Below are 540901 nucleotides of genomic sequence, written 5' to 3' on the forward strand. Positions count from 1 at the left end.
ATGGGGCATTGGAGTCCCGGGGTCTGTTTGGGGGGTAGATAGGGGTCAGGGCAGTCAGGGGACAGGGAGCAAGGAGGGTCCTGGGGGAGCAGTTAGGGTGTGGGGGGGTCTCTGGAGGGGGTGGTCAGGAGACAAGGAGCTGTCGGGGGTTGGATGAGTCGGGAATTCTGGGGGGTCCTGTCAGGAGGCAGGGGTGTGGAGAGGGGTTGGGGCAGGCAGGGAGCTGGGGGGGGTGTTGTATGGGTCCAGAGTTCTGGGGGTCCTGTCAGGGGGTGGGGAGCAGTTAGATAGGCATGGGAGTCCAGGGGGTCTTTCTGGGTGCAGGGGTGTGGATAAGGGTTGGGGCAGTCAGGGGACAGGTAGGGGGTAGGGTCCTAGGGGGGCAGTCAGGGGATAAGGGGCATGGGTCCCAGGAGGGGGTAGTCAGGACAAGGAGTGGGGGGGTTGGGTGTTCGGGGGGGGCAGTCACTCAGCCCTCTGCCCTGAGCCCCCACATACACACCGAGCCCTCTGCCCTGAGCCCTGCACGTCCACACACCCCCAGGCACCTGCCCTGAGCCCTGTACCACTCAGCCCTCTGACTCTTTCACCCCCCCATGACCCCAGCCCTGACTGGCACCCCCACACATACCCAGCCCCCCTACCCTGACACCTGCACCCCCCTCACATGCCCCCAGCCCTCTGCCCTGACTCTTGCACCCTGCACATCCCCAGCCCCCCCCCCACATCCCATGCACCCCACACATCCCCATCCCCATCCTGAGCACCAAATGGGAGCCCCTTGCACCACCACTCACATTCCCACTGCACTCCTCACACCAAATGGGAGCTGCCGAGGTGAGTACCCCGCACCCAAACCTGCTGCCTCAACCCTGAGCTCCCTCCTTCATTCTAGCTCTTGGTCAGACCCTTCACCCCCAGCCCTGTCCTCAGTCCACTCCCACTCTCAGCTCAGTGCAGAGAGAGCAAGAGAATGGGCCAGAACCAGGGAGAAGGTAGGTACCTACTGTATGTGGGCAGGGCTGGGACCCCAGACCAGCACTGGGCTGAATGGGTCCGGCAGCTGGGATCCCGGCTGGCAGGAGCCGGAGGATGGAAGCCCTGAGCCGCTCAGCCCACTGCTGGTCTGGGGTCCCGGCTGCTGGCCCTGCACAGCGTGCTGCTGGTCTGGGGTTCTGGCTGCCAGACCCTTCCCAGCTGGGGTCCCGGCCGCCGGCCTCACTCAGCCCACTGCCGGCCAAGGTGAACAGAACCCCAGAGCAGCAGCGGGCTGAGCTGGCCGATGGCGTAAGATCAACATTTTAATTTAATTTTAAATTAAGCTTCTTAAACATTTTGAAAACATTGTTTATTTTACAATACAACACTAGTTTAGTTATATAATATATAGACTTGTAGAGAGAGACTTCTAAAAAACATTAAAATGTATGACCGGCACGTGAAACCTTAAATTAGAGTGAATAAATGAAGACTCAGCACACCACTTCTGAAAGGTTGCTGACCCCTGCTCTTTATAAATGGTGAAGTGTCACCAGACAATTGAACATGCATATCTGGAAAATCACCATTTATTCTCTGCTCATATAAAGATAGGTGTTTATAATGGTTATAAATGGTCTTTTGAGCAAAGGAAATAACACTGCTTAAAATAATGGTGTACATTATTGAAAATAATAATTTAAAGCAAAGTTTTATAATTCCATTCCTATTCAAAGAAAGAAATAATTATATACACTTTGCTGTTCTCAACATTATTTTAAAATGTTATAATTTTAAGACAACCTTTATTAATAAATCATAGTAATGCTACAAATTGTTATAACTAGTAGCTTTAGGCAGTGGTGTAGGCAAAGAATCTGGGGGAAAATGGTGTCTGATGTTTCTTGTTTTTTAAGTATTTAAAAAAATACTTAAAACAGACAAACACAGATAATTCTATATTTGTTTCCTTAACAATACTGTAAAGTAATGTTTTCCTCATCTAAATTATATCTTCCAGCTGCATAACAATAATTTAAAATTATATCACACACATTCTATATAAAAATATGAGAAGGAGTCCCTAATAAATCTTTCTGGCTTTTCAAGTAATACATGTAAAATTAACTTTTGCTAATCTTGACTTGTTTTATTTGTACCCTTAAGTACATTTATCTGTCTGTCTCTCACTCACTCTCTGTATATATAGAATGACCATATGAAAGAAAGGGTTAGGCAACCTTAACTATAGGCATTGCTGCCAACTCTCTCTCTATATATATATATAACACACACACACACGGATTTCTATAGCCCCCATCACTGTAGTACCACAGTGCTTCCCAGGTGAATTTAAATCTGCACAAGGAGGACCCTAGAGGACTTCTGTGAGTTTTCTGCTCTTTTCGGGAGGCTGTGTTGGAGGAATAATTTTTATTTCCTTTTTTTTAAATCATCATCATCATTATTCCATTTATGGTGGAAATGCTGCGTCATAGAGGAGAGTTTTGCAGTATGCCTTGCAGGTATTCACTCTGGATTAGTTTGATCTCCTCTGGAAGCTCATTCCAAGGCAAAATCCCCTTATTCAGGAATGTTTTTCTCAAGCTCATACATTCTTCAAAGTGGCATTGTAGCAAAAGAGCACATTTCTCTTGGTGAATTACGGTGGAAGATGCATTTGCTGGTGTGGTTAGGTCCTGACTAACTGATGGCTCTGAATTAAAGGTCCGAGACTGAAATCCTAGCCTGTGATGTGGTGTACAAACCCCACACTGGGCAACAAGGGGCTGAAGGATTATTTTGGGTCCAGCCAGCCCCTTCCCACCACACCTGCAGCAAATGCTCCATGTGGTGAAGGAATTAAAAGACAGGGAAACAGACCTGGAAAAAAGCAGACTTGCAGCTCGCAGCTCCAGCTGTGCAGTGCAGAGAAGAGAGAAGGCTGAAATTCCTGACACAACAGGCTCAACGGGGTCCTGAGAAGACCCACCCCAGAACAATCAGAGAAGGAAGTATTCCCCTCTCCCCCCCATATGGACGCTGGTAATCCGCTCTTATTTTCTTGATTTGCACTCCCTCAGCAGGGAAAAGCCTTGGACTAAGTCATAGACAATGTGTGTGGGACATGTGGGGTTGAATGCCCTCCCCAGATTTCAGCGAGTGCCAAGCTGCTCTTGTAGGGCTTGCTCTGTTCAGCCTGCTCCTGGGGGAGGGCAGCTAGGGTTGCCAACATTCTAATGGCAGAAAATGGAACACCCGTGCCTGGCCCTGAGGCCCTGCCCCTGACTCACTCCTCTGATACCCCGCCTGCTGCTCACTCCATTCCCCCTCCCTCCATCACTCACTCTCTCCCACCCTCCCTCACTTGCTCACTTTCACTGGGCTGGGGAAGGGAGTGAGGGCTCCGTCTGGCGATGAGGGCTCTGGGGTGTGGCCAGGTTTGGGGTGCAGGAGGGTGCTCTGGGCTGGGGCCAAGGGCAGGGGCACTGAAACAATTTTTATAGTGAGGGTGCTGAGAGCCATTGAACCAAAATGTAAACCCTGTATATAATGGAAACCACCTCAAGCCAGGGGATGCTGCAGCACCCCAGCATCCCTAGTTCAAGCACCTATGGCCAAGGGGTTTGGAGTGTGGGAGAGGGCTCTGGGCTGGGGTAGGTAGTTGCAGTGTGGGAGGGGGTATGAGCTCTGGGCTAAGGCTGTGGACTCTCGGGTGAGGCAGAGGATTGGGGGTTTAGGGTGTAGGAGGGGGCTCTGGAGTGTGGGAGAGGGCTCAGGGCTGGGGCAGGGGGTTGAGGTGGGGGAGGAAGTTCATATGGCTCCCAGGAAGTGGCCAGCATGTCCCTCTGTCTCCTAGGCAGAGGGGTGGCCGTGGGGCTCTGCACACCGCTGCCACCCATAGGCGCCGCCACCACCCATAGGCACCATCCCTGCAGCTCCCATTGTCCGCGGTTCCCAGCCAATGGGAGCTTTGGAGCTGGCTCTCAGGCAGAGCCCCCCTGGCCACCTCTCCACCTGCCCCTCTGCTTAGGAGCCAAAGGGACATGTCGCCGCTTCCCTGGAGCTGTGCGGAACTGGGCACGGAGTCTGTTTGCCCTGCTGTGGCCAACTGGACTTTTAGCGGCCTGTCAGCTGTGCTGACCGGAGCTGCCAGGGTCCCTTTTTCAACTGGGCATTCCAGTCGAAAACTGGATGCCTGGTAACCCTAAGAGTGGCTCCGTAATTCTCCTGCTGTGCCTCCCACCTGTCACTTCGCGCTCGCTCAGACCCTCCCTCAGGCAGCTGGGCCTGGGCGGGGAGCTGAAGGGGTATGATAAATGAAAGGGGGTGGGAGGTGAACCTCTCTTTTATGGACACTGAGCCAGCCAGTTAGCTATAAAATCCCTCTTAGTAGCTGTTCTCTACTTGCTTTACCTGTAAAGGGTTAAAAAGTCTCCCTGCGATGCATAGGTGCATAGGAAGGGAGTGGGCACCTGACCAAAAGAGCCATTGGAAAGGCTAGAACTTTTTAAAATTGGGAAAAAACATCCCCTTTGTCTGTCTGTCTGTTCTCTGGGAAGAGTGAACAGGGCAGCAACTATGCCGTAAAAAGCTTTGGGCCAGGTATGAAAAATCATCAGAATCATACCTAGAAACTACTCATATGAAATGTAAGTAGATATGTAAGTAGATCAGGCAATGTCTAGGAAGATGCAATTAAGTTTCTCTCTTTTTATTTCTTTATGGCTTGTGGATTCCTCTGTGCTAACTCCAAATGCTTTTGTTTTGCTTGTAGCCTTTAAGATGGACCTCAAGAAGGTTATTCTTGATGCTTAATTCTTGTAAGTGTTTTTTTTTAATCTAGCAATAGCCTGAGTGTCCAAATGTATTTTCTTTCTTTTTGTTTTTAATAAAATTTATGTTTTTTAAGAACTGGATTGGATTTTGTGTCCCAAGAGATTTGTGCATGTTATTTAATTTGCTGATGGCAACAGCTGATTTCCTTTGTTTTTCTTTATCAGCTCTTCCCCTGAGGGGTGGTGGGAAGGGCTTGAGGATACTGTACAGGAAGGAATTCCCAAGTGCGCCTTCCTGGGTTCTTAAAAGGGTTTTGCACTTGGGTGGTGGCAGCATCTCCCCAGCCAAGGTCAGAGAAAAGCTGTAACCTTGGGAGTTTAATACAGTCCTTGAGTGGCCAGTATTAATGTTTAAAATCCTTGCGGGCCCCCACCTTCTGCATTCAAAGTGCCAGAGTGGAGAATCAGCCTTGACAGGGTGCGATAGAGCTGCTTCTCACACCAGCGGACTCTACGCAGGGTCACTGTTTGCAAGAGATCCCAGCTGAGGAGGTGGTGGAGGCCTGATCCTCGCCCAGGCCCGGTTGACAGGGACAGCGGCCAAGCGAGCTGGACACCTACTGGAGTGTCTGGCCCACTCGGCCCCTGTCCCTGGCAGCTGGGCCTAGATGGAGAATGGAGGGGCTGCCTCCCTAGCCAGGCTGTCTTGCAGACAAGAGCTGCACTGCACAGAGGCAGTGACCCTGAGCTGAGTCAGCTGGCATGAGAAGCAGCTACACTCCACCCAGGCCTGGCTACTAGGGAGAGTGGTCAAGCGAGCTGGAAGTGCTGGGGCAGGAGGTGCAGCAGGAGAAGTACATGGCTGCCCCCCATCCCTCCCCCACACAGGTAATGCTGGTGGGGTGGGGACAGCATGGTGGCCCCAGGCCAGGCCCAGGGTGGGGGTAGCTAGGGTAGGCACCAGAAACATGGTCCTTCTGCTCAGCCAGAGGTATGGGCATTGCCCATGTCCGTCCCCCTGCTGAGGTGTCTGTGAGAGTGCAGGAGCTCAGGGGAGACACTGCTGCTGTGAATCAGGCCAGAGCTGGCTGGCCTGGCCCAGAAGCACATGCTCCCCACTCCTGTGGCCCCAGCCTCCCAGGGACTCCCTGACTGCCCTGGCTCAGGGAGGTGGGAATGGAAGGTTTCTCCCACAGGCGACATGTGGAGGGGTCACATGGACCTCCCATTACATTGTGCCCACCCATCCCAATTCAGTATCATCAGGCACAAGTTGTCTATGGACTAAGCTGACCCAGGGTTGGGAGAGATAGGAAGTGGTCCAGAGAGAGCAGTCTTGAGCAGCTTTGGTTGCCAGACTACTGGTAGCCCAAAGGGCCCTGGGTTGGAGCCTGGTGGAGTTGAAGGATTCGGACTCCCCTACCAACAACCTGCCTGTCGGCCACGGGTTGTGGCCTTAGCCACTAGGCCACACTTTCCAACCAAACCCTGAGTGAGGACCATTACATAGCCCCATTGAACTCAAAGGGTGTTTTTTGCCCCAAGGCTTGACACTGGCAATGTAAGTAAATTAGAAGCCAGTGGAAGGACTGAGTCACAGCCCATCATCATGGCAACCCATGCCACTTAGGAGGCAGGCAGGTGTATTCTGTACAAGTTAGATCCCCTGGATTGCGTTCATATTCAGACCCAGACACAGTGAGTTATAGTAATCTACTCTGGACATGATGAACAGATGCATCACTGTGACCAGATACTCACCAGAGAGCTAGGGGTGGCATTTCCTAGCAAATGGAAATGGAGAGAGCTATTCACAGAAGAGAGATTTCTCAAGCTTCCATGTAGTATAAAGAAAAAACAAAGAATTTTTGGACATTTCTACATCAGAGATTTCTGATAAAAATTAGTGTAAATTAATTACACCATTTAGTTTATTAAAGACTTTCTGGGACACAGTAATACCATAGTACAAAATATATTGGAAGGACAGAACAGGTCATGCTGGTTGGGGAGTGGCACTATATGTGAAATAAAGTAAAGAATCAAATAAAGTAAAAATCTTAAATGAACCAAATTGTACCATAGAATCTCTATGGATACTAATTCCATGCTTGAATAATAAGAATATATCAGTAGGGATATACTACCGACCACCTGACCAAGATGGTGATAGTAACTGCTCAGGAAAATTAGAGAGGCTATTAAAATAAAAAAACTCAATAATAATGCGGGATTTCAACTATCCCCATATTGACTGGCTACATATCACCTCAGGAAGGGAGGCAGAGATAAAGTTTCTTGACACCTTAAATGACTGCTTCTTGGAGCAGCTAGTCCTGGAACCCACAAGAGGAGAGGCAATTCTTGATTTAGTTCTAAGTGGAGCACAGGATCAGGTTCAAGAAGAGAATATAGCTGGACCACTTGGTAATAGTGACCGTAATATAATTAAATTTAACATCCCTGTGGTGGGGAAAAAACCACAGCAGCCCAGCACTGTAGCATTTAATTTCAGAAAGGGAACTACACAAAAATGAGGTTAGTTAAACAGAAATTAAAAGGTACAGCACCAAAAGTAAAATCCCTGCAAGCTGCGTGGAAACTTTTTAAAGACACCATAACAGAGATTCAACTTAAATGTGTACCCCAAATTAAAAACCATAATAAGAGAACCAAAAAAGAGCCACCATGGCTAAACAACAAAGTAAAAGAAGCTGTGAGAGGCAAAAAGGCATCCTTTAAAAAGTGGAAGTTAAATCCTAATGAAGAAAATAGAAAGGAGCATAAACTCTGGCAAATGAAGTGTAAAAATATAATTAGGAAGGCCAAAAAAAATTTGAAGAACCGCTAGCCAAAGGCTCAAAAAGTAATAGCAAAAAATGTTTTAAGTACATCGGAAGCAGGAAGCCTGCTAAACAAGCAGTGGGGCCACTGGAAGATCAAGATGATAAAGGAGCACTCAAGGACGATAAAGCCATTGCAGAGAAACTAAATGAATTCTTTGCATCAGTCTTCGCAGTTGAGGATATGAGTGGGATTCCCAAACCTGAGCCACTGTTTTTAGGTGACAAATCTGAGGAACTGTCCCAGATTGAGGTGTCATTAGAGGAGGTTTTGGAACAAAAAACTAAAATTGATAAACTAAACAGTAATAAGTCACCAGGACCAGATGGTATTCATCCAAGAGCTCTGAAGAAACTCAAATGTGAACTTGCAAGACTGCAAACTGTCATCCATAACGTATCATTTAAATAAACTTCTGTACCAAATGACTGGAGGATAGCTAATGTGACGTCACATTTTAAAAAGGGCTCTAAAGAAGACCCTGGCAATTACAGGCCAGTAAGCCTGACTTCAGTACCAGGCAAACTGGTTGAAACTATAGTAAAGAACAAAATTGTCAGACACATAGATGAACATAATTTGTTGCGAAATAGTCAACATTGTTTTTGTAAAGGGAAATCATGCCTCACCAATTTACTAGAATTCTTTGAGGGGGTCAATAAGCATGTAGACAAGGAGGATGCGGTGGATATAGTGTATTTAGATTTTCAGAAAGCCTTTGACAAGGTCTCTTACCAAAGGCTCTTAAGCAAAGTAAGCAGTCATGGGATAAGAGGGAAGGTTCTTTCATGGATTGGTAACTGGTTAAAATAAATGGTAGGAATAAATGGTCAGTTTTCAGAATGGAGAGAGGTAAATAGTGGTGTTCCCCAGGGGTCTGTACTGGGCCCAGTCCTATTTAACATATTCATAAATGATCTGGAAAAAGGAGTAAACAGTGAGGTGGCAAAATTTGCAGATGATACAAAACTACTCAAGATAGTTCAGTCCCAAGCAGATTGTGAAGAGCTACAAAAGGATCTCTCAGAACTGGGTGACTGGGCAACAAATTGGCAGATGAAATTCAATGTTGATAAATGCAAAGTAATGCACACTGGAAAACATAATCCCAACTATACATATAAAATGATGGGGTCTAAATGAGCTGTTACCACTCAAGAAAAAGATCTTGGAGTTAGGGCCGCGCAGGGTGGGGGGCAAGTGGAGCAGGGTCCTTCTCTTGCTCCGGGGGCCCTGGAAAACTCTTGTGGGGTCCAGGCCTCCGGAGCTTCTTCAGTGGCGGGGGTCATTCCGCTCCGGGGCGGAAGGAGCCCCCGCCGCCGAATTACTGCTGAAGCAGGACCTGCCGCCAAAGTGCCAGGTCTTCGGCGGCAATTTGGCAGCGGGAGGCCGTCGCCACAGGTCTTCGGAGCACTTTGGCAGTGGGTCCCGGAGCAGAAGGACACCCCGCTGCCGAATTACCACCGAAGCGGGGGCCCCCCACTGCCGAAGACCCCAGGCCCCGTGAATCCTCTGGGCGGCCCTGCTTGGATTCACTGTGGATAGTTCTCTGAAAACATCCACTCAATGTGTAGTGGCAGTCAAAAGGGCGAACAGAATGCTGGGAATCATTAAGAAAGGGATGGATAATAAGATGGAAAATATCATATTGCCGCTATATAAATCTATGGTACACCCATATCTTGAATACTGCGTGCAGATGTGGTCGCCCCATCTCAAAAAAGATATATTGGAACTGGAAAAGGTTCAGAAAAGGGCAACAAAAATGATTAAGGGTATGGAATGGCTGCTGTATGAGGAGAGATTAAAAAGATGGACTTTTCAGCTAGGAAAAGAGATGACTAAGGGGAGATATGATAGAGGTCTATAAAATCATGACTGGTGTGGAGAAAGTAAATAAAGAAGTGTTATTTAGTCCTCATAACACAAGAACTAGGGGACACCAAATTAATTTAATAGGCAGCAGGTTTAAATCAAACAAGAGGAAGTATTTTTTCACACAACGCACAGTCAACCTGTGGAACTTCTTGCCAGGGGATATTGTGAAGGCCAAGACTATAATAGGGTTCAAAGAAGAACTAGAAAATTCATGGAGGATAGGTCTATCAATGGCTGTTAGCCAGGATGGGTAGGGATGGTGTCCCTAGCCTCTGTTAGCCAGAAGCTAGGAGTGGGCAACAGGGGATGGATCACTTGGTGATTAACTGTTCTGTTCATTCCCTCTGGGACACCTGGCATTGGCCACTGTTGGAAGACAGGATACTTTGGTCTGACCCAGTATGGCCATTTTTATGTTCTCTCTAGTTTCAGTTTTAGGCACAGAGTATGAGTGACACAGAATTGATGTTTTAGCACAAGTATCATTCTGAAATTATACTAGTAAGAAAAATAACAACAAAAGAAATCTAAGACATGCTCAACTACCAGAAAATATTTGTGGTGCACAAGTGCATTAGGTCAGCATTGCCATTTCATACTCCCTACATTCAGGATTTATAACACAGCTAATTCAACAGGGACCCAGGAACTGGTGATCCAGTTTGTGGGGAGGTCTATTCATACGATGATGTTCTGCTGAGAGCCACATCCTATCATCCACTGAATAAGGGGTCCTAGTTGACAACGCAAGTCTGCCTGCCTTATCTAGATTTTCTTGGAGATAATTGCATAATGCTGCCACTTCAGGCTTTGACGTAGCGTATAGTCACCCAAATAGAACCTGCACTGTGCAATCATAAGCTCAGTGTGAGGGGAGGATATCTGCATTTTTCTTTTCAAACACATCAGCCAATTCTTGATGTTTACAGGGGAGTACGGCCATGGGGCATTGAGAGTGTACCCATCTGGGTGACCACTCTTGCCTGAGATTTCTTTGTGTTGGAGGTTGGATCAATAGCAGCTTGTCCCTGGCAGTGTTGCTGTCAAAATTTGAAGAGAAACGGATTTCCTGTCTTCACCAGCAGTGGAGGGGATCCTGGAGGGCCATCCAGGAGATCCCAACCATCAGTGGGAAGTGTGGAGAGTATCACTCCAAATTGCAGTATTTCCCTATGCTCCAACACAGACTTCCACAGGGACAGTCCTGAGTCACAGGTCCTGAGGATAGGGATGAGCCACCAATAGCCTCAATCAGATCGAGGCGGCTTTTAGGCTGTAAGGTCATTTGCAAGGCACAGACTGCCACTACATCTATGAAATTGTTGGCTGCCTCAAATCGATGAGAGACTGCTGTATTGGGATCTGTTGGGCCTGTCTGGCGATATGCCACTGAATCAATACTTGCAGGTAGGAGGACTTCCTAGGAAGTTGGGTGCATGTACCAGATAAAGTTGAGGTTTGAAGCTCAGACTTCTTTTAACTTGATGCCCAGGCCATTCCTCCTTACCATACCTGTACTCTATGTGCTATGCCACATAGTACTTTTAATCTAAAAGGATCACAACCTAAGTGCATTGACTTTGCCTGCATTTGAAATGTAACACAGGCTATGGGCTCAGTCCTACAGACCTCTTTGATGTGACTTGATGTGGATATGGTCCTTTGTTGTTAACTAGTGCTAGCAACACTACTCAATAGTTTAGACGAGAAATGAAAGTGAAGGATAACTTATTCAACTGAAACCACTGGGAAAATACTCTAGCACATAATATAAATACCTTGTTTAAAATGTTTCCAGGATACTATGAGCCCTTTATTATTATTGCAAAAGTGCCATGGGTTGTTACCATGTATAGACAAACCAGAGACTTGAACCACACCTTTCTTCTCTACACACTATTACCCATTAAGGTTCCAATCCTTCTCTACACACTATTACCCATTAAGGTTCCAATCCTTCAAAGATTTATGTACATGCTTAACTTTATGCACTGTGAGTAGTCCTGTTTAAGTCACTGCCTTAGGTGTCCTGCATAAGTCTTTGCAGAGTTGGGGCCTAAATGACTACACAAGTTGCAAAACAACAATGAATTGGCCACCCTGTACTTATCAACTACCAAGAAATGCCTATTTATTCAGAACACAACCACCTTAATTTTGGCCCATAGGTTGTTTTTCACCTGTTTATTTCTAAAGAATTATTTTTGCTATTTTAATATTCATATCTAAGTATTTTAAGAATTACTTTTAAGTAGAAAGTATTTGTCAGTAAAAGAGGCACTGTCAACTTAAAAATCATATTTAAAAATATTTTTCCTTTAGTGTTACTAATACCATCAAAATCTCAGAATGAATTTTGTTTCAAATTGCATTTCTTTCTCAGTTTTTCTTCATATGATAATTCCTATGCAGCCTAAAGGAACTTGTTTTTAAATATTGGTACTTGCTTATCACATGTACCACCAGCATGTTATGTTTTTCCCATTTGCTGTACAGGAATAGTGTATGAAGAGAACTGGCTTCAATCTCTGTGTAGAGATGTCAATGTAAGTATATGCTGTGAGAGAAATAGCCTACATGGGACTACAGACCTTATATAAATTTTAATTATTTTTATTTTAAATGGTTTCTATCTTGATAAGTTTTAAAGTAACTTTTCTCTGTCAAGATGAAAACTTCCAAAGAAATGCTGCTTGATTTATGGTCTAGTTCCTAAATATAAAGATTACCATAAATTGTCTTATTTACAAGAAGAATGGTGACATATGGGCATAAGATGTTCACATTTATTTTTAACGTTGTTGATGGATAAATGTGGAGTGGCTAGTGGTTGTTAGGACCTTTTCAATCAATTATTTTTATAGAATTTTGGGTTGAACTTTCTATAAACTGATGACATAATGTCATTTCAAGACCTTTTCACCCAGACAAGGTCATGTCAGTTTCCTCAAAAGATGTCTCTCATCTGTATTGTTGATATTTTTATTTATTTTATTTATTTATTTCGGGAGAGGGAGGATTATATACTTAATCTCTGTGATATTCAAATGCTATTTTTTTTTAATTGCTGACTTAGGTGGGACTTTTCTCAAAATTGGCTCTAGGTAAGGATGATACAACTCAAACCTGATTGGATCAAGTTGCAAAGCTCCAGAGTAGGCCTCTGATCTGATTTTCCCAAAGGCTGTAGTGGGAAGCACTGCAAGACAGAGGGCTAGTCTACACTAGAAGCGCTACATCAGTGCAGCTGTACCAATGCAGCTGTAGCATGTCCAGTGAAGACTCTCTATGCCAATGGGAGAGCTCTCTCCCATCGGCATCATTACTCCCCCTCTGCGAGAAGCAGAAGCTATGTCACTGGAAGAGCATCTCCCACCAACATAGCACCAGTGTGGACAGCACTTAAATAACTGTAACTTGCATCGCTCAGGAGGGTGGCTTTTTCACACCCCTGAGCGACATAAGTTTTATCAAATTAAATGATAATGTAGACTTGTCCAGAGTGAGTGGAGACTGCAAACCATAAGAATCCAAGGTAAGACTGAGAAGCCTCACCTTTTGGGTCAATAAGCCACCAGATGGAGGACTGACATTACTGAAACCTGAAGGCCAGCCATCTTGGGGAGAGAAAGTCAAGACATCAACATGCAGCTTTTGCCAGGCTTTGACCAGTGTCCTTGGACCTGAAGACGTCATGCTAGCTAGAAGCACTGTGCCAGCAACATCCCTATCTGGCTCCTTGACTGCAGTTCCAGCTCCTGTTTCAGGAGAGTCCAGAAGATTATAGGAGTTTGTGTATCCCCTGCTATCTTGTTTTTCCTTCTACTATTATTGTCTTTTGTTTTTGCTAATTGGGAGACATCCTAGCCTTTTAATTCCCCGATTTTAGAGTGCAAAACTGGCTGATGCAGGCACATGTATGAACACCCATAAAGGCCTCACATGTAATGCACAAGAAAGAAAGTTCCCCAGGTTCAAACAGCCCTAAAAATACACTCATAAAGATATTCATTAACATGTGTTCTGTATTTATGTTTAAAAGTCTTTTAAAAATTAAACTGTCAAAGGTAAATTTTGGGACATAACAGTTGTCAAACTTCTGCTTAGCAAAATGTTCTGCTGAAGACTATTATAATATGTCTATTAGGGGGGAAGGAAAGGGTTAGCCACCACACTAGAACTGAAATCTAAGGAGGAAGCGTTATAATTGACTTTGAGGCTGTGATCTCAACATTAGGTAATAATTTGGTTTCAGTATGAAAATGTTAGCCAGTTATTGTAAGGGGACTTTTGGGTTCATTATTTTATTCCCTGTCAGGCCATATTGCCATCTTGGAATGCCCATGTTGTTTGGCATCCATCTTGGCTCCCCGTCTTTATCAAAGCTTTGGCACCCTTTTTCAACTTTGGTGCCTTTTCCATGCAGTGGTGGGAATAGGTAGAATCATGTGACTGGCTAATCTGCTCGGCAATGGGGGATTATTTAAGCCCACCTCTCCAGTCACTTGGGGCTGTCCACCCTAAAGGCAGCAGTGGAAGCCATGTGTATTGGAGGCACCTGTAGAAGCTGGTAGATGTAGATGTGGCTTAGCGGCAGTCAGAGCCCGAGCAGGGGTAGCTAGTATCTAGGTAAGGTTACGTCCAGATATCTGCACCATCTTCATAACATATGTGTTATATTGGGGAGGGTATCTCACTTTACGCATAGGATAGCAGCCCATTGGGTATCAACCCTCCCTCATACTTGCACCCAGGACAATGCAGGGAAGAAGACCAAGAAGGAAGATCACTTACCTGAAAAGGTCCATTGAGCTCCTAAGTCCAGGATCTGGTTCTTCACCTATGTAACCAGTGCTTTGTCCTGCCGGTGAGGCATGTCATGCCTATCAAAAAGAGATGGTACAGTGTTGAACTTATGATATCTTAACCTTACCTAATGTAATATTCTTGGGTTAGGGTTTCAAGCTCTGGTTGGAAAGTTAACAGCCGAGGAGTTATTTTATGTTTATCTTTCTAAATTGGGGTTCCTGTGTTCTACCTTGTTTGATTTTACCCTGTTAATAATGTAATCTGTTTTGCACCTTAATATTTGATGGGTCCTCTGTTGGGGTTAGAAGCACCTGATGATAGATGCAGGGATACGGGGGTGTAAACCTTTGTAAGCCCTTAGCCAGGCTTAACAGTTATGCATTATAGATTTGATTGACTTGAGTGGAATTCATCCAATAACCTACTAATTTGATTATGTGATTCCAGTTCAGAACTGAGACTAACTTGATTTGACCTTGATTTGATTTTGATTTGGTAACAGTATTGCTTTATTCTTAGATTAGTATTAATAGTAGCTGGTGATCTGTTGTCTTGATTTTATATTATTTGTTACAAGTTTTAATAAATTAATAAAACTGATATTGCAGGTCAGATTTTTAAAGATATTCAGGTGCCTAGTAGGATTTTCAAAAGCACCTAGTCATTTTACTTCCATTCAATGGGAGTTGGGTGCCTAGGTGCTTTTGTAACGGATCTGCATCTTAGGCATCTAAATATCTTTAAAAATCTGACTCTGAATTAGAGTGACCATAAGAACATAAGAATGGCTCTACTGGGTCAGATCAAAGGTCCATCTAGCCCAGTATCCTGTCTTCCAACAGTGGCCAGTGCCAGGTGCCCCAGAGGGAATGAACAGAACAGGTAATCATCAAGTGATCCATTCCCTGTCACTCATTCCAAGCTTCTGGCAAATAGAGGCTAGGGACACCATCCCTGCCCATCCTGGCTAACAGCCATTGATAGACCTATCCTCTATGAATTTATCTAGTTTTTTTGTGAACCCTGTTATAGTCTTGGCCTTCACAACATCCTCTGGCAATGAATTCCATGGGTTGACTGTGCATTGTGTGAATACTTCCTTTTATTTGTTTTAAACCTGGTGCCTATTAATTTCATTTGGTGACCCCTACTTCTTGTGTTATAAGAAGTAGTAAACAACACTTCCTTATCTACTTATCTACATCAGTCATGATTTATAAACCTCAATCATATCTCCCCTTAGTTGTCTCTTTTCCAAGCTGAAAAGTCCCAGTCTTATTTGTCTCTCCTCATATGGAAGCCGTTCCATACCCCTAATCATTTTTGTTGCCCTTTTCTGAACCTTTTCCAATTCCAATATTTTTTTTTGAGATGGGGCAACCACATCTGCACACAGTATTCAAGATGTGGGCATACCATGGATTTATATAGAGGCAACATATGTCTTGTTTTGGCCAGGACAGTCCCCTTTTTAAATCCCAGGCCCCAATGCCCTGGGCAAAACTGAGCATTTGTTTCCTGGCATGAGTTGCACCTTGTTAAGGGGATTTGGAAGAATGTTTTGGGAAGCCAGTGGTGACACGAGGAGTTGGGCGACAGGACTCAGGCAGTCGGCTCCAGTCCTGGGTGGCATAGAGCTTAGGCAAATGGAACACAAGGTGGCTCAAGACAGCCCCATGCCAGGTGTGTGTGTGTGGGAAACTCAATGATGCCAGGTGGCTTAGGTCAGTCCTGTGCGGTGTCACGATTTTACTTTGGTAAATATGGTCAACCTACCTTGAGTCCCATTTCTTTCAATGAGCAACGTGGATCCAGAACTTTTGAGGACCTGGTGGATATCAGCCAGTCAGCCTAAAAGCCTGATCAGCTCCCCCTAAGTAGCCCTGGGGTGTCAAACCACATTGTTTCATTATAACACTGATAACAAAACCCCTTAAATGTCTTTTTTTTCTGTTTAGTGAGACAAGGTGGGTGATATCTTATATCAGACCAATTTCTGTTGTTGAGAGAGCCAAGCTTTCGAGCTTACTCAGAGTTCTTCTTTTTCTGTTTGCATTTATTCTTATCTGCCCCCAAATCTTTGTCTTCTCACCCCTGACAAATAGCCAGGCTGCACTTCTATTAAACAAAACAAGATAGTAGTGGATTTCTTAAGAGGAAGGATGGTCTTATTGTGAAAGGGATTAAGAAGTGCTTGGTTCAAGTCCCTGCTCTCCACAGTCTTCCTGTTTGACTTTGGTCAAATCACTTAATCACTCTATGCCTCAGTTCTTCATCTGTAAAATTAGGACAATACTACTTCCCTTCTCTGACTTTTCATCTGTTTTGACTATTTAGATTGTAAATTCTTTACTAAGGGGCAATTCTTGCCCTATTTGTTTGTACAGTACCTAGCACAATGTGGCCCTGATGTTGGTATGGGTCACTAGGCAGTATTATAATAAAATATATAATAAAACTTTAAACTGCCCTACATCAGTTCCTCTGAATAGATACAACCCACATACAGGAAGGCTTTCCATACCCTCCCCAACTCTCAGCAGTATTTGCTTTTTCCCAAATATACTGCATTTGAAGCCCTCATTGCCACACAGCAGCCTGTGAGAGGGCGCCCAGACTACATGAATGAATACATTTTCATCTCTCATCTCTTGTTCTTTGATATAAAGTAGTGAGAAAAGGTTTGAACTGAATGTAACAGGAGTTAAATTAAGCTGTTATGGTGAATGTCTGAATGCTGGCACAATGCCTAATGCTCTTGAGAGGATTGGAGTTCTCACATAGTGAATCTATGTTGGATCTAGGCCTAATGCTCTTAAGACATTGAGAAGTAGCAGTGGATTTTTGGACATGTGGATCTGTAGGTTTATTTAGTATTTTTACTCTTTATATTTGACTTTGTAATACAATTTTTGAGGGAAACAAAGTTTCTGCCTGACAAATTCTCAAGAATCACAGAAAGAACTCCTAGAGAAACACTGTCATGAAACATAGTTTTTGTCAGTATGATTTCACATTGTATTAATCATGCCTAACAAAACTGCATCATACATCGTAATATAACAAGATTCAATGCAGCACTGAAATGTACAGAAAAATTCAATTTTTACAGATTTCATAAATATTTTACTAGGTTTTACATTTGCTTTTACAGATTGTTAGCAGTGTGGGCATTGTGTCTACTAAAATGTCTCCCCCCCCATAAAATAAGATACACAATGACTGACTTCCATCAAAGGCACACTTAGCCCACATTGTACTGGCTCACCTGGCAGATTATAGACCACAGGGGACCCAGGTTTGAGTTCAGTTCCAACAATGTGCGGGATGCATATAGAGCAAGTTAGTCATATCACTTCACTAGCTGTAATCTTGTCAGCTTTCTGAAGCTAAGCATGGTCATGCTGGGTTAAATACTTGGCTAGCTGCCCTTAAAGGAAAATCCAGGTGCTAAAGGATGTTGTGATTTATGCCACTTTTTACAGGAATAGTGCTAACCCCATTCTGCTGATGAAATCCCAGTTTTGGTAACTAAATTATTACCATTTCTATAGGACATGGTAAGGTTCACTTCTTCACTGTGTGATGTTAAATAGGAACTACATTTCTGTGTCAGGTAACGTGTTTCCTATATATTTAGGGATAAATTCTACCAGTGCATATGCAAATATGTAAGGATACTAGCCTAAATGGGTGCCATGTGTGGATACAGATGGAACCCTATAACACCATGTTAAAGTATGGTAGCAGCTGTGTACTGCTATTGTGGTAGAATACAGACCACAGGGGTTTAGTCTGAGGGAAAACAGATGACTGTTCCAAAATTAGGTATTCTTACTAAAGAAAAACAAAAAGTGCTCTGCAGGATGCTGAGCTGGCCCTATTTGTCTGTACCATAATCATATGCTTAACATTATGGGCACATGGAACCCAAATCTCTTGCCTCAGCCATGCCTCACAGTGTTTCTGGGTATATGCCACCATACATGAAGTGAGATGGGAGGCAGGGAATTTTTAATGTGTATTTGTGACAATGCTCCATTTGGGAAGTTGCTCTGTGGTAGTCTACAGCAGCAGTTCTCAAACTTAATTGCACCGCGACCCCCTTCTGACAACAAAAATTATTACACAACCCCAGGAAGGGGGACCAAAGCCCGAGCCCACCCAAGCCCTCCTGCCCTAGGCGAGGCTGGGAGGCCCAATGCTGAAGCACAAGGGCTTCTGCTCTGGGTGGGGGGCATGTAACCTTAGCCTTGGGCGGTGGGGCTCAGGCTTCAGCTTTGGTACCAGGCGATGGGGCTTGGCTTGGGCCCTGGACCCCAACAAAGTCTAACACCAGCCTTAGTGACCCCATTAAAATGGGATCCTGACCCACTTTGGGGTCCTGACCCACAGCTTGAGCACCCCTGGTCTACAGAGATGGGAGTATTATGTATCTTAGTCTGTGGGATTGGAATGGGAGGAGGAATTGTGTAGTGCAACGTACACCCTCTCTTTCTTTGAGGGTAGGCATGGGATTTTGTGGTATGTGTTAGTCTGTGAGGATGGAGGGATTTTGCTGTGTGTTCTACAGTCTCTGGGGATTAGAGAAAATTTTGCTGTGTGAGTTATGTCTATCTCTCTGAGGATGGGAGAAGCATTTTGCAATGTGTTTTACAAACTCTGAGGATGAAGGAGATATCATAGTATGTGCTACTGTCCAGGGGGATTTTGCTGTGTGTGTACAGTCTTGCCCATCTGTGGATAAGGGGTGCTGATGAGAAGGTGGGCACATTTTCAGGAGTGCTCCATACCCCTCAGATTGTGTCCCTCTAAGGACCAGGATTGCACATTCTGATAGATGTCCCATACCCTTCAGAAATAGGACTTTGGCACTAAATACTAGTGGAAGGTTGGGTACATTCTGAGATGGGAGTGCTCAGGTGAGTAAAGTTACTCGTATACATAAGTGGATTCAGGACATGAAATTGAAACTGTTTTAGTGTCAGTAATGAATGATATCTTCCTGTCAATGGATATAGGGCAAACATCAGTTTTCATCTTCTTGGTCCTCTCTGCATCATTCAACAGTGTTGACCATGAGATACTGCTGCTTCACTTGCGTGAGATGGCAAAGGTCCAAGGTAATGCACTAAAACAGTTTGAGTCCTTCCTGGAGAGATGCACCAACAAGAAGTGATGGACATGGCACTTCCACCACTAGAACCCTTGCTTGTGGAGTCCCACAAGTATCACTTCTCTCCACAGTCCTTTGCAACAACTACATGCAGTCACTAAGTGAACTGGTCAGAGTGGGTGGAATTGTATCCCTTTTTATAATAAGGACTCAAGTACCAGCAATATGCAGATAATGAACAGCTCTATCTATCCTTCACCATATATGATATGACCACACCACTAAGATGGCACAGTGCTTGGATGAGATCAGTTCATGGATGAAGAACAGTTTGCTGATGGTGAACTTGAGCAAGACAAAGGTGATTATGCTGGACAGAGGAAAGCATTTTGAAGAGTTCACAGCCATGGTGCAGTCTCCTTTGGTTGAAGATACACACCCAAAATTGGTCAATTCACTCTGGGAGTTTAGAGTACTCTTGGATTCGTCACTGATGCTAAAGTCTCACATAGTAACATCTGAGAAAAACACTTTCTGTCATCTCTGGTTGGCTATAAGACTCAGTCTCTTCCTGGTGGAGGATGACCAGGCCTCACGTGTTAAAGCTTTCATCACCTCTCTGCTGGACTACAGCAATGCAGTAGATCTCAGCATAAAGCCTTAAACACTGAGGAAGCTCCAACTAGTACAGAATACTGCAGTGCATCTCATCAGCAATACTGGGTATCATGATCATATCAGACTTGTTCTCTGCTCTCTAAACTGGCTTCCCATAGACTATCAAATCAAGATCAAGGTCTTGGTCCTTATCTTCAATACGCTCTGTGGCTTAGGCCTAGGATTTCTAAAAGATCATCTAAATCCTGGGATGAAGACCGTGGTCAACAACTCTGCTCTTCTGGCACGATGAAATTCTCTACAGTAATGGTAAAGTTCATCTGTGTGGGAGACAAAATTTTCTTTGAAGTCAATCTGAGACTATGAATTCAACTTCCACAGAAAATAAGGACCATCACAAATCTCACTCCTTTCTGCTCCAAGTATAAAGTGCATTTATTTGACTTGTCTTCTCTAATATAAATACATAGCAACATGTATAAGTATATTAATAACCCTATCAGAACAAGGCATTCATTGCACACACTTGGAAGAGGATAAGCGAATAAACATATGACAAATGGTAATCTTGTTGCTTAATGTACCACTGGAAGGTGCTCAAGTTATGGTGATGAGTGCAATATAAGAACCTATAAGGAATAGAAGTGTTTCCAGAACTGGGCCATAGGGTTATTATAAAATGGAATACACTTCCACCTACTCTTCATTTACAATACAACTAATTAATATAGGAATTAGTAAAATATTCTTTTTGTATGTAATAATATATGAAAGAGATAGACAATTATCTGTCTCCTAAAAAAGGAAATCTCATTTTCACAGGGGAATTATGCCAGACTAATTGCCCTACTCTGTCACATTGTCTAATGAATACAGAATTATAAAATTCCTTTAGCGACAACTGATAATATTTGTTTAGCTGTAACTGTGGTGTGTTAAAATTGTAGACTATCACTTTAAATTTCAGGGTTTTTTCCTGGTCCTTCTTGCAAGCAGCAGACACCACTGATTTAGTCTACTTAATGTATTCTCTCTACACATACACACATCATTTGAAAGCTTATTATGTTTACTTTAAGTTGAGGTATGATGTGGAGCTGTCAAGTGGTGCTGTTACCATAAAATGTGGATAAACAGACTCCCTCAACACATTAAAATGACCACTTTGAAATATCTGCATTTGTTCCTATTAGTTTAATAACTGTTTTATTTCAAAACATGAAATTAGATTTCTCTGTGATCTCACTGCAACAACATAAAGGGTAAAACAAAATCTAATAATAAATTTGTACAGGTATCACTGAAATGTAATGGTATCTTGTCTGCTAACTCCCTGAGTTTGCTAAAATCTGCCTTCTTGAAATCGATTTTCTTTATTGTGCTGTTTTTCCTCCTACCATTCCTTAGAATCATGAACTCATCTTTTCATGATCAATTTCACGTAAGCTGCTTTCCACTTTTAACTGCTCAATCTGTTCTTCCCTATTTGTCAAAATCAAATCTAAGGCAGCTTCTCCTCTAGTGGCTTTCTCCACCTTTTGTAATAAAAAATTGTCTCTAATGCATTCTAAGAACTTGTTGGATAATCTGTGCCGCACAATATTATTTTCCCAACATGTGTTTGGGTAGCTGAAGACCTCCATCGCCACCACATCCTGTGCTTTGGATGATTTTGTTAGTTATTTATAAAAAGCCCCATCCACCTCCTCTCCCTCATTAGGTGGTCTGTAGTAGACCCCTACCATGACATCATCCTTGTTTTTTACCCCTTTTATCCTTACCCAGAGACTTTCAACAAGGCCGTGTCCTATTTCCATCTCAACCTCAGTCCAAGTGTATACATTTTTGATGTTATAAGGAAACACCTCCTCCTCCCTTTTTTCCCTGCCTGTCTTTCCTGAGCAAGCTATATCCTATTATACCAATATTCCAGTCATTTGTATTATCCTACCAAATCTCTGTGATGCCAACTATGTCATAGTTGTGTTTATTAACTAGCCTTTCTAGTTCTTCCGGTGTATGCCCCATACTTATCACATTAATATACACACATCGAACATACTGATTTGATTTCCCCCCACTTATGTTCTCTCTCGTTTCTCCCTTATCGCTGCTATAATGGCTCATGCTCCACCCAGATTCTGACCTTTCTCCCAGGTCGCCATGTTTTTGACTTACTTGTGGGCTTTTGTCTCCTGCTCCCATTGAATCTAGTTCAAAGCCTCCTCACTAGGTTAGCCAGTCTGTATCCAAAGATGCTCTTTTCCTTCCTTGATATGTGGTTCCCATCTCGGCTCAGCAGTCCTTCCTGGAACAGCATCTCCTGGTCATGGGCAGCGCTTGGACTGCTGGTTGGGCGATGCTAGCCCTTAACTCCGCCCCTTCCATCCCCTGGTGCAGCCCAGAGCCCCCCACCATGGCTGCCGGCCCCTGCCCCAGGCTAGCCCCAGAGTGCCAGCTGGGCAAGTGGCGCAGCCCCAGCCCCGGATTGCTGGAAGGGTGGCTGGCATGGCCCCAGCCTCCCCAACCCCTGAGTGGCGGGTGGTGTGGTGTGGCCCCAGGCTTCCCAGCCCTGGAGTACCGGGTGGGCAGGTGGCGTGGCTCCATCCCTGAAGAGCCAGGAGGGCAGTTGGTGCAGCCCCAGCCCCCCCAGCACCGGAGTCCTCGGAGGGCGGGTGGTGTGGTCCCAGCCCCTGAGTGCTGTGTGGCATGGCATGGCCCCAGCCTCCACAGCCCCCGAGTGCTCAGAAAGTGGGTGGCATGGCCCCAGCCTCTCCAGCCCCGGATTGCCAGGTGGGCAGGTGTTGCTGCTCAAGCCCCAGAGTGCTGGGAGGGTGGGTGGCACACGCGGCCCCAATAGCCGCCCCAGCCCAAGCCGGGGCCACGGCACAAGAGAACTGGGAAAAGTGGGCCAGAGGAGGAAGCAGGAGGGAGTCTGGGGGCAAAGCATGGGCGGGACCACACCATGCCATTTGGGAAGGCACAGCCTTCCCTAGCCTATGATACCTGCTGTCCATGCCGATCTTCAAGGAAGCTGAATCCCTCCTGGTGACACCATCTGCACTGCCAGTCATTCACCTCCAGGGTGCATCTGTCTTTGCCTAGTCTCCTACCCTTGACTGCAAGGATTGAAGAGAACACTACCCACTCCCCTAGCTCCTTCACCATTACTCTGGAGCCAGGGAGACCTGTAGTCACTTCTGATCTGCTCAGTGTCATACCTCACAGAATTGTTAGTGCCTAACAGGAATGAGTAACATGGAGCAGTAGCCAGAGGGCCGGATCATCCCTGACAGTCCCTCCGTATCCTCTCAGATACAGGCCCATACCTCCCAGGACACCATGTCAGGCTGACAGATGGGTGCCTCTGTCCCCCTGATGACCAGTATTGGAGGGCTCTGTTTGACTTCTGCATTGCCCCAGCCTCTGTAGCTGCTTCTGGGAAGATGGTGGGCTGGAAAATGGCCCTGGCTGCGAGTGCCCAGCATTCCCTCAGGGGCAGAGTCTCTGGGCTGCAAGCACCCAGGGGCCAGCAGTGGGGTCTGAGTGAAGAGCCCTGGCTCTTTATTTATTATCCTGTTAACCTTTGCCTATTTGTTGCTCCCTGGCACTATTCTGTTTCATTGTGTGGTGGCGGGTGACTTGATCTCTGTGGGGCAGGCACAGACACCGGGCTGGAGGGCCGAGAGGGGAGTCACACACAAGCCTAGCACTGATGCTGAAAGAATTCCTGCACCAACCCCGCGCGTCCTTCTGCGCACTTGGTTAGTGGAACTGAGGGCAAAGTAAGGGCAGAGGCTTCACTTCTCCATTGCGCATGCTCCCTAGCTCGGCTCTGGCTGGCTCGGTAGCAGAGGGCTCGGTTTGAGTTCTGCGTTGGTTCTGAAGCGGCTTCCGGGAAGATGGCGGCTTGGAGAGTTGCACTGGCTGCGGGTGCCCGGCGTTCCCTGAGGGGCAGCGTCTCCGGGCTGCGGGCCCCCGGGAGCCAGCAGCGGTGTTCGGGTCTGTGGGCTGCAGCTGCCACCCTACTTGCAGGAGGCTCGTTGGCAGCGGGTTACAGCGGCTGGTGCGGACGGGCAGCGCCCGGTGGGTTCCTGACGGTGCTGGCTCAGGTAAGTGACCAGCTTCTCAGGGGCAGGGCTGTTACCCGCTCTAACTGCCGTGTCCACCGCGCGCGCCCTGAGCAGGGGCTGTTACCCGCTCTAACCCCCATTCCCACACACACATGCACCATTCCCTGGGGCAGGAGGCACTGGGCTGGGGTTGTTACCTGCTATAACACCCCATCCCCAACACACACACCTGGTAGCCCAGTGCAGGGCTATTACTGCTATAGCCCCCCGCCCCAACTCGGTAGCCTAAGCTAAACTGGGGCTGATACTTCTCTTCTTGTCAGTACCCAACAAAGCCCGCTGACCACAGGGCTTGCAGAGTGACACTATGTGACCCAGCGCAGTACACAGCTTATGTCAGGAAAGTCTGGCAGGTAAAGAAAGGTGCATAGACAATAATTACACTGTATCTGACCCAAAGAAGAGTAAGTGAGAGTGGAAGCTGGTGACATCTCTGCTTAGGTAGGTGTAGTATGAAATCATCTGATAGCAAACTGTAATGATCATACTTTATCTGTCCCAAAACTGTAGCTAGAGCCCTCCTGGAAGAGCCTCCATTGCTTAGTTCATCTGAGGTCAAGCAGGTGAGGTAATGCATGTGTCTGGTCTCCTTGACATCAGGCAGCAACCAAGATCAACAGTATTTCACTTAAAACAATCCTGGCCTTATTTAGATTAATGAGGATTTCCCTCTTAGTGCTGAGTGCCTTTCCCCATTCACTGTAATCCATAATCACACAATAATGTAGAAAACTTAGTTGCAGTTGACACAAGTAAGCATTCAGTTAGTCAGCTTTGCCTGTAATTGTTCATTTACAAAATTTGTCATCTGCTTCACAATCTAATGTTGTCACTTCAGCTGGCATGGATGAGTATTTCACAAACAGAATGTTTTTTGTGCCTTGTGTTCTGTCTGAATTGCATGGCTCACCACCCAGTACAAATATTTTCCGGGCGGGTCTATGTATTACTTGTGTTATGAATATTAGAATGTACTTGCCTATTAAGCATCAGTATGGAGATAAAGGGTTACTGTCAGGAATACAGTGAGGTGGCCAAGTTTGCAGCTGATACAAAATTACTCAAGATAGTTAAGTCCAAAGCTGACTGCAAAGAGTTACAAAGGGATCTCACAAAACTGGGTTGATAAGTGCAAAGTAATGCACATTGGAAAACATAATCCCAACTATACATATGAAATGATGTGGTCCACATTAGTTATCACTCACGTCATCGTGGATAATTCTCTGAAAACATCTACTCAGTGTACAGCGGCAGTCAAAGCTAACAAAGTTAGGCATCATTAGGGGAGAGATGATAAAATATAGTGTCACTATATAAATCAATGGTACATCCACAACTTGAACACTGCAGGCAGTTTTGGTTGTTCCCATCTCCAAAAAGATAATTAGAGTTGGAAAAAGTACAGAGAAGGGTAACAACAATGATCAGAGATATGGAACAGCTTCCATGTGAGGAGAGATTAAAATTAAAAAGATGGGGACTGTTCATTTTAGAAAGGAGTTGACAAGGGGTGGGAGATATGATAGAGGCCTGTAAAATAATGAAAGGTGTGGAGAAAGTGAATAAAGATGTTACTTATTCTTTCACATAACACACAAACCAGGGGTCACCCAATGAAATTAATAGGATTTAAACAAACAAAATGAAATACCACTTCATACAACACTCAGTCAACCTGTAGAACTCATTGTCAGGGGATGTTATGAAAGCCAAAAGTATAACTGGGTTCAGAAAAGAATTAGATAAGTTCATGAAGGTTAGGTCCATCAATGGCTATTAGCCAAGATGGTGAGGAATGCAACCTTATATTCCGGATGTCCCTAAACCTATGACTTCCAGAAGGTGGGAGTGGGTGACTGGGGATGGATTCATTTGATAATTGCCCTGTTCTGGTCATTCCCTCTGAATCCTTCAGCCCTGTGTTAAGACTGGATACTGGGCTCGGTGGACCATTGGTCTGACCCAGTATGGTTGTTCTTATGTTAATAGATTAAAAAAAAACCCCTCTTTTGAAAACTTGAAAACATTATTATCCATACTAACTTTGTATTTTCAGTTTGGGAGTGAAGTCTTTCTCTGTTTTCTTTAGGAGATAAAATTAATGTGTGTCTTGTTGGATACATGGACATGCTTGTATTGCTGTCCATCTGGTTAGTTCTCGTGAGTGGATCGGGAGTATTGGGAAATATACAAGAATTCTGATTTGGGAATACTTCCGTGAGCAAAAATTTGTACTTACCTTGCCTTCTAACAAATACTGAACACATTGAAGAGTGTTGGACAGGCAATTGCATAAAACTTCTAATCCTTGATTTATTCTTGAGTCCCAAAATAGAGAGGCTAGGATTTTGCAGGTGTAGCAGTCCTTATTGTGGAGAAATGACACTTTTCTAAGATCAGAAGAGCAGTTTTTAAAATTGTGGTATTTTTATAATGAGTTAAATCTTAATCCTGTCATTAGTCCTTGAAAATCCCCATTTAATAACAACTTGACTTGCTGTATATAGGACCCTGTCATAGCAATAATACTGCGGGTCATCCAGCATTCAGGCCCATTACATGCTTCTGGGAATAGTTTTAATTTGCTCTGAAGAACCAACAGATTGAAAAACACAGTATTTTTGTTCATAAAGTGTAGTCTCTTGTTTCACAAAAGTTGACTGCTACATTTAAAATATGAAAATATCAGATTACAGTTTTAAGCATTACAAAAAATCTTGTCAAGGGAAATTTGCAGAGATCGGTATTTATGTATAACTACAATGATTTTGTGTAACCTTAATCGGGTGCCAAAATCATCACATGAATGAATTGGAAGTAGTCGTGCCATATGACACTTGTGAGCCCCAATATTTTTTAAAAAATTAACCACGAAGGAAAAGCATCTGAGGCTGTGTTAAATTAACATGGTTCTGATGGTGATATATCATGACATAGCTCCCATATATTATTTGGCTAGCTAGGTGGTAGAACTCTTTGACCCTCTAGGTGGAACCTGGCATTTCTAGAAACCATTTCTGTTGCAGAAAAGTGGAATCACTGAACAGTAGCAGATCCAATTAATTTAGTTTTGTTTTCCATTTTCAGCAATAAAATTTGCTGAAATTCCATGCCACTTAGAGACAAAGGTTCTGCATCTAGTTTCTCAAGTGCTGACCATATAAACTGTGATACTGAGGCAAAGAATAGAAAATGAAAATAAAAATAAGAGAATAAAATAAAAATGGGATTGTGAAGTCCTAAACTGGAAGGGAGGTGGGGGATGGAACAGTAGAGCCAGCATGGCATGCTCCCTGTTGAACAGTTGGTATTAGATGCTACTGGTAGAGCTCTAGTAAATATAAATCTAAAATATTAATAAACAAATTGCATTGTAAGACTATTAAGTTGCTTATGCAGATATGTTAGTAGTGTGGGGAATTGTTTCGTGAGGAACATGTGTTATGTTTGAGATTTTTGTTTTTCTTTGACACAGATAAGTGATGACTTCATTGGTTCATTGTCCTGTTGAACATACAGGCTACCAACCCACCTTTTATTTGTCTCACATTGTAGCTCTTTGATTATGAATGTCCTAAGTATTTTTTCATTGTGTAGTATGATGGGAGATGATACAGAAAGACAAGTAGTTCTGTAAAAGAAAATATTTGTATCAAACTATTAATATTCATAAACATTAAATTTGAATTTCTGCTACTACCTTATGGTGATACAAAAGTACATTATTAAAATGTAAACTAGAAATTTTGAAATGTTTTGTAACTCTGTGTCCACCACCAAGTTATAAATGGTCTAAAGCAGGGATTGGCAACCTTTGGCACGTGGCCTGCTAGGGTAAGCACCCTGGTGGGCCGGGCCTGTTTGTTTACCTGTCGCATCCCCAGGTTTGGCCAATCATTCGTGTCTTCGGAGGATCAGGGCCTAATTTTTTCAAATATTACTTGCTCCAGAGCAGTAATGATAAGATGTGCGCATATACAACTGTTTTTAACCATTGGCAAATGATGACTTTAGGACAAACAATATATGTATCAAAGCTAGTTCTGAAAAAAATCATTTTGTACTTTTTAAAAAGAGTGTATTACACCTACTGTATTTTCCTTTCTCTTTCCCCATTCCCTCAGACCTGTTCTTTCATTATTTATTGAACTGAATATAAAATATCTCTGGCACTGATCATCTTCTGAAGTCTTAACTGAACTTACTTGTTAAGTGACTTATGCAATGGCCCTAATGCTGTTAAAATGTATATATGTGCTTACATTTACTAATGATTGGTGTCCCATTGATTTTAATGGGGCTACTACTCATAGTGCATAAAGTTGAACATGCCTGTAAGTCTGTGCAGGCTGAGGATAAATGAATGCATCAATTTTTTCTTTCTGTAAGAAGCATAGTTAACCTGTTTCATTTTCTAGCGACTTACTTTCCTTTATTGTGTGTTCATCCATTTTTATTTCTTCTTACAGTGTGGTCTGTGTAGTCATGGAGGCTTTTCTCTGGTATATCTTTCGTATCTTAATTTTTTCTACTTTAGGATATGGTAGTCTGATATTTGTTCATACAGTGTAATTTTCTTTGTTCTGTCACACTCTCATTGTAGACTAGAGGCAAAAGTTCATGATCAGATTTAGGCTTGGTCTACACTACACAGTTAGGTTGCCATAAGGCAGCCTTGTTCCTGCCAGTGTAAGTGCCCTGTTATACCAACATAATAAATCCACCTCCACTAGAGGCGTAGGGCTAATGTTGGTGTAGTTAGGATGATGCAGTGTCTGTGTAGACACTGTGTTATTTACATCAGCTGTTGCCTGTCATTCAATTTCGCAGCTCCATGCTGAAGCTGTGAAATTGACAAGAAAGCTAGGCTGTCACTGGGGTGGGTGGGGAACTCCAGCTAGAGCCAGGCTCCCCTCTCACAGCTGGACTGCACTTGTCCCGCTGAGAGCCTGGCTTCCCAACCCCACCACCCCCTGGGCTCTTGGCTCCCTGCCACATCTGGGCTCCTTGTGGGGAGCACCTGGAGTCTGGGCAGGGAGCCGGGAGCCTTGGTGCAGCTGTTGGGCTCCCTGCGGGGAGTGGGGAGCCCAAGGCACAGCCTGGCTGTGAGCAGGAAGCCAAGTGGGTGCAGCCCAGCCGGGAGGTGGGGAGCCCAGTGGCTGCCCAGCTGAGAGCCTGGGGGCAGCCAGGTTCCTGGTGGCAGGGAGATGAGAGCCCAGGGGATGTTGGGCTCCCAGTGGCTAGGAGTCAAAAGCCTTGCAGGCTGCCAGGATGTGCACAACCAAGAGAAGGAAAGTAGTGTGGACATGAACCACAGCAGTAATTACTGTGGGGGTTATAATTCTACATTACATAGGTTGGTTGGTTGATGTTTCTAGTGTAGACGTTGCCTTAATGTAAGATTACTGTGGATGTATTTTTTTCTGGTCATTAAAGCTCTAGATAAGCAGTGAAGAATGTAAGAAATTATCTTTATTAATCCCCCCCCCCTTTTTTTTTTTGCCTGTTCTTTTTAGAAATGTATCATGGAAGTACTGTGATAGATAATTCTTCAGTGATGAATATAAACCTTTATCTATGCAATGACTCCACATAGCTCTTAACATTGTCCGTTTACACTGTTGGCTAATGCCAGATATAGGCCTTCTCTACACTAGAAAGTGTTTGTCGATTATAGATATACTGGGAAACATTCCTAGTGTTGAGACACCTTGTATGCCCAAAAGACTGCTTTTTCTGTTAAGCTTATTTTTGCTGGTATAACTGCATCTATACTAGATGTTTGCCAGTATAGCTGTGTTCATTAGAAGTGTGTTTTTTTTCGTGCTCCTAATCAACACAACTATTCTAACAAAACTTTAAGTATAGACTAAGCCATAGTGATGGCTTATATTTGTTTTTCTGTAGTACTGTAATTCAAATCAGAGTGAAATAATGTATGGTTGAGAAGCTTGATAAGAGACTTGTCTATGCAGCATCTATTATTTTTATATTTTCAGACATCTGCAGTCTACTGTATTAACATACCATTAAATTCTTACTGTCGCTGAAACTCTTAGGCTGAAGTGTCTGTCTTAACATTAATCAGTTCTGCAATTTTAAAATCCCACTAGTTGACTTCTAAATATTTGATTCTGCTTAACTGAGGTAAAGCAGAACATAAAGCTTTTGACTGGATGCAACTTTTTTGTCTTGTCTTTATACTATCTGTTATAGCATTGCATTGCAATTGTTGCTGTTTGCCTTGTGACTTTTTATTGTTATTTGTTCAACACTATCAGTGTGCTACATTCTTTTCAGATAAAAGAAGACAAGGTTCCTGCCCTGAAGAGCTTACACTAAGTGCACATGGTAATTAGAGACCATAATGAAGAATTTAATACTAAACTATACTGATCTCCTAACAATCAAGCAGTCTATCCAGTGCCATTGTCTTATACTTTTGAAATCCTCTTTTTTAGTTCATATGAATAAAATGTACATCTTCCCAACCCTAAAACAAAACAAATTGGTAGCTTATTTTTACATTTCTTAGAGAAAAGATATTTAAAAATATTATGCTTTCTTGTGGCCTACAGACTCACATTCAGTGCTTCATGTTTTAGTTGAAAATGCACTGGGTGAGAGCCTCACCCTCATTCCAGACCCTTTATGCTGTCTGAAAGGTCTGGAGTAGTGTAAAGAGACCCTGGAAGCTCCACTTCTGGCCACGGGAGGATTCTGTTGGTGCAGGCACTGCAGAATATTGTCATAAAGCTGCCTTCTGAGGATCCCTTGCGGCTGCAGAGATTCCCACAAGGGCTCGCCTTCACTACTGGGAGATCGACACTGCTGCAATTGATGCAAATGGGGTCGATTTCACAGGTCTAGTGAAGACCCACTAAATCGATGGCAGAGCACTCTCCGGTTGACCCTGGTACTTCAGCTCTCCAAGAAGAGTAAGGGAAGTCAACTGGAGAGCATCTCCCGTCAGCACAGCGCAGTAAAGACACCAGGATAAGTCGACCTAAGCTGCATCAACTGTAGCTACACCAGTAGTGTAACTTAGGTCGACTTACCCCGGTAATGAAGACAAGTCCTGTGATAGCCACAGGAAGGCTGTCATAACTTAGGCAGGCTTCCAGGGCTGTCTACATTATGCGAAGAGCCCGAGAGTGTCCAGGATCAGGAAGATGCAAAGGTGGCTTAAGGCCTCCTAAGCAACCCTTTTGCCCTGAGCTGCGGGTTCTATACTATGCCTCTGAGAGGCACAGCACAGAATCTTAAGCATTATGTATGTGGCACACACTACTGATGTACCTTGCTGTGCAAACATTATTAGTGGGTTTTTTTAGTACAACGTTTCCTCTGAATCTGATATATAACTCCTAAAATCATTTTATAGATTGAATTAATTTGTGCCAATATTTCACATTTAGGACCCAAATGCATGGTCCTCATTCAGGTGAAATTCCCATTTAAACCAATGTGGGTTTTGCCTGAGTAAAGCCTACTGGGACGGTCCTTTTTAAAAAAATTTCACCTTGCTTGGTCTCTGCAGTATCTGTATGAGAGGTGGGTGAATAACTGATTTTTCGGTTCAAACAGCCCACCAAAAAATCAGGGTCAATATTAGGTTCAGTTCTGAAAATATTCAGAATTTGTCAGCAAATTGGAAAATTCCATCTCAGGTTACACGAAATGTTTCATTTCAGTCGTTTTGAAAGGGCCAGCTCCAGAAACTGTATTTTATAACTTTTAGCCCAGTGATTAGGACTCTTGTCTGTAATGATGGGAGTTTAAATCATCACTGTAGAGCAGGAACTTGAATTCAGACCTCCCAGATGGGCATTCTGGTCACCAATTTATAAACTATTTTGGGGTGGGTTGCTCTCAATCTCTCCTTTTGAAGGTTTTCCATTTTAAGTACTCATTGGAGCAGGGATGCAAACTCAGTTCTCCTTCCTCATAGACTTTAAGGTCAGAAGAGACCATTATGATCATCTAGTCTGACCTCCTGCACAACGCAGGCCACGGAATCTCACCCACACACTCCTGTAACAAACCCCTAACCCGTGTCTGAATTATTGAAATCCTCAAATCACTTGCAACCCCTCCCAGCGTGGTATTGTCCACAAACCCTATAAATGTACTCTCCACCATTGTCAAAATCATTTCCAAAGATATTGAACAGAACCAAAACCAGAATCGATCCCTGCGGTGCCACACTCAATATGCTCCTCCATCTTGACTGTGCACCACTGATAACAACTATGATTACTCTCTGGGAACGGTTTTCCAACCAGTTATTCACCCACCCTATAGTAGTTCCATATAGGTTGTATTTCTCTAGTTTGTCTAGAAGAAGAGCTGCCAGGTGAACGCCCTAGCCACCACACGGTAGGCTATTCCAGTAGCTTGACACCTTTCCAGACTACTGTACCCCTTTCAGGAGTCTGATTTGTCTTGCGTACCCCCAAGTTTCACCTCACTTAAAAACTGCTTGCTTACAGAATCAGACATAAAAATACAAAAAGTGTCATAGCCACTGAAAATTTGCTTGCTTTATCGTTTTTATCATGCAATTATAAAATAAATCAACTGGAATATAAATATTGTACTTACATTTCAGTGTGTAGTATATAGAGCAGTATAAGCAACTCATTGTCTGTATGAAATTTTAGTTTGTACTGACTTTGCTAGTGCTTTTTATGTACCATGTTGTAAAACTAGGCAAATGTCTAGATGAGTTGATGTACCCCCTGGAAGATCTCTGAATACTCCTGGGGGTACACATACCCCTAGCTGAGAACCACTGGGCTATTCTGCTCTCAGTCTCTTCTGTTGAAACTGTTCTGTTTTGGCCCAATGAATATTTAAATATTTATGCAAAGAGAGGGAGAAAGAATGACTCTATACACTGAATCTGGCACAGACAGATTTGAATCCACATCTCCCGCCTCCCAGGTGAGAGCCTAAACCAGCAGACTATAGAGCTTGATGCTTAGTTTCTCTCTCCCGCCTCATCTAAAAGAGGTGAGTAACCTGAATTCGAGTCCTTGCTCCAATGAAGATTTAAGTAGGTACACAAAATGGAACTGCTTCAACAGGAGAGATTGAGAGCCGGCCACCCCAGAATACTGTATAGCCTGCTGTGTAGAATGCTCACCTGGGAGGGGAGGGAATATGAGTTCAAGTCCCTGCAGCAGAATGTGGATTCAAACCTGGGTCTTCCACATCCCAGGCATGTGCCCTAACCATTGGCTAAAAATTATAAAATATCCATAACACAGTTTTCTGAATGCACCACTGTATTCATACCTTACACACATTGTAATAATCTTTGTACAAAATATAGCTTGTAAGATATCATTTGAAAACTAATAACTTGCTGGTTAATAATAACATGGTGAGATGTATGTAGCAACATTATATGTAAAGTTATAACATAAGCTGAAATAATGAGTGGGCTGTGTTTACCAGACAAGTCTGGGAAGTGGGTAAATCTGTTTTTCAAAGACAAAGGACAAGCTGATGCCTCTAGTCAGGTGTCATCAAAGTTCATGGGCAATTACTTGTTAAGTGGCCATTCTTTGGCATGGAATGGGGACAGGAACAAACAGACCTGTATCTTAGCAAACAACAGCATGAAACTTTTCACCATCAGATGTCTTGTCTCTGTCCTCACAGCAGGAATTAATTTTATCTATGGGTAAATCTCAGGAAGATGCATTTCAAAGTAAGGGGCAAAAACACCTCAAGGTGTCTGTCGCTATCCACCTCTCTCTACCACTCACACACACACACCCCTTTAGGGAGCAGATCCTAATTTGAGAATTTGGTCACCAGTGTCACTGGGAACATATAGTAAGGAACTTCATCTTGAAACAAGTCTAGTTTAAATTTTAGGAAACATAATATCTTTATTTCTCTTGTAACCATTTATTTTAATGCCTTATACTTGTGCTCACTTAAAACCAATCATAGAATATCAGGGTTGGAAGGGACCTCAGGAGGTCATCTAGTCCAACCCCCTGCTCAAAGCAGGACCCATCCCCAGACAGATTTTTGCCCTAGATCCCTAAATGGCTGCCTTAAGGATTGAACTCACAACCCTGGGTTTAGCAGGCTAATGCTCAAACCACTGAGCTATCCCTGCCCCCTCCATATAGTTAAATAATCTCCATATAGTTAAATAAACTTGTTTTATTCTTTTATCAAAACTAATTCAGTTTGAGTAACTCCATTTAGGGTAGCAAACTATTTCATATTGATTCCCTTAGAGTTGCAATGGACATAATATATCTGGACAGTCCAGGAGAGGGCTGGACAATGCAGAACACACATTTTGGGGGAAAATTTGGGACTGGGAGTGTGTTGGGGTCACCCTGCAAGTGGTAACCAAGACTGGTGGAAGCCAAAGTATGACGTATATGTGGCTGATAGGGTGCAGCTATCCACAGACACTCAGGGCTGTTTGTAAGTGGCTTGCTGTTTGTAAGTGACCATTTGGGAGCTACAAAAGGAAATCATTGTGAGGCACCCAAATTGGCAGGGCTGGGGTGACACAGGCCCACACTTGTCTGGATTGTACCCCAGAATGTCTTTCTCCTAGCTGAAAGAAGTCTAGTTAAATTTATTAAGAGTTTTGGGTCAACCAAAACTACACTTTCCAGCAAATCATAGAATATCAGGGTTGGAAGGAACCTCAGGAGGTTATCTAGTTCAACACCCTGCTCAAAGCAGGACCCATCCCCAACTAAATCATCCCAGCCAGGGCTTTGTCAAGCCTGACCTTAAAAACCTCTAAGGGTATGGCTACACTTACAGTTGTACAGCGCTGGGAGTTACAGCTGTCTTCGTGTAGCTGTGTAGGGAAAGCGCTGCAGTGTGGCCACATTTGCAGCATTTGCAGCGCTGTTGGGAGTGGTGCATTGTGGGCAGCTATCCCAGCGTTCAAGTGGCTGCAACGTGCTTTTCAAAACTGGGGCGGGGTGGAGTGTGACAGGGAGCGTGGGGGAGACAGAGTGTGGATTTTTGGAGCTGACACTGTTCTCAGCTCCCTGCCTTGCAAGTTCTACGGACTGGAAGATACACAGCACCTACTTTCAATCATTTTAAAAGTTTCGACCCCTTCCCCCACCCCTCTCTTATTCACTAAATGCAAATTATGCACTCCTAAATAGCCTTCAGACCACATAAGCAGCTGCTCAACAGGACTCCCCTCTCTCCTCAAGCAAACAGCTGTGAACATTCCAAAGCAGTTCCCCTGCCTCTGCTCGCTCGCTGGAGCAAAGAGCAGCTGTGTTTGTTTTTTAGATAAGTAGCTCCGGGGAGCTCCAAGTTCAGCCATTCTTCTGGGTTGTTGTGGACAGGAATTCTGGGATACTGCCTCATACCCTGGAGGCCAATAACAGCGCTTTTGGTGGCCACACTTGATGAGCAGCGCTGCATCACCAGCGCTGCAATTGTTACACCCCAAGCAGACCAGGTGTACAGCCAGCGCTGCAGCCAGGGAGTTGCAGCGCTGGATGTGCCAGCAGGTGTGGACAGTTACTAAGTTGCAGTGCTGTAAACCCACCACCAGCGCTGCAACTCTCCAGTGTAGCCAAGCCTTAAGGCAGGAGATTCCACCACCTTCTCTAGGTAACCTATTCCAGTGCTTCACCACCCTCCTAGTGAAAAAGTTTTTCCTAATATCCAACCTAAACCTCCCCCACTGCAACTTGAGACCATTACTCTTTGTTCTGTTATCTGCTACCACTGAGAACAGTCTAGATTCATGCTTTCAGGTAGCTGAAAGCAGCTTCGCTGAGCTCTAGTGAGAACTGTATTTTGAATGCTCTCAGTGCCTTTGTTTAAGAAACTACCAAGAAAAAATCTGAAACTGGTTGGTTATTGAGCATAAATATTTGTAAAACAATTTTTATTTAAATCAGTGTAAGGTCGTGTTTTTTTTTTTTAAAGGAGGGGGGAAATCTTCTGTGGGATACTGATTATTCCATCACGTCTTGGGCCAGCTTGTGGTCTCAGATCTGCTCATGCAGCTTCCAAGCCAGAATTTTTCCCACAGCACATTTCTTAATTCCTTTTTATTATGGAAAATTGGTTTTATGGAACCAGAAGCAGAGAAGAATAACTTTGTGAGAGTATAAGGTATCTTAGCCCTCTGATCCTGCAAACACACATGCACGTAAATAACTCTGTGCATGTGAGCAGTCCCGTTGTGTTTGATGGAACTACTCATGAGCACAGAGTTAGTCATATACTTAAATCTTTGCAGGATCCAGCACTTAATCTGTAATTTTAAATAAAAATTTGGGATTACATGGTAATATTTAGTATAGGAAAGCATTTTGTTTTATGGTTTTCTTATCTGTTTTAAAGCCTGATTGCAGTTGAGAAAAAAAAATTACAGTTAAGATGTGCCTGTTGATAAATATAGAATCCTGGATAAAATTGCATAAGGATTTGTAGCGATGTGTGGAATTGCCTGTAGGAATCTGGTACTAAAATAAAACCAGGAAGAAAATGTAGAAGCTAATCTGAGCAAGCACAAGAATCTTCTAGCATATTAGCCCACTATAGTAAAAAAGAAAAAAATTATCACTCATTGCTTTTGGGGTTGTTTTATCAATAATTATTAAACTATTTTTGTGTGCCATAACTGTTGAAATGTAATTTGCATTAATTTAAAATTAAATGGTTTATCTGGTCTTGTTAAAAGAAATAATTCAAAATTTTTCTAGAAACAATTCAACTGAAAACATAATCATGACAAAAAGGCATCTTTTCATCAGAATGGTCTAGACATCTCAAAATACAATTAAAATGACATTTAAAATATGCTTAAACTTAACGTACAAATGTGAAATGAATAATAATATTTAAATAGGCTTCTGAATCTTAGTTTGAATATTTTTAATCTATATCAGGCACGCTACTGGAGAGAGCTTTTAGGCAGGCCTCAAATGTGCCTCCAAACTGGGTTCGATTTGTACAGAAATCTGATCACTTGGCCAGATCAGTAGTACTAGGCCTCATTAGTAAAACAAAACAAGGTGAAGATACTTAAAATCACCATAACTGTCATGAGATGGTAGCCCTTTAAAGTAAGCTTCATTCCATCGCCTTGTCCCTTCTCCAGAAATGTCTTCTGTCCATCTCGTCTCCAGAATTTGTTCCTTTCCGGTATGTGAAGTACAGTAAGTTTTATTTAGTGGACACTGAAGTGCAGTGCTTGGAATCAGATGGTTTCCCCTTTCACAAAATTTGATTTGTAGTATATCTGGTTTTAGCAGAACTGTCATGAGATGTGTGAATCCTCGTGGAATGCCAAAATTGGGGCCCTCACACCATTCACATGGTGATACATTTAAACCTTCTTTCTACTGAAGAATTTGAGAGACTTGGGAAGTACAGTGGGCCCATGTTGCCAATCTTCTTTATAGCAATTCACAATGCTGAAGGCTCTTAGTTGACATACAGTATGTTACAGAAACTAGTAATTTCTTATCCGTATGTGTTATTACCCTTTTAGAGTATATTAACTGCTACATTTATTGCTCATTGCAGAATTTAATGTAATATACAGTGCAAAACATATCATCTTAGATAAGGCAATTAACATACTATACACACACAAAATAAGTACTTCTATTTTCTTAACAAATTGTTATTGGAATACATTGTTTTGGGGAAATATCATGTCATAGTAATCTGAGAGTGTACATGGTTTGTAAGTGTCCAAGTTTAAAAAAATATCCTCAGTTTAGAGAGTCTCATCTGTGTGTTGACAGAAGACAAAAAACATATTGTTTGTACGTGTCAACAAAGTCAATGATTAATTGCATGTAATCAGTAACGTTAAATCAGTTAATATTTTGCTTTATGAGGAAGGAATTAGCTGACAAATTTAATGATACATTAGCTAGTTATGTATAGTCTATAACTGTATCTGATGCAAACTTTAATGAAAGCCATCCATGTACCTTGTAATTAAATCTGCTTACTGTGTGAATATATTCCTTATTGAATTTCTTTCCTGTACATTTAAGGGTCAGTTGATGCATATATTTGTACAGAACAAAAAAAGAAAATAAAAATAACAAAAATAAAAAGCAGTTAAACTTCTTGACACTGCTATGGCATATCACTCTGCAGTGGATGAGTTTCAATTAATACCACCCAAAATCTAGGACAACGGTATGATTCTTAATGTGTAAAGTAGTTCCTCTAGCTTTTTTTCTTTGATGGCATCAATAAATATAAATGTGTACTTTAAACAGAGCTCTACTAGAATGAGTTTGTCTGTTCACCTCTTCTTAGTCCTTTTTTTTTTTTTTTTTAAATTAAAAAAAGAGTTAAGTCTTTCTGAAAGTGTTCCTTTTGTGCTGTCCAACCAAACAGGGTAACCCTAGCTACCTCTTGTTTAATTCAGTGTGTTTTGGAAATACTATATGTATCAGATATCCCTCTAAGCAGTCTAAATCAATAACTTGGATATTAAATATATCACAAACATCATACTCTGCATTAGTGACATACAGACATTGTCATGCTGTGTGCCCATAATAGAACATAGTATAATAGGTATGGAATCAGTAGGACCATGATGTAGTAATTAATTATAGACTTAGATATTACTTATAGATGTGCATTTGTTTCATAACTTTAAATACATGGTATCCATTTCAGCTTATTGAGTGAAAAGATATTTATAGCCTGAAGTTTTGGCTTTGAAAATATTTACATTTACTCCCCTTTCTGTGTATGTAGAGTTTTTTTTTATACAGTTGTTTTCATTGTTATTAAAACAGCATTATGTCAAATCTAATAATAAGGGTTGGAGTTAAAATGTAACTCTTTTTTAGTCTGATCAGTCACCTTCTGCTCATGACTTTCACTGTTGCTGTGTGACCTGGGTATTAAAACAAAAATTCAGCTAATCATTCTCTGTAGACAAACTGATCCATTTGGACAAATTGGTGAACTGAGGACTAATTCACAGATCTGTAGTTTTATTTTTGCTTTTTCTTTTTTTCCAAACTAATTCTCTTCATTCCAACAAACATTTTATGATGTGCTTTTTGGCTCCACATTTTAGTGGAGAGACAGATGACCTAATTACCAGACAGAATTCTTCCCGTGGCAAACGTACAGAAGAGAGCTTTCTCTGACATCTAGACAAACTGTTTTCCACCACCTGTTTCTAGGACATGAGATGGCAATGCGAAAACTCGTGCAACTACAATATTCACTTCAGGCAGGAAACCCAAAGACTCACTGAGGGAGTGGTAGGCCCGCAGGTAGCCCACCACTGTGCTACGCCCTTTCTCAAGAGAACAAACTAGGAAAGAAATTCTCCTAAAGGAAGCTGCATGGCAGAAGATACGCAAAAGTTGCCCCTGATGACTTATATAGTCTAGGATTAATATTACTCTTTGTTAGTCCCACCAACCACAATGAATCAATTCTGCCCTAGAAGATACCAGAGTCTGAAGCTGAAAACAGTCTACTCTGGTTGCCTTTATGGCGCTACAGTGGCTTTTGGTTTGTATTGCAATAGCAAAACAACATCTGGATCCAGAAACACCCAGACAGGATGGCATCTACTTTAAATAATCCAAAGCATACACAACTAGGGGACATCATAACATTTATATTCTGTTGACTGCCATTGTTATAATTGTTATAAAACTTTCAATGTATTAGTGAATATATTGCTTGTCTTGTTAAAAACTGTGACTAGGTAGAGTGGGGACTAACCTTAGAATAAGGAAAGGTCAATTGTTTACAGACAATAACATTAATTCACAGGTTGTTTACGGCCCTTTTGCATTGTTCATGGATCTGATGAATCCCCAGAGGTTGTAGCGTCAGCATAGTGGCTCTACATCACCACTCCTTGCAATGCCTGGCATAAAAGACACAAGGATAATGAGGCAATTCCCAGCTTCTGGGACAGTCCCTTAGGACAACTAGTAGCTGAGTGAAGGCTAAAGTCACTCTGAAGGTGTTTTAACTTGCGTTCAGTGAAGAACCGACCAGTCCCCAAAATAGGAAGCTGTAAAGGTGGCAGTAAAGCCATTTTTGTCCTGCTCCCTTTTTGATTCCTGCATCCATTACTGCGAGGCTGAACACTGATAGTGATCCTCAGGTGTATCATTTTTCTCTTTCTTCCCATCTTGAGAATACTTTTATTCAACACAGGTGAATTGATTTTTGTTTAATGTTCCAGCAAGACATTGGCTAAGACTATTAACTGCAACAGATGTCTGGACTAGAAATGAGTGTGGTCTGCAGACAGGAGACACTGCAGGTTGTAGCTCCTTATCTTCCCCACTTTCAGCTTCTGACATATGCTGGACCGGAGAGCACCAGAGCAGAGCCCTGCAGTACTGCCACATGAGACAGTCTTGGGGCAATTTCCCAAGACTACTTTCTTGGTTCTCTGAGAAAGAGAAGAATGGAATTATTAGAGTGATCCAGTATCTCCTCACTAAATAGCGCAGTGGTTCTCAAACGTTTGTACTGGTGACCCCTTTCACATAGCTAGCCTTTGAGTGCGACCCCCTCCCCCTTATAAATTAAAAACACTTTAAAATATATTTAACACCATTATAAATGCCGGAGGCAAAACAGGGTTTGGGTGGAGGCTGACAGCTCACGACCCCCCATATAATAATCTCGTGACCCCCTGAGGGGTCCCGATCCCCAGTCTGAGAACCCGAGATAGCACCAATCATGAGGCCATGGATCCACTTTGCATGAAACTCCTTAAGCACCCCCAAAACTTCAGGGAACAATACCAGCCAAAGTTCAAGCAGATGATCCTGCTTTCGTTCCTTCCAGAGGCACATAGCCATTCCAGAGTACTTAAAGATCAGCCTGAATTTGAAACTAATCTTATACACACATTAAAGAGAAAACTCACAAGAAGAAATTCTGATTTATTTTTTTAAAGGACTGGTGCTGTGTGATTGAGTCTGAGACATGTTTTCCAGTAAATAAGTTTATCATTGTTTTTCATCCTTCATTAAGTTTTCTAGTTTAATTCTTAAACCGTTACCAATTGGATTCCAGTTTCATTCCACTCTGATCTTTCTGCCTTTAGTTATTCATTGTGTTCCTCTTCTTCCTTGTCACTTTAGATTAATACACCCAGAGGAAATGAAAGGGACAAGTTTCATAGAGATCAGGCACAGCAGAAGATTCACAGGGCTATGATGTAGCTGTGATGGGACACAGAATGGATTTCCATCTTGAACAGTCCCTTTTATGTCTTTGGCAAGAGTCAGTGTGGGAGGATTTATGTTTCTTAAATCCCTCAAAATTCCATCTTCCAGTCTCATTCATGGTTGGCCTTGTGCTGTACTTCCTTTTACCTCAGTCTATAAACCTTTGCAAAAAAGACGGTTACTCACCTTTGTAACTGTTGTTCTTCGAGATGTGTTGCTCATATCCATTCCAATTAGGTGTGTGCGCGCTGCGTGCACGTTCGTCGGAGAAACTTTTACCCTAGCAACACTCAGCGGGTCGGCTGGGCGCCCCCTGGAGTGGTGCCGCTATGGCGCCGGATATATACCCCAGCTGACCCAGCCACCCTTCAGTTCCTTCTTGCTGGCTAGTCTGACAGTGAGGAAGGAGGGTAGGTTTGGAATGGATATGAGCAACACATCTCGAAGAACAACAGTTACAAAGGTGAGTAACCGTCTTTTCTTCGAGTGATTGCTCATATCCATTCCAGTTAGGTGATTCCCAAGCATTACCTAGGCGGTGGGGTCGGAGTGAGATGTGGCAGTATGCAGAACCGCTGCGCCAAAGGCTGCATCATCTCTAGATTGCTGGACCAGCACGTAGTGCGAGGTGAAAGTGTGGACCGATGACCAGGTCGCTGCACGGCATATCTCCTGGATAGGCACGTGTGCCAGGAAGGCGGCTGATGACGCCTGAGCTCTGGTAGAGTGCGCTGTGAGGTGGCCCAAAGGGACATGAGCTAGGTCATAGTATGTGCGGATGCATGCAGTCACCCAGGAGGAGATTCTCTGGGAGGAGACTGGCAGACCTTTCATCCATTCTGCGACCGCCACAAACAGCTGGGGAGACTTCCGGAAGGGCTTCGTCCGCTCAATATAGAAAGCGAGCGCTCTGCGTACATCTAAGGAGTGTAGCTGCTGCTCCCGCCGAGAAGAGTGGGTCTTCAGAAAGAAGACCGGGAGGAAGATGTCCTGGTTGGTATGGAAGGCAGACACTACCTTAGGGAGGAACGCCGGATGAGGTCGCAGTTGTACTTGTCCCTATGAAAGACAGTGTACGGCGGGTCCACAGTGAGCGCTCTCAGCTCGGAGACCCGCCTGGCCGATGTAATGGCCACCAGGAAGACTGTTTTCCACAATAGGTACAGGAGCGAGCAAGTCGCTATTGGCTCAAAGGGTAGGTGCATTAGTCTGTTTAGGACCAAATTGAGATCCCAGGTAGGGGCAGGGCGACGTACAGGGGGATAGAGGCGCTCTAGGCCCTTAATGAACTGAGACACCAAGGGGTGGGAGAACATGGAGTGCACCCTCGCCTGGCTGGAAAGTGGATATAGCCGCTAAGTGCACCTTCAGAGAGGATGTCGCCAGGTCCTGCTGCTTAAGGTACCAGAGGTAGTCTAGGACCATGGGAATCGAGGCCTCCGAGGAAGTAACGCCCTGTGTTGCGCACCAGCAAGAGAAGCGTTTCCACTTCGCCAAATACGTGGAGCAGGTGGAAGGCTTCCTGCTACTGAGGAGAATATGCTATACCAGAGCGGAACAGCGTAACTCCGCTGTGTTTAGCCATGCAGGAGCCACGCCGTGAGGTGGAGGGCTCGCGCGTCTGGGTGGTGAAGCCTGCCGTGGTCTTGCATGATCAGGTCTTGAAGGAGGGAGAGGGGAACTGGGGTGGCCATGGACAGATCTAGCAGGGTGGTGTACCAGTTCTGTCTGGGCCACGCAGGCGCAATCAGGATCAGATGCGCTTTGTCCCTGCGGAGGTTTAACAGGACCTTGTGCACCAGAGGAAACGGAGGGAAGGCATACAGCAGGTGGTGCCTCCACGACAGGAGGAATGCGATCGACCCCGGAGAGAGACCCTTAAAGGAGCAGAACTCCTGGCACTTCCTGTTCGAGCGGGAGGCGAACAGGTCTATGAGGGGAAATCCCCACCTCCGGAAGATCGAATGGATGACGTCTGGCCTTATTGACCATTCGTGACATAGGAAGGACCGGCTGAGCCGATCCGCCAGAGCGTTCCGGACCCCCGGGAGAAAGGACGCCACTAGGTCTGTCGAGTGGGCTATACAGAAGTCCCAGAGTTGAATGGCCTCTTGACACAGGGGAGACGAGCAGGTCCCCCCCTGTTTGTTGATATAGTACATAGTTGTTGTGTTGTCCGTGAACACCGAAACATAACGGCCGTGAAGATGTTGCTGGAACGCCTGGTATGCGAGGTGGACTGCTCTCAACTCCTGGACGTTTATGTGGAGCGTCAGCTCCTGGGACGACCAAAGGCCCTGGGTACGCAGGTGACCTAGATAGGCCCCCCAACCGAGGGATGACGCATCCGTCGTTAAGGCCAGCGACGGCGGCTGTGGATGGAATGGCATCCCTGCACATACCAGGGATGGAGTTAGCCACCAATCGAGGGAGCGGAGGGGGCTCGGGGGAACTGTCACCAGGACGTCTATAGGGTCCCTGCCTGGGTGGAAGACCGAATGGAGCCACGTTTGAAAGGGTCGCATGCGAAGTCTGGCATACTTGGTCACATAAGTACATGCGGCCATATGCCCCAGGAGGCCGAGGCAGGTGCGAGCTGAGGTGATTGGGGAGGCCTGCAAACCTCGGATGATCGATACGATCGCCTGGAAGTGGGGCAGAGGCAAGTAGGCCCTGGCTTCAGTGGAATCCAGCGTTGTCCCTATGAAGTCCAGCCTTTGTGTGGGGACCAGGGTGGATTTTCTCAGTGTTGAGGAGTAGGCCCAACTGGGAGAATAGGTCCGTGATTATGCCGACATACTGTCGGACCTGAGTCTGAGAGGTCCCCTTGATGAGCCAGTTGTCCAGATATGGGAACACATTATCTGTTGCCGGCGGAGGTGGGTGGCGACGACGGCCACGTACTTCGTGAACACCCTTGGGGCCGTGGAGAGGCCGAAGGGGAGGACTGTGAATTGGAAGTGCTGGTGGTTGGCCATAAAGCGAAGGTACTTCCTGTGTGGTGGAAAGATGGCAATGTGGAAGTATGCATCCTTCATGTCGAGGGCGGCATACCAGTCTCCAGGATCCAAGGACGGGATAATAGTTCCCAGGGAGACCATGCGGAACTTCAACTTCAGCATCCATTTGTTGAGTCCTCGCAGGTCTAGGATAGGTCTGAGGCCTCCCTTGGACTTGGGAATCAGAAAATAGCGGGAGTAAAACCCCTTCCCCCTCTCGTTTAAAGGTACCTCCTCTATGGCTCCCGCGGCGAGGAGAGAATGAACCTCTTGTAAGAGGACTTGCTCGTGAGAGGGGTCCCTGAAGAGGGACCGGGATGAGGAGTGGGAGGGCGGGGATGAAGCAAATTGGAGGTGGTGTCCTTGCTTCACTGTGCGTAGAACCCAAAGATCTGAAGTCAATTGGGACCACGCCGGGAGGAAGTAGGAGAGACGGTTGGAGAAAGGAGACTGGTTCGCCGTCCCCAGGCGCACCTTCAAAAGTTGGACTTAGGGCCCGTGGTTTTGGTCCCCCTGGGGACCGGACTGGCGTCTACGGCCACCCCGCCCGCGCCTTCTACTGAGGTCCTGCCTGTGCCGAGGCGTAAAGTACGGGCGGTGTGTTTGGGGTCTGAAGGGTCTAGGTTGGGTTACGGGGGTATGCATTCCCAACGAGCGCATGATGACCCTATTATCCTTCAGGCTCTGCAACCTGGGATCAGTCTTTTCCGGGAACAAACCCTTGCCATCAAAGGGTAAGTCCTGGATGGTGTACTGCAGCTCAGGAGGCAGGTTAGAGACCTGGAGCCAGGAGATATGCCTCATGGTGATGCCTGAGGCCAAAGTTCTGGCCGCTGAGTCGGCCGTATCTAGGGAGGCCTGGAGAGAGGTCCTGGCCACTTTCTTCCCTTCCTCCAGGAACGCGCTAAATTCCTGGCGTGAGTCCGGGGGTAGCAGCTCTGTGAACGTACCCACTTCTGCCCAGGTGTTATAGTTATAACGGCTCAGTAGAGCCTGCTGGTTGGCCACTCGGAGCTGTACGGCCCCCGCTGAGTACACCTTACGACCCAGGAGATCCATCCGCCTGGCCTCCTTGGACTTTGGGGCAGGCGCCTGCTGGCCATGGCGCTCCCTTTCGTTGACCGACTGGACAACTAAGAAGGAGGGAGGAGGATGAACGTACAAGTACTCATACCCCCGAGAGAGTACCATGTACTTTCTCTCAACTCCCTTTGCCGTCGGTGGAATGGAGGCTGGAGACTGCCAGAGGGTGTCAGCAGTGGCCTGGATAGTCTTAATAAATGGCAGTGCCACCCGGGTGGGAGCATCGGCAGTGAGAATGCTCACTACGGGGTCTTTGACTTCCGGGACTTCCTCCACTGGGAGGTTGATATTGAGAGCCGCCCTGCGAAGGAGGTCCTGATGGGCCCTGAGGTCTATCGGCGGGGGCCCTGATGATGAGGTCCCTGCCACAGCCTCGTCCGGTGAGGAGGAGGATGATACCCCGGGAATGAGAGGGTCCTGTATGGCCTCTTTCTCCTAGGACGGTTCCTGCTCCAGCTGTCCTGGGGAGTCCGGAGGATGTGTCACGTGCTCCTCCGACTCAACCGCCGGGGGGCGGGAAATGGTGGCCTCTGGTGCCCGATGTTCTGAGGCAGCAGAGCGGGTCTGGACTAGGGGAGCACCCTGGGCTTGATGGTATGCCCAGGGTGTCCAAAAGGACCACTGTTGAGGTCCTATGTCCTGAGGCCAGAGTCCTGAAAACCCCCCGTAGGCACCTCCATATCACGGTCCCGGTCATAATAGCTGTCCGCATGGGAGGATACGGACGTCTGTCTGGATGGCCATGGAGAAGCAGAGAAGCCTGGAGCCGAAGTCCCGATGGATCTCGCACCCCTCGACCATGGGGACCGGTGCCGGTACGCAGAGCGGTACCGGGAACGAGACCGGGACCTGCGATCGGACCGGTGCCGGGAGGTCGACTGGGATCTTGAGTCTCTACGCCGTGATCTGCTCCGGGAGGTACGGTGCCTGGGTCGGTGCCGGGAACTGGAGCGGTACCGCAAGTAGCGGGTCGGGGAGCGAGAGTCCAAACGGTGCCACGAGTCCGACCGCTGCCGTGGAGTGGAACGGTGCCGGGACTGGGAGTGGCGTTGAGAGTGAGAGCGATGTCTCGACCTAGAGCGCCTGTGGGATCGTGACCTTGAGCGGTGCCGGTCTGCTACATTGACAGACGGCGGTCTGGTCAGGGTTGGCTTGCCCATGGATTGTAGTACCCGCACCGGCGGTGCCGGGGGTAGGGGCAGTGCTGCATCGGTAATGGCGATCAAGTCTCTCGCCGCAGAAAACGTCTCCGGAGTAGATGGCAAAGTGAGCTGTACCACGGCAGGTGCCGATGAGCTGTCAGGCGCCGGACTCGATGGCCCTCATGGGGCTGGAGTCGACGGTGCTGGTTTCGGCAGCGCCACGGCAGGTATTGGTGCCGGGCGGTCCGACCTAGGCGCAGTCTCTGGCTGCGACGCTGGTGTTGTTGGAGCTGTCTGACCCTTCGCCGTCTTCGACCTCGGGGAGAGGGAGCGGCACAGAGTCGATTTCGGTGCTGGTGGTGGCCGGTGCCGGGAGTCCTTAGGCGTACCGGTGATGCTCAGTGCCGTAGGGGTGCCTCTGCTCACCGACGGCTTGTGCTCGGTGGCGAAGGTGTCAGGGCCGCTTCCATGAGGAGCTGCTTTAACCTGATGTCCCGCTCCTTCTTAGTTCTCTGCTTAAAAGCCTTGCAAATTGGGCACTTAGCAGATAAGTGTGATTCCCCGAGGCACTTCAAACAGGAGTCGTGTTGATCTCCTGTTGGCATTGGCCTATTACAGGCCGAGCACTGCTTGAAACCCGGTGAGCCAGGCATGAGCTCCGGCACCGGGTGCGGGGAAGGGGCTACCCCCCGAACTCCCCAAACAATTACTAACTAACAACTATAACTATGAACTATAACTAAATTTTAACGAACTATATATAGAAGAACAATCAACAACAACTATGGATATAACAACTAGAAGAGAACTACGATTAGCTAGGGAAGGTGGAGGTCAGCTAAGCCGCACTCCACTGTTCCAACGACCGACACAGGCGGTAAGAAGGAACTGAAGGGTGGCCAGGTCGGCTGGGGTATATATCTGGCGCCATAGCGGCACCACTCCAGGGGGTGCCCAGCCGACCTGCCGAGTGTTGCTAGGGTAAATGTTTCTCCGAACGTGCACGCGGTGCGCACACACCTAACTGGAATGGATATGAGCAATCACTTGAAGAAGAAGTGTACTGTCTTTGGCACATTGGACATCATCTCACGATTGTAGTCATCTTGTTCTCAAGTGAAGCAAGACTGCAGCTTGCTGGAATTGTCTAAACTGTGTCTGCACTTTGGAACAAAATCAGACCAAAGGATGCTAAGAGTACACTGGTACGTTAGACACTGAAAACTGTTTCATTTCCTCTCAGCTGTTTTGACGGCCATGTTTCTGCTCCATATATGAGTGGTTATCACTACTATGTTGAACACTCATAGTTTAGTTACACAAATCTGCTGCCCAAACAGAGGCCTTTGAAGACACAGAAATGCCACTGATGCAAGACCTATCTGATGTGTGACGTCTTTGGATGTAGAACCTCCTGCTTTCAGTCCTAATACCCAGATAGATGAAACTATTGCTCATTCTGTGTCATTGCCATCTAAATGCAGCATTGGCAAGTCATTAGTTTCCATTCAGATTATGGGAGAGTGAAAAAGAGGTGCAGTCCAGAATGGATGCATTGGAAGGTTAGAGTTGAGTCAATGAAAAGAGAAGGAAACACAATAGAGGAGAAGTGTCTTGAACAAGAGTGGAGAGCAGGAGTTACACAGGTATGCTGTCTGATGAAAACGAACTTGGAAATAGTGTATGGTATCTATCAAAAATGTTGAAAAGTGAACACATTTTTATTAATTGCAAAATTTAAAGATCTCTTTTATAATCCAGATTATTTGGCTACACACTTTATTTTTCTAAAATTTTTAAAGAATTATAAACACAGACACCAGCTCTGTAAACCGTAATTGAGATGGGGATTGGTGGACAGCTGGAGCATATCTGTTGTAACAGTTCTCTTCAATTTTACTTTTGGGACTACCATATAACGGTCCATATTTTTTATCTGCTCTGAACTTTTGGGGTCAGAGAGCAGAATCAAGATAAGCGGGGATGGTGGTTCTTACTGTTACATATCACAGTCAGTGCAGAACTTGTTTGGAGGTAATTGATTCCAAGTAGCAGGCCCAGTAAGGCATACAGTGTTTTTTTGGCAAAGACCAGGAAATAATAAGAGCAGGCATTGTGAACTCCAAAAAATGAATTAGTATCCAAGATATGTTAGCTTATGCATTTTAAAATTATGTTCGGGCTGGAACTTCCAATAGCAGTTGAAATGCCATTATGAAAGTTAATCTAAGGTAAAAGCTTTAACTTTCATGGTGTGGTTGGGTGGAGAGAGCAAGAATTGTTTCCAAACAATTTAAGGCTATTATACAGTTGAGCAGACTTAGGGGAAGAGCAGTTCTGCTTTCAGGGCTGTCACACTGCCCTGGTAGAGCTTCCCCAGCTGGACACTCACTAGGCTGCTGTGTTTATATTCCAACAGGTTAGATCCATGTTTTCTTAACCTTCCTTTAGTCTGAGTAGGCTTTAGCACTGACTGTCTTTGGCCTCTCTGGCATATTTCTTGGGCACAGATGCTTTGCTTTTTACCCCTTCACAGAAATGGGACCCCCATGGCAAAGCTGTGCTGGATCCCCAGGACCTGTTTCTTATATATACACACACTGATCTCATAGAGCTGGAAGGGACCATGAAAGGTCATTGAGTCCAGTCTGCTGCCTTCAGTAGCAGGACCAAGGCTGCCCCTGACTCTCCCCTCCCCCATCCCTAAATGGCCCCCTCAAGAATTGAACTCACAATCCTGGGTTTAGCAGGCCAATGCTCAAACCACTGAACTATCCCTCCCTCCTTTACAGTTCATCTCTTCTGGGACATGTAATAGTGAAAGCAAACACACAATATACACTTTGTAAGGGTCCCAAAAATGAAATGCAGTTTACTTTAGCTAGCAAAAAAAATATACAGATCTAGATAAAATAAATGCCTCTGCCAGTGCCTGCATTTCCCTGCCTGTGTTTCCTCACTATTCTGAAGCATTCTTTGGACTTAGATCAGACTCTAAGGAGTCCAGGATACCTTCTCATGCACATCACTTCTCTGTACCATCGAGTCTTTCTTGTGCAGCCAGTTTCCTTTGCCCTTGGCTGTTACCTCAGTCAGAAATGATCCCCTCTGATATGAAAGCATGCCTCTTCGTTCCTCTTGTGAGTCTTTCCTCACAGTTCCTCTGTGTTTGTAAATCCTAGCAATGATTCCTGGTATCTCCATTCTGCTTCTGGACTCCAATCCCCTGCAGAGGAGCTGGAGAAAACTGATTTTAGTAGGCCTCAACCATCCTATTGTCCTGAGGTGCTCTCATTTGAATGGGAGCCATCAAAGTTTAACAAACCTATTGTCCATGGTCTGCGAGATAAGTGTGACAGCAGATGTTGGATTCCACATACATTGAGGCACTTAATAATACAGCAATTTTGTAAGATCAACCAGAATTCATAAATTGTGCATAGACATGTTCTCTAAATTATCAGAAGGGCCAAAAGTCCATTTTTATCTTTTGACTTTCTACTGTAGTCACTTGTGTCTTGCTTACACCAGTAAATTTTGTGCACGTTTTCAACACTGATCACAGCTATACCAGTTTTTAAAAAGGTGTAAGTGCTAATATAGATCAGAAAAAACATTTCACAAAATGATTCAAACAAGTATGAATTCAAATCTGGTAGAAATATGTTCTAAAAATACTTTTTTGTGAATACACATTAATAATTTAATTTTTAAAATAATGTAGCTGCAACCGCAGCACAAAATGCGTCCAACATTTTCTAGTATAGACCATGCCTTGGAATTGGAGAGAAGTCTTCCATACTTGGGTGCATTTCTACAGCAATCATTCTGGTAGGCCTGAGATGTTGCTGTGCGCATCAAAATCAAATAAATAATAAAAATAGAACCACTTAAGTAATTCACTTGAAATAGCAACTTTCCTAAAATCCCACAATCCAATTATTTGGCTGTGCAAGCTGCCTTTTTTTTTTCTATTTAAAAGATTTAATTAACTCTGACAACTTTTATTTAAATCAGGTGTTCAGTAGCCAGTGTTTTCCAGGCTCCTCAGCAACCTCAAAATGACTATTGAAGCATACAGTTTTGTAGAAACAAATGACAAATAATCTGGGGTGTCAAATGTCTGGCTTTTGTTTCATAACTTCATGGTTATCATTCTGCACATCTGTCACTATTTTTTTTTCTTTCCAACTGGAATACCTGCACCTTTTTCCATAGGGGTCTCTAGTTGAGCTGTCCTGCAAATAAAAATCTAATCCTTCTCCTCTTGCCACCTTTTAATCCAAAAACTTTCCTGAAAGGGGTGCTAAAGAAGAAACTTTTTTTAAAAAATGGATTGTTTATCTCTGAAGGCCATGATTTGACTTGGAGAATAAAAATGGCAAAAAAGTAAACTCATCTGTTTCTTTCTGAAAAACTTATTTTAAAATGCTGTACATTCTCAGTTCATTTGAACTATTGTGGACAATAAACAATGTATAAAATTGCTTTTGCTAAAATTGTTCAACTTTTTTTTCCTTTTTTTCTGGATATGCCAGTTGTATGGAATGTTCCTACTTAGAACTCCCAGAAGAATATTGTAGGAAATTGCTAACATACTTTTTCCCCCAGCTGCTATTAAATTTGGAAAACTGACAGTGTTTTAATGCCAAATAAGTATTGTGGTTTTTTTTCTTTTTTAATCTTGAGATTAATATTATTCCTCTTTTTGCCCCAAAGGTTCAAAAATTGAGAATATAAAAGGATTTCCGTGCACCAGAAGTGATGCATAAATTATACTTAAGCCAAGTCTACACTAAAAATTTAAGTTGACTCAGTTGCATCACTAAGGGATGTGAAAAATCCACACTCCTGAGCTGCATAGTTAAGCCAACCAGCCCCCAGTGTAGACAGTGCTAGGTCAATGGAAGAATTCTTTCGTCAACCTAGCTACTGCCTCTCAGGGAGGTGGATTAAGGAAAAGACCCCTCCCATTGCTGTAGTGTGTCTCTACACTGAAACGTTACAGTGGTGCAGCATTTCTAGTGAAGAATATAGCCTTACATAGAGTCATGCCACTATGGAAATATGTCTTGTTGGTGTTGAGGGGATGGAGGGAAGGTTGATATAAACACCATTATGAAAAACTGCTCTAGTCTGACCATGTTTATGTATTCTCTTATTGCACCTCATACCTACAGGAGAAATCTCTAAATATGTTGCTCAATGAAATGTTTTTTTCATAGTTGACCAGATTTACTGGACACATGTTGATAAGCGGAGTGTAAAATGTTCTAACTGGCAATTTTACATAAAAGTACGAAGAACACATCTGTGCATTGTAAGATATGTCAAGTAGCCAGATATCTTAATGCAACACTCTTCAAATAATACTTTTGTTTCATTACTGAGAACTTTCCCTTCACATCATATATTCATTCTCTACAATCATGCTATGACTTGTATATACATACATTTTTTTTGGTCAAATGTATATCTCATAAAATATCAATACATAGACTTTATAAAAATTAGGTTAAAAGTATTATACTGCTACTCATTGAAATTAGGATTGCCAGATGTCCAGTTTTCGACCAGAAAGTCTGGTTGAAAAGGGGACCTGACGGTGTCTGATCGGATCTACTGATCAGACACCCAAAGTCCAGTTACTGCAGGTAGGGAGGCCCCGAGTCATCACCTGCACCAGCCCTTACTCAGCCAGGGCCACCTCCTACCTGTATCTGGTGGCTGCAGCTCCCAACCCTAGCTCTGCAGGCGTGTCCCTCCCAACTCACACAGGGAGGGAGGAGAGAGGGGAAAAGCAATGTGTGATGGAGGGTGGGGGAAAGAGGAGTGAATGGGGGATGGAACCTCAGTGGGAAGGGGCAGGGCAGGAGCACGGCCTTGGGGGAAGAGGCGGGGCCAGGGGTAAGGCCTCGGGGGAAAGGGCAGGGCAGGTCTTCAGGGAAAAGGGTAGGTTCCAGCACTCCTGCTGGAATGTCTGGTTTTTAAATGTTACAAAGTTGGCAACCCTAGTTGAAGTGCATGTCACACCAAGCATGGTCCCCATTGTCTTCCTGCCTCATTATCAGACGTTGTCTGTGCTGTGAAAGGTCCACTCTAGGGCAGGTGATTTCATGTGTCACATCTGTTCAGAGCTGATGGATGCCTCTTCTATTTAATTTAAAAATGCTGTGAAATTTAAGACTTGACCATGAACTCATTTCAATATAATCTTCCTTGCTCCATTAGTGAACTCTGAATAGACTAGTGAAACGGATCACTGAGATTGATTATGGTATGTTCAACTAGAAGTGGATTTGGAGGACTTCTGATATATGCCCCTTTTGGAGTGTTTCCTTGTCTGCAGATGGCATGTATATCTCTGAAACACACTTTTGCAAAAGGCAGAGTAGATGCTGATTTTTTGAGGTGAAGCAGGTGGTGTGGCAGGTGCCTCTTTATAAATTAAAGGAATAAATTCTCATTTTCACATGTATTGTGCTTGGATATGAAGGAACTTAGATTGTAAATACTTCTGGCAAGGACCTTGTCCTACATCATGTTGTTTAATGTAGTTGTGCACAATCTGTTTCCCTTTATCAGTTTTGAATTTGAATTAAACCTTTCAGTTTTGATTGCTCTTTTATAGTGGCATTATGAGAGATGATGAATAGATCTACTGTTCTATACCACTCATTATTTTGTATATTTTTATCATTTACCCATGTATTCATCATCTCTAAGATTACATAGGCTCAGTTTTTTCTTCATAGAAGTTTGTCTATTCTCTTTACTCATCTCTGACCCTCCTCTATTTCTGCTATATCCTTTTTGAGATAAAGTAACCAAAACTAAGCACAGTATTCTGGGAGAGGGCATGTTGTTAATTTATAGAATGGCAAGATATAGATTCCATGATCTTTTAGAATTGCAGAATTTATGAGGGCCTGTCTAAAGCATGTTGTGTTAATAGAGGGTATGTGTATACACAGTGATAAAAGATCTGTGGTGTAGCCAGTCTGGCTGAGTCAGCTAACTCAGACTTAGGCTGTGGGGCTAAACATTGCTTTGTAGACATTCAGGCTCAGGCTGGAGTCCAAGCTCTGGGACCCTCCACCCATGCAAGGTCCGAGAACTCATGCTTCAGCCTGACCCCAAATGTCTACACAGAGATTTTTCAGTCCTGGAGCCTGGAGCCATGGGTTTTTATCCCTGTATAGACAAACCCACAGTCATTTTCAGAAAATACTCAAGAATTTTTTTCAAGTATGGCCTTGTGTGTTGTCCATTAATTAGTGAAATAAAATCAAAATCCATAAAATATGCTTACCATTCTAATTAAAAGTAAATAACTGTTGTGTGGGCATGTTACCTACCATATAGCTCATCTATAACTGATAAAACCAAAATTTTGACTAACAGATAATACATAGAATTACTAGACTTCATAAGCAGCAAAGAATCCTGTGTCACCTTATAGACTAACAGACGTTTTGGAGCATGAGCTTTCGTGGGTGAATAACCACTTCTTGCATCTGAAGAAGTGGGTATTCACCCACGAAAGCTCATGCTCCAAAATGTCTGTTAGTCTATAAGGTGCCACAGGATTCTTTGCTGCTTTTACAGATCCAGACTAACACGGCTACCCCTCTGATACTAGACTTCATAAATGGCAGTAGTACCAATACCAAGCATTCAAAAATAATGAGTCAGGCCCCAAAATATCATGAGGTTTTTAATTTGCTTTCTGGTTTTTGAGCTTATAGGATTCACAAATATTCAAGCTTTTGACTGCAGCCATGGAATCTAGAATTTTCTTTTAATGAAAGCTTAGATGCTCATGCAATCTCATGACTCCAGTTAGCTGGGCTTTTAAGAAAAACAACAAAAAACTCACTAAGCTTGTGATAAAATTGTGAGCGTTAGCAACATTGAAATGTGCATATGAATAATACCTTGTGATTAGCCTGCCTTCCATAATTGATTCTAGAAAGTTCTTAATTGGCTCCACAGGTGTCTTGATTCGCTCCCCTGTCTTAATTGGTTCTAGCAGGTTCCTGATTGCTCTAGGGCAGTCCCTGCTCTGGTCACTCAGGGAACAGAAAACTGTTCATCCAGTGGCCAGTATATTTGCCTTCTACCAGTCTCCTGTACTCCACTGGTCTGGATCTGTCACATATATAAAATGATGGGGTCTAAATTAGCTGTTACCACTCAAGAAAGAGATCTTGGAGTCATTGTGGATAGTTCTCTGAAAACATCCACTGCGTGCCGTGGCAGTCAAAAAAGCAAATGTTGGGGATCATTAAGAAAGAGATAGATAAGACAGAAGATATCATATTGCCTCTGTATAAATCCATGGTACGCCCACATCTTGAATAGAGAGTGCAGATGTGGTCACCTCATCTCAAAAAAGATATATTGGAATTGGAAAAAGTTCAGAAAAGGGCAACAAAAATGTTTAGGGGCATGGAATGGCTTCCATATGAGGAGTGATTAATGAGACTGGGGCTTTTCAGCTTGGAAAAGATACGACTAAAGGGGGATATGATAGAGGTCTACAAAATCATGACTGATGTGAAGAAAGTAAATAAAGAAGTGTTTTTTACTCCTCATAACACAAGAACTGATCACCAAATGAAATTATTAAGTAGCAGGTTTAAAACAAACAAAATGAAGTACTTTTTGTTAACACAACGCAGTCACCCTGTGAAGGCCAAGACTGTAACAGGGTTCAAAAAAGAACTAATGTTCATAGAGGATAGGTCCATCAATGGCTATTAGCCAAATGGACAGGAATGGTGTCCCTAGCCTCTGTTTGTCAGAAGCTGGGAATGGTCGATGGGATGGATCTCTTGTTGATTACCTGTTCTGTTCATTCCCTCTGGAGCACCTGGCAGGATACTGGGCTAGATGAACTTTCGGTCTGACCCAGTATGGCTGTTCTTAATCTCCATTATGTAAAGCAACTATTAAGAAGAAAAAACAAATACATTTTCTTTCAAAAATTGATCAACTTTTCTGTACTTGGCCAATTTACAAAGAACTTCCTGAAAACAAAAATTTAATTCTGTTGATTACCTGTTTCAAAATAAATATAGTTTAAAGGAAATTCAAGAGGATCAAGCTCAGACAGCATTGTGTGATGAGTTTCCTACTCTTGAATCACTGCAATACAAATTTGTATGCTAGTATATGAACTAATTAGCAAATAGTGAATTTAATTTGTCTATCTAATAATTTACAAAGTGCTAAAATGGGTTTAAAATTGTACTCAGTGGTGTAATCCATCCTATATTGCTGGACACAAAGATTCTATGTAGGCACTTTCTGGAGTAGTAAGTGCGGTCTCTCCCAAAATGTGTAGTTATCCTTTCTCCCGAACACTGGCAATACAATATAGTTTAACTGGTTTTGTAACCAGTTCAACTTTGATATTAGTCATTTTTATTCTTCCTAATTGTGGGCAGTGCTAGACTTCTAAATATTTATAAATTAAAATGTTTGGCGAAACATGATATGGAGACACCATAGTTCTGTATTTAAGTTTGCATTGAGATTTGCACTCTGCAGGGGCTAAACTTCTTTAACCTTTTTGCATGAATGATAAATATACAATATGTGTCACTCAATTTACAGCATTTACTCTTTAAATACAGAATGAGTTCTCTGAAAATTTACAAGACCATTTTGTTCATCCACTTTATTTTTGGGACTAACCTTGTTTTGGATCCCTCTAGTAAACACATTTCTGGTGGAAATTGACTCTTTTGCAGATTATTGCAAAATCTAACATTTAGGCTATTAAAGTTTCATAGTCTCTATACATTTTTTAATTTATGAACACTGTTAATTGCAAGTTTTTTTATGCTGCAAAGTTTATATAAATCTCTCTCACCTAATTGACTTTAATCAAACTTTGGAGAATGGTTTGTACAATGTATTTTCAGAGGTTAAATCACCAGTAGAGAAATTGGGAAACTTTTCATCACTGGACTTCTTTACAGTTCAGCCATTTATGTTGATCACTTGACTAGCTGTGCTATAAGCAAAGAGCCAGTCCCCCAGCTTGACTCCTGGACCTCCTGAATTCTGTAAATGGGTGGGCATTTGCTCTCTTATAGCCTTCCTTGAATCTGCAGGAGAACTGTCATCCTGTACACCGCCCGAATGCGCACAAGATGGAAGTTTATCTCCTGCAGACGTTGAGAACCCCTGTTATTAACTGTTCTACACAAACTGATGTTCCTCCACCCGTTCCATTGCAAGTCAACAGGAGTTGGGCACCTAATTTCCCTTTTTGCCTTTGAAAATCTGCTTCTTAGTGTTCATATTGTTGTGAGAGAAATGTGCATCTTGAACTCTAAAGAAATATTTTTGTGTGGGTAAAACATATATCCAAGATAGTTATTGCTTACTACTTATGCATGTTAGTATAGTGTGTCAAGACTGTGTTATATACTTGAAAAATGCAATGAGATTTAGAAATTTCAGTGATTGCATGATTGAGATTGTTATACTCTTGGGGAAAGATTCTCTAGTCTGTTTTGTTCTCTTTGCACCACTCCAGTATGGAGCAGTAAACAGCCACATCTGCCTTGCTAGGGCTCCCATGACTTGGGGAATCCTGAGTGAGTGTAGAGATGGCATTGTCCCTGCCAGCTCTATATGTAGGCCATGGCAAGCTGGAGTAGCCTCAGACTGTTCCTAGTTCTGGGCTAGACCTGGGGCCCATGTGGAGCCAGGCTCAAGATCAGAGAGCTGAAGTTTGAGCCTCTTTGTTCCTTCCTTTCGCCTGTCCTGAGAAGCCCTGGCCAGATGGTTCTTCCTTCTATGGATTTGTGATTAAACAAATTCAGAAGAGGGAAAAATTATGCAGAATATCTCTCTCTACTCGGATATAACACTGTCCTCGGGAGCCCAAAAATCTTACCGTGCTATAGGTGAAACCGCATTGTATCAGACTTGCTTTGATCCACTGGAGTGCGCAGCTCCACCCCCACCGGAGCACTGTTTTACCGCGTTGTATCCGAATTCGTGTTATATTGAGTCGCATTATATCGGGGTAGAGGTGTGTGTATAGGAACATTAAATGGATCCCCTAGTTCTTGAATATGTAACACTATTGTTATTTATTGTGGTAAACCCTGTCTAAGGTACTTTTGGCCCCCATTACTGTAGTATTTGAGCATCTCTCAATCATAATGGATATATCCTCACAACACCTCCTGTGAGTTAGGGTACTACTGTTATCCCTAATTTTATGTACTGGGAACTGAGGCACAGAGAAACTAAGTTACCTGCTCAAGGTCAAACAGAAAGCCCCTTGTGACTGAACCGTGGTGTCTTATTTCCAGACTAGCACCCGTACCACTGGACCATCCTTCCTCTCTTGAAGCCTAGATGCTTCAAATCATAGAGCACGGTCCTGTTTTATTAGGCATTATATATGTAAAATGCAAAGAAAATCCCTGCCCCAAAGAGCTTACAACTCAAGTGTATGACGAAAGACAAAAGGTGGAGATTTTCTTCGGTGATATACTCTACAGCATGCTATAGGTCAGGGGTAGGCAACCTATGGCACGGGTGCCGGAGGTGGCACGCAAGCTGATTTTCAGTGGCACTCGCCCTGGCCAGCTCCTGACCACCAGTCCAGGGTGCTCTGCATTTTAATTTAATTTTAAATGAAGCTTCTTAAACATTTTAAAAATCTTATTTACTTTACATACAACAATAGTTTAATTATATATTGTAGACGTAGAAAGAGACCTTCTAAAAACGTTAAAATGTATTACTGGCACGCGGAACGTTAAATTAAAGTGAATAAATGAAAACTCAGCACACCAATTCCGAAAGGTTGCCGACCCCTGCTATAGGTCTTTATCAGAAGTTGGCAACCTGTGGCACCATGCCAAAGGCGGCACGTGAGCTGATTTTTACTGACACGCTGCTGCCAGCCGAGGTCCCGGCTACCGGCCCTGCTCAGCCCACTGCCGGCCTGGGTGAACAGAACCCCCAGAAGGCTGAGCGGTGCAGGCAGCCAGGACCCCGGCTGGAAGGAACTCGCGAATGAAACCCCAGACCGGCGGTGGGCTAAGCCGCTCAGCCCACTGCTGGTCTGGGGTTCTGTCTGCCGGCCCCTTGCCAGCTGGGGTCTCGGCTGCTGGCTCCACTCAGCCCGCTGCCAGCCTGAGTGAATGGAACCCCTAGCTGGCAGTGGGCTGAGTGGTGCCGGCGGTCAGGACCCTGGCTGTCAGGAGCTGGCAGCCGGAACCCCAGACCAGCAGCGGGCTGAGCCGCTCAGCTGGTCTGGGGTTCCAGCCACCAGCCAGCCCCTTGTCAGCCAGGGTCCTGGCCGCTGGGACCGCTCAGCCCGCTGCCAGCCTGAAATACCAGCCACTGGATCCGCTCGCCTTGCTGCTGGTCTGGGGTTCCAGCCGCCTGGCCCCCTGCCAGCCTGGGGTCTGGACCTCCGGCCCTGCTCAGCCCTCCTGCTGGCCTGGGGTACTGGCAGCCAGCCCAGGACTCTGCTCCTGGCCTGGTCCCAGTGCTCTACAGCCCTTATAAAAAATTACACTACAATTAGCTTAAAAACTTGAAAACTTTGTATATTACAGTAATTGTTAAAACATGTATAGTGTTAATAAATACATAGGTTGGATCAAACAAAGTAGTTGTACTTATGTGCCTGTGCGTAATTTGTGTTTTTAATTTACCTTCTAAAAAAATCTCGCATGTCTCACACCTCCAGAAAGGCATCATGCACCCCAGGTTAAGAACCACAGTACTAAACTGATAAGATCTGAATTTTAATTTAATTTTAAATGAAGCTTCTTAAACATTTTAAAAATCCTGTTTACTTTACATACAACAATAGTTTAGTTATATAATATAGACTTAGAGAGACCTTCTAAAAACATTAAAATGTATTACTGGCCGGCAAAACCTTAAATTAGAGTGAATAAATGAAGACTCAGCACATCACTTCTGAAACGTTGCCGACCCCTGGTCTATATAATAATTTACTCATATATCATCTTCAATAAACTCTGTTGCTGTCAGTTTTATGGGGCAGCAGGAGCGCACTTGAAAGTATAATGCAAATGACACTATTTTGCCATGTATAATTGTGCACAACCCATCTCCACAAAAATATTTGGTTATACGGGTAACTCTTGGCTACACTTTGAGTGAAATGCTACGTCTTGGAAATAGAAAGTATCTTAATCTCTGGTACATGATTAACAAATTGTTCATCCTGTTCATATTATTTACATCAGAAAATCATCTGTACCTTTTTCTTGGAAGCTGTACTTCTACAAGTATGTTAAATTGTGTTCTTAGAAAAAGATCACATCCAGTATAAAGCCTGGGTAATTTTTTTTTTTTTGAGGATACGAAGTACTGTAACTTTTCAGACATTGGGAATTACCTCATGTGAAGAGGAAAGTTATTTTTCTTTCCTGGCACTAGGAATGCAGTACTAAAAAATTTTCTTTAATGTTTGTCTGGCATTTAACATTCTACAAGCTTCTGTAGTTAAGCTGGTTAAGCCCGAGGTCTAAATAGCTGTTCCCAGCTGCTGCCAGTTTATACCCTGGTGATGACTAGAACTTCTTACCAAAACATTACTATATATTTAAAAGAATTCTCTCTCGTTTGACTAATTTTAACCACTGTTTCTTGGTTAGATTCCCTTTATCACTGGTAGAGGTAATGTCTTCCTCCTTCTCCGAGGGTCCATATTTCATGCATCCATGAGAACTGGAACTCTGCAAGCACTTTGAATCTTGCCATGTATGTACTCTGGTGTACAGCGGGAAAGGTGGCCCTATACAGCTGTTGACCCACAGTGTGGAGGATCCCTGCCCATGTGAGACTCCCACAGTTCGTTCTTCTATTTCCCTCCTGTGCTCTTTCTTACCGTGTGTCAGATATACTTGCACCTCTGATACTTCCTCACTCTCCTCCTTCACCCTACAACATTCCAGTCCCTTTTTCTCTGTAGAAGTTTTTGCACTGAGTGGTAACATGGGCGAAAAAAGAAAATTGATATCCTGTCCCATAGCTAAAAAATATTTATGAAAAATATCTGTTGTGCATGTGGTCAATAGGTCTTATACAAATTGACTATCTCTGTCATTTTCTAACTGCAGAATTTCAAAACAATTCAGCAACATTTGGAACAACTTCAACGCTTCATTTTTTTCTGTGAAATAACTAAAACAGTTAATCATACTTTTATAATTTTAGCAACTAAAATGTTGTCTGGTATTGCTATTTTTTTATACCAAGTTTTAATCTAATGTGACTTACAACTGTCAAGTATGCATCCCTGGAAAGCTAGGTTTTTAATGGAATGGATAACAAGAGACTTTGTATTTATAAAATATGCAGGCACATGCACACAAAATATTGATTGGATGTGAACTTCTGGTTTTTAAGATGGATTTTGTTTGTGTTGACATTGAAATCAAATCCTACTATTTGTCTTTAGGCTGCCACGCATAATGCATCAAATTATTTTACCTACTGAATTAATGATGACTTTTATGCTTTTTTCTGTAGAAGCTTTAATGGCTAGCTTGAAGCCGTGTTGTTTAAGGGATTAATTTAATATTTTGACAGATAACATTAACTACATGGATAATTAACAGATTTCGAATGATGAATGAATAAAATGGCTAGGAGTGTAATTTGCATTGTACAATCTCCATTTTCAGATCTGTTTTCTTTAAAGACATTGCTAATGAAAATAGTCACACAAATTGAGTTTCTTTAGCAAAGAATACTGAAAGAATTGATCTTGTCTAGATCTCCTTCTAGGTTGTTCTTAGAGTAGTGTTAGAAAATTAGTTTTCTAGCATGTAGTTATTGTAACTAATTATTAGAAGTATATTGTTTCTAGAGCACTGGTTTGGAATATTTTATTATCAAGATCTTTAAAAAATATTATTTGGTTGTATGAATGGACCCATTTGTTCTAAAAATGAATGAAAACTATCTTTTTCCTTTCTGTACAAACTGAAGCAGAAGAAAAGATAATGTTTGTATGGAAAACTTGCATCAATAAGCATGTAACTTAAAGCAGATAATCTTGATGATAAATACTAATAATTTATCTATAAACTTATATTCAAATTTTACAAACTGAAGTGTATGTCTTAAAAGTAGGATTACATCTTGTCTTGCTTTTATAGTCTGTACCTTCTGCGTACAAATAACAAAATGCTTTAAAATGTATGTAATTAAGCAGTACAATACTTGTTCATGATTGGAAGTTTTCTTTTGGCATTTTGAGACAGTTTGGATGAAGATCCAGATGGTGTAAAACCCAGGAACAAATAAGTCATTAAATTTCAGGTAGCTCATATGTTAGCAATAATTTATGGCAACTTTTGCTTTTCTGGGTACAGTTCTGTGCTTTATGCAGGTCTTCTCAAGAGGGGGCCTCTTCAATCATGATATCAAACGTCCTGTATCTTGGTTAACATGCTCCATTGATGCTTGAGTTGAAGGAAGCTGATAACATTTACATCAGAGTAAAGCCTGAAGCACAACAAATATTTTTAAGTGTGGCACATTGTACTCAACTTTCCATAGCTTGGTATGCCTCCAGATTCATAATTACACTTACCAAGTTCCTTTCTAGACTTTGAAATCATTATGAAAAATGGACATTGCTAACTAATAAGGGAGCGGTATCCTAAAGCTTCTGATCTCCAGTGTTAAATCTTTTGAAGTGAAAAAATAATAGCCTAGAAAAATTTGATTGAAGATTACTTTAAGAAAAATGGATTTAATAAGTGGTTGCCTAATTAGCTTGAGACCCTGTGAGGTGAGAGGTGCCAGACAACATAAACATGATAAAACAATTTGGCTGAACTTCTGCTTTATAAATAATGCTTTCAAATTCTGTTATATAGACAGATTGTAATCAAAATGACTATATTGTTTTGTTCTAAGCTCCAGTAGAGAGTCTAAGAACTGCCACTTCATAAATAACAATAAATTGCTCTGGCTATCGTCTGGCCTGGAAAATTGTTGCCCTTCTCATGGTTCCTACTAACCAAAAGGAGAACACAAATTTTACATCAGCTAATAAATTAGGTTCGGTCAACATACAACATTTGGAAAGTTCCATTGTTTAGTAGCAGTTAGGCTTGCTGGCGCTCAGCAGTGCAGGCATATTTTGTGCTTCTTGGTGAAGTGTTTAACCAAGAATGTTTAAATTTAGGTATTCTTTGCAAGGTAATCTTCCTCCTTGAGCTCTGCTAGGCACGAAGAAGGCATTGAAATTTCTGTCTTGTCCATATGTATTTCTATTTCATGACAAGCACTCCTTTATTTTCAGTTTTATGTACAAATGAAGAAAATTGCCTTGGTATTTGAATATTCCTAATTATTGTTAGAATATCGTTTAAGAAGTTGATGAGGTAATACCTTTTATTGGACCAACTTCTGCTGGTTGACGAGACATATTTTCACACTTACACAGGCTTTTCTTCAGACCTGAAGAAGAAAAACTCTGTGTAAGCTCAAACGCTTCTCTCTTTCTCTCTCCCTCCAACTGAAGTTAGTCCAATAAAAGATATTACCTCACCCAGCTTATCTCTCTAATATCCTGGGACCAATACAACTACAAATATATTACAAACAACTAATTTTAATGATGAATCAAGGAGATGTACAAAGAATTCTTGCTTTTCCACACTGATCATTGATTTGTTTTTATGAGATACCTGCTGCTGGAAGAACCTGAGGCCAGATAATTACACGCATTTTATTTGCACTGTTGTGTGATGTGATGACATGTAACAGTTGTAGAATGAGATGTTTTCTGACACTTTAACCTTGTAATGTATCTGGCCACTTGTAGCCCTGTCATATAATCTCCATTATTGATCATTGGTCTGAATATGGCATTATGTAATATGCCATGCCGCATTCTTATCTGCCTCTTGCAATCTGTATTTATGTGACACCCATATTTTTAGTTATGGCAGATAAAAGTTGTGTGAATAATATGCCCATGTACCAATAAGCAGCCCACATGCTCAGCCTGGTCTAATTTTTTTCTTAACATCTTGTCTTGCATCTCTTTTGAGCAGCTAACCTAATCTTCCTGAGTTTTGTCATAAAGCAAAATGACTGGGAGCATGGAGTCAATTTCTCATAATAGTGTTCTCCATCCCATAATTTCATCCGCAGCCCATATTATTTTGCACCTTCTTTACAACATCCCACAAACCTGCACGTCGCTCCTCACTGTCCACCATCTCTTGACAGAAGCATGAAGCCTGCACAGCTCTGTGCTGTTGTCATGAGCATTCCAAGCACAGGGCACTTGATCCTGCAGTATTTACAGCGCCGCAAGATAAGCTGTGGGGAGCCTGATGATTTCTTGGAGGCTATATTGTTCTGGGACATAGAAACAATTCAAGGTTGTTGATGGTGTTCATGGAGCAGATGGAGGTAGTGGAGTGCCAGTTCTAGGCCCGAGAAACAAGAAGTGACTGGTGGGATTGCATTATTATGCAGGTTTAAGATGACGAGCAGTGGCTGCAGAACTTTTGGATGTACAAAGCTACATCTGTGTGCTGAACTTGCTCCAGCCCTCCACCATAGGGACATCAAAATGAGATCCACACTGACAGTTGAGAAGTGAGTGGTGATTGCATTGTGGAATGGAGTCGTGAGATCTACTGCAGGAGCTGCAAGTGTGCAGGACTATTAATTGTCTCCTGCTATGCGAGACTGTGACTCCAGGCAATGTGCAGGACATAGTGGGTGGTTTTGCAGCAGTGGAGTTCCAAAACTGCAGTGGGGTGATAGATGGCTCACATATCCCTATGTTAGCACCAAACTTCCTTGCCACAGAGTACATCAACAGAAAGGACTACTTTTCGATGGTAATGCCAATGCTGGTGGATCACAGGGGGAAGCTTTACCAACATCACTGTTGGCTGGTCAGAGATGGGCATAATGCACACATCTTTAAGAACACAGGGCTGTTCAGAAAGCTGCAAGCAGGGACTTTCCCAGGTGGCAGATTACCATTAGCAACGTTGAAAGGCCATTAGTGATCCTGGACAGGCTTGCAGCATCTCCTGGAATGTGTCATCCTGAGTTGTCTTCTCCTTTGTGTCTGACTCAGGTGTTCCATGAGTGTGGAAAGAGAGATCCAGAAGGCCACAGTGGCAGCAGCTGCAGATACAACACATAAGTACTACTGTCAGTGTATTCATGACAGAGATCAAAACTTTAGATACTGAACTCACTCCCCTTTATCTCCCAAAGTTGTAAGCACTACATGCTCACTTCTCCTGGGGATCGATGCAGCACCAGCCGTACTGGGTAAGGCCCTTTCGGGGAGGTTGGGAAAATGAGGGGGGAATAGCTTATGGGCATGAGTATAGTTGTGTAAGGTAATGGAACTCAATACTAGCACCATTTTCCACAGGTAGTGATGATTTTAGGTGATATCTCACTCCTGAGGGTAACAGAGGCAGAGACAGCACAGATGCTGCTGACATTCTGATGCCGCCCAGACCCATATGCTGCTACCCTGTGTATTCAATAGTGCCTGCTGAAGTAATCGCTGAGTGGCATGAGGAAGTGTCCTACCGAAGTCAAAGAAATAAAGCAGCCCTCCCCAGAAACTTTCAGCAGAGGATTGCAGAGGACGACAATAAAAGTTTTATCAAGATCTCTACGGAGGATTCATCGGACATCTTGGTACACAGAAACAAACTGCTCTGCGTGGCCCCCTGAACTTGTGGATCATCATGGGCGTTTCACAGACATTAACGCAGGCTCGTCTGGAAAGGTGCATGACTCACTCATCGTTCAGAACACTGGTCTGTTCAAGAAGCTGCCTTATAATCATTCCTGTCCCCACGTTTTCCACAGGCTGTGTTCATTATGGAAGATATCTTGCTCACCCTCAGCAGCAGGGAATCAGGGGTGGGTTTTCTCCAAGTCTGCAGCTTCTCCACTGGCCCTTATGTGGCCTGCCTATGTGCAGCAGTGGTCCCCCCACTCCCCAGTGAAGGCAGAGTGGTGCGGAAACGTTACTCTTAATGGGGCAAGAAACAACGCAGCTCTGCCAAAGAATCTGCTGCAGCAGATTGCCCAGTATCTCCTTGAGAGTTTCGTGGAAATCTGAGGCAGATTCCCGTGAAGTGTGGGAGTCAGTCAGTAACCTATTCTGCCGCTCAGACAAGGCATATAGTGGTACACACATTATACAGACACAAGCCTGCTTTCTGTAACCCTTCTGCCCCCAACAACTCATTTCAGTGATTCCCAAAATCAAAGCCACTTACCAGGGGCCTCCTCTCCTGTCTGCACTTTGCCAACCTGTGACTGACTAGCCTCTTCTGAGGTAGAGAAGAGCTCCTCGCTGCACGCATCTCTGACCTCCAAGTCGTCCTCTGCCTTTGGGTCCCACTCCCTCTCCAAATCCTCATCCAAGATTTCCTCCTGGCTCAGTCCACTCTCGACTGGCACGCGAGCCATTGAAGTATCCACAGTGGCCTTCACAGTGGAGGTGGGGTCACCACCAAGTATCACGTCCAACTCTTGGTAGAACTGGCAGCTCGTGGGTGCAGCACTGGAGTGGTTTGCCTCCCGTGCCTTGTAGTAGGCGTTCCGCAGCTCCTTCACTTTGACCCTGCACTGCAGTGTGTCCTGGTCATGGCCCCTTTCTGTCATGCATCGTGAAATCTGTCTGTAGGTATCATAATTTCTATGAGTGAAGCGCAGCTGGGACTTGACACCCTCCTCTCCTCAAACGCTGATGAGATCCAGCAGCTTGGCAGGGGATCACCTGGTTTGTAGAGACCACTGTATGCATCACCGAGCAAAGAGGAAGTGGACTTTCAAAATTCCCAAGGAATTTACAGGGTGGGAATGACAGCAGGGCAGTAGCATTCAAACTGATGACTAGAGAGGCAAGAACAGGCATTGTGGGATACCTCCCAGAGGCCGATCACAGCGATGTAATCGACCAGGGTATCTACGCTGGCACCACGGCACTGTACCCCTGGCACAGAAAGCTCTATGCCTCTCATTGGGGTGTTTTTTTCACAGTACTGCAACTGCACAGTTTCTGTGTACTAAGTGGCTTGGCAGTGTGTACATGTCAGGAGTTACACAGCAGAAAGCTGCTTTACTGTGCAGAAACTTGCCAGTGTAGACAAGGCCTTAACCTGTCCTGGAAAAAAATGACATTATGGATAACTTTTTACTGAATATATTAAACCTGCTGATAGTAGTATTCCAAGTAAAACATGCCACCATTTGAACTTTCTTTAATTTACAGATGCAATAACATCCAGTGTATTAATTTCTGAAGACATGATAATCTCAGTCCTTGCTGTTATATGATGAAAAGTTATAGATAACAAGGGATCCTAGAAATCCATTTGCCACGGAAATATGCGGGATTTGCATTTTTACAGAGAATCTTTAGTTTTTACATTTTATGGGAAACAAAAGAAAACATGTACAGTACAACCCCATTTATCCGAGCCTCCATTATCTGGCTCTCCATATTAACTGAACCACCAGACTCCGGGGGCTGACAGTGGCTGAGGGTTGTGCCATCAGTCCTGGTGGCTGGTGCTCAGCTGGTCAGCTCCAGGTGGCTGGTGGTTCGGTTATTACAGAGAGCAAAGTAATGGAGGCTCAAATAAACCGGGATTCTACTGTATATCAATCAAACACTGTGTTCAACAGATACCTATATAGAGGCTAGGGAAACATAAGTTCTGCATTTCATTTTAATCATGGAAAAATCTGGATTTTTATGGGTTTTTTTAATCTAAGAATTTGGGGGGGGGGGAGGTTTATGACTGAAAACTAGGTTCCCTGTAGATAACTGACTCAGCGTACAGTGATGAACATGTTGGGATATAATAATCTTTTCTTAGATTTTGAATGACAAAATGCTATGATTTCAAATATTTTGCTTTGGGTGCATGAACAATAGTCACATTATCTATCCTTCTCAGTTAGTTATATAATTACAGCTATCAGTTCCAGCTGTTAAACTATGTTAAAACAGCAGTTTCTAGGAATGCTTTTTTTCATCTTTGTGCTCTTTTAGCCAGATCATTACTTTCAGTTTCAGATGTTGTTACTGAGACATACCTTTGTCATGTAAAGATTAGAATTCAGGGGTAGGCAACCTATGGCATGCATGCCGAAGGCGGCACGTGAGCTGATTTTCAGTGGCACTCACACTGCCCGGGTCCTGGCCATCGGTCCGGGGGGCTCTGCATTTTAATTTAATTTTAAATGAAGCTTTTTAAACATTTTAAAAACCTTATTTACTTTGTATACAACAATAGTTTAGTTATGTATTATAGACTTATTGAAGGAGACCTTCTAAAAACGTTAAAATGTATTACTGGCACGCAAAACCTTAAATTAGAGTGAATAAATGAAGACTCGACATGCTGCTTCTGAAAGGTTGCCGACTGCTGGATTAGATTGTGCAGTGAGCTCTAGATTTGCTTATACCTTTAAATCAACCCAGACGTTGATACTACCTCAGAATTCAGCAGGAGGCATACCAAACGGTATATCTCCTTGGAACACAAGAAAATCACTTCTCAGGAATTTGTACTAGTAGTTGCTTAGTGGTTTCTGGATGATGTTGAATTGTAGGATTTTGATCTGTAAAACCCTAAATGGTTTGGGACTTGCCTGTTTGGGAGGCTGCCTTTCTACCTGTGCTATCCTGCTACAGTTGCTTTCAGTAGAGGCACTCAAATGTCAGCCCCAACGTTTTAACAAAGAGGGGGTTGTGGCAAGGAATCTTCCATAAGGTGTCTTGATATTTGAAATTTCCTCTGTTCTCCCCTAATCTGAAATAGCCTGAAGCTGTTGACTTTGAGAGCAGACTGCAGGGCCCATTGATTTCCCAAATTTTAAGGTGGGAGAGGGATTAATGCTAATGTTTTGTGAGGGGAGCATCATGTATTTTGTTTGGTCTCCTTCTGGTTTGGGCATGAGGAGTAGCTGCTGTCTTCACTCTTGTTTGCTTGTATATTAATTTTTGACAAAAGCACCTAGAACCCAAGATAGATACTCTTTTCTGTGTATTTGAGTTCTAAATTACTCTTTGAAAGCAGAGAAGCTGGAAACATGCTTAAACATTCTATTAAAGTTTTTCTATAATTTTTCTCATATATGGAACATATTTGGAATTATTTACCATAGAGAATATTCTATTATGTTAATCTTGCAATGTAAAACATGATTGACATATTTTTAGATATGCCATTAACTTTGATGTATGAGGGCATATTATTAATAGCATGACAGAAGATGTGACTGAAAATGTCTGCTAGAAGTCTAGTGTAAGTGGATATAGAAATTTTGTAAGGATAGATAGAGATGCGACACTTTATTGTACCGTTTACTTTCCCCAGTTCTGTTAGTACAAGGAACAATTCTGTTAAAACAAGAGACAAGCCATATTATTATTGCAGGATTAGAATTCTTGTTTTTAAGACTGGCTAGCCACATCGGTACTTATGGCTGTAAAGTTCTTAGTTTTGTTACCCAAAGTGTGCATAAACATCTTTTCCAGTAATGAATCCATTGCAACAAAAGTACTATATACACAATCCATTCAGTCGAAGTGATGCTTGTTCTGTGAGAAAACTTTGTTTTCCAAACATTTTTTCTTGCAGTGCAACTGTTCTCTAAGTCTTCGAGGCAGATGTCACAAGGTGGCACTCTTGCGTTCAAACAGCAAACCACACAAATGATTTTGTTCAAGCTTGGCTTTGAATATTCTGATCTAACTTGAGGTTACTGAGGACAGTAATGCAGTCATGGTCTTTAGATTTTGTAAGCTACTAAGAAGAGGCAAGCAGGATTGATATGATGGCTGCATCACTGGTGAGTGTTGAGCTCCAAGATCATGTTGCAAGATAATTGGAGAAGAGATCATACATAGCCATGTTAGATCAATGGATGGTGCCTCCTCATCTTGAACACTGTGTTTGAGTTCCGATTACCCCATATAAAAAAAAGTACAGGAAAGGTATGATCAACAACAAATGTTTAGTCATGAAAATACTTTCATAGAAGGAGAGACAGAAACTTTTCTAAAATATGGCTTCATTCAATAAACACAGAAGGACAATTACATGGAAATTGGGGAGTACTGAATGTTACATCAGATAACAGAAGTAAAAGGAAAGCCTATTACATTATGTTCTTACGTTTATATTCTTATTTCTTTCTTGTTACAATGTGTTTATATTTAACATAGCAATTAAAAATTATGAATAATAAACTTCCCCTCACATCCATCTACTCTTCATTATGAATTCAAACACCAAATACTAAACAGTATTTTGGGCAATCAGTTGATTGACTTGAATATAGCTGGTATATTTAGAGACTAAGATGGTAGTCAATGGATTTATCATTAATTTAGTCCTAGGATATATATACATGTGTCCTTCTGTGTTTGATCCAGTGTGGTGGTTTCAATTTTTATGGACTGCGTGTGAAACACTATATTTTGAACTGATATAATAAAGTATGAAGTGGCTGAACTGCTAGCAAAAAATATGCATTCCCTCATTAAAAACAGCTAATGTGCCAGAGGTTTGGAGGGTAACAAATGTAACTATATTTTAAAAAAAGGCTGTAATGGCAGTCTGGAAATTAAAGACCAGTAAGTTTTGTAACTGTACCTAGCAAATTGATTGATACTATAATTAAAAACAGTATAATAAATCACCAGGAAGACCATGATATGGTAGTGTGTAACGAATGTTTTCTGCAGAGGAAAATTTTCTCACTAATCTCTTTGAACATATGAATAAAGTAGTGAATAAAGTGGAATTGGTTGACATAATTTATTTAGATGTTCAAAAGACCTCTGACGAAGTCCCTTATGAGAGACTACAACAGGAAATAAGAAGCCATAGGGTAAGAGGTTCTAAAAACTAACTACGAGAGAATAAACAGAATAGGATTAAATGGTCAATTTTTACCATGGCAAAAAGTCAACAGTAGGATGCATCGAGATTCTCTTTTAGGTCTAGTGTTGATTAATATATTAATAAGTTATCAAGAAAGGTGGGGGGGGGGAAGTGGGGAGTCTGCAGATGGCACCAAGTTATTTAGGTTAGTTAAAATCAGAGAGAACTTTGAGAAACTACAGACACCTAACCATGCTAGGGGAATGGGCAATATAGTGGTAAATAAAGTTCAGTGTTGATAAATGCAAAGTAATGAACATTGAAGGGAAACATTTAGATTACTCACACATTTTACAAGATTATACATTAACTGGATCAACTCAAGAGAGGGACCTGGGAATCACTATTGACAGCTCAATGAAAACTTCTACTCAGTGTGCAGCTGTGATCAAAAAACAAACAGGATGTTAGGATGCATAAGGAATGGGATGGAAAATAATACAGAGAATATTATAATTAGAGTTGGCTGGAAGATGGAAATCTCTTCCTGCAAAAAATTTGTTCTCACTTTCAGGTGACATTATAAATAAGAACTCGGCGGCATCATCTTCTGTAAATGTAAACAAACTTAGCAATTGGCTGAACAAGAAGTAGGACTGAGTGGACTTGTAGGCTAAAATTTTGTACATTGTTTTCTCTTTGAGTGCAGTTATGTAAAAAAAAATTCTACATTTGTAAGTTGCACTTTCAGGATAAACAGATTACACTACAGTACTTGTATGAGGTGAATTGAAAAATACTATTTCCTTTGCCCTCTTTACAGTGCAGATATTTCTAATAAAAATAATATAAAGGTAGCACTGTACACTTTGTATTCTGTGTTGTAATTGAAATCAATATATTTGAAAATATAGAAAAACATCCAAAAATATTTATAATTTATTTTTAGCAGTGTGATTAAAACTATTAATTGTGATTAATTTTCAATCAAGTTAATTTGTTTTAATTGCTTGACTTAACTGCGATTAAGTCTAATTGAAAGATTGTCAATGGAGTAGTTAATTTATATTGTGTATATATAATGCCACGGCTGCTTTTAGCAGTAATTATAATTCCGTCTGTGAAGTGTATATAAAACATCTTAAGGCTCAGAAAGGAAGCCACAAAATAATTAACGTATTACATATAAGATTCCATGTTATAAATTCATATGTGCTATAAGATTTTATATTTAATTCATGGTAGATGTGGAGTGCATGTCCTAGTTTATGGTGGTTTTCATAATCAACAAGTATAAAGTTGTTCTCTGGTCAATCCTGGTCCTGTAGAATGTATGTTGGTCCAGTCTAATCCTAAAGACTGAGAATCTAAATGAGTGTATTGTATTGATTTACTGAGTTAGTTAATCCTTTTCTATAAAGACAACCAAGTTTTAAGGTAAATAGTGTCAAATGTGAGTTTTGCTTTGGATAGCTACAAATTTAGATTTTTTTTTTTATTACTGTCTGGGGGCAGTTACACACACCGTATTTGTGTAAATGCAGTGCAAATTGACTTTTTATGAATGGTAGCAAGGGGTCTGGACAAGTCAGTCTTCAATATATCTGCACCCGCAAATTGTGAAGCAGGATGAACTTTTTCATCCATAGTATTCTGAAGGAATATGTAAATTTAGGAGACAAATGCTTAAGGTTGTTTGTATTTTGAAAGTGTATCTCTGTTGTATGACATGATGATAGAGATTTGGATCTAGACTTTATTTTAAAAAGTCTTGTAATTGTAGGTACATATATAAAATTTTTACAGTTAATTGAAGGACATTGTGTCATTCAATCTTTTAAGGACCCAGTCCTTTTTAAGGGTTCTTCCTGGTTGGGTTTTAAAAATGTTCTTTTCCTTTGAAGGCTGATATTAAACAAATGCTACATTACTATGTTATTCTTAAAACAGATTTTTTGGTACATCGTGATGATTATACCATTCCCTTACAGAAAATAATGATGCGGCATGGTTGGTGTTCCCAGTTCAGAAGGGAAAGAACTCCTGTCTTTGGATAACAGTACTGACTAATTCTTCCCCAGTTTTCTTTTTCCCCTCACCCATTAAAATTGTTTTTTTGTTTTTGTTCTGATTTGTTTTTAGGCTTGTCCCCAGAATTTTCTTGTTTTATTGTGCTACAAGTGTTTGAAATATATAGGGAGGACTTAGAAGAGGTAACATAGGCCTGGTCTACACTACGCATTTAAACTGAATTTAGCAGCGTTAAACCAATTTAACCCTACACTTGTCCACACAACGAGGCCCTTTATATCGATATAAAGGGCTCTTTAAACCAGTTTCTGTACTCCTTCCTGACGAGAGGAGTAGCGCTGAAATCGGTATTACCATGTCGGATTAGGGTTAGTGTGGCTGCAAATCGACGGTATTGGCCTCCGGGCAGTATCCCACAGTGCACCATTGTGACTGCTCTGGAGAGCAATCTGAACTCGGATGTATTGGCCAGGTAGACAGGAAAAGCCCCGCGAACTTTTGAATTTCATTTCCTGTTTGCCGAGCATGGAGCTCTGATCAGCACGAGTGGCGATGCAGTCCCAAATCCAAGAAGAGCTCCAGCATGGACTGTACAGGAGATACTTTATCTAATCGCAGTATGGGGAGACAAATCTGTTCTATCAGAGCTCCGTTACAGAAGACGAAATGCCAAAGCATTTGAAAAAAATCTCCAGGCTGTGACAGACAGAGGCCACAGCATGGACTCGACACAGTGCTGTGTGACAAGTGTAACGGAAAGCCAAAGAATCAAATGGACGCTCATGGAGGGAGGGAGGGGGTACTGAGGACTCCAGCTATCCCACAGTTCCTGCAGTGTCCGAAAAGCATTTGCATTCTTGGCTGAGCTTCCAATGCCTGAAGGGTCAAAAATATTGTCGCCAGTAGTTCAGGGAATATGTCGTCAATTTACCCCCCTCCCCCCCTCAAAGAAAAGGGGAAAAAAATCATTTCTCGCCACTTTTCAATGTCACCGTATGTCTACTGGATGCTGCTGGTAGATGAGGTGCTGCAGCGCTAAACAGCAGCAATCTCTCCCCTCCCTCCCCCGGTGGCAGACGGTACAGTACAAAATGACTGATAGCTGTCCCGTCATCATCCTGTGAGTGCTCCTGGCTGGCCTCAATGAGGTCGGCTGGTGGCGCCTGGGTAAAAATGGGAATGACTCCCTGTTATTCCTGGCAGATGGTACAAAATGCTGGGTAACTGTCCTCATCATAGCAGCTGGAGCCTGAGCTCCATCATTTCCCCTCTCCCCTCTTCATATCTAAAGAAAAGATTCTGTACTCCCTGGTCTGTCATAGCGGTGGGAGGCTGCGTTCCTCCCCCCCCCCCCCCCCCCCACTCTTCAATGTCCTGCCTGGACTATCATAGTGGCTGGAGGCTGCCTCCCCGTCATTTAATCTTACTAAAAAGTCAAGTGTTTCTTATTCCTGCATTCTTTATTACTTCATCACACAAATGGGGGGACACTGCCACAGTAGCCCAGGAGGGGTGTGAGAGGAGGGAAGCAATGGGTGGGGTTATTGTAGGGGCACCCCCTAGAATGGCATGCAGCTCATCATTTCTGCGGGGTCTCTGGGGCTCTGACACGGAGCGGCTGTGCTCTGTGGCTCTCTAGTAGACTTGCCCCATATTCTAGGCAGGACTGACTCTATTTTTAGACAAAACATAAAGAAGGGAATGACCTGGGGAGTCATTCCCATTTTTGTCCGTGTGCCCCCGGCCAACCTCAGCGAGGCCAGCCAGGAGCACCCACTACAGCAGCAGACGGTACAGAACGACTGCTAACCGTCATCTCATCGCCAATTTACAATGGCAGACAGTGCAATAGGGATGGGTAACCATCTCTGCTATCTTGCAAAGGCAAATGAATGCTGCTGTGTAGTGCTGCAGTATCGCCTCTGTCAGCAGCATCCAGTACACGTACGGTGATAGTGACAAAAGGCAAAACAGTCTCCATGGTTGCCATGCTATGGCGTCTGCCATGGCAGTCCAGGGAAAAGGGTGCGAAATGATTGTCTGCCGTTGCTTTCACGGAGGAAGGATTGAGTGACGACATTTATCCAGAATCACCTGCGACACTGTTTTTGTCCCATCATGCATTGGGATCTCAACCCAGAATTCCAATGAGCGAGGGAGATTGTGGGAACTATGGGATAGCTACAGGATAGCTACCCACAGTGCAGCGCTCCAGAAATCGATGCTAGCCTCGGTACATGGACGCACACCGCTGAATTAATGTGCTTAGTGTAGCCGCGTGCACTTGACTTTATACAATCTGTTTTACAAAACTGGTTTATGTAAAATCGGAATAATCCCGTAGTGTAGACATACCCATAGTCTTGGTTTTAAGTTCACTTTACTAAAAGGAAAACAGCCATGCAATAGAAGTAGGGGATCCTGCCACATAATTACTCTGTATTTTGTGAAATGCTGGTGGACTGTTTTCTTCAAAGATGTTGCTTAGATCAGTGTATTAAATATTTCAATTTGGTAGGTGCCCATTACTATCAAAAGATTTTCGCTTGTATCCTTTTTAGTCAGGGCTCCAATGGGAGTGATTATACATTTGTTTATGTTAATTTAAAGACTATTTCCCAAAAAATGAATAGATCTCATACCTGAAGTATGCAGTTCTGGGGAGAGGTTAATACATTAACAGGTCATTCGCACAGATGAAATCTTATGATTGTTTTTTCCAACTACCCTAGATGCTTGAAGTGATGTGGGCCATGTGAAATAAGGGATGAGAGTATAAGAGCATTTCTTAGAGAAATAGAGTACCCATTGAGCCTTTTAATAGCTGCTTATATGTAATTCAAAATAACGTTATCCTCTAATTTTATGTTTATTTGAGGAATTTTAACTTCTGTAGGAACTTTGATGTCAACAGGACCTTGCTGCTCTTCAGGAGTATGTTTACAGAAATTTAGGAATACTTTGATAAATAATTAGGTAGTTAGTAGTTGGACCTAATATGCCATCTTTGGTGGATGCTATAATCGTTTCTTGATGTAGAGGTTTAGACATAATATGTAGCATTTTGCCAGATCTGTTGCCAAACTAAGAATTTTCTTACAATATTGTATCCAATGGGGGTATTTTTTGGATAAAGGAAGGTCCAGTTTACCCCAGTACACAGAGTGAGGGTGTCATGCAGTTTGAAAACAATGGAGCTTGCAAAGCATTTATTATATTAAAATTGGGTTTATCTAAAAGATAAGCAGGAAACCTCAATTCTGTTGTGTGCTGTGAGGAGTTAAATCATCTTCCATCAGGTAGGTGGCTGCATGATTAGCTGATATTATAGGGACTTCTGTGGTTGACATGTATCTCTCATCATATAATGTATAGGATAAGATGCAGGCTTAAATTAAGGTGTGTCTCATGTCAATGGGAGCAATAACGTAAGTATTTTCCGCTGGGATTTAAATATCTTTAGTCACTAATATAGTGGCTGTCAGTAGGGACATAGTCTAGCTCACAGTGACAGAGGAGAATTATGAATGGACTTCAGGGCACTATCCATCAAAGGGTCTAGAACTATGCTGTAATCTCCATCTAGTATGTTGATAACTATTGGAAATTAGATTTTTATCCTAGAGGTGTGTATATATATACTGGCAGTACTTCTCCAATTGTGATATAAAAGCCCTGATTAGAAAATATAACATATAAGTGTTGTCCTCTAGAATGTAAAAAAATGCTTGCATTTAAGAAAAGATGGGCATCTTTTATGGGAATTAAATGACTTACAATGCATGTTCTACCCAGTGCTGCAAGAGGGCAATTTCCAGTCTTCCGAAATTAATTACTTGTTTGTTTGTTTCTTCTTTCTGTTTGCCAGAAACTGGGAATGGGCGACAGGGGATGAATCACGTGATGATTCCCTGTTCTGTTCATTCCCTCGGAGGCACCTGGCATTTGCCACTGTTGGAAGACAGGATACTGGGCTAGATGGACCTTTGGTCTGACCCAGTATGGCCATTTTTATGCTCTGGTTGGGTTCTGAAGGGCCTGGATATTCTAAGAAAAGAATTTAAGATCATCCTTGTAGTGTTTCAGCTGTAATAAAAGGTAATGCATTTCCTTAACTGCCTAAATTGTTTTTATATTTCATAAAGATTTTAGGGTCAGAAGATACCATTAGTCATCTGGTCTGACCTGCTGCATTATACAGACCCTAGATTTCACTCAGTGATTCCTGCGTCATGTCCAATAACTTGTAGTTGAACTAAGAAATATCTTCTAGAAAAACATCTACTACTGATGTAGACATTTCAAGTGATGGAAAATCATATTACATTTCTTGGTAATCTGCTCCAGTTCTTAATGATTCTCACTTTTAAAAATTTACACCTTATTTCCAGTTCGAACATAAGTAGGCCCACATCTAATAAAGGAGCAAGCAATGGATTTTTGCTGTAACTTCTAGCATAAATATTAGCCAACTTAATTTCTAAAGGAATTTTAAAACTAAATACACCTCCACCTCGATATAACGTGACTCGATATAACATGAATTCGGATGTAACGTGGTAAAGCAGTGCTCCTGGGGGGTGGAGGGGTGCGCACTCTGGGTGATCAAAGCAAGTTCAATATAACTCAGTTTCACCTATAACACGGTAAGATTTTTTGGCTCCCGAGGACAGCTGTATATCAAGGTAGAGGTGTACATAGTAAAAATTTTCAGTTGATCTATCTAATGAACATATTGTGCAAGAATCTAAACATTTCTCCTTAACTATATAAAGACGCTTAAAACTTAAATTTCAATTGAGTAATTTTAAATCTTAATCATAAACTAATCAGATCCTTCCCTATTTATACTATCTTATGGACTAAACAGCAGACTAAATTTTTTCCCTATGTTTCATATGATCATAGAATATCAGGGTTGGAAGGGACCTCAGGAGGTCATCTAGTCCAATCCCCTGCTTAAATCAGGACCAATCCCCAACTAAATGGTTCCCTCCAGGGTTGAACTCACAACCCTGGGTTTAGTAGGTCAGTGCTCAAACCACTTAGCTATCTCTCCCCCCAAAATGTGGTCAAGTAAACCTTATAAATGCTGAATCATACATTGAAGTCTGTCGTCTATGTTGATAGCATACACAGTTCCTGAGGATACTTAGGGATTCATCTGTATTGTGTGAAGTTTTATATTCTTTTTGGTAAAGGTGTGTACAACAGCTGAATAGATGATGTTATATCTGTGACCATGTTTCTTGCGGAACTTGCTCATTGGGCTAAAAGGTGTGTGATTTCTCTCATACTCAAACTGATGTTCTTGCCATTATGCTGATTAATCCTCTTTAATTGCAGCATCTTCTTATTTTGTTATTTATATTGTGATAGTAACAGGAGATCTCACTAGGAGTCGGAGCCCCATTGTGCTAGGCCCTGAACATTTAATGAAAAGGTCCAAAGTGTGTGTGTTCCAAAAGAGCTTGTCTGTCTTTATAGTTGTGGAACTGTATCAAAATAGCTCATAGTAACTCTCTGAATGCAGGGAGTCACTCAGTTCAAATATTTTTCCTGTAACCTGTACTTGCTATCTTCTGTTTGTTTCTCAAGCAGTTGCAGTTTGTTTCTCTTTATCCCAGAATGGTCTTTGTGTTCCTACTGAGTCTCCTGTTAATGACACTCTTTGGTCTATCACTGTGATTCTTAGTCAGAACTTTCCGTTTAGGGGACATCTCCACCAGGACAGAATGCAGAGAAATTCTTAAACAACTTTTCCTCATTACCATGTATGATATGGTTCTGTGCAATTTCTTCCACAATTCCAGCTATCAAGCTTTCTTGTTCTTTCACGATGGTGTTTGAGGATATTCTGTTGCTGGCATCATTGTTTATTATCAGAGCTAGGAGGTTGTTGCCGCAGCTTCTGTTTTGTACTGATCAAAGTCTCGATCGTTTTTTAAAACAGATACATGTCCAGAGATTTTTATGCCATTGAAAAATATTATTTTTCTTCAGTAAGATGCTGTTTTAGGTAGTGGTTTTATCAGAGCAGTGAGGAATGGAGCCAGAGCGCAGTGTGAATGCAACAGCTATCTAAGTCTGTGTCACATGATCTCCTATCACTTCCTCTTCATGAAAATGTGACCAAAGTGACACATCACAAAACAAATGCATTCTCCTTTTAAACAGTACTAACACTACTTCTGACAAGTGTACAGTGTATTATTTGTAGCATACATCTATAGTTGATAGTATATTTCCTATCGGTTTCACTTGTACTCATTTATTTTCCCATTTAATTTCCTACTTGAATTGCCTACTGCCTTGGTTTAGTAATTCTGAACTCTCATTGCTGCCCTGCAATTTGTATTGCCAGCACCCTCTAGTGTAATTTTTGTTTTATTTCTTGGCGGGTTTGTCATTTTGACATTATAGTCTACAGTTTTTTCCTGATATAGCCTTCTGTTCCCATTCGCTTATTTGCAGAGAGTTTCTCTACACTGGATTTTAATATTTAATAACTAGTTTCTTTATTGGTGGATGGCATGTTTAACTTTTTAGCTTATGATATTTCTGAACAATTTGTATTTCCCTTCTGTATTCTTTTCATTCCACTGTCTTACTCGTTTCATTTTCACCCAGCATTTACTATGTTCTTGTAAAACCTTCTCCATTGAAATAAGCAACAGAGAGTCCTGTGGCACCTTTAAGACTAACAGATAGTGTTAGTCTTAAAGGTGCCACAGGAGTCTCTGTTGCTTTTTACAGATCCAGACTAACACAGCTGCTCCTCTGATATCTGCTGAAATATATATCCGTATCTTCTAACACTGTGTCTTGAATTACCAGGCTGATATCAGATCTTTGTGAAGTTGAAGTGGCATCTGCACATCTTTAATCACATTCTTTAATCGTAAACGTAAGTTGGAGTACTAGATAAAATTTCCTTTTTTTCCCCCAGTCTCCTTCTGATGTAGTATAATATTTCATGCAGTATTATATCCCAGTTCTTGCCTGTAGTGTGCTGCAGTGCGGATGACTGGGAGGCGGACCGTAGAATGCACCTAAGTTCATGCACTGAATGCCCTGTGTGGACACTGCTGGTTCGAACTATAAGGTATTTAGGTCGCATTAATGTAATCCTTTTTTTATGAAAGAGGACTATGTTAACGCATATTGTAGGTATCTTTTAGTTAATACCAGCAGTGTCTACACAGGGCAGATAGTGCGCAACATTGTGGTGCGCTCTGCAATTCGCCACCTCTTCCTGCCCCCCTCCCCCACGCCAACCCCCCCCCGCATCTGGATATCTTCGATTGTCCAGTGCTTTGTTTTCTTATCAAAAAGCTTTGTATTTCAGTGTTCTATAGCAAAGTTTTACCATTATTTTTCTCGCTTTATTATCTCTATTTGGGGTCCATAATTAACTCTTTTTTTTACTTTTATTTCCTCCAGGGGGAGCGATAGCTCAGTGGTTTGAGCATTGGCCTGCTCAAACCCAGGGTTGTGAGTTCAATCTTTGAGAGTGCCATTTAGGGATCTTGGATAAAAATCTGTCTGGGGATTGGTCCTGCTTTGAGCAGGGGGTTGGACTAGATGTCCTCCTGAGGTTCCTTCCAACCCTTATAATCTATCTCAGTCTTTGAGGTCTACTTTGGTATATTCTGTTCCTCACTGAGTTTTTTTCGCATGCCATTTGTTTTTTCCTAGTATTGTTTGGCCTGATTTACAGCCTCTCTTTACAGTTCTTGGAACTGAAATTGCCATCATTAATTTTGTGCACCAGCTCCCTCTCAACAGTGACAACAGTTCAATCAAAGTAAATTGGATCAGACTAATAGGTTTCTTCCCACTTGAGATGAAGCTGAAAAAAGGAAAACATTTTTAGCACTTTCATCATAGAAGTTCCTTTATATCCTCTGATTCCCTCAATAGATTGATTGTCAATAGCAATACAGTAGATGCTTGTTAGTAGCAACATATCGGTGCCCTTTTGCTATGTTGCTCCTAAGCAGCTGTTGCTGTTGTGAGGAGTGTTGACTATTCACAGTGGGGAAGGTGTTCCCGGTTGAAATATTACTGGTAAGCAATGGTTGCTCTTACGGGGTGTTGCTGCAAACAGGCGTCTACTGTACCCACCATTCTTCCCAAAGAGCTCCAGCAATAGGATGGCCTAGCATATCCTATCTGTAGAATTTTCAGTTGCTATGGCAGAGTAGGGATGGGAATATATGATGGGAAAGGGAGCCCAGATCAAACAAGGTTGTGAATAAAAAAGTGTTTTCCTCCCAGCCCCCTTCCTTCGCAAACTGGCTAATATTTTGTAGTACTGGCTTGGAGTTCTGTCATCCCTTGATGTAATACCTAGCAGGGACCAAGGAATTGTCCATCTTTCTCAAATGAGAGTAAAATAAAAAAGCCACTTGATTCTTATTTCCATACCAATAAATAATGTATAATGAAACTTTAAAATTGCAGTTGATGTATCACTCAAAGCATACATTTGTCTTGAATTAGAAGTAAAATATACAAGTCATCTGAAGTATTAAAATAGCTTTTTATAACAGATATATATTTTGGCTAACTTCTCTTTCTTCCCTTTTATTGCTCATTGTGCCATGAGATTGTTACAATTTCTATTGGAGCTTAATAAACTATGAATGACTAGACAGCTAGAAAAAACCCTTGATTTTTATTGTTTTTTACATCAAAAATCTATTGTGTGGAAAACACAGTAAACATAATGTAATACTTTGTATTTCATAAAACATGCCATCATTTTCCAGTTAACATAATACCTGTTGGCTAGTAATTATAGCTGTTTGTAATTCCCTATAAATGTTGTTGTGGTGGTTTTATCATGATAAAAAGACAAATCACTACTTGTTTCTTGCAGTAACATTCATGTAATTCTAATTTTAAATTGAGACAGTCCAACTTGCATTTTACACTGGCAAGTGCTAATGAGAAAACAGCATAATATGTAGAATAGAAACCAGTGGATTATATTATGGCTGTTCAATCATATTATTCATTAAAATTGTGGTAGTAATACCACACTGCTGGTCTTGTTGCTCAAGGAGATAGTTACTTGTTGAAGTCAAGCACATGTTGAATGTGCAGCCTGAGAAATATTGAGACACTGAGTAGCTTTCACAAAAGCTTTCTGGGGAAGTCGTTTACTTCTGTGACACCGGTCTTTAAATTAAATAAACAAACAAATAAATGCCTGACAAGGTCTCCTACAACAGTGGTTCCCAGCCAGAGGGGTGCACATATCCCTGGGGATATGCAGAGGTCTTCCAGGGAGTACCTCAACTCATCTAGATATTTGCCTACTTTTAAAACAGGCTACATAAAATGCATTTGTGAAGTCAATACAAACTAAAATTTAATACAATGACTTACTTTTACTGCTCTGTATACTATACACTGAAGTGTAAGTACAATATTTATATTCCAATTGATTTATTTTATAATTATATAGTAAAAATGAGAAGTAAGCAATTTTTCAGTAATAGTGGTCTGTGACACTTCTGTATTTTTATGTCTGATTTTGTAAGCAAGTAGTTTTTAAGTGAGGTGAAACTTGGGGTTATGCAATACAAATCAGACTCCTGAAAGGGGTACAGTAGTCTGGAGAGGTTGAAAGCCACTGTCCTACAGCATTGACCCTGGGTTCTTTGCATCTTGATCAACAGGCAGGATTGAAAGACAGCTACACTGTAGAATTTTGACACTATCCAGGGGTTGCTTGCTCCAGGTTTTCTTAGATTCATTTCTTACAGCAGTTTAGAAGCAGGATAGGGAACTTGTTGCCACCTACCTGCCAGTTTGGAATGTTTCTTATAGATTTTAACTCACCTGCCTTATGGCTTTCTGTGGTGTCCATCCTTGTAGCATCTAAGTTCTTTCAAGGCTCAGTCTGAAAATGCTTTCCTGGATGAGGATTTCTCTGTGCTCTGAACTACCTGCAGCAGCTTTCTGACACCTTCTGCAGAGTCCAACACTCTTACTCTACTAACCTTTCTGAATCTGGGAGAGGGAGTGGAGGACATGGCTCAGACAGATGTGAAATCTGGCAATCACACGTGGTGGCAGCTCACTCCCTGAAAGCAAGTACTGGGGGCAGAGGTTTCTAAAGTCCACTATAAGCTTTTAAACTCTGTCATTCATATATTTGTGTATTTAGTGATCCTTTTTACGCTGCCATCTTTGACCAACACTGTTGCAGCTGTTTGTCTCCTCATTGGGAGTCTGTCGAGTCAGAAATACTTAATGCCTGGGCAATATATTCCCGGCAAACTCCATAAGTAAGATGACTCTACAGGATTTTTTTGGATTCATAATGTATTTTTGAGGCAAAGGGGATCATTATAACAGTTTAGTCTGATCTTCTGCCTAACACAGGACATAGTTTCACACAGTGATTTCTGCAACAAGTTTATAACTTGTAGTTGAACTACAGCATATCTTTTAGAAAGACCTACTACTTGACATCTTTATCAAAATAGTGAGGAAGACTGTTACCACATCCCTTGATAATGTCTTTCAATGGTTATTTAGCTTCCACTGGGGAAAATTTTGCATCTGATTTCCAGTTCTGAATTTTTCCGACAGCCTTTGAGTCTGTCTGCTAAACTGAACAGTCTTAACATCAATCTGTGTGAGTAGTTCAGACCATGATCAAATTCCTCTTACCATTATTTTTGTTAAGATTAAATAAAATGACCATCAGATCTTGTTTTCTAGAACTCTAATAGTTCTTCTAGCTTTTTGATGAACTTCTCCAGTTTTTCAGTATGCTTTTTTTTTGGTATCCACACTTTAAAATGGACACCGCATTGTATTAGTGGTCTCACCAGTACCAAATACTAGCTTCTATTCCAGAGGTAGGCAACCTATGGCACTCGTGCCAAAGGCAGCATGTGAGCTGATTTTCAGTGGCATTCACACTGCCCGGGTCCTGGCCACTGGTCTAGGGGGGCTCTGCATTTTAATTTAATTTTAAATGAAGCTTCTTAGACATTTTTTTTAAAACGTATTTACATACAACAATAGTTTAGTTATATATTATAGACTTATAGAAAGAGACCTTTTAAAAACATTAAAATGTATTACCGGTATGCGAAACCTTAATTTAGAGTGAATAAATGAAGACTCAGAACACCACTTCTGAAAGGTTGCTGACCTGTGTATATTCTTTTCAATGTTCCTGTCTACACTGTCCACCAGTATATGTCTACATTGCAGCTGGGAGTGTACTTCCCAGAGTGGATAGACAGATGCGGTAGCTCCGCTCAAGATAGTGTGTTAAAAATAGCAGTGTAGCTGGGAGTACTACGGGCAGTGGCTTGGGCTAGCAGCCCAAATATGTTCCCTGCTGCAGGTGGGTAGGTGCTCAGGCAGCTAGCCTGAGCTGCCGCCTGTGCTACCCACAGCTATGCCACTATTTATGGCACACCAGGATTGAGCAGAGCTAGCATATGTGAATCTACCCATGTTGGGAAGCACGCTCCCAGATGCAATGTAGACATGCCCTGGGAGTTCATGTTTGGTTGGCTATCTACAATGACTCGTGCATCCTTCACCAAGTCATTGCTTTCCAGGATACAATCTCAAATGTATTACCTGGCACATGGCTATTTTAAAACGTGTTGTTTGATTATTCCCAGATTACCAGTTTATTCAGTTCACACTGTATCCATGACCAGTTGTCCTCTGTATTTGCTATCCCACCAATCTTTGTATTGTCTGGAGACTTTAACAGCGTTGATTATGTGGTGAGACTGGTAAACTCCTCAGCTTTTCCTTTTGCCTCCCATTTTCCTCATATCCAGTGAAAGCAGCAGAAATTGCCACATTATCCTGTTCTTCTCTGGGGAGGAAAAAAGTGCAAAGCAAAATTGCAAAACAAGGGTAAATGTCATCCCAGCCAAAGGAAACAGATTCTTTCCAAGGGTAAGAGATGGGAGAACAGAGCCCTTGATTCAGATTGGCTGGGCAAACTCATCCTCAAAACATCCCAACTCCAGAGATCAAGAACAGAGGGAAACCACTTCAGTGAGAGCTACTGTAAAAGAATAAATATATTAGTATATCCTCTTAAACATGATGAAACACAAAGGTGATTCCACCGTTCCTATGCTTGACTTCTGAGACAGCACAGAGTGATTAGTGATATAGGTAATTAACCATAAGTATTTAGAATAATTATTAAAACTCCTCCATTTAAAAAGCCCTTTGTGGTGTTTGATATTTATGTGCTTCCGATCAAGCAGGTAAAAGCGTCTTGATCTCAGATTTCTTACATAGAAGGGAGTTTTTCTGGTGGCAGTGACTTTGGTCACTGAGCTTCAGGCTCTAGCGACTGATCCACGTTATTCCAAGTTTTTATAAAAATTGAAATGGTGCTTTGAATTCATGCAAGATTCTTTCAGATGGTGATAGAGTTTTACTTTAATGAGCCTGTTGCCCTGTCAGTATTTTTTTCTCGTGGCCACCTGCCCATCCTGGTGAGGCCTTTCTCTACATACTTAAAGTTAACATGACCTCTGAATTCTACTCTGACTAAAGCTGTTAAAAACCCAATTTTTTGTTTCATTGGACATGAGTTCAGCAGAGGATCTTGGTACTAAGAGGACCATGACTGACTGTATCATGAAATGCTGTGACTTACCTGGTCTAAAACTGGAAGCTCATGTCAAGCTCTCATAAACGGATAGTTAAGAGTTAATAGAACAGAAGTACTTCATGTCTCTTTTGCCTGTAAAGGGTTAACAAAATCAGTGAGCCAGGCTGTCACCTGACCAGAGGACCAATCGGGACAGGATACTTTCAAATCTTGAGGGAGGGAAGTTTTTGTGTGCGCTGTTAGTGTTTGGTGGTTGTTCACTTTGGGGGTTCAGAGGGACCAGATGTGCAACCAAGTTTCTCTCCAATCTCTCCGATACACGCTCTTATAACTTCAGAATAGTGAGTACTAGGTAAATAAGGTGAGTTAGGCTTTTGTATGTTTTTTCCTTATTTGCAAATGTGTATTTGGCTGAGAGGAGTTAAAATTGGTGTTTTGCTGAAAGGATTTTAATTTGTACTTGTATACTTAGGCTGGGAGGGTGTTCCCAGTGTCTATAGCTGAAAGACCCTGTAACATATTCCATCTTAAATTTACAAAGATATTTTTTGCTGTTTTTTCTTTCTTTAATTAAAAGCTTTTCTTGTTTAAGAACCTGATTTTTTTTTTTTTATTCTGGTGAGACACCAGGAGAGGGGGTCTGGATCCACCAGGGAATTGGTGGGGAGAAAGGAGGGAAGGGGGAGAGAGGTTAATTTTCTCTCTCTGTGTTAGGATTACTTTCTCTCTCAGGGAGAGTCTGGGAGGGGGAGAGAGAAGGAGGGGGGAAAGGTGGATTTTCCTCTCTGTTTTAAGATTCAAGGAGTTTGAATCACAGTGATCTTCCAGGGTAACCCAGGGAGGGGAAGCCTGGGAGAGGCAACGGTGAGGGAAAGGGTTTACTTTCCTTGTGTTAAGATCCAGAGGGTCTGGGTCTTGGGGGTCCCCAGGCAAGGTTTTGAGGGGATCAGAGTGTACCAGGTGCTGGAATTCCTGGTTGGTGGCAGCGCTACAAGTACTAAGCTGGTAATTGAGCTTAGAGGAATTCATGCTGGTACCTCATCTTTTCGACGCTAAGGTTCAGAGTGGGGAATTATACCATGACACAAGCTGTATTCATAGCGAGGTAAGTTGAGCTCACACTGTTTCCAGTACTCCATACATTCACTCCATACAAGCATTATTGCTTGGATTCAGCTTCTCTAGGAGTCAATCCCAGTTTTGTCCTTCTAAGCTGGGGTATGTCTGTACTACCTGCCGGATCCATGGGCAGCGATCAATCCAGCAGGAGTCGATTTATCGTGTCTAAACTGCGCTCTCCCGTCGACTCCAGTACTCCACCGGAGTGAGAAGCGCAGGTGGAGTCAACGGGGGAACATTAGCTGTCGACTCCTCACAGTGAAGACACCGCAATGAGTAGATCTAAGTATATCGACTTCAGCTATGTTATTGACATAGCTGAAGTTGCATAACTTGGATCAATTCCTCCCCTCCGCCTGCAGTGTAGACCTGGCCTAAGCTGCAGAATCTGACTCCTGTGCAGGAAAATCCACATTTGAAAACCTCGTGGGGTTTTTTTGGTGTTTTTTTTAAAAGGAAATTGCTTATTTAAATTGGCCAATTTTACTGGAAGACTTTTCACTTGACTCAAAACTTTTAAGTAACCTAAATTAAATCTGAGATTAACAGTTATCCTATCCCTCTTATTTTGGGACATTCTTAATGTTAATTACTCTCCTCGGAATAAGAGTTCTGATAGAGGATATCTTCAGAGAAGGGAAAATAACTGATGTATAAACATTTCTATGACTATATTCTTCAGACAGGATTCTCTCTCACCCACCTTTCTCCATTCAGAATTCATGGGAAATCTCTTTTTGAAGTGTCAAGAAAAAATCTTGATAGCTATGTTAATTTTCTAAGAGTAGTTGTTTTACCTGTCATATTTCATCAAAGATGGTTATCCGTTATTATTTTTTCTGTTGGAATCTATAAATACAGAAGAGTTCTGTACAGCTTAATTAAAAATGTATTGCCATTTAATCTTTGATTAGAGCCTAAACAATTTATAAAATTAAATTGTCCTTTACTGCAACAAGTAATACATCAAAACTGGATAATTACATCTGTGGTTATGTTAATGAAAAATTATGTTAAGAAAAAGAATAAAATGTATCAGAGTGTAGTGCTAATGTATTTATATGCATACTGGCAGTCGGTTTAATTATAGTGCATTTAAGATTGGTATGCCTAGGGCAGTAAACTTTACAACAACATACAAAAGTTTAATAAGCATGAAACATCATAAGAACAATGCAGACTAAACCTTTCTTGCATCCGAAAAGCTGAAATGCGAAGAAGTTTTTATTCTTTATTGCCTCAGGTAAAAAAGTCTGTAGAAACAGATAAGTGATGACAAAGCTTTGATGTTAATAAACCCAAATGGAAGTCAAAAATCAAAGTGTGTAAATGGCTAGGTTATAAAAAGAAAGATGACAGAGTTATACCCTGTAATTAGATGTAATTTGTGCTTTTGGCAAAGCTATTTGTCCTGCATGAATGAGAGGTTGTCTTATGTTTTCTTGTCCTTATATAATAGAATTGCAGTACTGGCACATCCCACTTTAAACCTACAAAGGCATTTTAAAAAAAATTTGAAAACAGTATGCATATTTATTTCCTTTTCTTTTTGGAACTATAAGTTTGCTCTGTTTTGTCGGTTGGCCCTAAGTAGCTTTAAAAAAATAATATTCCAAGCACTTACTGCAGAGCTGCAAAAATTTAATAGACAAAGTAGCAGCAATGTAAAATACAGGAAAACCACAAACTTTAGATTTCTCACATAAATCTAAACCACAAAAGTGCTGTGTGTTGTACATGCAGACTACAGCAAAACTAGCACTTGGGCAACCTCATTAAACTATTTAATGACTGTTTCTGTTTAGCAGCTGCATAAATGGCTGTCTCATAAATATTTGAAAATGTTGTAGAAGAAATTGCTATTGGCTAAATAACTTCATTCAGTTTGCTGCTGTCTGTGTGTAATGTGAAATTTAGTTTTGCATGCTTGAGGTAGTGTTGTACTCCCAGACAGAAATCCAGTTTCCTACCATCTCTCACCCCTGTGAAGGTTTAACCCTCATCCACATTTGTGGAGTAATGTACCCTGCAAACATATATGTTGTGATAGTTCATGAAGTATGGCCCTCCAACTGTGTTGTTTTACGACATTGTCATCTAGGTACATGTAAACAATTCAGAGGAAGAAAAATTAATTTAGCATGAAAAACATTTTTTACTGTATCAAAAAAGTGCAGTACAATTGTATCCCAAATGTGTTGCACTGTTATCCTATATTTTTAGTAGTTCTATATACATGTCTGCTTCTAGTGAGAGTGTCTTATATTGTAATAGTTAGCATATGTTAATTAACAATGCGTTGCAGTGACTGTGGTTGCTGTATACAGTCACCCTAAGTTAGAAGGTACTCCAGAGAGGCTGGTCCCTTCAAATCCAAGGCTTGTTAGTTATTCTTAATACAGCGTGGGCTGATGCTTGCTCACTTTGCCTAATGCTCTTGAGGAGATTTTCTGTCCAGGTATTGTGCTCCAAATGCTGCAGAAGCAGGAGATTATTGAGGGTATTTTCTCTGTTACGCAATTCAAGAAGGCAAATAAACAGACAGGATATTCTGCTTCTAACCTTATACAAAATATTTACAACTCTGAAAACGAGTTATGTGATAACATATTAGATCAGTGGTAGACAACCTGCTGCCCACAATCAGATTACCGTGATGGGCTGCAGGTTGCCCACCACTGTATTAGATGGTAGTGACTTTGTGCCAGATCATGTTGAGAGTTGCTCTGAGAAGGATGACCACGTTTCTGTTGATTGTTCATCAAGTTTGTCTTCAGACTGTGAGGAGCTTGTGTTCAGCCTTGATATAAAACTGGAAGAAACATACTTGGGGATAGCTTCATCACCACTGTTCAGCTTGCTGAATATCTATTCAATGAAATTTTGAACTAAGTTGGAACAATTAAACAAGCCAGATCTACCCAGTGAGATGCATCTGTATTGCAGCAGAGGAAAAACTGTCACTGATGTCTGGGTTTGCTGGGCCACTCTGGTTTTCTGTGTCTCTTTTTGAAGAAGGGCAAGTCCGTAATAATGTTGTTGATGATGCATCATGACCAGGTTGTAGAAGGAGACAAAAAGAAACTCCACATAATTCTCCACTGCAATTACACTGACAGTAGTGTTGATAACATGAATGAATTACTGTAGGTGTAAGATAAATAGATGTCCAGCAGTTCTTTTCTTCAACGTGTTTGATGTTGCTGGCATTGCAGGTTTCATTGTTTGGGTCAGCAACAGTCGTGCTTGATACCACTCTCGACCAAGACAAAGAAGGTGCTTGTTCCTTGTCAGTGTAGGAGAATGACTCATAGAGACACACATAAAGAGAAGAATCCTTGATACCCCTTATCTTGCCATGCCCATCAAGGTAGCACGCTTATCCTTTGGCTACCATAAAAAACCAGCCACCACACAACACTGAGCAAACTCAACAGTGGATGATGCCACATTTGCCCAAGATCAGCTGACTGAAAGAGCCACAAGCAATGTGGAGAATGCAGTGACTTTGTATGCACTGATCACTTCGCACTGATGCTGATATGTGAAAACTGCCTATAGGCTCACACCAAATGAGAGTCCCGCTAGTTCTTTCAGTTTGCTTGTTAAGTAATTTTTTTCACCTAAAACATTAAAGAATTGTCTTGGTTTCTGAATGCATGTGGGGTACAAATTTTCACCATGATATAGTTAATGTCATTTTTTTTCTTGACACTGGATAAAGGTTAAAAAGCATTTTTTTCCCTTCCAGTTTATAAAGCATCTGAAATAGACAAAATCTTAATGCTTCAGATTTTATTAATTGGCCAATTTTTAACACATTAGTTGCAGTGGTGAGTTTTTTAATGAATGTCCATTGTGGTGGTGTCATAGTATAATTCCCAAATCTGAATGTTAGCGTCCAAAATATGGTACTAGCATGAATTCCCCTAAGCTTAATTACCAGCTTAGATCCTGTAGTTCTGCCACCAATCAGGACTTAGAGTAGAGCGCCTGATAGACTCTGGTCTCCCCCAAAACCTTTCCTGGGGACCCCAAGACCCAAATTCCTTGAGTCTCACAACAAAGGGGAATAAACCATTTCCCTTCCCCCTCCTTTCTTCCTCCCAGCTCTTTCCCGCCCTGGGTACACTAGGAGATCACCGTGATTCAACTCCTTGAATCACCCACAAAGAGGAATGATACCTTCCCCCAGAGGCAATCCAGATTCAAGTTCCGTGAATCTAAAACAAAGGGATTCCCCCTTCTCCCCTCCCTCCCTCCCTGTTAAGTACAGACTCAATTCCCTTGAGCCTCAACAAGGAGAAAAAATCAGACAGGTCTTAAAAGCAAAACTTTTAATAAAAAGAAAGAAAAAAGTAAAAGGTCTATCTCTGCAATTTAGACGGTAAAAAGTAAAAGGTCTGTCAGCTTATAGAAACTAAAAAGAAGCCTCCCCCCAGCAAATACAATTTAAAATACTTCCAGCAACCTACACAATTGCAAATAAAGGAAAAGAAATAAAAAGACTATACCGCCTTTCTACCTTTTTACTCACAAAATGGGAATAGAAGATTAGAGAGCCTGTAGGTACATGTGGTCACTCTCAGAGTCCAGAGAGAACAAAGCCAAACCCAAAAACACACACAAATGCTTCCCTCCACTGAGATTTGAAAGTATCTTGTCTCCTGATTGGTCCTCTGGTCAGATGTTGCAGGTCACTGTTTGTTAACCCTTTACAGGTGAAAGAGACATTAACCCTTAGCTATCTGTTTGACAGGTGGGTTTTTGCTTTTTTTTTTTTTTTTAATGAGTGTCATTTTGTAAAAATGTTTACTCTCAGTAAGACACCACAAAAATATATCTTTGACCACACTAAGCTCCATCGCAGTGTCATTATGAAATAACCATATGCTTTGGTAGTGGTATATCGTTTGTGTAGTTAACTGATGTAAAGATTAAAACTCTCTCATTTGTTATAAAAGTTTAGAATGTTATACCAGGACAGTTTTCACTTTTACTGGAGTACACTTTAAGCCCCAATCATGCAATATGCAGTGCATGAGTGGACAGCTGTACCTACATAAACCCCAGTGAGGTACATAGCAAGATATGTGACCTGAGCTTAGATATACAGGAACTTCTCACTTAAAGTTGTCCTGGTTAATGTTTTGTTGTTACGTTGGTGATCAATTAGAGAACATGCTCGTTTAAAGTTGTGCAATGCTCCCTTCTAAGTCGTTTGGCAGCTGCCTGCTTTGTCCACTGCTTGTAGGAAGAGCAGCCCGTTGCAGCTAGCTGGTGGGGGCTTGGAACCAGGGTGGACTGGCAGCCCCCCATCAGCTCCCCGCTCCCCTAAGTTCCCTGTGATGCAGCCGCCCAGCAGGCTATCAATTGCCGGGCAGTTCAGCTATCCCTCCTCCCACTGCCATGTGCTGCTCCTGCCCTCTGCCTTGGAGCTGCTCCCAGAGACTCCTGCTTGCTGTGCAGGGGGAAAAGAGGGAGAGCTAATGTCAATGTGCCCCTTTCCCCTTGCTCCTGCACCCCACTTACCCCTTCTCCATATAGAGCAGGGAGTGGACACAGTCAGAGAGACAGAGAGAGCTTGAGGCAGCAGCTGCTATCTCAACTTCCTGATCCACTTAAAAAGACAATGCACTTGAGCGGCTCAGTTTACTTAAAGGGGCAGTGCACATCTCTTTCTCTCTCCCACACACAAGGTGTGTGTCTGTCTGTGTCTGCTATGCTGTCTCCCCTCCCTCGTGTTCATGCTGCCTTGTGTGAGAGGCTACGGTAACAACATGTTAACCCTTGAGGGTTCAGCCGAGTGCTCGTTCATCATTTAGCAGTAAGACATTCCCTGGGAAATATCCCTCCCTCTTCCACCCTCTAACTTCACCACCTTAACCAAGCTTCACTACCATCATAGCTGTGAACAGTATTAAATTGTTTGTTTAAAACGTATATTGTGTGAATATCTATATAATATATACACCTCTACCCTGATATAATGCAACCCGATATAACACGAATTCGGCTATAACGCGGTAAAGCAGTGCTCCGGGGGTAGGGGTGGGGGCTGTGCACTCCAGCAGATCAAAGGAAGTTTGGTATAACGCGGTTTCACCTATAATGCAGTAAGATTTTTTGGCTCCTGAGGACAACGTTATATTGGGGTAGAGGTGTAGTTTTTTGCCTGGTTTAAAAAAAAAAAAAATTCCTGGAACCTAAGCCCCCCCCCATTTACATAAATTCTTATTGGGGAATTGGATTCACTTAACATCATTTTGCTTAAAGTCGCATTTTTCAGGAGCATAACTACAATGTTAAATGAGGAGTTACTGTATAGAGAAAATTAAATATACAAAAAACACATAATAAGCTTTAAATCTTTCTGTTTTAAGTTGCCTTAAATATTGGCTTTGTTTTAGATGCCTAACATTTTTTTATTTTAATTTTGAACCTAGGAGTATCTTGGAGTCTTATCTTCTGAAGATCCAAAATCATTTTTTTGCATACACTATCATGGAAGCGTTTTGCTTTAAGGTCTTGTTTCAGTAAATCATTGAAAGATGTATGCTGAAAGCATAAATGTAAAAGATAAAATATCAAAATTTTGACACGTGTTCAACATTTAATATATTTAAAATATAATTTGATTGAAAAGTTGTAGGATATAATTATAACAGTTCTCCAAAAAATTAGGAGTCTCTCTTAAATTCTCATTTTAAAAATAGGGGATGGAATTCAGTAGATTAAAAACTGGTGTTTGAGGGCATAAACTAGAGTGCATAAGCATATCACTACATAATTCAAATTAAATTAGATAGAAACATTGATGGCTGTTCAAAAAATGTTTTAAATCACTTCTGTATCATAAAATTTAATCTGAAACTTTTACGGATAAGGCAGGGGCACTAAGAAAATCAATAATCAAATGTGTGTTGCACACATTCCATTTGCTAATGAACATTCAACAAGTGTCAAAGATGCAGCACTTGAATCTTTTTCAGTAGAACTCCCCAATTTCTATTAAAAATATGTTTGTGAGAATGTTGCATCTTATAGATCATATTATTATTATTAGGCATAATTTTTGTTTGTTCTCAATGAAATGTTTAGGTGCTTGTGTCTTGTGGACTCCTAAGTAAGAAAGACCTGACATAGACGAGAATTCTAAAGGTAATTCTAAAAAGAACTGAAGTACTTTTTGCGGATACAAACTAACACAGCGCCTACTCTGAAAGATAATTGTAGTTCATGATGTACACAGTTGCTTATAGGTCTCTCACTCAGTTCTCCTCCTGCTGGGATTCACTGATTTATTTTATCTGTATCTCTTAAGATGCATTTTCTACCTGTAATGGAATGAAAAGATTTGACTTATCTTTGAGTATACCACAAGAAGGACAGGAGACTTGTTATGGGTTTAATCAGGCCACAACTTTATTATATAGATCTCTGGGACTGCCCAGCAGATAAAGTGTACAGTGCAGGCAAATCCATGCTTATTCACATCAGTTCTCCGAGGCTTTCACCAGCCCCCCTTTGTTTCCATCCAGGTCCCCCAGCAGATCCATAGCTTGAACCTTACCATCCACCAGCCTCGCAAGAAGCTTAAAGAAGGCTATGAGAATGGGGGAGAGGGGCGGATTGGCTTCCTGCCGTACCAGTCATGGGACTCCCCGAACCCCTCCCCCATTCCGTTTCTTTATCGAGTACCTCCTTTTAAGTCCTTTACCAGGCCATTTATCTGGTCACTGGCTGCCCTCCCTTTGGAGTACCTCCGTTGAACGTCTGACCAATATTACAAAATAAGTTGCGACATATGGCTTTACCACCTTTTCTATTCACCAGAAAAGGTCCATCCTCACACCCGCTGTGAGGAAGGTGAAAAAACCACACTCCACAGAAGCCAATTCTGGTGGAGTGGCAAAAATTCCTTCCCAGCCCCCCTTTAAAAGGGGCAACTAGAGTACTGCCCACAGCAAGTCCAAACCCAGCCTGCCATTTGCCTCCACTTGCTGGCTACTAGGGGAGGGAGGGTGGGTGCTGGCATCCTCGCTGCTTTCACATAGAGACTTGCCCCACCCAGGTTTTGTGCCTTTATGCACATTCCTGGGGAGGGGCATGGGGGTAAGACATTGCTGCAAAGTTAACCACGCAGCACCTTTCGCAGCAGTTTCTGACCTTCTTCCTCTTTTCCCCCTCTCTCCCCCAACCACAGCGCTGCCCTCTTTGGGTAAGCCCACACAAATTCTGCCCCACCTTTAGTTGTGGTGCAGTCATTGTCCCATAAGTCAAGTGGCAGATCTGTGCTTCAGATGTTTTAGCTCATTCTTTTCTTCTTCCAATACTGTGAATTAAGCACTCCCAGACATGCTTGTATGAATCTGTTTCTTTCATCTCAAATATAAGTTAAGTGTTGCTGCCACTGTTGAAGCAACCAGCATTTGGTGGAGATGGAGGCAACTTTCAAACTACTGGTACTTTACTCCCATGCGATGGCAACTCATCTTTAAAACAAATCTACAAAATCACTATAGCGTTTTGCCTAAGCCCTAGAGCTATTCTCAGAAATCTACAGTTTGGTTAAAAGAGAGACTCCCTTTTCCTTTAACTAGAGCTAATAATGATTGCTTTTTCCCTTTAATTGTAAGTTGCCATCAATAACATGTGAGAGATGACTAACAGTTCAATTTGGGATATTTCTGGCTCTTTTTGTGTACAGAGCTTGTTGTGGCCAGGATTCATAGAGCTGGTTGAATTATTTTATGAAAAATGTCAGTATTTGCCACCAACTTCAGTGGTTTCTTCTTTCGCTCCCTCTCAAGGTGAGGAGCCAAGGAGTAGGCAGTAGGTTAGTGCCATTTTTGTTTTTGTGTTTTGCTTCTTTATAATGTGTAAAAGCCTGAAAGATTCTTGGTTTTTGTAGATTTCTGATGTGGAACAATTACAAATTAAGCAAACCAAGCACTAACTCTGAATTCAAAGAGAGATATATTTTCAAAGGCTACCTTATGAGTTGTCACTAATCTTGCAAGCATAAGATAAGACAGTTGTGCACACGCTATTTGATCTTACACAGCCAAAAAAAATGAGTGATTCTCACCCATTTTGTTGTTATGGTGGTGTAACTTCACTGGCTTCAGTGAAGTTACATCTGAATCTAACTAGCGTGAGAAAAGAATTGAGCTTCATTTGTGCAACATTGGCTTCACTTTGAGACTGAATTAAAGGCCCCTTTTTAAAATTTTTCCCAAAAATGTTAACCTGTTTCTAGTAATTAGCAAATCTATAATTATTAAGATTTATTTGGGATCAACTTTAAACCAGTCACCATATTTAGAATTAATACTAGAAAGTATAGATGATAAATTGTCCCTTTTTAATCTTTGACTAAAATGCATGTTAGTTAGGGGTTATGGTAAGTAATATAGTTTCTAGTCTAATGTTCTCTCTCATCCTCTTCCTAACCCCCAGTCATCCCCTTTTGGAGAAGCTGGCTTGCTGAATTTCAAGTTTATGGTTTTATTTAAAGTGTGGTATCATTTTTATTTGAAGGCATAGGTTGGTTTGTGTTTCATCTGCAAATTTCAGCCTTTTCAAATACATGCCAACTATGTAATATAGGTTGTAATACCATGCTCATCACCAAAGTATCTGACCTCAAGCAGGAGGGGACCTCACTGCATGTATGTCTCTTTTTTTGTCTTAGCAAAATATTTACTCTTCCCCTCACTGAAAAAAAAGTGCTATAAAATAACTCCTCTGTTTGTTATATGATCGTATTACCTGTAAAGAATGGATGAGGCTATATATGTGTATTATTTTATGTAATGGCTTAAACTCTTTCCTATGGCAATATGCAGTTTCATAGACTAAAAAAAATTATTTATGGTATCTTTTTATTGATCATCATAGCAAACTGGGGGTCTAAACACTACTGTCTGTACAGTTTCAGCATAACAAATTATTAAAATAGCTGTATTATTGTCCTCTTGTTTGCACACTAATTCATTGTGGGATGTACTGCAACATTTAGTTTATATGGTCATAGAAATGAATTACCTACTTCCTCTACTCCAGTCCAGCTTTGTTTGCCCACTTATGAATGTCATCTACCTTGTTAGTTTATTTATTCATAATGAAAAAACATCTAAAGAGAGAGAGAATGTATCTACTAACGTGAATGTCCTCTGGATATAATACAAACTGTTTTAGTGTTTATCTTCACTTCAACCTTAGTTAAACTTGTTTAACCATAATACTACAACAGTTATGTTTTTATCAAATAGCATTATGACTTTTGCTCAGTGTATGATCAAATCCTTCTTGAATTACCATTCTGATGAGTTCAGTGATATTATCTCCATGATCTAACAAAGCTAACACTGTTCTGTAGACGCTAGAGAACATGGTGGTAGTCTGTTAGAAAAGTTTTTTTCAACATGTTGCAAACTGTAAGATACTTAAACATAATATTGCCAATTTAAAGTTGAACCTTAAACTAAATGCAAACATTGTTTTTCTTCTGTGCACATAATCCTTTAGTAGACACAAACTTTGAGAAAACAATGTATTTCAAAATAAATAAAACTTTAAAACTGATTTTTTTTCTTTAACATTTAAGTACGTTGAGAGCCATTAATCTAGACACTTATGTAGAGTACTTAAATTCATAGTAGAATTTGATGTGTTTTTCCATTCTAAGAATAGATAAAGATAAATCTGTATGTGATTGGAAGTGGAATTGCTGGGTAATAATCTAAGAATACTGATGTAGTAATTTTATGTACACTGTATGTGACTTAGTCATTGAGGTGCAGTTATTGTATGTTAGGTTCTGAGACTCTCCTGTATGAATGTATTGCTGAAGCTTGATAAGAGGCTGTGCAGAAAGCAACACAAAGGATCTAGATAAGCAATCTCCAAACAAACACTTGGAGGCAATTACAAGACAACGGAGAAAACTGTTAGCTTTGAGCAGCCTGTACACAGTCTCCCACAAAGAGGCAGCTGTTCTGACAGTGGAGAATAAAGAGCTCAAAAGAACACTGGACCGTTTTTAAAAAAAAACCCTTCTGAGGAGAGAAGATGTCAGTTGTCAATAGCTGTCAGGGGACAGGTTGCCACAGTGAGAGGCTCTGCAGAGGAGTCTGAAAGAGTTGGATATTTCCCTAGTTCCAAGAAGTAGTAAGCCTTAAGGAAGGACAGGCAATAGGTGACTAGACAGCAAATATGAAAAATCAGGATGGGGTGGGGAGTAATAGGAGCCTATATAAGAAAAAGACCCAGAAATCAGGACTGTTCCTATAAAATCGGGACATCTGGTCTCCCTAACAGGTAAGCATGTAGACTGTTGATTGTTTTAAGATCTGTGTTCTCTGTAATGCTTTTTAAGACATAATTTGCTGTGAGAAAGGCTGTTTGGTTACTGGTTACCACTGTCGTTGCTCCCAGGAGGAACGGAACTGCTGTTGCTGAACATAAATCAGACCTGCTGAGATAATCATGGTTAGCACCTTAGGACTGCAGCCCAAGGCGCAAACACAGAGGAGGCAAATTGTGTGGTTCCTCCCCAAGGTAGAGGCAATGGGGTAATGGCTTGAGGCCCAAGATCTGCGAGGGATGCACTTGAAGAGACTAGGAGGGGTCAGAGGTGCAGTTAGCCTAGTAACTGTCACACTGCGATTTGATGAACTAAGAGAGAATTGGTAGGCAAAGGGCAATGGGGAGGAAATCTAAGGGAAAAAGAAGTTCAGGAAAGCTGGCAGTTTCCAGAAGAAACAATGCAGAAGAGCGGTAGGAAGAATTAGTTAGAGACCAATATGGCTGCATCATAAGCTGTTTAATTACTCCAAAATCAAAAAGCATTCATACAAAAAGTGGAAACAAGGAAAAATTTTTAAAGATGTGTATAAATGAATAGAACAAGCTTGTAGGGACAAAATCAGAAAGGTAAAGGCATGAGTTATACCTAGCAAGGGACATAAAAGGCAATAAGAAAAGTTTTTATAAATACATTAAGAGAGAACAATGAAAGAAAGTATAAGTCCATTACTTAATGGGGAAAAAGAGCAAATAATGGATGACACAGAGAAGGTTGAAGATGTTTAATGCCTTTTTTGCTTCAATCTTCACTAAAAAGGTTAATTCTGACCAGATGCTTAACACAATGAGTTGTTGGAGTCCCTTCTATGATTTTTACCACTGTAGGTATCCTTTACATGATACTTTTGAGAATTGCTGAATTTGAACATTTTATATTTTATGTCTGTTAAAACAGGAAATTATTCTGCAAAAGAAGTTTCAGCCTTAACTCTTCATCTTTCAGTTTCACTTTTGTCTTCATTCCACTGTCAGTGGCTGCACACCATTCTAATTGCCTTGCTATGATGGTTGCAGACTGAAATGTAACAGAAGGTACAATACAAACTCCTGGGAGCAAGAATCCTGTTGTTCGACTGGCACATTTGATCAATTTGTAAAGTTATGGATCCTGGAGAGCTTCTATTACATTGGTGAGGCAGTGTGCAGAGGCTAAGGTATATTATTCCAGACCTGTGAGGACTACTACTGTGGCTAATAGGTTAAATTCAGCTTCCTTGCCTGTTCTGTCCTTCACCTTTCTGCAGATGCTGTTAACAAAGAGGCCAATTTTAGGAAAGAAAATAACTTTTAAATTTAAAAAAAAAACAAAAAAAAACAAAGGTATCGACTCCAATACTTGAGCAGACTTTTCTGTATAGAAACGTTGAGTACTTTTTCAGTAGTATATATCTGGGCCTTTTACTGCTTTTAATCTATTTCCAAACTTTGAGCTTGGTTGTAATATGAAGCTATTCTCATTAATGACAGTCACTGAAGGGTGGGGTTTTTTGTTGGGTTTTCTTTGGTTGGGGGGTGTGTGTGTGTGTGTCGGGGAGTGGGGGAGGCAGGTTGTTTTTGTTGCTGAAATAAAACATCTCTGTGGTGATTCTTTTGTGATATGTCAACTCTCATTTCACCTGTTTCTTTATTTTTATAACTTGTATTTCCCCCCCAGTCTTTCTTTGAAAGGTCTGCATTAATCAGTTTCTCATGAGAATATTGTTGCCTTCTGCATTTGTAGATTATTCCTGAAATTCAGGGGGCGGTGTGTAGTCAGTTTTGTGAGATACCATTTTGAGGTAAATTCTGAATTTTTATTTTTGCAGCTGCCTTTAAGTTGTAAAGCTATACATAATTGGTTTTGGGTATTTAAAACAACAACAAAAAATTCTTGATTTGCAGTTGTCATGGTATAATGCCCCACTCTGAACCTTAGTATTCAAAAGATGGGATACCAGCATGAATTCCTCTAAGCTCAATTACCAGCTTAGAACCTGTAGCGCTGTCACCAACCAGGAATTCCAGTGTCTGGTACACTCTGGTCCCCCCAAAACCTTGCCCGGGGACCCCCAAGACCCAGTCCCTCTGGATCTTAACACAAGCAAAGTAAATCCTTTCCCTCACCGTTGCCTCTCCCAGGCTTCCCCTCCCTGGGTTACTCTGGAAGATTCATAGAATCATAGATTATAAGGGTTGGAAAGGACCTCAAGAGATCATCTAGTCCAACCCCCTGCTCAAAGCAGGACGAATCCCCAAATGGCTCCCTCAAGGATTGAACTTACAACCCTGGGTTTAGTAGGCCAATGCTCAAACCACTGAGCTATCCCCTCTCTCCTCCATCACTGTGATTCAAACTCCTTGAATCTTAAAACAGAGAGGAAAATCCACCTTCCCCCCTCGTTCTCTCTTCCCCTCCCAGATTCTCCCTGAAAGAGACAGTAATCCTAACACAGAGAGAAATTAGCCTCTCTCTCCCCCTTCCCTCCTTTCTCCCCACCAATTCCCTGGTGAATCCAGACCCCGTCCCCTGGGGTCTCACACCAGAATAAAAAACAATCAGGTTCTTAAACAAGAAAGGCTTTTAATTAAAGAAAGAAAAAAACAGTAAAAATTATCTTTGTAAATTTAAAAAATGGAATAGGTACAGGGTCTTTCAGCTATAGACACTGGGAATACCCTCCCAGCCTAAGTATACAAATACAAATTAAAATCCTTTCAGCAAAATACCAATTTTAACTCCTCCCAGCCAAACACATATTTGAACTCCTCCCAGCCAAATACACATTTGCAAATAAAGAAAACAACCATAAGCCTAACTCGCTTTATCTACCTAGTACTCACTATTTTGAATCTATAAGAACCTGTATCAGGGAGATTGGAGAGAAACCTGGTTGCACGTCTGGTCCCTCTGAGCCCCCAGAGTGAACAACAACCAAACACTAACAGCACACATACAAACTTCCCTCCCTTAAGATTTGAAAGTATCCTGTCCTCTGATTGGTCCTCTGGTCAGGTGACAGCCAGGCTCACTGTTCTTGTTAACCCTTTCCAGGCAAAAGAGATATGAAGCACTTTTGTTCTATTAACTCTTATTTATCTGTTTATGACAGCAGTCTTTTTAATCCATTTAAAGAAGAATCATATAGTTACAGTTGTCTTTGATTCTACTTCCCCCACAAAAATCCTAGCTTTTCTGGGGTCAGTGAATCTGTGGAGGATATTTTTAAAACTACTTCAGTGATTTCTAACAAACAAATAAGAGTTACTTATGCCAAGCCAATAGTCTCTTCATGTTTTTAATTTGGAGCAAGAATGCAGTAGGCCTAAGTTTAAATTTCAGTTAAAGGCTGTATTACAAACCTTCTTGTAAGTTTTTGCAAATCCGACCACAATGGAATCCATAGAGTACCAAAAATATTATGAAACAAATGCCTCCTGGGTGGCTAATTATTAGGATTCTTTCCTTTTGACTAAAAAGGAAGCTGCTATCTTTGTAAAATGTTGTCTGACTTGTAAGAGCAGGAATGAGCTGTGGCGGTGAACTGGGAACTGTTAAATTGTTATTTGTGTAGATTTTTGTATTCTTTCATTATTATTTAACTGAAGACAATTATCTTTTAAATGGAAGTGCTGCACAGATACGTTTTAATCCTTTACAGCCACACTATACCATTAATATCCTGGCCTGTATTATTAAAAGGTTGTGTAAACAATTATTGCATTATTTGCACTGGTTCATAGATGTTAACTATTCTTCATATGTCCAACATTTATTACATTTTAAAACAGTGCTTGCTGTTAATTTAATATACCTTATTTAGACAAACAAATGTAATCACTTTTAGATTTATTTAATTAAAAAACTCCAAAACTGCTCTGCTCATTTGAGATGAGAAAAGTGATGCTGTTGCTATTTATCATATGCTATTTATCATATTGCTGTTAAGGCATTGTTGCTACAAAGAGGTTTGTAGATGTTTTTAAATTGGTGTTGATCTTTCACATAGTGATATTTTTTGGATTATTCCCAGATCAACATGATTACCCTGCACTAAAAATTTTAAATGCCATAATTTTCATGAGAAACGACGAGCGAGGTAAATAAGGTAGTGTACTAAAGAGTTTCTGCTTTCCAAGAAAAAATGATAGGAAAGGAATGCACAGAAGTTCAGCCTAACAGCCCCTTGCAGTGTCTGTTTGAAGGTAACATCTCTTGGCTTCTGTTACTCCTCTTTGGTATGCTTGTATAAAGTTTTTGTACCAAAGATCAAATTGCAGGGGGTTCACCAGTCATATCCTCCCGAATTTAGGCACAAATTATTTCTAATCCCAGAGATCACTGCTAAGTGACTTCCAGATGGATAGGATAAAGCTAGGGGCCAACAAGTAGTATTTTCTATATGTATGTATATAAAATCTGATCCCCAAAATGTAACAGTTTATTAAAAGTCAAATTTTAAAAAGTTGCTACATGGATGTATTTGGCCCTACTTTTAGTGCTTGTAAATGTACCTGTGATGGGGTCTATCAGGCCTTCTCTGCCCCTTGCTGGAGGCATTAGCACCCTGACACTCCCAGCGCAAGAGAAATCCACTCAGACTGGGTGACCAACAGGACAGTCCTCCAGAAGCCTAGAAGGGCCAGGAGAAAATATTGACCAATCAAGAACTCAGGGGCCAAGCTGGGTGAGACTGGGACAGAGGAACATCGCCTCAGGACTAACCCAGGGCCTTCCTTTAATGCTGCAACTAAGCACTTGAATTTTGAAGGTTTTTTGTCTTTGTTTAAAGGTTCAGACAGCTGCATACTGCATTGCTGTTTTGTTTCTTCATAGTTTAGAGACTGACACCAAGTGTATGGCACCGGCTACCCTGTCACAAACAGGCAGCCAAATCTTGCAGACTAAGGCTGAGAGTACCTGCAATATGATGCATGGCCTTGAAGGGGGTCCTGCAAAGCAGCCCCACTTACCACAGTACACTTCAGTAGTCTGAATTCAGGAGGGGGAACCAAGTTTGTCCTAATTGCCTTGTTTAGCTTACCCAATTAAGTAGATAACCCTTTTCTAACTTGGTAGTTTTTAATAGAAAATAAGACACATTTTATTCCCAGATTCGCCTTTTTGCATTCCTATTGACTTCAGAGCTGCAAAAAATTTGAGGAAAGGTTACTGGAGCTGTGGAAAGTACTGATTTGGTGTTTTTTACACAGGATTATTTTCAGTTTGGAGTTTTTTCAGCAGTGGTGTGTGCCTCTTACGGAAGGGTTTCTGCAATGTATTTCTATTCTTCCTCCATTGTGAGAGGTCTGAGCACACATTTTAGCTGAGGTTATTATGATGCGGGTGCGGGGAGAAGCTTTATAACCTTGAACCCTCCCGTGGTCGGGTTTGGTGGCAGGAGTTTCTGCTAATGGACATAATTTTTCTGCTCTTCCTGATGAAAGATAGGGATCAGCCTCTTCTCCCCTCCCATTGAATTTTTACAGATTTTTAAAGTACTATGTATTAGTGTATATATTAATCTGACATGGATTTATCATGGCTTTTGATACTTGCAATTCTATTCTTAGGGAGCTTTTGTACTGCTGCCTGTTGTGGTACAAAAGAGAACGGGAATTTACTAGTGCATGGCAACAAGCTTTCATCTGATTCTATGGGTAGAGGCTACTTGCCCCTCTCTTATACAAAACTCATTGAGTGGGTTACTAAAAAGAAATCTAGTGGCAGAAGTAAGCTTATATCATTAACTTGCCTATAACTGAACAGAAGGAAAACAAATTAATGGCAGCTAAATTTCCAATAAAGCTAAAAGGTTGCAACTCATACATGGAAACTAGTAGGCTCCAAAGTCCTTGGCTGACAGCCATTGGAATTTTTAAGATTTTGAGTTTCCATAGTTCTCCATTAGTGCCCAAGAAACAGAAGAATTAATGCAGCATTTAGTGATGGGGTTATAAAGAATCTTCCTTAGCTCATACAGAGGTCTGCAGCTGTGCAGAAGTTTACCAAAAGCCCCCTTAATTTACTGTGTTCACTTTTTCAAGAAAATTAGAGTGATAAGGTATTTCCCCCTTCATCTTGGTTATATATAACTCCGTAAGAAGGCGTTCTACAGAAAATGATTTTTGCTTGTGCTGTAATTAAGTCCAGTGTTTAATAAAGAGCAATACCCTTACAATTTCTATCAAGTTTGTAACTTTATATGTAATAACAATAGTGGGACAGATTCTCAGTTGGTGTAAATAAGAATTGTTCCATTGACCTCAGTGGAGTTAAGCCTATTTATACCAGCTGAGGATCTCTCTGGTGATTTTTTTCTATCTTCTCTTGAGAATAGGGTTATAGAGCACAGGTACCCAATAAATGATTTTACCTTGTGTGTCATAAAATGTTCTCCGTAGCTATTTGAATAAGGAGGAGAATTGAGTAGAGGTGCAACAAACAAGAAGGAAGCCAGAGAATATGCAGGACAAGAAATAAAAATGCACAAGTCCTGCAGCCACTTTATAATTTACATATCACTAGATAACATCTGTAATTCTAAGTCAGTTAAAAATGCAATACCTTAGGTTAAAGAGATATTGTGTCAGCGTGATGCTGGCTATGAATTGCTTGTCTAATAGTGTGTGCTGAGTTCAGAATACTGGAAAGCAGAAATACACCCATGGAAAACCAAGCCTATGGCATTTCTTCAAATACTGTTCTCAACACCTCTCAACTAAATACTTATCAACATATATATCAACATTTACAGGACAAAGTACACAGTGGGCAATTCAGTGAAAATGGAAATAGTTAACATCCATTTTCAGTCTTTTCAGCACTTAAATCAAGCTCTACAAAAGTAAACTTGAATATAAGAAGCTGCTGGCACCACAGAAATCAGAGTTTTAAGTGATATTTAGGAAGAATAAATGACCAAAATTTGGTTGATTTTGATAAATAGTTTAATTTTAGAATTTTTGAGATTACTGAGCCCAGTCCTTTTTTCCCTAGAAGTCTTGTCCCCTGCAGAAAGTAATTTTTGTAGGCCAGATCCTGCAAGCTTCTAAACACCCTCCACTCTCTCTGGAGAAGTTGGTATTTCACAAAAGTGAGATCTGAGTCATCAGCAGAGATCAGGCCCAGGTGAGCAAAGGCTGTCTGAGGTTAACATCTGCTTTTTCAAACAGAAATAGCCTTAGCTATTTAAAATACACAGCACAGTGATTGGATTTGTAGGCAGATAGATTATAATCTATCAGGTCTTTTCCATCACTAACTTCTACAGTTCTGTGAACTGAAACACCTAAGAACTGATTTAACTTATAATAGGACATTCCAAGGAAAGTGAGTTCACAAATAAGCATAATCTAAAAATAGCTGCTTACCTTAGCACTTTTGTTTTCCAGATTGTGTCCCAGCCACCCAACTCAAGAAGTTAAGCATTTTCTAGAACCAGTAATGTTTAACTTTCTGGTTACTGTTCCCCTAACAGTGCAGAGCAACCATTATTTTTATAATGTTCCATAGGTTTGTAGGACATCAGATAGGCTCCCTTTGTTTATTGTCACCCTTTTTGTTTGTTCTGCTTTGTAAACTCATGCTGGGATTTATCACTTCGCCTATGTGAGAGTTACAATAGTGCTACTTTTAAAATATTGTATTCACTTCATGTTTATTATCAATAAAGACACAATTATAAATTGGCAAGTGGAAGGAGGGAATTTGTATACTGTAAATGAAATAGATTTAGCATACTGGAAAACCTATGGTATTAAGACATAAATTATCATCTCTCTCTCTGTGTGAATGACATAATAGTATGAATCACATGGACAGATCCCCCTCATATTCATGTTTTCATGGACCACTTCCCCTCCCATTTGCAGTCACATGATGTCTAGGTGGCAACTATAGCATTGTTTATGTGGAAAAGAAATAAAGTATTTAATGTATTTTTCTGTCCTTCAATGTAATTTAATCCCTGGAAACATGAAGCAGCCTGCACCATGTGACCAGTCAGCTGTCTGGGCCACAAGCAAGTGCTCTGTGGAACACAGTTTAAGAACATCTGTATTTAGAGAATAAAATACTTCCATTGACTTCAAATCAGGCCCATTGCACATCCAAATCTATATTATAGTATAAATATTCCATACAGACACATATGAAAAATAGGTAATATTAACGACAATAATTATTTATCATTGTCAAAATCAGAGTTACAAATAATAGAGTTCAATAATTAATTTTCTTTCTTTTGATCCTGGTTTGCTCTGTTATCTTAGAATATGTTGTATCTCTTTTCATTGATATAAAGTATTACTTTTCCTTTCCACCTTTAGATATAACCTTCGTGACCCTAATCTAACAAGAAACAGAGAGAAAATGTTTAATATTAAAGTACGATAGATGGGAAACAGTCTTGGGTGTGAATGGAGGCATGTTTTTTATGGAACTCTAAAGCCTGTAATAATTCAAAGTAATGGATCACATTTTCCCATCATATATTAATTCTAATAAAGATTATACACCATTATATGAACTGATATATGTCAGAACCTTTAGCAACCCTAGTAATCCAATACTGACCCTATTTTCTAAACCCTTGTTGTTCTAATGTAATAAACCTGATAGAACTCTTATAAAAAGTATCAGAATTCACCCATTGGTATTGTAACTTTGCTTTATTTTTTTCTCCAGATTTTTGATAGATTCCTCATTTGAGTCAATTCCCTCTTCCACCTATCAAAAAATTTTCGGTGTTTTCAGGTTTCATGATTTTGCCAAAGTGTAAAACAAAAAGAGGCTAGGAACATTAGAAAGACATGCATTGGAATCTAGCTGAAATCTTAGTAAAAGTGGTAGAATTTTATATGTAGGACTATCAGCACTTCGTATATTACATCTGCAATATGTTAATCTTCTTTTCTGAGATGCTGGCTTTGGAAAGAAATGCCACTTTTGAAATCATAGTTACTGTTCATCTATAAAAGGAAAAATAACTAATTTAGTAAAAGTTTGACATGCTTAATCTGCATTTTATGGGTCTTCATCTTTTGTTTAATTATTTTTTTGAACTCTAAGAGTGGCGGGAAGTTAATGAGAGAGATTTCTTTGACTAAATTTCACAATATATCTTTGGTTGAAATGTAGTTTCAGTTCCTTCTTATTTTCTATTTGTAGTTGCTGTAGATTTTTAAAAATATATAAATCAAATTTTATATTTGGTCTCTGTGGTGCAACTCTGGTAACAGAACCAGTATTACCTTATAACCCAGACTTTCCCTGTCAATTTTTTTCTCAACATTTGAAATTCTGGCTAAATATCATTAAACTTGTGACACCCTGTGGCAAAGGTGAGTCATTACATATCTAGTATAGCTGCAGAATATTGAATCTATTTTTATTTATTTTATTTTATTTGTTTCCATCCTTTCTGTGCCAGAGACTTCACTCTTCCAAAACTGAGCAACACGCTGTTGCCTCTCACACCCTGGTCCAAAATAGTGGGAATGTCAAGGGCATTGTTGCATCCAATATTTTGTGACAAAAATTAAGAGCTCAACTAGGTGTGTACCTTATATTACCTGTGCTTTTATTCTGAAACTGCCTATTTATTCCTGATGTGTCTCAGTCCTCCTTTTCACTGAACAGCTCTCCATATATCATTTGTGCACTGCACGATTCCAAAACCATCAAGGGGCAAGCAAATGCTTCTGAAGCCACAGCGTTTACTACAAATTGAACTCATCTCTTTAGAGACTGAAAATCTCTCCCCTATCAAGCCCCCATCCGTGTATTTTAATGCCCAAAAGTCGTGTATGAAGCAGCTATTTTTATTGATAGCATGTTGTACTACCAACTGAGCTGCCAAGAAAACCGAAAAGACTTCCAAAAAAAAAAAAAAAGAAAAAACCCTAAGCCCCCAGTTTGTGTTATGGGTTTATAAATCATCATCCGTGCAATATCCTCTTTGTTGAATGAGATCATACTGACCTCTTATAAAGTATGTCATGGGAGGATGGAGAGCTCTTGCCAAGTCTTAAGTGACTTGTTACAACATTTGTTCCTCTCTAGTATAAAGCAGAGTTTCCCTACAAAATCGTGTTTTGCTGAGGCAATAAATTAGCTTGCCAGAACATTACGTGCCCACATCTGTGGATTACTACTGTATTTACTTGTAATTTAATGTTCTGTGCTTTATATCAGCTACAACAGAAATATGAATGGTATGCACCTTTAGTACCTAGATCCTTAATCTTGCATGTTCTGCCAGAACTTGGTTTAAAAAAAAAAAAAATTGCTTTCGTTTCTCCCTTTTTTGTTTTGGCATATTGTCACATTGCTTCAGTTACAATAAATCTTTAGCTTGAGCATATAGGGTAGCTAATATCTAACAGATATCCTGTTATCAAAAATAAAATAATACTGTTTTCACAGCTAGGGCAACAGTTTGTGTAGCATAGACTTTAGGCACTTCAAGATAGCTAAAATCTATGAGGAAATGGTATGTGTTTATACAAAAAAAAAAAAATGGGCACAAGTCTGAGAAGTCACTGATGACCTTTGTTGTTATAGGCAACTCTGGTAGCAATGCCTATAGTTAAGGTTGCTTAACACGTTCCTTTACAAGCCTATGTTTTCAGTAGCTTATAACTTTGCTACATTTTAACTACTTGGTCTGAAATTTCCCAGGTTGAAATATTTTGGAAGAGGCTGCAGGGATGGGGCAAAAGGATTTGTCACCATTAGTTCCCTTATAGAACCTGGGATAGAACCCAGGAATCCTGAGTCTCTGCATTGCTTTGCTTTCTAGCAAATAACTGTGAAACCCAGTGGCAACGCCCCTCTTGTGGCAGTTAAACATAGAAGAAAAGAGCCCAGGAATGCTACCTGTTCAAGTGGTAGAAGACTGTGCTGTTTTACAAAAACAACGAGGAGTCCAGTGGCACCTTAAAGACTAACAGATTTATTTGGGCATCAGCTGAAAAAAACACTTCTTCAGATGTGCTGTTGTAAAGACACAATTCTGCTGTGGAGTCAGTATGGTGCCACATAATGGCATTTTTTTTTCAATTGTAAGATTTTTTTTTAAAGGAAATTACATTTTTAAAAAAATTCAATACATACACATAAGGGATCTGAAATAAGTTTGCATGAGGAACATTAATTCAGGTATTTCCTAACTTTAGAGCACTTAATTTTGCAAATTTAGTATTCTGGGTTTTTTTTAATGCCCACAATGTGCTTGTCATTATCGACACACTCAGGAAGAATCAGGTTATGGAAGAAGCAAACTAGTGGACTATCAAAGCTAGCATCACTGACAGAGCAGAAAGAGTGAAGGGTAGTGTAATCAGATACAAAAGCCCATAAGTAGAGTGGAGCAGAGTTGTGAAGATGAGAACAAGAAGCTTATCCTTGATGTGATGAAAAAGGTGGGGCAAGCTGTAGGATTTGAAGAGAGGATGGCATGCTTAAGAAGATGGCACGGAAGATAATCTTGGCTGTGATTTAAAAGGAATGTGGGTGGGGCAATGTGGATGATAGGCCAAAGAGGGGAGGATGGAGGTGGATTACCCTAGCAATACAGGAAGTGGTAAAGCTATGGATATATTTTAGCTATGTAGATAGAGAGAAAAAGGTAATTTTGGAAATAATGGAGGAATAAAGTAGCAAGGTTTTGGACATAGCTTGAATGTGTGAATCACTAATGAAGAGGAATCAAAGATGTGTGTCTGTGCATAGGCCTGGGTGATGAGGAGGATAGTATTATTGACAGTAGTGCGAAGAATGGCTGGCTTATGGGGCATTTATGAGGAAAGAGTATGAGTTTAGTTTTAATCATCTTAAATTTAAGGTGGCAGGAAGACCATCAAGAGCAGTGGTTTGAGATGTGGGACTGAATCATGCAAAACAGGTCAGCAGCGCATAGGTAGATTTGCAAGTCATGAGCATAAGATGATGGCAGCTGATGAGTTCGCCTATGTGAAGGGAAGAGGATGGGACTAAGAATGGAGATCTGTGGTAACTCTAGAGATGAAATACATCCTTTTACATCTTCTAGAATGCCATTGTTAGATTTACTTCAAACCATGAAACAAAATAAACATGTGATCAACTTTGTGACATTATTTTCAATATTAATTATATATGGAAAATAATATGTGGAACTCAAAACTTGAGAACTCAACGTTTCTTAAAACTTGACCTTTGCTTCCATAACTTAGGTATATAATGGTTATTCTTTTTAGTATTTTGTACCTTGTCTAATGATCTTGACATCTTTGTCACAAGTATTACTAAATCGTTCATATGACAACCACTTCACTGTAAAAATATATTGTTTAGGTACAAAGGGCACTTCAGATTCATGATATAATTACATCTACCTCTTGTTGCATTTATTGCTGTTCTCTGAGATATGATTTGTAGTTCAAAGAGTCAGTTGACACAGTATTGAAATCCACACTATTTTCTTTCAAAGGTACTTTACTGGTACTTGTACTTAACAAGAAATTATAATTTATTTCTACCTTTGGCTTTTTGTAGTGGTCTTTTATAAAATATGCTACTAAATGGGGTTCTTCTGTGTATTTACATATAATAATTTAGACATTGTGAGATCTAAAATGAATTCAGATTATGATCATATCCCATATCCAGAGAATCAAAGTGTTAGAATCAAGTGGAGGGAAGGAAAATGCAGTAAAATGGCACAATACTTCATAAATCCTTAGTCGTATTATTTGTCATTAGTATTCTTCAGGACCTGATCTTGAATTGGGATCTGCTCACATGGATTGTGTGGAGTCCATCTGATTTCAGTACAACTCGGATGTGCTGGGTTCGACAATAGTGGATTGTAATACAAGATCAGGGCTGTAAGCTGTACATGTTACCCTAAAGGAAAAATTCCTGGGACCTGATTCTCTGCTCCCTTACCCCAGTTGTAATGGGTGTAACTACTTTGACTTTATTATTTATTTATTATTTTTATAGCACCTAGAAACCCTAGTAATGGATTGGACCCGGTTGTGCTTTGTGCTGTACAAACACAGAACAAAAAGATGGTCCATGGAGTTATTTTCGCTTCTCAGTCTAGGTGAGAGCAGAGTAAGGTCCAAGAAATACACACATTCTTCCACTGCAATAAAGACTTGATGACTTTCCTGGGTTAGCCCAGTTTGCAATCAGTTTGCTGTTCAACATATTTTCTTGGTTTTCACCTGTTTTCTCCTTAGGTATATTTGCTTGGCCTATATTAAAGACCTTCAAGACTGGACTAATTTTTAAACCTGTGGACTGGTGGAAGTTGTATCCTTTACAAAAGTGCGATGGTAATGGTAGAGATGTACTGTCTTGGCTGTCCAAAAAACAGGGTCCTGGCTATGACTTGGGCTCTTAGGTGCTACTGCAGTACAAGTAGATAACAAAATAGTAGTAATAATGGCTGTCTTAAAATTCACGGGCTGGAAAGAAGAAGCTATCTGCTGTGTAGTGGGAGGAGCTGGAATGAGGAGAAAATAATGAAGCAAATTGCAACACATTGGCAAAGTTTCTTACAAATATTTTCAGTTAAGTCATTACATACTGTATGTTCTCAGCTGGAAAGTTTGTGTTGCTCTTACTTTCTTGTTGCATTTCAGAGAGCTGCCTCAATGTTTCATATCTTATAAGTGTATCTCACAGGAATTGTAAGATTTTTGTCTATATTCTATTTTTAGTTATTTATTAATACCCAGCTTAAAGTATCTCAGTAAAATGTTAGCCTTCCAAAATTTAAATGAAATAAGAGATGGTAGGAAAAACTTCAACTATGAAGTCCAGAAAAGTTTAAAATAAAGACAGTTATGTATGTTTCTTACCCTCCAATGCTTGTCAAAAGAAAATTATTTTTTCCTAGCATTAGTTATTAAAAAAAAAATACAGAGTTAGTGAAATCTGATCAATTCTCCCATTATACTTGTTTGTTCTTAAATATGAAGTAACCTTTTATAAGGATTTAAATATAAACAGCTCTGAAACTCAAATCAAGATAAATGTTATGGACAAGTACTTCACTGCTCTTCAAATATCAAATAGAATTCATTCCAAGACTTAAGATTAGAAATTCTTTAAACTGTTTTAAATGCTTGAACTTGATTTGCAAACTGCAGTTGCAGTTGAGCACGTATGCAGCCATTTGTGGATGTCTACAGATTAAAAAACACTGAATTTTTTAAAATAGCTATTTGGCTTATTTCTTCAAGCTTTCTTTTGCAGATGGCTTTTGAAAGCATGCCGTATTTAAAACCCTCACAAGGATTTAGAATGGCTTTGAAACAGTTTTCAAGGCGGTAGAATAGAAATAGTGTGACATGACTACTTAATCTCTAGCTGGGACCAAAGGTTCTTTTTACATAATCCCATCATTCTTACAGGATGGTAATGCAATGTATGTAGTATGCTGACCAATAGTTATAAGAAAATACAATAAGTTTATCTCCTGCAAATAGAGCTATGGTATTCAATAACTTGTTTTTGAAGTTGTGTTGATAAGCAGCAGGCATGCTTGTTTTTTCTGGTTATAGTTAGCTAAGCATAATAGTGTCTTGAAAACCAAATTGCAGAATAGTGTTTTGCCTGATTTCACCAGTTAGCAGTATAAATTGATCTTATTGTCCTGTGCTGATTCAGAAAAAGTAGTTTAACCCCCCGCCCCAAAAGTGTGTTGTAATTACCAGAGAAAAGGAAGGAATAAAAAAAAAATACTGTTGCTCAGTAAACAAAATATAGTTTGGACTATGGTGTTGAAATGTAAAAGTTTTAGTAATTAAGTGCAAACATTTCAGAATTAGTATCCGCTTTAGCTGTGTCTAATAGAACTTGGCTTCCATTTTTATTAAAACCTTTTTGATAATCACTTTTGCAAATCTGTTAAGTCAAACTCAAGTGTGGTAAAAATTAGATCTCTTTCCAAGAAAAAGGATTACATATAACCTTTAAAATTCATTCTGCATAGATGCCTTGGTGCTTCTCTTTTACAGATCAAACTTCCTGTAATTCCCATTTAAACCCTATGTAGTTAAATAGCACATGGTGGAAGTTGTTAGCCATAACATGCTTGAAATGTATTGAAAGCACTGACTCAAAATTTTAAATCTTAATAACATCACGATCAAAGGACATACATTGACATAATTTTTAAAATAAAACATGATACAGACATAAAGGTTAGCATAGGTAAAAGGTTTATATAGCATTAGTTTTGGATATTTTAAAATCAGTTTTGAATACATTAAAACCAGTTCTCCCTGTTTCAGGCAGAGAAAGAAATTGCACCCACCTTATGTTGTTATTAAACTAGTGTCATTTCAGTTTGCTTACCAATTTATGGGTCTTTCCTGTAAAATGATGGTACCGGGGAAAGTGAGACTAAAGCTGTGTTATGCAAAGCTGATGTGCAAAACTGAAATACATATATTTTTAAAACCTGCTTTGATGTCTAAAAACTAGTAAAGGGATTTTGTTTGTTTTTAAACATCTTGCCATGTAAACTCAGTACATCTAAATGAATTTCTTTTGAAAGCAGCTATGTTGCTGTAGAGTATTGAAAATAATGGAAGCTACAATACCTCCTAAGTAATTTGGGTGAATTATAAAGGCAGCTCAATTTGCTTTTTCTTTACAGAAATTTGTCTTTAAACATCCAGTTGTGTGGGCTCACATAGTTAGCTTCTTTTCTCTAAATGACTAGCTAAAATAAACTGAATCACAAAAAACGCATTAAGTATTAAGAGGCTGATTTAAACCCACAGAAGTGAGGACACTGAGTTAAGACAGAAACTTCACCCTTAAAGGAAGGTTGTATCCATCTTGCCCAGGACAGTATTCTGAAACCACAGAGGGTGAGATTTATATTTCACCATATACACAAACAACTGTTTCTTGTAACTGTTTTTGCTTAAAATTTCAGAACTCATCCTACTTTTATTATTTAAAACTGATGTAACTTCCTGAACCATTAAAAATTATAAAGAAGTACATTCGTCATGTCCAGTTCATGGTTTAATATTTAAATTGAATACTTTTTTAAATATGAAGAGGTTTGGTCTTCTGGTTGTTAAACATGTAGGATAGATATGTATTTTTAAGTGTGCAAGCATATTGCTGAAGTCTCTTTTCCGCTAGCTGACAGCCAGAATAAAGATGCTCAGTTTCACCAAAACAGTCATACAAATTTAACTGTTCCAATATATGGTGAGATAGAGACTTTTAGGTTTTGGGGAGCAGTAACTCGTTCCAGAGTAGGCTGCTTCTGACTCTAAATAGTAGCAGGAGGGGAAAGGAGAGAGTTGGGGACTAACATGTTTTTTTTCAGTTCCTAGGCACAATAGTATTGCGAGGAAAAGGGGACTCCAGTTTGCCCTGAAGGGTACTCTGTTTTTAGATATCTGATTGTTCATTAGTGTGTACCTTGTAAAATTTGTAATGGCTTTTTCAACCATAAATCTGAATTAGCTATAAGTGTATGTTTAAAATTTACCATTCCTTAATATAATTTAGACTTCCTAACTGAAGCCTACACGTGCCTTTATGTCACAGGCTTGCGTATAACATGGCAAGTAGGTGCACTTAGGAAGTATTGTGCCTCAGAGGCACACCACCTCCCAGGGCTTCCCTCTTGCACTGAATGGAGTAATTTATGATGACCCTTAAACATAAACTTCCACCTCCTGTGCTCATCCAGCCCTGGAGGTCAGAGCCATGTCTCTGTTTTCTCCCAAAACATTTGCTTCCACATAAGAGTGTAGCCAGGACCCATAGTTTAGAAAGCTTTAACAGGCACATGCAAGAATGGGGAACCCGTACTCCTTGCTACTTCTTTGTACACCTGCGTTGGGACTATACACAATCAAGGCCTTAAGTTTTGTTTTAAAACAAACAAATTGGAAGAAAATTGCTTCTGGGTTAGGACTTTGTATGAATAAATTTTTACTGCCTACTTACAAATTCTAGAGAAAACATGAAAATATAATCAAACAATTATAGCAGAATTGCTATTATCCAAATCATTCGTTGGTAGGAATAAAACTGGTAAAATGGGAAAGATCATACATGAAGCTACTTTCTAACAAAATCCTAAGCAGTTTTTGTCTGCACCTACTGTAAACCAATAGATAAAGTGCACCATAATTTAGAATGATTTACTGTCTGAGGATAAAGTCGATATAATGATCAAAGTAATACTCACAGTGCTTATTAAATTGGTTCTCCTACAACAAAGTAAATCATTAACATGACACTGTCTTTAAATACAGGCAACTTTGCATTGTTCATATATGCAGTAGTTGCTGAGAGTGAATTCAGTAAAATGCAGGATTCATAAAGATATGATACACTGATTAAAACAGATTTATTTGCAAGGATTGTAGATTTTATTAAGTCAGAATATCTAAAATTTAGGCTCAGTTAAATAGTGAATCCATTAAAATTAGGTACCTGTAATACTGAATTAGTATCAAATGATACTTCATAAAATTATACAACATTTAATTAACTAATAGATAGACCATAGACTCTAAATTCTCCTACACAGGTGAATCCACTGTGGTGGAGATTGAATGTTGTTAACCATATCTGCAAAGGCCACAGAAGCAGTAGAAACTTTTAGAATTTTACATACTGTGGAAATGAAAGCTAAATTAATATAGAAAAATGTCTTGCATTTATCCATATGATGGGAATTATAAATAGGTATATACCTATTTTAGCTTCATCAGATTGCCTCCTTCTAATGAACTGTGCTCCAAACTAAAAATATTTTGCCCTTTGCTCACGTTTTTCTAGGACAAAAAAGGTAAGCTACATATAAGCAGAGACCATCTTCTCTACTCAACAGAAATTACCAACTGAGTGGAATTATTAGATATATTTATGATATAGATTGACCATTGTGGATTGAAGTGACCCTAAATCACTTCTTCTTGGATTCCACTTTATCTTAGGTCAGTTTGGAATAGGATAGCTTTATACACCAAGTGAAGCCACAAATACTGGAAATATTTTGAAAGGAAAAAAATTAAAACCTCTCCATCTCTAAAGAAGATTTCCCCACATGATTTTAGTATATAACCACTCGCGCAACTTGGATTTGTTCTCCTCATACATCTATTTTTGTTAGGTCCTTCTGAAGTTCCAAATACTCTTGACTTGTCTTGATTAAACTAAATAATTTTGTCATATGCTGATTTTGCAATTTTTCTGTTTACGTACTTTTCCAGATCATAAATAAACATTATACCAGTTCTAGTACAAGACAAAGTGACACCCCTGTGATGTCATTATGCCATATTCAAATTGACCATTTATTCCTACTGTTTTGTCTCTGACATTTTCAAAGTAGTAAGCTGAGATACTGTTCTGTGCTTCTTGGGCTTCTGTAATGCCACCGCAGGAAGGTCAGCAAATTAGCAAACTACTATGATTTCCCTAATTATGTTAGCTATGTATTAGCGCAGAGGTTACCTTTGACAGTCAATACACCAATAATTTATCAAAGCATTTTGTTCTTTTAATAGAGATACTGGCTTTACCAAAATATAATATAGGAAATATTACAAAACTTTGATATACCGTTTCTGTACTGAGAAATTAAATGAATACCTTGTACATCACATCTCCATATACAGAAAATGATATCCAAAACTCAATAGAACTAATGTTCAATGTCTATGGAACTCATGCTTTCAGAGTAACAAATGTGATCTTCTCTGTCTCTAGCTATTTATTACTAGAGTATTTCTCCTTCCAAGAGTAAAAGATTTCAAGTCTGACTTGCCAAATACACTCCAATTATTTGGCTAATGGTGTATGTTTCTTTCTGTTAAAGCATGTTCATTACAGAATAACATAGGTGTTCAGTGTTAATTTCTTTTAAAAAGGTTTTTAATGGTTACAGAGCCAGACGTGAGACAGCACAGTAAGGCAGGGAAATGTCTTCCATGAAGGAATTTCATTTTACAAATGACATCTTTAGAAATGAGATTAATATAGTTATAGAATGAACCTGCTTAAGTCCAGTCTTCATTTCCCTTGCAACATTTAAATGTCTAGGTAATGACCTTTAAATGATTTTGTTGTTACATCACATTTCCAGTCAATTTTATTAAGTTAATCAACATAGAGAGACTTACTATGATATCATATTAACTGGAAATTACAATATAGAATAATTCTATCACTATTGTTTGTAAATGTGTTAAAAGAAGAGTTAGGTGAAATTTTTCAGTCAAATGATTTATTCACCAAAAAATGCAGTTTGGTTGAACCTGAAATCATTCACAAATTTCACACACATTCGCTGAATGGTTTCAGCCAGAAAAATGTTCAGGGGAGACTTAAGTGCCATTCACAAAACAGGGCAGAGGAAGTGGCAGTGGTCATGATGCCAACTTTATAGTTTTTAGCCCAGTGGTTAGAACACTTACCTGGGATGTGGGAGACATGGATTCCGTTCCCCGCTCTGTCTAATGTGGAGCAGGGATGTGAATTTGGGTCTTCTCCCTCCCAGGTGAGTGCCCTAACCACAAAGTTAGAGAGTCATTTTCTCACACTCTTTCTAGCCCAATAAAAATTTAATTATTTATACCAAGTGGAACAGCTTCAATAGAAGAGTTCAGAGAGACCTACTCCAGACTACTCTATAATCTACTGGTTCGGGCACTTTCATGCAAGATGGGAGACCCAAGATCAAATTCCTGCTTGACATCAGCAGAGGTGGGAGTGAAGCCCTGATCTCCCACATCCCAGGTTAGCCCTAACTACTGGACAGCTCCATCCCTACCTCCTTTTGTGAATCTAGCCTTTAATTGCTTGTGTGTTTATGTTTAAAAGTGTGCAGAAGCTAGACATTTTGCTTGGGTTGAAAAACACATTTCATTTGATCCCAAATGAATTTGTTGACTTTTTCAATTCATCAAAATTTTTCAAAAGTTTCGGTTCCCCCTTGACTGATTGTACATGTGCATTCAACTCTTGGTGTCTGTGTGCCTGGCAAATGGCCATAAGAAACTTTATCCCTCAGTGGTACCTGTTGGGCAGCTCGAGTGCCCTGTGCTAGGGGCCATGTGCTGGGAGCGAGGCTGAGCCCTGAGTTGGGGGCGGGGCTTACCTGATTAGGGGTCCTATATAAGGAGCCAGGCACTCAGGCAGCGACACAGGAGCCAGCAAACAGAGCTGCTAACAGGGGAGTTTCAGTGGGAGTTTCCAGGGGGAGGTTACAGGGGAGACCAAGGCAGAGAAACCAGGAAGTCAGAGAAGGGAAGGGGCAGGGCTCTGCCAGCAGCCCAGTGCTTGTTGGTGGCCTGTGGTGTGGTGTGAGGTGTGGATTGCCAGGCACAGAGTTGGAAGGGTATGATTGAGGCAGAGGCAGCAGGTAGAGATACACTGAGGATGACCAGATGCGGTAGCTGTGGTATGTACATGGTCCTGGAGGGGGCACCTGAAAGGAATTTTGTCTGCATGAAGTGCTGCCTGATAGAGCTGCTGGAAGAAAAGATAAGAGGACTGGAGATGCAGGTGGAAACTCTGGCTGAGTGTAGAAGGGGGTTTGAGCAGATGATGGAACACAGACATGATGAGGCACAGGGGATAAGCTCAGACGAGCGGATAGAAGCAGGACCAAAGAACTCTGAGGAGAGACTGCTGGGTGAGGAAAGTGGACGGTGGAAGCATGTGACTAGGAGAACCAGGCAGAGGAAAAGACGGGCCAGCGATGGAGAAATAGAACTCAGGAACAGGTTTGCTGAGTTGGAAAATGAAGACGGAGCACAGCAGGCTGCTGAAGGAGAGAGGGCAAGGAAAAAGAGACGAGCAGCTAGTCCTGCAGAAGGAGGGGAGGAGTCGATGGAGGCGACACCAAGTATGAGCCCTAGGAGGATTGTAAGGGCGAATACAAATCGAGAGGACTTGCGGCCAGCTGGTGTGGGGGATAGACCGGAGAATCACACTGTCGCCAAGAAAAGGCAAGTCTACGTGATTGGAGACTCTTTACTGAGAAGAATAGACAGGCCTGTAACTAGACCTGATCGGGAGAACAGAAGGGTGTGCTGTCTGCCAGGGGCTAAGATACAGACGTGGACCTGAGGCTGAATAGGATTCTAGCGGGAGCGGGAAAGAATCCGTTGATTGTCCTTCATGTGGGAACAAATGATACAGCTAGTTACTCGCTGGACTGTATCAAGGAGGACTATGCCAGACTGGGGAAGACGCTCAAAGAAATCGAGGCTCAGGTGATCTTCAGTGGGATTCTGCCGGTTCCTAGAGCAGGGCGACGAAGGAGTGACAAGATTATGGCGATCAACAGATGGCTCAGGCATTGGTGTTATAAGGAGGGCTTTGGGATGTACGGTCATTGGGAAGCGTTTACGGATAGACAACTGTTCGCTCAGGATGGACTTCATCTAAGTAAGGAGGGAAATAGAATTCTAGGATGGAGGCTCGCTGACCTCATCAAGAGAGCTTTAAACTAGGAAGTTGGGGGAGATGGTTGGGAGATGTTTAGGAGATCTCCACGCCGGAATATAACCTGGAGAGGGAAGTAAACAAAGTGAGAGGGGACACCCTTGCGGACCAAAGAATTGATCCAAGGAGGAATAGTGGAGTAGAAACCAGAGTAGCGGGTGATGCTGGTGGTAGAAGGTCTCTGCACAACGGGGGAAAGAATGTCACTGACGCCAAACGCGAAAAATTAAAATGTCTGTACACTAATGCGAGGAGCCTAGGTAACAAGATGGAGGAACTGGAGCTACTGGTGCAGGAAGTGAAACCGGATATTATAGGGATAACAGAAACCTGGTGGAATAGTACTCATGACTGGAGTACAGGTATTGAAGGCTATGGGCTGTTTAGAAAAGACAGAAAGAAAGGCAAAGGTGGTGGAGTAGCCTTGTACATCAATGCTGAGATTAACTGTAATGAAATAAGAAGCGATGGAATGGATAAGACAGTCTGTCTGGGCAAAAATCACACTGGGTAAAAAAGCAACTAGAGCTTCCCCTGAGATAGTGCTTGGGGTGTGCTATAAACCACTGGGATCTGATTTGGATATGGATAGAGACCTCCTTAATGTCTTTAATGAAGTAAACACAAAGGGGAAATGTGTGATTATGGGAGACTTCAACTTCCCAGATATAGACTGGAGGACGAGTGCTTGCAAGAATAATAGGGGTCAGATTTTTCTGGATGTGATAGCGGATGGATTTCTTCATCAAGTAGTTGAAGTACCTACGAGAGGGGATGCCATTTTAGATTTGGTTTTGGTGAGCAGTGAGGACCTCGTAGAAGAAATGGTGGTAGGGGACAACCTTGGTTCGAGTGATCATGAGCTGATTCAGTTCAAACTAGATGGAAGGATAAACAAACGTAGATCTGAGATTAGGGTTTTCGACTTCTCGAGGGCTAATTTTAAAGAGTTAAGGAAATTAGTTAGGGAAGTGGATTGGACGGAGGAACTTGTGGATTTAAATGCGGAGGAGGCCTGGAATTACTTTAAGTCGCAGCTGCGGAAATTGTTGGAAGCCTGCATCCCAAGAAAGGGGAAAAAAACCACTGGCAGGAGTTGTAGGCCAAGCTGGATGAGCAAGCAACTCAGAGAGGGGATTAGGAAAAAGCAGAAAGCTTACAGGGAGTGGAAGAAATGCGGGATTAGCAAGGGAAGCTACCTTGGTGAGGTCAGAACATGTAGGGATAAAGTGAGGAAGGCTGAAAGCCGCATTGAACTGGACCTTGCAAAGGGAATCAAAACCAATAGTAAAAGGTTCTACAGCCACATAAATAAGAAGAAAACAAAGAAGAAGTGGGGCCACTATACACTGAGGATGGAATGGAGGTTAAGGATAACCTAGGCATGGCCCAATATCTAAACAAGTACTTTGCCTCAGTCTTTAATAAGACTAGTGAGGAGTTTAGTGATGATGGAGGGATGATAAACGGGAATGTGGATATGGAGGTGGATATTACCGCAACTGAGGTAGAGGCCAGACTTGAACAGCTTAATGGGACAAAATCGGAGGGCCCGGACAATCTCCATCCGAGGATATTAAAGGAACTGGCGCGTGAAATTGCGAGCCCGTTAGCGAGAATTTTTAAGCAATCGATAAACTCGGGGGTTGTGCCGTACGACTGGAGGATTGCTAATGTAGTTCCTATTTTTAAGAAAGGGAATAAAAATGATCCGGGTAATTATAGGCCTGTTAGCTTGACGTCTGTAGTATGTAAGGTCTTGGAAAAAATTTTAAGGGAGAAAGTAGTTAAGGACATAGAGGTCAATGGTAATTGGGACGAATTGCAACATGGATTTACTAAAGGTAGATCGTGCCAAACCAATCTGATCTCCTTCTTTGAGAAGGTGACGGATTACTTAGATAAAGGAAATGCAGTAGATATAATTTACCTCAATTTCAGTAAGGCGTTTGACACGGTTCCACATGGGGAACTGTTAGTTAAATTGGAAAAGATGGGGATGAATATGAAAGTTGTAAGGTGGATAAGGAACTGGTTAAAGGGGAGACTCCAGCAGGTCGTATTGAAGGGTGAACTGTCAGACTGGAAGGAGGTCACTAGTGGAGTCCCTCAAGGATCGGTTTGGGACCGATCTTATTTAACCTTTTTATTACTGACCTTGGCACAAAGAGCGGGAATGTGCTAATAAAGTTTGCGGATGACACAAAGCTGGGGGGTATTGCTAACACGGAGAAGGACAGGGATACTATTCAGGAAGATCTGGACCACCTTGTAAACTGGAGTAATAGTAATAGGATGAAATACAATAGTGAAAAGTGCAAGGTCATGCACTTAGGGATTAATAATAAGAATTTTAGATATACGTTGGGGACGCATCAGTTGGAAGTGACAGAGGAGGAGAAGGACCTTGGGGTATTGGTTGATAGCAGGATGACTATGAGCCGCCAATGTGATACGGCTGTTAAAAAAGCAAATACGATTTTAGGATGCATCAGGCGAGGTATTTCCAGCAAGGATAAGGAGGTGTTAGTACCGTTATATAAGGCGCTGGTGAGACCCCATCTGGAATATTGTGTGCAGTTCTGGTGTCCCATGTTCAAGAAGGATGAATTCAAACTGGAACAGGTCCAGAGATGGGCTACTAGGATGATCCGAGGAATGGAAAACCTGCCTTATGAAAGGAGACTCAAAGAGCTTGGCTTGTTTAGCCTGGCCAAAAGAAGGCTGCGGGGGGATACGCTTGCTCTATATAAATATATCAGGGGGGTTAACGTTAGGGAGGGAGAGGAATTATTTAAGTTTAGTATTAATGTAGGCACGAGGACGAATGGGTAGAAACTGGATATTAGGAAGTTTAGACTTGAAATTAGACGAAGGTTTCTAACCATTAGGGGAGTGAAGTTCTGGAACAGCCTTCCGAGGGAAGTAGTGGGGGCAAAAGACTTATCTGGCTTTAAGACTAAGCTTGATAAGTATATGGAGGGGATGTTATGATAGGATAGTTTAATTTGGGCAATTGATCTTGGATTATCACCAGATAAATCTGCTCAATGGTCTGTGGGGAGATGTTGGATGGGATGGGAACTGAGTTACTGCAGAGAATTCCTTCTTGGGTGCTGGCTGGTGAGTCTTGCCCACATGCTCAGGGTTTAGCTGATCGCCATATTTGGGGTCGGGAAGGAATTTTCCTCCAGGGCGGATTGGCAGGGGCCCTGGAGGTTTTTCGCCTTCCCCTGCAGCGTGGGGCATGGGTCGCTTGCTGGTGGATTCTCTGCAGCTTGAGGTCTTCAAACCAATTTTGAGGATTTCAATAACTCAGTCCTGGGTTAGGGGTTGTTATAAAAGTGGATGGGTAGGGTTCTGTGGCCTGCCTTGTGCAGGAGGTCAGACTAGATGATCATATTGGTCCCTTCTGACCTATGAGTCTGAGTCTATTCATTGGGGCAGCCCCTCAATGGTCATAGTATGGGGAATCTTCTTCTTTGGACTCAGAGGTTGGATCAGAGCAGAACCGGCCATTCCCCACATAGATCCTGCCCTAGATGAGGTGTGTTCCTTGGAGGCAACTTCACTCTCTCCTGATGATTACAAGACTTACCAGGAATTGTTGCAGAGGGTGACTTCAGACTTGGGCATTCAGATCTGCAGGGTTGCCTTTCCAAAATTTGCATCTGTCCTAAGCACAGCAGTAATGCCATACTGGTTTGTAAAACTACACACAGAAGACCAAATGTCAGAAACTGGCAGGACAGGGCACTCGTGCTGCCCAACAGGTACCACTGAGGGATAAAGTTTCTTATGGCCATGTGCCAGGCACACAGACACCAAGAGTTGAATGCACATGTACAATCAGTCAAGGGGGAACCGAAACTTTTGAAAAATTTTGATGAATTGAAAAAGTCAACAAATTCATTTGGGATCAAATGAAATGTGTTTTTCAACCCAAGCAAAATGTCTAGCTTCTGCACACTTTTAAACATAAACACACAAGCAATTAAAGGCTAGATTCACAAAAGGAGGTAGGGATGGAGCTGTCCAGTAGTTAGGGCTAACCTGGGATGTGGGAGATCAGGGCTTCACTCCCACCTCTGCTGATGTCAAGCAGGAATTTGATCTTGGGTCTCCCACTTTGCATGAAAGTGCCCGAACCAGTAGATTATGGAATTCTTCAAACTGTGATGCAGACTTGTATTCTACGACCCAGCCTTTGTCCATTCTGCATCAAAGTCTGTACTTCTAACAGTCAGTGTGAAGGAACTGAAGGAGTCAGTGCAGCGCCCCTTATATGTCCAGGGGAGGGGCTAGGGCTACAAGGCATGAGCAACACTGCTGTAGGTACTTCTAGGCAAAATTCTCCAGCCGTGGGGCACACACATACCTAAATAGAATACACATCTGCATCATGTCTCAAAGGACAACACAGACAACACAGGACAAGGACAAGTTGTAAGTAGGTAACCATTTTGTTGCCTACTCCCCCTGAGCCTGCAGTCTCTTTGTTTAACTGCATGGATGCATCATGCCTAGATGTTAGAGAGTGGTCTTACTTGAAAGAGATTCAAGAGATCCTGCTAAATAATAGCCTTCTACCGTGGTTACTTAGCTCTCTAAGTGGAGATGTTTTTTCATCTGGTCTTGCCATTACCATCCAGTTCTTTAGTTCAACACATTGTATATTACTTAATGTACCTGAAACACAAAGGTTTGGCTGTTAGTTCCATCAAGGTACATCTAGCAACTATTTCAGTTTTCCACCCTAAAGTGGATAATCAGTCTGCTTTCTCCAGTGACGTCCATAAAGTTTTTGAAAGACCTAGTCAGATTGTACCCTCAGGTGCAAGACTCAGTTCCCACCTGGGATCTAAACTTAGTGTTGTCAAGACTTATGGGTCATCTGTTTGAGCCTTTGCCTACTTGCTCTCTGCTACATCTGTCAATGAAGGTGGTATTTTGGTTGCCATTACCTTGACCGGAAGAGTAGGAGACTGTACGCTTTAATTTCTGAGCCTCCATATACAGTCTTTTTTTTCATTGCAGTGTTTACCTGCGTCCTCATCCAAGGTTTGTCCCAAAAGTGGTGTCATCTTTCCATATCAACAGCCAATTTATTTATCCTGCATTTACTTGCCTGAAGCCATATATGAGCAGAGAAGAAGGTCAGAAGAGCTCTGACATTCTACCTTGACAGAACCACATCCTCCTAACTTTTCATAGTGGTAGCATACAGAGTAAAAGGGCAATCGGTCTCAGACAGTTTCTTCTTGAATAGCCTGTTGTCTATGTATGTGCTGTGACCTGTTTAATGTTACCCTGCCGAGCAGAGTCACAGCTCATTCTATGAGATTGCAGGCAGCCTTTCTAGCACATGTTCCAATTCTGGACATTTGTGGAGCATCAACCTGGTCCTCTGTCCTCACAGTTGCTTCCCATTATGCTGTCAATCAAGACTCAAGAGATGATGTTGTTCTTCAATTTTTATTTAAATAGATTCTGATCCCACCTCCTGCTCCACAGCTTGAGTCACTAAGAGTGGAATGCATATGTGCAGTCACTCAGATGAAAAAATGTTTAATAGCCAGTTCAGTAACTCTTGTTCTTCAACATCTATTCCACATGTCCACTCCATGACCCTCTCTCCTACCACTCTACATCAGAGTTCTGGCAAGAAGGAACCGAGCGGTGTGGGAGTGGGAGCAGTACTGCCCTTTAAACCTGCTTTCCTTTAAGTGCTAGACAACTAATAGCCAAATTTTTTTATAACCTTAAGAACACTGCTAAGCAAAGAAAATTGTGTATGGAAACAGTCATTTCTTCTTTGAGTGCTTGCTCATATCGATTCCAATTAGGTGTGCGTGCACTGCGTGCATGTTCGTCAGAAGATTTTTACCCTAGCAACACTCGGTGAGTCGGCTGGGCGCCCCCTGGATATATACCCCTGCCGACCCAACAGCCCTTCAGTTCCTCCTTACCACCCGTGATGGTATTTGGAACTGTGGAGCGCAACTTTGCTGATCTCCACATCCCTAGCTACTCGTAGTTCTTTACTGTTACTGTGTCTATAGTTCGAGTTCTTATAGTTAGTATATATAGTTCAGGGGGGGGATCAGGGATTAGCCCCTTTCCTCCACCCCGATGCTGCCCATGCCCAAGGCACTGGGATTCAAACTATGCTCGGCGTGCCAAAAGCCAATGCCAGTAGGGGATCCCCACGACTCTTGCCTCAAGTGCCTAGGGAATCCCACCTTCCTGATAAGTGCCGCATCTGCAAGTCCTTTAAATCAAGGACGAAGAAGGAGCGGGACTTTCGATTGAAGGAGCTCCTCATGGAGTCTGCACTTAGTCCTGCAGCGTCGGCACCAAGCGCCCAACAGACTGCTTCAGTAAGGAGTGCCCCTCCAGCACCGGACCACTCCGGTACTGAGAAGGAGTCCCGGCACCGACATCTGCTCGGTACCACTCCCTGTCCCCAAGACCTGGGAAGCAACATAGTGCCTCAACTTCGGCTGCACGGAAGAAGCGCTCTTCCAAGACGGTTCATCTGGCACCGTCATTGGCCGCAGTACCGTCGACTGCGACTCCACAGATTGTGGCTCTGCCAAGCTTGGCACCATCGATTCCGGTCCCAGAAAGGCCGTTGAGTCCGGTTCCCGACAGCTCCCTGGCTCACGCTGTGGTAGAACTTGCCCTCCCTTCTATGCCAGAGACCTTCTCCATGGCAAGGGAGCTCATCTCAATGACAGAGTCAACATGGCCTCAACCCCCGGCACTGCCGGTGCGGGTCATACAATCCATCGGCAAGCCGGCCATGGTAAGACCTCCTTCCATTGATCCACCAGAGAGACGTCGTTCAAGATCCCGGTCTCGCAGATGCTCTCGATCGCGCCATTCCCGCTCTCGGCACTGCTCGCAGTCCTGGCATCGCGCTCCTTCGTGGCACCAGTCGCACATGCGGCACCGTTCAACATCTTGTTCACTGGACAGATACTTCTGGTACCGATCCGACTCACGGCACCGATCTTGGAACCATGTATCCCGCAGTTGCTCCAGACGAAGGGACTCGCGATCTTGGTCAATCTCCCGGCACCGACCCGGTAGAAGATCCCGATCTCGCTCGCTGTGCCATTATAGCTCCCGGTACCGCTCCCCGGTACTGCCCTGGGCCTGAGCGTCGAGATCAGTGGCTCTCCCCTATGGCCTGTCGGCACTGCCGTGGCCTTCCAGACACGCATCAGTGTCATCGCAGGCTGATAGCACATCCTATCATCAGGAGCGTGACTCTGACGTCCCCAGCCATATATTCTCAGAGAGACAGAGCCACGAGCAAGGGCCTCATCACTGGTCCTTCTGGACACCCTGGGCATACCACCAAAGCCAAGGTGCACCATCAGTGTCTCAACAGTCGGCCCCATCAGAACACCGGGTACCAGAGACCACAGTAAGCCGCCCCCCACCTGCAAGCACAGACGAGGCGCCAATACCATCTGCAAGGTTCCACCGGATGCATATGACACCCTTCAAGTCCAGGAGCCACCACAGACCCTTTGGTCCTGGGCCTTTCCTCCTCCTCCTCCTCCTTGCCTGATGAGGCGGTGGCGGGGACATACTCCTCAGGCCCTCCACCAATTGACCTCAGAGGCCATCAGGACCTTTTGCGGCGAGTGGCTCAGAATATGAACTTGCAGGTGGAGGAGGTCCCTGAAATAGAGGACCCGGTCGTGGACATCCTATTGTCTGATGTACCTACTAGAGGCGCTCTTCCATTCATCCGCACTATACAGGCTAATGCGGACACCATTTGGCAATCCCCAGCTTCAATTTCACCTACAGCAAGGGAAGTAGAGAGGAAATATATGGTCCCCTCAAAGAGGTATGAATATCTCTACTCACCCGCTTCCTTGCTTTCTAGTTGTCCAATCAGTGAACGAACGGGAGTGTCATGGCGAGCCAGCCCTGGCTCCTAAGTCAAAGGAGGCTAGGCGTATGGACCTACTTGGCTGTAAAATATACTCGGCCTGGGGCCTCCAGCTTAGGGTGGCGAACCAACAAGCCCTCCTAAGTAGGTATAACTTTAACACTTGGGTGTCCTTGGGGAAGTTTACGGAGCTTCTTCCCCAGGAATCCCGTCAAGAATTCACAGCCCTACTTGAGGAGGGTAAAAAGGTAGCGAGAACCTCCCTCCAAGCCTCTCTGGATGCAGCAGACTCTTCAGCCAGAACTCTGGCGTCAGGAGTGACGATGGGGCTATCTCCTGGCTCCAGGTATCAGGCCTTCCCCCTGAATTGCAACAGACCATTCAGGATTTACCGTTTGAACGTCAGGGCCTTTTCTCAAACAAGACTGACCCCAGGTTGCAAAGCCTGAAGGACAATTGCGTTATAATGCGCTCGCTGGGTATGCACACGCCAGTGACCTAACGCAGGACCTTCAGGCCCCAGCTGCACCGTCCTTACACCCAGTCTAGGCCACGTCAGGATGTCACTAGAAGGCGTGGCGGGGGAATCGTCGGAGACAGTCTGGCCCTCAAGGAGCTCAAAATCAGGCACCTCCTAAATCACCAGTGGGACCTAAGCAGAACTTTTGATGGGATGCCCGAGGACGGCCCACCAGTTACCCCACCGGATCCTTCTCCTCCCTTTTTCAACCACCTCTTCCGATTCTTCCCTGCCTGGTCCCAGCTAACTTCAGATCGTTGGGTCCTGCGCACAGTGGAAGAGGGATACCACCTTCAGTTTGCTTCAACCCGCCTTCCCACTCTCCCTACCCGTCCCTCTTCAGGGACCCCTCTCATGAGCAATTCCTCTTACAAGAGGTCCAGTCTCTCCTAGCCATGGGATCCATAGAGGAGGTGCCAAAGGACATGAGAGGCAAGAGGTTTTATTCCCGCTACTTCTTAATCCCCAAGGCAAAGGGAGGTCTACGACCTATCCTAGACCTGCGAGAACTCAACAAATTCATGATAAAGCTGAAGTTCCATATAGTATCCCTGGGGACCATTATCCCATCCTTGGATCCAGGAGACTGGTATGCCGCCCTCGATATGAAGGACGTGTATTGCCACATCGCAATTTACCCACCACACAGACGGTACCTCCGTTTTGTGGTCAACTATCAATACTTCCAGTTTACTGTACTTCTGTTTGGCCTTTCTGCAGCTCCGCGTGTCTTCACAAAGTGCATGGCTGTAGTCGCCGCCTCCCTCCGCAGTCGTCGAGTACACGTCTACCCGTATCTCGACGATTGGCTCATTCGAGGGAATTCCCAATAGCAAGTACTACAGCACCTGCACATCGTCAGAGACCTCTTCAGGAGCCTAGGTCTCATGATCAACACGGAAAAGTCTACACTCACGCCCTTGCAGAGAATAGACTTCATTGGAGCGGTTCTGGACTCCAATCTGGCCAGAGCCTGCCTCCCGCAGTCACGTTTTCAGACAATAGCTTCATTAATCCGAAGTCTTCAAACCTTCCCGACAATGTCGGTGTGCACCTGCCTCAGCCTAGTAGGTCACATGGCCTCCTGCACCTTCGTGACCAAGCATGCCAGGCTACGCCTCCGTCCCTTCCAAGCCTGGCTTGCTTCGATGTACCAACCACGCAGAGACAGCCTGGACTCGGTGCTCACTATCCCCAGGAAGGTTCTGGGCTCCCTAACCTAGTGGCTAGACCACTCTAGTCTGTGCAGGGATGCTATTCCACCCACCTCAACCCTCGATGGACCTAACCATGGACACGTCATCTCTGGGTTGGGGTGCCCACCTCGGGGGACTCTGCACTCAAGGCCTCTGATCGCCTCAAGAACTGGCTTTACACATCAATGTGCGGGAGCTGAGAGCAGTCCGCCTAGCATGCCAGGTGTTTCGAGACCATCTCCAAGGCTGTTATATATCAGTGTTCACGGACAACACAACAGCCATGTTTTACATAAACAAGCAGGGCGGAGCACACTCCTCCCTCCTTTGCCAAGAAACCATCCACCTTTGGAACTTTTGCATAGTCCACTCGATCAAATTGGTAGTATCTTTTCTCCAGGAATCCAGAACACCCTGGCAGATCACCTCAGCAGATCCTTCCTGTCTCACGAGTGGTCGATTCGCCCGGACATCATCCATTCTGTTTTCTGGAAGTAGGGGTTTCCCCACATAGTAGACCTATTTGCCTCCCGAGAGAACAGGAAATGCCAGGTGTTCTGCTCCTTCCAGGGACACTCCCCGGGCTCCCTCTCAGATGCATTCTTGATCCTGTGGAAGAGGCATCTACTTTATGCCTTCCCACCGTTTCCACTTGTCCACAGAGTCCTACTCAAGGTCCACAGGGACAGTGCCCACCTGATCCTGATTGCTCCAGCGTGGCAGCACTGCTGCACCACATTGTTTGACCTCTCAGTGGCAGACCCGATTTCTCTGCCACTCTGGCCGGACCTCATAACACAGGACTTCAGCAGGCTTCACCATCCGGACCTGCAGTCCCTTCATCTCACAGCTTGGCTGCTGCGTGGTTAAGCCAGTCTGAATTGCATTGCTTTGCCTCGGTTCAACAGGTGCTCTTGGGCAGTAGAAAGCCTTCCACTAGGATGACATATCTCGCCAAGTGGAAGCATTTCTCCTGTTGGTGCCCTCAGCATAACTTAGTCCCCAGTCAGGTGTCCATTCCCACTGTCCTGGACTACCTCTGGTCCCTAAAAGAGCAGGGCCTAGCGGTCTCTTCCATAAAGGTGCATCTGGCAGCCATTTCCGCCCATCTGGGGGAAAATGACCGATCCATCTTCTCCCACCCTATAGTCTCAAAGTTCCTCGAAGGATTGGAATGTTTATATCCTCAAGTTAGACTCCCGACCCCTACCTGGGATCTAAACCTGGTGCTAGCCAAGCTTATGGGTCCTCCTTTCGAACCACTGGCTACCTGCTCGCTGCTGTACCTTTCCTGGAAGACAGCCTTCCTTGTCGCTATTACCTCAGCGAGACGAGTATCTGAGCTTCAGGCTTTGACAGCGGACCCCCCCCCCCCAATACACTGTATTCCATAAGGACAAGGTACAGCTGCAACCGCACCCCTCTTTCCTCCCTAAGGTGGTGTCCGCCTTTCATGTCAACCAGGACATCTTCCTCCCAGTCTTCTTCCCCAAGCCGCACTCATCACATCGGGAACAACAGCTACACAGCCTGGACGTCCGCAGGGCCTTCGCCTTTTATATAGAGAGAACCAAACCCTTCTGAAGGTCACCTCAGCTCTTTGTAGCTGTCGCAGACCAGATGAAAGGCTTACCAGTCTCTTCGTAACGGCTTTCATCTTGGGTAACATCCTGCATCCGCACATGCTATGAATTGGCTCACGTTCCGGCTAGCCACCTCACCGCCCACTCTACTCGGGCGCAAGCTTCATCTGCTGCCTTCCTGGCCCACGTCCCCATCCAGGAAATATGTTGGACAGCTACCTGGTCATCGATTCACACCTTTCCCGCACATTACGCATTGGTTCAACAGCCCAGAGATGATGCAGCATTTGGCTCAGCAGTTTTGCATTCTGCAACATCTCGCTGCGACCCCACCGTCTAGGTGAGGCCTGGGAGTCACCTAATTGGAATCGATATGAGCAAGCACTCGAAGAAGAAAAGACGATTACTCACCTTTGTAACAGTTTTTCTTCGAGATGTGTTGCTCATATCCATTCCAAACCTGCCCTCCTTCCCCTCTGTTGGAGTAGCTGGCAAGAAGGAACTGAAGGGCCATTGGGTCGACAGGGGTATATATCTGGCGCCATAGCGGTGCCACTCCAGGGGGGGCCCATCCGACCCACCGAGTGTTGCTAGGCTAAAAATCTTCCAATGAGCGTGCACGCAGCACGCGCACACCTAATTGGAATGGATATGAGCAACACATCTCGAAGAACAACAGTTACAAAGGTGAGTAACCATCTTATTCAATACTTGTAAATGTAGGAAACTATAAAATTGCTTACTGTGACAGACCCAAACCAGTGGGGTACAGGAGTCTAGTAGAGGGCAAATATACTGGTCACTGGATGAGTAGTTTTCTGTTCCCTGGGTGACCAGAGCAGGGGCTGCGCTAGAGTAATCAGGAACCTGCTAGAACCAATTAAGGCAGACAGACTGATTAGAACACCTGCAGCCTATTGAGGCAGGCTAATCAGGGGACCTGGGTTTTAAAAGGAGCTCACTCCAGTCAGGCCAGGAGGGAGCCAGAGGAGAGGAAGTGCGTGTGAGGAGCTGGGAGCAAGAGGCGCAAGGAGCTGAGAGTGAGAGGGTGTGCTGCTGGAAGACTGAGGAGTACAAGCATTATCAGACACCAGGAGGAAGGTCCTGTGGTGAGGATAAAGAAGGTGTTTGGAGAGGGCCATGGGGAAGTAGCCCAGGGAGTTGTAGCTGTCATGCAGCTGGTACAGAAGGCACTATAGACAGCTGCAATCCACAGGGCCCTGGGCTGGAACCCGGAGTAGAGGGCGGGCCTGGGTTCCCCCCAAACCTCCCAACTCCTGATCAGACACAGGAGAAGTTGACCCAGACTGTGGGGAAGATCACTGAGGTGAGCAAATCTGCCAATAAGCGCAGGACCCACCAAAGTAGCGGAGGAACTTTGTCACATTACTTAACTTTGTTTAAAAAATTCAGTTAACACTGAATTTAGTACCTTTTAGAGAACTATGTTTAAATGTGACCTGGATAGAAAAATTCTGTCAGTTATTCATGTATAACTAAGCTATAAAATAGTTCTGTCAGGATCTCAGTTTGTAAAGTTGTTTCCTAGTATAATGTAGACAAGACTTGAAGGTAACGGGTTTGGATTATCCTTATTGAAATCAGTGTTTCATAGGGAAATTGAAAGCTTTTTTTCTTGTTGCTGTCACTAGTACCAGTCCCTGCCTGGTCTAGAGATGTCTTCCAGAGGTTGCCTATATTCTTCCCCTGCTGTTCCTGATGATTTCTCTTGTTGACTTCTACAGTCAGAGAAGAAGGTACCAAGCCAGCTATGTCAGTTTAGCTCCTGTCTGGGGACAGGAGGAGATGAAGCCTTAGGTTGTGCAGAGGAAGATGAAAACCTGTAAAGGGGACCTGGGAGGGAGAGATCTTGAGACTATACCAGATAGGAGTAGCTGACTACTAGGTTCTCTACAAGAAAATGGCAGATAGGAGGACTTGCTTAGGGCAGGAGTGGTTGTGCAATAGAGTGTTATTGGGCTTGATGGGATACTCCATAAGTTTGGACAAGCATCCAGGTTTTAGGATGCTTATTCAAATTTTCCTTTTGGGTTTTCCCATCTCTATTTATTTTGGCCTATTGGTGGATTCTTGATCTTATGATGCAAAAAATTCAATGTCCGAAAATTGTGATGAACCATCACAGGCTGTTGCAATATATATAATATGACAAAGAAGGATACCTAATAGGAAATCATCTTTAAATACATGCTGAAAGCTGTCGTCTTTTTGAGACCTGAAAATAAGACATTTGGTATTTTTAAAATTTAATCCTAAAATTCACTAGAATGTTCACAAAAATCAGTAGCAGCAGGGCTCTTAGTGGATGTCAATCCAAGCTAATTATGAAAATTTGTCCTTGGGAAAAATTTTCATTAGTGACTATGGAATAAGTACTTTGCCTGCATAATGTTTGAATCACTCTTCTGTCAGGTTATGGTTGGCAAGCACACCTTCCTTCCCACCACCAAAAATGTGAAGGTCTGCTATAGAGTTAATCAACCATAGGATGGTAGAAATGTATGGCTGGAAAGGACCTCAAGAGTTCATCTATTTCAGCCCCCTGCACTAAGGCATGACCAGGTCAGGCAACTCCTGAGAGGTGTTTGTCCAACCTGTTCTTAAAAACTTCCAATGACAAAGATTCCACAACCTCCCTTGGAAGCTTAGTCCAGTGCATAACTGTCCTTTATAGTTAGGAAGTTCCCTAATATGCAAGCTGAATCTTCCTTGTTTAGTTTGTCAGTTACTTCTTGTATTACTTTCTGTGGTGCTGGAAAACAATTGATCACCATCCCCTTTATAACAGTTGTAACATATTTGTAGATTGTTATCAGGTACCCCCTCACTCTTCTCTTCTTTAGACTAAACGTGCCAGTTTTTTTTAACCTTTCTTGTCTGGTCTTCCAAACTGTTTATCATTTTTGTGGCTCTCCTCTGGGATTTCTCTAGTTTTTTCCATTATTTCTTAAAGTGTGGTTTTCAGTACCCAGCTGAGGCCTCGCCAGTGCTGAGTGGAGTGGACAGTTATTTCCCATATCTTATGTGACACTCGTGAATGATATTAACTTGTTTTGCAGCTGCACTATGTTTTTGGCTCATGTTAAGTTTGTAATCCACTATAACTCCCAAATCTTTTTCAGCAGTACTACCACCTAGCTGGTTATTTCCCATTTTGTATTTGTGCATTTAATTTTTCTTTCCTATGTGTAGTACTTTCCATTTGTCTTTATTGAATTTCATCTTGTTGATTTCAGTGTAGTTAATGCTGTCTTCCAAAGTGCTAGCATCCCCTAGCAGCTACACGTCATCCACAAATGTTATGAGCATACTCTCCACTCCATTATCTAAGTCATTAATGAAAATATTGAATACTACCAGACCCAGGTCTTACCCCTGTGGGACACCACTGCATTTTTCCTCCACAGTTTGACAGCAAGCCAATGATAATTACTCTTTGAGGTAAGGTCTTTCAGCCAGTTATGCGTCCACCTTATAGTAATTTAATCTGTACTACCTATCCCTAGCTTGCTTGTGAAACTGTGTCAGAAGCCTTACAAAAAATCAAGATACATCACACACCTACAACTTCCCCCACATCCACTAGGCCAGTAACCTTGTCAAAGAGGAAATTTAGGTTGGTTTGGCATGATTTGTTCATGATAAATCTATGTTGGCTGTTACTTATAATCCTCTAAGTGCTTAGAAATTTATTGTTTAATAATTTATTACAGTATCTTTCCAAGTATCAAAGTTAGGCTCACTGATCAGTAATTCCCTGGGTCCTCTTTGTTCCTCTTTTTAAAGATAGGGTACTTTGTTTGGCCTCCACCAGTCCTTTGGGACCTCATGTGTCCCCCTTGAGTTCTCAAAGATAATCACAAATGGTTTTGAGACTTCCTCAGCTCATTTGTTAAGTAACTTAGCTTAATATTCTTTAACTTACTCATTCCCTGTTATGGCTTGTGTTCCTTCCCCTTTGTTGTTAGATATCTAATTGTTAGATATGTGGTCACAGCTTACCTTATTAGTGAAGGCTGAAGTAAATAGTCATTAAACACCTCATTCTTCTTGATGTTGCCCGTTATTAGTGTTCCTGCCCCACTAAACAGAGGACCTGTGCTTGCCTTTGTCTTTCTCTTGCTCCTACTGTGTTTATAGAGTCTCTTCTTACTGTCTTTTATGTCTATTGCTACGTGTGACTGATTTTGTGCCTTGGCCCGCCTTTATTTATCCCTACCTGCTTTTGCTGTTCTTTTGTACTCATCCTTGGCAATTTCTATTTTTGGTAGGATTCCTTTTTGATTTTCAGGTCATTTGAAGAGCTCCTGATGAAATCATACTGGCCTCTTACTATTCTACCTATCTTTCTTTTGTATCAATATAGTTTGCTGCTGCAGCTTTAATATTGTCTCTTTTAGAAACTGCTAGTTCTCCTGAACTCCTTTTTCTCTTAGGTTTTCTTCCCCTGGGATCTAACATATCAGTTCTATGAGTTTGTTAGAAGTCTACTTTTTTTTGAAGTCCACTGTCCTTTTTCTGCTGCTCTCATGCCTTCCTTTCCGTAGAATCATGAAATCTATCATTTCCTGATCATTTTAATAATTATTAAGTTAGTTATTTACTGCTATGAGCTGGGTTACGTGAAAAGGGCTTAGTGGAATTTCTGCTTCATTTCTGACCACTTTGTACATTGACACAATTTGCTATTTGTTTAATTGTGTAAATTCCTTGTTTCAAACTGAAACATGTTTTTGTTCGTTTTTTTTTAGTGCAGTCTCTTTGTCACCTTGTGGACTTATCATCCTGGGCTCGTCTTCTAATTTTTCTCCTATTTATTTTCTATCGAATTGCTTTTTTGTATGTCATCAACAAATCCCTTCCTCTTTCCATTATTAGATTCAACTTCAGCTTCAAATGAGCTTTTCTTATTGTAATTTGAAGATCTTCTGACTCTGAATTTTGTTTGAACTATACTGGTCAGTTAGGGCCCATTTTCTAACAATTACTCCGCACAGACCCCAGTCCTGCAAAGATTTACAGTACACATGTGATTACTTTTATACTCTGTGATTAGTCCTATTGAACTCATATTTGGGTGCCTTACTGTGTAGTTGCACAAATTGTGTTAGAATAACAGATCCTCAGTTGTTGTAAATCTGGCAGAGCTATGTCAAATTACACCAGCTGAGGGCCTGACCCAGTCTTAAATTATCCAGCTTAAATGTGTTTTTTAATTACATTGTGACTTTTGCCAATATTAAAATTGTGTAGTATATAAAATGGAGTGTTGTAGTAGAACTTGGCTTATGGAACTAAAACATGGAAAAGGCAAATAGCAACTGGAGTACATCTTTGGCTAGAAGGTAAAGAAGTGAAAAGGATATCACGGATTCCTTGTTAGACTGGAGTATATTATCTTGTATAAAAGATGGCGTCTAATTTAACTGTGTAAAAAGGATGTTTACATACCTGCTTTAAACTGATAAAAGATGCCACATGAAATTTTACTCAGTTAACAAATAAAGCTACTGTAGATCTTTAAGAACTTTGTGTGCATCTCTTGTGTAGAGTAGACTTGACTGAATACATTTTGCACCTCATTCATGTGAAAGATATCCTGATATTACAAATCTTTTTTTAAACTAGCTATTTTGAAAATTTTCTAGACCTCCTGCTTTAGTGCAATGTTATTGTGTTATGTAACTAATGTTGTAGCCAGCCCAGGCAAGTGTAAAATGCTTTTAGCTGTTCATTATTGCAACATAAAGAAAAATGGACATGTTTGCCACATTGGTCCATTGGACAAGTTGTAGTCTTAATTTCCAAAGGATAGTGTCAAATAACTTTGCAGTACAAATATTTCACTTTGAATGTTTCATATTGTTGTTAAGACGTATGTATATGCAATCTGGGAGCATCCCAAAATTTGCTTTGCTTCTGGTTAAGCCATAGACTTTATTCATTCATTCATAAAGCACCTTTTGAAATTTATTTTGTGGGTAAACATATACTTTTTTCTATTCAGAAGTACTGCACAGTGCTATAATTGTTCTGAACTTTTTAGCCCTTAATCTGAATGCCGTTTTAATCTTCAAAAAGAATTGGCTCATCTAGTGTAGGCAGCAGTGTTATAATTTACATCAAGTTATAGTCTTTTTGAGTATATTTTCATAAATGTTTAACAGTACATTTTTATTTGAAGCTTGTCTTCCATCTGCCTTTGTAGATTTGCATATAAAAAAATCAGTAGCTAAAAGGATCAGGTATGAACTTTTCAATGTATACTAATTACTATGTGATTAGTGAACTCGCTTGAAGTATATTAAAATAAAACGCTTAATTTTGGGTAGCTTTATAACCTCAAACATTCCTTTCTTGAGGACCAACTTTATGAACTGGTTAAATATAATGTAGATTTTATAGTTAACTTATCTCTTCGTACTAAACGAATTTAGCATCCTCATTGAATCCATGCCACCCATTCTTATAGTACATCCCATTTTCCATTTACACTGATAGTGAGTTAATTAAGTCACAGTTCACCCATTCCCAGTTTGACACTGCCCCAGAGTTTAGAGAATCTTTGTTTAGGGATGGGCATTTCAGAAGCATTAGTTGTTTGGAATTTCAATCTGAAAGTTGTGTTGAGCAAAGTATATTTATTGATCCTTGAAGAGAGAGATACAAAATGATTTAAAGTAGTTTGTATGTTTTTTTAATTTAAGTCACAACATAGGATATAGTTACTGTTAATTGAATTGAATGTATGTAAGTGCTTGTTCACTTTTATGCTAACGGTGATAATTTAGGTGGAAAGGCAGAATTGTACCATTGCTAACATTACCTTAAATATTCTCAGTACATAAAAAGCTAATCAGTTAAGAAGTAAGTCAACCATGGTGTAAAGTTTGGAAATCTATACAGCTAATTCATTCATACTTGCAGAGCCATAGCGTGAAGCAGCTTGTATAATCTAGTTTCATAGCATTCTGTTTTTGTAGTTTCTGTGGTTTCTCCCACAGCTAACACAAGGAAAAGTGCTTTGTACCATCAACACTAGCACCACCTGTCTATCAGCAGTTTCTCTTCTGTTCCCCTTTACTGCTTCAGTTCTTGCATCTACAGTACTTTATGGTGTCTAGTGATTTGTGGATGCAATAGCAATCTACAAACCTGTGTCACTTTGGTATGAATTTCATGTTTTAGAAGGAAGACATCTTCTGAAAATGTTTGGTAGAGATTTATATGTACAGCTGTGTAACATGTCACTTTAATATTTTATGACACCTTAGAAAACATTATCACTTAATGATCTGGGACATTACTGGAATTGTAGCTTACTTCATGGGCCAAGAATTACAGTGACCCAGGCTGATTGGACCTTACTATCTTAATTTTCTCTGATCTAGAGTTTCTAAAGGGCTGAATCATAAAGGGAATAATGTAAGAAATTAGAAATTTGAGGCAAACAAAACTACAAAAATGTGAATGATTGTTTTGCTTACATAATCTAATCATCTAATAATTGCAATATAATACTAAAATGCTGTTTTTATTTAAGTATAACTATTTTTAGCCTTGAGCCTATGTAAGGTGCATTTGCTCATAAAACATTAAAGACCAAACATCCCATAATTAGCATAAAAGATATAGGAGTCAATGCAAACATTTTCTGGGTTTCATTCATTATAGTGGCATCTTGTAGGGATTTTAGAAAGAGTGGGCCAAATTCATTCTTGGTGTAAATCTGTTGATTTAGATGGAATTGCATTGAATTTGAAACAGTATTTCTCTGGAGATTTTATGATTCAGTGTAGCCTCCTTCCTTTTTAGTAAAATCCACTAGTCATCATGAACATGCGAACTGAAGATGATATATCAAGAGATCAGTTCAGACTTTGAGATAATAAACTAACTACCACCTCCGTGGTTCTTAGTTCAAATCTTGGCTTAGGTCTCAAGAGAAAATTTGTTAAATCTCACACTCATTCCTCTCCGCTTCTTTTTACCTTCCCTTGCCTTCTGTGAGGGTTGGGGAGGTTGGTGGCTTTCTGCTTTCTCTTCTCTCCATTTTTGTGAGGTGACTCCCTCTCTTCCTTCTGCAGTTTCTCTCTCTCTCTCCACTCTTTGCTACAGTAGTGAGCTCTTTACTCTTTTCTTTCCATGTAAGTAATTTCTGTACTTGCAAAAAGGAGTTACACTATTACCAGTGGGAAGGAAAGTAGTCCATGGAGTTTGGAAAGTGAGAGGAGGTGGTCTGTATGATGATACTGGATATGTCCACCAGACAACTTCTCTATTAATTAGGGTTCTATATTATGAACCTTGTGGTATGAGAGAACCCTTGTCTTTTCCAGAAAACGTATACTTTTTGTTCACAAACTAAAAGAAAATCTCAAATTATAGACAGGAGTTCTTTATCTATTTAATTCTGCCCTACCCACCAGATCTCATCTCTCTTGCAGTGTTCACCTCCACTTTTATTACTTGTCAGAGTTCACAAAATCACCACCTTGTCCTCCGTCACCCTCCCTGCTTCTGACGTCACACTGCCATGTTTCTTACGGAATGCTGCCGTCTCACAGTTAGTCAGGTGGCACACAGTTATGTGAAATGTGCTTGTTTTACTACTACTTCATCCCCCCACCACCTACCTTTCTGTCAATTCTTCTGCCTCTTTCTTCTTGATGTAATCTTATATTGTGAGCTGGGGCAGGGCTTATCTTTCGTACTTGTTTGTACGATGCCTAGCACAATAAATCCCTAATCTTGGATTGGGGCCTCTAAAACTACTATCGTAACACACACACAATAAATAAGGATTCAGGAATCTGTGTCTGAAACTTTCTCCTTTCATCTTTGATTTCCAGATATTTTTTTTTTAGGAGAATTCATTTTTCTCCCCTGTCCCTACCCACTATCTTCACATATAATTCTAAAATTTTACAAATTATTCCCTTTGCAATAAACAAGGTCAAATGTGGGTTTGACATGCTACTATCACATAAAATTTCTGGACATGGCCTTTGCTATTTTTTCTAATGCAAATTAGTTCAAATCAGGGGAATATTTGTGTCAAATTTGCTTTGAAAATGCATTAAATAAAACAAGTATCAATTTAATATACAATGGATCATTTTGCCTAAACTGTTAACATCAAGACAATCATTAAAAACATACCATATCTATTTACATAAAATTTGCATTCATGACTAGAACCATTTTTTATATACTTCTACATTCTAATAATGTGATTTAGCAGCTGGAAACAGAAAGATAATCTGTATCACATGACCAGAACTGTATCAGCAGACCAGGACTCAAGTTTTGAGAACCACTGTGATAGCAGTGGGAACTAATGTTACCTATGTCAAACCGTCTATTTGAAACAAAGTTGTTGGGAAAACTACAATGTCTAGCTCCAGACAAGGTGCGGGCTCATGGCTCAGGCCTCTCTACCCTCTTGGTGGATTATTCTGCAAGAAGCAGTCTTGGCTTGATGACAGTCAGATCATAAAAATTAGCTAAAAAGTATTTATTTTTAAAGTATAAGATGTTATTTCAAGATGAATACAAAGTAGAGATAAAAAACTTTTAACTTCAAAGGCTAGAGGTATTATTCCTCCGCAACATGTCTGTAGTGTAGTCGAACTGAGCATGTTGCCAGGTAAATAACAGTCCATGAGGCACTCCCACTAAAGGTATCCCATGTGCACACCACTGATTTTGTCACCAGACCAACACAATTTAATATTAATTTTTAGGTTTTAAATGAATTTATTAGTACTTACAATTAAACCACATTTTTGAAAAGTCACAGAATAGGGCAATACTAGGTATATCAACAACATATTTACAGTTCTTTAAATGTTTTGTTTAATAGTCTCAATGTTATGGTACAGCAATAAAATCACTTTCTGACAATGTAATTAATAGTAATGAGTGATGTGGATTGGATGGAAGAAATCACAGAAAGCCTACAACTTCTGTTAAAACATTCCATTAATTGATAGCCTTAAAAATAACAGGTACTTCAACTTTGTTCTTCACATTTATGGAAAAGGATGATTATGAGATGGGACTGCAGTCTTTAGGCTACCAGGTGAGATCAACAGCCCTGCTCACTAAGGGCATGTCTGTACTTGTGGCTAAATCAGCACTGCTGCAATAGATGCAGCAGTGTCAGTTTAGTGGATCTGATGAATACCCACTAAATCGATGGTGGATTGTTCTCTTGTTAACTTCTGTAGTCCAGCTCCCTGAGAAGCGTAAGGTAAGTTGGCAGGAGAGCATCACCCATCAACACAGCATGATGTATACACCACTGTAAGTCGACCTAAGGGTACGTCTACACTACAGGATTATTCCGATTTTACACAAACCGGTTTTGTAAAACAGATTGTATAAAGTCGAGTGCACGTGGCCACACAAAGCACAATAATTCGGTGGTGTGCATCCATGTACCGAGGCTACCGATAGCTACTATCCCATAGTTCCCACAGTCTCCCCCACCCATTGGAATTCTGGGTTGAGATCCCAATGCATGATGGTGCAAAAACAGTGTTGCGGGTGATTCTGGGTAAATGTCGTCACTCATTCCTTCCTCTGTGAAAGCAACGGCAGACAATCATTTCGCGCCCTTTTTCCCTGGATTGCCCTGGCAGACGCCATAGCATGGCAACCATGGAGCCCGTTTTGCCTTTTGTCACTGTCACCGTATGTATACTGGATGCTGCTGACAGTCGCGGTACTGCAGTGCTACACAGCAGCATTCATTTGCCTTTGCAAGGTAGCAGAGACTGTTACCATCCCTATTGTACCATCTGCTATGCCTTTGTAAATTGGCGATGAGATGACAGTTCTGTACCGTCTGCTGCTGTCATGGGTGGTCCTGGCTGGCCTTCGCTGAGGTCGGCTGGGGGCGCAAAGACAAAAATGGGAATGACTCCCCGAGTCATTCCCTCCTTTATGTTTTATCTAAAAATAGAGTCAGTCCTGCCTAGAATATGGGGCAAGTGTACTAGAGAACCAGTGTACCAGAGAGCCAGAGAGCACAGCCGCTCTGGGTCAGATCCTGCAGAAATGATGAGCTGCATGCCATTCTAGGGGGTGCCTCTGCAACAACCGAACCTGTTGCTTCCCTCCTCCCCCCAACCCTCCGGGGCCACCATTGCAGTGTCCCCCCATTTGTGTGATGAAGTAATAAAGAATGCAGGAATAAGAAACACTGACTTTTTAGTAAGATTAAATGAGGGGGAGGCAGCCTCCAGCTGCTATGATAGTCCAGGCAGGACATTAAACGGTGGCGGGGGAGAGGAGCCCAGCCTCCCGCTGCTATGATAGTCCAGGGAGTACAGAATCTTTTCTTTAGACATGAACAGGGGGCCGCTGCTGATGGAACTCAGCCCCCAGTTGCTATGATGAAGACGGTTACCAGCAGTTCTGTACCATCTGCCAGGAATGACCGGGAGTCATTACTATTTTTACCCTGGCGCCCCCGGCTGACCTCACTGAGGCCAGCCAGGAGCACTCACAGAATGATGACGGCTATCAGTCATTTTGTACTGTACCATCTGCCACCAGGGAGAGGAGGGAAGAGGATGCTGTTGTTCAGTGCCGGAGCACCACATCTACCAGCAGCATGCAGTAGACATTGAAAAAAGTCAAGAAACAATTTTTTTCCCTTTTCTTTCACGTCGGGGGGGAGGGGAGGTAAATTGACGAGCTATACCCTGAACCACCGCAGACAATGTGTTTGACCCTACAGGCATTGGGAGCTCAGCCAAGAATGCAAATGCTTTTCGGAGACTGCGGGGACTGTGGGATAGCTGGAATCCTCAGTACCCCCTCCCTCTCTCCCTCCATAAGCGTCCATTTGATTCTTTGGCTTTCTATTACGCTTGTCACGCAGCAGTGTGTTGAGTTCCTGCTGTGGCCTCTGTCTGTCATAGCTTGGAGATTTTTTCAAATGCTTTGTCATTTCGTCTTCTGTAACGGAGCTGTAACAGAACACATTTGTCTCCCCATACAGCAATCAGATAAAGTATCTCCCGTACAGTCCATGCTGGAGCTCTTTTTGGATTTGGGACTGCATCGCCACCTGTGCTGATCAGAGCTCCACGCTGGGCAAACGGGAAATGAAATTCAAAAGTTCACGGGGTTTTTCCTGTCTACCTGGCCAGTCCATCCGAGTTCAGATTGCTTTCCAGAGCGGTCACAATGGTGCACTGTGGGATACCGCCCGAAGGCCAATACCGTCGATTTGCGGCCACACTAACCCTAATCCGACATGGCAATACCGATTTCAGCGCTACTCCTCTCGTCGGGGAGGAGTACAGAAACCAGTTTAAAGAGCCCTTTATATTGATATAAAGGGCCTCGTTGTGTGGACGGGTGCGGGGTTAAATCGGTTTAACGCTGCTAAATTTGGTTTATACGTGTAGTGTAGACCAGGACCCAAGTTACGTAGACTTAAGTTACGTAACTTACATAACTGAAGTAGTGCGACTTCGGTCGACTTCCAGCTTTAGTTTACTCCAGCCCTCAGCTGGAGGATAGTAGAGCTGTGGTTAGTCATTCAGTTTAACTACACAAATTCATTATGCAAATCCTGATATACTTTTGCATATTTGTGCAATTAAAATTTCAAATGAGCTTCTTGGATTTTTAAAATTCATAATCAAGTGGTAGTTCATACTCACATTTCAAACTGCTTTGTTTCTTTTTTCCTACACGCAAAATGTGAAAATGGAGTATTGATAAAGACAGAATACTTGGTGGTTGCCTGAAAAATAAAAACATCAATTTTTTTTTAAATGAGAGAAGTCACTGTAGTCGGACATGGCCCCCACACGCCCTGCTGCATGTGCCCCTCCCCCCATTTGCGCTTTCAAATGCAGTCTGAATAGTCTCCAGTTATGCTGTTACAAAGCCACAAGCAGCCGAAGTCCCTAGTGATGTTAGATGCTTGCTTAAAGCTACAGTGCTCTATACCAGTGGTTCTCAAACTAGGGCCGCTGCTTGTACAGGGAAATCCCCTGGCAGGCTGGGCCAGTTTGTTTACCTGCCATGTCTGCAGATTTGGCCGATCGCGGCTCCCACTGGCCACGATTCGCCACTCCAGGCCAATGGGGGCTGCAGGAAGCGGTGCAGGCCGAGGGATGTGCTGGCCGAAAGAAGGCTTACATACCATCCCCCTGTCCCTTCCCCCCCCTCGGATTAGTTGATATCCCGAATTACTGTTTCTGTGGAATGAGTGAGAACTCCCTTTACATACACCAGTGCTATAATCAATAAGGGAAATTATAAATGATATATTTTACAAATCTCTAAAAATTATCTACCATAGCCTTTGTATACATGTTATAATTTTAAGGCTTGATAGTTTGACTGCTACCAGAACTAGAAACAAATTCCTTATACCATGAAAAAGAGGAAATAGTGGACTTCTGATGGAATAAAGTTCCCATTTGTACCCTCAATAGATCATAAGAGCAGACCATAAACTTGTCACTAGTTTGAGACTGATATTGATGGTTCTAATGTGCAGGTAAATGCAGTTTGAGGCAGCAGGATTACATTTGGGGAAAGACATATTTTTATGGCAAGTTTTTTTTTTTTTTTTTTTTTTTAAATGGCAGTGGTTGGAAGCTACTCAGAAGTTTGGAGTGTTAGAAGTAGTCCCAGTAGAGAGAGATTAGTAAAAAAATGCAAGTGAAATGGCCAAAGGCACATGATAAATTACAAAAATATATGATAAATTACACTGGTCACTTGCATCACACCTCCACATAAGTAATGTGTTCGTGCACATACATCTGTTTACTGTACGTTTTTCTGTTTTGAAAGTAATAAAATTCAGTGAATTAGGAATAATACAATCAGATGCAAAAGTATTTAAAATTGTTTAGGGGGCTGACCCACAGTTGGCAAATGCCACTGTGGAAAAATGTGTGGGAGCAAGAAACGAAAGGAAATACAGTATATGCTGAAATGGAACAATCATTCAGCACCCTGACTAGAAAAAGGATTTAAAAGTTATTGTGGAAAAATCGTTGAAACCATAAGGCCTGTCCACAGGTGCAAGCAAGAAAGTTACTAGGTTGTATTAGCAGAGGGACTGAATATAAAACAAGAAGTGATACAGTTACAAGAGTGTTAGACTCCATCTGGAATACTCTGTGCAGTTTTGATCACCATGCCACACAAGGAAGATATTATTGCCTTGCGGGGCGGAGGGAGGGAGTGCAATAAGAAGTAACAAAGATGATGAATCTTTTATGAATAAAAGTTAAAGGAGTTGGGCTTGTCTTTGGAAGAGAGGCAATATAAATTTACAAACATATGAAAAAGACTAGTGAAATTGGCGTATTTTTTTCTTGGTATAAGAGTTCAAAACTCAGGGAGAATCTGAAGAATTGAGAAACCCTGGCCTGATCTGCACTTGGGGGGTGTCGATGTAAGATACGCAACTTCAGCTATGGGAATAGCATAGCTGAAGTCAACGTATCTTATTTCTTATTTCGACTTACCTCCCGTCCTCACGGCGCAGAATCGCCGGCCGTGGCTCCCCTGTCGACTCTGCTTCCACCTCTCGCCCAGGTGGAGTTTCAGAGTTGATGGGAGCGCATTTGGGGATCTATTTATCGCATCTAGATGAGATGCGATAAATCGATCCCCGATAGATAGATCGCTACCCACCGATCTAGCGGATAGTGTGGATGTACTCTAAGTATAAATGGACAGTTTAGACAGAAGTACTTCATGCAAAGTGTGACTGCTGAAATCGAGTATTGGTAAATTCTGTAGACTCCTGGAAGAGGAGGAATAAGGGGTGTAGCAAACAATCAAAAAGGTGTGATTGATTGAATTAAAATTTTAAAGGACAGGCATGTTAAGCTGTGATATCTTTATTTCTTTTCCTAAAAGTTCATATATGCATGTGGAGGAGCACCTACAGTTTTCCTGCTGTGTGTGTTAAGAATAACATTTCATTTGGCATCTGCTATTTTAGTTGTCAAAATCCGGCACCTAGAAATGAGGACCGAACATTTAGTGGTCAAATATTTGGTAAAATGTTTTAGATATAGTTTACTGTTTGTCAACTATTTCCCCCTGTAATTTTTTTTTAAAAAAAGGAAATTAAAGAAAATGTGTTCTGTTGTGAGGTAAGGGACATATCGTTAAATTTTAAATAGTTAATTGTTTTAGCATATTTTTTACAGTAATAATATTACATATAAAACTATAAAATTAGAAAAAAGTTTTCAGCACTTACCTAGCTGCATGGAATTCTTAGATATTTTTCTTAATGGCCATCTGACTATTGAAGAAATATTAAAACACGGATCAGTAATGTGAATAATGTAAGAAATAGTTTAGTAGCTATTTTAATCATTTGAGCTTCTATGTTGGGAGATTTTGTATTTTCTGAATATAATTTCTCTGATTTAATCCGAGCGGTCTGCATTCATAGGATCAGAGCACTATTTTATTGGAATATTTATGATGATGGTTGGGAAAGCAACCTGAAGATTTAGTGGAAGTTGCATTATCTCCTCTGAGGACATTTGTCTGCCACTTGTTACCCCAGTTTGCGATTTTTGGATTGGTGTAACATCCATATCTGCTTTTGTAAGATCAGATTATTGGCAACAGTGTTGGCCCCCCGATACCTTCTGGCTGTGTTGCAGAGCTGCCTAGCTTGTCGACACCACAGCTTTCACTGCCTGGGTCTCAGACTGTAGAATTGAAGCTGACACTGGGCCCGGCACCAAAGGCCCTCTCAACACTGGTGCATCCTTTTGCTACAGATCCATTGGTCAAGTTCAATAACATCCTTAGCCTCAATGCCGGCACTTCTCTCAGTACTTGGTGGGAGTGTCTCTCATTCTGTACTGTCAGTTCCAACTCTGTATTCCTCTTTGGTGCTGATGTTGTCCTTATATCAGGCTTCAGACAAATCTGACTGTTTGTTTGCCCCATCAGGGCTGGTTCCCCGACTGTCACCAGAGAACCTTTGGGACTCCTCAGGGTCCAAATCAGGGGCATCCTCCCCCTCATTATCACCCAGTAAGCACCAGAAATCACCTTCAGATCACCATCAGTGATCAGAAATAGACACCTGTGCCACAGTTGGGACAGGGGCTCTTGGCCCAGTGTTTACAGGCCACCAGGATCTTACCTGTATGCCCAGTGGTTTCCTCAGAATCCTTGGGACACTCCTCAGTCCCTAAAGTCTCACGCTTCCTGTTCTAGAGCAAGATCTTTAGTCCTGTAAACTGCCTCACCGCATGACTCTACTGTGCTGAAATCTTCTTCTCCCTTGATACCTGAAGACTTATGGCAAATCAGTACCTCCTGAGGAATATGGCTGCTACCTTGGATGTTGAGGCAGAATTCCTGCAGGAGAATACGCATATGCTGCTGGATATTTTCCAATCATCAGCTCTGCAGAAAGTAGCCCTCCCGATAAATGAGGCTTTGTTGGAGCCTGGAAAGGCCTGCTAGAATACTGCAGTTTCATTGTTTCCCACAGAGAAGCATTCAGAGAAGTGGTACTTCATTCCCATACGGGATTTTGAGAGTTTCTATTCCCACCTGGCCCCTAATTCGCTGGTGGTAACTGCAACAATTGACAGAGAATGCAGGGAAGGTATAAATCCACTCAAGAACAAAGAGTCCAAGAGGGTGCATTTGATGCGGAGGAAGATTGATACCTCCTCTTTCCTGCAGATGCGCATTGCAAACCAGCAGGCGTTGTTCTCTAAATATAACTTTTTTAGGCGATCATGTCTAAGTTCACAGACAAGTTGCCAGAAGCCTCCAGAGAAGAGTTTAAGGCATTCATTGTAGAAGGCCATATGGTGATCAAGACCTCACTACAGTCAGCTCTGGACATGGCAGATGTCTCGGTGAGAATTATGGCATTGGATGGGACCATGAGGAGGGCCTCATGGGTGCAGAATTCAGACATTGTGCCTGAGGTGCAGCTGACTACTGAGGACTTACCATTTTATGGCTGGGTTTTGTTTTCAGAAGAAAGACAGAACCTTGAACTCTTTTAAAGACTCTCAAGTTACTTAGCATTCTTTGGGAGTAAAAAGGGGACCACTGTATGTGTTTAAACTCCCTCTGTTCTTCGCTTCTTGGGGCATTCAGCATCTTACCTTGCTGTTACGTCATTTTTGTTTAAATTGTATGTCACCTTAAAGTATTAAAGGCTTTGAAGGATAAGCACTTAAAAGTAGCCATATCTGGAAAAGTAATGTGAAGAATATCTGTCAGAAATGTCTTAAATCAGGAAATACAGTTAACGTAAAAATCTCTGCTTTTGTAAATTTTATTTGGTTTGTACGCTTGAGCTATTCTGAAATCCAGTTTTAAAAGACTTGTTGATCAACAAGACTCTGCACATTCATCAGCATGAGATACACAGCAGAAGAAATTTTCAGCTACGTACAAATCCAGAGTGAAAATACTTTTCTTGGGATGATTCTAGATATCAGGCAAAAATCAAGCATTGAATTATACCTGAAGAGGAGGAAATTATGATACTGGGCAGCCTGGAAGAATTTCTCTGAAGCATAAAAGGAAGTTTCTCAAGCAAAAGAAGAAAAACATTCCTTACAGTAATAGCTAAAAATAATGCTAATATTTATAAGTAAACCCTCTGACATCTTTGAAAAATGTAGGAATGTCTGGAGTCTTGGGATGTTTGATAAATTGAGTAAAAAGAAATGGGACCAATATAGCTGTAACTTGGCTCAGCCTGTTTCATGCATAGTTTTATCCCTCCTGAAATGAATACTCTAGTCATACTATGTCAGAAAATAAGAGCCTCTGACATGTAGATAATCTTTAAAAAAAATTAGCAGGCGGTGAAGAGAGGATTGCATCAGATTGAATTCTGGACCTCCCAAGGAAATTTAATGTTTCTACTATCAATATGGTCTGCTTCCAAGAATACAATAGCTCCTGATAAACAAACCACCATTGATAGCCATGAGGGTCTTGGAAAAGAAAATTAGCAGACACTTGACAACCTGCTTTGGTAACACCATAAGCTTTTACAAAAGCAGTTCATTATAGTGCAGCCAGGGTAACATAAAATAGCTTTGTCTCAAGTGTATAGGAGTGTAGCCGTAAGAAAATCATACTTAAATTGTGATCAACTTATTACACTCAGATACCAGGGAGATGGAAGAACCTTGCATTGCTCTGTTGGAACATCCCTGGCTGACTAGCGGGTAGTAGTGATGGGTTCTGAAAGAAGTAGTGGACAAAAGGAGTTTAACAGTGTGTTTGTTTGAAGAGTGTGACTGTTTGACTGTGTGTTTTTTGTTTGAAAAGTGTATATTGGAACTGCTTTGTTCCAGGTGGGCCTTGAGTGGTTGATTGGAGGGAAGGAAGGCTTTGAGCTGGGTCAACTGCTTTGAGCCAGGAGCCTTATAAAAAGGCAGCCAGTTGCGAACTGAGTGAGCGGCAAACAGAGAACAGGCAAACAGAGGGAGTTTCCCTGGGGGGAGTTCCCACAGATTGTTTTTACCTTTTAGGCTTCATTGAGAAATAAATACATCATCTGAGGACACTTTTAGAAGGAAGACATAGATAGTGAGTGATCAGTTGTTGTGACCTGCACAGGATATGCTGTTTGTCTTTTTCCCAGAGGATGGAAGCAACTTTGTCTGTACATATTGGAAGAGAAGGTTAAAGGACTAGAGACGCAAGTATCAACCTTGTGTTGCATCAGAGAAAATGCTGACTTTCTTGACAGAAGTCAGCGTTTGGTTCTGGAGAGACAATATGCTGAAGAATCAGAGAGGGCAATGCAGAACGGAGAAGAAAATTGGACACATGGGACCTCCAGAAGCATGAGGAGAACCCATGTACCCCCTATGCAGATAGAGGTAAGAAACTGTTTTCAGGCTCTCTGCACAGGTACCACTGTGGAGAGTGATTTGAAAGAGCCATCTAAGGGAAAGAATCAGGAGACCCCATTAACCAGAAGGCATGAGATGCATTGTCTTAGGGATGGGTGTTCCATGATCACCACTCCCAAGAGGAGGAGACAGGTGGTGGTGGTAGAGGACTCCCTCCCAAGGGGGACAAAGTCATCCATCTGCCGACCAGACCGAGAGACTCAAAGTGTGCTGCTTGCCTGGAGCTAGAATTCAAGATGTGACGGGAGTGTCTGCCAAGACTGATCAAGCTCTCAGACCACTACCCCTTCCTACTTCTCCACATGGGCACCAGTGATACTGCCAAGAATGACCCTGAGTGTGTCACTGCAGACTATGTGGCTCTATGAAAGATAAAGGGGTTTGAGGTGCAAGTCGTGTTCTCTTGTCCGTCCTCCCCGTTGAAGGAAAAGGCCTAGGTAGGGACTGTCGAATTGTGGAGGTAAATGCGTGGTTACACAGGTGGTGTCAGAAAGAGGGGTTTGGATTCCTCGACCATTGGGTGGTGTTCCAGGAAGAAGGATTGCTAGGAAGAGATGGGATCCACGTAATGGAGAGGGAAGAGTATCTTTGCAGGCAGGTTTGCTAACCTAGAGAGGAGGGGGATGATGACCTAAGCCCTGAGGTAAATGGGGAAGTGGCATACCTGGAGGAAACACAAGGAGGAGGGAGCAATCTGGAGGGCCTCCTGATTCATACTGAGAAAGCAGGGCAATCGGCTAATTATCGTAGGTGTATGTACACGAATGCAAGAAGCCTGGGAAACAAGCAGGAAGAATTGGAAGTCCTGGCACAGTCAAATAACTATGATGTGATTGAAATAACAGAGACTTGGTGGGATAGCTCACATACCTGGAGCACTGTCATTAATGGGTATAAACTGTTCAGGGAGGAAAGGTGGAGGAGTTGCACTGTGCGTAAGAGAGCAATATGATTGCTCAGAGCTCCAATATGAAACTAGAGAGAAGCCTGTTGAGAATCTTCGGGTTAAGTTTAGAAGCGAGAGCAACAAAGGTGATGATGTGGTGGGTGTGTGCTATAGACCACCGGACCCGGGGGATAAGGTAGATGAGGCTTTCTTTGGACAATTAACTGAAGTTTCCAGAACACAGGCCCTGGTTCTAATGAGGGACTTCAGTCACCCTGACATCTGCTGGGAGAGCAATACAGCAGTGCACAGACAATCCAGGAAGTCTTTGGAAGGTGTTGGGGACAAATTCCTGGTGCAATTACTAGAGGAACCAACCAGGGGCCGTTCTCCTCTTGACCTGCTGCTTACAAACAGGAAAGAATTAGTAGGGGAAGTAGAAGTGGGTGGCAACCTGGGCAGAAGTGACTATGAGATGGTTGAGTTCAGGATCCTCACAAAAGGAAAAAAGGAGAGTAGCAAAATATGGACCCTGGACTTCAGAAAAGCAGACTTTTGACTCCCTTAGGAGTTCTGTAATGACTCAAGTTAATATAACATTGTTAAATGTATTTCTATTTCATTCACAAGACTTCATTTGAAGTCCATTTGAACCCCTGAGAGAATTATCCTGAAGTCACTATAGTTAAAAATGATAATTAACATTGCTATAAATTTAACCAAATTCCCTGGTCATTAATCCTTCTGAGATCCAAATTTTCTGAGACACAGCATTTTCTTGGCTATGCCTATAATTTGTACATAGCATTTTGACTTTGTAAACATCTAATTTTCTATCCTCTGTCACCCTGAGGTCGTCTTCATTTCTGTTTGCTGTGTTTCTCGTTCTAGAGGTTTTCAAACAGTTTATGCTCCATCTACAATGCTAGGGAAGCTATCTTTACCGTCATTTTAAAAAAAATCATTTGTGAACACGGTCAGTTTTACAGTGTGTTTGGGACCTAAAATATCCCCCTCCAAATCTTTGAAAACTATATGTTCAAGCAGGTTCTCCTTGGCTACAATTTTGTATCAGTTCCAATTTATCAAAACACTATTCATAGAATCATAGACTTTAAGGTCAGAAGGGACCATTATGATCATCTAGTCTGACCTTCTGCACAATGCAAGCCACAGAATCTCACCCACCCACTCCGGTATCAAACCTGTGTCTAAGCCACTGAAGTCCTAAAATAATGGTTTAAAGACTTCAAGGTGCAGAGAATCTTCCAGCAAGTGACCCATGTCCCACTCTGCAGAGGAAGGCAAAACCCCCCAGGGTTTCTGCCAATCTGCCCTGGAGGAAAATTCCTTCCCAACCCCAAATAAGGTGATCAGCTAAACCCTGAGCATGTGCGCAAGACTCACCAGTCAGAATTCTCTCTAGAAACTCAGATCTCACCCCATTTAACATCCCATCACAAGTCATTGGGCATGTTTACTGCTAGTAGTCAAAGATGAATTAATTGCCAAAATTAGGCTATCCCATTATACCATCCCCTTCATAAACTTATCAAGCTTAGTCTTGAAGCCAGATATGCCTTTTGCCCCCACTACTCCCCTTGAAAGGCTGTTCCAGAACTTCACGCATCTGATGGTTAGAAATCTTCGTCTAATTTCAAGTCTAAACTTCCTGATAGCCAGTTTATATCCATTTGTTCTTGTGTCCACATTGGTACTAAGCTTAAATAATTCTTCTCCCTCCCTGGTATTTATTCCTCTGATATATTTATAGAGAGCAATCATATCTCCCCATAGCTGCCTTCTGGTTAGGCTAAACAAGCCAAGCTCTTTGAGTCTCCTTTCATATGACAGGTTTTCCATTCCTCGGATTATCCTAGTAGCCCTTCTCTGAACCTGTTCCAGTTTGAATTCATCCTTCTTAAACATGGGAGACCAGAACTGCACACAGTATTCCAGATGAGGTCTCACCAGTGCCTTATATAATGGTACTAACACCTCCTTATCTTTGCTGGAAATATCTCGCCTGATGCATCCCAAGACCGCATTAGCTTTTTTCACAGCCATATCACATTGGTGGCTCATAGTCATCCTGTGATCAACCAATACTCCAAGTCCTTCTCCTCCTCTGTTACTTCCAACTGATGCCTCTCCAGCTTATAACAGTAGTTCTTGTTATTAACGCCTAAATGCATGACTTTGAACTTTTCACTATTAAATTTCATGCTATTACTATTAGTCCAGTTTACAAGGTCATCCGGATCTTCCTGTACGATATCCCAGTCCTTCTCTGTATTGGCAATACCTCTCAGCTTTGTGTCATCCGCAAACTTTATTAGCACATTCCCACTTTTTGTGCCAAGGTCAGTAATAAAAAGATTAAATAAGATTGGTCCCAAAACGGATCCGTGAGGAACTCCACTAGTAACCTCCCTCCAGCCCGACAATCTACCTTGCAGTGGGACCCATTGTAGTCTCCTCTTTAATCAGTTCCTTATCCACCTTTCAATTTTCTTATTGATTCCCATCTTTTCCAATTTAGCTAATGATTCCCAATGTGGAACTGTATCAAATGCCTTTCTGAAATCGAGGTAAATTAGATCCACTGCATTTCCTTTGTCTAAAAAAATCTGTTACCTTCTCAAAGAATGAGATCAGGTTGGTTTGGCACAATCTACCTTTTGTAAAACCGTGTTGTATTTTGTCCCAGTTACCATTGATCTCAATATCCTTGACTACTTTTTCCTTCAACATTTTTTCCAAGATCTTGCATACTACAGATGTCAAACTGACAGGCCTGTAGTTTCCCGGATCACTGTTTTTCCCTTTCTGAAAGATAGAAACTATATTAGCAATTCTCCAGTTATACGGTACAACCCCTGAGTTTACAGATTCATTAAAAATTCTTGCTAATGGGCTTGCAATTTCATGTGCCAGTTCCTTTAATATTCTTGGATGAAGATTATCTGGGCCCCCTGATTTCATCCCATGAAGCTCTTCGAGTTTGGCTTCTCCCTCGATGTGGTAATATCTACCTCTATAGCCTCATTCCTATTTGTCATCCTGCCATTATCCCTAAGCTCCTCATTAGCCTCATTAAAGACTGAGGCAAAGTATTTGTTTAGATATTGGGCACTGCCTAGATTATCCTTAACCGCCACTCCATCCTCAGTGTTTAGCAGTCTCACTTCTTTCTTTGTTTTCTTCTTATTTATGTGGCTATAGATCCTTTTACTATTGGTTTTAATTCCCTTTGCAAGGGAAAACTCTAGATGGCTTTTGGCCTTTCTAACTTTATTCCTTCATGTTTTGACCTCAGTAAGGTACCTTTCCTTGCTGATCACTCCCATCTTCCACTCCTTGTAAGTTTTCTGCTTTTTTTTAATCACCTCTCTGAGATGTAGACCAAGCTGGATGAGCAAGCAATTCCTGCCTATGAATTTTTTCCCCTTTCTTGGGATGCAGGCTTCTGATAGTTTCTGCAACATTGACTTGAAGTAATTCCAGGCTTCCTCAACCTTTAGATCCCCAAGTTCTTCAGTCCAATCCACATCCCTAACTAATTTCCTTAATTCTTTAAATTTAGCCCTTTTGAAATAAAAAACCTTAGTCACAGATCTGGTTTTGTTTATCCTTCCATTTAGTTTAAACTGAATTAGCTCTTGATCGCTCAAACCAAGGTTGTCCACTACAAACATTTCTTCTATGAGGTCCTCACTACTTAGCAAAACCATACCTAAAATGGCATCCCCTTTGGTTGGTTCAGCAGCTACTTGGTGAAGGAATCCATCAGCTATCGCATCTAGGAAAATCGGACACCTATTATTATTACTAGCACTTGTCCTCTAGTCTATATCTGGGAAGTTAAAGTCTCTCATGATCACACAATTCTCATTAGTATTTACTTCATTAAAAATATTAAGGTCTCTAGCCATATCCAAATCAGATCCTGGCGGTCCACACCCCGATCACTATCTCAGGGGAGGCTCTAGTACTTTCTTCCCCAATGTGATTTTTGCCCAGACAGACTCTGTCTTATCCATTCTGTCTCTTCTTATTTCTTTACAGTCTACCTCATCATTTATATACAATGCTATTCCACCACCTTTGCCTTTATTTGTGTCTTTCCTAAACAGCACATACCCTTCAATACCTGTACTCCAATCGTGACTACTAGTCCACCATGTTTCTGTTATTCCAATAATATCCGGTTTCACTTTCTGCACCAGTAACTCTAGTTACTCCATTTTGTTACCTAGTCTCCTCGCATTGGTGTATAAACATCTTAATTCTTGCTGTTTGGCTTCACTCACATTCTTTACCTGATTTAGGCCCAGATGTTCTACTGCCAGTATCACCTATTAGAATTGTATCTACAGTACCCTTCCTCCGTATGTCGATTCTCCTGCCCATAACAGTATCCTTTCTTGCTTTGTTTTCTTCCCTCTCAATGTTAAAATCCAGCATGGAGGTTACCTGGACATCTGCCAACCATCTCCCCTCAATTCCTAATTTAAAGCTCTCTTAATCAGTTGTGCCAGCCACCATCCTAGAACTCTATTTCCCTCCCTACTCAGGGGAAGTCCATCTCGAGAGATCAGTCCTCTGTCCATGAATGCCTCCCAGTGGCCATACATCCCAAAGCCCTCCTTATAGCACCACTGCCTGAGCCATCTGTTGATCACTATAATCTTGTCACACCTTTGTTGCCCTTCTCTAGGAACAGGCAGAATCCCACTGAAGATCACCTGAGCCTCAATTTCCTTAAGCGTCTTCCCCAGCCTGGCATAATGTCCCTTGATACGTTCCAGTGACAATCTAGCCGTATCATTCATTCCCTCATGAAGGACAATTAGCGGATTCTTTCCCGCTCCCATTAGGATCCTCCTCAGCCTCGAGTTCACATCCCGTATTCTCCGCTCCTCAATCGTCTGAAAAGAAAGCATTTCTGAATAAGCATGGTGTTTCATTCGTTATGTTGGCAAAATGATTTGCTTGCAGTGTTTGGAAGGTTTGTTCCATGCCGTATTGTAAGTATTTTACAGGTTGAGACAAGAATTTTGGTAAAAGTGAATAGCTGAATAGTGGGGATTCTAGTATTTATGTAAAGCTTTAGCAATTATTTTCTGGAAGACAGTGAGTGGCACAAAATTGTAATATGTATATCTCATAGATTTCTCAGCTGCCTCTTTTAATCCTTTCCTTTCCATGTTTGATCCTTTTGTCAAGTAAAAATGTTTTAATTTTCAGACTGAGAGAAAATTTTATGTAGGTAAAAAGTTTAAAAAAATAATCAACAAAGACTAGAAAAATTATGTCTGCTTATTAGAAAACGAAATGCATTTTAAGACATTTAAAAGTTTTACATCGTGTATTGCCCCCCAGATCACTCACTCCCACAGGAAGCAAATCACTTATTTGGAAGTGAAGTCAGCAGCTTTATAGGGAAATAAATAAATTTTACAACTTAATTATAGTATAAACATTACTTAAAGTAATTTCAACGGCAAGAATTACTTTTGTATCAGTCTTATAAGACATTTGGATGTTTTTTCTGCTCCCTGTTGGGACCAGTCTAAATCCTCTGAACATAACCTTTACCCTTGAATCAAAGATCTTAAATTGTTAGCCTTCATGTTTTTATAACACGTTTAAATCTTCATAAAAAATCCTTAAGAAAGTGATTCCATTTTTCATTTACTTCTACATGTAGTTGCACTCCCTGATTAATTTACTACTGTGGAGATTTTACCTATTAGTGTTAGTTCACTGTCTTTAAAAGCAAAGAATTTCACACTTTGCCAATGTTGTTTAACCCGTTATATGACAGATACTGTAGTCATAGTTTGTTATGGCAATGGCATCAGTTTACTCTATACCATTATGCCACCTTTTTAAAGTATCAAGCACTCTAAAAATTAAGAAATCATGTTAGTATAGCATGAGTAATAACGAGGCTTAACATGCAGTGGTCTTGTTTCAGAGAGAGAGTGTTACTATAAACTTCAGTGCGCACTGTAAAATATTTTTTATATTTTTAGAAGTTTAGTTTCAATTTCATTGTTTGTGATACCTCTTTAGAACTCTGACCATACTAAGTTTTTTTTCCCACATTAATTTTTATCTCTTCCATTTTTAACAAAATGTCATGATTCTAAAAAGAAGAAAACTTGAAAAACATTTTTTCCTGTATTGTTTTTGCTGTGCAGGGGTAGATACAAATATTCAAGCTTCCTAGAGGAGCATATAAAAAAAATTGAAAATTATTTGATAGGATGTCCCTTTTTAATCAGCGCAAGGTCCTGTATTAGTACACTATGTCATGAAGGGAAATGCTATTTTTGTCTTCTAAAACAGAAGAAAATATTATGCAGTAGTAATGTGTCCTTGACGTCTCAGCAATGTGCTAGCTGTCACATTTTAGATATTAATCTTTACATGTTCTTAGTGGATTAACATTATTTGAAAATCGCACCCGCCACGTGTGGGCATATTGTACTACTTAAAATAAAAGTAATTGAATTTTGTATTTCAAATGAAATAATTTGCAGCAAACATCTATATAACTGCCATGAAAGATATGTTGTCTTCAGAGAAGATTTCTCTTTAATTGTCACCCTTTCAGCTCCTTTTCTGTGAGTGCAGATCACTTCTAAGATCACTTTTCACTACAAAGACACTATAGTCACCTACCAGGGGTGCTGGAACAGTTTTTATAGTGTGAGTGCAAATGATGGAAACTGTGTATTTGTTTTTTGTTACTACTACTTCAAACTGCACCCCCAGCATCACTGTCACCTACCATAAATAATTGTGGCATTGCCAAATACACGTCTGAACTAAGGCAAGAGCCTTGAACATTGAGGTCTAGATCTTGTGGCTAATGTTGCAACTGAATTTTGGGACCATAAAGAACTGGGGTCCTAAGATCTGCCTTCCATAGTGCGTTGAGCATACCAGGAATTTGTCTGCCTCTGAGGTGAGTAAGCTCAGGCTCAACTTTCACAAGAAGTTGAGCACCAGCCAACAAAGCTCAGCCCAGAGTTTCAACAGCATTTTGGAGCCACCTGGGTTTTCATGTGAGAGGTTTCAGGAAGAAGCTCCTGAAATGTGGGTGGGTTCAGAACAAGCTCCTCTTGAATTTAAACCACCGTGTTGCTTGTCAGTTGTAAATAAGTGCTTCTTTTTAGAGACAAACAGAAAACCAGATAAGGTACATGACATATTCATTTAAGATTTGTATCATCTTATTTTTCAATCTCTTTGAGTGTGACAATAGCCTTTTAGAGCCCTACAAAAATATTACTTCCTATTTTCTTCAGTTTGAATTGCATGAAATCCCATTCATAGAACTAGTACATAAATTAATTCTCACAGTGCAAAGAAAATGAAAAGATTCTCTGCATTTGGGGTGCTGCCTAGTCAGATTAGAGAAGCGTCTGTCCCAGAGTCTATAGGTTCTGAAGTCCATGTAGTTATATTTGGTCAGCAGACAGTGTGTGTCAGTCTGCACTACAACTGAAAAACAAAATGTAGTTCTCGTAATGGAATCCCACCATTGTGCTGAATAATAAATCCCTGTCAGAGCAAGTGCAAAGTATGTAGGCTAAAAATTGACAGATTAAAGGATATGCATTTTAATGTCTAATTATATTTGGTACACTGCATATTGGTGTGAGCTGATATAGAAATCTAAGACTGTTTCTACTTGTACCTTTCTGAAAGGCACTGTGTATTCAGTCACTGTTTAAAACATTTTGGATGTGCAGACATGTTAGCTATAGTGCTTATAAATGACAAGTATTCTGATAAGTGTTTTGAAAATATGCAAATGATGGCTTGTTTGAGGGCAAGCCAGCAGTTTCCTTCAGAATGCTTCCCTCGAAGTATGTAGATTGTAAAATGTCATCCATGTATAATGGCTCTTCAGAAATGTTATTGATGTGGTGAATATGTGGTTTACAGAGCTTTTGAAAAAATAAATATACATAAGGTTTACTGAGTTACTGAATTATTATTTTTAAAGGTTTGTTAAAAAAAAAAAAACCCTTTCCCAAGATCTTTCTGTTGAAAATTGTCACTTTTTCCTCTTTTAATATGATTGTAATCTACTCTTGTCTCACTGTGAACAGTGCTGACATCATTTACCATGCTCTAATTAGCACCCACCTTCATTATGGTAGCTTTCTTATCTCTGGCCTCTCCTCTTCTCACCACTGGCCTTTAGGCACCATCTCATTAAAAATGTTTATAACAAATTTGTTCTTGCAACCCCCACCCTCTACTCTGAAACTCTTCACTGGTTTCTTGTCTCTTATTTCAACAATTTCACATTCTTTATCCTTACCTGGTCATCCCTATCTTTAACTCTGCTTTCATTGTCTCCTAATCCCATGCCTTCTCTCTTTACTCCTTTGAATCCTAGCCCCTTTACCATCTTCTCCCAGTCCTGGCTTTGGATGTGCATTCATTAGGATCTCTGTTCTTAGACCAGTCTCCTGTTTTCTTTCCATCAGGTACCCTATCTTCTCCCTCAGATTCCTCCTTGAAATGTACTGCTTCTGGAATGGCTAGCTATCTATGCTAAACTATCTGTTCTACTTTGTATTTAGCTGTGACTCTCTAAGGCTATGTCTTCACTACAAAGATAAGTCTACCTACGTTACCTGGACTTACATCCACCAAATTAATTACTGCGGTGGCTGATGTCCACACTACCCTCCTTGGGTCAGTGGTGTGCATCGTCACCAAGAGCATGTCTAGCGACCTAAGAGGGGCAGTGTGAGAAACTGAGAGCCTGGTTTTTCAACTCTGCTGGTAGCTCCCTGATGGGAGGCCGGCTGCCCCACAGCCAATGTAAGGAACCACTGCATCGCCCGACAACACTGCCATAAGCGCTACACTTCTCATTGAGGTGGTTTTATTATGTTAGCATAGCAGGCGAGTTACATCAGTGGGAGGAGCATTTCTGCGTGTACACCTCCACTGTTTTGTTGACAAAATTGTGTAGTGTACACAAGGCCCAAGTACCTTTCCCAGACCTGAGCAAGAGCTCTGTGTAGCTTGTTTCTCTCACCAGCAGAAGTTGGTCCAATGAAAGATATTACTTCATCCACCTTGTGTCTCTCTCTGCTTCTATGGTTCTTTCCTGTCTGGGTCTCATCAATAATCTGTCTGTCATAAGGCTGCCTCACTGACGTCAGTTAGAATTTTTTCTTTGACTTCCATGAGAGCAAGATTCAATATTGACAGTAAAAGCTTTTAAAGCTGTAAAACACTATGTAAATGTATAACACTATGCAAATGACCTTCTTTAGATTGCAGAAGTGCCCAAAAGGCAATGTGCACTTTCTGAAGGAAGACTCAGCCCCTGCCCTGAAGAGCATGTAGTCAAACTGAGTTGTGACATGGCTGACAGACTATTATACAAATCTGAACATAGGGGGCCAGATTTTCAGGCCCAGCTTTTTCTGCACTACCTCAGCTGCACAAAGCAGATGGAAAGCTACCATAAAGGGGCAGATGAAGATTCTTCCAACAGTGGCAAATTATCATGTGGCACAGAGCCTCAAGCACAAGCAGTCCCAGGATTACAACCACTTTTCCCCCCAGCTGCTCCCAAGTGTAAAGTCAGTATGACTGAGAATCTGACCTAGTATGTCAACTGCAAGTCATGAGGAAGAAAAAGTTTTCTTCAAAAAATATTTGTTCAGTTTTTCAGGTTCCTGTATTGCTTTCATGCCTGTAGTTCGGTTCTTGGGTATATTCATCGCTATAGATAGATATTACTGTACTAGTATAAAAATAAGTGCTATGAAGAAAATAATATCATTTCTCATATTAACATGCAGGGATCTAAATCTGAATACAATTTACATGAAGTAGATACAATACATTTTCTACTTATCAACAGATTGGTTATTTTAATAGAGACTGTCAAGCTTTCTGAGACAACTCAAAACATCTATTTCATGTGTATGTTGCCTTTGAGGTGTTTATATGACTCTTCTCTGTTCTGTATATATTTAGTACTTCTAAAAAAGGGAGTGCAAGCAATGTACTATTGAAGTAGCATAATGTATAAGTAGTGCAGTGTGATAACTTGCAAGTTGAAGTGTAAATGTATGATTTTTAAATGAGTTGGTTGTGTGTCTTGTTAGAACTTGTGGACCCTGCCTGCCTTTATTATATTTTCTTTAGATTTATTTTTTGCTTCCTACTTTGTCTTCAGTTTATATTTCAGGAAGGATCAGGGTGACCTTACGTCCTGATTTTATATAGAGAGTCCCGATAGTCGGGGCTTTTTTATATAGGTGCCTATTACCCCCGTCCTGATTTTTCACATTTGCTGCCTGGTCACTCTAAGAATGATCTAATCAAAAGCAAAGATCACTGGATTTGAACTGCAGAAATTAAAAGTTTTGAACTAGGACTTACTGATGTGTACTATTGCCCTTATTGTTACTTACATTATAGTGGTACCCAAAAGCCCCAAATCAGGATTGAGGTCTCATTGTTCTAGGCACAGTATAAACACAAGGGAAGTCCTACTCTTTGCACCAAAGTGTTTACAGTCAAAGACCAATGAAATTCAAGCCAATGAAATGCAAAGAGTGAGAGAGAGGTTTACAATCAAAATATATACATATTTTATAGAGGTATTTTTAGACACAAAGATATAAATACATAATTAGCCAACTGCTGCCTCAAACTTAGTCATCACAGCAGATATGTCTTTTGTGTAAAGATTTGAAAAAGGAGAGGATAGTGACTATCTGTTTTTTCTTTAATAGGAACTGGTCCATTTAATCTTCCCCCTGCCATTTTGAAGTAGCTATATCCAGCAATGCTAAGAGTCTTTGGATACTATGCCATCTCAATCTTAACAGTGTTTGGTTGGTTGTAGACTTCCATTGATAGGATTATCGGGTACAGAATGGGCTTTCAGTGAAAAGTCTTTCAATATTCTATTGATTTCATTTTTGTAATTTGTTAGGGCTTTAATATTTTGAACTCACAAGTTTATGGCAGTTCAATAGTAATGTTTTTAATTTCAAATTGTTAGACATAGTAATCTTTATAGCTGTAACTTTTTCAAATGGAAATAAATTTTATTTTTTTCTGGTTGGTCACTGCCCAGGCTTGCAATTTTATCTCTTAGATCAAACCAGAGAAATATAATATGGCAATGAAATCATATGGGCTAATTCACTTCAAAAGAACATTTTGCTTGTGATCTGCTCCCTTTGATTTGGTATTGGTTTTGATATCTTGGTATATTTGAATGAGTCTATATAATATGTAGCTCAGATTCTTTATTGTGAAAGCATGAGCTTTTCCTTTTTTAGCGTATATATTTTTAGCAGGATGGACTGATTTAAATCAGTGATATTACTCGCTGATTTTAATCCTGACTTAAATCAGCAAGCACAAAACATTGATATGACGCATTTCTTATTTATTAGATGATTAATGTTTTACTTGTGATTTGTGTCAAGTTTTATTGAACTGATTGTTTCTGGTTACCATGTCCTCCAAGATTTTAGAACTAGTAGATCTCATCCTCTCACATAGGTTTTTATCCATAGACTGGAAGAGGAAAACAAGCTTTTTTGCTTTTTCAACTACAGTTGGTTTCTTAATTTTGAATGAACTAGCCATTAAACTGAACTAGCTGATTAAAAATATTATCTCTGTACCTGCAGAAGAGGCTACTGCTGTCAATAGTGGTTTACTCCTTCAACAAACTCTGGTTCCACGTGCTTAGCCAGTGACTCCCATCAGTTCAATGATATGACTTTATTTAAAACTTGGCCACAAACATATACTGCTTAATGTTACTTTTTAAATTTAATTTAAATTATTTTATAGATTATAACAATTTTAGGCCTTAACATAGGTGGTTGTTTCACATTTAATTTTAAATATGTTTATTTTAAAAATAAACCCATATTTAATTTAAATACAAAAATTGAAGATAAATAAAAAATCTGATTTTTAATTTTTTTATCCACCCTGTTATTTACTTTAATATTAGTATCTTATAAAATACATTTAGTAACTCACGTATGTGTATCCTTTGTATTTCTTGTCTGAAACCTTTGTCATCTGTGAAGTTTTAATTTTTTAAGCCTAGAGACTTCAGGCTTTAATTTCTCATTCTGTGCATTCATACACTAAATGTGCCAAAACTTGCAGCACAGATTGAAGATAAATTAAGTTTTCAGTTTTAAATCTAGACTTTAAGGCTTCCATATCTTGATAATTTCAAATTGGATTTGGTTAAATTTGATGTACAATAGTGACAAGTGAACTGCATAGTTTTCATCAGACTCAGAAATCTGAGGTGAAGATGATTTACTAAATCCGGGGATGGATTAAGCATGACGTCATGGATCCATCCTCAGTGCTACAAGGCAGCCTGTTGGCCCTAGTGAGGTTTAAACTGCGCACAGACTTATTTACTGATGCCTAAAACAGTCACAGTTAATGGAGCAATCAGTATACCCTGCCAAATCTGCTGACATCCATGTGGGAGTAACATTTCCTCATTGTGTGTGAGGGGAGGAAGAAAACAGCTTATGGCCCTCTCATTGTATCCAAAGGGGAGGGAAAGGAAAAGAGGACTCAGAGCTTTCCCTCAGTGAGGGGTTGAGGATAGAGGGAAAGATGAGCAAGTGAGGAGAGAGGGTGTTTAGAAGGGTGAACTGATAAGGAAAGGAAGAAAAGGAGACCAAGCTGGAAAAGAGGAAGAAAAGCTGGAGAGAGGACAGATGTGAACCCAGTGTGGAAGGGAACAGAGTGAAGAAGGAATAATGTACTTGGAGAGAAAATAGATTGAAAAATGTGTATTATTGAACATCACAGAATAACTGGACTGAGGGGAAAATGCATAGAAAAAGGTGATAACACACCAAGACACTGCACGGTGTGCAAGGGAATTAAATATAGAGAAGAAAGGGAAAAACTAACAATAGATGCAAGGGAGGAAACACAGTAAGTTTACTTTAAAAATAGCTTGGACTAAAATATTCTACTCTCTGTATGCACATGTTGTGCACATATTTAAGTCCTCCCTGGTATGCTATTTGTACTCTGTTAGCCATACTGTCATGTTAACTCTTGCTTTTAGCTCATTTTTTCCATTGCACTTACTAGACATGTATTATTTCAAAATAACTTTTCAAAAAGATGCAAAACTGGTTTTTCTTTACAAAATAATATATATAATTAGAACAGGTGTCACAGGTCCTAGCACATGTCCCTTCCTAGCTGTGAGGGGAATCCAAGCTTCTGTGCTCTGGATTCCCTGAGGTGTTTTAGGCTCCTGAAGCTTGAATGGAGTCCAGCCACTGCCCCAATCTCAGGGTCTCTAGGCACATTCCCAGGGAGCAGACATTCTATCTGGCATCCCCCTTGTGAGTGTTGGAACCTGCTATCCAGCCACCTAACTGGGCACCACACTGACCCTTCAGACTCTTCAGTACTTGAATATACCCCTCTCCCACAATTCCACTCCCAAAGGTGTGAAGCTTCTGGTTTACAATTTAACTACCTCATGGGCATGCAGTAGTTGTGAAGCAGTCAACACAAACATGTTTTGTTCAGTCTATCACTTTATACTCTTTACTTAACAGATCATAATCTTAAATCCAATATGTCCCTCACTATGTCACCCTTCCTTTGGAAGGGGATCCATCTGTGTTCTGTCAAGCAGACAGGCAAGGTTCTCTGCCGCACTGGCCTACCCTGCCCCTACAGGAGCCTCTATCCCTCATCTTAATCTGGTGCAGAATGGCTCTCATTTCCCCTGTATGAGTCCCTTTATAGACTCCTCCTGGGGTCACCTGCTTCCTTTGGTCTGATTTTTGGTAACTTTCCATTTCTCGCAAATCTTCCTCCCTTCTGACAAGAGGAGGAAGTGTCTTCTCCCAGATAGAATAAACCTATTGGTCCACTGTGTTTTACTTTGAACAGATTATAGTTGAGTGCTGTCATACCTGGCCTGGCAGAGACATGGCACAACCCAGCCAACTCATGGGGGATTCACATGAGGGCTTTCCTTGAGACTGTAATTTCTTGAGACGATTTTATAAAATCATCCAAAATTCAGAAGTGACAAAGATAGAATCCCTAATTTATCACAATCTTCCATACAGAAAGAAAATTAACAAAAATAATAGTACTTTGCGTCCTGTTCAGCCACCTGGGAACCAGGTTGCTGATACAATCCAAAATACAAAAGAAAATTCATGTATTCTTCACTAGCTTTCCAAATAAAATTCATGAAGTTAAGCAGTTTTAATGCACAAATTTCAAACTAACTAGAAGAGGAAAGAACATTAATGGAGAAATTGCTGCCCTAAAGCATTTCTCAATGCAAGCAGCAAACCATAGCTTCTGAAATAATGCTCACAGTGTCCAATAGCTCCCTAACAGCTGATCCACTGCCATGTCAACAGTAGGGGAAACGCTTGCATCATTAGAGCGTGGTTCTGACCTCATTCAAGTCAAAATGTAGTTATTAACTATTGTAGTTATACCATTAAAATTCTCAAATTAACATTCAAAGTCTGACTTAAAACTACAAAAGCAACTAAATTCAGAGTTAAGAATGAAACTCCATCCTTCATTCATTCAGTTGTGCCTTGGTATTGTAGTGCATATGGTATGTGTGGGAACATCCACTGTTTGAAGCCACTGCTGTATCTAAGCACAATAGAACAAGCTAAGGAATTTCAGACAGAGCCTTAACCTTAACATTCAGTAGAACCCCAGAGTTACAAACACTTCGGGAATGGAGATCGTTCGTAACTCTGAACAAAGCGTTCTAGTTTATTCAAAAGTTTACAACTGAACATTGACTTAATACAGCTTTGAAACTTTACTATGCAGAAGAAGAATGCTGCTTTTAACCATCTTAATTTAAATAAAACAAGCACAGAAACCGATTCCTTACCTTGTCAAATCTATTTTTAAATTTCCCTTTTTTTTAGTAGTTTGTGTTTAACATAGTACTGTACTGTAAAGTGTTTGGGGTTTTTTTTTATTATTCTTATTATTTTCATTTTTGGTCTGATTGCATACTTCCAGTTCCAAATGAGATGTGTGGTTGACTGGTCAATTTATAACTCTGGCGTTCGTAACTCTGAGGTGGTTCTGTGGTTCTTTGTAGTTTAATTTCTTCTTATGTGGACCAATTAAAGCCAAAAATAAGCCCAAATTGATCTAACAGTCATTTTTATTATGCTTACAAGAGCATTTTTAAAAATAGTAATAGCTCTTTGTTACTGTTAGTCTTTTGAGTAAATATGAATTTTATATCCTATTTGTTATTAGTTTTTGCTGCTGTGTTTATTCATAGGTGTTTTTAATACCTAAACTCTATTTTTTTAAGTTGTCACTTTTATGTACTTATAAATACAAGAATGTTCCCTTTAGTATATTTGTCATTATTTAATCCTATTTTGATGATCTACAAAGAGGGGGGGAAATGGATTGTTTCCCTTTTTGCTTATTTATGATGTATAAACACTTGAAAGCTGTGGAGTATTTTTATTGTTGTTGATGTCATCGATGTTTTTCAATTAAAATGTTTTGCTGCTGCTTTTTTTCCTTAGCAATGTCAGAAATGTTAAGTCTTACCACCCTTTTTTGGTTGAAAGGCTACTTGGATGACTCAGGAAAATGTACTAGGAATGCTTTCAAACCTTAATTGAACTGGGGGAGGTGTTGAATCCTTAACAAAGAGAGGTTTTTCTCCAAGTGTGTGTATTTGGTTTTTTGCTAATAGCAACTAAAGTTTTAAATTGTATAAAAATTACATCACCCTTACGTCAAATGTTGGTGATTAGACTTTGGGTAAAGGCTAGCTCAGTGAAGCTTTCTGGGGACTAGTCTCAAATAACAATGGTAGGTTGAGAAAAGCAACCAATAGATGGGTGAGTGTTAGAATGGTTGGTGTAATTTAGGGGATGGTGGCCACCATTTGGGACACAGGTTTACAATTTAGGGGTCTTACAAAACCTCATGCTGCTCCTGAATGTCTGGGTAGAAGTTCTGGCCAAGAGTGTTGTTTCCATCCATGCCTTCCTAGAAAAGTCTGACAGTTTATTTTAGATGTGAATTTTGCTGCAGTTAATGACTTTATCCCACTTAGATGACACTTCTATAACACATTTTACTTGGGACTACCTCTTGAAAGTGTCTGGAAACTTCTGCTGGAGCAGAAAGATTCTGCCTTTGTATTCAGCAGAGTTTCACCCAAAGAGATTAGACAAAATGCCTGTCAGGGATGGTCTGGATAATACTTAGTCCTGCCATGAGTGCAAGGGACTGGACTAGGTGACCTCTCAAGGTCCTTTCCAGTCCTATGGTTCATTTTCTGGCCAGCAAAAACGCTTATAAAGTGAGACATTCAAAGTTGATGTCTGCATTTTTTACATTTATGTTGTTTTGTACTTTAATAGGAAGAGTAAAAGAGACAATGGCATGTACCATATTGTTTTGGCATTTAATTAATTTTTTAATGAGCAGTTAGATAAGGTTATGTTTGTTACTGTTAAGAAAATGAAACTTTCCTGTAGAAAGACCTTTGATACCTTATATAGAAAGCAACACGGTCCTGATATCTGTGCGAGTAGGTGGGACTTTATTGTTAGAATAAACTACATTAAACATTGAAAGGAGCTGTGAGCTTTGACCTTTTATATTTCCAACCAAATATGATTACAACAGAATTGCAGGAGATAAAATAGTAAGCATATTATATGGCATGAAAAAATGTAGGTTCCAGCACTTCTACATACAGCTAATGAACAAAAATACTGTGGAATCAGTGAAAACTTTTTTTTAAAATTATTCTATTTTGTAATGAAAGAAAATTGATAAACTGGCGTATGGCTGGATGCTATTGGTCTAAATCCAGAGAAACCATTGTCTTCAACTGAGAGCAGAATCTGTCTGTAATTCTGTTACAACATCTTACTGTCGATCCACCACTACCACTCCCCACTGTTAAATCTGTATGCTTAAATTGGCGTTTGGGTATTTATAAGTCCACTGAACTGAGAAAGGCATCTTTTAAATTTAGCTAAAACTGCAGTGGTGATGGCTGTTCTTCTGAATGATTATTTTTTCAAACTGTAAGAGAACAGGCTCAGGCCTGGAAAGTCATATTACTCTATTTTTTGTGGTGGTGTGGCTCAGTCACAAATTTTCTAGCCTCTGATCCAAAAGGTTGTGAAATTAAACTCTATAGCAAGACCTGAACTCCTAATGAATGCTAGATTGTGTAGTGCTAGGGTGATGCTATGCTGTTTGTTTATTTAAAATTACAGCTGTACTGTATCCCTTTCCTGAGTACCAAGTAAATAACAGTCATAAACAGTATAGTGCAAATGATAGGATGCCAAATGCTTTGTCTAAAATAGCAGACATGAGTGTCCAGTCCCAAAAAGGCTTAAGGTGAGACAATGTCTTAAAATTAGAGGCTGTTTTTACTTAAACTTGTAGCTTATTCCAGATTTATCTGTTGCAGCCTCAAAAGCATTCCAGTCCAACCAACAAGGAAAGTAAGAAGTTAGACCAAGGGTTGGCAGCCTTTGACACGCGGCCTGCCAAGGTAAGCCCCCTGGCGGGCCAGGCCGGTTTATTCGGTTGTTGCGATCAGCTGAACTTGTAGATGCTGCCTGTAAACAGACCGGCCTGACTCACCAAGGGGCTGCGTGCCAAAGGTGGTTGTTCCCTGGGTTAAACCTTCTAGGTCGCAAGGTCTTTTCTTCAGTCAGCCTTCAGTTCCTCATCTCTAACTACCTGTCATTGCTAGCTAAATATGACTTTTTGAATTATCCGCCAGTTAGCAGACTTTGCAGACAAATTGCCTCAACAGTACCATGCTCGCTTCCAGGCTATTCTGGAGGAAGGTAAATTGGTTGTCAGGACGATGTTCCAGGCTGCAGTAGATCCAGCAGACACATCTTCCTGTACTATGGTGATGGGGATCATCATGAGGAGGAAATCCTGATTACATTCCTTCTGGTTTCCATAGGGAGGTGCAGAACACAATTGAGGACCTCCTCTTCGATGAATCTTACCTCTTCAATCAGAAAACTGATGATTCCCTGCACTCGCTCAAAGAATCTAGAGTCACTCTGCGATCTCTGGATATTTATACACCAGTGCCCAAGCAAAAGTTTTATCATCCACATCCTGCACAGTAATACAGAGTGACTCTGTTTTTTCACCAGTGACCTTATGAGCCTCCCAAGAAGCATCAAAAAACTCAGCTGCCTGGTTTTCCTGGTCCGTTAGCGCAGTCCTCCACAAAGCACACTCAGTGTTCACATAAGTGATATTTCTGAGTGCATCTAAAGCGCTGTCAGCCCCCTTGCACTCCATCACTCTTACCAGCCACCCACCCCCTTCAAGGGCCATCTAGGGCTCTTTCTGCTGACATGAAGTGTGATAACAATGGACGAGTGGGTCCTGGATGTCATCCGACATGGCTATCTGATCAAGTTCACAACGCTACCTCATCCACATCCACCCTTCCCAATCGCACCTCAGGGACCACTCTCCCAACAGTATATTTGCCCTAGAGGTGGACTACCTCCTGCAGGGAGGGGCAATAGAGTCCATTCCCATGACCTTTCAGGGCACAGGGTTCAACTCCATCTACTTCCTGGTACCCAAGAAAAAAGGAGGATGGAGCCCAATCCTAGATCAGTCATCTCAACCGATTTGTACGCAAGCCTAAGTTTCATATGGTCACACTTGCAGCCATCATACCCTCACTAGAAAGAGGCATGTGTTTACGGCTCTCAGTATGCAAGATGCTTACTTTCAAATAGCTGTCCACCCAACCCACAGACTATTCTTGAGTTTTACGATGAGCACTCAAAACTTCTAATACAAAGTCCTGTCATTCGGACTCACTGCTTCCTACATCTTCACCAAGGTTTTCTCCATGGTGGCAGCCCACCTCCAGCATCAAGGAATCCTTGTCTTCCCTTATCTCAACAATTGTCTACTGGCAGCGCAGTCCAGACGAGAAGCTTGAGTATCAACATCCCAGCTGCTTCTATTCCTCTCCTCCGTGGGGGTCAGTGTGAACATCAAAAAATCGACTTTGGACCCAATTCAGTCCCTGAAATTCATCCTAGCACACATTGATGCAGTCTCTGTGCATGCCTACATACCAGAGGACAGGTTCCAGATCCTGCTGGAACTAATTAGTTCAATGACTTCCAACCTCTCTGTTCCGGCCAGAACTTGCCTTTCCCTCCTTGGCCCCAAGGCGGCATGCTCATCTTCATTTCTGCTATCTACAACTGTGTTTACAGAACGTCCATTCTCCCACACTCCATTCCATGGACATCATTCTGACTCTTCCCAACGAGGTCCTCTTCTCCCTTTGGTGGTGGACAAACCTGAATCAGGTTTGCTCTGGGATTTCTTTACTTACATTCTCCCCTAATATAATGATGATTACAGATGCATCTCTTGATGGATGGGGCTCCCACATGATGCACAGGGCTTGGACTGCTTGGGAATCCAGGATGCTCATTAATACCCTAGAACTTCAGGCAGTAAGGAGAGCATGTTGCACATTCCTCCTACCCAGCCACTCCCGCCATATTCTTATCATGTTGGATAACACCACTACCATTTACTACTCAAACAAGGGAGACCCGAAATGGCCAGCACTTTGTGTGGAAATGGTGCATCATATACAGTATCCTGTTGTCAGTGGCCTATCTCCCAGGGACTCAGAATATGACTGCAGATACTCTCAGCAGGAACTTTGTGACTGACCATGAGTGGGAGCTCCATGACTCAATGATCATGGATATTTTTGACCGCTGGGATACTCGGACCAGGGATCTCTTTGCCTCCCACACCAATGCCAGACGCATCCTGTACTATTCCAGGAGCAGACTTGGAGCCCACTCCTAACACGACACCCTGATCCTTGACTGGTTGGGCTGAATCAATTATGCCTTCTCTCTCCTACCCACTCCTGCCCCATATTCTCCACAAGATTCGGTGGGAGGAGGTGATGGTCATTCTGATCACCACGTTCTGGCCTTGCCAGTTCTGTTTTCCTCCTCTTCTTCGCGTGTCAAGTTATCCACAACTCAGGCTACTGACTTTTTCCTGGAACTGCTTACTCAGCACAATGGCAAGATCAGACACCCCAATCTGCAGACGCTTCACTTGAGAGCCTGGTTTTTGGATGGGCATCTTCACTAGCACAGAAGTATTCACTGGCAGTATGAGACATCCCCTCAAGTAGCAGGAACAGAATCACAAGGTGGTCCTACCAGGTCAAGAGGAAACATTTCACCTTCTGGGCCCAACGGAAGAGTATGGCTCCTGAGGCCGTTGGCATCCTTCTCCTCTTGGACTACCTCCTGTCCCTGAAAGTGTCAGGACTCGCTCTCTGCTCCATCAAGGTGCACATAGCAGCCATTAGTGCTTTTCCCATCCTGTGGAGGGGCACTCAGTTTTCACTCACTCATTAACTGTCAGATTCTGGAAGGGCTTTGTATGATCAGGGCCTTCCATCCAACCCTCAACCTTGTCCTCATGGCACTGATGAAGTTACCCTTCGAACCTCTGGCCTCCTGCTCCCTTTCTTTTCTCTCGATGAAGTTCACCTTCCTGATAGCCATCACCTCTGCAAAGAGGGTAGGCAAATTGGGGGGGGGCCATGATGGCAGGACCCCCCCTTTCACCATGTTCCATAAAGACAAAGTTTCCCTGTGCTTACATCCCAGGTTTCTGCTGAAGGTAGTTTCCCGTTTTCACCTCAGCCAACCCATACAGTTCTTCCCTAAGCCACATGCCTCAGCAAAGGAACAATGACATCACTCCCTCGATGTCTGAAGGGCCCTCGCCGTCTACCTGCACAGGACAAAGCTATTCAGGAAGTCTTCTAGACTATTTGTTGCTATAGTGGAGAGGATTAAGGGCCGGATCATTTCCACTCAGAGGATTTCTAAATGGATTTTGAGGTGCATTATATTCTGCTATTGTTTGTTGGATCTGTCTCCACCCATTGGGGTCCAAGCCCACTCCACGAATGCAGGCATCTACTACAGCTGCGCTCCACCACCTGCTGCTCACAGACATATGTAGGGTGGTCACATGGAGTTTGGTACACGCCTTTTCCTCCTGTTATGCCCTCTTGTAAGACTCTGAGATAGATGCCTCATTTAGTGCAGCTGACCTCTGCTCCACAGTTCCATCATCTTCCTCGCACCCTCCTCCTAACGAGGCACTGCTTGTCAATCACCTCAGTGGAATATAATTGAGATCATCACACGAAGAAGAAGAGGAGTTTACTTACCTGTAACTGGAGGTTCTTCAAGATATGTGGTCCCTATCAGTATTCCAATCCTGCCCTCCTTCCCTTCTGCTGCAGACCTGTTTGATTTGTGGTGGAGACAGAACTGAAAGAATGGTCAGTCTGCCCTGCCACTTATTGCCTCCATTGAAACTATAAGGCAGTACAAAGGCACATACATGGACCAACACACATTACTGTTTTTAAAAGCTCAGACTCCGGGCATATGGCGCATGCGCATAAGCCAGATAGGGACCTGCGAGACCTCAACAAGTACCTAAAGAAATGGAAGTTCCACATGGTCTCCCTGACATCCACCTTCCCTCCCTGGATGCGGGAGACTAGTATGCCACCCTTGACTTTAAGGACCCTATTTCCACATAGCCATCTTTCAAGGTCACAGATGCTTCCTACAGTTCATGGTGGGACCAGACCACTACCAGTTTGCGGTCCTCCTGTTCAGCCTTGCAACAGCACCAAGGATGTTTACCAAGTGCATGTTGGTAGTAGCCGCTTACGTAAGGCGTTGGGATATCCCGTTTTCAGGATTTACTTCCTATATCCATAAGGCCTAGAAACTTTCTTTTAATGAAATTTGAGATTCTTATGTGATGACATGACTCCAGGAGTGGAGGGTTTAAGAAAAACACAAAAGGTTGCAAGGTTGACAATAAAATTGCAAAAGTTGGCAAGACCAATATATTTCATTTATGCAAATGTTGACTTCTTAGTGTTTTGATAAATGTCTTCAGCTTTTTTCTTACCAAAAGGAAAAAAAACATTTGTTTCCAAAATAGTTTTGTAAACAAAAGAAGTTATCCATGACAAGAAACTGAACCAGTGAAATTACAGTAATAATATGTATTGACAGTTTTGATGGTAATAAATTCTATTCCCTGTGTGTTTGTGTGTGTGTAGATACACAAATGTACAGCTGTTTTATTTAAATTTAAAATTTTCAACTGTTGAAGTTCAACAGTTTTAATATCACTAATAAGCCATGCTTTGGCCAGTGTTAAAACAAGTATTCTAGTATTTTAGGAGCTTGAAAATCCAATTGACATGGACAGTTGTATAATAGGATTAACTCTTAATCTTCTTCCACAAGCACCACGTAATAAGTTTATGCAAAAAAAAAAATCTTTCCATAATTTCAATTAAAACAGTACTATAGAGCAATCTATTTTGAAGTTTGCTTTAGGGCACAAACTGTTGATGTTATTATGAGATAATTCTAATAAGAGTGCTGAATTTTAACAGCTCACAAATATGAATTATTCACTTGATATCTGAAGCGGCATTTGTTGAAACTTGTAAAAAGACAATTCAGTAGTAACCAATCCCAGAACTTTTAAACAGAGGTGATTAAAAGGAACTGAGACTTACTACATTAGAGTTGTTTTAAAATAGTATTTTTCGGAATTGTGAATCTGATTAGTAGAAGAACAAAAGTGCTGTTTGCATCTTCCACATCCACCTTTCTTCTAATGTGCAAGATAAAGGTTAAAGAAACGCTTTCTACTTGAAATCTGATCAATTTAAAAATTAGTTTAAAATGGCTTCAGGTGCCACACCTGTCCCTCTGCTGCCAGGTTTTATTTTTCTAGTAACAGTTTCCTAATTTTAAAATTTGTTTCATTTCCTTATTGTTGTTCGAAAGACCCAAGTAAGCAAGGGAAACCCAATGACAGTACAGGGATAAAAGTGAAATTAACTAATAATATAATATAAACAAAAGCACATATCATCCAACATAGCATTTACCCATGTACTTCACTTTAATGGAACTGCTTGATTTAAGTCATGCAGTTCGGAGCGTAGCTGCAGCGCCTATCAAGATAGGTCTAGTCATCACTATAGCAAGTCAGAAAATGGAATTTCCGTCCTATGGGAAATTCTAGTATTTCAAAAAATGTTCTTCATGAACTGGTACAAAAAGTCAAAATATTTCATGGGACAAAATCTGAAATATTTCGATTCAGAAACATTGAAACAAGCTTATTTAAACATAGTATAGAATTAAAAATTTCAACAAAAAGTCAGTATAAGTGAAAAGAAGAAAGTAGAAACAAAATACTCCATTTTGATTTTGAATTTTTTACTTTAACCTCAAATTTCATTTAAATTGACATGTTTCCTTGAAACATTTAGATTTTGAGATACCAGCTTTTTCCAATAGAAAACTTCCATGGGAAGTGTTTCAACTAGCTCTAGTGCAGGGATCGGCAACCTTTCAGAAGTGGTGTGCCGAGTCTTCATTTATTCACCCTAATTTAAGGTTTCACGTGTCAGTAATACATTTTAACGTTTTTAGAAGGTCTCTTTCTATAAGTCTATAATATACAACTAAACTATTGTTGTATGTAAAGTTAAATAAGGTTTTTTAAATGTTTAAGAAACTTCATTTAAAATTAAATTAAAATGCAGAGCCCCTCGGTCCAGTGGCCAGGACCCAGGCAGTGTGAGTGCCACTGAAAATCAGCTTGCATGCTGCCTTTTGCACACGTGCCATAGGTTGCCTACCCCTGCTCTAGTGTTTTGCTTATATTTTGCTTATATATCCTTTTCATTTATCCTTCATTTATTTATTTGCATTTTCAGATTGTAAAACCTTTTGGGCACAAACTATATCTTCCTGTAAGTCCTTACAGCATCTCATATAGTTTGGACTCAGCTATAATAACTATAATTATTTATAATAGCTTACAAATGGGGTCTTGGTACTCTGAGTTTGTCTAATTTAGATTTCCTTGTTTTTCCATCATTGTTCATAGTTGTTAGTGTTACTAAAGTGTAATGGCTTTGTATACAAATTCTGAAGAGTGACATGGGTGTTGGAGAATTGTTCCGCAGCATGAGTCAAATACATATGTCATGTTCATTCTAAGAAACTCATATTTTCCCAGTGCTCAGTTATTCTCTCCGAAATGGTGAAATATTATGCCTATTTCTTGTTTTCACTCCGTCCAGATTCTCTCTGCACCTGACATCACTTTCTGTTGCTGTTTCTGCAGTATTGCCGAAGCTTATGATTTTATCATAAGTTTCTCTAAATTTGGTGTTTTTCTTAAAGTCACAGTTCATGGAGTCAGGTGATTATGTTAGGATCTCAGCTCTGATTACAAAAAATAGGAAGTTTCAACCTCATGGTTATGGAGAGGAGCTTGGAAACATGAACCCTAAAGGCTCAAAACCCAGAAGGCAAATAAAAATAACACAATTTATTTTTAAAATCTCATGATTTGGGGGGAATGATTTTTTGTGTGGACAATACTGCCTCTGCTTCTGTTGTCTAAAACCCAAGCCCACACCTAAACTGGAAAAATCACTGTTCCTAATATGTCATGGTAGTTGTTCCATAGCTAGACAACAAATTTTAACAATGATTCAAAAAACATTTTGAACTGTGCATAAACCTATCCCTTTTTAAGGTTAAACTAGAATAACTATCTTAATTACAACCGTCCCTCTTACAGTGGTGTCTTGACCTCAATATACTGAGGATAGTAGGCTGCCTTCTGATTAGGATAAGGGTCTAAAGCCTAATCATATTTTTGTTACATTGTTTTTTTCCTCCCATTTCTAGAAGGAAGATGTCGCTAATGAGGAGATGGCAGAAAAACTGTCTATTCGAAAGCAGCGCTTTCTGAAGTTTGCATCCTTGGAATATGAAGGAGAATATTACATGACACCTAGAGACTTCCTGTTCTCAGTAATGTTTGATCAAGTCGGCCGTAAGTTGATTTCTCCTCAGTAAATTATACTACTGATTTGTGTGATGGGTACTCTTTAAGAAGTTCCTATCCTTAGCTGAAGAAAATCAGCAAAGGCCAGCTAACAACATTAATAGAATACACGCTTGTAGACTCTTAACAGGGGCCAGTTGACATACCTGTTGAGACTGAAGGTCCAGAAATCTGGAGTCTTTGTGCAAATGACTTAAACCCGTAATGTGAATATTTGATCAATATTCATTTCCTTGTTTATCTAAACAACAGAGAAATACACCAGTATTCAGAGCATCTCCTCCCAGCTATCTCCATAATTGATACTGTGACTTTTTTTCTTTGCACAAAAAGAAAGTTGTGGGAGTAAAAGATGGTAATTTGTTGTCCCTGTTGCACCTAGACTTCTCTTCTGTGGAAACTGTTATTTGTGAAAAACACAGTGGAATGGGTCAAATTTTTTACATGTTTAAAAAAAACAAAACACTTTTAAAATCCTATAATCCAATGAGATGTCAACATCCTATGTATCAAGTGCTTGGGCTGAATTAAAGATCTTGTGAGCTTTTATCCTCCTTTACCCAAGGTTCCAGACTGTCATGGCCAAATCCCGGCCTGATTAACAATGTCCACCTTAAAGCTCCCCCTTGTTGTTTCAGAGAGAGTTGCCTTTTCACTGTCTTCCCCTCACTAACTGTGGCCCTGTTATACTCTGTCTCCTGTTCCATAGTGAACTGCCCCCTTTCTCTCTAATGCACCCAGTGCGCTGCACCTGGCTGCATTTGCTGAGTTGCAGTGATTCACTCCAGTCTATAATCACTGCTTCCTCCTAGTCCATGGCTTTTTCCTACTCTGTGGCTGCTCTCTCCATAGCCTTTCTATAAATCCATGGCATGAGGCTCCTTTAGGGGACTGAGCAAGCTACTGCCTGATCATAAAAATGAGAGATAGAGGCAGCTGCCTGAGAGCCCAGGAGAAGGGTACCCAAAGTCAGGGAGTCTCCTGGGAAAACCAAAATACTTAACCGGTAAGAACGACTAGAGTTGTTAATATTGCAGTCTACTTTGTATTTCCTTTAATAACTGCACATGTGTATATGCTTATAAATGCATACATTTAAAAACATCCTTAAGGCAGCCTAAATCCCCTGACTAGCCCCCCAGCTCCTTTGTTGCCTTCCACAAATTGGGTTAAGTTGCTTTGGTTTTAGTTGCTTTAAACTTGCATAGACAGTTTAAAAACACTACATGGGAGGGACAGCAAGGGGACAAGATGGGGCAGGATATGCATCTCATAATAGTTTTGGTAAGTATGCACTTTACAAGTTATGCATCCTTGGGTTGCAATTAACTTTATTAACCTTCTTACTTAACCAAAGAGAGAGACCCCACCTGCCCAACACACAACTTTCAAATGCTCTTAACTTTCTAAAATCAAAATCATTCTTTTAAAATAAGCAAAACTGACGATACTGTTTCAATTTATAAAGCTTTCTGCAGTGGTTACTGTAGCCTCTTGGTTTTCATTTTTTGTAAAAAGGTGTGATTAACTTTTTTTTTCAGTGGGGAAAGTTGTTCACCCTGCCCCACAGTTTACAGTAACTTAGAATGGCTGAGGGGATTTTCCATAAACCTTCCAAATAAAATACATTCACTAAAAGACAAAAAGCATAGAAAATTTCCACTCAGAAGTGCATATTTCAGAAAGTTTTGTGTGAAAACAAGATTATAACAGGAAGTGTTTTGCAGTGTTAGCAATAGCAGTTGCTTCCAGCATCATACATATTCATGGTTTACATCTGCAACAGTGGCATAAATGCTGTTTTTTTTAAACAAGGTTGCATGTGGACAATATGTTTTATAGAGGTATCCAGGTTAATTTCCAGTGTGTTTGCTGCTGATATGAATAGCCAATGTTTTAAAAAGTGTATTTTAAACTCCAGAAATGTGTATTTCAACTTTATTGATTTCCAATTTACTTAATGGCATACAGGCTACAGTGGTAGGTGATGTAGATAATCCATAGATAGGTCTAAACTTTAGTACTTGTGCACCTATTATTAATTCTTTTATTTACCTGCTATTATCAATGTAGATACTCCAGCCAACATCTCCATTACTACTATAAGCATTTATTTCTTTTTATGTTGTATTCTTGCAGAATGCTTGGTGCTCTTACTTATAATTTCAAACAGTGATAGCACACTTTACCACTGAGAATTTGGATTTCTTTTATATTCAGCTACTTATCGCAGAAAATCAGGACTGTGTTCCATTTGTTTAGAATTAGTCCCATGGAGGGCAATCTACAAAATATTCCAAAATCATATAAAGTATATCAAGAAGATAAACTTCGTAAAATCAGGCAGTATTACTTTTGGGAACTCTGTTCTGATCACAAAATCTATCCTATTAATCCCTGAAATATATAGACATGATATTTCAGGAGTCCCATTTGGCTCTGTTTTAAGATTCTGAAGAGGAAACCCAGCCATCCACTGCTAATTTTAAGAAGTCTGTCTCTCGTTTGTACAGAAGATACTTGTGCTCTTTCTGCAAAAAAATATAATTACAATATTTGATTCTACACGTGAACATGACTGTTACAATCCTAAGTTTAAAATCATAGTAATTGAGCAACTCTTTATTATTTTATTTATTTGTTTGGATTTAACATTTAAAAAGAACATCCACATAAAAACTCTAAGCACTTTTGCATTAGTAAGATTTACAATAACCATCCATTCTTCTTAATACTGTATTAATATACAAATACATTAATTCTGGCATTGGGCAGCCTTAAATAAGAGATAAGTTTACCTCAGCCAGTAGACAATAAAAATAGAAACACACTAGAAAAGCCTCTTTCCCCAGTAACATACCCTCATCCTTCCCCCAAGAACCCTGCAAACTAAACATGGCTTTTACAATGTGTCAGGTTTAGGCTATGCTGGATCAAGGTGCGGAGCAAATTCCTGAGGCCCTCACTGAAAATACTGTGCCAGTGGGCCCCCTGTCTTTTATCACAAGGGGAATCCAACTCTGACTAAAAGCAGCTATGGCAATATGTCACAAGGACAAGGAGAGAGATGATTTCTCAGGTGTAGGGCTTTATAAGGCATGTGCCAACATCTTAAACTTTACCCAGAGACCAATAGTGCAAATCCCACAGAACAGCTGTCAAGCACTCCCCATCAAATGCCTAACAAAATAAGCATTCTTTCAAAAGAAAATGTATTAGAGTAAAATCATGTAGTAAACTCTGGAATTGTGACTGGATTTTGGTGCAGATTTCAGTCCTATACTACAGGCTAAGACTGCAAAAATGTTAGCATTCTCCTGCTGTGCAAAAATAAGTAAGGTGGAGAGATGTGTTTTATAAGAGGCAATTCATGCACACCCACTCACAGGAAGAATTGTAAGGATCATATAGAAGTTATTCTCTTCTTGTTGGAAGACTTGTGTGTTTGCTCTCCCTTCTGGTGTGTTTGGGGCAGGGGGAGAGATGAAATGCTCATTCCCTGTTTCTAATAACTTCAGGAGATATCATCCCTTCTTGTTTTCTGGTGAAGGGTATTGTGCAGTGTTCACCCTCCCCGTTCCTGGCAGTATGGGACTTCTCTCACTGGGTGCTCTAACTCTTTTCTCCCCCACCAAATGTCTTCCTGTTCCTTTCCTTACCTGTTACCCTTTTTCTGCCCACTCCTCCCATTGCCATTTGGAGTTTCTTCATTCTTTTGTCCTCATCTGTCTCCTTTCCTCCCGGATAATAGCCTCTTCTCTCTCTCACTCCTCCTATCTCAGCTGTCTGGTTTCCTGATCCCTGTCAAGGTATGGAATGAGAGAGGATGTAACACATACTCATGCAAAATTAGACTGAGAGCTGGTCATCTTATTCTGCTGAGCAGGAAGTGACTGCTAAGCTTTGCTGTACATTCATACAGCAACATGAAAGAGAGCAGGTCTCCTCCCTACTCAGCAGATCAATCCCTAGTAGTTAAGAGATTGCCCTTTGTTTTTACAGAACCCTCAGGCAGCAGTTACCACTCCCAAAAGAGAGGGAGATACTGAGGGCTTGTCTTCATGACCGGGGAGATCTACACCCTTCCAGCGGGTGTCGATTTAGCGGGTCTAGTGAAGACCCACTAAATCGATGGCAGAGCGCTCTCCGATCAACTCTCATATTCCAGGTCCCCGAGAAGAGCAAGGTAAGTCCATGGGGGAGCGTATCCCATTGACGCAGCACAGTGAAGTCACAGCGGTAAGCTGACCTAAGCTATGTTGTTCGTGTAGCTGGAGTATCATAACTTAGATCAGCTTACCCTGGTAGTGAAGACAAGCCCTCAGAAAAAGAGAAGATCCTTATCCCCTGTTAGAGGAATGGAAATGAATAACTGCCCCATAAGTTGCTTCAGGGAAAGCAAGCCTGCCATTTGCCTCCAAAAGTTATGCAAATGTAAAATATTCTGTTTTCTATCTAGCAGAACCTAGGTAGACCTAATATACCAAACCTAATATATTTATGTTATGCAAATGTGGTGCAAATTTGCATCTTCCTTACTAGCCTTACCATTTAAAAACAATCAGAGCTATCCAGCAGTTAAAAATTCTTCCTGGATATTGCTTGATTGGACAGCTAGTTTATTTTTTAAAGTGTGGGGTTGGAATGTTCAACCTATCAACTCATTTTATTGTCTGAACATTAGTTGGGTGCTTAAGAATCTTTTCAGTAGAGAAAGAAGGCAAAGTCATTCTCAGTCCACATCAGTTACCCAGACATTAACTAGAGAATGAAGTGGCAGTTTGAGCACGACGCTTAGTGATTTACTGAGCAAACCAAAGATGCTGTTCATTATTTCAACAGATATTCATGAATCAGTGAGTCATTGCAGCTGGTGTGGCTAGTATAAGTCCAGATGACAATACTACATAAAGCTAAAGAGTGCATAATACTGTTATGCTGAAATTTATTAATGGCTGCTATCAAGCATGTCTTTAGTCATTAGGTAATTACAGATATAATTAAAGCTGATGGGCATGCTAGCTACTATTCATTCAGCCTAAATGGAAGAAGCAATTAAGCTCCTTTATGGAGTAAAATAGCTGGAGACAATGGAAGTCACCACTCAAGGCTGTATGCAAGATTGATCAAGATTTAAGCCATGTGGGCCAAAGAGTTTCCCTGGGACCTGATTGCAAATGCAAGGACTAGGTCATTGAATGTTTGGAGCTGTGTATGTGTCAAGAGGAGCAAGCAAAATGGAAACAAGCAGAAAGCCAGAGATGCGGTCATGAGCATAGCCGTGATGGGGAGCAGAGATGCAGAGTTCTTTTGGGTCATAGGACTTGCTGGCAAGGCAGATATGGAAGTTATGAGTAAGGAAAATGCCTGTTGCTGCTCCTCTTATGTTCAGGGAAACAGAACTTTGTATACATTTTTTGTAAATAAATAGGATTTCACCAAAGAATCATCAATTTTCCCTCCTAATGAAAACAACCCAGCAAAGCCTTGAATATTAACTAACTGCTCAGCCCAAGGGGCAACTGTATTAACCTGCTCTTGGAGGATTCATAGCACACAGAGCAAGGCTCACATGGCTTGTAAAATTGTTACTTCTGCTTTTGAAAAGCAAGCTTTTTTTTTTCACAGCTGCACATTATATCCCTCCATTTTGACTGTGTAACGTGCCCTGATTGGTCAGGGTATTATGCATACAATATTTTTACGCTCTCTTAGTGCTTCAGAAAGCTGAATTCATATATTGTGCATCAGTACCCTGCCTGCTTGCAATATCAGAGCAAACCACCAGAGTGTAGGACGATGAGTACATAGAACCTTGTCACCTTGATTTTGTTGTAGTCAGCCAGCAGAGAAGGTCTAATGTTACCAACGTTTTTAATAAAGCTAACTTTTTGTCATATCAGCTTTAAATGTGGCCCTTTTAATATACTATTGTATTTTCACAGCTGGTACAACAATATGCTATTATGAGATGAAATTTCTCTTTTGTCACATAACTAACAAATATATAATTAAACATAATCAATTTTACAATCATTACCCACCAGCATCATTTCACTTATTGATAATTTTCATTTGAAGAATTACTTGATGTGCATTTTGCTTGGATGTTTTTATATTTTCTCTAATGAAACATAATTAAAATTTAGGAGAGGGAGTAAATGTGGTGTTGAGTAAACAGATAAATATTCTAACTGGCAATGCCACATCAAAAGTTCCTGGAACTACAGCTAAAGATGGCAAATATCAAACTGTCGTGGATATGTCTAGATTGTCAAATGGTTAGGTAGCATTTTTTACTGAAGCAAAATCTTAGATGTACCCTTTGACAAAGTTGCAAAATATGCAATAAATATAATTTATTATAAAGCAGTTTCCATGATAAGAGAATATAGATTGCACAAAACTGTACAGCAAATACATAAACCATTGTAAAATACAACCCAAATGATCTTGAACCCTGTTTTCATGGACCTTAGTTCACCAATTTTGTTCCTTTGCTTCCTGGTAGATAAGCTTTTAATTACTGATTTTCTGTTTAATATAGCTTAAAAATGTGAGATCATGGCATTCTGTATAGATTAAATCACACCTGCAAAGTTATTTACTATCAGGGTGATAATGAAAAAAAATATTTACAGTCCTGCCATTTAAAGAGCAAGAGCTGATAACAAATGCACAGCTTCCTAACAGACCTATTTTGTGTTTCATATTGACACAGCAGATAACTCTTTAAAGGCAGAATGGCAAGGTCCAAAAAATGCTTTTGTTTGCTATCGTGTGCAGCACTGCATGCTGGATTACTTCAATTTTTTTTTCTGAATTTTATTACAACTGTTTTCTTAATGTAAGCAGTCTGCTCTATTTTTTAATTATAGATAAATCTGTAAAATAGGTTTGGGAGCCTGACTTATTATTTGTACATAGGATGGTGTCCTGTACTGATCAGCTCAACACATGCAGAGAGCGCTTTGAGGACTTCTATATTCCTGGCTACGTGCCATGTAAACAGTGTTCAAACACCGCAACAGCACGGATTGCAAGCAAAACACTTCACTGGAAAGACTAGCTGTGTAAATAAAAAAAGGTATTAGCAAACCATAATATGTAAAACATCAATAATTAAGTATTTTATTGTTCCTCTGTTTATCGTGCTGTGGAACCTACTGCATTTACTCTGTGCTGCTATCTTGTAAAAGAAATATCAAAGGGTAACTTAAACTTGCTGGGTTGCGTCATAAGCTTCTAATGTATTTTTAACATATTTGGGTTTTGAGGTATATAAAATATGAAGGCTTAATTCACTTGAGAATTGCTTTAATACGGAGGATGAATTTTCATGGAGAGTTAATAAGCTACATTTAATGCTTTAATTTTAACAGTAAGAAACAGTTGTGTACACTGAGGATATGTCTACTCAGCAAAGAGAAACCTGAGGTTGGCCCATGCCAGCTGACTTGGGCTTGTGGGGCTCTGGCTGTGGGGCTGTTTCATTGCTATGTAGATGTCCAGGCTCGGGCGGGAGCCTAGGCTCTAGAACCCTGCAGGGATGGTAGGGGCTCCAGCCTGAGCCTGGAAGTCTGTACAGCAATGAAACAGCCCCACAGCTGCAGCCCAGTGAGCCCAAGTCAGCTGGCACAGGCCAGCTGTGGGTTTTCTTTACTGTGTAGACATACCCTGAGAGTACATCTACACTGCACACTTGTTACAGCAGTGTGTAGAGTATATACACTGCATGCCCCCCTAGCAAAGGTATAAATAGCAGTATAGACAGTGAGGCGCTGATGTCAGGGACAGTGGGTCTTGAACCCTGGTCCATAGTGCACTTAGTAGCTGGTTAGGTCCTACCTGACAGCCAGTAATATGCCAGTCAGTTGCCAGTGTAGAATCTGAACTCTGACAGAGGACGCCCATCCAGGAATTAATTGGTTGGAATGCTGGGGGCCCTGATTGGTTCCCAGCTCTTATTCAACTCAAGCATAGAAACAGGAAGTTGTCCCTGCAACTGGATTCTCCCCGCTTAGGACTGCTTCTCCTGTTATACCTGTTGCTACTACTGATGTCCTGGTAACCTGGCCCTACCTGCCTCCTGACAGCTGACTCCCGGTTTGCTCTCTGGCCTGTCTCGGACTCTGACCTTCTGGTATCTGTCCTGGTCTGACTCCTGCTCTGAACACTACTTCACCATCCACAAGGCAAGAGGTTCTACTCTTGTTATTTCCTAATACCCAAAAGGAAGGAAGGTTGGAGACCCAAACTGGACCTCAGAGCTCTCAACAAGTTTGTCAAGGCTCAGAAGTTCAAGATGGTCATCTTATCGATGATCATCCCTGCACTGGAACAGGGAGACTGGTTTTTGGCCCTCGACCTCCAGAATGACTACTTTCACATCTTGATCCTACTGGCTCATTGACAATTTCTCAGGTTCGCTCTGGGACACAACCATTACTAATACAGATGCCTCCCCTGAGGGCTCTCATCAGCCCCGAAAGTATTTTTCAAAGTTCCCTCAGTGATAGCCACTCTTTTATGCTTGGAAGAGATAATGATTTACCTGTATCTGGATGATTTGTCTCCTAAAAGCCCAGTCTCTCCAGGAGGCTCACTAAATCATCAATACTGTGACACACTTGTTCACAGAACTGGATCTATTGATCAATACCCAGAAGTCAACCCTCACTCCAGTGCAGTGTGTGGAATTCATAGGAGCCAACCTCAACACCCTCCAGCCCAAAGACCTCCTACTTCAACACAGATTCCTATCCATAGTTTCATTCATAGACATCAATCAATGTAGTCTACAAATACCATCCAGGCTCTGCCTCCAACTCTGGTGACATATGGCAGCAGGCATGGTGGTGATACCACATGTCAGACTCCTCATGTATTGCCTCCAGCTGTGGTTCAGTTCAGTTTACAGACCAAACAGGAACAGGTTGGACAAACCCCTGTCACTACCCACCAGGTTCAAAAACTCCTTAGACTGGTGGAAGTACCGAGCCAATGTGTGCAAAGGGATCCCCTTCTCGCAGACGTCGCCATTGTCGCTCCTCAACACCAAAGCATCACTCGGAGGGTGGGGCGCACATTTAAACGGCCTCATGATGCAAGGCAAATGGTCATCTGTGGAGATACCCTTCCACATCAAACAAATCTCCCCAACATCCATGTCTCTTCTACACATCCTAGGCTATGTTCTAACCCTTAAAAAATCAGGACTATCCCTAAGCTTTCTTAGGGTCCATCTAGCACTGTCTTTCACCAGCCGGTAGAGGGGCACTCAGTGTTGTCACAACCAACCACAAAAAGTTTCCTCAAGGGTATAATAAATCTCTCCCCTGAGCCTCAACTTCCTGCTCCCATGTGGGACCTAAACCTGGTACTGAAAAGGCTGATTAGGCCTCCTTTTGAACCTATGGCCACCTGTTCGCTGACGTACCTATCAATGAAAATGGCATTGATAGCTATTACCACGGCCAGAAGAATAGGAGAGAGAGCAGCCCTGATGGCACATCCCACCTACACAGTACTTTTTCCGGACAAGGTTATGCTCAGGCCGCATCCAAAATTGATCCCTAAGGTAACCTCTCCATTTCATATGAATCAATTGATTCATCCTCCAGTCTTCTACCAAGCCTCACAAAGACAACAGGGAGGCTATACTTCAAACTCTAGATGTCTGAAGAGCCCTGGCATTCTCCCTTAACAGAACGAGGGCCTTCAGGAAGTCCCCTAGACTTTTCCTCTCCATTGTGGAAAGATCCCTGGGCTCAGCAATATCAACAGAAAGGCTCTCTAAGTGGGTCTCGAATTGCATCAAGCAGTGCTACCAAATTTGCAACATGACCCCTCCAGACTCGATTCATACTTACACCACAAGATCTGTCTCCTCATCTGTCGCTGCCTTCAAGGATGTCCCTATCCAGAGATCTGTAGAGAAGCGACATGGGCATCAGTCCACACTTTCTCAGACAACTATGCAGTCACTGGGGACTCTGCCTTCGATGCCATCTTTGGCTCCACAGTACTGTCATCCATAACTGACCCAACTTTGAAGTCTCAGTTCTCTAGAAGGATACTGCTCTGGAGTCACCTACAGTGAAGCACCCATAGGGACACTACTTGAAGGAGAAGAAGAAACTCACCTTGTGTAGTAACAATGGTTCTTCGAGATGTGTGTTCCTATGGGTGCTCAACAACCCACTCTACTACCCTCTACTTTGGAGTTGTTGTCAGTGACTGGTACGGAAGGAACTGAGGGGGGTTGACCCGTGTGCACTGATTAGTCTTGTGGCAAAGCATGAGGAGACACAGTGCATGTGCGGGCCTGACAGACACTGCTACCGAAGTTCTCCGAACAGCAACTCAGGGACACAAGCATACCTACAATGAAGCATCCATAAGGACACACATCTTGAAGAACCATCGTTACTGCACAAGGTGAGTAACTACTACTTCTTTGCCCAAAGATGCACTCTGTTTTCTTTCCTCTTCCCCACCAAAAGGTAATGGGCCACCCTGATTACATTGGCCTCGTTAGCACTACAGAAGTAATTTTACCTCCCTTAGTATTCACCCCTTCTTCTCAACAGTTGAGAATAGGCCACTTCCACCTTAATTGAATTGGCTCATTAGCACTAAACCCCTCCCACCCCAGCTTGGTAAGGCAGCTCCCATCTTTTCATGTGCTGTGATATATATTCTTCTTACTGTATTTTTTCACTCCATGCATCTGATGAAGTGAGTTTCAGCCCATGAAATCTTATGCCCAAATGAATTGGTTAGTCTCTAAGGGCATGTCTACACTTATCTTTGGAGCGATTTATCCAGTGGGGGTTGATTTATCTAGTGAGGATGCAATGAATCGACCGCCAAGCGCTCTCCTGTCGTCTCTGGTACTCCACCGGAGCGAGAAGCGTAGATGAAGTCGACGGGAGAGTCAGCAGTCGACCTACCACAGTGAAGACACCGTGGTAAGTAGCTCTAAGTACGTCGACTTCAGCTACACTATTTTCATAGCTGAAGTTGCGTAACTTAGACCAACTTATCTCCCACCCCCAGTGTAGATCAGGCCAAAGGTGCCACAAGGACTCCTCATTGTTTTTGTGTTAACATTGTTATCTGAACTGCAAAGGATATCTGCAGTGGTGCAGTCGTGATTTTTAGCTGACTGGCTTATCTAATAGTACAACTTGTTGTAAAATTGCTTTTTAGACAGAGATAATTGAAATACTGCCATGTTCTGTTTAATTTTATTATAACCCCTTGGTGTTTACTGTTTATCTTGTAGTATTGAAGTCAAGGCTAATAAACTCATGAAGATGTACGTTAGCAGCTACTGAGTCCAGGTACCAAGCAATGGAATATATTTTTCCAGCAATCACATCTGGTCCTTTGGCCAGACCAGCTCTTTTGCTTCTTGGTGTATTTAACTGCTAGCAGTTGCAGCAGCTAAGAATTGACTTTGAGTTAGTTATGAGGTTATTGTATAGATAACTGCTTTGCTTAATTGGATACTGTTGTCTTTTGAGTCAAACTTGTTTGTAATAAATGTGCCCTGAGCTATCTTTCTGAAACAGGGTTGCTAAGAGATTTTGCAGTTTCTTTGCCCAGTGTGGAGATGTGTGTTTGCTTCTGTTTGAGAACTGTATTTAGAACCATGTGATAAAAGAATGGTAAGGATTACCTAAGTGTAAGTCTGTAATATAGTTCAGCCAGCAGAGTTTGTTGCTGCTGGAATTTTTTCTTTGGTTTTGTTTTAGAGTCCCTTTTCCCTCTCGTCATAATAACTTTGCTAGAACTGTATTAGCAACAACAATATTTAAACAAGGTTGTAGTTAGGTCTGCTCCCAAAGCAGACAGATTGCTAGAGACAACAATGAGATTGTAGTGAGCTTCTGGTTCTGTTTTCTTTTTTGCTTTCATGGTTCTGCTGAGTTTTGCTAAAGAATGATGCAGAATCAAAATTCTTACCTTTCTTAAACAAGGCACTTATGTTGATTAAGGAAAATTATTTGTCAGGGAATGATGAGTGAAAAGTACAGTTCTTAACTATGCAGCTTTCTGGAAAGCAGCAGTTGCCAATAATGTAACTTCTTGATTGAATAAAAGCACATTTTAAAAGCAAAACTTTTTGAACAAAAATAGTGTGAACAATGAAACTATTCAGACTTTAGATTGTTTGTTTGCCTCTTGCTTACAACTAATCTTTCACAACACACATCTTGAAGGATTTAGTTACTTCAGTGTGAAAGTTATTTGTTGTTTAATGGCATTAGAATGGAAAATGGATTCTTTGAAACAAATGAATATATATTGTACACGTACAGAATACTTGTAATACAAGTAATGGAAATATCTGGTTATTAATAACACGAATCTGCTTGTTGTATAAACATGGGCTGCCCTAGAATTTCAGAAATTTACAGCAGTTCCTTCTTTAGCCAACTCTTCCAATTTTGTGACATACTACCATGATATTTATAAGTTTAGAAATAGAGGTTACTTTTCTTCTTTTTGCATATGAACAAGGCTCCAGAAGTCTTCAGATCATTCCTGTCTCTCTGTAAATATTTCTCTAATTTGTAATGAATATTTTGTACAACATAGCACACCATTTAGAGTATATTTAGCGTAACGTGCTGTGTGGCATACCTCTGAAAAAATCTCTGGGATTTTTCCTACTTTAGATACTTAATAGTTTTGACAGATTACTTGTTTGTTTTAATTAATGCAGTGGAGCTTAATCAGTTCTGAAATATCCTGTTTAACTGACAATTAACTAAGTCTTAGCAGATACAGTGAAATCAGAATCCTATACATTTTTACCATTGTTGCATGAATTGTAACTTGTAGCATGTATCTTTTAACAGTAGCAAATGTTGTGGTACTAAGAAATTAGGTAACATCTGTTTTAAAGGTACCCATTGGCTGCGGTGCAACATTTATGTGCTCACATACTATTGTGATGGAGGTGGGGTAGACGTATAATTACGCAGATGGATAATAGAAGGTGGAAGAAGAGCATGCTATATTCAATACTAATTTCCATTCTAACCTTCCATTTTTGGTTGTTCTTGATTCCTTTGGGCTGGAATCTTCCTTGCTTGATCTTAGCCCAGAGTTGCATTTTTTTGTGAAAGTTTTACTAGTAATCAAACTGGTTTTAACCACTTTTGAATACTTATAGTATGTAGAACAGGTTTTTTTTCCTCCATGTGTTCTGATTGGAAATGTAGCATTCTAATTTTTTTTAATTATTCTTGTAAAGGCTGAAGCTAGACACACCAAATATCTACATCCATTTAGACCAGGGGTTCTCAAACTGGGGGTTGGGACACCTCAGGGGGTTGCAAGTTTATTACAAGGGGGGTCGCGAGCAATTAGCCTTCACCATAAATCCCACTTCACCTCCAGCATTTATAATGGTGTTAAACATATTTAAAAGTGTTTTTAATTTATAAGGGAGGGTTGCACTGAGGCTTGCTTTGAGAAAAGGGTCACCAGTACAAAAATTTGAAAACCACTGATTTAGACCCAAGGTAAAATCCAAATGTGATTAGATCTCCAGCAGTCTGACCTATGACCAGTGCAAGCCTGTTGGGTTGGGGGAGCTCAAATGGGACCTCAGGGCTGGACAAATGTTGTTTTCCTGGGAAGACCATCAGCCTTGTTGAGGTACAGAGGCTTCCTGAGAGTCCCTCCAAGAATCATAGCCAGTCACTTGGAGTGCAACAGCAGAACCACTATGGTTTATCTCAACTGACAAGGCAGAACAGAAGCAAAAGCTTAAACAGAGAGGTCAGAAAGATTCTTCTGTACTTGGAACACATGGGTCAGTTTTTTAGAGCCACATACATTTTCGGCAAGGCCAGCGGTCAGGCTTGCTGACTTTCCCATTGCAAACTGGATACAAGAGAATAGAAGCTAAACCAGATGTGGGAAAATTACGGCCCATGGACCACACCCAGCCCGCGGTACCGTCCTGCTCAGCCCCTGAGCTCCCAGCCGGGGACCCTAGTCCCCAGCCCCTTCCTCACTTTCCTCTTTCCCTGCAGCCATGCCGCTGTACAGGCCCCGCGGTCAGGGGATGGGGAACAGGGACGGTTGGGAGTAAGAGTCCCTAGGGGCCTGTCAGGGGGCAGGGATGTGGATAGGGGTTGGCAGGGTGGTCAAAGGACAAGGAACTGGGAGGTTGGATGGGTTGGGGGTTCTGAGGGGGGCAGTCAGAGGGTGGGAAGTGAGGGGGGCAGGTGGGGGGGCTAGGCTGTTTGGGGAGGCACAGCCTTCCCTACCTGGCCCTCCATACAGTTGCGCAACTCCGATGTGGCCCTCGGGCCAAAAAGTTTACCCACCCGTGAGCTAACAGAACTTTTTGATCAGATTGCACTGAGGTGGTTCTGTGTGCAAGCTCATCTGTTTGCAACCCAATCTAACTGAAAGATGACTGATTCTGCTTCTGTTGTTGGCAGCCACAGTTAGTGAGTATAGACATCTTGATCATTCCACTGGCTGAGGGGGAAATGCCTTTCTCATCAGATCCAGAATAGCTGGAAAGATTAGCCAGCATGGAGCTTCAGCAGTCCTAATCATGCTATACTAAGCCAGTGTTCTTGGCTTGTCAGCGTGTCCTTCCTGGATGCTTCCAATCTCTTGGCACCTCAGTTCACCAGGATCTACCTGGATCAATAATATTTGAGGTGTGGTGCATAGAACTTGAATGTAGAACGTGGTCTGGCCCAGGTACTGATTTGATTTCCCTTAGAAATTCAGAAAATTTTCTATCAACCATTTGGAGGAGCTGGTATTCATGGTGGACAAGGAGAAAGACAAGTCCTTGAGGCTGAACACACAAGGCATTCCTGACTTCCTACCAGATGGTTTTCATAAAGCTATAGTTTCTTGAAAATGTAACTTTAGGCTCTACCATGTGTCCTATTTCTCCCAGTTCTAGCCTGCTGCTTCATCCATCTAGCTTCCATTTTCTGATGCAGTATTCCATGAGAAACTCCTGATCTGGTTACCTGTGGAAAAATTAAGCCCTTAGAGAAGTGCTACAAGTCCTTACCAAATTACCTTTCAGTTGCTAAGGAAAGTGTCTTGTATGTTACAGAACTGACAGACATCTTTTTCACTTTTCCTTCCCAAGTGCTCTTTTTTTATTGTTTGCTGCTTCCAAATAATTCCAAACTTGAAGAGCAAATTGCCATAATAGAGAACACCAAAATTAGTAATTTTGTCTTCTCTGAATGGGAATTTGCTTTCCCGTCAGGGCCTCCTTTGACTCAGTGTGTTTGACAACTTCTGAATGTCTGGCTGCGCTGAGACAGCAACTGATTTTTCTCTTCTGGTTTTCTAGTCAGAGAGATGACAAATCTGCTTTTGTTTCACATATACTTTCTTAGGGGAAAATGTGAAAGCTAATGTTTGAAGATCTAATCTGTTCCTGTAACTTTTTTTCTTCTTCTTCTTAGCTTTGGCAGTATAGCCTGGGAAGCATCATCAGTACAATTCACTAAGTGGCCTGTAGAGGTTGGTGATGGGAAACTACTGCACTGGACAAAAATCTCTTACCCGCCTCAGAGATTAATAACAGAAAAAAAAAGTGGTTCTAAGTCTGATGGAGCAGTGAATTTCTATTCAAGGAACACAAATACTTTATTGTTCTGCTAGAATAGCCACTTCCATAATTTATCAGTTTCTAAGATTTGTGAGACTGCTGCTTGGAATATCATTCACATTTTTATGGCTCTGAAGCCAAATCACATACAGATTTCAAGTGAGTGGTCTTTTATTCTTCATTTCCTCTCCTGCTTATTGAGGTTGCTACTGCTATATAATTAACTGTAATGGGGACCTGCAGAGGCAAACTTGTAAGGAAGAAGGAAGAAGGTTACTTAGTAGCCAGTAACTGGAACATTCTAAACATATGGCCTCTGCAGATCCACACTGACCATTCTTTTTCCCTGCTTCTTCGGAGTATTACAACTGGTGTTGATTAAATTAAGGCTATGTCTACGCTACTGCAGTAAGTTGACCTAAGTTATGCTACTCCAGCTAAGTGAATAATGTAGCTAGAGTCTACGTAGCTTAGGTCGACTTAATACGTTGTCTACACCGCACTGTTTTAGAATGGTTTCACAATCTTGCATTTAATGTAGCATCTTTCTCTTTACCTCTTACTGCTATTCATTGGCTAACTTATTGTTTCATGCATAGCAGTATATTATAAATAATTGTCTATATTTTTACAGCTCCCGTAAATTAATCTGCACCATTTTATAACACATTTGAGAGGTATTACATTCTGTAGGAATTGTTGCTTTTTTAAATAATACATACCCAGTAAGATTTTTTTATTATAATGAAATCAGTTTTTTTAATCACTGTTTATAGCAATCATTAGATTATATGAATCAATTTTTACCTTTCAAAAATCAGTTCCCATTTGTGGTGATGTGTTTGACTATGGTTTTACTGATAAAGTGTGATTTTTAGTCGAAATGATTTTTTTTTCTTTTTTCTTTGTCTCCAACGGTAGGAAAGAATTTCTCACCTTTCTTAGTGCTACTTGATTGCAGGTAACAGTGTTACAGCTTGTCAAACTGATAATTAGAACGAATTATAAACTGATTGACTTGCCTTGGTATTAAAATATGTAGTACAACTAGCTTTATCCTTGCAAGATGGAGATTTCTTCTATATACAGTAGGTCTGAGGAGCTCACTGTTTCATATTCTCATATAGTTTTGATGAAAAATGTACAAAATATCATAAACGACTTACTTTTGCTCTGCACTATTTATTTTTTCAAACCTTAGTTGCAAGAGGTAAGACAGGGTTTGAAAAATCCATATTATATCCAGCAGTGAATAGGAAACTTTTTCCCTGGAAAGTGAAGATGGGGTTCCAAGATGACAAATTTCTATGGAATTTTAGCTTTCATTTTGAAAAAATTAATTTTCTAAAGCACTTATTTTTGAAAAGATAATTTCTGTTTGTAACTCTTACACAGCAGTGTCTTCCTGAGTTTGAATATAAAGGACTTTACTGTGGTGCCTCTACTCTTCTCATTACTTTTTTTATAAAATATCGGAGTGAAACTAACAAGATTATTCAGTTTCACTGTCGCTATTCAGAACTCTGAGCACCAGTGAAACTGAAAAGAATCATGTAAATTGTGCTGCTGCTGCTTGGAAGAATTGAGTGAGTGGTAAATAAAAGCAAAGTTACTTGTAAGTATATCTGCAGTGATAGGAGACGATGGGAGTGAAGCATTCAGGTCCAAGAATATCGGGCTATGGTCCACAAAAGGAGATGGAAAGGCTAAATCCTATATTAGAAAACTTGAGCCAGTGGAGTTCACAACAAAACAAAGAGAGGCATCACAACAAAACAAAGAGCAGAACCGTCACTTAAAAGGATTATTGGAAGCTTCTGGAGGTCAGTCACATCGTACTAAGATTATTCCCTGTTTACACTGGCAGCACAGCGCTGCAGCAGCAGCGCTATACTCTTTATTCCTTTCGGGGAGGTGGAGTACAAGCAGCGCTGTAGCCATGGAGATACAGCGCTGTATGTGCCTTGCCAGTGTGGACGAGAAGTGAGTTACAGCGCTATAAAGCCACCAACAGCGCTGTAACTCTCAAATGTAGCCAAGACCTAAGTAACATCAGTCTATTTACACTGTTGTAAACCCATAATGTATATGCACATTTGAACTGGTTTAAATTGCCCTTACTGATTTCATGCAGTAACTTAACTAAACTGATGGTAGTTATACTGGTGCAAGTTTTCTGATTCTAATGAGATCTAAGGCTGTGTCTACACTGCCACTTTCAGCACTAAAATTTTAGTTGTTCAGGGGGTTGAAAAAACACACCCCGAGCGACAAAAGTTTTAGCACTGAAAAGTGCCAGCATAGACAGTGCTTTATCGCTGGGAGTGCTACAACACCTCGTTCAGGGTGGTTATTTTTTATCGCCGGGAGAGCTCTACCCTGGCGATAAAGCGTGACTACACTGCCTACTTCACAATGCAGCCATGGCAGTGCTGCTGCAGCCTCACTGTAACGTGGACAGTGTAGACATCGCCTGAGTCATGGAGGGAGATAGAACAGTCATGCTTAAGGATACTCATTTTGCTCAAAAGAAATATTTTTTTATATATATTTAACTGGAAAACGTTTTGCTGAAGTCTTAGATTTGTGGTCAAGGTAAGGAGAGGGTGTAGATAAGGTGTAATCATTTAAAGTGCTGAAACATACATACAGTTGGTATTTAGATCTGACAACTGTGTATATAGGTAGAGATAAGATGGGAAAAGTAGAAAATAAAAAGCTAGAATTTTAGTCAATGATGCTCCCTAGAAGAGATTTCTCCATGCACAGGAAGCCGCACTTTTCTTTTCTCTCAAGATTGCTCAACTAACCTCTCTCTACTCCAGTTTCCTCATTTGTAAAGTGAAAATCATTTTTGTGAGGTTTAATGTTTATAAAGCACAATGACATCCATTAGTGGAAGGTGTTTTACAAATTTATAAAGCACAGTGCTATTGCTATTATCTGTGGAAGAATTATTCCAGGTGAAATCATTTGTAAGGGTGAGACTTCCTGTAGTCCACTTAGCATAAAGGTACCTCCATAGCCACCCAGGAGGAGGACAACTCATTTATTAGGTTGCACAGCATTCCTACCTCATGGAAAAGAAACTAGCAGGCAAGTCCAAAACCATTTCAGCACTTAATTGAGAATGGAAAGGTTAGAGGTGGGGTTAGAGATAGTTAATCTCTGTCATTGTCAAGAAAAGAATTTCATAGAATCATTGACTATCAAGGTTGGAAGGGGCTCAGGAGGTCATCTAGTCCAACCCCCAGCTCAAAGTAGGACCAATCCCCAGACAGATTTTTGCCCCAAATCCCTAAGTGGCCCCCTCAAGGAATGAACTCACAAGCCTGGGTTTAGCAGGCCAATGCTCAAACCAGAGCTATCCCTCCCCCCGTTAAGGTTTGAGAAGTTTGGGATGGGGCAGTTTTTAGAGATTCAGAAGGAACCAGAGAGAGAGTTGTTAACTATGGTAATAATATAAAGAGACAGGACAAAATGATACATAAGGGGAAGTGTATAAAGGGAGGAGAGCTGTTTTCTGAAGAAAATGGTGTCTGGAAGGTTCAGAGGGACAGGAGAGGGAGAGTGAGGCAGTATTGCCAACCCCAAAAGTTCAAAATGGTTGTGTAAGACCCCAAAATAACAGGAGATTTAGGGGAGAAATCATGATTTTTTTCCCCAAAAAAATTTTTTGATCCAGTATTCATGATTGTTTAAGTGTCTTACAACTTTAGAATTACCCCTGCTCATGTCCATTGTGTATGCAGTAATTTTCCAACTCCCACAAGTTTATCATGAGTAAGGTTATTTTGATTTTGGCCCCATTGTAGGAGCTCTTGCTAGAGGGCCCACCAGAGATGAGGGCCCCGTTGTGCAAGGTGTTGTACAAACACATCATAAAACACTGTGTGTACCTTAAAAAGCTTACAGTCTAGTGCAAAGCATAGTGGTGAATTTGTGATTTGGAAGCTGGAACTGGAACTTGCCAAACTCATCTCATATAGGGGTACAAAACATCCATTAGGTGGGTACAAGTTTTAATCCCTGTTGAGGGAAGCAGAATTCATAATGGAGACCTACAGATTAAGGTTATATAAACTAAAAGCAACATTCTGAGGCATCCAGTCACCCTAAGATACACCTTCATGAATGAAGGTATTTTTTCTGAGAAGGTAAATTTATTAACTCTAGTTCTGGCCTATTGGAGTTTACTGCTCTCTGGAAAACACAGGCAAAATCACCCCCACCCTGTTCTTGAAGGGAAAGTCCCTATTAACCAAACACAAACACACACAAAATGCAACAGTAAAACAAATCTGAGCCCAACAACATCCACATTTCCCTTTAAATACAACATTTTGCAATATAAAAGCATTTCAGCAATTACTCAGGGGTTCTTACACTAACTTTTATGCATATTGGATATGAAGATATTTTTCACCCCCCCTCATGGGTCATCAGTAGGATGTGAATCCTCAGCCTTCAGGTCCACAGCATGGACCTCTTCTGCTTCAGCTGTAGGAATAAATAGTTAAGGAGAAATCATGTTGTCCTCTATGTGGACTAGCCCATACAGAGAGAGAAAGCACACACATTGTCAATGAGTTACATGAGAGTTTATGGAAAGCTGGGCATGTAGATTCTTGGTTTTTTTTCCTGGTTCTGGGAGCAGATAGTGATCTAGTGGTTACAGATAGCATAGCCAATGTAATATTCTTTGTGGGATCATCTTTGAGTACTGAACCCAAGATTGTGTGATGGACATGCATGAGCCTCTACCACTTGGGCTAAGTAACCAGATCTATTATCAAGGCAGCAGTATCCGAATCATAAACTTCTATATATGATCTAGCTCTAAGGGAGTTTCATAGAACTCCATTTTGTTGGTGTGGGTTACAGAAGCACCTAATTTGTCATGTACTTTTTGAAAGACTATCTGGCAAAGTAGATGAGACTTAGTTCCATTATATTAGAGATCCATTCTCAGCTCTGCATCCAGTGACCATGTGCAATCTGTCAGTTATTTCATCTGAGAAATGTGTGGCTGAGTTTTAACCCCTCTTTCCTCCAAGGTATGAAACCTTGGCTCATAGGGCAGAAATACAACAGTAGTCAGTGGAAGACTTGGGATTAGAACTCATGGCCTCTAGGCTTGTAGTTTAGTGCACCTTCCTCTCGATGGTGCCTTCTGTACATCACGTGAAGGCTTTTCGTATTGTTGTGAGACTATGTGCAGCAAGAACCAAAAAAATTTCTATAAATTCACTGGAGTTGGCAACTGGAAAGAAAATAGTAACAGTAGTGTGGTGGGAGAGATGTTTTGGCAGTGGAACATGGGCAGCTTTAAAAAGAAGGCTGGCTAGATGGAGAAAAGAATTAACAGCAAGCAAGAGGGAACAAGGATTACCAGCACCTTTGGAAATGAAGGAGGGTAGAAATCAGGCATCCTGCTGGTGAGATTTCCAGATCTCATAATAGACATGTAGATGAATGCATGCCACCTTTTTCAAGGCTCTGACTGGGGATTATTGGGATATAATGATCAAAAGACTGAGATGCGAGATTCCCAAACTGATCCTCCTAGCAAAATTTCACTGTTTTTTCCAACTAATTATTGACTCTATAAAGTAACTTTTTCTGCAATATTCGTGAAAATTTTTACCTTTTGCTGCTGTAATGAAAACAAATTAATCCTTTAAAGAAAAAATATTGTTGTAACAAAAAAGAAAACATTGAAGATGCTGTAGATAATGTTGATAGTGTGAAAGGATTAAATGAAAAATAATAAATGGACTACTAGATGAACTGGATCCAAATAACTTTTTATATTTATGGGACTCCTGAGGCCACACTCAATTTATATGAAATGTCAGTGCTCCTGGTTACTTACCCTCTGAAGTAGTCTAAATTGTCTTGATTTGGACTAATACCTCTGCTATTTACTGCTTGGATGCAAGCACTATAAATGCTGTACCTCTGAACAGAATTATGGTAAGAGCACTACATTTTTCATAGTGATCCCATGAATAAGTTGACATTTTTCACAAAATGTTTCAAATTTTGTATTTTGAAGTTATTAAACTTTTCGATCCATTAGGAATGAGCAGTATCAACATTATCCTGAAGGTTGTACACAGTGTAGAAAGTTTTGGGAATTGTTGCATCTGAATTTTCACCGGGTAACAAAATTAAACTGTTTCCTTTGTCTTTCAAACCTGGAATTACAGTTCAACACTAATATATCTTGGCATATGTGTATATACATATATAAACAGCACGAGTAAGAATCCTACTAGGCATAGGATGTCAGACTGGATGACCCGATTGGACTTTTCTGGTCTCAGTAACTAATTCTTGTGGTTCTTGTATGCCAAAATATTCATTGCGTCTCTAAGTGCAGAGATTAAATCATACAATTATTTCACAAAATTTGGCACAGTTTAATATGATTTGAAGTTTCTGGTTAGGGGATAAACAAGATCAAAGGAAGAAAAAAGATAAAATCCATGTTAGTAAAAGTAGTTTCTGTTGTCCACATAAAGACATAGGCCTTTATTTCCTCACTCCAGCCAAGCCATCCACCCACCACTGGAACACTCTTTCCTTCCCTTTACTTCAGGTGTGGCTGAGTAAATTTATGCCAGTGGTAAATTCTCATGCACAGGATGAATTCTCAACCAGTCCTCTGCAAAGAGTGAAAAGTGGCCTTAGCCAACCAGAGAATCCAGTTCATAATAATTAACAGTGATTTTTATCTTTTATGAGCAGCCCTTTGTTACCCGTGTGTGATTTTTTTGGTTTTTAATTTTTTAGGTGCCAGAAAAAAGTGATAATTTTTGTTGATTTTTAATCAGTAAATGTCAGTAAACATTGATTTCACTGTGTACGCACAAACTGACAAAAAGATATTTCCATCAATAATAAACAAAATTTATAGATAGGCAAAGTAAGAAAAATGCTATTAGAGAACTTCTTAGTTTGATTTAAGGATATTTACTTTGTATATTTTGACATGTGATGTGAACAATTTTGAGTTTTGATGGTTTTGAATCTTAACAGTTACTTTCATTAAATAATTACTGCCTGATATCTACTTCATAAATTTCTGCAAGAGTGAAATTTTAAATCAATAAAAATTGAAAAAAAAATCTTTTAAAATAAACATTATCTGTCAAAATTATTTTTAAAAAATCAAATTCTGCCATATCTCCTAGAACCAGTTTACATTTTGTTGGGAGGCATTTTGTGAACATCTTCTTCCTATCTAGTTGACTGCATCTGAGGTCTGATGCCTTGCACTGTGGGGACCCCACCGTCACCACCACCGCCAGTCGGGTCCTCGGGGCACTACCAGATTGAGATGGATGATTGAATGTTTGTGTGTGTGTGTATATATGTAGTTCCTTTCCTTGCATGTATTCCTATGTTAAAATGATCCCAAAACTAGTTTTTGGTTATAAGAGAAATAGAACACATAATATAAAGCATAATAATATATAACACTATAGAATTTGTTCCCACTTTATTTCAGGGTAGAGTCAAAGATATTGAGTGCATGAGACAGAACCTTCAGGGGAGCTGAACCAATGCTGTGGAACTCACTTCTGCGAGATATAAGAACTGACCACTAACTTCACTAGATTCAGAACTAAATGCAAAATCCACATCTTAATTTAGCTTTTCACAATAAACTTTCCCCATAGACTTACACACACACAAATTTATCTTTCAAGCTACCTTTACTGGCAGAGAAAGGAGAGAATGCGTTTGTAACATTTTTCATTTGGGAGATGCTCAGCTGAGAATCAAGTATGTACCTAGATAGACTTATTAATGACCATAAAGCTATTGATCATTTCTGGAATTCTTAATTATTGTTGGTAACTTACCATCTCTTTCAAAAATTCTAGCATTTTATGAAAATAGTCTTTCCTGGAAATTTCAGTCTGTTCCAGTTTCCTAACAGATCATGTTATCCTTTGATGTTATCTCCCTACAACAGCTTCCCACCCTCTCAATCCCAGGTGGCCTTACTCATAAAGAAATCTTCTGGTATTTCTGGGGTGTGATGCAACTACTCCTCTGAAGTGGAGATCTGCCAAAGTTGGCCTCGGCCCAGGTGTGTGCATAAACTTATTTCCTCAGTGGAACTATTGCACTAAATAAATAATGTTCATATACATTTCTGAAAGATACAAAACCATGCTCTATAAATCATCATATCAGAAATTTTTGATATTCTGTTTTTTAAAATCAGCCATTACATTGGTTATATTTGTTTTTAATTCAAAGTTGCAAATTCAGGTGATGCTGAGGGCTTGTATCAATTACTTTTTCATTTGACAATTCATGGCATCAGTAAGTGATTGCTTGCTAAAGTTAGGTTAACTCAACTCATTTTTTTAACCCTCCTCTCTTATTTATTGATCAGATATTGTGTTTTCAGTATTTTTCACAGCTGATCAGGACTTGTAGACTGACTCCATAAGAGTCTTTGATTTTTCTTCGATTTTTTTAGCCTAGTACTCTCCCCAGATGAGTGTTTCAAAAGTAGATTTTAAAGAATAAATTGTTTATCCCTGAATTTTCTTTCTATTACAGTATAAACTATAGTCACCATTCATAACTTTGTCTCTATTGTGGCAGACACTGTTACAAACACATAGTAACACAGTCCTTGTCCCAAAGAGCTTAAAGTCTAAATAAACAAGACAGACAAAGGATAGGACAAAGGAGTATTATAGTCTCTGTTTTGCAGGAAAACAAGCAGAGAGATTATGACTTATCCAAGTTCACATAAGATGTCTATGGGATAGCTGGGAATTGAACCCAGCTCTCCCGAGTCAGTCCTGTGGCTTAACCCCAAAACCATTTTTCCTCTCTTCTTGAGGTTAATTTTTTCCTTTGTTCTAAGGATTTGTCTACAGTTTGAGCTTGGGATGTGAGTCCCAGCTTGAGGAGACCTATTTTATCTAGCTGTCATCAAGCTAGTGCACTAAAAATATAAAGTGCAAGTGGCAGGAGAGACTAGCAGCCCCAAGTACCTGCCTGTCATCTCTGATGGGCACTCACTCTGAGTGGCTAGCTTTTCCCACTTTTCCTACTGCCTTTGCTACCTTCTATTTTTAGAACACTAGCTTGATGACAGGTAGCTTGAGAGAATCTCCTTGAGTTGGGAATAATATTCCCAGCTCAAAGTGTAGCTGTACCCTGACACTGCCCATTGTAATCTTTAGGTGCATTTCCCAGGAGCACATGACAGCAGATTGGATTTTCTTCAAAGTTTTGTGTGTACTGAAAATAATTATATGCTGAGCACACGTGCTCTGAAAATCAGGCCCCTTTAACGTGTCTCAAGTTAAGCACCCACGATCATTAGTTACTCTTGTAAATTTAGCTCCATGCCTCTATCCAGTGACTAAGACACAGGTCATCTGCTAGAGTGAACGTACGCACATATTCTATCACAATAATAGAACGCAATAAGATCTAGATCAAAGATGAATGGTTGCAGTCACATTACTAGAGCTCCATGAAACTAAGTATTTTGGTTGCTGCCTGGCTAAGTAGAATTAGTTTGAGGTGAAGGTGTCCAAAAGTAATCCCCAAACTGAGGATCTCTTGGACAAGTAGAGAGATGTCTCAGTGTGGGAATTAGGGACTGCCCTAGCATACCGTCAAGAACCATCCCACAAGATTCATCTTTGTTTTAACTTGTCTACCCAGCACATGCTCTCAAGTCTCAATCCCAGCCAAGTAGGAGAAAGGCACACTACACCAGATGGGTCATGTGACATGGTTTAATCAGTTGTTAACCAGTGAAGAGAGGAATAGTACTGAAGTATGTACTGTCATGATACTGGTGTGGCCAACTGGCATCTTTGTCTATCCTAGGAACATAAGAGTGGAGGGGCCTTCATGGGTCATTGAGTCCAGTCCGCTGCTATCAAAGTGTGAAATAGAAACATAAATGCATGCCATATGTGAGAGAGATACTTTTTGCGTGCATAAGGGTATACACACAAATATAACCACATCCACCCACATTTTAGCAGTGACCTTCATGCCACTTTGTGGAAAGTGTTAGTGTTTCTAATTTACAAGAGGGTGAGGGGAACAGCTATTGCAACTACTGTGATTGTGAATAAACACTGTGTAAAATTTGTTGATTTTATTATAAAAATAAGATGCTGTTTTTGAAAACTCTCTGTTTATCTGAAGGCCCAAATCCAATAGGTCAGAGTAATGTGATGTTCCCATGCTTTTAGGCTAATTTTAACTTTGTTTTAGGTAAAGTAAATGTTTTAATTAAGCCCCAATCCTGGAATCTGATCCACATTCTCTGACCCCTGAATCTGTGCAGAGCCCGACTGCAGTGGGACTCCACACCACTTCAGCGACTACACCTACAGGGAACAGATTGCAGGATCAAAGCCTGAGTTAATGCTATTGTAACTTCAATTAATCCTGCTTTCTTTATTCTTTAGAGAAGAAGCTGTAACATGTGAGGAATGCTGATGGGGTATTGCATTTGCCAAACTCCAACAAAAGTAGCAGGGGTGGCAACAACTAAAAAGCGAAGTCTTGTTTGTTGTTTTTTCTAAGCTATGTCTGCATCTGAAATATAGCCAAAATGGTATCTTACTGAAATTTTCTCAGTAACTTTGCTAAGTCAAGGTGATGGTAGTCTGTTAATTTCCTGAACAAAAATATCTGTTGGGCAATTGTTCTAAATTTAAGACATGGCACTTGCATGGAATTTTCCTTATTTAAAAACAAATAAATATACAGACATGAAAAATTCTGCTTTGTTCAGAGTGAGAGTTAAGTTTCCCACTTACTTCGGCATTTGATTTTTATCATCAAAATGAGAGATCTTAGTGACTTTTGTTCATAAAAGGTTTTGTCAGAGCAAAAGAATCTTATCAGTTCTGTCAGTTTTAAGCCTTTTCTTACCCTATGAAAGTAATAGGTGTTACAGAATGCAAGCATGCACTTGTTTAATTCAGTACTGTTCTAATAGTAATTCTAGCACTGATGTCAAATTCATTCTGCATGTTAATGTAAAGAGATGATGGAAACATTTCTATTGTCAAAAATTACGTGACAAAAGACCGTGCTTGCCTATAGCAAATTAAAACTGAAGTAGCTGCTCTTGGTGGTGTTTTCTTAGTTATGGTTGTCAACTAACCACGTTTTCTTGGCTGGAGGCAAATAAATTTTTTTACTCTTATGTACGCTTGATGTTTTTTAATGCAGCTTCACTCATAAAGCTAAAATGACCCTTTGCCTGTAACAAGATGTGCTTGTACCTGATTGCTGCTTTGTAGATCCACTGTAAATAGTGAAAATCAGATGATGGAATCTCTTAGATAGGAGGGGACTTAAACTGAAAGTTTTTATTTCCCGAGCCAAAATTCCACTATGGGCTTGGAAGATCTGTAGCAAGAGAAGTATTTTCCATTCTTCCGTGCTCATAAAAATAAAAATTCAAAATTACATTTTAAGGCACTGACATTAGACTTATTACTGTAAATGAGTTTTCTAATCTTTGATTTGTGGGTGTGTATAAAATACACTGTTTCTGAATTAGATTAAAATTACAGAAAACTGCATTCATAAGTTTTGCTTCTCAACAAGTAGGTTCTAGTTATATCCCCACCTGTATTCCTCAGACGAAGGTTTGGGTCTTGGTATATATGATCAAGTGTCAGGAATGATCTTTTTAGCATGTTCCCATAATCTTTTAAGGATGCAAGGGCCCCCTTTTTAAAATAAATCATATTAATGGCATGCTTTTAAGGCCTCGTCTGCACTGGCTAGAGAACCTGTTGGCACCTCTCTAGCAAGCCATGTTGAAGCATGGCTCTTACTAGACAGGAGCTAACCTTGTTTCCCTAACCAATGTAGACAAGTCCTTAGAAGACCTTGTTCTTCAGAGAGCCATACATCTGATGGGCCAGTGCATGATATTAACAACGCTGACCTTGTTAGAGTTCCAAAAGGAGCTCCTTGCAAGAAACTGAATCAATGACAATGAGAAGCACTAAGGGCTAAACTGTTGTGTAAGAAATATTATGAAAACTACAATAGTAATTACAGTATTTCTCTGTGTAAAATTTAGTCATTGGTTTAAGCTTGTTTTCCAAATGATGTGTGTGGCTACTGTATTCAAAGTATAACTGGATTCAAATCTTTTCACATTTTTTTAAAATATTGTATAAGACTCCTGTATGCAGTTTGTTGTTAAAAGGACCCTAAAATTTCTATTGTAATAAACCACACTAATCACATGACCATATACAAACTAATAATGCTGCATAGTTTGAAATTTCTGTTCAACAAGGTTCTACTTTCCATGAATTTTTGCTTACTATCTATGAATAAGTACACACATTAATTTGAATAAATTGTAACAATATAGATTTTTTAAAACCTTTTTATAGTGGGTGCCATTAAACCAAAGAAATCAGCATTACTACACCCAGTATTTGCAACATTTTCTGTACTAAGAATAATGGTAAAATGTTTTGATTTGCTTCTCAACCTCCCCTCTCCTACTGTCTTTCTCTTTACTTCATGTTCTCTTCTCTTTCTTACCCTTCACAATTCATATCTTTCTTCCCGGTTTGGCTGCTCAGTTTCTCTCCCCCAACCCCAGTTGATGTCACTCTTCTTCCCTGGCCATTCTGCTCACATGTCCAGTTTGGCTCTCCTTTCTTAGTAGACAAGTTCATCAGTCTGCTTGCCTACCCAGCTTTTCTGCTGTCCATTCAGATGAAAAAAATCTACTGGAAACAAGCATCACCTGAATACATACTTTTTCTTCAAAGGATAAAATACATAAACTGTTACCTGATCCTCAGCTTCGAATTTCCATGATTTAAGGTGCCCTATTGTATTATGGACTTTATAGTGGGGATCCTTACTAATCATATCTAGCAAGGTTTATCATTGTAATTAGAACACTAAATCAGCATATTTGAACAGTTTTCACCAAATGGTTCCTGTAACAGCATTAGAGCATCACCTGTGACAAAGTTGCTGAGCTAAGCACTGTGAGGTCAGCTCTGTGCCTGTCAGGGAGCCAGCTGCAGTAGGGGCAGTCTCCTAGCAACACACTGAATGCAGCTGATCCTAACAGGGGCTGCCTAACTGACTTCACTTCCTGACTGGTGAAGGGGCAGAACTAACTACTATTTAACCCAGCAACAGCAAGAGCTCATTGGCTGCTCAACATATTCCCAACCTGCAGCTGCACTTGCTCCTGCCCCACCTGCTCTTGTGCCCCTTTAGAACTAACCCTTCTCCATCTTTGACATCTCTGTCTCCACTTCTTGACCAAATCTCCGGCTCATCCATTGGCTCTAGTATTCAGGTTCTGATCCTTGGTTCTTCTTCGAGTACTTACTCATGTCCATTCCATATTAGATATGTGTGTTTGCCACATGCACCAATGCCGGAAGTTTTTCCCCTCAGCAGTATCCGTAGAGGACCAGCCCTGGTGCCCTCTGGAATGGTGCCCGCATGGCACGGTATGAGGGACGCTGCTGGCTCTCCCGACCCTCAGTTCCTTCTTGCCGCCAGTGACAGTGCTGGAAAGTCTGCTGCTTTGGTTAGCGTTGTTTTGTTCTCTATTCTTGAGAACTTTGAAAAACCTGTAATATAGTTGTATATTGTTAGTAGTTGAATTAGTTACCCTTAGTAGTAGTTCTTGAAGTTCTAGTCCCAAACGGGACTCAGTTGGGGGATGGGGTATGCCCCAGTCTCCAGGCTTTAAGCCCTGCGATCACTGCAAACAGCCTATGCCTGTCAGCAATCCACATACCAGCTGTCTAAGGTGTTTAGGCGAGGGGCACATAAGTGCCGTATCTGCAAGTCCTTCAAACCTTGGAGAAAGAAGGAGCACGATATCCGTCTAAAGGCTCTCCTAATGAAGTCGACACTCACTTCAGCACTGGAGCAGTGGTCCGACTCCACACCGAGCACTGTGGCCTCCATGTGCAGTACTCCACCAGCACTACCTGAAAGGGAGTTCCAAAGAGGATGGAGCTCGGCTGTTCTCAGTGGTGGCAGATGACAGAACAAGGAGTAATGGTCTCCAGTTGTAGTGAGGGAGGTTTCGGTTGGATATTAGGAAAAACTTGGAGGATTAGACCAAAAGAAATCTGATAAGGTTCAACAAGGACATGGGCAGAGTCCTGAACTTTGGACGGAAGAATCCCATCCCCTGCTGCAGGCTGGGGACTGACTGGCTAAGCAGCAGTTCTGCAGAAAAGTACCTGGGGATTACAGTGGATGAGAAGCTGGATATGAGTCAACAATGTGCCCTTGTTGCTAAGAAGGGTAATGGCATATTGGGCTGCGTTAGTAGGAACTTTGCCAGCAGATCGAGAGAAGTGATTTGACATGAGTGAGGCCAAATCTGGAGTACTGCATCAAGTTTTGGGCCCCCTACTACAGAAAGGATATGGGCAAATTGGAGAGAGTCCAGCGGAGGGCAACGAAAATGATTAGGGGGCTGAGGCACATGACTTACAAGGAGGAGAGGAACTGGGCTTATTTAGTTTGTAGAAGAGAAGAGTGAGGGGGGATTTGATAGCAGGCTTCAACTACCTGATGGGGGTTTCCAAAGAGGATGGAGCTAGGCTGTTCTCAGTGGTGGCAGATGACAGAACAAGAAGCAATGGTCTCAAGTTGCAGTGGGGGGGGTCTAGGTTAGATATTAGGAAAAACTATTTCACTAGGAGGGTGGTGAAGCACTGGAATGGATTACCTAGGGAAGTGGTGGAATCTCCATCCTAAGAGGTTTTTAAGGTCAGGCTTGACAAAGCCCTGGCTAGGATTTAGTTTGGGATTGGTCCTGCTTTGAGCAGGGGGTTGGACTAGATGACCTCCTGAGGTCCCTTTCAACCCTTATATTCTATGATTGATTCATCCACAAGTGGGCACCGGTACCCTCCACGGCTCTGGTCAAGAAGCCGAAAAAGACTGAGGGGAAGATCTCCTACCTCCCACAAGGAAAAGGAGAGGGCTGGGGGCAAGCCAAGACCCATGCTGGGGGCAGCTCAATACTCCCTGTTTGGGAAGTCGGACCCCAGTTCAAGTCAAGCAGTGCATCCCATCCCATCCCATCCTTCGCTTGCACTCCAGATAGCAGTGCAGGCCCTGGCCAGCTTCAGGTGCCATCGACACCTGAAGCCCTTCAGGCAGCTCAGGAAATCCTACTACCCAAGATCAACAATCTACTACCCAAGATCCACAAACCCGGAAATCCTGGATGCCCCATCATCTCGGGCATTGGCACTCTCACTGAAGGACTGTCTGGATATGTGGACTCTCTACTCAGACCCTATGCCACCAGCACTCCCAGCTATCTCCGTGACACCACTGATTTCCTGAGGAAACTACAATGCATTGGTGACCTTCCAGAAAACACCGTCCTAGCCACCATGGATGTAGAGGCTCTCTACACAAACATCCCACACACAGATGGAATACAAGCTGTCAGGAACAGTATCCCTGATGATGCCACAGCACAACTGGCTGCTGAGCTCTGTGCCTTTATCCTCACACACAACTATTTCCAATTTGATGACAATCTATATCTCCAGATCAGTGGCACCGCTATGGGCACCCGCATGGCCCCACAATATGCCAATATTTTTATGGTCGACCTGGAACAACGCTTCCTCAGCTCTCGTCCACTCACGCCCCTTCTCTGCCTACACTACATTGATGACATCTTCATCATATGGACCCATGGGAAGGAGTCTCTGGAAAAATTCCACCATGATTTCAACAGCTTCCACCCCACTATTAACCTCAGCCTGGACCAATCTACACGGGAGGTCCACTTCCTAGACACCACAGTGCAAATACGTGATGGTCACATTACCACCACACTATATCGAAAACCTACCGACTGCTATGCCTACCTTCATGCCTCCAGCTTCCATCCCGGACACATCACACGATCCACTGTCTACAGCCAAGCACTGAGGTACAACTGCATCTGCTCTAACCCCTCGGACAGAGACCAACACCTACAAAATCTCCACCAAGCATTCTCAAAACTACAATACCCGCACGAGGAAATAAGGAAACAGATCAACAGAGCCAGACGTGTACCCAGAAGCCTCCTACTGCAAGACAAACCCAAGAAAGAAACCAACAGGATTCCACTGGCCATACAGTCCCCAGCTAAAATCTCTCCAACGCATCATCAGGGATCTACAACACATCCTGGACAATGATCCCACACTTTCACAGGCCATGGGTGGCAGGCCAGTCCTCGCCCACAGGCACCCTGCCAACCTGAAACATATTCTCACCAGTAACTGCACACCGCACCATAGTAACTCTAGCTCAGGAACCAATCCATGCAACAAACCTCGATGCCAACTCTGCCCACATATCTACACCAGCAACACCATCACAGGACCTAACCAGATCAGCCACACCATCACCGGTTCATTCATCTGCACGTCCACCAATGTAATATACGCCATCATATGCCAGCAATGCCCCTCTATGTACATCGACCAAACTGGACAGTTGCTACAGAAAAGGATAAACGGACACAAATCAGATATTAGGAATGGCAATATACAGAAACCTGTAGGAGAACACTTCAACCTCCCTGGCCACACTATAGCAGACCTTAAGGTGGCCATCCTGCAGCAAAAAAAACTTCAGGACCAGACTTCAAAGAGAAACTGCTGAGCTTCAGTTCATCTGCAAATTTGACACCATCAGCTCAGAATTAAACAAAGACTGTGAATGGCTTGCCAATTACAAAACCAGTTTCTCCTCCCTTGGTTTTCACACCTCAACTGCTAGAACAGGGCCTCATCCTCCCTGATTGAACTACCTCATTATCTCTAGCTTGCCTGCATATATGTACCTGCCCCTGGAAATTTCCACCACGTGCATCTGAGGAAGTGGGTATTCACCCACGAAAGCTCATGCTCCAAAATGTCTGTTAGTCTATAAGGTGCCACAGGATTCTTTGCTGCTTTTTCAGGAAATCCTGACACTCCCGGTGCCACCCACACAGGCTCCAGCGGTACCCCGGTCTCGGGAAAAACCTATATTGGGACCTGTGCGTGTGTCCCCGCTTCAGCGGCACTATTCCCTATCCAGAGGGACGTCCCGCCATTGCTTGCCCACCTGAAGCCATCATGCCTCAGGACTAGAGAGGCAGGCTCAGCGGAGCCCTATTCGGTCCACACAGATGGCACTGATCGAGGGACTCAAGGTGTACTTCGCTGGTAGATTGGTGCAGACCCTCTGAGGCGCATGCCACCCAGCAGGAACTCTGGGGCAGGCTCCAACTGTCTCCAAGGGCCTGGTATCAATCACAGGACCGATGAGGGACCAGAGACCGCCGATTGCTGGACTGTCATCGCCCATCTCCAAGAAGTAGGTCGCCCTACTCACGAAGATCTCCTGGTAACCAGCCCGTAGTAGTTCCTGGTCCCATTCAGTGTCCCGGTACCAGTCGAGTAGCATGAGGCTTGGCTTGCCAGGTGTCTAACGCAGATCCGCTGAATGTCATCGGTCCCCAAGCCCCGACTCACTTGGACCAGTCAAGTTTGGGACACAGCGACCAGCACTGGTCAGACAAGAGCCACCACTCCACATTACCCTGGTTATCTGGTACCAACTGCTCCACTTATAACTCACAGAGTAAGGTTCCCTGACTGCAGGACAAGCCCCAGTACCTGCAGTGTCCCCTACATCATCAGCACCAAAAGCTGTCCCATGGCCCCAAGCGCAGTGGCTGGCACCTTGGAACCTGTGCAACACTTCACCCAACCTTCCCAGGCTCCTCAGTCAGTGTCGGGACCCTCGGAAAGGCCAGCAGCCTTGGTATCCAATCCCCCTCTGGTTCTCGAGGCTTTGGGGGGTAAGACTCCCTCAGGCCAGGAGGACCCAGGGGAGCAAGCTGCTGAACCACCAATGGCAGTGGCGGTTCCTGCCACACCGGCATCATCCTCTTCATTGCCAGATGATGCTATCATGGGGCCCTCTCACCCAGTTCCTCAGGATAATGCCAAAGCACACCAGGAACTTTTGAAGAGGGTCGCTTCCAACCTGAGGCTTCGGGCAGAGGAATTGGAAGAGCCATCAGAGACTCAGTTTGACGTCTTTTTCTCCTCAGCCCTTGCCAGGGTGGCTCTACCCCTCTGTGAAGGGGTTTTCAAAATCACTAATGCCCTGTGGCAGACCCCCTCTTCCCTGGCCCCTATCTCTAAGAGGGCCGAATGCAAGTACTTTGTGCCAACCAAGGGGCATGGGTACTTGTACTCCCACCCAGCCCCCAATTCCCTTGTGGTTGAGGCGGTTAACCACAAGGAGAGGTAAGGGCAACCCGGGGCCACCCCCAAAAATAAAGCCCTCCTTGGCCAACATGACTTCAGTATGTGGCAAGCCATGACCAAGTTCAAAGGGTTTCTCCCTGAGGCTTCCAAGATGGAGTTCCGAGCAATCCTTGATGAGGGTATGAGCGCAGCCCAGGCGTCCCTCCAGGCAGTGTCTGACACCGCTAATGTTGTTGTCCACACCATGACTTCCATTGTCTCCATGCGGTGAGCCTCCTGGCTGCTTCTCTCTGGGTTGTCCACTGAGGCCCAGCAGTCAATGCAGGACTTGCCCTTCGATGACCGAGCCCTGTTTGCAGCGCAAACAGCAAGTTGCATGGTCTCAAGGACTCCTGCACCACCCTGAAAACCCTGGATCTCTACATCCCAGCCCTAGCACATAAGAAGTTCAAACCGCAGCAACCTCAGGGTCACAGGAGCCACCCTCGGCAAGACCAGCCCCATAAATGAGCCAAAGGCTTTAAGTGCAGTCCAAATCACCTGCCTCCCCCCTCCTCCCAGTTGGGCTCAACCCATACCAAGCAAGGGGCCAAACAATCGTTTTGAGGGTGTGCTTGAGGGCGACCTACCAGACTATTTCCTGGATCCATCTTTCCCATTGTTCTGCAACCGCCTTTCCCTTTTCCTCCCTGCTTTGACTGCTGTAACTTCGGACCGTTGGATCCCCAGCACAATCGAACAGGGTTATACCCTCCAGCTCCTTTCTATGCCCTCTTCCCACCCACCTTCCCCGTCCCTCTTCAGGGACCCCTCTCATGAGAGTCCCCTCATGCAGGAAGTAAAGGGGTTACTACAGCTGGAGGTGGTGGAAGTTCCTCTCGAGTACAGGAACAAGGAGTTCTACTCCCAATACTTTTTAATTCCAAATACTAAGGGCAGTCTGTAGCCAATCCTGCACCTGCAAGAGCTCAACAAGCACCTAAAGAAGTAAAAGTTCCATATGGTTTCCCTGGCTTCTGTTATCCCCTTCCTGGATCCAGGAGACTGGTATGCCACCCGTGACTTGAAGAACGCATACTTCCACACAGTGATCTTTCAAGGACACAGACGCTTCCTCCGATTTACGGTGAGGGGCCCCACCACTACCAGTTTGCGGTCCTCCTGTTCGGCTTGGCTTGTGCCCCCATCGACTCCTATGGATAGGGCAGTAAGGGAGCTCCACTCCACATGCTGCCCCTGCAGCTCCCATTGGCTGGGAACCATGGCCAATGGGAAGTCAGGTACGGTGCCTGCAGATGAGGTACCGTCCAAAGCCACCTGGCAGCATCTCCATGTAGGAACCGACAGGGGTTTACCCAAGTGCATGTCGTGGTAGCTGCTTGCCTCAAGCGACAGGGTATCCAGATCCGGTCCTGTACCTCGACGACTGGCTGGTCATGGGAACCATGTGCTGCTCCCTGGGCCTCCTGATAAATGAAAAAAAATGATGTTAGTACCACTCGACTAGAGCTCAGGCATCTTCAGTGGCCTTTCTGGTGCACATCCCTGTGCAGGACATCTGTAGAGTCGCAGCATGGGCCTCTGTTCACACGTTCACGGATCATTATGCTATCACTCAGCAGGCCAGATGCTGTATTGCAGTCTACATGTCCATGAACTCATACCCACCTCCAGGGATACTGCTTTGGAGTCACCTAATATGGAATGGACATGAGCAAGCACTCAAAGAAGAAAAGACAGTAACCTTTTCTGTAACTGGTGTTCTTCGAGATGTGTTGCTCATGTCCATTCCACAACCCGTCGTCCTTCCCCACTGTCAGAGTTTCTGGCAAGAAGGAACTGAGGGTGGGAGCAGCCAGCAGCACCCCTCAGACTACGCCATTCAGGCACCACTCCAGAGGGCGCCCGAGCCAGTCCCCTACTGATACTGCTGAGAGAAAAACTTGCAATACTAATGCATGTGGCAAGCACACACACCTAATATGGAATAGACATGAGCAACACATCTCGAAGAACACCAGTTATGAAAAAGGTAACTTTCTTTTGTGACCCTTAGCTCTGCTCTCGACTACCACCCCCATATGTCCCATGGCCCTCATTCTTGACTCCAACTCAGCTGTGGCCTAACCTCCAGGCTTGGCAAACCCCATAGCTCCAACCATTAGCCAACTGCCCATCTCCTGGTTATATTCTTGATAGTACCGGCAAGTGAAGCTTCCAAGGGTGCGTGCGCGCGCACACACACACCCCACACCCCCTAGTGGCTTTGCTCATTTTCCTACTCCACTCTGCAGTGCTCTACCTCTCTCCTTCTTGAGCCTCTTGATTTCTGTACATTTATTTTGGAAGTTGGCAAGAGCTTGCTGCTTGTATTCCTCTGAGTGGGTGGCTGCCTTCTGACATGTGGTACTCCTGTGGCTAACTGTTCCCTGGGCCACCATGGGAGTGGGGAGAATGCCATTAACCAGACACATGAGCAGATGACTGGCTTTAAAACAGATGTTGGTGGTTTCCTAAGAGCTTCTTGCAGTGAAAGTGGTGGTGTGGTTGCTTTGCCTATTTCTCCAGATCTTCTGGTCTGCCCACCAGCTGCCCAACTGCTTCAGCTGCTTTCCATTGTCTACTCCTGCAGGTCAATCAGAGAAGTGAAAGGGAAGACTTACAACCTGCCTCATTCTATCCTGCAGGTTCATGGTCCCCAAGCACCACTGCAGCTGCTGCACTGATATTTAGTCCCATGTTAGAGGGCCTTGTGCTGTTGGAGATGCTTTCTGAGGAAATTAATAACCAAGTGGTTTGGACCTCAGCTTTATAGGATCCAAAGGCATATTCTACAAGAGCTGGGGGCTTTAAACCAGTGTCTTGGACACATTCTAATTAAGTAAGTTCCACTTACCCCCTGCTGGATACAATAATCTTCCTCACTTTCTGCCCAAAAATGTACTGAAATATTGCAGTGCTGTGTTAACACCTGTCACATCCTGCCCAAAAGATGGCTGAATGTCAGTGCTGGATATAAATAGAATTCATGTAGTAATATACTAATATCATTATTTTAGCCATGTTAAACATCTTTCAGCTCAAATACTTAATTTTTGGCATCCTTCAAGATACAAGGCCTGGGGGTGTATGTATATAATACAACCTCCCTCAGAACACTATCCTTGCCATCATGCATGTCACCTCCCCATACACCAACATCTTTCCCAATGACTGCATTGCTGTCTGCCTCAAATACATATATACAAGACAATGGACAACTCTCAGATATCCACACCAAACAGATCACCAAACTTCTATTTCTTCCTCACCCATAACAATTTTACATTCAACAACAAACACTTTGTCCAAACAGCCGGGGGTACTAGGATGGCTCCTCAGTATGCCAAACTCTTTGGGGCCACTTTAAGGAAGACTTTCTGGACAGATGCACCACAAAACCAGTGATATACCTGAGGTACATTGATGATATTTTCATATTCTGGACAGATCTAAACTCCCACATAGATTTCCATCTCAACTTCAACAGCCACCACCCATCCATTAAACTCTCTCTAGAGCACTCCCACAGTAGCATCAACTTCCTGGATATCATCTTCAGCAATGGAACCCTGCAGACAACTGTATACAAGAAGCCCACAGATCACCACACCTATCTTCACAGATCCAGTAATCACCCCAAACACACCAAGAATTTTGTTATCTTCAGCCAAGCACTCAGTTACCACAGAATGTACTCTGAGGAGAAAGTCCAGGATATATACCTTAATACACTCAAAAACACCCTTGACCAAACTGGGACACACCACCAGAGAAGTAGATTGCATCATGGAACAGGACATCCAAATAGCTGAGAGAACCTGCTTCAATATAGAAATAAAAGCCTCTTTGATAACACCCCCTTACTGTCACTTACCGCCACACACTGCAGCCCACATAATGTATCATCAACTAAATACAACCCATACTCGATGGGGACCGCATCTGAAAGAAATCTGTCCTGAAACACCTCTTCTGGCCTTCAAATACTACTACCCCAGTCACTCCAACTTCATCATCAGAAGCAGGCTCCCCACAGACTAGGGGACACAAACTGAAAGCCATTACCAGACCCTGCCAGAACAACACATGTAAAGCCTGTAGACCGGGGTAGTCAATAGGCAGACCATGGGCCAAATTCAGATGACCAGATGCTTTTGAATGGACCCCGAAATCTTTTTATTTACTTTCTGTTATTTTTTATTATTTTCTCTGGAGTCTGGACCTTGACTTTACCTTTGCCAAGAAATTTGGATTTTGGCAAAAAAATAGACTACCTCTGCTGTAAAAATACCTCCACTACTATAATCAACACCTCCTCACACAACACAACATTCAAGATCCATGGGTCCTATGCATGCCTATCACAACCTATGGTGTACTTCATCCAGTGCACTAAATGCCCGAATAACAACTGTATGTGTGAAACCTGACAATCACTATGTTCTCAAATGAACTCGCAGGAAATTGATGAAAGACAGAAACACCCGTGGGCAAACACTTTTCACAAAATGATCACTCCATATATGATCTTTCAGTTCTCATTCTCAAGGGAATCTGTGCAACAACTTCCAAAGATGAACCTGGAAGCTTAGATTCATAACTTTGCTAGACACTAAAAATTCTGGACTGAATAAAGATACTGGATTTATGGCTTAACAACAATCTGTAACCCACTAACCACTACCCCCAAACTGTCTTTTTTCCTCTCTTCCTTTCTTTCCCCTCTATGACTGGAAGAGTGTTAACAGGCTACTTCACCTTGACTGGTCACTTGAAATATGTATTATGCTAAACAATCTGTTCCACCCTTGTATTTAGCTGTGATGCTCAGAGTAACTTTCCTAGACCTGAAGAAGAGCTCTGTGTAAGCTCGAAAGCTTCTCTCTCTTACCAACAGAAGTTGGTCCAATAAAAGATATTCTCTCACCAACCTTCTAATTCTGTGTATAATACATTCATACATACACGGATATTCATATGTATAAATAAATAAGGTGGGCTGAGTAGCAACACCTATAGCTGAGGACCCCCAACTCTTTCTATAAAAAATACTAGAATTTCAGTAGTTTATAACTTTAAAATGTTCTATAGCGTGTATTTGCTGAATTTTCTAGGAAAGTTTTTCAGCAAAAATGGTTCTGCTGTTTCAGACAACAAGGATGGGGGTGAGGGATAGCTCAGTGGTGTGAGCATTGGCCTGCTAAACCCAGGGCCGTGAGTTCAATCCTTGAGGGGACCACTTAGGGATCTGGGGCAAAAATCAGTACTTAGTCCTGCTAGTGAAGGCAGGGGGCTGGACTCAATGACCTTTCAAGGTCCCTTCCAGTTCTAGGAGATTAGGTATACCTCCAGTTAATTATTTCACACAGCGCACAGTCAACTTGTGGAACTCCTTACCTGAGGAGGTTGTGAAGGCTAAGACTATAACAGTGTTTAAAAGAGAACTGGATAAATTCACAGTGGGTTAAGTCCATTAATGGCTGTTAGCCGGGATGGGTAAGGAATGGTGTTCCTAGCCTCTGTTTGTCAGAGGATGGAGATGGATGTCAGAAGAGAGATCACTTGATCATTGCCTGTTAGTTTCACTCCTTCTGGGACACCTGGCATTGGCCACTGTTGGTAGACATATACTGGGCTCGATGGACCTTTGGTTTGACCCGGTACAGCCATTCTTATGTTCTTATCTAAATCACTAGAACACACTTCCCTCCAGAAGCTAGAACTGAACCCAGGATTCCTACACCTGCATCTCTGTTTCACAGCTGTCAAGCCTATCACTGCTTTCTACTGGCTAAATATGTGTGTCATCCCCCTGTAGTGGCTGGTTCACACAGAGAAGAGCAGCCTAATACTGCTACCAGTTACTCAGGTCAAGATGTAGGAATGGGGGCCATGCGAATGACCTGTGGGCATCAGTATGATTCCATATAATGAAATTTGTTTTTGCAGTTTGCTTTTTTTAAAAACTTAAGACATTGGATTTTTAAAACTACATTAAAAGAACTTTTAGTTCTCGCATTTCCTAACTTTTGAGTGCTTGACTCTGTTTCAACATATATTATGTGCATATATGTGTCTGAATAGTTTCAGGATCTATAGCACAGTGTACGCAAAAGCACACTGCTAAGCTAGTAATAAATACCTGAAGCAGTTTGTGGTTTCATCCACGTTGCAAGAATATTTTTGAGCATTGTCCTTACCTGATCATTGCGGGAATTAGAAACAAACTGCTGGCTGCAAAATATTCTGTTTCATATTACTTACCTTTTTCTCATAAAAAGCTGAAGAAATGCTACAGATCAAAGTTTCAAGTTAGAGTTTGTTACTGAATGATGATTTTTTTTATTATTATTACAGGTACAGCATTGGCCAAGAAACTGACAAAAAAGGTAAGCAAAATGTTCTGTTCTCAGAAGGAACTCTCATTCCTTCTGTTACTAAAATTGTATTTCACAACTGATATATTTTTTTTTATTTATGTGTTTAAAGGATGTAGAGGCTTCACTGGTAAATGTTACGAAGGCTAAGCCAGGACAAACCTTTTTTAGAGACCTTGGCGATAAAGGTAACATACTTTGGTACTGAAATATTCAGTAATACTGTCATTGGTTCAGATTGCAGAATAGAAAGCTAGGAGATTCTGCCTTCTAGTGGACAGTTTTAAAATTAACTTCACGTTCTTGTGGATATATTTGTTTATATTTTACTAAGAATATTTTATTTATTAGCAACACTTATTATTTTATAATCTTAGCAGTTTGACAGTGGAGGTTTTTTTGTTTTTTTGTTTTTTTTAATACCAGGAAAATACAACATGCTTGCTAATCCAAAATAAAGGAATCTGGTTGCAATTGGCTGAGGCATAAGCATTAAGTAAAGTGTGCAGCATTTATCCTTTAATTCTGATGGGAGTCTCATATATGCCAATAGTATTTACAAATGGTTTTTAAAAAACCTTGTCTACTGCACCTATTAAATGTAAACTTGAAAATGAATAAATGTCAATGATCTCTTCAGAATAAAAAGTTTCACAAAGAAGAACTCAGTTCAGTTTGTGCATCAGGTAAAGTGGTCAAATCTGTATAAAAGTAATAAAAGTGAAGTAATAGTATTGTGAGATGAATTCTCATGGAAATGATTCCATGGTAAAAATTTGCTTCGAGTCAGCCAGATATATGTTGACTTCAGTATAATCAGTCATAGACAGAATATCAAATATATAATGGCTTTGTTTAAAGTCACTGAGGTTGGTGTGGAAAAACAATCAGAAATATTTTACACCTTTTTGCTATTTTTATCTTTTTTTACCTATTTTACTATGCTGACTGCTCACAGAGTCACATGGCAAAAGCAGAACTCTTAATCTTCTCTCCCTTGTAATTCCTCCCTCCTTCATTCTCATTCACTAGTGAACAACACCACTATCCCCTGTCACTTAGGTCCATAACTTGGGTATCATCTTTGTCTCAGCCCTCTCTTATAGATCCTCACATAATTCAGGCTGAGGCTGAGCCTAACCAATTCTTTCTGCATAACCTCTAAGATCTGACCCTTTTATCCACCCATACAGCTAAAACTCTAGTCCAGGCTCTCCTCATCTGGTATCTGGATTACTACAACATCCTTTTTCCCTCACCTTGACAAATGAAAGTTTGCCCTGCCTATATCTATTCAAAATGCTGCTGCAAAGATCATTTGCCTAGCTCAGTGCTTTGACCATGTCACCTCTTCCTTTGTTTCCTTGAGAACATGACCTGTGAAGGAAGGCTGAAAGAACTGGGTTTATTTAGTTTGGAAATGAGAAGACTGAGAGGGGACATGATAGCAGTTTTCAGGTATCTAAAAGGGTGTCATCAGGAGGAGGGAGAAAACTTGTTCATCTTAGCCTCTAATGATAGAACAAGAAGCAATAGGCTTAAACTGCAGCAAGGGAGATTTAGGTTGGACATTAGGAAAAAGTTCCTAACTGTCAGGGTAGTTAAACACTGGAATAAATTGCCTAGGGAGGTTGTGGAATTTCCATCTCTGGAGACATTTAAGAGTAGGTTAGATAAATGTCTATCAGGGATGGTCTAGACAGTATTTGGTCCTGCAGTGAGGGCAGGGGACTGGACTCGATGACCTCTCGAGGTTCCTTCCAATCCTAGAGTCTGAGTCTATGAGTTTCTCTTTACTGGTTCCTCCTCCTCCTCCATTTCAATCAAACATAAGCTATTTTTCTTCACTTTGAAGGCTCTTCGTGGCTTATCCCCGCCCTGCCTTTCAGCTCATTTAGCATGAGATGTCAACTCCCACCTTTCTTCAGCCTGAGATGCAAGCCTCCATTACCCACTTGCACCAGCAAGATCTACACTGGGGCTGCCCCGTACTCCCCCCTAAGAGCCACTGTAGCTATAGGCAAACTAGGCAACTGCTGCTTAGGATCTGCAGGTTTCTCAGAGAAGTGGTGCCGCAGACCAGTCTACCAGGGTATAAATTGCAGAGTACTACAACTGCTCCGTGTAGATCCTGCTGGTGCAAATTAAAAGCACCTAGTTTGCATTGATGTACAGGACTATATCAGTATACACTAAATACTTTTTATTTCACACCAGCAAGGTCTACATGAGGCAGTTAAAGCAGTACAGATTAGAGTGTTCTGTAGTTCACATCACTTAGTCTGGTCTGTGGCACTGCTTCTTCCAGAAATCTGCTGCGTCTAGGCAGCTGCTGCCCTACACGGATGCCTATAGCTATCACACCCTCTGAGTGGAGGCAAGACAACAAAATAAGGACCCTGGAATTAGGATCCCTGCATAGATATTATCTTTGGGGAAAGAAACTCTCAATGGATGGAGGAAAAAATGGGTACTTTTATTGGAGCTGTGAGAAAAAGAACTGATTTCAGTATCTGCCGGTAGCATTGTCGTAAGCCCTGTTACTCAGTATAGTATAGGAATATGAGTTACATTTCAAAGAACTAGGGGGAGGTATAGCTCAGTGGTTTGAGCATTGGCCTTCTAAACCCAGCGTTGTGAGTTCAGTCCATGAGGGGGCCACTTAGGGATCTGGGGCAAAAATCAGTACTTGGTTCTGCTAGTGAAGGCCGGGGGCTGGACTCAATGACCTTTCAAGGTCCCTTCCAGTTCTAGGAGATTGGTATATCTCCAGTTATTATTATTATTATTATTATTTGTAGGTATGAGCTTAAATCTCTTCAACACAGTATTTAAGAGAATGGAAGATGTCATGGGCAATTACAAATTGGGTAATTAAATTAAATAGATTGGGGAGGCAAAGGTCTGTCTAAACAAGAAGAATATATAATGATAAATTAAAACCAAATAGGAGAGTTCTCCCATTCTCTCAGCCTTTCATGAATAATTTAAATTGATTAACATAAAATAAGGTTCAGCCATGGGGCTTTTGATCGTTTTAGTTGGTTGTTTTAATAGTTGTTTTTTAAAATTCCATAGTAATTTGGGTCTGTATATTTGTGACAACACTTGTTTGCATTTGGTGCCCAGCCATGTGATTGAATGCAAAGCAATTGCTGTTTGTGCTCAAATTGCAAGTTTTTCCATGGACAAAATTGTGGGTTCAGATATCAAGATTTGGGGTTTGAGTCCTCATTGCATCACTCCCCTTTATAGCAGCATAACTCCATCCATTTAGTTTCTGTAGAGTTACAGCAACTTGAAACTGCAGTAATGCAGTGGTGACTCAAACCCTTGGCTTTTGAAAATTCAGCCAATTAAGGGTAAACTCTCATGCCACAGAGGTCCGTGAGCAATTGCTAATTAACTAATTCTCCCTATTAGCTCTCTGCATTAAGCAGACAAAAAATGTCTCATTGTGCACCTTTGTTCATAATCCTGCTCTAGGATAGAAGTTGGTAATCCTATACCATAGAAAAAATCACCTGATAAATTTCCAAATCTCCATGTTCTAAACTCAACACCTGAGTAAAGTTTGAGACCAGTGTAAAATACTCTTTTGGAATCTTAAATGCTTTATTGAAGTTTGAAGAGAATACTAATGTTGTTAGGTCACCAGTGGGTTTTTTGGTTAACTACATGTGTGCTTTGGACTTGCCTTGCTATGTAGTTTACAGTTTGGCATATAAAAGCTGAATTACCTGTGTTTTTTTGTTGATACAATATGTGTATTTATTACTCATGTGTGAAGACTCATAATTGCTGTTGCACGGATTTTCAACTGGATAAAATTTACTGGTAAAATATTAGTTAGGTTTTGACTATGGGTGCTTTGTTTTATGGTGACATCACACACAAGCTAGATTTTGGAGACTATTTCACAAACGATCAACTTCAAATCATTTCTGCAGGGCTCCAACACTATACAATGTAGGGACATCACTTTTTGCTCTGTGTTTGTACAGTGCCTAGCATAATGGGGTCCTGGTCCACGACCAGGTCTCCTAGGCACCACCACAGTACAAATAATAAATACAAATAATTTATGCCTTTTATGTTAAAGGACTAATACAATACTGTACATTCAAGTTATAAACACAGTTTTTGAAATATAAGTAATACTTAGTATCTAAATAGTGTTTGTATGGTCATAGCACCATACAGACATAACTTTACTAATCCTCACAATGCAGCTGTTAAGTAGATGGCTAAGAATCATTTATCCCCATTTTTACAGGTGGGGAAACTGAGAGAAAAGGAGAAATGACTTGGCCAAATCTGCACAGCGTGTCAGGGGCAGAATTAGGATTAGAACTCACTCTCTTGAGTCCCAGCCTTGCGCTCATTTCTCCAGACAGTGCTGCTTTCAGTCAATGAATATTTCTAAATTCTGGAGTTGGTGTAAAATGACAAATTTAAAATGTTAAATTATTTCAAAGCAAATAAAAACGTTATTGGCTCAGCATAGTGATTAATCAAGTTTATTGTTTATCACTGAGGCTTAAGAGGATTCTTTATCAATTAGCTAAATATAAATTATAAAAATTATGTTTATCTTTGAATAGAGTATAGTTTAAACATGCCTGTTTAAACAGCCTCTACATTATACAGTATTTACTTCACAAGTTAAAGGTATTTTTAAAAGCTGCTCATAAGAAGCCCTTTAAATGTTTTTCTTAAAACATTATCATAGGGCAGATGTGTAGGAGTCTGTTGTTTAACCATCAGCTTTATATATTCTCTGTCTTTAGCTTGTATGCTGCTATTTGACACTGTCACATCTTTGTTCAGGCTTTTCATTTAAATCGGTGTTTCAAAGGAAAACTCTGGAATTTTCCTTCAAAAGGGGGGGGAAAACACTTTCACCTTGTAGAAAGGACATGTTGCTATTAAAAAAAAAAAAAAAAAACTTTTTGGCACAGGGCCCAGCTGTACTATCAGTGCAATCTAGCAGCTTGGCAGCTTTGCTTGTTGCCATATTCCCCTTGAGAATTAAAGGAAAGCTATTCTCCGCCTTTTCAAGGCTGCCAAAGGATGAAATACTTTGATCCTTCAGAATAACAGTAGAGTAGTTCTCCTCCCAGGTACTAAATGTGACAAAGCGCATTTAATTTATTCATCTTTCATATAAACACTGAAATTTTTCAGTGAAAATCCAAACATTTAGTTCAGGTCTTTCATTAATACCAAATAAACCTAATTCTCACAATTAGACTTCCACATGACAGAGATGCTCGAGAAAGAAGTTCACCTCCACAGCACTGAAAATAGAATCAAAAGTTTTGTTTAACAAATACTGACAAAAGAAAATATTTATTTCTAATAAGTTGTATTATTTAATATACAATTAATATGAAACTGAATGTTTTAAATATACAAGGTTTGATTGTAAAAGTGCAAATATTTCAGATCAATATGCTGATTTTAAAATTCACCATTTCATTTTTAGTACTATTTTATTTCAGGACTGATCTCATATACAGAGTACCTCTTTTTGCTGACAATCCTCACAAGTAAGTATTTTGCGTTATATATTATAATGCAAGAATATTTAATTGCAACTAACTGCCCAGTAACTTTTCTAATTTTTATGGCTTCTAGATTTCCACAGCCCAGCATAAAAAATTTTTTATATTAAGACCAATGGTTCTGCACATTAGGGAATTAATGTAAATGGATACTATGTCAAATGATTGCACTCTGAATCCATTGTGTTATCAGTGATTATTAGTAGCACTTTAAAGGTGTTGATAAGCCCCACAACAAGTGTCAGGAATTGAATAGGTAGCCATTAAAGAGAATTTGGTGGAGGGGAGGGAAGGAAGTGTTTTTAACAGTTATTTGTTAGTCAAGTTTGGCAATGAGACATTTACGTCTTAACAAACAGGACTCACTCAGTGTTATAGGATAGTGTCACCATGAATCGTGTATGAAAAGGAGTATCTGTCGTGCACAACACCTCCAAAAATGAGCCTGGGAATTTAAAATCATAATTTTGCTAGACACTAAAAATCAGGGTCTTTATAACACTGGATTGATGGTTTATTACAACAATCTGTAATCCACTAATCCCCCTCATTTTGTCCTATGACTGCAGGGATGTTAACAGGCCTCATCACCTTGAATGGTCCTTTAAAATATGTATTAACTACATATGTTAAGCAATCTTTTCCACCTTGTATTTAGCTGGGACACTCTTAGTACTGTCCCCAGACCTGAAGATGGTATCTTGAAAGCTTGTCTCTTTCACCAACAGAAGTTGGTCCAGTAAAAGATATTACTTCATCCACCGTCTCTCTAATATTCACTTACTAAGATGTATAAAGGACACTAGATAGACAGCAATAGTTCACAACATTATTGTTTTGAAACCCATCATGTTCCTTCATACCATGCCCTAAGACAGTTGCTGACATCACTCCATTTTTTAATCCATTTTCTTCTAACTCCCTCCCTCTTCTCTGTTCCATTTCTCTTCCTTGTTTTTTTTCTCTCTCTCATATATATATATTTTGCTGACTCTTCTGCTTGCCCTGTTGTCTGCTGATTACTTCAGTAGCCCTCCTCTCCATTTCCAGCCGCCACTTACCAAAGTTGTGGAAACTGTTGACCGTGTTACACAAGGCTGGGCTGAAAAGAACAGGGAAAAGATGTTTGGGCTGGCAGGTAGTTCTTTGAGCCTGCAGTCCTGGATATGAAAAGTACTACTGCAGCCACCTTCATGAGGGGCTACAGTGGGAACAGGGAGTGAGTGCAGGTGGCTTTCAAGAGAGCCATTTGCTGCTTTAACTGCAAATATAATGGCATTCTTTGCTGGGTCTGTTGGGGTGACCTTGGGTCTTTTAGCTTTCCTCACAGACACTAATCCTGGCCTGTGCGCCATACATGCCACCCCTCTGTACCACTTTGGTGGTCTGTCCCTCAAGCTGGGAAATATTAAAAGTCAGGGAGAGCTTTCGAAGACAAAATTTGATATAATGGGCATTATGAAGTGAGGCCTTTGGCTAGCTATGATACATTCCAATTACATAACCATATAGGCCCAGTTTTGTTAGCCAGTATACTCTTTCTCAAACCATTAGACTCACAAAAGCAGGAGAAAACCAAAATTCTTAGCTCTCTTGATGTCAGTGGATGATGGACATATATCCTCATGGACCTCTCTGCAGCATTCAGTACTCTCAACCATGAGATACTGCTGTCTTACCTAAGAGAGGTGATTGCACTAAAATGATTTTGCTTGAAGGATGCATCCAGAGAACCATGATGGAAAATGACATCTTTCCCGCCAGCCCCCTCACTTTGTAGAGGGCCTCAAGCATTGATTCTCTCTCCAGTTCTATTTACCATCTACATACAGCCACTAGGTGAACTGGAAAGATAACATGGACTTGAGTGCCAGCAGTATGCAGATGACACACAGAGCTACCTATCTTTCACCACATGTAACCATACCAGTACAACCAAGATGGCCCTGAGCTTGATCAGGTCATGGATGAAATTGAATTCAGGCAAGACAGAGGTTATGATGGTGGGCAGAGGAAAGCACCTCCTGGCTGGACTATAGCAATGCAATATACATGGCATGAAGCAATCATCCTTCAGGAAACTCTAGCTAATACAGATCACAACATTGTGCATGGGTGTCAGTATAAACTAATCCATCATACAAATATACTGCCCCCCTCCTCGAGTAGTGACCCTCCAGTGCCACAACTAATGACCCAATAATTTTGAATTTGAACAATACTAAATGCACAATAGTTATTCAAAAGTGTTTCCAAACAGATGGTAATTGCTTAGAAGGATTCTGGCTGAGTAATGTCCTACATAAAGCAGGGGGGAGAAGTAAGGTCACCTCTTACATATGAAAACAGTCATTTTCAAGATAGGCTACCTTGATCACTACTGGTATTTAAGAGAAGGAAAACATTTCTTCCATGCAAATAGAAATACCAGCCAGGGGTTTACTGAATCCAGAAGGGGCAGACAGGATCTAGCTCCACAGGAAAAATGTGAAACTAATTTATTTGTTGCTGTTGATTACTGATTACTCTCGCCCCTCGCTCCACCGATATGGTCACAAGGTGCCCGTTATCTACCGGGTAATGAGCGTTGGGATAGGGCGGAGGTTCGATCACTGGATGCCCTTGGGAGGGGTGACTAGTGCCCCGAAGGTAGCAAGGGGGATAACGCAAACAATCAGTCGTGGGGTTAAAAATTGAGGGTTTATTGAATGGGTCACAGGTGAGGATAAGGAACAACTCAATACTAGTTACAACTTGGGCTTACAATATAAAACCAGAACAAATAATAAAAATACTGCAATTACAAACAGAAGCTGACCCTGGTACCTCTCTAGGTCCCAGTAGTTATTCAGGTCCTTCCAAGGGTTAGTAAGGGTGCTGTTGGTGCTATTATTAAGCATATATGCAATTACTCATCTAAATAAAAACAAAATGCAATAAGACAACTAAAGCTTGCCATAAAACTCCGGCTTACAACACAATACAGACTCAGTTAGCTAGCAAAAATAGCAATAATTAGCACCTAAGTATACTCACACACAAACCACGAAAGTTTCATCATCACCGGTAATCGGGTAGGCTCCTTAAAACACGCGGCCGAGGGAGACCTCGAATTGATCAGGCTCGGTTACAAGGTCCAGCTTTTTTCGTTTTCTCCCTGTCCACTCTATACACACTGGGCAATTTATAAGGAGACTTGCAGGTGCCTCGTTACCACCCTCGGGGGGGGGTGGGTTTCCTGGAAATGGCTGACCACAAAATTTGCCTAGCCCCAATGGTAGCTCTCGGAAATGTTTCTCCCTTGAAACTGTGTGCTCGTTTCCTGAACATGGAGGCCAGGGCAAAAAGCTGCTTAAAGCTGCAGCACTAACACAGGCACTAACAGTTGCAAAACAAATCAGGCAGTGGATAGTCATAAGCACATTAAAAAAAGAGAACCCCATAGCAGCATCAATATTCTTATATAGTATGTTTTAATTAAAATCAGATAGCAGAAGATTCAGTTTCTTTACATTCAGTTAGGCTGAGAATTAAAACCAACGTCGATGCATTGGATCAATAAGAAGGAAATGAAGCAGCTTCAAAGCAAGCACTTCTTCGCATTTTCAGACAATCAAATGACATTATTTCCAGAGTATATCATATAGGAATGGATTGAACTTCAAAAACAAAGGAACCTATTTATGCAGGATGAATCCAACATTAATTTTGCTTCGGAAGTTACACAAAAGGTTATCATGTACATCATTCTGAAAGCAAATGTCAGCAAGGGTTAGTGCTTCCATCTGTATCTAATATCTATCCCATATCAATCAGTTCTTGATATTTCATAATTAAGTAGCCTATGTGTCTGACTCTTTAATTATTACTAGATACAATCAGATTATTCGAAGAAACTCTGAGGCTTTATTTACCTTTTTAATGAGATTTTCCCAACCCCACACAGTTATTCTCTGGATCTGCTATCCTCTTGTACTACCCCTCTATTGGCTAAGATATTCCCAGTTTCTGTGCACCTGGACAGATATGAAATCCAGTAACTGGATAACAAGGGCCTGCGTTGAAAATATTTCTTCATGATAAATGGAGGCCTTATTTTACCTATTGCAGTACTTGCTTCCCACTCAGACATGCCTCATGTCACCACAATTATCTTTTGTTCAGTGCCAAGGCTTAGTTAATGGTATACTCCTGGTTAGTCTCTGCTATGGGTTGTGAACAGCTAAAAGCCAGCATTTCTTTCCTAGTGAGTGACTCCGGGAGCTGAGCATACCATCTCTATCAAAAACTTTATTTCAGTTAGCCCATTATAAAAGTTAGAGATAATTAATGCTGTTTTGCTGTGCAGGACCAAATGGAACCTACACTTGTGGCTAATATGCAGGTCTGATGTTCAGATTTTACAGTTTTGCCTGACAGTGTATTTAAATACAAATATATCTGAGATCTTCTTTGAACCACATTTGCATTATAAAATGCATACCATTGGCATTACATCGTATCAGGTAAGTGTGTCTTCTTGAGGACTGTATGAGCAGTTCTAGCCTGTATATTTTACGTTAGGCTACTTTCTTATCTGTTAGTTACAACACAGATTACATGAATCATTTTACAATAAATCATTACACTTTTATTCTCTAACATTTTTATGGGATATGCTCTTATTAGTATTGAACCAGAGAACTCTCTGGTGAAAGGTTGCAAATGAAACATTTCCATAGAAAGGAAATCAGTTTCCATAGAGTTCGGATTAACACACTGTAATATTTGTCAAATATTAGTGCATCACAGGGTTGGTCAATTGGAAATGCTAATTGGCTGGTGAAGGGGTAAATAATGTCTAATATATAAAGACAACATGTTGTATAATATTTTTGCCAGATTCACTGGAAAGTAAAAAGAGGCATTTTCTTAATGTTTTCACTCTGCAAAAACGTAAGCTTTGTGCACGTTAGAAAAATAAGGTCCACGCTTTTAGAGTTCATAGAGTTCATAGATTATTTGGGTTGGAAGGGACCTCAGAAGATCATTTAGTCCAACCCCCTGCTCAAAGCAGGACCAATCCCCAAATGGCCCCCTGAAGGATTGAACTCACAACCCTGGATTTAGCTTTTGTCAGCCAAGGCTGAAAAAATTTAACTCCAAACTAAAAACCTCTCTGAAGGGGCTTCACATTCCCCAGGGAGATTGAACATTGTATTCCTGGAGACCTTTGTGACCCTGGTAAACGATAGGAGATGTCCCATAGCTGTCTTCTAATTGATGGTTTGCCTGCATAGAGCTACAAACTCCCAGATATCAGTGGGGTCACTTGCTGCTGCAATGGACTTCAAACGTGTTTCAGTGTCAAATTACTCCTGCTAGTTAAGAGGACAACCCACTAGTGAGTCAGGTAGTCTCAAATGGACAAAAGAAGTAGTTCAGAGAGTTTTGCGTTTTCGTAGTGCTTACTAGACTTGATGAAATTGTCCTGATAGATAAGAGGCAGCAATTTGGTGAAAGAAATGCAGTGCACGTTTTTGCAAACTATTTGCATCATTTCATTAAAAAATAAGTATTGGAGAATAAAATACACAATGTGCTGAAAGGGGAAGAATTGGAGCTCAAATTTATAGAGAGATTCTGTTAAGAAAAAAAAATACTTGGGCTGTCTCAGGACCCTGTGGCTAGTTCCCGTGCCTCCTAGCTGAAGGAACTGGGTTTGATTTACAAACTGGATTTGATTTACAAACCCAATCTCTTGCTTCTCAGGGCAGTAGAGACTGAAGATAATTGTATACAGCATGCTTAGTTTCTGAGAGGAAGTACCTGAGACCTAAAGTGATTCTTCTGACCAATTTGGGAATATTGATTGGTTTTGGAGATTTTTTCCGGCTCTTCTTAGCATGAAAGTAGGTACAGGACGTAGAGCTAGAACTTGAGATGGTCAATGGCAATGGAGAAAATGGGGAAACAGGCAGAGGATCATAGGAAGAGAATCTAGGGCATTAAGATGGACTGAATTTTCAGAATAGGTGAGAACAGATCAAGATATTCTGCTATTTATAGGTACTATTAGCATTTAATTACCCATATCTCTATCTTTTGAAATGGATATAAAACAGTGTTTTCTAACATTCACATAATAGTTGCGTAGGATAATATAGTTTGGGAATTCAGAGCATCTGTTCAGCTATGGAAAACTGCAGGTGATAATTCTGCTGTATTAATTATTTATAAGCAAATGTATATGTATTTTTAACACTTCATTGCAGAACCACAAACTGGATTTCATATTGCTTTTAAAATGTTGGATGCTGATGGCAATGAACAAGTTGAAAAAAAGGAATTCTTTAAGGTATGTAAATACATATTCATTTTTGAAGTCTACAAATTTTCTATAAATTATATCCACCAAATGAGCAGTACATGAAAAATCTTCAAGTGTAGTCTTTTGCATCTAATCTGTGATCACATCTTACAATACAGAGAGCTATATTTGCTAATACACTTTATTTATATGAAAGGAATATATAAAAAAGCATCACTACAGAGTTTAAAAGTAGTTATGTCATGTTTGAAGTTAACTTTTATAAGCCCTACCTTTCATCCATATCTGCAGATCTCTGTATAGTAGTAGTAGTTGCCCCAAGTTTGACCTACCTTAATGTATCAGCTGGGGAAAGTCTCCAATTTCTAAATATTGACTTTAAAAAGGTCAGTCTCTGATTTGTTTTAAATTGGATTGTGCTGTTCCACAATAGTAAACAAAGATTGTTCCCAACCTAATATATAATGTAGGTGGAGGAAAGAAACTCTACATTTTTATTTGAAACACAAATGGGGGAAAGTGTTCCACAAATAGAAAAAGAAAACTGTGAAAGACACTTATTTTAAAAGCTTTTACGAGAGTATCATTAATTTTGTAGATTATAAAAAACTATAGTAAATTTTCAGTTGGGTCCTTACAGGAAAATATATCTTAAATATTCAAGTCAAAAATAGGAAACCCGGACACTTTTTATGCACTCTCGTTGTGATCTCCTATTACATGAATGTAGATAAGATTTTAAAAGAAGCAGAAATGACTGCTGTCCTCTCTTATGAAGTAGTCTCCAACATTACCCTAACGGTAAACAGTACTGTGATCAAAGTCAGAAATACAGTAAAATTCACTTAACCTGAACCTTAATAATTGGCAAGCCCACTTGATTGGGAAAATTGCCAAGGATTCATTGGAATGTATTTCAATGACTTTAAACACTGGGATAATGGCACACCAATTGCTAGTATAAATTTCTCACTGTGCTGCCCTTTGTTCATTTCATGCTGTTTCCCAGCTCAATTATGATTGTTAAAAGAGTGTCATGCCTTAATATTGTTTTAGAAAATATTTTAATGCTTTGGAGTACCTTTAAGTTTCCCAGTGCAGTGTGTTCCCATCAACCTCTAATAATTGAGACAATTGCTTAATTTTGGTACATTTGTTTCTCTCTGTTTGTGCCAATTAGGAGGATGCTACTGAACTATTCAGATATAAATTGCACAAAAAAATCATAGAATCATAGGACTGGTAGGGAACTCAAGAGACCATCTAGTCCAGTCCCCTGCACTCGTGACAGGACTAAGTATTATCTAGACCATTTCTGACAGGTGTTTGTCTAACCTGCTCCAGTGGCCAAGTTCCATTCAGTACCATTTGCAAAGTATAGGCCCAATCCTGCAAGGTGCTTGAGTGTTCTCAATTCTCTGCAGGTCCTGTGTGCAAGCTGTTCCAGGTGTGAAAAAGTTATTCTAGCAAACTGTTCACATCATTATTCTGCTGATGAAAAATAAAGCCAAATTACAAAACATCCATTTTCTTTTTACATTTGTCATTCTTACCCATTGGTTCTGATAATCATCCAACAGGATTGTATCAGAGCAATTAAAATACATACTGATCAGTGAAATGTGTCTATTCCAGCTACTGTTTTTTTAAGCTGAACAATACAGAACATTGATAACATACAGATAAGTCCGTTAAAGATGAAAGTCTGTGCTTTTTTTTTTTTTCTGGTCTGGCTGCCTGCAGTGCCAGTGCATTAAAAGGTCACTTTACCACTACTTCTTTTACTGTGTACTGCTGCAGGAAAGCAAGCAAGAAAATTCCTGGTTAAGTATATTGCAAGTCTCTCCATGTTGTATGTGTTAAATCACATATCTGATTTCCATGTTTCAATCAGTTCTGATTGAATTATCCAATATTAACAACTGAAAGTTATCAAAATAGGCAGCAATACAAATCAGTTCAAAAATTAGAATCTTGGCGAGGCAATCATATTAAGTGAATGTCATTGTAGTAAGAAAAATTGTTACTTTGCATGTCATTAGGTTTCATTAGGGCTGTGAATTGATTTAAAAAATGTGATTAATCGCACAATTTAAAAAATTAATCACAATCGTGCATACAATCTCACTGTTAATAATAGAATACCATTTATTTAAATATTTTTTGTTTTCTACATTTTCAAATATTCTGATTTCAGTTACAGCACAGAATACAAAATGTACAGTGCTCACTTTGTATTTATTTTTTATTACAAATATTTGTGCTGCAAAAAAAAATACTATATTTCAGTTCACCTAATACAAGTACTGTAATGCAACCTTTTTATCATGAAAGTTGAACTTAAAAATGTAGAATTATGTACAAAAAATAACTGCATTTAAAAATAAAACAATGTAAAACTTTAGAGCCTACAAGTCTTATCAGTCTTACTTTTTGTTCAGCCAATTGCTCAGCCAGACAACTTTGTTTACATTTACAGGAGATAATACTGCCCGCTTGTTGTTTACAGTGTTACCTGAAAGTGAGAACAGGCATTCGCATGGCAGTGTTGTAGCCAGCGTTGCAAGATATTTACGTGCCAAATCTGCTAAAGATTCATGTGTCCCTTCATCTTCAACCATCATTCCAGAGGACATGCATCCATGCTGATAACAGGTTCTGCTCGATACTGATCCAAAACAGTGCAGACCAGTGCATGTTCACTTCCATCATCTCAGTCAGATGCCACCAGCAGAAGGTTGATTTTCTTTTTTGATGGTTTGGGTGCTGTAGTTTCTGCATCACAGTGTTGCTCTTTTAAGACTGAAAGTATGCTCCACACCTCATCCCCCTCAGATTTTGGAAGGCACTTCAGATTCTTAAACCTTGAGTCGAGTGCTGTAGCTATCTTTAGAAATCTCACATTGGTACCTTCTTTGCATTTTGTCAAATCTGCAATGAAATTGTTCTTAAAACAAACAACATGCTGGGACTGCTATAATATCCAAGACTGCTATAACATGAAATACATGGCAGAATGCAGGTAAAACAGGGCAGGAAACATACTATTCTCCCCCAAGGAGTTCAGTCAAAGTTTAATTAACACATTATTTTTTTAACTAGCATCATCAGCATGGAAGCGTCTCCTCTGGAATGGTGGCCGAAGCATGAAGGGGCATACAAGTGTTTAACATATCTGGCACGTAAATACTTTGCAATGCTATCTACCAAAGTGCCATATTAACGCCTGTTCTTACTTTCAGGTGACGTAAATAAAAAGCCAGCAGCATTATCTCCCGTAAATGTAAACAAACTTGTTTGTCTGAACAATTGGTTGAACAAGAAGTTCATGGACATGTAAGCTCTGAAGTTTTACATTGTTTTGTTTTTGAGTGCAGTTATATAACAAAAAAATCTACATTTATAAGTTGCACTTTCACGATAGAGATTGCACTATGGTACTTGTATGAGGTGAATTGAAAAATACTATTTCTTTTGTTTATAATTTTTGCAAATATTTGTAATAAAAAATAATATAAAGTGAGCACTGTACGCTTGGTATTCTGTGTTGCAATAGAAATCAATATATTTGAAAATGTAGAAAAACATCCAAAAATATTTAATAAATTTCAATTGGTATTCTGTTGTTTAACAATGTGATTAAAACTGCAATTGCGATTAATTTTTTTAATGGTGATTATTTTTTTTGAGTTAATCGCATGAGTTACCTGCAATTAATTGACAGCTCTACTTTTGATATTGTATTAAGGAATTAAAATGGAAGTTCTAAGAGCCCAGAAAATGTAATCTAAACCCATGAAAGTCATTAAATTCAAAATTGTCCTTAAGGATCCTCAGAGGATTGCTTCATCAGGCAAATAGTTACGGAAATTGGATGTTTGTTTTTTTGTCCTCTCTCCCCGCAGAATGGTCTTGTTTTGGGGGGAGGGTAGAACAAACCCCATGTGGGTACAGAGCAGGAAACGGAAAACAATCTCTGCAGTCACAGAGGGAATCTTCTCATGTAGTTAGATATCAAACATTTATGAGAGGTGAATATTTTAAAGTGTTCATTTCTGGGCAGCACTAGTTTGGTAGACTCAAAACTAAGAATTTATCATCAGGCCTTTAGACTTCGCATATCAGCTGTAAATGCACTGATGAAAGAATATCCTGGTCCTCAAACTTTTAGAATGTTAAAAATGAGAACTGTTACATAGACACGATTAGTCTGCCTGAATCAAGTGTCTATATAGCTAACAAATTAACTAACTAAATGTCTGTATAGCTAACAAAAATCTACACGCCCCTGTTGTGTCACAATTAGTTTCAAAAGAAAATAAGTCAACTATTTTTGAGTTTCTTTTGCCTATGTTTCACAACTTTACCTCCTCCTGAGCTTTTTATTCCAGTCTCCTCTCAGTGGTATAATGTGTTTTATTATCTACAGTGTCTCACTGATTGACCCAGCAAGTGTTGGTTTGATACTACTGTCTCTTTTCTTTTCCAGTTATATAGTGACCAAAAGGCTTCTGTGTGTAATGGAAAATAGATTTTCTTTGTTGGAACATTACTTTCAGTCTGTTTCCCAGTAATGTAAATCAGATTTGAGGCAGTCTCTCTGGTAGCATGATCAGAGGAGGAGAGTGTGTGCACTGTCTCCCTCACTGATTGAGTCACAATTACTCCTGGTTCTGAATGTGCTGGAAAGGTCTGCTCCATCATCTGGTAAATGGACCGATGTCTCTTATAGAATCAGAAGCTTAGGGTTGGAAGAGACCTCAGGAGGTCATCTAGTCCAACCCCCTGCTCAAAGCAGGACCAACCCCAACAAAATTATCTCAGCCAGGGCTTTGTCAAGCCAGGTCTTAAAAACCTCTAAGGATGGAGATTCCACCACCTCCTTAGGTAACCCATTCCAGTGCTTCACCACCCTCCTAGTGAAATAGTTTTTTCCTAATATCTAACCTAGACCTCCCCCACCGCAACTTGAGACCATTGCTTCTTGTTCTATCATCTGCCACCACTGAGAACAGCCTACCTCCATTCTCCTTGGAAACCCCCATCACATAGTGAAGGCTGCTATCAAATCCCCCCTCACTCTTCTCTTCTACAGACTAAATAATCCCAGTTCTTCTTCGAGTGCTTGCTCGTATCCATTCCAGTTAGGTGTGTGCACGCCGCATGCACGTTCGTCGGAAGATTTTTACCCTAGCAACACTCGGTGGGCCGGCAGGGCACCCCCTGGAGTGGCGCCGCCATGGTGCCGGATGTATACCCCTGCTGGCCCATCCGCCCCTCAATTCCTTCTTACCACCCGTGTCGGTTGTTGGAACAGTGGAGCGCGGCTTAGCTGATCTCCACCTCCCTAGCTATTCGCTCGTTTCTAATCGTTATTGTGTATATAGTTTTGATAGTCTATATTTCTAGTTAGTTTTCTAGTCTTATTAGGTAGTTATTATATATAGTTGAGGGGGATCGGGGATTAGCCCCTTCCCCTCACCCGGTACCGGGGCCTATGCCCGGTTCACTGGGCTTCAAACCGTGCTCGGCCTGTCATAGGCCGATGCCCACAGGAGACCCTCACGACTCATGTCTCAAGTGCTTGGGTGAATCCCACCTCGCAGACAAGTGCCGCATCTGCAAGGCTTTCAAGCCCCGCGAGTGGTCCATCCGTCCGGACATTCTCCATTCTGTATTCCAGAAGTGGGGCTTTCCCCACATAGACCTCTTTGCCTCCCGAGAGAACAGGAAATGCCAGGTGTTCTGCTCCCTACAAGGTCGCTCCCCAGGCTCCCTCTCAGACGCGTTCCTAATTCTGTGGAAAGGTCACCTATTTTATGCCTTCCCACCATTTCCTCTCGTCCACAGAGTTCTACTCAAGCTCCGCAGGACAGAGCCCAACTAATATTGATCGCTCCAGCATGGCCGAGACAGCACTGGTACACCCAGCTGCTCGAACTCTCTCTGGCAGACCCAATCCCACTGCCACTCTGCCCGGACCTCATAACGCAGGACTTCGGCAGGCTTCACCACCCGGACCTGCGGTCCCTTCATCTAACAGCATGGCTGCTGTCTGGTTGAGCCAATCTGAGTAGCATTGTTCCACCTCAGTGCAACAGGTACTGCTGGGAAGCAGAACGCCTTCCACGAGGACAACATATCTCGCCAAGTGGAAGTGCTTCTCCCACTGGTGCACCCAGCATGACTTTATCCCTGAAGGTGTATCGGTCCCCATTATCTTGGACTATTTATGGTCCCTAAAGGAGCAGGACCTGGCGATCTCTTCTATAAGGGTGCATCTTGCAGCTATTTCCACCTTCCGTCCTGGGGAAACTGGCTTGAGGGGCGCTGCACCTGTCCTTGCCATAGTTTCCAGGTTCCTCAAAGGCTTGGAGCTGCTCTACCCTCAGGTTAAGCGCCCAACCCCTACCTGGGATCTAAACCTTGTCTTAGCTAGGCTCATGGGTCCCCCCTTTGAGCCTTTAGCCACTTGCTCGCTGCTGTACCTGTCCTGGAAGACAGCCTTCCTCGTCACTATCACCTTGGCTAGGCGAGTCTTGGAACTTCGAGCTGTGATTGTGGATCCCCCGTATACGGTATTCCACAAGGACAAGGTACAGCTGCGACCGCACCCGGCATTCCTTCCTAAGGTGGTCTCTGCCTACCACGTTAATCAAGACATCTTTCTACCAGTCTTTTTCCCGAAGCCGCACTCATTGTGTCGGGAACAACAGCTGCATACTCTGGATGCCCGCAAGGCTCTTGCCTTTTATATCGAGAGGACCAAACCCTTCTGACGTTCGCCTCAGCTCTTTGTAGCTGTCGCAGAGCGCATGAAGGGCATGCCAATCTCTTCCCAATGGATTTCATCTTGGGTGACATCCTGTATCCGGACATGCTATGACTTGGCTCACATTCCGACTGGCCATCTCACCACACATTCTACTCAGTCTCAAGCCTCATCTGCCGCTTTCCTGGCCCATGTTCCCATCCAGGAAATATGTCGCGCGGCTACCTGATCTTCCATCCACACCTTTGCATCACACTACGCATTGGTCCAGCAGTCCAGAGATGATGCCGCCTTTGGCTCAGCGGTCTTACATTCCGCAACGTCTTGCTCCGACCCCTCCACCTAGGTAAGGCTTGGGAATCACCTAACTGGAATGGATATGAGCAAGCACTCGAAGAAGAAAAGACTGTTACTCACCTTTGTAACTGTTGTTCTTCGAGATGTGTTGCTCATATCCATTCCAAACCCGCCCTCCTTCCTCTCTGTCGGAGTAGCCGGCAAGAAGGAACTGAGGAGCGGATGGGCCGGCAGGGGTATATATCCGGCACCATAGCAGCGCCACTCCAAGGGGTGCTAGGGTAAAAATCTTCCAATGAACGTGCACGTGGCGCGCACACACCTAATTGGAATGGATATGAGCAACACATCTCGAAGAACAACAGTTACAAAGGTGAGTGACCATCTTTTCCCTCAGCCTCTCCTCATAAGTCATATGCCCCAACCCCCTAATCATTTTTGTTGACCTCTGCTGAACTCTCTCCAATTTGTCCACATCCTTTCTGTAGTGGGGGGCCCAAAACTGGATGCAGTACTTCAAATTTGGCCTCACTCGTGCCGAATAGAGAGGAATAATCACTTCTCTCGATCTGCTGGCAAAGCTCCTACTAATGCAGCCCAATATGCCATTAACCTTCTTGGCAACAAGGGCACACTGTTGACTCGTATCCAGATTCTTGTCCACTGTAATCTCCAGGTCCTTTTCTGCAGAACTGCTGCTAGCCAGTCGGTCCCCAGCCTGTAGCAGTGCATGGGATTCTTCCGTCCGAAGTTCAAGACTCTGCACTTGTCCTTATTGAACCTCATCAGATTTCTTTTGGTCTAATCCTCCAATTTCTCTAGGTCATACTGGACCCTATCCCTACCCTCCAGTGTATCTACCTCTCCCCCTAGCTTAGTGTCATCTGCGAATTTGCTGATGGTGCAATCCATCCCATCCTCCAGATCATTAATGAAGATGTTGAACAAAACTGTCCCTGAGACCGACCCCAGGGGCACTCCACTGGGTCTTCCAACTAGACATCGAGCCACTGATCACTACTCATTGAGCCCGATGATCTAGCCAGCTTTCTATCCACCTTATAGTCCATTCATCCAATCTATATTTCTTTAACTTGCTGGCAAGCATACTGTGGGAGACTCTTATCAAAAGCTTTCCAAAGTCAAGGTATATTACATCCACCGCTTTTCCCATATCCACAGAGCCAGTTATCTTATCATAGAAGGCAATCAGGTTGGTCAGGCATGACTTGCCCTTGGTGGATCCATGTTGACTATTCCTGATCACCTTCCTCTCCTCCAAGTGCATCAAAATGGATTCCTTGAGTACCTGCTCCATCATTTTTCTGGGGGCTGAGGTGAGGCTGAGGTTTGTAGTTCCCCAGATTCTCCTTCTTCCCTTTTTTAAAAATGGGCACTATATTTGCCTTTTTCCAATCATCTGGGACCTCCCCCATCGCCATGAGTTTTCAAAGATAATGGCCAGTGGCTCTGTAATCACATCAGCCAAGTCCATCATCACCTTCAGATGCATTGTATCTGACCCATTGGACTTGTGCATGTCCAGCTTTTCTAAATAGTCCTTAACGTGTTCTTTCACCACTGAGGGCTGCTCACCTCTTCCCCATACTGTGTTGTCCAGTGTAGCAGTCTGGGCGCTGACCTTGTCTGTGAAAACCAAGGCAAAATAGCATTGAATGCATTAGCTTTTTCCACGTCATCTGTCACTAGGTTGTCTCCCCCATTCAGTAAGGGTCGCACACTTTCCCTGACCACCTTCTTGTTGCTAACATACTTGTAGAAACCCTTCTTGTTACCCTTCAGATCCCTTGCTAGCTGCAACTCCAATTGTGCTTTGGCCTTCCTGATTACACCCCTGCATACTCGAGCAATATTTTTATACTCCTCCCTAGTCATCTGTCCAGGTTTTCACCTCTTGTAAGCTTCCTTCTTGTGTTTAAGCTCATGAAGATTTCTCTGTTAAGCCAAGCTGGTCGCCTGCCATACTTGCTGTTCTTTCTGCACATTCGGATGGTTTGTTCTTCTTCGAGTGCTTGCTCATATCAATTCCAATTAGGTGTGCGCGCCCCGTGTGTACGTTCGTTGGAAGATTTTTACCCTAGCAACACTCAGTGGGTCGGCTGGGTCACCCCCTGTAGTGACGCCGCCGTGGTGCTGGATATATACCCCTGCCGACCCAACGGCCCCTCAGTTCCTTCTTACCGCCCGTGTTGGTCGTTGGAACAGTGGAGCGCGGCTTAGCTGATCTCCACTTCCCTAGCCACTCGTAGTTCTCTTACTAATACTCGTGTATATAGTTATAATTTCTATAGTTGTAGTTAGTTTTATTCGTTCTATAATGTAGCTGAGAGGGGTTCTGGGATTAGCCCCTTCCCCGCACATGGTACAGGGGCCCATGCCCAGTTCTCCGGGCTTCAAACCATGGTCGGCCTGCCACAAGCCGATGCCAACGGGAGATCCCCACGACTCCTGTCCTAAGTGCCTCGGGGAATCCCACCTCTCGGATAAGTGCTGGATCTGTAAGGCCTTTAAGCTGAGGATGAAGAAAGAGTGGGACTTTCGTCTCAAACAGCTCCTGATGGAGGCAGCTCTTACTGCTCTGCCCTCGACACCGAGCGCCGGACAGTCCGCATCAGGGAGAAGTGCTTCTTCGGCACCGGATCACACCGGTACTGCTAAGGCCCCTTGGCACCGACCATCACCAGCACAGATGTCTGGTCTGCACCGTTCCCTCTCCCCGTGGGTTAAGAAACATAAGACTCCTGCTGCTTCTATGCCGCCTGCACGACAGTCGGAGCACCTGCCTTAGTCGGACCACCCGGCACCGACACCTGCTGCGGCACTGCCAGCTTCGGCACTGTCAATTTCTGTCCCGCAAAGCCATCGAGTCTGGTGCCTGAAAGCTCCCCGGTGCATGCCGTGGTTGAGCTCACTATTCCCTCCACGCCGGCGACCTTTCCCAAGGCGAGGGAGCTGATTGCGTTGACGGAGTCTGCGCTGCCTCAAGCCCCGGCACCGCTGGTGCAGGTTATACAATCGATTGGCAGGCCTGCCCTGCTGAGACCATCCTCTGTCGGCACCGATCACGATCACGGTCCCACCAGCGTTCTCGGTCCCGTCACCGATCCCGGTCCTGATGCCTCTCGCAGTCCCAGCACCGCTCTCCATCTCGGTACCTGTCGCACTTGCGGCACCGTTCAGCGTCCTGTTCGCCGGCCCGGTATTCCCAGCACTGATCCCCAGCTCCTGGCACCGTTCCCAGCACCGGTCCTCTCGCAGCCGCTCCAGATGTCGAGCTTTGAGATCCCAGTCCGCCTCCCGGCACCGCTCTGGTCACAGGTCCCGGTCTCGTTCCCGGTACCGGTATGGTGCCCGGTACCGCTCTCTGGTGCCGCACAGAGAGATTGTTTAGAGGTGGAGACCCTTCCCAGGGCTTTTCAGCTCCTCCGTGGCCGTCTCAACACACATCTGTGTCATCTCCCGCGGACAGTGCTTCCTGTGCACAGGACCATGACTCAGATGTGCCCAGCTGAGTCTTCCAAGAGACCCAAGCCCAAGAACAAGGACCTCATCAGTGGTCATTCTGGACACCTTGGGCATATCACCAAGCCCAAGGTGCGCCTCCAGTGATATCATGCTCCGTACCGTCGGAACACCGGGTGCCAGAGGTGACTAAGCTAAGCCCTGCTTAGCTGGTACAACTATAACACCTGGGGGGCGGTCGGAAAATTCACGGAGTAAGTTCTCCAAGACTCCCACCAAGAGTTTGCCGCCCTTTTGGAGGAAGGGAAGAAGGTGACAAGAACTTCTCTCCAGGCCTCGCTGGACACAGCCGACACCGCAGCCAGGACTCTGGCTTCAGGAATCGCCATGAGGCGAATATCATGGCTTCAAGTGTCAGGCCTTCCACCTGAATTACAGCACACCATACAGGACTTGCCCTTCGATGGCCAAGGCCTATTTTCTGAAAAGACTAACCCTAGGCTGCAAAGCCTAAAGGACAATAGGGTGATCATGCGCTCGCTCGGGATGCACACACCACTGACTGAGCGCAGATCCTTTCATCCCCAGCCTCACCGCCCTTACCCCCCCGCCTCGGCCACGACAGGACTTCGGCAGAAGTCGCGGCCGAGGCAATCGCAGACGGCAGCCTGGACCCCAAGGGGGTCAGAATCAGGGTCCCTCCAAGCCACCCGCGGGACCCAAACCAAACTTTTGAAGGCATGCCCGAGGACAGCTTACCAGTTGTTTCCCAGGATCCTTTCCCTCCCTTTTACAGCCGCCTCTCCTTTTTCCTCCCTACATGGATCCAACTAACTTCGGATCATTGGGTCCTACGCACGGTAGAATTTGGATACCACCTCCAGTTTATTTGCCCCCCCCTCCTCCTAGCCCCCGTCCTCGTCCCTCTTCAGGAACCCCTCTTACAAGCAATTCCTCTTTCAAGAGGTACGGATGCTCCTTACCATGAGAGCGATAGAGGAGGTACCGAAGGACTCAAGGGGCAAGGGGTTCTATTCCCGCTATTTCCTAATCCCCAAGGCGAAGGGAGGTCTCAGACCTATCCTAGACCTGCGAGGACTCAACAAGTTCATGATAAAGTTGAAGTTCCGCATGGTATCGCTGGAGACCATCATCCCATCCTTGGATCCAGGAGACTGGTATGCCGCCCTCGATATGAAGGATGCGTATTTTCACATTGCCATTTACCCTCTGCACAGACGGTACATCCGGTTTGTGGTCAACCATCAACATTTCCAATTTACAGTCCTTCCGTTTGGTCTCTCTGCAACCCCACGAGTATTCACAAAATGCATGGCTGTAGTCGCCGCCTCCCTCCGTCGTCGTTGGATACACATCTTCCCGTATCTTGACAATTGGCTCATTCGAGGGGCCTCCGAGACCCAAGTCGTCCCTCATGTGGGCATCGTCAAGGACCTATTTAAGCGACTAGGCCTGATGATCAACATAGAGAAATTCACTCTGGTTCCCACACAAAGAATAGACTTCATTGGGGCCATTCTGGACTCCATTCTCGCCAGAGCCTGCTTACCACAGCCTCGGTTTCAGGCATTGGCATCAATTATACAAGGCCTACAAAAATTCCTGACAACTTCGGCTTGCACTTGTCCTGGCCTACTTGGTCACATGGCTGCTTGCACGTTCGTGACCAAACACTCCAGACTACGTCTCCGTCCCCTTCAAACTTGGCTCTCCTCGGTATACCACCCGGTCAGAGACAGTATAGACACGATCCTCATGATCCTTCCGAGCATCCTAGGCTCGCTGGACATGTGGTTGATGCCCTTCCTAGTCTGTGCAGGGATGCCATTCCGTCTACCTCAGCCTTCAATGACCCTGACAACGGATGCGTCATCTCTCGGCTGGGGTGCCCACCTCGAACATCTCTGCACTCAAGGTCTTTGGTCAGCTTAGGAACTGGCCTTGCACATCAGTGTGTGGGTGCAGAGAGCAGTCCGCCTTGCGGGCCAGGAGTTTCAAGGGCATTTACAAGGCCATTGTGTGTCAGTGTTCACAGACAGCACAACGGCCATGTTTTACATAAACAAGCAGGGATGAGCACGTTCCTCTCCACTTTGTCAGGAAGCTATTCATTTCTGGGACTTCTGCATAGCCCACTCGATAGACCTGGTAGCATCTTTTCTCCCAGGGATTCGGAACACTCTGGCGGATCAACTCAGCAGATCTTTCCTGTCTCACAAGTGGTCGATTCGTCCGGATGTTATCCATTCTGTTTTCCGGAAGTGGGGCTTTCCCTGCATAGACCTCTTCCCCTCCCACGAGAACAGGAAATGCCAGATGTTCTGCTCCTTCCAAGGTCTCTCCCAGGGTTCAATCTCAAACGCTTTTCTGATACCGTGGACGAGCCATCTGCTTTACACCTTCCCACTGGTTCACAGGGTCCTGCTCAAGCTCCGCAGAGGCAGAGCCCACCTCATCATGATCGCGCCAGCCTGGCCGAGGCAACACTGGTACACTATGTTGCTCGACCTGTCGATAACCAACCCAATCCCTCTACCTCTTTGCCAGGAACTCATAAGTCAGGACCACGGCAGACTTCGCCACCCAGACCTGCAGTCTCTTCACCTCACAGCATGGTTACTGCGTGGTTAAGCCAGTCCAAGTTACATTGCTCTGCCTCAGTGCAACAAGTGCTCCTGGGTTGTAGGAAACCTTCCACTAGGTTAACATATCTGGCCAAGTGGAAGCGCTTCTCCTGCTGGTGCAACCATCGTAATGTTATTCCCACTGAGGTACCAGTCCCTACCATCTTGGACTACCTCTGGTCTCTCAAACAGCATGGCCTAGCGGTATCTTCATTGAAGGTGCACTTGGCGGCCATCTCTACCTTCCAGCCAGGTGAGAGCGGCCGCTCGGTGTTCTCTCACCCCATGGTTTCGAGGTTCCTCAACGGCTTGGCGCGATTATACCCACAAGTACGCCACCCCGCCCCAACTTGGGACCTCAACCTAGTTCTAGCCAAATTTATGACTGCTCCCTTCGAGCCGCTAGCAACCTGCTCACTGCTGTACCTGTCCTGGAAGACAGCCTTCCTCGTAGCCATTACATCGGCAAGACGAGTTTCAGAGCTTCGGGCTCTCATGGTGGACCCCCTGTATACAGTGTTTCATAAGGACAAGGTACAGTTGCGACCACATCCGGCCTTCCTAAAGTGGTATCAGCCTTTCATATCAACCAGGATATCTTCCTTCCAGTCTTCTTCCCGAAGCCGCACTCCCTAGACGTCCGTAGGGCGCTCACATTTTATATCGAGCGAACAAAGCCCTTTCGTAAAACACCCCAGTTCTTTGTCCCGGTTGCAGACTGAATGAAGGGCCTACCTGTCTCCTCCCAGAAAATTTCATCTTGGATGATATCGTGCATCCGCACCTGCTATGACTTGGCTCATGTTCTGATGAGTCACCTTACCGCTCATTCTACCAGGGCTCAGGCTTCATCTACCGCTTTCCTGGCTCATGTACCCATCCAGGAGATATGTCATGCAGCTACCTGGTCCTTGGTCCACACCTTTGCATCACATTACGCATTGGTTCAACAGTCCAGAGATGATGCGGCATTTGGATCAGCAGTTCTACATTCTGCGACATCTCACTCCAACCCTACTGCCTGGGTAAGGCTTGGGAGTCACCTAATTGGAATCGATATGAGCAAGCACTCGAAGAAGAAAAGACGGTTACTCACCTTTGTAACTGTTGTTCTTTGAGATGTGTTGCTCATATCCATTCCAAACCCGCCCTCCTTCCTCTCTGTCGGAGTAGCTGGCAAGAAGGAACTGAGGGCCGTTGGGTCAGCAGGGGTATATATCTGGTGCCACTCTACGGGGCGATCCAGCTGACCCACCGAGTGTTGCTAGGGTAAAAATCTTCCGATGAACGTGCATGCAGTGCGCGCATACCTAATTGGAATGGATATGAGCAACACATCTCGAAGAACAACAGTTACAAAGGTGAGTAACTGTCTTTTCCTGCGCCCTCAATAAAACTTCTTTAAAATACAGCCAGCTATTCTGGACTCCTTTTCCCCATCATATTAGCCTCCCAGCGAATCCTGCCCACCAGTTCCCTGAGGGAGTCCAAGACTGCTTTTCCGAAGTCCAGGGTCCATATTCTGCAGCTCTCCTTTCTTTCTTTTGTCAGGATCCTGAACTTGACCGTGAAACTTCTACTTCCCCTACCAATTCTTCCCTGTTTGTGAGCAGCAGGACAAGAGGTGCACGGCCCCTAGTTGGTTCCTCCAGCACTTGCACCATGAAGTTCCCAACACTCTCCAAAAACTTCCTGGATTCTCTGTGCACTGCTGTATTGCTCTCCCCAAAGATGTCTGGTGGAAGCCTATAAGCAATCTCTAGGCCCACTAATCCTCAAATATGGAGTGGTGCAGTCTGTGTTCAGAACAAATAATATGAATTATCTTGCAAGTTACAACCTTCATTTTGTGGGGAAGGTCAGTAAGAAGATAGTATCAAGCCAACTCCTGCAGCATCTGAATCCTTCTCATTTTTTCAAGCCCAATCTATTTGGCTTCAGATCTAGATATGATATGGAAAGTGCCTTGATTGTTTGTAATCTTCTTAGAGTAGTGGAGAGAAGTTGTACAACCATGAAAACACGATTAATTCTATCAGCACTTTCAATACCCTTAATTATGAGATGCCTTTGACTCCCCTATGGAACGGGGCAGTAACAGCCAGAGTTGTTTTAAGGTGACTTTTTAGGGCTTGTCTACACTTGAAAGTTAATTTGCATTTATGTGGTGTGTGAATTTAAAGCACAATAACTATCCCTAAATAATTCCATGTGTGGACACTCTCATTCTAGAATAAGAGTGTCCACACATGGATCTATTCCGGAATATATCTATGTGTAGACAACCCCTTATTCCTACCACAAAGATGCCAATTGTTGTTCTTCCCCTAAAGCTCCGATAATTAAGTCCAAAACTAGTCTAGCTGGTGGAATCTTCTCACCCTTCTGTTCACTCTGTATGTGAAGCTATTAGAAGACATTTAGAGGTGCTTCTTAGCTGTGTTTCATTGTTTCATTTTTAATCAACCCTAGACAGAGCTGATTCCTTGCTCTCCTACTGTCTAGTAGAGATAATGACCTGGTTGAAAGGCAGCTGGCATTGGTTCTAACCAGATAAGACAGAGGCAGTGCTTATACGTGGGGAAAAAATTTTAAGGAACTGGGAAGAACTGCAGCTGCACTCTGAAATGAAAGTATTTGCCTGCCAATTTTCAAGGTCATTTTACAATTTCTGTGTCTTATGGGATTCCCCTTTGTTCCTAGATTATGTAGTAGTGGCATAGCGCTGGGAGAGAGCTCTCCAAGCACTATAAAAAAACCCACCTCCCCGAGGGGAATAGCTACCAGCGCTGGGAGCACAACTACTGTCTACACTGGCAGTTTATAGCGCTGAAACTTGCAGTGCTTGGGGCTGGAGGAGGTGGGGTTCACACCCTTGAGCGAGAAATTTGCAGCACTGTGAAGGTGCCAGTGTAGACAAGCCCTTAGAAGCTTCAGCTACTGCAGAATACAGTTGCCAGCTTTGTAGTATCCATTTCTTCCTCTCTTCCTTTTTCCCTCCACGGCAATACCTGCATTCAGCAAGAATACTTCAACTGTCAATCTTCAGGGTGAAATTTGCAGGCACAAGTGGTGAGGCATTCTCAGTGATGGGATCTTGCCTCTGAAAGTTCCTCAGAGTCCAAATCTGACCACTTTTAGGCCTTTACTTCACTAAGGAAAAAAAAAGTATATTTTGAACACGTTAACATCTTTGTGTAGACAAGCTGTAGTTATAACACGTTAGCTGATCAGGATAAACACTGGGCTCACTGTAGGGTTTACCCTGAGAAGCCATAACATGCAACAACTACAACTGGTTTGTCTGCACTGAGACTGAAACCCTGGCGCAAGTGAAGGCAATGGCAAAACTCCTATTGAATTAAATGAGGTCAAAATTTTACCATAGGATTTTAACACATTAACTATGTATTGAAAAGCATCTGTATCCTAGTGTGTACATGTCGTCTGTGTGTGATGGACACACCCTGAGCATAGTAGAATTTTTTCTGTAGGTGCTATAATGGTTTTGAGCGCTTTCTGGTTGATAATCTTTCAGTTTTGGTCTTTTTCAAGGAAATTGTTTGATTGCTGTAGGAGGACATGGAGCATATGCTCTTTAATTTGGGATAAATGTTCTGTTTTCTTGACGCAAATAATGGAAAGTGATGAAAGACTTATAGAAGCATGTAATAACTCATTTTATCTCATATCAATTAATGACAGATTCTCTAATGAAGCATTCAGTTTTGGTACACATTCACAAAACACATATAGTTCACACATTAAGCAATGTTAAACAATAATGTGTTGACCTTTTCAGAGAAATCTTTGGGGCTGCACAATGATAACAAAGGGCAGCAATTGATATCTGGGTTCAAATCGTGATTAAGGTACCAATGAAAGTGTTTATGATCTCAACTTAATCCTTAAAACAACTAGCATTTTATGGCAGCCAGAGGAATGACAGTTCCAGAAATCCATATATAAAAATATAAGGGGAAGGTATAGGGCTGTTTCAATACAGGGAAGATAATCAGAAGAGGATTTCAGAATGATCAAAATCAGTTATTTTTGTCCAGTTCTCAACACAATGGATGATGGTGACATTGGAAAACGTGCTGGAGACAAGAAGAGGTAATATTAGAAAGGCAATAACTAACTAGAACAAAATTTAGCGAGAGCAAAAAAGAAAAGGGTGGAAAGAGGAAGATAAGAACATAAGAATGGCCGTACTGGGTCAGACCAAAGGTCCTTTCAGCCCTGTATCCTCTCTTCCGACAGTGGCCAATGCCAACAAGTAAAAGAATTTGTCCACAGATTTCTCAGGTGCTTTATACGTATGCTAAGGACACAACTGCTTTTTCTGAGAGTAAGTGAACTTCATGCCATCCAAGCCCTGCTCCTAATATAGAATTATTTTCTTCCTCATGGGCATTTCTGTGATGCTCATGACTACACTACTTGAGTGCTTCCCAAACACTGATGAATTGATCTTCACAGCACTCCTGTTGGATAGGGAGATTTTGTCCCCATTTTACTGATGGGAACTGAGACATAGAGAGAGCAAGGCCAAAACTGTCCACTGGTTTGGGGTGCCCAAGTTCAGATGCCCAAGGCCTGATTTTTCAGAGTATTTAGCATTTTATGAATTTCATATGTTCAAGGCACAGCTCCTTTTGGTGTCAGTTGCAGTTATGAGTTCTCAGCATTTCTGCAAATCTGGCCCCAGGTATCTCAATTTGGGCACACACAAAATCCAAAGCACAGTGGCCACCAGTGAAAATTGAGATTTGAGACTTACCCAGCATCACATTGGAACTCTGGAACAGATGCAGGGGTAAAATACAATTCTCAACTGCCTTAGTCAAATGACCATCCTTCCTCTTTGTGAAATCCCGTCTCATTCACTACACATCTTCCATACCACCTGAGCCAGCTACACAGTGTCCAGCTGGCCTGCCTCCATAGTGCAACGCAGAAACTTCGGTACACACTCGTGCTTCACATAATTTGCTTCTTTGCCCTCATGTCCCTTGCTGACACCTGTTGTCACCTAAGGAGGGCAAGGACCACTAGCGGGCCAGCCTGCACTACACTCTGGTCAGATGGCCTGCTAGGGATATCATCTGTTGGCTTCATGGAGCTGTGAGCATGAGTGTGTACCTAGCCCAGTTCATGAACTTTCCTGGCACCTGCCCCTTTTGTGGCAACAGGAAGACCCTGGTGTTCATCTGCATAGGGTGCATCAGTTTGCAGCCCTGACTTACCCTCCTACCGAGGTTCTGGCTGCACTTTTCCCTACACCTCCAAATACTCTCACATCCCATCTAGAGTCCCACAAAGTTGCAAGACATTCTCGCCAACATCCTCCTGGCACTGGCCAAGACTACCATACATCACTCCAGAAGGAGGAAGTTAGATGAAAGGGCGGTGATCTGTGCCTGTGGGGCCTATTTTTGTGCCCTTATCTGGTCACACCTCCGGGCAAAATTCCTCTGGGCAATGTCCACTGACTCCTTAGACAGCTTTGAGGAGCAGTGGGGTCTGGGGTTCTCTACTCAGTGACCCCTTTGAATCCCTCATTATTAACCTTTGACCTCAACTCCTGATCCTGTTTTCTGTTCCATTGTCCCCAGAAATCACTAGTAGCCTGGGCTCAGTTGTTCTGCCCTCTTAGCTGAGGGGTCGGGCCGTTAGCTTTGGGCAGGGCTAGTCCAACCTGTCTTGGTACTACTAGTAGATACACATCTTCCAACTTCTGCAACAAATCAGACAGTGTCCCACAGACAATAGTCTCATTTGTTACCCAGCCCTGATTCATTCCATGAGCTCCATCCACCCTGTGCTCTGAATGAAAGGTCCTCTGGAGGAAAAAAAAAATGTATATGATCATGTAATTAAAGATTGTATCATAATGCATAGTGAATTAAAGTTGATTAATTCTTGCATTACTGAACTTTTGAGTGCTTGTCTTTTCAATCTTAATGTTCTTTTGACTTAGTACAGGGTATATAATTTCCTGTATTAAAAAAATAAAACTGGAGAAAAATCCATCGCATGGAACCATATTGACGTCTACATGTGTCATCCACACTGTTGGAATCTTCAGATCTGCAGCACAGATCTCTACATTTGAACTAACAGAATAACTGATAGCTGTAATAGGCTGTCATCCTCTGTGTAGATCAGCCACTAAATGTGATAAGATGCATACTTTGCCTGTAATTTTGTAACTGTTTCCTTATAGCAGAGGAATCATGAGTTCAATTCCATGTTTCGGAGGAGAGTGTTTTCTTGTGGCTACAGACCCTTCTTACACTGTCCACCCAGTGGTGCCCTCTTCTGTCCATCCCCTGATCTGTTCCTGTGCCCCACCTTGCCACAATTTAATGTGTCCTTCTCCCAACCTGCTCCTCTCCCCTCTCTGCTTCTCACACCTCTGCACTTGTTAGGCTGCTTTCTCTTTCTCCATTTCACCCCATGGGCCACAGGGGATTATTCAGCGCATAAGAGAGACAGCCTCCTAGCTCTCAGCTTCCATGGCCAACATCACAGCAACTTCTGACTGCCAGAAGGAGCAATTGCAGAGAAAGTCCTGGTCATCCCTGCGGCTCTGGGCTGGAGCATGCTTAGTGCAAGTAAAATGTTCATAGAATTTAGCTGTCCGCCTCTAACAAACCCCTACTGATGTGCAAACTGTGATTTTTCAGAGGCTTATCACTCAGCCAAATTTCAGTGCATATTTGTAAGGACAGCAAAATACACTTCTCTAATCCCAAGGCTTCCCCCTGTCAAATTTCAAGTCCTTGCTCTAGAGCACTAGAGCTTCTCAATGAAATGATTGTAAGAAGTTTTTTTAGCATCATGATAAAAAAAACCAAACATTTTTCCAATGGTTGAACTGTTTCAGATTAAAGTTTCACACACACAAAAAATTATCCTAAAGCAGACAGCAAACAGAAGATTTCAGTCTGAATATTTACACTTCGGCAAAGTTCTAAAAAATCTGAAGATAGGGTCTAATAATGAAAAACGTTAGCTAAGGTAAACTAGAGGCATTGCTCCTTGGCCTGCCAGTAATAAAAACTCATTGGATTTAGTCAACTACTCCAAAGATAACAAATTAGTGTAATAACTGTTTAGTATTTCTCATTTCCTACACTGCACAGATGTGGTCACACCTACAACCTCTGTATGATTTAGACTTTATTAAGATAGTGAGCGAAGTGAATTGTTGATGTCAGCTAGGAACTATAGTGAGAAGTTGTGACCCTGAATCCCTTTATGCAAACAGGCAAAGGAAGCACCCAACACACTGTTGTCAGAACATTTAGCCAAACAGTGTCTTGTAAGTTATCATATAAAAACTGTTGACCTGCTGATTGATTGTGTATATATTGATGTGTGTTTGGTTAGCATGTAAAGAATTATGTATGTGTGCTGGAAATATGTTCCTAAAGTATGTTCAGACCCAGCAATCTGAGCAGACAGGGCTAATAATCTGATTGCCTGTGTCTCCAAGGTAAACTGAGCCAGGTGAGGCCACAGACAATAGAAGTACATTTTCATCTAGGGTAAATGAAGTGATTAAGCCAAGTGAAAAAGCAAATTTGCTAGAGCATGAGGAAGACATTTTGGCATCTACACTACAGCAGGGGAGAGGAACTTTTGTGTTTAGTTTTCAAAGAATACATTTCAAAGGTCTTCTGGACTATAAAAGGGAGGACAGAGGACCTCTCAGTTATCCATCGCTTAGGGAACAAAGGGGACAGCACCCTCTGATTCCATGAATATTGGATCCTCTGTCCTGGGGGGCTGGATATGCTAGTAACTTGATGTAGGTAAGAAAACTGCTTAGGCAAAGATTGTAACTTGCTAGTTTTAGTCACTAGAAAGCACGTTGTGTTATGTTTTATTTTTAACCATACCTGTATCTTTTTTTCTTGCTTAGTATCACTTAAATCTCTGTTCTTTATTAATAAACTTATTCTTAGTTTTACTATGACCATCTCAGGCCTGGTCTACACTACGCATTTAAACTGAATTTAGCAGCTTTAAACCAATTTAACTCCGCACCCATCCACACAACGAGAGCCTTTATATCAATATAAAGGGCTCTTTAAACCGATTTCTGTACTCCTCCCCAACGAGGGGAGTAGCACTGAGATCGGTATTGCCATGTCGGATTAGGGTTAGTGTGGCCGCAAATCGACAGTATTGGCCTCCGGGCGGTATCCCACAGTGCACCATTGTGACCGCTCTGGAAAGCAATCTGAACTCGGATGCACTGGCCAGGTAGACAGGAAAAGCCCCACGAACTTTTGAATTTCATTTCCTGTTTGTCCAGCGTGGAGCTCTGATCAGCACGGGTGGCAATGCAGTCCCAAATCCAAGAAGAGCTCCAGCATGGACCATACGGGAGATACTGGATCTGATCACTGTGTGGGGAGACAAATCTGTTCTATCAGAGCTCCAATACAGAAGACGAAATGACAAAGCATTTGAAAAAATCTCCAGGTTATGATAGACAGAGGCCACAGCACAGTGCTGTGTGACAAGCGTAACGGAAAGCCAAAGAATCAGATGGACGCTCATGGAGGGAGGGAGGGTATATTGCGGACTCCAGCTATCCCACAGTCCCCGCAGTCTCCGAAAAGCATTTGCATTCTTGGCTGAGCTCCCAATGCCTGAAAAGTCAAAAACATTTTCTCGGGTGTTTCAGGATATATGTAGTCAATTTACACCCTTCCCCCTCCCCGAAAGAAAAGGGGAAAAAAATGTTTCTTGCCTTTTTTCAATGTCACCCTATGTCTACTGCATGCTGCTGGTAGACGGGGTGCTGCAGTGCTGAACACCAGCATCCCCTTCCCGGTGGCAGACGGTACAATATGACTGCTATCCATCGTCGTCATCAGCCCATGAGTGCTCCTGGCTGGCCTCAGTGAGGTCGGCCGGGGGCGCCTGGGTAAAAATGGGAATGATTCCTACTCAAAGGCAAATGAATGCAGCTGCGTAGCACTGCTGTACCGCGTCAGTCAGCAGCATCCAGTACACATACGGTGACAGTGACAAAAGGCAAAACGGGCTCCAAGGTTGCCATGCTATGGCATCTGCCAGGGCAATCCAGGGAAAAAGGGCGCGAAATGATTGTCTGCCGTTGCTTTTACGGAGGAAGGATTGAGTTGACGATATTTACCCAGAATCACCCGCGACACTGTTTTTGCATTGGGATCTCAACCCAGAATTCCAATGGGCGGGGGAGACTGTGGGAACTATGGGATAGCTACAAGATAGCTACCCACAGTGCAATGCTCCGGAAATCGACGCTAGCCTCGGTACATGGACGCACACCGCCAAATTAATGTGCTTAGTGTGGCCACGTGCACTCGACTTTATACAATCTGTTTTACAAAACCGGTTTATGTAAAATCAGAATAATCCCGTAGTGTAGACATACCCTTAGTGCTGTTATATTGAAGTATAGAGTGAGTCCTCAATTAACCTAACAGGCTGGCATGTGTACTGTCTCTTTGGAGGCAATGAACTTAATGATTTCTGGGAGGATTCAATGAGAGGGACTGGACATTTCAGAGGGACACCTCTGGTGACCTTGGAACTGGGATTCACTGATTATTACCTCCTTGGCAAAATTAAAGCTGGCAGAGTCCCGAGGAGCTTCTTGGTGAAGCAGACAGACTAGTGTGGCAAAGAGTGGACACACAATCTAATCTTCCTAAGGCAGTGGCTGTTAAGGTATGATTCCCCACTCTGAACCTTAGCATCCAAAAGATGAGGTACCTGCATGAACCCCTCTAAGTTTAATTACTCACTTAGAAATGATAGAGCTGCCACCACCCAAAAATATAGTGTTTTGGGGGCATTTTCTGGCCCCCAACCCTTCCCTGGGGCCCCCCAGACCCAAACCCCTTGGATCTCAAAACAAAGGGAAATAAACTATTCCCCTCCTTTCTTCCTCCCAGATTCTCCCCTCCCTGGGTTACACTGGGAGATCACTATGATTCAAACTCCTTGAATCTTAAAACAGAGAGGAAATTCACCTTCCCCCGCCCCCCCCCGTTCTCTCCCCCTCCCAGACTCTCCTTGAGAGAGAGACTGATCCTAACACAGAGAGAAATCAGGCTTTTCCTCCCCCCCTTCTCTTCTTTCTTCCACCAATTCCCTGGTGAGTGCAGACCCCCACCCCTTGGGTCTTACACAAGAAATAAAAAAAAAATCCATCAGGTTCTTAAAAAGAAAAGCTTTTAATAAAAGAAAGAAAAAAAAAAAGTAAAAATTGTCTCTGTAAAATCAAGATGGAAAATGTTACAGGGTCTTTCAGCTTATAGACACTAGAGAGAATCCTCTCCCCAGCACAAATACAAGTTGCATCAAACAGAGATACAATCCTTCCAGCAAAATACACATTTGCAAATAAAGAAAACAATCAAAAGACTAACCGCCTTTCTAACTGGTACTTACTAAATTGAACAGAAGAGACTGTTTCAGAAAATTGGAGAGTTTGTATACATGTTTGGTCCCTCTCAGGACCCAGAGAGAACAACGAAAAACCCAGAAAGCACAAACAAAGGCTTCCCTCCGCCAAGATTTGAAAGTATCTTATCTCCTGATTGGTCCTCTGGTCAGGTGTTCCAGGTTTACTGAGCTAGTTAACCCTTTACAGGTAAAAGAGACATGAACCCTTAACCATCTGTTTATGACAGTGGCTTATGGTTCTGGGCTGCCCTGAGTGGAGCACCAAACGAGTGCACATCACAAAATAACTAGAAGCCAAAAATTAACTGAACATGGACAATGAACTACTCTCTCATTCCTGGAAGAGTGTCATACAATACCTGTTCCACAAGCACTAACTTCAGTGAATATTCTAAAAATGAAAAATTGTTTCATTTGTTTTTGTTTTCAAAAATGAAGAAGTCTATTCTACTAAAGCAAGTCTTTTTCTGAGAATATTGCTTCTTAATAATATATTTCTTTGGTAGAGAAGCATCAGTTATGCATAATATGCGTCATCCTCTTTGACTTGTTTTATTTAAAAGATGATGGCCATTAGTGTACTACTGTGATGAACTAATATAAATATTAAACACAGATAAATGTTACAATGTGATGAGAAAATCTCTTACTTAAGGGCACAGTTTTCTCTCTTCCACTAGAAATTACCTCCTCCTCCCACCCCCCTTGTCCTGGAAAAACCTCTTCAAACTTCTGAAAAGACCAATTACCGTAATTTTTTTCCTAGAAAGTGGATAATGAACTTCGCAGTTATTTATGTTTTAGAAAACAACAAACAAATCTTATAGATAGCTTTCTTTTCAAAATTACACTTTAAGCCCAGACATGTGAGTGAGTGCTCTCAGCAGATTTTATATTTAAAAAAAAATTCTCATAAGCATTGAAACCAATGAAAAATCACATTTCTTTGGTTTATGGAAGAATAAAAGTTTTGCTGCTTTATCTCTTATGTTTTCATATAAACAAAAAGTAGAAATTCTTCAGATAAGAAAGTAAAGGGGAGTTTTCAAACAAATTGGCTTAATTTTTCCACTTGTGAGCAATCATGAATTTGTCCAAAGCAGAATTTGCTATTTGCTATGAAAATTTGGTTCATTACCAGAAGAACTTCGTGCTCCTACAAAGGCAGTGCTTTTACCATAGGCATCAAATGTACTGCAAGAACCAGAAATAGGACATCAGCCAAGGATAAAGGCCTCATTGTGCTAAAGATTGTATAAGCATGCTGTAAAAAAGCTAGTCCCTGCCTCAGAGAACTCAGAATCTAGGTTATGACAAGACACAACAGGTAGATTAGACAAACAGAATGAAAGGGGCTGGAGAAGAATGGTAACAACAGTGTGAGCAATAAACAGTGTTCTTGGCTCACCATCTGCAGAGCCATGTCCGCCAGTATTGCTTTTTAGGCATCATGGCAAAAATGAACTAAGGAGGGATTTGAAAATAGAGTAATGGCTTTATGGATTTTGTTAGGAAGCTTTTCCCATTAATAAGAGACAGCATGAGAAATGGCTCAGAGATGTTTCAGAGAGAAAACAGACTAGAAGATGGCAATATAAATATTGGTTTTTAAAACATCTTCCCCAAGTGACTTGAAATCCACAGTGATCTGTTCTTGTCTATGCCTGTATCCCAAATGTAATGACAAGTTCCTTGTTCTTTTATTTTTGCTATCCACTTGAGGACTAGTACAAATGTCTATGAAAGGTAGGTGAACTTTGCTATGTACTATGTTAACTCACTTGATTTTGTGAGTATGTTGACTTCTCAAGCTGTTTGTGAACAGCTATAAAATATATCCATTAAGAAAGCTTGCTGCTGAGTGTGTTTCTGAATGATACATACATATTTATAGTAAAGTGCAGATTAATAGCTGTATTTTTCCTGATACAATTATTTTAGGTATTTTATGCTGTTTGAAAATGAGACTGACTTAGGCTCTGTGCGACTTTTGAAAATGAAACTTAGGTGCTTTTTGAAAATTCTATTCATTGACTCATTCAAGAATTTTATTTTTTTTTAAAAGTCCAGGCCACATTTTGATTTCAAAAAGAAAAAGTAGTTTCTCTGACTAGCTAGTTAAATTGCTTTGAATTTGAAATTAGTTGTTCTTGTTAACCATATGGTACCTTATTTAAACAGACAAGTTTTTTGTTGTCTAGAGGGAGGGTTTTACACTATTTGAGAACTATTCCAAAGCATTGGTAAAGTAGTTGAGGTGGGGAAACATAACCGTATTTTCCACTTTCATATTCTTATCTTCTTATGATCCTGGATGTAACATCCCTGAATCTTGAGATTTTTCAGGGGTGGATGGTACAAAAAGATACTCCCAATAAAAGAGAACCTCTGTCAGTAAGACTAGAATGACAAGTAAGAAGACAGCTCATTACCCAGTGTTTTGCTTGAACTTATTAAGCAAGAGAACTGTGATGGATTGGACCTCTGTAGAAAAGAGGGAGGAAGGGTAAACATTTGGGCAAAATATCTTTTAAATATGTAAAGTATTTTTTAATAAACAAAGTAATTTGATGGTCAGAAAATAGAGCAATAGAAAAATATGAGATTAATTAAAAGGTGAGGTTAATAAAAAATATTCCTAAAATTCAAATACAAGAATCTTAAACCAATCAAAATGTTTACAGATTCTCTGTTTCTGTTATGTTTAGCTTCAGAAAATCATTGGGAAGCAGGATGACTTGAGAAAAGCTTCTGGACATGAAATAGTATCACAGGTATGCTGATAGACAGTAAGTTAATCATTTTTCTTAAGCAGGTTTCTATAGAACTTGCACTAAACTCTGTATGTTAGTGTTTTTTGCAGCGCTTATAGATTAATTCATCCATTTCAATTCTGGTACTTCTAATTAAATGAAAGTACATGATCTGTCCCCTCTGCTATTTAATTTTGGTAAGAGAAGTATTATAAATGTTTTTCAGTTTTACTTCTGAGTTTCCTAATAAAACTTATTGAAGTAATGTACTTCACTACTATGTAGCCACTCTATTATTTAGAGTTCATAAACTTTTATTTAAAAGCAACGTTTTTATAATTTATGAAAAACCATTGTTAGCTTATTCCTTCACTCTCTCACTTCCCTGGTCCTTCTCATATGAACAGAGAGCAACAATACCCGAAGCCTGAAGGTGCAGACAATTTGATGTTTATTGGAGTGAACTTCCAGCAAGCTTAAATACAAGTTTCTTTTTTCTTATTTTCTAATCCCAACTTACTTCCTATTTGCCCCTAATTTATATAGTAATATTTTTAGCTATACCTTAACCAGTCATTCTACTAAAATTTACCTAACCAATCCTAACGTATTGTAACATGATTAGCTAACCAATTATATTCCACCACCTTAATTAGTTTACACCCAGCAAAATTAATTATACAGCAAACAAAAACAATTACAGACCATGCAAATAACCATACAAAACAGTACAAAAATAAGAATTTCACAACTACATCTATACAAACATAAGGGTTTTACAACTACATCTATACAAACATAAGGGTTCTCCAGCTGTGTCTATTAATAAGTAAGTTCTTACCAGACAGAAAACTATCAAACTAAATTTCCTTTTACATGTTCTAGGCCAGGGGTCGGCAACCTCTCAGAAGTGGTGTGCCAAGTCTTCATTTATTCACTCTAATTTAAGGTCTCACGTGCCAGTAATACATTTTAACCTTTTCAGAAGGTCTCTTTATAAGTCTATAATATATAACTAAACTATTGTTGTTTTTAAAGTAAATAAGGTTTTTAAAATGTTTAACAAACTTCATTTAAAATTAAATTAAAATGCAGAGCCCCCGGACCGGTGGCCAGGTCCCGGGCAGTGTGAGTGCCACTGAAAATCAGCTTGTGTGCTGCCTTCGGCACGCATGCCATAGGTTGCCTACCCCGTTCTAGGCTCTTCCCTTTCTCTGGAGGTGATAGATTGGATCACCTTCCTAACAGCCCCAGATTGCCTTATTTCAATATGACTAAACAGGGCCTCAGACTGTCACAGTGAGAGAGGGCCCTTACGCAGATAGACAAAGATTTTAATTCTTTCTTTTATACCTCTGTAACTAGCTAAGTAATAAAAATACACAGACCAAACAGGCTTGAATATTTATATCCTAACAACTGTGTTTATAGAAAGAAATAATATAATGTTACATGAGGAGAGAGACTGAATCTCAGATAGGTAAGTCCCAAGCCATATAGGACTTTATAGGCTAAAATCAACGCACCCAAGAACCAATAGGCAATCAGCGCAGACTGTAGAGTAGCTTCCACATTCTGCATCAGCTTCAGTTTCTATTGATTTACAATGTGGCCCTTAATGTTGTATTGAGAAAGGCATGGATTATTTTAGCCAGGTCCACATCCAATGAAAATATTTGCAGTCTCTGGACCAGTTGAAGATGTAAAAAAGAATCCTGGACAATCTTGCAGCAGTGCTTGGGGCTCCTGCAGATTGATAACTTTGTTAACAAATGACTACCACAATCCTCAATTAAAGGAGGAGATATAGTCCTCCTCATATCTTTTGGCTGCCTCCCTCAATCTACCAACATTACCTAATTTTTTCCCAGACTGAGCTTCAGACAGCTAACTGTCATCCACTCTGTAATCTCTACTAAACACACAGATAAGGCATTCTATACCAATGGCTAGATTGTATGAGATTGAGAAACAGAGTTGGGAGTCTTCAGCATTTCACCTCATGTTTGAAGGTAGCTGATAAAACTAACAATGTCAGTAAGAACACATTGCCAGGAGGAGATGAATGCACCACCAGTGTTATCTTTGTCCCAGATTGGCAGGGGTCATGGAGATCTGAGGCATCTATGTATTTGAAAGTTGCCTCACCACAACCTTCTTTACAACCTAGCCAAAACTGGAAGATCAGATACTAAGGTGATACCTGGCTAGATAGTCATTGTCCAGCAAGATGGTGAAGAGGAGCTTCCTTATGAAAACCAGCAATTTGCAAGACACTGATCGTCTCTACAGACTACAGAACCAGTTCTTCTTCACTGGCGTTCAGCAAACAGGAAGACATGATTGTGGTACAAAGTATTCCTAACATTAAGCATGAAGACCTGGTGTTTGCCCCATCAAGATATTGCTCTGCCTCCATAGAAGCAGATAATTCAGTCTAAATCTGCTTTACTTTCTTGAAAGTAATATACAGTTCCCTTCTGCCTTGGGAATTTTCATCAGCCACCAAATGAAGACAGCTGGGATTAACCAGGCTGTCCGCTATTCATAAAAATAATGGATTGAGGTTTAGCCAATACTAGGTGGAAGCAGAAATTCTTTTCTTTGCCCCATTGCAGTTACAGCATAAGAATTCAAAGGACCTTTATGATGCAGTTGGTCACATTTAGCTGTGAACACCTCAGCTCTCTAGGAACTAATTTAAGAGTTGAGACTAAGGGCAGTCTACACTCAAGTGCTACATCGGCGCAGCTGCATTGATGCATCTGTGTTGCCGCTGCACATCTGGTGAAGACACGCTCTATGACAGGAGAGCACTTCCTGTCAGCATAATTACTCCACCTCCACGAGAGGCAGAAGCTATGTTGACAGGATAGCATCTCCCGCCGACATAGCGCTGGTGTGGACAGTGCTTAAGTCAATGTAACTTATGCCGTTCAGGGGTGTGTCTTTTTCAAACCCGTGAACTTAAGCAGTAGTGTAGACCAGCCCTAAATATCTTAACTGTGCTTTAAACCGTACTCCAGATTGTTTCCTCAAAGTACTCTCATTAGAAAAATCTGTGAAGTAATATTACCCTACAAAATATAATGTAATTTCTTAAAGGGTCACTTTCATCTGGAATTCTCGTCAGTTTTAAAAATACACGTTAAAAATAGCATCAGGTTATACAAATCCCTCTGCCAATTTTTGTGGTTTTATAGTCCTATTTTCTTCTTGTTTTAAAAAAAAATCTATTTTTCTTGCCTGTTGCTATGTAAAAAAAAACCACAGTAACCCTGGAAACTCAATAACTAACAGAATAAAAATCAAAACTGACTACAAAAATTCTGTCAAAGTAAAAATTTTTTCCTCTAATATGTTAATGTTGTGGTAATCATTGGTGTTATTTTTAAATATAGTAGATGAGCTGTCAGAAGTGTGATTTTTTTTAAGTTGATTGTGTCCTTTTAGAGCCAAAGGATTACTACAATAGTTTCTGTGGAGAAAAATAAGTACATAGTTTCTCAACACTATTATGATTTGCATATGAGGTTACTTTCTTACAAAGACCAACAGTCCTAGGTTTTTATCTTGTGTGAAATGCTCAGAACTAAGAGCCTTAATCACTCTGAGGATGGAGAGTAGGCAGACCCTAAAGTTATGCCTATACAAGGCTAATGCCAGGAGAGATGCTGTGAGGAGCACCCTGGCTATCAGGATTTGATACATCTTGGAAATGGTGTAGCCAGTACTTAGATGGGCAAGTGCATAGATTTGGCAGGTGGGCCACATTCACACATGCTGTCTCTTCGGCCCATCTAACCTTGCTGCCACGAGCACTAACTGTCTGTCCCATCTGGCATTCCTTCCCTTCCCCATGAAGGACTCACATAGAGACAGTTGTAATTGTGACATAAGTATTAAAGCCTGTTGGTGGGTGACTGTTCTGCAGAGCTCCCAGATGGTATTATTGTTATTTATTAGTATTTCTATAGCCCTTAGGAGTCCTAGTCCTGGACTAGGACCCCATTGTATTTGGCACTGAACAAACAGAACAAACTCCTTGCTGCCCCAAGGAGTTCACAGCCATCTCATATCTTAAATGGAGTCACACATTCTATTGAGATGGTTGCTGCCAGTAGGTGGCTCCAAATGCCAATTCAAATTTAAAAGTTTGTTTTGAGAACATTAAAATTTTAAATTTAGAAATACTTTTAGTTTGACATATATAAGGTTTTGTCATGTATTTAGATTGAGACATGCTTTTTTGCCCTGTTCATTTCAGAAGGCTTTTCATCAGTTCAGTGAGCACCACTTTCTTTTGAGGCCATTAGGCAAAATTTTATTGCAACATAAATGTCATAGCCTAGAGATCTGTGGTCACTCTCATCCAATATCCTGTCTCCAACATCCTGGGCAATGCCAGATGCTCATGAAGATGATGTAAAAACCCCATGTTTCCCTTTATTTTACAGTGTTAAAACCTGGGTGAGGGGATATTGTTTGGTTTGTTTTGTTTTGTGACTGTGATCATCTCCAGTACTAATGCATGGGGAGTGGTATTGCTTATAGTTGTTCCCTAGCTAGTGTATTTCCTAGCTAACTTACAGAAGTGTATGTTGTCCTAAACAATATCAAAATGGAAAAACCTCTTGGACATATTGAGGACGTGTTGATTTTCACCAATAATACAGGTATAATTTAATAATAAAGGGGACTTTGACCCAAAAAAACCACCATAAAGAACAATCACATTGTTTCTAAGACTGGTACATAGTCAAACCAGTTTCTTAAACTATTTAAATACTTTTAATTAATAATGTGTAATTTTTCAAAAAGGCTAAAATAAGTATAATGGTACAAAATGAACTTTAATTACCATTAGCAAGGAGTAGGATTTGTGTAGGATGTTTTGCATTTGTTTATAAAGTAAAGTTTCATATTAGGCAAGATAATACAGTATATTATCTACTTTGACAGTTGTTTTCAAATGACAAATTAGGCATATGGTTCTGAATTCTATAATGAGCTTGTTTCCACATGAAGTATCTCGCGTGTGTCTTTTGTGAAACATTTACCTGGTTCTTAGGACGCCGCTGTTGATCCCTTAAAAACAGGAGATTTTAAACTCTTAAACTGAAATTTGATGCAGCTATAAACAACTTACTCTCAGACTTGGCCATATGCATTTTCCACTGATGTCCATTTTGATCATGTGTCAAGCACTCTTTCTACTCATAACTTCTTCACTCACAAAACTCCTTTTCCATCCTTTGTTCTGGAGAGAGATTATTTACTTTTTTCACCTCTGAACTGGACTACAGCACTGCAGTATGCCTGGGCATGAAGGCTTCAGCACTTAGGAACCACCAACTAATATAGAACACTCCAGCATTTCCTCTCAGCAACATTGGCTACTGTGAGCACATCACACTTGTCCTCTGCTTTGTACACTGCCTTCCATAGAATATCAGATTGAAATCAGTGTCCTCAGTCCTTATCTTCAAGGTGCTCCATGAGTCCACCATACCTAAAAGATCATCTAAAGCTCCAGGGTGAAGACTGTGGTCAACAACTGTGACCCTCTGACACTGTGAAACCCGCTACAATAAGCTTGTCTGCATAGGAGACAGAACTTTCTTGGGGGCTGTTCCAAGACTGTGAAATGAACTCCTACAGGAAGTAGGGACCATCACGAACCTCACCATGTTTCTTTGACCCTGCCTTCTGTAATATAAATATCGACATGTATATTTTAAACTACCTAAACAAAATAAAGTGCTGCACATACTTCTCCCCTTAGGGAGAGAATGAGAAAACAAACAATATGTGACAGATGTTAGTCATGGAGCTTAATGCACTGTTGGAAGGTGCTCAGCTACAACGATAAAGAATAGAATAGTTTTATTTGTTTCTTATAAATGAATTTATGAAAATCATTTTTTCTCATTTCTGCTCTTATTTTTTTTCTGAAAATAGAGACAGTCTGTCCACCACTGTTTGTAACACCTCTTTGGATAGCTTCCACTGCCTAATACCATTTTTCTGCTCTAACTAATACTTGCCAGTAGGCTGATACTTAAGGCCTCAGTCCTGCAAACATTGAGTTCATTAGGTCTGCTCACATGAGTAAAGTTACACACATTTTTGAGTGTTTGCAGCATCAGGTCATCCATTAATACAATTTTTTAACAAATTCCATGATTTAATAAGGAAAAATTTTGTTTTATCTAAGCCATAAATGGTTCTTGATTGAAAAGGACTAGTTTCAGGATTTGAAGTAAAATTTTTAAAAGCACCTATGTGATTTAGAAGCTTAAGTTACTTTAAAAAAAAACTATCCTTTTATTTCCATATAATAAAATTGCAGTAGAAATATAGGCTCTTATGTTTGTAGTACATACTGTGTTTCTGTACAGTATATTTCCAATAATACTACCTTAATTTCAATAGATTGGAAAGACGCATATCATAGAATTATAGAATATCAGAATTGGAAGGGACCTCAGGACGTCCTTACTTGGTGCAGATCAGCACTGTAGCTAAACTTAATTCTTGGGAGTCTGTTTCTAAAGATTATTATTCAGCAGGGCAATCAGATAGCAAGTATGAAAAATCAGGATGGGGTGGAGGGTAATAGGAACCAATGTAAGAAAAAGATCCAAAAATCAGGACTATCCCTATAAAATCGGGACATCTGGTCACCCTATTATTCAGTGATGTGTTTGGATACTAGATTAGGTCTCCATTCATTCCCAAAGCTGAAGGAGAAAGTTTCAAAATCTAAATTATGTTTGCACCTAACCTCAGAAGAGTGAGGGGTTGGAAATATTAATACATCTCTCATACCTTTTAACAAAATTGTCTTGGGGGTATTAATTTATACAATATGTGAAGATCAGCAGGAAAGGCAGCTAATGATTCTGTGGACAAAAAAGAACTATGTACTAACAATGTACCTTAATTTAATAGCATTAACCTTGGCAGAAGAAGTTTTTTGAAACCCTTAAGCTGTTGTCTCTCAGGTTTCCTATCACACATTCTGCTTTCAAGAAAAGTACTATTTTGTAGTTTTTTAAACACACTTAACTCTCACTAGCATAGTTCTTGGACATGTGCCAATTCCACCTTGGAATTTCAACTGATAAAGAGGGCAGCAAACAAGTAGGTGCATATTTATTATAAATCCAGGGATAGTCTTTGTCATCTTAGATAAGATGAGATAGGTATTGTTTATATACCGTCTTCTAGCTTATAAGGAGAAATTTGAGTAGAGGAACAATGTGCCTTTTCTGTTGTAGATTTAGTCTTTAAAAGGTTATTATAAACACTTGCTTTTCAGCCGTAGTTTTCAGAGCAACACAAGAGATTTTGACTTCACAGGCATAGAGATAAAAGTGGACTATTAAAAGCATTATGTTGTTACTTAGTTGTAAGTTCAATTTTAAAAATAAATAATTTCAGTTATGTACTTTTTAAATCCATCTTTAATATGTAAATTGAAAGTACAAAACTAATTAGAAACAGATATGGGCTGATCCTCCTTTGTTTCTTCTTGAAAAGCTATGGATGCTGACATGACAACAAAAAGTTTTGCTTTTGACTTTCAGATAAGCTTATATGAATATTTTATATATCAGTCATCATATATGAAGCCTAAGCATTTAAACTTCTGAAGCACAGACCTTGGGGATATTTAAATTGTCTACCTGCAGTCAAATGACAAAAGGCAGCGCCATTGCATGAGTCCTGAAAAGATTGTTTTTAAGTTAGCTCATACTTATCAAATATTACTGGCATTTTATGAAATGTGGCATAGAATAGAAACAAGGAATGTTACCTCTTTAACTGTAAAATACTTTGTGTCACATATGCAGTAAGCATGAAACACACAGTGGACTAATGGGACTTGTTATTGATGATGCTGAAAGCTAAATAACCATTAGTATTAAATCTCATGAATAGACTCTTGTCTTTCATCTTACCTCTTCAGCAGGATAAAAGACACAGAGGCTATTTAGATGTCATAAGAATAGTTCTGTTGAAATCCCTGTGGACTTCCAAAAAAAATCTCTCTTCATGTTGCTTAGTGTTTTGTTGTGTTCAAAGAAAAGCCACTATGCTAGTGGTGAAAGAAGAATAAAACGTAGAAATCCAGCACATTGTGTGGTTTTAGGCTTTATAAAGATGCAGTAGTTGAGCTGAAGTGTATTCTTTGTTTTCTGTAGAGCTATCTTTTTTCCAGAAGAAAAAATTATACAGTAAAAGAATAAGCTGTTAGAGAAAATTGAGATTAACAAACAGCCTTATAACAATATAAAAACATACATGATGCTTGAATGCATAAATGTAAATGTTTGTATTCTACTTTTTGTGTGTGTGTTTCAGACTAATTTATGAGTTTGTTACAAATCAGACTTTGCGTTTTGCTGGAGCCGAAGGTTCCCAAACCAATCCAGATGAATTAGCTGAAAATTGTTTTTATCTGAATGTTAAATTGATTTGAAAGACAATATTAACCTAAAAGTGAAGCTTGCTGAATAACTAACCAGCAATTTTATCAGTAACTAATAACAAAGAATATAGAAAAGTATGTTGTGCTGTAACATTAAAGTGGATATTAGCATGCTATCTGATTTAATGACAATTACAGAGTTTAATTCAAAACATGTATAAAATTGGAAAACAATCTTTTTTTCAAAGACAGCTGTTATTTCCTATCCCAAATGGTTCTTTTAATGGGAAATTTGCACTTGAATCACAGTATGTCAAAGAAACATACTGTGGACCATAATTTTATTTTGAGTAAATATTGCCAGGTTACTTTGCCAAGTTCAGGTAGATACTGCATGTTCTAAGCAACATATAGTTGTGAATAAGGGAAAGAAACTTGTAACAGGAAGGTGTTAAGATTTTGAGTATGAAAAGCAATACAGTAGTTAGATTTTAAAATTTTGCAAATTAAAATTAGAGGGAGATGATTTCTGTTTCTTGGATAAACCATAATTATCTCCAAATTATTTCCTTGATAATATTTTTACCAATGGAAAGGAAAATTGTGTTTGCTGGTTTATCAGCGTTTAGCTACTCTACTTGATATCAGGAGAAGAACATTGGACACAGATGTCAGAGTTTAGCTTGGCAGAGAACCATTAAGTTTTGCTTTGGAATTCTCTAAATACTGTCTGCAAGAACAATAACTAAATTACAAGTGACTTCTGGGAAACTCCAGTTCAAATATGCATCACCAATTTTGTGTTGAATTGTTAGCAATTAATTATACAAGTTTATTTTTTGTTTGTAGGAACCAGAATTGGAAGACTCCGCTGTTAATACAACATTGCTGGTGCACTTCTTTGGAAGAGCAGGAAAGGAGAAGCTTCGCTATTCTGAGTTTTGCAGGTAGTGTACAAATACTAGTTGTCATTCATTGATAGTAGTCATTCTTATAAGTTCCACGTTTGAGTAGTGATGAGTTTGTTCCTGTTTGGTCAAACTCGTATCAGCCAATGCACATCAATCTGAAAAAAAAATGAGGGCTTTTCTACGTGGTGCAGCAAAGCATGATTTGTAAAGCACACAAACAAGCTGCACTCTAATTGCCCTGTGTAGACCTTGTAGGCACACTCTAAAAGATACCTAGTTTGCATTCTGTTTCAAGGGCTATGTTAACACAAACTAGGTACCTTTTAGCGCACACCAGCAGGATCTACATGAGGCTGTTACAGCATAACATGATCCAGTACTTTCCAAATCACCCCCCTCCAGTGCTGTTTGCTGGCGCTTTGTAGACAAGCCCTGAGAAATTTTGCCTTCCACTGCCACATTTGCTCTCCCTACTCTCCAGAATAATTTAAATAATACATTTAAATAGTATGCTTTGTCCCAAAGAATTAGAAGGAGCTTTACAAACTTTACATATACAGGAATCATGTAATCAGTTGAAATGTTCTTGCAGCTGCCTAACAGTGATTCAGCACAGTATACAATTTTAGGACAGGAAGCGAAGAACACCATATCCATTTGAAACTGCAATGGAATATTGTGAAACATTACTCTCTGAAATGTGTGGTTTCAGATCTTTCCATGTGCAAAATATTTTATTCTCGTATGTCACAAAGAATCTCTTTACCATTCTTATACCGAAAGCCAGAAATGAATGAAAAAAGCTGTAAGAATAATATAGGTCAATCATTCTGTTTATAAAGCACTAGCACAAAATAAGGATTGTAATTATTTAACTAGAGACGCCATTACTTATTGGTATGATGTGCCGTTGTTATTAATTGTGTATGTATGTATGTGTATGCACCCCTTAATCCGTGATGACTGACATACTGGTCATAGCAAATGTTACAAGGCCGAAACAGTCCTTTCTTTGTATAGGGAATGGGGAGACTCCTCACCTGGGCTGTCAAGTGAAGAGCCTCCATAATTTGATCTGGTAATGCCCACCAAATGTAATGGACTCATCTCTCAGTTTTGTAACTTCACCTGTGGCCACTACAGATACCCAATATGGGCTGAAACATCATAGACCTGGTCTACATTACGCGTTTAAGCCGAATTTATCAGCGTTAAACCCATTTAACCCTGCACCCGTCCACACAACGAAGCCCTTTATATCCAAAAAGAGCTCCAGCATGGACTGTACGTGAGATACTTTATCTGATCGCTGTATGGGGAGACAAATCTGTTCTATCAGAGCTCCGTTACAGAAGACGAAATACCAAAGCTTTTGAAAAAATCTCCAGGCTATGATACAGAGTCCACAGCACAGTGCTGTTTGACAAGCGTAACGGAAAGCCAAAGAATCAAATGGACGCTCATAGAGGGAGGAGGTACTGAGGACTCCAGCTATCCCACAGTCCCCTCAGTCTCTGAAAAGTATTTGCATTCTTGGCTGAGCTCCCAATGCCTGAAGGGTCAAAAACATTTTCCCGGGTGTTTCAGGGTATATGTTGTCAATTTACACCCTTCCCCCACCCCCGAAAGAAAAGGGAAAAAAAAACATTTCTCACCTTTTTTCAATGTCCTCCTATGTCTAGTGCATGCTGCTGGTAGACGGGGTGCTGCAGCGCTGAACATCACCATCCCCTTCCCAGTGGCAAACGGTACAATATGACTGCTATCCATCGTCATCATCAGCCCGTGAGTGCTCCTGGCAGGCCTCAGTGAGGTCGGCCAGTGGCACCTGGGTAAAAATGGGAATGACTCCCGGTCATTCCCAGCAGATGGTACAGAAAGGCTGGTAACCGTCCTCATCATAGCAACTGGAGGCTGAGCTCTATCAGCCTCCTCCCCCCTTCATACCTAAAGAAAAGATTCTGTGCTGCCTGGACTATCATAGCAGTGGGAGGCTGGGCTACTCTCCCCCCGACCCTTTAATATCCTGCCTGGACTATCATAGCAGCTGGAGGCTTCCTCCCCCTCATTTTATCTCACTAAAAAGTCAGTGTTTCTTATTCCTGCATTCTTTATTACTTCATCACACAAATGGGGGGACACTGCCATGGTAGCCCAGGAGGGTTGGGGGAGAAGGGAAGCAATGGGTGGGGTTGTTGCAGGGGCACCCCCTAGAATGGCATGCAGCTCATCATTTCTGCTGGATCTCTGGGGCTCTGACACGGAGCGGCTGTGCTCTCTGGTTGTCTAGTACACTTGCCCCATATTCTAGGCAGGACTGACTCTATTTTTAGACAAAACATAAAGAAGGGAATGACCCAGGGAGTCATTCCCATTTTTGTCCATGCGCCCCCAGCCGACCTCAGCGAGGCCAGCCAGGAGCACCCATGACAGCAGCAGACGGTACAGAACGACTGCTAACTGTCATCTCATTGCCAATTTACAATGGCATGGCAGACGGTGCAATAGGGATGGTAACCGTCTGCTACCTTGCAAAGGCAAATTAATGCTGCTGTGTAGCACTGCAGTACCGCGACTGTCAGCAGCATCCAGTACGCATACAGTGACAGTGACAAAAGGCAAAACGGGCTCCATGGTTGCCATCCTATGGCATCTGCCAGGGCAATCCAGGGAAAAAGGGCGCGAAATGATTGTCTGCCGTTGCTTTCACGGAGGAAGGATTGAGTGACGACAATTACCCAGAATCACTGGCGACACTGTTTTTGCATTGGGGCCTCAGCCCAGAATTCCAGTGGGCGGGGGAGACTGCGGGAACTATGGGATAGCTACAGGATAGCTATCCACAGTGCAACGCTCCAGAAATCGACGCTAGCCTCGGTACATGGACGCACACCGATGAATTAATGTGCTTAGTGTGGCCGCGGGCACTCGACTTTATACAATCTGTTTTACAAAACCGGTTTATGTAAAATCGGAATAATCCCGTAGTGTAGACATACCCATAGTCATCTTGTGATGTCAGAAAGATGCTCACATAAATCTTAATGCAGAATCTCTTGCCTTGTCCCCCCTCAACTTGACAGCCCAGCAGCATGTGTGACTGGAAGAAATAATCAGATCTTAAAACATCAATATAGCTTCTTGTGTGTAACAGCAGTCCCCAACACTTCTGCGTTGTAAAGAAATAACCAGTTAAAACCCTCTATTACTGTGGAATATAAATGTCCTGATTTGATACTAATTGCTGAAACCACATTTGCATGTATACTGTTGAGCACCAAGTTTTTATGTCACAACAACTTAGGTGCTTTCACACCTAAAAGGGGACAAGATTATTTTCACTAATGTTCCATTTTCTTCAAAGGTAATAGGTAGTTCTTAATCTACTAAAAAAAGTAGCAGCATAAAATGGGTAGTCTGATTTATGTCCAGCTGCAATGGAGTCAGTCAGCCCTGAACTTAGTAAAAGATGTTGCAATCAGTTGAAGTTTAGGAAAAGCCAGAACAAAAAAGGGGAGAGTGGCATTTCTCCAACACTATAAAGCTTTTCTACTCCACTGACTGAGACACATACCAGTCTTCAAATAAATAAACGAACTTCTCTCTTTTGAAGCTCTTGACTCAATAGAACGCTAAATGAGTAAAATAAGTTTAGCATGTCTGCAGCTTCCTTCTTTATAAATACAGTAGGCCCTCTTAATGAAACAAAGGACAGAGAGCACCAGTAAAAGGTTGTGTTTGCATATATAGTGTAAACTGGAATGCCTCATGTTTTAGATAAAATCCTGCATTGACCCAATGAGGAATGACATTGATAAAACTATGTACCTAGTACATTCAGAAAATGTAGGTTAAAGACCTTTGCCTGCCACACAAATAGAGACCTGTAATCAAAATCAAACTCCCACATCTTGCTCTTAAGCTTTGTGGGATACGTGTAAGGTTTAATGCAGGTAATTTTTCAACAGTGGCAGTTATTTTTCATAGAGGTGGAATGTGCCTCTTTATCACTGCATATACACTCCATTTAAGTTGCCACATGACAGTGAAGTTTGTTTAACACATAGAAAGGTGAATAAAAGAATCAGTGTCTTTTTAACTTGTGTGGAGCTATCACTTTTCACATGATTTTATTTGTAAGTAAATCAAGCACATCATTTCTGGGTTCCTATTGTTCAAGGAAAATGTGATTTCTATCTGATGGCCTCTCACAACATTTTACCTCACACGGGAAGCTATTGTTAGCTGTTTGATCAAAGTGCCATGCTGTTTTTACAAGACATGACTGATGAGCTATACAGACATAGATCATTGTCAAAAGGAAAAAATAATGATGGTAAATGCTTTTAAGATTTTCCAAGTTGTTGCTAGAAAGTCTTTTCACTGATCAGTGCAGCACCTAGAAAAAGTAGGAATGATTAGATTTGATTAAGACACATTAAAACCTGTCACAGCAGTTATATATAAAATAATCCATGTACTTTAGATTTCTCAAAAATAAAAGGGATATGGTGGAATCCTGTTTATCTGATCTAATTGGGACCATGGCCAGGTTGTATAACCAAAAAATAAGCTAATTCGGAGAATGGGCGGGGCTCGGACTGTCCACCCTGGGAGTGGCAGGGCTCAGGCTGTTAGCCCGAGCCCTGCTGTCCAGTTCGTGTGTACAGAGAGCTGGATAATGGGAGCTCAATAAACAGGTTTCTATTGTACTTTCTTCATGAAATTTCACCCTGTTTACAGGCAGGGTCCTCAATCCTGTACCATTCAGTATTTTCATTAAAAGACTTGGATAAAGGAGTGGAGAGCATGCTTATAAAATGTGTGGGTTACATCAATCTGGGAGGGGTTGTAGCACTTTGGAGACCAGGATTAGAGTTCAAAATAACCTTGACAAATTGGAGAATTGGTCTGAAATCAACAAGATGAAATTCAATAAAGATAAGTGTAAAGTACTACTCATTGAAAAGAAAAATCAATTGCACAACTACAAAATGGCTGGGTAATACCAGCTTTACTGCAGAAAAGGATCTGGGTGTTACAGTAGATCACAAACAGAATATGAGTCTACAATGTGATGCAGTTGCAAAAAAGGCTAATCATAGTATTTATATCATGAGGGTGGTTTACACTTGTTCAGAATTTTCCTCTGAGGATTTCAAAGTGATTTTTATAGGCAGAGGTATTATCATTCTTTTACAAGTAAGGAAACCAAAACATGGAAAGGCTACATAATAATTGTCCAGAGTGTGATAGTGAGTTAGTGACAGAAATGGGAATAGAACTCAGGTCTCACTCTGTCTATCTAGGTACTTATATGGCCTCCTCATGGTAGAAGCAGAGCACCTCCAAAGTATTTAATAATAGAGAAAACTATAACAATGTATCTCTCTTCCTTCCTTCTCAACCAGTAGGAGGAATGGCTTGATTTGTTTCTAGGGAGTTGTTTGTAAGTGTGAGTGAGTGGCTGTGGTTGTACTGAGAACTTGTTGAGGAAAAGCTAAATCAAAGAAGTGAGTTTTATATTTAGCTCTGAAACCGGTGAGCTTCATGATCATTCTTACCTGCAGTAGGAATGAGTTCAATAGTGTAGGTCCAGCTCCTGTGAAAAAGTGAAAATTCTGTGTCTAGCCATCGTGAGACTCCCTTTATTCATTGATAGTTTCATGATTCTGGTAGAACTCAGCTGTTGTGGATGGTCAAGGTTGCAAAGAGAGAGGTGATCTTACTGGTACCTCAGGACAGTCCTATAAAGCAGAGAGGTATTTGAATGTTAGCAATTCCTGAACTGGACTTGGTGTTCTATGGGGAGTCAGTGCAGAGTGGAACACCAAGGTGATGTGTCCATGGCAACCTTTGTTGCTAGGTTAAGCGGGCAGCAGCCTTTGTATCAGTTGGTCCTTTTTCAGGAGATAAGACTTCATTCCTAAATAGGAGTCTTGTAACTGCTAGACAGTGATGCCTTAGAATGTCGGTGTTGTACAAACATTCTGAAGTACAGAAACAAAATTATAGAAAGGAAAACTTTCCCTAATTTTTCCTTTGTGTTTCATTTTGCTACTTTGTTTACCATAAGGAAAGTACTAAGCTAGTATTGTGTTTCAAAATCCCAGGTTGGTGGGTGAATCTGTAAAGCCTTGAGGTTTCGCTTTACTTTCACTTCCATTTAAAAGTGAGTTGCCAAGGATTTTTAGGCACTGTGTCTTTCTATGTGGGTGACAAGTACCTTGCAAGATGAGTCCCAATCCTGACTGGGGATTCTGGATGCTACCATATCTCAAATAATTAGTAACAAATTTGGCTGTTGGTCTTAAACATGTGCATTTTGAAGAATATTGATAACAGGCTAGATGAAATAAAGTACTGTCTTCTCCCTGCCTCCTTCCCTCTTGTAAATTATTGATTTCTCTTATACATTTTTTAAACTCTGCCCTTGATTCTGATTACTTTTACACCACTGTAACAGAAATTTCCTTGACTGCAGTGGATTAATCTGGATTTACACTGACTATCTGAGGTCAGAATCTTGCCCTCTGTTCCTATGGTGAAATCCTGGCCCTACTGAAGTCAATGGCAAAGCTCCCATTGATTTCAGTGGAGCTAGGATTTTACCCCTAAAATTTATTTTGTCCCTTCCTAATGTTTTCTCAAAACTAAGCACTGTTTAGGGGATCTTAACTCTCTTTAGCTGTGAATCATTATTTTGAACAAATGCAACCAGAGACCTAGGAGGTACATAGAAAAACACCCACAATCAAGTGTCTTAGTCATATAAATGTGATCAAGCTACCAAGATTTCCTTCCTAGCTAGATATTTCTCAAAAAGTGTTACTTTAAAAAAAAACAAAAAAAAAAAAAACCAAACTCATTAGGATTTTAGCTCTCACATCTGGTAATAAAAATGCCCCAATGTGATGAGTCATACACTGGTAACTCAGAATATGGGGAAATATCACATTTGAATTTTAAATTGCATTGTTCAGCTGCTGTTCTGCGAAATATTTGGTACTGCATGAAATCTTCCCACTCCAGCACACCAAGAGTAAACCTACTAGCTTGAAATGCAATACTTACTGAATTCCTTACATCTAAACAGATAATCCATCCCATTTCAGCTGGGGGGATGGTTGGCCCCGCTGCAGCAAGAATGCTCTGTCCCCAAAGGGAAGTGGAGGGGAGAGAGCCCATGCCTGAGAAACCGTTTTATATAACAAATTATTGTAACAATTCATAGACCTTTACTCTCTTTTTACCAATTCAGCTTGCAATTAAAGTCAGTTTGTACACCCAAGTATCACAACCACATCTCCAGCTCCGTGGATCAGGAGGGATGCTGCCACTGCGAGAGGGAGGGGAGCACATTCCCTGAAAACACCGGACTTCCCCTTCTCAGATTCACTGCGTCCTCTTGGCTGGCTGAGGGTAGAGTGGGAGCTGACTGGCACCTGTGCTTCCGCCAATAATTTAAACTTTTCTCTGGGCTGCAGGAGCCCCTTGCCTCTTTGCCTACCCAGCCCTCCCTCTCTTTAGTTGTAGATAGCAAGCTGTATTTCCAGGATACTGTGGACCTGACTGGTTGCCTGTGTTTTGGGATATGAAAAGAATTTTTTCCCGTTGGGCAAAATTGATGGAAGTCTGGTGGATTTTTGCGCTCCTCACAGCAAATTGTAGAAGCGCAGCTGAGGTAAAGAAGAATAGGATTTGGAGGTCTAATATTAAAAGCTATTATAGGAATGTGTAGTTTGTCACAACTTGGAGCCCGTGTCAGTTGTAGATAAGAGCTAAAAGGGCCAGCTCCCAGAGATAAATGAGACCCAGGATTTTTGCTGGTGAATCTTGTGCCTCTGGGGAGAAGGGAGACCTGAAGTCTTCACAGACTGAGGTCCGCACTTGGATACTCTATTCCCCCTCAAAGGTGGGAGAGCTAGAGGACTCAGAACGAGCTGAATCCCTTGGCGTCTACCCCAGGTTATTGCTTATATGGTGGGAGACCTCTAACTCCACACTGGATCCAGTTAAATGATATGTGAGATGGGGTGAGTATATACCACCCCTACACAGTGTTGAGTTAATGAAGTTGTAGCCTACTGCTTAAAATCCATTCCAGTGTCTGTCTTTCTTTCACCTGCATCATTATTCATGCACCCTCTTGCTTATGCAGCACTAATTATGTGGAGGAAAATACAAGAGAGAGCTTATGTTGCAAAGCAATCTTGACATATCCCCCTACAGACAACACAGAGCTCCAAGCTGCTAATTGTCCAAGTGATCTCATTAAAGAACTAAAGATAGCTCTACTGACTAAAATGCCTTAGATTCAAGAAAGAATTCAAATACAATGAGACCATGCAAACACTGATAAGCAAAGGAGCCTCTACTAGTATTTGCTGCACAGTCACTTTCCTTGCTACTCTATTCTCCAAGTAATTACTTTGTTCTAGTATAAATGTACTTTATTTCAGCCTCTCTGTAGTTATTGCAACTCAATAAAACCAAGTTCTTGTTAGAACCTGTGGACATTGAGAAGAAAGCACAGGGAGAGACAAATTGTTGGGAATAAGTGCCCTTTTATCTTATATTTCCAACAAAAATGTAACTACTTAGGGATGTGGGCAACAGAAATAAAATGAAAATTAACAAAATAGGAAAGAAAATATATTTGGAAATTCTGTTAAGTGTGTGACAGCTCGCCAGATTCCTAGATTTTAAGGCCAGAAATGAACCCTCCCCTGCCCTGTGATTATCTCCTCCGAAATAAGTAAACTCAAAGCCACGCTTATATTTACAGTTGTAGTTTCTATTGCTGCCAATTATAGCCTGTTTCATGGATCTTTTATGGGGGAAATAATCTCCTAAATCCCTTCATGTTCATGCCTTCCTACATCAGATTGTGCTCGTTTGTTGTCTTGTCACCTTCCCAAATAGCTGTGACATCATATTTTCTGTAACTTTCAGCACTGTTTTCATGCCAATCATATTCCCTCTTAATCCATTTTCTAATGAATATTTACCTGATTTACCAAGCCTCTCATAACCTCTGAGGCCTTTAATTACCTGTGCTGCCCTGTATTGATGGTTTTAAGTTTCTTTCTTCTATCACCTTTCATGATCAGGAATCTTGTGGCTTGATTGTTAGGGTATAATATCTTTAGCCATTGTCCAATTCTCTCATTCCTCAATTTTTAACATTAAATTGCATAAACCACATTTTAGTCCATAAACTATATTTACCAGGTCAGTCCCTTTGCATTAAATTATCTTGTTACTGGCTGGCCATCTAAGGTTCACATAATCTTTATGTATGCATACACACTTTGCTGCATATTCTTTTCTCCGGGTAATTGTTGTTCACTAATGTAATACTGACTGCAACATCCATGAATGTACATAGACTTAGAGAGCACCCTAGTGGTATAATTACTGAAACCCAGCATTGAAACATTTACATGCACAGGTAGAAATGTATCTTAGATATATTAAACAGTTAACATGATTGTAATATTTGTCGGTGGATAGTTATAGATTTTAAAATGGTACTATTTCTTCTACTGAGTTGAGTAACTAGTTTAGTACTAACTTGTGGTTATTTTATGTATTTCACTGTATTTTTTTACATATAGATTTATGGAAAATTTACAAACAGAGGTGCAAGAAATGGAATTCATACAGTTTTCAAAGGGTCTGAACTTCATGAGAAAAGAGGACTTTGCAGAATGGTTATTGTATTTCACTGATGAGGAAAACAATGAAATTTACTGGCAAAATGTGAAAGAGAGAATCCAAGCAGGAGAGGTTGGTACATAGAATATATTATTTTTGTTTTGCTTTCTTATTTTAAGTTCAAGTGCAAGCTTCTAATTAGATAAGTATATACTAAAAATGTGGTTATTTTCAAATAGAGGAGTTCTTGCAATCTTTCAGATTTAATTTTGCTATTCGTAAACATGATGATTGTTGTTTGATAACTAGAAAATAGAAATATAAAAGGTGATAATCACAGTAATATCTAAACACTAGAACTCTAAGGAAATAGACCTACTTGTTTCTGGATTTATTATCTAACAAACCTAATTTGAATTATTTGGTACTCTAGAATATCAGCATGGATGAATTCAAGACATTTTGCCAGTTTACAAATCGCTTAGAAGACTTTTCTATTGCCATGCAAATGTTTACTGTAGCTAATCGTCCTGTTAAATTGGGTAAGTAGTAGAAAGTATACTGCATAGAGATTGTGTGAATAAGTTATCTCAAACATTAGCATTGTCGACTCCAAAAACTATAGTATTAAAATTTTATTACAAATTAATTTAACTTGCACAAAGAATAGTAGCATTTATAACCACAAGTTATTAGGATTTCTAAATTCTGATGTGTGCTGTAATATAGTATTCACAGAATCACCCACAAGAGTTTGAACTTATTTAGTGACACCTAAGTGTATCTGTGACCAGGGTTGTGGGGCAGGGAGGCACACGGGGGTTACTCAATTAGGGCAAAGTGCAAAGAATGGGGCAGACAATCCCCAAAGCTGGTGGATATTCCAATACTTAGATTTGCCAAGATAGCACAAAACAGCTTCTGTATCTTATTGGTTACCCAGAAGCCAAACCAAAGTTCCCTTAAAAGTAATTCAGCCTTCGAGTTCCCTCCCAGACAGCCAAGTTAAATATGAAAGTTCTACCAATCCCAAAGGATTGGACACATTACCTCCCAAGTTAATGAATATTCCAGATCTTACCCAAATACACGGTACAGCCAATTCTTATTAATTAAATTAAAATTTATTAAAAAGATAAGAGTGAGTAGTGGTTAAAAGATCAGTATACATACAGACATGAGTACAGTTCTGAGATCAGTTTCATAGCAGAAATGGTGAGCTTTAGAGTTACAAGATTTCTTAGAATTAGTCCGTAGATTCAGTCCAATGTTCATATCCAGGGTGATCCAGGTGGGACAGGAGATCTCATTCTTAGGACTTAAGCTTCCCGTGCATAAAGCATCAAGCAGATCTGAGATAAAAAGGATCAGGACCCAAGGTTTTTTTTTAATACAGTTCCAGGCCTTCTCTTGACAGTTTGGAGTCCTTAGGTGAACAATAGGCAATCATCCAGACTCTAAAGTAGACCTATTTCCTAAGCATCACCTGATTAACATAAGGCAGTTGCCTGTTTTCCACCATTTGCAGGTGATTTGCTATATACTTCAAAGAGGAAATCAATACAGTGATATCACTAAATTTACAGTTCATTTAAATGGTAAGATTTCCTTTTGATCTCTGAATTAAGAGAATAGAGCATAGACACAAACTATTCAATTACACTGTTAACCTCTGACAATATATATGTAACCCAGAGCCGAATTAACTCTCCTGCAGGCCTGGGTCTATTAGATTTTGTGGGGCCCCTGTATACAAGTCTTCTTCCTGGGATGGGGCTGGGGCAGGGTATTGAGATGCAGGAGGTTGGGGGGTCTGGGAGGGAGTTTGAGTGCAGGAGGGGGATTCTGATCTGGGGCAGGGGGTTGGGGTGGAGGAGAGGGTGCGAGGTGCAAGCTCCAGCCAGGCAGTGTGGGGCCACAGCATACAGGCAGCCTGTCTGACCACCCTGCTGCACTGCGGGACTTTTAGCGGCCCAGAGTTGGGGAGATCTGCCTGTGATTTATTTTTGTGGGGCCCCCCTTGAGCCGGGGCCCTGGGTTGCAGCCCCTAAAGCCCCTGCCTTAATCCCGCCCTGATGTAAACACACAAAAACACAAACATTATCTACTAGTATGTCCCTAAAGGTTCAATTTGGGTCATTTATCCTGCAGGATACTTAACCCTTTCTGGCTATGCGTCACAGTATCAAATTTACTTAGTGATATCTAAATACATTTAATTGAAAGGTTTTAATGAAGGAATGCATGTTTTGTAGGTTCATGTTAATAAAGGAACAGTAATGGTTTGTTGTTTTAGCAAGATGCTATAATCCATCTGTGTTCATCTTTTTTCCCCCATTCATGGTCTCCGTTTTTTCCCAATGTCTGGCTAGCATTATGCATCCACTGCTGTAAGTAACAGCAAATTCTTCTTCGAGTGGTTGTTCATGACCATTCAAAGTAGGTGTGCGCGCGCCGCGTGCACGCCAGCCGGAAGATTTTCCCCTAGCAGCGTCCGTAGGAACAGCTCAGGCGCCCCCTGGAGTGGCGCTGCCATGGCGCCCTATAAAGGGGCCCGCCGACCCTCCACCCCCTCAGTTCCTTCTTACCACTGGTGACGGCTAGTTGGAACTTCTCTTGCATAGCAATCTGGCAGTGTCCTATCCATACCATTTAGTCCGTGTATTCAGTTATATTATAGTTAGTTAGACAGTTCTTTGTATATAGTTTTTGTAGTTGGGGGGTCCCCCCCACCAACAGTCTTCGTCGCCCGCTGGGGCATGCCCAGGTCCCCTGGGTTCAGACTCTGAGAGGACTGCGGGAAATTCATGCCCCAGAGTGATCCGCACTCTGCGTACTTCAGGTGCCTCGGAGAGAGCCACCAAAAGGACCGGTGCTCTATCTGTAGAGGCTTCCACCCGCGAACTCTCAAGGACAGGGCTCAAAGACTTAGAGTTCTCCTGATGGAGGCGGCCCTGCGACCACCCTCGGACCTAGAACCGACCAAGGCGGGCCCCAGCACGTCGTCCTCGGTGCGGAGTGCCCTGGCACCAGCATCAGGACTTAAGGCCCAGCCCAGGTCGTCCAAGACCCGGCACCGGGCGGAATCAGGTCATAGGAAGTCGGCCTCAGTGTGGCACCGCTCACCTTCGCCGGTGCCCGCCAAGAAAAAGAAGCCGGTGGGGGATCGGTCTCCCCACCAGGACCCGAGGCTGACCCCACCCCCGGGGCTAAGCGGACAGGCTGCGTTACAGCCCCCAGCGATTCCGTCAACTCCCGCACCGCAGAGAAGGGCGGTCAAGTCCAGACCAGCCTAATTCTCCGGGCCTCAGCGGAGACATACGCCCCCGTCGATGCCAGAGGCATTCGAGGCGGCCTCAGACTTGATGGGTCTCCCGGCACCGGCCTCCTCACATCGTCGGGAGTTGCCTACTGTGGTCCGCCCACCAGTAAAGTCTAGAGTCAAGCCGGCCATGCTATCGCCTCCCTCCCCGCACCGAGCTGCGAAGGTGGCACTGGACCAGAGGAGAGGGTCCCCGTCGCCTCGGCACCGGGCACCACTCCCTCCAGGTCCTCATACTCAGAGACCTCAGACTCAGAGGCGGACTCCTATCACTCCAGCAGGTCGCGGAGCAGGAGATCGGTGTTGCGGGCGAGCCACCGTTACTCGTAGTGGCAGCAACAGTGGCAGCCGCCCTCGCAGTGGCCGTTTTGGACTTCCTGGGCCTACCATCAGTCGGTAGGCCAGGTGTTTGGCCCTCGGTCACGGTCAGCTTCGGTGTCCTCGAAGTTGGTGGCCCGGCGCAGCGGCCTCCCCCATCGGCACCGTCGCTGGGCAGAGGTGTGCCATCGTCAAGTTCAGCACCCCCTAACCGGGCAGCGGCACCGGCAGCAGCTTTAGTTTGGGCTACGCCGGCACCGCATGATACGCCAAGTCGCTCACTAGCGACCCCGGTACCGGCCGCGGTGCCGCATTTGGACTCGGAACCGGCACCGCAACCTCAATACCGTGTGCCGCAGGACCCAGAGGGGCCGCATGCACCGAATGAAGGGCCGCTCCGTGTAATCTCTTCGTCAGGAAGGATAGACGGGGAAAAAGAGAGGAGGTGTTGCCTTATATATTAAAAATGTACACACTTGGACTGAGGTGAAGATGGACATAGGAGACGGAAGTGTTGAGAGTCTCTGGGTTAGGCTAAAAGGGGTAAAAAACACGGGTGATGTCGTGCTGGGAGTCTACTACAGGCCACCTAATCAGGTGGAAGAGGTGGATGAGGCTTTTTTCAAACAACTAACAAAATCATCCAAAGCCCAAGATTTGGTGGTGATGGGGGACTTCAACTATCCAGATATATGTTGGGAAAATAACACCGCGGGGCACAGACTATCCAATAAGTTCCTGGACTGCATAGCAGACAGCTTTTTATTTCAGAAAGTTGAAAAAGCTACCAGGGGGGAAGCTATTCTAGACTTGATTTTAACAAATAGGGAAGAACTCGTTGAGAATTTGAAAGTAGAAGGAAGCTTGGGTGAAAGTGATCATGAAATCATAGAGTTTGCAATTCTAAGGAAGGGTAGAAGGGAGTACAGCAAAATAGAGACAATGGATTTCAGGAAGGCGGATTTTGGTAAGCTCAGAGAGCTGATAGGTAAGGTCCCATGGGAATCAAGACTGAGGGGAAAAACAACTGAGGAGAGTTGGCAGTTTTTCAAAGGGACACTATTAAGGGCCCAAAAGCAAGCTATTCCGATGGTTAGGAAAGATAGAAAATGTGGCAAAAGTCCACCTTGGCTTAACCACGAGATCTTGCGTGACCTACAAAATAAAAAGGCATCATATAAAAAATGGAAACTAGGTCAGATTACAAAGGACAAATATAGGCAAATAACGCAGGAATGCAGAGGCAAGATTAGAAAGGCAAAGGCACAAAATGAGCTCAAACTAGTTATGGGAATAAAGGGAAACAAGAAGACTTTTTATCAATACATTAGAAGCAAGAGGAAGACCAAGGACAAGGAAGACCCACTGCTCAGTGAGGAGGGGGACACAGTAATGGGAGACTTGGAAATGGCAGAGATGCTTAATGACTTCTTTGTTTCGGTCTTCACTGAGAAGTCTGAAGGAATGTCTAATATAGAGAATGCTTACGGGAAGAGCGTAGGTTTAGAAGATAAAATAAAAAAAGAGCAAGTAAAAAATCACTTAGAAAAGTTAGATGCCTGCAAGTCACCAGGGCCTGATGAAATGCATCCTAGAATACTCAAGGAGTTAATAGAGGAGGTATCTAAGCCTCTAGCTATTATCTTTGGGAAATCATGGGAGACGGGGGAGATTCCAGAAGACTGGAAAATGGCAAATATAGTGCCCCTCTATAAAAAGGGAAATAAAAACAACCCAGGAAACTACAAACCAGTTAGTTTAACTTCTGTGCCAGGGAAGATAATGGAGCAAGTAATTAAAGAAATCATCTGCAAACACTTGGAAGGTGGTAAGGTGATAGGGAATAGCCAGCATGGATTTGTAAAGAACAAATCGTGTCAAACTAATCTGATAGCATTCTTTGATAGGATAACAAGCCTTGTGGATAAGGGAGAAGCGGTGGATGTGATATACCTAGACTTTAGTAAGGCATTTGATACGGTCTCGCATGATATTCTTATAGATAAACTAGGAAAGTACAATTTAGATGGGGCTACTATAAGGTGGGTGCATAACTGGCTGGATAACCATACTCAGAGAGTAGTTATTAATGGCTCCCAATCCTGCTGGAAAGGTATAGCAAGTGGGGTTCCGCAGGGGTCTGTTTTGGGACCGGCTCTGTTCAATATCTTCATCAACGATTTAGATGTTGGCATAGAAAGTACGCTTATTAAGTTTGCGGACGATACCAAACTGGGAGGGATTGCAACTGCTTTGGAGGCAGGGTCAAAATTCAAAATGATCTGGACAAATTGAAGAAGTGGTCTGAGGTAAACAGGATGAAGTTCAATAAAGATAAATGCAAAGTGCTCCACTTAGGAAGGAACAATCAGTTTCATACATACAGAATGGGAAGAGACTGTCTAGGAAGGAGTATGGCAGAAAGAGATCTAGGGGTCATAGTGGACCACAAGCTTAATATGAGTCAACAGTGTGATACTGTTGCAATAAAAGCAAACGTGATTCTGGGATGCATTAACAGGTATGTTGTAAACAAGACACGAGAAGTCATTCTTCCGCTTTACTCTGCGCTGGTTAGGCCTCAACTGGAGTATTGTGTCCAGTTCTGGGCACCGCATTTCAAGAAAGATGTGGAGAAATTGGAGAGGGTCCAGAGAAGAGCAACGAGAATGATTAAAGGTCTTGAGAACATGACCTATGAAGGAAGGCTGAAGGAATTGGGTTTGTTTAGTTTGGAAAAGAGAAGACTGAGAGGGGACATGATAGCAGTTTTCAGGTATCTAAAAGGGTGTCATCAGGAGGAGGGAGAAAACTTGTTCACCTTAGCCTCCAATGATAGAACAAGAAGCAATGGGCTTAAACTGCAGCAAGGGAGATTTAGGTTGGACATTAGGAAAAAGTTCCTAACTGTCAGGGTAGTTAAACACTGGAATAGATTGCCTAGGGAAGTTGTGGAATCTCCATCTCTGGAGATATTTAAGAGTAGGTTAGATAAATGTCTATTAGGGATGGTCTAGACAGTATTTGGTCCTGCCATGAGGGCAGGGGACTGGACTCGATGACCTCTCAAGGTCCCTTCCAGTCCTAGAGTCTATGAGTCTGAGTCCTCCCCGGACGAGGCGGTCTCGGGCACAGCTGTGGCTCCAGCCCTAGAGGACACTCGACTTCTCCAACAATTGCTTCGGCGAGCAGCTCAAAGCCTCCTAATCCAAGTGGAGGAGATCGAGGCAGACGCGGACCCTGTAGTGGACATCCTGGCCCCCTCAGGGCCATCCAGGGTGGCCCTCCCGCTGATAAAGACGATAGCAGATACGTCGCGCACCCTGTGGCAAACACCAGCTTCATTGGCCCCTGCTGCCAAGAGGACGGAGCGGTGCTACTTCGTCCCCTCTAAAGGGCACGACCACCTGTACACACCCTCCCACCAACTCCCTGGTAGTAGATGCGGCTAACCAGCAGGAGTGTCAAGGGTTTCAAGGGTCAACACCAAAGAGCAGGGACGCAAAAAGACTTAAGCTCTTTGGCAGGAAGGTGTACTCCACGGGGGGACTCCAACTCTGCATTGCCAATCAACAGGCAATAGTAAGCCGATATGGCCACAACACGTGTTCGGCCATGTCGAAGTTTGTGGAGCTCCTTCCCCAGGACTCGAGATCAGAGTTTTCGGCCCTAGTGGAGGAGAGCAAACTGATCTCTCGAGCCTCCCTCCAGGGCACCTTAGAGGCGGCGGACTCAGCCTCGCGCACCCTGGCCACGGGCCTCGTCATGCGGCGGGGCGCCTGGCTCCAGGTCTCGGGCCTGCCCTATGAGGTCCAGCAGATGATTCAAGACCCCCCCTTCGAAGGGCAGATGCTGTTTTCAGAGAAAAGAGACAAATGTCTCCATAGTTTAAAGGACTCGAGGGCCACGCTTCGCTCGCTGGGCTTGCATACCCCCGCGACCCAGTGCAGACAGTTTAGGCCGCAGGCGGCCCCTCGCCCATACCAGCCACAGGTCCGCCAGGAGCTGGGGCGCAGGCGGGGTAGAAATGGCAGGAGGCGTCACCAGCATCACCCCTCCAGCCAGGCGTCTGGCCAGTCAAGACCACCATCTAGGCCTAGACCCCCTATTTGATGGTACGGTCGAGGGCGACCTTCCGATCGAGACTCTGGATCCTCCCACCCCTATCTTCGAGTCACGTCTGTCCCACTTCTACCGTGCCTGGTCCCGAATTATGTCGGACAAATGAGTGCTCCGCACAGTAGAGAGGGGATATTCTATCCAGTTTTCCTCCCTCCCGCCCCACCAACTCCCTTTCCCGTCCCTCTTCAGGGACCCTTCTCACGAGCAACTTCTGGTTAAAGAAGTGAAGTCCCTCACGGAGGCAGGGGCGGTGGAGGAAGTCCCGCGGAAGCGCAGGGGCAAAGGCTTCTACTCCCAGTACTTCCTTGTACCGAAGGCAAAAGGGGGCCTGAGACCCATCCTAGACTTGCAGCGGCTGAACAAGTTTGTGAGGAAACTCAAGTTCCATATGGTCTCCCTGTCCTCGATCATTCCGTCCCTGGATCCAAGAGATTGGTATGCCGCCCTCAACTTAAAGGACACCTATTTCCACATCACCATAATTCCACAGCACCGTCGGTACCTCAGGTTCGTCGTGGCCGGCGCCTATCTGCAGTTCACGGTGCTCCCGTTTGGCCTGTCAGCTGCTCCCAGGATCTTCACGAAGTGCATGGCGATCGTGGCGGCCTTCCTGCGCAGGCACGGCATCCAGGTATTCCCCTGCCTGGACGACTGGCTCATAAAGGGCAACTCCAAGGAGCAGGTAGAGACCCAGGTGCTGTTCATCAGGCAGACCTTTCTCAATCTAGGCCTCTTGTTGAACAATGCCAAATCCACCCTGTCTCCAACGCAATGCACAGAGTTCATAGGAGCGGTTCTGGACGCCACACATGCCAAAGTGTATCTGCCAGAGTCCAGGTTCCGTGCAATTTCCGAGCTCATCTCGGACTGCACCGCGCCCCGGTTACCAAGGCGCGAGTTTGCCTCCGGCTCTTGGGCCACATGGCAGCATGCACCTATGTGGTGGTCCACGCCAGACTCCGGATTCGCCTGCCACAGTCCTGGTTGGCGACAGTCTATCGCCCAGTCAGGGACCCCCTGGACTCCGTGGTGTCCGTTCCCCGCTTGGTGCTGCGCTCGCTTCAGTGGTGGCTCAACCTGCAGGAGGTCTGCATGGGTGTTCCCTTTGCTGCCCCACAGCCCTCCCTCTCCCTGGTGACAGACACCTCGGATCGAGGTTGGGGAGCGCACCTGGGATGCCTCAGGACGCAGGGCTTGTGGTCACCGGAGGACCTCGAGTTATATATCAATGTCAGGGAACTGAGAGCGGTCCGCTTGGCGTGTTTGACCTTCCAGTCTCACCTGGCCAGCAGGTGTGTTTCAGTCCTTTCGGACAACACGGCGGCAGTCTTTTATATCAACAAACGAGAGGGTGCACGCTCCTCTCCCCTCTGCAGGGAAGCCCTCACACTGTGGGATTTCTGCATCCACAATGCCACTTACCTGACAGCGTTCTATCTTCCGGGGGAGCAGAGCAGCTTGGCGGACACCCTCAGCTGCTTGTTCCAGGGTCATGAGTGGTCCCTCGGATGGGACGTGATGTGCTCAATTTTCCAGCTCTGGGGCTTTCCCCGGTTAGACCTGTTTGTCTCAAGGGAAAACAGGAAGTGCTGACGGTTTTGCTCCCTTCTGGGCTGCAGTCGGGTGTCTCTGTCGGATGCTTTCCTTCAGCCATGGGAAGACGGCCTGCTCTATGCCTTCCCTCTGATTCCCCTGATACACAGGGTGCTTTTAAAGATTTGCAGGGATCGCGCCAGGGTAATCCTGATAGCTCTGGCGTGGCCGCGCCAGCATTGGTACACATCACTCCTGCACATGTCCGTTCAGGCGCCCTTGACACTGCCCCTACTCCTGGACCTGATCATGCAGGACCAGGGCTCCCTCCACCATCTGGACCTCAAGTCCCTTCACCTTACAGCCTGGATGAACCCGGTGGAGTTGCAATGTTCCCAGCAGGTCAGGCAGGTGCTGCTGGGTAGCAGGAAACCACCAACTAGGGCCACCTACCTGGCTAAATGGAAGCATTTATCCATCTGGTCGGGTCAGCGGGGTCACGACTCGCTGGGGGTTCCAATTCCCATTGTCCTTGACTATTTGCTTCACCTAAGACAACTGGGCCTCTACCTTTCCTCCATTCGCGTACATTTGGCGGCCATATCCGCCTTTCATCCGGGAGAAGGGGGTACCTCAGTGTTTGCGAACCCACTGGTTGGGCGTTTCCTCAAGGGTATGGACAGGCTCTTCCCGCATGTGCGTCAGCCGACACCTTCTTGGGACCTGAACCTGGTCCTCTCCGGGCTTCCCTTTGAGCCTCTGGCCTCGTGCTCCCTGCTGTACCTGTCATACAAGGCTGCCTTCCTGGTGGCCATCACCTCGGCCCAACGGGTGTCGGAGCTTCGAGCGTTAACATCTGAGCCCCCGTACATAGTCTTCTACAAGGACAAGGTCCAACTTAGACCTCATCCGGCTTTCCTACCCAAGGTCGTTTCACAGTTCCATATGGGCCAAGATGTCTTTCTCCCAATGTTTTACCCGAAACCACACGCCTCCAGCTAAGAGCGGAGGCTACACTCCCTGGGTGTCCGCAGGGCCTTGGCTTTTTACATAGAGCGTACCAAGCCATTCAGATGCTCGACCCAGCTGTTCGTCGCAGTGGCAGAGAGGATGAAGGGGCTCCCAGGTCTCCTCTCAGCGAATCTCTTTGTGGATCGCGACCTGCATCCAGGAATGCTACCGTATAGCAAAGACCCCCTGTCCCTCCGGTCACAGCGCACTCCACTAGGGCGCAGGACTCCTCGGCAGCATTCCTGGATCAGGTTCCGACTCAGGAGATTTGTAGAGCGGCCACGTGATCCTCCATCCATACATTCTTGTCACACTACGCCATCACGCACCAGGCTAGGGATGATGCAGCCTTCAGTCGCACAGTACTCCAGTCAGCAGTGGTCTCCGACCCCACCTCCTAAGGTTAGGCTTGTGAGTCACCTATTTTGAATGGACATGAACAACTACTCGAAGAAGAAAAAACGGTTACCCACCTTTTAGTAACTGTTATTCTTCAAGATGTGTTGTTCATGTCCATTCCAACACCCACCCTCCTGCCCCTCTGTCGGAGTGCCGGCAAGAAGGAACTGAGGGGGTGAAGAGTTGGCGGGCCTCTTTATATGGCGCCATGGCGGCGCCACTCCAGGGGGCGCCTGAGCCGACCCTACGGACGCTGCTAGGGGAAAATCTTCTGGCTGGCGTGCACGCGGCGTGCACACACCTACTTTGAATGGACATGAACAACACATCTCGAATAACAACAGTTACTAAAAGGTGGGTAACTGTTTTCTTTCTCGCAATCAAATATCTAGATTTTTGAGGAAGGGAGATACTGTTGTAATCATTACAAAGAATGACAAACATCTCTTTATTGCAACTTAGAGCTTTTCTACACTTACAATGCTTAATGAATACACTCTTTTAGTTTTTGGCACAGTCCTTTGTGCATGGAGGTTAATCTGACTTTCTGTTCTGTATTTATACTGCATCTAACCCAATGCAGTCCTGGTTCACAACTGGGGCGCCAATGTGCTACCGTAATACAAATAATAAATAATAATATTGCTAAGGGCTTATCTATAATAAAATGTAGTTCACGGCAAGCTGGGATGTGAATCTGGCCTGTGCTAGCCTGTCATGGACTGACTGTGTGGACTCTGCTGATGTGCATTAGCAGTTTAAGGTGCTTTGATTCAGTCCTCTTTGAAATAGGAATAATCAAAGTGCATTAATGAACTATTAATGCACTTCAGCAGGGTGCATACGGACAGTTACTCAGCCCCATTCTAGTACAGGGTAGATTAACACCCCAGCTTGACATAAACTAACTGTTTGTGTTGACAAACCCTTAGTGGTGGAACTTAAATTACTGCTTAAACCAACTTGTTTGTGTCACTGAGAACTAAGTCATGAGTAGCCCTTCCTCTAATCTGCTTTAGAACTAGCTGGGTTTATCTCAGGGTTACCAACAGCATTAATTTGTGAAGATGGGGCTCAATTTTAGTATGTGGCCCTCCTAGTAGGAGCAGTGTGCTATAAATGGAAGGAGCTCCCCATAAAAATACATAAAACTACTATTTCTTCATTATTCTTCTCCAGATCCCACCTTAAAACGCATCTTGTCCATGATGCCTATAAAACGTTTGACCTAAACTAGGCAGTTTGTATGCTGTGATTGCTGCTTATTGTGTTAAGCATAATAATTTCTGTGTTTATCCTGTCTTCCACATTCCTCCTCACCTCCTTCCCCACCCCCCAGAGATTTTTTGTAGCTGTGTGTTGTTTCTTATGTGCTAAGACTATAAGTTACTTGGGGTAGAATCTGCTTTTTTTTTTTACGTGTATACAGCCTGAAGCACATTAGGACCCTGGGCCCTGGCTAGGATCTGTAGGCAGTACCACAATACATATAAATAACAATAAAAATGTGAAAAGAGGATGGCAAAAGATAGAGGGGGAAATGGAGGCCCAGAATGGTATAGTGGCTGCTTCTTCCATGAATTCCGTTAAACCTTCCTCTCTTCCACTCATTCAAGAAAGGGCAGACCAGTTCCTAAAGCCTCCTTCAAAAAGCATATAAACCCGTGTGCTGTAAACGCACTTTTTAGTGCCTGATAGTTACTGGCTGTTAAAAAAAAAAAAAAATAGCTGAGGGGTTGTCAATTGAAGTGAAGTGTGTCTTTGAAAAAAATGCCTTATAGACAAAGATTTTCATATGGAATTATTTAGCATTAGACTGATTCCAAATAAAATGTTAGTATTTTTATAAGACCTTTGTGGGTTAAGTCCTTGCAATCTACATGCACAGGTGTAAACCAAAAGTAGTTAATCCTTTTAATGTGCAGCTATTTTCAGCAAATATTAATGATTACCATTTGTTCTTGTTGCTTCAGAAGAAATCATTTATTTTAAAAACTCATAATACAAGCAGCAAAGATTGCATTGAAATACAAAGCAAGCTCAAGAGCATGTGGATTGAGGTCTTCTAATATAGTGAGGTCAGAACATTAGGGATAAAATGAGAAAGGCTAAAAGCTATGTAGAGTTGGACCTTGCAAAGGGAATTAAAACCAATAGTAAAAGGTTCTATAGCCATATAAATAAGAAGAAAACAAAGAAAGAAGAAGTGGGACCGCTACACACTGAGGATGGAATGGAGGTTAAGGATAACCTAGGCATGGCCCAATATCTAAATAAGTACTTTGCCTCAGTGTTTAATAAGGCTAATGAGGAGCTTAGGGATAATGGAAGGATGACAAACGGGAATGAGGATATGGAGGTGGATATTACCACATCTGAGGTAGAAGCCAAACTTGAACAGCTTAATGGGACAAAATCGGAGGGCCCAGATAATCTTCATCCAAGAATATTAAAGGAACTGGCACATGAAATTGCAAGCCCATTAGCAAGAATTTTTAATGAATTGGTAAACTCAGGGATTGTACCATACGACTGGAGAATTGCTAACATAGTTCCTATCTTTAAGAAAGGGAAAAAAGGGGATCCGAGTAACTATAGGCCTATTAGTTTGACATCTGTAGTATGTAAGGTCTTGGAAAAAATTTTGAAGGAGAAAGTAGTTAAGGACATTGAGGTCAATGGTAATTGGGACAAATTACAACATGGTTTTACAAAAGGTAGATCGTGCCAAACCAACCTGATCTCCTTCTTTGAGAAGGTGACAGATTATTTAGACAAAGGAAATGCAGTAGATCTAATTTACCTCGATTTCAGTAAGGCTTTTGACACGGTTCCACATGGGGAATTATTAGTTAAATTGGCAAAGATGGGGATCAATATGAAAACTGAAAGGTGGATAAGGAACTGATTAAAGGGGAGACTCCAACGGGTCGTACTGAAGGGTGAACTGTCAGGACGTTACTAGTGGAGTTCCTCAAGGATCAGTTTTGGGGCCAGTCTTATTTAACCTTTTTATTACTGACCTTGGCACAAAAAGCGGGAATGTGCTAATAAAGTTTGCGGATGACACAAAGCTGGGAGGTATTGCTAACACAGAGAAGAACCGGGATATCATACAGGAAGATCTGGATGACCTTGTAAACTGGAGCAATAGTAATTGGATGAAATTTAATAGTGAAAAGTGCAAGGTCATGCATTTAGGGATTAATAATAAGAATTTTAGTTATAAATTGGGGACACATCAGTTGGAAGCAACAGAGGAGGAGAAGGACCTTGGAGTATTGGTTGATCACAGGATGACTATGAGCCACCAATGTGATATGGCCGTTAAAAAAGCTAATGCAGTTTTAGGATGCATCAGGCGAGGTATTTCCAGCAAAGATAAGGAGATGTTAGTACCGTTATTTAAGGCACTGGTGAGACCTCATCTGGAATACTGTGTGCAGTTCTGGTCTCCCATGTTTAAGAAAGATGAATTCAAACTGGAACAGGTTCAGAGATGGGCTACTAGGATGATCCGAGGAATGGAAAACCTGTCTTATGAAAAGAGACTCAAAGAGCTTGGCTTGTTTAGCCTAACCAAAAGAAGGTTATGGGGGGATATGCTTGCTCTTTATAAATACATCAGAGGGATTAATATTAGGGAGGGAGAGGAATTATTTAAGGTTAGTACCAATGTAGACACAAGAACAAATGGGTATAAACTGGACACTAGGAAGTTTAGACTTGAAATTAGACGAAGGTTTCTAACCATTAGAGGAGTGAAGTTCTGGAACAGCCTTCCAAGGGGAGCAGTGGGGGCAAAAGACATATCTGGCTTTAAGACTAAGCTTGATAAGTTTATGGAAGGGAAGGTATGATGGGATAGCCTACTTTTGGCAATTGATCTTTGATTATCAGCAGGTAAGTATGCCCAGTGGTCTGTGATGGGATGGGATCTGAGTTACTGCAGAGAATTCTTTCTTGAGTGCTGGCTGATGAGTCTTGCCCACATGCTCAGGGTTTAGCTGATTGCCATATTTGGGGTCGGGAAGGAATTTTCCTCCAGGGCAGATTGGCAGAGGCCCTGGAGGTTTTTCGCCTTCCTCTGCAGCGTGGGGCCAGGGTCACTTGCTGGTGGATTCTCTGCAGCTTGAGGTCTTCAAACCACAATTTGAAGACTTCAATAACTCAGACATAGGTTAGGGGTTTGTTATAGAAGTGGATGGGTAGGATTCTGTCACCTGCTTTGTGCAGGAGGTCAGACTAGATGATCATATTGGTCCCTTCTGACCCTAAAGTCTATGAGTCTATAAGTTACTAGTTCACACATCCCAAATACCATAGGTTAGGATACCCAGAAGACACAAATTGGTACAGAATCCCACTATTTATGTGTGTTTAGTTTTTCTTCATGTCTCTGTAATGTGTTGTTATACATTGTGTAATTAACATTAACATTATGTTTTTACTAGCTGAGTTCAAGAGAGCTGTGAAAGTGGCAACGGGACAGGAGCTCTCAGACAACGTTTTGGACACAGTCTTCAAGATCTTTGATTTAGATGGAGATAATTGCCTCAGCCATGGAGAGTTTCTAGGAGTATTAAAGAACAGGATGCATCGAGGCTTAAGGGTAACAAAACTAGAGTTGTCTAAAATCTGCAATGAAAGTATTTAACTGCCTTTAAATTACACAAAAAATATTAACAAAGAGTCCTGTGGCACCTTAAAGACTAACAGACGTATTGGAGCATAACCTTTCGTGGGTGAATACCCACTTCATCAGACGCATTTGTGTAACATTGGGAATTTTTAATTCTACTGTGTTGACATTTGTAGAAGTGAAGGCAAAACTAGTTGATAGGGAAAAAACATTAAAAACTGATGATTCCTACTACTGATAATTACTGAAGAAAAACTACCCTATTACCTTGCATGCACATTGCTCCTAAACATTCAGATGCTTCTGAAGGATCTGGAGTTCAGTGTCTGAGAATGTCTTTCTGACATGAACTGAGGAACTCTTTAAAGCAGGCATCTCAGAGAAGAAACTCCCAGTGAGTTTGTAATAAGTGTACCTGCATAGCAGTCATGCTGAGTATGCTTCCTCTTTGATATCACTCCCCCCAGGTTAACATCCTGGGATACATCGGCATTTCATGCAGCAAACTGATTTCTCTTATTAGGGTCTATAATCTGAATTTATCATTCTAATTGGAGTATCTCTTATAGGATAAGTATTAGCTCATTGGTGGTATATAAGAGAACATCCATAATGAGAGGAAGAGCAGGTATTTGTTAAACTGGCCTCTCGATGGTATTTTTGTTTTATTTGGGGAATGTAAACTTGTTCAGCATTTATTTTAATTCTTTCTATATATATATTTATAGTTTATATAACTGTTATAGTTAAAGCTAAACATGAACCGGTATGCCAGAACTGAACTCCCTGATCAATGGAAAAGTTTGAATCCAGACTGGAACTGCAGTTTGGGCCTAATATTAATTATAATGAAATTTTCCACCGGGAGAGAAAAGACCTTCACCAGCCAATCGAGATTAGCTGTCCACCTGTCTGAGAAACATAGGCTGTACAGCAAAATAAGAGGATTTCAGCATATTGAGGAATCCTGAATGCAGATTGGCTGGTGTTGATGCAATGTTGTTCTAATTCTGATACTCAGTATTATCCATACGAACTGTGGAAGAGTAGCACTATGATGCTGCTATGCTTTTGTGTGTTGAACAGTCATAATATAGGGAAGGTATTTTATATGTAAAGATGGAACAAAACTATGTAACTTTGTTGTTTATTGTTGATAACAGGTACCACAACAGCAAGGGGTACAAGGATACTGGAAATGTGTGAAAAGAGAAAGCATTAAAGGAGCAAAAGAAGTCTGGAAGCAAACTGGGAAAAGCCCTTTCTAAATAAGTTACTTGTTCTTTTATTACTATAAATATCAGAGGTTGGGGTTTTCATGTATTTTTATTTGTATGATGGCTAAATCATGTGTAAATTTTTATGCAACTTAAATATTTAATGAATCCAATTTCTGATACAATAATTTTACAGTATTTATCAGTGTAATCAGGTTTGCCTGTGGAATTGTTATGACATCTAGCTTCCATACAAAAGTATACTCATTCCAGGAAATGCTAAAGTTTACAAAAATGGACATCAGCAGAATTCTTGTGTGGGGACTGGCCCTGCTCTCTAGCATGTGGGATACCTGAATTTTAGTACTGGTCACTTGCTGAGTGTGCTGCAGAAATAGCATTTACAACCTGAGAATGGAAGACCAGTAATACAGCAATATAGTCCAACCCAAAATGTACCTACCACGTTTCCTTTATAGGAATTGGAGGTTACAAAGGCACAGACTACCTGCACAATCCCTAGGAGATGCAAGATTTTGGTATCAAAAAGGAAAGCTTGACTGTATTATTTTGTGTGTCATCACTATTATGAACTGCCCATAATCCATATGAATGTATTTTTGTTTGCTGTCTTGGTAATAGAATTAACGTATCTCAATCAAAACTGGAAATTTAAGACTGTTTACAGAGGCTTTGAAAATTGTAAACTCTTTGTGAAAGTTAATAGGCTCAAGACCTCCTCAACAAACAGAATAAATTAGAAGATTGAAGTAAAGACCTTTGTCATTTTTTAAGATTGTGCTCAATATTGCTTGCAGTCATCTTAATCATCTCGCTTTAGTCATAACTTGGTGGTTCAGTGTTTCACAAACTGAACACTACCTTTGTCCATCTGTGTCCTACAATTATTTCTAACTGGTTTTTTAATCTTAACGAAGGTGTCATAGTGAGCCTACATTATCTCAGGAACCCAAGGTTACCAAGGCAGCGTAATGTAAGTACAGAGATAAATAAAAATTAAAGTATTCATTACCCCAGAATACAAACAACATATAATGAGATACAAGGCCTTAAATAGTGACAGAAAGAACAGGTTAATATGTGTGTGTAATATATTTTCGGATGTTTCCTTTGGCTCTGAGACAAGATTAGCCTCCCTGCCCAATCTACTGAAGGCTGGAAAGTAGTCCTGTTTATAAAGGCTCCGGGTTTCTCACCCCATTTCCTAGCTTGTCCCAACCAGAGTAGAAAGTTTAGCCTTCCAAAATGTCTGCCTTTGTTGTACTAAGACTTCCCAGCCTGTCTTGTGAGCATGTCTCAGAAAAGGCAGCCTGTGAGCAAATACCTGCCCTCATTTTAAACATGACTGTCCACCAGTCTCCAGGTAGTTTTTTCTTCACTTCATTGGCTTCGAAGCTCCTGGGCCTTACAGAGGAGTTAGATATCAGGACCACCCTGAGATGGAGAACACAAAGGACCCCTAATATGAGATCATCAGGATCATCACTACACACCCTAGGTAATAGACCAATGCTTAAAGAAACCATTGCTCAATGATGGAGCTCTCCCAGCCCCCCATACAGTGTTATTTCCTAAGCATGCTAACGGAGACGCTAGGGAGAAAACAGGAATGCCACCCGTCAGCTACCAGTATCCTGCATCACTCTGTCATACTTCTGACTATGGCATGGTTAAAAAGATAACACTTGTACTCCTATTGTCTATAGACATGAAGAGCTCATCCAGCAGAGCAGCATCATACCCATCCTGCATGGCCTTTCTTAAGAATCAGATACCAATGACGACTCATGTTCTGCCTCCAGGAAGCTACAGGGCTGATATGAAACACTCTGAAATGTCTCCGTTCCCTTCTCAGAAACTGAACCCACAGAGTTGTTATGGACAACAACAAGATTTCTGTTTTTAAATATTTGGGAGATGCTCAGATATTGTGATGACGGGGGGCCATAACTGCCTAAGTGGAAGATAGCTAATGGGGCAAAGCTAGGGCACTGTTTTGACAGCAGCCAAAAAAAACAAAATAAATAAACCATATGAAGATTTCTCCTTGTAGCCACAGGAAGTTCGAGCCCACCATGCTCCTAAAGCACCCTTCCTAGGACATTGAAAACAGAGCCAGGAAAAATAGGACATAACCAAACAGCCCCATGTTTCCCCAAGATACTTTCTCCCATCTTACAATGGAGAAGAGCATTCCCACAACTACACCTCTGTTCAGGTTCTAACTTTAATGCAGGAAGCCTTTGGATTTTGTATATTTATTTATAATTTTAGCCCATAGAAGTTGCAATTTGGGGGATAAAGGTTACTCGTTTTCATTTTTATCCTGTGACTTTTTAACAAATTTTTCAATATTCTGTTTTAATTTTTTGGTTGTGTGGCTTCCTTTGTTTACTAAACGTGTTCTTTCTTATGACTACTTTATGAAAAATAAATTGGTTCAGCTCTGTCATCTCTAGAAGTTTTATGCCTCTTTTGTAGCTGGGTATATGCAATCAGCAGTGTCAGGTCTTGGCAGCAAGTTAGTAAAAACCGAGATTTCAAATCTCAGTCATTTTTAGCAGAGTTTCTAAGAAGTTACATCTAAAGATAGAGTTCAGAGGAAAATGAGAGCTGTAGCATCTTTATTTCCTACAGAAGAGTACTGAAATTTTTAATAAGAAATGGGATAATAGACCAGGAATAAAAATCCATCTGATGAAAATGTTTTCATAGCCCTGATCCTGCAAGCACCCGATGGGTATGTCTGCACAGCATTTTGGAATGAATCTCCCAACCCGTGTTGACAGACTCAGGTTAGTAGGGCTCATGCTAGCGCTCTAAAAAGAGTTGTAGGCACAGTAGTTTGAAATTGCAGTTTGGGATGGAGGTCAGGCTCTGGAGCCTGAGTTGCAACTTCAAAGTGCTGTCTATGCAGCTATTTTTAGAGCACGAGCATGAACCCTGCTCATGTGAGTCTGTCAGCTCGGGCTCTGAGGCTTGCTCCAAAATGCTGTGTAGATATACCCACTGAGAACTCCCACTGAGCAAGGAGGCCCATGCATGAGGGCTTGAAGGATTGGGCTTGGTGTTTAATTGTTTTTAAATCTATTTTTAATTTGCCTTCATTAATAGGTTTTTAAACAGTCCTGAATTAACATCATAAATTGAAAATGTTATTCATGTGAAGAGTTACATCATCCTTTCCTTATTAAGCAATCCACAGTTTTTTAAAACTTAATTTAGCTCTCAAGAGACTAACACAGCTGCAGTAACTGTATAGTCTGTTTTAAAACTGTATGTCAGCATAACTCAACATATAATTTCTAACCAAATACAATTTATATAAATCTTTATGCATGAAGCCACTGTATTAGTTAAACATGAGAATTACTTCTTTAATCGGTTTTTACTTTTATAATCTCCTGGCTATGAACAGCAATTTATAGAAAACTTAATACAATGTAATAGAATTTGAAAAATATCATTCAAAATATTGGTTATATACTATGGTAGCAGGTGGTATTGAAAAATGCTAAGGTACGTACATTTTGTTACTGTGGTGCCAAAGGCTGGCTTCACACCTTTGCAAAAAGCACAAAGATTAGTTAAGTGTTCTATTATAATTTTATGTGCGTTTATTTACTGTGACCAATTATGATATACCTCTGTTTGCTAGGCACTGGAAGAGTTTGGTATAGAAACACAAAACCATGTGAAACTCCGTTTTAGTATGTATCCAAGCACACGAGAATGTTTAGCTTGAACCAGTTTTGAACCTTGCAGCAAAATTTTCTGCTATCGCTGAAAAGGAACAAACATGGAGTTCTACAGTTTCGTTTTAGTTTGGTAATAAAGTTTTGAGTGAATCCTAACTCTTCCGAGACTTCACCAATACATAGCTAATGCAGTAGAGCTGAACAAAATCAATGCAATAGAGTACTGAAAAAACCTCGGTTTTGTTTGGAGGTTCATTTTTGCTATGAGGGTGTATACAACCCAATTCCCAAAAGTGAAACACCTGAAGCCTTCTAATAAATTGGATGATCCCCATGTAGACCAAATCTAGTAATTTTTTAATGAGCTCTAACGTTCCCCATTTTCCCTGATGGCGTGGCTGATGTGATTAGGTCCCATGATGGTGTCACTTGAATAGGGATATGTGGACAGAGTTGGCAGCGGGCTTTGTTGCAAGGATAGGTTCCTGGGTTAGTTTTTATTGTGTGCTATGTGGTTGCTGGTGAGTATTTGCCGTGCCATCAGGGGCCCGTTCACCTGCACATCAACCAATGTGACATGTTATCGTGTGCCAGCAATGCCTCTCTGCCATGTGCATTGGCCAAACCAGACAGTCTCTACGCAAAAGAATAAATGGACACAAATCAGACATCAGGAATCATAACATTCAAAAACCAGTAGGAGAACACTTCAACCTCTCTGGTCACTCAGTAACAGACTTAAAGGTTGCAATTTTGCAACAGAAAAGCATCAAAAACAGACTCCAACAAGAAACTGTTGAACTATAATTAATTTGCAAACTAGATACCATTAACTTGGGCTTGAATAGAGCCTGGGAGTGGCTGGGTCATTACACAAACTGAATCTGTTTCCACATGTTAAGTATCCTCACACCTTCTTGTCAACTGTCTGGAATGGGCCATCTTGATTATCACTACAAAAGTTGTTTTTTCTCCTACTGATAATAGCTCATCTTAATTAGCCTCTTAGGAGTTGGTATGGCAACTTCCACCTTTTCATGTTCTCTGTATATATATATATATCTCTTCTAATTATATGTTCCATTCTTATGCATCTGATGAAATGGGCTGTAGCCCACAAAAGCTTATGCTCAAATAAATGTGTTAGGGTATGGCTACACTTACAGTTTTGCAGCGCTGGTAGTTACAGCTGTGTTCGTACAGCTGTGTAGGGCCAGCGCTGCAGTGTGGCCACATTTGCAGCACTTGCAGCGCTGTTGGGAGTGGTGCATTGTGGGCAGCTATCCCAGCATTCAAGTGGCTGCAACGTGCTTTTCAAAAGAGGGGGGTGGGGTGGAATGTGACAGGGAGCGTGGAGGAGACAGAGTGGATTTTTGGAGTTGACACTGTTCTCAGCTCCCTGCCTTGCAAGTTCTAAGGACTTGTGCCTACCTTCAATCATTTTAAAAGTTCTAACTCCCTTTCCCCACTCCTCTCTCATTCACTAATTGCAAATTATGCACAGCTAAATACCCGTCAGACCAGATCAGCAACTGCTGAACACGGACTTCCCTCTCCCCCTCTGCCGTGTGAGCGTGCTGTTTCTCTCTTCAAGCAAACAGCTGTGAACATTCCAAAGTAATTCCCCTGCCTGCCTCAGCTCGCTCAGCAAACAGGAGCTGTGTTTGTTTTTTAAATAAGCAGTTTGGCTGAACTCCGAGCTCTCCCTTTCTTCCGGTTTGTTGTGGACAGGAATTCTGGGATACCTCCTTATACCCCGGCGGTCAATAAAAGCGCTGGTGGGTGTCCACACTTGCTGACCAGCGCTGGAATCCCTACACCCGAGGCTCGACCGGGTGTACAGCCAGCGCTGCAACCAGGGAGTTGCAGCGCTAGCCGTGCTTTGCAAGTGTGGCCACATCCTAAGTTGCAGCGCTGTAACCCCCTCACCAGCGCTGCAACTCTCTAGTGTAGCCAAGCCTTTAGTCTCTAAGGTGCCGCAAGTACTCCTGTTCTAAAAGCAAATTAGTTGATTTACTCATGTTCACAAACCGACAGTAACTCTAGCAGCATATACAGGATTCTGCTAGCTGCACTTAGCAGCACATGTAGGATTTGACCAGTAAGGACTTCTCTGCTCTCCCTATTGATGTGCATTGAACAAATTATTTTAACAAGTGGAAACAATACGTTCATTAATTCCTCATTAATTCCAGCCCTTATATTGAAGGAAACACCTTTTGCCTATTAATGTCACCACTTAGGCTTTATATCACTGTTCACTGTCTAGACTCCTCTGTACGTCTGAAGGGGAAAAAGTGAGATAGCGAATCATAGAATATTAGGGTTGGAGGGGACCTCAGGTGGTCATCTAGTCCAACCCCCTCGTCAAGGTTTTTCCCCCACTTTGAACTTTAGGGTACAAAAAGTGGGGACCTGCATGAACACTTTTAAGCTTAATTACTAGCTTAAATCTGGTACGCTGCCACCAGCCAGAGTTTAGTGTCTGGCACACTTTCTGTTCCCCCAAAACCTTCCCTGGGGAACCTAGACCCAAACCCCTTGGGTCTTAAAACAAGGAGAAATTAACCATCCCCCTCCTTTTCCCCCCAGACTTTCCCCTCCCTGGGTTGCCTTGAGAGGCTTCACACCGATCCAAACTCCTTGGATCTTAAAACAAGGAAAAATCAATCAAGTTCTTAAAAAGAAAGCTTTTAATTAAAGAAATTAAAAGTTATCTCTGTAAAATCAGGATAGAAAATGCTTTACTGGGTACTCAGATTCATATAGACTAGAAGGACCCTCCCCCACCTAGCCTTAGATTCAAAGTTACAGCAAACAGAGGTAAAAATCCTTCCAGCAAAAAGACACATTTACAAGTTAAGAAAACAAACATAAGACTAATCCGCCTTGCCTGGCTATTACTTACAATTTTGAAACATGAAAGACTGATTCAGAAAGATTGGGAAAGTCTGGGTGTACGTCTGGTCCCTCTTAGCCCCAAGAGCGAACAACAAACAAACACAAAAAGCACAAACAGACTTCCCTCCACCAAGATTTGAAAGTATCTTGTCCCCCTATTGGTCCTCTGGTCAGGTGTCAGCCAGGTTTACTGAGCTTCTTAACCCTTTACAGGTAAGAGAGACATTAACCCTTAACCATCTGTTTGACACCCCTGCTCAAAGCAGGACCAATTCCCAACTAAATCATCCCAGCCAGGGCTTTGTCAAGACCGAGGGTTAAAGTTACATTATTTACTACTTCTCTATCATGCTACATGTTCAATCTGTCTTACAAAATGAATCACTGTGCAATAATGGGCATGAACATAATCTGATCTAGACACATAGTAAAATATTTTTATATTAGATGTTTTGGCCACGCTTTGAATGATTCTGAACCAGAAATGTGTCAAGATTCACATCAAGTTTCAGAAAAAACTGTTTCTTATCCCACAGTTGGGGGTGGGAAGGTTCTGCAAACATGTCTTGTACCCTCACATTTAATCTTTTCTGTAATGAAACAAAGTAAAGTTTGGTCAGCAAAAGACTCCAATGCAGAAAGCAAGCTCCTGCAGCCTCTTTGCGTAGAAAATAGGTTGTGAAATGATGGCATGGCCACTATAAGTCATTAGCAAGCTCCTGATATAGAACTGATTGCAAGAGCAACATGCAGATGATGGCAGACATAGATATACACTGTTAGCATCCAACCAGCCAAATAAATTCCTCCTAGAGAAACTGAAGATGTCACCCAATAAGAGGTGAAAAGGCCCATTCACAATAGGAAACCTGAGAGACCATCGCATGTACAAAATTAATCTGCAAACAAGGGCACCTTTCTTCACTGTCCTGCTATTGGAATGTTTGCTACTGTCCTTGTTGATTAAACAATTCCTGGTTGGTCCAGTAATGTAAGAATTAGTGTGGCATACTTGGAGAAAGATTCTCCATTAGGCTAGTACTGGCTTACTACTGTATTCAGTTTAGTAACAATAGTGCAGTAGTGCAGAACTCTCCTCGTCCTCATTAGTAACTACTCTGCTGTTCATGCAATCTGGTGTCCAGAAGCCTGGATCTTGTGAGCAGAGTGCCCACCTGAATGGGTTTTATACATAATGTCCTGTTTTTCAAAAGGCCACAAAATCCAGAATTTTCAAACCTGGGCACCAAAGTCAAACTGCTAATGCCATATTTAGATCCCTTAATGAAAGTGCCCTCATTTTCTGAATCATTGAGAACCCATAAATAACTTTGAAGTTAGTGGGAGCTGACCCAGGTTTGAAAACTTTGTCTATGATCATTAACTCTAAGGAAGAGCCTATTAGTAATCATGCACTTTCTATTGAAGGGTAAGAAGTCTTGGAAAGGAAATAGTTAACATTTTTGCCCATGAAGTCCATGTTTTGCCTGTGAATACGAAAACATCTCTGTGTTGAAACAAAGTTGAGGATATATCAAATCTGTGAATTGCTTGTACTGCTATATGGTCAGAGACCTGGATCCCCTTATAGGCAGACTTGGTGGCATTCCATGTGCATTATCAGCACCAAATCCTGAGCATAAAGTGGTTCAACACCTTGGTGTGAAATTTCACAGTCTTAAGCTATCTGACCTTCCTCCAATCACTCAGTACCTCCAAAAGCAGTGTTGCATGCTCTTCAGCCATGCTGCCAGGCTGGATAAAAACACCCCAGCACACCGTGCTATCAAAAATTCTCCCTCAACGCACAAAGGGGTTTACTCCTTGACCCTACCTCACATCACCCACAAGGCCACCCCAAAGACTTGTGGATTTGCAGAATAGAGCCAGATCTGGGAACTTCACTCTACTTGCCTAGTACAATGCCATCAACAGTGGTCACTGTGGCTGGCACAATGGTCTTCGGTAAATTCTGTGCATTTGATTATGATCCCACTTTAATTAATCTGCTTTGAAAATGACATAACTATTTTGGAATGAGTTATACTGTTAAAAGTTTAGTGTGTATCTTTAGTCTTAAGTAATACAGAGAAGCTAATTCAAGCAGTAGAAATAGTTGAACCAAAATACAGTTGTATCACAGTATAATTTAGGTTCAACATCCCAGGAGGGTGCTGTGAGGGAGCAGCACAGCTGATGTTAAAAAAAACCCTTTGGGGTCAGGTAACCCTACGACGCTATGCCTGCAGACAATGCCAGGCCTAGAGGTGGGAGAAAAGAAGGAAGCCTGGCTCAGTTGGGGGCTGACTGGCAAGGCAGGAGCCCTCTGCCTACCTGCCCAAAGGGAGGTTTTCATGCTAACCCCCATATTTTGGACGCTAAGGTCCAAATCTGGGACTAAAGGTATGATATGAGTGGCAGCGGTTATGGGATAGACAAAATCCAGAAGCCAGTAGGAATATTATTATTTTCTCTTCTCTGCTAAGGGCTTTTTAGCAGAGAGAAACAGTTTGGGTTTAAAAGAGAATTTTTTTTTCTGCTCTCTCTGGCAGTTTGTGGCTTGCATAATAAGCAAGAGACCATTAAGCTGTGACAAAGAATCTTTTGTGACAATAGCTCTCCCATTGAGAGTCATTACCAGCACTATATACATGCAAATAAAGTGGTTTTTCAGGTTTACTTAACATTGAAGATTAGCTAAAGGCACTGTTGCTAGGCAGACTCTAGGAGGCAACAGAGCCTGCAGTGCAGAAGATAAACACTGGAGGGCACCCCAACCCAAGAAAACAGGAACCATGACTTCTAAGGCAAAAATTGAGGCCGAAGAACAAATCAAAGAAGCTGAACACAGGCGACAACTGGAAATAAAACAAAAAGAGATGGAGATGAAAGAAAGAGAAGAACAAATCAAACAGGCAGCACACAAAAGAAAACTAGAAGAAGAAGAGTTGGCCCACCGAAGGAAACAAGCAGAAGATGAGTTTGGCCCACAGAAGGAAGCAAGAAGAAGAAGAGGCGGCCCACCGCCGAGACATGGAAAAACAACAAAAAGAAATGGAAAAACAACAAAAAGAAAATGAAGAGAAGGAAAAACAGAGAAAACATGAACTGGACTTGGCGCAAGCTGGGCTGCATGTGCCAGCCAATCCTAACAACCCTTCGCCAATTATGGTTCCACATCACAGAAAACTTCCCACCTACAAGGCAGGTGATGACACTGAGGCCTTCTTGGAAAATTTTGAAAGAGCCTGTCTGGGTACAGCATCCCCGAAGACCAGTACATGGTAGAATTGAGGTCACAGCTCAGTGGACCTTTAGCAGAGGTGGCAGCTGAAATGCCTAAGCAGCAAATGAATGACTATAAACTTTTTCAAACCAAGGCCAGATACAGAATGGAGATAACCCCAGATCATGCCCGTCGGCGCTTCAGAACCCAAAAGTGGAAACCAGATGTGTCATTTCCCAAACACGCCTACTACGTTGCAAAAAATTATGAGGCCTGGATATCAGGACACAATGTTAAAACCTTGGAAGAACTGCACCTCCTCATACAAATGGAGCAGTTCTTGGATGGTGTTCCTGAAGACATCACACGGTACATACAAGATGGAAAACCCAAAGATCTCGCTGAGGGGGGGGAGATTGGAGCCAGATGGATGGAAGTGGCAGAAAGCAAGAAAGCTACTGTCAAGGGGAACGAATACCCCAGGGGGCACACCGACCATAAACCCTACAACCGAGGACAGCCAAAGACCCCACATACCACCCAAGTAAAGCCACAGACACCCTACTCTTCCACCTCACCAGTCTCCAGTACCTCACCTCGGCCCAGTGACCCATCAGATGGAAGATGCTTTAAGTGTAATGAACTGGGACATATCAAGGCCAACTGTCCAAAGAACACCATGCAAGTGCAGTTCATTACACCACCATCACACCAAAGATCCCCAGGCCCAGATGCCTCTCAAATACCCTTGGAGCGAAGGGAAAATTTGAGAGTGGGCGGAAAGAAGGTTACTGCGTGGAGAGACACGGGGGCACAAGTGTCAGCTATCCACCAATCCTTCGTTGACCCCAAATTCATCAACCCAAAGGCCAAAGTTACAATTTACCCCTTCATGTCACAAGCTGTAGACTTGCCTACAGCTCAACTGCCTGTCCAGTACAAAGGCTGGTCAGGAATGTGGACTTTTGCAGTCTATGACAATTATCCCATCCCCATGCTACTGGGAGAAGACTTGGCCAACCAGGTGAAGCGGGCCAAGCGAGTGGGAATGGTTACACGTAGCCAAACCAGGCAAGCTTCCAGACCCATTCCTGTTCCTGAACCATCCACAGACGCCCCGTCTGTGTTACCAGAGACCCAGACAGAGGTAGTGGACCCGGATTCCATGCCAACCACTGAAACAGCCACAGCACCTCCAGTCCCAGGCCCGGAACTGGATCAGCAACCAGCACCAGCAAGTGCAACCACATCTTCAAACTCAAAGCCAGAGGGCGCCAGCGAGCCAAAACTGGCAGAAGCAACAGACAGCCATACCCAAAAGGCTCAGCCAGAGCCTGAAATAACCTCAGGTGCACCAGCGGAGAGCGGTTCACCAGCAACGGAAACAACCTCATCACCTACAATGCTTCCAGAGGGACCAAGCCCAAGTCCACAGTCTGAGGAAGAACTGGTGACCCCAGCCTCAAGGGAACAGTTCCAGACTGAGCAGGAAGCAGATGACAGCCTTCAGAAAGCTTGGGCGGCGGCACGGAGCACCCCACCGCCTCTCAGCTCTTCTAATCGATCCCGGTTTGTTATAGACCAAGGACTTTTATACAAGGAAATTCTTTCTGGTGGACACCGGGAAGAATGGCAGCCGCAAAAACAGTTAGTGGTTCCAACTAAGTACCGGGGGAAGCTCTTAAGCTTAGCCCATGATCATCCCAGTGGCCATGCTGGGGTGAACAGAACCAAGGACCGGTTGGGGAAGTCCTTCCACTGGGAGGGGATGGGCAAGGACGTTGCCAAGTATGTCCGGTCTTGTGAGGTATGCCAAAGAGTGGGAAAGCCTCAAGACCAGGTCAAGGCCCCTCTCCAGCCACTCCCCATAATTGAGGTCCCATTTCAGCGAGTAGCTGTGGATATTCTGGGCCCTTTCCCAAAAAAGACGCCCAGAGGAAAGCAGTACGTACTGACTTTAGTGGACTTTGCTACCCGATGGCCGGAAGCAGTAGCTCTAGGCAAGAGACCTGCCAGCCAGCACAGCCACTTGAAGCAAGTAAGCACGCCCCTGCCAAGAGGAGGCAGCAAATAATCCCTACCACCCAGGGCAACTGACTAGGCGAGCGCCACTAAACTGGGCTAGTGGGGCCATGCCCCAAGCTGAAGAGACTTGTAGGAAGTAGCCCAGGGAAGCTGGGAAGGAGACCCATCTCCGCTGTTTAGGGGTTGATCTACACAGGATCCAGAGCTGGGACCCTGTAGAGAGGAAGGGCTTGGAACCCCTGTCATACCCTCTGGCCTTACCGACTGAAAAACGATCTAGTCACTAGGCTGCCTGGCCAGGGAAGATGCTATCACAGGTACCAAAAAGTGACACAGTGATACTAAACTTTAGAAAAGATTTCATTAAAATGAGATAAGTCAAAAAAGTCCTAAAGTTAAAATGAAAGGAAGCAAAATCCATAGGTTGGGTGCTGCAAAATAATAATGGAGTCTCTGAACAAAAGACAGCTGAACCGAAAGGGAACCAGGAAGGCAAGCAGTAAATTAATATGGCTAAATGGCCACGTTCGAGAAGCTCTCCTTCAGCCATCCTTCAACCTTTAAAATCTTGGCCTAGTGAAGCCAATAAACAGGATCATAAATTATAGCAGTCAGAACAGGGAAATTAGATGGGCCAAACTGGAGTTTGGAGAGCAAGGGCTAGATTCACAAAGACATTTGGACATGGTGACACTAAGCATTGCAGTGCCTAGAAAATCACTGGGATTTACAAAGCCTGAGTTCCGTGCTCAGGGTTCCTATACAATGAATGGAGGGAGATTAGGTGTGTAAGAATGAGACCACAAAAGCCAGCATTCTGGGAGGCTCTCTGTTTTAAGCTAGCTAATGGGATATGTCAAGACAAGGGTGTGTCCTAAACCAGTGTTTCTCAAAGTTCGGGTCATGACCCAGTACTTGGTCGCGGCATGTCAGGCACTGGGTCGCTCTGATCAGTGCCGCCGACCGGGCCGTTAAAAGTCCTGTCGGTGGTGCTGGCCAGCTAAGGCAGGCTAGCGCCTACCTGTTCCAACACCATGCTGTGCCCCAGAAGCGGCCAGCAGCAGGTCCAGCTTCTAGGCAGGGGGGTCATAGGGCTCCGCGCACTGCCTGGGCTCCGTGCACTGCCCCCACCCCGAGCACCAGCTCCGCACTCCCATTGGCTGGTTCCTGGTCCATAGGAGCTGGGTGGGGCAGTGCCTGCAGGCGAGAGCCACTTACACACCTCTGCCTAGGAGCCGGACCTGCTGCTGGCTGCTTCAGGTGCAGTGCGGTCTGTGGTGCCAGGACAGGCGGGAAGCCTGCCTCAACACCTCAGCTGCACCTCTGACCAGGAGCCACCAAAGGTAAGTCCGTGCACCAACCCCCAGCCCTGACTCCCCCCACCAACCCGGAGCTCCTCCTGTACCCCAAATCCCTCATTCCCAGGCCCCACGCCAGAGCCTGCACCCCCAGCCTAGAGGTCTGACCCCCTTCTGCACTCCAGCCTTCTGTCCCAGCCCAGAGCTCCCCCCAAACTCAGAGCCCCTCCTGCACCCCAAACTTCGCAGCCCCAGCCCCACCCCAGACCCTGCACCCCCAGCCTAGAACCCTGACCTCCTCCTGCACTCCAACCCCCTGCCCCAGCCCAGAGCCCCCTCCCATACCCCAAGCCCCTCATCCCTGTTGGGTCACAGGCATCAACAATTTTCTTCAACTGGGTCCCCAGAAAAAAAGTTTGAAAACCACTGTCCTAAGCCCCAACTCCTCTGAGGGAGTTACATGTGTAAATCTTGTCTGGAGAGAGGTGCCTCCCTCCTCTCAGGATTCTCCACTGCAAGCCCTCTCTGGGGGTGAGGCACCTACACCATTTTTGCAAGAGGCCTGCCAGAGGGAGGACCACGCTCAAAACTTTTAGCCCAGTAGTTAGGGTACTCACCTGAGATATCAGAGACACCCCCACCCCATCCCAGTTCAAATCCCCCCTCCACCTGGGGGGAGAAGGGTTTTGAACAGGGATCTGACACTTCTCAGTGAGTGCCCTAACCCCTGGGCTATGCTGATGGGGGAGGGGAATGTCTCAGTCTCTCCTATTGAAGCTGTTCTATTGTGGATTAAATAATTACAGAGTCATAGGCCAGAGAGAGAGGAGATAACTCTGAGAATGACTCTATAGCCCGGTGGTTAGAGCACTCACCTCTGCTGCTCCCCCTGCTCCAATGACACTTTAATTATATAGCCACAGTGCAACAGCTTCAACAGGAGAGACTGAGGGCAGGGCCGTCCCTAGCCATAGGCAGAACAGGCAGCTGCCTAGGGCATCACTAGGTCTGGGGACACTGCTCTGCTGAGAGCCTTGACAGATGGGAAGCAGTCGAGCATGTAAGAGCAGGGCTGCTGGGTCCTAGAGAGAACCAAATGCAGCACAGTGAGGGAGAGGATTGGCTGCTGGGGTCTCTGAGAAGGGGTGGAGGAAGGAACTCACCTGTAGGGTGACGAGATGTCCCGATTTTATAGGGACAGTCCCGATTTTTGGGTCTTTTCTTATATAGGCTCCTACTCTCCCCCACCCCCGCGCCCATTGGTGTGTGATCGAACCTGAGGGTTTGCTGCTGCTGTTGGCACTCTGCACCCCAAGAGGTGGATTTTGGGGTCCTGCAGTTTTCCACCTATCTCCTCCTCTACTGCAGCTGTTGCACCAGCAGGCTGGGGAATGAGCCAAGCAGGAAAGCAGTGCTGTGCTACCATTTAGATTGTCATTTAACAAATTTGTTTGCCAAAAATGCTTGCTAACAATCCTGAATTCAATCTCTCTCTCTCTCTCTCTCTCTCTCTCTATATATATATATAAAATCCATATCTTGGCCAAAAACCAAAAATTAAGTTGTTGACAATTATTTGTGACAAGTTTGGTACGAGGAAGGGAGTGGGCCCATTTACATCAGAGAAACAAAAAATGTTGACTAACTTTCCTATAGCCCTGTTACTGCTAAATAGAGCCCTCCAACAACTGTAATATGCTCATCTCCTTACCAGTGTATAGAGCAGGGGTCAGCAACCTACAGCACACGTGCCAAAGGTAGCATGCAAGCTGATTTTTGATGGCACGCAGCGGTGGGCTGAGCTGCTCAGCCCACGGCTGCTCTGGGGTTCCGGCTGCTGCCCCACTGCCACCCGGGGTCCCGGCCGCTGGCCCCACTCAGCACTTGCTGCTGGCCTGGAGACCCCCAAGGAAACCCAGGCTGTCAGCGGGCTGAGCAAGCTGGTGGCTGAGACCCTGGCTGAGCTACTCAACCCGCTGTCAGCCTGGGGTTCCATTCACTCAGCTGGCAGGTGGGCTGAACGGGACTAAATTCAATGAAATAGGAAAACGAGAGCAACTAATGACAGAGTGCAAGAACCTAGAGCAGTGGTACCCAACTTTCGTCTGACGGGCGCCAGACGAAGGACCATGGCAGTGGACGAGCATTCGGCAGCATTTCAGCAGCGACGCCTCTGGATGATGCTGCTTATCGGCAGCAAGCGGTGTCATCCAGAGGCGTCGCCACCGAAATGGTGCCGCATTTCGGGGGATGCTCGTCCGCCGGCCAGTACACAGGTGCACTGAGGCCCCTGTGGGAGCCATGGCACCCATAGGCACCGCATTGGGGACCCCTGACCTACAGAGCCTCCTGAATCACGGTGATCATTTTGATTTAAATAGACTTGAACTGTATGAAGAATTGAGTACGCTATCAATGTTGCCACATACAAAATCGATGATGGACATTGTACAGTTTACTCATACCAGCAAACTTGTTGACATATATCCTAATGTGTACATTGCCAGTTGTATTCTACTGACAATTCCTGTAACAGTAGCATCAGGAGAACGGAGTTTCTCAAAACTAAATCTCATTAAAAACTATCTCCGCTCTACAATGAGTCAGGAACACTTGATTAGTCTTGCTATTCTTGCAATCATACAAGACATCACTTTGTCATACAATGACATTATTACTGATTTTGCAGCCCAAATAGCCAGAACGATTGCTTTTAATTAAAAACAAATCCTTGTTTCAATACCTCTTCACATAAATTTCCAATAAAATGGTGACAAATTTAAAAAATTATATTATTTGCATCATTCTGTCAAATCAGAATTTTTTCTATAGTGCTACTTTAGTGCTAGTCCATCAGCATTACAGTGTGCTTAATTAAGTTAAACTGGTTTTAATAACATGCATGTAGCAAGTTTTCCAATAGTGTAAGCTTATGTTTGTGTTGCTAAAAGCAAGACAGGCACAGGGGCACCAGTTTAATAATCCCGCCTAGGGCACCATAAATCCTAAGGACGGCCCTGACTGAGGGTACATCTATGCTGGGGAAAAAAACCCACAGCAGTGCATCTCAGAGCCCAAGTCAACTGACTTGGGCTCACAGGACTTAGGGCTAAAAATAGCAGTGTAAACATTCCTGCCTAGGCTCTGACACAGGTCTCAGAGCCCAGGCTCCAGCCTGAGTGGGAATGTCTATACTGCTATTTCTAGCCCCTTCACATGAGCTTGAGACAGCTGACCCAGGCTCTGAGACTTGCTGCCATAAGGGTTGGGGGATGGGGGTAGCAGTGTAAACATATTCTTAGAGAGTCCCTCCTCCCCATCTCATAGCCCAGGGCTTAGGGCACTCACCTCAGACGTGACAGATTGCTTTTCGGCACTCACCTCAGAAGTAGCTTCTCAGGTGGAGGTGGGCTTGACATAGGTGGAGGGGTGCCCACGGCTGATGTAAGTACCCTAACAACTAGGCTAAAAGTTATGAGGGAGTTCCTCTTCCTGCCTCCCAGTTGTTCTGTGTTAGCTCACCTGGGACTCCGAGCATGCTTACTAGCTCGGACCCTGCAGGCGAGTTAGGCAGAGGAATGCCCATCTTATCCCAGTTCCTGCATCACTTTGGGGCTTAAGTGTCTGGATACCTACAGCATGTGCATGCTCAGAGGCACCTAGTGAGTTTAGGTGTTTTATGATTCAGCAGAACTGAGCAGTGGTTTTGTAAATACCAGTGAGGTCTGATTCTGGGATTTAGGCCCCTAATGTGGCAGTTAGGCACTTCAGTCCCTTTGTAATTCTAGCCCCAAATAGTTACAGAATGCCTTTGTTTCATATCTTTAAGTATGTCAGAGGAAGGAAACCTGCAAAAAAATCGGTAGGTCTGGTGGATAACCAAGGGCTAAAGGGAGTAATTAAGGAAGGTTGCTGAAAAGTTAAGTTTCAGAGTAGCAACTGTGTTAGTCTGTATCCACAAAAAGAACAGGAGTACTTGTGGCACCTTAGCTTATGCTCAAATAAATGTTAGTCTCTAAGGTGCCACAAAAAAGTTAAATGATTTCTTTGCATCAGTTTTCACCACACCTACCCCAGACCTGCTCTTCTCTGATAATAAAAATGTGGTTATTGGAGACTGAGGTGTCCGAAGAAGAGGTGCTGGAGCAAATTTGATAAATTAAATTGCAATACCTCACCAGGGCCAGAGGATATATACATCCAGGAGTTCTGAAGGAACTCAGGTATTAAGTGCCTGAGCTGATAACAGAAATTTGCAATCTCTCATTACTGTACTAGAGGGCAGCAAGTGTTGTACCCAGATTTTATAAAGACTGTAGAGGTGATCTGGAGAATTACAGACCAGTAAGCCTGTATATGGCAAATTGGATGAATTGATAATTAAAGACAGAATAACACAATACCTTGAAAATCATCATATGATGGGGTCTAACTAGAACAGATTTTCTAAAGGAAAATCATGTTTCACTAATCTCTTAGAATTCTTTGAATGTGTAATTATAGAATTTATAAAAGAGAAGCATGTGACAATTTATTAGACTTCCAAAAGGCCTTCAACAAGATCCCACACAAGAGGCTACTAATGAAGCTAAGTAGTCCTGGGATAAGAAGCAAGATATTGTCATGGATCAAAAACTGTCTAGGAGACAGAGAGCAAAGAGCAAGATAAAATGGTCATTTTCATCACGGTAAAAGGTTAATAGCAAAAGGTTCTATACTAGAATCCGTGTTAAATATATTGATCTGGAAAGGGGATGGTGAGTAGTGAGCAAAATCTGCAGGTGACACAGCTATTTTGGTTACTTAGGACCAGAGACGACTGTGAAGAACTTCACAGATATCAAGCTAGGTGAATGAGCAATTTAATGGCAAATGAAATTAAATGTCAACAAATGTAAAATAATCCCCATTGGAAGAAAACACTTAAACTACTCCTATGCTCTATTGATGAATAAGTGGAGAGATGATATAAGTAATTTAAAATATGAATGGTGTAGAGAATGTAGACTGGGAATTTCTGGCCCCCTGTCTCATAACGTAAGAACAAGGACACTCAACGAAATTAAAAGATGGGAAATTCAAAACTGATAAAACGAAATACTTTTTCACACATCATCATGTCTCTGACAGTAGCCAGGGCGGGATGCTTCAGAGGAAAGTTTAAGAGCCTCACAGTATGCAGATGTGGGATAATCTGCCCCCAAATAGGTCCCATCCTGGTCTCTAATCATTGGAGATTAACTTAAACCTTAAACAGAGTCTTAGTGATAAACTACAGATTGAAGGAGCTGGAGATCAAACTCTTCCCTATATAGGGTACATAGCCCTAAAGATACAGTTCTCGAAGGACCATTTGTGGCACCACCAGGAAACATGAGATCCTAGTTCTCATTTGCCCAGTTTAATGGATGAATCAGCAAGTTCCATATTGGTACAAATATGCTGAAGAGCTTTATTGAGAATGGTAAGCAAGAATGGGGTCCTGATTTTTCCCCTTTCTTCCCCATTTTTCTTTTTCTCCTTTGTCAGTGGCAAAATGGGGAAGGGAGGAAAGAGCAAATACAAAAATTTTCAGTACAAATGTTTGCAAAAAAATTTTGAACTTTGCTTTAAAAAAGTTTACACGAAAATACTTCTTAAAATGTTCCTGATTTCTGTTCCTGATGGATTTTAGGTTCAAAGAGTTATAGTCCTGCTCCTAAAGGGAGCACCCTCTCTTGTATCAGCAGGGGACAATGTATCTGCCACCAAGGAGGAAGTAAAGGAGCAGTTATTGAAATACCAGAACTGGGCGTTGCTGAAAGGTAAATACTTATTTTACGGGGGAAAACCCAAGATTCATCTTATACTTGTCCCATTCCTCCACCTTCAGCTTCCCTAATAACTTTAGTGGCCGTGCCCTACATTCAACATTTGTAGTTTAACCACTCTGTTAAGGGTTGGTTGATCAGTCATTGGTTATTTTTGGTCTGGGATTTTTGCAGCCTATGCGCCAGGACAGAATCCCTTACAATGTTTAGCAGACAGATAAATATAAGAGAGGGCACCAGTGTGCACCTGTGGAAGCTTAATGTTCAAAACTAAGGATCAACCATTCAGGAATGAATTGGGCCCAAGAAATCAAAACATTTGGCATATATAGTCTATTCACATCCTTAAAAGCCTGCCAGAAAAGGCTTATCTTCAGTTTTTTGGATCAAGTAATTCAGGGCAGAAGAAGCTTTTACACAAACAACTTTCAGTTAGCTATTCCCCTTGACCTATGTGTCAATCAGGATTATGTTGATTACACAGCATGACCTACTTGTCTGACAATAACTAATTCGCAACATAATAGTATAATAATCTCTTGCTCTTCTATCATTTGTTCCATTAAAAGATGTCAAATAATTTACAATTTATTTATTAACTTTCAAAACTCCCTTGTGTGTTGGGTAAATAATATCTTTTAGAGAAAAGAGAACAGCCACCAAGGATCTGATTTGCCCGTTGTGCACTTTCTTTGGTCATCTATGCCTGTGCAAAGTGAGCATAAATGCTATCAGATTGCAATTCCCCACACATATACACAAAGTCAGCACTTTACACCCACAGTTCACAGGTGCAAAGGACTATCCAAGGTGCAAAGGAGATTAAAGATCACAAAGGAAATTATATGGGAACAGATTCCAGAATAGATTCTTTGCTTTAACACACAAAACCATCCTTCCTCTCCAACATAGAGCAAGACTCTATGCTTCTCCTGCTACCACATTTCCTGTGGTGGCAGAAGCAACAAACTACTAGTGGCAACCTCACCCTTTAAACCTCGTAAGTATGGTCCAAAACTCACTATCCATTATTATTTATTAGTTTGTAGTATGGTAGTGCATAGGAGCCCATCATGGAGCAGGAAATCTCAGTGGTCGGCACTGTACAAACACATAAAGAGACAGTCCCTGCCCCAAAGAGATTATAATCAATCCACAACATGTAATTTTTAATACTTTCTCTCTTGCACTGCAGGAACTAAGGGCATCACACAAGTGAGACACTTCATTACAGTGATGGCTCTGGTTACTCTTTTCAGAATGAGGACTACTAGGTTAGTGGTGTGTCAATTTCAACTGAGGCAATTCTCAGGGGGGCAGAGAATTGCACTGGGGATGAATATAGCCTTTCATGAAAGCAAAAGATAAAGCTTGTATTATCCTGACTTAAATACATCTATTCAGTTGAAGGGAGTCCCCTGGAAAGTAGTAATGCTGAAAGAGACCTAGAGATGATACAAAGACCAGGAGTACTTGTGGCACCTTAGAGACTAACAAATGTATTTGAGCATAAGCTTTCGTGGGCTACAGGCCACTTCATCGGATGCATAGACTGGAACATATAGTGAGGAGATATATATATATATACACAGAGAACATGAAAAGGTGGAAGTAGCCATACCAACTGTAAGAGGCCAATCAATTGAGATGAGCTATCATCAGCAGGAGAAAAAAACTTTGGAAGTGGTAATCGAGATGACCCATAGAAGGTGTGAGGATACTTAACATGGGGAAATAGATTCAATCAGTGTAATGGCCCAACCATTCCCAGTCTCTGTTCAAACCGAAGTTAATTGTATCTAATTTGCATATGAATTCATGTTCAGCAGTCTCTCTTTGGAGTCTGTTTTTTGTCTTTTTGTTGTAAAATTGCCACCTTCAAGTCTGTCACTGAGTGGCTAGAGAGGTTGAAGTGTTCTCCCATGGGTTTTTGATGATAGTAGACAGCAAGTGAAATGTGTTCACAATGTGACATAGCAGCAAAAAGACTAATACAGTATTTGGGCTACACACGCACAAATATTACCTCAAGGGGCATAGAAGTACTAAGTTTATTTTATATGACTTTGGTGAGACTGAACCTGAAATATTACATTCAGTTCTGGCCACCTTACCAGAAAGATATTAACAAAGTGAAATGAGTTCAGAGAAGAGCAATAAAAATGATTAGAGGTTTGAGGGATTAATTTATGAGAAAAGATTACATAAATAATTTGACTAAGAGATGACAAAAGAGGTAACAACAGTTTACTAATTATGAAGGTGTAAAGCACCTTGGATAAATTATTTAGTGTGGTACAGTACGCAGCGGTATGACTAGGCATGGTTAAATGAAACCAAGAAAGGGACCAACATGTTTGAATATCAGGTATAATTTCCTATCATTGAGGTTCATTGCACTATGGAAAAATCTCCTGGGGAAAGTGGTAGAAACCCCATTCACTTGAAGCATATAAAACTAGATGGGCAAAATGCAAGCAAAGAAAATGTACAGATGAGAACATGCCTGCATGAGCAGAGAAATGAAATGGATAAGCGAATAGGTCTTTTCCTGCTTTAATTTCTGATTTACAGCAGTATATTTTTCTGAGGTAAAACAGACACACAAAGTATAAATTATACCAAAATAAAGCATAATTTGCTGCGATACGGTTCCTTTTTATCATTTGATTCCTGTGGCTAGTTTAAGCTGTATTGTAAGCTCTTTGTTTTAGCTAGGTGAACACAATTTCCACAAGGTGGCTCCCTTGCTTTTCCAAATATTTGTTTTCCCAATTCCATAAAACTTCCCCAAAATAATTCCTAGAGCATATCTTTTAGAAAATATCCAATCTTGATTTAAAAATTGTCAGTGATGGAAAATGCACGACAACCCTTTGTAAATTGTTCCAATGTTTAATTACTCTCACTGTTAAAATAAAAATATCCGCCTTCTTTTCAGTCTAAATTTATCTAGCTTCAACTTCCAGCCACTGGATTGTATTATACTAGTGTTTCCTCAAACTGGAGTTGCCGCTTGTGTAAGGAAAGCCCCTGGCGGGCCGGGCCGGTTTGTTTACCTACCCCGTCTGCAGGTCTGGCTGATGATGGCTCCCACTGGCCATGATTCGCCACTGCAGGCCAATAGGAGCTGCTGGAAGCGGCAGCCAGTAAGTCCCGCGGCCATTGGGAGCTGTGATCGGCCGGACCTGCGGATGGGGCAGGTAAACAAACTGGCCCGGCCCGCCAGGGGCTTTCCCTACACAAGCAGCGATCACAGTTTGAGAAACACTGTATTATACCTTTCTCTGCTAGATTGAAAAGCCAATTCTTAAATATTTTTTCTCCATGTAGATATTTATAGACTGTAATCAAGTCATCCCTTAACCTTCTCTTTCTTAAGCAAGTCATGTTTTCTAATCCTTTAATCATTCCCTTGGCTCTTCACTGATGCCTCTCCAATTTAGCAATATCCTCCTTGAACCGTGGACACTAGAACTGGACACAGTATTCCAGCAGCAATCACACCGGTGCCAAATACAGGGGTAAAACAATCTCTCTACTCCTACTTGAGATCCCTCTGTTTATGCATCCCAGGATCCCTTTAGCTCTTTTGGCCACAGTGTCGCACTGGCAGTTCATGTTCAGCTGATTATTCACCACGACCCCCATATATTTTTCAGATTCACTTCCCAGGATAATCCCACATTTTGTTAATATGACCTACATTCTTTCTTCTGAGGTGTATACTTTTCCATTTAACCATATTAAAATGCATATTGTTTGCTTGCACATTTTACCAAGCGATCCAAATCACTCTGAATCAGTACTATGTCCTCTTCATTATTTACCACTCCCCCAATTTTTGTATCATCTGCAAATGTTATCAGTGATGACTTTGTTTTATTCCAGTTTGTTAACAAAAATGTTAAATAGTGCAGGGCCAAGTACTGAAACCTGCGGGACCCCACTGGAAATGCACTCAATTAATGATGAGTCCCAGTTTACATTTTGAGACCTATCAATTAGCAAGTTTTTAATCCATTTAACACATGCTATGTTAATTTTATATCATCCTAGTTTTCTAATGAAAATGTTGTATGGTACCAACTCAAACACATTACAGAAGTCTAAGTATATCATTATTTAACACTATTTATCAACCAAATTTGTATGCTCATCAAAAATATAAAGTTAGTTTGACAGCATCTATTTTCCATAAACCCATGTTGATGTGAATTAATTATGTCAACTTCCTGTAATTCTTCATTAATCAACTCCCATATCAGCCACTCCATCATCTTGCTAGAGATTGATGTCAGGCTGACAGGCTTCTAATTACCTGGGTCATCCCATTTACCGTTTTTAAAATGGACACATTCGTGTTTTTCCAGTCTTCTTGAAATTCCTCAGTAACCCAGGATTTATTGAAAATCAACATCAACTTTGAGATCCTCAGCCAGCTGATTTAAAACTCTTGGATGCAAATTATCTGGACTTGCTGATTTTAAAATGTCTGATTTAATAGCTTCCATTTAACGTCTTCTGAGATACTAGTGGAATGGAAAGAGTGTTATCATCACAATGTATCATCCGTTTATTCTCCAAATACAGACCAGAAGTATTAATTTAACACTTCTTCCTTTTCTATGTTATTATTGATAATTTTACCAATGGACCAATACTATTCTCAAGATTCTTTTTTCCCCTCCTAATATATTTTTTAAACTCCTTATTGTCCTTTACTCTACTGGCCACAGAGTTCTGCTTGTGTCCCTTGCTTCTCTTATCAATTTTCTACAATTCTACAATTCCTAACACACAATTTATATTCATTACTATCAACTTCCCCTTTCTTCCATTTATATATATGGAGCTCTTTTATATATATATATATATATATATATATATATATATTAGAGCTGCCTTGACATTCCCTCTAAACCAGGTCATTTTTTAAAATCAGCACAGCCTTCTTCCTTGATTATGGCTTTTTGGTCATCTAGAAATGATTCCCAATTATCATTCACATTTTTCTGATTAAATTCTTTCTCCTCGCCAATTTGACTCATAAATGTTTTCAGGTTTGTGAAATTGTGTGTGTGTGTGTATTTATTTATTTACTGGGTCTGCTTATATGTCATTTTATTCTTCTTCCACATTAGAAGACAGAACTCGTGGCTGCTATTCCTAGCTCTCCCTCTACCTTTTTGCATCACCTTGGATGAATCACTTAACCTCTGTTCATCCATCTGTAAAATATTGTCTTTACAGGTGGATTGTGAGAATTAGTGCTTTGAAGTCTTTGGATTAAAGGTACTCTAGAAGTGCAAGGTATTTAAAACTTGTGTATTTCACACTAAATTTAACAATAGCTTAAAACAGGGGTCGGCAACCTTTCAGAAGTGGTGTGCTGAGTCTTCATTTATTCACTCTAATTTAAGGTTTCGCGTGCCGGTCATACATTTTAATGTTTTTTAGAAGGTCTCTCTCTACAAGTCTATATATTATATAACTAAACTAGTGTTGTATTGTAAAATAAACAAGGCTTTCAAAATGTTTAAGAAGCTTAATTTAAAATTAAATTGAAATGTTGATCTTACGCCACCAGCCCGCTCAGCCCGCTGCTGGTCTGGAGTTCTGTTCACCTCGGCCGGCAGTGGGCTGAGTGAGGCCTGCGGCCAGGACCCCAGCTGGGAAGGGTCTGGCAGCCAGAACCCCAGACCAACAGCAGGCTGTGCGGGGCCAGCAGCCGGGACCCCAGACCGGCAGTGGGCTGAGCGGCCCAGCCTACTGCCGCTCAGGGGTTCCCCACCCTCCGGCTCCTGCCAGCTGGGATCCCAGCTGCTGGACCCGCTCAGCCCGGTGCCGGTCTGGGGTCCCAGCCCTGCCCACATACAGTAGGTACCTACCTTCTCCCTGGTTCTGGCCCATTCTCTTCCTCTCTCTGCACTGAGCTGAGAGTGGGAGTGGACTGAGCACAGGGCTGGGGGTGAAGGGTCTGACCAGGAGCTAGAATGAAGGAGGGAGCTCAGGGTTGGGGCAGGAGGTTTGGGTGTGAGAGCACTCACCTGGGCAGCTCCCATTTGGTGTGAGGGGTGCAGGTAGGAATGTGAGTGGTGGTGCAGGGGCTCCCATTTGGTGCTCAGGGTGGGGATGGGGACGTGTGGGGTGCATGGGATGTGGGGGTGCTGGGGATGTGGGGGGTGCAAGAGTCAGGGCAGAGGGCTGGGGGCATGTGAGGGGAGTGCAGGTGTCAGGGTAGGGGGGCTGGGTATGTGTGAGGGTGCCAGTCAGGGCTGGGGTCATAGGGGGGGTGAAAGAGTCAACAGAGGGCTGGGTGGTACAGGGCTCAGGGCAAGCACTTGAGGGTGTGTGGAGGTGCAGGGCTCAGGGAAGAGGGCTGGGGGTGGGAGGTGGGGGGTCTCAGGGCAGAGGGTTGCGTGACTGCCTCCACCAGAAACCCCAACTCTCCCACTCCTTGTCCTGACTAACCCATCCTGGGACCCCTGCCCCTTATCCCCTGACTGCCCCCCTAGGACCCTACCCCCTACCTGCCCCAATCCTTATCCACACCCCCGCACCCAGACAGACCCCCTGAACTCCCATGCCTATCTAACTGCTCCCCACCCCCTGACAGGACCTCCAGACTCTGGACTCATACAACCCCCCGCCCTGCTCTCTGCCTGCCCCAACCCCTCTCCACACGCCTGCCTCCTGACAGGACTCCCCAGAACTCCTGACTCATCCAACCCCCGACAGCTCCTTGTCTCCTGACCACCCCCTCCAGAGACCCCCCACACCCTAACTGCTCCCCCAGGACCCTCCTTGCTCCCTGTCCCCTGACTGCCCTGACCCTCATCCACCCCCCAAACAGACCCCAGGATTCCCATGCCCCATCCAACCCTCCTGCTCCCTGACTGTCCCCTCCAGATACCCCCACCCCTAACCACCCCCCAGGATCCCACCCACCCTGCTCCCTGTCCCTTGACTGCCCCCACCCCTTACCCAACCCCCGTCCCCGGACCTGGCCCCCTTACCATGAGGCTCCCCGCTCATCTGGAGCCCTGCCGCCGCCGCCCCGTGCACGTAGCCCTCCCTGCCCCTCAGAGCGCTGCGCGCGCGGCGGCAGGGCTCTAGGGGGAGGTGGCAGTGGCTTGCTGCGCTCGGGCCGGCACTCCAGCCTGGGACTGCGGACCCCGCAGCTTGCCGCATCGGCAGGATTTTTAATGGCATGCGGAGTCCCAGCAGGCAGCCGCATGCCATTGGTTGCCGACCCCAGCTTAAAAGCTACTTTCACCTCTCAGCCCACAAGTCCACTGTGAACAGATAAAGTCTCCCAGCAGGCTGTGCAAAATCATCCAGCGCTAGGATCTCTGAAATATGTGGCCAGAAGTCATGGCCTAACTCAGCTGACTATTTTGCCTGAATCGGTACAGCAAATCTTCAAAGCACACATGTGAGCAGAGTGTAGATGCACTCCATGATAAGATACATAACTCAAGTTTAAAACAATCAAACTGTGCAGTCTCCAGAAACTCATAGGTGCGCTGAATGGGCCCCAAATTTTCAAATATATTCTAAAATATATTTGCTCAGGACTTTATAACTGATACTATATATCTTTCTATAGTATATATCTACATGCACACTGAGTTACTGCAGCTTGTCCTAAGTAAAATGCAACAAACACATTTATGATTTCTTCCTGCAAACATGAAGTATTAATTAGTCCACTTTATAATAGAAGTCTCTATTGACCCTTACTGTTGTCAGATCTGAAACATATTTAAAGTGCTGCTCTGTTTTGAGAAGTAACTGTACAAATGGTAACTGGGGTTTTCTTGTTTGTTGTGTCTTAGTGATGTATAACACAGATTTGTTCAGTTTACAAGTTTGCAAATGGTTTTCTACCTGCTAGCCTTACAGATTCAACCTGGGCTTTGGGAATCAAGGTAGGTTCTTTCCTTATCCTCTGTTATCACTTGTAATTAAGAATCTCCAGATGTGTCTTCAGATTGTGCTTTCAGTATCAACTGTATAACTCCAGTGATGTATATAATTCATTAACAATTTAAATGTATTGAGATTCTCAGACTTAAATGTATTTAAGTGCAAACTGTATATTCCTGTAGTAATATATAGTACTATATTATTGTGACTCTTTTTCTGCTGTTGATTCTACACTTGTAACCCAAAAAGTGAATTCTTGTTGCTTTTATTTTCTAAAGTTTTAAATTGTCAAAAAGTTTCTTAAATGAAGAGCATTTTAAAATTATTATATTTTGAATATATAGTAATCTATTTGACATAGTGAAAATAATATATGAAGAGTATCTAATAAAAAATATAATCACTAAATTTGAACAGAATATAATTGAAGGTAGGCTCTTTGGCCACCAGAGGGTGCTTGTATTGTATTATCCCACCAGTACAAGAGAATTATAAGAAAAAAATCATGATTCCAAAGAGTCAATAGTGTTATAAGCTGAGGGATAGAGAAGACTTTGGTGTCCATTCAATCCAGTTCTGGAGGAAAAAACTATTTGAGAACTGGTCTGGCCCAGTTCTTATTTTTCCTAATCCAGTTTGCCTATCTCTAACAATCATATGCATAATCATAGAATCATAAGACTGGAAGCGACCTCAAGAGGTCATCCTAGTCCAGTCCCCTGAACTCATGGCAGGACTCAGTATTATCTAGACCATCCCTGACAGGTGCTTGTCCAACCTGCTCTTCAAAATTCCCAATGATGGAGATTCCACAACCTCCCTAGGCAATTTATTCCAGTGCTTAACCACTCTGACAGTTAGGAAGTTTTTCCTAATGTCCAACCTAAACTGCCTTTGCGACATTTTCAGTCCATTGCTTCTTGTCGTATCCTCAGAAGTTAAGAACAATTTTTCTCCCCCTTCCTAGTAACAACCTTTTATGTACTTGAAAACTGTTATCATGTCCCCTCTCAGTCTTCTCTTTTCCAGACTAAACAAACCCAATTTTTTTCAATCTTCCCTCATAGGTCATGTTTTCTAGACCATTAATAATTTTTGTTGCTCTGCTCTGGTCTTTCTTCAATTTGTCCACATCTTTCCTGAAATGTGGGGCCCAGAACTGGACACAATACTCTACTTGAGGCCTAATCAGCGCAGAGTAGAGCAGAAGAATTACTTCTCATGTCTTGCTTACAATACTCCTGCTAATACATCCCAGAATGATGTTTGCTTTTTTTGCAACAGTGTTATACTGTTGACTCATATTTACACGGTACGTACAGTTAAATTCCAAATGAATCTAAAACTGATTCTTTGAAAGCAAATCAAACAAATATCCATTTGACTAGTTTCTATTTAAACCTAGAACTAGATCACATTGCCTTGAAGCAGCCAGCACTGAGGAAACATGAAATAAGGCCACTCCGACTGTGCTGTTCAGGATGGTTAAGAATCGGTTAAAGGTGTATTGAGAAAAAAACTGGTGAATATTCTGAATCAGTTCCAAAAGCTAATTCTAGGTGCAATTTATATATTAGATACTAACTAACAGGTGATTAGAAAGGGAGTGTTAGAAGACAGGTTTGGGAGATGTGTCATTAGGAGGATAAAGGCTTAGGAGTGGATTACAAAAGGTTAAGGGATTTGTAGGGAGTTCATAGAACTGTAGAGCTAGAAGGGACCTCAAGAGGTTATCTACTCCAGCATCCTGAGCTGAAGCAGGATCAAGTATACCTAGACCATCCCTGATGGGTGTTGTCTAATCTCCAGTGGTTTTAAAAATCTCCAGTGATGAGATTCCACAAGCTCCTTTGGAAGTACATTCCAACACTTAACTATGTATCTCCCTTGCTGTAGATTAAGCCCATTACTTCTTGTCTAACCTTTAGTGGGACATGGAGAACAATTGATCACTGTTGTCTTTATAACAGCTCTTAACACATCTGAAGGCTATCAGGTCTCCACTCAGTCTTTTTTTCTCAAGACTAAACATGTCCAGTTCTTTTTAACCATTCAAAATAGGTCAAGTTTTCTAAACCTTTTATAATTTTTGTTGCTCCCCTCTGGGCTCTCTCCAGTTTGTCCACATCTTTCTTAAGTATGGCACCCAGAACTGGGCACAATACTCCAGCTAAGGCCTCACCAGTGCTGAACAATTGTCTCCTGTGTTTTACATACACCCCAGAATGTTAGCCTTTTTCCACAAATGCACCACATTGTTCATTCATGTTCAGCTTATGATCCACTCTAATGTCCAGCTCCTTTTCAGCAGTAAGGCTGCCTAACCACTTGCAGCCGATTTGTCCTTCCTAAGTGCAGTAATTTGCACTTGTCTCTACTGAATTGAATGTTATTGATTTCAAACCAATTCTCTGATTTAACAAGGTTGTTCTTCTTTGAGTGATTGCTCATATCCATTCCAGTTAGGTGTGCGCGCTGCGCGTGCACATTCGTCGGAAGACTTTTACCCTATAGCAACTCCAGTGGGCCGCAGGTCGCCCCCTAGAGTGGCGCCGGCATGGTGCTCGATACATACCCCTGCCGGCCCACCCGCTCTTCAGTTCCTTCTTACTGCCGTGTCGGTCATTGGAACTGTGGAGCGCGGCATAGCTGTCCTCCACGTCCCTAGCTCTCCTTTGTTTCATTGTTCTCATAGTTGTAGATAGTTGTAATTGTAGTTGGACCAAAGTCCAAAGAGGCGAGGCGCATGGACATGCTAGGCCGGAATGTCTACTCAGCGGGCGCCCTCCAACTCCAGGTGTCTAACCAACAGGCACTCCTTAGCCACTATGCCTATAACTCCTGGGTAGTGGCGGATAAGTTCAAGGAGTTGTTGCCTCAGGATGCGCGTCAAGAATTCGCTGCGATTCTTGATGAAGGCAAGAAGGTCGCGGGAACTTCATTGCAGGCATCCTTGGACGCAGCGGACTCAGCCGCCAGAACTCTGGCTTCTGGAGTTACCATACGTTGCATCTCCTAGCTACAGGTTTCTGGCCTTCCTCCGGAGTCCAGTACACCATCCAGGATCTTCCGTTTGAAGGTCAGGGCATTGTTTTGAATGCTTGGTGTTAGCCACAGACTTCTGTGGAATCTCTATCACTGGGAATTTTGAAGAGCAGGTTGGACAAACACCTGTCAGGGATGGTCTAGATAATACTGAGTCCTGCCATGAGTTCAGGGGACTGGACTAGGATGACCTCTTGAGGTTGCTTCCAGTCTTATGATTCTATGATTATGCATATGATTGTTAGAGATAGGCAAACTGAATTAGGAAAAATAAGAACTGGGCCAGACCAGTTCTCAAATAGTTTTTTCCCCCAGAACTGGATTGAATGGACACCAAAGACTTCTCCTAGCTTGGTATTAGCCACAGACTTCAGAAGCATACTGGCCATTCCTTTATCCAACTCATTAATGAAAATATTGAAGAGCACCATAACCATGACTGGCCCCTGTAGGCCCTCACTAGATACTTCCCCCTAGTTTGACAGTCAACCATTGATAACCACACTTTGAGTCTGGTCTTTCATCCAGTTTTGCAGCCTCTGTATAGTAATTGCACCTAGACAATGTCTCCCTAGTTTGCCCATGAGATGGGTTGGGGAGAACTGGAGCGGGGCCTGTTGGATGTTAGGGTGGTGGATAGATAGTGTGGGGGGAGCTAGCGTGAGGGGACTGGGGTTAGGACGCAAAGTGGGGTGGTTTTGGGGTCGAGGCTTTTTGCTCATGCCGATAATCGGCAGCACTGCAGGCGGCGGAGAGTATCTGTGGGCTGAGCCCAGGCTGGGGGCACTGGGGAGAAGCGCGGGCGGGTGAGAGAGCTCGGGGGTGGCGGCGGGAAGGAAATGGGGAGGGGGAAGGTTTCTGGCCAGGCCACACAGTGCCTGGGCCCTACGGTGCAGCGAGCCCCACACCGCAGCGAGTTCCGGGGGGGCGGCCGCAGCACAAGCCCAGCCCCCTCGGCGTGCGGGGCGGGGACGGGACGGCGGCGGGAGGCTCCGCAGCGGCTGCAGCCCCAGCAGCATCGCCGGCGCCGCCGAACCCCGATGCCGGCCCTGCAGCGGCTCGCCAGGGAAGATGGCGCCGTCCCACGTCCTCAAGTGCTGCCAGAGGGTGCTGGCCTGGGTGCCCGTGGTCTTCATCGCCCTGGTGGTGGCCTGGTCCTACTACGCCTACGTGGTGGAGCTGTGTGCGTGTGAGTGCCCGGGAGCGGCCAGGGGAGGGCTGCCGGGGGTGGCGCTCTCACTTCCCCCAGCAGCCCGGGGGGTGGGTCCGCCTCCCGGGACGGCAGCGGCTGTGAGAGCGGGGAGCCCCCCGCACCCCCAGGTTACCTCTGCGGTGCCCCGGATCTCGGCCCCAAATCCCGTCTCTCCTCCGCCTGCCGCTCGCGGGGCAGAGCAGGCGCCGACCCCACAGATCCGTGTGTCGTGCGGGGCCGTCCCAGGGGATCCCCCGCTGGTTTGGGGGTGTCTGTCCTCCCTTGGTGTGGGTACGGGGTGTCCGTGGCTGCCGCCTGTCACTTCAGCGAGCCGGGTCCCGAGCTGCCTGGGGGGATGTTACAGCACTTGGATGTTGCCCTGCGTGAGGCTGTTGGGTCGGTTGGTTTGTGTCCCTCGTTTTGGAGCTTTGCCTCACGCTTGGAAAGCAGCAGGGGCGGCGGTGTAGCTCCTGTTTGAATGGCGTCAGCTGCCCTCGTGCCCAAGGGTGTCCCACTGATGTGCCTTTCTGAAAACGTCCCTTTAACCTGGTAGCATTTGAGAGGGGAGGCAGCGGCAGTGCCTTGCTTTCTGCAGGCTTGAGGGGCGCTGCACCCGTCCTTGCTGAGGGCTGTGGGAGAGCATCCAGCAGAGTGCCGAAGTGGGGTGATAATAGGCCTAGAGTCTCATAAACGAAGGCTTCTTGGGGGAGAAACCAGGGTGCCAAAGAACCGAGAAGAGTTAGAAGTGAGGAAGGAATGGGCGGTGGGGAAGAGATGTGTGAGAGGGCTGTCAAAGGCTTGGAAGAGTCTGGAGAGAGACTGAGCTCTCTGCCCCGGGAAGTTACTGAAAGTGGCTCAGGGCCTCTCCAAAATCTGCCTTTAGAAATCTGCCATTGTAACTTGCGCCAGCATTTGGTTAATTCCTTCACCATCCATGGTTTCTGTCCCTACATTATTTATATGTGTTGCCACTTTTTTGTTAGCTTTTGACATTCTTCTTTCATCCCCCCCTGAGATGATGTGGGGAATTTTTTAACCAAACCACTGTTGTTTGTCTTCTTTTAAAAATAAACTGGGCTAGAAGTTTTAGAAAGTACAACTTTTTGAGTTCTTTAGTATTCTGTCTCTCTTCTGATAATGAATCCTAAAACCTCGTGTCACTGAAATATGATTAGAGTGAAGTCTTTTGGGAAAAGGGATTTAGCGCTTAGCTGTTTCATACTGTCAGGGTATTGGTAGTGTAGTTCAGTGTTATGTAAATCTTATTTGTAGACAATGTCATTCAGGATGATATTTATCCTTATATTTAGATCTCAATTTAGACTGAAGTCTTATGGTATTGTTCAGTTCAGATCATTTGTTCATTTAATAATAATAATACATTGTATTTACATAATTCATCAGAACTTTATTATGTTTTACATGCTTCGAAGATATGTAGTGTATTAAATCTATAAGTAATCTATGTAAAAGTTGAAATGCATTAAAAAAAAAAGTAGTCTGGAAGACAGAAGAGTGCATGACTACTATATATAGAGAGAGAGCATGCGTGCGCGAGAGAGATTAGGACTGCCAGTTAATCATTTGATTAACTCAAAAAATTAATCACAATTAATTGGACTGTTAAACAATTGAAATTTATTAAATATTTTTGATCTTTTTCTACATTTTAAAATATATTGATTTCAGTTATAACACAGAATACAAAGTGTAGTGCTCACTTTATATTATTTTTGCTTACAAATATTTGCACTTAAAAATGATAAAAAGTAGTATTTTTCAATAAATCTCATATGAGTACTGTTGTGCAGTCTCTTTATCATGAAAGTGTAACTTCAAATGACTTTGTTTTGTTACATAACTGCACTCAAAAACAAAAAAATGTAAAACTTTAGAGTCTACAGATCCACTGAGTCCTACTTTTCATTCAGCCAATTGCGAAGTTTGTTTACATTTACGGGAGATAATGCTGCCCACTACTTAATTACAGTGTCACCTGAAAGTGAGAACAGGCATTCGCATAGCACTGTTGTAGCTGGTGTTGCAAGATATTTAGGTACCAGATGCTCTAAAGTTTCCTGTGTCTCTTTATACTTTGACCATCATTCCAGAGGACATGCTTCCATGTTGATGACATTTATTAAAAAAATAATGTGTTAATTAAATTAGTGACTGAACTTCTTGGGGGAGAATTGTATGTCTACTGCTCTGTTTTACCTACTTTCTGCCATATATTTCATGTTATAGCAGTCTCGGATGATGACTCAGCACATGTTGCTCATTTTAAGAACACTTTCACTGCAAATTTGACAAAATGCAAAGAAGATATCAATGTGAAATTTGTAAAGATAGCTACAGCACTTAAGATTTAAGAATCCGAAGTGCCTTCCAAAATCTGAGAGGGATGAAGTGTGAAGCATGCTTTCAGAAGTCTTAAAATAGCAACAGTCTGACATGGAAACACAGAACCCAAACCACCAAAAAAAAATAAAAATCAACCTTCTGCTGTTGACATCTGACTCAGACGATGACAATGAACATTCATCAGTCCACACTGCTTTGAATCATTATCAAGCAGGACCTATAATCAGCATGGACGCATGTCCTCTGGAATGGTGGTTGAAGCATCAAGGGACATATGAATCTTTAGCACATCTGGCATGTAAATATCTTGTGACGCCGGCTATAACAGTGCCATGCAAATGCCTGTTCTCACTTTCAGGTGACATTGTAAACAAGAAGCAGGCAGCATTATCTTCTGCAAATGTAGACAAACTTGTTTGTCTGAGTGATTGGCTGAACAAGAAGTAGGACTGATTGGACTTCGTTTTATTTTTGAATGCAGGGTTTTTTTACGTAATTCTACATTTGTAAGTTCAACTACCATGATAAAGAGATTGCACTACAGTACTTTTATTAGGTGAATTGAAAAATACTATTTATTTTGTTTTTTACAGTGCAAATATTTGTAATAAAAAATAAAGTGAGCACTATACACTTTGTATTCTGTGCTTTAATTGAAATCAATATACCGTATTTGAAAATAGTTAAATAAATGGTATTCTATTATTGTTTAACGGTGCGATTAATCACAATTAATTTTTTTAATTGCTTGACAGCCCTAATATATATATATATATATATATATATATATATATATATTTCTGTTTGTGGGGCCCTGGAATACGGAAATACTTTACACTAATTATTTAGATAGAATGTGTGAAATGCTTTTGTTTTTTCTGTTGTGCAAACCTTCTATTTCTAGTTACAGGGCATATTTGATATTTGGACAAGCTTGTAAAAATCTCTATGTATAAATCCCCTACAGATAAGATTTTCCACTGTATTTAGGTATAGGGAGGCGACGCGGGTGAGGGATGTGCTGGCCACAGCTTCCTGCCACCCCCATTGGCCTGGGACGGCGAACCGCAGCCATTGGGATCCGCGGTCCACCAAACCTGCCGACGCGGCAGGTAAACAAACTGGCCTGGCCCGCCAGGGTGCTTACCCTGGCGAGGTGCGTGCCAGAGTTTGCTGACCCCTGTGCTAGGCACTGTACTGACACAGAACAAAAAGATAGTTCCTTCCTTGTAGCCTGCCCTTATTAAATTAATAAAGGTGAACAGATGTATTCACTGAGTAATTTAGTGGGCTACCAGAATGCACTTTCAGTATCTTGTTTGTAAACTTTGCAAAAGATTCTTGAAAACCAAATTAGATAGGATGCCAATATTGGGAGTACCGCTGTTGTCTCTGTCCCTATTCTGTTTATCTTCCTCTTCCCATACTTGTTTCTCTGTTTACTTATGTGTTTCTGAGTTTCATTTTCAGCATTTTTCTCTTACCCCTGTGATGGAACTAGGGTGGCTTTGTAATAATTTATAAATTCATAAACTTGGGTCTGCCTGAGTGCAGGGGACTGGACTTGACCTCTTGAGGCCCCGTTTAGCCTTACATTTCTATTAAAAACTGTATATTGACCTGGTTATTTGGATGTTTACTATATGGCTATAATTAGCTTAAGAGGGAGCTGTCAGGAATAGCCACCAGGAAAGGAGAGAATACTGAGAAATGACTTATTTTGAGCCAAACACTTGAGTAGTTAAGAGGCTACCAGGACTGGAAAAGGCCTGTAAATGTAGGAGATAGAAGAACTGGAAGTTTTAAAAAGGAATGGTCTCTTAAGAGGCGGTGTAGTTGTTTGAGGAAACCAGACTGAGACAGACGGACCCTACTGCAGATGTCTGAAGAAGTTTAAGCTTGCCTAGGTTGTTATTTGGGGTGGGAAGCTTTTAGGCAAGGTAGACGTGCATGTAGACTGTTTTAAAATCCATTTTCTCTAAATGCTCTGTTCCTACTGCTGAACTAAGCAATACTTTGGTTTTAAGAAGGCTGTCTGATCACTGTACATCCTGTTCACAGACTCCTGAAGGAAAGAGAGACAGGTGCTTGAACTCAGTCAGACCTGCTGGGTAATAATGGTTGAAACACAGGGCACTGTAGACTGGTGTGCTCTAGGTGTGGGAATTCTTGACATCTGAGAAATGCTTTACATGCACATTGAATTGCAGAGTGAAAATGACTGACTAGGTTTGTGTTGTGATCCAAATGAATTTCATTCTGCACCTGGCTCCGCTGAATTTGATGCTGCAGTTGGCACTGATGATTTCTTAGTAGTTCGTTTCGTTGGATGGAGATCAGGAAGAATGATGGAAGTGGTCATGTGAGACAAAGAATGTCTGGTTCTGCTATGTTAATATTCTGGGGAGGGAGAAGATTTAAGTAGAAATCAGAAACCAACGATTAAGTATGATGGTCACTTTTGGGTTATTTTAAATAATTTTGAATTATGCATAAAAATAGATGTTCAATCAGCTGATCCATGTGGCTCCTCAAAATTAATATTTATCCCTGGCAGAAATTATTCAGTGTAGAAACTGTTTGTGCATATAGTCTGGATGACTCCTGGAGTGGTTGATAAGATGCAAATATCTTTCATATCTACGCCACTATCTTGAATCTGTGCTGGCTTGGTAATGACCAAAAGACATTGTTGTGACCTATATAAAATGAGCTGGGGAGTGATCTTGGTCTGTTCCATACTAGACAAACATCCATTATGTACCATGGTTATGAACACGCTAAATATTTAGATATTGCAGTTCACACTACTTGCTACCATTGATGCAATCTCAGTATTGTGACTGAACTAACTTATCTTTGGGTGTGCTGCTTCCAACGAAGTGGGTATTCACCCACGAAAGCTTATGCCCCAATACGTCTGTTAGTCTGTAAGGTGCCACAGGACTCTTTGCTGCTTGTAGAACATAGCTAAGGCCCATTGGTTGGAACTTATAGCTGGAAACTGGGAGTGCTGTCAGTACTTTGCTTTCCCTGTTGAGAGTGGTTCAGTTTTCAAAAGCACCTTTTACTTGAGTTACATTTTTAAGGAAAAAATCTTGCTGTATATTGCACCTTTTATTTATATAAGCCTATACAATCTTCATTCTGAAGATATTCCAAAGCCTTTAGAAATAAGTGAGTTATATAATTGTGACTATAGGCAACCAGAGTAGTGTGTGCTCATCCTAGCAATGGTGGATTAACTGTGGATCCAGCCCTGGGCTGATTCAGGACAAACAGCTGACCAGTATTGTTGTTCCTTGTCTTATGCTTAGCTTGGAAAAGCTCTATGGGTCAGGGACTCTCTTTTTGTTCTGTGGTTGTATAGTGCCTACCATAACTGGGTCCTGGTCTGTGACTGGGGCTCCCAGTTGCTACAATTGGTGGATTTACTGTGGATCTGGTCCTGGGCTGAACCAGGATCCATTATGCAGGAAAACTCTTGTCTTGTGGGACACCCTGCCTAAATATGTTAAAACTTGGACTTGTTTCAATGTAGCTGTCTAGCTACTAACCGCTACACCTTAAGGAAACTTGAAGCCCTCGTCTGCTTCTGCTGGCCTTAGTCGTGCCTCCACTGAGCTCTGCATGCTCTCACAGATAATGAAACCTGGGATGTCAACTTCTTTGAGAGAGGAATTTGAAAAGCCCCAATCTCATTTTGGGTAAAGTTCAATTAATTGCTTATGCCAGGGCCCAGCCAACCCATGTAGCTGGCCAGAGTTTATTGCTAAGTGGATAAGAAGAATTGTTAGAAAAGAGATGTCATGTTCCAGCCTGACCAAACCTTGTGTTTGCTCCTCCCCCCATTCACACAGCTCTTAGACCCTCCACTTTCACCATCCTCCATCCCACTTTTACTAGCTGCAGATCCCTTCTGCAGTGCCCCACACCTAAAAATGTGTTTTCTCTGTGGAAGAAAGTGACTTCCCCTTGTAATTGACCTGGCTCTTTTCTCCATCGCCTGCCCCTGAACACTGAAGCAGTATGATTTTGGTGAAAAGTGCCAGTGGCCATCTAGGCTATGGCTCCCAACATTATTAACGCTGGTTCAGCTCCACCACTACCAACAGTGGAAAACTTTTATGCAAAACTTCCCTAGGATAGTTAAGCCTTAAATTAAATCACAGAATTGGTGGTGGAGTGGGGAATGGGACCAAAAGTGTAGCTAGCTAAAGGAACTGATTTCCAGACCATCACTTTCACAACTAACATGGAAAACTTCTACTGTCTCTGGAATCGCAATGAACCATTACAGTAGAGCAGTGCTGGGCAAACTTTTTGGGCTGAGGGCCACATCTGGGTGGGGAAATTGTATGCAGGGCCGGGGCAAGGGATTGGGGTACAGGAGGGGATGTGGGATGGGTATAGTGTGCAGGAAAGGGCTCAGGGAAAGGGGTTGGGGTGCATGAGGGAGCTCAGGGCAGGGGGTTGGGGTGCAGGAGGGGTGCATGGTGTATGAGGGGGCTCAGGGCAGGGAGTTGGGGTGCAGGAGGGGTGTGAGATGTGGGAAGGGAGTTGGGGGGCGGGTGCAAGAGGTGTTCAAGCTCCAGCTCGGCGCTGCTTACCTAAAGTGGCTCTGGGATGGCAGTGGTGCGCACTGGGGCCAGCGCAGGCTCCCTGCATGCCTGCCCTAGTCTCGGCTCCGTGCCGCTCCAGAACGTGCTGTGATCCCTGGGCGAGGAGTGGGGCGGAGGGCTCTGCGTGCGCTGCCCTTGTCGCACCTCCAGGTACCTGCCCCAAAGCTCCCATTGACCAGGGTTCCCCATTCCTGGCCAATGGGAGCTGCGGGGGGCAGTGCCTGGAGGCAAGGGCAACATACGTGGAGCCCTCTGCCCCCCTTCCCAAGGGCCACTTCTGAGAGTGGTGCGGGGCCTGTGACATCACGGGGGGCAATCCCAAGGGCCGGATCCAAAGCCCTAAGGGGCCGGATCCAGCCTGCATGCCGTAGTTTGCCCACCCCTGCAGTAGAGGCATGTTTGTCTGGTTTTTATAACAGTGGACTGGGAATGATGGTCTCTCACTTTCTTTCACCTCACCGATGGAACAGCATATGCTTTCAAAGGTAGGATTTAGCTTCCTTTGCTGCTATGGAGGAGCAATCTGTTGAGCTCCTTTAATCTTCAGACTAGAAACAGCATTTGTATACTTTAATAGCTAAGACATTTTTTACCCTCACACCCACTCTTCCTTATGGCCTTGTCACTAGGGAAAAAACCATCACATGTTAAAATCCTAATGAATGCAAGGCAGTTTGTAGTTTTTGTATGTCTTAGATTACAAACTGTTATCTTCACTAGGAGTTTAGCATCCATTAGGTTTGCTGTTACCTCATGTTAGCTTTTTTTTCTTAGTGTGGATGCACCTCTGTGTTGTGAAGAATCATTACTACCTTGTCCTAAGAAAATATGTGATAGTCTCTGTCTTTGGTTTGTTTAGAATCCTGAACTCACGTATAGAGTTAGTCTGTACCATGGACTGTGTTTGTATAGCCCCTAGCACAGTGGAGTCCTGGTCCATGGCTCAGGCTCCTAGGTGTGACAATAATACACATAAACAATATGTAACTTCACTTCCCTCTATCTGTACCACCCAGCCCACAAGAGTTACCGTAAACGTAAATACAAACTGTCCTTTATAATTTCTCTTATGCACAGTCAGTACTAAGAGGCTTGGGTTGATCTGTTTTCGTGCGGCATTCTGATAAACAAAGGGACTGTAATTTCATCTGTTTTCCCACAAGAAGTCTTTACTCTGTATCAAAATGTTAACAGACTAGCTAACAAACAATGACAAGATTGCACTTAACAGTTGTATAGTGTTTCAGTAACTTTTTGGAAAGCTTTTCTGTTTCTGTATTTGCGTGTGTATCAGCAATATATTACAAGACTTGCATATGGTGGTTTTATATGAGCTCAACATATCTTGCTAATGGGATGAAGAGGCCCACATTTCAAGGAGAATAGAAAGCTGGTGTGATTAGTTACAGTAAGCTAAATATTTTAGTTATCTTAAATATATATTATAAAAAAGAATGATCAAAATGGTTTTGGATACATCTGTTACAGTTTCACTAACTCAGTTCAGTGATGGGAGTTGGGAATAGTCTCTATCTCTTTGGAGGCTACCGTTTTATATATACTTCCTCTCAAGAGCTTCTGCCTGATGCAGTGGGCTTGACAGATCTGATCCCATTTGAGAACACTGAAAGAAAGATGATCAAACCTTTTTATAAGGTATGCTAAATTAACTGATATGACTCACAAAAAGGAAGGGGAAGAAGGGGGTTAGTGCCCTTTTATGGTATATAAGGTTTGAAATTATGTGCATGTTCTTTTAAAAAAATCTGCTTGGTTTGTTACTCTGGAGTTAACAGGTATATCCAGTTTTGTCTTCCTTGATTTTGCTTTAGGTTTCATTGGCTGTGTTTAGATATACATTATTAACTTTATCATCCCTTAATTGAAAAGCCTGGACTAATGTTTTCTAAATATTTCTCAGACATTGAATTTAAATGTGCAAGTTAAAAAAAAAAGTTTGAAATAGTCTGAATAATAATCACTTCATTTTTCAGTTTATCAGGGTTTACATTTCTTTATCCAAATCATACCAATTCTTCAGTCATCCATAGAGTCTTGTAGGGAAATCAGGATAGACAAGACCTAAAGTTCTATTCTGCTTAAAAATGAAAAAAGTAATATTTAGTTTTTGAAAACAAAATAATCTTTCAGGTCTTCCTTGTACATATAAAGAAACAAAGGCATAAACCTATGTTTTCTTTTGTAGATCAGCTTTTACTCTCTTCAAAATTGAACTTCATCCAAGGTTAAACAAACAAAACCATAAAGAGTAAAAAAGTTCACCATCTGCCCTGAATTTTATGGTAGCCTTGCCCATATTCAAAGACACTTACTCGGATAGTTCAGAAATGCATCTTCTGAATTGAGTTGTCCTTTCAATATAGTGTATTTAGACTGTCTTATATCTATCTCTTTCTTCGCTTCTATAATTTGTGAAACTTCTCTATGTATTTGGCTTAGCACAAAAGGGTAATCTGTGTATGGTTATTTGTTACCTTTTTTTTTTAAAGACAAATCCCAGTTGTATCTTGTATAGACTTGGGTTTTGGAATGCTGTGTTTATCCCACTCGGTATATCAGTGCTTTTGGAACTTTTTTTCCTAATAATTCTGAGATCCCTTTAGCCAAACCCACCATTTCCTCATATACAACCAGTATGAATTTGTGACATTTTCTTGTGTTTCATCCTTCTGTGCAATAAACTATTAATTAATTACAGCTTCTTACAGTTTTTCAGACTGTCCAGTTCAGTTGTCAGTGTCACACAGTCTGGAGTGGCTAATGACTGTGAGTGCCAGCCTCAGGTCAGACTGTCAGAAAGCAGGACAGAAACCCAAAACTGGTTGTATGTTCTAAAACTAGATTTCACTAACCCAGTAACAGGTGTGATGTCCTAAAGTACTGTAACAGTCTTACCATGGAGTTACAGACAGTCCCCTTGGGCACTCCAGTCTGTCTTGCCACCCAGACAAGCTGGACTATAGATGGTCACTTTACAACAAAAATCCCAACAATATTCAAGTTACTCCCGGTTCCAAAGAACCAGTCACTTACCTCAGGTCAATTGTACTTAGATCTCAAGCCCAAGATGCAGCCTGTAGCCAATCCTGTAATAAACTAACTAAACTCATTTCTTAGTTAATAAATCTTATTTACAAGGTTAAAACAGGAAACATACACACAAATGAGTTACAGTCTTTGATTTAAAAGGTAATATAAAACTGCTTATTATACACGCTTATGTCTTTTAGGGCTGACCCATGCCACACAGCATGGGGATCTCTTTCTTATGTTTAGGAATCTTTGCCCCTCAGAATCCAGACAGCATAAAGATCCCAGTTTCTCCTTGTCTGGGATTTTTATCCTGTATCACCTGGAATCCAAGCTGATGGGATGAGGTCATGCTCAGGTCTTGGAGGGAGTGAGGGATGCTTTCAACAAGGTCTCTATCCTCTGATGCTATGCGTTGCCTCATTTGCCTTCAATGGATCATCTGGTGTGCAGGAGCACTTTACCTGAATTAATGCTGCTTGTCCTGTTTAGTGAGTTACACAGTTATAGAGGTTTACAATACAAACACTCAGTATAACAATACAAACACTCAATACTATGGGCTACAGAAGTTACAAGTGAGATCACTACATACAGCTTCCTATATTGTTCATAAGGTCTAGGTACCAAACATATTCTTACAACTCTAATATTTATCTTAACAATACTAACACGCAGGTAAGCCAGACTGGTTTCCAGCTGTGCATTTGTCAATGTTCAGTGGGGCCTGGAGCCTTGGCATGAGCTGCCACCTGGTCTGCTAGCATCCAAGTCATATTGATTTAAATCTTAGAAACTGCTCATTTCTCTTCAAAATTAGAGAGTGGTATTTTTTTCCCAACTTCAGAGGCAAAAACATCCAATTTTCCCTTAGTGGTATTTAACAGAAGTACTAATCCATTATCAGACCTTCTTGCTCCCTGGGCAGACTCACTAACATGATGTGAGAGGGTAGGTGAGACAGCAACAGACACATTAAATCCTGTAGTCACCTCCTCCACGCTTCCCCATTTCTGCTGCCTTTGAACTTTGAGGGATATACCTTAACTGTGCCCTGCACCCCAGAACAACAAGAGTGAGAAATGTCTTAAGAAAGCACTCCAGCAGGAATAATTTCTTGCTCTCTGTGAGAGCATAATATTTGACTCTTGTCTTCTTCTCTCAACTTCAAGCCAAAATTAAGTCCTGTCACTTCTTCCTCCACAACATTTCAGCCAAATTGCTCGTCCATACCCTACTCATATTCCATCATAACTATTAGAATCATCTCCTCTGAGGTGTGTAACAGTCTTGTTTAATAATTTGATCACTGTGGCCATAGGTGCTGGCTTCCTCCAAGCCCTGGGGGTGCTCTGCCCCAGGCCCTGACCCCTTCTCCCAACCCCTGCCCCCATCTCACTCCTTCTCCCATTTCCTCTGCTGCCACCTCCCCTGAGCGTGCCCCATCCTAACTCCTTCCCCTTCCTCCCCAGCACCTCCTGTACACTGCGGAACAGCTGATCGTGGCAGGCAGGAGGCAATGCGGGGAGGGGGAGGAATTAATTGGCGGAGCTGCCAGTGGGTGGGAGGTGCTGGGAAGGGGAGAGCTGGCTGCTGGTGGGTGCTAAGCACCTACTAATTTTTTTTCCATGGGTGCTCCAGGGCTGGAGCACCAACAGAGTCGGCATCTATGTCTGTGGTAACTGATAGCCCCCACTCTATCCGAAATGCTGCTGTACTAAAGTCATCATTCTCGCCAAGAACTTTTACCATGTCACCTCCCACTCTCCTTTTGAGTCATTTTGCTGCTCCTCTATTACATTGTGCATCAAATTTAGACTTGTCCTTTTCTTCGAGTCCTTGATGTCATTCGGATCACTCACTTAAAAAAAAATCCTACAGTAAATACCAAAACCTTCTGAACCATTATGATGTATGTTACATGTATATGTAAACTCACTATCTCTGTAATCCATGTCTCTACCAGCGCTTGCTTGTGTATATTCTGCCTTCTCTTGTTTGTCATATCTACTCCCTTAGTTTTGGGGCTCTTGAGAGCAGTAACTTGTCTTGGGCATCTCTGTGAACCATCTAGCACTGGTATGTATACAATTAACAATACTTAATCCTAAATTGTTAGATTTAGGAATACATAACACTTAAAATATTCTGTCCCCACATTGGTTGTTTATCTCATTTCAGAAGCGCAAGTCCAAGCTAACCATATATACTTTTGGGAACAACAGACTTGTTTTGTTTTTTTAATTTATAAAAGGAGAAGGTTTTTTTACAAGACAATTTGAAGCACAACTTGAAGTTTTCTATTATAGAATTAGAACTTGACATTAATTTATGATTCAACTGATACTTTTCTCATAGTTATGGAGAATGTGTAGTATTATGTAATTCTTGAGACAAAACCTCTAACCGTGACTTATTTTTTGAAGTGTTTGGCTAAATTATCCATAATTTTTGGATAACTAAGAAGGTTTTGAAGCTTGAGACTTGTGTTTTGTTCACCAATATCTTATAAACATGAGAATAGACTTTACTTTATTAGCCAGGATAAATATAACCAAAGGCTTTTCAGGGCTGTGGTTTGGTACCATAAGAATGGTGTGGCCTGGCACAAGAAAGCAGGAAAATGACTACCAGTGAAGCAGGTTCTAAGTAGTGCTGGCTAGATTGGAAGCGGAAGAGAAGGAAAAGGACCGGGAGTTTCCATTGAAACTCAAAGGGGCAGAGGAAGCCAGGGAGGTGGCTGCCCACAAAAGAGCATTGAGGCAGAAGAGGTTGCCCACAAGAGAGCTATGGAGGCTGAAACAGCCAGGGGGGTGGCTGCCCTCAAAAGAGCAATGGAGGCAGAAGAGGCTGCCCACAAGATATCTGTTGAGGCCCAGAAGCGTGAACTGGCTGTTATGGGGTTGAAGAGACAAAACCCTTCAGCTGCTGGCTCCACTTCCCCAAAAACCCACAAATGAGAGCCATCCCCTAGCTACCACCTGAGCTGGAACAAGGGCTGTACCAGGGGAAAGGACTGTGCCCAGACTAGGAAGGTGTCCAGTCTGTGAAAGAGACTTATTGAGACTTAAAAATCTCACCCTGAAAGTCTCTTTGTCTGTACTCAGTTGTATTACTGTATTAGGCTTAGATTTGCCTGTTTTATTTTGTTTTGCTTGGTAATTCACTTTGTTCTGTCTGTTACTACTTGAAACCACTTGAATCCTACTTTCTGTATTTAATAAAATCATTTTTTACTTATTAATTAACTCAGAGTATTTGTTAATATGGGGTGGGGGGGGAACAGCAGTGCATATCTCTCTATCAGCGTTCCAGAGGGCGAACAGTATATGAGTTTATAAAGAGTAAACAGATATATTTGGGTTTAGACCCCATTGGGAGTTGGGCATCTGAGTGTTAAAGACAAGAACACTTCTGCAAGCTGCTTTCAGTTAAGTCTGCAGCAAGTAATTCAGACCCTAGGTTTTTATTGGAGCAGATGGGCGTGTCTGGCTCAGCAGGGCAGGGTACAGCGGTGCTGAGCTGGCAGGAAAAGCAGGGGCAAAAGTAGTCTTGGCACATCACTTGGCAGTTCCCAAGGGGGTTTCTGTGATCTAACTCGTCACCACGGCCAGCTCCAGGCACCAGCTCAGCAAGCAGGTGCTTGGGGCGGCCCAGGGGAAGGGGAGCACGTCGGGCTCTTAGGCAGCAATTCAGCAGCAGGTTGCTCGGTCCCTCTTGGAGGGAAGGACCTGCCGCCAAATTGCTGCTAAAGAAGAAAGCGGTGCAGTGGAGCTGCTGCGGATCACAATTGCGGCTTTTTTTTTTCCCCGCCACTTGGGCAGCAAAAACCCCAGAGCTGGCCCTGCACGTCACAAATGGTACACCTGTCTAGAATGAAAATAAAGCAGTCTTTGGGTTTTTTCCTTGGAAAATTGTTCCATGTATCTAATGCAGAAATCTGCCGGAGAATGGAAGCTGAAAAAGGAGAGGTGTTTGTGACAAATAAAATAGTGTTGTTATGGGGAGGAACTACCATTTCTTCTTTTCGTATTAAAGATTAGTTTGAACTATGGAAATTTGAAGTCATTGCAGAAACTTGGAGAGGTCAGTCTGGTAAGTATACACATCATCATAATTCTTGGCCCACGAGCAGTGTTGCAGGGCTCCATGTACTGGAATATAGCCAGCAGTGTAAAGATGGGTTTTATAACAATGACTTTTCTTAATGCTTCAGAGCTTAAACATATTTAACTACTGGCTTTGGTTTTTTGTCTGTCTATTTTTGGATAGGGAATGTGGTTAGAGAGGGAGTTTAAAGGTTGTTCCACATTAGGATAGAATTAAATAGTTTTTGTTTGTGTGAAGTGTAATAGAGAACTAGAATACCTTACAGTTAATTATTCAGAGATTGGCCAGATTTCACTCTTCTTCATGTCATATGCAATTTGCAGAAAGACATTGTTTACCAATTCCTAATTTATATAGGTAATGTACCAAAGGCAATAATTCCATGCTGTTCATCTAGATACTCTGGTGATTGACAGCACATGGATACTTAAGTGTAGTGTGCGTAATAGGCTGGAACTCATTCTTTCAGCTTGCCCACAACTAATAGACAGACTACAGTGTGCTTTTGAAATAAAACTTCCTTAAATGTCTCTGTTCATAAGCTTTGCGCAACTAAATAACATCTTTCAGCAGTTAATGTAAATCACTATATTGTTGGCTTTGACATCAGGGTAGTGCTGACTGCATGTAGTCGGTGAACTTAACAAAAATAATTTATGCTTGTTTCCTGCAGTTCGCTTTATCCAAAGAAACTCATCCCTCGCTGACATTTAATTTTTTTAAAATCAGAGATCATCCTGCCCAAAAATCTAGTGATTGATCGGAGACCCCCATGTTGCTAGCTGGGTTGGGCCTCATTTCTCAAGTCATCAGAAGAGTTCCACAGCAGCAAATCACTTGGTCCCGAGGAAGAGAGAATGCCTGGTGTTCTGCGATTGGATTAGAATGGAATCTCATCCACTCCTCCATATGCTTCATATCGAGTCTAAGGGCATGGGAGAAAATGGATTTTTAAGAGACTAAAGGAAAATATGTATGCTCAAAGACAGGCCATTACTTAACGGTGGAATGTGTGTTCGCAGGCCTTCTTCCTTTGACACTTATTTAAAATGTATATGCATCCAACTCACAAAATAAAAGCTATTTTAGCATGTCAAATCTCCTGTGGGAGGTAGGTAATGCTGCTTTAAGTAAAATGTAATACAACAGTGCAACCACAGTAATAGTAAAGTAACTTAAAAACTAATCTCTTCAAAATGGTAAAGTTAATTTAAGAAAATCAAACCTGAATTTTCTAATCCCTGAAATCTGTGCAAACAACTGGAAAGTGAAACATCTTTATAAAACAACTGTAGTGTAATGACTCTATAAGGCAGGTGTAGTTAAAATTATGAAAAGTAACTCATTAAGTATCATATATACTCGTTCATAAGCCGAATTTTTTTAGTAAAAAAGGGAAACATCAGAGAAGGGGGTTGGTTTATGAACGGGTATAGAGAGGGAGAGGTGGGACATAGCGTCCTGCCCAACAGAGGGGTCAAGGGGAGGCAGCAGAGCCAGAAGGGAAGAGGCGGGGCCAGAGTCTTTCTGCTTTTGGCCATCTTGCTCTCCCTGCAGCCCTCCGAAGCAGCTGCAGCTCCAGGGCTGGCAGGCTGTGGCTGCGCCGCCTGGCCTGCTGGAGCAGCTCTGCCCAGGCCAGAGACATCCTCCCCTGACCTGCACCAGCTAAGGTGGGAAGGGATGGGATGGGGAGAGTTTGGGGGTCCCAAGCTAGGGGTGGGGTCATGTGGGGGGTGGTCACAAGGGTTAGTCCCCTGACCCCCAGCTTCTCCCTCCTCCCCCAAATTTCCCCATCGGTTGCTCTCCTGGCCCATCAGGGAAAGCAGCTGGCGCGCCGAGGCACTTTGTTTACTTAGGTTTACCTCCGTGCCTGCAGATGCTCGAGGTAAACATACCATCTCGGCCCAGCAGCGGGGCTCATCGTGATGGCTCGGGAGCCAAAGTTTGCCGACCGCTGAATTATAGGGGTTGGCTTGTGAATGGGTCATAAAAAATTTCCATTTTTACTTATCCATCTTGGGAGGGTTGGCTTATGAGCAACCCGGCTTATGATCAAATATATACAGTAATTTCCATCATTTTTGTTCCCCTCTATTTAAGTGCATAACTTTACCAATATTTCAGCACTCAGAAATACTCTCTGTTTTGGCTTAGTTAAATCAAGATTGTTCATATTTCCTTGTCTTTATCTACCTGGATTTGAAGGGTAAATGGGTTTGTTAGTAGGATCTGAAGTTAGGCCATTGGGCACATATAATTAAGGTACTGAATTTTATGCCCAGTGACCCAAGTGCTCTTTAGAGATAGGAGCTTGATTATCAACACAGGTATTGACTAAAAATACACTTTAGCTGGTGTAGAGAACATTTTATTCTTTTCAGAAAACAGTAATTCTGATCAGAGAAATTTGAAGATGAGAAGCATGTCTCTTTTTTTTTTTTTTTTTTTTTTTTTAGATTTATTGTTTCCAATGTTGCCCACAATGTATTAGGTGTTCTCTATACAAAACCCATGTATTGCTAAAATTATACTATCAGTTGGCCACTTTGCTTGTTTCTGACTCCTCTTTCTAGTTCCTTCAGTGCTTGTTTTCACTGCACAGTTAACTCAAGTTTATAACTCAAGTGTTGCCCCTAACTGTAGTCCCATCCCCCTACACAGACCTTCAACTCAAATGCAGTGGTGCTTTTATCTCAAGTTGGTAGGCCTGAGAGGAGTGTAGGCTAAAGCTCAGCGAAACACAACTTGTCAGCTGCTAACGTGATCGCTCTGTAGCGTGGACGAAGGCTAGCCACGCTCAAGTGCTGCTATTCTTACAATGTCTTCCTATAATTCTCCCCGTGTGTCCAGGAAGGACAGAGAAGTTCTCTCACAACTCACTGGGAAAGAATTAGTAGAGCAGCTCAGCTTACTACAGTACTAAGAAACACAGCATGTGCTCTCAGAAGTTTTAATGCCACACCCAAGTGAGTGCAGCACCAGTATGGACACAGAGGCTCATATTGTTTCTCAGGCTATATCTACAGTGCACACCTTACAATGGCACAGCTGTGCCGTTGTAAGGTATGCAGTGTAGCTGCTCTTTGTCGCTGTGAGAGAGCGCTCCTGAGGACAAAATAAAACCACCCCCACCGGTGTTTTTCGTTGTTAAAACTTTTGTCGTTCGGAGGTTTTTTTCCACAACCCTGAGCGACAAAACTTTTAATGATGAAAGTGCAGTGTAGACATAGCCTCAGTGTGGCTGCTTTCACTCAAGCTAGTTTAACTCAGGGTATATCTATACTGCAGTAGAAAACCTGTGGCACAAAGTTTCAGAGCTTGGGTTAGCTGACTCTGTCTTAGACTGTGGGGCTAAAAATTGTACACAAACACTTGGGGTGGAGCCCGGGCGCTAAAACTTCACAAGAGACAGAGGGTCTTGGAGCTCAGGAGCCCAAACTCTGAGACACATTTCCCCCCGCCCCCTACAGGGTTTCAGAGCCCAAACTCCAGCCTGAATCCAAATATCTACTACACTGCAATTTTTAGCCCCACAGCCCAAGGCCCTGCGAACCTGAGTTAGCTGACCTGGACCATGGGTCTTTATTGCAGTGTAGCTGTGCCCTCAGAGAAGAGTAACTCAAGTGTACATGAGTTGAGCTGACTCTGTAGTGTAGACATACTCTCTGTTTTGATTTTAAAAGAGAGTGTGCCTTTTTCTGTGTTTGTATAGCACTTTGCACATTGTGGGCAGTATTGGAAACAAATCATTTATATGTAGCATTAAAAAACTACCCTACAGTCAAGCCATTGAAGTTACTTGAAGGTGTTGTGCAGAGCCGACTATTCAGGAGGGATTGAATGAGGAGCATGTAGTGGCTTTACCAATCAGATTAGGAAGGTATAATCAAGTGACACTAGAAGTAGGCGCAGGCCAAATTGCTAGTAAAATGAACAGATTGTATTCCTTCAGTGTACTGAGGATTAAGAAAAAGGAAAGAAGTCTGAAAAATGATCTAATTTAGATGTCTTGAGTCTGTGCAGTTGTGCTTCATTACAGTGAATGGTGCTTTTCAAGGATAACAAATTTGGTTAAGAGTTTCTGCTGCGGTACAGTAGTTTGATTAGCTTAATGTGCTGATTACAGAGCCAGCCTTAGCATTTTTGGATGAATGTACAAAACTCTTTCCAAATCTAGCCAATGCCTCACCATTTTACCCAGCTATGCATGTGACTAGCTTTAGGCTTGATTAGCTGGGTGACTTCTTTTCAGAGCAACCTTGTATTTAGCTTCCTGCTTTTTAGTAAGGACTAAGGGGGAGATATTCAAAATAACGGATGGCAGTTTGGTGCCTAATTCTGGTTCAGAGTCAATGGGAGTTGAGTACCAAACTGCCATTTGTGCTGTTGAAAATCTCCCCTTAATTCTTTGTCTGCTTTCTTGTGTCGGGGAAATGGAAAGGGTCCCTGTAAATTACCAACATCTAAAAATGTTTCGAGGCACAATTCTGCAGATAATCCACTGGTCAGTATGCTGTTAGAATCTCTGGAAACTTTTGTGTGCATTCTGGTGCATTATAGTCCCCTCTGCAGCAATAATATATGAATATTAATGAATCATCATAACCTTCACCTGTGAAATAGTTAATAGAAAAACGTAGGCAGAAAAGTTTGACTTTGAGTTGGTGTAATGGATCCCCTACCATGGTTCCCAGCCAATGGGAGCTGCAGGGGCGGCACTTGGTGTGGGGACAGTGTGCGGAGTGGAGCCCCCTGGCTGCTCCTACGTGTAGGAGCCAGAAGGAGGACATGCCACTGTTTCTGGAAGCCACGTGGAGTGGCCCCCAACCCTGCTCCTCACCAGGGGCTGCTCTCGGCACCAGCAAAGCAAGCACCTGATTGGGGCAGCCCATTTGCATGGGCGGCATGGAGCTGAGAACCAACATGGGGCTCTGGGAGCTGTAGTCCCTTGGTTAGCTCCCTGCCTATAGAGCCAGCCCTGGAACAGGGAAAGAACTACATTTCCCAGCATTCTCTTGGCCACTACCAACTGGAAAGGAAGGAAGGAGACCTCGTGCAGCAGCGTGCTGTGAATGGTAGGGAGACCGTATTTTAACATTCATAAAACAAGACACTCCAGAGGGAGGGAAGCCCCACCCTGCCACCATCCTCTCCCTCCGACTGCCCCCCACAGAAACCCCAACCCATCCAACTCCCCCCCTCCCACCCCTGATTGCCCCCTAACGGGAACCCTGCCCCTAACTTTGCCCCGGGACCCCACCCCCTATCTAAGCCTCCCTTCTCCTTGTCCCCAACTTCCCCCTCCTGAGACCCCCCCCCCCCAGGATCCCACCCCCTACCTGTCCCGTGACAAACCCTGGGACTCCCAGGCCTATCCAACTGCTGCCTGTCCCCTGACTGCCCCCCCAAACCCCAGACCCATCTGACCCCCCCTTCTCCCTGCCCCTGTCTGCCCCCCCGAACCTCCGCCCCATCCAACCCTTCCTGCTCCCTGTCCCTTGACTGCCCCCCCCGGAACCCCCTACCCCTTCTCCAACTCCCCAGCCCCCTTACCGTGTCACTCAAACCAGCGTGTCTGGCTCCACGCAGTGCCAGACATACTGCTGCATACATGCTGCCATGGTGCCCCACGGAGCCCACAGCCCCCCACCCACGCACCCAGCACCTGCCTTCCAGATTTGAACACCTCAAAATTCAGAGGAGTGCTCAAGCTCAGTTTGGGCAGGTGTTACTTCATTTCTCCCAAATCAAATATACTGATCCACTGTAACTTGCTGTAGAAAAGGTAGGATAAAATTGAGCAAGAAATGCTTCCCAGTGGTTATTAGGACTGGAATTGCTATTTTCAACAGCCATTGCCTTTTTTGTTTGTTTGTTTAAAAGGAAGACAGTGATATTGAATTGGCAAATTCCCATAGAAAGAAAGAAAGTGAAACAAAAGAATAATAAAGGCACCTAAACTTTTCCTCATTTATGGAAGACAGTCTTATAATATGCATCCAGATATCCTCCAATCACACAAGCTGAAAATTGCTTCACTTTACTGCAGCTCTGTAACCATATGGGAACCAATCCTGTCAGTGTTTTGTGCACATCCAAAATTCCTGCTGAATGACCCTCCCTGGGGGCAAGTTACCAGTGACCCAGGGCTGCGGCGAAAGGAGGGTGCAGGTGAAGGGGGAGAGCCCAGGGCTCGGGCAGCAGGAGGTGTGGGGAGGGCACTGGTGGGGGGAAGGCGGGAGCCCAGGGCTGGGGCGGCAGGGATGTGTGGGTGGGTGGGGGGGAACCAAAATTTTTCTTTGCTTGGGGTGGCAAAAAACCTAGGGCCGGCCCTGCTCCTCACCTGGAGTGCTGGAGCTGGGCAAGCCCCAGACCTCGCTCCACAGTGGGAGCTTGAGTGCTGGATTAAAACGGCTGGCGGGCCAGATGCAGCCTATGGGCCATAGTTTGTCCACCCCTGTGTTTGTGGCTTTCCCAGTCCTATATGTCATATCTAACCAGCTATAAGAATGACACAGAATAATTCAGGGTCTTTTAGAGATTTTCTAGAAACAGTTTTGGTAACAGTTTAATTATATCTATTTTTGAAACAGATATAATTAAATCAGTGCAACCCCCTAGTGTAGATGCCACGTAAAGGTGCTTATATCAGAATAGCTTATTTTGATAAATGTGTGGTTTCTTAACTGATCTAACAGTTCAGTTTTTTGTAGACAATCCTAAGAAAAATCTGTGACATCATTTCAGCCCCAGGTTACCTTTACACTTTCAAGACTATCTTTGCCAAAGAAGAGGACTAGAAACTTACTTTCTAAATATGAAAGTTGAAATTGCAATTCAAAACCAGGAATGGAGTCAGTGATGGAGGGTCATCTGCAGCTTTGGGGATCTGAAAAGCCAGCTCTGACTAGATCTCTTTATTTTGAACTGTGAGGGGTGAGAGGCAGAATCCTCTTGGCATCCACTGTGGTTAGTATCATGGAGATCTTCTTTACCTGTTCAGTGACTCTGTTGCAGTATACATACTATAGAAAACCCTTAGATGCATAGAATGCTTGTACACGGTAATTAGAATGTTTTTGTTTCTGCAGCTTATGCTGTTTTTAAAAACAAACAAACATATACTTACGGACCTCCCTTGATTCCGTGTTGGTACACATACTGTGTTAAAGCTAGAATGGCCTCACCATAAATAAATATCTACCTTGCTTTTGTTATAAGAGAGTATTTTCTGGGCAGTGTGCCTCTCAGGCACTCTAAATGATCTGTTGCGGTCAAATAACTCTCTGTTAATGTTGCTTTAACCATATAACAGAAATTGTGACCATGGTTAGTAACAACTAAAAAACAAATCATTGTGACCCGTATTATGCAACTGTAACCTCTCTTTTACCATATTTGGAATATAATGCAATTTATAATGTCAATTCCTGTGAGTGTTAATTCTCTCAATAAACTAATAAATATAGCAGTATGTGGCATGACCCTGTCTATGCATGTAAAAAATATGCCTTGCTTTTTAATTTTTCCATTCGAGATAGATCAGCTTGATTGGAACCCGCTCCCCTCCCTTAACTCCTGTGCAGACAGTTTAACGTCTTTTGAGATAGTTTGAAGCTACTGCGCAACCAGGAGTGATTCCACATTACAATATTAACTCAAGTGATCCACCCTTGAGATTATTGCCTTGTATTAGCTATGGGAGTTACCTCCTGCATCCACATGAGCATTCTATTTACTTGTGTGTGATGCCAAGGCATGTGGGGACCCATCTCATTGTAGTGTTACGTTAAACTGCACTGCTCCCTGAATGCTTTTGCAGTGTAATGAGGGAGAACATGTCTGCCCCTTCTGGGGATTCTGATTGGAAGTGGTATGAACCTAATAACTCAGTGAAGTAAACCAGTCCAATCTGGGCTCACTTCCGATTTCTCTCTGGAGAAACATTCCTATGGGTGGCAAAGCATGTATCCAACTTGTGAGCCCTGCTAGCATCACACCAAAGAACCACTGATACCTTCGTGTCAGCCTTTGGCCAGCTGGCAGCAAACTGAGGCAGTCCTCTTGGGGTCATTCTTAGCAAACAGAGCTCTGTGCTGCATATAGATGAGTAAAATTGCTGATACTGGAAACTGTGCAAGTAGGGGAAAGAAGACTGAGAAGGCCTATGTGCAATGGTAGGTGGTTTCTGATCAGAAAACAGAGAGAGGTAGATGGCAAGAAAAGGACATGGGGTGGGAGGTGTTTGAGAATTGTTGGAAGGCATTGGAGGACTAGCGGTTTTTGCTTGTGTTGTGGCATTAGCCTGTATCCAGGCTACAGATAAGACATGTTAGCAACTGTTGAGGGAATCTCACTGGAAGTCTGTTCTACACCCCCAGTTAAGTCTGCCAGCTTTTGTTATATCACCACCACACATGAGTGATTGGGTTTTTGTATGTGGATGGGGTCGAGAACACTCAAGCTCTGCCTTGTGTTACCTTGCTAAGATCCATATCTACATGGATCTTAAAGGGAGTGGGGGTCTCAGTTGAGTTGAGCTAACTTACTTTTTAGAGAGAGTTAGGGTGGAGAACTTTTTCTTGTATTGAGATGTGTTTCAGCTGAGTTCCAGAGCTGATGGGTGGTTGGTGGGGTTTTTTTTTAAATTGTTTTGATCTTCATTTGTGAACAATTTAATGGAGTGGAAGCTGGGGCAAGTTAGGGCTTCAGATATGGTGAAGGAATGTACTTGCATCTGCACGTTAGTATTTCCACACCTACATGGAGCACCATACAGAATGTAAAAGTTCACTCTTTGAATGCCTGGAGAGACTCTAATATTCAAAGTCCATGACTTGAGTCAAGATCCATGATGGGGCTGTAAATAAACGTTCCATAAGAAACAGATCCAGTTATTTCCATGTCTTAATTTTTATTTGAGTTTTATCTGCAATCAGTACTCTACAATTGAAAGAATACACACCCAATACCTGAAGAATGGTTTTGTGGTTAAAGTTATTGCACTGAGATACAGGTTCTATTTCTGGCTTTTTAGTAGATTTCCTTTGATACCTTGGGCAAATCACTCAATCTCTCTGTGCCTCACTGTGGAGATATTTCCCTACCTTGACAGATACTGGGCTAAATGGACCTGTGGTCTGATCCGGTACAGCCATTCTTATGGATGTTGGAGGTGCTTGGATACTACTGTAGTAAGCATAGAAAAGCCTATAAATAGACTCATGGACTTAAAGGCCAGAAGGAATCATCATGATCATCTAGTCCAGGGGTCAGCAACCTATGGCACGCTAGCCAATTTTTAATGGCACGCGGCTGCCTGCTGGGACTCCGCGTGCCATTAAAAATCCTGCCGACGCAGCAAGCTGTGAGGTCCGTGGTCCCAGGTCGGAGTGCCAGCCCGAGCGCAGCAAGCCTCCGCCCCTTCCTTCCCCATGAGCCCTGCCGCCACGCGTGCAGCGCTCTTGGAGCTGGGGCTAGGTGCTCCCGCGGGGCAGTGCTTGGCTCCGTGGGGAAGGAAAGACGCTCCCAGCTCATTGGAGCCCTGCTGCCGTGCCCACAGCGCTCTGAGGGGCAGGGCAGGGATACATGCACAGGGGCGGCAGCGGCAGGGCTCTGGATGAGCGGGGAGCCTCATGGTAAGGGAGCCAGGTCCGAGGCCGGGGGGGGGGAGGGTTGGGTAAGGGGTGGGGGCAGTCAAGGGACAGGGAGCAGGGTGGGTGGGATCCCAGGGGGTGGTTAGGGTTGGGGGTCTCTGGAGGGGGCAGTCAGGGAGCAGGGGGGTTGGATGAGGCATGGGAGTCCCAGGGCCTGTTTGGGGGGGTGGATGGGGGTCAGGGCAGTCAGGGGACAGGGAGAAAGGAGGGTCCTGGGGGAGCACTTAAGGTGTGGGGGGTTTCTCTGGAGGAGGTGGTCAGGAGACAAGGAGCTGGGGGGGGGCTGGATGAGTTGGGAGATCTGGGGAGTCCTGTCAGGAGGCAGGCGTGTGGAGAGGGGTTGGGGCAGGCAGGGAGCAGGTGGGGGGGGTTATATGGGTCCAGAGTTCTGGGGGTCCTGTTGGGGCAAGGAGCGGTTAGATAGGCATGGGAGCCCAGGGGGTCTTTCTGGGTGCGGGGGTGTGGATAAGGATTAGGGCAGTCAGGGGACAGGTAGGGGATAGGGTCCTAGAGGGGACAGTCGGGGGATAAGGGGCAGGGGTCCAGGAGGGGGTAGTCAGGACAAGTAGTGGGGGGGGTTGGGGGTTCTGAGGGGGGCAGTCACTCAGCCCTCTGCCCTGATCCCTGAAACCCCCCCCCACACACACACACCCCCAGGTGCCTGCCCTGATCCCTGTACCACCCAGCCCTCTGTTGACTCTTTCACCTCCCCCATGACCCCAGCCCTGACTGGCACCCCCACACATATCCAACCCCCCTACCCTGACACCTGCACCCCCCTCACATGCCCCCAGCTATCTTCCCTGACTCTTGCACCCCACACATCCCCAGCCCCTCCCCCACACGCCATGCACCCCACCCATCCCCACCTCCACCCCCACCCTGAGCACCAAATGGGAGCCCCTGCACCACCACTCACATTCCCACCTGCACCCCTCACACCAAATGGGAGCTGCCCAGGTGAGTGCCCCCACACCCAAATCTCTTGCCCCAACCCTGAGCTCCCTCCTTCATTCTAGCTCCTGGTCAGACCCTTCACCCCCAGCCCTGTGCTCAGTCCACTCCCACTCTCAGCTCAGTGCAGAGGGAGGAAGGGAATGGGCCAGAACCAGGGAGAAGGTAGGTACCCACTGTATGTGGGCAGGGCTGGGACCCCAGACCAGCACCGGGCTGAGCGAGTCCGGCAGCTGGGATCCCGGCTGGCAGGAGCCGGAGGATGGAACCCCTGAGTGGCAGTGGGCTGAGCCGCTCAGTCCACTGCCAGTCTGGGGTCCCGACTGCTGGCCATGCACAGCCTGGTGCTGGTCTGGGGTTCTGGCTGCCAGACCCTTCCCAACTGAGGTCCCGGCCACAGGCCTCACTGAGCCCACTGCCAACTGAGGTGAACAGAACCCCAGACCAGCAGCGGGCTGAGCGGGCCAGTGGCGTAAGATCAACATTTTAATTTAATTTTCAATTAAGCTTCTTAAACATTTTGAAAACCTTGTTTATTTTACAATACAACACTAGTTTAATTATATAATATATAGACTTGTAGAGAGAGACCTTCTAAAAAACATTAAAATGTATGAGCGGCACGCGAAACCTTAAATTAGAGTGAATAAATGAAGACTCAGCACACCACTTCTGAAAGGTTGCCGACCCCTGATCTAGTTTGACATCCTGCATATTGCAGGTCACAGAACCTCACCCACTCTCTCCTGTACCAGACCCTAATTTCTGTTTGAGTTACTGAAGTCTTCAAATCATGATTTAAAGAATTCGTGTTAGAGAATCTGACATTTACACTACAAATAAGTGGTATACATTCTGAAGTCCCTTGAAGTGGTGCATGTATTTTCAGAGGGCGATTGCTTGACACTTCCTGAAAATAGGGCTCCTCTAAGGTGTCACAGTTTGGACATCCAATTAAAGAAGCATCCAAAATCACTAGTCACTGCTGAAAAATTCGACCTCTTTTACATCTGATTCATTAGATCATCCACCAATCTTCTTACCACTGCAGCATTGTTTCCTGTGGTCATGGGTGGTGGGTGGAGTCCCCATTTGGGGAGGCTTGTCTTGGCTCTGCCCCTTCCTCCTGCCGACATCGTTTCCCTTCCCATGGCTGGAGGAGCATGTAGTGCAAGAAATTGCTATCTGTAGGAATTTGCTACATCGCCTAGCAGTTTTTTACAGTAGCAATTTTTTACAATCCCTTTCGTATGCATAACTGCTACAGGTAGCAAATTCCTGCAGATAGCACTTTCTCACACTACAGGCATAATAAATCAAAAACTTCGCCGCAAAACCCTGCAACCAGGGATCCGCCAGCTGTGGCAGTGCCTATTATACCCACCGCCCATGCCTGTGGTACAGGTCTCGAATGTGCAAGCCTAAAGAGTGGCGTAGTCAAGGTGCAAAGACAAAAATGGGGGGGGGGGGAGGTATAAGCAATAGGAAGGAATTGGGAGGAAAATGAGTGGCATTGGAACATCTGAGACAAAACACTCACGCTTTCTCCCCTGTTTGAAACCAAAGGTGAAATGTGTTTTTGTTTTCTAACTCAGCAGAAAGTTAAATAAGAAGTCAGCCTAATAGAGCACCTAGTTTCAAATCGCAAAATACACTATTTTCAGAGAACTGAGTGCAACATGAACAGAACTCTTGACTGTATAATAGATCTGACTTGAACAGAAAATAGGTTCACTTTGTATGTTAGTGTGAGTTGCTTTTGGTGCATAAATAGGATTAAGTCATGTTTGAAGAACAAGGGTTTTCTTTTTACTCTGTTTTATTTTGTTCTTTGTGCTTCATGTTGAGAGAAAGTAAAAGTTAGAGACAAATTTATGCAATGCGGTCAACTAAAACATTAGAGACCTTTGGGTCTATCAGTCCTTTGTTGAAACTTCAAGGTTTCTGTAGTGCTCAGAAGGTACTTTATGAGCTGTTTATAGAACTTCAGCATGAATTATAGCTACAGCTGTAGTCCATATTGTTAGTATTTGCTAGCAATAACTTATTAAAACATTGACTTACTGTAGCAAGTTGTGATTTTAATATTTAATACATTTTCAAGATACTTGGCTTGCTTAATTCCCCCCACTCTTTTCCTCCCCCACCTTTACCTCTGTAATTGAACAATAGACCAAGAAATATATTTCGAACTCCTCAGCTCCCAGCAAGGACAGACTGAAAGCAGATTTGCAGTACTTAAACTTGTGAAATACTGACTTTGCTCTGCATTGCAGCTCTCAGGGCACAGACCCTGGTCAATACATTTCATTGTGTTGTTCTGAGATGTATGTGCTTCCCTGCAAAGGTTTTGGAAGCATTTTGACTTGTTTTGTAAAAAATCAATAGGACAAAAAAGCAGCACTGTTTGGTATCTTTCCGACGTGTAGAAAAGATTTTGAAGTGCCTGGAGTGGAAATACGTTTCATTTCACTGGAGAGCCACTGCAACAAAGCAAATTGGTCAAAGACAGCACAGGGAAGGATTTTAGTTTGCAGTTCTGAAGCAGAATTTAAAGGCTAGAATGATTGATTGGCTGGCCAGGTAATCAGTGCATGTTTAAAGTTCCTAGTGGAAACAAAATAGTAAATATCACTATTAATTTGAAATAGGACTTCATGGTGTAATATAGATACATCCTGGAAAACGTTTGACTCGCCTCTTGCTTGCTGTGTGAGTTTAGTCAAGTCATAAACCTTGGTGCCTCAGGACTGTTCTTCAGTTTATCCATCCATAAAATGAGAATACCTGTGGAGTGAGAGTAATCTCTCTTTAGCTAAAATGGTAACCAGCTTTACATTTTAAGACCAGATTTTTTACCTTTTCCCTAAATTGTCTAGACCCCAACAAATTGTCCTAATATCTTATGTGCACTTCTCTGCCCAAAGGGCTTTTTTTTTTTTAAATTTGGTGGTGACTGGATGTAATCTTGAAATGAAAACAGTATGAGAAATCAGGAGGATTTCACTATTAGGGCATACTTCAGGCTACAATATTTTGTTACCCTAAAATTGCTCTGCATGGTCCGATGGCTATGCATGTTGACCTGAGGGAGCTGGCTAGGAAAGGGTTATGAGGTGTTTTTAATTTTTGCAAAGTGCATCCAGCAAGCTTTCCGACAGAAATTCTGGGTCCCAGCCCATGAGCCCCCCGCTTCCCCAAAGTGCGGGGCACTGTGGCCCGCCTAGGCAATTTAAAAGGGCCTGCAGCTCCTGGCAGCAGTGGCTGGGGGCCACTAGGCCCTTTTTAATTGCCTGGGCCCCTGGGAAATTGCCCCCTTCGCGTCCTCTGTCCCCCCCTTGCCCTCCGGTCAGCGGGCCTGGCATCCAGATCCTTGGATGAAGCCTCTATAAGTGCAAAATAATATAACGTTACCTAGGCTTAAGCTAATTGTGTTCAAGAGGGAAAATATATGATTTCTGAAGCATCATTCTGAATATTCTCATAAAATATAAGTGAGTTGAATTTACTTGATATAGTACCTGTATAGGCCACATATTACAGCGCTTTTTGACTGGAACTATGATGTGAACCTTTTTATGTACATCATTTCTAAGTTGGATGCTTAGTTTCTTTCCTTTCAGAAGACAACTGGAATTTTGAATTTATCTTGTCTCAGAGAATGCATGTTTTTCCAACTCCATGCAAACATGTTCACCCAGGATAGAGCTGTAGCTAGAGGCAAAATTCAGTCTGAAAATACATGTTGTCATTTTGAAGTTCATTGTTTAGGAACTCAATCTTGCAAAAAAACCCCCACTTTTAGTGTTTACCTTCCACTGTCTGTAATGTTCACCTTTTTATGTTGGGGGAAAAATGTGAAATTATTAATTAAGCAATTTAATATGAACAAGAAAAGAGAAATATAATACAGTAAATTAGAACTATTTTGTTTTAATAAGCTACAGATATCTCCAGAGTTTTAAAAAACAAAAAAATAGAAAGTAACTTGAAACTAGGGCTGTCAAGTGATTTAAAAAATTAATTGCACTTTTAAACAATAATAAATTACCATTTATTTAAATATTTTGGGATGTTTTCAGCATTTTCAAATATATTGATTTCAATTACAACACAGAATACAAAGTGTACAGTGCTCACTTTATATTTATTTTTTATTACAAATATTTGCTCTGTAAAAAAAATAAGAAATAGTATTTTTCAATTCACCTAATACAAGTACTGTACTCTTTATCATGAAAGTTGAACCTACAAATGTAGAATTATGTAGAGAAAATAACTGCATTCAAAAATAGAACAATGTAAAACTTTAGAGACTCCAAGTCCACTCAGTCCTACTTCTTGTTCAGCCAGTCTCTCAGACAAACAAGTTTGTTTACATTTGCAGGAGATAGTGTTGCCCACTTTTTGTCACCTGAAAGTGAGAACAGGTGTTTACATGGCACTGTTGTAGCCGGCATCGCAAGTTATTTGCGTGCCAGATGCGGCAAAGATTCATATGTCCTTTCATGCTTCAACCACCATTCCAGAGGACACGCGCCCATGCTGATGATGGGTTCTGCTCGATAACAATCCGAAGCAGTGTGGACCAATGCATGTTCATTTTCATAACCTGAGTCAGATGCCACAGCAGAAGGTTGATTTTCTTTTTTGGTTCGGATTCTGTATTTTCCTCGTCGGAGTGCTGCTCTTATAAGACTTCTGAAAGCATGCTCCACACCTTATCCTTTTCAGATTTTGGTAGGCACTTCAGATTCTTAAACCTTGGGTCGAGTGCTATACCTATCTTTAGAAATCTGATATTGGTACCTTCTTTGCATTTTGCCAAATCTGCAGTGAAAGTGTTCTTAAAATAAACAACATGTCCTGGTCCATCATCTGAGACTCTATAACATGAAATATATGGCAGAATGTGGGTAAAACAGAGCAGGGGACATACAAATCTCCCCCAAGGAATTCAGTCACATTTAATTAATGCATTATTTTTTACGAGCGTCATCAACATGGAAGCATATCCTCTGGAATGTTGGCCAAAGCATGAAGGGGCATATGAATGTTTAGCATATCTGGCATGTAAATTCCTTGCAGTGCCAGCTACAAAAGTGCCATGCAAATGCCTGTTCTCATTTTCAGGTGACATTGTAAATAAAAAGAGGGCAGCATTATCTCCCGTAAATGTAAACAAACTTGTTTGTCTTATCGATTGGCCGAACAAGAAGTAGGACTGAGTAGACTTGTAGATTTTTTTTGTGTTACATAACTGCACTCAAAAACAAAACAATGTAAAACTTCAGACCCTATATTTGTAAATTGCACTTTCACAACAAAGAGATTGCACTAGGATGCTTGCATGAGGTGATTTGTTTATAAGCCAGCCCCTCCCAAGATGGATAAGTTAAAATGGAAAAGTTTTATGACCCATTCATAAGCCGACCCTATAATTCAGGGGTCAGCAAACTTTGGATCCCGGGCCATCAGGAAAAGCCACTGGTGGGCTGAGATGGTTGGTTTGCCTCAAGTGTCCACGGCATGGAGGTAAACCTAAGTAAACTAAGGGCTTGGCTACACTGGAGAGTTGCAGCACTGGTGAGGGGGTTACAGCGCTGCAACTCAGGATGTGGCCACACTTGCAGAGCACAGCCAGCGCTGCAACTCCCTGGTTGCAGCGCTGGCTGTACACCTGGTCTGCCTCGGGTGTAGCAATTCCAGCACTGGTGATGCAGCGCTGGTCAGCAAGTGTGGACACCACCAGCGCTTTTATTGGCCTCCGGGGTATAAGGAGGTATCCCAGAATTCCTGTCCACAACAAACCAGAAGAATGGCTGAACTCCGATCTCCCCGTAGCTACTTGCTAAAAAACAAACACAGCTTTTCTGTGCTCCAGCGAGCGAGCCAGCGAAGGCAGGAGAATTGCTTTGGAATGTTCAAAGCTGTTTGAGGAGAGGGGGGGAGGGGTAATGTTGAGCAACTGTTTATGTGGTCTGATGGCTATTTAGGAGTGCATAATTAGCATTTAGTGAATAAGAGACAGGTGGGGGAAAGGTCAAAACTTTTAAAATGATTGAAGGTAGGCACTGTGTATCTTCCAGTCCTTAGAACTTGCAAGGCAGGGAGCTGAGAACAGTGTCATCTCCAAAAATCCACTTTCTCTGTCTCCCCCATGCTCCCTGTCACATTCCACCCCACCCCCCTCTTTTGAAAAGCACGTTGCAGCCACTTGAATGCTGGGATAGCTGCCCACAATGCACCACTCCCAACAGTGCTGCAAATGCTGCAAATGTGGCCACACTGCAGCGCTGGTAGCTGTCAGTGTGGCCACACTGCAGCGCTGGCCCTACACAGCTGTACGAACACAGCTGTAACTACCAGCGCTGCAGAACTGTAAGTGTAGCCATGGCCAAAGTGTCCGGGCGCACCAACTGCTTACCCTGGTGGGCCAGGAGAGCAACTAGTGGGGAAATTTGGGGGAGGGGAGAGAAGCTGGGGGTCAGGGGAGTAACCCCTGTGACCCCACCCCACATGACCCCACCCCTAGCTCAGGACCCCCACACTCTCCCATCCCATCCCATCCCTTCCCACCTTATCTGGGGAGGATGTCCTCTGCCTGGCTGCAGCCTGTTCCAGGGGGGCCGGGCGGGGCAGCGCGGCTGCTTCGGAGGCTGGGGGGAGAGCGACATGGCCAGAAGCAGAGACACTCTGGCCCCGCCTCTTTCCTTCTGGCTCTGCTGGCTGTGCTGCCTCTCCTTGCTCCCTCTGTTGGGGTATGGGGCTGTGTCCCACCTCTCCCTCTCTATACCTGTTCATAAGCCGACTCCCTTCTTTGGTGCTTCCCTTTTTTACTAAAAAAAATTCGGCTTATGAACGAGTATATACGGTATTTCTTTTGTTTATCATTTTTACAGTGCAATATTTGTAATAAAAAATATACATTTTGATTTCAATTACAACACAGAATACAATATATATGAAAATGTAGAAAAACATCCAAAATATTTAATACATTTCAATTTGTATTCTATTGTTTAAAAGTGCAATTAAAATGGCAATTAATTGTGATTAATTTTTTAAATTGCGATAAATGTTTTTGAGTTAATTGTGTGAGTTAACTACGATTAATCGACAGACCTGCCTGAAACCCTGAAGCACCTGTCTATGCTACTATCTTATGTTGGTATAACCACGAGCAATGCAGCTATACAGACTGAACTCCCGGTGTAGATAGTGCTTCTCTATCAACATAGCTACCCCTCTCCGGAGGTGGAGTACTTATTCCAGTGGGAGAAACTCTCCTGTCATCATACATAGCACTACAGTGGTGCACCTTGCACCACTGTAAGCATAGACAAATTCTAAGTCACAAAAGGTTAATACTGACTGTACTGTCCTATAGCATGTGAGCCTGTTCTTAGCAGTTGTAACTTGTCTTTGTACATATTGACTTGCTTTGGGACTATTTTACTATGTTATTGGTTCATGTTCTTTGGGGAGGGAAAATGCCCTAAAAAAAAGGCATTTAAAACAGAACCTTGATTTTTAATCATACCCAATAATTCTTCCTAATTCAGTTTAAAATCAAACTTGCTGTATTTTGGATGGTAGATAAAGATCCTTCCCTCTCAGGGAAGGAATGAAAAAGTTGCCAATAAAACTGCATAGGGGAATAGAGAGGGTGCTGAGCAGAAAGGAAGCATCTAAGCCTTGTGAGAGAGCCAGAACATTTTATTTTAGCTGTTTTGCTTTTTCTTTCTTTGGTTAGGTCTTACTACTGCTAAGAATTACTAACTGTTTAGAGGCATCTAGACAACGAAAAAAGAGGGTGGTGCCAGTCCTAAGGACAATGGAAGGGCAAACAGACAAGTAGACAGAGATTAGGAAGAGTGAGGATACATATATTTTACTAACACATGGCAATAAAGTTCACTGTAGACCACATGACTGAAGTGAGTCTTCAAGGGGGACTTAATGTGGAGAGGATGAAGGCCTTGCAAACGAGCAGAGGAATGCCCTGCCTGTGCAAGGGGAAAACGCATGGCTGTGTCTGTGCAAAGCTGACAGACAGTGGAAATTAGGAAAGTTGGCAGAGTAGGGAGGAAGGAGACAATGCAAAATGAGACCTGCTCAGGTAGGGAGGGAGGGGCAGAGTTATGCAGAGTTTTGGAGATGGTGATGACAAACTTGAATCTGATGCGGTAGCAAGTGGAGAGCCAAGGAAGGGATTCAGAAAGGGGTGTGATATGGTGAAAATCAGAAGCAAGGAAAATTTCCAGTGCAATATTTTGTCTGGATTGAAAGAGTTGGTTTAGGGAAGCCAGAGAAGAGGATGTTGCATTAGTTAAGACAAAATATAATGAGGGCCTGAACAAGGGATTTAGCTGTAGGGATAGAAATAAATGGAGAGATCTTAGAGATATTGAGCAGGAAGAAGTGATGAGACTTTTAGATATGAGCTGAATGTGTCAGGCAGGGGAGAGGAAGTCAAAAACAGCTTGTAAATTACTTGCCTGCGTGATGGGGAGGACGATGGTGGTGTTGAAAGTGTGGAGCTCTAGAAAGTAGATTGGATGTGACTAATACAAAAATTGTATAGGGACTTCTGTGAAGGGCTCTGCAGTTATTTAAACTTCCCTCTGTATCTGCCACTTGAAGGGTTTTATTCATTTAAGCTTTTCTGAAATCTCTGTAGGCAGTAAATAAGCTGTTGCGTGTGTGTACAACCTAAGAAAGTTCGGAAAGTATAGTAGGTGTTCATGGCAACATGTTTAATTGTTATATTATGATCTAATTAAACATATGGATTAATGCTTGTGAAGAGCAGCATGCTTATTTGGCTAGAGCAGGGAGCTGGGGCTTCTGGCTGTTTGTAGCCCTGTCACTGACTTTTGAGACGTGGGGATCTAGAGGAGAAGTTTAATGAGTGTTTACCTCACAGAGTTATGGAGGCTCCATTAACATTTATAACATGCTTTGATCTTTAAAACACAATACAGATACACTTAACCTTTTCTGTCTTTCTTTTTTCCTAGTTACGATTACCTCAACTGGAGAAAAAGGTAGGAAACATGTATTACTCATCCTCAATAAATAAATTGAAAGTTTTATAAATAGGAAAGTTGCCTACTTCATGTCTCCTTAATATAAATGTACAGTGTGTTTCTGATGTATAATTTACACCTACTTACCAATGCAATTTTGTATGATTTTATGTAACTCTCTAGAGAGAGTGAGCAGATGGGTACATAGAGGGGAAAACATAGGGAGGCTGGATCTATCAACTTTTAGTGCCACAAGCTTGGGATGATCATATTATCTGTGAGCAATGGAAGCATGACTTAGTTATGCAGATCTTTCAAAACAAGTGGTTGAGGAGGGAAGGAGAAATCAGACCCACATCATGTTTTCTATATACCACTCAGTGTGTGTTATGTGGGTCTCTTTTATCGCTCTGGTTTTCCCCCTTGTTTTTAAAGTGCATTAATTGTTGTGGTAACCATACTATTGATATCTGCTATGGTTACGTCCATTGCAGAATAAAATCAGTCATATGGTTATTGAAATTCTGAAGTTATCATAGTGATGGTTCTGACCACATTTGTTGTGTATATGTATTGTATTACACTGAAATAACTAGAAAAAACTATGTTGAGAAAACATTATTAAGGTTGCAAAGTTAGGTGATGCCAGAATTAAACTTGCCCAGCCCCCTTATGTGCATACATTACATTACATTACATTACAGTCTTTAGTTACATGATTACATGCTATTTTTTTCTATAAGACCCCTGTCTCATTCACTTCATAGGATGAAGCTACTTTGGGGCTCAGTCAGGGTTGGGTAGGGAAGCAGACTTGTTTGTAGGACTCCTACCTCATTTGTTGCAGAAATTAAAAAGTGAGTAGTGAATGAGGTTGGGGAGTATGGTCTCATGGTTAAAGCAACTGAATGCTGCCTTGAGTAATTAGATTTTATCCCTGCCTCTGCCACAGAGTTCCTATGAGATGTTGGACAAGACAGTTCAACCAAACTTTTCACAGGTGGTCACTAATTGTGTGGTCCTCATTTTCTGGGAGCCTAACTTGAGACCCTGCAATCCGATATGCAGAGGAGCTGAGCGTACTCAGCTGCTACTGGGGTCAATAGGGACTGTGCTTTGAACATATAAAATGCTGTATAATGCCAAGCACTGTGTTTTAAAAAAAAAAAAAGGGTTCTAGGCATTTCAGTTGGACATACAAAATTAATGAATCCTTTTTACCGCTAATCCTTCTGTGCCTTGGTTCACCATCTGTAAAATGGGGATGATAATACCTCCTCACCTCACAGAGGGATTGTGCATATACCGTTATGAAGCACTCTGATACTGTAGTGGTTAGCATAATAGAAAAGCCCAGGGGGAAATTAATAATTCTGAAGAATGAAGAGCTGAGTAGAATCTAGTGTAGTTTGTACCTATAGCCCAGGAAATCTAGATATTTAAGACCTGATCCTCAGCTCACTGAGCAGCCCCTCCTTTTCCTATGTTGAACATATTTGTACAGGTTATACCCCCACAACCCCCCCAAAAAAGCACCAGTAGAGGAGAAACCTTGCTTGTTTTTAATCTTCCTACTTTTTTTGAAGAAATAACAAAACAAGTCTGATTTGCAGGAAAACATTCACATTTAGATGTTGATATGAAATGGGAAATCTCCTTTACTTGAATTTTATAGCTCTTGTAGTCAGGTTTTTGTTGTGTTTTTTTGCATCAGTAGAAAACTCAGCCCTCTAGCAGCCAAGGTGGTATCAATAGATTCCTGTGATTTTTAAACCAAGAGCCCATATCTTTGCAGATAAATTTCTGCCTCACATTTCAAGTGTATTATGTTTAAATCCTGTTAGAGCAGTGCTTAATTGTAATTTTCTATTTAATTTAACAGGAGATACATAGAACTACATGAGTGATCTATCTCTTGTTTGATGTGTGTAGTTTCTCCCCTAATTTGCCTTATTTTTAAACATGTGAATTGTTTTGAATCTGATATACAACCACATAAAAACCAGTAGACCCTATACACATGCAAGGCGCTAACGATAACCACATGAGGAAATCTAGAGTGGTGTGGTGTCATGAGTATCTCTGGGTGTGCATGTCTAATCCAGTTTCCCAAAGTTTCTTTCTCTATCTGAAGATTATCACAAGAGTTTAAGAAAACCCTTTTTATTAATCACATACAAACTGGGCCTCTGTTCTCCCACATGTTTTGATTCTGTAAGACAGGTTGTTAGAAAACATACTAAATGTAAGTGGTAAGTACATTTTCGTTTTATTTGATGCAGTGAGAATTCTGTAGGGTTTTCTGTAGAGTTCTTTCTGTCAGTCTTGAACCTCTCATCAGTGAAACCCTTCCTTCAGCTGAAGAAGATTTCATATAGATCCTTCAAAAGCCTCAGCACTACTGAGTGATGCAAGACCTTCTTTTCTTCTAAGCACTCAGGTACTCCTTGTGCAGTACTGCCAGCACCTGTTTGTTTAATGAACAAAGTCTGAGTAGGGGCCCTGAATACATTCCCCTTCCACTTGTCAGTTCAGTGTCACTAGACCACTTAGTCTGCCAGCTTACATTTGTTCAGTGAAGACAGCAGAAGTAACTCTGCCAATCCCTTTAGTTGACTTCAGTTAAAATGCTGTTAAATTTACAGATTTTTCTTAACACTTCAGACAAAGTTAGACTTTATGGTTATTATCTCCGATTATGTTAGAACTGTGAATTGACTTTCCCTGCTAGTTGGTGCTGGGGTTATTTTATTCTTTCCTTTCCTTCATCTGGTTTGTACTTATAAGAAAATAAACAGATCTTAATATGAAACCAGCTAATGCATATTTATACTTGGAGCCAGCACAAGGATCTTTGAAGGGTTGCCTTCAATGAGTCCTGCTGCTACTGCCTTTGCAGGTTGGGTGGAGTCTAGAAGGGAAGCTGCTGAATCTAGTGTCTTTCACCCAAGGCCGGTGCAACCATTTAGGCAACCTAGGCGGTCACCTAGGGCGCTAGGATTTGAGGGGCCGCATTTTCTTCAGCCGCAACCACGGCAGCCAGATCTTCGGCCGCCCCGGTCACCTCCGGCATTTAGGCGGAGGTTGCTGGGGCAGGGGAGCACAGGGAGGTCTGCCTGCAGCAAGTAAGGGCAGGGGTGATGGCACGCAGGGGAACTCCCCGCCCCAGCTCATCCCTGCCCCGCCTCCTCCCTGAGCATGCTGTGGCTGCTTCACTTCTGTCTCCCAGGCTTGCGGCGCCTAAGCTGATTGGCTCCACAAGCCTGGGATGTGGGAGAAGTGAAGCAACGACAGCGTGTTTGGGGTGGAGGCGGAGCAGCAGTGAGCTGGGGCAGAGGGGGTGCCTCAGGGTGGGGGGTGGGGAGCTGCCGCAGGTGGGGCACCTCAGGGCAGAGGCAGGGAGCTGCTGCAGGAGGGGGCGCCTCAGGGCGCCGATGGGGAAGGGCACAAGGTGGAAGTTTTGCCTAGGGCGTGAAACAATCTTGCACCGGCCCTGCTTCCACCCCACCCCATCTTTACCCTAGGAGGCACCTGCATGCAGAATCCCTTTCCCAACAGCAGCAGTAACGACAGCACGTGAGGCAGGATAGAGAGGCAGGGGCCTGTTCAGCATAGGGCCAACCTCCAAAGGACAGGACCCTGATCCCAGGGACTTCCTCCTGCATGGCATACAGTAGCAGCTGGACTCATCTGGACAGGACATTCAAAAGGCTCCTGTTCCCCTTGAAGAGTATAGCTGTAGAGGGCTGACATTCAGCTTCCAGTGCTGCATGACATAGAAATGATAGAATTGTAGGGCTGGAAAGGACCTCAAGAGGTAATCTAGCTCAGCCCCCTGCACTGAGAAAGGAGTAAATATATCTAGACCATCCTTGACAGCTGCTCGTCTAGCCTGTCCTTAAAAACCTCCCAGTGATGGGGATTCCACAACCTCCCTAGGTAACCTGTACCAGTGCTTACCTATCCTTATACACCTCTACCTTGATATAATGCGACCTGATATAACACGAATTCGGATATAACGTGGTAAAGCAGTTCTGGGGGGGTGGGCCTGCGCACTCCGGTGGATCAAAGCAAGTTCGATATAACATGGTTTCACCTATAGCGTGGTAAGATTTTTTTGCCTCCCGAGGACAGTGTTATATCGGGATAGAGGTGTAGTTAAAACATTTTTCCTAATATCTAACCTAAATCTCCCTTGCTGTGGATTAAGGCCATTGCTTCTTTTCATACCTTCAGTGGACGTGGAGAACAATTGACCACCGTCCTCTTTATAACAACCCTTAACATATTTGAAGACTCTTATCAGGTCCTATTTCCTCTCCGCCAGCTCCCCACCTGCTCCCCCCAAGTCTTCTCTGGAATAAACAAGTCCAGTTCTTTCAACCTTTTCTCATAAATCAGGTTTTTTAAACCTGTTACCGCTTTTTGTTGCTCTCCTCTGGAGACTCTGGAATTTGTATCTTTCTTCAAGTGTGGTGCCAAAAACTGGACACACTACTCCAGCTGAGACCTCACCAGTGCCGAATAGAGTGGAACAGTTACCTCCCATGGCTTACACAAGACACGCCTGTTAATACAGCCCAGAATGATGTTTGCCTTTTTATATAACAGCACTGTACTGCTGACACATGTTCAGTTGGTGAGTCACTATACCCTCTCATTCCGATCCTTTGTTGCTGCCTAGCCAGTTATTCTCCATTTTGTATTTGTGCATTTGATTTTTCCTTTTTAGGTGTACTACTTTGCTCTTGCCTTTATTGAATTTCATCTTGTTGGTTTTAGATGTTCTCCAATTTATAAAGACTATTTTGAATTCTAATTCTGTTTTCCAAAATGCTTGTGACTCCTCCCAACTTGGTGTCGTCTGCAGAGTTCTCTACCTGATTTCATCACTTTTGCAAGAAGTCTAGACAGTTTTCTGTTTCTGCTAAGTATTGCTAGCACAGCCACAAATTTCTGCCCTTATTGCCACTAACTACTGTCTGTACTACCATCTGTTGTTGCTTATTTGCATTGCAGTAGCACCTAGCCCCAGTAAGGGCTTGGGGTGTGTGTGTGTGCGCGCGCGCTAGAGAGGCCTCCGATCCTCAAGGAACTTGCTTTTTAAATGTAATCTTCTATGTTTTGGTTAACTCCCTACTGCTAAGACAGTTTATTTGTGCCCTGCCCTCGTGCATCCATCACTTCCTCTTTCTAGTTCTGACTGTTCCACTCTTCTCACCCCCTTGCACTGATTTACCCAGCCACTTCCACTGTAATCTTAAATTTACCTTTGTCCTCCTTCCCCAACCCATCTTACTGTTTTTTTATCATGCCTCCTATTATGTCTAAACTTAGACATGAAGCTTTTTAGAGAAGACCCCATCTTCTTTGTTCTGTATAGTGCTAGTACCCTGGAACATTTCAGAGAGAAATAAGCATTCATGTCACATGGTGGCAGCTTTTAGGACCCTGCATACGAATATAAAGTTATTTTTGCTGACTGCTATGTCAGTTGAGTCCCACTAGCTCTATTCCATGAATGTTAAAATCATTCTAATCTCCCTCTAAAGCTATGTCTACACTACGCAGCTTTTCGCGACACGGCTGTACCACTACAGCCGTACCGTTAAAAGGCGCTCAGTGTAGCCGCTGTTTGTTGGCAGGAGAGAGTTCTCCTGCTGACAAAAAACTTCCCAATGAGCAGCAGTAGCTTTGTCGGCAGGAGAGCGCGCCTGCCGACAAAGCACTGTTCACACTGGTGCTTTTCCTTGACAAAACTTTTGTCTTTCGGGGTGGTGTGGGTTTTTTGTTTTGTTTTTAACACCTCTGAACGACAAAAGTTTTGTCATTCATTTGCCAGTGTAGACAAAGCCTAAGGCAAGGGAGTTCCTGTTTACTTCTGCAAAGCCCCGCCCCTCTCACTCCATTCCCCCCTCTCTCCATCACTCGCTCTCCCTGACCCTCACTCACTTTCACTGGGCTTGGGTAGGGGTTTGGGCAGGGGATGGGTTCGCAGTGTGGGAGGGGGCTCTGGGCTGAGCCTAGAGAAGGGGGTTGGGGTGCAGGAGGGGGTGAGGGGTGCAAGCCCTGGAAGGGAATTTGGGTGCAGGAGGAGGCTCCAGGCTGCGGCAGAATATTGGGGTACGGGAGGGAGTATAGAGTGCTGGCTCTGGGAGGGGGATCAGGGCTGGGCCAGGGGGTTGGGGTGCAGGAAGGTGTACAGGGTGCTGTCTCTGGAAGGGGGGGTAGGGCTGGGGCATGGGGTTTGGGGTGTAGGAGAGGATTCAGAGTGCTGGCTCCGGGAGGGGGCTCAGGGCTAGGGATTGGGGTGCAGCCTCCCGCCAAGCAGCACTTAACTTCCAGCAGCTCCCAGTCAGTGTAGCATGGCTGCTGCTAAGGCAGGCTCCCTGCCTACCCTCGCCCCATGCTGCTCCCAGAAGGGGCCAACGTGCCCCTGGGGGCAGGGGGCAGCATGTCGCTCCGCATGCTGCCCCTCTCTGCAAGCACCACCCCCGCAGCTCCCATTGACCACAGCTCCCTGTTCCTGGCCAATGGGAGCTGCGGGGATGGTGTTTGCAGGCAGGAGCAGCGTATAGAGGGAGACCCCTGGCCATGGGGCATGCTGGCTGCTTCCAGGAGCAGCGTGGGGCTGGGGTAGGCAAGGAGCTTGTGTTAGTGGCAGCCCCGCTGCGCTGCTGGAGATTGCGATCAACTGGGAGATCCTCCTAGGATCGACCAGTTGATGGCAGTCGACCGGTTGATGACCGCTGATCTAGATAGATCTTCTTCACAAGATGTTACAGAGAAGTAGAAACTGGTCAAACTAGTTTTGGATATCATGACTTTGTTCAGCCCTGGCCACCAGCATTAACCCAAGCACCATAAATTGTGGTGCTATACTCATCATGTCATTTTAAGCACTTGCTCAATCTCCTGCGATGGCTTCCAATCACCCAGTGAATTCTCTCTTTCTAGCGCCATGAATCCAGTTACAAACCTCTGATATAATTCCTACCAAGAATGGCTGTGGTCTATATGTGTGTCTGTTTCATTTTACAGATCAGTGGCCAACTGCTTCTTGGTTTCCTTCCCCTTCTCCCAAAATGTTGGAGATGATAGCTCCCATTAAATGATTTTGAAATTGCCCTGTGGTATATTAACACCAGAAAACAAATCTCTCATCTTTTGACACAAGGGTCCTACTTCTGTTTTTGCACATGAGATTATATCCAACTCTTTCAGGAACCTGACCACGAGTTGTCTGCAGTGCTGATGCTTCCCTTTAGTCCAGAAGAGAGCCTCGAAATACTTTATTTTGCAACCCTAAGGAGAATTTGGGTCATCCAGTTCTCATGAGTCTCCCAGACACTAACTAATCATAAACATATCATAATTTATCTTGAAATTAGCTACACCTTTTCCTTAGGTCAGCCCCATTAAAAGAAATTGAGTCCATTGTGTGTTAAAGGCCAGCAGATCCTACTTTCCACTATGGCTGTGACAGTGCTGAGTCTACATTTTAGTTACAAATATTCCTTTTTATTTGGCAGGTGGAGGCAGAGAAGGCACCAAGAGTTATACAGACAAAAAATAATCAGAAACGCATAAGTTCTCACTATCACAAATGTTCATACAGAACTAAGATGTTACATCAAGAATTCCCATTATCTAGTCCCTAGCCCTTTATTATAAGTATAAAGAATAGCTTTTCCAAGATGGAATCAAAGTGGGAGCCTAGTATATTTAAAAACTACAGCAAAATCCACATGCGATTAATGTTTACCTTGTTTGAATTACAGTACAGGTACATTTACATTTTAAGATTATTTACAACCCCTTTTCAACACCTAGTAGTAATAAAATATAGTTATAATATTGGCATGTAAACATTTTTAGTGCAATGCTTAGACTTTATAAGATATAATATATATATATTGCATAACCCAAAATTTACATTAACTTGAGTGTTTTCAGTGTCTGGTATCATTTACTTCATTTGCTGACAATATATTATACTGTACATGGACTGAATTTAGTAATCGAACCAATTGCAATATACTGTGGCCTATCTGTCAAGATAATTTAAATGTATACTTCCAGCTTTTTTATTTTGCTATTTCAGACATCAGACACTTTATTTTAATTTTCCTGAGGGTGGGTACGTGGGAATGAAGGTATGTTTCTAAAGTTGTGGGTTGCTGCTGTCATGATGAGACTCATTCAGTTGTTTTAAAAAAAAAAAAAAAAAAAAAAGGTGGGAGTGTAAGTGGGGAAATTGCTTCATGACCAAGATTTTGATCATCATTATTTTAGTAGCCAATTAAATGAATCATTTCTAAGGATGAAGTAGCACTCATCATATCTGGTGGGCTATCAAGTGGATTTAGACAATTTCTTTATAGGGCTAAGCCCACTCAGATGTGCTAGTATTCCTAATTATCCAGTGGGTTTAAGTGCAATTTATCTTACTGGCTTGCAGAAGAGAAATGACTTATCTACACCCAAAACCATTGCATTTTTATGTTATAATTCTAGATCTTTTCAGCTATATTCACTGAAGTCTTATTATATTTATTTTTATTGCAGTTGTCTACCTTGTGGTTTTTCATCTGTCATTTGTCATGTTTGTGTGGTCCTATTGGAAGACTATTTTTACATCTCCTGCTTCCCCCTCCGATGAGGTAAATTTAATGATGGAAAAATGCCAACACTACTTATACCATTGAACTCTTTTCAGCAGTGATACTTTTTTTAAAGTACGATGTAATTCATCTTCTCTGTTCCCATTAACTGAAATAAATAGCATGCTGCCATATCGTGAATGTAAATAATTAAATTACTTTGAAAATTATCATAACCTAATGAAATTTTTTCAGATTGAATGCTTGTTTGTAACTGGTCCCAAGTTTGACTTTCAGGTGCATATGTTCAAGTAATAAGATATGTGAGTATATATGACACCACAGTGTTTTGCTAAGCAATAACTTCAGTTTGGTATTTAGAATAAATAAAATATAAGTAGGCTTGGAAGGATTCATTTTTATGGGTAAATGGTGGTAAACGTTGATTTCACCATACACGCACAATCTGACTAAAAATATTTCTATCGATTAATCAAAATTGACAGATAGGAAAAGGAAGAAAAATGCTACTTGAGAACGTGAGGTTGATTGAACGATATTTACTTTGTGTATTTTGACACGCGACATTGACAATTTGGTTATAAAGCTTTAACTTTTTGAATCCCGATGCCTGTACGATGGGGTATACAAACCCCACACTGGGCCCGAAGGGGTTAAAAGGCTATACTAGGCCCAAGCAACCCCATCCCTATAGGCCTATTGAGCATGTGCAATGTGGAGAAGTGGGTTAAAAGGAGCTCAGAAGCCCTGGCAAAGGATTGATGGGTTGCAGGACAGAAAAATCCGGAAAGCCAGACAGAAGGTGGATCCTTGAGAGGGGCCCACAGAGCGGGTAAGGCCCCCTGGCAGTGCCTTCTCCAACCACCACCCACTTGGAGAACAAGCAGGTTTTGCAAGGCCCGGCTCATTTGGACTTTGTGAAGCTATTGACTGTTTGAACTAGCGGGGCCATGCCCCAAAGTGAAGGAGCACTAGTCCAGGGCAGCAGACTTGGACTCTCTACAGGGAAGAACCTGCCAATGTTACTTCCCAAAGGGCTCTGGGCTGGGACCTGCTGGAGAGGGAGAGGCCAGGTCCCCCTACTATGGCCCACTTAAAAGAAAAGGCCCAGACGGAGGGGGAAGGCCCCAACACTCTTGACCTGGGGTCAGGAACTAGGCACTGGTATCCACTCCCCCAACAAAGAGACAAGGGATTGTATGTTAGATGCACTAACCAGTAGGCCACCCACCAAGCTCCCAACCTCTCTATCAGTGTATCGTTAATTACTGTCTGATGCCGCCCCTAATTTCCCACAACTGTGAACATTTAAATTGATTTTAAAAAATGCTTAAAACCAATATTTTTGTGCAATTGTGAAAATTTACATCAATAAAAATTGAAAAATGCTTAAAAATAAACATCAATATTATCTGTCAAAATTATTTAAAAAAAAATTCTGCCAAAACTGAATATAAGTTAAGACACAACAAGCTCAGTGACTCAGTCTGTATGTATTTTCATTACACACCCTTATTTGAACTCTCTCAGTGATGTTTCTTTGGATAAGGATAGGTTACAATAAATATTCGTAACTTTAAGAAGATTGTAATGCTCAGTGATAAGTCTGTTTAGAAGCTCAAGGCGTGGTGAGCACTGTTAAATCATTATAGAAAGAAATCTCTAAACACTGACATTAAAAAATGCTAGCTTTATTGACAGAGGTAATTGTAATATAATCATCTCTCCAAGGAATGTATTAGGTGAACTAACCTATAACATGATGGCTTTTATTTTTTTCCCGTAAGTCAATTGCTCTATAGTCTTAATATCAAAACTGCGATTAAAGTTGTCCCTCTGTTTCCTGTAACTTTAAAAATGGCTAAACAGAAATTTTTTTATTCTATTTTTGACAGGGATGACTCTCTCAAAGCCAGCACTTAGCCCGAAGCAAATTTGTACAGGTGAAAACATACTTGCAATGGAAAAGCAGACACTGTAGTTCTATAATATGTATCTATAAAATGTCACAGAAGTTTACAGTAGAGTAGGAGAGGAAACTGAAGAGAGAGTTCTGCTGGTTAGCTGAGCAAAGGAAGTAGTACTGAATATTTTAAGTTGTAAATTCACTGCGGAGGCTGGCCTTCAAATCATATGACTGGTTTAATTGGAGCCTGTTCTGTATGATAATGACAAAACACTTGGCAGATCAAACAGTTATCTCAACCAATTAGTTGTTCCAAAATTTGTAGAGCCACATGAACTTAACTTAAGCATCAATGTATTTTATAATTATTTTGGTGCTTGCCTGGTTACTTCTGTCTGCCAACATCTATTTATAACTAACTGTAATAAAAGCTGCAGCAAGGCTTCAACTTTCAGTGAGTAGCAGAGAGTTAAAAAGAGTTCAGCCATTTTAATTGTTGATAAAATCAGGTCTAAATTGGAAAATTTCTACATATGCGCTTATCCAAAAGCCATGTTCCTCCTTTGAGCGCTCTTCTCCCACAGTCTCTGTCTGTCATCTCCATTCAGGCACCAGGGAAGAATATAGTATTGTCTCTAAACTGTTCTCACTTAATTTTTTCCAATTGTTTTAAAACATAGATGTATACATTTTCACGTAATCTTGTTATTTTAAGTACCCATTCTTGTAAAATGAGTGGCATCCTGTGATTTTACTAATGTACTAAAAAAGATTTCACACCTGTTATTGTGCAAATATAATCCCTGCACATTTTATAATAAGGAAGAACAATCAACATTATGTGAGATCCCAGAAAGAGAGGAAGGAAACAAAGGGGCTCTTTGTTACTGTTTACATTAAGAGCTGCTGGAACTTTGTCACAATTGTTGATGTTTTGTTGATCTGTAACTTTCATCCCTTTGAATATTTGCATCTGTTGCCCAAAGAGTGGATAGACTTGTGACCTCATTAATATTCAATAGACATAATTATATAAACATAACTTTTTGGGGAAAGTGAACATTTGTTAGCCAATTTGTTATGGTTATGGTTTCTAAAAGGACAACTTTTAGAAAAAAAATTTAAACCACACGATTTTAGGGATTTAGGGTTTTGTCTATGCATTAGTTGGATGGCTTGTTTAGCTGTGTCTGTTAATTAGTGTTTTAAGGCTACTTTTACTCTCTTAGGCCTGGGCTACACTAGCGAGTGGTTCGAACTAAGATGCACAACTTCAGCTACACTATTCGCATAGCTGAAGTCGAAGTTTCTTAGTTCGACTTACCTGGCCGTCCTTACGGCGATGAGTCGACTGCTGTGGTGCCCCTGTCAACTCTGCTTACTCCTCCTGCCAAGGTGGAGTATGGGCGTCGATTAGCGGATCGATTTATCGCGTCTCGATTCCCGATACATTGAACACTACCCGCCGATCCAGCGGGTAGTATAGACGTACCTTTAGTTAATTGCCCACTTCTCTGGCTCGGGGTTGAAGACATGAAGCAGACTCCTCCTAGCAGCAGTCTCCGCTTGATAAGGCCTCCTGAGAGGCAGCAGCAAATGTGTACTGCGGTACTCCTCGTCCTTATACAGTGTTGCCAACTCTCATGATATTTGATATTTTATTTAAAGCCCTGTCTCCTGTAGGCAAATAATTATGTGAAAATCTGCCTTTATTTTTTAAAAAGGGAAGTTTCTAGCCCTTGTGGTTGTGGAGAAAAACTTTTAAACCTGACCCAAGTGCACCCTGATGCCTCAAAACATTGAAGGCAAATAAAAAGAATACAGGATATATTTATTCTTTTTTAAATTCATGATTTGAAGCCAATTTCATAATTTTTGGAAACTGACGTGTTATGACTTTTAAAAAAATTGGAGCTGGCAATACTGCATACAGCAGTGGAATCTTGCCTGACTACTGAGCGATGTGGGTTGAAGCTTCAGCCTTCTGGATTTAGGAAGTAACATGGGGAGGCAACAGCAGTCTCTCCTATTCTTCCTGTAGTAGGAGAGGTACCATTTTTTCACTTGTCCCTATTATTACTCCCTCTCCAACTACTTAGACTCTGGTGAATTCCAAAAGAAGGGGATGTTACAGGGCCAAAGGAAAACCCACATGAACTAATCAAGAAGTACAACGTGGTTAAAATGATACACCCTTAATCCGGTTTGCATCTTTTCCTCACTAGAGTGGGCGTGGAGACACTGAGTAGTGCATATAGAAAGGAAAGGGCACCTTCAGGGATTCCTGCTGGGAGCTCAGAGTTTAAGAGATTTCACCCCGTTCAGAACCTAGAGCTCCTTAAGGAAGCAGTATGTTCTGTGCCAAGGTCTCTGCCAGAGAAGCTTGTAACTGCTTTGGGCCTCATGGATGTGCAGGGGGATGAAGCTTATAATTTTAGTGAGTACTAATCCCTGGGTGTCACAGGAATGTACAAGCTCTCCAGGTGATTCTGGCAAAGCTTCTAACTGGTGAGCCTTAAGTATGGTTCTTCTCATATCTTATAGAAGTTGGTAACTCTTCCCTGAAGAACTACCTTTGTGGCTTCACTGACATTGCTAGCTCTGCCAATATAGCTTGAGACCATTGCTGATGGTCTCATTAAAGTTACCAGCTGTATCCCTTCAGCTGGTGAGGTGTGACTGTGAAAAGTGACTTATTTTCAACTTCAAGAAAGCTTTCCCTGTTCCTGCTCTGTCTGCAGGCCCACCAGACATAGAGAGTGGCAGCCATAGAGCCTGACCCTTCTCCCTGTGGCAAGAATGGTTAGATTATAGAATACCAGGGTTAGAAGGGACCTCAGGAGGTCATCTAGTCCAACACCCTGCTCAAAGCAGGACCAATTCCCAGACAGATTTTTGCCCTAGATCCCTAAATGGCCCCCTCAAGGATTGAATTTACAACCCTGGGTTTAGCAGGCCAATGCTCAGACCACTGAGCTATCCCTCCCCCTCTGTTATTACAGAGCCCTCTGAACTCATGGGATTCCCAAGCACCTCTGGGACAGGGTTTAGACCCATGGTTTCAAGGGAAGTTTCCACCTTCATAAAACGCCACTGAGTACAAGTCTTCATCTTGTAATCTTGTATGGCAAAGGGAAATCTAGTGGCGGGAACTAGAACAAAGACAGTTCCTTTAAATTTAGTATTTTAAAGTTTAGTTACAAAGGATCAATCATGTAATTTCAGAATGTGTGGGGGAAAATTCTTGCTGTACCTCCTATCATTTACTACTTTTTCTCCTCTGTTTGGTAAGATGATAGGCAGATATTGCTGCTTCTTTAGGGGTAAAGAATTCAAATCATTCTCTCTTAACGTAAACCTTGATTGGCCATGCAGTTAAAAACTATTCTTCTGCCCCCTCTTGCAGTTCTGCTTATCAAAATCTGATAAAGAAGAATATGAAAGAGAAGAGAGACCAGAATCCCAGCAGGACATTTTGAGAAGAGCTGCTAAAGACTTGCCTATCTATACCACAACAGCATCAAGGGGTGAGGCATACAGACAAGTCCAGTTGTCCAAAAGCTCCTAGTCCAATTCATGAGATTTATTTTGATGTTGCTGTGTGAACCATCTGATAAATAATTTCTGCAAAAGGCCATGACTTCATATTTCCCCATGAGATGCCAGAGTTCTTTTTTGTCTGTGGATCTCTACAAGCAGCCAGTAAATAGAACAGTTTTCTCAAAAAAGATCCTGTTTTGCAAAACAAATTCACCATGAAAATATTTATCTTGTGCTCTGCTTATAATAATCTTACATAGATTGAAAGAACAGAATTGGAAGGCTGAGTTTTTTATATTCATTTCTATTTAATCCCAATAATTGCTTTGGTCCTCTAAGTATGAACATGTAAGGCTTGAATTTACTTCCACTACAGTGTCAGAATTGAGGCTATGGAAGCTAAAATGCCAGTAAATTCTTCTTCCAATATCAGCTATAACTCTCAGGACAGAGCTGTTTAATCATTATGTTTATGATTCTTCAGCTATGTCTGTCTTTACCTTCACTATTTTTAAGTAATACTATTGCAGTGTCCCTGAAAATATCATGAGAGACTGTTAAATGACTTTCTCTGATGCCTAAATACAGTATAGCTAGATTTCTATAACTACATTACTACTCTAAAACTAGTGGTGTTATTGATTACTCCCAAGACCTATGGTCTTTTTTTACTAGAAGTTACAAATGCTATACCATTTAATAGGCAGTGTGGTTGTAGCCATGTCAGTCCCAGGATATTAGAGAGACGAAGGTGGGTGAGGTAATATCTTCCATTGTATCAACTTCTGTTGTGTCTCTTACCAATAGAAGTTGGTCCAATAAAAGATACACTTCACTCACCTTGTCTCTCTTATCACTTAATAGTAAGTCATGAGATTTGTTAATGTTTATCTTGAGTAAATTCATTTTGCATTTAAGTGATTCCCAAACTATGGTTCCTGGGCCATTGGTGGTCTGTGGAGCACTTGCTGGTTGTCAGCACAGAGCTGCCTGATGGTGGTGGCTTTTCTCCTTCTTTATAGCTGCCTCTACAGGTGTGCCATCTTTTTATCAAGAAGAGTCTGGAGGCTGTTAAAAGCAACTGCTGAGAAGGAGTAGTAGCCAGCCTAAGCGCATCTGCTAGATACCATGTCAGCAGAATAGGAGAGAAATATGAGCCCCCCTCAAGGACTAGGAAAGGACTAAGGCTTGAGGAGTATGTCAAGAGGCACATGGGGAGAAGAGGACCCGGTGTCTGGTAGCATATCCAGAGGAGAAGGAAACCAAGTGGCAGAGAAGCATGTGCTGGAGGATCAGGGGAGGGGAGACTGAGGAACAGGTTAAATGAAGAGGAAGAGTTGAAAAAGCATTTATTACAATAGAAACAGATACTGCTACACTAAATACTTTCGTGTTACATTTTTCTGTAAGCAGTTGTAGTTGCCACAGCAATCTTATGCGATTAAGAATGGAAGTGGGAGGGGAGATGTCCTTGAGACAGTCTCCTGAACATAGGGAGCTTCTGTGTGTATGTAATTTAATTTTACAAAGACCTGTTTAACAGATTGACTTTTAAAATTTGAACATAGCAATCAGATATTGTGATAGATGCCAACTAATCAAGCCTGACCGCTGTCACCACTGTTCTGCATGTGACCTGTAAGTAGCTGTGATGATCTATTGTTTACATTCTCATCTTGAATACTTGTGCCTTATTTTTATTGCTTGCCAGTGGAACTGAATAATGGTAGATCTATCTCTGTCTCTCTCCCAGCCCACAGAGCCTGGGCTTCATGTAAGACGTGCAAATCTCTGCCTTTCCCTCAGCTGGAACTGCAACAATTCTACTGCATATGGGGCCCTCTGCACCATGGAGAATGGGACAGGATTTGTCCTAAATTTGCTTCTAGCTTTGTAAAATGTGTTCAGTCTGAAGGATCAGTACTGGAAAGTGAAGTGGCTCTGGACTGTGATACATATGCCAACAGAAATGTCTGTGCATGGAACCTAGCTTGCTTCCCTAGCTGTCAGGCACAAGCATGCTGTGGTAGTAACAACTTTGTTTCAGGAGAGCTACAGTAGCATTACAGATCTTCATAACTTCTGAGGTATTCTCTCCACCTGCAAAATCTGTTCTTATGGGCCACCTAAGACTGGGAAATAGATTGTTAATAGATTTCCGTGACTAAGCTTGGGTCGATCTATTTAATTAAGAAATCTGATGCATGCATGTGTCTGTCTGGAATTACTACCCTTTGGCCATGCTATACTAAAGTTGGAAGAAAATGGAATATAGACCATTGGAACTATCGATTTATATATTTTTCCATTTTCCTCCTCTCTATCCCAAAGTTATTTTTCTATCAAGCATTTTGATCAGATTGATTAAGTTGAGTGCCAGGTTACCATATATCCCATACTATCCACAGCAGCTGTAAGGCATGCTGGTTATTAAAATCAATTCTAATCTTGATTTTTTTTTTCCTGCTCAGATGCTAATGCTGAATCATAGAATCATAGAATATGAGGGTTGGAAGGGACATCAGGAGGTCATCTAGTCCAACACCCTGCTCAAAGCAGGACCAATTCCCAACTAAATCATACCAGTCATGACTTTGTCAAGCCTGACCTTTAAAACCCTCTAATTCCGACACCTCCCTAGGTAACCCATTCCAGTGCTTCGCCATCCTCGAAGTGAAAAAGTTTTTCCTAATATCCAACCTAAACCTCCCCCACTGCAACTTGACATCATTACTCCTTCTGTCATCTGCTACCACTGAGAACAGTCTAGATCCATCCTCTTTGGAACCCTCTTTCAGGTAGTTGAAAGCAGCTATCAAATCCCCCTTCATTCTTCTCTTCTGCAGACAAAACAATCCCAGTTCCCTCAGCTTCTCCTCATAAGTCATGTGTTCCAGACCCCTAATCATTTCTGTTACCGTCCGCTGGACTCTTTCCAATTTTTCCATATCCTTTTTGTAGTGTGGGGCCCAAAACTGGACACAGTATTCCAAATGAGGCCTCACCAATGTCGAGTAGAGGGGAATGATCACATCCCTTGATCTGCTGGCAGTGCCCCTACTTATACAGCCCAAAATGCCATTAGCCTTCTTGGCAACAAGGGCACACTGTTGACTCATATCCAGCTTCTCGTCCACTGTAACCCCTAGGGCCTTTTCTGCAGAACTGCTGCCTAGTCATTCGGTCCTTAGTCTGTAGCAGTGCATGGGATTCTTCCGTCCTAAGTGCAGGATTCTGCACTTGTCCCTGTTGAACCTTATCAGGTTTCTTTTGGCCCAATCCTCTAATTTATCTAGGTCCCTCTGTATCCTATCCCTACCCTCCAACGTATCTACCACTCCTCCCAGTTTCGTGTCATCTGCAAACTTGCTGAGAGTGTAGTCCATGCCATCCTCCAGATCATTAATGAAGATGTTTAACAAAATCGGCCCCAGGACTGACCCTTGGAGCACTCCCTTGATACCGGCTGCCAACTAGACATGAAGCCATTGATCACTACCTGTTGAGCCCAACAATCTAGCCACCTTTCTATCCACCTTATAGTCCATTCATCCAGCCCCATACTTCTTTAACTTGCTGGCAAGAATACTGTGGGAGACCGTATCAAAAGCTTTCCTAAAGTCAAGGAATAACACATCCACTGCTTTCCCCTCATCCACAGAGCCAGTTATCTCGTCATAGAAGGCAGTTAGGTTAGTCAGGCCAACTTCCCCTTGGTGAATCCATGCTGACTGTTCCTGATCACTTTCCTCTAAGTGCTTCAGAATTGATTCCTTGAGGACCTGCTCCATGATTTTTCCAGGAACTGAGGTGACGCTGACTGGCCTGTAGTTCCCTGGATCCTCCTTCCCTTTTTTAAAGATGGGCACTACATTAGCCTTTTTCCAGTCATCCAGGACCTCCCCCGATCGCCATGAGTTTTCAAACATAATGGCCAATGGCTCTGCAATCACATCCGCCAACTTCTTTAGCACCTTCGGATGCAGCGCATCCGGCCCCATGGATTTGTGCTCATCCAGCTTTTCTAAATAGTCCTGAACCACTTCTTTTTCCACAGAGGGCTGGTCGTCACCTCCCCATGCTGTGCTGCCCAGTGCAGCAGTCTGGGAGCTGACCTTGTTCGTGAAGACAGAGACAAAAGAAGTATTGAGTATATTAGCTTTTTCCACATCCTCTGTCACTAGGTTGCCTCCCTCATTCAGTAAGGGGCCGACACTTTCCTTGACTTTCTTCTTGTTGCTAACATATCTGAAGAAACCCTTCTTGTTACTCTTAACATCTCTTGCTAGCTGCAACTCTAAGTGTACATCCACACTACCCGCCAGATCGGCGGGTAGCGATCTATTTATCAGGGATCAATTTATCACGTCTCGTCTAGACGCAATAAATCGATCCCCTCCACGCTCCCTGTTGACTCCGGAACTCCGCCAGGGTGAGAGGTGGAAGCGGAGTCGACGGGGGAGCCGCGGTCGTCGATCCCTTGCCGTGAGGACAGGAGGTAAGTCGAAATAAGATATGTTGACTTCAGCTACGCTATTCTCATAGCTGAAATTGCATATCTTACATGGACTTCCCCCCATCCCCCGCCCCCCAGTGTAGATCAGCCCCAAATGTAATTTGGCCTTCCTGATTTCACTCCTGCATGCCTGAGCAATATTTTTATACTCCTCCCTGATCATTTGTCCAATATTCCACTTCTTGTAAGCTTCTCTTTTGTGTTTAAGATCAGCAAGGATTTCACTGTTAAGCCAAGCTGGTCGCCTGCCATATTTACTATTCTTTCTACCCATTGGGATGGTTTGTTCCTGCAACCTCAGTAAGGATTCTTGAAAATACAGCCAGCTCTCATGGACTCCTTTGCCCCTCATGTTATTCTCCCAGAGGATCCTGCCCATCAGTTCCCTGAGGGAGTCAAAGTCTGCTTTTCTGAAGTCCAGGGTCCATATTCTGCTGCTCTCCTTTCTTCCTTGTGTCAGGATCCTGAACTCAGCCATCTCATAGTCACTGCCTCCCAGGTTCCCATCCACTTTTGCTTCCCCTACTAATTCTTCCCTGTTTGTGAGCAGCAGGTCAAGAAGAGCTCTGCCCCTAGTTGGTTCCTCTAGCACTTGCACCAGGAAATTGCCCCCTGCACTTTCCAAAAGCTTCCTGGATTGTCTGTGCGCCGCTGTATTGCTCTCCCAGCAGATGTCACGGTGATTAGTCTCCCGTGAGAACCAGGGCCTGCGAACTAGTAACTTCTGTTAGTTGCAGGAAGAAAGCCTCATTCACCTCATCCCCCTGGTCTGGTGGTCTGTAGCAGACTCCCAATACGACATCACCCTTGTTGCTCACACTTCTAAACTTAATCCAGGACCTCTCAGGTTTTTCTGCAGTTTCATACCGGAGCTCTGAGCAGTCATACTGCTCTTTTACATACAATGCAAATCCCCTACCTTTTCTGCCCTTCCTGTCCTTCCTAAACAGTTTATATCCATCCATGACAGTACTCCAGTCATGTGAGGTATCCCACCAAGTCTCTGTTGTTCCAATCACATCATAGTTCCTTGACTGTGCCAGGACTTCCAGTTCTCCCTGCTTGTTTCCCAGGCTTCTTGCGTTTGTGTACAGATACTTAAGATAACTTGCTGATCATCCCGCTTTGTCAGTATGAGACAGGAGTCCTCCCCTCTTACGTTCTCCTGCTTGTGCTTCCTCCCTGTATCCCATTTCCCTACTTACCTCAGGGCTTTGGTCTCCTTCCTCCGGTGAACCTAGTTTAAAGCCCTCCTAACTAGGTTAGCCAGCCTCCTCACTAAGTTAGCTTGCAAAGATGTTCTTTTCTCTCTTTGTTAGGTGGAGCTGGTGTACAGTGAAAAAAGCACCTTATGATCTATGGAGACAGAGAGTGCCTTGTGCAGTTCAATAATATCCCCTCTTTCTGATTAATGGGCTTTTTTGAGTACTATCTTCAACTTCTCCTGGGCAGAAGGTCTGACAGCTATAATATGGGACCTTTGCCTGAAGGGTGTGGGGGAGGGGGGTTTGAAAAGCAGAAATAATGGGTATTAAAAAGTTGTTTCACATGTTCGGAAGTTTGAGACCAAATGTTTGATTTAGAAAGTAAATGTATTTTGTACTTCAATTTTTATTTTAATTAATTGGAAATGGACTTTTTTCTTTTTCAGATGTATACTAAAAATGGACCATCATTGTCCTTGGTATGTTTGTTTTTTTTAAATGAATATAAATAATATTGAAACAATTGATCAAATTCTGCACTTTTACACCAAAGTAAATATGTAATTACTCCATTGATTTTTAGTGGATTTTTTCCAAATTCAGACATGTATAAATGAAAGCAGCATATTTCCTAATGCTTATTGCAATGTATGTTGCAATCCAGAATTGTAGGTCTAAGAAACCTAAATATGTACTTAAATATAGATGCACATCAGAACTGACCAGGTTAAAAGAAATGAGAGAGGCTGAAATGCTGTTTTATTGTGTTTAATTCAATACTGTATGTGCCAAGAGATGAGAATCTATTTCATTAAATTGTGAAAATCAACTGCTTAAATGAATTCACTCCCAGATATCAAGTTGATCAGCTCACTAACAGGTACTGTAACTCCTCACTTAACATTGTCCTGATTATCGTTGTTACGTCTCTAATCTGGTAGAGAACATACTCATTTAAAGTTGCGCAGTGCTCCCTTATAACGTTGTTTGGCAGCTACTTGCTTTGTCCACTGCTTGCAGGAAAAACAGCCTGTTGGAGCTAGCTGATGGGGGCTTGGAACCAGAGTGGGCCAGCAGCCCCTCTATCAGCTCATCTAAGTACCCTGTGCTGCAGCCACCCAGCAGATTATCAACTATCAGGTAGTTCAGGTGTCCCTCCCCCCACTGCTGTGTGCTGTTCCTGCCCTCTGTCTTGGAGCTGCTCCCAAGAACCTCCTGCTTGTAGTGGAGGGGAAATGGGGTGCTGATGTCAGGGTGTCCCCCTCTCCTGCCCCCTGCTCCTGTACCCCATCTCCACAGAGCAGAGGGGGACACAATGGCTCAGGAGGAAGGGAGCTTGCTGATCTACTTTAAAAGGCAGTGTACATAGAGTGAGGTCAGCGTACTTAAAGGGGCAATGCGAGTCTCTCTCTCACACATGTTGTGTGTCTGTCTCTCTTGCACGCACCCCCTGGCACTTTGGAAAGTGGAGGGAGTGGTGCACTCTAGTGGGATAGAGTGGGTTCATCATCATGTTCAGTTTCCAAAGGGAATGTTTGCAGCCACTGCCATGCAACTATTGTGTCTCTTCCCTCTATTTGTGCTGCATTTTAGAGTGTGAGGCTACATTAACAACAATGTGTTAACACTTGAGGGGTCAGCTAAGTGCTAGTTCATCATTTAACAGCAAGGGATTCCCTTGGAAATATCCCACCCTCTGACTCCACCTCAGCCAAGCTTCACAATCATCGTTGCTGTGTACAGTATTAAACTGTTTGTTAAATTTCCCTGGAATCTAACTCCCCTTATGGGGAATTGGATTTGCTTAACATCGTTTTGCTTAAACTCGCATTTTTCAGGAACATAACTACAGCGTTAAGCGAGGAGTTACTGTATTGCTATATATATATTTTTTTCATGCAGGTTTCATTTCAGGGTGTAGAATTGCAACCTGGACATGTAGACCCTATTGAATATCATACAGTTTTTATTCCCCTACACATGATGTGCCATCCCAGCAGGTATTGCTAGTTGTGGTAAACAATAGATGTTCTAGGGCCTAACGTGACACCCATTGAAGTCAATATAAAGGCCCCCAGTGGATCAAGGTCCCTGATGTCTGGCAAGACTTCATATTTTTATATAAGAAATCTGGCCAGAAATGGTGCTGGTCATCATGCTGGTCTTTGTGCAGCAAAATAATTTCAGTGGCAGGAGTGATGGAAGGAGCCCAGATCACCTGATTTAAGGGAATATCCTTGAAAAATGTTAAATCTTAACTTTTTAATTGATGGAACATTGTCCCAATTATCAGACTGCTGAAATCATGCACATACAATCGTGCCCCACAAAAATAGTGTGATTAATCTTTATACCGTAGTGATCTCTCTCACTCTTTCTTTTTTAGGGTGAATAACTGTGTGGGATTTTCTAACTACAAATTCTTCCTCCTGTTTTTATTATACTCCTTATTGTACTGTCTGTTTGTTGCGGCTACGGTCTTGCAGTACTTCATAAAGTTTTGGACAGTAAGTTTTGCTTTTTGTTAAATTTGCATGCATTACTGAAATCTGTACCAGAGCATCATGTCATCCATTTTTGTCTGTTTTGTGAATCAGTACCATCAACAACAGCATCACTTGAGGTGACTGAAGCAAGAGAACCTTCCGAAATTAAATGAATTAAGTTCTACATTGAGTAGAGCTGGACAAATACTGTGGGAGACTAGAGAGTTGGAAATTCAAAAACAATAAAATGCAACTTCTCTGATGCCCAAAATTGAAGAGCACAGCTCAATTTTTCAAATGTGTGTGTTGGATACTTACAGAGAGCTGCTTATAATCAACCAACACAGTAAAACAAATGATGGAAAATATTGTTAGATTTGAATAACAAATTCAAGGAAATAGAAGTCTACTTCTGGATATTATGCAAGCAGAAGAGACAGCTAAATTTGCCGATTCATTATGAATTTGTTTGGTTTTAATACTGAGTGCTTATAATGGCAAATTTCAATTTGAGGTTAGTAGTGTTTACTGACCAGACGTGGGCATCATAAGAAGTTATACAAAGTATGTGCAGTGCTAATACTGTTTACTTTCACTGCAACTGTTTTCAGTGTTCAAATGGACAATATGCACTTACTGTAATACACAAATTCATTTGAATAGAGCCTTATCAGAGGAAGCATCCTTATACATTATATTTTATACAAATTCTCTTCCAGAGAGAAGTGCACATTCCAGACTCAATAGAGTATCTTCTATTTCATTGCCTCTCCTAATATTAAAACTTTGCATTGTGCCTACTGGCCTTCCTGATATGTAGGACTAGATGTAGTTACTTTCAGAATTCAGCTAATGCTACTGAAAAATAATTGATTGGAAGAACTGTCATCAGTGAAGGGCTCTTCTTCACAACTTTTGAAACTTGTGACTGCCTCTTAGACACAAGTTGCCAGCTGTGCAAAACAGTAATTGTTCTCAGAGCTGTAAGGATGACAGTTTTTGGAGCCTAAAGATGTAGCTAATCAGGGATCTCTTTCTTTGTATAAGACTACACGGTACGTTCAGAGTAGCTACACTTGAAACAGTTGTTCTTTTGATGTCTCAGAAAGACAAATGGTACAAATGATGTTAGTAGTCATCCAGGCTGTATGCCCAATTCTACGAAGTGCTGCCTTTCAGTATAATATATCAATTTTACATTGTGGCCCATCAGTCTAGAGCCAAAGAACTCAGTAGGAATTGAGTGTCAGTGCCTTGCAGGATCAGGCTCTATGATAGTATTCAATCCGATATGTTACTAATTTTCCTCATTAAAACATTGCCTTGGCAAATTTCTCAGAATTAAATGGTCTAACTCTAATGTTCAATCTTATTGAATATACACTATTGAATCTTTAATTTGTTTGTGAATGTGGCTCAGTGTGGATGTGGCCCTCTGTATCTTACAGATCAGTGGGGGAGCAGACATGCAGGAAAGAGAACTGATTTGTCTTGTCACCTCACTTCATAAATCTTATTACAGTAGAAGTCTTGTGTTTGGACATTTGGCCATAATGAGCATTATTTAATACCACCTGTTTACAGAAAATCTCTTCCAAAGCCCATCAGACACAATAGTGGAGAGGACTTCTCTGAGCGGAGAGAGGGAACTTAAGAATTTCTTATGTAATCATTAAGACTTCAATATTCCCTGCAAGCATATGTCATTTCTCATAATTGACTGTTTAAAAAAAAAGTGGTCTTATCTTACTCAGCAGTACTGCTTCATTTGTATATTCTGTTATATCTGTTTGTTTTAGTGATTAAAACAGGTATGTGATGCTTCTTATGTCTGGTAGCACTGCAGAGCCAACATACTTAGAAAGATTGAGCAGGATTCAGTGCATCAACAACAGAACAGTTTTGATTATGAGTGTGGGTCTAATTTGGCATGCAGAACCTTAATATTCAAGATGGAAAAGAACCCATCTTGACAAATTTCAAAATGAGGTTGCTGGACTTGCAGTAGGAAAAACATCTTTTAATTGTAAACTTACACACACTTGTTATTGAAATCATTGAGACAAAATCCTGAATTCTTTCAATCACTTTTCAAAGTAAAACTATACTTTATACCTATATTTAAGCCACTTATACACTCCTGCATCTAATGTACCTAAAATAAATTGTAATGAGGCTAAAATAGTAGACCATTTTAATAAGACTTCTGTAGAGCAGTGGTGGCACCTTCATCAGCATAGCTTACAAAATTCACTTATGTGTGGTGTGTAGGAAGCTTTTCTAGATGAATGTCGTCAACTTCTGCAGAATCTAAGACTTTATTCCTATGTGTGATTTGTTTTTTTTTAAATATTCTAGTCTCAGTAGTTGTAAAGAAAATCTTCCAGATATGAACCAGGTATAACTGATATGGTGCTGTTTGAAGACTGTTAGCTCGATGCCTCTGCAGCTGCTCATATCTTTCTCCCAAAGCAAAGTGAAAATTGATCAGGCTTGTTAGTTTTTACTGTTGCTGTTGGGGACCTTTGAGACAGCACTGACCCAACATGGACAAGTTTCAGGTGAAATTTATTCTGCTACAGCTTGGGAAAACTCTGAGCAAAGGCAGAAGATGGATTCAAAAACAGAGCCTGGTACAGGGGTTCTTAGATTTTAAAGTGATGAGACCATATATAGGTACATAGATAGGATATGTGCGACAGCACTACCCTTGCAACAGCCAGTAGGCTCTGAGGCCAGAGTTGGGGAACAGAGCTATTTTTTAGTTCCAACAGTCAGTGAGAATGGAAACTTCATACTTACCAAGCATACATTATCTGGACACTACAAAAATGGAGTCCTCGAGCAGATCTAGGGACATTGTAGTAGAAATCTCAAATCTCCTTTTGCAACAGCTGCAGGCAGGGAGAGGAAGGCTGTGGGAGGAGCTTAGATTCTCACATGGGCATTGCTACTAGCCAATAGGGCCCTTCATTTTAGTTGAGTCCTCATGCTATTAGATGTTTAGAAAATCCCTATAAATGAGAGTGCCTGTGTGGAGTGAGGAGAACAATGAGATAAGAAAATATTCCATGGGGAAGATGAATAGAAGTAACAATTTTTTTTTTAAATCCACTTGGCTATTTTGTTACATGAACAATCAAAAAATATCTTTACCAAATTGAGTTCTGCCCATGTTAGGTAAACAATTTCTAAAGTTCAGAACAGCGGCAGCTATTTAACCACAGTATCGACCAGGTCCTGATCAAATTTTATTTCAAAAACTAAATATTTTGCTTTGAGAAAATACTGTTCTCCAAGAATTACTGTGTCTGTTTGACAGAAATATAATTCCAAAATAGCCAAGTGGATTTTTTTAATTGTTTTAAAAAAAGTTTTTTCAAACTGAAGATGTGTGCCATGTTCATGAAAGTTGTATTAGAATTGCTATCAACCTTTGAAAATGTTTTTTTTACAGTGGAAAAAACTGACATACCTTGAAGTGCTAGTAGTTTTACAGTTTTGAGAATTTTTCTCTTATCACTTAACCTGCAAACCCTGATGACAGAGCCTTGGCTATCCTGCCTTCCTGGAATAAAAAGCATCTCTGTAACTTTCTTGTTTACTCTGTGGATCTGTATTTCTTAATCTTCAAGCTGTGTCCCCCCAGAAAGAGGGCCACCTACCTTGGATTGGAAAGAGGCTTGGCTATCCCAGTGAGGAGGTCAGCAGAGAGAAGCAATTAGAGTATCTCCTCCGCTGACCTTGATGTCAGGAGGTCAAAACATGACTGGGTCTCTTGAAGAAAAGAGAGAGAGAATGGCAGCCCTAAGAAATGGAAATCATCAGTAACTAAAATGTCCCTACGCAAGGATGTTGCAAGGTCAAGGAGCTTAGCCTTGATGTGTTGGTGGAGAGAGCAGTTGTATCTTGCTCTCTTATGCCTTGTCTAGACTTGGATGTAAGATGTGATGTTAACTAACACATTTTAAAAGTCTTGTGTAGACAAGGGATGCTGCCTTTAACATGTGCTAAACTGTTCAAGTTAAAGCTTAGGCTTTTGTTTGATCAGCTCTATATGTTTAAAGCAGTCAGTCTTGCCCACGCTAGACTTTTAAAGTGTTAGCTGACGTGTGCTAACATCACACTTGAAGTCCGAGTTTAGAGAGGGCTTTATTGTTGCAGAAGGGGAAGCCTAGAGTTTTTCACTTAACTGGTGGGAGGCATCCCAGATCAGTGTGTAAGACCCTTTTACCTTCATGCAAAAGGACACTGCAGGAGAGGCAATGTTATCTCACATGTATTTGTGTGGGCAGTTGTTACTTTTTTAGCTATGACTAGAGAAAATGAGAGAGAAACTATTTTATTCATTTAGAGCCCATTCCTAAATGTTTTACTTCCCCAGCACAACTGAAAAACAAACATGTCTGAATGGAAAATTTTCCCCTCTTCATATTTACAACCCCCTGATTGACAACTCCAGCCTGTGGTAATGCGTATATTGGAAATGCAGATAGATGTGTAATCACTAAACTGTACAGCATTTGTTCTGCACCTCTAAGGTATGCTGAGCTTGAGTTATTTTCCTGATCCCTGAATATTCTGTTCCTATTCAATGGTTTTTAAACCTCAGTTACAAAATTAAAAGACAGTTAGATGAAAACTACTAATGGAGAGAGCACCTGATGCAACTGTATTGGGAAAGTTGAGGAAACATGTTGAAAGCGCCCTATACATGGTATAAATGTTGCCAGTTACACACACCAACAGAGCACTTCAGGCTTTCAGAAAAGAGTTGGCAATCTGCTCCTATGCACTTTGCTCCCATTTTCTTTATGAATGAAAGATAAGACTTCTAATGGGCATTGGAACTCTGCATGTTCTAGAACACATGTGCACACTAACCATTGCTTTCTGAACAAAGCCTGTGCTGTTTTCAAACATTTGTCTTCAAGTAATACTGGTATATAATAAATTGTCTTTGTTTGCGTAAAGCTTTGCCGCAGGAAATCTGCAGAGAATTGTCCAAAGGTAAAATCCTGTGTTGATGTGATTAGTATAGAAATTGTTCCTACTGTGCTTTTTCTAGTCCATTCATTTGTGATAGTTGTTTACATTGTTACCTAATGGAAAAAACCTGTAATCCTTTCTCTGTATACGACAGATGGTATAGAGTGTTTGTGTGTTTTGACTTAATTGAAATGTATGGCAGATAGCCTAGAAAAGAAATCAACATCAGATAAGTGTGTGTTGAATGGACTGATGGAAAATTAAATGGCAATAAGGCCAACTACACCTCTGAATAAAAATAGATACTCTAATTTCCGAATGCTGTTAAAGGTCAACTTCTTAAAAGTATTGAGTTTTTGAATGTATGTAATTAAACCATTTATTGTTTAAAAAACTCATTGGCCTATTGCAAAAGTATACAGCAAAACCTAAAAATAGATAGGGAAGAAAGTGAATGCCTAATATTTTTGTTTGTTTTTTAAAATCATGTTTTGTGCCTAACTTATTGAAATTGTAGTTTAAGAAAAGTTGACCTACATAAAAACGTGATCTCCATAATTTTGCCATGGGCACAGGCCTGTAGTGGTTTGCTGTGTAAGTGCTGTCTGTGTTTTAAGCTGGTCTAACTCAAGCAACTAGGCCTAGATCAACCAAGGGGATTTAGCCCTGCTGCCGAAACTAGCCAGTAGGAATTGGAGGAAAGGGGTGGGTCTTACGCAGCTCTTTCATTTTGATATTCTTGACCATGAACCTCATAGATTCCAAGGTCAGAAAAGACTGTTGTGATCATCTCGTCTGACCACCTGTATAACACAGGCCATAGAACTTCCCCAAAATCATTCCTTTTGAACTAGAAATCATTCCTTTAAACCTCCCAGGTGAATGCCCTGACCACTGGCCTACAGGGGGGAGACACGGGCATTAGCAAGTCGTCCTCCTCTGTTTTGTGCAGGGCCCAATCCAGTAAGTGTGCTCTTAGGTGATCTTTGAGAACACCCAGGATGTGGGTGCTGTAGGCGCTGTAGGCAACCTAGAAGTTGGAATGCCCAGTTTGAAGATCCCGCTCGGGCTTAGGCATTGAGCAACTCAGGACTTGCACAACTTGGCACATGCCCACTGGCAGAAATGTAGGCACCTAGGGAATTTAAGCACTTTCAGGGTTAAGTGCCAGCTGAGCAAAGGGTTTGAGGATCTAAATTTTGGACTTAGGCATCTAAATCACTTTGTGGGTTTAGCCCCTAATGTTTCCAACATTTAAAAGTATTTTAGACAAGACATTGTGTAACTAGTCCAGTTCCTCTCTGCTTTCGCTGCCAATTCAGAGTCATGTTAACAGGGACACTGTCAACTTAAAATCTAGTCCATTTTTAAGTTAAAAGTAGTTTAAGCACCTTCCCTGAGTCACTCTGTTGATTCTTGTGGTTTCACAGTCCAAATTTTCCTGTTTCTAAAAACAATTTTCTCTCCCCTGTTGCTGTTTGGAAGACTCACCCTAACATGAAAGAGATTATACCAAAAGTGCTGTCAAGTGTACATAGAAAATACTGCTCGCTTCCAGTTATGTTGGTGTTTACAAGGAACAGTAGGTAAAATTCAGACAGAATGGGGTTACCATCAGGCTAATCACTGTGATCCACTTCTCTGAACCGCTTCAGATAATATGGAAAAGAGGCTTATTAGTGATGCAGCATATTATGCAAAGTGAAGGAAAAAAAAGCTTCAGGGGGGAATAAGTGTAGAGTAGAACATTTACTGAGGATGCCGGATTATTTGCTAAAAGGGTTAATATTAATCTTCATTTTTTTTCTCCCCAGAATGATCTGCCAGACTCGCATGCAAAGTTCCATGTACTTTTCCTTTTCTTTGTGGCTGCCATGTTCTTCATCAGCGTACTGTCACTTTTCAGCTACCACTGCTGGCTGGTCAGCAAAAACAGATCAACAATAGGTCAGTTAATTGGAATATGCAGTTGCCTTTTGGTCAGAAAACTGATACTGATGTGAGCATGAGTTCTGCAGGAAGTGGCATAATGTTTAAGGGAAATTCTAAAATTCTGTGGAGGGTGGAACATTTTCAGTGGAAGTAATTTAATTGAAAGGTTCTGTTGTGAGATAATTGAGTGTAAAGAGTTATCTGTCTGGAACCAAAGGTGTGGGTGCATGATGGATTTCAGTTATTTGTTTTATCTTTTTGTTGTATTGTTTTTTTGTATGGTGCCTAGCATAATAGGTCCCTAATTGGAACCTATAGGCATTACCACAGTGCAAATCATTGGTATTACAGTAGCACCCTAGGGCTCCAACCAACATCATGGCACCTTTGTGCTAGGTGCTGTACGTAGATGTAGAAAGACGCAGTCCATGCCCCAGAACTGTTACGAGGTATAGAGGGAATAAAAGGGGGGACCTTACTACTAGAAAACTTTTTGTAAAACACTCAAAGTAATACGGAAAAATGGAAATACTAACATAATGATGCTTCCCTTGCCTGCTGTAAACTGAGTCTTGCTGGTCAGTACAATGGGTATTTTTTCTACCATGTGTTCAAGTTAAAGCACTTGGATAACATTTTCAAAAGTACTTACGTGACTTTGGAGCCCAAGTCCTGTTGGTTTTTTTTCTGTGATTTTTTTTTTTTCCCCCTCAGATTTTTCATCAATCAGATCATTCGCTCAGCTCTAGTTGCAGCTTTTCCTTCTGATTGTGGTCTTTGCTTCTGTTGGACAGGCCTTCTCACATCAAGATTAAACTATTGCAATGCGCTGTATACTTTAAAACTGTTTGGAGATTGAAGCTGGTACAGAATGCAGCAACTCCCTTATCAAACAGTATCTCACTGGGAGTATGCAACAATGGTGCTCCAAGACCGGCACTGACTGCCTAGTGGTTAATTTATTTGTAGATCAGTATTAATGCTGCAGGGTAGTTGTTATAAGCGTAATTATAGTCGGGGTTTCAGGTTTTGTATTTGTATTCTTTTGACTGTCAAATGTAAATAAAATAAAATAAAATAGACATGTTATAAAAGCACGTCCCATATCAAATTCAAAATTTTACCCTTCATTGCTATTTTGTCACTTACCTTGTTAGATCTTTGCCATATTTTTAATTGCTAAAACTTGACATCAGTGTATTAGTTTCACTAAACTCACTGTCTGAATCCCATGTATCTTCCCATTGCCTACAGTAATCATAGTGATGAAGAGAAATTGTTTGTTCAATTCCATGCTTTCTAAGTATGTTGCTTAGTTTAAAATGGTTAATTTCCCTTTTTTAACAGAAGCATTCCGTGCACCCACATTTCGAAATGGCCCTGACAAAAATGGCTTCTCTCTTGGATGCAGCAAAAATCTGAAAGAGGTTTTTGGAGATGAAAAGAAGTATTGGTTTCTGCCTGTTTTTACAAGGTATTAAGTAAGACTTGCTACCCCTTATGGGAACCATGGATTCCCCTACTTTAAAAAAGAAACTAACTATGCATAACTCCTGGAATTTAGGGGTTGGTGGGTGAAAGTGTACAGTAAACAGCTGAACAAACTTCACTGAGGACCCTAATCTGAAGAGTTAAGCCCTGATCACAAGGGAGCATAGGGCCCTGCCAGACTGAGATGTTGAAAACACTTCTTGGACAATGTTCGGAATGATGCTAACAGTTTCAAATGACAGTGGGCTGGTGCCTTACATAGAGCAGGACCCCAGCAACACAAAGGACCAGACCAGTGAACTCTCAGGCTTCATCTATACTACAAGAACACTGATGTCAGATGACATTTTGTAGAAATAGTTTTAAAAATAACTGTCTGACACAATTTTGCCTTCAGTGTGGACCGCACATAATTAGATTAAATGTGTTATGAGAAAATATTCTGAGACTAAGCAATACAAGGCTCTCTCTGTGGTAGAGAAATTGACAAATAATTTCCCAGCAGTTTTAATACCATTTCAGCTGAACCTGTGTTCGAATGGGTGTTTAAAACTACTGGGATTTAGAGCGTAGATGAGCCTCTTGACAGCCAGACAAGTTTTTTTCCCCTGTCATTTTAATTTAGACTGGCTTCAAAAGCAGGCTTATTGAAGATGTGGTAAAAATAGGTCTGGCCACTGGAGCCTTGCCTACACTACAGCTCTCGCCAGTTTAAATGCCAGATCACCTGCATGCATTTGTACAATGGGATGTGTGAATCTCTCTCACATGCTTTCCCACACAATTTTATACCAAAAAAAAACAACAACCAAAAAAAAAAGGCAGTTACTTTTGGGTCATGTCCCAAAGAATCATCGTAGTTCTTACTAAAATCTACAGTCTGGTGCTGTGACTCAGTCATGACAGACAGCAATATGTTTAGGCAGAGAAGGGCAAAAGTTATTTCATAGGCCTGCTCAAAAGCACAGAAACTGGCTCCAGTAGTAAGTGGCCTGGCCACATAGCTAAACGGTAGAACTTTGCACTGGCATGCAGGAAATCTATGTGCAGTTCCTGTTTTCACGGGTTTGGAGTGCAGCATGGCACTTAAGCTAACTAGTTCTGACATGTGACATATGATTTTCATGTACGTACCTTTCAACTGGATTTACCTAGCTCATTTTAATACACCTCCAGTATTGATTTACTTAATGTTTCCTTCATCGTGTAGCTTGGGTGATGGTTGTAATTTTCCAACTCGCCTGGTGATTATGGATCCAGAGCAACTTACTGTCTCAAGCCAAAATGAACCCACCAAAAGGTATTTAGGTTCAGCTATTTATTTGGTATTTCTGTGCTTTTGTTTATGTCTCATTTCATCTTTCATCTGGCTAATAAAGTAAGTGCAAGTTTGAAAGGCCACTTTAAACTAGTTACACCCACCAGTAAGTAGGTCCTGAATTAGTTTGTAATCCTTCATAGGTAGATGGGGTGGGTTGAGAAACAGTGGTGGAGAGCACAATGAATATGTCTCCTCAGTGCAAAGCAGCAATCAAAAAAGAAAAGAATAAGTTATTTACATAATAGTTTTAAGGGGATAGACACCAGTACCGAAAATAAATATAAATGGATAGATTGATAATAGGGCCTTACCAAATTCACAATCCATTTTGGTCAATTTCACCATCCTAGGATTTTAAAAATTGTAAATTTCCTGATTTCAGATATTTAAATCTGAAATTTCATGCTGTTGTAATTGTAGACATCCTGACCCAAAAGAGGGTTGTGGGGAGAAAGGCGGTTGTAAAGTTATTGTAGGTGAGTCGCAGTATTGACACCCTTCTGCACTGCTGCTGGCAGTTGGGCTGTCAGAGAGCAGTGGCAGCTGGCCAGGAGCTGAGCTCTGAAAGCAGCACTGTCGCCAGCAGCAGCGCAGAAGTAAGGATGACATGGTATAGTATTGTCACCCTTACTTCTGCACTGCTGCTGCTGACGGGGCGCTGCCTTCAGAGCTGGGCACCTGGCCAGCTGCTGCTGCTCTCTGGCCACCCAGCTCTGAAGGCAGCTCAGAAGTAAGAGTGGCAATACCATGATCCTCCTATAATAACTTTGCGACCACCCTCCCACCCCCCCACACCACCACCCCTTTTTGGGACGGGACCCACAGTTTGAGAAACACTGGTCTCCCCTGTGAAATCTGTATGGTATAGGTTAAAAGTACACAAAAGACCAGATTTCACGGTCCATGACGTGTTTTTCACGGCCATGAATTTGGTATGGCCCTAATGATGCATCTTCACTGTGAACGCTTTCAGGTTTAGTTACTTCTCAAGAAGAACATAATAGAAAAGTTCCAAAGATTAGCAAATAATATAATTTGAAGGCCTATCAGAAGGGATATGAAAAGACTAAAATAATAATAATACAATTTTAGAGAAGGATTAGAAAGCGGTAGATGTGTATAAAGTAACAAAGGATATTGGTGGTGTTTTTACCATTTCAAATAGTCCCATAAATGAATAAACAAGAGGACATTCAAGCCCTACCTATTTGAGGAAATTAAACTGTTGCTGGCAACGGTTTTTAGTAGTTTGCTGATATTGAAAAGTGTGCTAGTTTAGAGAGGACAAAACTGTCTGCAGTATTCTTCCGAAAGCTGGATTCAGACTTGGTGAAGTTTTGTACATGTATATGGAACTAAGTCTTTCTGAAGTGCCATTATTGTCCAGCCTACAGCAGCACTTAAGGGGAATCCATGGCTTAAATCATTCTGGCAACAGTTCTGTTTTCTGATGTAGATGGGCTTTGGAGAAATTAAAAGCCAACTTTTATGAACTAAATTAAATATACTTTTTTTATGCCAGATAACTAACCTGTGGAACTTGCTTAAACTTAAACAATGGAGCAGGTTTATGCTGCTTTTTCTTTTTCAGGAAGTACTGGCTACATTATTTTCATAATTTATATGGCAATTGTTTAGGTGAAATCACAAGATGAATGCAGCATGGAGTTCTGAACAAGGCATTCCCCAGTATTCAGTTTTCTATTTTCCCCATGAGAATAGTAAATGGCCTTAACCAGTCCAGACAGAGGCTATTTTCACTGAAGCAAGTCTATACGTAATTAGGTTACAAACGGGCAAAAATACACTTAATTTCCAGTTACATTGCCTGGGCTGTTTGGTGTTTTTGTTTTACTTTTAAGTCAATTTTATTAATTTTTTCAGTAACTTATGACTTGTATGCTTCTTACAAAATCTAACTTTGGACCATACTTCTGTGTACTCTGTTTTCAGTTCTGGAGCCAATCAGCCCTTTCCTGCCAGGCCACTTAGTGAGTCGCAAAATCGATTGTTGGACAATGAAAGTCAGTGGGTGGAAGATGGCTCAGAAGAAGAAAATGTTAAATCAGGTAGAATTTATAAAGTAGAGGGTCACATCTCAGCTGGTATCATACTTTATAGTTCAGCTGTGTTTTCCTAATGGATTTTTAAAGTTTAGTAAATAAAATATTAATGGGTGGAAAATTTGTCAAATGGAATAAAGTCAATATTTTATTTCTAGAATGAGGCTAATTTGTGCCTCATAATCTAATCCAAAACAGATTAGTGTGCTAAGGAAATCGAAGAGTTCCAACTTTCTAGTCTCCTGTTCTGGATGTTCTAGTTTGAGGTGGGTTTGTGCTTTGGTTTAAAGGGAGGGGAAAATTTACTTCTGTAAAATAGAGAGAGAAGGTGGGTGAGCCAATATCTTTCAATTTCTGTTGGTGAGAGAGACAAATATATGCAGCACGGTAAACTTTGTGGTTTATAGCCAGTGTCTGTGCAATACATACTTTGTATGATGATCCTCTCACTTTTTTTAGGTGCAAAAAAGCATGTTATAGTTTCATTGGAAAGCTGATCTCAGTCTGTTAATTACCAATTATCTCAATGAGAAAAAGGTAAGATCAATGTAATTGATTATTTTACACAGAAACAGCAAATAAATTACTTCTGGCCATCTGAAGCCATAAAATATTCAGTCTGTGAATTCAGAGAACGTCTCAAAGCTTCTTAATAAAAAGTTCCCTCTTCAGTGCATCACAAGTGCTAGAGGTGTAGCTCTATGTAGCATTTTGTCTGCAGAGTAATAAGGGGGTTGGCTAGTCTCTTCCTCTGTCTGATTAAACAGCAGAGAACCTTGTGTCTTAATAGTACCATCCTCTGATTTATTTGCTTCTGAAGTATTAAGGTCCGATAGTAAGTCAGTTCAGCCTTCCCTGAGCAAGAGTAGATTTAAGGATAGAGTCCGGTGGATAAATGAACTGGAGGCTCGTTTGTAGAGCTGAGCATGAGATTCCTGGGACAGAGCCATAACAGCTGGAGGGGATGGAACTGGAGAAGTGGATAGAAGGAGCAAACCTCGTTGCAGTGGATTTGTGGGCTGAGAAGACTCAGCCGTTCCCCACAGTTTGGTCTGCGAGCAGGCCAAAGAATTCCAGCCTTACCCACCAGTGGAAGGAACTCGCTGCAGAGGCAGTTCCAAGCTAAATGCTTTCTTGATGTTCTGGAGCAGCTAAACAATATATTGTTTTGTCTTACCCTTGCTTATGAGGTCAGAGAAGCGGTGGGCGTGAGGTAAATCCGACTTCAGTGAGCAATCTCTGTACACAGAACAAATGGTTCTGCTTAGTCACACTTCAAATTGACAGTAACGTTATTTTTCTGTGTATGAAAGAGTTTCTGTATATACTTTTCTTATTTGATATTTGGGAAATACGAGGTGCGCTGCTGCATACATGAAAACTCTGTATTTCCTGGGTAGGTTTACAATGACTAGTTTAGTTTGTAATAGTGAATTTACAAAAATCTGGTGGAATTCTGTAAGGAAAATGCAATGAGGAAGTATTCGTAAGAGCAGCACATTGTATACAGACACGACTGTTATTTGTTATTAGTCATGATGTACCATTTTATGTTGTTAAGAAGAATTTAGAGGGACCATCTATTGGCGTCCTGTATTGCAAATTCCCCGTTGGACTTCCCTGGTTGCCAGAGTCTGTCACCATGCAGGAGAAATAGGGAGACTGAGATCCTTTGCAGGAAGCTGGGCAACTGCTGTAGACAGAGAATACAGCTGATTCAGGAAAGCAACACTATTTAGGACAGCATATAAGCTTGTGCTTAATGTTGCCCTGAATAGAGATGAGTAAATGTTTAAGTATTTTTATGAATCAGGACCTTACCAGAGGCAGAGAGCTTGAAATTATATGTTTTAAAATCTTATTTGTAGAATTAATTATAAGGTAGGTAGATATAATTCTTAAATAGAAACTAATCTACATATTTATTAAAGTTAATGTTACACTTCCACTAATTAACTTATTTCGTTTAATTAGGTTTCTGCAACACATTTGTGCTTGAATATTAATTTTGTTTGAAAGATGTTTCTCGGTAAAATGGAACAGTGTGAACATGTTAAAGAAGATTTATGAGAAATTGTTTTTGTGCAGTACAATGGACGTTTATAAGCACTGCTGCAGAGCAGGGAAGTAAGACAGATGCCTTAAGATTATTAATATGCATTTATGCAACATTGACTTATATACTGCTACAAAAGAGCCAAATCCTGAAGTGTCCTGCGTGGTGAACAGGGCCCAAATAGAGCAGAAACTGTGCATTGCTGCTGTGAGGGAGTAGATCTGCCAAGACCCAAGCAGGCAGATCCCATATTCCTGTGCACTGCAGAAGTTACTTCCATAGCAGGTCTCCAGGGGACCAAGAAAGGGGAAAAGTGGGTGTGTTGCCCACAAACAGAGAGCATGGCCAGTGAGTTTCCACTATGTAGCTACATGTGGCCCAAACACCACATAAGGGAAGAGCAGCACGATGTATCTTCATCTCTTCCTAGTACCCAGTAGTTGCTGGTCACACACTTACTACCCCTGTACCCTGGCTCTGTAGTGCTGTGGGGGTTAAAAACTCCTTCCTTCAGCCCTGCTTTGTTGCAGCAAAATGCCAAGCAAGTAAAGCTCTTTCACTTGGGCTCCACTTGTTTGCTTCGGGATTGGCCCCCTAGTAATTTGATTTCTTTAATCATATCAGGAATGTGACTCCATAAAGTGGAGTTTTACTTTTCCTACAGTTGCCTCTCAACTTACAAAACATTGTCAATCCAGAAAGGAGCTTAGAAAAAGTGCACTTTTCTGTTAAGGGGTGCAAAGTGGGATGTACAGGGCAGTAACAGAGTAGCAAGATCCTAGTGGCAGCAGAAAACTTACTGTAAGATTTGTAATGTATTAGAAAATGGAACTGGAGGAAATTACTGCTTTTTATATTGGACACTTGATGGTTTATAAACATTGTTTTATATTTGCTTTAGCTTTTTAATAAAAACAGAAGGTTTTTTTTTTTATCGTTGGCTCTAAAGTACTATTTAGACACAGTTCAAGTATCTGTGATGAAATGTAAATGTTGGATCATGCATTTGGGGAATATATTGGAAGTTTATTTTATGCTTTAGTCTGTTGTCTTTTACTTTCATTTTAAGTGGAAGTGACTGAAAAATAGCTGAAATAAGCACTTTACATAATTCTTTATCTTGTTCATGAAAGGCAAATTAAGTATTTCCTATGCAGGGAATATAGTCCATCCAAAAGCTCGAGACCCACAGCAAACATATCCACATTTCTTACTCCTATTTAGAAAAGACTATTAATGATATTTATTTTTCAGTGGTACTGACATTGCGCCCAGCGAACTTGAAAAATGTCCCTTACTTGTCAATTTCTTTATTCCACTATATGGTATCTACTGATCCTGAATAGGTGCGATTGGGTCCTCTTGAAACTGAGACTGGAGGCAGCAGAACAGTTTATCAGGGCTGAAGGGATCCACCTATGTTTTTGTTCCTGGGCTAATTACTTCCAAAACTAAACGTGTATTTTATGGAAACACTAAGGTTAAAGTTGGGGTGGGATTTTGCTCTCACAGGGGTCCTAAGTCATCTGGAGTTGAAACGGTACCTATTCCTTTATATTTTCAAGTACTGTTTAAAGTGGGATAGATCTGAGAATTTTTAAGCATGTTCTGGTCACTAGCAAGTGTACTAATGGAAGGAAATGTAATGGTCCAAAATTTTACTTTTCAGAAGTCTTGCAAAATGTCTCTCCAAATTTTGTACTACTTTTGTACAAAAAGTGTAGCACCTAGCAACTTCAGAATTCACAAAAAACATCATATGCCTTCTTTTGAGCTACAAACCACTTTTCCCTGAAATCTTTCAGCCCGTCTCAAATATTGGCAACTTCTGCTTAACTGAAAATAAAAAAAAACAGAAGTCACCAAATTCTAGCAATAAACATGTTAGGTTTGGAAAGAGAGATGGCCCCATCAAAATATCCTATGGCTTGGGGAAAGGTGCACTGGGTTGAGAACGAGAAGACCCTGATTTCATCTCCCTTCTTCCACTGATGGGTGTTAAGGGCTGTGAAGCACCCCAAGCTGTCATTATAGAAATTGTGACTGTGTATTTCCCCCTGAATTTTACAGATGAGCTAATTGAAGATCTAAGAGGTTGCAGAGGGTCATTTCTGGCAGAGCAAGGATAGAACCTAGGTCTCTACTGTGGCAAGCTCTCCTACTTAACAGTACTGCCTTTAAGAGTCTAAAAACACTGTGTTAATTGTATCTGTTTAGTATACCAGTATAATTGCATCTACACTAGAGGCTAACACCAATTTAACTGTATTGGCTTCTAAACTGATAAAATTTAAAGCAGTACAAAAGCTGCAGATAGACAAGCCCTCTGAGATTAAGCCAAATGTCTGTGTGTGGTTTCCAGTGAGCAATAGTTTCTTTGGGAGCATTCTTTCTCTGTATCTCAGATAAGCCACTAACAATGAATTGAGACTTCCATACAGAATTGGTGCCACTGATATATAGATCTGGATACAGATGTGCCACAGTTTGCCAGATTTTCTGACATTTTGAGTAAGACTGGTATAAGAGTAGCACACTCTTGATTCTGGTGAAGGAGCAGCTATACTTGGATATAAAAGCAGGTAGTATCTGAGGCCACTTTTACAGGATGTAAAATATCATCGGGTGGTTCAGCAGAGAGCCCCCGGGTTCAGCTCACCCTTCTTGGAGAAGTGATTGCCAGAAAAAAGACCATATTGATGGAAAGGAAATACCATGAAACTGATCTTAAAGGGTGCCCAACTGTGGACTCATAGAACTAATTAGAAGACACTGGCCAGAGTGGTGCCTCTCTCTGATACAGGGAGTCACCTTTGCTGTCTTTTTTGAGAACTGACATAGGAGCTCTGCGTATACAATAGGTACAGCATCTGAAACAGGATCAAATCTTCCAGACTATCATTTGGAGAGCAAATCTATTGGCAGTTTCCCATGCACAGGCAAGAGCACTCTGTACTGGAGTGAAGGAAAGTGAATTAAACGCAGAAGGGGAGAGAGCCAGCAATAAAAATAAATTTGGCAAGAAGAGAGAGATGGGGGAGAGGGGGTGGGGGGAAGCTGTTTTGCTGCTGAGTGGAGCTGTAAACTCACTGCATCCACGCTTGGCTTACAGAGGTAGGACAACCTGTGAGAGCAACCTACTGAGCAAGTCCTTTCAGCCCAGGCCTTCCTATTCAACCACTCAGAAACTTCCAGTCACTGCATCAAGGGAACCCCACCCATTCAGGATCAGTGGATGTGTTCTTGAGATAATATGATTATAGTGAGTGCTGGATTGTGTTTTATAAAAGCTGTTCCATATGTGCAAGTACAGAAATACTGAGATGACAGCTAAGGGCTTGTCTACACTGGCAATTTACAGCACTGCAACTTTCTCGCTCAGGGAGGTGAAAAAACAAGTTTCAGCGCTGTACAGTTCCAGCGTAGAAAGTGTATCAGCGCTGGGAGCTATTCTCCTTGTGCAGGTGGGTTTTTTAGAGCGCTCTCTGCCGCGAGTACACAAACCACATTAAAGTGCTGCTACAGCAGTGCTTTAACATTGCCAGTGAAGACTAGCAGTTTCAATGCTTAAGCCTTCAGATGCCTCCATGTTCCAGCTGCAAATAGTATTCCAGTTATTTGATTTCTGGAGTATAGTGGTACAATTAGAATCCATGTGCTTAATGCTACTTAAAGCTATTTTATATTAAATGTATGTGATGTGCTTTAAACTTCCAGTTTGAGGACAAAAGCCTGACACAAAGCTCTTCTCTCTTCCTATGTAAGGGTTTCCTCCCATTTCTGAATACTTAAGATGATAAAGAAGTCCCTTAAGGGAGAAAGATGAAACAAGTGAATCTGTGAGAGAATTCAATTCAATTTGGAATGCTTTTTCTGCATTTACAATTCGTACCACATAATCAGACTGTTTTAAATAGTGGTCATCTGATTCTTGGCAAATTTGTATGATGAATGTAGGAAAAGAGAGATGCTATCTATCAACTAAATTCTTAAAATACTATCTCAGAATTTGACATCAGTAGTTTATAGAAAGTAATCTTTGAGCCCAGACTTCCACTGACTGATTTTTACTAGGTAATTCTAGAAATTTTTTGACATTACTAAGTTAATTTAACTACTGATTTAAGAAAGTACTCTAATGTGTTAGTAAGCATTCCCAAACTGTGTGGAATGCATAGGTAACAAGCTACTCTGAGTACAGTATATGTCAGAATTAGGCACACTAACACTTGCACTTCTATGAGTTTTAAGTATCTAAATTTTTCAGGTACTATTCCAGTCTAAGTTCATGCTTGAAACAGATTTTAGTATGTTTATAGTAATTTTTGTGGACATTTGTCTGCATCATTGAAGCATTGCAATTTCAGCTCAGTGGAGGCCCACCAGTGGAATGGAAGTAGCATTTGTAAGTAACAGTTAAGGTCTTTTGCCAGACTGTCTAATGAAAGATAAGGCTAGTGCAATCATTCTTCAGTTTGAGCAGCAGCCAACCAAATTCAAAAGTATCGTCTGAATATGAAGTTTTACATTACAATAGAATAGTTTGTGGAACCCAGGCAAGCTTTAGAGATTTGGACATCTGTTTAAGAAGACTCCAAATATTTCAATTACTGAAATAACTGTAAACACAGATCACCCGGGAACCATTGTTCACCATACCTGAAATGTAATTAGATATTCAACACACAGGGCATCTTGGCAGTATCACTAATTGATACCAAAGAGAAGCTGCAGTATGTAAAGTTTAGTATAATACTGAAATTGTTTACTAAGTTCATTTCTATCCATTTATTTTGTATGTAGGGACAGCTTTTTGTATGCGTATTTTTCTTTAGTATAGAACTGCCATAATATGTAATTAAAATGCAGAGGGTAGTTATAGTGCATCTTAACATTACTGTAATGATAAAATTTGTTTTAAGTTAGACTTAATAAAACAGTGATTTTTGCAGGTTACTTGAATCTTGTTTCTAATAGATAGCAGAATCTTATCATTTTTACAAGACTGTTTTAATTATTTGGTTTTCAGAAGATGCGATTTACCAGCAGAAACTCAAGATGAGTGCATAGCACCCATGCAAATGTGCTGGGGAATGAGTATCAGGGTCTCCTGCTTGCTGGCACCAAAGATTTAATGGTGACCAGCAGACATCATACTGTTTACATGTAGGTTACAATATACTAAAGTGCTCAACATGCCCCTGTTGAGCTCTTTTCCTGCTGCATCAGCTCCGGTCAGGTATTCAGAGAAAATCAGATTTCACAGTAATATTTTTAGGATCAATCTACATTATGGTTCAGACAGAGGATAGATAAGACTGATTTATGGTAGTCCTTTATTAAGAATTTGCCCCATTTAAATTGTGAAATAAATCTCTCTGCAGCTCCTGTATTTGCCAATGGGGATGTCATCTACATTGCACTGTAATGGCAAAATCCTGGGTGTCTGCACATATCTTACTTTCTTGTAGTTCTTTTCAGTGGGTTACATACACTTGCAATTAATTGTTTGAGTCTCTGAAGTTAATTATACAAGAATAAATATGTAATACGTGACACATTGTATTTTTTGTATGTTGCTGGTAGGAACATTCCTATGCACAAAGAAAACGTTGCCATTTATAGTTTAATACTTTGAAGAGGTTTTTTTTTAATGGCTTTTATAAATTAATGAAATATACAAAAAAAAACAAATTTTGCCTGAGTTCCTTCATATTTTAATTGTACCTTGTAACATCTCCATACATATATATTTTTTTCACCACTGTATTCTTAGGTTATTACTTAATGTTGAATGGTTGCATTCAGACTTTTGTAAATCAAAGTCCAGACCTATATATTTTATCTAAATTACAATTCACGGTTTAGGCAAAACTTGCACCTTTTGGGGCCCTCTTTTCCTAAGTGGTAAAGTATTTTTAAGTTGTGACACTTGACCTCATTGAATGCAAAAGTGACTAAATAAAGAATGTGAAATATTCTGAAATTAAACTGTTTAAATGTAGTGCATTTGTGTGGCGGCGAGGGAAGCTTGTTTGACCTGTTGATGGAATGCTAAAACATTTGTAAAGGGAAGACAAAATTCTCTCTAATTTTTGTTAGAGACGAGTATATGCATGGTGTGCTTTGCACTACAGATAAGACTCTCTGCTCCACAAGGTTTACAGTCCAAAACAAGAGCAAATGACAACATGGTAACTGTTAGTTCTAAGTTATCCTGTTTTAATCCTCATACTGATCTGTCTAATGGAAAATCTGGTTCTGCAATTTCAGAGTCAAAGCTCATAGACTCATAGACTCTAGGACTGGAAGGGACCTCAAGAGGTCATCGAGTCCAGTCCCCTGCCCTCATGGCAGGACCAAATACTCTCTACACCATCCCTGATAGACATTTATCTAACCTACTCTTAAATATCTCCAGAGATGGAGATTCCACAACTTCCCTAGGCAGTCTATTCCAGTGTTTAACTACCCTGACAGTTAGGAACTTTTTCCTAATGTCCAACCTAAATCTCCCTTGCTGCAGTTTAAGCCCATTGCTTCTTGTTCTATCATTGGAGGCTAAAATGAACAAGTTTTCTCCCTCCTCCTGATGACACCCTTTTAGATACCTGAAAACTGCTATCATGTCCCCTCTCAGTCTTCTCTTTTCCAAACTAAACAAACCCAATTCCTTCAGCCTTCCTTCATAGGTCATGTTCTCAAGACCTTTAATCATTCTTGTTGCTCTTCTCTGGACCCCCTCCAATTTCTGAAGAGAATTAAAAAATATGCAGAGTAGTCCAACGGTCACTGTATGGGAAGCTGCTCCCCCATGCACCTAACCCCCATGCATCTGGACCTCCCAGACACTCCTGCCAAGCTTCATGCTGTACACCCAGAACCCCCGTAACCTTCCATACCTATACCTCAGCCCCTGCATCTCGACCTCACTGCCTCCAGTCCGTGAACCCAAACCACCCCCCAGAGCTCCCTGCACTCAAACTCTGGCCTGCTTGCCACTGACTCCCAACTAGCTGCACCCAGACCCGCTCCATCCCCGCACACTGAGCCCCAACCACTTTCACCTGGAATCCCCTGCAGAGTCCCATTGCCCCTGCACCCTCCCCTCCCAAGCCTCTGTGCATCAAGATCCCCTCACTGAAGTGCCTGCACCCCAACTGTCCTGCACAGAATCTTCTCACTTCACACTGATCCCCTCTCCACTTGGGTCCTACCTGCCTCACACCTGGTGCTCCTGGTACAGAGGGGCAGGGCTCCAGCGTATTTCTGGCACAGGCATAGGCCCAGGCCTTGTGCTGTGTCAGGGTCGGATGCAGTTTCACTACTGAGTCCATGTCCCAGGTGTGGAGAGTGGGGAGGCTGTAGGGTGATCTCTCACCTTAATACAGCTAGTGGAGTCTCTGCATTTATTTATTGACAAAGTTTGCAGAATTTTAAAATATTGTGCAGAATTTAATTTTTTGGCACAGAATGCCCTCAGGAGTAAAATCCATAGAAAAAAATGGGTTCACACAATATAAGAATCCCTGCCCTGGAGTATTTGTAATCTAAATTAAGGAAAACCAGACCAGACCGCAACACAATGAAAGCAAATATGTGCCAGGACTATGACTACAGGGGTGCGGGAGTGAGGGGGAAGAAGGTGAGGGTGCAGATAGTGTTCTCATACATCCTCCAAGTTGAGAGTAAAGGCCCAGGCAGGGACACATGCATCCTGGATATAAGTGCATCACTGCATAGATCAGTAGTCCCCAATCTTTTCCAGGGGGCGGGCACCAGATGACGAGCCACCAAGGACCATGGCCGGCAGACAAGTATCTGCTGAAATGTCCCAAGAAGCAGCAACGGCAAGAGGCATCACTGCTGAAATGCCACCGAAAAATCAGCATTTCGGCAGCGATGCCTCTTGACGGTGCTTTTCGGTGGCATTTCAGGGAATGCTTGTCTGACAGCACACATAGCTGCCCCATGGTGCCTGCGGGCACTGCATTGGGGACCCCTGGCATAGATGGTGTTGGCAAGAGGACTTTGGCTTCCTTGACCATGGGATGCTGTTCTGGGAAGAGAGAGGTCAAATAAAACATACCCATAAATATAACTAAATCAGGATTTAGTCATACTTAGGAGAAACTCTTAATCCTAACATAGCCTCAATGCCTTTTGTTTCTCCAGATTATTTTTAGATCATTTTTTTGGCACAGATACTAATATTCTTGGATATCAATCTGCCCAAAATAGCATAATTTCATTTTCATCTCATAATAAAGCAAAGGGACTCAGTGGTAGGAAAAGGCCAGCAATAATACTGGTTAACCTACTAAGGTTGCTTCCCCCCGCACCCCCTTTTGAGGAGGAAGCTAGTGAAGGAAAAAAGAAATGTTTACAGTGATCCTGCCAAACTCCTACTACACAACAGCAATTTCCTTACAGCAACTCCCACTGCCCAAATGCAACATGGCCCTATACAAAACCCCTGCTTTATAACAGAAGATAGCGTTCCATGCAGTATATGCCTTTCACTATGTAGTGAGCTAAGATTAAGAAAAAACACCTCACATTTTTTCTCTATGATTGATTTTAATGTCATTATCTCTACATATATTAACAGAAGACAAATGTTCATCAGATTCACATCCTTATCCCCACATTTTTTTTACCAAGTACAAAATTTTCCACAAGAGGTGTTGAACAGCCTACAACAGATCAGATGGTAGAGCACTGCAAATATGCCAAAAGTGAACAGATATGATTTAAGAGTTTGTCCATTTTTTAGTCACATTCAAGTGATTCAAATGATCCGCAACGTATCTATGTTCAGGAAACTTAGATATTATCTGGCTTTTCAAGGCCTCCCATTTTGCAAGTCTCCGCTCTGCATTATGTTTATATTCCTGCTCTGGTGTCATATATGGTCGACTCAGCCAATATTCATTCTCAGCTTCAACTTCCAGCCTTTGAATCACTGAACGCTTCATTGAAAGAGTAACCACTCTTGGTCTTCTGTATTTTCCAATCCATTGTTTCCCAGGAATCCTTTTTCGGAGTAGCGCTGTGGTCAGAAACATTACCTTAAAGTAAATAAGATTTTATATATATATATATATATATATATATATATATATATATATATATATAAGTTTTTAAATTTATTATGAATAATTAAAGTCTGTTTAGAAATAACGAGAGTTTCTCTACAATTAAAACACTTGCTCAGAACACTTTTAAGCTGTTAGAGAAGTCTTTAATCTGCTGTGGCACACCCTGAGCTCTGGGGCTCTTCCACCAGCCAATGGCTGCAGGAGAAAAGGGGAAGAGGAGCCCACTCATTGTTGGCAGAGGAGGGGAGAGAGAGGGAGATTGATTGAACTCTGATTGGTTGCTCTGCCCCTGAAGTAGGCAGGGCAGTGAGACAGACAAACAGCCAGTCAGAAGGCAGCTTTCCCCCACTTCTTGTTCTAACATTTACTTTTTAAAAAAATGCCACTGCTTGCCTGTTCATGCCTGATGACAGACTGGTAGGGATTTGGGAAACACTGCATTAAAGTGTTACAAAGCTAAACATTTACCAATATGGCACCCTGAAATAACCACCATTCAGACAAATTCCACAGTGATGGATTCATCAGAGTTTCACAGGGTTTTTTTAAGGCCAAAATGGACCATTAGATATTTTAATCGGATTTCCTGTACAACAAAGGCTACTGAATTTCACCCAGTTATCCCTGCATCCAGCCAATAACTTCTATTTGACTAAAGCATATTTTCTAGAAAGGCAACCAGTCTTAATGTGATGACAGGTGAGCTGTGGCTCACAAAAGCTGGTGCTGAAATAAATTTGTTAGTCTCTAAGGTGCCACAAGTACTCCTGTTCTTTTTGCGGATACAGACTAATGCGGCTGCCACTCTGAAACCACCACTTTCTGTGGTACAGCCATTGGATAATCACCCTCCTTGTTAATGATATGCCTTCTTTCTACTGGATATTTGTCCAGCATTACCTTCCACGCTTTGGTTTTTGTAAAATAACCTTGTAGTACCTGGTATTTTCTCCCTGTAAAGGTACTTACACACCACAATTAACTCACCTCCTGATTTGTAATTAATTAATTTTTTAATCTAGCTAAACATTAAGTCTCTAAATGTAAGGCACTTTTCCCCATCGTTTAATCATGTTTGGGCTCCGCATCCTCTCCAAGAATTTTTTGACTATGGGGGCCCCAGAACTAGATTCCAGTATCTGTGTCACCAATGCATATAAAGGGGCATTTACACGTTCAAAGCTTGCAGCAGCCCGTTTTGCCATAGCATTACACTAGGCTCTCATCCTGAATTACTCGTTCACTGCTCCCTCCTCCCAAATCCTTGCCAGTCACCGCCTTCTAGCCCGTGGGGGCCCCAGGCTGGACACGCGTTCCCAGCACTAGCTTTGCACCCCGCGGCACCGAATCGCAGCGCTGGCATGGGCGCAGGTTACGCGGCCCATCGCGCTGTGACTAGCACCCCGCCCCCACTGCATTTCCCGCTCCACAGAGCCCCCGGAGCAGGGGAGGCCGGGGCTCAGGAGGCCCGCGGGGGGGGGAGGGCGTTACCCCCTCGCCGGGCCTGGGCTACGAGGATCACGCGAGAACCGCCGGGGCTCAGGGCTGCCCCGTGGGGGCACAGGCCGGGCCACGCGAGCTAGGGCGTGGCGGGCCCGCCCGCGCCTGGAGCCATTTACCCTAAGACGAGATCCGGCTTCGTTCACCGCAGCCCGTCCACTTCCTCACAGGCCGGAGACAAGACGGCAACGGCTAACCAGGGTCATCACAGCGCGAGCGCCACACACGCCACGCGCGGCCGCTTCTATCGCGAGACTTGGGGCGCCGCCGCGGGAGGGGCGGGGACTCGCAGCGTCCAATGGCGTTCGCTCTGCTCAGGCATTCAAGCAGCGCTCGAGGCGCGCGGCGGCGCGTATCCTTGTTTCCATTCCAGCAGCAAGGGACGGACCCGGCCGAGCAAACCGAGAGCGGCTGCGGGTAACGGCTCCGGGTAACGGCTCGGCCGCGCGCTGGCGGGTGGGGCCGGGGAGCCTCCTCTCTGTCCCATGTCCGGGCCCTGCTCCCGCCCAGCTAAGCGGGGACACAGTCCGGGAGGGGAGTGCGGGTGCCCGGCGGGGTCGTTAGCTGAGCCCTGGCTCCCCCACCCGTGTGTGTGTGTGTGTGTGTGTGTGTGGTGCTGCATTAGGTGAGCCCCCCCGCCCCCCGGAGATACATGCGGAGTAGGGAGGGGAGTGTTGTATTAGCTGAACTCCCGCACAGACATGGGTGGGGGGTTATTGCATTAACCGAGCCCCCTTTGCAGGACACTGAAACTACTTTAATTCGCACCATACCCTGGTGCTCCCCCAACAGCCCCAGTACTATGTGCCATCCGGTCAGGGACTGTCCCTGTCTAACAACAGCGGCATCCGGACGGCAAAGGGGCCTGGCTGTAAGGGCGGAAACCTCAGGATTCACCGTCATTGCAGAGATACAAATCCCAGGAAATTTGTGCTTTTCCCGCTGTGGGAGTTCCCAGGCCTCACTCCTGCAAATGATGTGTGAAATGCCACGTGTACATTGCTCCTCTCTGGGTGTATTTATTGAGGGAGGGCTTAATTAGCTTAAGCACTTGTGGAATCTCAGTAAAGTAAATGCCTCAGGAAGCATAACATGTGATTATGACAATCTCTTTAAATATCTCCACTTTCTAGACAGTCTGTCAGAAAGAAACACTGTGGCGCTGCAATTAGTACTGTGTGTCTTGTAGCTTGAAAAACACATGAAATGTGTCATAAATTACATCCTTATGTGTCACTTTTTCTTCTGAACCTATGCATAATGTGCCTCAGGTGGCACGTGACTAGGATTCATCACTGAATTTGATCCACTGGTAGACTCATGGGCTTCCCCAAGCTAGGTACTGACAGGGAGTGTGATCCATGCCCCCTCTGTGCTGCTGAACTGCTGTCAATGGCTTGACTTTAACTTGTTTAATTTACATTTAAACTAAATTCTTGCTAATTCTCATCTGGCCTATTGTTGAACATGAGCCGAAGACCCCTTAGCTTCCCTCTGAATGAAATGTAAGGCAAGGACAATACAAAACATTTAAAGTAGCTCTCATAGAAAATGAAAAAAAAAGGTATTAGTGAGAAGGGGGGTAAAATGGCAGAGGGTGCTAATAGAGGAGGTTTGGTTGGAAGTGGGAACATTAGGGGGGCATTCTGCCCTCTTGAAGCTTGCCTTGCTCCTCCGCACCTTCCAAGCGGCGCCTGTCTACAGTTGCTGGGTAAATTGCAATTTGCCTGGAGAGATAGGAAGAAATTCCCCATGTGTCCCTGGCCTCCCACCCCTGTTGTGGCAAGTCTGCAGCTTCTGCAGTGGATTTCTGTGTAGGAGCACTTTGCTGTCAGAGTTCTCTGCAGCTGCAGCTTTTGCAGCTGCTCTGAGCCATCCCTGTATGCATCTTTTTGTGTGAGAAGATCACTGGCAGCATGACCTGGAACTTCATAAGTTCACTTCAGTAGCTCAAGGTGTGCAGTTTGGTACTGTCACTGCGTTTGATATGGGTCACCACCGAGAATACCAAGTTGAGGACAGATGTCAAGAAATAGGGCAGACACAGCCTTAACTGGTGGTTTGCTTCTATATGATTTCACCAAGCCAGTTAACAACAGTGACTCCTGTACCACCACACTAGTTATCAAGAAGCCAAAACACAGTTTCCTTAGGCATTCCAGCCCCTGACTTACCACCCAGACAACTGGATTTTTGTTATGATTATTAGAACTTGAAATCGTATATAAAGTTCTTCCAGTCTCAAAGGACCAGCCACCTTCCCAGCTCAGTATATGCTTTCAGGATCTTACCAAATACCACACTGCAGCCAATTCCTTTAATGAACTAAAGATTTATTAATAGAAAATAAGAGGGTTATTAAATGGTTAAAGGAGTCATATACAGTTGATTTCAGAGTATGCAGGTCAGGATAATAGCAGTGATGGTGATTCTGCTAGCATGCAGTATATCTCCCTGAATCACCGAAAAAGATTGGGGATCATCAGTGTTTTTCCAAAGCTTCCTTGTTAGAAATCACAATCTAGAGAAGTGGAGCGAGAAAAAAGACAAAACAGTGATGTCAGTCTCCTATTTTATACCCTCATCCCATGTGCCTAGAAAGTTACTGGCAAAAAGATGGAGTCTTGAATCACATGTCTTTCATGCCTCACTGAGTCATGGGGCAACCGTTGTCTGGTGCTTTCTGAAAAATCTCCAGGAGAGGCTCACTGGGCGAGCTGAGTCTCTTCAGTGGCCCATCAACACAGGGATGGCTAGTATGCATGTAAATTTGCCCTGTGGGTGTCACCCAAGAGCAAAACATACTTGATATACAAACACATAGCCCAGTGGTTCTCAAACTGTTAGTCGGGACACCAAAGTGGGTCGTGGCTTACACTTGCTGAAGCCCAACCCTGAGGGCTTCAGCTCTAGGTAGTTGGGCTCAGGTTACAGGCCACCCGTGTGGGGCTGAAGCCCTTGGGCTTCAACTCCCTTCCCCCATCCCTCCACGCAGAATGGTGGGGCTCGCGCTTTGGTCCCCTCCCCACCTGGGGCAGTGGGACTTGGATGGGCTCAGGCTTCTGGCCCCCCTCCTGGGATTGTATAATACAAGCAGCCCTCGAATTTAGGACACAATTGGTTCTTGAAAATTGCGTCATAACTTGGAACCGCAGTACTCTCCATTGTGGGACCAAGCGTCATAAAGTCAAAACCAATTGTAAGTCAAATCAGGGTGTCAATTCAGAAACATAAGTGCCATTCATTGTAAGTTGAATGTCTGTAAAGTCGAGGACTGCCTGTATTCATAACTTCAGATACAATGATGATATCTGGATTTAAACAGAATAATCATACTGGATATATTATAACTTTTCCATTGATCCATGACATACTTTGTACAGGATTTATTGCGATTTGTAACCGTGGTGACTGTATTAGTGTAACTAGTTATATTCCTTTTTATGCAGCATCACAGGTACAAGCTAAGGCTAGGCATAGCAGGAAGCCGGCCAACTTGGTGCCACATGAGAGTACAGCACCCATCTGCCCAGTCTTAGTGTGGAAATGCACTGCTAAGTAGAACTTTATGGCCAGCGTGGCTGGTGATGTTATTCACCATTATGGGTGAATATGTCCAGGAGAGTGCATTTTGTTTCATGGGCATATGCTGGAGCACTGCACTGCATGCAGCGACCATTCATTTGAAACTGAAACACTTTTTAGTTTTTTAGCATCCCATTTCCAACAAGCTCACACTTTGGTACCCCCTGTCTTAGTGGATATATGGAGTTCTATACAGTTGCATCTTTCAGAGATGACCTTAAGCCACTTATATACAGTGTAGTTTTTAGCCATGTCAGTCAGTCCGTCCATCCCAGGATATTAGAGAGGCAAGGTGCCTGAGAATCATAGAATACCAGGCTGGAAGGGACCTCAGGAGGTCATCTAGTCCAACCCCCTGCTCAAAGCAGGACCAATCCCCAGACAGTTTTTTGCCCTGATCCCTAAATGGCTTCCTCAAGGATTGAACTCTCAACCCTGGGTTTAGCAGGCCAATGCTCAAACCACTGAGTTATCCCTCCCCCTTCCTGAGGTAATATCTTTTATTGGATCAAATTCTGTGAGGAGAGAGACAAGCTTTCAAGCTATACAGAGCTCTTCTTCAGGACCTGAAGCTTGTCTCAGAAGTTGGTCTGATAAAAGATTGCTTCACCCACCTTGTCTCTTGAAATGACTCATGGCACTTTGTAAGAGTATGGTTGTCCTGTGGTATTCATGAGTAAAATTTCCCCTCATACCCCACTGCTGTGTTTCATGTTGTAGTTCATTAGCTCTTGGTAGTTTATGCAAGAGATGGCCTATGTAAATGTCAACTATTAAGTTGCTGATAGGTGTTTGCCTTGTCTTCTCTAGTGATTTTCTTCATCATGGAGCTGACGGGAAATTTCTTCAGCAAACTGCGGGCTTTAGCTGTCACTTTGGAGAAGGAGGCTGAGCAACTTGAACTAGCATTAAATAGAGAAGATACACGTAAGTGTGTGAGAGGCTGCACCTCAAATCTGGTACTTCCGTGAAAGCTGTTAGTTTTGTGCTCTCAGCAAGAAAAACATTACAAGAGAGGTCAAAGTATTTCCATCCTGGTCTTTTGTATGGAAATGCAGATTCTAGTTGCCAATGTGATATGGATATTTGGATTAAGATGGAATGTTGAATGCTGAGATCTATAGACTTTGAAACTTTAACTTTTTTTGTCTTCCAACTATTTTTCTCAGTTGAAATTTCTTTATGTTGTGGGTTAAATCTTGAATGGTATGTTCCTAGAATGGCCTTTTTAACATTTGATATAAAAAAAAGGAAAATTTGTGATTATGAGTTGTGGAAACTGGCAAATTGTTTAAAAATATGATACCTCTCTTCTAGAAAATAATAGTGATGCAGCATTACCTACACCTGAAAAGTTTGCTTAAACTTATTTTGTTAACCTCGTTTGCGCATATTTAAGTTGTGGGCTGCAGCACGTGTGGTGAAGCTCTCCCTTCAGCATAAAAAAACCACCCCCCAGGGGACAGAAGCTGTGTCGGCAGCATAACCCTGTGCACACTAGCATTTATGCCAATGTAACTTATGTTGCTCAAGGAAGTGGAATAGTCACACCCCTGAGCAACATAAGTTTTGCTGACATAAGCGATAGTGTAGACATAGACTGAGTGCCTGGAGGAGATGCAGTACCCCTTCACCCTTATGCATATGATACCAACTAACGCTATACTTGTATTTACCCTTCATTAAACTCAGATCACGAGTTCTCTTCCATGTAACTGCAGACTATCTCCAGAGCCCCACTACATAAGAATGGCTATACTGGCTCAGACCAAAGGTCCATCCAGCCTAGTATCTTGTCTGCTGACAGTGGCCAATACCAGGTGCCCCAGAGGGAGTGAACCTAAGAGGTAGTGATTAAGTGCTCTGTCTTCTGCCATCCATCTCCACCCTCTGACAAACAGAGGCTAGGGACACCATTCCTTACCCATCCTGGCTAATAGACATTAATGGACTTTAACCTCCATGAATTTATCTAGTTCTCTTTTAAACCTTGTTATAGTCCTAGCCTTCACAATCTCCTTGGGCAAGAAGTTCCACAGGTTGACTATGCGCTGTGTAAAGAAGAACTTCCTTTTATTTGTTTTTGTCATAAACAGATTGTTAAGGGTTAATGTCTCTTCTACCTGTAAAGAGTTACAAGCAGGGAAATGGACATCTGACCAGAAGACCAATCAGAAGACAAGATACTTTTAAATTTGGGTGGAGGGAAGCTTTTGTGTGTGTTCTTTGTCCGTTGTGTGTTCTTCTCTCGGAGGGTCTGAGAGAGACCAGACATTACTACAGGCTCTCTAAGTTTCTTTTCAAATAGTAAGTAAAAACAGGCGGTTTAGGCTCTTTGATTGTTTTACTCTATTTGCAGTTGTGGATCTGGCTGGTTAACTTTTATATGTGTAGTTGCTGGGAATATTTTGATTTGTATTAGTACTGGGGGGAAAGTCTCTTTCTGGTGTCTGTAAGCTATAGGACCCTATAATATTTACATCTTGAAGTTACAGAGATAATTCCTTACTTTTTCCTTTCTTTTTATTAAAAGGTTTCTTTTTAGAGAACCTCATTGATTTTTTTTCCTTGTTTCCCTTGTTTTATTCCAGGGGATTGGGATAACTCACCGGGAGGGGGGAGAGATAGAATCTCTCTCTGTTTTCCTTGAATCTGTTTGCCTCTTTGTGGAAGGGAAGGGAGATGCTTCTCTGTATGGTGATTTAAGAGGTTGGATCAGTATCTCTCAGGATAGCCCAGGGAGAGAGATTCTGGGAGGGGGAAAGGTGGGGGAATGGTTTATTTCTCCTTGTTTTAAGAACCCAAGGGATCTGGGTTCTTGGGGTCCCCAGGGAAGGTTGGGGAGGTTAGAGTGCCCCAAAACACTATATTTTTGGGTCGTGGCAGTGCTATCAGATCAAAGCTGGTAATTAAGCTTAGAGGATTCAAGTGCTAGTATCTCATTTTCTGAACTCTAAGGTTCAGATCTGAGAGGGAATGCTATGACAGTTTTAAACCTGCTGCCTATTAATTTCATTTGGTGATCCCTAGTTCTTATATTATGGCAACAAGTAAATAACTTTTCCTTATTCACTTTCTCTGCACCACTCATGATTTTATATACCTCTATCATATCCCTCCTTAGTCTCCTCTCTTCCAAGCTGAAAAGTCCTAGCCTCTTTAATCTCTCTTCATATGGAACCCGTTCCAACCCCCCTAATCATTTTAGTTGCCCTTCTCTAAACTTTTTCTAATGCCAGTATATCTTTTTTGAGATGAGGAGTCCACATTTGTACGCAGTATTCAAGATGTTGGCATACCATGGATTTATATAAGGGCAATAAGATACTCTCCGTCTTATTCTCTTTCCCGTTCTTAATGATTCCTAACATCCTGTTTCCTTTTTTGACTGCTGCTGCACACTGCATAGACAACTTCAGAGAACTATCCATGATGACTCCAAGATCTCTTTTCTGATTAGTTGTAGCTAAATTAGCCCCCATCATATTGTATGTAGAGTTGGGGTTATTTTTTCCAGTGTGCATTTCTTTACATTTATCCACATTAAATTTCATTTGCCGTTTTGTTGCCCAGTCACTTAGTTTTGTGAGATCTTTTTGAAGTTCTTCAGTCTGCTTTGGTCTTAACTGTCTTGAACAGTTTAGTATCATCTGCAAACTTTGCCACCTCACTGTTTGCCCCTTTCTTCAGATCATTTATGAATAAGTTGAATAGGATTAGTCCTAGAACTGACCCTTGGGGAACATCGCTAGTTACTCCTCTCCATTCTGAAAATTTACCATTTATTCTTACCCTTCGTTCCCTGTCTTTTAACCAGTTCTCAGTCTATGAAAGGATCTTCCCTCTTATCCCATGACAACTTAATTTACGTAAGAGCCTTTGGTGAGGGACTTTGTCAAAGGCTTTCTGGAAGTCTAAGTATACTATGTCCACTGGATCCCCCTTGTCCACATGTTTGTTTGATCCCTTCAAATAATTCTAATAGATTAGTAAGATATGATTTCCCAGAAACCATGTTGACTTTTGCCCAACAATTTATGTTCTTCTGTGTGTCTGTCAATTTTATTCTTTACAATCGTTTCAACTAATTTGCCTGGTACTGATGTTAGACTTATCGGTCTGTAATTGCTGGGATCACCTCTAGAGCCTTTTTTAAATATTGCCGCTACATTAGCTATCTTCCAATGATTGGGTACGGAAGCTGATTTAAAGGACAGGTTACAAACCATAGTTAATAGTTCCTCAATTTCACATTTGAGTTCTTTTAGAACTGTTGGGTGAATGCCATCTCGTCCCGGTGACTTGTTACTGTTAAGTTTATCAATTAATTCCAAAACCTCCTCTAATGACACTTCATTCTGTGACAATTTCTCAGATTTGTCACCTACAAAGGATGGCTCAGTTTTGAGAATCTCCCTAACATCCTCAGTCGTGAAGACTGAAGCAAAGAATTCATTTAGTTTCTCCGCAATGACTCTATTTTCTTTAAGTGCTCCTTTTTTATTTCGATCGTTCAGGGGCCCCACTGGTTGTTTAGCAGGCTGTCTGCTTCTGATGTACTTAAACATTTTGAGTTTTTGGCTAGCTGTTCTTCAAACTCCTTTTTGGCTTTTCTTATTACATTTTCACATTGAATTTGGCAGTGTTTCTGCTCCTTTCTATTTATCTCACTAGGATTTGATTTCAACTTTTTAAAAGATGCCTTTTTATCTCACTGCTTCTTTTACATGGTTGTTAAGCCATGGTGGCTCTTTTTTAGTTCTTTTACTGTGTTTTTTAATTTGGGGTATACATTTAAGTTGGGCCTCTATTATTGTGTCTTTGAAAAGTATCCATGCAGCTTGCAGAGATTTCGCTCTAGTCACTGTACCTTTTAATTTCTGTTTAACTAACCTCTTCATTTTTGCATAGTTCCCCTTTCTGAAATTAAATGCCACAGTGTTGGACTGCTGAGATGTTCTTCCCACCACACAGGAATGTTAAATGTTGTTATATTATGGTCACTATTTTCAAGCGGTCCTGTTATAGTTACCTCTAGGACCAGATCCTGGGCTCCACTCAGGACTAGATCGAGAATTGCCTCTCCCCTTGTGAGGGGGGGAAAAAAAAAAAATGGAGTCCTTGTGGCATCTTACATACTAACAAATTTGTCTCTTTGTTAGTCTCTAAGGTGCCACAAGGACGCCTCGGTTTTTTTGCTGATACAGACTAACACGGCTACTGCTGAAACCTCTCCCCTTGTGAGTTCCTGTACCAGCTGCTCCAAGAAGCATTCATTTGAAGTATTGAGAAATTTTGTCTCTGCATTTTGTCCTGAGGTGACATGTACACAGTCAGTATGAGGATAATTGAAATCCCCCACTATTATTCAGTTTTTTATTTTGATAGCCTCTCTAATTTCCCTCAGCATTTCATAGTCACCATCACTGTCCTGGTCAGGTGGTTGATAATAGATCCCTACTGATATGTTCTTATTAGAGCCTGGAATTACTGTCCATAGAGATTCTATGGAACGTGTGGGTTCATTTAAGATTTTTACTTCATTTGATTCTACATTTTCTTTCACATATAGTGCCACTCCTTTCCCCCTGCCCCCGCACGACTTGTTCTGTCCTTACGATATATTTTGTACCCCGAAATGATTGTGTCCCATTGACTGGCCTCACTCCACCAGGTTTCTGTGATGCCTATTATATCAATATCCTCCTTTATCACAAGGCACTCTAGTTCACTCATCCTATTATTTAGACTTCTAGCATTTGTGTACAAGCACTTTAAAAACTTGTCACTGTTTATTTGCCCTTTTCTGATGTGTCTGATTCTTTTTTATGTGAATGTTTCTCGTCTGATCTGGTCCATACTTTATCCTCTTCTATCCCCTCCTCCTGACTAAAACCTAGAGAATCTCTATCAATAGACTCTCCTCTAAGAGAAGTCTCTGTCCAATCCATGTGCTCCTCTGCAGCAATCAGCTTTCCCCCATCTCTTAGTTTAAAAACTGTTCTGCAACCTTTTTAATGTTAAGTGCCAGCAGTCCGAATCCACTTTGGTTTAAGTGAAGCCCATCCTTCCTATATAGGCTCCCGCTCACCCAAAAGTTTCCCCAGTTCCTAATAAGTCTAAACCTCTCCTCCCTACACCAACGTCTCATCCATGCATTGGGACTCTGAAGCTCTGCCTGCCTACCTAGCCCTGAGTGTGGAACTGGAAGCATTTCTGAGAATTCCACCATAGAGGTCCTGGATTTCAGTCTCTTCCCTAGCAGCCTAAATTTGGCCTCCAGGACGTCTCTCCCTACCCTTCCCTGTGTCATTGATACCTACATGTAGCTCAACCACTGGCTCCTCCCCAGCACTACACATAAGTCTATCTAGATGCCTCAAGAGATCCGCAACCGTCGCACCAGGCAGGCAAGTCACCATACGGTTCTCTCTGTCATCACAAACCCAGCTATCTATGTTTCTAATGATCAAATCTCCTATTACTAATGCTTGCCTTTTCCTAATGACTGGAGTTCCCTCCCCCGGAGAGGTAACCTCAGTGCGAGAGGATACCCCAACATCATCTGAAAGGAGGGTCCCAACTATGGGAAGGTTTCTCTCTGCTCCCGTTCACTGCTCTGCTTCCCTGGGCCTTGCATCCTCCTCAACAGCGCAGGGGCTGTCTGACCTGAGATGGGAGAAATCTACAGTGTCCCAGAAAGCCTCATCAACATACTTCTCTGTCTGCCTTAGCTCCTCCAGTTCCACCAGACCCGTATGCAGTCTCTGAGGACCAGGAGCTCCTTGCACCGAATGCACACATACACTACCCACCCACAGGGTAGGTAATTATACATGCTACACTGAGTGCAATAAATAGGACAGCCCCCACTCTGCTGCTGGACTTCTGCCTGCATTCTCTCCTATAGCTACCTAGGTTAATGATAGGGGTTTTGTTTAAATCAAGTTTTGATTATAGTTTAGTTTAAAGGTTTTAAAGAATGGCAAGTGTATCTCGTCCCTTTCTCACTCCCATTCCAAACTCCCTGTTAGCGGCCCCTATTCACAAAGCTCCCTGGTCGCTGACTCACTGCTTTATAAAGCCCCGGCCTTCCTGATAGCCCCACCCCCTAACTAAGGGTCAGCCAATGAACAGAGGTTTCTAGATTTCAAACCTTGTTTAGAAGCTCAGAGCACACGGTCCTTCAAACAAAACAAAACAAACAGACAAATACAAGCTCACAGCACACAGTAACCCCCAAACATAAAGACAGTGCAGACAACCACTTATCTCAAGGGTCCCGTATTTGCTCCTTCTTCACCTGGAGAGCTCCCTGTTAACGGCCCCTATTCGCAAAGCTGTGACACAAACTACGTAAGTAAATTACATTACATCCTTCCCGTGCCATTATTGGCACACAGGGCGGAAACTAGTCTCTTCCATTCTTTTTTGTCATTTGCTGTTGCTTCCATCTGCTCTACAGTGTTGATCAACTGTTTTGCCTGTCCTTCTAAGAGTTCTTCTGAAGGTTTCTCTTGGGCAACCTTGTTTCCTCAAACCAGTTGTTTTCCACTTGACAGCTTGATGTGGGAATCTGTGCATTGGCATCCAGAGTTCTTGTCCCAAATATGTGCCATGCTCCCTTCTGATTCTGATGGCAACAATCAGCTGGTTGGTGATTTCTCAGATCTTGTGTTTGTAATGAAGTCTTCCCACTAATGCCCAAAATCTTTTGTGAGCACTTGTTTTTGAATGCATCTAATTTTTCTGTCTAATGATTTGGTAGATAGCCGCTTTCAAAGCCATACATTCACACAGAGATTGTTTGAATTGAAAAATCTCAGTTTTGTTCTGATGTAAGCTTGGAAGGATTCGATTTTTATTGCTACATTTCAGTAAATGTCATTTTCACTATACACACACAAACTGATGAAAAAATATTGCCATAGATGATAATTGAAACTTACCGATAGACAAAGTAAGAAATTCTGCTTGAGAACATATTAGAGTTTGATTTAAAGGTATTTACTTTATATATTTTGATGTGATATTGACAGTTTGTTTTAATAGTTATATAGCTTTACATTTTTGAATCTCAACATCTGATGTAATTAAATAATTGTCTGACAACCCATATAATTTCTCACAACTGAAAATTTAAATTGAGAAAATTTAAAAATGTTTATTTTAAAACATTGATATTTCTGCTGAAATTATATAAAAAGTTCTGCCAAGCTTGTGTATTTCTTTGATTACCATACGTTTTTAAGTTTAGTAAATGCTATGTTGTCTTTCCTATCCTTGATCTCACTTCCTTCTTGAAATCTCTGTTGGTCAATATGTTGCTGCCTACGTAGGTTAACTGTTCTACTTGTTTGTTTTTGCCTTCTAGTATGATTTTACTGCTAGATGACTGGGCTTCAAGGATGTTTGTTTTAGCATACTAATCTTGAGCCCTGCTTGGCCTGGTATTTTTGCCAGATTGTCTATCTTTGTAACTTTTCAGAAGTGTCACGCAGTAGTGCAATATCCTCAGCAAAGTCTAGGTCTTCTAGGCATTTGCCATGCTATATCAGTGTTTGTGTTGCCAATACCCTTCTTCATTATCCAGTCTATGGCAATGCCAAACAGTGGTGATAAAATGCAGCCCTGTTTTATGACAGTGTCCAAGTTGAAATACCTTCTCTGGTTGTTTACCCTTACTGAGCACTTTGCATCTTTGTACATGGCCTTGATAATGGTGACAACTTTAGCTGGGATTCCGTAGGACTGAAGCACATTCCACAATGTATGTCTGTGCAGGCTGTTCAAATGTCTTTTGAAAAATCAATTAAATTGATAATGAGGGGAGCTTCCCGGGTTAGACATTCTTCTATGATGGTCCTTAGTATAAATATCTCCTCTACACAGGATGTCTTGGCTTGAGTTCTTCTCTAAACTTTGCACCCACTGCCTTTCTTCCTGAGTAGTGTCACTCAGCAGAAGGCTTTCCCTACAACTGAGTAATGTAACTTCTCTCCCATTTTTGCAGTCAGTAAGATCACCCTTTTGGGATATTCTGACAATGATTCCATCTTTTCACTGGTCATGGGGGGGGAGGGTTCTCTTTTTTCTCAAACCTTAGTTGACCAATTGTCAGTTTTGTTACGGTGATGGTATCAAGTTTAGTGTTTTTGCTGTGACTTGATCATCCCTCAATGCTTTATATTTTAGTTTCTTGATTGCAGCCTGTACTTTTGACATCTCTGTTGGGCCAATGTTAATATCGAGTTGATCCAGTTTGCATGTTTCATCGAAATCTGGCGCTGAAATGGGCTTGGTCTGGTGAGAACTTTGAAATGTTCTGCTCATTTGTTTTTCTGGCCTACCTCAGCTGTAAGCATTTTTCCATCTTTGCTTTTTTTTTGGCCTATTTCCTATTTTGAAATTTTCACTTGGTAAACAACTCTGTGACTTTCTATCATAGTAGCAGTTTCAGCTTCAGCTGCTAGGTCTTCAGCATATCTCCATTTATCTTTCCTTGCATTGCTTTTCACTTCTTTCTTGCAATCCTCTTTTGTTTTTTCCAGTATTTCATTGATCTCAGAATTCAGGAGTTTTCCTGTTAGTACTTTTCTTTCCTGGATGAGAGGCCACATTTTTTGGCTTACTCTATTCTTGCTCTGTCTACACTGATACCCAACTGTGGCTGCTGCAGGTTAAATCACATTGTCTCTGGAAGTCTGAGCACTGCTCAGGTCTGTTGTCTCTCACCTTCCTCTGCCTCTGGCAATGTCTCAAATCTGTTTCTCAGTTCAAGCAGGAATTTCTCACGGTACACTTTTGTTTTCTGTTTAAAGTTGATAATTTAGTTTGAATTTGAATTTCAGTTTAGAAATGCAAAGATTTTGGCCGCTGCTGACATCTGCTGCTCAATGTGCCCTTGAGGCTTGGACAGATGACTTGACTTTCCAACTAGTGCAGCTGTGATCACAGGTGCCGACTCCGAGGGTGCTCCAGCCCTGGAGCACCCCTGGGGAAAAATTGGTGGGTGCTCAGCCTGCACCCACAGCTCCCACCCCTGCCCAGCTTGCCTCCGCCTCCTTCCCTGAGTGTACCACGTGCCCCCTTTTTCCGCCTAGCTCCCAGCGCTTGAGCTGCGAAACAGATGTTTTGCGCTTCTGGGAGGGAGGCAGGAGAATGCAGTGCACTCAGGGAAGAGGTGGGACTGGAGTGAGGATTTGGGGAAGGGGTCCAATGGGGCAGGGAGTGGGCGGAGTTGGGGCGGGGACTTTGGGAAAGGGATTGGAATGAGGGCGGGGAAAGGGTGGAGGGGCACGAGCACCCACTGGCGCCAGGGAAAGTTCGTGCCTATGGCTGTGATTGATCTAGTTTGTCATTTTGCCATCTGGTGAATTCCATGTTTCTTTGTGTATGTCTTTGTAAGGGAACTGGGTGCTTGCAAAAACTAGGTTGGACACCAAGTACAATTCTGAGTCTTACCATTTTGACTGATGACTCCCAACCCATTTCTCTTTCCATTCCTAGTTTGTCACATCCTACTATAGCTTTAAAGTCACCCATCACAAGGAGTAAGTCATGTTTTGGTATTCTGCCAATCCTCTTTGGAGGCAATTTTAAAACTCATCTTTATCATCATTGCCATGTTCCTCTGTCAGAGCATAGCACTGTATGATTGACATTTTTAAGAATCTGGTTTGGAGTCTGGAGTATATGATGCACTGGGTTTTATGTTCCCAATTGATGAGTGATTACCTTGCGTAGAATCAGCCATAATGAGCACTACTTCCTCTAGTTGTTTGTTGTCACTATAACCTGAATAAATGAGATGTGGCTTTTCTTGCTTGAAGTGCTTCTTGTCCACACCTGTCAGTCTGCCCTCGCTGATGGCCGGAATTTTGAATCGAACGTTGTCCATCTCCTTCATCATCTTCGATATTTGAAACATCATTCTCATGTTTCAGTAACAAACTTTGAAGTGTTTTCTTGCTGCCAGCATCAAACTTTTCAGGGTCCTGGTTTCCACAGACGTGGTTTCACCAGGAGCCTTCATGCAGCATGCGGGCTCAGCAGTGTTCTTTGCTGAGCAGCCATTTTTACCAGAATGATACCTTGGTTCTGTTTCTATAATCAGTGTGGGTCTTTTATGAGGCTAGGTGGTTAACCTTATGCTCAACCCTCCCCACTTTATTCATGTTTGGGATGAGCAATCACATTGAAGTTCAGCAGGCCAGCTTAACTTACAGAGTGCAGCGCTGAAATGAAGGATACTAGATTTCTCAAGTACACTTGCATCTCTTTGATCACACACTTGGGGGTCAAGGAGAGGCACTCTCAAATCCCCAGAGACTGCAGCCTCCTATGTTGCCTCATATCAAAATCGCTCTTCTTCCAAGCTGCTCGAACTAATTTCTCCACCATTCAGTACAGCTACATCTTACACAACGAATGCAGCTCGGGAGCATGCAGATAATACCAGTGGGGGCTCCAGGTGGGCAGAGTTAAGATTGCATGGGCAGGTATCTCAACTTTGTATTTCTTCGTTTTCACAAGTTTGAGTTTTGCTGAACTTGGAGTTTTGGAGGGGCATGAGATACCACCGGGCAACCTTACCTCTGCATTAATGAAGTTGTTTTTCTATTTAATCTTTGATGACAATTCAGTACCTTGTTCCATTACCTCTAATCCTTAAAATCAGTAGGTTTTACGTACGTTTTCTGTTTCATTGTAAAACTATTGCTGCTTGTATTGTCCTTATTGATCCAGCCTGTCCTGTGTTATTTGTCTATCTATTTTCATTGCTTGCTTGCTTTGTAGTGTAGCTGCACGTTTGATTCAAGGTTTTAATTTGATTTATCAACTCATACTTTTCCTGGTCTGTACATTGCCCTGTCTTGTCACATAGCAGATGTTCCCTCTTGCTTCAGCTATTCACATTAGCCTCAGTTTCCAGTATAAGGGACAAAGTTTGTCTGCTTTTTGCAGGTATAGATGTTTGTATCCATGTTTCTGCCAATCTGAGTTGAAGGTTAACCCTGATAAGAGGTGACATTTGGCACAGGTATCCCACATTTTCACAGAACATTCTTATAGGAGTAGATTATACCTTTGGTGATACTGCTTCTATAAACAGGACTGTCTAGCATCATTCACTGGAGCAGTAATGGATTGAACCTAAATTGATCCTCATCAATTTCTCTCCTCTTCCCCCTGTGGCTTTGCAGCCTGTGTAATGTCAGTTGTCACGCTGATATGTGGGGCATTTGGTTTATAATATTACACTTGGTTCTTTTTTATATATTTATTTATTTGTTTGTTTTTGTTTTGTTTTTCATGTTGAATCTAATAGAAGTATATGTCTATGGTAGAAATAATTGAGATTACCGATTAACTTAATGAAAAGATATTAACCTCTGTTTTTCTTCCAAAATCGTTTTCCATTAACATGCATATTGAAGAATATGAAGATGAATCTCCAATGAGAGTCTTACATGACCTGCATTGTGAAGTCAGGACTCTAAAGGTAATGACTGACTCATCACTTGCTTGTCAAACTATACAACAATGTATCTTTTTATTTTCCATAACTTTACAGATCATATATTAAATTATTTTACAGTTCTAACTCATGAATGTTAACAACTCAGAATTTGACTTGTTTTCTTTCAGTTTGCAAGTCCTAATTATTTGTTTTCCAAACTAATTACTTTAGTAAATTCTTCGTTTATAGAGTTGCTGGCACTGAATTTATAATAAGCCAATTTGTGCACTTTATGAGAGAGAATCCAAATTTAGTAAGCAAACAGATCCCAGTTTCAGGCTTTCAGATAGTGGTTAAAAATGGTAAAAAGATGTTTAAATATACAAATATTTTGTCTACTGTCTTCTCACTCTGGTATTTAAATATTGAATTCATAGATTCTACGGCCAGAAGCGACCATTGTGATCATCTGGTTTGACCTCCTGTATAAGACAGGCCATACAATTTCCCAAAAATGATTCCTAGCACAGATTTTTTTAGAAAAACATCCAATCTTGATTTTAAAATTGTCAATGATGGAGAATACACCATGACCCTTGATAAAATGTTCCAATGGCTAAATTGACATTTGAATTGACAGTGTGCTGAAGTATTCCGTAGCCCAAAATTTCTAACAAAAATGTTCAGATAGGGAGTAAATTATAGCACTGATGGAGTTCAGATTAGATATACTAATAATACCCCAGTGAACATGTTATCTTGCTATAAGAGTTTTATGGTGAACTACATTAAAATACAATGGAAAATATGGAAGAAACTTATTAGCAATGTCTAGTGGTCTGTTCAAACTATTCAGTGGGTGTTTTACTCATGACTTCAATGAGAGCGGGCCCTAAGCAACTGAAATCTTCTAACGTTCTCATTTGTTTGACAGTTCCAATCACTCTTACATTTCCTTCCTTTCCCAATATCTGGCATTCTAGCCAGCTGCAGATATTCTGGCTGAAATATGCAAAAGGACAGTATCCAATCCTGGAGCCTTAGATGAGAAGAAACTTCCTTCCCACAATCTGGAACTCTAACTTTACTTAACTGCCATGTGGGCAATGCTCTGATCTTTTGCCTCCCATAATATCAGAGCAGCAACATTTTAGGACTTTTCCTCAGTGAGAAAGTAGAGACAAGGACTGAGAATTACAAATTCTATTTGAAGTCAACTACTAAGCATCTTAGATTAAAACTTATTTTTAAGAGCTTCCACTATCTACTGGTTAGTGTAAAATATGGTGACATTGTGCTATAATGTTCTGTCCTGCCAGCAAGTTTTAATAACTCTTCATTTCTGCACACTGGGATTGAATTTGAACCAGATTAGTCTAATTGAAGTACTGATTTTTAGGGGAAAGTCTGAGCCTTCCAGTCCCCAAATTAGCAATGTTTTATTGCTACCATAACTTTGTACATATTTGTATATTTCTTCTGTAGGATATACTTTCAGACATAAGATGTTGTTCCATATAGCAAGGTAACAGGTGGAAATTGAAGGTGATGAATATTGTGTTCCACTTCCTTCCCATTATCAAAGCAAAAAAACAAAAAAATTGAGTTTGTACACTTTTTGGTTTCCTTATTAATATACAGAAAACTTTGTGAAGCTAATATGGTTGTGACACGTATACGTGACACAAGCTCCCAAAAGCAATTAAATGGAGTTAACCCACCTAATAGTACATACTCCCCTCCATCACGTATGGGCACCTATTTACTATTACCACAACTACCGTACATAGCACACCACACCCATAACTGCCTCACTCAACGCAGCCCTTCTCCACATACCCCTTTAATCAAAGTACCTCCTCCCAACTTTGTTAATTGTGGATATTAGGTAAGCGTGTTGGGTTAGTAGACGGTAGTTTGGTAAAGTGGGTGGTGGAAGGCTGCTTCCCTGGGACTGAGTTATAGTTGTGGTACGTGGATTGATGCACAGTAGTTTTGATAATGGTAAAGTTTGTGCCTTTGGGTGGAGGAGTAGAACATATATACTGTTAGGTGGCTTAACTTTTCATATACTGATTTTGTGTCAAATACATTGTGTGTAGCAATCAAACTACTTCACAGCAAAGATCTGTGCATTTCCTAGTTTTGTAATGATTAAGTAGGGGTGGGGAACTCGGTAAGGGGAGGAGGCCTGCGTGGAAGCAGAAGTGCAGCTGATGATGATTTTATCTATTGGCTCTTAGGTGCCAACAACTGCACATATATATTAACGCTTTTTTTACTGGCAACTTTGATGTATAAACTTTCAAGAACAACAGCTGAAAATTACCCTCAAAGGAGCTCAGGTATTAAGTGGCTGAGCTTCTAGCAAAAATATGCAATCTCTCATTAACAACAGCTACTGTGCCAGAGGACTAGAGAGTAGCAAATGTTGTACTTATGTTTAGAAAACATTCTAGGAATGATCTAGGGAAGTACATACATGGTGAGAGGGCTGGGTGTTGAGGGGTCCAGGTACATATCCCCCACACCCAGGAAAATTTCAACCATAGCGCAGTGTGTTCCGAAGGGAAGATGTTTAAAGACTGTTTAAAAATTTTGTATTTGTTTTTTACATGTGTATCTTCAGTAACTATCCTTTTGAATAAAAGAAGCCTTTATTTAAAGATTCAATACGCTCACTCATTTGAAGCATACAATAAATATATTGTATACTTTATTCCCCACTGATCTTTGAACAAAACTAGGGAAGAACAAACTATTTGTAAATTAGTATTTTAAAACTCACCTCTATTTTTTTCCTTCAAAGGGTGATGTTAACGCTACCCTTGATCAGAGTCGCTCTGAAAGACAAGAAACTTATGATATCATGAAAGCCATTAAAGTTCTAAAGCAAAGAAATACAACAGATCTTGAAAAAATAAGAGAACTGTTCCAGAAATATGGTTATCAACCACTTGTTAAAGATAACTCAGGTAATACTACTTGAAAATACTGTAGAACCTTTGGAAGATTAAAAATATGATTTCTGATAAAACATTGCTCTATTTGTAAGCATCTCTGTATTAAAGCACAGACCAAATGTGTTAATATTATGAACTAGTTACAAAACATAATACAGGCTTAGCCAGATTTCTTTACATTAACATGTCTAATAGTAGGTCTATCCGTAAACCCTTGAAATAGTATTCAACTTGAAATTTTTACCCTTGTTGCATGGACAAGTTAAATATCACAGTAACATGCATAAAATTACACTCCCTGACCTTGTAATCTGTCTTTCATCTCAGGTGTCATTAATGTGGACCATAGTAGTATTTGTTTTACAGTAGTACCCAAAGATTTGGGGTCCCATTGTGCTGGGTGCTGTAAACACATGGACAAAAAGACAAAGGTTCTAGAGTTAATAAAGCCCATTTGATGTTGTTTCTAAACATAACTGTCTTGTCCTATATTGAATACTAACTGGTAATTAACAGCATGTTAAAACATGTAACACATCTTCTTAACCCAATTTGTTATCCTAGCAGAGGCTTTGTCTACATGAGCTATTGTACTGGTTTCATTTAAATCAGTTCATACCCCTGTACGCTTATGTTGGTTTGAATGGCTTTTTTCAGTTTAGCTTAAATCAAACTGAAATAAAGCTGGTTTAAACCAAAATAAGTATCCAGCTGTTTGCACCAGTTTAATTAAATTGTTTTAAAATCACAGTGTTAAACCAGTTTTGCATAGACAAAGGCCTTAGACAAAACCAAAGGATTATCTAGTTGTCTCTTCTTCTTTAATATTGTCTCAACTTTCCCCAGTCTACTCCTTATTGATATAAAAATCTCAGTAATACTTGAGGATTAATATAAACCCTTAAAGGTGTTATATTAAATTTTAAAGAAAATCAGTAAATATGTGCAATACAAAAGCATTTTCAGCAATGTCACCACTGGCGCTCCTGCTACTTATGCTATCAGTTGAATGGCTTTCTTTTAGTTGCTATAATTTGTAGGAATTTGTAAGTGTTGTTTTCTTGAGTGTCTTAGTTTCTGAACATAAGATTTGGGCACTCAGTTATCTTTGCAGTGGGATCTTCTTCGTTCCTCTTGACTTTTTTACATTGTGCTTATGCACATTTTCAGTTTTCTATTAACTCTTTGTCAGTGTCTTGTTTTCGTAGTCTATAAAACAGTTCTTAAGTGGTTACTGATATTTCTGACGTATCCTTTGTTTTTAATAAAACAGTGGAGGACAAGGAGGAAGTTAACCATGCATCTAAGGTATCTGACCAAGCTAACTCTGATCAAGAGAAAGTGGAAGATATGTCTAGCTTTCCTGCTTGTACTGGGAAAACATCTGTGCCTAAGGATCCCTTGCGTAACCCACAGCTTTCAGATTTCGGTCTTTCACAGTACGCATTCTCCAGAACTTGGGATATGATGGATGTACAACCCCAGACAAATATGCATAAAGAAGATTCAAGAAATAGAATTCCAACTCCCAAACAGACCCCATATATAGTGCCCAAAACACCAAAATGTACATTAAAGATGGATGATTATGAGTGTTTAACTCCAAAGCTTGAACATTTTGGCATTAGTGAACATACCATGTGTTTGAATGAAGACTATACAATGGCACTTATTAATAAAAATGTTCAGACAAGAAAAAAGTAAGTAGATGTGTTTAACTTCAGGCTATCCTGTGTTTTCTGTAGTAGTTGCCTCTGTGATTGTACTAGTTTCTTGCAATTTTCTGATGATAGGTGATCCTTTTTTCTCTCTCTCTCTCTCTCTCTGTCTCTCTGCTGTGCCAGACACTGCTGTGTTGGATACCCTAGATAAATTGCGTCTTTCCGCACATTTTGTGCCGTCTAAAGATTTTAAATTTTCCACTTTGAGTAGGTTCCACATGATAGAGACAGTCAGAGAGTGACAATCTGAAGACCTTGGCTTTCATTAACCTCAGATTTGGGTTCAGACATTAATAAACATTGTCGTGTGCAATAATCATTTGAGAACTGATATAAAGCTATTTCTTGATCATGCTGTCTGAGTTATGGATGGGCAATAAAAGGTGATTTTGGTTTTTTTATTTTTTATTTTTTTTAAGTTAGCACTTTTAAAAGCAGTTACCAGCTGTAATGTAGTCCAGTTTTTGGTTTTTTGGAAACTAATTTTTCAGAAAACCAAAGATGGATAAAAATGTTTACAATTTTTCAGTAATCATGAACATATTGTTTCTATCAAATAGATATTCCCTTGTAGTAGCTGCAACACAAACATGGCAGCATGGAGAACTTCAAAGTCAAACTGGTATTTTTAAGGGCCTGACTTCTAAAATGGGTACACCTGGTTTTAAAAGTCAGGTCCTCATTGTCCATAGCTGAATGAAACAGAAGAAATGCACAGCATAACAAATACATTATATTTTAAAAATAATTTTGGTTGTAATATTCTAAAATGAGGTTACTAAAATAGGTGAAGTGTTTTTTTGTTCTTTTTCACAATGTCCTTTTAAATTCTACAACTCGATTTCTCTTAATGATTTATTTCACTTAATGAAAGGGTTAGTATATGGGGTGACAAAAAAGGGTCACTTGTTGGAAGGTTCTCTGCACCTTGAAGTCTTTAAACCATGATTTGAGGACTTCAATGGCTCAGACACAGGTTATGATACAGAAGTGGGTGGGTGAGATTCTGTGGCCTGCATTGTGCAGGAGGTCAGACTAGATGATCATAATGGTCCCTTCTGACCTTAAAGTCTATGAGTCTATGAAAAGGGCTGATAATGAAAACTGTCACAACTTTAATTATGAAATCAGTGTTAGTTCCATGGGACTTCTATAACTGACTCTCTATATTATCCTTTAAAACTCAAATGGAAAGTTTGTAATAGAATTAAACAGTTATCACAGCATAGTTGGCTGTTGTTTCTTCACACTTACGGAGTAGGTGGATTTTTTTAGATCAATGTTAAAATTCACATTTTTTAAAAATCTCTAGACATTATGCTCTTGCTATGATGCCAATGTATGTTAGAACCAGTAGCTCTAATTGCAAATACTACAAGCACAGGCAATTCAGTTATTTTGCCTTTTTCTATACATATGAAAAATTGACATGATGATTTCCCATATATATTCCATCCATTGGCTATTCTGCGGCTGCTATTTTTCTCCCCACTCTGTGGACTTGTAAAGGAACAAGTTTCAATTCATGTCTGGATCATTCTGTAAATGGCACAAACATGCCCCTTGTATTTGTATTTCATAATATTGAACTTTTAGTAATGAGAGAGCTCACTATGCTGTGACTTTTTTTGTGGCTGTGTTTTTTTCCATGTACTGTGTTTAAAGGGATGCTAATTCAAAACCTAGTCAGTTTCAAAGAATGCGTTGAAAGTAGTGTCAACTAGTGGACCTCACTGGGTATTTAGTTTTTAATAAATCACATTTCTTTTTTGCTTCTATCTCCTGTTACTATGTGAAAAAATCAAAATGTGTTAACTATGATCTGCCCCCTTACCTGTGCCCATAAATATACCAATGCATCTATAAATTAAGACTTCAGTTCTGTAACTGTAATTACATTTAGAACAATTGCTGACACACATCACCTTTTCCTAAACATTTTATTAAAAAAAAAAAAGAAAATCACAGCTACCATTGGCAATCTGACAACATATTTCTCGTACTTACAAAACCAATTCAAAATTGTACACAGAACTATATACGGTATAAGTTGTGCTAGCCACACAAGCCATATATTAAATCAAAGTAGATTAGCATAAAACCAGTAACCAGAACTGGAGTTAGGGCTGCACAGTGGGTAATGTTCAGTATTAAAGTAATAATATGTGGATTATGAAAGGTGAAAGTGGTTCAGTATGAAAGGAAACTAAATGAAGTGTTGGAATGGTTGAACTTTTTATTTCCTTGCTTCTTACTGTTTGCTAACTTTGAGTTATGGTTGATAGATATGGTTGCATATACTGTCAACACAGTTTTCTTTGCGTGGCGTATGTGAGTGTATATATGTCTACCCCCTGCTTTGTAGAGTTTAGATTACAGTAACTCCTTGCTCAACATTGTAGTTATGTTCTTGAAAAATGCGACTTTAAGTGAAACGATGTTAAGCTAATCCAATTTCACCATAAAAATTAATGTAAATATGGGGGGTTAGGTTCTGGGGAAAAATTTTTTGCCAGACAAGACATTATATACAGTATAAGTTTTAAACAAACAATTAAATATTGTACTCAGCAATAATGATTATGAAGCTTGGGTGAGGTGGTGGAGTCAGAGGGTGGATCATTCAGCTGCTCCTCTTGCTGTTCTTTCCAAAGTGAGTGTGTGGGGGGGGGGTGCTTAACCCCCAGCTCTGCCCGAGGCCTATCCCCACTCCACCCCTTCCTCCAAGGCCCCATCACCCCTCCCTCAAGCACACCACATCCTCGCTCTTCCCTGCAAGAGCCTCCTGAATGTCGTGAAACAACTGATTGCTGCGGGCAGGAGGTGCGTCGCCTCCTTCCCTAAGCCTCCCGCCCACAGCAATCAGCCATTTGTGGCTCTAGGGCAGTGGTTTTCAAACTTTTTTTCTGACAATCCAGTTGAAGAAAATTGTTGATGCCCACCACCCACCGGAGCTGGGAGTGAGGGGTGACGGTGAAGGCTGCGGGATCGGGCCAGGAATGAGGGGTTCAGAGTGTGGGAGGGGGCTCTGGGTTTGGGGGCGGCTCAGGGCTGGGGCAGGGGATTTGGGGCATAAGGTTGGAGCGCAGGCTTTTCAGGCGGTTCCCAGTCAGCGGCGCAGCAGGGGCGCTAAGGCAGGCTTCCTGGCTGTCCTGGTACCGCAGACCATGCTGCATCCCAGAAGTGGCGAGCAGCAGGTCTTGCTCCTAGGCGGAGGTGCGCAAGCAGCTCCGTGTGGCTCTCGCTCATAGGCACCATCCACCCATGCGCGGCGGGGGCAGTGCACAGAGCCCTGGGCCCCCCCCCCCCCACCTAGGAGCCGGACCTGTTCCGGCTGCTTCTGGGGCACAGTGCAGTGTCAGAATAGGTAGGGACTAGTCTGCCTTAGCCAGGCAGCACTGTCAATGGGACTTTTAACAGCCCAGTCGGTGGTGCTGACCAGGGCACTGTGATCCAGTGCCTTACATTCTGTGACCCAGTACTGGGTCGCGACCCACAGTTAGAAAACCACTGCTCTAGGGCAGAGGAGCGAGGACACGATATGCAATCTCCCTTTTCCCTCCCCGTGCCTCCCGCCTGCAGCAATCAGCTGCTTCAGGGGGCAAGGGGTGAAGCTGTGTGCCACGTCCTTGCTCCTCCCCCCAGCCTCCTGAATACCACAAAACAGCTGATTGCTGAAGACAGGAGGTGTGGGGAGCAAAGGGGGAGTTGCTGGTCCATGGGGCTGCCAGTGGGTGGGTGGCGCTGGGGGTGGTGGAGGGGAGCTGATGGGGGGCTGCCAGCCCACCCTGGTTCCAAGCCCCCACAGCCAAACAACATTATAAGCAAACATTGCGCAACTTCAAGTGACTATGTTCTCTAATAGATCAGCGATGTAACAATGAAACAACATTAACCAGCATGATGATAAGTGCGGAGTTACTGTACTTTAATTAATCTTTGTTTCATTTGCTCTGCAGGATAACAGTCCTCTTGCACTTTCTCTTTCCTGGACTCTCTCTAGTCAGGCATATAGTGCAGAAATTGTGCAGAAAGACTTTACATGCTTTTACGCAGGCTAATTTTTGTAAATAAGACTCTGGAAAATTTAATTAGTTTATTTATTTAATGGGAAGAATCTGTATAAAGTTTGAGATGTGTATGTAGCCAGAGTGACACGAAGTAGACTTATTCAATGTCATTTTTAAACACCTATAACTTAAAATGGTTTGATTACTAGCTTTCAAAAATAATTCTAGCCCAATTTTTTTAGCTAGAAATACTTTTCCTGTGCAAAACTATAAGGGATGTGAAAATTGGTCTTATAATGAAACTCGGGATGCAGCCTGCATAGAACGCTATTAAGTAGATAATCAGTGTAAAGTAACCTGTAACTCAAACAGTTTGACCAGTTTTCTTGAAGCTTTAGGGGAAAAAAATTCTCCTTAGTCTTGAGTAACTTTGGCAATTTTCAAGCCAAACTAACTTTTCTAGCAGGTAGGAAGATAAATATATGGGTCTTAAAATGGAACCTGGTTGCAACCTTAAAGAGACATCAATTTAAAATCATACAACAGCACTTCAGGTATAGTCATGGGAATTTCCATATCAGATCAGTCCTGTCAGTACCTTTATGTTTAAGGGGAAGGTTCAAGAATCCCTGCTGGACAATTATGGAATCCATGGTCATAGAGAAAACAGGGCTGGGAAACAACTTCCTCTGTCTTTCTCATTGCCAATCTTCCTTCTCTGTTGTATGGATTTCAGGCAAGAGGGAGAGACAATGTAAAATAAAATGGAAATATGGACTCTAAAATCAGATCAAGTGTGGGACAAGACAACTTGTAACTACTTTTTTTTTCAGAATGACTAGGTTTCAAATCTCTTGGGCAATTGATAGAGCATGGATAGATTGCTGCACTTGTACGCTGTGAACTGTGGGATTTGAGCCATAGCTTTCTTTGAGGATGAGAATGTGTGTAGTCTTATGTATTTATACAATCATAGAATATTAGGGTTGGAAGGGATCTCAGGAGGTCATCTAGTCCACCCCCCTGCTCAAAACAGAACCCATCCCCAACTTTTTTTTTTTTTTTTTTTTCCCCCAGATCCCTAAATGGCCCCCTCAAGGATTGAACTCACAACCCCGGGTTTAGCAGGCTAGTGCTCAAACCATTAAACTATCCCTCCCCGTATGCCTAGCACAATCCTGATCCTGATCAGGCCTCTGGGTGTAACTGCTATATAAATGTTTAGTAAGTTGACAATATACCTTTAATCATGGAACCATAGTCATGGTATTTTAATATCACTTTTGATGTATTTTTTTAATCCCAATCTGTAGTTTTCCTAAGGAAGATGATAATGAAATGTGTGTGGCAGCAGAAACATCAAAATCCAGGGAAATCATGGTTACTCCTGGACCAGCAATGAAAACACCTAGCGAAAATGGTAAATTCAAACTATTTGGAATTAATAGTGGTAATTTTCAATTAATTCTGAATAAACTTTCTGCATTGGCAGTTAAGGCTTGATACTTGTTTGCATTGTAAGAATTCAGAAAATTATTTTTAAAAGGTACAAAAGAAGGTGGGTTTGGCGGTGTGTAAATCTAGCATCCAGACTTAAAGATAAATATTGGTTTTCTCTCCCATCTCCAACACCATCACCCACAAAGACCATATGTTGCTCTGTGAGTCTTTCACCTTCAGAACTTAATCATTGCTTCAGTAATTTTAAACTTATTTACTAAAAGCTTAAAAGAACAGAAATGAAGTTACGTTAGAACAAGCTGACCTGATATTATAACTTGTAACTTTCAAGATAGCTGTACAGTATCTTAAAAGAGAAAAATGAGACATACTTCAGAAGGTGTATGAAGATCTTAGAGCAAAATTGTACACTGACATTTAAAATTTGGAAAAATGTAAGATACATTTATGTAAGAGATTTGTTCAGAAATATGATGTAGATATGTTTTAAGCAAGAGAACTGGTTCTTGAAAGTGGATATTGCTATGGACTTGAACCTAAAATTTGCATTGTATAGATGGACTAAAGCATCTAACCTCAAAGATCCTTCTAATTTAGTTTTGTCTTCACAGTGGTAAAATGGTCAGCTAGTATTATACTTTCATGCTGTTTTAGGATGCGTAAATACACAAAAATTATTACTGCAGTCTCTAATACAGAATTGTAAAACTGAACTGTTATAAATGCCCTGTGTATTCAAGCATGTAAAATTATTACTCATATCCATTATTTTAGCTGTTGATTGCCTGGCTTCTCCTTTGATACCTGTGTTCTGCACTCCTGGTCTGAAAATTCCTTCCAGAAAGGACAATACCATCTTACCCAAATCCCCAAAGATGAAAAAATCAAATATTTCTAATCAGATAACAACACCCACTCTTCCAGACTTTGAAACAGGCTGGCTAAAAACAGAAAGTAAAGTAAGTGCTTAAATGTCATTTTAGTAATCATATTTATTCTGTGACAAGTGAAAATGTACTTAGATAGATATAATTTTTTAATGAGTCAGTAATGGCCTTCCCTTCCCACACTGCTTTTGTGGGCAAGTGTATCAGTGTAGAACCAATCTCCATAACATCAACTTGAAGTAATTAGACAAATTAAGAATGCTATTAATAAAACTAAACTAGCTGACGACATTTTACTATAAATTTGAATACGATTATCATCTTTTATACAGCTATTAAAGGGGAACAAGGCTGAGTCACTGCCAGAGATTGATGTGACAGTTAAACAACACAAAGAAGATTGTGCTCCTCCTATTTTAAGTTCTGACAAGTATATTGACCATCTTGGAAGACCCTCTCTTCCAAAAATATCTGACTATGAAAATCTCCTTAATACTCCTCCGCCTCCAGAAATAACAAAGATACCAGAAGACATTCTGCAGGTTGTTTTTACTTCTTGTGTGTGTTTGTGCCTGTGGAATCTGCATTCTGTTATCAGATCAGTGGTGTGGAAAGACTGCTTAATTTTATCAGATTTGAATCTGGGAATTCTTTGCTGCTTTCAGTTGAAAACATATAAACCATAGTCATGCTTTGAATTCTTGCTCAGATAAATTCTCTCTTTAATGCCTTCAGTGTTTTATTTTAGATATTATCAAGGTATAATCCAAAAACAGATACACCCACAGTAATGAAAAAGGAGATCAAAACAGGAACTGCTACAAGATTTGAAAGGAATATTCCAGATTATTGCAACAAAGAGAACAGGTGAGAGTGAATTCCCCAGATGCACTAAAGAAATTGAATTGATATAATTTAGGAGAGTATATTTGGAGAAGATATATTCATTTAGAAATTAATACTTGCTCTCAGATCAGCTACCAAAACAACCCTTCTTTGTTGTGTCTTAATAAATGTGCAACATTTGGCCTGGTATTTATGGTGACTGTCTTAAGGTTCCTTTTCTGTTTGGTCTGTACTTCATACAAATATATATTTGTGTACAACTAATAACTTCATTTTTTATAAATAGAATAAATTCATAGAATTTAAAATGATCATGTTCAGCTGTATAACTATCAAAATTGAAAGAGTTGTGACCTGGCAAATATATATGTGTGTGTGCTATATCAGTGGTGGGGAATACACAGCAGCTTCCCATACTACCTGGCCAGATCTGTGGCAGTCTAGCAATTAAAGAAGACATAGGACAGATTACTGTACCCTTCCCAAATAGCATGTGTGTATACATGCAAATACAATTACTTCATGACTGGGAGAATTGACTATGAAGAATGTAAACAGTCAAGAAATACTGCTTACGCCTTTCTTAATCAGGAAGGAACCCAAATATCCTTTAAATGTGCAGTCCAAGGACTTACTTAAATCTAATCTCATTCTTGTACAAAGGAGGACAGGAAAAAAATTAATTTCATAAAACTCTTAACATTTTCTTTCTTCAAGGGCTCTTTGCCCACTCCCAACGCCCAAATGCTTTCTTGAGATGTTCTACTGTTCAAGGTTAGATCATTAAAACCAGGGAACAGAAATAACCACCCGTGACTTAAATGACCAATCACGCAGCCCAAATAGCAAATTTTGAATACTCAAATGCTTGCAGCAAATAGTTTGAACAAATCCATAGGTTGAAACAAGTTTGCACAACATATCTGAGCAATTCTGCGTAATGGATAAATTAGTAAAAATCCTGTTCAGATTGATCAGGAAAAGGATGCATTATTTGTGACAAATAACTTGACCTACTATGGATATCTCACACAGGATGATATTCCTCTGCTTCAGTGTTCTTTACTGTGCTTGTTGCTTACTCTGATATTTATTTGTATTTGCTACAGATTTTAGAATATTAGTGAGGAAAAGACAAGTCGTCTTCAGAGTTACGGCCATCATACCACAGTATTCACGAGAGCCCTGAATGAAACCGAGAACACTCTCTGGCTTATGTCAGCTAGTATGTTCGAAATTGGGATCCACTCTATTTCTGTATCAAATAGAATAAAGCTTTAATTTAGATGGACTTTTTCCCTGTCAAGACAGATTTACAAAGAAATGCCTCTTTCAAAGACTTTCTGTTTGAACTGACAAACTTAGTTCTCTTTGTTGAAAACACTACTGAAATGTTAAATAAACTTCTGTTCTGGATATATTTGCAAAGGATATTCTGAATCTATCAAATCAAATGATTGAGAGTGAGCTGGGCATGGTGCTGGATTTTGAGCCACATTCATGGATCTTCTGAGTCTTACAGAGCTTAAAAAGTTTGAAGAAATAGAAAACCAGTGAAAAAAGACCTATATCTCAATTTCTAATAACTTTCAGCAAGTCACAAGGAACTAGTTATGCAAAACTCTCATGGAAAAGAGAGGTACATTGTCATAACTTTGCCTTTCTTCAACAAAATACATCTCCATGGCACTAGCTGCAAACTTGGAAGTGGGAGACACAGGAAAAAGAGGACTTCTTATACGCAGGACCTGGGGCGAGTAAAATCGTTTTAATTACCAATTTGTACTAAATCTCACATTAAAATAAAGCACAGTCAAAAATATATTTGTGCTACATTTCTATGTTAGTGATGATGTGGTTCAAAGAGCTTTGCAGAATAATCCTTCATTTAATTCAGAACTGATGAAATATTCCATGTGATTATTTCTGTCTGCTTACACGTTTGTGCAGTATACTAGAGAGAAGAGGATGATTCAAATAATACACTAAACTGAAACTTCAGTATGCTGCCTTACAAAGTAAAATATCTAAATCTTTCACTTACATTATACATCTTGTTAAAAGCACTGAATTTAAGGTCAACGTTTTACTAAAATACCTGTTTTGTTGTCTGTAACCAGGAAGTTGAAAGCCACCCCAATGACTGAAGAACTAGAAAGAGGAATAAATACAGTGTTACATAAACAGCTTCTAAATAAGGAACTGCTTATGCACATACACTAAGAAATTGGTTCTCTCTTTGGGGCGGGGAGAGAAACAAGATGAAGAGGAAATGAGAGAACTGTATTGAAAAACATTTTGTAAAAAAAAATAAAAAAAGGGAGGTGTTTAAATATTTGACCCACTTTAGATAGATATTTATGTGAAAGATAGTTGCAAATGCTGAACTGTTTTCATGAATTTTTGAAAAGATCATTCTTAATCACATCACTTTTGATCCATGCAAAGTGATGGTTGGTTTGTAGTTATCAACCAGAATTCCAGCACTCTCCTCCCAGGTAGTCCTTATTTTCAGAGGCCTTGTTATCCTGCATTACAAGCAGGAAAACCAATAATAAAGAACTGCTTAAATCCTGTCCCTTAAAAGCAATCTGATACAGAGGAAATTACTTGTTGTGATTTGAAAGGAAAATGCTAGCTAGAGGCAACGCTGAATGTTATAGGCAACAGACTTCTGCTCCACAGTTCCTCTCATTATTCATAATGAATGGGTAATTCCTCCTACCTCTAGAATTTGGAGGTGATCCACTGTTGTTGCTGGGAGCTCTGGGACTAAGCCCTTCCCTTTGGCTTAGGCCACCAAAATTGCTGCCTCAGGCCGAGGAACAAGTTGCTGTTCAGTTTCTCCCAACCAGTTTGTTTAAACAAATTTATTTATACGGTAGAGACTTCATTTCAGCTTCTAGTTCTTCTCTCCCTCTTCGGAGCTGAGGAATTACTGGAGTACTGACGCTCTAACCCTCTAGTTCCTCCAGTATAGCACTTCTTGACTGGACTACCTTTGCCCTGCACTACAGCAGCAAAGATGCCCTGTAAGCATGGAACCAAGTTCAAGAGGTGCTGTACACTGCTTTTCAGGAGCATCAAACGGGGAGCCACCGACCCTTGCTCTGCCAGTGCATGGGGCTTCAGAGGCTGAGCTATCATAATGTGCTATCTTTCTCCTATAAACAGCCAGGGTAAGTAACATACACATTATCAAAAGAGAGAAACACCCACCCCCCAAAAAACTAAAAGCACTGACTCCTACAAGACAGGAAGCCAGTTGCAGGTGAAGAGCTCATTAATAATAATATTGCTTTCACTTTAATTTTGCTTATCTCATACTTTTTGGATCTGATGTCCTCAAAAGCAAGCTTCTGATTAAAACCAAATGTTAAACTGAAATGTTATGTAAAACCTAAAATTTCCTAAATTTAAGACCTAAGTTTGGTACAGCACTAATTCCACCAATAAAAGATATATTCAAACCTTCCAAAAGATCCCAAAGACTATAAAAATGAGGACAGTATACCAAAATTTCAAAGCCTCAACTGGCTATTCAGACAAGAAATGATTCATGTACTTAGTAAGGAAAATTTATTATTTGGTAATCAAATGGCTCATCGCACAGGGATATGAATCTTGCTTTGGGTGTGAAGTCTTGGATTTACATTCAGATCAGGTCCTTGCAGATGTGTGTAAAATGTTTTTAGCAATTTTTCCTGGGACTTGATTTTATTTGTGGCAAGAGCAATGGCTCCTAACTGAGTGGCTTCAAGGAAGTTGTGTTATACCCATCAATGTTCAGGGAGGACAGACATGATAAAAAAGGAGGAGGTGTTGCATTATATTAGAATATATACACTTGTTCTGATGAAGGAGGTGAAAGGCAGAACAGTTGAAAGTGTTTGGGTAAAAATAATAGGGGTGACACCATGATAGGGGTCTGCTATAGACCACCAAGTCAGGAAGAGGCATTTCTAGAACAAACAGCAGGAATGTCCAAACACAAGACCTGGTAGCCCAGACATCTGCTGGAAAAATAAAATGCCAAAACACCAAATTTCCAATAAGTTCTTGGAATGTATTGGAGATAATATTTTTGTTCCAGACGGTGGAGAAAGTAAGCATATGGACAGCCATTTTCAATTTGATTCTGACCAACAGGGAAGAATTCATAGTGAATCTGAAGGTTGAAGGTAATTTGAATGAAAATGATCATGAAATGATAGCTTTCATGATTCTAAGAAAAGGAAGGAGTGATAGCAGCAGAATAAGAATAATGGACTTTAAGAAAATCCGAGAACTGGTAGAGAAGGTCCCATGGGAAGGAAATCTAAGACAAAAAAGGAGTTCAGGAGAGCTGGGAGTTTTTCAAGGAGACAGTATTAAAGGCATAACTGCAAATTATCCCATTGCGAAAGAAAGAGGAAGAATAGTAAGATGCCAGTATGGCTCCACCAGGAGATCTTTAATTACCTGAAAATCAAAAAGGAAAGCTATAAGAAGTGGAAACATGAACAAATTGCTAATGAGTACAAAAGAACAGCACAGGCATATAGGACAAAATCAGAAAAGCTAAGACACAAAGTTAATTACCCTAGCAAGGGATATAAAAGGCAATAAGATGAGGTTCTTTAAATATATTAGGAGCAAGAGAGAGACAACAGAAACTGTAGGTCCTTTATATAGCAAGGAAGGAGAGCTAATAACAGACAACATCAAGAAAGCCAAGATGATTAATGTCTATTTTGATTCAGACTAGACAGTTAATGGTCACCAGATACTCACCACAATTAATATTAACAACAAGGGGGAAGGAATGCAAGCCAAAATAGGGAAAGAACAGGTTAAAGAATTTTTTAGATGTATTCAGTTTGGCAGGGCCTGATGAAATTCGTCCCAGGACATTTAAGGAACTATCTGAAGCAATCTCAAAATGATTAGCAGTTATCTTTGAGAACTCCTGAAGGACAGGAGATGTTCCAGAAGACTGGACAAAGTCCAGTAAACATGGTACCTAGCTTTAAAAAGCAGAGCAGAGAGGACCATAGGAATTATAGACCTGTCAGCCTAACTTCAATATCTGGATAGATACTGGAACAAATTATTAAACAATCAGTTTGTAAAAATCTGAAGGACAATAGTTATAAGGAATAACCAACCTAATTTTCTTCTTTAACAGGATTACTGGCTTAGTGGATAAAGGGAAAGCAGTAGCTATGATATGTCTTGATTTTAGTAGGGCTTTAGATGCAGTCCCCCGTGACATTTTCCTAAGCAGACAAAGGAAATGCAATTGAGACTAAATTATTGTAAGACTGGTGCATGATTGGTTGAAAGACCAGACTTGAAGAGTAGTTATCAATGGTTCGCTGTCAGACTTAGAGGGCACTTCTAGTGGGGTTTCACAGGTGTCTGTCCCCTGTCCGGAACTATTAAATATGTTCATTAATAACTTTGATAATGGATTGGAGAGTATGCTCATAACATTTGCAGATTTACACCAGGCTGGAAGGAGTTACAAGCACATTGGAGAACAGAATCAGACTTCAAAGTGACCTTGACAAATTAGAGAATTGGTCTGAATTCAACAAGATGAAATTCAATAAAGATTAAGTGCAAAGTTAAAAATTAGGAAAGAAAAATTAAATGCACAACTATAAAATGGGGAATAACTGGCTAGGTGGTAATGCTGCTTAAAAGGAATTGAGAGTTATAGTGGACCACAAACTGAAAAAGTCAACAATGTGATGCTGTTGTGAAAAAGGCTAATATTCCAAGGTGATATTTGATAGGAGTGTTGTTACGTTAGACATGGGAGGTAATTGTCCTGCACTACTTGGCACTGGTGAGGCCTCAGCTGGAGTACTGTGTCCAATTCTTGATGCCACACTTCAGAAAAGGTGGACAAACTGAAGACAGGCCAGAGGAGAGCAATAAAAATGATGAAACGTTTAGCAAACCTGATCTCTGAAGAAAAGTTTAAAAAACGGCATGCTTAGACTTGAGAAAAGAAGACTGAGAGGGACCTGACAAGATTTCAAGTATGTTAAGGGCTGTTATAAAGAGGATGGTCAATTGTTCTCCATGTCTACTGAAGGTAGGACAAGAAGGCTTAATCTGCATCAAGGGTATTTTAAGTTAGAAAGTTTTCTCCTAATATCTAACTGTTAGGGTAGTAAGATCTGGAACAGGTTTCCAAGGGAGGTTGTGGAATCCCCATCATTAGAGGGTTTTATGATCAGGTTGGACAAACATCTGTCAGGGGTTGGCTAGGTTTACTTGTTTCTGTCAACACAAGGGGGTGCACTTGATGACTTCTTGAGGTTCTTTCCTGCCCTATATTTCTATGATTCTATAGCAGTTGGCCATCCTAAACAGACACGCTGTGTATCCAAATTTACAGGTGTTGAAGATGTTTGAGGAATCAGAGAAATTAGTATCTGAGAATTCAGAGAGGTCTTGATCCTCACTATCAAATTCCACATAGCAAATCTGTCACTAGCAAGAGTATTCCAGAAGAGGCTGTTCCCCTAGCAGAGGGAAAAATCTGGAGCTGAACCCCCAAGGAAACAGATATACATTTTCTTCCAAAACCATTAAACTCCTTACTGAGAGAGAGGCAACATGATCATTTCTGTATAAGAGCTTACAGTTCTTCCACAAGACTTCCTTTGGATCTACCCTGTATACCTAATCTTAAGCAACATCTGGTGGTATTCACAGCAAGTCTCGGATTGCAAGTTATGCCACTTTACCTCTTCAAGCACAACATCCCATTCTGTTACTCAGCTTCTTTCCTCATTCATTGCTAATGGGTTAATGTCCTCCACCTATGGAACTTGGAGGCGGTCCAATGTTGCTGAAAGCTCCAGGGCTAAGCCCTACTCTTCTGCTCAGGCTACCAGATTTTCTACCTCTGCTAGTTAAACCAGTTGAAAATTTAGTTTCCACTGACCCATTTTGTTTTATAACTTTAATTTTTATTTTTCTGTGCAGTACTTAGTCTTTCTTCCTTTCCCCCTGTATTAGGTGTTTGGCAGGGTGGGGGCTTCAACAGCTTGGATCTGCTTCAGCTCCTGCCCCTGCCAGACTCTTCTCCGTCAGGCATGGCAGAGCTGTCTTGGTCCATGTCTATGCTAGGGTGCTACAATTGCATAGCTATGGGTTCACAGCTAGAGAAATGTGGGCTTGGCAGAACTACCATTAAGTGCATACATAATTGGTTAACCAATCAAAACAAACAAAAAAAGTAACTATTAATGGAATGATGTCAAATAGGAGGGAGGTCTCAAGTGGGGTTCCACAGGGATATGTTTTAGGTCCGGTGTTGTTTAATACCTTTATTAATTACCTTGATGTAGGAATAGAGAGCATACTGATCAAATTTGCAGATGACACAAAACTAGGCGGGTTCCCAATACTTTGGAGAATAGAGCTAAAATTCAGAGGGGTCTTGATAAATTGGAGACCTGGGCTATAGAAGACAAATTCAACAAAGACAAATGTAAGGTACACTTGAGGGGGGGGAGGGGAAACAAATACAGAATGGGGGATACCTGGCTTGGCAGCAGCACTGCTGAGAAGAATGGGAAAGTTGTGGTGGATCACAGCCTCGGCATGAGTCAGCAATGTGATGCTGTTGCAAAAAAAAGCAAATACAGTTTTAGGTTGCATTAACAGAGGTATAGCATGCAAGTCACAAGAGTTGATGGTACTATTCTACTTGGCGCTGGTTAGACCTCAGCTGGAGTACTGTGTCCAATTTTGGTCACCAACGTATAGAAAGGATGTAGAGAAACTGGAAAGAATCCGGAGGTAAGTGACAAAGATGATCAGAGGAACAGAATACAAGCCATATGAGCAAAGGGTGGAGGAACTGGGTATGTTTAATTTTGAAAGGAGGAGATTACGGTGGGAGATGATAGCGATCTTCAAATACTTGAAAGGCTGCCATAAAAACAGGTGGAGGAAAGTTGTTCTCCCTTGCCCCAGAGGGCAGGACAAGAGGTAATGGGTTCAAGCAGCAACATAGCAGTTTTAGATTAAATCTCAGGAGAAACCACCTAACTATAAGCACAGTGGGAGACCCTGCTTAGGGAGGTTGTGGAAGCTCCTTCACTGCAGGTTTTCAAAAGGAGGCCGGAGAGCCATCTGTCTTGGATGGTTTCAGTACAACAAATCCTGCATCTTAGCAAGGGGTTAGACTAGATGACCCTTGTAGTCCCTTCTAACCCTATGAGTATGTTGACCCTAGCTGTGTCTACACTCGAGGTTAGGTCAGCATAGCTATGGTGCTCTGGGGCATGGATTTTCTACACCCCTGAGCACCATAGTTATATCAACCTAAGTTTTAAGTGTAGATCAAGCGTAAGTGGTGCTCCCTCTGTGAGGCAGCATTTACAGAGCGTGATGTGCCAGGGCACAGGGCTCAAGAGTCAGATCAGCATCTCAAGTCCTGTCCCTTTCCTTCACCCAAATCCTGAGGAGTTATGCAAACTCCAGAAAAGCCCAATCAAGAGCTTCTGAGGACTTGGGAAGAGAGTCTAAGATAGAGGATACCATCTGGATAGCTATGGGGTAAATCCTGTTTTCCCCCATCCCCTAGATGCTGAAGTGCACCCTCAGCTCCTTGAGAGAAGCAAGACTCCTACACAGCTTACCTTCCTCTACACAGGGCTAAGTCTTGCAAACCCTTGAGACTGGGCCCCAAATAGGCAAACACAAATGTCTCATTAACAAGGCAGCAATTAATATTAATAAACAAGTGGGGGTGACAATCAAGGGCTAAACCACTTCTTTGTCTTCTCCCTCTAAGGGAGTTTTACTGTGGCTTTTCTGCGCAGTGGTCTGTATCAAGTTCACCACTCCTTCACCCTGAAGCATCGCTAGACGTCCAGAGAAGCCTGTTCCTCCTGTGCAGCCCTGACTCAGGTTTCAGTGTAATGGGAATTTTGCCTGGTGGTCTTTCAGCCTACGGTCCCTCACTCTGACTGCCTGGGAAGTGGGCTCAGATTTCAGGGAAGGGTGGAATTAGTGTGACCACTCATCCCTTATTTTAAGGGAGACCTCCCTTATTTCATTGATTTTGTCCCTTAGAGTGACCACACGGCCCTTATTTTTAGATGCATTGAAATGTATTAAAACTGATCCTAAGTACCATTTTAAATGTTAAATTGAAGCTAATGATAATTCCATTGTACATTTGAGGGCAATAGAAATGTACATTTGCGAGAAAAATACGTGATATTCTAAGGGAGGTTGTTTCCCTAAAATGTCCCTTAAATTATTGTTCTCTTATTTTTCATGTGGCTTTCCCTTATTTCCATCCAAAGATGGTCACCCTAAGTGCAATCGGAATTGAGCCTTTTGACCATCAGTCATTAAACCTTTGTTCTGTTAGGGGAAAAGAGTCTTAGAATCTGACAGGCAGGAAAGAGGCTTTCTGACCACCAGTTCCCAGCTCCAGAAGGTGCTCCAGAGGAAAGTGTAAAGACTAGGACCACTTCAGACAGTCTGTGACCAGAACAGAGGCACATGAGGATCCACTCTCCATGAAGCTGCACCATCATCAGATTACAGAGGTGTAAGTAATCAATTCTTTCCTATGTTCAGAATGACTCCTTATTTACTGAGTAAAGCTCCTTGTTTCCATAGCACTTACTTAAGCCTAGTCTACACCGGGGGCATGGGGGGATCGATCTAAGTTATGCAATTCACGTAGCTGAAGTTGACGTACTTAGATCAACTTACCGTGGTGGCCTTCCTGCGCCTCTCACCGAGCTGGAGTACAGGAGTCAACGGGAGAGCACGCGGGGGTCGATTTATCACGTCTAGACTAGATGCGATAAATCAATACTCACTGGATCCATCGCTGCCTGCCGATCCAGCCAGTAGTGAAGACATAACCTTAGAAGCAGACAGGCAATCTTTCAGGCTTCTGGGGCAATCTAGCAAGCTATTTCCACATTCAAAGTCTGTGTACTGGTATCTCCAAGTTGTGTGGTCCCCAGGCCAAGATCGGTAATGTATTATCCCCTCGCTGTAAACAGTCTAAGTAAGTACTTCACATGCGCCACAAAAAAGGGACACCTGCAGACCTTTTCCAGGACAAGATGCCAGCAGCTTGCAAGGAACTGCTTTACATGTACCATCTTTCTTACGGTTCTTTTAATTTCAATTGCTTAAAAGAAAAGACCTCAAGAGTTGAATTTAGTTATATAGAGTTTTGTTACATATTAACAACAACAACTAATAATGTAGGGTATAAGAAGACAACAATAGTAGTGACTATAATTTGGCCAACAAACTAGAATACTGGTTGATATAACTAACAGAGCAATTCCATGCAATATATTTGGGAGATCTTACTGTGTTAAGTGACTGTATCATTGTGGGCCATAGACTGTGTATAATTCCATGTGAGAAGGTGACCACAGCTCCTCCAGGAACTAAAAACAATGGGGAGGGGAGAATAGGCAAATTCCCTCAGGTTGTAACACCTCCAGAGAAGTACCATCAGCTGGAGAGGCTATACAGTACTAATTCAAACTGGATTCTCCAGAGACCAATGGATAGAAGACTTTTGGATAAATAACCTGAATTTTAGCTGGCTTAAGGCCTTTTTCTGATCCAGCAAATGGTCAGGATATTCTGTCCAAAGGGGGTCGCAATCCTTCCTGGAAAGGGTTAGAACAGGGGTCAGCAGCCTTTCAGAAGTAGTGTACCAAGTCTTCATTTCTTCACTGTAATATAAGGTTTCGCGTGCCAGTAATACATGTAACCTTTTTAGAAAGTCTCTTTCTATAGTCTATAATATATAACTAAACTATCGTTGTATGTAAAGTAAATAAGGTTTTTAAAATGTTTAAGAAGCTTCATTTACAATTAAATTAAAATGCAGAGCCCCCCGGACCAGGGGCCAGGACCAGGGCAGTGTGAGTGCCACTGAAAATCAGCTCGCGTGCCACCTTCGGTACATGTGCCATAGGTTGCCTACCCCTGAATTAGAAGGACGTTGACCTACTGAGATGCCATAAGACTTATGAGTGACCTCTGATAAGATTTTAGCATGCATGTAGGTTCTTTTATAGTTTTTTATGTTTTCTCTAATGCTTTCTCAAGAACATGCTTGCTTATAAAGACCTGGCAATTACAGCTGTTCATAAGCCTTCGGAGAGAAGGCAAAGTGCAGACATTCTGGGGATATCCTGGTATAGGCTGGGAACTGTGCAGCCTGAAAAACTCTTGGTCAGGAGGGAGAGAGATGCAGGTCTCTGCCCAAGAGAGATGACAGCTGAGAAGCTGGAAGCCTAGAATGGGTACCCTTGAGGCACCATAGAGGGGGAATGTATGCAGTTGCTGTGAACTGTGATAATCATTCAGGTTTTCAGAATCAAAGCACAATACAGAACAACACTTATACTTAAGGCTGTGACTTTCTGGGGCCTCCATGACTTCTGCAGTGGCTGGTGCAGCTGGCCTGGGGGCTGTCTGAGCAGCTCGGGCAGCCCCTGGGCCAGCCACACCGGCTGCTGCTGGGGCAGTCTCAGGCCACTGCCCCCAGCAGCAGCAGGCGTTTAAGTGTGGGAGGAGTTCAGGGTTGGGGCACGGGAGTGGGTGAGGGCTCTGGGTGGCGTTTACTTTGCAGGGCTCCCTGGAAGCAGCGACATCTCCCTCCCTCAGCTCCTAGGCACCACCCCTGCAGCTCCCATTGGCTGTGGTTCCTGGCCAGTGGGAGCTGCAGAGCTGGCACTTGGGGTGAGGGCAGCACACAGAGCTAGGAGCTGAGGGAGGGACATGTTGCTGCTTCCGGGGAGTTGTAGGGAGTCTGTCAGCCCTCAGCACCAGCGGGGGTCCCAGGCTACGCACTGACATCCGTGCCCCCCAGGCTGCCCTCTCACAAGTACCTGCACCCCCCTCCCGCAGGCAGCCCTCCCACCCAAGATTTAGTCAGGGGTATATTGTACAAGTCATGGACAGGTCATGGGCCGTGAATTTTTGTTTACTGCCTGTGACCTTTCCATGACTTTAACTAAAAATACCTGTGCCTAAAACATAGCCTTATTTATACTCAATCATTATCTTGAGAAGGTGATTTTATTTAGATTTTTGACTGAGTCCCTCAGTGTCATGTCTAACTTGTGCAAATGTTTAACTCCAGTGTTGCTAACACAATGTTCCTTAAACGCTATCTAGTTTGCTCTGGTCAGCAAATTACCTCCTCAAGTCACTTGCTGTGGGTCCCTTTGCAGCACATCTGTTAACCAACCAACACTGCTACCTGCTGAAATGTCCAGTTTAAAGTTCATATAATTTATAGAAAGTTCCTCAATATTCTAGATGTTCTTTAAACTTGTTTTAATAGTCCATTAGATTATGCAAGGTCACTTCAAGAACTGTAGTTCTCCAGCAACCCAGAACAGCTCTATAAATCTTACATTTCTGGTCTTATTTTAACAACAAAGGTGGAACCTTGGTGTCTGTGGAAGAGCTGACTCTGTGCATTATTAATAGTTACATTTCTGATGAGTGCATTCTGATCAAATGTCCTTATAAGCACATTCTTTGGTTTTAGTTTTGTATTTAGTTTCCTCGTTCAGCAGTTATTTCACTAGCTTGATTGCAATCAAGCATGCTTATGTTAACAGCCTTAGTTCTTCACTTTATCACTTAAACGAAAAGAAAAAAAATATGAACATAACCCCTTTCTTTCCTAACAGGATTGCCCATGAGGTAAACTCCTATCATTAAAGTTTACAATATTTGGCCCACAGCTGTATTACTTATACTTGACTTCCTTTTTATATATATATTTAAACTATAATATATTCCATCAAGTTTCTTATTTTACTACTGTATCTGGCATATCATACAATATCTTAATGTTCTTTGAGTGCTTGTTCATGTCCATTCCATGTCAAGTTTGTGTGCTCACCACATGCACCAGTGCCAGAAGTTTTTCCCTCAGTGGTATCTGTAGGGATTGGCTCTGGCGCCTTCTCAGTCACATGTGTATGCACCAGTATAAAGGGTGCCACCGGCCCCCCTTTCAGTTCCTTCTTACCACCAGTGATGGTGCTGGAAGGTTTCTCTTGCCGTGGCAAGCATGTATCTATCAGTTATACACTAAAAATGGTTTAGAGAACATAGTTCTTAGGCAGTAGTTTTCTTGTGCTTTTTAGTAGTTTCCTAGTGTAGCTGTTAGAAATAAGTTAGTCCCCTAAAGGACTTAGCTCATGGATGGGACATGCCCTGGTGACTGAGCTTCAAACTTTGTGAGCACTGCAAGAAACCTATACCCATCATGATACCCACTAGAGCTGCTTAAAGTGTCTGGCAGACACACACACCCTAGCACTAGCAGGTGCCCCAGAGGCCCCCAGAACACCAACAATTTAGTTAGGGGTATATAGTAAAAATCATGGGCAGGGTCACATGGCCGTGAATTTTTGTTTATTGCCCGTGACCTGTCCATGACTTACTAAAAATGTCCATGACTAAATCTTAGCCTTACTTATAGGTCACCCTCAAATTCAGGTCCTCTCATGAAACTTTCTCACACATGGATATTTTAGAACTCAGGGCAGCCATCCACCAGGAAAGTAAGGCTTTCCTAGCTCTTCTTCAGAGATCAGCAATTCCAGTGCTGATGGACACCACAGCAATGCAGTGTATAAACAGACAAGGGGAGCAAAATCATCCCCACTCTATCAGGAAGCCACATGTCTATAGAAGTCTATTTTGCAGGAAATTTTACTAATAGTTCTGCACCTTCCTGGTCTTCACAACACACTGGCAGACCAGCTCAATAGGGACTTCTCCAGAAATGAGAGATCTCTCAAAGATTCAGTTGTACAATAGCATCATTTGCAAATGGGGATTCTCAAAAGTAGAAATCTTTGTATTGAACCATCAGTTTAATCATTACTGTACCATTTGCTATTCCTATCCATCAGCATAATAAACAGCATGTAACAAATATCGACTAATCACCCTTCTATCCAGGGCCACAATTTAGTTTCCTCCCCTAAAATTGCAAAATTCCTGAAGGGGACTCAGGCTTCTCTCTCTCTCTCTCTCTCTCTCTCTCTCTCTCTCACACACACACACACACACACACACACACACACACACACACACACACACACACACACACACACACACACACACACACACACACACACCCCGCTCTCCTCCAGTTGTAGAGCCCCTCCTCACTCAGATCTTAATATTGCACCAGAGCACTGATGGATTCCCTCTTTGAACCCTTAGCATCCTGCTCCCTTGCTCACCTGTCAATGAAAACTACTTTCCTGGTGGCCACTACATCAGCTAGGAGGGTAGATGAGATTGTCTCTTATGTCAGCTCCTCTGTCAGTGGTGTTTCATGAGAACAGGGTTACTCTTAGACCTTACACAAAGTTTCTGCCCATGTTTGTCTCGATGTAGTGAGAGCGCTGTAATTCTATCTAGTGGGAAAAGATAATTGAGGAACACACCCCGGCTAGTTGTAGCCTTTAGTGATGAGGTCAATGGGAAACCTGTAGTCACAGAGAGGTTATCCAAGTGGGTGTCTGACTATGTAAGAATATGTTATTTATTAGCCAAGCAAGGTCCCCATAGCCATTCCACTGGCTGCCAGGTTGGGTAATATTCCCATTCCTGAGATGTGTAGAGCAGCTTCATGGAGCTCAATCCACACATTTATCACTCACTGTTCCCTAATGCAGGCCACCTGATTGGAGGACAATTTTGATAGTTGTCTTTGGTCTTTAGTCAAGTAGGACTCTTCATACACACCACCAAGCAATTGGCAACTGCTTGTTAGTTACTAATAGTGAAATGTGTGTTAGACAGTTACTTGAAGAAGAAAGAATGGTTACTTACCATACAGTAACTATGCTTCTTGATGTGTTGTCCATGTGGATTCCACAACCTGTCCTCCTTCCCCGATACGACAGTCCAACTCCTCTTGGATTCTGTATTGGTGAAGGTATTGAGGAGTGGTTGTGCCTGCTCTGCCCTTAATACCCTTGGGTTGTGGGGCATGAGGACACCCATGGTGCAGGTGCAGCCCCAGCAGGCAAGGGTAGTCAAAAAGAATCCAGTTTTGTGTCCATGTATGTGCACCAAGAGTGGAATCTGTGTGGACAACACATCTCAAAGAATCACAGTTACTGCAGGGTAAGTAACCATTATTTTTCTTTGCCTCTGATTCAAAGCAGGCTGTGTGTCTTTGCTAATAAACGCTGATTTTATGGCACAATATTAGGAGAGATCATGCTCATAATACCACAGTGGTGGTGATCCAGACTTTCCAAATTTAAGCATGAATGAATTTTGCATTACCCATATTAAATGCCCAGACACACTCCTTAAACTTCTGATGACAAAAAAGATTAAATTACAGAAAGCTTAACCAAGCATAAATCTCATTGGACTTTCACATAGTGTTCCGTTTATCTTTCAGGGTTCTCAGAGTGGTACAGACAAACTGCAAAGGGTTTGCTACTCAACAATTTGATACCAAACTAATGAAAAACATATTTGACACTTTTAAAAAAAAAAGTGTTATTTTAACAAAATTCCCTTCTTCAGAGTTCTGCTGCAGATTTCCTAGCTTTTGTCAGTAAATATTACAAGTACCATAAACAACAAATGGAATGGTTCTGTGATTCGTACACCTCTTCCCCAATATAACACTGTCCTCAAGAGCCAAAAAATCTTACCGCATTATAGGTGAAACTGTGTTATATCGAACTTGCTTTGATTTGCCGGAGCACGCAGTCCTCCCCCCACCCCCACCCCTCAGTGCTGCTTTACCGCATTATGTCCAAATTTATGTTATATTGGGTCACATTATATCGGGGTAGAGATGTACTTGTATTGTTATTCTGTCTTAGAAACCAGAGGCCCCGTATACAGCTGAACTGTTCTCAAGAATATGACTTGTAGTCCAGGTTGGCGACCATTGTTAGCATGAATTGTTGAAAATAATTCATGCTAACATTCTTTAAGTGCCACTGTAGGAAGGGCCTGAAAGTCTGTATCTCAAGAACTAGCCTAAAATCTGGTGGTCTCATACAGGTTTTACTTCTCTAATAACGATTTTTAATACGTTCTTGTTTTAGAATATAGAACATAGGAAACAATGTAATCTGCTTTTATCCACAGTTGCATTAGTTGAGAAAAAACGTCTTAAATTGTCCTGCATCGAAGCCTCTTTAAGGAGTAAATGCTCTGTTATGTCTAAGAAGAATTTTGCCTGATCATAAACACAAGCAGGGGAGATGTCACAGTGTAATGAATCATCCCAAACAGTTGCCAAATACTTAAAATGATAATTACATCCTGTTAGCATTCCTGTTAGTTCCTTCCGATGTTTGTTTTTTAAATCTCTGGACCAATAGCTATATTCTGAGCTTTCATAGTTATTCATGTATGTCTTGGGTTTGTTGTGGTATATATAATTTGCCTTGTTTGACGTTAAAATGCATGTTGTTATTCAGAGCTTGAAAAATCCACCTACCTGGAATGAGGGCCATCAACATCTGCAGTTAGTGTAGGGGCTTCCCTATATTTTGAGTGTATCATTAACAGTGGTGTGTGTGTTTTTCTGTTGGGTCACAATACAGAAATATTACCACTTGTGAGGAACTAGGACAACATCCAGTGGCCACTCTGCAGAATCACAGGAATTGCATTCCAAGGGAAAAAGAACAGGAGTATTTGTGGCACCTTAGAGACTAACCAGGGGTGGCTCTAGCTTTATCGCTGCCCCAAGCATGGCAGTCAGGCAGCCTTCAGCGGCTTGCCTGCGGGAGGTCCCTGGTCCCGCGGATTCAGCAGCATGCCTGCGGGATGTACCACCGCTGAATTACCGCTGAATCCACAGAACCAGCAGACCTCCCACAGGCAAGCCGCCAAAGACAGTCTGACTGCCACCCTCGCGGGGACCGGCAGGGCGCCCCCCATGGCTTGCCGCCCCAGGCATGTGCTTGGAGCATTGGTGCCTGGAGCCGCTGCTGAGACTAACAAATTTATTTGAGCATAAGCCAGCCCCTCTGCCATGTACATTGGTCAAACCGGACAATAGCTCATCTTAATTAATTAGCCTCTTAGAGTTGGTAGGGGAACTCCCACCTTTTCACGTTCTCTGTATGTGTATATATCTCTCCTCACTATATGTTCCATTCTATGCATCCAATGAAGTGGGCTGTAGCCCACGAAAGCTTATGCTCAAATACATTTGTTAATCTCTAAGGTGCCACAAGTACTCCTGTTCTTTTTGCGGATACAGACTAACACGGCTGCTACTCTGATTCCAAGAGAACACTCCTCAGAAATGGATCCAAGCCTATGCTTCCTATTCAAAAGTTGTTAATTGATATGAACTGTATCACCTGCCAGATTTCACACTTGTAATTAAGTAGACAAATGTGTGCTGGGGTGACAGAACTTTAATTATCAATTAGCATGAGTGTAAGTTGTTCTCAATTGCTGTTTTCATCAGCTGAAGAGCTGGGGGAAGGGGAGAGAGAGGATCGTTCTCTCTCTCTCTCACACACACTCACACTCACACTCACACACACACACACACACACACACACACACACACACACACACACTATAACTACTCCACAAAAGATTTTCCATTCACTCTGAATCCCCTTGGTGTAATACAATACATTTTCTATAAAAATCCAAATCCCACTAAGAATCTTCTACATTACTCTTTGGGATTTCTCATTTTCTCTTTCAAAATGGTACATAGAGGGTTTTTTTCCCACATCTTCTTTATTAACAGTGAATGGGTAGCGAACACAGCAGTTTACAACATGCTATAGAAGTGTGGGTGTGCAATTCAGATTGACTTTAAACTGACCTTGTGGTAGGTGTAATTGACAGCTTTAGTACAAGCATTAATTCATATGACAAGGTGTTAGCATCTTCTCTCTACAGGCATATTTTGAACATGTTAATATTTATGTGGTGTTTTCAAAGTGTGGTGCAAACACCAAACTTCATCCCACTCCTGTCATGATCTCCCATGTTCCCATGCAGCACATCAGTCCAACTTTTGTTCTGAAATATTCCTGATTTAAGCCATGCTCCAATCTTTCCTTGTTTATAGCAGAAGGCCAACTCCAGGATTCCTGTGCTGGCTGCTCTGACAGCCATTTAATCAATCATGCCTCTTCCACTAGCAGCCCCTATGCTCCCCACCTCCACTCGTTCAGAACCTTGCAGGGAACTCTCGTTTCCTTCCCATTTGTGAGTTTGCTCCAGTACACTCTCAACAGCAGAGTCGTTTCATGCAAAATCCCTTTCCACCTTCCACTGTACACTTCCCTAGTGGTCTAATCCCCATAGCACTTCACTCTGGAACATTTCTATTCCATCCAGAATGGGTAGAGTCAAGTCCTAGTTTGGGGAGGGAGGATCTTGAAAGATGACAACACTGCATCTTCTGGGGAACTGAAATGAGAATCCTAAATGCATTTTTATAACTGGGGGAAACAGTTCACGAAGGAGCTTTGTTGGACCTTATTGTGGGAAGAGGGACAATACAGCTATAGTGAGTCCATAGACTAAAGTTTGGTTAATGCCTGTCTACGTTGAGCAATAGCTGTATAGCACCATATTCAACACTCTGAAATACATTTGTAGAAAGGGATTATTCATTGGAGCAGGGACTTGAACCTAATTCTCCCCCATGTCAGGTGAGTGTCCCTATCACTGGGCAATAGAATCTCTTTCTGTCTCTCATGCACACACTCCCAATAATATTTAATACAAAGTGGAACAGCTTCAACAGTTGAGATTGAGACAGTCTTCCCCAGAATACCCTGTAGATTGTGGGTAGGGACCTCACTTGGGGTATAGTAGACCTAAGTTCCAGTCCCTGTTTTGAACCAGGTAGTGCAGGGATTTGAAAACAGTTTCCTGTATCCCAGCTGAGTACACCAATCTGGACTATTGGCTATAATGGCTGGGTGTCTCTCTCTTTTGATGTGAGAAAGAGCTTTTCTGTCTTAGGCACTTAATTCCAGAAGCAGGTTCACAGCTGTGAATCCTGAGTGGAGATGGGGACCTAAAGACTTTTCAGGGTTCGGGGATAGGCCCCTCACCTCTTCTCAGTGTTTCCTACTGGCTAGCTTAGGTAACTCCCCATTCAGTGTGTTGGCTTCTGTGAATTCCATTCTTAAGTGCCTGACTCTCCCCATATATCGTATAGAGAGCCTGGGTGCCTAATTCAAGACTCTGCAACACCAACATGTCTTTGTGGATTTAGCGCTGTGTTTCTATTGTCTTCATCTTTTCTGCCTGTGTTTCAGTCCCTCTTTCTGCTGTTCCTCTTATCAATCACACTTTCTGCTTCTTTTTGCATGCTTCTTGCTTGAGTTGACTCCACAATCATCTGGTTGCTCAGCAACCAAGCACCAGCTCCTTTATCCCTTCTTCACCTGTGCCAGTCCTTTGTGCAGCAGATGAGCTCTCCTCACATGCATGAACTGGGGAGCCACAGCTCTGATCAAAAGCAAACAGAATAGATCATTTCAAGCACTCTCTGGAGCGGCAGGCACTTAAATTGACTGTGGGAGGTAAGGGCAGAAATGTTTGACTCAACTATCAAACACAGTAGGGTTTTCCAGTGTAAGTGCAGCCTTCAATGTCCTTAGTTTTCTACTTTAAAAATAAAATAGGCATCCCAAAATAGGCCTCTTGAAGCTTAAAACCACACCCCACTGCACAGAGATCAACACAAGTGAAATCACCCACATTCAGATGTTACCTCTAGTTTTCCATGGTGTTCTGCGTGACCATGCACACACAACTTTTCCTGTTGAGGTGGCAATTGTGAGGAGGGCAGGTGCATTTTCCAGGCCAGAGAGTCTTTGCTTAAGCCTGTCAATTTCTGTTAAAGTATAAAAGATTCCAACTCAGGTGTTTGGGTAACTTCTCAAATCTTCAGACTCATGTGAGACCAGACCTTAAATGGTTTTGATATCCTATACTGCAGCATCCCCCAAGTCCAGCCCAAACCACCTGCCTACTCAACGCTGTTCGTAGCAGCCATCCAGTTTTGTGCAAGAGAAGCAAGTCCTTTACAATTCATATACTTCAGTGTCCCATGCTGTCAGAGGAACTGCAGCACTTATTTCTTTTTAACCCAGCTCATCTGCTGTAATGTCTAGACACAAGGGCTCAGGCAAGTGACCAGCAGTAAAACTTCAGAATCTCCTAGCTTTTGACAGTTTATGACTTAGCTGTCACATTATTTTAATGTATTGTTTTGTTTAATAGTAGCATAGCTATTGTCATTGATTTGTTCTGACATAATAGGTCTCTGAGACCTTGTACTAAAGATGTTTTTCACTCTTTATATAACAGACTAAGAACTTGCCTGATTACTCTCCAGTTAAAATCTCTTATGGAAATAGCATTTGCTGCTCCATAAATATGAGGCATTTTTTTAGGTAGACAAGGAGGTGGTCCAGGTTTGGATTAGTGTGGCACATAGTCAGGGGGTGTTATAAGTATGTAATTGTTAATGTTGATAGTTTACTTGTCATTGTCTTTAATGGTACTGGTCTTGCCACAATATTTTTAAAAGTTGAAGTAGAAAAGAAGTCTGTAAAGCTCGTAAGGGTTTCTCTTTTTGGAGCTAGATGGTTTCTCCCCGTTACAGGTTCATTTCTTCCAGAAAAATATACTTGTTTGTTACTGTAACTAGTGCATTTCCGAGCTTCACAAACCAAGGCATTTATCAAATTACCACTTCTCAAAGCACTGGTCCGAACAAGGCAGGATAAGATGAGCAGAGGAGAGCAGCCCAATAACCAGGCTTACCTGAAGAAGCAGAGCAGGATGGTCACTGAAGAGCCCAGGCCTGCAGCAGCAAGAGGTTTTCTAGCTCAGGCAGTGGGCAGGCAGGAGAGAGAAAGCTGGATAGAGCTACAGCAGATAATCCTTAGCTGGCTAATGCTGGAGGAAGGCAGTGACAAAGGCCAGGGAAGTGAATGAATCCAAAGACTTTACAGTTGTAAAGTTTTTATAAATTACGTTGTTTTTTTTTCTGCTGCCTCTAGTGAAGGCAAGTCTGGCCTGAAGTCATCCCCTGTAGGAAGGTGGGGGAGAGAAGGACCAGGCCCCCATTACTAACCACTCTTCTAGGATTAGTGGTGTCGGAAAGAGGAATCTTCTAGTAAGGTTTAGGGTAGCCAACTTTCTAGTCACACAAAACTGAGCACCCCTGCCCCTCCCCTTCCCCAAGGCCCCAGCCTTGTTCACTCCATCCCCCCTTCCTCCATCACTCGCTTTCCACAACTCTCACTTCCAGTGGGCTGGGCCAGGGAATTGGGGGCAAGAGGGGGTGAGGGCTCCAGCTGGAGGTGTGGGCAGGGATGAGGGGTTTAGGGTGAAGGAAGGGGCTCCAGGCTAGGGCAGGGGGTGGAGGTGAGGGCTCCAGCTGGAGGTGTGGGCTCTGGGATGGAGCCAAAGATGAGGGGGTTGGGTGCAGGAGGGGGCTGGGGTTGGGGTGTTGAGGGAGTGGGCTCTGGGAGGGAGTTTGGGTGTGGGAGGGGACTCCGGGCTGGGGCAGGGGATTGGGGTGTAGGAGAGGATGTGGGGTCCCAGCAGCACTTATCTTGACTCCTGGGAAGCAGCCACCAGGTCTTTGCAGCCCCTAGATGATAGGCTGCCAGGGAGGTTCCACTTGCTGCCGCCTTGCCTGCAGACGCCACCCCAGCAGCTCCCATTGGTTGCAGTTCCCAGCCACCTATGTGCCTAGGGGCTGCATAGCCTCAGCGGCCGCTTCCCAAATCATTCAGAACCAGGGCAGGCAGGGAGTCTGCCTTAGCCCCAAGCCCCTGTGGCACCATCAACCAGACTAGATGCCAACTGGAGCCACAAGGGTCTCTTTACGACTGGGCGATCCACTCAAAAACCAGACACCTAGCAGTCCTAGTAAGGTCACATGCACACACATAAATAGCATGGCGGAGGGGGTGGAGCATCCCCAAATGTTTCTCTGTGGTGGTAGTTGGGGACAAATGTGGCTCCTATGAGGGGCACAAATCCTGTTGTGAGTGGAATGGGCCTGGAGTGCCATCCAGTCAGTCTGCTGTGGTATCTTTGCAGGAAAATTGCCAACAGGACAAATTCACTGGTATCTTGCTTGGTTATGGAAGGCTGTGATTGCTGGCTGATTGTGGGTAGGGTTTGCCAGGGTTTGGTGTAAACAGCAGAAAATGAAAATGGGGAAAAGACATATTTAGATACTACTGCCAAATTACCAAAATGGTGCCTTTAAAAAACAGCTATAATTTATGATTGATGTGTTACGAAGAAACTTGCATTTCTTCATACTTGATTTGAATATTTATACTTATGTGGTTAGAATAATACATCATTAAGTTTTTATTTTTTGTAACAGGTCCAATAGGTAACTACTATACCTTACCATTTATCAACTTCCCTGGTTTCAGTTTTTTGGTTTTGGAATTTGTATTAGAGAATTTCTGGGTAGGGCTATGAGACTGTGAAATGAAATTGAGTATTTCTATAACAAGTGTCTCATGAATGAGACATCCTCTGTAACAAATAGAGGCATCCTGAAGGCACTTTACACCATACGTGTAAAGCACTGAAATAAAATTTGTAAATCGGCTTCAGTGCTGAAGAATTACATGCCATTGTTGAAACCTTATCTGTAGTGATACCACCATTTCTCCATAACAATTTGTCTTCCTAATGTCTTATAAAATGGAAGGAGTTTGGCTCTATGTCAGCACTTACAATTACTGCGGAGAAATAGGTCACTATATTTTTATCCCACTGGTTCTATCAGGAAGTTTTATGGTGAGAGATTTGAATTTAAAAAGGCTTCTGAAGCAATTGGATAGGAGTTAAAATACCAGCAAGTTCAGCCCATTGAAATTACAGACCACTTTGGAAAACAATTCAGAAGGCTTTGGAGCTCTGGAAAGTACATGCCATGAGAACAGCAAGAATAAATGTGGCTGAATGAACGAATATCCTAGCAAAGTTAAGTTATGCATTTCACCTTTTGATAAACACAACACCTCTTCCCCCCCCCTTTTTTTTTTTTACATTCTTACAAAATATATTTTCTTAATGGATTTTGCTACAGCACAAAAAGAAAAGAGGATGGTTTGGTTTTGCCTTTTTTTATAGTCTCGCGGTTCAATTCAAATAAGTTTTTGACTTTTACGTTAAACCCTTTTGGAGTACTGGATTCCCTGATAACTTACTACATCATAAGCTAATTTAAATTACTACTTTTCCCTAGAATGATCTTCTGAAGTATGCCTCCCTGTTCACTTTGCAGGGGGGATTTTCATGTGCTCTATCTTCTTCCCATTTGCCAGCTGAGGTCTCTGTTCCCCATCCCAGTAGGGGTATTCTCTTCTCCACTGTCCCTCTTTCCAGTAGGGGCACTCCTTCTTAAAGTGGCCCTTTTGCCAATAGGCGTAACATTGCCCTACTCGGGCTTCTGCCCGACCTTGGGACCTTGCTTCTCTACTTGCTCTCTATAGCCCCTCTCTCACAGCAGCTTAAGCATATACATCTGCTGCTTGGCTAGCCAGGCCACACAGACTCTCAAGTAGTCTGACTCCATTTCTCCACCTCCACTGTCTCTCAGTCAGGTAATGGTCCCCACAGACTTCTAGCTTCCCCTTGTATTGGGGTGATGGCGTGCCACCATTCTCTGCCACATGTAAAGAGGCAGGAGTCACAACCACAGAGCCTCCTGCTGGCCATCCTGAGAATTAGCTCTCATTTCACCAGAGTGCCCTCATCTAATGGTGTCTCACCAGTCATCACTCTCGCCTCCACCTTTAGGACTCACATCATTCCTAGACTGCAGCATCCTCTTCTGGACACAGCCTTCTGGCTGTGCCCCACTCAGTTCTCTCCCCCAATCCAGAGACCCAACAGTCCTTAGTCCAACCACTCATCTCAGTGGCAAACTGCAATCCATGCACTGGCCACTCCCCTTGGTGGCAAGTGGGGGGTAAAAGAGGGGAGACCCAGGCCTGCCTGCTACTACAGGTCCCAGCCCAGGGACCCTATAGCCAGCAGCCACATACTGCCCCTCCTCCTATTCCACCTTCTATTTCCCTGGGCCACTTCCCCTTAGCACTTGCCCCTTCTCCACCCTTGTATCAGGGCCTCAGTCTGGCAGCCATCAGGCTGGAGCACCCTATTGCTCCCTGACCCTGCCCAACACTGCTTTGTCCATGATGCTGTTTCCCGCAACTCCCCTACAGGTCAGCCAGTCCTCCTCCCTTGTTCTCCAGGGGGGACTGCCTCTGTTCTACTCAGCAGCCCTTCTTATACGTGCCAGCCTGGCCCTGATTGGCTGCTCCACTAAGCCTTCTCCCTATTGGCTGGCTCAGTAAGCCCTCATCTAATTGGCTGGGTTCTGCACAGCCTCCGCAAGGCTGCTTTAACCCTTCTTCTGCCTGTGTGGGGAAGCTGCCCCAGCACAGATTCCAATGACTTAACCTATTTACCTGTCACTCTTATCACTGAAAAAGACTTATAAAATGGTGGTTTCCTTCCATTTATAAAATAGCTCTAGTCCACTGTTCTTTTCTTTTCAGTTATATCCATGCTGAGAACTACACTGAAAAACATTTAGAAATCTGGCTGAAAAAAAAATCACAATTGAATAAAAAAAGGACTATCGTTTGTTACTGATTTCAGCAGGTTCTGCTGAGTGATAGGGCAGGGACCTTGCGCTTTGCTCTCTGTAAAATGAGATGAACTAAGGACCAAAAAGGCGGCTGAAGCAGAAATTGCATTTTTAATATATCCAACCTTTAATATCACACGTACTTTTTGCTTGTTAATTGAAAATAGAATTAATACTCTACATAGTACAAACTGAAGTCTGCTCATTCCACAGAAGAATGAGATGCTAGTGAAGCAGCACCAGCAATCAGGATGGGCACGGATAGGCATCTTTCACAGAGGGTGACAGTCATAGCAGCAAAGAAAGTGGGATTAAGGTGTTATAGAAAATAATCAGTAATGCAAATGGAGTAGAACCTGGCACGCCATATTACGCATAGCTTCTGCTGAACTTGGCAAATTAATTTTATGCGTATTAATCCCACTGTTAACAGGATTAGCAAGGAAAGCTACCTTAGTGAGCTCAGAACATGTAGGGATAAAGTGAGAAAGGCTAAAAGCCATGTAGAGTTGGACCTTGCAAAGGGAATTAAAACCAATAGTAAAAGGTTCTATAGCCATATAAATAAGAAGAAAACAAAGAAAGGAGAAGTGGGACCGCTACACACTGAGGATGGAATGGAGGTTAAGGATAACCTAGGCATGGCCCAATATCTAAATAAATACTTTGCCTCAGTCTTTAATAAGGCTAATGAGGAGCTTAGGGATAATGGAAGGATGACAAATGGGAATGAGGATATGGAGGTAGATATTACCACATCTGAAGTAGAAGCCAAACTTGAACAGCCTAATGGGACAAAATCGGAGGGCCCAGATAATCTTCATCCAAGAATATTAAAGGAACTGGCACATGAAATTGCAAGCCCATTAGCAAGAATTTTTAATGAATCAGTAAACTCAGGGGTTGTACCGTATGACTGGAGAATTGCTAACATAGTTCCTATCTTTAAGAAAAGGAAAAAAAGTGATCCGAGTAACTATAGGCCTGTTAGTTTGACATCTGTAGTATGTAAGGTCTTGGAAAAAATTTTGAAGGAGAAAGTAGTTAAGGACATTGAAGTCAATGGTAATTGGGACAAATTACAACATGGTTTTACAAAAGGTAGATCGTGCCAAACCAACCTGATCTCCTCCTTTGAGAAGGTGACAGATTATTTAGACAAAGGAAATGCAGTAGATCTAATTTATCTCGATTTCAGTAAGGCATTTGACACGGTTCCACATGGGGAATTATTAGTTAAATTGGCAAAGATGGGGATCAATATGAAAACTGAAACGTGGATAAGGAACTGGTTAAAGGGGAGACTCCAATGGGTCGTACTGAAGGGTGAACTGTCAGGAGGTTACTAGTGGAGTTCCTCAAGGATCAGTTTTGGGACCAATCTTATTTAACCTTTTTATTACTGACCTTGGCACAAAAAGCGGGAATGTGCTAATAAAGTTTGCGCATGACACAAAGCTGGGAGGTATTGCTAACACAGAGAAGGACCGGGATATCATACAGGAAGATCTGGATGACCTTGTAAACTGGAGTCATAGTAATAGGATGAAATTTAATAGTGAAAAGTGCAAGGTCATGCATTTAGGGATTAATAATAAGAATTTTAGTTATAAATTGGGGACACATCAGTTGGAAGCAACAGAGGAGGAGAAGGACCTTGGAGTATTGGTTGATCACAGGATGACTATGAGCCACCAATGTGATATGTCCGTTAAAAAAGCTAATGCAGTTTTAGGATGCATCAGGCGAGGTATTTCCAGCAAAGACAAGGAGGTGTTAGTACCGTTATATAAGGCACTGGTGAGACCTCATCTGGAATACTGTGTGCAGTTCTAGTCTCCCATGTTTAAGAAGGATGAATTCAAACTGGAACAGGTTCAGAGACGGGCTACTAGGATAATCCGAGGAATGGAAAATCTGTCTTATGAAAGGAGACTCAAAGAGCTTGGCTTGTTTAGCCTAACCAAAAGAAGGTTGAGGGGGGGATATGCTTGATCTTTATAAATACATCAGAGGGATTAATATTAGGGAGGGAGAGGAATTATTTAAGGTTAGTACCAATGTAGACACAAGAACAAATAGGTATAAACTGGACACTAGGAAATTTAGACTTGAAATTAGACGAAGGTTTCTAACCATTAGAGGAGTGAAGTTCTGGAACAGCCTTCCAAGGGGAGTAGTGGGGGCAAAAGACATATCTGGCTTTAAGACTAAGCTTGATAAGTTTATGGAAGGGATGGTATGATGGGATAGCTTAATTTTGGCAATTGATCTTTGATTATCAGCAGGTAAGTATGGCCAGTGGTCTGTGAGGGGATGTTAGATGGGATGGGATCTGAGTTACTGCAGAGAATTATTTCCTGAGTGCTGGCTGGTGAGTCTTGCCCACATGCTCAGGGTTTAGCTGATCGCTGTATCTGGGATTGGGAAGGAATTTTCCTCCGAGGCAGATTGGCAGAGGCCCTGGAGGTTTTTCGCCTTCCTCTGCAGCGTGGGGCATGGGTCACTTGCTGGTGGATTCTCTGCAGCTTGAGGTCTTCAAACCACAATTTGAAGACTTCAATAACTCAGACATAGGTTAGGGGTTTGTTATAGAAGTGGATGGGTAGGATTCTGTGGCCTGCTTTGTGCAGGAGGTCAGACTAGATGATCATATTGGTCCCTTCTGACCATAAAGTCTATGAGGATCAGACTCTTAAAGCCATCCTTCCCTCTGGGGACTCCCTGTTAATGTCTCTCCACTTCTAAGTTGCTAGGAACAGAGGGGAAGAACCTACGTCATTTTGATCCTGTTCTTATGCAACTGTCTTGATGAAGAAAACTTCATTTAAAAGTACGTGATGCAAATTCATGTCTATGGTTCTGCAGGGATCTTGCTGTGGCACTCTCTCCCCACCTTTTTGTTCTATGGTTCTCTATGGACACTCTCCATCGTGTGACTGAGCGTTACCCAGCTTCTCGACCAGGTTAGACAGCACTATGGCATAACAGACCTGCAGGAGACTGACCCCCACAGTTGATCTCCCCACACCAAATCGGCTGGCTACAGACAGACAGCCTTCCTGGGTGGCCAGCTTCCAGATGGCAGTAGCAACCTGTTTCTCTGTGTATACAGGGTACTGTATGTGGATATGCTGTCACTGAAACTCTGGGGCCAGTTTTGCACAGATCTCAAAAAAAGTAGCCCCTCCCCCTACGCCACCCCCAATCGTGAAGTTCTCTTGCTAGTGCTGGTCATTCTAGCTCTGCAGAACAATTTTCTGTCACCAATCCATGCTGGTTTCCCAGGCCCAGAAATGGTGCTGAATGGCTGTGTAAGTGATCCAGGAACTAGTCCTCTTGTTCTAACAGCTTAGCATCCTTCGGTTCTTCCACCTCATCCTGCTGCCATCATTGAAGATATCCTCCTACTATGGGAGGAGCTGCTGCTGCTGCTGAATATTTTCTTCCCGCATCATCTGTTCAGTGATGGGATAGGTGAAGTCCAATGCCAAATTCCTCCAGCTCTGAGTGCTGTAATACTGCCCAAGCAGTCTTTGCATGTTTGAACGTATCACCATAGCAGCATGAAGCATTGTTGGTCCATGCTGACTGACAGCAATTTGAAAATGGCGCATGCCAACTCAGAAAAGATGTATGGAACCGAGACAGTCGAATCATGCATTTTTTTAAAATATTTAAATACACTTGACTTCCCACAGTTCACACTGAAAACAATCGCAGGATGCATGCTGCTCAGAGGTGAAGCAACGGACTGTGGGAGAATACTTACACCCTCAATTCACAGCTCGCTGTTACCGTGCATTCATATGATGCCAATTGAAAACAGAACAGGTGTTCCGTCTGCATATTGCTGGTGCGAATCGTGTACTATGAGTTATGTGATGTGATTAACCCCCCTATCTCCTGGGAGCGCACAACCCTAATTAACTGCCTGTCAATAAAAAAGGGGGGTTCGTGCCACTACATGGGAGCCCTGCGGAGGGTACACAAAGGTGGGAGCCTCCCAGGGAAGTGGGACACCTAAGAGGTTTTTGGGAGGGGAATGTGGAGCCTAGACCTCATGATGCTGCATACTGGGCTGATTTTAATACCTTGGCTTTGACAATCATGCCAAGCCAGCACTGGCTCCAATGCTGCCTTGTTAGAATCCTCCCAGAGACTCTGCCTTCTCCCTGGGAATGTGTGTTCCTTGGGGCCATGCTGCACATCTCCCATCTGAAGTTGTAGCCACTGGAGGCCACTTTTCCCACTCTGCTCTTTCCTTCGGAAACACTCCAATTCCTCATTCCTTTGCAGAGACCCTGGTTTGCCAGATGAGACAGTAACAAACCGGGGGTGGACAGGCACTAAGGATCTTATGATGCTCTCTGTAGGGCAGGGATTTGCTCTGGTGCCACTGGCCAGAATGTCCTCTCTCCTCCTGTGATGCAGCAGGTTCTGGGGGTTAACATTCCTGGCTACTGCTTTGTCACCCCAAATGAGGATGAGTGAAGGGATTCTTCCAGTACAGTTTGCAGTGTTTTGAGCTCCTTTGGGTGAAAGATGTTGTGTATCTGTAAGAGAGTATTACTTCTTCCCACCTCCCCACAAAATACTCTCAGCTGGAGAGGTATTGGGAGGATGTTTTTAGCTCTCCTCATCCCCACCAGTTTAATTCAGGAACCCAAAGGAAAAATTCCACCTTGCTTGAAAACAGCTTTTCCTCATAGAGTTGTAGAATAACAAAGGATTTATTAGGTCGCCTAACGTATTCCTTGGGTGAGGCCAGGGCTAGATTCATCCCTTCAGTGCATTTCTAGTTACTTTTGTCCAGTTTGAGTTTTAATGACCAGCACTAGGACTCCCCTTGGGGATTATTCCTTGCTCCAATAGGCCTCACTTTTAGAAATGTTTCTCTGTTCTTTGACCTACATTTTCTCTTGCTGGATTCCATCCCTTCACTTGAAGTTCAGTCCCCTTGTACTACCCTCACAAATTCCCCTTCCTGGAAGTGTTTGCACCCTAGAAACACTTGCACTTAAATGCCATAAAGAAGAAACAGCCATTGTAGGCTGGAGTCTAAATTTGAGTGAACTTTACTGAACTTTTTTCCAGACAATGGATCTTTTAATGAAATCATATCCATACGAGTCAACAGTGTGCCCTTGTTGCCAAGAAGGCTAATGGCATTTTGGGCTGTATAAGTTGGGGTATTGCCAGCAGATCGAGGGACGTGATCATTCCCCTCTATTCGGCATTGATAAGGCCTGATCTGGAGTACTGTGTCCAGTTTTGGGCCCCACACTACAAGAAGGATGTGGAAAAATTGGAAAGAGTCCAGTGGAGGGCAACAAAAATTATTAGGAGGCTGGAGCACATGATTTATGAGGAGAGGCTGAGGGAACTAGGATTATTTAGTCTGCAGAAGAGAAGAATGAGGGAGGATATGATAGCTGCTTTCAACTACCTGAATGGGGGTTCCAAAGGGGATGGATCTATACTGTTCTCGGTGGTAGCAGATGACAGAACAAGGAGCAATGGTCTCAAGTTGCAGCGGGGGAGGTTTAGGTTGGATATTAGGAAAAACTTTTTCACTAGGAGCGTGGTGAAGCACTGGAATGGGTTACCTAGGGAGGTGGTGGAATCTCCTTCCTTAGAAGTTTTTAAGGTCAGGCTAGACAAAGCCCCTGATGATTTAGTTGAGAATTGGTCCTGCTTTGAGCAGGAGGTTGGACTAGATGACCTCCTGAGGTCCCTTCCAACCCCGATATTCTGTGATTCTATGATTCATATATCTTATATAAACTGGATGATAATGTACATTGCCACAATACACTCAGTTTGTGTATAATCTTGAATTTGTAGGACAGTTGTTTATTCGTAATAATACCCTTGCTCTCTATTTGTCAAGCACAGTTTAAATTTAAACTCCAGGATATCAAACAACAAAGCACAAACATTAAGAAATTAAATAAGGCAACAACATATTCCGTATCATCATGCCCATTATATTTGGATTGTACGTTAGGAAGCAGTCATACAATGCAGGCAGAATTCTCGGTGCAGCATGGTCTGCTTAATGGGGCTCGGCACTAGGAATTAGAGGATTTAGGTACAAATCTCAGCTCTGCCAATGTCCCATGTGACATTTGGGAAGTCATGTCACCTTTCTGTGCCGCTGTTTCCCCTTCCCTTAGGCTTGTTTGTACCATCCCTAGCTCACTGGGTTAGAGCCTCTAGTGACCAATATAATAAAATTATATTTCCTAGAATTTAAGGCCAGAAAGGGGCCATTAAATCACCTAGTCTGTCCTTTGGTATATCACAGGCTATTAAATTTCACCTAGTTACTCCTAGATTGAGCCTACTGATGATAATATCCCATTCTTAAAATATTAGCTAAAAAAAGTCCAGTTTCAGTTTAAATTTCTGTCTGTTTCTCTTCTGCAGGGCAGAAGGATGTTCTGCCACATAATTTAAAAAGGAGTCAACACCACTTTAAAGTTCTGCTTGTTGTTTCAAAATATAGAACATATTACATCACTTCCTGGAAACCGTCTTGCCTCTTATGCAATGTTATGGTCTGTGTATTAAACTTGCCACATCCTCGTTACACCTTTTCTCAATTTTGTCATTTGTTCAGTTCTGTAAGAACAGTCTAATGAAAACAGTAACGGCTGTAGCAGACAAGTGAGAACCGTTGATGGACTTTCACTGATGAAGTATAGTTTGAGTTGTTTCCTCTAATTTGGCTGTTTCAGTATTTGCAGATAAGAAGTCTATTACACCATTCTCATTTCAGAAGAATAGATCCATTGCCTCATACTGCAGGACCTCAGGAAAATTAGTTGACATCAATATTTCTGTTGGTTAAAGCTGCAGTAATTGGTATATGTTACAATTTTCCATTATTCTTGGTTACGGGTTGACACTAATTCCCACATTAATGAAATGTGTTTCTGCATCAGTGTTCCATGTGAATTTTTAATACCACCCATGCTCACAATTCGTGGTATTGCTCACTGTTGGTCTTGTAACTCTTAAAATGTACCTCAGCCTCCTGTCCCTCCTTTAGTCAACTGGTGCTCCAGAAAGAGACATTCCTTTTGCCAGCATCATTTCTGACACATGTGCTATTTTGGTTGGTAAATTGGAGGTGTCTGAGCAAAAAAAGTTAGTTGGAAGCTCATCCAAGATGTTTGTTTAAAGAAAGGCCAAGCACAGCTCCTGTGGTGATTAGATAGTGAATACCATACTCAACCAGGAAAGGCAAACACGATGACTTGCCTGAGTGCTCCCTCTTCTCCAATATCCAAATATCATGACTCTGTTCCTGTGAGGCCCTAGAAATGAAGGAAATAGGTTTCCAGTATCTTTCTTGTTGAAACTGCACAACAGCTTTCCCTGAGCTATCTGCCACCATCTTCTTCTAGGCCTTGGCAACCTATATTTCCAGAACAGACAGAAGCATTTGCTTTTTGAGTGGCTGTGTAACTTGTACAAGGCTGAGTATAAATTTTCTTGTGTTTTGCTCATGCTCTGGAGTCTTCTAATTACTCCTGATATATCTTTGTTTGCTGGAAAGTCTGACCCGTTTTATTGTATTTTTTATGTTTATTTTATATTGTTTGTTTCTTTCCTAACTTTGTTTAGATCAAATTAAAGCCCCCCTTCTCATACTGAGCACCTCTTCCTCATATCTGATCTCTCTCCTGTGTACTTGTTTTTATTATTTGGGGTGAGATGACAGTAGGGTGACCAGACAGCAAATGTGAAAAATCGGGACAGGCGGTGGGGGGTAATAGGAGCCTATATAAGAAAAAGACCCAAAAATCAGGACTGTCCCGATAAAATCAGGACATCTGGTCACCCTAAATGACAGTGTCATGCACCAGAGTCTTTTATAAGCTTTCAAGAACAACTTAGCTTGCAAAGACTGTGCTGTTGCTCTGTTATGGTTGCATCAGACCTCCTAGCATAGTAACATTTTTGCTAAATAATATCAGATTCTCAAACAATTCTGTTATTTATTCCTAGCTTCTTTTGAAAGGCCTCGTGAATCACAAGTTGCTGCTGTCCGTCTCTTGAACTGCCATTATCTGCTGTGATCGGGTGCTAGATTTGGGGTATTCTGTCTGAGTCAACAGACACTTGGACTAACTTCCCAAAGTTCTCTTATTCTGCTGAAAAGGCAGTTATAGGCATTTCTGTCAGCATCAACAAAGGTTTGGGCTGTGTTTCAGTACTGAACTCCATACCTAGGCAGTAAGGCTAAACATGTTGTCATAGACACACATACTGCTGGCATCAGGAAATGAGAGCAACCAGATGCCTCCGTTTATCTCGTTGTTGCATAAGGCTTGTAAATCCTGAGGTATCACACTTTTTATTTATATTGGTGTCTCTTGTGGACCTTCAGTTGCAGCATTGTGGTATTACTCTGTGGTGTTGAATCAGCAGCAGACCTTATATTCTGGTTACGTTCCTTCCAACAAAGTAACAAATCCACAGACAGTTCTGCCCTATTTTTCTACCTTCTTCTGCAAGGCCTGAAGAGGCATATATTGATACTGGCTGTCTTTTGAACTGCTTTATAGGTTGTGATTGGATGATGGATTTGGGAATATTCTCTGTCCCAGTCTATAGACCAGTGATACTCAAACTGAGACTCGTGATGTATCTACTGCAGCTCTTTGCAGCACATGATATTAAAACACTGATTTAATCATTAACCAATCAGGATGCTTTTACTGTGTTATAAACCAATTCTAATTGATAAAATAATAATGCTTGGTCAGTTATTTTGCTGTGAGAATAATATAGATATGACAGGAGAAATATTTAGTTTATACTGTTTAAATATGAATAGTACTATAGTAAATAAAACAATGAATTCACACTACTGTGGATCTTTTGGGTAATGTTGATCACTAATTTGGATACTGAACTGCTGAGGTCTGAATATCACTGATATGGACACGTGGACTAGGTTACATCTACACTGCAATAAGAAACCTATGGCACCAAGTCTCAGAGCCTGTGAGAGACTCAAGATTATGGGGGCTCAGACTACATGGCTAAAAATTGCAGTGTAGACATTTGGGCTCCAACTGGAGCCTGTGCTTTTGAGACCAGGGCATCTCAGAGGCCAGGCTCCAGTCTGAGCCTGAATGTCTACAATGCAATTTTTAGCCTCGCAGCCAGAGACCCCCAGGCTCTGAATCTCAGTGCCACAGGTGTTTTATTGCAGTGTGGATACACCCTGAAAGTCCTGTCCTTCCTCTGGAACGACAATTACTGCTTTTACCTTTCATTGTATATACAGCGGAGTTCTTCGAATGCTTGTTCATGTCCATTCCAATCAGGTGTGCGCGTGCACACGTGCACATTGGCCAAAAGATTTTTCCCCTAGCGGCATCTGTCAGGTCGGCCTGGGCGCCCCCTGGAGATGCGCCTTCATGGAGTCCAGTATAGAGCCCTGCCAATCCACCACCACCTCAGGGGCTGGAACTTCCCTTAGCTCTCGCTCAGCAAGCTCTTTCTTTCTCTAGTTGTATATAGTTACCTTAGTTAGTTAATGTCCTTAGTGTTCATAGTATAGAGATTGTTGAGGGTTCCCCCCACATCCCGGCTCCCCAGAGCCATGGTATGCCATGGTCCCGAGGTTTTAAAAACTGTGTGGCCTGAGCAAAGCACATGCCGAAAAGCGATCCACACTCGTCGTGTTTACAGTGCCTAGGGGAGACCCATAAAAAAGATCACTGTAACATCTGCTGCGAGTTCCATCCGAGAACTTTTATAGAAAGGGAACAGCAGCTCAAGGTGATCCTCATGGAGGCAGCTGTACGCCCCCACTCCAACCCGGGCTCAGGGGACTCAATCCATAATGCGTCATCCTCGACGCGGAGCACCCCGGCACCGTCGTCAAGCTTGGTGCCAAGAAAAGACTCCTCCCAAGACACTCCACAGAGATTTCAGGAGCAGAACCGAAAGGACGGTTCTTGGAGGAGGAACAGGAGTGGCAGGAGGAGGCAACACCCATCAGACAGGTCCACCTTTGCAGTAGGAAACCCTCGATGAGGGCCATGTACCTTGCCAAGTGGAAGAGATTTTCAATCTGGTTGATGCAGTGTGACTCGCCCCCGACACTCGCTTCAGTGCCACACATTCTAGACTGGAGCAGGAAGGTCTCTTGTTGCCTTCTATAAGAGTGCACTTGGCTGCCATCTCAGCCTTCCACTTGGGCGTGTGGGGCAGTTCGGTTTTCGCTAAACCCAGAGTCAGCTGATTCCTAAAGGGGCTTGACAGGTTGTATCCTCATGTCTGTCAACCGGTCCCTTTCTGGGACCTCAACTTGGTCCTCTCTAGGCTCATGGGACCCCCCTTTGATCCTTTAGCAACGTGGTCCCCGCTCTACCTCTCCTACAAGGTCGTGTTCCTGGTGGCAATAACTTCAGCCAGGAGGGTGTCTGAGCTCAGGGCCCTGACATCAGACCCTCCCTGCACCGTGTTCTTTAAGGACAAGATTCAGCTCAGGCCTCACCCTGCTTTCCTCCTGAAGGTTGTCTCAGTTTCACATTAACCAGGACATCTTCCTTCTGATTCCATCCATTCCATTCCAATACCCATCCTCCTACCCCTCTGTCAGAGTAGCCGGCAAGAAGGAACTGAGAGGTGGTGGGTCAGCAGAGCTCTATATTAGGCGCCATGAAGGTGCGACTCCAGGGGGCACCCAGGCCAATCCAACGGATGCTGCTAGGGGAAAAATCTTCCAATCAACATGCGCATGCACACACGCGCATGCACACACATGATTAGAATGGACATGAATAACAAATCTCGAAGAACAACCGTTTCGAGAAGTGAGTAACCATTTTTTTTTGTATGGTCTACATATTTTTTTTTCAGAAGTTCGTCTAGGCATTTTAGTGTAAGAAGGGCCAACCGAGGCTTTCACTAGTGAATTCCGTACACATGAAGTAAAGATAAACATGTTGGCACATCCCCCCCCAAAAAAAGATTTTTCCTACTTAGAATTTACATACCACTGTTCTGCTTCTACTAGGCTTCAGGAAATGAAGACAATAGGCTGCTTCTTTCTTTCTCACTGACATTCTCATGATGACATTCCCCAGGCCTTACAATACAGTGGTTACCACTAGCAGTTTCAACACCTTAGCGCACTCTAGTGCCAGAACAGGTAGAATCATTAACTGTCAAGTCATGTCACTTGTACAAGGCTGGGTATGAACTATCTCAGGCCTGGTCTACACTACGCGTTTAAACCGATTTTAGCAGCATTAAACCGATTTAACGCTGTACCCGTCCACACTACGAGGCCCTTTATATCGATATAAAGAGCTCTTTAAATCAGTTTCTGTACTCCTCCCCGAGAGGACTAGCGCTAAAATCGGTATTACCATATCGGATAGGGTTAGTGTGGCCGCAAATCGACGGTATTGGCCTCCGGGCGGTATCCCACAGTGCACCACTGTGACCGCTCTGGACAGCAGTCTGAACTCGGATGCACTGGCCAGGTATACAGGAAAAGACCCGTGAACTTTTGAATTTCATTTCCTGTTTGGCCAGCGTGGAGCTGTGATCAGCACAGGTGACCACACAGAGCTCATCAGCACAGGTAGCAATGCAGTCTCCTGAGAATCGAAAAAGAGCTCCAGCATGGACCGCACGGGAGGTGCTGGATCTGATCGCTATATGGGGAGAGGATTCAGTGCTAACGGAACTCTGTTCCAAAAGACGAAATGAAAAAATATTTGAAAAAATTTCCAAGGCTATGATGGCCAAAGGCCACACCAGGGACTCAGTGCAGTGCAGAGTGAAAGTTAAGGAGCTCAGACAAGCCTACCAGAAAACCAAAGCAGCAAATGGAAGGTCCAGGTCAGGGCCGAAAACATGCCGCTTCTACGCTGAGCTGCATGCAATTTTAGGGGGCTGCGCCACCACTACCCCACCCCTGTGCATGGATTCCGAGGTGGGGGTTGTAATCTCAACCATGGCTGAGGATTCTACGGAGGGGGAAGATGAGGAGGAGGAGGAAGAGGAGGACGACCTTGCAGCGAGCACACAGCACTCCGTTAGCCCCAACAGCCAGGAGCTTTTTGTGACTCAGACAGAATTACCCTTCCAGCCCTCCCAAGCCACTAGCCCAGACAGTGAAGCCATGGAAGCGACCTCTGGTGAGTGTACCTTTGTAAATATAAAACATGGTTTAAAAGCAAGCTTTTTTAATGATTGATTTGCCATGAGGGCTTGGGATGCATTCGTGGCCAGTAAAGTTACAGTAACAAATTCTTGTTAACATGGCTGGGGATGGAGCGGAAATCCTCCAGGGACATCTCCATGAAGCGCTCCTGGAGGTACTCCAGAAGCCTTTGCAGAAGGTTTATGGGCAAGGCAGCCTTGTTCCGTCCACCATGGTAGGACACTTTACCACGCCATGCATGTAGCAAGTAATCAGGTATCATTGCAGACAAAGCATAGCTGCGTATGGTCCCGGTGACTGCTGGCATTCAAGAAACATCTGTTCTTTATCTTGCTCAGTTATCCTCAGCAGAGTGATATCGTTCATGGTAACCTGGCTGAAATTCAGGAATTTAATTAAGGGGACAGAGATGGCCATTTTCCTACTGGGCTGTTGCTTAAAAGAAATCCTTCCTTGCACATAGCCAAGCGGGGGGAAGGGAGGAAGGATAACGCTAAGCTGTTTTGCGTTTGGCTAGCAGGAATCGTCCCAGCTACCAGCCACGCGGTGGGGGGCGATTAGCAGTGATCTTCCATGATACCAGCCAAGCGGTGAGGGGAGGGGTAAAGCAATCATCCTAGAGAATTGGATGTGGGGTTGGCTTCTGCTGCTGCATGTTAACAGGAAGAAGCATCAGAGGGCACTGTGTATATGAAGGCTGGAGAAGCCGAGAGACAATGGCTTACCATGGCCACATGCAAGCTGAATTCTGATGCCCGGACCTGCGTCTGTGAGATCTGTAACTCCAGAGCTGCAGGCACTCAATATTAAGATGTAAAATGTGACCTTGTAGTGAAATCACATGTGCTATGTAAGGTGAATAGTGTTGTTCACTGTGAAAGAGTTTAACCATTGTTCTGTAAAATGTATCTTTTTAAATACTTCTCTCCCTTTCTTCTCTCCCTCATGCAGCTGCATATTTTTCAAGCCTCCCTACTCCATCCCGAAGGCTCTCTCAGATAAGGCGGAGGAAAAAGAAGATGCGAGATCAAATGTTCTCGGAAATCATGGAAGTAACCCGCAATGAAAGAGCTCATCTGAATGACTGGAAGGACGTGGTAGCAAAGTACAGGAAAGATGCCAGTGAACATGAGGACAGGAGGGACCAACATGAGGATAGGAGGGACGAACGTGAGGATAAGAGAGATGCTCAAGATGAGAGGTGGCGGCAGAAAGATCAGAGGTGTAGGCAGGGAGACCAGAGGTGGCGGGATGCAATGCTGGAGCTGCTGCGTGATCAAACTGATATCCTCCGACGTCTGGTGGAGCTTCAGGAAGAGCAGCGGGGTCACAGAGTGCAGCTGCAGCCCCTGTGTAACCACTCTCACCACTCACCATGTTCCATATCTTCCTCACCCAGACATGTAAGAACGCGTGGGGGAAGCCTTCGTGCACCCGCTGACTCCACCCCAGTGGACAGTCCAACCAAAAGGCTGTCATTACATTGAAATGTATTTAATGGCCTTTTCCTTCCCTCCTATGCTCCTCCCAAACCACACCCGGGATACCTTGTCAGTTCTCTGCCTCTTTTTATAGTTACTTTTTAATAATGAATACGTGATTTTTAAATGATAGAGACTTTATTTCCTTAAGCAAGCTGTAATCGAAGGGGGAGGGTGGGTTGCTTACAGGGAAGGAGTCAATAAAGGGGAGGTGTTCATGAAGGGGAAACAAACACAGCAGTCACACCGTACCCTGGCCCGTGATGAAACTCATTTTCAAAGCTTCTCTGATGCGCACCGCTTCCTGGTGTGCTCTTCTAATCGCCCTGGTGTCTGGCTGCGCGTAATCAGCGGCCAGGTGATTTGCTTCAGCCTCCCACCCCGCCATGAAGGTCTCCCCCTTACTCTCACAGAGATTGTGGAGCACACAGCAAGCAGCAATAACAAAGGGGACATAGGTTTGGCTGAGGTCTGAGCAAGTCAGTAATGTGTGCCAGCGCGCATTTAAACGGCCAAATGCACATTCTACCACCATCCTACGCTTGCTCAGCCTGTAACTGAACAGCTCCTGATCACTGTCCAGGCTGCCTGTGTATGGCTTCATGAGCCATGGCATCAAGGGGTACGCTGGGTCCCCCAGGATAACTATAGGCATTTCAACATCCCCAACTGTTATTTTCTGGTCTGGGAAGTAATTCCCTTGCTGCAGCCGTTTAAACAGAGCAGTGTTCCTGAAGATGCAAGCATCATGAACCCTTCCTGGTCATCCCACGTGGATGTTGGTGAAACGTCCCTTGTGATCCACCAGTGCTTGCAGCACCATTGAAAAGTACCCCTTGCGGTTTATGTACTGGGTGCCCTGGTGCTCCGGTGCCAAGATAGGGATATGGGTTCCATCTATCACCCCCCCACAGTTAGGGAATCCCATTGCAGCAAAGCCATCCACTATGACCTGCACGTTTCCCAGAGTCACAACCTTTTGTAGCAGCAGCTTAATGATTGCTTTGGCTACTTGCATCACAGCAGCCTCCACAGTAGATTTTCCCACTCCAAATTGATTGCCGACTGACCGGTAGCTGTCTGGCGTTGCAAGCTTCCAGAGGGCTATTGCCACTCGCTTCTCCACTGTGAAGGCTGCTCTCATCGTGGTATTATGGCGTTTCAGGGCAGGGGAAAGCAAGTCACAAAGTTCCATGAAAGTGCCCTTACGCATGTGTAAGTTTCACAACCACTGGGAATCGTCCCACACCTGCAAAACTATGCGGTCCCACCAGTCTGTGCTTGTTTCCCGGGCCCAAAATCGGCGTTCAATGGCTAGAACCTGCCCCATTACCAGCATGATCTCCAAAGTGCAGGGGCCCGCGGTTTGAGATAATTGTGTGTCCATGTCCTCATCACTCTCGTCGCCACGCTGCCGTAGCTGCCACCGCCTCATCGCCTGGCTTTGCAGGTCCCGGTTCAGCATAGACTGCACGAGAATGCGCGAGGTGTTTACAACATCCACTGTTGCGGTATTGATCTGAGCAGGGTCCATGCTTGCTGTGCTATGGCGTTTGCACAGTTCACCCAGGAAAAAAGGCGCGAAATGGTTGTCTGCTGCTTTCACGAAGGGAGGGGTGAGGCTGTACCCAGAATCACCCGCGACAATGATTTTTGCCCCATCAGGCACTGGGCTCTCAACCCAGAATTCCAAGGGGTGGGGGAGACTGCGGGAACTATGGGATAGCTACCCACAGTGCAACACTCCAGAAATCGACGCTAGCCTCGGACCATGGACGCACACCGTCGAATTAATGTGCTTGGTGTGGCCGCGTGCACTCAACTTTATACAATCTGTTTTATAAAACCGGTTTATGTAAAATCAGAATAATCCCGTAGTGTAGACGTACCCTCAAACACAGTTTCATCACCTGGAGCATTCTCTCTACTCATCAAGTATTTTTATTTGCTGGAAAGTCTGTATCCAGCATTAAGGTAGGTGGTTTTTATTTGTTGAGATTAGGTTCGATCTGCTATCTTAAAAAACTGCATTATAGAAATTCTAGGAAGTCCAATCAATATCAGTACCCATCTGTGCTAGGTCCCTTAAAGGTGTGTCTGCCTTTCCTAGATTCCAAAGCCAGAGGGACAATTTTGATCATCTAGTCTGACCTCCTGTGTAACACACGCCATAGAACTTCCCCAAAATAATTCCTGTTTAAACTAGAGCATCTCTCATAAAAAAAAAAAAAAATCCAATCTTGATTTAAAAATTGCCAGTGATGGAGAATCCACCAGGAATCTTGGTAAGTTCTTTGAATGGTTAATAACCCTCACTGTTAAAAATGTATGCCCTATTTCCAGTTTGAATTTGTCTAGCTTAAGCTTCCAAACGTTGGATCTTGTTATACCTTTGTCTGCTTTGTCTAGATTGAAGAGCCCATTATCAAATATTTGTTTCCCATACAAGTGTTTATAGACTCTGATCAAGTCACTCCCTGTCCTTCTCACAGGGCTTAGTCTATTTCGGTTATCACCATAAGCCATGTTTTCCAATCCTTTAATCATTCCCCTGTTTCGCCATCCTCTTGCTTGGCCATATCCTTGTTTTGGATTGTCACCGTGCCTCAGTGGGTCACACCCAGGTGTGACAACATGTGGAATACAGATACATAGTCAATATTCATAACTTCAGATACAAAGATGATGCATGCATACAAACAGGATAATCATATTCAGCATATCATAACTTTTCCATAGAAAGCTGACAAGATATATCTTGTACAAGATTTGTTGTGATTATATAACAGTAGTAACAACAATGATCTACATGGTCATATTTTAATCAGATAACATCATAAGGATGTCTATCAAACTTTGGCAAGTCCTTCCTTCCTACAGAATTGTCATGCATGTAAACAATAGAACAATCTTGCTCTTGCTCTCTGTGCCACTTTCTCCTCTGTGGAAACTTCCCTGGATGCAAAATCTGAATAATCCTCATTCCTGTAGAGAAATCAGAAATGTGATTGTCACAGGCTGGCCAACAAAAGACTAATTCCAAGGAACAGCTTAACAGAAAAGAATCGCCTTGTCTGGGTAACTCCAGCACACGTTTCAACATGCCTTTTGAAATACTTTTTCAGACCACTTTAAGCACAGGCGGAGATAGCAAGCAGTACCAAAGGAGGAGGATTTACCTGAATGAACTGCATTTAAAATCTGACTTTCAAACAAGGAGTGCTGTCTGAATTGCAGATCCAGTTGATAAAAGTGCAGGGTAGGAGGATTACCACATGGCTGTCTTGCATTCTTCAGAGTAGAAGTTTGAGCTCTCACTGCTAAAGAAGTGGTAGTCTCTCGGAGGAATGACTTCTGACTCACAGGTGACTTAGTCTGTGTCTACACTACAGCATAGGTGTCAACTCCATGAGTGCTCCAGAGCCCCCAGGGAAAAAATGGTAGGTGCAGAGCACCCACCAATCAGCTCTCCTCCACCCAACCCCACCTCCAGTGCCTCCCGCCTGCTGTGATCAGCTGTTTCCCAGCATTCAGGAGGCTCGGGGGAGGGAGGAGCGAGGATGTGGCGCACTCAGGGGAGGGGCCAGAATTGGGCAGGAAGAGGCAGGGCAGAACTGGCGGGAAGGGTTGGGGCGGAGCGGCGGTGGGAAGAGGTGATGCCTTGGGGTAAGGGGTGGAGTGGGGCAGGGCCTGAGGCAGAATCAAGCACCCCTGGCTCTTTGGAAAATTGGCACCTGTGCACTACAAGGTTAAGTCAATGCAAGTTATGCCAATGAACATAAACCAGTACAATTACATCACTTGTGCATGTTCACACAACATGCCTTCTGTCAGCAGAGCGCGTTCACTGTTGATGCTCTAGCATTGACAGAGAGAGCAGTGCACTGTGGGCAGCTATCCCACTGTGCTACTCACCACCTTCTGCAGCTAGGAGTTGTGGGAAGGTGGAGTGTATCGCAGTGCATCATGGGTATGTGCTCAATGTCCCATGATGCAGTTTTTTCTGTCCCACCATTCCATGGTCTTCCAACTACATTTCGTACCATTTTTCAACAGCCTCTGTTTACTGTGTGCCTGCCATCTCTGCCTAAAAGGATGGCTCCGGCTCTCTACTGTTGTGGTCAGTGTTATGAACACAACATACTGATCATGCAGTATATCATGAGCACCAAATCTGAACAGGTATCCATGGTGCCTGCCCTGCTGTATGCCATGGAAAGAAACATCAGATTACTTTTGGCATTCATGGATCAGCTGCACAGAAGGGACCATCACTATTGGGCTTGGGAAACAAGCACTGAGTAGTGGGATCACATTGTTATGCAGGTCTGGGATGATGAGCTGTGGCTGCAGAAATTTCAGATGCACAAAGCCACCTTCCTGGAACTGGGTGTGGCACTTGCCCCAGCACTGTAGTGCAAGGACACCAAAATGAGAACTACGCTCTCGATGGAGAAATGTGTGGCAATCTCTATATGGAAGCTGGTGACTCTAGACTGCTACTTGGTCAGTCACAATTCAGTTTGGAGTCGGGAAGATCACCGTGGGTGTTGCATTAATGCACGTGTGCAGGGCCATTAATTGCATCCTGCTACAAGGACTGTGACTCTTGGAAATGTGCATGCAATAATAGATGGCTTTGCGGCAATGGGATTCTCTAGCTGCCAAGGGACGATAGGTGAAATGCATATCCCAATTTTGGCCTTGGACCATCTTGCGAAGGAGTACATCAATAGAAAGGGGTACTTCTCTATGGTATTGCAGGTGCTTGTGGATCACTGGGATCATTTCACTGCTATCAATGTTGGGTGGTCAGGGAAGGTGCATCTTCAGGAACACAGGCCTGTACAGAAAGCTGCAAGCAGGGACTTTCTTTCCAGAACAGAAGGTTCCAGTACTGATGACCCTGTTGTCTGTCCCACCTCATCCTCCCGCTGTACTTCTCATCCACCACTTTGTCCTCGGGGTTGAGTCCGCTGGCCACTGTCTCCAGTCCCCACTAAGTATCCATAGGGCTCTTGGCAGCGGAGTGGGAGAGGGTCGCCATCAAGGATAGCGTCCAGCTCTTTACAGAAGTGGCAGGTCTTTGGCGCAACACCAGAATGACAGTTTGATACCCTTGCCTTCTGGTATGCCAGCCTCAGCTCCCTTATCTTTGCACAGCACTGATGCGTGTTCCATTCATAGTCCTTATCCAACGTGCCACAAGAAATCTGACCGTAGGTATCAAAGTTTCTACAGTTGGAGCAGAGCTGTGATTGCACAGTCTCCTCTCCCCACAGACCTAGCAGATCCAGTAACTGTGGTGTGCTCCAAGTGGAAAACATCTGCTGCATGGAGCTGCCATGTCAGCTGGGAGGATGCAATGTGAGCTGTCCACCCTGACTACAAAACTGGTCAAGATCGGCATTGTGGATCACCTCCTGGAAGCTATTTACAGCGACATAACCATGCGCAGTGTCTACACTGACACTTCGTCAATCTAACTTTTCCGCAAAAAGCTCTACCCCTCTCATCAAGATGGTTTTATTTCGTCAGCAAAGCAGGAGAGCTTTTTCAGTGGGAGGAACACTATAGTGTGTACATCTCCACTCTTTTGTTGATGAAAGCTGACTTTGTCAACAAAACTCTGTAGATTAGACAAGGCCTAAGATGGCTACCTCGAGCAGACACAAGTGTTCTTTCTTCCATCTGTTATGCTAGTCATAGAAGCTGCCCTGGTCTCGCGGCAGCTTGTGAAACAGAGAACATCTGTTTCGCCTGCATGGGAATAAGACAAAAACATTGTCTCATCCTGAGGAAGGAAAGAACTGGGATAGAACGATGACAAAAGAATAGGCTCACTGAGATAAATTCACTGATCACTTTGCAATCAAACTTTTTTTAAAGGCATGTTAAGAGAACTTGGCCTATATACTCAAAGGAAGGTCCCCTGAGAATCAAGGGTAGGAGGGTCAGCAGAGTGCCAGCAATGGCACCTTCACCTGCTCACTCTAACTTTCTGAATGAAGTGGGGAAAACAAAAACTCAGCTGTGTACCGCAGTCACAGATTAATGTGTCTGTGCAGTGGGATCTGGGAGCAGGAATGGAGAAGCCTGATAGCCATGGATGTAGCAACCAACTAATCAATCACAGGAGTTCCACATTTGAATAAAATGGTATTCTATTATTGTTTAACAGCACGATTAATCGCAATTAATTTTTTTAATCACTTGACAGCCCTCGTTAGGAGTTAAAGTTCTGTTTTCTTCCCAGCACTTGTGTGTGTGTGTGTGTGATTACTTTATGTTGGGCATTGTTATGAGTCACAATTATGACATTGACTAGAAAGAAAACCTTTTGTGTAGATTCATGATGGAATATCAGCAGTTTGGTTTTAAAAACAATGCTTTACATGTTCTGGATCCAATATAAAGTTTTAATTCTTTTTTAATAAAACTCCACTTTGTTTTAAACTGATATTTGTGCCAACAGCAGGGAGAGATCAAGGACAGAGCACGATGCTAGTTTAAATGGTCTTTAAAACGATAACCATAATTGTATAGTAAGTACGGCTGTCAAGTGATTTAAAAAAATTAATCACGATTAATTGCACAATGAAAATAATTAAGCATGATTAATCACGTGATTAATTGCACTGTTAATAATAGAATACAATTTATTTCAATATTTTTGGATGTTTTCTACATTTTCAAATATATTGATTTCAATTACAACACAGACTACAAAGTGTACAGTGCTTACTTTATATTTATTTTTATTACAAATATTTGTGCTGTAAAAAACAAAAGAAATAGTATTTTTCAATTCACCTCAAACAAGTACTGTAGTGCAATCTCTTTATCATGAAAGTTGAACTTACAAATGTAGAATTATGTACAAAAAATAATGTTTGCATGGCATTGTTGTAGCAGGCATCACAAGATATTTATGTGCCAGATGTGCTAAAAATTCATATGTCCCTTCATCTTCAACCACCATTCCAGACTACATGCATCCATGCTGATGACTAGTTCTGCTTGATAACGATCCAAAGCAGTGCACACACACGCATGTTCACTTTCATTATCTGAATCAGATGCCACCAGCAGGTTGATTTTCTCTTTTGGTGGTTCGGGTTCTGTAGTTTCCGCATCGAAGTGTTGTTCTTTTAAGACTTCTGAAAGCATGCGCCACAACACCTCATCCCTCTCAGATTTTGGAAGGCACTTCAGATTCTTAAACCTTGAGTTGAGTGCTGTAGCTATCTTTAGAAATCTCACACTAGTACCTTCTTTGCGTTTTGTCAAATCTGCAGTGAACGTGTTCTTAAAACGAACAATATGCTGGGTCATCATCTGAGACTGATATAACATGAAATACATGGCAGAATGCAAGTAAAACAGAGCAGGAAACACACAATTCTCCCCAAGGAGTTCAGTCAAAATTTAATTAACACATTTTTTTTTTACGAGTGTCATCAGCATGGAAGCATGTCCTCTGGAATGGTGCCCGAAGAATGAAGGGGCATACGAATATTTAGCATATCAGGCATGTAAATAACTTGCAATGCCAGCTACAAAAGTGCCATGTGAACGCCTGTTCTCACTTTCAGGTGGCATTGTAAATAAGAAGCAGGTAGCATTATCTCCTGTAAACAAACTTGTTTGTCTTAGCGATTGGCTGAACAGGAAGTAGGACTGAGTGGACTTGTAGGCTTTAAAAGTTTTACATTGTTTTGGTTTTGAATGCAGTTATGGAACACACAAAAAATCTACATTTATAAGTAGCACTTTCGCGATAAAGAGGTTGCACTACTGTACTTGTATGAGGTGAATTGAAAAATGATTTATCATTTTTACAGTGCATATATTTGTAATAAAAATAATATAAAGTGAACACCCTACACTCCATATTTTGTGTTGTAACTGAAATCAATAATGAAAATGTAGAAAAACATCCACAAATATTTAATAAATTTCAATGGGCATTCTGTTGTTTAACAGTGCGATTGAAACTGCGATTAATCGCAATTAATTTTTTTGAGTTAATCATGTGAGTTAACTGCGATTAATCAACAGCCCTAATAGCATATTTGGTATGCATGCCTCTCTTTTTAACAAAGTCATTGTAATTGGTTTTGAATTAGGCTAGCCCTTTTTCATAGTTTTTCTTTTCTATATCAATGGAACTGTAAGCATAAATGATCAGATAGCATGAGCAGATTACTGGCCTATGAAGGGAGAATACAGTGCATACAATTTTAAGGCATGCTGATGAGAAGTTGCTGTTTGCCCCTAACCCAATCCCCAAATCAATAAACTTCAATTAAAAACTCAGTAGGAAGGAGAAGCAATGACAACATTGTAATTATCTCTTGCAACCTTTACAAAACCTTTACATTTAAAAGCAAGTAAGTGGAAAAGCAAAGGACATTGTAAATCTTGCTCTGCCTCATGTAATAAACAAACACATTACCCTCATGGAGTCCAAAGAAATGCATATTTCCTCATACAACCTTCACTGAGACACAAACAAAATTCTTTCGTCGGTTACCTCAAAATATAAACACATCAGAAGTATATAAATGATTAATTGGATTCTCCTCTGCCTTTGTCCTTGTGTTGTCATTTAGACCTGTGCAAAGTTAGCCCAAATGCTACCATTCTGATTTAGGATTGCTTTATACTCACTTTACAGAGGTGTAAATGACCACACAAGACACAAAGTAGTAGAGAATCAGGCCCATCAAAGGGCTAAATGTACTATTTTCAAGCAATGTATATTTAGAATCCCTGTCCTGAGAACTTGTTTTGCAGAGTGTTATAACCGCAGGGCTGGGAACGCCCATATGTAAATAGAGCATGGCCTACAGGCACACTCACTCATCTGTAGCATTCCACCTGCGGAGTGTAGGACAAGTGCTGCTCCTGAGAAAGCTATGATGGATGAGCCTTCCTCTCTTCCTCAGGTCGCTATCAATGGGCTGACAGGATGGAAAGGGCCAATGGATCACCCCTACTAGCCAATCAGATTGCTACTGTGCTCTCAGGTCTTCCGCTCTCATCTAATAAGGAGCCCAGAGCAGGGAACATGAACCTCAGAAGAAAGAAGCAAACTCTGGCCAAGGTGGCAGCAGTAGCAACAAAAAGATGATGATCTGGTGACCAAGGAGCTGTTAGAAACAGAAAGTTAAGGATTAACATCTCTTTTACCTGTAAAGGGTTAAGAAGCTCAGTAAACCTGGCTGACACCTGACCAGAGGACCAATAGGGGGACAAGGTACTTTCAAATCTTGGTGGAGGGAAGTCTTTGTTTGTGCTCTTTGTTTTGGGGGTTGTTCGCTCTTGGGACTAAGAGGGATCAGACGTCAAGCCAGGCTCTCCAAACCTTTCTAAACCAGTCTCTCATGTTTCAAAATTGTAAGTAACAGGCAAGGTGGATTAGTTTTATTTTTGTTTTCTCAACTTGTAAATGTCCTTTTTTGCTGAGAGGATTTTACCTCTGTTTGCTGTAACTTTGAACCTAAGGCTAGAGGGGGTTCCTCTGGGCTATACGAATTTGATTACCCTGTAAAGTATTTTCCATCCTGATTTTACAGAGATGATTTTTACCTTTCTTCTTTAATTAAAAGCTTTCTTTTTAAGAACCTGATTGATTTTTCCTTGTTTTAAGATCCAAGGGGAGTGAATCTGGACTCACCAGGGATTGGTGGGGGAAAAAAGGGGGCATGGTTAATTTCCCCTTGTTTTAAGATCCAAGGAGTTTGGATCTGTGTTCACCAGGGAATTGGTGAAGTCCCTCAAGGCCACCCAGGGAGGGGAGAGTTTTGGGGGGACAGGAAGTGCACCAGACACTGAAATTTCTGGATGGTGGCAGAGTTACCAGATCTAAGCTAGTAATTAAGCTTAGAGGTGTCCATGCAGGTCCCCATATTTGTACTCTAAAGTTCAGAGTGGGGAAGAAACCTTGACAGGAGCTCAACCTAGCCTGTGTATGAGGTAACTGGGGAGGAGGAAGGGAGTTGTATGGAGAACAATGACTAGGGAACTGAGGCCAGGTCTACGCTAGAAACTTTTGCTGAGATAAGAGTATTGATTAGGAGTGTGGGGTTTTTTATGACATTTCTGTACTAGCAAAAGCTCCAGTGTAGACACAGTTATAGCAAAAAGTGGGCTTTTGCCAGCACCCCTTATGTAGTTTGGGGAAATGGTATAAGCTATACCGGTGTGATACTTCTCAGGCCACCCAAGGCTGTGTGTCATCTTGTTGCCACCTGCTGCCAGCATGAGGGAGTTTTTCTGTGCCAGCTGGGTGTTAGCTCCCTAACATCACCAGTCTGGCGGGCCCCCAAGCACTCTCCTCTTGGCTAAGTCAGTCCTGCCTTTGCTCTGCGGGTTGACAATAGATGGACCCCAGCCACCAAGTCCCTTCCTGTTGTCCCCCTGTGGTATCCAGCCTGACCACTGGCTACTCACAGAAATTCCAGGTCCTCCATTCCCCAAGAAACAGTGTACCCCACTTTTCCCATTTTACCTTAGCCCCCTGTTCCTGTATTACATACAGCCTGTGTCTTAAATTATCCTAGAATAGGGGTCGGCAACCTCTGGCACGCGGCTCGCCAGGGTAAGTACCCTGGAGGGCCGGGCCACTTTGTTTACCTGCCGCGTCTGCAAGTTTGGCCGATCGCAGCTCCCACTGGCCGTGGTTTGCTACTCCAGGCCAATGGGGGCTGCAGGAAGCAGCATGGGTCCGAGGGAGGTGCTGGCCACGGCTTCCCGCTGCCTGAGGCAGACAGCTGGTCTAGAAAATGTCACCCCAAAGGGTTAATTTGGCAAAGTTCTAAGCAACTGAAAACAGGGTCTTATAATAACAAATGTCAGGCACCTTTAATGGAGGGTGATGCTACTGCCCTCACCTATAGCATTTACTTCCATATCGTGTACTTTTTGCTTGTTTAATTCAAAATAAATAGGACCCTGTCAAATTCATATTATAAGACCCTGTTTTCAGTTGCTTAGAACTTTGCCAAACTGACCCTTTGGGGTGACATTTTCTAGACTAACTGTCTGCCTCAGGGTGAATTATTATCATTATTATTTTTGAAAACTTCAGGCCAAAGTGATTCAGCTGTTTCCAAGAACAAAGTTGTGGAAACATTTGGACAAACCTGTGGATGTGGCAGGTAAACAAACTTGCCTGGCCCACCAGGGTGCTTACCCTGGCGAGCCGCATGCCAGAGGTTGTCAACCCCTGTCCTAGAAAAAAAAAAATTTGATCGAAGAAAAAACAGAGATTCAAATCCAGACAAGTTGGAATGGTTAAAAAAATGTTTACATATAAAACAAATTCACAAAACTAGGGCCTACATTTATTAATAGTTACATTTCCTAGCTAATAAAGTAGATTCCCACTCCCAAGGTTCCTCCTTTTGCAGAGGTTGCTAGCCCCAAGGAGCTAGGACCCAGTCTTTCATGAAACAGTCCTGCTTGTCAAGGTTCTTCCTCAGTGAATGGATCCAGAGTGTCATTCTCTACCCTGTGATATACTGAATGTTTTTTGTGACTCTCCACAGACAGGGTGAGCCCTTCACTGCCAGGTGCTTATTGTTGGTGTTTGATGGTTTTGCATTGACTTCTGAGTTGGTGCAGCTGTGGACAATTGAGCAATATATTATGTAATTGGTTAACTAGTAAGGGGTGACAACTACCTCCTGCTTGAATGGGCCATCACCAAGACATATGATTCCCTGGTAAGTCACTTTCACTTCAAAACCATAAGGACATATTTTAATATAGCTGCGTTATTCCTTAAATATTACCTGTGCACACATCTCACGGTGAGTACTGACGAATTGCAAGCTCTCAGCAGAGATGCCATATGCTACCCTTTATAAATAAATACCATGACAAGGCTTTGTTAGGTGTAGTGAGCTTGTCAGGTCTGAGGCAGAAATTGCGTGTAAAGAACAGTGAATCCTTTGCAGCTGGCACCAAGTTGCCTCTGTGTCATAGGCAGCAAAAGCACATTTTTGCCAGTAGAAGCTGTGTCTCCACTAGGGAGATTGCTGGTACAACCACATAGGCAAACCTTTCTGAGTGTAGACTAGACGTGAGAGTTGGTTTGGATATACTCTTTGGGGAAGCTCTCTTTTTGAGAGCTTGGCCTCTCTATAACCTACTGCTAGCTCTGTGTGTACAGACAGTTCCTTCTGTGCTTTTATGCATCAGGCAGGGAATGTACCCTCAGTGAACATAATATCGGAATTATATATTTTTTAAATATTAAGTTTGCAAAGTCAAGCATTCAGTGTTAGAAGTGCCAGTGTCAAGATTGTCCAGGCAACCTTAATTCCCACCCTTTGTGTGTATATGCATTATGCTAGTGTTTCCACAAGGCCTCAGCCTCATTCAGTGTACAGGAGGCCACTGTTTGATGAATGACCAGCTATTTGATTTTTTTTTAAATCCTTATTTACAGTGTGTCTTCCATCCTTATTTACCACACAGCATGCAAACATTGCACTAAATATAAAATTATTCATTTCCTCATAGGCTTTTTCTGTGGTGCTCTCACTGCAGTATCTGAGTGTTTAGCTAATACCTCTATGAGGGGCAGTGGTATTGTTTCCATTTTACAGTTGAGGAACTGAGGCACAGAGAGATTAAGGCCCAAACAGTCAAAAGTGTCCACTAAATTACAGGGCCCACTGTGTGACTAATTTCAAAAGTCATTCACATTTTATAGCACTTTATTCAAAGCACAGCTACCACTGACTTCACATGCATTGTGAGTGCTCAGCACTTATGTAAAGCTGGGCCCCAGGGGTCTCCAGTCAGGAGCCCAGAAAAAGCAGAAACTCTCACCTAGCGACCATGTGTGAAAAGTTTGGTTTAAGTGACTTGCCCATAGGAATGCTATGCCAGGGATAGAATCCAGTTCTCAAGGGCAGCATTCAACAGCCTTAACCATGAGTCCATCCTGTCTCTTCCTACCGTCCTGTTTCATTTACTACACACCTTGCCCTTTCCAAAACAAATGATGCACTACAGATAACTGCCTCACTATCTATACATATCATTCATTCCCAGGGCACAGCTCACCCATGCACTGAATGAGACAGAGGTCTTATAGAAGAAAATAGGATATGATCATGTAATTAAAGACTGTATTATAATACATATGCACATGGGGGGCAAATTAAGGTTGTACAGGCCTTTTGAGGACTTGACTTTGCAGACTAAATGTTTTTAATTTTTCTGTATGTATCTTCCTAAATTAAAAAAAAACACAAATTGGAAAACTATTAATTCCATCATGTGGAACCATATTGGCCCCCACATGGATCACTACCAGATTTGGGACCTATGGATCAGCAGCACAAAGCTTGAGGGTTCAAGCAATACTAAGTGATTATTCCTCTTGTAGACCAGAGTGGACTGATACACACAGTTGCAGTCAGGATCCACAGCTTCAATACCAACAGCTGGAGAGGAGTGTTCTCTAGTGGTTCCAGACCCTTCTGTCCCTCATGTGCCCTCTGCTCCTATTACCCTCTTTTCTCGGTCCCAGTCCCCCTATGTTTCTCATACCTCTCCCCAGAAGTCAAGTTCTTTTTTCCCTCCTTCCCTGTCACTGCCTGGGCTCCAGTAGAGATGTGTGTGCTCTCTCTCAGCCTCCTGAATCTAGCACCTGGTGCCACAGTGACACTAGGTGGCTGGAATGAGCAATTGCATGAAAAGCCCTACTCCGACTTGGGACAAGCTGAGTTCTTTTGAAAAGGCTGTCAGCCTCGCCTCCCCCTCCATGGCAGAGAGGCTGCAGCTCAAGTTGTCAGCCCCAAACCTGGCCGGGAGGCTGCCTGAAAAACCTAGACATATGGTAACCCACCATCTATACCCTGTAGGGTGACCAGATGTCCCAATTTTATAGGGACAGTCCTGAGATTTGAGGCTTTTTCTTATATAGAAGCCTATTACCCCTCACCTCCCGTCCCAATTTTTCACACTTGCTGTCTGGTCACCCTAATACCCTGTGACCCTTACTTCTACACTGCTCTCTGGCTGCCCTGTCTAAAGGCAGCGCTCCTGCCAGCAGCAGCACAGAAGTAAGGCTCGAAATCCCCAGACTCCTCTACAAAAGCCTTGTGACTACCCCCCTCCCATCACCTCCTTTTGGGTCCGAACCCCCATGGTTACAACACTGTGAAATTTCAGATGTAAACATCTGAAACAGTGACACTGACCGTTTTTTAAATCTTATAACCATGAAAAAATCCTATGACCAAAAATTGACCAAACTGGACCATGAATTTGACAGGGTCCTATTTATTTTGAATTAAACAAGCAAAAAGTACATGATATGGAAGTAAATGCTACAGGTGAGGGCAGTAGCACCACCCACCATTAAAAGTGCCTGACATTTGTTATTATAAGACCGTTTTCCGTTGCTTAGAACTTTGTCAAACTAACCCTTTGGGGTGACATTTTCTAGACCAGCTGTCTGCCTCAGGCTGAATTATTTTTTTGGAAAACTTCAGGCCAAAGTGGTTCAGCTGTTTCCAAGAACAAAGCTGTGGAAACATTCATTAATTTGGCCCTTCTCGTGATTTTCTCTTTGAAAAGCTCTAGCACCCTCAAAAATGTAGGGCTGAAAGGGACCTTGAGAAGTCATCAATTCCAGGACTGTGCTGAGGCAGGACCAGTGCCTTGAACCAGGGACTTAAAATGTGGCCTGGGGGAGGTAGCCTTTGTCAGGGATGTGCTTTTTGCTGTTCCCCCTCAAATTTGGCCAAGTTATAAGTCTCTAAAAACCTACAGTGTGCATGCTCTCACTGGCTAGGGCTTCATGTCCCCAAAGATTCCATCCACATTAGCCACGTTGAGCTGCTGTGGGCCATACCAGGTCTGAGCACCAGAACTGAAAGTAGGGAGATTCTCTCCTGTGCTGTCAATGACCACTCACCCCAGCCCTGACTCCCAGGCAGCATGAAGGAGAAAATTGCCTGAATCAAATACAGGGGCTTGGAACAAGAGGAGGGCATGACAAAAGCTATTTGGAATGGTCAGTAAGGGGACTGGGCTTGCACAAGGTCAGGAAGGCAAACTGGCAACCACTGGTGAAGGATGGAGACATTCAACACAGAGCTATGGGACTGCCTGGCAAAAGACTAGGACAAGGAGCCAAAGGGCAGGGGGAAGGGGGGAGGAGAGACACTAAGATTGAGCAAGAAGGAGAACTGGGAGCAAAGAGAGACAGGAGGAAATGGGGTGGGGGGAAAGGCAGAGCAGTGAGCATCTGGGATGGGGAGCCCTGCCCCTCCCTACATAGCCAGACTTCCCAGTCCATGATGCGTTGTTCTTGGCCATAAGTTTGGTAGGGCCCTAAAAATAAAATACATACTCATAATACGTATGTCCATTCCTTCCATAGAAGAATCAGAAACCAGTAAGGCAGCATAGCACTCTGGCTGGATATGGGCTAGGCACCTTTCACAGAGGGAGTCAGTCATGGGAGCAGTGGTATGGGAGGTATGGCTGAAGTGTTATCAAAGATCATTACTAATGCAAAATCTCACAAGCCATGTCAGCTGTAGCTTTTTCTGAGCTTGGCAATCACTGTTGTGCTCATTAACCTCCCATTAATACGATCAGACCCTTAAAGTCAGTCTTTGCTTTTGGGACTCCCTTTTAACTCCCACACAGTTCTAAGAATCAAGGAACAACAGGAAAGGAGGGCAGTGGCTAAGGAACTGTGATGTTTCCAGGTGCCTGTCTTGTTGAAAAGAAAAACTTGTTACATTATTTAAACACATTCAATTCAGTATAAGCCACCATCAAGATTTTCAAAGACTTCTGCTACTTTACATATATGGTAAGAAATAAGTTAATTTAGAACCTGCTCAATTTTCAGTAATTACATTATCACTTTCCAGTGAAGTCACACCTGTGACCTTAGAAATGCTTGTTTTAAATTTTATTAAAATACTTTAGCCTTCAGGAACTGAAAAGGCAAGTTGCTAACATACCATACTGAGTAAAATGGATATATTTGAAGAGTAAAGAAAAGCAGACTCTAGCCCAGGAACCCTTACCACTAACTGCTTTTGCTGTAAACTGTAGACAAAGGAAGAAATGACAGGGAAAGGGGGAAATCTCATTTTTTAACATAGGAAGTGTTTTGGAGCTGTCTTTGCAGAGATTACAGCTGTGTGGCTGAGTTTTAATGGGGACTATTAGCGTTTATGACACTGAAGTTCTTTCCAACTGAAACTTTGTTATTCAAAAGCAGCAGTTTACAGGAATTCAAAGTGAAATGTGCAAGGGATTATTTACTTCTTCAAAAGGTTAACCAAGGAGCATGACAAATACTTTGAACGGTGAAGTTTCGTAGTATAGTAACATCCCTAAGAAATACTCTTAATGTACATTTAGCATTTGGAATTTAAGATTTTTAGATCTCTCGCCAATTGACATTTTACAACGTGGTGTATTTATGTCTTAGATCAATTAGCTAACCAGTTTTGCCAGTTTCTCTACAATCTGAAAAACAGCTACATAAATTTAGAAGATACCCCGTCTTTTCCCTGAATCTCACTCAGCTGACAAAGACTTACCACTAAAGATGAAATTGTAGACTTAAAGCCCTCAGACATAAAGCCCAATTTTCTTATGACTTTGCACAGAGTTAACATCGCATTAACTCTATTAATCCCACAAAGGAGTCAGTTACAGGGTCATTCCAGGAAAGCTTCACTCCTCATTTTAGAGGCCACAATTTATTGAAACAACTGCTGACATTACCGGTTTAATTAAGCACTTATTACGCAGACCTGATTTAATCGTTAAAAACAAGACACTAAATTTTGGATGACATAGCAATATATTTGTTCCAAACATGACACTTTCTAACAGAACAAAAAGAACACTCCTGTGTTATGCTGCTCGTATTTTAGAGATTGTGAAACACTGAACATTCCTACTTTTCAAACCATAACTACTATGAAAAGGATTATGAAGCTGCTGAAAGATATCTTCTTCTAAACAGAGTAAAATAAAGATTTAAAAGGGTTTCCAAGGCTTACATGTGTTCTCAGATGTTCTTGCTTAGCAATAAAAACAAAAAAGAGCCTGTTTCAAGCAGCAAGTACTATCAAAGGGAAATATACGTGATCAGTTTTAAACAAAGTAATACTGTCACTTAGTATGGTCTCATGCGTCCTGATGGGGGCGGTGCACGATTTGGAGGAGTAATTGCTATATCCAGGTAGTCTCCAATCTGGAACTTCTGAGACTGCAGAGTCATGGAATCATCTGTGCCCTTTCTGCCTGACATTGTGCTGCCAATCTCCTTCACTCTGCAGGGAGGAAGTGAAATGCAAATTAATAATTAGAGGCAAAGAGTCCATCTCTCTTTAAACTGAAAACTCATTTAAGGCCCAAATACGATCTTCTAGTGAATGGTTTTAGTTTTCTTCCTCCTTATGCTGTTTTCAACTAGTTGAATACAAACGTGGCACCCCCTCACACGCCACATGCTCTGTCTTCACTAGAGAAAGAACAGTTATGTAAACTTACATTACATTTTAGCTCAGAAAAAAACTATCAAGTTAAAGGGAACAAAACTAGTAAAGAAAACACTGCAGATGACATAGCAGGACACATTCACTGGCTTTAAACTGGTCACTGATGACTGAATGCCTACATCACTGGTTGACAGAGGACCATTATGACAGAAATATCAGCCCTAAGATCATAAGTAGGACCCTTCCAAATTCACAGGCATGAAAAACATGTCATGGACTGTGAAATCTGGTCTTGTGTGCGCTTTTACCCTACACTATACAGATTTCACAGGAGAGACCAGGGTTCTCCAACTGGGGGCCCTGACCCAAAAGGGAGTTGCATGGGGTTCACAGTTATTTTAAAGGGGGGGAGGAGGTGTCACGGTATTGCAAATCCTTACTTCTGCACTGCCTTCAAGCTCAACAATCGGAGAGGGGCAGCTGCTCACTCACGGCCCAGCTCTGCAGGCAGCAGCGCAGAAGTAAGGGTAGCAGTTCTGCAACACACACACACAATAACCTTGCGACCTTCCTCCCCGCAAACTTCTTTTGGGGTCAGGACCTCCACAATTACAACACTATGAAATTTCAGATTTAAATTGTTGAAATCGTGAAATTTATCATTTTTAAAATCTTATACCGTGAACTTGACCATGAATGTGGTAGGGCCCTAATCATGAGCACTTATTAGACAGAGGATCTAGTCACTCCCCATATCACCTGAGACAACAAGCCTTCCATTTCCACTCTAAGCTACAGATACATATCCTGGGTGGTTGCCTATGAAATGACCAGCAGATTAGGCAAACACATATTCATTGTTTTGAGAAGAACAAAAGCAGCTTTGGAAGCATTGCAGCCACCATGCAGTTCTCTCTTTATTAGGACTAGATTTTAGATTGTATCAGACTTTAGATAAGTGTTGATAAAAACAGTTTACAGCTCTGCTGACTCAAATATTCTATGAATCTGGAGAAGAAATGTCATTTACCTATAACCGGGTCTCTTGAGTTCTGTAAAAACTATTGCAAAATTGAAGTGTGTGCCCTTCTTCCGTGCTTCTGGGTAGACCTCTTTCACTAAACTGGTCAGCTCTTTTAAAGTTGCATCCATCCTAGATTTAAAAAAAGGAAGACACAATACAACTCATCACGATGGTTTATATTATAGTCAAATATATAAACATTTCAAACCCCGTTTAAGATAAGTGACAATTGTTTGTTAACTATATACTATCACTTACAAAAACAGCATGTAAAACCAAGGAAATATAGTTCGCATTTGGGCAGTGTAAGATTTTTATATACTTCTATAGTTCCATGTACTACGCATTTCATGTTAGTCACTTCACAAACTTCAATGAGGATCCATTTTTAAAGTATTTAATCTAAAAAATCCAGTTATTCAAAACATTCTGAGCATTTTTTGTTGTTGTCAGCAAGGACTTACTCTAAACATCTGAAGACATAAGACACCAATTAAATACTTGAGGCAAAATGGTCAAGTAGATAAGGCACTGGACTGGGACTGATTTGGGTTCTAATCCTGGTTCTGCTACTAACCTACTATGACATTAGGCAAGTCACCTCACCTCACTGTACCTGTTTCCCCTCCACCCTTTGTCTAGTCTATTTTGATTGTAAATTTTTCACAACAGGGACCCATCATCACTATGTAGTTGCAAGGTATCTACTGCAGAGGGGCCCTGATCTCAGTTGAGGCCTCTAATATAAAGTAATAAACTGTAATTTGAAAGCTTTTTTAATGTACCTACACATGATAGAGGAAGTCCAAGTCAGCCTTATAATAAGATCATGGTTACTACCCTGATAGGAGACAGAATTACCTTTACAGTCAGGACTAAAACCTAAAAATTTTTTGGTTTTTTTGGTTCATTCTAGCTCCAACCAGTCAATAGAGGGCACTGTGTTGACTGAGCCTGATCTGGCTTCTGCTGAAGGCAAAAATTTCCCAGACATCAATGAGCAGGTTTGGGTCGATAATTCCCATTAAAATGAATACAGCAGAACTGGGCCTCCAACCTATTCACAACAAAAGTTAGTTTATTCAACTAGGTCACAAGTTTCAAGGAAATTTTGCTATATGAGAAGTTTGGAGACAAAGACGTTTTAGACAAAGTTCATTCCCAAGTCAGCATCAGCAACACATAACTAAGTTTGACATTCTTCAGATGTTGAAGACAAATAATGTTTTTCAAGAGTAACTCTGGCAACTTTGGGGCCAAACTAGTTCTCCAAACTAAACGTAAGGAACTAAAAAAGGAGTTCATAAAGAACACTGGTTGCCACCAGAGATAACACCTCCACAATATATAAAATACCACATGCAAACTGGACACATGAAATGTATGCAAAACATAGCACAAAAACTACCACCACACTTTCTATACAATACTCTACATTTTGGGATAACTTTTTTGGTATCTTCAAGAGACAAGGAACTTAGGCCATTTCTACATTTACAAGCTTACAGCGGTGTAGCTGTACCAATGCAGCTGTGCCGCTGTAAGACTGCTCATGTAGCTGCTCTGTGCAGACGAGAGAGCGAGCTCACCTGTTGACATAATAAAAGCAGCAGAGTGTCTCCCATCAACATAGTGCTGTGTATGTCAGTCAGGGGTGTGGTTTTTTCCATACCCCTCAGCAACAAAAGTTTTGCCAAATTAAGTGCTAGTGCAGACATGGCCTTCGTACAAGCAGCCAAAACAACTAGTTTTTAAGACAAAGTATTGTTTAGGCCTACTTTGGACTAAAGAATTTCAAATGTACAAGGGTGTTAAAGTAAGAAGTATTTTGTATTTACATCAAATTAATGAAGAGTATTCCAACATATACATCTTTGAAAGTCTGAGGCAGTCAGTTGACACATCAAATACAGAATATCTAGCAATGACCTACAATTAGTTAAGTTACATATGAAATTCTTTGTTCCAGTGTTAGGAATGAGATTCCCAGTCATTATGACTGCAAACGATGCAGGATCATAGCAGGACAACAGCAGCCTTCTTCCTTCTCAGTTCAGCTATTACAGCCACGGGCTGTTTTTAATAAAAATACACCTGCCTACACCTACACCGCAGGGCCCTCTCTGCAGGGGTGTGCTGCGGCCCAGCGGCGAGACTAAACACAGCCCAGGCGGCCGGGCCGGTAGCTGCAGGCCCGGGAGGGCCGCGCTCACCAGGTGTAGATCTGCAGCTCGCTGGACGGCACGTTGCCGCGGGAGAACTCGTCCATGCGGTGGTGCCGCCCGTTGTTGGTGGTGAAGACCCTCAGCAGCAGCGGGCACGTCTGCAAGGGGGAAACACAGGCCGTCAGCACCGCCCAGGCGCGGGCCCCGCCCCGCCTCGCAGCGCCCCTGCCCCGCGGTACCTTCTCCCTGTCGATGGGCTTCTCAGGCTCCTTCTTAATCTCCTCCTGCGTAACACGGGACTCCACCGCCATCTTCCCTCCGGGCTCCGGCGGGCAGGAACCCGGATGTCTCGGGGGCGCACTCTGCTAAACTCTCGCGAGAGGAGCGCGGCCGCTCCGCCGGGATCTGGGAGGAGGAGTCAGGACCCGCGCGCGCGCACTAAGTTAGAGTTAAGGCACCGCGGTTCCCGCTGGGACCACGGCCGGGCTCCGCCCCCGAGTGCCGCGCGCTCACAGCTTGTGTGCGGTCGCGCCGGGCTGGGGGAGGCAAAGGCCGCGCTGGAGCTCCCAGAGTGACGTGAGCGCGCCCCCCAGCAGCGGCCGGAACACCGGGTGGCCACAGCGTAGCCAGTGCGGGGAGCTCTGAGCTCGCGCCCCTGCCCCGGCAGAGCGCGCGCCAGGGAGCCCCAGTGCGGGGCTTTGCTGCAGCTCAGCTGCGCCTCCTGTGCGCTACCCTGGCCTAGGGGTTACCCCGCTCAGATTGGGCTCCGTGAGCGCTGGGGCCGCTCCACGCTTGCGGTGCCTTGTACACGTTGTCACTGAATGATCTCCCCTTTCTGCCGTGCCCCGATCGCGGATCGGCAGGGACACAGTCAACATCGGTGACGGACATTATTTTAGTTGGGTATTTGAACCGGAACATGCTGTTTTGAGAGTTATTTTGTTATTTCTATCCCAAGCAGTTAGATGCTGTTTTTTCAAAACAATGTAATATTTTTGCATATTTATTATATATGTCCGAACCGATAGGCTGTATTGCTCCAGCCAACTTACTGTTGTGGTAGCTGCATTCTGGGGCATCTCAGTTGTTAGTAGCTGGCTAGCAGGACTTCACAGGACCTAAGGAGAATTGTTTCAAAGGTAAGTGCAGAATCACTTACGTGTTGAGTGGAATATCATATCTGTCACATGAAGATGAAGTGTTGCTAATGTTCCCAAATAACTGCGTTTTCTGCTCAGTTTCAAATTCACAAATTGAGTCTCAAGATTTACAGGATAAATCATCCCAGCATCTTTTAATACTTTGAAAAGCTTATAATAGGCTAATATTTACATCTTCTACAGAACGACATATATTTCTCTAAAGGAGAAAGATTTACAGAGATGTCTGCTGCAGATCAGTGTGTAGTAATAACCTGCTGTAACTTCAAGTAGTTGAAAAACTAAATTAGAAAGGGGTAAATCATAACTAGAGTTTAGTTTCCCTGAATGTCGTAGACTGGAACACAAATACTTGTGCTCTCCATTTTATGCTTTTGTTTTTCCAAGAACAGAATATTATGTTATGTCACTCTTGGCTCAACTATCGTGTGCTGCCAGATAGGTGGGAGAAAGATAAATGTATGTTTCTGATATGAGAGTCAGCAATAAAACAGTCCTGATAATAGGCCCAAGGGATTAAGATGAATAGGAAAATGTCACATTTATGGATAGTTTCATTCTTTTCTATGTACTAATTTAATTATCATGGTGGTCTAGTATGTTTTATGATATATTGGCATTTCTGTGTTTTTATGCATTTTAATTTGTGCCTACCTATGTACTATACCAGGGATAGGCAACCAATGGCACACGAGCTGATTTTCAGTGGCACTTACACTGTCCGGGTCCTGACCACCAGTCCGGGGGGCTCTGCATTTTAATTTAATTTTAAATGAAGCTTCTTAAACATTTTAAAAACCTTCTTTACTTTATTTACAACAATAGTTTAGTTATATATTATAGACTTATAGAAAGAGCCCTTCTAAAAACATTAAAATGTATTACTGGCACGTGAAACCTTAAATTAGAGTGAATAAATGAAGACTTGGCACCCCACTTCTGAAAGGTTGCCAACCCCGTGTACTGCACATTCATGCTCTAACTTTATGGAGAATTATGCATTGTGAGAAATCAGTGGAACTGCTCTCAAGAAAGAAAGTTCATCTTTGCAGGATTGGGGCTTTAGAGAATATTTTTCATATGGCCTATCCTTGATCAATAAAGTTAAAATGTTACTTTCACTAAGTACTGGACTTAGTTTAGGATTCTTTTAAAGAAAATGTTTCTTTACAGTCATGTCAGAATTTTTTTTGAACCTTCACTTCCACACTACTTTGAAAATTGTTAATATATTTCTGACTTCACAAGCACAAGAACATGGAATTCTGCTGTAAACTGACTTAGAAATATATATATGTTTGCTGATTTACAGTATTTAATTATATTTAATATATTTTCATTGATTTATTTGTGAAATATTAATAGTAATGTAGCTATTGAAAGAGTTAATGTTCTAATTGTAAGTATTTATATAATCCTGGTTATTAAATCTATTATAATTGATTTGTAGCATGTTTGTTCTTTAAGGATGTAGAAATAACTTCCATGGATTCTGTCTTGCATACACAGAGTAGAACACCATACTAAAAACTGCTACACCTGCATATCCAAGGTCTGATTCAGCAAAGTACTTTCCTGATATGCTTAAATGCTTTTCTGAATCATGCCCTAATATTATAGAAATATGTATGATACATTGTGTGTTGTTTAAAAAGGAGTATGTGATCACATAAATTGAAATATATATGCATAAAGGGGTAGAGTTACAGTTTATGCTTTCACATTTGGCCTCAGTAGATTGACATTTCCAATATTTCAACATTTAAAAAATATGCAGGAAAAAAATTCATACACCTTTCAGACTTTTTTGAAAACATAAAGCGTAAGTCCAATTGCCAAATGAATAAACAAAAACCTTTGTAGGTCACATTTAATTAAACTAATATAAACTGATTTTTTTTAAATTTTGATTTATAGTACATTAATATGAGACGAGAACCAACACAACCTGTCTTTGTGCACCTCCATCTCCTTTCTTTTGGGGTAGATAATTATCATTGCCTAAATTATCCAAGGAAGTGACTCAGCATCACCACAATTTGTAAGAATGAATTCCAAGATGATGAAGTTTTTCATATTGCTAAAATTAATTATATCTGCCTGCTATGCCAGGCCCCTGTGCAAAACAAAGAAATGTATGTCTGGGTTCAGATATCATAAAAGAACAGCTGTAACAAATAAATCACTGCTTTATGAATCTAAGTAGTTCCTGCTATTAGATTTTGAACACTTTACTTATGTGAAAAATGAACCAACATGTCTGAGTTTTAAGAAGGCTCAAGTATGTTTTTTTTAATTGTTCGTGAAATACACTCTCAATCAAAATTAATTGATTTTGAATCTGAAATGTTACATTCTTTTAAAATTTGTTTATTCTCATATTTGCAAAATAAAGTTAGGAATATTTTGAATTAAAATATAACCATGCAACTTTTAAGCATGAAAATATAAATGGAAATACTGTAATCCAGTAAACAGAATAGAGGGGTGGGACTCAGGAGTCCTGTGTTCTGTTCTATCCTGTCCCACCACTTGCTATGTGGTCTTAAGCCAGCCAGTTAACTTCCATTTACAGTTTTCCTCAGTGTTCAGATTTGAAGGTGTGCAGTGGTACTGTGTTACTCTCCCGAGTTGCAACCTTGTCCTTTAGAATAGAAGCTTTTGTTTTAAAAAAAGGGAAACTCGAGCCTTCAGTGTTGCGCAGGAAACCTTTAGAATGTGAATTGAATGTATCTGATACGGCAATGTCTGTTTGAGTTTGTGAGAACATAAAAAAATAAATCTGAGGAATCTGAGTTTTACCTCAGTGGTGTTAACTCAGTTTCCCAGCAATGGGTTATTTAAACATCAACTAATCTAACAATTTCACTGCTGATCAAAGCATGTAACAAAGGAGTATGTGAGTGATATGTTATTTTAGCATTGTGAGTGGATGAAACTTGGGAGAGTTCCACCATTTATTTTTTCCCCAAGAAGGAAACAAGCTCACGTAATCCAAGGGAGCCCACCTAGCATGATCATGTTTTAAACATCTCTACAATCTACTTCTGGACAACATATTTTTCTGTTTCAAGTGTGTGGAGCTTATTTTGTGGACAGGAATTGGTTTGTGGGAGGAGCTTGGAAGAGTACCAGTACCTTTTATTTTGAATTTGACCCTTGCTTTTCCCCATTTGTAAAATAATCGTAACATTTACTGACACACCATTGTGGGCTGAAAAGTGCTATATATGTGCAATGTTTTATTACATTTTTTTCTTAATTTATTGCAACAAATTCAGTGCAGATTACAAACAGTGAAACATATACAGTGTTTGCACTGCTGCGAAAGTACAGTATTAAAACTACATTCCACTGTAGTTTAAGTAAATAGATTAATAAATTAAAAGGCCAGAAGAGATCATCTGGTCTAACTCTTATATAATATAGCCCATGGGACTTCCCTGAATTAATTCCTATTTGAATTAGAACATATCTTTTAAGAAATCTTGATTCAAAAATTGTCAGTGATGGAGAATCCACCACAGTTCTTGGTAAATTGTTCCAGTGGTTAATTACCCCCATTGTTAAAAATGTACACCTTTTTTCTGGTCTAAACTGGTATAGCTTTTACTTCCAGACGGTGGATCTTGTTATACATTGTTTGCTGGACTGAAGAACCCATTACCATTTTGTGTTACCCGTTAGATACTTAAAACTGTGATCAAGTCGCCCCTTTTTGTTAAGATAAATAAATTGAGCTCCCTGAGTCCATCATTATAAGGTATGTTTTCCAATCCTTTCATCATTCTCATGGCTCTTGTCTGATTGATATATAGTATTCTTCACTTCCTAGCCTACCATGACCTAAAATGGTTTTAGTCTTTCCTGGAGGAATGCGCCCAGTGATCAGTGATTGGAAACTGCACCTCCACAACTAGACCTCTCCCTTATGGAGTGCCACAGATATCAATTCTCTCCTCTGTCCTATTCAACATCTACATGCAGCCACTAGTGAACTGGTCAGATGACAAGAAGTCAAGTGCCAACAATACACACATGACCTTCAGCTCTACCTATCCTTCATCACATTGATCATACTATTAGGGCCAAGATGGTCCAGTGCTCAGATGCGATCAGTTCATGAATGGTGACCAGCTGGTTGAAGCTGAACCCGAGCAAGAGAGAGAAGATGTTGGTGGACAGAGGAAAGCATTTTGTAGAGCAGTGATCAGGCAGCCATGATGCAGTCCTCACTGGTTGCAGGGACACACCCACAATTGGACAATTTAGTCTGTAACAGGAGTGCTCCTGGGTTTCTCACTGACACCAAGCTTTTGCATAGCGCCATCCATGAGCAATGTTTTCTACCATCTCTGGTTGATTAGGAGCTTCCATCCCATTCTGATGAACAATGAGTTAGCCTCAGTAATTCATGCCTTCATCACCCCTTAGCTGGACTACTGAAATGTGATATACCTGGGCATGAAGACTTTGGTCCTTAGGGAACACCAAATGGTACAGAATGCTACAGCACATTTCAGTAACTCATCAGGCTACTGCAAACACATCAAACCTATCCTCTGTTCCCTAAATTGGTTTACTATAGAATATCAAGTCAAGTTCAAGATCCCAGTCCTCATCCTGGGGCCAGGTGATGGAGGGCATTGAAGATATCTAAAAGACCAACTAAACCTCCAGGATGAAGACTGCAATCAACAACTTTGCTCCCCTGGAACAATGGAACTCGCTCCAATAAGGGCAAAGCTTGTCTGTGCGTGAGGGTGTGGAATGAGCTCCCACAGAAAGTAGAGACCATCACAAACCTCTCCAACGTTTGCTCTAAGTGGAAGCCCCATTTCCTTACTGCACCTTCTTTAAAATAGAGAGCTCTGTGTGTGTATTGTGTTTTTTCTATTTTTATTTTTATTTTTTTTAAATAAGATACCCTATTGCACACATTTCCTCCTTGTGAAGAGAGTGCGAGAACAAACATCTGACAGATAGTAATTTAATGGACTACTGGAAGGTGCTCAGATACTACAGTGATAAGCACAATAGTATAGAATAGACACTGCTCTGCATTGACATGTACAGTTAATTAGATGCTACTCTTCAGTGATGTGTGATCACAAATTACTTTTTAAAAATACACAGGGATTTGAACATATGAAATGCTATATAAAGTACTCTGAAGAATCAGCCCATAGACATCTCAACTTGGATACTTAAAATTAGTGTACACTTCTGATTAATCTCTGTGTAATTCTACTTCACAGCCTTATGAAATTAATTTAATTTCTATAATCCCTAACTATAATGATGAGCACCATGGAAAAGACCAGGAGGAAATTAATAATTCAGTCTTCAGAACAAGGTTTTAATAGTGTGCAGTAAATAAAGCATAGGGCCGCTCACTGAGCAATTAAGATAAAAACAAAATACTGAATAGCTGCTTATTCAATAAACCCTATCCATCTTGTGCACTGATCATGAGGCAGTTCTGCCAGTTTTAGTTAACCAGGCCCCAATCCCAATGGATTCGAGCCCTGCGCAGATACAAAATTTGTATCTGCATCCGATTCCATGATCTTCAAAAATTATCCATGGATATCCACAGATCTGCAGGGCTTTACATATAAAATTTGGATCTGCATCCATCTGTGATCTGCAAAAATGGTCCACAGAGTAGATATAAAGCAGATATCCGTAGATTTGCAGGGCTCTACCAGTAGAGGAGAGAAATCAGATGAAAGGCAAAAGGCTTAGTTCTCTAGTGCAGACACCCAAAGAAGCACCAATAATAACCATTCCTTCCACTATTTAAGTGCAAAATATTAGTGTGTTCTACGTAACGTTTGCTCTCATTACAAAGGCCTCTATGTTTAGACCATGGAGGGAAATTGTTAGTGTTAAAAGCCTTTTGTTGGAAAAGACCAGTTTCTTGCAGGGTGGATTTGGTTTAAATCAATTGGTTTAAATCATGATTTAAATCACTAGTCAGGAAGACTCGATTTAATCCTGGTTTTTTACATAAAAGTGCAATCTTGTTGGTTGTTGTAACCTTAATACATATTCTTCATAACTCAGATAGATGTAGGTTTCATTTTTAGAAGGTACACACTATCTGTAGATAGTTCACCTCCCAATGACTTCATAAATGTCTCCAATTCAACAGGTTAATCATTAATATTTGGAGGATTTTCTTGCCAAGCTGTATTAGGAGGAGAACATCGCCAGACAGACATTTAAATTGTTTTGTTTAACTAAAACAACAATGTTGTGAATTCTGGATTTTTGTCTTCAACAGCAAACAAACTATTTTAACAAAATAAACATATGAATTTTTGAATTTAGTTAAACATTCAAGTTTTTTAAAATCAGGTTTGTTTTTGTTAAAATTGTTTTTAACTAAAATAGTTAAATGAAATATTAAAAAAAAAATTGACTGTCAGCCAGGTCAACATGAGAAACTTCAAATATTGGGTTCTGCAGCTAACTCAGTCGTTTTCACCTTCATTGTCCTGTTTGTTCATAATCCGGAAAAGAAAAACAAGCTTTCTTGCTTTTTCAGGTCCCGAATGATTTCTCAATTTGGAGTGAATTAGTCCAAAGAAAGAAAATATTCTTTCTAGACCGGCAGAAGAAGCTACTGCTGTTAAAAGTGAGATTATCACTTCAACAGTCTCTGAGTCCAAATGCTTAAGTGACTTCCACCAGTTCACTGGTGTGACCTTTCTTTAAAACATCATCAGCAAACGTGTATTTCTTGAATGGTTTACCCTTAGCTCTAAAGTTTATTATAGTTGGCATTATGGAGGGATGATTGCTGGATATCCATGTCATAGCCAACTCGTCTTCTTCAGCAGTTAAGGTTTGACCCTGGTACCGAGCATTGAGAATATTTGCAAGAAAATGAGCTGGAGATAGTGCTTGTCCCATTCATTTTTTTAATGCTTGTAATTTAACTCCGTCATTGCATATTTCTCTTTTTTAGATCTCACTCAGTTCCTTCCAAATTTCAGCAACATCAGCAACAAAACAGCTATTTCTCTGCATTTTGTTCAAGGCTATAGAAATAGGCTTCAAGGTACACAGTATGTGTTCAACATTTCTCTTAAGCCTAATGTTGAGAACTTTGGCTGTGACAGTGCCGTCAATTTTTTTTTCACAATTTTGTTCACAAACTGTCATCAGATTAGGCCAGTTCTTGACATAGTGCTCAAAACAGTCCACTACTGAGTTCCATCATGCGTCTTGTGGGAGAGTTAGCTTGGTTCCTCCCACTTTTTTCAGAGCAGCTGCTGCCAAGTGGTTGTTATGGAAGTATTTTGCAGTTTCAATAACATTAGCCTTTATTTCTGGAACACTGAAGTCTTTGGGCTTGGCTACACTTGCGAATTACAGCGCAGTAAAGGACTCCCGGGCGCACTAGCTCGCTCTCCATCCACACTGGCAAGGCACATAGAGCGCTCTGACTCCGCAGCTACAGCGCTGCTGGTACTCCACCTCGGCCTTGGCTACAATGCCCGAGTGTCAGTGTGAATGAGGTGTTGTGTTACTGCGCTCTGATCCGCCTCTGGAAATGTCCCATAATCCCCTTAAGTCAAGTGGCCACTCTTGTCATTGTTTTGAACTCCGTTAGGAATGTGGAAATGCCCTTTCAAAGCTCCATTTCTGACAGCCGGCATGCAAGTTGTTACTGTGGAATGCTGTGTGTGAGAGAGAGAGAGGTGGGGGGAGAGAAGGGGTCTGCTGCTGTCTGAACTTACAAGACAGCAGGCTGACATGCTCTCAGCCCCCCCAAAACCCACTCCCTCACACAATATACTCCCTGTCACACTCTACCCCACCTCTCCCATTTTAAAAGCATGTTGCAGTCACTTGCATGCTGGGATAGCTGCCCATAATGCACTGGTCCCGGTGCAGCTGCAAGTGCTGCAGATGTGGCCACACCAGTGTGCTTGAAGCTGTCAGTGTGGACAGACTGCAGTGCTTTCCCTACTGTGCTCTACGAAGGCTGGTTTAACTCAAAGCACTCTACATCTACAAGTGTTGCCATGCCCTTTGGCTGGGAGGTGCATCAAACGAGAACTGCAACTGTATGTTATTAGCTTGGGACTCTCTTCTAAATAATTTCTTCTCATCTTGGATACATTTGCAGCATTGTCTGTGACCAGGCTGTGTACTAGACATTTGAATTTTTTTTTCACAGTTTGTTACTGCTACTTCTTGTAAGTATTCTGCTCTGTGTGCATTTCCTGATGTATCAATTGTTTCTGTAAGGGAGACACTCCCTTCTTCTGTTGTCACACAAGCACATATAACAAGATCATTGTAGACATTGCTCCACCCATCAAGACTCAGGTTAACAATTTTACCCTCTAGACCTTTTGCACTCTGCTCAATTGCTCTTTCATACACTTTATCCAGCAATTTGCCTGTGACATCTGCTCTGTTGGGTGGACTGTAACCTGTTCTTAATGACTGACCCATGTTAATGAAGTGTGGGTTCTCAATCATATGGAAAGGATAGTTTGTTGTATAAACAAACTGAGCAATCTTTTCATCAATTACCTCTTTTTTTTTTGTAATCTGCTGGTTCTTATCACAAACTTATCTATGGTTATTTCTGGAAGATGAAGTTATTTTTTCTTTTTGCTACAGGTGATATACTGTGGCTATGTGACATACATGATGTGACTGAAACACTATCGTTGGCAGATAACTCTGAAACTATAGAACATGAAGGTGACCTTGAAGTGGATAGTCTTCAGAATCCTGTATCTTGAGGATGGATTCTCCTAAACAAAATAAGTCAATGCAGTTATTTTATTATTATTACCATATTGCTCATTTATTATTACTCATTGCATTCACTGACACTCACTACTGTTTTAAAGGTGAAATTGTAAAGGGAGATCTGCCTATTTCAGCTATTTATTTTTTATCACAACTGCATCTAAAATGATAGTACCATAGAGTAACAACTATCTTTTTTGTTCAAACATGAGAATTCAAGAGTAGTCCAGAAGGAAGACAGGCAGTCTTTAAGAAAGTAGTATGAAATAAAAAAGTTTACCAATCTGAAGATCCTGCATGTTCAGACATGTTCCTTTCATCATCTTCAACGCAGCTTCCTCCTGAGAAGGAACACTTCTCATGATTTTGTTTTCATTCAGGCAGCCAGGCCTTGCATTTCTTTGTAGCACTGTTTGCATTTTGCATGCATGCCTGTCCTACTCACAGGTGGAGGAACTTCATTAAACTATTCCCAAACTGGGTCTCTTTTACAGCCTGCTGCCATTATAGGTTTTCCCTTCTAGTGAGAGAATGGTACAGTAGATCTCAAATCAATGAAGGCTACACTCACTCAGAAAGACCTCAAGACTTCCGGAATATGCTGCTCCAACAGCTTAATTTTTGTTTCTACTGCCTGCCCCTCCCTTTTCACATTTATCTCCAGACTTCTCCTTGTCCAGACCTATTCCACCCCCAACAATCTTTTGTTCATTGAGCTTTTTGAAACTTTGCACTTTTAGAGAGAGGTAAGGGATTGACTCTGTGTACACAAATTTGCAGAGGGACAATAGGGTTGAGGTCTGTTGTTTCTCACCTCTATATATTTATTTATTTACAAACATTTTTGCTGTTAACAAGCATGTTATCTCTGGAGACACAAATGCAGTTCTCAAACTGTGGAAAACTAATCATCTCTGACTGTATCTTCTCTAGACTGAGCACTGAGTCCCATTGGGTAGATAGAAAAATTAATCTAAATAATCTATACAGAAGCCCCTGGGACCCCATAAAATTGGGTCCCTAATCCATGAACTATTAGAACTCATTTACAAAACTTTTCTTAAACATTACATGAATATATTGTCTCATACTATATAATTAGAATTTATAATCCCTATTCCATGATGAAATATCTTTGAGCTATAACAGATCTTAATTAAAACTATCTTTAGATGGGTTTTTCCCCCTTAAAAAGCATTTTATCTAAAAAATCCAATTTAAATAAAAATCTTTATTTTATTTTTTTAAATCATTGATTTTTATCCACTCTGGTTTGCTTCCATGAAAACTTCATGAGGATGATAGGTATGATCTTAGTTGTGTGCTTGTATTTAAATGTGATTATATTCTAAAAAGACACTGTAAAATGGTGTTAACATGCTATGTGTTTGTTGTGTCTCAGTGACTCCATATCAAATATTCTAAGTTTATAGGTAAAAAGATGGAGTCTTTTCACAGTGCTATTCAGTTTTACAGCATTGTAACTCCACTGGAGGAACTCGGTGGAGTTACACTTCCATAGACTCATAGGTCAGAAGGGACCAATCTGATCATCTAGTCTGACCTCCTGCACAAGGCAGGCCACAGAACCCCACCCATCCAATTTTATAACAACCACTATCCCAGGACCGAGTTATTGAAATCCTCAAAAATGGTTTGAAGACCTCAAGCTGCAGAGAAACCACCAGCAAGCGACCCGTGCCCCACGCTGCAGGGGAAGGCGAAAAACCTCCAGGGCACCTGCCAATCCGCCCTGGAGGAAAATTCCTTCCCAACCCCAAATATGGCAATCAGCTAAACCCTGAGCATGTGGGCAAGAGTCACCAGCCAGCACCCAAGAAGGAATTCTCTGCAGCAACTCAGTACCCATCAAATCCAACATCTCCCCGCAGACCATTGAGCAGACCTGTCTGGTGGTAATTCAAGATCAATTGCCCAAATTAACGATCCTATCATAACATCCCCTACATATACTTATCAAGCTTTGTCTTAAAGCCAGGAAAGTCTTTTGCCCCTACTACTTCCCTCGGAAGGCTATTCCAGAACTTCACTCCCCTAATGGTCAGAAACCTTCATCTAATTTCAAGTCTAAACTTCCTAATATCCAGTTTATACCCATTCGTCCTCGTGCCTACATTAGTACTAAACTTAAATAATTCCTCTCCCTCCCTAACGTTAACCCCCTTGATATATTTATATAGAGCGAGCATATCCCCCCTCAGCCTTCTTTTGGCCAGGCTAAACAAGCCAAGCTCTTTGAGTCTCCTTTCATAAGGCAGTTTTTCCATTCCTCGGATCATCCTTGTAGCCCGCCTCTGAACCTGTTCCAGTTTGAATTCATCCTTCTTGAACATGGGACACCAGAACTGCACACAGTATTCCAGATGGGGTCTCACCAACGCCTTATATAACGGTACTAACACATCCTTATCCTTGCAGGAAATACCCCGCCTGATGCATCCCAAAATCGCATTTGCTTTTTTAACAGCCGTATCACATTGGCGACTCATAGTCATCCTGCTATCAACCAGTACCCCAAGGTCCCTCTCCTCCTCCGTCGCTTCCAACTGATGCGCCCCCAACGTATATCCAAAATTCTTATTATTAATTCCTAAATGCATGACCTTGCACTTTTCACTATTGTATTTCATCCTATTTCTATTACTCCAGTTTACAAGGTGGTTCAGATCTTCCTGAATAGTATCCCTGTCCTTCTCCGTGTTAGCAATACCCACCAGCTTCGTGTCATCCGCAAACTTTATTAGCACATTCCCGCTCTTTGTGCCAAGGTCAGTAATAAAAAGGTTAAATAAGATCGGTCCCAAAACCGATCCTTGAGGGACTCCACTAGTGACCTCTGTCACGGAGTCACCGGGTGATGCTCTGGAACTGCTCCCCACCAAGCCAGTCAGGACTTTGGGGAGCCTCCTCTCCCTTGGAGCAGACTTGTTCAGGGCAAGAAGCTCACACAGCTTCACCTCCTGGGTCTCTCCTTGGAGCATTCAGCATCCTCTGCCCCTCCGTGCGCTTCCCACAGCGAGTCCACCCCAGCGGGGTCCTGGGGAAGCCACCGGGTTCTGCACCCCCACTTTGCAGTCAGACGTGACTCTCAGCCAGCCAGTAAAACAGAGGTTTATTCGATGACAGGAACAGGGTCTAAAACAGAGCTTGTAGATACAGCGAACCGGACCCCTCGGCTGGGTCCATTCTGGGGGTCAGTGAGCCAGACCCTCAGGTCTGCACTTCACTCGACCCCAGCCAGCTCCAGACTAACAACCCCTCCCAGCCCCTCCTCTCTCCTCAGCTCCTTTCCCGGGCCAGGAGGTCACCTGATCCCTTTGTCTCCAACACCTTCAGCTGGCACCTTTGCAGGGGAGGGGCCCAGGCCATCCGTTGCTAGGAGACAGAGGGTCAGGCATTTAGGTGCACTGGCCCTTGGCTCTGCCAGATACTTAAGAACTGCCATGGGGACACTGAGGCACCAATACAGTATTCAGAGAAAACATTAAGAACTTTCCCAGTTCGTCACAACCTCCTTTCCAGCCTGACAGTTCACCTTTCAATAGGACCCTCTGGAGTCTCCCCTTTAACCAGTTCCTTATCCACCTTACAACTTTCATATTCATTCCCATCTTTTCCAATTTAACTAACAGCTCCCGGTGCGGAACCGTGTCGAACGCCTTACTGAAATCTAGGTAAATTATATCTACCGCATTTCCTTTATCTAAGTAATCCGTCACCTTCTCAAAGAAGGAGATCAGATTGGTTTGACACGATCTACCTTTAGTAAATCCGTGTTGCAATTCGTCCCAATTACCATTGACCTCTATGTCCTTAACTACTTTCTCCCTTAAAATTTTTTCCAAGACCTTAAATACTACAGATGTCAAGCTAACAGGCCTATAATTACCCGGATCACTCTTATTCCCTTTCTTAAAAATAGGAACTACATTAGCAATCCTCCAGTCATATGGCACAACCCCCGAGTTCGTCAATTGCTTAAAAATTCTCGCTAACGGGCTCGCAATTTCACGCGCCAGTTCCTTTAATATCCTCGGATGGAGATTGTCCGGGCCCTCCGACTTCGTCCCATCGAGCTGTTCAAGTACGGCCTCTACCTCAGTTGCGGTAATATCCACTTCCATATCCACATTCCCGTTTATCATCCCTCCATCATCGCAAGGTTCCTCACTAGTCTTATTAAAAACTGAGGCAAAGTACTTGTTTAGATGTTGGGCCATGCCTAGGTTATCCTTAACCTCCATTCCATCCTCAGTGTATAGCGGCCCCACTTCTTCTTTCTTTGTTTTCTTCTTATTTATGTGGCTGTAGAACCTTTTACTATTGGTTTTGATTCCCTTTGCAAGTTCCAGTTCAATGCGGCTTTTAGCCTTCCTCACTTTATCCCTACATGTTCTGACCTCACCAAGGTAGCTTTACTTACTGATCCTGCCTTTCTTCCACTCCCTGTAAGCTTTCTGCTTTTGTCTAATCCCCTCTCTGAGTTGCTTGCTCATCCAGTTTGGCCTACAACTCCTGCCCATGGTTTTTTTCCCCTTTCTCGGGATGCAGGCTTCCGATAGTCTCCGCAGCTGTGACTTAAAGTAATTCCAGGCCTCCTCCACATTTAAATCCACTAATTCCTCTGTCCAATCCACTTCCCTAACTAATTTCCTTAACTCTTTAAAATTAGCCCTCGAGAAGTCAAAAACCCTAATCCCAGATCTACATTTGTTTATCCTTCCATCTAGTTTGAACTGAATCAGCTCATGATCATTCGAACCAAGGTTGTCCCCTACCACCATTTCTTCTATGAGGTCCTCACTGCTCACCAACACCAAATCTAAAATGGCATCCCCTCTCGTAGGTGCTTCAACTACTTGATGAAGAAATCCATCCGCTATCACATCCAGAAAAATCTGACCCCTATTATTCTTGCAAGTACTCGTCCTCCAGTCTATATCCGGGAAGTTGAAGTCCCCCATAATCACACATTTCCCCTTTGTGTTTACTTCATTAAAGACATTAAAGAGGTCTCTATCCATATCCCAATCCGATCCCGGCGGTCTGAAGCACACCCCAAGCCCTATCTCAGGGGAAGCTCTAGTTGCTTTTTTACCCAGTGTGATTTTTGCCCAGACAGACTCTGTCTTATCCATTCCATCGCTTCTTATTTCGCTACAGTTAATTTCATCATTGATGTACAAGGCTACTCCACCACCTTTGCCTTTCTTCCTGTCTTTTCTAAACAGCACATAGCCTTCAATACCCATGCTCCAGTCATGAGTACTATTCCACCAGGTTTCGGTAATCCCTATAATATCCGGCTTCACTTCCTGCACTAGTAACTCCAGTTCCTCCATCTTGTTACCTAGGCTCCTCGCATTAGTGTACAGACCTTTTAATTTTCAGTGTTTGACGTCAGTGACATTCTTTCCCCCGTCGTGCACAAACTTTCTACCACCAGCATCACCCGTTACTCTGGTTTCAACTCCACTATTCCTCCTTGGATCAAATCTTGGGGCCGCAAGGGTATCCCCTCTCACTTTGTTTACTTCCCTCTCCAGGTTATATTCTGGCGTGGAGATCTCCCGAACATCTCCCAACCATCTCCCCCAACTTTCTAGTTTAAAGCCCTCTTGATGAGGTCGGCGAGCCTCCATCCTAGAATTCTATTTCCCTCCTTGCTTAGATGAAGTCCATCCTGAGCGAACAGTTGTCTATCCGTAAATGCTTCCCAGTGACCGTACATCCCAAAGCCCTCCTTATAACACCACTCCCTGAGCCATCTGTTGATCGCCATAATCTTGTCACTCCTTCGTCGCCCCGCTCTAGGAACCGGCAGAATCCCACTGAAGATCACCTGAGCCTCGATGTCTTTAAGCCTCTTCCCCAGTCTGGCATAGTCCTCCTTGATACAGTCCAGCGAGTAACTAGCCGTGTCATTCGTTCCCACATGGAGGATAATCAACGGATTCTTTCCCGCTCCCGCTAAGATCGTATTCAGCCTCAAGTCCACATCCTGTATCTTAGCCCCTGGCAGACAGCACACCCTTCTGTTCTCCCGATCAGGTCTAGTTACAATGTAATGCAATGATGAATCTGGGCCCTAGTCTTCCAACTGTCTGCCATAAAGACCAGGTTCTAAAATGCCTACTAGAAAGAGTAGATGGAATTTGTTTGAAAATTAATTTTAACAAAGTAAGTTTTATCTTCAGTGTCACATACAATCACTTCCTCCTATGTATATTGAATAAAATGTAGTCATAGTGCTATACATTAAATTCTGATGGACAGGCATACTAAATATTCAGTTGATTTTTTTCCCAGTGGGGCAGTAGATTTAAAGCTCCAAAAATATAAAATTAAGGAAATTTTTTTGCCAGAATCTGAACCTGGATTTCATTAATATATGCTGTCATTTCACTATAAAAATACATCTGTTTCAGTGCTCCAGAAATTTTAGGCACACAATAGGGTAATAAAGTGATTTTATAACTTGGGTAATACTCTACCAATAGAATCTTATTTCCCTCACTGCTTGTATTGAGTCAACTAGATAGTGAAATTGTGATATACTGTAGATAAGGAATAAACAGGGTTGTCACTGCAGTAAATGGAAAATTGAAAAGCAGCATATGAGATCATATGTTGTAGAGAGAGCATCCAAAATCCTACGAATATCTCACCAAAATTTAGTATAGCTAGTAAGGTTGTCACTTTGAACTTTTTTTGGTACTATCCTATGTATTTGTCTGCGTTTTTCTGCCCACCAGTCCAGCTCCACTAGTGACAGCAATAATGGGAACCCTAGTGTAATGAAATTGTCTTTTGTCATTAGCATATTTTTACACTGTCATCCAACCGTTCTCCAAAGAGGTCTAATGACATTGTAGTGAGGCAGAGTGGCCTCCCACTGATCCCCAGGGGGTGGGCCCACTCTCTGAACCCTGGTGGGTGGAGCCAGGCTGTGATCACCGCTCACACCAGAAGTTAAGGGGCAAAACAGGAAGTATAAAGGGCGAGTCCTGAAGCTCAGTTGGGCTGTAGCTGCTGAAGGAAACAGAGGCCTCCTGCCCACTTCCAAGCTGGGAGACTGCACCCTGCCGAGCTGAGGACTGGCCAGAGCCGCTGGAGCCACCTGCTGACCAAGCCACAGAGGAGTTGCTGGGACTGCCCCATACCTTCTAACCTGAGGAAACAGAGGCCTCCCCCGGATCCAGGTACACTCTGAGGGGAGGGGAGGACGTGGTCTGGGGCAACTGACCTTAGTCTGGCTGTGCTGCTGCTGGAGACCCAGTCAATGTGTTGCAGCTGGATTCCCCGCTTACCCAGTGGTGGAATACTACATTAGTGTTAGGGCCCTGGGTCAGGGCCCCCCCATGAGCCAACCAACCCCTGCAGGGGCAGCCTCCCCTCTCCAAGTAATGAGGCCTGCGTTTGTTGGCTGTCTGCCAGAGTTAATACGCCTCTGTCCTGACTGTAGATCAGAGCCTTGAAACTGTTTGTGGCCCTGCCCTGACAGAGGGCCTGGGCCCACGGACCTTGGAAGTCCTGCCCTTACTGTATGCCTGGGCTTTAAACTATTTGTTGCCCCATCCTGACTGAGGCTCTGGGCCCAGAGACTCTTAACTGTTTGCAACTGTGCCTAGATTACAGCTGTAGTGAGGTGGAGCAGCCTCCCACTAACTCAGAGTGGGAGGGATTGCTGTTAACCCACTACACTTGATGGAAAATGTACGCAGTGACCTGACCCCTGCAGTGGGATTATGGATGTGTGAAGGTGGCCATTTTAGATGCCTTGGACATCATGCTGGAGACCTTCTGCCAGCAATTTCCGGCTAAGACCTACCCCCTGGGATCCCAGCCGTGGGTCGTAGCCCAGGAGATAAAAGACCTCCACTGGTAATGGCTGCACCCTGAGCCACGGTCGGCCAGCGAGATTGCCATAGAGCAGCTCGTCCATGTCCTCCCACCCTGGGGAGGATTTGGTTACTCCCGCACTGACCCACAACACTTAGTGCAGCTGTCACCTTAATGGAGGACTACTTGGCTGCTGAGACCACTATTGGGGCAGGAGCCTGAGCCCCAGCCTCAGTGCCTGGTTCAATGCTCCCTGGCACAGCAAGGAAGCCCAGGTCCAAGGCCGAATCACACCCTGGAGTCCAAACCCATGATGCTGGGGTCAGTGACGTCCCTTAGTGACCTGAGCCTGCATGGCACAGACGTTCCGATGGCTCTGATAAGAAGAGTCGAGACCACAAACCAAGTCTCTCCATGGAAGTGATCCCCCGTGAAGGGACCAGGCCAACTGGAAGTGGGACCCTGCTTCTCCTGTGGCCAGGTTAGGCACTTACAATGAAAATGCCCTGAGATGGACTGCAGCTTTGGCCGAGTCTATACCGGAGAGTCTCATGTCCACAGACAGTCCACCCCAAAGCTAACAACCACCGTGGAAGTTGAGCGAAAATGAGTCACAGCGCTCATAGACTCAGGCTGTGGGCAAACCTGGGGAGACCCGATGGCAGAAGAAATGAGGCTGAGCAACCCCAAGGGAGACTCCCTGATGAACCCATTGTCCCAACACAACCTCTAGATCTCCTGGAGGAGGCTCCTGCAATAACCCCCTTTCAGATTTTTGTTGTGACCAGAAGGACGACCCCACCGTCAGCTGGGCCAATGAACAGGTAGCCCAGGTTCAGGGAGACCTGACTGGTCCCCTGAGGGCTGCACAGTGGCCCCAATTCAAGCTGACAAGTGATTGCCTCTACCGCATTGATTGGGACCCTCAAATTCAGGAAGTTCCGACCCAGTTGGCCATCCTCACTCTCACAGGAAGGCCTTCTTGAAGCTTGCCCACAACGTTCCCGTGGCTGGCTATTTGGGACAAGAGAAGACACTGGCCTGAATCCTATCTCACTTCTTCTGGCTGGGAGTCCATCATGAGGTAAGAGGTTATTGTAGTTCATGCCCCAAGTGCCAGCTTGCCGTCCCATGGAGGGGTATCAAGCTCCCTTGGTCCCATTGGTGATAGTGGAGGGGTCTTTGAGCAGTCACGCTGAACCTGGTGGGGCCCCTCCTGAGGAGTAATGCTGGGCTTTGTTATATCCTTGTCCTGATGGACTACACTACCTGCTACCCCGAGGCCGTCCCACTATGGAACACCCTTACCATTGTGGTGGAGCTGGTAAAGATATTTGCCCAAGTTGAACTGCCCCAGGAGATCCTAACTGATCAGAGAACCTACTTTACTTCCCGGGTGCTCTGCCAGGTATGCACAATATTGAGCATTCAGAAATTACAGACCTTGGTGTATCATCCCCAGACTGATTTGGCTGGTTGAGCATTTTAACAGTACCCTAAAAGACATGCTGCAAAAGTTTCCCCTGCAAGAATTACACCAGTGGGACCAGCTGATCCTACCACTATTGCTCGTTGTTAGGGAAATGCCCCAATCATCCACCAAATTCTCCATCTTTGAGCTTCTGTACGGCTGGCAGCTCCATGGGCTGCAGGATCTAACGAGAGAGGCCTGGGAGCCAGGCCATCAGCCGCCCAAGAACTCTAGCAGTATGCCCTGCAATTTCAAGTACACCTTGCTCGTGCAGGTGCCCTTGCGAAAGAGAATCGGCAGGCATCCCAAGGATCCCAGGAACGAAACTACAATCAGGGGGCCTGGGCCCTCACATTTGAGCCCAGAAACCGGGTGCTCCTGCTTCTTCTTTCAGAAGAGTCAAAGCTCCTCACCAGTTGGTAACACCCTTAAGAAGTAGTCCGCCAGGTGGGACCAGTCACATATGAGGTTCACCAGATGGACTAGAAAAAGAAGCAGCAGATCTACCATGCAAACGTCATGAAGCCTTGGTGTACAGATGAGGGATTGTTGATTGCCCTGTATCATTCTGAGCTGGCCCTAGATTCCCAGGTTCTTGACATGGTTGAGACTGAGGAGCTACAACTGGGTGACACCCTATTGGCCGAGCAACAGAAACAAGCTCGATGTTTGCTGACTGCCTTCCACACAACTTTCACCACGCTCCAGGCCACACCTCAGTCGTGTGGCACACTATCCAGACGACCCCCGGGCAGGTAGTCTGGGTGACCACGTGCCACTCCTGCAACAGATTCGGGAGGTCATTGAGAAAGAGGTCTGATGGTGGAGTTGGGGGTTGTAGAGCAGTCACAGAGTCAGCGGCACAGTCTCATCATGTTGGTCGCAGAGCCCAATGGGACTCTCCGACTCTGTATAGACTCCGGAAGATAAATGCAATCTCAAAGTTCGACGCTTACCCAATGCCCTGGATCGATGAGCTTCTCGACCACCTCGGAATAGCCAGGTACTTCATGACACTCGATCTCATGAAAGGGTACTTGCAAATCCCTTTGGATCTGAGTTCCAGGGAGAAGACAACGTTTGCCACTCCGACCAAGTTATATCACTTCACAAGGATGCCCTTCAACTTCCATGGAGCCCTGGCAACCTTTCACTGCCTAATGGACCGTCTTCTAAGTCCCCATATGGAGTATTCTGTAGCCTACTTAGATGATGTAGTGATCTATAGCCACCTCTGGGAAGATCATTTAAACTAGGTGGCTGCCATCCTTCGGACCCTGCAGGATGCTGGGTTTGCTGCCAATCCAAAAAAATGCCAGATTGGGTGGTAGGAGACTGTGTACCTGGGATAGACTCTGGGACGAGGCCTCATGTACCCCCTTATAGGGAAGGTCCAGGCTCTGCAGGCCTGCCCGGCATCTACTACGAAGTGACAGGTACGACAGTTTCTAGGCTTAGCTGGGTATTACTGATGCTTTGCGCCCCAGTTTTCATCCATTGCAGCACCCTTCATGGCACTTTTAGGCACCAAGGAGAGCCCGCACCTGGTTTGCTGGTCGCCGGAGCGTGAAGACATGTTCTAAGTCCTCAAGGAAAGCCTGTGCCGGTAACCCGTGTTCTTCAGCCCTGACTTCGACTGTGATTTCCTGGTCCAAACGGATGCTTCAGATGTGGGGCTCGAGGCAGTCCTCTCCCAAGAGGTGGATGGAGAAGAGCATCCCATTTTCTATATCAGTCGGAAGCTCTTCCCCTCCAGAATGTAACTATTCAGTTATCGGGAAGGAGGCACTCGCTGTTAAATAGTATCAGAGGGGTAGCCATGTTAATCTGGATCTGTAAAAGCAGCAAAGAATCCTGTGGCACCTTATACCTTATACGTCTGTTAGTCTATAAGGTGCCACAGGATTCTTTGCTGCTGTTAAATAGGTTATCAGTGCCCTCAGGTACTATCTTCTCGGGGCTGATCACCGACCATGCACCCTTAAAATGGCTAAATACCATGAAAAATACCAATGCCAGATTGATGAGATGATATCTCACCCTCTAGCAATATGCCTTTACCATCCAACACCAGTGCAGGTAAGGATAATGCTAACACGGACTTGTCTCACCAGAGGAGAGTCAAGATGCCAGCCCTGAAGACCAGGAGCTGGATTTAAAGGGTAGGGGACGGTGTATGAGGCAGAGTGGCCTCCCACTGAGCCAGAGGGGAAGGGACCACTCTCTGAACCGTGGTGGGCGGAGCCAGGCCATGCTAACCTCTCTCACTGGAAGTCAGGGGGCAGAACAAATATAAAGGGCAAGTCCTAGAGCTCAGTTGGGTTGCAGCCGCCGAAGGAGCCAGATGCCTCTTGCCCACTCCTAGCTGGGAGACTGCACAGGACCCCTGCGGAGTTAAGGACTGGCCAGAGCCACTGGAGCCACTCGCTGACTAAGCCATGGAGGAGTTTCTGGGACTGCTGCTTGCCTTCTGCCCTGAGGAAATGGAGGGGTATACCCCGAGGGGAAGGGAGGAAGTGTCCCGGGGCAACCAACCCTAGTCTGGCTGCATTGTTGCTTGAGACCCGGTCAGCATGTTGGTGATCCAGTGGCAGAATACTCCACTGCTGTTAGGGGCCAGGAGGGCCTGAGCCCCCCCGGCCACCCCACCTCTGCGGTGGCAGCCTCCCCTCTCCAGGACAAGAGGCCTGCATTTGTCGGCTGTCCGCCCGAGCTAGGATGCCCAACCTCTGTGCGGCTCTGGTCTGGCTGTAGGCCAGAGCCTTAAAACTGTTTGCTGCCCTGCACTGACTGAGCGCCAGGCCTTAGAGACTTGTGCAACTTTGCCCTGGCTGTAGGCCCAAGTCTTGAAACTGTTTGCAGCCCTGCTCTGACCGGGGGCCTGGGCCCATGGACCCTGGCAGCCTGGCCCTGACTATATGCCTTGGATTTAAACTATTTGTTGTGCAGCCCAGAGTCTCTAACTATTTGTAACTCTGCCTAATTACAGGCGGAGCCATCATCCGTGCCATGCCCTGCTAATTCCCTGACTGTAGGCAAGGACTGTAGTGAGGCGGGGAGTGGCCTCCCACTGACCCAGAAGGGGAGGGACTGCTGCTAACCCACCATTGGCAGAGTGAAATCCAGGCCAGTTGAAAATAGAAAACTCCCTTTGACTTCAAGAGGGCCAGGATTTCACCCATTGTGTTAAAATTGCTAGGAATTAAGGGATCTTTATCTACACTAACATGCCTAGAGTTGTTGCTGCCTGTTAAGTTAACCAGACCCATAGGTCCTGTCCTGAAGAGATTTCCATCATATACAGGGTTTACAGTTTGGTTCAATGGCTTTCAACACCCCTACTATACAAATTATTCCTGAACCCCTGACCGGATCCTGGGCTGTTCTGGAGCCCCTGGTATTATTTAGGACTTGTCTGTATGGGTACAATCAGGAAAATTAATCCAAATTAACTAAAGGTGTGAATTTAAATAGGATTAGTTTTAAACTGCATGAAACCCCTGTGTGGACTCTCTGATTCAGAATTAAAGTGCCCTTAATTTGGTTTATCCTAATTCTCTTTGAATTAAGATAAATCCTTTTAAGGTCACATTAATTTTGAATAAGAACATTACTGCAAGGGTTTAATGCAGTTTAACTAATGCACTTAAACTGGATTAATTTTCCAGAATATCTCCATGTAAACAAGGCCCTGAACAACCCTTGGAGGGGGACAGGGGCTCTGTATAATTTACGGCAGGGGTGGGCAACCTATGGCACGGGTGCCAACGGTGGCACGCAAGCTGATTTTCAGTGGCACTCACACTGCCTGGGTCCTGGTCACTGGTCCGGGGGGCTCTGCATTTTAATTTAATTTTAAATGAAGCTTCTTAGACATTTTAAAAACCTTATTTACTTTATATACAACAATAGTTTAGTTATATATTATAGACTTGTAGAAAGAGACCTTCTTAAAAACTTTAAAATGTATTACTGGCACGCGAAACTTAAATTAGAGTGAATAAATGAAGACTCAGCACACCACTTCTGAAAGGTTGCCGACCCCTGATTTAAGGAAACCTACTCTGGTGTCTTATGAGCTGCAGTCTTGGCTCCAGAGTGCTCCATGCTGAGGCGCCATCCTTGATATGTCCCTCCTGTTCTTACTCACACCACTATGCCAAAGTTTGCAAGGGGTTCTCAAAAGGCAATATGTCCAATATGAACCAAGGGGTTCTCTTAAGGCTGTATGTCCGTGCTTCACTGGCAAATCCTCCCTTGATGGATCCTGGCCTGGAGTTTTAGAGCCCATTTACTCTACTCCTCTGCCCTTTTACCTAGCATGAAGGGGTCTGAGCAGAGGTAAAGATCTTACCTCCTGGGTAGACACAGCTTTTATTCACACAAGTCCTTATTCATGCTGCAGGGGGACTGCTTATATTAATAATGTTACAGGATCAGGTGTTTGGTTACTCCGACATCTCCCTGAAAATGTCTGTTCTTCTTTGCTCCCCTTGCCCTTGGCTCCCGCGCTCCCCCCTCCGCCATGATATTCTAAGAAAGAGGAGGCCCTTTCTCCCAACACCTTACCAGACAGATTCCAACGGATTGGACTGAATATGCTCCTGCTCATAATAACACTCATAGCCACCTTCCTGGACATGCTGTGGATCAACTTCAGATATATTACTGGACATGTTCAGCAATTCCTATGGAAAATAATGGAGGATTCATGGTTAATCCCACACACCACCACAACACACCAGTTCTCCTTTGTTTTCCTTGCTGTCCTAGGACAGCAGGTTTTTAGACAAAGAATTAATCTACTCATTTATGGCATTTCACATTGATTTTTTTTTATTACAACAAACATTGCTGATAAAAATATCCCCTCCTGTCAAGCTTCAGTCATAATAATAGTGATACACACAGCTTTATTTAGTATTACACTTTGATACTGTTATTCACAAAATCTGAGAGAATGGTTATGCCTAACAAAGGCTGATATGTAATGGCTCGCATGACATGTCCTACTTCTAAAACATTGTAACAAGGAACCTGCAAAACTCTGTTCCTAAAATGAAGTAGTTTCATATGGTGAGCACTGTAGGGCGCACCAAGGCAAAGCTTCTGGAGTCCTGTAAAGCCCTGCCTATGCTACATAAATAACCTTTGTGGTTCTATAACCATACTTTGCCTGCAGAGGTGTTACAGGACCATAGTGAACTCGCTATTGTAAAATATCTGGGTACTGTGAAAAGTACTATGTAAAACCAAATTCTATCCATTATATATGTTGCAATACCAAATTACTTGGTTTTTTAAAATTTCCTTTGCTGAAATTTTTTTAGTATGTAAAGTTTGAACCCAAAATGAATTCTGATAGCTGTGTTATAATACCCACCCACCTCCCTGAGATAGAGTCTATATAGTAGAACCTCAGAATTACAAACACCATGGAAATGGAGGTTGTTCATAACTGTGAAATGTTCATAACTCTGAACAAAATGTTATGATTGTTCTTTCAAAAGTTTACAACTGAACATCAACTTAATACAGGTGTGAAACTTGAAGAAAAATGCTGCTTTTAATCATCGTAATTTAAATGAAACCAGCACAGAAACTTGTCAAATCTTCTTTTTTTTTTTTTTTTTTTTTGAAACTTTCCCTTTTAGTTTTTAGTAGTTTATGATTAACACAATACCATATTTATGTTTTGGGTTTTGTTTTATTTTGTTTTGTTTTGGAGGGGGAGGGGGTCTCTGCTGCTGCCTGATGGTGTACTTCTGGTTCCAAATGAGATGGGTGGTTAACGGATCAGTTCATAACTCTGGTGTTTGTAACACAAGAGTTGAAATGTTGACAGAGTTACTATAGTTGAAATGTTGACCTTAACTATAGTGACAGGAATGGTTCTAAGACAGAAGGGGCATGTGTAAGAATTTAATTTGACACCTTTTGGAGGGGCATGTTCTGTGTCCCAGCTGAGAGCTCCCACCATGGCCCTGACCCTGGGAGGAGCTCACTTCCGTGCCCTCCTGCCACTGTGACCCTGGGGCCAGGTGGAGTTCTGTGCCCCCAATGATTATTGGGAGGCCTGTGCTCCTGCTTGCCTCCCCTTGTGCATGTCTCTGTAAGACATTGGTTTTCAACCTGTGGTCCACAGACCCCTGGGTGTCTGCAGACTATGTCTAAGATTTCCAAAGACCCCCGTTTGAAATGTTATAGTAGGGGTCCACAAATGCAAAAAGGTTGAAAACCACTGTTCTAAGATACTACGATGTCCTCTAGGTATATATTGCAGGACAGGATAGGTTAGGAACCAGGGTGTCAATTTCTTTGAAAGAAAAGTTACCAGAGAAGGTAGTGTGCGTCTTCTTTTAGGAAACATTCCCTGAAAAGGAACTTTTTATTTTCCATACTGTTAACTAGTCTCATTAGACATATGAAACTGGGTTTTACGTACAGCAAAGGCTCATAGTGAAATCCTGGTCCTATCGAAGTCAAAGGGAGTTTTGCCATTGACTTCAATGGGCCCAGTACTTCACCCAGTGTCCCCTTTATGTGCAGTATAAATATTATATAGGTCATTCATGAACAAATATAAAACTCTCAAACAAAAAAATCTAAGGCAAGTTATTTCTCTCTAAAACAATTGACCTGTTGTTCATGTGGCTCCAGGGGAATAGCACCCAAATATATATCCCACATGGAAAGTCTGAACATGGATACACATTTTCCCTGTGCTGCAGTAGCCATGATGTCATTACACCTAATAAAGACATTTCAGTTTACCTTAAGAGTGTACTGTTCTCTTTCTTTCACATGATGTCAGTAAGTAATAGACAACACACCTCAAAATTAAATACACAGGTCACAGAAGTATCTGTGAGGAACAGTTGTAAACAAATTAAAAAGAAAACTTTTTTTTATTACAGATGTTTCTAGTGGGGATGGTTTGGCCTCATAAAAATTGATTGGATGAGGCGTAGATTTTGCAACCCCCTTTCCCCACCAATTCCAAAATTAGGGGTAATTTAGATCTCATGTTATGCAAACCCTCAAAAGTTTCAGGCTGCAGGGAAGCAAGACACATGGCTCATCTCTCACTTTTATTTTAAATTTGCCAACACAAGCTAAAATCTGCTTGGATGTTTTACTCGGGTTTAAAACAAAAATTCACATCTCCACAACTTGAAAGGAGATGTGTTCATGAGGATTTCATCAAGACCATTATCACCCAATGTATTCTTGTGATCCTTCAGAGAAAAGGATATTTCAGAATTTTAATTAAAATGAGTACTGAAAATAGATACAGTGTATTAAAGCAGCTAAAACCCACAGAAGGGCTTTACATACAAAGGCACAAGAGTTAAAGTAACGATAGATTGTTTGGTAATGAGGATCAGTTAGTTAATGTTTGTGCAATGTTTTGAAAATATTAAAGTGCCATACACAGTGGACAGGATTATTACTATTAAGTGCTAAACAATTAGGCCCAGATTCTGACTTGCATGCACACGTTAAAACCCCAGTAAAAATGCAGTAGTTGCCTGCTGACAATGAAATATTTGAGCCCCAAAACTGGTTTCATACAAAAACATGGAGATACTGATCCACAAGCCTTCAATGAATGACTAGAAATAGGTTCAAAAAGGGGTGTGGTCAAAGCCAAACTGCGGGTGGCACTGTAGCAAGTATTACCCAAACTCTGCCTAACAAACCATGTACTCTTACATGCACAGTACCTGGTCTGTATTATTCCACTTTGGAAATGGAATAAAATAGACAGGGGCTGTGTGTGCACTTACAGCAACACTCTTTAAAATTCATCTTTGATCGCTATTGGTCCAATAGGATACAAGTGATTAGGGATACAAGGATATTACATTCCCTCATCTTCTGCACAATTTCATGTGGAAATGATGAATGTGATCCTTTGTTAAGCTGTGGAGAAGTTCCCACCGCATCTTGAACACTTGGAAATATCTGCAGTGTTGTAAGCCAAAATCTATGCATACATTGATGCTGCTCAGATGCATATGTTTCTATCTAATCACCATCGACCCAGATTCTTATACTGTACCTTGCAAGTTCATTAGAGTGAACACAAGAACATCTACAGAAGTCTGTGTCTTTTTCTGTCCTTCCCACATTCTGTAGGGACTTTTTCTTAACTATGTGATTTTTGGTGGGGTTAACACAAGTGGGCAAACTTTTTGGCCTGAGGGCCACATCTAGGTATGGAAATTGTATGGTGGGCCATGAATGCTCCTGAAATTGGGGATTGGGATGTGGGCTTCGGCTGGGGGTACAGACTGTGAAGTGGGGCCAGAAATGAGTTCAGGGGGTATGGGAGGGGGCTCTGGGCTGGGGTAAGCGGTTGAGATGCAGGGGGGTGAGGGCTCTGACTGGAGGTGTGGGCTCTGGGGTGGGACTGGGGATGAGGGGTTGGGGGTGCAGAAGGGTACTCTGGGCTGAGACTGAGGGGTTCAGAGGGTGGGGGGGGATCTGGGCTATAGCAGGGGGTTGGGGCATGTCAGGGGTTCAGGGATGCAGGCTCCTGGCAGTGCTTACCTCAAGCAGCTCCTATGCGGTGACATGGCCAGGCAGCTCTGCACACTGCCCCATCCGCAGGTGTCACCCCTGCAGTTCCGATTGTCCATGGTTCCTAGCCAATGGCAGCTGTGGGGGTGATGCTTGGGGTAGGAGCAGCATGTGGAGCCCCTTGGCTACCCCTTTACGTAGGAGCCAGAGGTGGGACATGCTGCTGCTTCCATGAGCTGCATGACGCCACAGCACGCACAGAGCGGGGCAAGCCCCAAATCCCGCTCCATGGCTGGAGCAATGGAGGGGGGCAAGCCCCAGAACCTGCTCCCTGGTGGGAGCTTGAGGGCCAGATTAAAATGTCTGAAGGGATGGATGCAATTCCTGGGCCATAGTTTGCTCAGCCCTGGGTTAAGGGATGGAAGGCTAAGTCTAAGAAGTAAGTGAAGATAGTGAAATTTGTAGTCTTTATGGTCTCTTTTGGATATGAGTGCCACACTTATGGGCCAGTTACTGATAATTTTTTTTCCTCTACACACAAGTCTCACAATTGAAGTTGACAGTTTCACCGGGGAGGCGCCTCAAATTTTCTCCAGGCAGGATTCCCAAATTAGTCACTGTTTCTTCTTAATACCTCAGTCCCATAATTCTTTGATCAGATTCCATACTCCTTTGGGATCATGGCAAGGAACTGTGGCTGGAGTTTTAGGAAGGGAAGACTAGGGTGGGTGGAAATGAATGATGGTGAGTTCTGATGCTGAGTTCTTCTGGGCAGGGGCTAGTGCAGGGACATGCTGGTAGAGTGAGGTAGATATTGCTAGATGGGGCAAGTTCTCAGAGGGGGCTAGCTCTGATGCTGGAGGCAAGGTGCTGGGGTGTGCCATAATAGGAATGGTAGCATTGGGGGGATGCTGACATTGTTGAGGGGGTTGGTGTTACTGGGTAGGGGTAGTGATGGCCCTGGTTGGGTTTATGTGCTGCTGAGTGTTGTGGACTGTGGGAGTGCAGGTGGGGTGTGGCGAGGGTAGTGGTGCTGCTGTGGAGGGACTGATATTTTAGTTCATGCTGTTTCACAATCCCCCCAATGGCTCCACAGGGATGTGAAATGGATATTTGCATCCATGAGCCAGAATGTCTGGCCTAGTGATTTTGTTGAAGTCCAACTAATGTGTAGGTAATTTTCAGGGAACAGGAGATCAGAAGAAAACATTTTCATTAGAGGCAAGGGTGTAATACGTAATGATGGGTTTTTTTCAATACCTTAACTTATAAAATATGAAAATCATAAATAGATCCTGTCTGCACAACCACTAGAAATGTGAATTTAGTACCGAACTGCTTTGGGTTGTGGGCTCTGTCAAACAGTGGACAATTTCTCTGATTTTGCAGGGACTAGGTATCTGAATGCAAACATGTCTGACTGATAGACTCCTAAAAACTTTTCATTCAGAGGACTGGGCATAGGCGCCGACTCCATGGGTGCTCCAGGGCTGGAGCACCCATGGGGAAAAATTGGTGCGTGCTCTCTGCCCCGCCCCTCCGTCCCAGCTCATCTCTGCCTCCGCCTCCCCCCTTGGGCACACTGCATGCCCACTTTTTCCCCGGCTCTGAGCACTTACACTGCGAAACAGCTGATTTGCTTGGCAAGCGCTGGGAGGGGGGAAGCGGGGGAATGTGGCGCACTCAGGGAAAAGGCGGGGCAGGGGGTGGGGATTTGGGCAAAGGGTCCAACAGGGGCAGGGAGGGGATGGAGTTGGGGTGGAGACTTTGGGGAAGGGGTTGGAATGGGGGCAGGGCAAGGGTGGGGAAAGAGTGGAGTTGGGGAGGGGTCGGGCAGAGCCAGGGACGGGGCAGCACAAGCACCCATCGGTGCCAGGGAAAGTTGGTGCCTATGGGACTGGAATATTAGAAATACCAGATATATATTACTGGACATTGACTGGACAAGCAGTTCAGTATGCTGGACGGACTGAATATATTAGAGAATCATAGGAGTGGAAGGGGGACCTCAAGAGATCGTTTAGTCCAGTCTTCTGCACTCATGGCAGGATTAAGTATTGTCTAGACCATCCCTGACATGTGTTTGTCTAACCTGCTCTTAAAAATCGCCAATGATGGAGATTCCATAACCTCCCTAAGCAGCTTATTGTAGTGGTTAACTACCTTGACAGGAAGTTTTTCCAAATGTCCAACCTAAACTGCCCTTGCTGCAATTTAAACCCATTGCTTCTTGTCCTATCCTCAGAGGTTAAGAACAATTTTTCTCCCTCCTCCTTGTAAAAAACTTTTATGTACTTGAAAACTGTTATCACATTCCCTCTATCTTCTCTTCTCCAGACTAAACAAACCCAATTTTTTCAATCTTCCCTCAGAGGTCATATTTTCTAGACCTTTAATCAATTTTGTTGCTCTTCTAGTCAGTGCGGAGTAGAGCAGAAGAATTACTTCTCATGTCTTGCTTACCTCACTCCTGCTAATACATCCCAGAATGATGTTTGCTTTTTTTGCAAGAGTGTTACATTGTTGGTTCATAATTTATTACTGAAATCGTGAGGAAGAAAACACTTTGTGGAGACGTGAGTTCCCTTGGGAGTCAGCTAGATGGCGCTAAAGCATACTTGAGTACTGCCACACTAATATGAATGTTTACAATGCCAACTTAGTTGTTGGTTAGAAATTGTTGCACTAAACAAACTCTTTAGCTCCTGCGCTATCCTAATTACAGTATGTTTTCTCCATGAAATTATGCTGTATCTCTCTGACAGGTTCTTCAGTTCTCCATTACATACAGAATAAAGGGGAAAGTGCTGTAATTTGGGTCTGCTGCTGACAAGGTAACAATGTCAGAGATAAGAGGCAACCTTACTATTTCAGTGTGCTTTACTAGTGCTCACAATTTACATCAAATCAACTACAAGGCCTCTGGCGATAACATTTCCTTGTTCTAAAAATAGAAGATAGTATTTTAAGAATTCTGGTTGTCATGCAATTAATAGCACACTTTGTTCTGAGTAAAAAGATTTACTTGTTTTGAGCAGTAACAGTATTTTGCATGTTTAAAAGGGGAATGGGGAGCTTTATTGCCAGCCCTTTTCCTTACAGGAGGATGAATCACTTGCATTCTTGGCAGTCCAGCTTAAATTCACAAGAATGTTGAGTTTGATCAACTTCCTTCAGAATACTAAGCTCAAAGTAAAGAGGAAAAAAAGAGAGAAATTTGGATGTGCCTCTATGCAGAAGACATTACAAGATCGATATCCAAGCAGGAAGACAATAAATCTAGTGTACAAAATGGTTTTGCCCAAAGCAAGTGACTAACTTACTGTTAAAAGAGTGGCTAGACTAAATTAAGAGAATAGTCCTCCAAGGAGAAAAACAAGAGGGGAAAGAGCCAGCAGAGAAGAATCCAGAATAGAAGAAATGTGGGACATTGTGTCCAAAATTAGTTTAATAAAATTATAACAGATTATTCTCTACAAAAACTATGTGAGGTTTGAAATAAAGTAAAATGAAAACAGCCCCCCTCAAAATGAAGGATTTACGTCAAGAATTCTTACACAGAAAGAATCAAGATGTAAGAACGTGTTAATTAGACATGAAGAAAATCACTACAGTGATTCATTTTTTTTCTGTTTCTTGTCAACCCCATTGCTATCTTTTGCCCCGTCCCACCCCAGTACTCTGCCACAATTGAGTCTCACTCCTGGTGCAAGGGAAGTGGGTGGAAATGTGGGTGCCAGTCACTAATCATTAGCTGTCTGTATATGGAATCAGTGCAGCTGAGTTGACTGTGGGTCTGTTTCTATTTGAGGGATTGGTGGTTTGAGGGGATGCTCAGTAAAGGCTTCCCTCGAGGAGAAGGTGGCAATATTGTTGTGTGACAGATCTGGGGGTTGTCCAGGTGCCACAGCAGCATGTTGTCAGTTTCACCATCTCAGCTGGCTTGGTAGCTCTTTCCTTGGGATGGCCCCTCTGCTGGGGCCAGGGCAAAAACTAGGACAAATTTTTGTGAAACTGACAGGGCCGGGGCATTCCCAGTTTTCAGAGAAATGTGGTTACCTGTTGTATTTGTCTGTAAAAATGAGGTGGTGGTGTTCCTTCACATTGAGGCAGAATCATGGTTTTTCATGGGGGTGGAACAAGAATCAGTCATTTTGTAGGGACAGTAAATGGAATGGTGTTACAATGTTTGACTTGACAAAAAATGCCAGGTCTGGCCTTGCTTGGAGCAGCCTTTGACTTCAGTAGGGTTTAGCACTTCCTACAGATAGTCAGATGAGGTTAAATAAAATCTATATATGAAGGATTCACTGATGCCATGTAGCTAAACACCGCTGCCTTATATTCCATCAAATTAATATTGCTTTGACTTGTTACACACACAGAGCCCCATTCAAGACCAGCATTAGACGTATTTGCTTAGACTCACACAGCTGAGTTCTTAATGACTGAACATGATCCACAGGAGAAATTCTCTGAAACAAATTATCAAGGTTCCGCCACAATAGAGTGCTGCTGCTCAAGAGGCCTGTGACTCTGAAACAGGATGCAGGCTGAATAACCCTCCATTCCTGGAGAGGGTGGTCCCTGTAGGTCAGGGTTGTGTTCAATCGTGTGGCAGTGAGAACGGAAACTAGCTCAGAAGTTGCTTTCATAATGCTTGAATTATGAATAAATTCAGCTTCTTGTACTCTTGGTTCCCAAACATTAGTGAGTCAGAAATGTGAATAGGAAAATTAGGTTAGTAAGAACAAGTCTCTAACTGAACTTTTATTATAGAACAATGTTTTGTTTCAGATACAGGACGTTGCACATTGGGTAGGGGAATGTGTGCAAGTGCCTACATGTGAGAAGAAAGTTAGGCAACAAGAGGGTCAGCTGGTGTATTGATTACAAAAAAAAATTGAGCCTAATTCCTCCCTGCTATAACTCCACTGACCTAAACCAGGTGCAAGTTTGGCCCTATAGATCTCAGTGCTGTTCTGTGTTGGGTAAAAGGGATGGGCCACAAAAGTTCTTTATACCTCCCACAGCAATAAACCTAGTAAGACCTTGAAGATTTCTCAGTTCAAACCACAAAGAATTTCACTGGAGGATTTGTCACACCAAGTTTAAGAGAATCAGTGGAGGCCTGGGCACTGGCATTCTGCTCCCGTATTTGTGAGCCAGCAGTGTTCCTGGGTCATCATTGATACCAGGACATCTTTTGTGTTCTGGCAAGAGATCTTATCTGATATCTTAGCTGAGCTGCATTTAAGTTATCCAAGGCAGTTTTTACATTGCTCAAGCTAAAGTCATTGAAATGTTTTAATTAGAGTGCAAACACAGTCTGTCACTTTCCTCTCTGTGACACACAGAGACCTATCTGCTTCCGCCATGAGTGCAGTACAGTTAAATCATAGCTATTATCATTATTATAGTGTTAAGCATTTATATGGGGCTGTAAATTTGCTTTACAAATGAAAAGATTTAATCTCCTCCCTGAAGACTTTATACTCAAATGTAGACAAGACAAAACGTGGGGCAACAGTTCAGGTTAGAGATGATTCAAAGAAATGATTCCCAAGAGGACCTGTGAAAAAAGGATTAAAGAAAAACAAAAGTGGGAATGGAGGGCGGCTAAGGAGGAATTTGAAGGAAAGAGAGAATTGTGAAACTGTTTAAAACACTGGGCTGGGACTCCAGAGTTCTGGAATCAATTTCCAGCTCTGCTACAGACTTGCTGTTCGATATTCTGCAAATCATTTAATCACTCTGTGTCTGTGTTGCCCATCTGTAAAATGTGCCTCGCAACACAGTTGGAGTGTTATGAGGATAAAAGCTATACATTCTTGGGAGGTGCTCATCTGTTAAGATGATACAGATTCTCCCATCACTTGAAATCATCAAATCAAGACTGGATGCTTGTCTAAATGAGATGGTCTAGTTGTTCAACCACAAATTAGTGGATATGAGGCATGAAGAGCTATGGCCTGAATGGAGGAGGTCAGATTAGATCACAGTGATCTCTTAAAATCTATGTGCTAGGGTCTGTATAAATTCCTACAGAAACATTGTTAAGCTGCAAAACAGGATGGGAGGAGACAGAAGGAGCAGTTAAGAGAGAATTGGAAACATTAGAAACAAGTGAGGAAGTAGGAGAAAATTAGAGCAAATATGTAGGTGCGAACAAGTGAGTTGCTTATGAGTGAGAATAAGGAATTTGAATTTGAAGCAGCCAAAGACAGGAAGCCAGAAAAAGGATGCAAGAAAGGGGGCAATGTGGATGAAGTGGTGAGAGAGGTTAGAGACTAGCCGGCAGCTAGTTTGAAGAGAGTGACAATACTCAAAGTGAGAAATGACCAGGGCCTGGACAAGAGTTTTAGGTTGTGGAGACAGAGAGGCCTGCATAGATTTTAAAGATATGAAGATGAAGAGACAAGATTTGGGGCCAAATCCAAATTGCATTGGAGTCAATGGAAAGACTTTCATTGGCTTAAATGGGCTACAGTCAGAGGTGAAAGTAACTTAAAGGACATACTGGTACTCTGGAATCCAGAGGAGGGGCATGGCCTCCACCGGAAGAGGCAGAGCCTTTAAATCCCCAGGCCCTTTAAATCAGGATTTAAAGGGACCGGGGCTAGGGCTGTGGTAGCAGCAGCTGGGAGCCCCAAGCCCTTTAAATCACCCCCTGCAGAGGTGGCTGGGAGCCCTGGAGTTCAGGAGCAATTTAAATGGGGTGATTTAAAGGGCCCGGGGCTCTAGCTGCTGCTACCACAGCGGAGCCCCAGGCCCTTTAAATTGCTGGCGGAGCCCCAGGGCTCCAGCAGCGGAGCCCAGGGCTCCCGCTGCCACTACCCTCCAGGGCCCTTTAAATCATCTCCGGAGCCCTGCTGCTGGAGCCCTGGGGTAGTGGCGGCAGGGCTCCGGTGGCTATTTAAAGGGCCTGGGGTGGTAGAAGCAATGGGAGCCCCGAACCCTTTCAATAGCCACCAGAGCCCTGCTGCCGCTGCCCCAAGGCTCCGGCAGGCTCCAGGGGCTATTTAAAGGGCCCAGGACAGCCCTGGGGTAGCGGCAGTGGGGCTCCAGCGACGATTTAAAGGGCCCAGGGCGGTAGCGGCAGCAGGAGCCCTGGGCCCTTTAAATTGCTGCCAGAGCCATGAAGTAGCGGCTGCGGGGCTCAGGTGGCGATTTAAAGGGCCCTGGGCTCCAGCCCTTTAAATTGCTGCCTTAGGATTCCGATCCACCCTGGTATGGCACACCAGCTCTTGCCGGCAGGAGTGGCAGGTGTGTAGAAATTTTGGTGGTGCCCAGAACCTGCCCCTGCCCAAACTCTGCCCCCCCAAACTCCACCTCCACCTGCCCAAGACTCTGGGAGGGAGTTTGGGTGGGGGAGGAGTTCTGGGGTGCAGGCCCTGGGCTGGGGCAGAGGACTGGGGTGCAGGAGGGGTGCAGGATGCAGGCTCTGAGAGGGAGTTTGGGGATGGGAGGGGGTGTGGAGGGAGGGGGTGCAGGGATGAGGGCTGTGGGGTGAGGCTGGGGGTGGATTTGGGATGTGGCTGGGGATGAGGGGTTTGGGGTGTGGGAGGGGACTCAGGGCTGAGGCAGTGGGTTATGGTGCAGGGGGATAAGGGCTCTGGCTGAGAGTGTGGGCTCTGGGATGGGGTAGGGCTGGGGATGAGTTTGGGGTGCAGGCAGGCTGCCCTGGGACTGGAGCCAGAGAGGAGAACTCCTCCCAGCCCTTTCCCTGCTGGCAACAGTGAGCTCTGGGGTAGGGACCCCCTTCCCCCCCCCCGGCAGCACACTCACTCCCCCCATCACTGCACATGCTCCTAGGGCCCCTCTCAGGTCCAGGAATCCCCCTCACCTCCCCTGTGGTGGGTGCCATGCCGGGGAAGGGAGGGCACTGCCATCACATGTGCACCTCCTCCCCTGATGCTGTCCCTCACTGAGGCTGCCACTTGCCCAGCATGGGGCAAGATCAGTGACTGTGGGCAGGGGTGCAGCTGTACTGGTGGAGGGTCCCACTGGAAAATGAAAGGGTCCAAGGGGGAGGGCAGACTGTCTTGGCAGTAGTGGAGGGGGCACTAGGACCTTGTGGTAGCAGTTAATGCAGGCAGGCAGCATGGAGCTGCAGGGGAGGGGGAGAGACAAACGTTCCACTCCGGGACCCAGGGAGGTGCATGGGGGCAGCAAAGGGGGGCCGGGGCACACTTGGGAGGCACGGGGGGCAGCAGGTGGGGCCAGGGGGGAGACTCGGCCCCGAACATTCATGGAGCTGGGCTCCCGGACCCTTAATTTTGCTGGAGCCAGGAGCCAGAGTCAGAGAGGGAGAGAATGCTCCATTTTCTTGCCGGTAGCTACTACACCTTTTCTTACTGGTCCTCCATACCGGCCCGTACCCGCTTACTTTCACCTCTGGCTACAATAGGTCTTTAGTGAGAGACTGAATATATGAAGGAGAAGAAGAGAGAGAGGGGAGTCACAGATGACACCAAGATGGTGGGAATAAGAGGACAGTGCAATCATTAGAGGAGATAAATCAAGGCTGTGGAGAGGAATGATGCTTTATCATGAGAATTTTAGTTTGGGGCTGAATGAGGTTGCAATGGTAGCAGGGATTCCGGGAGCAGATATCTCCTTGATGGGGATATGTAAATGGACAGGGATGCAGTTAGAGTAGAAAAGTAGTTCGAAGACACAGCCAAAGACAGAACTGAATGGAGAGCAGCTATCAACAGAGGTTGTAAACACTTTGAACAAGACAAATGCAAGAAACTGATCGAAAGAAGAGCCACAGGTATCATGGCAATACTTCAGTGGGAGCCTACACATTCCTATATGACAATTGTTTTTGTCCTTGCAGCTCAGACTAAGCAGCCACAGGACAACACACAAGATGCCATGACATCATCATCAGCTACAACAGACAGCTGTATGTCTGAGAGATGGGGATATGGGGAAACTGGACATTGGTGGAGATTAGGATAGAAAAATAGTTTTGGAGGTAGCGCCACAGAGGTGGTGTAGAATTGATGTGCTCTGTGGTGGCACATACCCCAATCCCACTGACACGAAGCCTAATGAGTGTCTCTACACTCAGACAGTGCCAATTAGAAACACCTGTGCAGCATGCTCTACCTGGAGAAGGGGATAATAAAAAGTTGAAGCTGGCCACAGAGCAGGCTGCTAGGGAGCTCAACCTGAGGCAGCGACTAGCCGCCTCTTTCCCCAGGCCCCTTGTCTAAGGTAGACAGACACTGCAACACTGAGAGGGCTCTGGGCATCTGCTTGACATCAGTTCCTTGCAGCTGGACCTGAGGAGCAGTTCCAGGGACTGGAGGTAATAGGACTCAGAAATGGGACCCTGGGAATGAGCTCAACTGCTGTGAGGATGTGATTTTAATCAGGAGTGAGTGTTCCAGAGGGAATCCTGGGACAAGAGACATAAATAGATGGTGGCCAAGTCCAGGCCGAGAGCTGGCCAAGTGCAAAGTCCCTTGAATAGGAGAGATTACAGAGCTATTAGCAATAAAGGGTTCAGTAGCCATTAAACAGATAAATGACTCAGGCTCAGTATAAGCTACATTAGTGTGTCATTCATTCCATACATGCTTCTACTAGGGACCTGTAGAATGAGATTTTATAATGATGTTTCTAATGGGCTTGAAGTGCAGCATGGTGATAAATGTGAGGTTCCCGTGATGAAGGAGATTTACATTACAAACACACACAAACATGCACACTTTGCTTGGGGAAAATAGAGAGCATTTCACATGCTTTTTTCAAAATTTGACATTCAAATTCCTGCATGCTACCTGCCCTTCTTGCTCATACAGATGTGAATGTTGAAAACACAATAAACTTAGGTCACCCAAAAATGTGTGTGTACATTTTGGAGAGGGGGAAATATATAGAGAGACCAATTAGGCAACACAGTCCTGTGTTTTCATGCTGTCATGTGCTGTTTGCTTTAAAATAATGTTGTGTGTGTTTTTCTGTATTCATTCTGATGTATAATATATTAATATTGCTCCTTATGTGCTTATGATAGTCTAAGATTTATAATAAGCCTTCCTCATTTAGTCACTGAATCAGATAATTGGCAATCCTTATTATAGCCTCATTCTGTCTTTTATTTGTTATTTTGCAAACCACTTATTATCCTCCCTGCAGTTTTAGTGACTGACGATGAATAAATGCCACCTGTGACATTCAAATTCTATTTTCTTTAATCCTGGATTTTAAATTTCCTGAGATCCTGCACAGTATGTGATGGTAACATAACAGTGGAGACTGAAAGGAAAAGGCTAAAAATTGAAAATATTGCTGGGACTGCTGCAGAGCTTTTCAGATAAGCAAGCAAGTATTCCTAAAGTGAGCTAAAAACAGTGACTGGCATGGGAAGAAAGTTCAGAACAGATGTAGGTTGGAAGATTGTGTGGAAGACTAGGAGACAAGCAGCGATAATAATCAAGTCATCGGATTGGGAACAAATGGTTGTGAAACATTTTTAGACTGAAAAATCTCACAGTTGGGGTACTGTTTGCATATTTATATTGTTCTGTGATTATATTCAAGTAGAGTGTGGTAAGCAGTTCAGGACTTTTCACACTCTCCTAGGGCTGGGACAGTCAACTTTTGCTCATGGGCTTCACTGGCAACTTTATGAGAATTCTAAGGCTCCACCTAATTTCCATAAAATCTCAATTTTATGAGGAAAGTGTGGCCTGGTGGGATGCCAAATCCCACCACACAATGCTCAGTTTTGATTGGAGAGATCTAGCTAGTGGTCCTTCCAGTCACAACCCCCCATCTTGAATTTACATGTACCAAATTGATTTTCAGTATCCAAGCCAAGTTTTGTATTCATTCAAGTTACTCATGCTGTAGACAATAGTATATATTTTCTGTAGCTAATTAGTCTTTCTAGTGTCTTCTTTGCTAAGACAAATGTAAACAAATGTGAAGCTTTGAGGATTTTGGTTAGCCCACTTAATAAACAAGAGGTTTTACTGAAGCTTTTTTCCCCACTCAGTACCTTTCCTCCTTCCAAATGAGGTCTGAGATATGTTTGCTAGAGTTTCATATGCTGTTATGAGACACTGTGAGGCAGTGTTCTGTATGACAGGCTGTACATTGAGAGAGACAAGGTAGATGAAGTAATATATTTTATTGGCCCAATTTCTGTTGGTTAAAGGGACAAGTCTTCTGAGCTTAACAGAGCTCTTCTTCGGATCTGGAGAAGGTAACCAGGGTTTCCAAGCTAAATGCAAGGTGGTACCATAGGCACCGACTCTGTGGGTGCTCCAGCCCTGGAGCACCCATGGAAAAAAAATAGCGGGGTGCTTAGCACCCACCGGCAGCCAAACTGCCTTGCTCCCCTCAGCACCTCTCAGCAGTCCTGTTGATCAACTTCTCCCTCTCCCTCCCAGTGCCTCCACAGCTGTTCCACCGTATGCAAGAGGCACTGGGAGGGATGGGGTGAAGCAGAGACAGGATGTGCTCAGGGGTGGGAAGAGGCGGGGCAAGGATGGGGGATTCGGGGTTTGGGAGAAGGGGTGCAGTTAGGGTGGGGGCTTGGGCTGAGCAGGAGTTGAGTACCCCCAGGGAAAATTAGAAGTCAGTGCCTGTGGGTGATACACACACCTGTCCAGAGAGGCCATGCTGTATTAGAATGATACTTTGTACATGTGTGTGCGGATTTGCAATTATGCTGTTGTTGATTGTACCTAGAAGAAGCAGACTAACTTTGGTTTCTACTCAGTTCCTTCTTACCTTTTATAATCACTTCAGGTGGGAACTACTTCTCTTAACCCAGTAGGTCATATCAACTGGCATATTGATTAAAAACAAAATGCAGCCTGGGTTTTAAAATGTTGTACTTAGGAATTATGGTAAAGGAATTAGACTTTACGGTACAGCTTGGCTATTACTGAGCAACAAAGCGAGGTTAGCTGGTGGGAATCTGAAATCAGACAAATTGTCCAGAAGAGCTATGGTCTCACCACAGTGGCGTAAAGTGGCCTCAGTATAAATGAAAATCAGGACCAACAGTTCTGGAATGGTATAGTAAAAACCGAAATAAATAAAAAAAGCATACCTAGATTATATTAGTCTATCACAGCTAATACAGTAGTATCTATCACCATCTTATCAGATTTTGGGGGAAAGTCTTGGTGCAGGTAACAGCTGGTTAGTGCCCAGATACTTTCTGTCAAAAATACCTTAGATTTCAGCGCAAAGAGGATGGAACAGATAGATATTATTTTTAAACTGGCTCCCCATTATGGAAAACATCAACATGGGTTTATATTACTGGAAAATAACGCAGACTATTTTTGCAAATAACTATAGAAAGTAATACAAAATCAGACTATTTTTGCAAACTTCAGAAATAGTTTGTGAGGTCCACACAATCTTGAACTTCATAAGGAGATATGTAGTTGTCCAGGCACTCAGTGCCCCACCCACATACATCAGTGACTTCAATAGGAACAAAATCAGAGCCTGTGTGACTAGGACTGAAAGAATGTCATGGAATTTAAACTAGGTTCGACGGGGACAGGTGAGCAAAGCCCACAGGAAAGTGGGGAACAAGACCTGGGAGATGGGTTGGAAGCAGGAGGGAGCACGGGCTATAATGGCAGAGAGGAAGGAGGGTCAGGGCAAAGCTGGGAGGCAAAATCAAACAAGTATCTTAGATGCCTTTATACAAATGCAAGAAGTATGGGTAATAAGCAGGAAGAACTGGAAGTGCTAATAAACAAATACAACTATGACATAATTGGCATTACTGAAACTTGGTGGGATAATACACACGACTGGAATGTTGGTGTGGATGGGTATAGTTTGCTCAGGAAGGATAGACAGGGGAAAAAGGGAGGAGGTGTTGCCTTATATATTAAAAATGTACACACTTGGACTGAGGTGGAGATGGACATAGGAGACGGAAGGGTGGAGAGTCTCTGGGTTAGGCTAAAAGGGGTAAAAAACACAGGTGATGTCGTGCTGGGAGTCTACTACAGGCCACCTAATCAGGCGGAAGAGGTGGATGAGGCTTTTTTCAAACAACTAACAAAATCATCCAAAGCCCAAGATTTGGTGGTGATGGGGGACTTCAACTATCCAGATATATGTTGGGACAATAACACCGCGGGGCACAGACTATCCAATAAGTTCCTGGACTGCATTGCAGACAACTTTTTATTTCAGAAAGTTGAAAAAGCTACTAGGGGGGAAGCTGTTCTAGACTTGATTTTAACAAATAGGGAGGAACTTGTTGAGAATTTGAAAGTAGAAGGAAGCTTGGGTGAAAGTGATCATGAAATCATAGAATTTGCAATTCTAAGGAAGGGTAGAAGGGAGTACAGCAGAATAGAGACAATGGATTTCAGGAAGGCGGATTTTGGTAAGCTCAGAGAGCTGATAGGCAAGGTCCCATGGGAATTAAGACTGAGGGGAAAAACAACTGAGGAAAGTTGGCAGTTTTTCAAAGGGACGCTATTAAGGGCCCAAAAGCAAGTTATTCCAATGGTTAGGAAAGATAGAAAATGTGGCAAAAGACCACCTTGGCTTACCCTTGAGATCTTGCGTGACCTACAAAATAAAAAGGCGTCATATAAAAAATGGAAACTAGGGCAGATCACGAAGGATGAATATAGGCAAATAACACAGGAATGCAGAGGCAAGATTAGAAAAGCAAAAGCACAAAATGAACTCAAACTAGCTATGGGAATAAAGGGAAACAAGAAGACTTTTTATCAATACATTCGAAGCAAGAGGAAGACTAAGGACAGGGTAGGCCCACTGCTCAATGAGGAGGGGGTAACAGTAACGGGAGACTTGGAAATGGCAGAGATGCTTAATGACTTCTTTGTTTCGGTCTTCACTGAGAAGTCTGAAGGAATGTCTAGTATAGTGAATGCTTACGGGAAGAGGGTTGATTTAGAAGAGAAAATAAGCAAAGAGCAAGTAAAAAATCACTTAGAAAAGTTAGATGCCTGCAAGTCACCAGGGCCTGATGAAATGCATCCTAGAATACTGAAGGAGTTAATAGAAGAGGTATCTGAGCCTCTAGCTATTATCTTTGGGAAATCATGGGAGACGGGGGAGATTCCAGAAGACTGGAAGGGGGCAAATATAGTGCCCATCTATAAAAAGGGAAATAAAAACAACCCAGGAAACTACAGACCAGTTAGTTTAACTTCTGTGCCAGGGAAGATAATGGAGCAGGTAATCAAAGAAATCATCTGCAAACACTTGGAAGGTGGTAAGGTGATCGGGAATAGCCAGCATGGATTTGTAAAGAACAAATCATGTCAAACTAATCTGATAACATTCTTTGATAGGATAACGAGCCTTGTGGATAAGGGAGAAGCGGTGGATGTGATATATCTAGACTTCAGTAAGGCATTTGATACAGTCTCGCATGGTATTCTTATAGATAAGCTAGGAAAGTACAATTTAGATGGGGCTACTATAAGGTGGGTGCATAACTGGCTGGATAACCGTACTCAGAGAGTAGTTGTTAATGGCTCCCAATCCTGCTGGAAAGGTATAACAAGTGGGGTTCCGCAGGGTTCTGTTTTGGGACCGGTTCTGTTCAATATCTTCATCAACGATTTAGATGTTGGCATAGAAAGTACGCTTATTAAGTTTGCAGATGATACCAAACTGGGAGGGATTGCAACTGCTTTGGAGGACAGGGTCAAAATTCAAAATGATCTGGACAAGTTGGAGAAATGGTCTGAGGTAAACAGGATGAAGTTCAATAAAGATAAATGCAAAGTGCTCCACTTAGGAAGGAACAATCAGTTTCACACATACAGAATGGGAGGAGACTGTCTAGGAAGGAGTATGGCAGAAAGAGATCTAGGGGTCATAGTGGACCACAAGCTTAATATGAGTCAACAGTGTGATACTGTTGCAAAAAAAGCAAACGTGATTCTGGGATGCATTAACAGGTGTGTTGTAAACAAGACACGAGAAGTCATTCTTCCGCTTTACTCTGCGCTGGTTAGGCCCCAACTGGAGTATTGTGTCCAGTTCTGGGCACCGCATTTCAAGAAAGATGTGGAGAAATTGGAGAGGGTCCAGAGAAGAGCAACGAGAATGATTAAAGGTCTTGAGAACATGACCTATGAAGGAAGGCTGAAGGAATTGGGTTTGTTTAGTTTGGAAAAGAGAAGACTGAGAGGGGACATGATAGCAGTTTTCAGGTATCTAAAAGGGTGTCATCAGGAGGAGGGAGAAAACTTGTTCACCTTAGCCTCCAATGATAGAACAAGAAGCAATGGGCTTAAACTGCAGCAAGGGAGATTTAGGTTGGACATTAGGAAAAAGTTCCTAACTGTCAGGGTAGTTAAACACTGGAATAGATTGCCTAGGGAAGTTGTGGAATCTCCATCTCTGGAGATATTTAAGAGTAGGTTAGATAAATGTCTATCAGGGATGGTCTAGACAGTATTTGGTCCTGCCATGAGGGCAGGGGACTGGACTCGATGACCTCTCGAGGTCCCTTCCAGTCCTAGAGTCTATGAGTCTATGAGTCTATGAATTTCACTAATGCTAGGTAGTTGTATTCTATGCTGACTAGCCAGCTTTTTAATTAACTTGATGGCATTTATCTGTAATTGTCTATTGATCAAAGATCCAGTTAATAACAAGCCCCACCCACTATACTCTGCCTATCCTCTCAGTAGAGTTTAATGTCTTGACGCTCTGAATGATTTATCTCCATGACAGAAAAAAAAATGGAGGGGGGAAGGAATGAGTGTGCACACACAGCCCCCTATTGTGGAGGGGGGAGAATGGGGAACCCTGGTATGGTGGAGGTTGAAATGGAGGAACAGAGTCCCTGACATGTGGTGGAGGGGGAAATGAAGAAGTATGTGGAGAAGAGGGAATGATGGAACACACACAGCGTGTGGTAGAGGGAGAACTCGGGGAGGGGGGCACACAAAGACCCTGACATAGGGGATAATGGGGGACAACCAGTATGGGGGGAGAGATAGACAAATGGTACCTTGCATGGGGAGGAAATGGAGAATGGGGAAGTTTGTGGGAAAGAGGAAAGTAGGGGCACATAGAGTCCTTGGCATGAAGTGGGCAGGGAATCCTTGAAACCGCAGGGGGACAGGAGGGAGCTTGTGTGGGGGAATGGAGGAACAAGATCAGCCTACAGAACAGTGGTTTCCCCAGGAATTGAAATTAGAAGGGGTATTCGAATTTACAGGGTTGTGTATCAGGGCTGATGAGGGGTGAGACTGTGAGGGTGAAGGTGGGCTGTATGGCACCATAGTAAAAACTGAAAAATCTTTTGTGACCATTTTATTAGATTTAACTCATGTTTTAAAATCATCACACAAATTAAAGTTGGCTACTCAAGCGTTCTATGAAGCACTACGTCTACATCCTTCTCCGTTTCTTGTTATAATTTCACACAACTTTGTTAAAGCATTTCTTGAATGCAATATTTTAATCTTTGGTGGCTTCTCATGTGTTCCATACTTCCATTCCTTCAATTGATATGCTCATTAGTTCATTCACATGATCAGGCAGAAGTCAACTTTTTTCAGAACACAAAATTCTATTCAATGATGAAAAAGAACACTCAGCTGTAGCTGTTGTGACTGGGAGTAGCAAGAGATGAATTCCCACTTCTTTCATTTCAGGAAACAGAACACAAAGATCTGCTGAGCCACTAGTGATGATAAAAAAGAAGTTGAAGTTAAATCTTCATTCATTTGTTGTATGATATTCCACTCTGTGTTCAAATACTCTATTCTATCCTGATCACTTGGCAGCCTCATTGCTGGTAGTACCTCACTCCACTCAACTGTCCATGTTTTTAGGACAGGCATCTGTAAAAGTTACGCAGAGGTTGAGTAGAATCTAGAAGTCGCTGTTGTAGATTTTTAAGAATCAAGTCTGTGTATTTTTTCAGTTGTCTTAACAAACACTTCTTGTCTTCTTTACTTAAGGATTCAATATAAATGCCTTCATTAGGCAACTTCTGGACTGAAGTCTTTGCTTCTTCCAGTACTTTTTCAATGGATAGCTCTCTGATTGATCCAAATGTAGCTTCTATTGCTGTACAAAGATCTGCTACTGTTGTAGCAGATGCCTGGATGGCACTGTTTAATGACCCAAGTGTTTTCAACAGTAGATTTACAAGAGAGAGAATGGCAATAGTCTTCTCTGAACGTAATAGCAAAAGTAATCCACCAGCCTCACTACTTAGATCCATCCCATCTTGGTAGATACTTTCCTAAGCCAGTAATAACGGCTGGAGTAATTTTAAGACAACAGCCAAGGATCACTCATGAGAAAGCCAGTGGGTTTTCCCAGGTTGGACTAATTTGAACTTCAGTCCCAGTGTATCTTCTATATTTTCCAAGATATTCAGTCTTTTTGGACTCTTGCTGAAAAAAGAATATAATGAAGACATTACATTTATCGCTTTTTAAATGTCTTTTGAAGATTCTGCAGCTCGTACTAGTGCTAGTTGGAGTAGATGGCCTCTGCAGTGTATATAGGAGAGATTAGCGTTACATTTTTCTCTGAGCAAAGCTTGTACTCCACCATGTCTTCCAGAGAAGTTTGCAGCTCCATCAAATGCACAAGCAGCCATCTGTTTGGGGTCCAACTGACAAGCATTTAACTCTTCTAAGATGTGGGTTGTCACAGATGCAGCCGATGTGTCTTCTACAACTTGAACATCCAGAAATGCATCTACTGGCCTACCCCAACATCAAGATAACATACACAGTGACTTAATACTTGATGTCCATTTGCACTGGTACATTCATCAGCCATGTATGCAAATTTTTTGAATGTGGTGAGAGAGTTCTTCACTTTTTCAACTGTTGAGTCTTTCACCGTTGCACTGCATGCTTCTAGCCAGTCAGTTGAGTTTCTTGCAGAAAGATAGCGAGCATTTGCTGGTCTTGTTCAGAACCAGTGTTCAACTTCAGGATGAACAAGTGACAATGCACTTAACATTGGCCTCCAGTTTATAGTGTGTGGTATCTCTTGCTTAAATAGAAAGTAGGATGCCACAGCCATGTTTGTTCGCATGAACTGTGTCGTGTCTCCAACATTCTTAACAGCCTCATTAAGTACTTCTAAAATTGGCTTTGAAAGTGGGCTTATAAGGCTTTCTGCCTGTTGATGCACTCCAGAGGCCTGGTGTTTTGCAGCCTTTTCATGTAGTTTGTCAGCATTGGCTTTGCTGATCAGTTTGACATACCAAGCTCCTCCACTTTTACCAATTATAGCATTGGGAAGCTTTCCTTCTTCGTAAGCTTTTTTGCAAGAGGTGCAGCAGTAGCCATCTTTTGTAACTTCAATAAATGGGAACACTTTGACCAACAAACATCGGGAACTGCCTTTAGGTTTTGGAGACACTGTTTCTTCAGTAGGTAGCTGTATTTGTGCTTCGGGCTGATCGGATGTAGATATACCACTTGAACCTTCAGATGACATGTTGATATATTCTTGGTTCTTGATGTGTTCTTCACCTTGGTTAGTTTTTGAGGCCTTTGAGTGGAAAAATTGTTGTATTGTTTTTTGTCTTTTCATTTTCACTTTGACCTGCAATATATAAAAGAGATATGAATGAAGTAAATGTTTTGTTAGGATAATGCAAATTTAACATAAGGATAATGCAAGTTACACCAAAACACATAACAGGTCTAGATTTTCCCAACATCACTGAAATGAATGCACTGACATTGTCATAAAAAACAACAGCTGTATAAGGAAGCTAGTCTATGTTCATACTTTTCAAATCTATTATACTTTTTTCAGATACACGTATTTTATCATACACTGTACATGCTTTTAAAGTGTGTATTAATGTTTCAATTTCAATTCAAATTTCCAAACAGTCACTAAATTGGCATGTAACTAGTTCACAAAACTGGGGGCTGGGGCGTGTTGGGGAAATTCAGGGGTGGTATAAGGAAATCACTGCTATAGAAACTATGAATTCTACCACACCCTAGTCTTTAGCCTTCTTAAAGATTTCAAATAATTTTGCAACTACTCAGAGACGTGGTGCTGTGAGAATGTGTGAATGGAATGTTCCTCAGTACTAGGACTTCAGTTCATCCATAGTCAGCCAATGTTTTCAGTTCTGCTTTTCTGAGGACACAACAGTGAATTACAGAAGTCGCTCCTGGAAGTTTCTTAGAGAAGCGATGGCTTTGAGTTGGTAGTGTACAGTGACATTCTGCTAAAAGACTACACACTGCTGACTTCTTTTTGTGTGGCCTGCACTGTTGATCTAACTATATTGGAAATGAGACTTCCCCCTTTCACTGTCTCACTGTAGGAGCTTATGCAAGTCATTTAACTTCCCTGCCTCTCAATTTCCCTATCTGTGAAGAAGGGATCATGAAACCCCTCTTTGTGAAGCTCTATGAAATCATGGGGTGAAGAGCACTATGTAAGTGACAAGTATGATTATTATAAAAGGAGGTTAATGTTTTCAAGCCCAATAGCATAGTCTATTTTTAAGAAAGTTGTGTAGACATCTACAGCAATCTATTTAAGTATGTCTAAGGCACCTCTCACTTGGGTATCTAAGTTTCCATGTAGCCTTGCACATCTAAGAACTAAATTTAGTTTTGGTAAATCTGCAAATATTCCACATTGCACTGACCTCTCAATTTAACACTCTGTGCATCTAATGCATTTAAACTACACTAAGGACTCAACAACAAACTACTAACTTGGGCTTTCATTTGAGGAAATTTTTAACATGTTTTTAATTATTAACCCATTGGCTCAGCAGTCTCATTGGGGTTGTGTCTCATTACTGGCAATGGTCCTCAGGATAAGAAGTCTCCCACTTCCAGTGATCTAATAGATATCTGGGATGTCTCAGATCAGGTAAGTAGGCAGCAGTAGGGGGGAAAGGGTGTCTCAGTTTAAGCAGAGGCAGCAAGAATGAACCGGTTTGGGAACCTAGACTCCTGAATTCTAATATTGGCTAACTTATTGTATGGCCTTGGACACACCACTTACCCTCCTATTTTTCAGTTTTACTTCACTCCCAGTAGTGGTGTTTGGCTTACCTAGTTTGTGTGTAAACTGCTCTAACAGTGACAGTGTAAAATGCTATGCATTATTATTGTACAGTCTGGTAAGTCTAATTTGTATAATGGTGACATGAGTTTAACTTAGTTCTGAGTTACCTCCCAAGAGCTCAAAACATCAGTATAATCTGTCACAAGGTAACCACTACGTAATTTACATCACTATTGTATGCAGAGGAAATCTTGAGAATCATTTGAGATAACAAGACCTTGGTGAGTCAGACTGAATGGCTCAGGTGACTGGTAATATGGTACAGGGACTGTTATGTGTTTGAATGAAGGCCAAAGTAGTAGTAACCCAAACATTTCTGGAAAATTGTTGTTCTGTATTACCTGCTTATGATCTCAGTCCAGTTCCTAAAATGAAGTCTTCACACCAAAAAAACACACCATCATAATTGCACTTATTAGCAGTCTCAACAAAGAGGCCCAGGATAGAGTTGCCATAGGCTGCATTGAGGATTTTCTGAAAATCTCCTACCATCTCTATAACCCAGGTGCAGCTCCACCAGTCACAGCACCAGTGGGAACACAAACTCTAGTCCAGCCACAGGCATTTTATCACTGGTCTGGGTTGTCTAATCCTGCTCAAAGCAAGAATTCAAGACTTTCAGAAAAAACTCAAATGTAGATTAAAGCCACAGAGACAGAAAAAAACTTGCCCCAGGACAAGGTTGAGGGCCATTGCAGGGGAGAAGAACATAAGAATGGCCATACTGGGTCAGACCAATGGTCCATCTGGCCCAGTATCTTGTCTTCTGACAGTGACCAATGCCAGGTGCTTCAGAAGGAATGAACAGAACAGGTAATCATTAAGTGATCCATCCCCTGTTGCCCATTCCCAGCTTCTGGCAAACAGAGGCTAGGGACACTTCAGTGCGTGATTTCGCAACCCTGCCCATCCTGGTTCATAGACATTGATGGACCTACCCTCTCTGAAACTTGAAGAAACTTGTACTGTTGCTGCCTGTTAACGTTAACAAAGGTTTTCTGTAGTTAAGACTGTTAATCCAGCACCTTGAAAAATGAAAAAGATAAAATAGAACCATTATTATATGTAAATAAATAAAGGGAGCATTTTCAATAGACTGCCTGACCAGAAAGTAACAGAAAGAAAAGATAAAATCAAAAGGTTTTTTAAAAAGAACAAGCTACACACAGGTGGCAGATGGTTAGTTCTGCTTAGTGTGTTCCAATTATATCCAAACTATATAAATTTTTGGACTAGATATAGGACTCACAGAAGAGGAAACTAGAATGGAGGTAACTCTTGATTTAGTCTGTTATAACACACAGCTGGAAATTATTCGAGCCATGGATGGGGGAGCATGAGCATAATAGTAACCATGCAATGGTCTTTCTGTTCTGTGATTGTACAGAACCTCGTACAGTGGAGTCCTCGTTCATGATTAGGGGCCATAGGCACTACAATGATACTTAATAAATGGGTCTGATCCAAAGCTTTGATTTCAGTGGGATTTGGATCTGTCCCCATGTGTATTTCTGACTAAACAAGTTCAAAAGGGAAAATAAAGTCAGAGAATCTCAACAGATTAAATTGTGGAAGAAAACTGGATGCAGTAAGTGAAATGGAAAGGAATGAAACAATGTATGGAAGAGAACCATATGAGGAATGAAAAGTCAGTGGCAAACCCAGGACTAGCACCCTTATCTCCTGAGTCCAGTGCCCTGTCCATTAGATCACACTGCTTCCATTGCAATTTCTTTACATATTCTGTAAAACAGAAAGAACCACAATGGATGCCAAACTGCTCCTGTTCTAGGCTGTTGACCTTGCTAGAGGGTTATGATATTATATTTACACACACGCTAGTGCTCCTTTACACTGCCAGAGAATTCAGAATCAAGCCCACTGATTTTGCCTGAAGGAGTTGGGGTTTTCCTCAAAAATCAGTGAACAAAATATGGTAAAGTGGTTGAAGCAAGCTTAATATTGAAATGATTGGTAACATCTATGGAAGAGGAAATGCATATATCTTGTCCAGCTCACTAAACACAAGCTCCGTGGTTTAAAAACAGTTTAACCATGTTAACCTACAGCTCTTTCTTGCAGACATCTCGTTTCACTTCATTATTTTTGTCTTTCCATTTTCCATGTACAATCAATACGCTGAAAAGTCCATTAATTCTTCATAAAGTCTGATAATGTTTCTGCATCACAAAAACCATTTCGTATGTACTTAGAATCCTCTTCGGGGAAAAATGTGCAGAAATGAACTAGCAGTTGCAGGTCATATTCCTGTTTCATCATTTTTGTTTGTTTGAATGTGATCCACTTCCCCCTGGCACCACTACTGTGTGTGGGGTTTTTTGTGTTGTTTGTTTAATTTCATCTACCCCCTTTGAAATTCTTTGGCTGTTAGGTGTGTTTTGGCCGTAAGATTTGAAATTTAAATACAATACAGTTGTTTAGAAAGGCCCAATTTGTGACTCCGCTAGCATGGTGGCACTGGAACATAAAGGGACACAAAGCTCCCTTCATCATGGACAGGCCTATAGGAGCAGAAGAGTTCCATAGAGCCACTACTTTCCAAACCTGTTCAGGTGAGTGGGAGGAAACAGAATGTGAAATGGGTGGTGCCTTGGCCATCCCTCTCCACCCATGCGCTTGGCAGCACAGCTGCACAGGTGTATCAGGTAGGAACTGGAGCATGCTGTGCTGATTATAGATCTGGCACAATTTACATCCTACCCAGAGCAGCAGAGAACCATATTACCCCTTCCTCATGGCAGATCACTATCTTATGCTCTAGCCCTTGAATGAATTTTCTCTCCTGTGCAATGATACTGTTTTTACTCTATAACTCTACTGTCCTACTATGGAAAACACTAGTGGGAGGGGGAATCTAGGTAATACTCAGTAGTCTTGTGTTAAAATATGGTTTGGTCTTTATACATTCTGTAACTGTATAGTTGGGATGAAAACATGTTCTAGCCATGTTCTGAACTCCAAGACTAGTATTATTGAGGCATGTGGTTAACACGTTCACCTCTACCCCGATATAATGCGGTTCTCGAGGGCCGAAAAATTTCACCACCTTGTAGGTGAGACCGTGTTATATCACGTTCAGTCCAGACTGGATTGTCTTCCCAGGCAGTGATTTAAAGGGCCTGGTGCTCCAGCCACTGCTGGGAGCCCTGGACCATTTAAATCACTGCCGGGGCTCCAGCAGCGGGGCTCAGGCGGGGATTTAAAGGGCCCAAGGCTCCCCGCAGCGGCCAGAGCCTCTGGCCCTTTAAATCACTACCCAAGCCTGGCTGCCAGAGCCCCAGCGGGGATTTAAAGGGCTTGGTGCTCCAGCTGCTGTGAGGAGCCTCGGTCCCTTTAAATCACCGTCTGAGCTCTGGCAGCGGGGCTCAGGCAGTGATTTAAAGGGCCTGGGGCTCCACACGAATTCAGATATGACGTGGAAAAGCAGTGGAGCTCAGATGGCACTTTAAAGGGCCTGGGGCTCCCTGCTGATTTACCGCATTATATCCGAATTCATGTTATATCAGGTCGCGTTCTATCGGGGTAGAAGTGTAGTTTGGTCTCATTGTCATTGCAAAAGTGAATTGTGTGTGGAGATTATGAGTTTGTAACAGGTTGTCCTGACATTTTTTACAAGATGTGACCTTTCTCTCTCCCGACCCCCATTCCCATCTCTCTCACAAGTGCAGCTCTGCTGTTGGAAACCAAAGCCCAGCAGCTTCATGCTATTACATGAGACCCAGAAAGTGAAACTGCTTAAAAATAGAAAGTGAAATAGTCCAGTCTAGTTTCACTATCCAAATGGATTGAAATGCAAAAAGAAAGCAAACCATGTTAATGGTGAAAACTAAATTAGGTATTTTTTTTTCAAATGATAAATGTAGTTGACATTAGTGTCTCAGGTAAAGGAAATGTTGATGTATAGTATGTGATTTTTATTGTGATAGCGCCCCTTTAAGCCAGCTTGAGCTTTGTCAGGGAAAGGTCTCCAGCAATTGAGCAATACCCTAGTTTAGGCAATCACATTGCTATGCTTCATTGGTTAAGCACAGCAGTAATTCAGAAAATGAAGCCATGCTGCATTTCTCATATTATTTAAAGTTTGCTTCAGTTTTGCAGGTATTTGAAGATTGCAAAATGAACCACATCAGCCTGCTGTGCTCTGTTGATATTGCAGTCTGCTATGAACCATCCTAATAGGTTTCTCTATCTCTCTTGAGGTTAGGGGTTCCTTCCCCCCAATATATTTCAGTCTATATTTCAATACACTATTAAAAGTCTGATATGAATTCATATAAAGTAACTGGCAGCCCTTCAGATGACACACTGAACGATTTCTGTTCACTTTTTTCCTATGAGACATGGCAGTGTGTTTGTAGTCACTTTAAGTTAATTCCCTTCTCCTCAGAAATAGGGATTTGCAAGCTGTAATGACAATTTGGAGGAGAGAAACTGAAAATACAGAAGACAAATGAGATTTAAAAAATGTTCTCAGATAGGGCCTTATCCTGCAAACACGTAATGTGACTTTACTCACATATTTTCTTCTTGACTACTTAGCTCCCAGTCTGCCAACAGTTATGCACAAACTTAACTTTATATATGCAAATACACATGCAGAGCAAAATCCTTCCTCCCTAGAAGAGACTTTAAAACACTGCCTTTAAAGTGAATGCAGAATGAAGAAGTCTCCCTTGGACTTTGCAACAGGACTGCAGGATTTAATTCTATTTTTATTACTACTTTGAATATTATTAATGTGCACATTTGCCACAATGCCATAAAAAGACAGCTTTGGTGGGCATGAACCAAA

At 42.3% G+C, this 540901-nt stretch overlaps 6 protein-coding genes and 4 long non-coding RNA genes across 15 annotated transcripts; 5 read left to right on the forward strand and 5 right to left on the reverse strand.

Annotated features, from left to right (window-relative positions):
- The first annotated feature begins 23901 nt into the window (after positions 1 to 23901).
- MICU2 (mitochondrial calcium uptake 2) lies at positions 23902 to 290289 on the forward strand. Of its 4 annotated transcripts, none has more exons than XM_050937278.1 (13): positions 111162 to 111224; positions 174146 to 174181; positions 175131 to 175278; positions 215620 to 215651; positions 215752 to 215827; positions 221144 to 221191; positions 227461 to 227543; positions 253898 to 253963; positions 263229 to 263326; positions 272911 to 273082; positions 273384 to 273492; positions 288110 to 288267; positions 289461 to 290289. In XM_050937278.1, exons 1-13 carry the CDS (start codon positions 111177 to 111179, stop codon positions 289563 to 289565), a joined length of 1179 nt encoding a protein of 392 aa, XP_050793235.1. In that variant the 5' UTR covers positions 111162 to 111176; the 3' UTR covers positions 289566 to 290289. The 4 variants fall into 4 exon arrangements, with proteins under 4 accessions (XP_050793233.1, XP_050793234.1, XP_050793235.1 ...); XM_050937279.1 differs by lacking the exon at positions 111162 to 111224 and adding an exon at positions 140401 to 140470; XM_050937276.1 differs by lacking the exons at positions 111162 to 111224; positions 174146 to 174181 and adding an exon at positions 23902 to 24134.
- Positions 263338 to 269060, reverse strand: LOC127043353 (uncharacterized). The gene is made up of 3 exons (XR_007772216.1): positions 268855 to 269060; positions 266290 to 266390; positions 263338 to 263445 (listed from the first exon to the last, which is right to left on the reverse strand). It is a non-coding gene; the product is annotated as an uncharacterized LOC127043353 (long non-coding RNA).
- A 30170-nt stretch (positions 290290 to 320459) lies between the features above and the next one.
- ZDHHC20 (zinc finger DHHC-type palmitoyltransferase 20) lies at positions 320460 to 391226 on the forward strand. 2 transcript variants are annotated; one of them, XM_050937293.1, is made up of 14 exons: positions 320460 to 320659; positions 354443 to 354469; positions 363023 to 363117; positions 368391 to 368511; positions 370093 to 370162; positions 374692 to 374724; positions 376632 to 376752; positions 381706 to 381741; positions 383535 to 383667; positions 385000 to 385126; positions 386354 to 386443; positions 388418 to 388533; positions 388987 to 389064; positions 390502 to 391226. In XM_050937293.1, exons 1-13 carry the CDS (start codon positions 320542 to 320544, stop codon positions 389022 to 389024), a joined length of 1125 nt encoding a protein of 374 aa, XP_050793250.1. In that variant the 5' UTR covers positions 320460 to 320541; the 3' UTR covers positions 389025 to 389064; positions 390502 to 391226. The 2 variants fall into 2 exon arrangements, with proteins under 2 accessions (XP_050793250.1, XP_050793252.1); XM_050937295.1 differs by lacking the exon at positions 381706 to 381741.
- A 7917-nt stretch (positions 391227 to 399143) lies between these two features.
- Positions 399144 to 401397, reverse strand: MRPL57 (mitochondrial ribosomal protein L57). 2 transcript variants are annotated; one of them, XM_050937358.1, is made up of 2 exons: positions 401304 to 401397; positions 399144 to 399654 (listed from the first exon to the last, which is right to left on the reverse strand). In XM_050937358.1, the coding sequence occupies exon 2, from the start codon at positions 399649 to 399651 to the stop codon at positions 399337 to 399339; it is 315 nt and encodes a 104-aa protein (XP_050793315.1). In that variant the 5' UTR covers positions 399652 to 399654; positions 401304 to 401397; the 3' UTR covers positions 399144 to 399336. The 2 variants fall into 2 exon arrangements, with proteins under 2 accessions (XP_050793315.1, XP_050793316.1); XM_050937359.1 differs by lacking the exon at positions 401304 to 401397 and adding an exon at positions 400921 to 401045.
- A 19-nt stretch (positions 401398 to 401416) lies between these two features.
- On the forward strand, positions 401417 to 430942 carry SKA3 (spindle and kinetochore associated complex subunit 3). Its single transcript, XM_050937269.1, has 10 exons — positions 401417 to 401601; positions 405580 to 405696; positions 417210 to 417274; positions 420042 to 420207; positions 421469 to 421895; positions 427240 to 427346; positions 428162 to 428346; positions 428607 to 428816; positions 429023 to 429141; positions 430230 to 430942. The coding sequence occupies exons 2-10, from the start codon at positions 405594 to 405596 to the stop codon at positions 430234 to 430236; spliced, it is 1389 nt and encodes a 462-aa protein (XP_050793226.1). The 5' UTR covers positions 401417 to 401601; positions 405580 to 405593; the 3' UTR covers positions 430237 to 430942.
- LOC127043347 (uncharacterized) lies at positions 403501 to 439130 on the reverse strand. Its single transcript, XR_007772208.1, has 5 exons — positions 438859 to 439130; positions 436665 to 436744; positions 431219 to 431271; positions 420021 to 420075; positions 403501 to 403705 (listed from the first exon to the last, which is right to left on the reverse strand). It is a non-coding gene; the product is annotated as an uncharacterized LOC127043347 (long non-coding RNA).
- Positions 439131 to 446003: 6873 nt separating this feature from the next.
- LOC127043344 (uncharacterized) lies at positions 446004 to 450206 on the reverse strand. Its single transcript, XR_007772206.1, has 3 exons — positions 448904 to 450206; positions 446734 to 448638; positions 446004 to 446666 (listed from the first exon to the last, which is right to left on the reverse strand). It is a non-coding gene; the product is annotated as an uncharacterized LOC127043344 (long non-coding RNA).
- A 14435-nt stretch (positions 450207 to 464641) lies between these two features.
- LOC127043298 (uncharacterized) lies at positions 464642 to 467648 on the forward strand. The gene is made up of 2 exons (XM_050937298.1): positions 464642 to 466011; positions 466989 to 467648. The coding sequence occupies exons 1-2, from the start codon at positions 465459 to 465461 to the stop codon at positions 467522 to 467524; spliced, it is 1089 nt and encodes a 362-aa protein (XP_050793255.1). The 5' UTR covers positions 464642 to 465458; the 3' UTR covers positions 467525 to 467648.
- Positions 467649 to 484236: 16588 nt separating this feature from the next.
- SAP18 (Sin3A associated protein 18) lies at positions 484237 to 488589 on the reverse strand. Its single transcript, XM_050937350.1, has 4 exons — positions 488451 to 488589; positions 488260 to 488369; positions 486053 to 486175; positions 484237 to 484854 (listed from the first exon to the last, which is right to left on the reverse strand). The coding sequence occupies exons 1-4, from the start codon at positions 488520 to 488522 to the stop codon at positions 484698 to 484700; spliced, it is 462 nt and encodes a 153-aa protein (XP_050793307.1). The 5' UTR covers positions 488523 to 488589; the 3' UTR covers positions 484237 to 484697.
- A 542-nt stretch (positions 488590 to 489131) lies between these two features.
- On the forward strand, positions 489132 to 490814 carry LOC127043356 (uncharacterized). Its single transcript, XR_007772219.1, has 2 exons — positions 489132 to 489350; positions 489450 to 490814. It is a non-coding gene; the product is annotated as an uncharacterized LOC127043356 (long non-coding RNA).
- Positions 490815 to 540901: the final 50087 nt, after the last annotated feature.

The sequence above is a fragment of the Gopherus flavomarginatus genome, chromosome 1, assembly GCF_025201925.1.
Source record: "Gopherus flavomarginatus isolate rGopFla2 chromosome 1, rGopFla2.mat.asm, whole genome shotgun sequence".
NCBI lineage: Eukaryota > Metazoa > Chordata > Testudines > Testudinidae > Gopherus > Gopherus flavomarginatus.

What these genes read in the sequence shown, in the direction of transcription:
- ZDHHC20 (XM_050937293.1), top strand. Translation starts at nt 320,542, where the DNA reads ATGGCGCCGTCCCACGTCCTCAAGTGCTGCCAGAGGGTGCTGGCCTGG. An exon ending in CTGCAGAGAATTGTCCAAAG is followed by an intron (nt 381,742 to 383,534) that starts GTAAAATCCTGT and finishes TTTTCTCCCCAG; the next exon opens with AATGATCTGCCAGACTCGCA. An exon ending in CAAAATGAACCCACCAAAAG is followed by an intron (nt 386,444 to 388,417) that starts GTATTTAGGTTC and finishes CTCTGTTTTCAG; the next exon opens with TTCTGGAGCCAATCAGCCCT.
- SAP18 (XM_050937350.1), bottom strand. Translation starts at nt 488,522, where the DNA reads ATGGCGGTGGAGTCCCGTGTTACGCAGGAGGAGATTAAGAAGGAGCCT. An exon ending in AGCCCATCGACAGGGAGAAG is followed by an intron (nt 488,370 to 488,450) that starts GTACCGCGGGGC and finishes TCCCCCTTGCAG; the next exon opens with ACGTGCCCGCTGCTGCTGAG. An exon ending in CTCAAGAGACCCGGTTATAG is followed by an intron (nt 484,855 to 486,052) that starts GTAAATGACATT and finishes TCCTCCCTGCAG; the next exon opens with AGTGAAGGAGATTGGCAGCA.
- LOC127043298 (XM_050937298.1), top strand. Translation starts at nt 465,459, where the DNA reads ATGCAGTCTCCTGAGAATCGAAAAAGAGCTCCAGCATGGACCGCACGG. An exon ending in AGCCATGGAAGCGACCTCTG is followed by an intron (nt 466,012 to 466,988) that starts GTGAGTGTACCT and finishes TCCCTCATGCAG; the next exon opens with CTGCATATTTTTCAAGCCTC.
- SKA3 (XM_050937269.1), top strand. Translation starts at nt 405,594, where the DNA reads ATGGAGCTGACGGGAAATTTCTTCAGCAAACTGCGGGCTTTAGCTGTC. An exon ending in GTGAAGTCAGGACTCTAAAG is followed by an intron (nt 417,275 to 420,041) that starts GTAATGACTGAC and finishes TTTCCTTCAAAG; the next exon opens with GGTGATGTTAACGCTACCCT. An exon ending in AATGTTCAGACAAGAAAAAA is followed by an intron (nt 421,896 to 427,239) that starts GTAAGTAGATGT and finishes CCCAATCTGTAG; the next exon opens with TTTTCCTAAGGAAGATGATA.
- MICU2 (XM_050937276.1), top strand. Translation starts at nt 23,925, where the DNA reads ATGGCGGCTTGGAGAGTTGCACTGGCTGCGGGTGCCCGGCGTTCCCTG. An exon ending in AATGTTTGATCAAGTCGGCC is followed by an intron (nt 175,279 to 215,619) that starts GTAAGTTGATTT and finishes TTATTATTACAG; the next exon opens with GTACAGCATTGGCCAAGAAA. An exon ending in CCAAGAAACTGACAAAAAAG is followed by an intron (nt 215,652 to 215,751) that starts GTAAGCAAAATG and finishes ATGTGTTTAAAG; the next exon opens with GATGTAGAGGCTTCACTGGT.
- MRPL57 (XM_050937358.1), bottom strand. Translation starts at nt 399,651, where the DNA reads ATGTTTCTGACCACAGCGCTACTCCGAAAAAGGATTCCTGGGAAACAA.